This window comes from Lepisma saccharinum, chromosome 4, assembly GCF_977018435.1.
Source record: "Lepisma saccharinum chromosome 4, izLepSacc3.1, whole genome shotgun sequence".
NCBI classification, from domain to species: domain Eukaryota; kingdom Metazoa; phylum Arthropoda; class Insecta; order Zygentoma; family Lepismatidae; genus Lepisma; species Lepisma saccharinum.
In genome coordinates, this window is record NC_139232.1 from 58,235,110 (window position 1) to 58,806,207 (window position 571,098).

Below are 571,098 nucleotides of genomic sequence, written 5' to 3' on the forward strand. Positions count from 1 at the left end.
ATTATGGTTTAGGTGAAGAGAAATTGAAAGAAATGAAAAGATAGGGTACGTTGGAGATATTATTAGCAATATAATAATCCATATCAAATAGGAAACTAAAACCTATCAAGGTTTAGTTGAAGAGAAATTGAAACAAATGGAAAGATAGGGTACGTTGGAGATATTATTAGCAAAATGAAAAACTAAATATGCTGACCAAGGCAGTAATTTATTTTATTAAAAACATAAACTAAACGTAACGTTTCAACCTTCTAGCAAGGTCTTCTTCAGACTCTGTATCAAGTACAAAAGTAACAAGATACAAAAACAGGGCATTATATATACACAAACATTACTCCCTCCAGACTATTTAGAAAGTTGTTTGGAACTTTCTAGCAGTTGACTTTCACTTTCCAACTTTACTTTCACCTAAAAGGCTAAAGGCAATTACTTCCATATAGAATGTGAAACAGGAAAACAGAGAAGAGGAAGAGGAAGGGATTATCTACGAAGTGAAATGTAAAGAATGTCAGAGTGTGTACATAGGAGAAACGAAAAAGAGGCTGAAAGACAGGTTGAAACAACATAGGGATGATGTACGACTTAAGAGAGAAAGAAATGCAATATTTAAACACACGAGAGAAACAGGACATGACATAGAGTGGGATGAGGCTAAGCAGATAGGAAGGGAGAAGAGAATGCTAGTGAGAAAATGGAAGGAAGCCAAGGAAATAGAGAAGAGAGGTGAAGAAGACACAATGAACTGGAATGGGGGATTGAAGTTAAACAAAGAATGGAAGAAGATGTTAGAAAGAGTGGAAAGGACAAGAGAGAAAGAGGAGAGGAGAAGGAAGAAAAATGAAGGGAAAAGAGCGTGAGATTAAAAGTCCAACCACATTCTATATGGAAGTAATTGCCTTTAGCCTTTTAGGTGAAAGTAAAGTTGGAAAGTGAAAGTCAACTGCTAGAAAGTTCCAAACAACTTTCTAAATAGTCTGGAGGGAGTAATGTTTGTGTATATATAATGCCCTGTTTTTGTATCTTGTTACTTTTGTACTTGATACAGAGTCTGAAGAAGACCTTGCTAGAAGGTTGAAACGTTACGTTTAGTTTATGTTTTTAATAAAATAAATTACTGCCTTGGTCAGCATATTTAGTTTTTCATAATCATGGAAACAAGGCTTAATGGTGTTATATTATTAGCAATAGAATAATCCATATCAAATAGGAAACTAAACCGATTATGGTTTAGGTGAAGAGAAATTGAAAGAAATGAAAAGATAGGGTACGTTGGAGATATTATTAGCAATATAATAATCCATATCAAATAGGAAACTAAACCGATTATGGTTTAGGTGAAGAGAAATTGAAAGAAATGAAAAGATAGGGTACGTTGGAGATATTATTAGCAATATAATAATCCATATCAAATAGGAAACTAAAACCTATCAAGGTTTAGTTGGAGAGAAATTGAAACAAATGGAAAGATAGGGTACGTTGGAGATATTATTAGCAATAGAATAATCCATATCAAAGAGGAAACTAAACCGATTATGGTTTAGGTGAAGAGAAATTGAAAGAAATGAAAAGATAGGGTACGTTGGAGATATTATTAGCAATATAATAATCCATATCAAATAGGAAACTAAAACCTATCAAGGTTTAGTTGAAGAGAAATTGAAACAAATGGAAAGATAGGGTACGTTGGAGATATTATTAGCAATAGATTAAGCCATATCAAATAGGAAACTAAAACCTATTAAGGTTTAGGTGAAGAGAAATTGAAAGAAATGAAAAGATAGGGTACGTTGGAGATATTATTAGCAATATAATAATCCATATCAAATAGGAAACTAAAACCTATCAAGGTTTAGTTGGAGAGAAATTGAAAGAAATGAAAAGATAGGGTACGTTGGAGATATTATTAGCAATAGAATAATCCATATCAAATAGGAAACTAAACCGATTATGGTTTAGGTGAAGAGAAATTGAAAGAAATGAAAAGATAGGGTACGTTGGAGATATTATTAGCAATATAATAATCCATATCAAATAGGAAACTAAAACCTATCAAGGTTTAGTTGAAGAGAAATTGAAACAAATGGAAAGATAGGGTACGTTGGAGATATTATTAGCAATAGATTAAGCCATATCAAATAGGAAACTAAAACCTATTAAGGTTTAGGTGAAGAGAAATTTAAAGATAGGACACGTTGGAGATATTATTAGCAATAGAATAATCCATATCAAGTAGTAAACTAAACCTATTAAGGTTTAGGTGAAGAGAAATTGAAAGAAATTCAAAGATAGGGTACGTTGGAGATATTATTAGCAATAGAAAAATCCATATCAAATAGGAAACTAAAACCTTTTAAGGTTTAGGTGAAGAGAAATTGAAAGATAGGACACGTTAGAGATATTATTAGCAATATAATAATCCATATCAAGTAGTAAACTAAACCTATTAAGGTTTAGGTGAAGAGAAATTGAAAGAAATGGAAAGATAGGGTAGTTGGAGAGATTATCACCAATAGAATAAGTCATAAAAGTAGGAATCTAAAACCTATTAAGGTTGAGTTGAACATCAAATATCGGGAACTAGGTCTGAAGGTGACATAATAAAATGTCAGAGCTAGGGTAAAATGAAAACTTAGCAATCTGACTTAACATATAGTCATCAAAGATATTTATTAGTAATAACATACAAGAAGAGCTTTCTACCTAAAGTAGAAGTTTCTCTTAGGTGAAAGTTTCTGATAGGAATGAAGATAGTTTTATGTAATACAGGTAATTGAACAAGTTATATGTACAATTAAATCAATCAATGTGTATAATCAATACTCAGTAAAAGAAGTTCCTCTTAGGAGAAATAGAAACAACATTACTGACTTTATAAGCTAGAGCAAATAATAGGAAACTTCATTTTTATGAACTTGCCATTGCTCCAAATTCAGAAAATTCCATAGAGAGGGTATACATGAAAAGCAATTAGGAGTCTATATAATAATAATAGGAAAAACAGAATATTATTGACATTATCCAGTTATCTGGGAACTAGATCAGAGAGGAATGCTCAGTGCACAAAGACAAAACTTTGGAAGTAATCAGGTGTTTGAGGAAACCGAATAGAAAAATCGGTGCAAAATGATTCACAAGAATTGTCAAGAAAGTTAAGTTTAGAATTTACTTTTCTAAGTGTGGAAACAATGTTGCAAAGTTTTCGAAGATTCCAGACAGGAAATGATAGCAATAGAGATAAGGATTAAAGTCTAGGTAGGTTCAGTTTAGTTAAATATAAGTTACTTTAGGTGAAGTTTCAAGATAAGAACAATGATAGTTTAAAGTATGTGTGATATCACTCAAGTAGTTTCTGACATGAGATCCATTCTGTCGCCACCACAATCACTCATCTTTTTCATTACATGAGTTTCACCTGGCAACGAGAGACAAGGGAGAACGGTGACAAGGCTGGGCCTGCACATGCTGTTACAGAAAGACTATCTCCAACTCATAGGGTTTCCATGTTACCGCTATTGCTAAGGTAGTACGTGGGTTTTTATGCCTGTGTTATATTTAAGAGTGATCTCCGGCTGTCAGATCGGAAGGAGTTGGCTGCTGTATGGCGGCCGGAGACACCATTAGTGTATAAGGGTGATCTCTGGCTGCTGTATGGCGGCTGGAGACACCATTAGTATATAGGGGTGATCTCTGGCTGCTGTATGGCGGCCGGAGACACCATTAGTATATAAGGGTGATCTCTGGCTGCTGTATGGCGGCCGGAGACACCATTAGTATATACGGGTGATCTCTAGCTGCTGTATGGCGGCCGGAGTCACCTTAGTTCACCCTCCAATTGCCCCCTCAGTTCTTAGTTTAATAACTCGTAGTATTTTATTTTTTGTGTGCCTGTGTGTGCGTGCGTGCGTGCATGTGCGTGTGTGTGTGCCTCTCTCGTCCCTTTCGGCGCTCACTACGGCGGGTTGATCCCTAGATCCTCTTCTGCTGCACCATCACTACGGCGTCCGGGAACTCTGGGGGGTTCATTCCTACGTGGAGGGGGGATTTGGCGGGAAGGAGGGCGGAAAGCATGGAGGTACCCCACGCCCCCCTCCGACCTGGGCTCCTCCATTCTCCAGGATCTCTTCCGCGGTGCTGGCTTTCTCCCTAGGGGCATTTGGGGGCTCTAAGGGTACCGGGGGTCCTCAAAGGGACCCAGCGGGGCCCTGAAAGGAACAAAAAGGAACTTAAAGGGTCAAATTGGGCCCTAAAGAACCCATGAGGCCCTCGAGATCCGTAGGGGGCTCAAAAAGCCCAGGGTGGGAGGTATGGTCAGTCCACCTCTTAAGGAGTGCTACTCCAGTCCGTGATGGTATATCCAAAAAAGAAAAAATGAAAAAGAAAGAAAAAAGAACAAAAAAGAAAAATTTAGAGAGCGATCTGCGTCAAATCTGAAGCCAGCCAGGGTCAAGAAGCAGCATGTGCAAGTAAGTCTTGTTGTTTTATGTAGAATTTTAACAAACGACTAAAAATTCAATAGAAGTAAAATTGTACGAACTTAGAAATAGAAGCACTATTAATATTCCTTGAGTTTTGAAACATACGATTCATTTATATTGTGTAGTAACATTAACAATTCACTTTAACAAGCTATTTTGTGCAGCCACCAAAAAACATTATACTTAGTAGTTTTGCAGTTATTGATTGATTGATTGATTTAGTTTATTTTACTTCGCGTTTTGTGCCTCTTGGCTAATTTGCGAAGATGGGGATGAGTGATGAAATTGGTGAATGGACATTCACAAACAACCAAGCCCAGCGGGATTCGAACCCGGGACCCTTGGCATCGCACCGCGATGTGCTAACCAATTATTTTTTTTACATCTGATTATAACAAACTTTTCATGATTACTATACAGGTTATTACAAACTAGGATATATATATATATTATATATATATATATTATATTTAGAAAATTTGCATAGACATTGTTCTTTTTGTTTGCCTACATATTTTGTGTGTGCCTTAAGTAATGCACAAATTGTTCATGAAAGTCAAGTTGCTGATAAGTAGAGACAAACCAATCATAGTGCCCCAGTAATCTCTGTCGGCTTTGCACATTTTGGTACTAATACTATAATACCTGTCATGGAAGTCTTGCCCATTTTATGTTGCTGAAAGGCCGCGTTGACCCACTCAGTTAAAGTCGGCCCCACTAGCGTCCAAAATGTTTGAAAGAAGCATGTAGGAAGCCCATCCACACCAGGGGTAGAGAAAGGCTTTGCCGCTTTCACCGCTTTATATACTTCTTCAAATGTTAAATCCTCATCAAGCTTCGTTCTATCATCATCGGAAAGTACTTCCGTAACTGCATCCACAACAGAATCATAATTTGAATTGGCAGGTTGGTGCTGCGAAAACATCCTAACAAAATGCTCATATATTGTACGTTGTATGTCCTTAGGTGCTATGATTTTATTACCCGCTTCATCTGCGAGTTCAGTAATGAGTTTCCGTTGTGCATTTTGTCGTTCTTGTATCACGTGACTAATCGACACAGCTTCTTCAGGGTCAAACTGAGGGAGTCTACTTCGAATTTTTGCACTCATACGTTTGTGGGCGGTCATGTTTAAGAGTATTGCTTGTATACGTTTAATTTCCGTATGAACCGGTCGTCCTGCCGATGCTTCTTCTATTAATTCACGCAACACACGATAACAAAAGTGATATTTATGTATTATTCCAGTCACGAGACCTCTCTTTACAGAATGATATACAGAAAAGTTTAACTGCCGGTTTTAGAATTTCATCCCACCAACGAAGGATGTCAGTATGTCGAAGGCGATGCGCCTACCAAAGTCTCCATTGCTCATGAAATGCTCGTTTAAATTCATCATCAGACAGGATGGACGTATTCAGTTTCCAACACCCATATCCCCTAGGGACTAAGGGAAGATCAATGTTAATTGCCATTATCACTGCGAGGTGGTACGAAAGACATGTAGGGGTGAAAGAAATCGAAGTAACTCTCTGACGCAGTGCCGGAGTAACATAGAACCGGTCCAGGCGGAATGCACAATTGTCTCTAATATAAGTATACCCCTGCTTATCAAAATATTTCTCTGTCCAAACGTCCACCAGTTTAAAACCAGACACCAATTTTTGGAGGGAATTAGATGTTGCATAACCAGGACGTTGATCTTGTGGAAGCAAGACGGAATTGAAGTCGCTGCCACAAATGAAATGTTCCTTTACACCTTGCAGTTCAGCTGCCACATCTGTCGCAAAAAAATTGTTCCTCTGTGGTCTTTGATTTGTACCTGATGGGGCATATATATTGCATATCCAAACATTTGCCACTTTCGCACATATAATTCTCCCGTTAGGGTGACACACAACGTTAGTGATCGGCACAGTGTTTTTCACGAGAAGGGCAGTCCCCGTTGCCTGACAATTTGTATTATTATACACTACTATAGATGGGGACAACTCAAAATTTGTCACTTGAACTTCCTGGAGGAAGGCTATATCGAGAGACGACTGAATAAAAAAGTCACCCAGCGCCTCTTGTTTATTCCTGTTTTGGAGTTTGTTAATGTTATTCGTGCCTATTCGGAGTGTTGTAAACATATCTATTGTAATCGTCCTACATGTTGTCAGGGACGCTGTATCCCCCTTATTGCCAAAGCTCTCCTTGTAACCATTATACCCGACATTTACACCACAATACAATAAGACCAATAGATGAAAAAAGTACCACATCAAGGAAATGGAACAGAGTGGTACAAATCGTTGATCTTCTTTACAAAAAAAGAAACTTATATATAAAAAGACTCGATCACTCTATCATACCTATGAGGCCCCTATCAAAAGCCCTTCGTATAACCACAATCATTACACTCTTACAAAAATTACTTAACCTCCTCAACATTACTACTCTGTCCACGAAATCAGTTTGGAAAATTTAGTACTATTAGCACTGTTACCAATAGGTACATTGCCTAAATTTGTTTCTAACTAACCTGTTTATAATCTAGAATAGTATTGTCAGTATCTACTCCACTCTCTGGAGGAAATATTGTAGAATGTACACCTGCAGTATTTTTCTTCTTTTTTCTATGACGCACACGACAAATAACTTTGGATCCTACACTAGGGGTGGTCACTCCTTCCTTTCTTCTGTTAGTGCAGATACCCATGGATGTTGTGGCAGAGCTCCCCCGGGTTTTTTCTTCTTGCTTATTGGCGGGACGAATCGTGTGTCTTGAAGAGCGTCGTTGTCCTTTATCCGTGTTAATTGCCTCAAATTCATCCTCTGTTTTCGATTCATCCCCGGATCCATCTTCTGTGCCGGTTTCTACTTTCTGGAATTCTATCTTCTTGTCTGCTTCATTTCCGAGTTGTGAGGGAATTCCTGAGGCGTGTTCTACCTTGTCAATGTCTGGCTAGTGTTGTTAAGGGGTTGGAGTTGGAGCTGGAAAGTGGGCTACTCTCTTCATTTTCACCTTGTTGTTCGTTGTGTATTTTGTTTTTGTCGGTGCTCTTCTTTTGGCTAGGGTCGTTTGGTGTTAACTGTGTTTGAAGCTCTGGTTCCGTAGCGGGTGTCTCTGTTGTTTCATTCTTGAAATGGGGGTTGGTTGGATCTATGGCAATTTACCTCTTCGCTTGATGTTGTTGGGGTCTTGTCAGTACTTGAAGTACTGTAGGTTGGTATACCATAAGAATCGTTCCAGTGGTCACATTTACAGGGACTCTTCCAGTTCTATCAACGCGGGGTCGTCGCGAGGGGCATTCTGAGAAGTTGTGTCCTCCAAGTCACACCCGCTGCACGTATGTACTTGACCAGAATAAGTTACCCAGTACCTGTCTCCTTGTATGGTAATGTACGAAGGGATTGCTTTCTATAAATATGATCTTCTGAATACTTCTCTTCCTTTACGTTCAGCACTTCACCGTATTCACTAATTACGTTACTAATCGCATCGTGGCTTAATTCGTCTGGTACTACACGCACACTTAAAAAAACACTCTGCTGGTCTGCCCAATCCACATCTATTTTATGCCGTCCATCTGCATCATAATAGGGCACTTCAGCTCCATAATAACTTAATAATCGCTCACCCACAACTCTCGTTACAAATTTCACAAATCGATAGTAATCAATTTCAAAGCTTTGAACTTGGTTCGTACGTGTTATGAAACCACTTATGTAAATCCAGCGAAGTAGGTCTAGATTTTACACTACGAAAAATAAATTTCAGCGTATTTTGTCTCTGTACCGGCATGTTTGTGTTCCTTCTAGTCTTTCTCAATTAGCATGTACGTACTCCAAAACAGTGCTTGCTCAATTCAACTCAAGAGTATTTTGCCTTACCTGCCACACGGAAAACAGCGAACGCGAAAACAAGATCTGCACGCGGCCACGTGTGCAGCTAGACTACACTCCACTCGGCCACAGGGTCCGGCAGTATTGCAGTTATCAAGTTTCCTAACCTTTTGCCAGAATTAGACACGCATACTTAGTAGGCGAGCCAAGTAGTAAACCTATGGAAACTTAGCTTGTACCCAGCATCAAAGGGAATATAGTATATATATATTTTTTTTTACTATAGATATGTACGATTGTAGATATCTCTAGCCACTATGCCCTAGAATCCTATTTTGTGATTAGAAACTACGTCCTTACAGTTGATTGCTGATTTCAATACATGCTGGATGTAATTTAATACACTTCAATTGTTATTCTTTCAGAATTCTTTCTCACAACAGAAGTCGTCCTCGAAAGCGAAATCTGGACTTACAACTCATCAGGTGCTGAAGATGTTCTTATCAAGACAACAAGAAGTGTGATGTACTTGTCAAGACAACGAGATATCAAATAAATGCTTTTAAAATACCTAAGTGTTTATACTTTACTTTCCACATTTATCACCTTGAGCTCTTGAATACTGTAACATATGTGAAGCTCATCTCACCGTGAATTGGCTTGGAAAAGTGTGGCCACCTTCGCGATTAGTTGTCCAGGATTTGAAGACAAACAGCAAAGACCAATAAGAAGAGAAGCTTATTCGCTTTCTGTTTGTCGAAAAGCATAATTCATTTGGCCATTAAGTAAACTCAGATATCTGATGCTATATAGGTATAATCTAGTTGCACGTGTGTGCGTTTTCTTAATCTGCGAATTGATTATAAATCGCCCAAATATTCACTTTTATAGGTTATGTAAACCAGGCGTTTCACATCATCACAGACAATAAATCACACCACGGCAACTGTTTGATAGATCTCGTTTAGTCGATATATAAAATATCAATGTACACTTCTGTATGTGATATTTATTATTTCTTGACGACATTATGATTTAAAAAACACCCCAGTGGACGGATGTTTATAATGTTAAAAGAACAGTTTTCATGTTATTGACGATCAAGAAATATAAGCGCTGTGCGACATTCAAAACATTCTGTTCTGTGTAAGAATATATGAAGGAAACTTATCTCTCTGTGTCTTTTGGGAAGCGGAAGAATCTTATATATTTTCCTTGTTCATCTTTACTTCTCCCATTGTTCTTGCAATTTATTACAGAACAAGTCCACCCTCTTGTCGGCATTGTGCAGCTTCAAACAACACTTTTACCTTAGCCACTTTCAACAGTGAACGCGCTCGACATTGGGGAAACCTGCATCGCTAGGCGCTGTCACTCAAAAGTCCGGGCCACCAATCACGTTACTCGCCGCACGATGGACAAGACGATCAAAGAAACCGACGCTTAGGTATCAATCACTCTCTGATATACATATACGTACATAAAACTAAAAATAATCTTCCATTAAAGTAAAAATTTGTGGAAGTTAAGTTTGGAAGTGGACCTTAGCAAAATTATACTGATGAAAGTGCTTCAGGTTCAGATTCAGGACCAGGTGAACAAAATCAGCCTAATGAGATGAGCCACAATAAACATGAAAGGTAATTATTTTAAAACTCTTTATACTATCCTTCCTGTTCACATGATTTGATTGTAAAGTGTTTCTGAAGCTTTGCAATGGTAAATATTATTCATCTTCACGTCGCTTTTCTACCTTGTGGTTAATCGCGACGAGGAATATGGGATTGAGAAGTATGGAAGAAATGAATGGTATTCAATTTGACGTCATCTGCCCATTGCACTGTAGGTAGTTAGCACGCGAGTTCATCCAGTTCCGACAAACAAAAGATGAGCTGTACCGTACGAATACTGTGAGATGAATTACGAAATCTGTAGCTTTGATCGATGCTTCAAAGTTTAAACGCACAAGGAGTGTCATAAAAATCATTAAAAACAGACTACCTTCGAGTATAGTTAATGAGTGGCTAATGTCTACCTTAATTCCATCCTGTGAATCCAATATTTTAAAAGTTGTGCAAAATGGGAAAATTGTCAATAAGTTTTCTGCAACAATTTTGCAACGTCAGAAGTTATTATCATTTACGTAAAATGCTATTTCAATCAATGTCAAGGTAATATACAATATACATCTAAATATATATATATTGTAAACAATACCTAAACATTTCAAATGGCATTTTAAAATATTTATTATAACTACACAAAAAAAATCATAATGTGCTAGAGAAATCCCTAAAGTTTAATGGAAAACATGTGCGAAATGTCCACCTTGATGATTTATCACTTCTTTCACCTGGTTGCACATGTTGTCAAATACCTGACCAAGGGTTGCACGACTAACTTGTTCAGTACACTGTTTGACTTCGATGTTTGCTTTCAAATCATCTAGTGATAGCGGTCCTCGTTTCAAAACTTCCTGCTTTAGGAAACCCCACAAGAAATTTTCACATGGGCCACTCCATACCATTTTGAATGAAATGTGTATAGCGATTTGAAATCACACGATTGTTGAATTTTGAGTGGAGGAAGGTCAGGACAGGTTCAGTTGTATGCGGCCTAGCTCCGTCTTGCTGGAACGAATGGACAACGTTTCCGACGAAGACCAGGAATGAAGTATTCCTGCAGCATTTGTAAATAATTTTCTGATGTGACGTAGCCATCAAAAAGAAAGGTCCAATCAAGCCTCAGTTTCGATACAGCACACCTTACCAAAACCTTTTGTGCGTACAGAGGTGTCTCCATCGTTTCATGTGGATCTGACATTCAGTTTGTTCACTTGACCCGTAAGATAAAAGTAAGCTTCATCTATACACCACAATTTTTTAACCTGGTCTGGGTCGTCTGCAATTAAGGCACTAAACTGGTTTGCAAAATCTAGTCGGCGTCTTTTTCCGGCATCTGTTAAAGCTTGAAGAATTTGGATTTTGTAAGGAAACATGTTTAGGTCCTTTCGAAGAATACGCCAACAGGATGTTAAGGATAGCCCGGATTCTGAAGACAAAAGTTGCAATGATTTTTTTTGTCGGACTGTTCAAAACAGATCGTCGCACTGCATTAATACGTTCGCCTGTTCGCACTGTCGGTTTGGGTCATCTTTTTTGCTGTCCTGTAACATTCCCAGTCTTGTTGAATTGATCAACATATCGCCAAATAGACTTAGTTGATGGTGCCCATGCACATGTATTCTCCAGCCGGAACCATCGTTGGACAGAAACAAGAGAGCGTGACTCAACCAGGTCACCAACTGAATCTTCTGCTGCAGTGAAAGTCTCCTGTCCTCCATTACTGTACTACTGTACTACAAACACCTGAAAAACACAGGTAAAAATTAAATTAAATTAAATTTTAGACTTTTGTCAATCATAACATATATAAATTATTACTGTGAATATACTAAATATTTTTTTAGGGTAATTTGAAATCACGGTGTTTCTGTTGAAACACCCGGTAGTATATTGCTTAAATATGTCTGTATTATATTGTTCCGCAAATTTTGTCTGACCAAAATAATTTGAGTCAATAAGTCGGAATAAAGGGGAGGATGTTCTACTTTTTGGGGGGAGTGCGTCGTGAACCTTGGGTGGAGAGGGATGGGCATCCCTGGAAGGCGACAAAATTTGTAGCACGATATGATTAGACTAGATATACTCTGTCGTGTATAGTTGAAGTCCTGATTCGAACGCCACTTTACTTCAAAGAAAGTTCCAATAGATCAGTTTCCCTCTAACAACCATATGTCAAGCCCAGGTGGAGCCCAGTATATCTTCCCCTCTAACCTACCGGTCGGCTTCCTCTCGAGCTATGTCAAAGATACCGAACTGGTGTTCGAATCAGGACTTCACCTTTAAATGTCTCTTACAAAACTTGTGAATTCGTTGTTTAATGAAAACGCATCCAATACGATAAAGAACATGTGTGTGCATGTGCAGTGATAAATGCATTTTCTGAAATAAAAGGACTAAGTTCAGTGAGTTTGCCCTGATAGCATCTCTGTTGTCATTATATTGTCTTAATAGCGTACTATCGCTTCTAGAATATTACCTGACTGCAAAAAAATCCCAGTGGCAATCAGGAAGTTGTTACATGAGGTTGCATACATACATGACAGAAGCGTCAACGGCTCGAAATATCGAAACAAAGAATCAAAATCTCAACGAGCAAACTGCTACGAAAAGTTGCTAGCCTATTGTCCACCGAATTGTATGTTTTAATCTTTAGTAGTTTCCGAGAAACCGATAGGTATTGAATAGAACAATGTAATGAACTTACCAATCAGGAAGTTGGAGATTGCTTCATGTAGAGAATTCACAGTTTGTTTCCAAATTTCGTATTTATATTTCGAATGATTTTGGAGATATCGAAGCATTAAGAATGTGTAAATTACTGACTTTTAATTGTTTAATCACCACTGACAGACAGTCATAACGATCAAAATAATTTATGTCGCAGTATTTGTGGAAAATTATTAGACCTTCGCATTTGCTATTTTCCAAGATATCGACAAGTCACCAGTGATGTGCGTTTACGCGTAAACAACGATAGTCTACACTATGTTATAGTTATGTTATAGGCTACACGTAGATTACGCAATCTATGTATACAACATGGCGAAAGGTGATAACTTAGCAAAGAGCGCTGTGGAATTAAAAGAAAATTATACTGCGTATCAGTTGCTGATGTGTGTGGAGAACTTTTCATACTCTTTCTTCCAAATTCGAACAATTTCTCACCTAGGAAGAAACCTAATATAGGAAATATTTTAGTGCTTTATGGGTAAAAGACCACTCTTGCCTCACGACTGCCATCGGTTGTTTCTTGCAAACTATTTATCTTCTTCCATAGTTGATAATAGAAAAGAAGAGAAATTTTGTTGTAAATAGGATTCTTTTCATTTCGTTAGGAACCAATATAGTTGAAAATGTCACTTTCGTTTCATGAAACCTTGAAAATTAATTTTAATGCACTTTAGATTGTCTACGTAGTCTATGTAAACTACAACCCAATGTAATCTACGCGTAGATTACGTGTAGACAACGCATGTAGACGTAAACTTATAGTCTACGGCAGGCACGTTTCCAGAGGGGGGGCTTAGGGGGCTCGAGCCCCCCCCCCCCGAAAGTTTTAGGTTTACACTAGATAAAATGACGTTTTTGGTTTATTGTGGTGTGAAATAAAATAATGTGACAATAATTTAAGGAGAGAAATAATTATCGAGGCAAGACGGAGAATGTTCCGTAACCCTGTTATTGATAATAGTACGTATCCAAGATGGGGCACAGGGGACTCGACCCTCTCCCCAGGAAATTTTTCAGTTTACGTTAGATAAAATTAGGTTTTTGGCTTCTTGAATAATGTGAAAATAATTTAAGGAGAGAAATAATTATCGAGGCAAGACTGAGAATGTTTTATACCCCTGTTATTGTTAATAGCACGTATCCAAAGTGGGGATGAGGTGGCTCGAGCCACAGTCGATTAGTGATCAGTCAGCGTCCTCTGGTTGCTTTATAAGATATAGTGATTCGAAAATGAAGACATTGACGACAGTAGAACTTCCGGGGCCTCAATGTAGTGCTAGTTCGGGTCGAGGGCCGAAGAGATCAAGGCCTCTCTCTCGCTCTCTTTAACCCATTAGTGCCCAGAATATTTTTTTTCAGATATATCTTTTATACTTGAATATAAGCCTATTGAGGGTCAAATATTATGCTTAACTTCAGTTTCGATGTGATATCTTTACTTGTTAAAGAGTGGAGGGGGGCCCACAAATGTGGGCACTGGGTACTAATGGGTGGGGTGTTTACTTGCCCACAAATGTGGGCAGTGGGCACTAATGGATCTCCTGATATGTATTATGATAGAGCAATTATAATAAGTCACTCTTCTACAAGAGCTTTAAAGTAATTTATAATGCAAAGGTTCTAAATTTATGAAAGTACAGTTGGTCTGTTCAACATTTTATGCACTGAAGTATACTAGAAATTACAGAATATCTCCTTGTATATATAATGGTAGGTTTTTCCCTTAGTAAAGTACTCCCAAAATATTTCGTGTACATGAGCTTCAAATAAATTTATAATGCAAATTTGTGGATTTAGAAAAGTATCTCTTCGATTTTTCAAAAGTTTATTTGTGACTGTGAAACCGTTCAAAACATTTGATGTGACATCCCACGTTGCACTTTCTGCACTTTTTCCAAGTATTCTTCTTGCACTCTCCACATCGTATTTGTGTTTTGTTGGTTTCTAAGATGTGAAGAGCACCATCTAGTCGGAATATTATCGTCAACTCGTTTCTTCCCAGTTGTGGATACTCGTGACTGCCTTAGACGCTCTTGTGTGTACCTAGACAAATAATTCTGAACTACAAAGCGGATGAATGCGAGAAGATCTAGACCCTGCTGGTGTCCAATGGGTGTTAATCTGTACAGCTGCCAAGCATTATTCATTGTACCATTTAAAAAATAAACAATGAGTTGCCAGTACCATTTTCGGTTTCGAATTGTGATGCCGTAAGAAGATATGTTCTGATCCATTTGGTCTATTCCACTCATGTAAGTGTTGTACCTCGCAATGCAAGCTGGCTGATCTATAAAAATATGCTTATTTTCTGCTCGACACCATCTTTTAATTTTCCTCAATGGATGCACACCACAGTTCGTCGATGCTACAGTTACAACGTTGGTGTCATTGTATTGCACAAAAGTTATTGCAGATTTTGTGCCCGTGACCTGGTTATACGAACCACGGATTTCCTTCTTCAACACTTTGGAATTAATGAGAGGCGCCTTTTCAACTCGATTTACTCGGATTGTACCAACTGCATCATGCCCTTTTTGAAGTAAGGAGTCAATCTGAGGGACGCAAAGAAATTGTTCATGTACAAGCAATATGTAGTTTCAGGTGGCATTTTGTTGACCAGTTCCGTAACAACAGGACCACCTACTCCAAGTTCAGGAATAGTATTACTTGTTGAGGCCCCCTGGTATGGTTCCACCTCGAAGCTGATTACCAGATAAATGTGTGATATCAAAATCTTCTTCAGAAGCGCTATCCTCATCTCTGGCCAATGCATTTGCAGGTGGTTGAATATACACATCCGCATGAAGTACGTCATCCTCTTCAAGAAGAGCTGCGATTTCTTCAACATTTAGCCTGGAAAGAAAAATAAATGCTTGTATTTATCTGATACCATTAGATATAAACAAAATGTCATTCAACTTGAAAAGAACGAACGGCAAGGAGGCATTAAATAACAGTATTTCCAAGCCTACCTTTTATGCCATTCCATTTAGAAAAACTACGATGGCAATATAACAAAACATATACAAAGGAAATCCGTTTCCGCAATGAAGAAAACTCATAAACTTCAATCGTTTTGTTATATACTTTATAAATGCGATGTAGTAAAAAACCAATGTTTTTTGTGTGAACTGCAATTCATGTGAAATATAGGTCTACGGTTCAATGTTAAAAATAAGTAGCTACAAAAACTGCTGTAGAAGTTCACCCACCCTCTTGTGCCCAGTGCCAACAAAAGTGGGCAGTAAAAATTAAACTCTTACTGTTACTATGCTATGAAGTTCAAAGAACCTTTTACTTTATAATAATAAACATAGATCATAGGAGTTTAAAATGACCCTAACAAATAGTAGGTAGACCTGTTTATAAACAATGAGAAAATAACTTACCTTCTGGAACTCGCCATTCTCGTAGACTTATCAACTACAACGTACTTCAACAATAGCTCGCGCCAAAACGTATGCAACGTTCAATTTGATAACGCTACTGCAGATCACTGTTACCAACTCGTAACTAATAATACCAACAATTTCACGATCAATTTTTATTTACATAGTTTGTGGGCATGATTAATAACTGCCAACATGCGCAAACAAATGTGGGCACTGGGCACTAATGGGTTAAAGTGAATATTTCAGCAGTACCGGATATTGGAGTGGTTTATTAAAACAGAAATAAGCTGCATAGATCAACTGAAAATCAATGTTTTGAGTGATGATTTAGTTTTGCCAGAACTGAATTTCGTATATGCAGTCCGAGAATTTCATGGTATAAAAATATACTTTTGTTTAAGCCTACTGGGTTCAAAATACATTCAAACACTTAACTACCATAAAGAGACAGCCGAAAATTTTATGAATATCGAGAAGAGAAAGCAAGAAGATGTTGCATATGTATACATTTTAGGCAGAAATTGCAGGCCCTACCAGGACGCAAATCAGGGCTCTACCAACTGAGCCACCTAGCCATCATTGACTTCAACCGATTATTCGTTAAAATGTCTACATAGTACATGTCCTGTGTATATCAAATCGTAAGGTGTTGCCTGTATAGTGAACAAGCACAGAAAATATAGGAGAGAGAAGAAAACTGAGGAGCATTCCCACCGGTTGAGGAGATTTTTTTTTCTTCTGTGGTCAACAAGAGCTACTACTTCAAGGTGACAATGAGAGTGGCCTAATAATGGAGATTTCACACCGTGTCGCCTGAAGATTAGGTTTGTGCGGCCTTTTGTGTCGCTACGGTGTGAAACGTTGCTGTTGATTGGCCCATTCCAATCGACATGTATCGCGTGTCCCTTCGGTCTGAAACCTTCCTAAGTCTTGAAAATCCAGGTCACAAGGATGGAAAATTAGGGCCTTGTTAAGGTTAGGTGTGAAGGCAGGCAAACGACAGCACCCTAAAGGATCATATCCAAACCTGCAGGAAGAACGTATCTTACTTCAATCTCCAATACGGAATGATAAAAACTTCTGGCGAGTTGATTTTAAAAAATGTGTCCGAGATAAAGAGTAGTGTTGCTCACGGGACGAGACGGGACAGGCTTTTAAAAATTCGAGATTGATCATGTGTCCCGAGACAAACGAATATTTTCGAGACGAGACAGCATTTCACAGCATTTCCACGGGACGAGACAGGCCAAAGTTTCGTCTCGTGGGCAACACTAATAAAGAGTGGCGTGCCCAGGATTTTCGGAAGGGAGAGGGGTTACGCATACTATTTTTGGTGGTCAGTCCTGATTTTGCCATTTTTTTCCTGTATTTGACGTTCTTTTTTTAAAAAAAAAATACTGGGTCAAATGGGGTTATGACCTCACCAACCCTCCCTTGGGCACGTCACTGGAGATAAATGGATAAGCATTTGATCATACTGGGAGACGAAACATTAGATGTGTTGGGAACGGAAGGGTTTTTATTGTGCATTAATTGTTTCGTTATCCAGCTGTATTCGAGAAGACTTCCTTTGTTTCGTGCCGATATATGAAAATACAGCAGAAGCTGTGACAGGCATTTTTGAACACTTGTGAGCGCTAAGGCCTGAATCTGAACAATTTGGTGGGTTTCGGCTTTTATAAGAGCTGCAAACATGGGAGGACAAGACACGTTAGTGGTGTTCAGGCTCGAATCAGAGATACATATTCGAGAGCTGTCTGCGTCCAGTTCGCAGCCCACAATTTGAATCTTGCGTTGTCGAGTGGATTGTCCATCCCATGCATGTGTAACAGCTTCGTAAAAACACTCAAAGACACCATAGATGTTTTTATGCCTGCTGAGAAGAAATGGACAAACACACATACTGAGATGGTTCCGGCACACAATGTTAATGCATGGAAACAGAGGAGTGATTGGTAAAAAATGTTCCGATTTCACGTTCTGATTAAAATGACAGCCTTACAGTGGCGACGATTTAAGGGATAGTTGCTCCCCATTTTTTTGCCTCTACATTATGGCCTGTTAATGTTAAGCCTTGTCTACCAAGAGAAAGTAAACTTTCCTTGCACCGCCCTCCCCCCCCCCCCCCCCGTTTTGGAATCCAATTGCCACCTCTGGTCTTTAACATACAATTGTGAGGTTCTTACTATACCCCTTAAAAAAATGTGTTGAGCCCCCCCCCCCGAAAGGAATTCCTGGATACGTGCCTGGTCTACGGCACATCACTGCAAGTCACTTTTGATTGATTGTTGTCTCTCACGGCTAGACGACACGGCCAGACTGATCAAGTTAATTTTTATTACGTTGATTATTGAGTCATTATTTAATAGAACTATAAATTCACCAAAATCTGTCTTGATCACCCTTGGAGATATCAGTAGTTCACCACACGAGCGGACAGACAGACGGGCACGACCGGCCCATACCACTGTTTTTCAGCTTTTGCTGATTGGTACCTTAAAAACGAAAAATATAGTTACAAAGTACAAATGAATATAAAGCAGGAAATAAAAAAATGTTACAAGCTAACTGTTAACAGATACAAATTTCTGTTGTTGTTATTTGCTTTGATTTTTAAGTACATTTACAATTTATGTCAGGTTGTATAATGGAAAAAAATAATCATATTAAGAATATTATATATTAATTTATATTTGGACGAAGGAGCGAAGGTCATCGACTACCAAGTAGTAGTTTTGGTTGTTTTTAGAAAGTAGTTGTGACGTATGTGCTCGTAATTTTCTCATACTATGTAATGTCCACCATATTGTAGCAGAAGCAAACAAGTATGGCGGAATCCCTTGAAGTGTGCTATGTTTCTTGTGCGTGCAATCGCAGTCCACATTCTCTTGACTGGAGCGAAAATGGTTTGATATGTTATGGTGCATGCAATGCCGTTGCTATATATGATCCTAAGGTATTATTAATTTTTTTTTTTTGAAAGATTATCACATTCTATAAATTAGATGTTTGTAGTTTGTCAACCAATTCATGGAGACAACTGAAGAACGTAAACTGCATCGTCTGCAAGTTGAATAGGTTCTTTTCAAGTTATATGTTATTTGTATGTTCGCCTAAAGGCTGTTAGGTCCAAAATAAAATAAAGAATGAATGAATGTTCCCTTAGGTAACACTTTACTATACCTGAGACAGATTTCTTCAAATTTACAGGAGAAAGTACTTACGCAAATCATTTTCTGTAGCGTTGTTGATGTTCGGGAATGTAATTTTGATTCATTTTAATGCGAATGCATGTGGTTTTGTACGAAAATCTATTTCCGATGCGCTATTGCTACTGCCGCCATTTGCTTCCTGCATGAGAGCACAATACGCTCTCGTATTGTCCGTATATGCTAAATTGAACGAAAGGAGTGCTAATGGAACCAAACCTAACAGGCCTAACCTAACCTAGTAGGCATACCTCGTCCCCGTGATGGTTTGTGAGGCTATCGTGAATTTTTGGGCTAACGTCAATGGTTTTTCTGGCTCAAGGAATGATCAACGGTAAGCTATCGCCATGTTGTGTGTGGAAATAAACAAGAACAGTAAGTACTCGTAAATGTAAGAAATATACATTACTTTCCTAACAAATTCAATTATTTCACCTAAATAAGTGTTCCGGAATGCAGAATAGTACTTTAGCAATGTAAAAAAGTGCAAAAGAAATTATTCCCAGGTGTCTCAGGTATAGTAAAGTAGTACCGTTCCCTTAAAATTACAAGTATAATTTACGCAGTAACACCAATATCCGAAAAAAATAAAATTCGAGCTTGTTTGGAATTACTGGTGACTTGTGTTACACGACAGCACGTGGAAGTGCTTATTTTGATTTGTATGGAAAGGCTTGACTCTTATTTATTTATGATACAAAGATTTGTCAACTTGTCATTTAAATCAACTTGAGGGCACAACTTCCGATTAAATCCGAGGTTGTCATGGTGCACAGGCATTTTTTACATGGTTCTATTTCTAATGACGTCCAGTAACGCATACTTTAGACTAGAGCCTTGGTGATTACCGCACGTTTTCTGGATAACGATTTTTTTTCTTCCATATACTCCTGTGAGATTCCTTATTTGCGAACAGCCATTCGACTTTGATACGGACTCCTACTGCAAGTTACTTCGCATGCATGGGGTGCAAAGGAACATTTTGTTGTTAGGTTAGGCGGGTTAAGTATAGGGCTCTTAACATTAATAAAATATCCCTAAATCCTTTCGATGTTAGGTTGGCCAGGTTTATGGCTCGAAGCATTAAAATAACGCCCATAATTGCTTTAAACATATGATCGACAGTTCAAATATTCTTGAAATTTCTATTGTAAATTTGGAATGGCTTAAGATGACCAGACCCCTCTCCGATTTTCTTCATATTTGGCATACTCACTAATTGAGGCCTAATCACGAATCTGAAGTTAAAAGTTGTCGGAAACGGGCAACAGTTTCATAGATCAGAGACACATTAAAATCGGATATTTTGTGTTTCGCATGGTTCGTACTTACTAATTGTGTTGCAGACATAGTTCAATGTGCCATTATGCTTTTTACACGAAAAAAACACAATTTTTCACAGAGAGAGTAATTTCTTTGACTCCTTTTTTTGCTTCCATAACACAGAATATGGCGGGCAAATCTTGACTACCATAGTGGGCATGCAGTGTTTCCATTCACGGATAGCCCCACGAACCATTTCCGATAAGGTTAGGTTTGGTTACGTTAGGCAAGCATAGTAAAAAGAAGGGGGGGGGGTCGAAACACTGACAGGGGCTTACGTCATCAAACGTACGCAGCATCCGGTTGTCGTAGGGCAAGCAAATGAAAGCAATGGCAATTGTGCGTCGGTGAGATATTTCTTTTGAAAAATACATGATTTCCCGGTTAAATATATTCCACGATGAAAGAAAATACCTCGACGAACGTTGTAAACCTTGGAGAAACTCATTTCCGTAATTAGTTTCTTGTGTAAAATTGAAGAAATGTTTCTCTGATGTATGAAACTGTTTCAATTGCAAAATAAGCAAAAATAAGGCGTTAGTTTTTGGAATGGAAACCGTCGATTTTCATGAAATTTTTGGTTTCACAAGGAAATATATATATTCCTGATACTACCACGACACCAAATGTTAACTGTTTGCCTAACCTAACCACACATCAATGGTTCGTGGGGCTAGCGTCAGTGGTTCGCAATTATTTTGCAATTTCTAGATCCTGATACTATCACGACACCAAATTTTAACTATGTTTGCGTACCCTAACCACACATCAATGGTTTGTGGGGCTAGAGTCAATGGTTAGCAATTATTTTGCAATTTTTAGACGTTTCCGACAAATTTTAACTTCAGATTTGTCATTAGCAGGCCTCAATTAGTATGTCAAATATGAAGAAAATCGGAGAGGGGTCCGTTCATCTTAAGTCATACCGGAAATTAATTGGTCCAAGTTCCTTTTGTTTTATTGCAATTTTCAACATAAATAACTTTTTTCCGAATCCAAACAGCTCATTACTTTAAGGAAGGTTCAAATTTCGTGTGACAATTATTTCCGAAATTCTTTAGTCATTCTGCTAGGAGAATTTGAAAAAAATCATAAAACAATTGGAACAGTTACCAATTCATTATTTGTACACACACGGACGGACTTGTCAAAAGTATTATTCATTTTTCTATTGTTAAGTATGTCATTTTAGTAAATTCCTCCAAGGGGAATTTTATTATTAGAGAAATTTAGTCACTCAATATTAGTTATAGAGCCTCACCAGGTAAATATGATCGATATTCTTTTACACTTTGTGAAAAGGATATCAAATTACTTTTCTTACTTATTAGCATTACTTTTCAAGTTAGAGTAATTGTTGATTATGATATTTTATGTCACCTTTCTTGTGGCTAATCGCGACATGAAGATAAAAAGTGATGGGTTTTGAATATTAAAGACCATTCTATGCACAATAAGGCTAATCAAGACTGTGCGTACAGTTTAACCCTCCGGCGGACATGCTGGGGGACTTTGTCACCCCTAAACCACATTTTTTTACCCTGTCGAGACATGACTGGCATCACCATGCCATGCTCTCTCATATTCTTCCATTGGAGTTTGTGCTACGAACAGAGGAAGGTGCCATTCTTCTGTCTACCTTTGTTTACTTACCACAGGCACGTTTCGATTTGTTTGCATTCTTGGGGTGACTGAGTTTCCGAACTCACCTTCTCGAGTAACTAACATTTAAATTTTTATTGTTATTTTTTTGTTGCTGTTGTATCTATTATTAGTTTTATCACCGATTACTATTATAGCAATGAAGTTTGATTTTTATTTAATATTTCTATCGATTCATCATGCAATTTATCAGATAAACAACTTCTTATTGTACGTGTGAAAATGAAAATTAAAAATACACATTTATAAACATTTGTAAAGTCTAAGACACAAACATAGTACATAAGAACCTTATTATTGTACAAGAGAAATAAACAAGTATGATAAAAATGTTTAAACTAAAAGATAAAATTATATTATGTAAGAACAACAACTTTTCATTGTTATGAATTTAAATAAATAAGAAATAATCAAACATGTAGGTTTTCAATTATAAAAGTAAAACAAGCTAATTTTTAAAAGAAAAACAGCTGGGGTGACAAAGTCCCATGTGCTCCTCCTCATGTTATAAAAAATAGTGCACCCATAGTGATTAAACCACTATGTGCCTCCACCAGGTTTTCGAAGTTGGCGCACATTGATGAAAAGGCCCTTTGATAAGATGAAATTGACGAAAGGACAATAACAAAATGCATGGACAAGACGGCACAAACCCCAACAAAGGAATATACTGGCTGAGACTCCAGAGCCTCATTGTACTGCAACATGCAGTCCAGGGTATGCTATGTAGAAGAGAATGCCCTGGGATGCCTTCTCAAGACTCAACCTCCCCCCTTCGTTTTCCCTCCCCCCCTCTCTCTTTCTCTTCTTCCCTCTCCCGCATACACACCCCAGAGTATTAATCAGACTTTACGAATTACAAATAAGCATCATGAAGCTACAAAATAACTAAGATAAAATTTCTGATTGTTCTAGTTAGGCATCTTGCAAGGTGTATTATGAGGTGAATTTTAGATAGTGGAGCCTCCTGGGTGCCAAAAAAGGGTAGATAATGTAAATAAATATATATATAAGCTATATGTTTCTTTCTTTTGTGTTATAGTGATGCTATTTTTTTTAAAAAAACTAACAATTTATAGTAAACCACCTATAACACACAAAGCAGATATTTTCCGTGATTCAATAAAAAATGGAAGCATCCAATAATAGTAGGTTTTATCTATACAATTATAGATTATTCATTATATGTTTATTCATTATATGTTTACATTTCTACCAGACATTAAACTCACACTACTTATGAGTGATTATTTTACACTACCACTTCACTTGCTATTTAAAAATAGGGTTAATAAGTTGCCAAAAACTGCTTGGAAAGAAACTGGCCCCATATTTCAGGTGTCCTGCCAATAGTGTTTCTTAGAGTGGAGCTTATAATGTAAATACCAGGACATCTAAGGTGCAAAGTCACACTAGACCTACATCTGTTTATCATTAAATCAATATAAATATGTTGAAGTAAAATTAGGTTATTGTCAGGGCTCGAAAAATCCCAGTTGCCAGGTCGCCATGGCGACTAAAAATTTCAGCCTGGCGACTGTGATCTTTTTCTGTAATATGTACGAAATTTTGATGATTCTAAGTTCAAATTGCAGTATAGCGTAAGTTAGCATTTTTTTTTTTATCAACGTTGTGAACATTCCATAGAGTCAGTAACAATTTCTTACCCTTTGTCCCCCAACAACCCCATTTCCTGCTTTCTCATATCATTTAACAATGTTTTGAATACCGCGATGCTCAGCATCTTATACAGAGTGTTTCAAAAGTCGCACAACCCAAACTTTGGAAATGTATATCATGAAAACCATAAGATATATTTACACCAGGTTTTCTGCATTATAAAGCCTCATCCATTGAGATATTTTTCAAAGCTTAAAATTATCAGTTCACTCTGTACAGAAAATTATATAAATTAATAACTGACGGAAATAAACATTCAAATTTTACCAGAAATGAACTTCTGAGTAAGAAAAATATGTAAGAAATTATCGAAGAGTCATATTAGACATTTGATGACTGATGCCATGTCAGTCTGTCATTTGCGACCAATATTGGTCATGTGCAACATTTGATGAATTTTTGACTGGCGATTTTATGGGTAAGTGAAAAGTGCCATTTTTGGGACATATCTCCGTATATGGCAACACAAGCAGGTCGGCAACATGTGTCTAAGTATTGGCTATACATTTATGTGAAAAATCGTAAATCAAGATTTTGTCCCGAAATTGAACTCTCTGAGAGAATCCTAGACTGCCCCTGGTTACATTGAATTCTCTTCGCTCACTTTCGCCGCTACTGTGCCTGTTTTTTTTTAAATTGATTCAGCATGGCGTATTCATTGGAGCAGTGCGTGTGCATTGCTGAAGAGTATTTTACTACTCATTCTTACACTCATGTGCAACAGGTTTTCCAATAAAAATGCCCTGCTTCTACTGTACCTCACAAAAAGCAACTGTTTTAAAACCAGTCAAACACCAACATGTGGTCCTACAAATTGTTTGAGTTGGTATTTATTGTTGAAAATTAGTTCCCAGATGTTTTCAACAAATTAACAATGTTTTTTTAAAATAATGTAATTGCTTTTATTTAGATAAATGCTAACATAAATTTATGAACCCAGTGATAGCCTACAGGATTAGTTTAGTGCAGAAAACCAGGTGTAAATATCTCTTACGATTTTCATGATATACATTTTCAAAGTTTGGATTGCACGACTTTTGAAACATTCTGTAGTATGCACAATTGCTAATAGGTGGTTTCCTCGCGCCTGATTTTCAGAGCTGGCGCCTAGTTTTGAAGAACATTTTTCGAGCACTGGTTATTGTATTCATTGGATTTTCTTTTAACAGGGTATTAGGTCATAGTATGAAGCTTGAACCCAAAGGGCATAAAATTAATATTTCAAGCATTATGTTTTAGTAATTTATAATCACATGTTAACCTTTGCATATACATAGAGTGTGAAACAATTACAAAGAGTAATTGAAGATAATAATATGAAAAAAAGCTGTGCCTTGTAATTTAGGATAAATACATGGTAATTATAAATTATTCATCAGGTTTGAAAGGGCTGCATTAAAAAATATATAACACATACAATAAAGAATGATACATGAAAATAAACAGAAAATGTCCAAGTTTCAGACATACTTTCACAAATGTTCAATGTGACTTCCTTTCGTCACACGACACATATCTATGCGATAGTCTCGTTTGCCCCACACACTCTCTAGCATATCCCTACTAATGGTCGTAAATGGAGCTGTAATGCGATTCTGGAGCTCAATCAAAGTTGTTGGTACTGGTGGCACATGCACTGTCTTTCACATGCCCCCAAAGGAAAAAAATCACAAACCATTAGGTCTGGAGATCTAGGCCATGGGAAAAGCGCTAAGTCATCTTCAGCACATTGCCCAATCCAACGGCGTGAGAGTTCTTTGTTCAGGTAGCGATGCACCTCCGTGTGCCAATGGGGTGGTGCTCCATCAAGTTGGAATATGAAGTTATTTGAATCCTCTTTCACTTGTGGAAACAACCATAACTGCAGCATATCGAGGATTGACATACCCGTCACAGTGTTCTCTGCGAAGAAGAAGGGACCATACACCTTTGATTTAGACACTGCAGGAAACACATTCACTTTTGGGGAATCTCGTTCATGTTGCACTGTAGCATCTGGTTGTTCAGTACCCCAGATACGAACATTATGGCAATTAACCTTGCCACTCATATAAAATGTCGCCTCGTCACTAAACAGCAGAAGCTGAAGAAAACCATCGTCCTCCATAGCATCCTACATGGAATTACAAAATTCATATTGTTTGACGAGGTCGTCCGGTGACTTCTTCATATAATTTATACTTCAGGTTTGTGCATTTGCCGTCTACTTATCTTCACAGATACGATGCTCACATTTATACTATCCTTTGGCACTCGTATCACATATAATATTTTCGGTGACGGAGGATGCATCACATAGTTGAAGTGTCAACTTATTTACTTGAAAGTCTACTTTCGTCTAGTAACCACATCGAAAGGAAACTCCAAAAACATGTCAGCGGGGAGATTCTTCACAACGTGCCACCACTCGTAACTCCAGGGTATGGAGATCCGAATTGGCAACACACCAATCCTTGCTCCGGCTGGTCAGTTGGGAGCATCAGTTCTCACCCAGGGATCGGGATTAAGACGATCCACCCTTCCTCCAGGAAGGAAACCATCGAATTGCGACACGTGACAGTAAATTAAATTCCAAATACTTTATAATTAAAATGTCCAAAATCTTTAATCACGAATCACGCGCGTTCATACTGATTCGCACAAGTTAAAAGTTATAATTTGTTGGGTCATGCATGCTCGCAGGCAGTGACAAGCAATTTATTTAACATGAAAGTCCGCACACCGCCTTCACAGTAAATAGCAAGACCTCAACTGCCTACCTCAAGTGCGAGGCGCAGCATAACAGATTGTTCTAACTTACAATACAAACTCATAACATAAAATAACACAAGGAAAACTGATAATTTATATAACACATCAATGTTAATTAGCGGTAGTAAGCTAAAGTTAGGGTTGGCAACAATTAAAAATGCCAACGTGGAAGTTTTTACATCGCCAAGAACACGAAGCGTGGTTCCCCCACTCCTAACATAAACAGCCAATAGGAATACGATATTTTATTGAAAACGAGGGAGAAATACTTTGCTATAATATTACAATATTAAACTATATAGAAATAACTAAACTGATTTTATCAAATAAATCATATTTGCCCTTGCACATAAAAAAATGATTAAATAAAGATTTAGTTTATAACGATGACAAATTACTTCAATCTTGTACATTGTTGAACAAAAATCGATATTAAGAAGAAATGTATTTAACTTGTGCTTGAAAAACATTGAAAACGTTGCATATATTATTTGGGATAATTATCAGCCTATAAATTCTGAATAAATATTGCAAAAATTCGCGAATAATATAAGATAAAACGTAAATATATACATGAATTATAAAAACAATTAAGTATAAATAATTCAATCCAAGTTCTTAACTTGAAAGTATACGAATAAGATAAATGCCAATATACAACTGAAATCTGCCTAACATGGCGGTCGTTACAAGCTGAAGAAAACCATCGTCCTCCATAGCATCCTAGATGGAATTACAAAATTCATATTGTTTGACCAGGTCGTCCGGTGACTTCTGTGGGCTACGCACAAAACTCACCCTAACTCGCTCCACTGTTCCATCAGAAACGCTTGGATGTCCTGTGCTTTTACCTTTACACAGGCAACCAGTTTCCTTAAACTGTCGATGCCATCGCAGAATTCTTTGGTGACCTGGCGGTGCAGTTGCAAACTGTCTCCGGAATGCACGCTGTACAGTAACAACGGAAAAACATTTATCATATTCCAAAACACAGAATGCTTTCTGCTGCGTAGATGCCATTTTTGAAACTAGGTTTGTGCTACCATCTGTTGGCAGGTGCCAAGGTTACAAATGTGGGAAATTAAACTTTCAGATGTGTTCTTTCGTTTCATGATTAGCACACACACATTATATTAATAGTTTTGGAAATATTTAACTTTAAAACCCAATGAATCATTTATAATTACCCTGTATATTTACCAATATTTTTAAAATTACTGGAATTTGTGCACATTTGCACTTTATTGTGGTATTGTGTTTAAATTTTAATTGTAAGAGATAATTATTAAAATTACTTTTTCAGTGCAAAGGTGGAAAAGTTACAAATACACTAACTGGACACAAGGGAAGAGTTAACTCAGTCCGTTGGTTAAAATGCAACTCTCTCTGCCCAGAAAAAGAAGAACTTGTATCTACATCTTTAGACCAGACTGCCATTGTTTGGAGGAGAAAGGGGTATGATTTCATACCTACAGCGGTTCTAAAAGGTATAGTAGTTCTGTTATTTTGTTACTGTTGAGAATTACTTTTATTTTTATTGACAGGGCTTGGATGTTTTACATAGTGAATCACAAAAGTTTAAATCCTCCCACCCCATAGTAGTTGCATCAGCATTGTTCTTTCTCTCCTTTCTTATGTATTCGCATAACTACAGTAGTTAATTTAAAGAAACGTGAAACACACCTAAAAACATAAAACGAGTGTAGACTTCCAGATCTCATGAACATTTTTTTGCTTCCAGAAATATGTTATAGTGAAGTAATGAACATCTATTACGTTAGCCTGATGCAGCCCATCCTGCTGGCTCATTCCATGCCAATGCAAAGAGGTCATGTCACCCACCATCTCGGATTTTGATTAAATTTGGTGTACACCCTTCCCTTATGGTTGAAATAAACCCCCTAAAACAATTTCACTATCTCAAAGGCTTTCATTTTACAGTGCTTTGAAATGTCATTAAATCTGTGTTGTCTGACACACTTTAGACCCCGATACAAAGATACCCTTGCTTACATTTTATTATTTTTCTTCTCAACCAATGATCAGATATCTTTGAAATTTTACACAAAGCTCAATGAAATAAGGAGGATTTCAGAAAAAAATACACCAGCACTCAAAACTTTTATAAAGACCTCAAAAAAGACTAATAAATGACTTGTAGCATAATTTTTGTGGTGGAAAACTAGGTTACGAAAACCTGAATTTTCAGCATGTGGGCATGATGGAGCCAAAACTTTTTGATGTTGAAAATCATTGCATAGACATGCTCTTTCTCTACAAAGAATGAAATTTGTAACGAAAATAAGTTTTTTTTTGGATATTGTGGAAAATTTCAAGGTCATTCCGTACCAATGGTCCAGCACTGGTTGCATGACCATTTTAAAAATATATCTTTTTTTTTTGTTGTTGTTGGTGTAATCCCTATGCAAGGGTAGTTCAAAACAGGCATTGTTTTACTAAATCTTGGCTTAGTTTTCAAATGGCACCCATTTTTGTTTCATGTCTTGCTGCATTTTTGGCCTTTGCAGACAGTTGTGATAATTATGATAACAGCTATGAAAAATGATAGAAATCTGTGATAAAAAGCATAGTTTTCAGTACATTTCAAGCTTCATTTTATGTTCTGTATCTTTTATGGATGAAATTTGGAACCAAATCTGATTTCATTTTCAAGGGAAATCAATGTTTAGCATTTTTTTTTGTAAGGAAGTAACATATACAAAGTTTATACAAAGTATAAAACATCAGAAAAATATTTGACCTCTTGTTACTGGTTTTTCTTTGAAAATGCTCATTGTTTATTTTTGTCAAAATTTTGGCCCCAATATCTTTGGTGGGAGACCAAATAAAAATTTAATGTTTACATCAGAATGAGAGGTGCCTGTAAAAGAAATAAGATTAATATTCCATATACAACAAAGTTACAACTGGGGAAGTTGGAGAAAAACAGGCAAATTTATGTTGTTAGTTACAAATAAATATATACTTTCAATGAACTATCCTGCAATAAAAAATTTTGTATTTATTAATTACATCATACAAATAGCCTAGTAAGCCCATTAGTAACTATTATGAATGAAGAGGTGTGTAAGGCAGAGATTTGTCAGAACAGGTTAATTCTGGCAAAAAATGTCCATTCGTAAATTCACTGCACTTAAACTAATTTAGATCAATGAAAGTGCTACTGGAGTAGTTGCAGTTTTTCCCTGGTGGTACTTCAGTTTCACGTCTAAACTTGTTCAGACAAACATCTGCCTTACATACCTTTTCATTCATAAATATCTACTAACAGGCACACTATGCCATTTGTATGATGTAATTAACAAATACAATCATTTCAATTGTTTGATAGTTCATTAAAAGTAAATATTTATTTGTAACAACGTAAATTTGCCAATTTTCCTGTTTTTGCCCAGTTGTAACTTTGTTATCTATGGAATTTCAATCTTGATAACATATTTACATTAATCTTGATTTTTGTTACAGACACCTGCCATTGAGTACACTTTAAGCTGTAAATATTGGGCTAAAATTTCACTCAAAGTGGAAACCAGTAAGAAGAGCTTAAATAGTTTTCTGCTAAAACTTTGGATGTTTTATACTTTGTAAAAAACTTTGTATATGTTTCCTCTAAAAATATATAGCTCTGATATTACACTACTTCCTTACAAAAAAAATGATAAACATTGATTTACCTTGAAAATGGAATCAGTTTTGGTCCTAAATTTCATCCATTTGCATTAAAGATGGTGAAAAAGGTACAGAACATATAATGAAGCTGGAAATGTACTGAAAACAATGCTTTTTATCATAGATTTCTAACATTTTTCATAGCTGAGTTATCATAATTATCACAACTGTCTGCAAAGGCCAAAAATGCAGCAAGTCATGAAACAAAAAGGAGCGCCATTTTGAAACTAAGTCAAGTTTTAGAAAAAAAAATGCCTATTTTGAAGTACCCTTGCATAGGGGTTAGAACAAAAAAATGGTCGTGCGACCAGTGGTGGACCATTGGTATGGATTGACCTTGAAATTTTTCACATTATCCAAAATACTTAAATTTTTTGTTACAAGGAGTAAAAAAAAACAAATTTCATTCTTTGTAGAGAAAGAGTATATCTTTGCAATGATTTTCAACATCAAAAAGTTTTGGTTCCATCGTACCCACATGCTGAAAATTCAGGTTTTTGTAACCTAGTTTTCCACCACAAAAATTTTGCTACAAGTCAATTGAACGGCTCGGATGTAAAACATGGTAAGTGACATTTTGGTCATTTCTGAGTTCATTAAGAAAGAAGGTTGTTAGCAGCTATACTGTAGATAAATTGTTTTCGTGTTGTGTTTACCAATTTCACAAGGGTTCACTGAGCCCAATACAAATTGTATCATATGGCAATTTCACTTGAAAATTGAAGTGAAATTACATTTTACTTTGTAACTAAAAAATTACCAAGATGTCACTTACCATGGCTGCAGATATGCCTGGTTAGCAGGGGCCACTGATCGTTTTATACTAATAAACTGGCATGCACGGGAAATTTTATCGCTCGCAGTCCTATCCCTACATGTTAAATAATTATTATTTGTAAGTTTAGAAAATCATTTCTGCAGTGGCCAAATTTGATTCTGTGCAGGATCACATGTAAAACTATTGACCCACTTCTGAGCAGTATTCATGCATAAATTATTCTTAAATAAAATTATAATCTTCAGCAGTTATCTTCACTAAACAAAATGCAAAGTGCAATAGTTTATAACTATATTCATTGCTATTATGTCAATGTATTTGTCTCCTAGTGGAGCTCAATTTGTGGTGAAAATATGTATGTTCCTTGAGAGAGACACTTCCAAAGTGGACTGTATTTCTCTGCATCCTCCACATTTTTACATCTAAGTTCTGAATTCCATTCATTGAACAAGAAAACGTAAGATATTTCATCATGGAAGAGGGTGGTATTCTTTTCAAGGGTGGTATTGTTTTTGTTGATGCCTACTGTATTAAGTTAGTGCTTTTCTGAAGCACGAAAAGCTACAATCTTCTCCACTCCCATCTGTTGTAATTTGGACAGTTTAAGAGTTACGGTATAATATGAGGTAGAAAGGAACTCGAAATAAAGACCCTTCCAGCAGGTGCTTGAAATGGTTGAAACATTCAAAATTGCTTTCACGAACTTTTTTAAGATTTGTGTTATTGAAATGTGCATACTCCATCAATGCAAATCAAGTTTTACCTTCATAATCGAATTGTTAAGGAGAGATTGAGTGTTCTATGTATTCTATTGTTTGCTCTTTAGCTTGCAACATCTTTGGATTTAAACAAGGTTGTAGCTGCACATATAAACAGATGTATCTTATCGTAATTTTCTCATTTTAGCAAAAAAATGCTCTTTCTCTTTACATAGAAATAGTGTTACGTGTAGTATTTATACGTATATCCAGCGAATTGATAATGAATGAAGTTTTTATGGTGTATTTTGTACTGTTCATATGAGTAGTTAGTCTGTGATATTGTTCCACTCAATAATGGCTTAGGAAAAGAAAACAACATAATTATTGCATTTTATTTGACATAAAAGATTTGTGCTTAAAAGTACTTTTGTATATGATGGAACAGAATGCAATATCTCAGTGATTTGTCTTTGGATCTGACACTGACTGTAAAATATGTTACTGGTAGAATTAAATTATACCCTAGTAAAATATTAAGTAAATACCTTTAGCTGGTATTATTCGCCTCCCGAGAAATTGAAGCTGAAATCTCTAGGCCCCCATCCCCCCCCACGTCTTTCAGGCTGGCGCCTTCACTGTTTTTCAGAGAAAGTTTAATTGGAACATTCTTTATTTTATTTTTTTTTTGTTAAAAGGGTGCAAATTGTTTTTTCATCTCTTGTGAACAGTTGGCCATGAAACTGGGGCATTTGTTCAAATTGGCACATTTGTTAGCACAAGCTTTTATGTGAGAATTACGAGGGGGCTGATAAGTTCTCAGCCTGACCCAGAAGGACTTTAGGTACAGGAACGAAACTTTCAGGCTATTCAATGTATTCTCCCCGAAGGTCAACACACTTGGCGCTTCGTTACTCCAACTTCTCTAACCCCTCCTGGTCTGCAAAAAACTGTTCGGCAGCTGCTATAACCTCGTTATCACTTCTAAATTTCTGTCCTTTCAGAACTTTTTTCAGTCTAGGGAAGAGATAATAATCAGAGGGTGCAAGGTCACTCAATGCACTGAAACCCTAGGTCTTTCAGAAAATCCATTGTTCTTCCAGCCTTGTGAACGGGAGCATTGTTCTGCAGAAACAACACACCTCTTCTCAACTTTCCCCGGTGCTTTTCTTTAATAGCGTCCTTTAACTTAGCCAGAAGACTGCAGTAATACTCTGATGTTATGGTTTGTCCCTTTGGAATGTAGTCTGATAACAAAACACCATCCTTATCCCAGAATATTGAGGCAAGCACCTTGCCTGCAGACCTCTGTGCTTTGAATTTCTTTGGCCTGGGAGATCCTGAGTGGTGCCACTCGCATGACTGCTGTTTGGTCTCAGGATGAAAGTAGTGGAACCAACTTTCATCCTGGGTAACAATTCAAAAAATCGTCCTTAGAGTTCGCAAAATCACCTGAGAAGATGTCATATGTTTGCGTTTCTCATCGGCGTTCAAACGTTTGGGCACCCATTTTGCGGAAAGCTTGTGCATGTCCAACTGATCATGGATTATTGAGCAGACACGTTCTTTGGCTATCGCTTGAAGTGAAATTCGTCTGTTACTCAAAATCAGGTCATAAACCTGATACACTTTTTCCGGAGTTGACACTGACACTGGCCTCCCTCACCTTTCACATCTTCTGTGGAAAAATCACCATGCTTAAAGTTTGAGCACCATTTCTTCACAGTGGAGTATGAAGGGCAATGTACACCCAATGTGTCTAGCATGCAACCATAGATTTCCTTTGGCAACTTCTGTTGCAGGATGAAGAACTTCATGGCACCTCGCAACTCCTCCTTGGTAAATTCCCCCTTTGGCTGCGCCATGGTTTAGTCAATGGCCTGTAAAGAAAAAACTGTTAGTGATACGATCATCCCAGCTGGCACTTAAACTTCCAAAAGATCAATGTTTCAAATGCAAATGTATGATTCAGGATGACATGTGCAGAAGGGGGTCAGGCCGAGAACTAGTGGTGTGCCCACGATTTTCAAAAGGTGGGTTTACATGTACGTTTTTAGTAGTCAGCCCTCATTTTACCATCTTCCCTGTTCTTTTTTAGGGATGCTGGGCCCAGGGGGGGGGGGGTTATGACCCCCACCAACCCTCCCTTGGGCACGTCTTAAGTTCATATTCAATGCTTATTTTAATGTGTTTTTTTTTATTTTGGGGTGCCTTTTAAGTGCCTATTTTAGTGCCTTTTCTTATTTTATGGTTCCTTTTTGCTTGCGTATTTAAGAAATTTTAGTGCCTATAAATCCGCACTCTACTCATAATCATAATACATCACAGGGAAGTCAGTATTTCAGTATCTGTGTGTACTATTTTTATTACCAGTGTCTGTACGTAGTTAGGTTAGGAGTGTTAGTTTCGACATTGTTAGTAAATTTAAACTTTTTTGTTAGGAGCGCTAAGTTAGGTGGTGTTATCATTTGCACCTGTCTTTTCAATATTCAAGTGTGCATCATACCACCTGTTTTTATGAATAAAAATGGTGAAAGTACTCAGAGATAAATTTTCTTACTTAGGCTGGCTGTACTTTAGGATCAAATATCTGTTGTGTCTGGTTTCTGCACCCTGAAACCAATTGTATGTTACATAAAACATTGATATGTATGTATGCATTTAAGAAAAATGTAATTTTTCGAGGGGTTGTTGGCAATCAAGAAATTAGAAACATAAACATTTTAAAAATAGTTACAACAAGATATGAAAAGAAAGGTGTTTGAAATCTAAATAGATATGTGGTTCCAAAACATTGGAAAGCTTTACAATTCAGTTACTGCTAAGGGCTCTCTTTATTTTGTGCACATGTTTTTCATGGAAAACATAGAGCTTAATAAACATATGAAAAACTAATACCATGAAACCTGACTACAACAACAAATCAGTTCTTTAATAAACATGTCTGAGAAATATGTGTGCATACCAGTGTTCGAAATTAATGGAACCTATCAGGTTACTTTTTTCAACATGATCATTATAAACATGCTTACTGGGTTCAATCCCTGGTTGATATACATTGCACAGTGTTTCAGATTTCACTTTAAACAGGAGATCCAATTCAACTTAGTTTATTTCGGCATAAAGTAGACATAATGCAAGCATAATTATTAAATAAAGAAGAAATGTTTATGTACTTATCAGGTTTCCTATTTTCTTGTAATGTTTCAGCTCGTCCAACAGGAGCTTCAAGGACCTGATGAAAGACTTGTGTTGATTAGCTGAAACATTGTCACAACAAAATAGGAAACCACATTTCTTGTCATGTGCAATAAGATAAAATATAATAGTAAATAATAATAATAAATAAGCATAATAAGTAAATAATTAAGATATGTTAAACAAGTTACACATAGCACACATTGTCAAGATTTTTTTGCAAATCCTTCTGCTGTAACTCACAGGCAAGTACACGTAAAACATAAATATATACTAACAAAAAATTGAACACTATTTGTACAGCTAGTGTCATCATTGCCTTGTAATCAAGGGCTCCCGTGTTTGATATCCAGTGGAGATGCATAGTGGCTCGGATCTCACCTAAACTGTAGGTCCACTCCCCATTAGCCTTTTTGTGCATAAAAGGACGTAAAAACAAACTCAAACAAGCAAGCTATTTGTACAGCTGCAATAGATATTTTTATAGATTTTATGATTAACTTAAGTTATGAAATATCTATTTTACTGGCAAATTATATTAGAACAAGAATTTTATCAACTAAATACTATTTTAAGTATCAATGGAAACATTGTTTTTTTATCATTGCATTATTTTTTAAATCTTTATTTTATATATTTTCAGGACATCAAAGTGCAGTAACAGTTGCCGATGGATTGCATGTACAGATGCAAAACACTGTTGTGACTATTATAGTTACTACATCTGTGGATTCTAGTGTAAAAGTATGGGAGAGATTAAGTGACAATGGTAAGTCTATGTTATGTCTCTCTGTAGTTATTACATTTTCAGATGAGTATTTTGTTATATTAATACATGATTCAAGAGATTTATGCAAGCTAGCATTGCAAACTCAAAACCCATACTATGATGAAGTGTGATACCTGCCAGACACATGTACGTGACAAGCTTATTTCAACCACATTACACATTAGTGTCGCCATCTTGGACGGAATACTGTAGCCATATTCAGAAACTGCAGAATTTAAGCTTTACAACAATATAGGTATAACATGATAGGGTTCCGTAAATATGGAAAATCAATGCAAGTGTCACGAAGTCATGGAATGACCCCGTACGGTTTCATGTTGGCTGTCCGAATCATTCCATGCATAATACGCACCACAGTTTTTGGCAGATATTTTGGAAAAGAGTGTGTGTTATACATGAGTAAATACGGTATTTACATTATAACATACTTGGGATCTTTACACTACATTGCAGTACATTGTTTGCCCTGTGCGTCGTCATTCATTCACACACACACACACATCACTCAACACTCTAAGTGTGACTATTCCTTGACACTGTAACTATGTCCTCTCACATCTGTCATGGCACAACTGATATACAAATTTAAGTGAGCGTTCCATGTGAACTTCAGAGCAGGGATGCCAACCACAAAAACAAAATAATTCCCAAGAAACTAGTACCAATCAATTTTCAACATGGTCGCAACAAAATACAAGTTCTTCTCAGACACTGTATTAAACAATTGTTCATCATAGTAGTGATGGTAAATATTTTTTGTGAACCTTTTGCTCTTTGAGGCCTTGTTTTGATACTGAAGAAAAAAATATGTAAGCAACCATGCATCACAGATTCAATGTTGCCACTGCTACTCTATTATGAAAACCATAAAATTGTATTGTCTCTTAATTCTTTGGGTTATAACTGTATTTCCTATATGCATGTATATTAGATTTATTTCTGTTGCAGTTTACAATTCATACAAGCATATGAACATAATATTTGATGTAACGTTTCAGGAGAATATACCCTCCCTTCATCACACATTGATACTTTTAAATATTAATTTACTTTTAAAAGCATAAATGTCTGATACGCATGTCTTCCCAAAACGTTACATCAAATATGTTTATAAGCTTGTAAGAACTGTAAATTACAAAAGAAATAATTCTACTATGCAAACAATACATACATACAAGAAAAATATATGTATTAGATTGTATGTTACCGTAAATGTTAACCTTGTAAGGTACTAATGTTTTAATGCCAGAATTTCTAATTGATACTATAAAATTCAACAATGTGACCAATGCCGAAATAATCTAGGGGTGTTCGAAAGAATTCGAAACTCAATGCGGAATCGCTTACAGTATTGCATCCAGATGGAAAGATGACACTTTGAACACCTCCTTTAACAGGTACGAGTGCACAGTAATTGTAACGTAGAACACACGTACTAGTAAAGTAGTGCTGTATTCCTTGTTAAAGTAAGTAGAATGTTCAATAAAAGCAATGAGATCTCCTGATTTTTCATACTGTATTATTGATATTTTACCAACTAGGACGACGTTTACAAACACTGAAGTCAGTGACTGCTTGTACCCACACATTCACACACATTATTAGCATTTTACCAACTAGGACGATGTTTACAAACAATGAAGTCAATGGAGGCTTGTAATCACACATTCGCGATTATCTCGAAAACGGCTCGTTTGCAGACTCATGTTTACTGAGACTTTTTTTGCTTCTCTTATCGTGTACTTTCACCTGTGTCAGTTTGCACTATTACTTTTGAGACACCCTGTATATTGAAATCAAAAACTATGTGCAAAGTCAAGTAAAGCTTTCTCTTTTGGATGCTGACTGAGAGAGACCTTTATTGAGATATCCAAATTTTTTTTCATCAACCATGTTAAAGCAGAATCTTCACAGATCAAGTACAACAAACTAATGTTGCTTAGTGAGCATGTGTTGTTTTTAGTTTTGTGTTATGTGCTGTTCCTTGGTGTCAGCTGCTGTAGTAAGGCAAATCAATGTGTGGTGTGCCTGTCTACCATTGAGTTTTATTTCTTGTGGGAAGTGCATAATGGCATGTGTTTCCTTGATTTCGTAATTCTCAGAATTAACAAATTACTGCTCTGGTAGTATACGCATATGAATAGATGTACTGCTAAATTTTCTATTGTCTTTTTACCTTGTTAATTTATTTTTAATGCTGGCCTAATCTTATCTTTCCAGAGGAATTCTCTCTAGCTGAAACAATAGACTTTGGCTCTGGTTTATGTTTGGATGTTAGACTTTATGCTCTGCCATCAAGTAATATCCCAATTTTGGCCTGTGGTGCTGATGATACAAAGATTCACTTATTTGTAAAGGAAGTTACTGGTTACAGAAAAGTTCACAGCCTGACAGGACATGAAGATTGGGTACGAGGTTTAGATTTCACAACTAGTGGTGAGTTTCTTGTTTCTATGTTTTTTTATTTATTTGAAAAGCATCAAACATTTTCTTGATGTGTTTAATTTTTTTTTTCTATTTGCATCTTTTCAGTTTATTATTATTTTTCTATGAAAAAGTTATAGAGGTTTTTGGTTTATGTGTGTATGTGTGTTCAATTGCTTAACAGTTAGGGTAAGGAGTGCAATTATGCACTGAATGGATTAATTAATGTATAAATTCCATCCCTTCAAATTAATATCAGTGTCTGATTTGAAGGATAGTAACTAGAGCCCGGAAGTTAGGACATTTACTTTGGTTAAAATAGGCAGCAAAAAGGCATTTATAATGAGGAAAATAGGCACCAAAAGCACAAAAATAGGCACAATAAACTGATAAAAAGTGGCAAATTGCAAGTCACTTATATCTATAATTTCATTGAAAATGTTACATGGAAATAACATTTTCCTTTCCTTTGTTGTCTTGAGTGCACATAACTGGTGGTTTGTTTTTTGCCTTCAGTTTTCAACATTCATTGAAAGAATGCTTTTCATAACAGAAAATGATCTCTCTACTTCAACAGAAGTAATTGGAGCGTACATCAAACAAGCTATTGTAGCTGGATGCATATTGTCAAGAAAATAATTTCCACCTTTAAGAATATCACAAATTGTTTTAAATTTTTCCAAATACACATTTTCGCTTTTCTGCAACAGCTAACCCCTTTTCCCTGGCACTTCATCTGCTGCATCAAGACTGTTATGGATTCCATAGTTTCACTCCTTTTTTCCAGCTTTGTACTGACAACATATCATAATGTGCCAATATAAATAAAAGTTTATTCTTCAGTTCTTATCAAAGCAGCATTTATTTTCACTTCATTTTCTGACATTTGTTGTTATACAGCAGCTGATATCCAGGTTCCCCATCTGGCTGCGGAGGTAAACTAAGTACAGGCATCACGCAACGTCCTGAAAGATTCAGGTTCGAGAGGGAGATTTCAGAAAAATCTTCTTTGTGTTGGAAATCAACCTGTCCACTTCTGGGTGCAACACTCTTACTTCTTAGACAGTTCTGTGCATTGCATTGGCTCCACGTGATATGAAGCATGATCGGGAAGAGTACTTTCAATATTGTGGCAGCCTCCGTTGGTTCCATTGTTCCAATGATGATGTTGGCTAAGTAGCATTTCATATTCAGCACTTTCATCTATTGAAATCCAGATTTTTTTTTCACAGATATGTTTTGCTGTTGCCACATGCTGCATTTTTTTCATTGTTGATTGTTTTTCCACATGCCTTGCAGAGAAGAATAGCACTGTCTGTTGAAAATTTGTCTTTGCCAAATTCTCACACATAGCCATGTAAGTGAGTTACATTAAATGGCATGCTAAATTTCAGCATGACGACAACACACAATCCTTTCCCTTCAAAGTGCAGGGCCAAACCAAGGATGGATTCGTGAAAATTGAAACCAGACATTTATGCTCCATCATTGTTTTTGTCAACAAGGTGTTGGCAATGAAGCTGGACATTATGAGCAAGGACATATTTGGGGGGTTTGGACCCTCCCCTGGAGACTTACTAAGTAGTAAAATTAAATAATGGAAGTATACTTGCTGTTTAATCAAGGGTTATTTATTTTCCGCCGAATGTATTGGAAGGCAAGGATTAATTTGGTGTCATACATTTTTGAATGAGAGTACAATAGTACATTTATGCAAGATTTATTACTACTTCTAATAGTTTGCATAAAATATTACAATTGGATGTAACATTCTCTTTTGATATTCAATAAATATTCAAATCTTTGTCTATTTGACATTAATTTCCTTGTCAGTGTGTTTTTTTTTACAAATTTAGCGGGCCTTAACTATACATAAGCTAGATAATGAATGTGAGTTGTTATATCACTATCGTTTTACTGGTTTTTTACCTATTCTTGTAATAAAAGTTGATATTAATTAACTTAATACAATTATTTTAATGTAACATTATTATTATTATGAGACACTTGGTTCCAACCCCCCCCCCAATATATTTCTAGATAAGTGCCTGATTATGAGGTAATTCTGCAGGTTATTAGCTGTCAATCATGTACTTTCATAGAAATATTAACCCAAAAGCAATATCCTAACTGGGCATGAATCACTCTCCTTTCACACTTTTCTCCTTCAGAAGTATTGAAAGATGAACAAGTCTGATATTACTTGGATAAGACAAAAATTATTCACATAATAAATGGTAATAATTAACATTTTTGAACGAAAATTAAGTTGTGGAAATTTTTTAAAAACATTCTAAAATTCCATTGAAAATGGCAAAACAGGTAAAATGAAATGGCTTCTAAAACAGCAACAAACATGAAAGTGTACATCAGGCAATATTTTATAAAAGCATCAGGAAAACTAAAGCTTTTCACCAAAACTTCTGGACTCTTGGTCTGTACTTATAACATAACAGTGTTCGTGTTTATTTTGCTAACGGTCATATATGGATATGATGCATAAAAATGTTGAATTCTGTATATTGCTACATCATTATCCAGAGCAAATTACATTACATTAACATTCTCTGAATAAAAAGGAGAAAAATTTAGACAAAAGTAAACACACATAAAACTCATCACTACAGTATTTCATTTGTTATGTTTTCTTGATTCTTTCTAGAAATGGTCAGGCATATTAATGAATAAAATGATTGACATTTTTTCAATTAATTTTTAACACTAATTTTACACTTATACTCTGCTGATATTGGCTAAAATTTCCTGTCAGTATATCTGTAATGTTTATATCAGCCATCTAGAAAATCTGGAACTAAAATCACCACCTTCCTATAGTGGGACCATAGGCAAAAAATATCCTGTGCATCGTACTCCCAAGTTGAGGGGAGAAGTATAGTGGAGTCTTCCTTATGGTCGAGTTGAACAGATAGAGGGGAGGATGCACAAAGGCTTTTGGCTGAAGGTTTTTTTGTTTGTGGTCACTCTATATAATATTTGTACACCATAGTCAGCTGGGAGTATAGTTTGTTCTCAGATTACTTGAACTAGATAATTCTGAGATCGACTGTTGTACATACACCTGGTTCACGTACATGTAGACAGACAGCTTCTGTTACTGTCCAGCCATAGTATATGAAAGTAGCTTCAGAGTACAAATCTATACATAATAGAAGTAAGCTGCAATATACATGATACAGAGCTGCAGGTTTCATACAGTATTTCGTTAATATGCTTCCGTTTGTTGGGTATATTATTTGTGATGGCTGTTGCAACTTGTAATGTCTCCTCTTAAAGTGTTTTGCTGGCAACGTTACCAGGTGTTCTGTTTCAACAACAGACCTTGTTCCTATATCCATTCCACTTGCAACCATCACCATTATTTTGCCACTTGCATAAATAGTCTTTGCTAACACAGATGAACTTCATGGAGAAACTACATGTAAAATTAGCAATAGTGCCACTCATGTAAAAAATTCACCATTTTGTGTGTTTGTGTGTGTTCCTGTCCGGTAGGTTATTTTCCAGGTCACAATTTTCACAGATGTTTTGTTTCCCTACAGCTTTTACCATGTTGCATATGTTAACAATACAGTTGAAATAAATTTTACAGACTTGGAAGTTTCCTCTTTGATGTTGCTTCTTGTTAAACATGTGCTAGTGTTGCAAGGAAAACATATTCTACCAAAAGTGACATACTACCAACCACATTATGTGTTGTAAAGCATAGCGAGGAACACATCCAGTAACCCAATCGGAAGGAAACCAACAATACAAGAACCGCGAAAACACAAATATGTAACATCCCAATGGAAGTGATGGAAGCAGAGGAAGAAGGGAAAGAAATGAAACCTTTCTTCAAGCGTGTTTGAGGTCAGAACTAGAAAACAAACCAAAGGTACCACAATTATGTGAACTGGGTTCTCTAAGTTTCTGTTTTCCCTGTTCCACTGAGGTAAACCTTCAACTGAACATACCGGTATTCATTTCCACCCGCTTCCTTCAAGTCTGCATCATCTTCATTTTCCACAATATTGGGTCCTTCATTTCATCATGCCAAAGCACTGTTACAATCCCCCTCTCTCACAGAAAAATAAGTTTACATTGGGTAAAATGTGTGTATTTCAGAATAAAAGCAAAAATCGAAATAAATGTATACGTTAAATTTTCAGAGTTTCCTTCCCTCCCATGCAGACATTTTGCATCCTTGGTTTCCTTTCCATTAAGTTACTGGACATATCCCTTGCTACATTCTACAACATTCTATCTGGTTGATAGTATGTCACTTTCACACATGGACTGCCACACTTGCAACACTGCCATTTGCAATTTCACAATGGTTAGCAATGTCACAGATGTGATCAAATGAAAGCATGAAAATGGCAAAATGAACTAGTTTCATTATGTGTAGTGCTCATTGCTGAAACAATGTACCATCAACAAACATGGTCCAAGACTAGTTTGTTTATGTGGCCTGCAGGTGCCATTTTGATGATACCCTGAATATATTTTGGAAAATAAAGATGCATAAAAAAAATGTATGACATAAGTTCCACTTTATAATAGCTTATAGCTTTTCCTGGTAATGTTTTATTGTTTGTCTCACATTTTCTGTGACTAGTACTTACTTTTGTTGTTGTTATTGTTGTAGATTCTGGTGATGTGTTACTAGCAAGTTGCGCCCAAGACAGCCTGATTCGTTTGTGGTGCATTTCTCAAAATGCCGTTCAGCAAACTAACACTTCGGATTCAGATGAGATCAAACTGGAGGAGCAGATCATTTCTGTAAATTGCTGTAACAAGACTTACCGTTTTTCTGTGATTCTTGAGTCTGTGCTTGCTGGCCATGAAAACTGGGTGTATGGAGTGCATTGGCATCCACCTGTTAAAACTGGTACGTCCTAACTGCCATATCATTGTTTCAAGCTTTGTACAGTTATATCAATGAATAAGTCTTTACAAATTGTCTGTGTAGCCACAGTCATCTTACAAGTAATGATATAAATAAGAAATTTTCGTTTCTTTAGTGGCTAAAGTTATTTTAATGTACTCAGTGTTTCAGTGTATATATACATGTTTAAAAAGACCTAAGAATACAATGAAATCTAATGCCAGTTACAATAGTTAAGGACAACAGTTTTATAACAATTAGAATTCAAGATACTCATCATTATCCCTCGCTGATTACTCTCAGTTTAGAATTTTGCATTTATTTGAGTTTAGAGATGCACAAAAGTAGGCTTTTTTTCTTCAATAAAAAGCCGGTTTTTTGGGGAAAGAAACAAATTTTTCCTTTTTACCAATTGCGGTTAACCTGTTTCACTTGTAGTGTCAGTTAAGGGTTTAGAGGTTCGTAATGTCATATTTTGGAACTAGGCTACATAATTTTACATGATGTGGCAGCCAGAAGACACATATTAGCGATGCACGTCAATTTGTCCTCATTTTGACATTTGAGACAGGTTTTGCCCCCTAAAACAGTTTTTTAGCCGAAACAAAAAAAACACGTATTTCTTCCTTTGGGCCACTCTATATACCTGCCAAGTTTCATGAAAATCGGAGGGGGACACAGGGGTCAAATGCCCACTTCAATTTGTCCACATTTTGACATTTGAGGAGGGGTCGCCCCCTAAAACCGTTTTTTACCTGAAACAAAAAAAAACATGTATTTCTTCCTTTGGGCCCTTTTATACACCTGCCAAGTTTCATGGAAACGGGAGGGGGAGACAGGGGTCAGATCCTCACTTCAATTTGTCCTCATCTTGACATTTGAGGTGGGTTTTTCCCCTGAAACAATTTTTTAGCTGAAACAAAAAACACGTATTTCTTCCTTTGGGCTCCTCTATACACCTGCCAAGTTTCATGGAAATCGGAGGGAGACACAGGGGTCAGATCCTCACTTCAATTTGTCCTCATCTTGACATTTGAGGTGGGTTTTGCCCCCTAATACAGTTTTTTAGCTAAAAACAAAAAAACACATATTTCTTCCTTTGGGCACCTCTATACACCTGCCAAGTTTCATGGAAATCGGAGGGGGACACAGGGGTCAGATCCTACTTCAATTTGTCCTCATCTCGACATTTGAGGTGGGTTTTGCCCCCTAATACAGTTTTTTAGCTAAAAACAAAAAAAGCACATTTCTTCCTTTGGGCCCCTCTATACACCTGCCAATTTTCATGGAAATCGGAGGGGGACACTTAGATAACCTCCCTTGTAATTGGAGAAAGAGTTACTAAGATGTAAAAAAAAAATTGTACGAAGTAAAGAAAAACATGTATAAAAGAAAGACACGGAGTCGCTTGCAAAAATTGTTGATGTTTGTCAATGTTCTCTGTGAGTATTTATGGAATTGGCAAATGTACTGTAAATGTTTATGCATTCTATGCATTACAGACGATTTATGTGGTTATTTATGGCATATTCATGTAAAGTAGGTTTTGTTCGAAATTACGAAGTGTACAAACAAATATATAGGTAGGTTAGTTTTTGTACGGTGAAAAATTTCAAATTTTTTCTTTCATCAGGACATTGCATGACATAGCCAGATGTCAGTCACACCTGACACTGCCCTCTGACAAGACTAATGTGGCTACACTTGTAAGCCAGAATACAAATAATTTATGCTAAATACAAATGTAAAGGATTTTTATACTAGATTTTTGATTTTATATATAATTCAAGAAAAAAAAACTTGTTACTGAGGGCACATTTGATAAGTGTGTTAAAAGATTTCAATTTTTTTTCCTTGTTTTGTTTTTACTTTATATGCATGTTCCTATGCCAAATTCAAACATTGAACATTATGTTTGTAAACTATTAGATTCTAGATACAAAATATACACAAAACTACTTTGTTATGTGGGTGTGTACATACTATGTAGATGTATTGAATAAGCCTACTGATATGTGAAGATTACACAAGGATAAAAACCGTTATTTTTGCAACAACTGCTTATGTCTAGCTATGAATTCCATGCCGAAAGTTGTACAAGGTGGTATCAAAAAGTTTCGAGACTAGCTCTGTTTACAAGAAAGTACTTTATTTGTCTACGTTTACACACGATCACCTTCAAAATGGTCACCTTGTACAGCAATACAGTGCTCCCAGCGTTTCTGCCACTGCTGGAGTGTGTCCTGGAAGTCGTCTTTTCGAAGCGTGTGAAGCATCTTCTCCGATTCGCACTGGATCTCCGCAATGGTGTCAAAACAGCGACCTTTGAGCTGGATCTTCAGTTTCGGGAAGATGGCGAAGTCCGCAGGAGCCAAATCTGGCAAGTAGGGTTGGTGCGGAAGTGCGATCATCTTGTTTTTGGTGAGAAAAACACGTGTGAGGAGAGCACGGTGACAGGGTGCATTGTCGTCGTGGATCAGCCAGTTTTTCGCGTGCCACAGATCCGGTCGCTTTCGCCGAATGTCCTCCCTCAAACCTGTCAGTAGAACTCGCTATTGATGGTCTGGCCCCTGGGGACAAATTCGTGATGCACAATGCCGCGAATTTCAAAAAAGACGATGAGCATGCACTTGGTCGAACTGCGTACCTGCCTTGCCTTTTTCGGTCATGAAGATGATGGGCTCTTCCACTGTGAAGACTGTTGCTTTGTCTCAGGGTCGTACCCGTACACCCAAGTTTCGTCATTAGTAATGATCCTCGACATGAAGGATGGGTCATCCACGGCACGCTGACTGAGTTCTTGTCAGACTTGGACGCTGTGTTCCTTCTGCTCCTGAGTCGGCAGCCTAGGGATGAACTTGGCAGAAACACGGCGCATGTTCAAATCACACGTGAGGATTGCCTCCACTGTTCCGTATGACACACCGACAATGGCAGCAATGTTGTGGATTGTTCTCAGACGATCCTCATGCACAAGTTGCTGAATGCTTTCGACATTTTCGGGTGTTGTGCTCGTTGAAGGCCATCCTGATCTCTCGTCGTCTTCCAGTGATGTTCTTCCACTCTTGAAGCATGCATGCCACTCAAAACACCTCGCAACGACTCATTGCAGAATCGCCGTACAATTGCCGAATCATGTCAAGCATCTCTGTGGTGGATTTGCCCAGTTTCACACAGAATTTCACGTTCGCTCGTTGTTCTAACTTGCTGTTCATGATGAAATCGCAGACGTGGTAATGCACTTGGTCAGAAGAGCACCAGCTGCACAGCTCACAATGTACACAGGACGATGTCTCTTGACACGCTGACTTATGAAGCTTGGTGCTTCCTGTGCCTGTGCGTGCAGCCTTGCACTGCCATCTGTTGGCATGTTACAGAACTCGTCTCGAAACTTTTTGATACCACCTTGTATTTTGAATTTAGATACGGGTGTCTTTTTACAGTAGAGACATAAATGAAATTTGTGAAACGTAAAATGCAGCCAAGTAATGTATTTTCATCGATTTGAAACACTTTGGGGGAAAAGAGCCGAAAAAAAAAAAAAGCCCAACCAAAACAGGCTCCATATTTTTTTCTACCACTTCCAACTCTATTTGAGTTACCACTTGAATATGTGGGAGTTATTTGCTTAACTTTTCAATTGATGACTTTTCATAGCTGTGATCATTTTTTTAAAAACATTCTTGTGTAGGAGCCACAGTGGTTCAGTTGGTAGGTTGTCTTAACTATGGTGCCTTGTGATGGTGTAGTGGTAACATCATTCCACTTTAAAATGTATGTCTCATCTCGATTGGCCTATTTGTGCATAAAATAGACTTAAACTCAATCAATCAGTCTTGATTGCCACACAGTAGACCCAGTGTGTGACCTCTGGTGGGAATTTTTCTGAACATGTCTCAGGATAAAGAAGCTCTGGAGGCCACCCATCTTCTAGTTAGTGATTCTGTAGGAATAAAGGTGACTAAGGCATGGTGCTCACCACATGTTCACTATGGCCTAAATTGAGAATGCATGTGGATCTAATTTCATGTGACAGAGGAGACCTTTTATCTTTTAAGAATCTAATTTTTTTCTGTATTTCAGCACTGCATTAATTTCTTCCTTTTTTGTTATGTTATAGAAAATGGAAGGCATCAGCCAATGGAACTCCTATCTTCTTCAATGGACAAGATGATGTTAATCTGGAAACCAGACCCTGATTCAGGTGTATGGTTGGAGACCGTGAGAGTTGGTGAAGTAGGAGGAAATACTCTTGGATTTCATGGGGCCAAGTTCAGTCCTGATGGTAAAAGTATTCTTGGCCATGGTTTTCAAGGAGCTTTCCATCTTTGGCAGTATGATGAGGTAAGAATGTGTGATGAAATGGAGTAAGCATTGTGCATGAAAGCAGTATATTTTGACAGCTGAGAGACAAAAGCAACACAGTGGAACCTCGATTTTACATTTTTTCAGCATTTTAAGTTTTTCAACTTGGTCCCCGAAAAACATTAAATCGAGATTCCACTGTAAATTTTACATTGGTCACTAGGTTATTTTATTTATGTATTGTGCTAAGCTTAGTGGAAAATTGTTTGTAATTGTAAAGGAGAGTGCAAAGTACTTCTCACACTTCAACAATTCTATTCATAAATGCCCACCATTATGTTTATCCTTGTCACCATCTTGTTTCGTAGATTTCATTGTCTATGCATATTACAATGTCTATACATAGATGTAGGCTACCTTTGAAGCACACTGGCTGCAGGTTGTATAAAAGTAAGTAAAAGCATAGGCTTTAGCTTTAGTCCAAGAGGGAAAGTGGAAAAGTCAAAGCCAAAACCGGATCACGAGTAGCTGGGTATGGAGTTTATTGCCTCAGAGGCAAATGCATCTCAGAAGTATTATTAACAACAAATAATTATTTTCCATTGCTGTTGTGTGACGTGACAGGGGGAAGTAAGTAGTAATTTTGCAAGCGATTGTTTTGTAAACAATTGCCATGAACTCTGTAGAGACCAGGGACCTGTAACGTAATGCAATTCATTGGTATTTGTCACCGTTCCACGTTATTTCCGTACCGGGTACCGCGTACCAGCCCAAGTGCTGTGGACCGTTCCAAGGAAAATACCAGAACCTCTTGGTAAGGCGAACGGTAACGCTTCTGCTATACCGTTCCGTTCGTACCCGAGAGTGCTTCGGGGACGACAGCTTTGGGTACACAGAGTGGAACATTAAAATACCCGTACCAGAAAGCATGTAACTTGTTCCTTATCTGAATGCCGGTTCCGTTACGGTACGTACCTCTCCTTAGAATCATACCGGTACAAATTCATGATGGGTATACCTGAAACTTTATGATCGGGTACAATTGTAACAAAACCTATTTTCAACAAATCAAATGGGTATTGAATTGATCAGAAAATATGTCACTTAACTCTTCATTTTAAAACTTTCATTGTTGAATTCTTGAAAAATCGATAAGAACTAATATTAATGGAGGTTGTAGGCAATAAAATATAAATTGTATATATAAAAATAAATATGGAATCGTGAAATTTGTTATTAATAATGTTACTTTTATATAACCAATACACGTAATATTAGGGTGCAAGGTGAACATATTAAAAAAAATCTTTTCAAGCAAGATATTGAAAGTTCGACATGATGATAGTTTATGTAATTAGAATATTACCAACTAATACATGTAGAAAAAAGGGAAAGTTAATGTACGCCATACTGAGAAACGTTACCATCGAAGTTACAGATCTTAAATTCGGGTTGACCTGGCATTGCCAATCAATATGATTTTGGTAAAACTGGAAATTAGACGCCATATTGAAAAATGTCACTTCTTAAGATAGAGAAGTGAAATTCGGTTTGGTGGTAGATCTTGCTAATTAGTGCATGTTAAATCAACATGATTGTGGAAAACCGAAAGTTGATGGATGCCATATTGAAAAATGTTACTTCTTAAGATAGAGAAGTGAAATTCGGTTTGACGGTAGCTCATGCTAATTAGAATATGGCAAATTGACATGATTGTGGAAAACCGGAAGTTGATGGACGCCATATTGAAAAATGCTATTTCTTAAGATATACGAGTGAAATTCGGTTTAATGGTAACTTATGGTAATTAGGGCATGGCAAATAAACATGATTGTGGAAAACCGGAATTTGGTGGACACCATATTGAAAAATGTTATTTCTTAAGACATAGGAGTGAAATTCGGTTTGATGGTAGATTATGAAAATTACAGCATGGCAAATCAACATGATTGTGGAAAACCGGAAATTTATGGACGCCATATTGAAAAACGTTACCTCTTAAGACAGAGGAGTGAAATTCGGCTTTATGGTAGCTTATGGGAATTAGACCATAACAAATCAACATGGTTTCGGAAAACCAGAAGTTGATGGACGCCATATTGGAAAATATTATTTCTTAATATAAGGGAGTGAAATTCGGCATGCTGGTAGCTTATGAGAATTAGAGCATGGCAAATCAACATGATTTTTGAAAACCGAAGGTTGATGGTCGCCATATTGAAAAACGTTGATTCCTATTATATAGGAGTGAGATTCGGTTTGATGGTAGCTTATGGGAATTAGAACATGACAAATAAACATGATTTTGGAGAACGGAAAGTTGATGGATGCCATATTGAAAAATGTTATTTCTTAAGGTAGAGGAGTGAAATTCGGGTTGATGGTAGTTTATGTAAATTAGAGCATGGCAAATAATATGACTCCAGAAAACCGGAAGTTGATGATCGCCATATTGAAAGACGTTATTCTTAAGATAGAGCAGTGAAATTTGGTTTGATGGTAGCTTATGGGAATTAGAGCATGACAAATGAACATGATTCTGGAAAACCTGAGTTTGATGGAATTCATATTTAATTTTTAATAAATAAAAACTAAATCAACACTCAAAAGTATTTCTTTTTCAACATGGTGTCTATCAACTTCCAGTTTTACAGGCAGCATATGCATTGTCCATGTTCGAATTAGCAATCGCAATAATCTAACCAAATTTCACTTCTTCATCTTAATAAAATGCATTTTTCATTATGCCATCCATCGACTTTCGGTTTTATAATATCGTATAAATTGACCATGTTCTAATTAACATAAGCAACCACCAAAGGAAAGAGGAATATTAAAGTAATTTTTTTCCGTTAACGTCCGGTTTTCCCTAATCATATTGAGTTCCAATGCAGTAATATCCATATCATAAAACCGAATTTCAGTCCTCTATCTGAAGAAATAACATTTTTAAATATGACATCCATCAACCTCAGGTTTTCCAGAATCATGTTGATTTGCCATGCTCTAATTCCTATAAGCTACCATCAAACCGAATTTCACTGCTGTATCTTAAGAATTGACGTCTTTTCAATATGGCGACCATCAACTCCCGGTTTTCAAGAATCATATTATTTGTCATGCTCTAAATCCCATAAGCTACCATCAAACCGAATTTCACTCCCTTATATTAAGGAATTACATTTTTTAATATGACGTCCATTAATTTCAGATTTTCCATAACCATGTTGATTTGTAATGCTCTATCTAAAGAAGTAACATTTTTCTATATGGCATCCATCAATTTCCGGTTTTCCAAAACCATATTGATTTGTTATGGTCTAATTCCCATAAGCTACCATCAAACCGAATTTCACTCCTCTATCTTAAGAAATAACATTTTTCAAAATGGCGTCCATCAACTTTCGGTTTTCCAGAATCATGTTGATTTGCCATGCTCTAATTCCCATAAGCTACCATAAAACCGAATATCACTGATGTATCTTAAGAATTAACGTCTTTCAATATAACAACCATCAACTTCTGGTTTTCCAGAATCATGTTTATTTGCCAAGTTCTAATTCCCATAAGATACCATCAAACCGAATTTCACTCGTATATCTTGAGAAATAACATTTTTCAATATGGCGTCCATGAACTTCAGGTTTTCCAGAATCACGTTGATTTGCCATGGTCTAATTCCCATAAGCTACCATCAAGCCGAATTTCACTCCTCTGTCTTAGAAAATAACATTTTTCAATATGTCGCCCACCAACTTCCGGTTTTCCGGAATCACGTTGATTTGCCATGCTCTAATTCCCATAAGCTACCTTCAAGCCGAATTTCACTTCTCTGTCTTAGAAAATAACATTTTTCAATATGGCGTCCACCAACTTCCAGTTTTCCGGAATCACGTTGATTTGCCATGCTCTAATTCCCATAAGCTACCATCAAACAGAATTTCACTTCTATATCTTAAAAGGTAAAATTTTTCAATATGGCATCCATCTTCCGGTTTTCCACAATCATGTTTATTTGCCATGCTTTAATTAGCATAAGCTACCGTTGAACCGAGTTTCACTTCTCTATCTTAAGAAGTAACATTTTTCAATGTGGCATCCATCAACTTCCAGTTTTCCACAATCATGTTGATTTGCCATGCTCTAATTAGCATAATCTACCGTCAAACTCAATTTCACTTCTCTACCTATTTTAAAAGTAATGGGGCCTACTGCACATGCCTCCTAGTAACAGGTTGCCTGAATGACGAATATCGATCTTCTGCGCAGGTCGTTGTAATTAGTATATTATACATGAGCTTGTTAAAACTAATTGTTTCTATTGTTAATAGTTTGCCAGAGTGACGGTCTTCGAAATTTTTGCATAGCTGATACCATTATTAACAAATTAATGAAATATAAACTAGATAGTATTTATTCATATTTTTCGGATAAATAATATCCAGAAAGATCATGAATTACTTTTTTCTAAAGTTCTTATAATAATTTTTAAACGAAGAAGTGTATATTTATCGGTATTCCATTTGCTGCTGTGGAATTTTGATTGACAGTAAACTGTTATGATACGTACTGTAAGTTCCTGTTACAAATGTTACCCGCTTCATCCATTTCTATCCACATACCGGTATTTTAATAACAAGTTCTGGTCATAGTGCTTCAGTACCAGTTACCAACTTGTGGTTCCATTTCGTACCCTATAGCCACCGTTCAGGTACAGTATGTACGGGTACGATCGTACCCGTTCCATCCGAGACCCGTTCCACTCAGTACCTGAAGCGAATGGGTCGTTGAGTAATGGTACGCCTAATTTACCCAGGTTGTAGGTAGGTCCAATCTGTCCGGTACTGTGTGGAACGCCAATGCCATTGTAACGCATATCAATAGTTCCATTTGTAACTTGACAGCGTTACAAGTTGGGTTACGTTACAGGTCCCTGGTAAAGACGTTGTTTGCTACGTTTATTGCATTGGGGTTAAGTGCAGCCATGCCTCCCTGGTGGCATAGTGGTAATGTCCTCACTGTGTCCCAGGTTCAATCCCATCCGTTTTAAGCTTTTTAACCAAACTTACTTTTCCCATGTTTTAACTTTTCTATTCTTGTCTTAATTCCTAAAGAAACCCCATGATGAGGTGAAAGCTTGAGTGAAATGTAAGTACATGCCAAAACTGGAGTTCCATCTACATAGTGAAATGATGACATATGGTGGACTGGCTTTATCTATTTTTATTGTTTGTTTAAAGATACACTCCTTTGAGTCATTCCATGCCAAATCAACACAGATATGTGCAATTTTTAACATGACCATCTCCGATTTTCATGAAATTTGGGGAGTTGAAACTATGCATAGAACTTAGTAACTATGAACATTTTTAGTCTCGTGCGTCTTGTAATTGTTAAATTATTCAAGGTCAAAGTTTGCAGAAATTGCCTTTTTTGAGCCCGCTTAGTTATACTAAATGTGCTGTAACTCCGCCCCTATTTCGCCTAGGAAGCTCAAATAAAGCTTATTGTACAGGGAATTGAACAAGCTTTCCAGTGATATATAACAAGCCTACATTTGGATAAAAATATAATATTGTCACGTGACCTTCTCATTTGACCTTGAATATCTCAAAACATGTCATCACCAAAAATCGTGAAAAAAATATATTTGGTCCCTCATACCATACTCTAAAACATACCAAAAAATCATTCTGGGACTGCAATGGGATCAGAAGATACAAAATAATATGTATAACTATGTGACTGATAAAAGCCCGATTACATGAACTATGAAGAGTCAAATGTCCCTTAACACCCCCTACAAAATGTGAAGGAGTTATCCTGGGTATAATTGGTCATAAAAGAAATAGGTTAGGCACAGGGAGATCCCTAGCCGTGTGTGTCAAGCGCAGATCCGGCATATTGTTGACCGCCATATTGAATACAACGCAAAAATTTCAAAGGAAAGGGGGTTATGTGATATATCAAAAGGCTAGAATTTCACGAGAAATGAAGTGACGAAGGTTTATCCAACATATATTTAACCAGCAAAAATTTATTACTGCATGCTTGTAACCATTTTCTCCTTTTCGAGGTGTTAAAAACAAAGCATTGGAATGCTCCTAACGTGTTAGGAACTCATCGAGATCACGCTGACATCTTGGGAGAGAAAGAAGTATACGCACCATTGCATATGATTTTAATCAGCTACATTCACCAAATAGTTGAATATTGAAGAATATTGGGAAAAGTATCTCAAACAATTACGTGACACTTCCTTTGGAATGAAAAATTCTTCAGTGACGAGGCAAATTTTTATGTTCACGGTGAAGTTAATAAAAATAATATACAATACCTGTGATTTGCTCAGTCGAATGGTTGTTGCTGGTAAGCTAATTATGTGGTATAATGTATGGCGAACGGAAATGGTTGGTCCATATTCAACAACGGAACCTTAAATGGTGAGGGCTTCTTGGATTTGTTAAGTGAACAGGTTTTTTCACCCGTGCTTACGGGATATGGCACTTTTCAAGAGTTTTGAAACAGGACAGAGTGTGACCGACCACACTATGTAGACATTTTCACAATTTCTTCATGGTAATTTTCTAGGTAGATTGATGGGCACACGGGGATCTATTAAAAGGCCTGCACATTCCCCAGATCTGACATCTTAGGAGGACTTTTACCTTCAGAAACTTTTGAAGAGAATGGTGCATGCACTAAAAGTCCCTGATATTGACCATCTGAGAGAAGGCATAGTTGCTGCTTGCGATGTTGTTGCACATGCTACATTACAAAATGTTATATGCGAGTGTGAGAGACGTCAACGAGTGTGCTCACGGGAACATTGACAACATTATAATGTGCATATATCGTAAGTGAAAGATATGTGTATAACTTTTTGCTGGCGTAAGATACGTTGGAAAATCCTTCGTCACTTCATTTCTCGTGAAATTCTAGCCTCATTTGATATATCACATCACCCCCTTTCCTTTGAAATTTTTGCGTTGAATTCAATATGGCGGTCAACAATATGCCGGACATGCGCTTGACACACACGGCTAGGGATCTCCCTGTGCCTAACCTATTTCTTTTATGACCAATTATACCCAGGATAACTCCTTCACATTTTGTAGGGGGTGTTAAGGGACATTTGACTCTTCATAGTTCATGTAATCGGGCTTTTATCAGTCACATAGTTATACATATTATTTTGTATCTTCTGATCCCATTGCAGTCCCAGAATGATTTTTTGATATGTTTTAGAGTATGGTATGAGGGACCACATATATTTTTTTCACGATTTTTGGTGATGACATGTTTTGAGATATTCAAGGTCAAATGAGAAGGTCACGTGACAATATTATATTTTTATCCAAATGTAGGCTTGTTATATATCACTGGAAAGCTTGTTCAATTCCCTGTACAATAAGCTTTATTTGAGCTTCCTAGGCAAAATAGGGGCGGAGTTACAGCAGATTTAGTATAGCTAAGTGGGCTCAAAAAGGGCAATTTATGCTAACTCTGACCTTGAATAATTTAACAATTTCAAGACGCACGAAACTAAAATTTTTTATACTTACTAAGTTCCATGCATAGTTTCAATTCCCCAAATTTCATGAAAATCGGAGATGGTCAGGTCAAAGGCTGTGTTGATTTCGCATGGAATGACTCCTTTGTCTTTTGCACGCAGGATACCAAACAGTGGGAATCTGGAGTAACAATTGGTGGTCACTTTGAGGAAGTAACTGATCTCCAGTGGGAACCAGGTGGTGACTACGTTTTAAGTGTGAGTGCAGACCAGACCACCAGACTTCATGGGCTTTGGGTCAGGCCTGATTCAAAAGTTAGTAGCTGCCTTATTTTTTCAACTTCCTATTTCCATTTCTCGCTGAAAAGTAAACATAATGCAAGGTTCTTGCATATACGTATACAGTAACAGTAATGCATAAGATTAATAGGAAGAAATCATTTTTACATAATCTAAATAAATAACTCAATATAATGCCACTAAGAATAACTGAATCTCCATGCAGAAGGCGAGTGCCCAGTGGATATCCACAAAGCAACTGTTCCCGTGTATGGAAACAATGAGTCGCCAACATGTAACAAAGTGGTGCCGTAAATATGCTGCAGGCAGGACCAACAAGCGCAAGAGCGGTAGGCCGTCTGTGATATCCAATGAACTTCTGCATCACATTGAGGAAACAATTCATGCAAATCATGCATTCATGTTTTGTTTTTTGGATTTTCTGTTCCTTGACATATGTCTTTAACATGGACTATTTTACATTATTGTTCACATTTTTATATATTTTTCCTTATCGTTTGATACTCTGTGGGGGCACATAGTGGTTCGGATCCCACTTTAAACTGTAGGTCCAGTTCAAATTAGCCTTACTGTGCATAAAGTGGACTTAAAACACCAACTCAATCAGTATCTTTCTTGTCCTTGTCAAACATTTTGTATTTTATTCTCATGTTCATTTTCTTATTTTACTTTGTGACATTTGATTATGAGTGTATGTGTAAAAGTGTTGTAATTTGAAATTTTCTGTATACCACAGGCCTGTAGCCAGGCAGCCCCCCCTCCCTGCCACTGCCCCCCCTCTTGACATTATGTAGAACTATTTTATATAATTTGTTTGCAGTGAAGAGTGAAAATGTAGACAGCTCACAACTTTAAGGATATATCCACAGAACATGAACAGCATTCGCTCATCTTGTTTATGAGCTGAAATCTAAGTAGTTGCAAGTATTTAGATGATTATCTAGACTTTGTAAGTTATTTTATAGGGGCTTCTTTATCTGTACCTACACTGTCCCTGTTGCACCCTCCCGTTTAGACAGGTATCTGTGAGTTTGATGTCATCATGCTAATTTCTCTTCGCATCTGCATCAGAGGTCAAGGAATGTACTGCAGGCACTGTGATTGAATATTGTAGATTTGTTTGTGTGATATAAATATCTGTATCATCTAATGGAGTGAGTAAAAGTGTGTAAGGGATGATTTCAGTATCAGTCAATTAACACTTCAAGAGATGTTTTAAAAGAAGTAGAAAAATGTAGTGTTTGAATGATATTTATAAATTCTTTAAAACTTAATAACCCCCTCCCCCCCACACACACACACACATACACATAATTTTCCTTAATTTAATACTGTTAATTTTTTTAAAAATGGACTTTGTTTACAAAGACTCCCTGAAGATCAATTCTAGCTAGGGGCCTGGTATACCATACTATAAATACTGTTTGAAATAAATAATTAAATAATTTCTGTGACAGGTGTTACAATCCACATTGGAACTAGTAGTTATCCACTTGGCAGGCTTCCAGTCTTTGCTGGCACACCAATGCCTGCTGGCTGACCTGCTGTTTCTGGATTGTCTGTTGCATCATCTGCCACCACTTGGTTTTAGTTGCTCAAGTAGCGGAATCCAAGTAAAAACAGTTCACTCAGCAGCCATTGGCATACCAGCGCTTCCTGGAAGCCTACCAAGTAGATATGTAAGCATGTTTCATGTGTATATTAATATCTTACTGTGTCTAAAGTCCCATAACATGAATAATGCAAAGAGTTGCAAGATATTGCTGCGATATTTTGTGATCTGAATCTGATACTGTGCAATGCATGTAATCAATGTTGCAAGGACTGTTACTCAATGGAATTTTGTTTGAGCTCAATTTTTAATCTTAAACGTCTGTGAAATATGTTGAAATGAATACTTCAAGTTTCAGTGCAATATTGCTTGTAGCATAAATTGCAAGCATCTGAAAAATTACAATAGCAAGTTTATATGTTTTTGCATCTCTCTTCCAGCACACATGGCATGAACTGGCAAGGCCACAGATACATGGGTTTGATATGAACTGTATTGCTATCCTTTCACGGCTCCATTTTGCATCAGGTGGTGATGAAAAAGTGATTAGGGCTTTTGAAGCACCTCAAAATTTTATCGAAAACTTCAGCAGAATCTCAAAAGTACAAATGATTACAGGTATGTAAATATCACTATATACTAGGAATAGGACAGATTAATCAGTCAGTGTATAAGTGAAATTACTGATCTGATATATCTATAAATATCTTATTATTTAGTGCAAAATTCTACCATTTTGTCAAAATTTTTTTGAACAATTTCCATGCTATACTTTTTTAAAAACCAAACATCTAAATTTGCAACTTCTTTTGCACTGCAGTCGTATCGAAACACTTCTTTATTAAGGAGAACAATGAACAATTCAGGCTCTTCAAGCACCATTTGGAATTTTATATAAGATCAGTAGAATATTGGTTATTGCTATCGGTAAATTTTATGTCTGTACTTTATCAGTATCAGCCAAAATTTCGTATCGACCCATCCCTACTATATACATTTTAAAAATATTTCTTAGTACTTAATATGAAATTGTTTATGGTTTTTTTGCAGCATTGTCTTGTTTCTAAAGCAATCATTATTTAGAGGACAGACTTGAATTCAGCAAGGAGTTTTGGTGCAAAAATCATGATTTTTTTAAAAACTAGAAATTATTTAGTAGAAATTCTATATTTTCTGTTAATGTGATTTGAACAAGGGTTCTCAGGTTACAACCAATGTTTTGAGTGCAACTATTATTCTCATCTTCAGGGATTGTACTCCATGTGATCAAAAGTATCCGGACACACTGCAAAACATGTGTTTATCATAGAGGGTGACACAATACTGCCATCTATTGCATGGTCAGTAAGAGTTTATGATAGAGGGTGACATAATACTACCATCTATCGCATGGTCAGGGATCTCAGTAGTCTGCAGACAGCGCAAGGCAGCAGTATGGGACAGTCTGAGGATCTCATGGACTTTCAATGTAGTCAGGTGGTTGGGTGCCACTTGTGTAAGAAGTCTGTGTGCAAGATTTTTACCCTCCTAAACATCACTATACGGCGAACGCTTTTAGAAGGAACATGAGTTCGGCCAATACCCAGCCAGTGTACTGCGCTGTTGCCAAACTAAGTGCTAGCGCAAGGGAAGGACAGAAAATTCGCGATGTGTCCATTAATTTTGATAATGCATGCATGGTATATATGAGTACAGTGAAATAATATAGTGAATATTTCTACACAGGATTATAATATCATATCACTGTAGCATATATGAGAAACCCATACCTGAAAGAAGCTTGAAGGTATTTATTTATTCATCACCGCTCTCGTTGTCTTCCTCGGTCTCCGCATGGACTTTTTCCAGGGAGGGGCAAGGAAGGTGCTTTTTCCAGGGGGGCAAACAAGACACATTTTCCTCCATAATAGTGTTGTTCCCTCAAAAACATTGCTTAAATTTGAATATCATATTCATGCAATAATTAACACATATTATTGTGGCTGTAATGAAATTATATGTGAAAAATATATAATTTTTGGTTGACTTTCATTTTCCAGGGGGAGGGGGCATGGCCCCCCTTGCCCCCTCCCGGACGCCCATTGGTCTCCGTGTCACTGATTTCACTCATTTCCGAATCACTCTACTGGAGGTTAATGATTAGATTTTGCACCCTTGGTGCCTGCACTACTGGTGCTAAGTTTTGAGAGTGACATTATTTAAAATAAAATGAACACTCGGAACACACATTATCGCACGAACAGGCTGTATTTAATCTTTTCACAAACTGTTCTTTGTGGCGCTCGAGTGAACGATAAGCGAATAATTTTACACCGGCCTTGCTACGAAAATGCTGAACTCAAACTGACCCAGGCTTTCAATGTTCGAGAACGCCCAGAACAATGAAGGCTCATTGTTTATATCGAGGCGAATTTAATACCCGCAGTTTTGCCTAGACACAACAACTCAGCTGCGTCAATACGGTGGCAACGAAAAAAACAGGCTGAAGGAAATGAAAGGTGTTTCCCTTGTTTCTTCAAGGAACGATAACTCCGGCTGTAGGCGACAGAAATTCATGGGATTTGGACGGTCAGGTTCAAAATGTCTTTTCCCATCTTATGATGAACCTTAAAGTGGCGAGTTTTATGAAAACTTCTTGCGTGCAAGAACAATACAGAAGATGGCTTTTAACTTCCGTGCCGCAGTCTCCTAACTGTACAATGTTGCACTCCTGCCATTGGTTATCACCACGCACACCCTCTGCGTGGCCCCACCCGATATCGCTTCTAAAAACGTGCGTCGTATAGGTCCACGTGTACAACCCAAAAGCATGCAGGCCAACTTCCCATGTTGACCTCCAGAGACTGTCTAATGTTAAAAAGGGTTGTACAGCATGGTCATCAATCATCATCCATCGCCACCATCACACAAGAATGTCGAACTGCATGAGGATCTACTCCAAGCACCAATACTGTTCGGCGCGATGTGCGGCAACTTGGTTTTCATGACCGAGCAGCTGCCCATAAGCCAAACATCACACAGGCAAATGCTGCCATGCATGGTGCAAGGAGCGTCGAAACTGGACTATAGAATATTGTGTGGTGTGATGAATCATGGTACAAAATGTGGCGATCCGATGGTAGGGTGTGGTGAATGCCTGGTGAATGACATCTGTCAGCCTGTATAGTACTGACAGTGAATTTCAGGGGATGGTGGGGTTACAATGTGGTCATGTTTCTCCTGGAGGGGCTTGGCCCCTTGTTGCTTTATCACGGCACAAGCTTACGTTGACATTTTAACCTCTTTCATGCTGCCTACCATCGAAGACCAGTTCTGGGATGACCATTGTATCTTTCAACATGACCGAGCATCCGTCCATACTGCAGGGCTTGTGGGGGAGTGATTTGATGACAACAACGTCCCATTAATGGACTGGCCTGTGCAGTCCTGATTTTATTCCCATAGAACATCTCTGGGATGTTTTGGAATGCCGACTTCGTGCTAGACCACACCGACCCACATCGATATCTCTTCTCATTTTGACGCTCCACAAGAAATGGGCTGCCATTCCTCAAGAAAGCTTCCGCCACCTTATTGAAAGTATGCTTGCGAGAGTGAAGGTTGTCATCAAGGCTAAGGGTGGGCCAACACCATATTGACTGCCAGTGTTCCCGATGGAGGGTGGCCCAAACTTGTACTTCATTTTTAGATGGGTATCTGGATACTTCTGATGACATAAAGTATGGCTCGAAATACATCCATTGTGATTATGAAAAGCAGAACTGAAAGTGCCCTTCTTTGTTTTAGCTGTTACTGATGCTGTTCTTCCCACTAGTGTCGGGCCAAGTATTTTCCCTTCAGGTACAAAATAGTGAATAACTTGTTACATTCTTCCATTTTGAAAGTGGATAATCTCTTCTGTTGCCTACAATAGTATGGTAAAGACTCGCCTGATATTGTAGCAGAGAAGAACATTTGTAGAGTTTTAACTAGGTTTGAGACAATACCAATGCCAGTGTATGATATAGGGTAGATAGTATTCAGGGAATTCATTTACCGATTCCAGTTGATGCATTTCCGGCATTTTGGTCTTTCACAGGTTCTGCAGAAATGCCACACAATACTTTTGTGGATTGATTGATTGATTTGCTTTATTTTACTTTGCTTTTTGTGTCACTTTTGGCTAATTTGTGAAGATGGGAATGAATGATGATGTGATGAAATTAATGAATGGACACTTCAAAACATCCATGCCCAGGCCGGGATTTGAACCCGTGACCCATGGCATTGCACAATGTGCTAACCACTGTGCCATATGGGCCGGCAATACTTTTTTGGAGTATAATTACGCAAAATTCGAAGTTTCTTTTTATATTGCGCAAGTTTTGTGTGAAAAAAATAATTTTGTGATAACGTGTAATTAAATATGTATTTGGATGTAATTCTAATCTTGAAACAAAGTTCTGGTAAATTGATGCATGTAATTAGAGTGGTTCATTATACTAACCACATGTCACCCCTTAACTGGTTGGATGATCTTCCTCCTCTGGTGGGAGTGAGGCCGGCAGTTGGTAGGTAGGCACTTTCCCTCTTGTGCTGTTGCACCACGGGTTATTATTTATTATTTTTATTTATAATTAGAGTGGAATATTTACACAAATATTAATCAATATTTTTGAATACTTATAATTGCTACAGTTTTTAAGCATTGTTTTCAGTATCGGTGGGAATCTGTGAGAGTATCATTATCGGTTCAGTTCTAGTTTTAACCATGGCAAAAAATTGAAATAAAAATATAGTAGAATTCTTAAAGGAAAATAGTAAATCCATCTGTCTTGCAGCTCTGAATTTTCATGCTAATACAGAGGAGAGAAGTATCCTCACAGGGCATGAGAGGTTCCATTTCATAGGGATAGTTCTTACATGAGCACTTTTCTTTTTTACAGAACACAAGAGTAATGCCCAAGGAGCCTCCGTACCTTCATTGGGACTCTCCAATAAGGCTGTCTACAATGACGAAGAGATCTTGTCGGATGATAGGCATCCTAAGGATCAGTATCCTGAATCATACTTCGTAAATGTTCATCTTAGTGGTGTGTATTTCTCATAACAGTATTTAAATTTTATTCATGTGTGTAGAAAGTAATGCATGTGACTTTAGAAGTATATGTAATGAAAGTAGGGTTTGGTACTTACAAAATGTATATAGCATTCATTTGCTATAATGTGACATTGTTCCAAGATGCCAGAGTCAAACAAATGAAAAACAACATGCCTTGTTGGTTTTGCTATATGGTACTTCCCAAACCAAACAAGAATTTCGCCAAGAGGATGCCTTGTCATGCATGCTATTCAATGTTGCATTAGAAAAGGGTGTCAGGGAAGCAGGCATAGAAACTAGTGGAACCATAATTAACAAATCATTGCAAATTATGGCATAAGCAAATGATATAGTAATATTAGGCACAATAACAAGAGCATTGTAATGAAGGGTACCAGGTTTGATACCTGGAGGTTTGGATTTCTCTTTAAACTGTAGGTCTAGTCACAATTAGCCTATCTGCACATAAAGTGAACTTAAAGACAACAACTCAACATGAATGTCTGGAATGAACAATTGTATGGAACACTGAACTGCATTGCACTCAGTGTTGCTAATTGTATGCATTAGAAGACTAAGCAATTTAGAGCAGGTGAAAAGAATAAGTATTCGTCGTGATTGATCTTTGTACCACTCCTAGTCCAGCCTACATTTGATTTAAATTTCTGGGCCTCCAAGGTGGCATAGGGGTAACGTCGTTGCCTTACAAGGGGTCCCGGGTTTGATATCCAGTGCACTCACATAGTAGTTTGGTTCCCACTTTAAACTGTAGGTCCAGTCTCGATTTGCCTATATGTGCATAAAGGGGACTTAAATCAACAAATCAATCAATGAATGAGTTAAATTTCTTCAGGAGCATGGAAATGATTGGCCGAAAAAATAGTCATATTCCCTTGAAAAACATATAATTAAGGTTCCACTGTATTGACTGAATCCTTTCAATTATACTTTGAAAAAGATTTGTAGCCTTGGCATACTACAATTTTGTGGTTCTTGAAGCAATTGTGATACCATGTTATGTTTACTTGCAGAACCACCATCGGAAGAGAACCTGCTTCAGAATACCTTGTGGCCTGAGGTCCAAAAGCTCTATGGCCATGGATATGAAGTCTTTAGTCTTGCAGCTTCTCACAAAGGATTCCTTCTTGCCTCTGCTTGTAAAGCTACAACTGCCGAGCATGCTGCTATTATTTTATGGTAAGTATTTATTCCTCTGTTGTTTCACATGAGTTGCATACCAAATGCATAAATTTTATTGTGTTTAATTTGTTCTTATTGCATACAGGTAATAAAAACCCAGCTTTGTCTATAAATTGGTTCCATGTCTATATTTGATGTTATTCTCCCCATTTGCTTTGATATATCCAGAACATTCTGTCAGGTTTTTCCTTCTCTAATCCAACATTTATTTCTAATTACGTATTTTACGTACACCCAATGCAAAATGACTTCGGACCTCATGTGAAATCTGCCATCCGTCACTTTCTAGTGTTGTTTTGTTTTGAACACTGAATTGTTTCTGCATGAACATATCTGGGAACAGTCTGTTACTGCTTATAAGCGAGTTCATTTCATTTTGTATTGTTAGTTGACACAGGAAGGGTGACTTTCGGCTGTAGTGTGTGTGATAAATTGCTGTGTTTTTGTGTGGTGCACTTTGTGTTGGATATTTTCCTACTGTATTTGTGTTGGATATTGACTACTGCACAGGTGTATTTGTGATATGCCGGGAAATACTGTAGTAGTGTGGAAAAAGCCATTATTGTATGGTGAAGTGAAAACGTCCCGATAAAGACGATATGTAAACAAACAGGTTGTGCAGAACCAACCATAATGAAGGTACTTGCAGCCGCCAGAGGACTGCCCCAACTGTCATTCCAAAGCACAAATTCGGTGGTGGCAGGCAAAGAAAAACAACCAAATGTACAGACGCTCTCCTAATGAGAGAAATAAAGAAAAACCCTCGACTGACAGCGTCAGAACTTAAAGAAATGCACCCGAGTCTGTTGGAAAACAGTGTTCGCACGATCTTGCACCATTTACAGAGAGACTTGGATTTGCTGTGTCGTACTGCTGCTAAGAAGCCACTACTCATCACCCGCTAGAAGAAAGACCGTCTTGCTTTTGCAAAGAAATATGCACACTGGACACCAGCCTCCACCTCCAGCAGTGGTTCGGATCCCACTTGAAACTGTAGGTCCAGTCCCAATTAGCCTTACTGTGCATAAGGTGGACTTAAAACACCAAATCAATCAATCACCCGAGGTGGAAGATCATCCAACCAGTAACAGGGTGACATGTGGTCAGCATGCTGAACCCCCAGTCGTCATTGTATGTTTTCATGACCAGGTTACGCTATTCATTCATAGCTCCCCATTTTCCTCACGATAATGGGTGGCCATATACACAGGCTGAAATCTGAGGAGAAAAGTTGTTACCCTTCCCCCAGGAAACTCAAACTTGAGCACATCCTGTAGCCAGAGCCCAAAGCATGATGCCTTATTCCGCACGGCATCGGTGCGGGACACATTGCTAAAGTGAGCAGTAACAGAGTTACCAAACCACCCAGACCCTGGACTAATGACAAGGTTTCGTAATTCCGGAAGCTAAGAGACTAATATGTATTATTCAAAATTCTTGAAGATAGCACAGGCCTGCATGGGTTTGGATGACTCACAGATGACTGTTGTCCCTGAATAATTTCCGCATGCTGATTCCAAAAATGAAATCCATTTTTACCCATCACGTCTATTTTTTTACAGAAAATTGCAATATATCAAATGCCTTTATTTCACAATAAAATGTGTAGTTCCATGATTTCCTCAATAGACGGCTCTGTTTAAATCATGATAAAATATTGGTTTTCTAGAATGCAAATCCTCCAATTTTGAACTATAAATGCACAAAGTAGTAAGCATGTAATCCACCTTCTATTTTCACAAGACACATTGACATGAAAATTGTAAACTTTGATTTTCGAAATTCCTCATGAAAATATCCTTCCAAAACTCAATGTTATAATGTAGTGGGTTGATTGAATTTTATGACGTGAAGAAAAATGCTGACAAGAAATTTATGTCATATCGGTCATCAGCATTAAAAATACTTGCAGAATCACCTATTTTTGTTTGTAAACATCCGAAATTTCCTTTGATTAAATATATTTTATTGCTTTCCATAATAGGCATAATGGAATGGCAAATATGATGATTTTGATTGTGAAATTGTAAAAAATCCTGATGTGATGGGGAAAAATAGATATCATTTGCATGATTAGCATTCATAATACTTCCAGAATCACCTATTGGTTTGTAAACATCCGAAATTTCCTTTGTTTAATATTTTATTGCATTCTGTAATAGGCATAATGCAATGGCAAATGTGATAATTTTGATTGTGAAATTGTGAAAAATCCTGATTTGATGGGGGAAAGTGGATATCATGTGCATGATAAGCATTCAAAATACTTCCAGAATCACCTATTGGTTTGTGATATTTTGCTTGCTTAAATTTATTTTGATGTGTTCTGTAATAGGCGTAATGGAATGGCAAATATGATAATTTTGATTCTAAAATTGTGAAAAATTCTGAAGTGATAGGAAAAAATGGATGTTATTTCCGTGATTAAAACTGAAAGTACTTTCAGAATCATCGATTGATTTGGAAACAACCTAAATTTCTTTGCATAAATTATTTTGATGCGTTTGTTGTGTTAGGTAATGCATGTAATGTAATGGCGAATATGAGAATTTTGATTGTGAAATTGTGAAAAGCCTGACGTGATCGGAAAAAATGGATGTCATTTCCGTGATCAGCATTCAAAATACTTCCAGAATCACCTATTGTTTTGAAATCATCCGATATTTTTTTCTTTTTTTTTTCAAAAATACATTGACTATAGTCAATACAGATGCAAAATATAGTTACAAATATTTAAAAAATGGAGGGGTGTAAGAGGCGATCCTTCCACATAGTACACCAAATTGTCAACCTCACTTCCACTTAGTACTCCCTGGACTGCATTTCCTATTTTGCAGACGAACGAGGCTCGGGCGACTGGCCCTATGGCCAGTATAATCCTGTGTCTTGTCCTTATGTGTGCTGAGTGTCTCTTTACAGCCTCAGCTTTTAACCAAAGTCAGAATATTTTAATATTTTATTTTCAACACGACATTACAGTTACATTTATTTTAGTTCTGTTAACCTAAGTCAGAATATTTTAGTCTTCCAACATTACAGTTATGTTATTAGTTACATTTTAGTTCAGGTAAGAGGCTGGAGCCCGTATAAAGTGAAAAAAAGGTAAAAGGTAAAGTGCTCCCCAGTGCATAGCACCATGCCATGAAGGCGTATAGGGGGTGTGGGGGTAACGCCCCACACTTTCCTGATCCGGTCGTGAGTGGGGGTGATGTGATCAGCATCACGCCCCTGACCGCCTTTATCCCCCCAGAGTTTCCCCCAGGTACCCATGTTATTCGATGCTGGGTGGGCGCTGGGGCCGCTTCCATCGTTAGAAAAGTTACCGGTGACTTACTTGGTGACAGTTATTGATTACAGCTAGTGTTCTTTAAGCTTGCACTGTACCAGGAACTGTTAGTAATGCTGGTGCCAATGACCTAAGACGAGAAATTTCTTCCAGATTCCATAAAGTCTTTGATGGTGATTTGACCAAGCCAGTTGGGCCTTATTTGGCCAATATACCATTCAGATCCAACTCCTCACGAGCATTCCATAGACATTACGAAGTACCTTATGGTATTTGCGACTATGTTCAGAATTCTATTCAAAATCTAGTGAAAGTAGGTTTGTGGTAACTGGTCGAATATTCAGATTTGGACCTTACCACTTGTTGTCACTAAGAAAGATGGCCCACTTCGCCTCTGTACTGACGTCTTGGGAATGGTGAATAAGATGATAGAAAACGTCAAGTTCCCCATTGCTATAGTCGAAGATATTTTCTCTAAGTTGACCAGATGCAAATACTTTACAGTTATTGGCCTTCAAATGGTTTATGGACAGTTGGAGCTTTCTGAAGCTGCCAAATGCATCACTGTCATTAATACACCTTGTGGATTATTTAAAGCTCGCAGACTACCTTTTGACATCAACGTAAGTGGAGATTAATATAAATATATTGGGTTGGTGCGAATGAAATGTCCGCTTTGACGTCTGGTGGGAAACTCACCTCAACAACACACCATAGGGATTGACTGAGGTCACGGGTCTAACGTCATATACTCTGTATACATCCAGCAAACAGGCTGGAGCACCCAGACAGTCAGGAGGCAGTGTGTTGCTGAACAGGGTTGTCTGAAAGTGCACCATGGAGAACACATAATTGCGAGTGATTTGTCTTTACGAATTCAAACTGGGACATTCTGCTCAGCAAGCTGCCAAAAACTCTAACCGTGCATTTGGGCCAGGAATGGTAAATGAACAAACCATTCACCGCTGGTTTGTCAAATTTCATTCCGGTGACACAGCATTGCAAAATGAACCCCGTGGCCATCGACCAACATCATGTTCGGATGAGCTCCTCAGGAACGTCGTGTTAGCGGACCCTCGGAAAAGTGTTCGTGCCATTGCAGACGAGTTAGGCATACACCATACCACTGTCGTTCGGCGGCTCCATGCGATCGGTAAAGTGAAAAAGTTGGACTCGTGGGTACCACATGATTTGACACCGGTCAACAAGACTTGCCGTCTGGAGGTGTGCAGTTCTCTGAGTGTAAGGAATAACCGGGATGGTTTCCTGCATCGGATTGTCACTTCAGATGAAAAATGGATCTGCTATGACAATCGTAAATGATCAGGACAATAGTTGGATCGTGATCAACGTCCAGGGCAGTTTCCGAAACCACCTCTCCACTCACGGAAGGCGTTGTTGCTGGTATGGTGGTCTATGGTGGGTGTGATCCATCATGTCTTTCTCAGGCGAGGTGAAACCATCAATGCAGATCGTTACAGTGCTGAACTCCATGAAATGCACCGCAGACCTCTCCGCAAGCATCCAGCAATGGTCCACAGACATGGTGTCCTCGTGTTGCACGACAATGCTCGTCCACATGTCGCGCAAAGGACGGTGCAGGCTCTCCATGAGTTGCAATATGAAACCCTTTTTCATTCAGCATATTCTCCCGACCTCTCTTCCACTGACTACCATATCTTCCGGCATTTCGATCACTTGCTGACAGGGAAGACCTTCGCTGATGATCGGGTGGTGCATCATGCCGTTGAGGAGATCTTTGTGTCGCAGACTCCAGTCTTCTATCGCCATATAATCAAATTGTTGGCTGAGCGATGACAAAAGTGTGTGGCTGCAGATGGCGACTATTTTGATTAACCAGGTATTGTAGTTTTGATTTTTTTGGACTTTGGCAATGACGCACCTGGGCTGGACATTTCATTCGCACCAACCCAATATTAATAACTTACGTTTTGCGAGTATCTATGTTGCTACCTGCGACTTTTCGGGATGCAACTGCTCCCTTCCTCAGGCTGTTCACGTTTAGGTTATATATAATTCATAACCACGTCGACCTCTCCATAGGTACAGGATATAGGATTGGTAAAAAAAAAAAAGTGCGTGGTTAAAAAACAATAAAAATCTAAAACCCATTACAGGTGCACGTCATAGTACCATGCTGTTTCCCCGATTAGAAACTGCTCCTTGGAATGTTAAAACTTTAAGGCCGTACTAAAGGCAATTTTGTGGTAATTTTTCGATAACAGATGGCAGCACCGTTTGCCATGCCAACCGAGGGCCATGTTGCCAGATCTCCGCGTAATCAAGGTAGATACATACAGGTTGGTCGATTAGGGTACTCCTTGATGAGATATGACGTCACGTTGGTTAGCATATTTTATTGAAATATCTAAGTAGATGTGGAGCAACGTAATTGTTTATCATGAGATTTTAGTTGTATGTTCTTATTGAAAAAAAAATACAACAATTTATCAGCAATGCAAGATAGTAATAGTCGTAATAGTAATATAAAATCCCTTGTATTGTATTATGTATTTCTTTTAATATTTCGAAAGCAGAAGAGAACATATAAAGATAGCTGTAGTTAATTCAAACACGAAATGCATAAAGTAAGAAGAGTAATTGAAATAATTGAAAACATTTTGCAATTACACTTGAAGCGAATGCTGCATTGACTGTAGAATTCACTTTATATGACAGTACTTGAACATATTTATATCTTTTATCGGTGACGTTAGCAGAATTTCAGTGAACATCTTGTAAATATTTATAAATATTAGCGCTCTCTAACGATCCTCAATCTTTTATCCTTCAAGTGAATAAACATGTAATTCTGCACCCTTATTTTTACTGAGTTTTAATATCGCGATTTTGAAAGAAAAATGTCAGAAGAATCCTGGATACACAATAGAATACATATTTGTTATTTTTATAATAGTTCAATATTAAATACAGTTTTGTAGCGCATCTAATTTATTTGCATGTCATGTCACCACACAATGTCCTGTTTCATAGTTCTTTACGGATTTGGTCTATTCTGGTTTTCAGTTCTGCAGCTGATGTAGAATCTTTGGAAGTATCAGTAACATTTTCAAGTAACAGTAATTGTAACTCAGTTATTTTTCCACCTAACTAGTAAGTTGTACAATTACTTTACTGCATGGAAAGAAATATTAACTTGAACCAAATGTTCTCCTCAAAGAATGGGTAAATTGACGATTATTAAAGCCGTCCCCCGTGGCGGAGTGGTTTTGTCGACCTCCGTGGTGAAGTGATTAGCAGAGCACGCTACAACGCCAGGGGTTCTGGGTTCGAGTCCCGGGTAAGGCATGGGTATTTGTGTTCGTCCAGTTGATAAGAAACAAAGAAAAATGTAAGAATTGAAAAAGTGTAAAAGTGAGAGAATGAGTGAATGGTGGGGGATACCTCCGTGTAGGGGGTATTTCCTTTAAAAAAAAAAAGAGTGGTTAGCACATCGCGTTACGACGCCAGGGGTCCCGGGTTCGAATCCTGGCCTGGGCATGGATGTTCGTGAGTGTCCATTCATCAATTTCATCATATCCACTCATCTCCATCATCGTAAACTAGCCAAAAGTGACACACAAAAAGTGAAGTAAAATAAAGCAAATCAATCAATCGATGATTATTAAAATCTCGAGACCATAAGGACAATTTTGTATTTTTTTCGTCAAGAGCCAAGTTTATTATTTATTTGTATTATAACACTTACCATATAAGACTACATACATAATCTCCAACAATCCTCATGGACAGTAATTTTATAGTTCAACAAAAATTCTAAAAAATATTTGGTTTGCTCAACAAAATGAAATGAAATGTTAATCGTCATTGCTTTGTAACAGAAGTTTACTGTGAATTTTATTGCGTCAATGTTTGTACATGAAATGTAAGAAATAAGTTATAATTTCATGAAACTTAATGCTTAGCATTTAAGATGAAACAAATCTAGAGTAAAGTAACTGTAATAATAACTATGTCAAGTACTTTCTCAAGAACAGTAATAACAGTAATTATATGCGAATTACTTTCTCAAGTGATTAACTCGGAGTTACTTTTAAAGAGTAACTATTCAAACACTGCTGATATATCATCGTGTTCAGCAACATATTAGTATGAATTGCAAGGGAAGTTGAGCCTCCACCTTGGCAAAGTGGTAACGTAATCGCCTTGCAATACAGGAGTCCCAGGGTCGATAGACGGTGAGTGTACAGTGATCGTCAAATACAAATGGGACAACTAGATCCTGAAAGTCTCCCTTCTCTGCAGTGTGTCTTGCGTGTTGTCTAAATCTACGGCGATGAGTGAATTGTAATAGCAAATTTTCAATGACAAGTTCTGTCACTGCCGTTGAGTTAGGCAACACACACATAACACATTGCAGGGATGCAGATATTTCAGAATATAGGTGTCCATTTATATTGCCGGTGACTGGATATAGTGGTTTGGATCCCACTTTAAACTGTAGGTCCAGTCCCAATTAGCCTTTCTGTGTATAAAGAAGATTTAAAAAACGTATTTCGAGGGAAGATACAATACAGTAATAAATACCATTAGAATAGAAGTTCAATAGCTTACAAAATAATTGTTTACAGGGAATACTAAAACTAGATTTTCGGGATATATAAAATCATATTTACGTTGTTGTTTCAATGCATATTTATTATTTTTCTTTATCGTACCCTGTAAAACATTATTGCGTTCTCTGAGAGCAGTGTTGGCGATTGGGTTCCAAAACTGGGAGAGGGCAGGGACACTTTAATTTCCATTGGTAGATGAGGTTTTGTATAGTATCTGCCCCTCCCCCTAATTGCCGCCACTCTCTGAGAGATATGCTTTTTGCAAATCATCATCGTATTCAGGAAGAAATTTATTTCCTTAGGATTTTTGAAAATACCTCTAAAAATTTAAACTTGCAAAAATATCAATGAATGCGTACCAATGCTGGACAGACAAGACAAGTAAGTCACACCCCTGGCACTGGTTTTTTTTCTCCTGTTTCCCCTAATATACAATTTACAATTGATGATCACTTGCTATCAGATATTATTAAGGCTTGAAACATAATTTCTTGAGCATATTTTGGACTCTTGATTTCTAGTAAATCATCACCATTCAATCAAGTGTCTACGCTAGCAAGCAAAAATGTATGTACTCTTCCATGTAAAGTTCAAACAGTCCAGTTTGTTGATTTACAGTATATTCCGCAGAAGTTTATACACCAACTGCCATTGTCGGTCCAACCTATTGTCCTTTCGTACAAATTTCAATAGTGCTCTTTACTATTGGTAGAAGACACTTCGATTAGTTTCTCAAATGCTCATCTGCAAAAGGAACAAATAAAAATAGTTTTAACATCGTATATGAGACTATGAACTTACAAAACATGTTTAAAAAATATTGATATTACATTGTTACAACCTTAGACAAGTTGAGTTAATAATGGAACTTACAGATGTTGAGTAAATGGATTTGAAAATAATGGATCCAATTGGCACTATAATGCTTAACGATATCGTCCTGTTATTAAAGGGCAGTTTGGTTCACGATATGAGCTCACTTCAATGATCTAACTTTATAATGAATGTTAAATATGATGAGCCTAAAACAGAAATTGGCAAAATAATTGTTAGAAATATTTTCATAGTAGAGTGATGATTGCAACGCTATATGGAGTGAAGTTCCTCCAGGTTCGAATCCTGGTTTCATGTATGTATTTAATCATTATCTTTGTTCAAATCATCCATTTTATCAAATCATTATTCATCATCATTGTTCCAAGGAGCAGAAGTTGGAGGTAAAATAACAGAAATACATTATGAAATGGAAATTCAGTTCCTACTATATTTTTATTTGAATTATTATAGTAGACCAGCCAAGAAGCAAAAAAACTTTAAAAAACTTTTATCTGCATGGAATGTTAATAATAGGCATCCATGTAAAATCAATCAGTCATAGGTCTGAGAGAAAAACTAGTCAAGCTTCAAACTCACTGGTATTTGAAGTAAACTATTTAGTACAAACGGCTACTGAAATCCAATCTGATATTGAACCAAATATATGTAGCATAATCAGGACAAGTTATGATTTATATGAAGCTCTGTGTCATCCACAATTAAATTATTGCCCTTGTACTTGCAAGTATGGGAGCATTTATCTATACCGGTACTCATTTTGAAATTCTCAGTAAACATACAGACTTGTGTTCGATAGACGGTAAGATTTTAGTCTCATAACTGTTAGGCTGTACTTTTACACTTTAAATATATACAGCATCAAGTTATTGGACGAAATGCACTCTTATTATGAGCCGTCCTAATTTATAAAAGGACAAGAAAACAGAAGAGCTTCATACAGTTTACAAAACCGGTTTTCTGACGTGTTTCTGTAAAGGAAGATAACAGAACTGTGTCCGAAACTTGCAACATTCAGGGATCTCACGTTACATCTATTCGAATCAAACCTAACTTAGCCTGACCTACTTAATACATATGAATATTTGCGAGCTGCTTCAAAAATAAAAAGAGACAAACTCTTGTAGAAAATAGGTCAACAAGTACTCGTTTCAACCATGTACAACGGCAAAGTAAAAAACATTCAAACAAACTACTGATTTGTAATAAACATTCCGATGTTGTACATGTAAATAGCACGAGTTTCGTAGGTTTGGAAATTAACTTACAGGAATGAAAATAGAGCATTTTATGCAATATTGATTTAATGATATCAGATATAATCTATATTAAGCTACGTATATTTTATGCTATAGTTATGATCTCAAAACGGTAGTTATTAGGATTACGCCTAACGTAAAATATAACATTCTATTCTGATTTTACATTTACAAAGAATTATCAACTTCGTTTGGAAGTTAAAAAAGTCATGCAGTGTGAAGCGATATTCTCACCGATATTACATCAGAAGATATTTCTTCAACATGTAAATAAATTATACATTTTGCCTATATTTCAAACATTTTGCCTTTGATGGATAATATTAAGCAACAAGCAATTAAATATTAAGACTTACCTTCGAGCTTGTTCAGATTTTTAACATCCTCCGTGGAATATTTGTTCCCTTGTTCTCGTATCTGTACAGAATTCAATATCCTCTGGTAGCTTGGTTTGATTTTCACTCTTTTAAGAACTTGCATTGATCATATCGTTAGACAACACGGAATGAAATATTGGCAACAGTGTATGCTAAATCTGCACCACGGAGTATATTGCGACAAAAACGCCACTTCAAAAGTTTTAATGATAAGCACTACTCTCTGAAGGTACGAAATGTTTTCATTTTTTCACATAGTATTTAAGATGCTTGCGGGAAGAACATGTGATCTTTGTTTCACCACGAAATCTTCCATACTAGTCATAAAAGAAAGAAAATGCACCGGTATCAACAAAACTACCACTTCAGCGCCATCTGTACGCAGCAGTTTGAACATGACGGAGACCTTATATTTTCTGTTATTTACTTAAATCCCTTCAATCGTAACAAAATTATAAGGTTCACATGTTCTAGTGAATAAAACAATCTTTTATATCAGAAAATTTCTTCCTTACCGAATCTATATTAGTTGTACGGTTACCCTTAGAAATTTGGGTCTATGATTTAGCATGGCTTTAGAACCCCCTTAAAACTGTCAATAGCCAAGGCCCGCGTGTGCTGCAATTGCAATACTCCAAAGTTTCCTTGTAGAGCATGAGGTCGGGCACCTCCCCCTCTCTTTCTCCTCTATTCCCCCTCCATTCCCCCCCCCCACTCCTCCTTCATTTGAGTTCACGTCAAGTCTAGCGAGAATTCCTCTTCCATTTGAGCTTGGCGTGCTACTTGCGGGGTTACGTTAAATCCTATTTTTACGTATTCCTTCCCATCCCACTTCTTGAACATCTTCCCCCACATCTCAACGATATTACCATCGTCCCTGTTTAATTTATTCGCTCTTCCTGAAACGTCGCAGGTCGCAACATAGATACTCGCAAAACGTAAGTTATTAATATATTTATATTAAATTTGTGAGTAATTCGCTCAACTTTCATCATGAAGTAAGTGGAGATATTTTACAAACACTGACTTGTCTCCACACTCATTGAGATGCTAATGGAAGTCCAAACAAAACTGAGAATGACCACAAAACATTTGTGTCTTGGAGATCACAAACTAATTTTGTCTTTTGGAACATCATGTCCAAATGAAGTTAAAATACTATAAGGGCTATACACAACAATGCATGAGCCAACTGTGAGATTAATTTGTTAATGCACAAGTAATTCCTGCCGCAGTGTACGATAACAATCAACACAACTTAGTAGTTTTAAGACCTCAGCAGTACAGCAGTTTAGAATTATTTTTTTTTTACTTTGGGCTTACGTGGGAGTCAAGGGTTCTCTAAATAGGAAATTTTGTGTAAAAAATGTTTTTCTTCTTCTAAGAGTGTTTTTTGGAAGGGGATACAACCACCAAGGGAAACTCTGTGTGTGTGTGTGTGTCAGTGAGAGAGGAAAGACAATACATCACTGTGCTTTTGATGGAGTTGACGGAAGGCAAGACGAGAGCATACTCCTCCTTTGTGTAGTCACAGGATGAAAAACCTCCATTCATGGTGGTTTTGATGAGAAAAGCCTCTTTACTTCCCTGTTTGCCCATTTTTTAATCCAAATTTCTTCTTGGAGATGATTGTTATACTGTTCATTCCAGGTGGACACTCACTTTTGCAAGACACCTGTACACTGTCATCTTTCTAAAAACACTACCTAAGCAGAAGTGCTTTGATGATGTTAAAAGACACACGAACATGCTCTCACATGTTATATACATTTATACTTTTAATTTTATTTTACATTAGAGTATAGCCCTTGGCTGAACCTCGCCCGCTGAATAAAGAAAATTTATTATTATTATTATTATTATTATTATTATTATTATTGACCACCTATTTGAGCTAATTGCAACAATAGGATGAACAATGATTAGATTAAATTCAGAAAAGGGACACTCACAAACTTCTCCATACTTGAAAATTGGGTTCAAATCTCAGCTTGGCCATGGGTGTTCTTTGTGAGCGTCCCTTTGTCAATTTCATCACTCATCCTCATCTTCATGATTAACCAAAAGTAGCAGAAATGCTAAGTAAAATAAACCAAATCAATCAATCAAAAATTAGATGGTGAAATCATAAGTGGATTGCTCACTTTGCTCAACCATTGAGGCAGCACATATTTATGCTCATTGGCTAAGTTGAATCACTCCTTTAGGTGAGTAAAGCTAACACAGCATTACAGAAGATCATTAATTTGTTTTACAGGGATGCATCAACATGGCAGCAAATTCAGAAACTTCAATCCCACAACTTGACAGTGACCCAAATGGCATTCTCTCCTGATGACAGGTGCCTTCTTTCTGTTTCCCGTGATAGGAGGTGGAGCTTGTTTGAACGCATTGAAGATAATGAACAAAATCTAGGTAAGAAGCAGAAAATTATATTAGTGTCAGGTTATGGTCAACTTTCTTTGTTTAAGGAGATTTTTAACCTGTTGGATACATGTTGCAACCTTAAAAAGAAGCAATTAGAGCAATAATATTGGCCTGAAGAACTCCCATATTATCAAGCATAATCCAATGATGAGATATTTCACAAGAACTTCAATGAGGAATAATTCAATTTATTATTTGTGAAGTATTCTTCATTTCATAGTTCTGAATATTCCACAGTGTTGCACTAACCTTTAGCTGTATGGTTTGAAAAATTAACCAAAAATTGTGGTTTGTCCAAGGTTTGAAACTATAACTGTGACATTCCACACTAGGGTTCCACTGATCTAGAAAACATGGAATTCATTGGAAATGAACATTGAAAAGTCATTAAACAATCGAAAAATATAAGGTTGTTTTAATTTGTAGTAAATTATTTTTTTTACATACTTGTAACCACTACAACCTTGCTACAGGATGTTTTACTCGGTCTCGGAACCCTGATTTTGCTTATAAAAATCAAACTATTTATTGGTCATAATGTAATGAAACTTGCTATGGACATATATTGGTGTATGAGAAGCATGATGATATGTCAGTAAGTGTTGGAAGTGGTCCCCATTAGCAGCAATGCATGCCTGCACACTTTGTTTCCAGTTTCTTCACCAAATATGGAATGGAAGACTTTTCAGGCGGTTTCCAGCCTCTAAGCTGTGCAATAAATTGTCGCTGGCATATCTTTATGTACTCCGTTTTCCAGTACATGTGAATGATTAACAGCAGGGCCAAGAACTCAGACTGGGGTGTAAGGGGTGCTCCTTCCACGTAGTGCACCCAATCGTCAACCTCACTTCCACATAGTACACCCTGGACTGCAGACTAACGAGGCTCTGGCGACTGGCTCGATGGCCAGTATAAATTTGTTTGTGTTGTCCTGTGTTTTGTTCTTATTTGTGCTGAGTACTCCTTTACAGCCTCAGCTTTTAACGAAAGTCAGAAGATTTTAATATTTTATGATTTTAGTTATGCAATGTTAGAGTTGTTAGGTGTAACGATAAGGGGCTGGACCCCATATAATGTGACGGGTGCAAAATAGCCTTAGTGCTGACGCACCCAAAATTTTAAATTCAAATTCAAAATTCAAAAAGAACTCAGACTGAAAGCACACGTCTGTATGATTGGCATTTAACAGCGCAATTGTCCAGACACATGTGCATGCCCATGCAAGGGCTAGAGAGACTGACACCATCTTCAATGATGTCACCATGCTTCTCATGCATATGTTGGTGGTGAATAAAATCTGTAATTTAATTTGAAAACTATTTATTGCAATTTGCAGATGTGCCAAAACCACAAATGTGCAAAGTTTAACTTTTCGCCTAGAGCAGTATCTGACATGTTTTGTTCATAGTTCCCTATGCTAACTTATAAGACCTAAGTAACAGTACTAAGTACATACATGTCCATCTTTTACCAATGATAATATTTATCAAACTGTTTTTTCCCAGGATATTGAATACTAAAATACTTTTATCTCAAAGTAAGATTTAGCCCATTTGTGGTTTTTTGGCATTGTTGTCACAGTATATAATATCTCCCAGGAAAAAGCTAATTTGTGAAGAAAAAAAATCTCTCAAGTACAAAAACACTTGATTTTTGCAGGTCAGTAGGATATTGATTTCTGCCAACATGTGTATCTAGACATTTCTTTCAAATTTCAATTAAACTAAATAAGTTAGAACATTATCATGAAATTATTAAAGAATTTAGTTCTAAATCATTTTAGATTTATTTATGTGGTGATTATGATATTATAAAGTTTATTTCTTTCTAAACAATTCTGTTTTGCATGAGTCGTAGTATAATCCAGTGTTCTATAAAAGTAAACTCTTGCTTAAAAATTTATTTCATAGTTTGCATTCAATTTCACATTTTGTGACAAAAAAACAAGGAAATATCCAGAATTTTCGGGGCTGGTGTTGAAGGCCTTCAAGTTTTACTTTATCGCATAAATTACACACATATTAATTTATTACTTTCAGGCTTTACCTACCAGCTGGTGGCTACAACTGATAATAAATGTGGAATTCATTCAAGGATCATCTGGTCATGTGATTGGTCACCAGATTCCCGATATTTTGCAACAAGTTCCAGAGATGGGAAAGTGGTGGTTTGGGGCAAGAATGAAGAGAAGTGTGCTACATTTCCCATCCTTGGAGGATATAGTTCCTGTTCATCTCCTCTCAACATTGCTGAATCAGTGACAGCTGTTGCATTTGCTCCAGTAAGGACTAAGCTGAACGTGTATCTTTTGGCAGTTGGTGCGGAGAGTGGGAATATAACTCTCTACAAGTGGCATCATGAACTGGAGACTGAAAGCAAAGCTTGGGAGAGCTACATGCAGTTAAGTCAAAAGTATCCTTTCACTGGTGATATATTTTTTTAATATACATATATTACATTTATAATCATAATTATAACCCATGGTGCAACCACCCATGAGGACTAGGGCCTACCTACCAACTGCCGCCCTCACTCCCACCTGCCTCATCTGACCAGTTACAGGTCCCAGTTGTTGTTGTAGGTTTTCATGACCAGGTTACGCTACTCATTTCCTCACAATGGTGGGTGGCCACTGGTAACATACTTAGGCAGGAATATCAGGAGAAAAGTTGTTACGTTTCCCCTAGGAAATTCGGGAAATTCGAACATGCATGCATCCCGTAGCCAGAGTCCAAAGCAAAATGGCGTAGATGGCAGGGCTTCAATTACATTTAGCTACAATTAAAGATCAAACTAATCTTTGGAAACTCTTCATAGACTTCAATTTCTCTCATCACCAAAAATGGTTCCCTACTTATTCCGGTAGTTTCAGTTGTGCCCATGTTAAACTCACTTGAAATACACCTGTATGTTCATAAAATAACAATTTGATATCATATACCATACTCAATTATCCGTTGTTTTCCAGAACTCATAAAATAAGGTTCTTTTTATTAGATTAGACATATAGGTTGCTCCCTTTCCTCATTTACTGTGCTGCGTAGCTACTAGTAGTATGCAATACATACGTACACAAAAGCTCTGTCTCCTCTGCAAGGCCTGTGTTATGTTCTGCCCATTTGTGTTTGTGAGTGTCCTTTCATCAATTTCATCTTACAACCATTCATCCTTATCTTTGTGATTAGCCAAAAGTGGCAGAAAGAAGAAGTAAAGAAACCAAATCAATCAGTCAATAAAAAAAATTCCTCCCTCATACACTAACAGCCTTTTCAAAACCATAAAAATTACATGTTTAAAAATTATTAAGTATTGTACATAATTTTTCATGGTAATGACAGTGTATACACAATGCATATAGGGTTGCAAATATTTCATAACATGATAATTGTGGTGTTATTTTGTCCCCCTTTTACCTGCTGGAACATTTAATTCAATGCCACACAATGGTGTATTCTGTCATGAAATAAGAATTTGTATTTTGAAGAACGTACAAATGTGCTGTTGAAAGAAATACACCATCTGAATCAGTTCAGATCCTGCCTATTTTTAACGAGTATGTCTACCATTTATCCCTGAAACATTCACAGTCATTTGTGGCCTTTTATTTTCATGTTGTATTTGCATCCTGGATACATAAGATTGATTACCTGTAAGAGTAATTTACCCAAGTTCAATTCAGATCAAACTAGTTTATTAGATTGCAACACTTTAGCCAAGATTACGTCATGAGAACTCTGGTTCTGCCTGTGCAAACCTTGGAATTTTGACCTACAGAAGCAATAAAATGAAGGCTTTGTATCATAGACTTTACTATGAGATAGACATCCAAGAAAGGTTCAGCAACAGATTTCCTGAAATTCAGAAATTGGAATTTCTTTAATATAATGAACAGAACAACTCACTTTTCCAAGGAACATATTTTTATAATGTTCTATTAATTTTGGTGGCAATGGCTACTGATATTAATACATCATCATTTTTTTAGTAGTCAGCCTTCATTTTGCCACCTTTTCCTGCTTTGACCTTCTTTTTTTAGGAATGCTGGGCCTAATATGGGGTTATGACTCCCTTGGGCATGCCACTGTTATGAATCATTATTGAAATCCCATGGGAGATATTTATATTTTCTCTCTTTTTTTTAACTGAAGTGCCTTTTATTTACTCATTACAAGAGTACTTGAAACTTTCAGGCTCTGATTAATTTGAACAAATCCTGCAACCAGCAGGTTGGTTGAAAGGACATTCTCTGTTTTGAAGAAGGATCATTCCATGTCAAATCGACCAATTTCAGAAAAGTTCCCAGGTCATGGTTTTTTGATTTGGATTAAATTTGGCATGAAGGTTCAATCTTGTCTGGAAGGCTTGTATTCCAAATATTAGGTTCCTCCGAGGAATAGTTCTGGTGTTATAGTCTGTGGAAGAAGGTGATAAGCAACAGAAAATGTGATCCAAATATGAGCCTAAGAGCTAACTTCAGGACTCAATAACTTTGGAACTATTGATCACAGCCTAGTGATATTAACACACCAAACAAACCTTCCATCAAGGAACACGTGTATTGCATCAAAATACCCTCAGCTTGTTTATGTTAGCAAATAAAATACCTCAAAATATGCCTTAAAAAGCCTTACCTGTCAAAAAATGCATATTTTGTGTGCCTGCTGTTACAACTGTAATCCAACCAGGAAGGTGGCATTAATTTTTCTAGTAACCCTGATATGAGCTCAGTATGCACACATTATGTCGTCTCCATATATATATAACCCAATCCCTATTATATGTGGTTGAATATGCAACAAATTGAAAAATCACCGGAAAATGGTGGAGCACAAAAGGGACAAGAGATATCCAAGCCAAGTTGCATACACTACATAATTAGTTAGACCTTCCTCTAATGTGTGTCAAAATTTCAATTTGTTATTGCAAGGCCCTAGTGCACAGTAAAGGTAGACCCTTAAACGCCCAGCGTGTTTTCAGTGGGAAGTTTAAAATTGTGCAAGGTTTGAAATGAAGATTTATATCTCCATAATTACAAATGCTGTAGTTACAAATTATAGCTTGTTTCTTTCAGTACAGTCTCAGCTACACGCCCATTGTTGAAAAGATCCAATTTGTACTAAACCAAATAGAAGAAGAAGACGAAATTTAACATCTTATATTTTCTTCACAAAGTTTCAATTTCGTCGAGATGCCACATAGGCAATGCCATGACGTGAGGGTTCAAAACAGTTCCTGCGTATTGCCTAATATGTATTTCATTCTCGTAGCAAGAAGTGTGCATCCAAAGTTTTAGCATCCTACATCCAAAGTTTTAGCAGAAAATATTTGAGCTCTGTAACTGGTTTCCGCTTTGAGTTAAAGGTCTTTGAAAATGCTCATTTTTCTCAAAATTTGGGCCCGAAACTTACCTGATTAGAAGGGTCTACCTGATGGCATAGTGTTTACGTCGTAATTTTATAATCGAAGGGTCCTGGGTTCGATACCCATTGGAGGCACATAATGGTTCGGATCCCACTTTAATAAACTGTAAGTCCAGATTAGCCTTCCATACATAAAGTGGACTTAAATCTGAAATCAAACCAATATCTGGTTGGAAACCTAATAATTTGATATTTACAGCATAAAGAGGTACCTGTAAAAAAAATTGAGATTGTTGTTACATGGATAACAAAGTTACAATGGGGGGAAGTTTGGCAAAAACAGGTAAATGTAAATTATTAGTTACAATTATAAATATTTATTTTAATGAACTATCATGCGATTACAATTGTTGTACATATTATTTAATTGCAACATACAAATGGCATAGTAGCCCGTTATTAGCTATTATCAATGAAAAGGTGTGTAAGGCTGTGTGTCAAATATTTTCTGCTGAAAATTTGGTTGTATGTGTTTCCTCTAAAAAAAAATATAGCTCTGATATTTCATTGCTTACCTACTAAAGAAAATATATCCTACACCTCGATTTCCCTTCAAAATTGAATGTCAGTCAGTTTTGAAACTAAATTTCAGCCATTTGCATTAGATATGGTGAAAAAAAGGTACGGAACATAAAATATAGCCTGAAATGTACTGAAAACAATGTTTCTTACCCCAAATTTCTATAATTTTTCTTAGCTGAGTTATAATTATCGCAACTGTCTGCATTGGTCAAAAATGTTGCAAGTCATGAAACAAAAATGGCCGCCATTTTCAAACAAAGTCTAGTTTTAGAAAAATAAAGCCTGTTTTGAACTACCCTTGTACAGGGGTTACAATGACAAACAAATGAAAAATTTTAAAAATGTTCGAGTGACCAGTGCTGGACCATTTGGTACGAATTGACCCTGAAATTTTATGCAATGTCCAAAGAACTTAAAATTTTTATTAGGAGTAAAAAAACCAAAAAAAATATTTTGTGTAGAGAAAGAGCATGTCTTTGCAATGATTTTCAACATCAAAAGCTTTTGGTTCCATCATACCCACATGATGAAAATTCGGATTTTCGTAACATAGTTTTTTCACCACAAAAATTAGGCTACAAGTCCATTATTAGTCTTTTTATAGGCATTTGTAAAATTTTTGAGTGCTGATGTATTTTTTTCTGAAATCCTCATTATTTCATTGAACTTTGTGTAAAATTTCAAAGAGATCTGGTCATCGGTTAAGGATAAAAGAAATAAAATGTAAGCAAGGGTATCTTGTGTCGAGGGTCTCAAGAGTGACAGACAACACTGATTTAATGACATTTCAAAGTGCTGTAAAATGAAAACAGTTTGAGATAGAGTGAAAAAAAAATGTAGGGGGTTTCTTTGAACCCCTGTTGAACCAAATTGCATCGAAATCTGAGTTGGTGGGTGACATCAAGGCTATTTCAGTATCCCAGTCCATTTCTGCTAAATTTCTTTGGTTCAAAACTGGATCAATGAGAAAAGAACCATGCACCAAAGTCGGAGCACACATACCAATTATATCCATATCACATGATATCAACATTGAAAATAAATTTTAAAATATAGCCCAGGCATCATCATCAATCATACACAGTCAATCCATCCTTCTTATCTGTTGCTTAGTGATATTCTGGTTGATGTCCTCAGAAAATTCATCATAATTTGTTGCTAGGAAAGTTTCAAGATGTGTATATATTATTATTGTTATGTTACTAATCTGTATAATTCAGTTTGAGTGTGATTCCTGGTGAGGATATATTTCTGTGTTTATGGCTAGCTATGTTAACACACAGTAAATGGTAAAGAACAGGTAATTTATTGGGCTATTAAGAACTTTTTATGTTTCAAGAGTCACTAACCACCTTACTAGTTTTTATTTTGTAAGTATCATGATCTGTAGCTCTGTTGGTGTGTTCCTGTTTTGTTTATTATAACACATTGGTTTTAAATGAGGTAACTTTTAAGTTAAAATTCCTTGTAAGACAGACTTTTATGTTATAAATGTTCAATGTTGCATGCTGTAGAGCCTGAGATTAAAGCCTTAGCAAGGTAGGATGTGGAGCATCTAACTGTGCCACATGGAACACCTGGTTTCGATTCACGGGGTGGGTGACTTAAGGTCGGAGTTTTTCCAGCCATGTCCCTGCATAAAGTGTCTCTGAGGTTCACCCAGCTTCAAATAAATTGGTACCTGGGGCAACCCTGAAAGGGGGGGGGGGAGGGTGAAGACAGCTGAGCTTAAGAATGTGTGGGGCTATCTGCACATCCCTTAAATGTGCCTTCATGGCACGGTGCTATATGCTTGGGGAACTTTCCCTTACCTACCTAAGGTAGGATGTTGATTTTTTTGTTATTGGGAGCTGTGTGTTACGACATAATGACCACTCCGTGGTATGTGTTGGCAGTTATAGAAAGAATTTAATATATCTATAATTCATGAAGTAATTATTTTGAGGAGAAGCAGCTAGCACATTAGTGTATGTAGGTGAAATTAAAGTTAAGTTCCTTTTGTGCTTTTCATCATCTCGTTTATGATGCGAGATGTAGTATCTACTGACAGTCATTGTAGAATTAATTGTCAATTTGTAAGTTTATATCTTTAACATTTTTTCAGCATTGCACATCATCTTACAGTAAAAAGACTTAGGTTCCGTCCAGTTGCAGACAACAGGCAAACAAACAGGCTCCATTTGGCTAGTTGTGGGTCAGATAACATGGTTAAACTTTATTCAATACCATTCGCATGTGAGTAAACTGCAACAATTTCTTCAGCTGAATTAAAAATTGAGTGCCATCACTTGTATTCTCAAATTGATCTTTTGCTACGTACTTCACATTTTATATTATTGCTGCAAGTTCAGGAACTCCTTGTCCACTGTATGTCACTTCATGTACAGTCGTGGACACTTCTGGGTGGTAAGGATACAATTGACTGTCAATAGGATTATTGTGTGTCCAAAAGTGTCTGTGACTACTAACAGGAGGACAATGGGAGAAAGATTTCAGAAGTAGAAGGAATGGTACTCCCTTTTTAAATAAGCGAATACCATGATTATGAAATTTGTACATTTGTCAATACAATTATGTAATTTGTATATTTTTGTGACCTGATTTTTAGTAAATCATTTTTATAATATTAAGACTTTTTTTAACGATATTATGCATGTTTCCTTCTGTTAATACTAAGGCTGAACCAATTCCCACTGATACCCATACCGATTTTCAAAAATTGTAATAATTAAAAGTTGTGTAACATATTAATTAATGTTAAGCCCCATCTAGTTTTGCTCTTTTTGACTCTCTCTTCATTCGCTTATCTAATTGGTTACGCGGTGTAACACAGACTCGTCTACTTTGTTGATTTGGTGTCCCCACAATTTGCACTACTTCCTGGAGCGGTGTAATGTGTAGTGTATGACCACATGGTGCGTGCTAACTAATCAAATGAACGTTCCAAGCAGTAGACAGGTATTTGTTGAATCTTCTGAACTTGAACACCGCTAATCGTCTACTTGGTTGAACGTAATTTCCTTGCACCAGCCTGATATGAGGATACACCTATACGGTATACAGTTTTAGAAGCAATATCAGGTGGGGCCATGCAGAGCATGTCCTTGGTAACCAGCCAATGGCAGGAGTACAACGTTGTACAGTTAAGAAACTGCAGCATGCAACTTAAACGTAGTGTTTTGTATTTTTCTTGCATGCAAGAAGTTTTCATAAAACTTGACACAATAAGGTTCATCATAAGATGGGTCAAGACATTTTGAACCCGACTGTCAGTGTCCCATAAATTTCCACCGTCTATAGCCGAAGTTATTGTTTCTCGAAGAAGCACTGACAAACAACATGTCTTTACACACACACAATGATCCTTTCATTTTCCTTTAGTCTGCTTTTCTTCCTTGCCACCTTGTTGTCTCTTGGGAAAGCAATAGGTGTTAAATTCATCTCAATATACACAATGACCCTTCAATGTCGTGGGTGTTCTCCAACATTGCGAGTCTGAGTCGGTTTGAATTCTTGTGTGTTGCAGTGACATATTATAATCCTGTAGAAATATTTGCTGTACTCATATATACTGTGCATGTATTATATAAAAAAATAGTTTAGTATTGGACAACAAATTTGCTCTTTCCATTCGCTAGCAGTTAGTTTGGCAACAGTGCAATAGCACTGACTGACTGCATATTGGCTGAACTCATGTTCCTTCTAAAAGTGTACACTGTATAGTGTCAAAAATTGCAGGGAACTAGACTAATGTAGGCTAAGACCAAATCCGATATTACCACTTCCTTTTGAATACATTGTTTTTCTACCATTTGTGTTATCATTGGTTCACTTCCCATTGGGTTACTAAATGCGTTCCTCCCTTCGTTTTACAGCAACTGCTCCCATGTGTTGTTTTGCCTCAGGAAATAATGTCACATTCAATCAAATGTTGTGTTGCCAGCATACAGGTGGCAAAATGGCCTTTTTCGAATGACCGTAGCTCTGAAATGACGCACAGACGATAAAAATGTTAGAGAAAAGTAGTTTGTATTGATGTCCCCTGTACATTTCTGTGGTCAGTGGGTGCCATTAAAATGACACCATGTATATGCCATCCACAGTTAAGGATTTAGATTCATTTTTTGTGAAAATGGATTAAGTGAATGAATATTATTAATGTGCTAATGATTGTGTGTATGGAGGCCAGTTACAATTCGCTTTCAGAAGAATTTATTCACAATGACCATGTTGAATGTTTCCAAACAAATTTTCTTGAAGCACTCTTTTGAATAAATACACCAATAAATGTTTCTTGATATTTTATTTGTTTTATATAATACAGATACATTGCATAACATCTTGAGAACATGTATGATGACACCACATCTATAATAACGTTACACAAGCCTGTACAGTAACTTTTTTTGTTCCATTTTCTTTTTTGAACTGAATACAGAAAATACATATAAGGCACAAACTATGCTGCAGTCCATATACACTATGTCAATGCAAAAATTCCTCAAGTTATATATGTATGTATAAAGAACACTGAACAGTTATGCTATGGAAATATTTCTTTAAAAAATTACACATGTAGATTTTCCTAGTTTATTTTCCTTCTAATTTCTTCTATTTTTTTATATCTACATCATCTATCTACATTTTCTCAGAAGAATTTCTGTACACACCTATGAAGTCCATATAATTGCTAAATTTTTTGGACATAAATTGTGAACAATTTTAATATTTTAACACACATTTTTTTTTTTGTCTTTTTAAATTACTGACAAGCAACAATGAAAAAAGCCTGTCGATTACAAAAAACATGCTGCATGTATAAAAACAAGTATACAATCTCAAGACATTAGATCCAAAAAATTCTTATATATATAACAAATTGAAAAAAATGTGGAAGAACAATGGTCCTCAACATATATATATATTTGTATTATTAGTGGCTGGTTTGAAGTTCCAAAATATTCACATGTCTGTCCAAAGCCATGCGCACAGGGCATACTTTATCCTTTCCTTGACGTTCCAGTTCACCACCACTAACAACTCGTTCCTTCTATGGACAGTTCAGCAGCTCTGAATGTTTCACAAACGTACTTCCACATATTTTTTTTAAATATTCTTTTATAATAATAATAAAAAGAGTTCTTGAGCCATTCTTTTTTTTTTTTAAATATCCCTCCCCCCAATGACTGCCGTTGGGAACACAATAAAAGCTGCAAAAGCTTGGCTCAGCTAGCAGAAAGTCATATTTCTTTCCCTTCACCAACATTTCACTACAGGTCACATGCATACACATTTACGTTGACAAGTATTAGTCGCACTCGTTCGCGCATTCACACACATCAACACATGCACTCGCACGCACATGCTCACCTGCATGCATCTCGCATCATCCACTCAACATGTACACAGGACAGCAATTGCTTTTGATCTAAATAGCAAGCTATCTTTTTCTTAAGAAAAAAAATCTTTCCCAGCTCAATCACACATCCGCACACGCATAATAATGAACCAATTCCGGAGTTAATTTGTCACTCCAGGAATGATCGATGATGCTAAAGTAGCATTTTGGGAAGATAGGTTGAGTTATATGTAGCTTTGTTCTACCTCTTGAGTTATTTATTTCTTCGAAAGTTGTTAATCTAGTTTTAGCATTGGTTGTTAAGGTTATGAGAAGCACTACTAAAATTATAGCCTTTCTGTGATTATATTTTTGTACTGTGCTCTAAAAGATTCCCTTCGAACTGCGTAAGAAAGAAGTATTCCTAAAGCGACCAACACCATAGCCAATGCATTAATGATAATAGCTTCTTCAGGCATTTCAGAGTAGTTGCTGAAAATAAGAAAAAAAAGAACAATGCGATTAGTATTAAATTACTATCATGCATCTAGACTAAGAGTTAGTATCTATTTTTCTTTCCAACTAATACACTGTATTTTACTGGCTAGCATAAGACAACCCTATTTAGAACAAGCTGTGTGCGTTTTAGCCATCTTGAATCCATTTACTATTAATTTGTAATTATGCCTTTTTTACACACATTTAAATAAATAAAATGAATTGTCTTGTAAATATCCACAAAGAATATTAATATTTAACAATAAAATTATCCATTGAAGACATACAAGTAGTTTTCAACAAGCGAGTTTTGAGAATTACAATAATTATTCTGGTAATTTAAGTATTGTAATTTCTTAATTTATCATTTTAATTGACTTGTGGTACAAAAGTTATTTTTTCATAAATTTTATAACTTTTAGTAAAAATTAAAACTGAAAATTATTTAATATTAATGAGATGCCAGTTTGCTTGTGCGCTACTAATGCATTGTTTTATCCACTTAAATCATCAACATTTACATACTTCAAAGACTATAGGTAATTATTTGCAAAAAATATAAATTACAAATTCAAAATAGAGAGCTTAATCCCACACAAATGGGGGTGTAGTTAAGTACCGGAAAATATCTGGCTAAAAATAACTAAATACATGCACTGTGTACACAGAATTATAATATAAAGGTCACTTATGATTATAATTGCAGTAGATTTTGGTACTTCCCTGCTGATGAATTCAAAAAGATTTCACAAGGGAAAAAAAGAAACAGCTTTTGGAGTTCAGAAGTTAATGTGCAGATTTTCCTGCAACTTTTATTAATAAAACCCCTGAAATGTTATATATAGTAGAGTTGTTTGAAATAATTTTATTACATGAAATTTTATGTAAATGACAAAATATATATGTGTTTTTATCCCTGTAGGGGGGGAAAACCAGTATGTAGGATAGAGTTGGAAATGTACACAGTGGAACCTCGATGTTACAGTTTTCAGTGAACCAAGGTGAAAAATCTTTCAATCCAGAAAAAAATTAATTTGCTTCATTGAGACCATGAAGAATTAATATATAATGTAGGAAAATATAAAATCGGGGTTCCACTTTATTTCTAATCCCTTTTCCTAGTATAATCTCAGTTTGGTCGTTTTTTGTTTTTTTTTCAAGTTCACAACCTATGACAACATTAAATCTGTAATTCAACAACCAACTAAAATTATACAGTATAAATTGCAGTCAGACCAACATAAGGCAATTCTAATGCAGTTTCATGCACTTAATGATAGCAAATAAGAAACAAATAACATACCTGCTATTCAACATGCTGTTTCTTTGTCACATAAAACATATTTTGGAAATTTCACTACAGACCTCCATTGCATAGGTGTTTTGTGGTCCTTGGAAATAGGATAGGTGGAATACTTACAAGCTCAGTATAAGATTGTGAAAATTTGTATCAAAAGTGGTATATCTAAAGACTGAAGTATCGATATATTGATAATGTTGTTCAACAGGAACAAGCATTTTGATGTCAAGCACAGAAATACTGGAATTTGAAGGATAATTGTGAAAAACAAGTATTTACCCATCGCTTCAACATATTTGCTTAGGAGTGTTTTTTTCTTCTTTCAAGTGTCTGAGCAAAGTCCTGTTGGGCTGTTGCATGTTCCACGATTCAACGAACTCTTAAATGCACGTCCAAAGAAAAATACTTTAAAAGCAGCATATATTTTCATCACCTAAAGAATACACTCCTCTCGACTATAAATATGAGACCTCGTGCACTTAAGGTAACATTATAGACCCTCTACCAGTCTAAGTGTAAAGTGCGGTGAAATAGCAGAACTTCCAAAATATGTCATGTACAACGAACAGCACATTGAATAAACAAAATTCAACTAAATATTTTTTTTACAAATATATTTAATTGTATAAATTACAGAGCATCATACCACACAATATAAAAATCCATAGAAAAATATGGAAGATATTTACTGTTCATATTATTTTCTATTTTTGTTCATACAAAAAAATCAGTTGTGTGTGTGTGTGTGTGCGCGCATGTGCAATATTTCACTTAGGTTAAAAAATGTCGAATTTGAGAGATCAATACTAAATTTTTTTTGTTATATCAGTTTGTTAATAAATTATATAAAAAGCAATTCACAGGTTCTACACACAAATATGCCACCGCTAAAACATTTTTTAAAAAATATACTGTGGCTATAAAACAGAAATAGAGAAGGATCAAGGCTTATGGAAATTACTAGTGTGAAAGGCTAATGTAAAAAAGTTGAGAGAAGTTGTTCGTTAAGAGCACATATACATCACTGAAGATAATTAGTTCAAGCAAAAGATTTTCTTTGAATTATTATTTTATTAAATGTCGCCCTGGGCAGAGATCAAAATATGTCCACGATATTTGAAGTCTTCCCGCTGAGTAATATACGCAACCACAATAGCTCCAGCCATCAAAGTCATAGCCAATGCATTGATGATTATGCCTTCTTCCGGCAATTTATGATAGTCTCTGAAATTAAATGAGAGAATATGGAAACTTAATGTCTGCAGATCTGCTTCAAAAAAATATTATCAAGCCCCACTCAAGCTTGGAACTGTATTTTTTTTCTAAAACATTTACATTTATACATGGAGAGAAAAGCATGCAGTGAATCTATGATACAGTGTATGCTTTTAGCCATGCATTTTCAACATTCATGGCAAAGATGTCCATTCACACCGTATCTTAAGAAAAATTATTACTGACACAGTCACAGAATATGTTCCAGCTACAGAAAACTCACACTTGTGGTCAGTTTTATAATAAAACTTCTGACTGCAACTGAAACTTGAATTCTGTTACTGTATATTCAATCTCTAAGATCAAGAGTGATTTGAATAGAGGAAACATTAACATTGGCAACCAGTACCACTCATGCAATTTAAAAACATTATTAAGCATTACATGCAACATTACTGGAATATTGTGCGTATACTTTCATAAATTGCTTCTACTGTAACATATACAAGTGGATACTTTCATATTTCAGAAGGATTATTCTAGAATTGGTTTAGAATAGTTTAGTAAAGGATAAGAGAGAATAATACACAGAAAGAAATTAATTTATTTTGCTACTATATTGGTTGCAAATTATGTTTAGTAGAATCCAGGAACGAACAGGTAAGAAATTCATTATCGTACATTTGCACATCCTTATGGTCTGCTAAGCAATGGTTGTTTTTTCCATGTTAAACTCAGACGTGTATTTGAAATTTCAGCAGCAATTTCTGTTTGCAGCTTCATATACCACATACCGTGCGTCCATTTCGATCTGCAGCCGAGAGATCGGGAGAAGCGTGGCGGGCTGCGCTGGCGGAGATGCCGACATTTGCGGCCTGAAATGCCCGCTTATTTTTATGGACGTATGCAGACATTTATATAAATATTGCACAACAAGCACTAACCTGTGTTATAAGAGTATGGTTTTAATTTTAGTAGCTTAGTGGCTGTATGTGCTGATGATTTTGACACTCCCATCTCCTGTGAAACACGGCGTAGAGGTTTGTTTGGATAACTTTCTAACGCTGCCCCAATTTCATCGAGTTCATCGAGGAAGCTCACGAAAACCATTGACTTTTAATGGTTTCGTCGGCAGCGTAATCTTGATACAGTGTTGCACATTCGAAACCTCCAAACGATCCCCATCGACACAAAACTCTTTCAAGGATATAAACTTAAGCAGGACGTTGCTGGTCAAAACTATGATTAAAATGTTTTATTATCTGTGACTCTTATCGTCACTTCTAAAGCGTATTTTTTTGTGTATATAATTGCAGAACTTGGATGAATTACAGATGATGAATTATAACCCAGGTTAGTGCTCGTTTTGCAATATTTATATAAATGTCTGGATATGTCCGTAAAAATAAGCGAGCATTACAGGCCGCAAATGTCGGCATCTCCGCCAGCGCCGCCCGCCACGCTTCTCCCGATCTCTCGGCTGCAGATCGAAATGGACGCACGGTATATTAACTACTACAAGTTCTTTTTATTTTTATAGCCCGACCCTGTGGCCGAGTGGTTAGCACATCGTGCTGCGGTGCCAAGGGTCCCGGGTTCGAATCCCGGTCGGGCTTGGTTGTTTGTGAATGTCCATTCATCAATTTCATCACTCATCCCCATCTTCGCAAATTAGCCAAGAGGCACAAAACGCGAAGTAAAATAAACTAAATCAATCAATCAATCAAATTTTTTATTTTTATAATTTTTCTGGTGTCTAGGGGGGAAAACAGTAAAAAAATTGTGGTAATTGTCAATTTGCATGAATCAATCAGTAATTAAGAAATAAGAAGAATGCTGAGGGGACAGCTCTGTTTCAGGTATACTTTTGATGGTTTGTGTTGGTAATTTCTTTAAATAGACCATGACCTTATTGATCAAGTATGTGTTAATATGCTTAAAGCAGATGAAAATGGGGTAGGGTAAAAACTAAATTACCTAGCTAATTAGACGATGTGCGATAATTTCATACAATAAAAAAAATAATGTTGATAAGTTGTTGTTTTTTTTTTCTATTTATAAATACACTGTTTGCTGCAAGAAGTTAGTTTCATTACACAGCTCGTTACTTGAGTTTAATTTGAATAATTTTAGCATCTCTATACTGCTTCAAATTGGAAAATGTTCCTTGTACAGGTAAGTACATAGTATTATTACCTGCATTAAAAATCAAGAAACTGGAATAAAACAAGAAAGTATAAAAATAAGAAGCCGCAAATGGTTATCGATGTTTTGGGGATTTCATAACTCAGTTCCTGCCGAGATTTTACCTCTTATCCTGATAAACGGAAGAAATATCCTTGAAACATTGATGGCCCTTTGCCGCCTTCTATTTTTGTTCTTATTTGTGTCTTGTTCCTCTTTCCGGATTTTAATGCAGGTATAAGACTACATGTCTACATTATTTGTGCTATCTGAAGTCTTAACAAATGTTTCTAATGAACCGAACATTGTGTAGACTTGGCACAATCAAAAAGTTAAATAAGAGTATTACTACCAGTTGAAAAGAGAATTGGAAGCAACAAGAAAATGCTAGAAGAAAAAGAGTTTAGTGCATAATTCTATGTAACTACTTACACAAGACAAAAATATGTTACTGAAGCCTACATTACAGATTACCTTAGTATATTTTCAGCAGAAAAATCTAACATTCCATCAATTATTTAGTTACCGCAAAAGCATTTTTTAAATCATGCAAAGTAAAATTCTATATTCGATACTAGTTATTTTGATTTCAGAGTAATTTTTTCTCCAGAGTATTCAACCCAATAATACAGGATTGAATTCCACACTTATCAAATTTTCTATTTCTTGCATTTCAGTGTTCAGCAGTACTGTGCAGGCAAAACAGTGCCTTAGTTATTACATTTTTGAAAACTTTCATGTTACAACCGAAGAAAAATCTGTAGTGCTGAAACCTTTAAAAATACTGTTTCTTTGGTCCTAGTTTTGACTGATTTATATATATTTGTTTTCGCATAAAGTTAGTACTGAATGGGCAAAATTCAAAATTTAAATTTGTATTAGGGACAAATTTATTGCTACATTTTAAAGAAAGTAGGCATTATGGCATGGAGCATTCACAAATTGGAGTTAAATTTTCCTTTCCAAGATATTTATGCTTAATCGATATGGCATTTACACATTTCTTAGTGCAAAAATAAGTGACTAACCACCATTCCGTTGTGAATTTCTACATAAGTGTTTAAGTGTGCAGCTAGGCTAATCTGATCTGGACAAAACAACTGAAACATTCCACAACAAAAATTGAACCTGAAACCCTTTGATTATAAATGTTCCTATCTGATGTGCAAATTTACTTCACTGACTGGAAAAAAAAAAAAAAAAAAAAAAAAAAAAAAAAAAAAAAAAAAAAAAAAAATTTGCAGGTGCTAAGTTGTTGTATTCTGTTTTTGGGCTTAGTTTAAATGCATTTCGCATGGAAGTAATTCATTTTTAATGAGGTCAGGCAAAATAATTTCAAATCATGCTGATCCTACCTATTCATGCTGTACTTAACGTGCTTCTTATGCAACAAAGTACATACCTGAGGGTGTCTTGTTTTTTCCCTTTCTTTCGAAGCAAAGTAGGGAAAAATAACTTGAGAAACATCTAACGTTATGTTTATTCATTGACATCAATTAGAAAGATAACTGTCATAAAATAAATGTTCCATATCTAGACCAAACTGCAGTGTTGCCCAGTCAATGTTGTTTTCACCATTCATGATTTTAATTTGGGATGAAACCTTCCCCAACCCCTCTCAAAATTGCTATTGCTAATACGGATATATTCGTTTGGGATATGTTAAGCTGTAGAATAGATTAATTCACATTTTAAATATAGGATACTTCTAACAATGGTAATGGAATTTCACAATTATGTGTAGGTGACAACGACTGAAAATATTTCTAAATGCACAACGATTAGGAAATATCCATGACTATTTTTAGAAACATCCTGTATATAAAAAGAAACAACTATGCTAAAAACAATCATATTTTTACAAAAGAAAAAGGTAGTCACTGCAGCTGAACCTAACTATATTTTCAGCCAAACTCATAGTGTATTGACAAGCATAAGGTACACAGAGGTATGCTCAAGGTAGTAATGCAAATTGTACCTATCTCTGCAAAATACATCATTTTGAAGAACTTTGCTGATATTGCAGATTGTAAAAGATCAGGTTTGTTTATAGTTCTTCCTAGAGCAGCAGTTAACTTTCATCTACCATGGGTCCCCTTTAAATATATTTTCTTGTGGCCCTCAAGAGTTAACTCGGTACTCGAAAGTCTTGAAGCAGTGATTTGTCCACACTTCCACATGTAAATTTGGTCATTTTGGTACCATATACCCCAAAAGAAGGATCTTATGCCCTGCCCGATATGAAATATTCTCAATAATCCCCATCCTAAAGTACATCAAATATTAATTTAAAGTTGCTCATAAGGGGTCTTTTACTAAAATTATGCAATATCGTTTATTACCATATTCATATTTTATTGTAGAAAAAACAATGGCACTGAACGGTGAGTGATGAACTTATATATTGCTTTAATTTTTTTAAAAAATGGTTGCTGCATTTAGTTCTGACCAAATAGTTTCTATACAACTGAAACCTTCAGAACCATCTTCGATAGTTTCTTATAAGTGTGTTCAGAAATTTGGAGAGGACTCTTCCTGTCTGAGTTTTGCTGAAATGTGGATTTTATACTACGAAGTTTTGTACCAAAATCTCTTAACGTTAATAAAAATAATGAAAAAAAAATATATATATTGGCATGTTTTCACCTCTAGTAAGCCATGGAATACATTTAATTTTAAAATTTGTTTATTTATTGGCCTATTTTCGTCCAACCTTTGCAACAAATTGAAGGTCATTCTTCAAGTCTTTGTGGATGCCCTTGGAGTTAAGAATCGCTGTCCTACAGCATTCACAATAATCTGCATGGTTAACTTTTGCTTTCGTCTAGATATTTATAATTATGGTGTGGTGCTTCAAGTGTTCTTTCAGTTTCAAATCTAGGAAAGAGCAATGCACAGGAAGTCTCCTGAATGATGTAAGCATTAGTTATAAAACATGAATTTAGATTTTCAGAACATGGAATATCATTTTAGTACTCTGAAATGACATTTAAAGAAAGAAAAATAATTCCCAAAGTATAATCGTCAACACACGCTGGTCTCAAAATTTGAAATTATGAATAAAGTTGTTTCAAGATTTGTTAGCACGAGTGGCAAAATATTTTTCCCTTTGAAACTGATTGTAGTTCTCATAGTTGTTTCCCATAGAATTTGTGAAATTGGGTGTTTCCTACACATACGTAATTGTACTTACCTCTCAGCCATGAATACCTGTAATAAAATAAATAAACCTATGGGATTAACTAAATAGATAGTGTAACAATTGTGTGTACATACTTGAGAGAAAATAATGCTTTCTCTGTCAATCCTGTCAAGCATGTAGCCACTGCCATCATAAATGTCGTGATTCCGAAGGTCGAGTGAATTGGTACAAGAGATGCACGGAAAGCTGCAGTTGCACCTTCACAGCACAGCAGGACGAGAAAACTGAAGAAGCCCACGATAAACTAGAATCGAAAAAAGAATTCTGAATTTACTGAACATCAATATTACATAAAACTTACTTTCATAAATGCTGATTCATTCACCACTTACACACTGTAAATTTCAATTTTTTTACGAATCCTGTTTTGCAAGCATATTTCGTACCTGAACAATTTTGCATCAAATATAAATGCTTCTGGAAATGTACGCATGCCTTTGTTTTATTCCATATTTACAGGCATTCTCTACAATAGTGTGCATGGGACAACTTTTGCTCACTTGTACTTGTTCGAGCGTAGCATGCTCGAGCATTTACAATGGAATATCAATTTAATGAGACAATAATCGTAGAAACACACACATAAAATATCTGTCCTGGCAGTTTCAGCCCACAATCGTCTAGACTAAACTACATTTTAACATGGAGATGATGACTATGTTTACTTAATTTTCACTTCATCTTTCACCTAACGATTCATATCTGAGGGCTCATTACCACAAATTACGGTTATACGTGTACTACTGGCCTTTGAGCTTATACTGCTCATTTTGCCTGTTCGAGCATTATTTGCTTGAGCGAAGAAGCTCTTAATTCCTTATACTATCTAGTGTCATCCATGCAAACTATTTGGTGCTCGAGCAAAATTGTCTCCCTGCAGCACTCTACTCTACAAAAGTTACTTCCCTTAAAAATAATGGAATACATTTTGATTTCATTATGGAAATTTCTTTGTGTAGTGAGCTTTTAAATTGCATTAAAGTTCAAACTCAAATTCAAGGCACTTTTTTGCCAAGCCGATGATAGTTTGTTTCTGTTACTAAAAATAGTTGCTGAATGTATCATAAACTTGAACTGCTGTTCTTTTAATGCATAACTAGGGCCAGGAAGTTTCGTTTTAAAGATAACACCGAAAAGTTGAGGAAAGCAAAATAAAGTATTTAAAATGTATTTGGGTAGGTTAAAGAGGCAATTTTTCGGTGTTTCAGAATCGCGAATTATGCCACTTTTCAGAATAACACCGAATTTTGCACTTTAAAGCAAAAAACGCCACAAAATATACAATATAAACTGGGCATAACACTTCTTATGTTCAAAAAGAACTATCTGAAGCGCGAAGAGATCTGCCATTTCTAGTCTAACTGGTGAAAGTTCGAATCAAAAGAGATTGTCACGCTTCATTTATTGCAGTTTGACACAGACTACAGTGTTTAACCTCGTCCTGAAATAGAATTCGCTACAGGGATCTTCTCAGAAGGGAAGTTTCAGAGGAACAGGAAAATTTTCAGGGAGAAACGCCTGTTGTGTTGCGGGAGAGGTGGTTAGGGGTGTAGGTGATTGTTTGTGTGTACACAAAAGGGTACTTTGGGGTGTAAGAGGGATTTTTTGGCATTGTTAGGGAAATTTCAGTCAGTCTGAATCCCCGAGGCTGCATGGTTTGTACATAGTCTTGCATACTTTATTCTTCAGATAGAACTACATTATTTTGTAATCACTGAATTGCAAAATAACACTCAACACGGGAGCAGAAGGATTTCTTGATTAAGCGCAATGGAAGTGAGAGGCACACGGAGAAGAAAAGCTTGTTTGTTTGAATTGTTCTTTTACGTTCACTTTATGCACATAAAGGCTAATTGGGACTGGATCTACATTTTAAAGTGGTATTCGAATCACCAGATATAGAATCTGGGACCGCTTGATTTCAAGGTGGTGACGTTACCACTACGCCGTTGGGGAGGCCTGAGAAGAAAACTAAATCGAGTGAAACAAACCGGCAACTTTCTGTCATCCAAGGCTTCGAGACGCCTAAAAGCAGGAAAGAAGACAAGGAGTACATTGCTCTTCAAACTGTGGAAGCATTTGTTAAAGCAATCATTTCATTGGAGTGAAGGGAAAAAACTGCTATCTTTCTATTTATAAGTGTGTTTTGTACAGGAAGTGTTGTGAGTGATAATCACCAATGTTATTGTAAACTGAAAAGTGTATTTATGAAAATATTATTTAAAAATTTTATTCCGTGAGAGTGAAAAGTCAGAAATATGATTGTTCAATAAACATTTCATATTTTTTTGCCGACGAGATGAAATATTTTTTCCAAATGCATGAAATTTGGTCATTTCTCCCAAAGGTAAGCCTTAAATTTCTGCATCAATTTTCCAGAACTAAAGCAATATGCAAATATTTTGCATAGAAGAAACAGTAAAAATAACACCGATTTTCAATTAATAACATCCAATTTTGCTATAAACCGTGAAAAATAACACCAAATTACAGTGAAAAAATAACACCAAATTTCAGTAAAAAATAACACCGAAATTTAGGGAAAACTAAAACTTCACATTCCTATGCATAACATATGTTAACCTGGCTGGTAATCCGAGAACACTTGTTCGAATCACGTCGCCAGGAAAGCTACAATTCCTATATGTTAATATAAATAGCGCAAGGGCATTTCCAGAACTTGTTAAACTAGTGTTATGCATGCTGTGCATACACCTAAGGAAGAATTAACATTTTAGCATTTTGTACATTTAGCATTTTGTAGTACGGTATCAGTGGTTGTTTCAATTTATATTCTCTTCCCTTAGTTTGGAGTATAGAGTAATATTTTTCTCACATACACAACATAGTCAAACTTACCAACATTGTTTTACCTTCTATCTATATTCAACCTTTCATGCATCACACAAACACACTGACAACTCACAACTCCTACAAGTATGTACTATTTTCACATGCACTTTCACACACAGACAACTCATTTTGAATACCACATGAGCCATTTGTTCTTGCTACCTGAAGATTTATACAGGCATTTTGATCCAAATATAAAAACTTATTTCTTGCAGATTGGATTAGCTTTATAATTTCATGTCTAATGAATAAAAGTTGTTCATAATGATCTGTGAGGCAAAAGAATATTGTTTCATTTCTTCTATATGCACCCATACATTCCTATATAGGTGAATACTTTTTTTTTATATTAAATTATTGCCTTCAATAATTTTAAAAAAATGAGAAAATGCACTGTTTTGGACATAGAAATTGTGAAACAAACCTCTGTTTGTGTGTGTGTGTAACGTCTGTTTGTGTATGTCCTTGCGCATGGATATGTTATACCAGGGGTCGAAATGGACTCAAATATCCGGAACCTTCCTGTTCTGTCTCGTCACTGTCGTAATCGGAGACAAAAAACATACAACAGCATATAAATAAAAGTAAGCGTGAAAATTCCCATATCGAGCCCTGTATTATATGCAATATTACAGATGCATAAACTCTACTTTTAGACAAAGAAGAGTGCCCAGGTACTTTATTTCAGAACACTATCAAAGGGAATTTATTAAATAGTTAATGATAACAATATATGGCATGTACTTTGCTAAAATTTTACCACTGGAAGGAAGTAAACATGAAGATATGGAGACTCAAATCTAGTTAATATAAATTTCACATGGTTACTTTGTAGTAATCTGCACAGAACAGTCTATCAATTGTGACAAGAACAAATGGCCTCTTCTCAAAATTACCACACAAACATCCCAAGTCATGAAGCTAGTTTTGGACGAATTCACTGCACAATTTTACACATCTAATTTAAAAATTTCCTCCTACTTTTCAAATTTTGTTGGCTGTCATTTACAAATCAGAGGTGTAGGTGCTCCAATATTCAATACCAATTACAAAACAATAATAATGTCATTGGCAAGCTGAACCCATGCACTAAACACACAATTACTGTCTACAGAAATATTATATGTGCAAAATTAATGCAGAAAATTATAAAAATAAATGTAATAACTGTGTATTTTCTTTTTACAGTGATGTACTTAAAAACAAGTATGGAACTCAAATAAAAAGCTTATTTTCAAGGTGATACTTTTCCATTTTGGTTAACTGGCTTTGTACTCTGTTTTTCTTTTAGAAGCTATGCATTTGTTATATGAACATAAATTACAGCTAAGCAATTTTTTTAAAGGTTTTGCGTAAGCTCCCATATTATATATTAGAGCAGGCATATAGAAACCTTTAAAATACACATAACTAAAGTTAAAAGCTAATAAGCACTAACTATTTGGCACAGGATTCTAAATGCAGAGTGCAAAATTAAGGCAAAAATAACAAAGCAGTTGGCTTCTAGGCTAGATGTGGCAGATAGGTAAGGAAAGAAAGTTACTGTGATAGAGTTAATAAAGATGCTATGTGGATTACCTTGTGCACAGATTAGATAGACCCGCACCCAAAGAGAATCAAAGATGAGTCCATCCAATAAACACTAGGTGCAGTGCTCCAAGTGAGAGGCTAGCAGAATTTTTGCAAAGCACCCACCCCTCCCTCCCCCAGCTGTCTCATTGTCACCATATTGTTGAACTGCAGGAGCATACACCCAGCTAATATTTTCCACTTCAAACATTGACTAGGTGAATATGTAGTAGAATGCTTTACTGTTTCAACTGTATGCCTTCTTGCAAGGGCCAGGGCCTGAGTGATGCATATTGAGTGCATGAAGTCCCATCGCCAATAGCTTACTACACCTGTATTCTATAGCCACATTTGTAAATTGGGAGGGAGGGAAAGAGGAATGTAAACTTTAATGCAAGAAATCTGACATTGAAAATAATAATAATAAAAAAAATCAAATCATTTGTTGTCTTTGGATGCAACGAGGAAATCAAGATGGTAATCAAATATGTTTTGATGGATTCTCTCAGGTTATTGATCACACGAGTTCTATAAATATTTCACAACTCTCTGGCCCAACCCAATGATTTAAGCCAACCTCCATAGCAAGCAAGCACAGCACGTTAAGACACCAGAAGTCTTTGGTTCGAATCCCAGCATCGGCATGGGTGTTCCTTGCAAGTGTACCTTCATCATATCAACACTCATCATCTTTGCATTAACCAAAAGTGGCAGAAATGCAAAGACAAATAAACCAAATCAAAACCAAGAGATTTTATGAATCATGTCATGGTTATCCAAAAGTGGCAGAAAAGTGACACTAAATAACAAGTATAACAATAACACGAATAGCTTTAGAGGGATCAGCTTTAGGAAAAATAGGTACATACAGCTTTAAGCTTTACATATACCCGTACATTATTTATTTTGGTTGCACAATATTATTATTATTATTTTTGTAATTAGAAGCTTATCTGAAAGCAACACTTCACACTCACCCCTTTTAGTTCAACACTTGACAATACAACAAGCAAAAGTATTACCCCAGCTAAATTGATTTGTTGTGGTTATTGAAGGACTCTTGAAATTTCAGCCAGTTGATAAGCAGAAAGGAATGTTTCCTCTTTATTGTATATAGAAACTCATTCATGTGTCATTCAACCAACACCTTTGAATTTGAAAAATATATGCTCATCTTAGAAGCAGTCACTACCAGCAACATGAAATGGGATGTTGGAGGTTTGTATTTACCACACGGAGTACCTGCAGGGCGAACAGTCCCATGGTGACCAATCCCATCCAGGAGTGCAGACTGTAAAAGTTTGGAATGGGTGGCGTTGCAAGATTGTGGGAGTCCAACACAGACAAGAATCCCACAACAATGCATGGAATAGCAAGTGCATGGAATATTGTGTGGAACAGTTTCACGTAGATTCGACGACAGCAGCGGCATACTCTGTACAAGAGGAGTGCTGGAAGGAAAAAAAGAGAACAACATTATTTTAGCTGATAAATTCTGTAATACATAACATTTTATTTCTTTAAATGCACATTTTAAGATGTTGAGGCTTGTATGACAGGAATTATGTATCACAGGACTTGGATCTTTCATCAGCAATGATTTTTTTCATTGCTTCTTCATTTCTTGCAACTATGCTGTTTAAAATATACCAAGCAGTGGTGAGGCAACTCGAGGCAGTTAGATTAATATTTCAGACAAACAGATTAGTCCCAAAAATTGTTAATATTCCTTTTACCCCCTACCCAGACAATCTGTCCAGAAGTGATCTAGCACTAAAATCACTATAATAGGCCATGTGATTATCTACTAGGTTTTCCTTTTAAAAAATAAATCTAACACATCAAAACAGAGGCTGTAGGTCTCATTCTAGATTTTGGTACAAAATTGGAAAAAATTATAGATGCAGAATTTACTTTACTAAGAGACTTCTTCAGACATATCAACCAGATCTACCTGATTTTTTATGGATACATTTTGTATTTTATTTTTTCTTTTACATGTTGCAACCCTTGCCAAGTGGCATTTCATTGGTTTACACACGTTAGTCCCATTGTCACTGATAGGATAGTATTGATATGAGACTGGGACTTGGCAGTGTCTCAATCTCATCTCGAGTTGTAAATGCATGTCTCATTTTCTGTTTTGTTTCCAATTGTAAATGTCTGTCTCAGTACCTCCCCTGAGTCTTGACACATATAAACAGCATAGAACCAGTCACCAAACACATTTCACACCATATAGAGGTCATGAAGTCAAACAATTTTTCTTTCTTTGTTTTTTTTTTTTTATATAGTGAATTTGTACATGCCACCACACAGCACAGGTTCAGCATTGGCATTATGAAGTGGCTTTGCAATTGCTATAATAAATGTTTCATAAATCGAAAAACAATTTTTAAACCATGGGTAAGCGAGCTCAGAGTCTTAATACACCATGCAGCTGACAGAGGAGATTCGAGTAATGGAGCTCTAGCAACTGGGTCAGCTGCACTAAACACTATGCCTCACTGCCATATTCTTTCAGGTTCGCTTCTGCTCCTAGGACGATGTGCTGTATAGAGAACTCCCTAGTGTATTCCAGTTACTGAACAATTTATCTCCGTCCGATGCAGAAATGTATTTGGGGCAATGAGTAACTTTGCTAACCACAGTGCTGCTAATTATATTATATCAATGCTTGAAGTGTGGGAAAACTGGTATCCCCCCTCAGAAAACTTACTCAAAATATCCCCCCTGCCTCTCTCATTATCATCACATTAATCATCTCCCAAATATTCCCAAGGATCAGGCAAACACACCTCCTACCTCACAGTTTACACTGGAAGGACTAGATTATTTTTCTGCTATTTGTTGACAATGTAATACAGGGTGGCGCATATTGTATCTACTAATATAAGTTGGCAACCCTGTCAGAATGCAGGTCTTCATGCACAGAAGACTCACATGGTTAGGTAGCTGCAAGCCTGGCAATCAGTCTGACATGAAATATTCACCTGTTCAGATACGAATCGTGGCAGTAGACCTGTTCATCTGAATGGCTTCCATTCAGGAGATGCAGCAGGTAGTGGGAAGACGGTGGTCCAGTTGGAGTCTCCATCAACCCGTGCCAGTGTGTCACAATATGATACAATGGGTCAGACAATAGAAAGCCAATGGCAGCGTGAAGAAACAAAAGTCTCCAGGTTGGAGGAGGCGTATTCTCTGGCGTCCTGATGCTTCTCAGTGCAGCACCTTCTGTGTATCTTGAATGGAAGCCGTTCGAATGATTCGTGTCTGAACCGGCCAATGTTCCATGGCAGGCTAATTGCCAGATTTGCATCTGCCTACTTGTGGGAGACTTATGCACCTGTGCACCTGCACTCCGACAGGGTTGCCAACTCATATTGGTAGATACAATATGCACCACCCTGTATATAGGAAATAATTACAGGGTAATGACATTTTTCTTACCACTGCACGTAGACATGAATAAAATGTGCTTCTTGTGACGTCCCTCTTTTTGATACCATAAAAACAAAACAACCACACACAAAATAATTGAAAATATGGTAATGACTAGAAAACTTACATCCACCTAATCCTAGTGGAATTTCCATGCAAATCTGACAGCAACAGGGCAACACTCTTACATTTAAAACAGCGAGAGACAAACATAAAAGAACTTCTTGGTGAAATGACAAGGGGACAGGAGAGAGAGAGAGAGAGAGAGAGAGATGTTGGTGGTCTATCTTTAGTAAAGAAATGAACATCACATACATAAATGATAGAGATAACCAAGTACAGACTAGAAAAAGTCAGGATATCCCTACTTGTGTTCTTATAACATTAGGAGATGAACTCTTTTTACATTGCAGCCTCATAATCAAACAGAAGACACATCAGCATCTAATTCTGGTTAGGTTATCTACCTATGCATACAGTGCACTTAGACAAATTGTGGACGAGAGCTTATTGTGATAATTACTAGAACATGTTATTCCCTGGAATCACCATGTGAATAGGGTTGGATTACTTTCACAACTCCAATAAGATGCAAAAATAATATAACTGCTCCAACCAGACATAATCACATCAAACATAAAATCTTCTCGTGGCCAGTCCACACTTCCCTTGCTTATTTTCTTTTCATTTTAAGTAAATGCAGAAACCACATGATGCTTCCTGGGTATAACAGTGTTAGCATGCATGCAATGTTAATTGGACATTTTCCATTGTCCATTACTTTTAACTATGGTTATTGAATTTCGAAAGCACCTCTTCTCTCTGACTTCAGGTGAACAAATTTATTTTAGCTGGTGCTGAGGATTGAATCTACGACAGATCCGTGATTTTACTACAAATTTGGTGTGATAACCAATTACTCCATGGTGCTCCCCCTCCCCCGGAATTCTGTACTAATCTTTGCTACATTTTGTGTCTGTGAGGGGAATGCAGGAAGGGAGGGGTTATCCCCTATCTATCAACATTTTCGCATAGCGTACCCCAGCTGTCTCATTGTCGCCATGTTAAACCAAAGGAGCATCCCTTTAGCTAATCACAAGACTCAACAAAACATTCCAACTCAAATTTTTCACTTGAAGCGTTGGCTCCACTTATGCTACTATTTCTATTTTCTGAGAAGAGGGGGGCCATATTTGCTTAAATTCTACGCTGTAGGGGTGTGCGGGATCCCGAAAAGTCGGGACCGGGATCGGGAAAAAAAATTCCTGGCCCGATCCAGACTGCGGGGACTTTTCGGGATCCCGAGCAGAAGTACCGAATGGTCATTTTTAAAAAAGTTGTTTATTCTCGACGTTTTCTGCATTGCAAGTCTCTGGAACTTATCGGAAATTGTTTGTTTTTATTCCAGAAATGCAAAAACAATCACTTAAGTTGAAAATGACGTGTAGAATTCGAGATTTTCAGAGCTTCTGGAAATTTCGAACATTTCCCCGTCCCGACCAAAAACTTTCTGTCCCGCACACCCCTACTCCGCTGGGATGACTTACAGGGTTTTGGGCCATTGCTATGAAGGCTGTATAAAATAAGCATAGTTGAAAGCAGGAGACAATGGTTAATGCCCAATTAACATTGCATGCTAATGTAAAATCACTAACTTTCAGAGAATTAGAACAGCGTTAAGTACGTTAACTGGCACGGAAATTATTGAACATGACTTTCCTAAATTTAATCCAGTTCAAGTTACACCAGAAAAGTAAAATAAAAGAATAAAAAGAAGTGAACTGCACTTACAAAATCCACTGAAGGAGATGAATCCAGCTACCATGAGCACAGGATGCAAGTTAAACTGTTTCTTGGGATCTTCTGTCCAGGCGAAACCTTCCCTGTAATAGAGGACCCAGAAAAGCACCAAGGTAAGGGAACCCAGGAGGAGCAGACTAGCCAAAACCACCACAACCATGTACTCGAACCAGTTGGTGCAAGCCCATTCGTTGTCCTCTCCATAATGACGGTGCCTGAAAGATAAAATAAACAAAGATTCTGTTAGTTTTCATTTGCCTGACACGCAACCAAGAATTTTACAAACTTAAGAATCTAATTTCTACGACAGGTTTTTACAGATATTAACAGACTGTGTAATTCGAAGGGGCGGCACAGAGATGAGATTTTGCAGTCTCATTCTCATTTCGTCTCGAAATACATAGCCTAGTGTACGGAGCATACACAATGTGTCACCGAACAAACGTTCGCAGCATGAACAACCTTTCTTTGTAAAGTTTATCTAACATCTTGTTTCGACGCTACGAACCCTCGAAAACTGAATTGCATCCTGAATGTATGCAACCATGCCGCACAGCTACACAAATGCCACTAGTGGATTAACTTTGCAATTCCGATAAACAAATACATGGCTTACCTGTAAATTAATCAGGTAGAGAGATCAGTTTCTCATGTCTGAAAAAGTAGCATAGTACAGCAATTTAGTTTATTTAAACTTTTTATATATCACAACACAGTCTCGAATGCTGGCACAAAGTCTCGTCTCGCTATCATTCCTAATAATTCGTAGAAGTGGTATAATATTCCAGAGATTGTTTCAAGTTCTGAAGAGGGATATTTTTCACTTCATTTCTACGATACCGTGTGTATGTTATTACCAGTTTGTGGCTCCAAAGCCAACAAATATCACGTGGTCGGTCTGGTGACATCCATAGGCGTAGCTAGAACTTTATATTTGGGTGTGCATAAAGAAAAAAAAATGAGGTCTTGTACCTTTTTAATAGCATATTTTGCAACACAATCACTTGGCTCTTTAACTGCACTGATGTTTGTAAAGGAATATAAATTCACTAAATGACAGTGTTGAAAATTTCTTATGTAGTAGAAAAAAATCAAATTGTATAGAAATTACACACACACACAAAATGTTCATAAATGTTACAAACAAATACATCAACATACACGTCATCTATAACAAGAGACGTCTGTCAAAAGGTACAGTGTTCTTAAACTCATCAATAACTTCATTTACATCCATAGACTAAGCTTTTTCCTTTTCTACAAATAGCAAGAGCAGGGCTTCCAATCTATCCTGCTTCTGAGTTGCTCTTAATTTAGTTTTAACTTGGTAAGCTTGGAGAAAGCTCTCTCACACGTGCAGCTTGTGACAGGTATAGAAGAAAGGGGCTGCAGTACAGAGTGGAATACAGTAAATATCTTCTTTCTCCAATGACATCAAAATATCGAAAAACTATAGACACCCGTTTCATCAGCGATAATGCACACGTTTGTACTAAGTAATGACATTTTCAACTTCTTACAAACTGCCGCTCATTTTCTCTCTTATTGAAAGATCTGTCTTTAATTCTCTTTGATAAAGCAGCCCATTAGGGTGTGCCTGGGCACACCTGGCACACCCCGTAGGTCCGCCTATGGTGACATCTATGAAGTCTGTGCTGCTCTACTAATAAATTCTGCAAGATCGTCCTACTTCGGTACTTTTTCTTCATGTTTGCCTCTTATCATTAAGTCTCTAGAGTATAGAAAGTAGAACTGAAACGTTCGAAGCACATGAGGGGGGAAACGTTTTTAGTGTATCTTTTTCTACCTTGCAGAACGTTACAATCTCAGCGTGTTCTATTGCAGTTACATCACAAAAGGCAGCAATTGTGCATAAAATTAAGGCTAGTTTCGTACAGTGCCTTGTATCCAAACAAGCGGAACAATTGCCACTCTCTTTTGTGTGTCTGCCATTAGATGGATGTAAAAAAATGCAGGAAGAAAGAGGCAGCCGTTATTTTCCCCAAGAAGAGTGAAAAATAGCCGCGCCTGGATTCTTAGGTTTGTTACAAGGAAGAGGAATGGATGCTTTGTCATTACCGTCACGATTTGCACTATCATCCAAGCAGAATCTCTCCTGATTTGAGGATTTTGATTTAACTTTCACCGCTTGTGACTGCATAATGACTTTTTCAAGTGGCAGCAAAAAAAAAATCACTTGTGAAATTCTCCACGAAAAAAGATGATTTGATGTTATTTACTTTGTAAAAAACCGGGAACAGCGATTTCACTTATACTTTTAGTACTGGAAAAAAAAAAAAACAGCTGCCAATAATTTTGGTCACGAAGGGGGAAAGTTCGACGTTCGGGCTGTGTACAGGGAACATAGGGAATCAAACTACAATCATTTTACGTCTTGCAACTACATTAATGAACAGCAAATCTTCACTACGTTAGGTGATGTAATAGCATCAGGTCAGTTTACGAAGTTCTGATTAGATTCTTTGAATGCTATGGAAATGATCTTGTACGTACATACTATATATTTCTTAATTTCTCCTTATTGGGGATTCGAACATGATCCTTGGAGTTTTGGTCAAACTCTTTCTTCCTGCTATTTACTACATAGCGATCATGGGCTAACCAACGCAACGCATCCACTGGTGAGTTACATACGTACATTGTAGACGGTTGCAGACTTAGGGAGAATACGGCTTGGTAACTGCATTTCCCATCATTTCTGTGACACTTTTTACATAGTTTTAAATAAAATAAAAAGGACTGAATTAATATATAATATGAATTGAATTAAATGCTTCATTTACTCAGTTTCGTAGTAAGTAGTACTCCTACAAATCCTGTGGAATGATTGTAAGATTTTAAGTTGGTACAGGTCTGGGATTTTGATGAAAAGTTACATCATTCAGTGAGTGCGCCAGATCAAAATACTAAGCCATTTGTCAGACATCTGGGTTTCAAAAGTTAAAACATATAAAAAACGTAAGTTGAAATCTCTGCACTCAGTAATAAAAATCACAATGCTTACCCTTGGCGTCAATATACTTTTAAGAATAATATTTACACGTTTCTATATTTCAGTGTATACGTAACTGTAAATAGTGACGTGGCATTGCCTGCTCAGCAACTTCAACTACCGTAAATAGTCTACAGTTCCTCAGTGAAATTTCTCGCACTAAACGATTTTACAGTCACAAGTCTTCGATCACACAATTACAATCATTTTCAGTTGATAATGACGTTCTCGCGGATGAAGACTGCCAAAATATCAAACACAACACTGAAAGCTCAGAGCGTAATCATTCTACCCAGTTGCTTACACAAGTTACAGCTACATACTGCGGAGTGGTGCCGGCTATCAGAGAGCACTGTCCGCTATCGTAGCTGGCCGGAGAGGCAAGTGCGTTGCTTACAGACGAGAATGTCTTACCAGGGCATCTGTTGGCATTACTGCATTACAAGCCCACAACAAGCTAGCCACGTTTATTAAAATTTGAATACGTTCGCCCTGTAGATTACGTGCGGGATATTTTTCTTTGGAAGCATTGCGTGCCACGCCCCTGGATGTGAGACAATTAGTAAAGTTGCCCTTAAGGATAGTGGCTTGATAAGTGAAGCTGTACAAATGCAGGAGGCCCAAAAATCGAGTTGCTCCTCTTTCCCAAAGGCACAAAAGAGAACAACCTAGCAGGAATTCAGCCCAGCACTGGCGATAACATCCATAACCTCGTTCGCGCTTGATACGCACTGTAATATTCCCATGTGCGTGATGGTAGCCTTTTGTGTCATCTGTGCCCCATTCCACACCGACGAGAATGTGTACAGGGTGGGTGACCTTTGAAAATGCCACAATAAGCGGAGCTGTCAACGCGTCAGTAAGTACAGGTTTAGCGGCTATTGCAAGCAGAGGCGTTGTAGCGTTTATCCGTTCATTCTTCCCTCAATCTGATCCAAATTCAATAAGTTGAATGGAGTAGATGTAGTCTCTGCACACGCGTGTCAATGGACTGTTGGGTAATAATTGTGTAGTGATATAAATCTTAATGATGGTAAATATAAGTGTGCGTAATACAGGGGCATAATTCAAAATCATCATTACATGGACAGGATTTGCACGGCCTTCATGGTAAACATCATCCAGGAAGTCGATTGAGTGGTTTTAGGATTTGTAAGCACTAGATACCTTTAAAATAAGCTTGAGCATCATAAATGAGCAAAAACAAACACAAAGAAACCCACAAGAACAGCGAAGATGATTTGTTTCGACTTTCTTTGTCATGTGCACACTTTACAATTTGTATTAACATTAAAATTGATCAGTGGACATTTTTCTAAAGCCACTTTCCTTTTCTACACAACGAAATAAGTGAGTAAGTTATATTGTCCAAATATGAGTCAGCAAGTCAATTTTCCACCTTGCTTACCCTGATGATTGAGGGGTCCTAGGAATTCTCAAAATCTGACATCCCATGCGAATCCCGCAGCTGGTAAATATTAATTTCCGGTTCAACAGAAACATGACATTGCTCTCTGCAATGTGCAGAAAACCAAAGTGCGAAAAGGTGAGCAAGCAAAAATTATAAAAGGGGAAATTATTATGCAAAATGTGCACTTTCGATGGGCACTGTAAAGTACAATATAAGAAGTTCGTAACACCATGAAACGAATTTAAAACATTACAACCCATGTTTTACTACAAAGGAATGAAAAAAAGGCAAATGCAAAAATGCCCCTCCTAGTGATTCCAATATATCCTACCTGGGACGTCGTTAAGGGAGGGAGGGGGGGAGCAAGGCCCGAAGAATTTCCCCAAATTTTCCGTGGCTTAGAGAAATTTTACTTTGGAGTTTTAAATAAACTTCGGGATTATTATTGTTTTTTTTAAAAAAAAAAATGAATGTAGATAATCTTTTAGTGATGGTACTTGTTGGAATATAAACTAATATAACATATTAATTAAAAACTACCACTATATGTATTATGTGGCACAGAAACGGTAGGCGCGTGTGTGTGGTTAATATGCAGGGAACTATTTATAACCCACATTGATATATATATATATATATCTGTGTGTGTGTGAGAGAGAGAGAGAGCAGCGTAATTTCGGGCCAGCTTTGGGGGGGGTGGTTAAAAAGAAGGTTAATAAAAAAAAACTAACATGCAAATTTTAATAAACTTGGAAATTTGGGGGGGATAGCGAGTGACCCTCGCTAAGTTACGCCTCCCTGTATTCTATTATCACAATATTGGAACCACTTTCTTCCGATGTTTGGTGTTGTTCCCCAGTGGCGCAGGAACGACGGGAGGGGAGGTACAGTACCCCCTAAATCCCTGATCCAAGCTGTACCCCCCCCCCCCTCACGTAATCTGACAGGAGCAAGGTACTGCTGTTCAAATAAACGTTTTTTTCTACAGTTAAACAAACATTATTCCTTTCCAAATAAATTAAAACCACTGTAAACCTATTGTACGGTAGGATTCATGAGTATTACCATGCAAATTGTCCATCACCATGTTCGTGCACTTTTATTTGACCCAATAAGAGATTCAAGAATTAAAAGAGCACCAGCATACATAAAAACCCATCGCTTAAAATCCACAAAGGATGCAAGAGAAAAATTAATGAAAATAGTCATTGACAATTTGCCGAGAAATACTAGTGGATCTCACTGTACTCGTACCAGTTAGTTCACTTGATCTAAACTCTGGAAAATCTTTTCTAAAGGCCTTAAAATGAGTAATATGGTTGATTATGATAAAGTTTGGTTTTAGGAAATTAAAAAAAAACTTCAGCTTCTTTGTGTAGGGGGTACACAATTCTAAAGAGATGCTGGATTGGAAGATAAGATATAAATATGCTTCAGAATCGTAGCGCTGAGCTTCACTTTCGAATTTTTTCAAATGTAATTTTCAGAAAAACTATAAATTTCCATTTCCACTATAAAATATTAGTTACATTTTATCTAAGTTTGAGCATTATTTTTTTTTACAATAAGTTTCAGGAAATAAATTTTACATCGGAATAAGTAAATGAGAAAGCTTGTTCCGAGCTCATTTTTAACGGAAAAAGAGTAGGAAATCAGGGCAAAATTTGTTAACAAGTCGCCTAAGTATTCAACGTTCAAAACTGAACAACTAAATATACCTCTGCCTAATTCTGACAATTTAAGGATGTGGTCATTCGATGATATTCTACACAATTACAGTGAAATGTCGGAGAAATAAGTGACTGTTCTTGAATTTAAAAGCAATTTCTTGATACCAGAAAGTCGTTAGGCTTTGCCGATTTTCTGCACCTACCAATAATGGACAAAAACAAAATCAAATGGGACTGACGCATCACAGGCACACAGGACAGTACAGAGACCATGAAATTTTGTTTTGTAACTTCTATAAAACCACAAAAAATAACTAACTATTTAAAAGCAAAGTTCACTTTTCAAGTCAGCCTTAGTCAAAATTTTCTTCCTTTCTTTATCTCTTTGATGCGATTGTCACAGAAGATGTAATTGTGGATTTTTACTACTTCCAACACAAAAATAGAAGCTTTTCATATTCCGTCATTGTAAGCAAACATCATATTTTGCTCATTTTGCGCATAAATAAGGCACTGAAAATGCCATGTAATTTTAAGAAATAAATAATTTGCAGATATTTCTATGATCCTACACGGCCAACTTGCAATAATGAAAGGTAATAGAATGAAACGACAGACTGAAATACTCCCATCGAAGTATGTCATATTTAGTATTTACCAGCTAATTTCTTCAATTTTTGTGATAGACCTCACCGATATTTTTTTCTCAACTTTTCAGGGGATGTTCGGAAAAGTATAGTTAAACCTATCTGAAGAGATCATGTTCAAAATATGGTACCGATACAAGTTTCGGATTCTCGGTTTCGCATCGAATTTACATAACTTACATACATAATTTATGTAAAATAAGAACAGTTAAAGTAAAGTGCTTCCCTGTGCTTTGCTCCATGCCATGAAGGCGTATAGAGGTGTGAAGTGAGGGCCCCACACTTTCTTGATCACCGCCGAAGGTGAGAGTGATGTGATCAGCACAACTCCCCTTTCCGTCTTTACCCCCCAGAGTTTCCTCCAGGTACCCAGGCGCCGGAGCGGCTTGAACAGGTGGAAAAAATCCCAGGGATCGAACTCGGGTCTCTGGCATTGTAGTCAGACGCCCTAACGACTGTTATTCAGACATACATAAAGCGCCTATCTTCATGATTATTAACAGTATATCCATATTTTCTTTATCGTAATTCCAAAGTTAATCAGTCAGTTGCAGTTGTAAGCCTGTGCTGCCTGCTTTCACATATTCGGGATAAAATTCTGCACGCCAAGGGCTCACAGCATCGAGATGAGGCATCAAGCAGAAAAACGTTAAACAAAATTGTTTGCTTTAACGTAATGAGACTTTGTGCGGTTACATAATGTATTCATTGTTTATACCATATATTTCATGAATTAAGATGAGATAAAGGGCCTCCTCGCACCTCAAGCAGTCTCTTTAGATCGATCCGCCAAGAGGCACATGCATACTCGTTCGAATTGCAGTTTAAACTTACATCTTGTCCTGATTAGCTTACCTGAACATAAAGTGGATTCAAAAATTCTGTGACAAACTTTTGAGTTGAGACCGAGGTGAGAATGAGAACATTTACAACAAGTTTTAAAAACACATCTTTAAAATAACCATACAATTCTAAATAAATATGTAGTCTAACAAAAAAAAAAAACTCTTTGTACGAATTTTTGCATTATAAAACAGGAAACCCATGTTTGCTGTTCTAAAATGGTATTTCCGATGCTCCCCTATACATACATACACCCATACATATAATACATGCGCGCATGTGTGTGGAGCTCGAATTTTGTACCCCCCAAATGAAAAACGCTCCTGCGCCACTGTTCTTCCCTCTACTTCATGGAGATCATCGACACGGTGCATGGAAATTCACATACAAAGTCCATTTTAAACCAATGCGAACAAACAGTCTTCCGGAATTAAAGGGATGCCGATTAGACCACTACATGCAGGTCTTGAAATCCCACCGGCACATTCCATATCGTATTTCTCGCCCGCGTGCATCTCCTTCATTTCCTCCCCTTTGTCGCCGCTTGGTGCGACACACGTTTCATTCCGCAGAGCACCCGACGGACGAGCCCTGATTTCGCAGTTGGCTGTGTTCCAGGTGACATTATCAGTAGCAGAGAGCTGCATAACAAGGATGAGCTTTACTTTCCAACTGAGTAACAAGGAAGTGAGAGGATTGATAAAAGCAACCGTTGGAGGGCGCTCGCAACCTTTGCCGAAGCTTTCGGATAAAAATCTGCGAATGAAAAAGTCTGGATCCAAATTAGATAACTCCCAATATAGTTGTTGTGTAATCCATATTTTTGCATGTTTTATAGAACCTATGTGAATGAACTGCAATTTTCCCGTGTAACGTACACAGACAAGAGTTAGCGATAAATGTTTGGTACAGCAACGGCAAAAGACTGATAGAGAGCAAGTTATCTATCGCTATTTTTTAAAATTCTGAATCGTGTGTTTTAACGAATGTAATTCTGTTGATGCGAAACAGATGTTGATCACTGCTTATTTACGTTTTTATTTCACTTCATGATAACGCATTATGGAAAGCAGACCGAATGAGAATGTTGATGGACAATTCTCCCACTATTACTTTTGCCGTTGTGTGTACATGAAAGGCAATATAAAATAATAGCATATTGTAATTTAATTGCTCGTATCACGTTACATAAGTGAATTTGGAGCTATTGAAGGATGCTTGGCGTTATCAAAACACTATTATAGTGAACTGCAACAATATGTTCTTGCATTATATCGGCAAAAATACATTCAAATCTGAAAATTGAAACCATACCCCTCCCTCCACCCATGTTCGGCCTCATATACACACATACACGCATGCATGGGACCAGTGTGGTACGTAGTTGAAACGTTTTCAGTGGGGAATGTGTTTGGACCCTCCCTTCATCAGTTTCATCTTATCACCCTCTCCCCCCCCCCCATTCATCCTCATATTCGCTATTAGCCAAAAGTAGCACAAAAGGGAAGTAAAAATAAAGCAAATCAATCAGTGAGAAGATTCCAGTAATATTCTTAAAAAATAGGGGTGGTATATGAAATTATGTACATAGTTTCCATCCCAAAGCCAAAAAATTAGAAACCAGAGGGGGTTTCCATTACACCATCCTGTGACTAAGATTACATTTAGAACATAACCACATATACATATTTAAAAACAAAGAAAAGTAAAAAAAAAACAAAAAAAAAACGAAAATGCCAGAGATGATGGTCGTAGCCGAGAGTCCGTTCACCACTGCCTCGTTAGCCTGAAGTGGATATTGCAGTTTCCCTGCCAGCAGTCATTACTGTGAGAGAGGGGTGCGGCTTTTGTATGGTCTTGATACCTGCAATTTGTGTTGTGCACTTGGTGTCATGTATACAGGGGATATTTCTCAATGAAGCCCCTGATCCAGGAACCAGAGATGTGCAATATCGACTGAATATAGATATCGTGCCGATATATCGAGTATCGAAAGCAACATGTCAACATCGACATCAATAGCGATATATCAAGGTTGATATATTTATGATATCGACTCGATATAGTTGGAATATGGCAAAATATATAAACATGACACGCTATAATGTTCTCGCTATAAAATTCTAACTGTGCTTATAACAGCTTCGTGGTTAATGTATTCCTAAATCTAGCGTGATTGTCAATGTGATCTTGTTACACAAAAGGACGCTGGCCGTATATTTTGTGATTTTCTCCGCAGTGACACCACGTACAATCCAACGGATGTTAATAAAGATGCCTCATCATGAGGAGACATTTGACAGGAATCAGTGTGGCTGGATATTCAAATGATGCCACAGTTTAACTCCGGATCACGCGCATGCTTCTCTCTCTATAAACTGTTTCCTCTTTTTGACCTTCAACCAGGAAGGGTCAGAAATTGCGTAAGTTCGCATACTTTGAAACGAGAAGAGAAATTTTCCTTTCATCGCATTCCTGTTGCGTTCGCACTTGCATACCTACGCAATGGCAATACAGTCACGCGCTAGGCACCAATACGTTAACGGTATGCCGGAAATTCCTAGCATTATATGGTTCGGAATCTCGAGTCTTGATTTTTTCTTATGATCCTCGAGCGTTAACAGGAGATGCAGTTTATGAACTCGAACATGTTAAGTGTGTGGACTGCGGTGAATACAGGCAGACTTTGTACTGCCGTCAAAACAACAACAAAAAGATGGAGGCACATAGTTGTTCGGATCTCACTTTAAACTGTAGGTCCAGTCCCGATTAGTCTCACAGTGCATAAAGCGGACTTTTTAAAACAACAAATCAACAACAAAAACAAAGGAATGTTAGGAGCTTTTGCACACTTCATTAACTTATCGTCTTGTGAGAACAAATTTATCAAGTTTACAGGAGAGAGGAAATGATGAAGCGCGGCCGCAAGATTTTTTCTCAGGAAGGCAGCAGTGCTTATGGTGGGAGAAACGTGGAGCGATGCTTTCCCCCAGTTACGATAATTCTCATAAATCATCCTCAGCATTAAGATAATTTGCATAGGTCAGTGGTTCCCAAAGTGTGCACCGCAGCGCCATGGGGGGCCGCGAAATTTTCCAATATTTTCACTAATGATATGATTGTTCCAAATGTGTGCTTATTTAGTACTTTTTACATGTAAAAAGTACTAAATGTTTCTGAATTTGAAATTTGTGTTAAGCAAGCTAACCACACTAACTGAGCGTTGCAAGTGTTACATAGGCCTACAATTCAGACTTGGGCGCCGCGGAAAAAACTTGAAACACTAAGTGCCGTGAAACGAAAAGGTTTGGGGAACCCCTGCCATAGGTATACTTAATCTGCTGTCCTTCACGGCACCCCTCGTACATGTTTTCACGCTACTTTCACCATATGAATTATATGAAGTATTTCCAGATGTCTGGGGGTGGAATGGGGGGCAAGTGCCCCCTGGTCTCGCACATATTCTTACGAATATATGAAAAAAAATATCCCAGTAAATTTCAGATACGTGACACTACTTTGCCGCTAAAGATTAGAGATGGAGGTACGTCGATCCGACTCGAAATAACCGAAAACCGTATTTTTGGAGTTACGTTCCTCTGGTTGTAAGAAAAATTGGTCTGAAATAGATGCAAACTCGGCTTACTTTTGTTTAGACCTTGAACTAAATTTATGCGGAAATTGCAGACATTGTGTAATGCCTCTTAAACTTTGCGTGCAGTTCCACACCTCCTCCTGAAGGCAGCAGCTAGGAGCCGTGGTTCTCCTTCAGGGGATAACACGTCGTTAAGAAGAAAGTACAGGATTCTCACCTACACATGTCCTACTGACGATTACAGCACGCACGTTACACAATTCCACGCCATAAGAACAACACATCGTGGAGAAAACACGATAGGGCACAACACTGACGAAAAAGTTAGGTCTCTCTAAGTACTATAATCAGGTTCCTAAATTATAGCAGAATCAAGTCTGAAGGTCATTGCTATAGTGTAGTATAGAGAAACCTTCCAGTCCAGTCATATTTGACAATGACTCTTGGTCAGTTCCCCCCTTATTCTTGCACTTTCGCCGAACGTCCAAGCTGAAGACGTTTGACTCATTGCAGTATCATCGTTGAGGAGACATGACATACCAATAAATAATGTGGCAATATAAGAGGGGATAATGGGCGGAGATTAATTGCGAAAGAAATAGATGAAGCTAGGAAAGGAATCCTATTGGTTAAATTTCTTCTTAAAAAAATTATCTGGCGCCATTGAGGGAAACAACTGCGACCTTTTTTCTGTTTGACGTCTCGTTTCGACACTACGAACCCTAGAAAATCTTAATATTATCCTGAATATAAGCAACCCTTTGTACAAGTTCACAATTGCCACGAAGGGCAACTTTGCGATTACGATAAAACAAAATATGTGACATTTCTGCAAATCACATTGTAAAGAAATCTTGGTTTTGAAGTACCATGTAGCCAGGCACGTATCTAGAATTAAATTTCGGGGGGAGGGGGGGGGGGAGAAACCAAGTGTTTCTCAAGTAAAATTATTGATGATATTTGAATACGTAAATTAATAATTATTATTACTGTTATTATTGCACGAACATTTAAAAAAAGGCATGTATTCTTTATCTGGCTTATGTGTAATTAAGATCACTAACATTTGTATAAAAACAGTGTCCTAAAAAAGCAATTAAGTATTTTTTAAATTTAATTTTGGACTTGGTTAGTCTTTCGAGGTAGGAGGGTCCTGACCCCTGGACACCTCCCCTAAAAACAGCCTTGCATACATCTTACCAAGGCCTCGTCTCGGTACCATCCATATATTCACATGACACGCTGTAAAAACATGGATTGCAAACCCTGTGAATTATCCACTAAGCCCATATTCAAGAAGCAGGCTCAATCAATCGCATATGAAAAAGTTATCAGAAACACGTGGGGTAGAAGAAACTGCCTGAACAACTGAACTCACATCAGGATCTTCAAAATGACATGGATGATTTGTCAAAGGGTGCTTCATAACGACAAAGAATGGTTTGTGCTAAAAATGTAGGTCATCGTTGCATTTCACACGAGGATGAGAGTTCGCTATGCAAGAGAAAAACAGGGCAGTGTCACGGGAAGATTTCCTGCGTGTCCATCTATACGACTTAGAAAAGAAAACAACAGAAAAAGGAATGGAAGCGGGGAGATAATGTAATGTTCTATTCATACAAAGTTCTCATGAATTATTAAAAGCCCTTTGTTGCGTTTTGGAGGTTATTTTCACCTGTTTGGTGCCAAGGTCGTTTTCTGGGGCAACAACTTAAAGACGCCGCGACAAGGTAAGTTAGGAATTTCTCTTCTGTGCAGGAAAAGCCAAAGCTATGAAGGTACTTGACGGTTCACAGGGTAAGCGTTAAACTAACGCAGCCATTCTCTTCCACTGTTTAATGGCCATTTAGTTCATTCTTTCGTTTTGAACCACACCAGGGGAATTTGGCATTTATTAGTAAAAACTCATTATGCCTTTTATTTTGGGTTTTAAGATAAAACTTTGATATTTATTCGTCTCGAGTTAACCTTCTGCAGGCGTAACCTTAGCACCAACTTAAGTACACATGTCTGGACCTACATGCAGAACCCTAAACGTGTCAGTTGACACATTAACGTGCATAAACTGCAAATGATACATTTTTGGCGCGTCAAAATACAGACAGAAATGCAGCAATTATGAAGATCTGACACGATCTTCCCGAAGATAACAAAAGATAGGATAAAGATTAAAAAATGACACATTTAACTGTCAATTGATGTATAAAAATGCATCAACGTTGATTTGATTCATTTCGAGTTCTGTGTAGTCTTCGGGGATAGTATGAAGCGTCTGTGCTTTATATCAACCATGAATCCCTAATTAGGCTCCCATTCGGGGGTTCTCAAAATGCATATCCAGTCTCGATTAGCCTATCTCGGCATGAACTGCGCTTCAAAAGTTTTCGAATCACATCCGCGATTACGAGGTGATGATGTGCTAGAAGGCCTAGTGATTTTTATACCCTGACTGCTTGCGGTTTCTTGTTTTGATGCAGCTTCTAGCAACATATACTTTTACTCTGTTCCGGATATGGACTCCGGTTAATGTTGAAAACGAGACAGGCCACGCCCCGCCCGTTCCCCTCCACAGTATCTTCAACCAAGATTTAGTCCGCATATCCACCGACCGCGTAATTGTGGGCAATGGAATACGAACCTTTTGTTCCGCAAATTAGCGCCAACGATCCAGTGGTCACCATTAAATCCCTGCAACACCGCAAAAAAGGCAAGGTAGAAGTACAAGCCTGGCCTGCAGTTGGCCGCTAATTGCTTTGACCGTAATTCGCAATAGCCCAACGACCTCGAAGTGGTCAGTCAACAAACAACTGGGAACTGCCACTCTGCAAGCTTCTTTCCGAACTCGGTAAGATGGGAGGAGGCAAAGAAACTGGGGCATCAATAAACGCCGAAGCAGCAGCAACACAGCGACTCGAGTACGTTCAAAAATATCTCCCCAAAGCCTTCTATCAAGAGAATCACCAAGCCAACATCAGTTACTGCAGAAACACAGCGGTTTGCAGCTTCGAAAGCCGAAATTACAAAGGCGGGAAGATTCTTGCGTCTGGCAAGAGCAAAGTATGGTAACAACAGGTTAGCTAAGAAAGAAGACAGCAGGACATGTCTATGACGTGACCCAGAATGCCCTGGAACCCCACTTCTTTCTCCTGAGCGAGGGCAGAGCACCGGAATAGTGCATGTTGAAAAACCACAAAGTGGATCTACCTTGACAAGGTAGACCGGCATATAATGCACACTGTACATTTCGGAATGCCATATACAGAGAACGAACCCCGTGGTAATAAAATCTAAGCAGACTTGTTCCTGATATCCTGGTCGCTTGTGTTGCGAACCTAGTTGCCTGAAATGTTGAGCAAGTTCAAGGTCGTGGCCACGAGAGTGCGTGCTTACGTAAGAGGTTCGGCTGGTCACCAAGTTTCAATGCCATCGCTATTTTCCGTCCGCAATAGTACTTCCCATCGATATGACTGATGTCAAAGCACTCAATATGAATGTTCTTTACTCGAGTTGCCCTTGTTAGTGAATATTGTATGCACAAATAATACTGCACTTCCAAATAAGAAGTGGCCACTTTGCACACACGTACGGTCACATAAAAGGGGGTATTTTTAGAAGGGGGTTCCATTCACTTCTTGTATTTTAACTTCTTGCATACAATCTGTCCAATATATTGTGCCTCGATGGCGTAATGGTAATGCTGCCAACCTTTTCTGTAGATACCCAAATGTCATAATATTTTCCACGCAGTACACCCTGGACTGTATTTTGTAGACTAACGAGGCTCTGGCGTCTGCACTCTCAGCCACTGTAATCTTATGTGGGGCCTCTGTTGTGTCCTGCCTGTGTGTCTTTGTGATTGTTCCTCCATCCATCAACATTCATTCCATCGTCCCGATCTGTCAAAATTGGCAGAAACACGACGAAGAATAAATAAATCCAAAGTTCTCGAGTTCGATCACTGGAGGAGGCATATAGTGTTTGATATTCCGCTCTAATTGGAGGTCCAGTCCCGATTAACCTACCTGTGCAAAAGGTGGACTTAAGCTTTGACACACGTCATTTTTTTTTCTTCATAGTATTTCCTAGATTTGACTTAGTAAACAATCTCACAGCCTTCACAACAATATATGCGGTTTACCTTTCGCGTGCCGCTGGCCTCCGGGACGGAGTGGTAATCACAGCGCGCTACGGGGTCCCGGGTTCGAATTCCGGCATCACTTTCATCATATCATCACTCATCCTCATCTTCGCGATTAGCCAAAATGGCATAAATTCGAAGTCAAATAAACAAAATTAATCGCTCGAACCCTGGTCAGGCATGTGTTTGTTCCATCGCCCAGTTTTTTCAGTTAATCCTACCATCTCAGTGTCCCAATAGGTAGAAAGACAACGCAAACAGCTTTAAAAAAAATAGCTGTGAGTGTTCTTGCTTGCACTAAATTCCCATTATCACCAATTCAATTTTAAAACATCACTATCCAATCCACATTTCAAAGCTTGCAGGTTTCTGGTGTTTGAACGACACGTGAAATTCCCACGAGCTAACACGGGCGCGATGCAACGTTTCGCGTTCTATCTTGTGGACCGTCACGGCTAGCCAGGCGACATAAAAAATGAGTCGAAAATTGAGAAGCCAGGGCATGGATTCCTGATGGCGAGTTCGAGCAGAGCGACGCAATCTCTCCCTTCCCTCGCGAGGTCCGCTCGTATCCGCGCTCAGCCAACCGCATCAAATTATCAAAGGCTGGCTGGAGGCTCGCTGCCTCGTCACGCGGTGCAATGCTCTGGTTTCTCAGAGTCCTCCACCGCGGGGCAGCAGCGTCTCTCCAATTATTCCAAGAACAGCTCCTTCTACGCCCCGGTGCATTCCCCCTCGGAGATTTGTCAAGGAAAAGTGATTGCCCATAACTTTCTCCAGAGCGCTCGTCCTTATCGCATCTGCATTTCAGACTTTCTCCCCCCTACATCCCGCCAAAATCTTCTGGGGAAAATGGTACGCGAATACATAACATGATTTGCAGGAGTTTCTGCTAGCAAGTTCATTGTTGGAGCATTTCCGAGAACTGGATATCGTCTCTCTGTTCAGTTTTCTTACTACGTATATATATACGTGCATGCATACAATGTAGCAAATACCTAAATAACCCTTTCCTACTTTATTTAACCTTTAAACAGCCAATGGGGTCATATATGACCCATAGAAAGTATAGGCGAAAACAGCCAATGGGTCATATATGACCCATGGTGGCGATTACAACATTCACGTGCTTTTAGGACCTTCATACATCATACTTGTATGTGAGGTTGTAAACGCTGACAGATGTTGAGATAAGACTTTGAAATGTCAAATAGCAAATTAGCTATCTTTTTTGCCAAAATGCAGGATTGCCCTTCGTTGCAAAAGGTCTATTCTTTGAAAACAATGCAAAAGTTTGCGTCATTTTTCCAAAATAACGGGAGAAGAGGGAGCGAACGCCAAATTTTTTTCCACTGAAATTTGGGGACTTGACCCCTCCCAACCCCGTTTTTCTCACTTGGGCTTTCTGAATTGTACACGCGTCGCGTGCTCCGGTGTTTTTGCTTTCAAACAAAAGTTATCCGAAGTAGATTGCTCAAATAGTCTCGGAGATATAACGTTTTTCTGAAATAAGTGTAAAAATTTGAAAATCCAGAGCAAAGGCCGCAGCGAGAGAGGGGTTACTGTCGAAACCCTGTTTAAAGGTTTACTTCTAAAGTGTTTTTTTTTTCTCGCCATATCACACATTATTTAGCTGCTTCTCATCTACTATGTGTAAGAAATTCTAAAGGACAAGAAATAAGTGAGTAAATGCAAAGTGACTTGTACTTATTTATTTTATTTCGCCTAACTTTTCTGTCATATGAAGGGACAAGCCCTCGTACCGAGACTCGAAACCGGTTTCGAACCCGGGACCACTTGGCGTTGCAACAACGCCATTTGGGAGGCACCCATAAAGGGGGACAAATACCGTGCAGGAATTTCGCAAATACAGGCCACATAACCGATATAAAACAGTGGCGGCGAATAGGCGTTTGGGGGAAGGGAGTTCCCCCCACCCACTTGTTGCTATTTTATCCCCCGCACTATGGCCTCTTAATGCCAAGTCTTGTCTGCCATGAAAATAAACTGTTCTTTCCCGCCCACCTCCTCCAAGTTTTGGCATCCAATCGCCACTGTCACTAACCTAAAGAGCGTAAAAAACATATACTTTGGTAAATATTTAATCCACGCACTTAGGGAAAGAATGGACAGGTGGGAAGGTACTTTTTCCTCTCTACACGTGAATGAATGCTACGAATGCGTGAAACAAGTGCAGGAAACAGACTTCAATCTCCTCTGCCAGATTATTCCTCGATAATAATTGTTTAATTAAAGACCAGATCAAGGAACATCGCTTTCCCTCTGCCTGGCTAGTATCATCCTGCGGAAAAAACTTTAGCGTCTTGCGTGACTAATTGCTTCCCACTAATTCATGCATGGCGATGGTATCGCGTGCGGTTTCTATGGCCGTTTTCCCGGTTCTAAATGTTGCGGGCAAAAACAAAAGATTCGCTCTCTTTAATAGTGATAGCGAAAGAAAAACGATAAATATGTACAGTCACCTCATGTGCATCTCCTCGAGCAACACATTCTGTCACGAACATGGGAACGTTTGACAATTTAATTTTCCACAGTGTGTGTAGTAACATAATTTTTGGTGGATTTTATGATTTGGACATGGACCATTTTAATGGTAAAAAATAACCTGTCTATTGTTTTGGACGATTCAACTGAAAAACAAAGATACCCTTGTTTAATTTTTAGCCTATATTGAAAGCAGTTATATCAGCGCCGTTGTAGTTTCCGACGTGAACTCTCACCTTTCACCTCGGCTGCTGTCTCTGGAGAAATCAGGCGACGTGATTGGTCACTTGCGGGGTTGTCGCAGACGCTCGAAACAGCCAATTGGACGAGCAATCTACCTGCGCTCTTATGCTACTGGAGGCCGGGATTAACACCGACCGCACTTTTAGGTGGATACTAAAATTACAAGTTTCAAATATCTGCATAATAGACTGTTTCAGTATTGTGGAGTATTGAGTAGGTGCTCATTTTCACAGTATTTCGGGAGCAGGTAGCCTATAGTGTTTCTAGACAGTTTGTTGCGCAGTTAACATGCGCTGTAATCTCCTACGCCTGCGCAGAAGAGTATGTGGGACGCACATGAGGCCATATCCCTTCCGCCAGATTCTAAACACGTCTTCAATGTACCCCCAAAGGGATGTCCATTCGTTTCTATCACCATATCACAGAAGTGGTTCAGAAATAAACGACTGGTCTTTACGTGTGGATTTGTGCACTCATCTCAACGGCACATTCAATGCAAGCTCATACTTGTCCACGTCTAGGATGCTTTTCCTTCCAGGAATAATTGCTTAGCAAAGAAATGGATGACCCCTTTTCGTGAACTGCATCTTTGGAGGTATTTCCGTGCATGACTGCATGATCTGCATTTCCTGCTGACTGTCATTCTTTTTTATTGCCACGAGAAAGGTACACTCGTTCCATCCGGGAGTGAAACGAGACCTGTGGCTCCTTTTCTTGCAGAGCGAGTCTTTCCTCCCCCGAAACCCTTTTCAGAGGCTATTCAAAACCAGTTCCTTTCGCCTACAGAACACACGCAGAGTGAAGATTGTGAGCCATTCTTTTAAGAACTCTTCATCATCATGAAAGAGATAATGGCCCACTTTTCAGAAGAGCAGGGGTAATGTTCTTTTTTTTTTTCAGTCGTATCTCGGGGGAGCAGACGCTCAGGCAGGAAACTAGGTGATCACTAGAAAATACTTGTTCATTTGTGACGTCTGGTCGTCTAATAAGTGAGGATTAACAATGGATAATATTATGACAGAGCCCCGATAGACTGCCCTAAAAGCCAATATTGTTCTTGTGATCAGATTCGTAAGCTTTCAGCTCAGAAGCAGGTTTCAAGGCAATACAATCGTTACACGTAAGTCCTGCAGTTGCCTATTTTGACTATTAGTGCCTCTAAGTGCCAATGTTGTGCCTTTTTGTTTATGTTTCCCCGCACGCGGATTTAGGTGCTGCACTCCCTTTTGACGACTAGAAATTAAAAATTAATATTCAATACGCAAGTAAATACTGTAAAAAGCAATCACCCCCCCCCCCCCCTTGGAAAAAATCATCACTGCTTTTTGAGTCGAACGTTTTACCCAAATCTCGATACCGAAGATTTCAGATTCGAATCTCGACTTGGATACCAGTGCATGCCCAGTCTTCGTGGATGCAAGGCAATTACTAATATACACTATAAAACTTTTCTATTATTTGAGGTTAGAACATAAAAGAAGTCTGGTTTGAAAGTGAATATATAATGTAAAAATATATAGTAGAGTTTTCGTTAAATCAAAAAGGTATACAATTAATTACAGTCGTTAATATTATAGAATTATTGCATTTCTCATGAGAGAATTTAAGTTTGAATCCTCATGTGCCTACCATGTGTCTCTATTTTAGTACACAGTTTGGACAGTTTTTAGAGCCGAAAAATCCGGGATATACTACGACGAATAATTCTGAGACTCGCACTAAACTTTTCGTGAATAAGATTCACAACTGCAAGTCTGGACGAAAGAGATTCGACGGCCAACCTACATAGTAGCTGTTGGCACCAAATGTTTAGGTCATCGGTTAATCGAAACTGTCGATAGTATCATAATTCTGACCTATCGCGATGTAATGGGGGTCATATCAGCGACGGATTTCGCTCCTCGGCACACATCAACGACACATTCATTGAGGAAGGGCTACAAAATAATTTCGTGCCATTTAACCTCGTGGTTGCGACAGATAACTGCCGACCGCTGATTAGTTTGACCCTGGTTGGAAAAGATCGCTATCTCCCTTCTTCCCTTACCCTCCCCCCCCCCCCCCCCAACATAAAAAAATTCTGGCGTCATCCGCTAATACTATATCCTTGAACCTTCATGAACAAGCTAAATGCTGGAGGTCCATCATTGTTTGATTGGAGAATATTTACGGGGATGTATAGCAATGCTTTGTGAGTCAGAACAAAACAGATGGTTGGTCAAACAGACTGATAGTGGGCGGGTTCGGCCATAACTTTGAAGTGAAGTATAGACGCCACCTTAAAACCATTCCGTTGTGTCCGCTTGTTCACACCAACAAGCCGAAGCCTGTCAACTTGGGAATATTCGAAACTGAATGCAGAACAGTGGAATTAAAGTGTGATCGAGGAAGCTTTTTTAAAACTGCAAATTTACGTATAAAGCAGAACATAATACGTACATGGAAAGACTGGGCCTCATTCTGGCGGCTATGCCTCCTCATGTTTTACATGTAAATGCACACGCTGTTGCCTATATGTCGTGGTGTGAATTATATGAACTTACTATACTACTGGGGAATACGTGGATGTTGAAGTCCACTTTATGCAAAGAATGGTTAAATGGGATTGGACCTACAGTTTTAAAGTGGGATCCGAACCATTAGGTGCCTTCACCGGTATCGATTACAAGGCGACGACGTTACCACTGCGCCAGGCACTGGGGAACTTGCTACTTCTATGCTCTATCTTGTGAAACTAATATATTTCTGCTCATGAAGAAATCTGATCATTCTCTTTTTTCGTGTTTTGCTGATATTATATATATATATATATTTATTCAGCGTCGCTTTTCTTCCACTTTTGGCTAATAGAGGCGATGAGGATGAGTGATGCAGGACACTCACAAAAAACACACATGCCCAGGCCGGTATTCGAACTCGGGATCCCTGGCGTTGATGATGTACAATACCGTGAATTCTTATAGAATGTACTCCATAATCTAATGGTACGAGTAATGCGATTATATGCCTGCATTCGTGGGAGAACTAGTCACTGGTACTAGTAACTTTTCTTGGTGTTTCTACGTTCATTGGCAGGGTGTCTACTAAAATAACAAATCCAAAATCCTTAACTTTTTCTTGACCTTTTTTTTCTCAACCTTTATTTATACGACCCGTATTTAGGTACCTAACCTTGGAAAATAGCAATTAAGAAAATAAATATTTATTTAATGAAAAACCCGTACGAAAAAGCCGATTAAGATGAAAACTGAAGCTGTATTTAACAAGAGAATTAGACTTGCTTTTAATGCTGGACTGCATTTGGCAGAACAGCGAGACTCTGGCGTCTGGATTCGCATCCAGTATAATCTTATATGGGGCTCGTGTTGTCGTCCCTATGTGATTGTCCCTTCATCCATTTTATCTTACCACAATTAATCCTCATCTTCGCGATTAGCCAAAGGGGCAAAAGTGAAGTAAAATATAGTAAATCAATCAATCGGTCATTGAGATAGCAAAAATTCTTGATCACAAGTGTATTTTTTTTTTACTTTTTATTGAATTGTTTTTGATTTCTTGACTTTTTATTGATTGAAACGGCACAGAACTAATCTGATCATCAGATAACTGAATGCATTAGTTAGGCATTACAGGGTATCACATTTACAGAAATCTTCCTTCAGCAAGGACGTAACAATTCTGTATGATTAAAAAAAAAAAAACATTTATTTTCTCCCATCTACACTAACACAAGCACTACAGTCTCTACAGTTCGCTCCGTTGCGCTTCTGCCTTTCCTCCCATATTAAACTCTATCGTGCAATATCAAGTATACTCATGCCGTTATTAACTTCCTACATAAACAAAGAAAAAAAGCCATCAGTGTCGTTAAGACTCGATTCCTAACAAAGTGGTGCCACATCAAAAACAGTCTGGAACTAAAAATAAAACATTTGCACATGCCGTGCACGGCCAATGTATGTGAAAAATTAAGGCGAAAAAAATAGTAAAGTGCGGCATGTTAGTTTGCAACAAAAAGGCCAAGAAAAAAACGCAAAATAAAAAAAATGTTTCCCATCTTCTTGAAAGCCATACAAAAAAAAATTTACAAGATATCTCTTAGCCTTTCTTACTCGAGTTGTCTTATCAGATCAGCATCTGGAGAATCTCCAACCTTCAGAGTGGAGCTGGAGTGCAGAAGTCTTTGCTTCCAGTCAGAATCCCTGGAAATAGCAGCAAGTGATATGGTGACCACCTCATCAACAGACACACACACATATACACACCAGGCGAACTTACTACATTAAGAGCCTACAAGCATTTACTGGTCATAGTAACAAATAATGTGAAAGCATTTGTGGTGACAACACTTACTAGACTTCTACGATGAATATATAAAAATCGTGGAAACATATATTCCCGATACTAGAAGCCATAAAAATGTTTTGGATTCGTACTATATTGGGGGAAGCCTATTACAATATCTCCATCTCTCAGCACATTGTTCGTACCCTCCCAACACATTATCTATCAGGAATCGATTAACAGAAAACTAGGATAATATGCGACGTCAATAAGGTTTTTCGAGCTCACTTTAGTGAAATTTCTAACAGATGGAAATTATACTACGTACCGCCCTAACATCTGCTTTCCCGGCATTCTATGTTGCAATGCACCGACAGATCAGTGTAAAAAAGCTTAAAAGCTCAGTCTACGCGTACAAGCTCTTTATGAAATCCATCCTCTTGCGAGTAATTCCTGTTAGTAAAAAAAATCTTCGCGCACGAATAATTCTGGCAAAGTCACCTTTCCATTCATGAGCTTTGCTTAAATATGCTTTTAATACCCATTTTATTTTAGTCAAAAATACGGCTCCGCGTAAAATCTCGCCACGATGACGCTTGTTGCTACACAACATCCGTGCAATGAGAAAGTCAAAAAAAAAAAATTGATGATGACACCTGGGACACATTCTTACTATAGACTGAAGCTACATTGTTCCGCATTTTTTCTTCTTGTAATGAAACATTTCTAATCATATTTGTAAAAAAATGTCTGAAAAACAGTTATTCACGATTCACTTACATTTATACCAGACACTGAACACATTTCGAAATTATTTTGTAGGGACCCATCACTATTCAAGTTCACTTTGTATTTCCGTAAAATGAGGTTCACGAATTGAAACAAAATTGTCAATGAAGCAGGACACCCCGTCGAACCACACTATCAAAACATCAACAAATGGTGGACAACTGGCTGTACTCTACATTTGATATTGAAAAAAATCGTCGTATAGTTAGGTTTCTTCCGGAATCACATTTTCAGTGCCAAAAAACCGGGACATTCCCGAGCTGAAGCACCCTACAGAAAGAATTTCTGAACACTTTACACAGAAATTGCAAAAATCCACAACACCCACGTGAAAAGTGTTATTCCGAAGCGTGTGTTCAGAATACATCTATTCTTTCTGCCCACACGATCTCGGAAATATTTCCGTTGGTTTCCTTCAGACCACATTCGAGAAATTCTCGTTCCGACATGTTGCATGTGACCCCGGCGGAGTGGTCAGCACAACGCACTACGACGCTAGGGGTCCCGGGTTCGACTCCAGGTATGGACGTGGGTCTTCTTTTGTGAGTGTGAATCAATTTCATCGTATCATCAATAAGCCACAACGTGGGAGAAAAGCGACGCTAAATGAAAATTACATCAAATCAAAGCATGTTATATGACTCACTACCGTTCTTCGAATACTACAACTATCAAATACTACTTGTATATCTTAAGTTGTACTGAGCAGTCTAGCAACATCGAGAATATCTGGAGCCTTCCCTCTACACACAACACACGCACCTTGGTACACCTACGTGCTGATTCTAAGATATTCTGGGAAAACTTCTCAAGATTCTAAAAATCACTACACCAAATATGACACCTTCATTGTATACTACCATAACACTTCCGTAAAGATTTTATCTTCACACACACGAACAAGCAGTGCGAAGTGCATATAGAGAGTAATCTTTCTGCGTTCCTGAAGCAATAGGAGGCAGAAACTTTTAGCAGGCAGAAACTATTAGCAATTTCAGAGCCTTTAAGATCATGGACTGTGTCCAAGATCCTAACATTGCGACCACCACCAACCCAGACATTCTTTCACGAATTGCCGCAGGAAATCTCCGTGGAGCTGTAATAGAGCCAACAAATCAGGCGTTCGCTTGCTCCCTTCCACCATTCGCAGGGTATTGACCTGATTTATTGTCTACAAAAACAGACAGTCGTCTCCATGAAGGCAAAGGCTACAGGAACGAAAGTATAATACCACTTTTTTCCTCCCAGAAGATGCTCTCCCCCTCCTTCTGTTTGGAATTAAACAGTACAAGAGAACAGAATTTGCGACTCGTGAGACGTTTACAAGTTCTTCAGTGTATGAAACGCCATTGGTTTGAAGAGACGCCTGTTTTTGTTGTTTTCCCCCCTTATTTGCCCATTATAAACTGTACTATAGCCGTAATGACTTAAAATCATGAAAAAAACATTTGTAATCATTACTCCGCATTACCAGGGGTACGAAACTAACTGCATCATACAGTTGTATTACTCTGTATACCGATCTACCTTCTCCATCTATATGTTTTTTGCATGTTAACTGTAATAAAACCTTTGAAACGATGTCTTTGAACGAGAAGACACACGAAAAGGCCAACAAGAAAGCACAAAGTTGGTTACGAATATAAAAGAAAATTAGTGTATAAAATGGTAAACTATTAAAGGCATATTACAATTGGAATGTAAGACTATGATATACAACACACAATTTTACATGTACAATATGGAATATCGATAACAATTGGGAGGCTGCAGTGCTGCCAACTCTTCTTTTACGTCAGAGATTTATTTGGAAGAATAAAAATGTAAAGCCTTCTCCTGCACATTGCAGCATGCCATTATGGCACATAACAGGGAGGGGGAGAGAGAGGTAGCCCCCGATACTGAAGATCTCAACCGTTGTGAAGGGTGATATGATCAGCACCACAACATGGAAGAGTGCACTAGGGTGTTACTGCAGAAAGTTGTCGGTAAATTGAGAGTATTTGAAAATAAGATCCTTAGGAAAATGTTTGGACCTAAAAGGGATAAGGAGACAGGTGAGTGGAGAAAGTTACATAATTTCGAACTACATAATTTGTATTTATGTCCAGATATTATCAGAATGATTAAATCAAGAAGACTTAGGTGAGCAGGCCATGTGGCACGAATGGGAGAGGAAAGAGGAGCTTACAGGATTCTTGTGGGGAAACCTGATAGTACGAGACCTGTAGGAAGGCGAAGATGGAGGGATAACGTTGAGATGGACCTAAATGAAATCGGTAGGGATAGAAAAAAAAGTATATAGATTTTGCTCAGGATAGGGACAGATGGAAGGCCTGTGTTGCTGCAGCCATGAACCTTCGGGTTTAAGAAGGCTAAAGAGTTAGTTAGTTGTCGGTAAGGTTCAATGAAATTAGAAAACCAATGGTACTGTTTTTTTTTAATCCTGCCAAAGGGCATCGCGAAGGGAGGTGTGAAAATTTGACAGCTCTTCATTTGATTGTAGGAAATTGAAATTAATTCAATATTTACGAGAGTAGATAAAATAAATATATTTCAGTTAATTAAATTCCAGCGAAATAAGAAAGGGAAAATGATCAGGACTTATACCATTCAATTCAACAGTTTTTTTCTTCATTAACTTCGCAAATATATTTCCCCTAATCTTCGAACATTGATTGCCCTTGATCGAGGGGTGTAAAATTTGTAACACACTATGATAATGCATTAATGATCTGAAGCCTATAACAAATGAATTAAAAACAGTTGCCAGATACTCGTTCTCCAGTGTATTAAATACAAGTCTCTCCCAAAGGATAACAATAATAGTCATTAGAGATAATATTAATAATGTTTATGTTATATTTATATCAAAACGATCAATTGTGAACAAACTCTACCTCTTTCCTCTACAAGAGATTTCTGGCAACAACCATGATCCTGCCATTGACTGATAAAAGAATTGTGTAAAAAGCCGGCAATACCAAGAAAACTAGCGCGAACTGAATCCCCGAGACACCTTTTCTGTAGCCTTGCTGTCATCAGCATTTCCGCACAGGATAAAATAAGCCCGCTTCCAAATGTGTTACATTGACAGACAACAATATACAGCAACCCCCCTCCCTTTCCTAGCAACATGGCACCTTCAATCCTCAATAAAGACAGCCCCTGGTTCTGTTTGGTTACAACCAGTTTTTTCCCTTTTCTTCTTCATTTTTACCACGCACGCTGGAGGGAAGAAGTCTTGCTCACGTTATGAACGAAAATACATTGTTGCCACATAGTTGATGCACCTGGCTCGAGAACACTGTTGCCATATCGGAAATATTTACAGGTGCTCTCACCTTTCATTGAAAAATACCGAAACATAAAATATAGTGCATTTGCCACACCACAACCAGCTGTGTGGGGGTTATAAAATAGGCATTTCCTTCATCTCTATATGCATACATTGTTGAATTTCTAATGCAACTTTAATACAAGTAAAGATTGGCAATACTTTAACCACCATCAGATGCTAACAGGGCCTGATTCTACAGCCTAAAGTGGGAACCAATCCACTGGAATGAGCACAACAGAGAATTGAACCGGAATTATCTAATTACGAGATGATGTACGTAGTAACTAGCAGTGGCGTGCCCAAAGGGGGTTGCTGGGTGTCCTAACCCCTCTCCCCTTTGGCACAGTATCCCTAAAAAATAAAGAACGTCAAAGGCAGAAAAAGATGGCAAACTGGGGGCTGACAACTAGAAAGAGTATACCCTTTCGAAAATCCTGGGCACGCCACTGGCAACTAGACTACCCCGAGTTCTGAATGCCTTCTCAACAATAGTTTCTGAGGTAGAAAAATAAGTCTACAACACCGAGTCACGCTACTTACATACGCCTTCCAACATTCCCGTGGTTATTGTCAGCATCGTAACTTAGGGCCTAACTTCGGGGGGGGGGGGGGGCCAGAACATGAACCTTAGGTCCCAAAAGGTTAACAAAAATGTCCTAAAATTGCAAATGTTAATAAACATGAGAATTTTGAGTGGGAAAGTACCCACTTGGCCTTCCCAAGTTGCATCTGTGGGTATTGTGTAGTTCCTTCGTGCCGTACGAAGTTTGCGTTGCTGATCTGCAGAAACTGGGTCCTCGAACACACTTCTAAGCGCCTCTACAAACAAACATCTTATAGAACTGCAACGGGAATGGTAAATATTCGTGTCACTAGCAGCTTACAGTCTGAACCTTTGGACCCCACTTGTAGCTGTCAACATGAAGATGATTGTTTACAGCTGCATGAATCCAGAGCACATTGGCCAGGTCATGTCGCGCTATCCTTCAATAAACATGAAAAGCTGGCAATCCATAAGCAAACGAGTCTGGTACATAAATTTCCGCACTTCTTCATATCGACAGCTCGGTTCTACTTTTTTTGCTGTCGCTGATGGATGTTGAGCACTACACCACACTAGCCTAGCCGAAGCTTGATTTTGTTCAATTGATATTTGCCAGATGTATTTTTTCTGTCCTTCTCTGCCTTGCTCCACTAAAAGCAGAGTTAAATCGAATAAAACCCGCGGTTTAAGTTCGATTCCACTAAGAAAATTTATTCTTCCACCCATAAACTGCCTTTTATATTATCATAGTTCCACCACAAAATGTTATTGCTTTAGTGCAAAGGTAAAGAACTTTCTCGGTGTTCATGAGAAAGAGAGGAGAGAGAAAGACTGAGAAGGAAGAGAGACCTTTCTTTCTTTCTCCCTCTCCTTCCTTTCTATCTTGTTCTCTCTCTCTCTCTTCTTTTCTTTCTCTCCTCTCTCTCTCACACACACACTCAAACTACACACGAAAGTATGCAAAACTCAGAAAAGTCTAATAGGAAATGCAAGAATGCGGACAGGAAGACGCGAATTACCAATTCACGAGTACAGTTGAGTACATATCGAAGTTGCTATTGAACAGTCGAATCTAGTACAAAATATATTTTAGGCAGATGTTTATTTTTTTTAATGTCAGTGTTTCTTTTTTTTAAGTCAATGTTTGCAGTAAAAGTTTCGGAAAACAAATCAGATTCCTTTCTTTTATATGGCTTTATTCTGAAAAGAAAAGTTGATCCACGCTTTTAAAAAAGACCACCAGCATCTTATTTACTCAAGAGCAATGTACCAAGCGTGAGCAATAGAATAAAGCAGAATGAATGTTGTAAAACGTAAGATTCTACAAATCAGAATAACTTGTAATCTCTCATGAAGGGAAAAATCTAACAATTTCCACCAGAACATTTCTACTATAACTGTAGTGGAGAAGTCGGGCGTGGGAAGTTGGAGAGATGTAGGATACAGATGTACGTATGTATCCTCTGCACAAACAAGGGTAAAGAATGGGGTGGGACACACACACAGAAAATGTCAGAAAGCTTCAGCATGCCTGAAGAAAAGTTCTGAATACAATGGGTTTAAGGCAGCAACTTGAACAAAGAGAGAGGGAGAGAATCACATCATCCAACATGGTATTTGTTTGGAAATTAGGGTGACCCTGAAACTGAATCCAGAGATGCTCCGTTTAACTCACGAGAAGAACGGTGCACTCAAGAGCTGACTCTGAATATCTTCGCGATATCACTTGATACGGGCGCAAAGAGAAATGTGTATCCTACAATTGGTGAAACCGCAGATCTCTTCTAGTACCAACAGATCGGTAGAGATGAGTTCGTAGTGCCTGGTGAATTTGTCGACCGGTGATGAAAGGATAGGCTTTTCCGGCCTGGTCATAGATGCCTGTTCTTGTGAATACGCCGCTTACGTGAAAAGGAAGTGACTTTTATATATGGGAAGAGGTTTCCTTTCTTAACATGGTGCATGTGAAAAGTTGCCCACCATTTCTCACCTGTTTTGCAGCCACGCTACATTATGTTCCCTTGGAATATTAAAGACGGGATAACAATAAATTTTCAACAGACCATGAAAAACCTAAACTCAAGGAGGAAGAATTTTCGAATCAAAGGCAGAGAAAGACTTGTTCGCCGGAGAAAGCAACAAAGGACAAACCATCGGTCGGTGCTACTGTAGGGAACTTCAAAATAACAGGGAACAAAGCAGTTTAAGCGAGGCAAGGTGCTTTTTGATGTCTGCCACTGCCGACATCCCGAAGGTGAGTTTCACCGTCCTTATTTTTTTACCCTCCTCGGGGGGTGAGTCCGGTTTCAAATAGAATTCCCTTGCGGATACAATTTCAATGCCGAGACAGGCAAGGAATTTCTGGTTGCTCTCCTCCAGCCGGTTTCCAGGATTTTTCCAGGTCACCCGCATTCATCAGAAAACTCGTATGGGAAGAGTTATTTTCGTTCTGTGTTGCTTACTAATGGACTGAGAATAACTGCGGTAAAAAGGGGGAAAAGTTGTTGAAACGTACACATGCGTGGCTCTGGATGTTCTGTCTCTAAATTCAGCAGTTGAATCCCTAAATAACAGAATGTCCAATAGTACCAGATGATGATGATCGAGTTTTCCCACGACTATTAGCTACTGTGCAAAAATTCAAAAGGTGAACAAGTTTCTTAGCAGCTTACGACAATGGCAAAGTCATCAATTTAAATCTGCCTTCGAGATGCTCGATAAATGTATTAGTAAACTAGATTTCCACAACACTTGTGGGATATTATATGGATGCACCTTCAATGATTTAAGATCTGAGCTTCGTTGCATTGCACACAACAGAAAATTAATGTGTACTCATGTTTGAGGTTTAGAATCACATTCACAGACCTTCAAAAAATTTGTTCTTGGAAGATTCGTGTCACCATCCTTGTGATACGTATGTAAATAACATAACAGGAAATCACGATGTTTTTAATCACACTTACAAACCAAATCCTTTGCACATTCGCGAAATGTTTCAGGAAATTGGTTGTGGGTATACCTTATGACGAAACACATCAAAATCTGAAATTATGAAGACTTGCGATTTCTGTGTGTGTATTTGAAGTTTCCATGCCTTTTTTCAGCTTTCCGTCGACCAGAATCTGTCGATCGGTTTTTGTCAATCACATACAGTAGCCACGCTCAAAGGCACGCTATTAGAAGAAAAAAATTGCCAATTTCCTGTGACAGCTGTTTAAGAGGCTTGAGCAACGTTCCCTAAACAAATCTCAAAGGTTTGTGTGTGCTGCATACGAAACAGCAGGCCTGCTGCACGTGGCTGACAGAGAGGAGATACTACACACAAACGGTTTGGACAGCGCTTCTTGCCACCAACATGTATTCAAATTCTATCAGCAGTGGACGCATTCAACCTTGTGAATTAACTATAATGCTTCGGATATATTTTTCTCTTTAGGCATTCCTAACACACAACTGCTCGGTTAACATGAATTTCAACCAAGGGCGTGCCCGGGAAGAAACTTCAGAAGGGAATTTAGCAGGGTCAGACATTAGGCATTATACATTAAAATCATTATCCTTATATAAAACAATATTAACTTGTAGAAATTAATATATTTCAATTTTATTTAACTTTATACACAACAATTAACGAAATTAACTATCCTTCTACTTTTCTTTCTTTCTGGAGAGAAAAGCAAGAAATCTCTCTCTCTCTCTCTCTCTCTCTCTCTCTCTCTCTCTCTCTCTCTCTCTCTCCTTCCTTCCCCACTTTCCTTTCTTTCCTCTCTTCCTCGCTCTCTCTGAAATAGAAATGGAGAGAGAGAGACAGAGAAAAGTAAGAAACGCCCGACCCTGTGGCCGAGTGGTTAGCACATCGCGCTGCGACGCCAAGGGTCCCGGGTTCGAATCCCAGTCGGGCTTGGTTGTTTGTGAATGTCCATTCATCATTTCATCACTGATCCCCATCTTCGCAAATTAGCCAAGAGGCACAAAACGCGAAGTAAAATAAACTAAATCAATCAATCAATCAAAAGTAAGAAACGAGAGATCTTTCTTTCTCACTCCAAAGAGAACAAACAGAAGGTTTCGGTTCAATAATGAGTATGAAACATTTTTAAGAATCGTTATTCCACTCAAACCATGCACGTATATCAGTTTGTGAACAGAGGAATCTGCAACACATTTCCACAAAATTACACTTTCAAAGAATCCCTTCAGATTAACTTTTCATCTGTACATAGTGTGCCGCGAGTGTTTTTGAACAGCCTTTTCAGTGAGTAACACGTTGTCAGCACACAAGAGTCCCTTCGCCGTTGTTACACCGGAGTCCTTTGAGTCAAGAACAAAATTTTGGAGTTTCTACCTGAATTCGAACCCGGGCTGGTTCGCATCAAAAGCGAGAGCTCAGTGGAACATTTCCTTCCCATCATAATTTATAATTTCGGGTGAGATTAGAATTTCTAAACTTCAGGTCTCGGCACGCACTTCACCAAAAAACGCATTACCTGATCAAGTATGAAGACAATGTTGCCAAGCCACATAAAGGCATTATTATAATAGAATACCCCTGCTCTTTAAATCTACAACCATCGAACTCCTAGCGCACGTGCACAAGAGATTTTCTAATGTAGCGGCTACCAGGAAATTGTAATGCGACAAATAAATGCTTTAATTACCTTCGAATTTTCGCTCATTCGTGGGCATTTTCTAACTGTAATGTCTCCATGTAGACCAATGTTCCCAATCGTGCACGAAAGTACAGTTAAAAACACGCTCCAGAAGTACGAAAGTGCAAGAACCCTTGTGGAGCTCGCCTTCCGCGTGAAAATCGTCTTCCAAGAGGATATTGTGTTTCTCCCGCGAGGATCTTGTCGACCAGAACAGGAAGTTAGCCTGCGTTAATTACTGTGAACGGAACAATGTTCTCTCTCAGACAAGCGCGATTTCTCTGAACGTGGGTTGTAATGTGCTGGTGGTGTTCCTGCATTGTTCACGCAGCCTGTGCGTTATGCTGATGAACTGAAAGATGGAAGCCTCGAGTACGAAAGTAAAACAAACAAATCAGTCATCCTCATCGCCGCGATTAACAAAAAAGTGACACGAAAGCAGGCCCGTAGCGAGAGGTAGGCTAGGGGGGCTGAAGCCTAGGGCGCCATTTAAAAAAAAAGAATATGCGACGGGGAAATTTAAAATTGCCAGATGTAAGAAGAAAAACATAGGTGTTACTCGATCCTTGTACCCATCGAACATTTTCAAGTGATGAAGTGGCCCCTAGATATTTCATCATTCCAAAATGGTCAATTTTGACAGGATAATTGACGATCTTCCGTCATTGAAATTATTTTCTTTGAGATATAAATCGAGTTTTATAAATATTTTGTAAATTTTACTTAGAATAATGTGTAATACATAGTTTACACGATGCCACTTTTCAAGCAGAGGTGAATAATTTTATATTACACATTTTCTACTGAGAACATATTTCACATTATTATTTATTTTAATTAGCATTCTTAACATTTTCTTCTTTTAGTTATGGGCTTACATTCTGGTAACACACTGTTGGAAATTTCTGTAGTACGTTTTTAAAGTTGTTTTCTTCTTCAGACATAACTGAAATAATCTTAAATATGCAAAACTTCTTTCTTAAAATCAGAAATGCAAACTACGAATCTTTAAATATGACCTATGTTATTTTTAATGAATTTTCTTTGTTTCCTCATTTCGAAATTTGTAGGATGTAAATATTACAAACCATGGCATAAGAAGAAAATATCGAAGGAGGCACACAAAATGTCGGCGCTTGGTAGTGCGGGGCGCCAAACCACAATTTTGCCTAGGGCGGCCAAAATATCTAGCTACGGGGCTGCAGGAAAGCGTCGCTAAATAACAAAAAAATACAAAAAATAAACATGTATTACAATAAAGAAGGACTCTGAGAGAAGAGCACATTCAAATATCAATGCAACTTGAATATAAATGGCTGTTCAAAGTTGTCTGGTTGTAATTTAATACTTGTGTGAGCTATCTGAAAGCTTATTTCGAAACGAGCTAATGAGTAAAGCGCGCTGCCAAAATATTCTGCGCATGCTTATCATTGTACAGATGCTACATTCGTCATGAACTTTACCTAAGACTATAGTGTCAGAATTCACGGGTATGCCTTAATTATCACTTTACAACCAGCTTATTAACGCAATACACCTGCTTTATGGTTTGTTGAAGTTCGTTGTGAATATGATATTAACGCATACATATTTAACACAATCTCGACATTGTTTCAAACAGAACATTAAAAACTGAACTTCGAGGAGCACCAACCTTTTGAGGTAATGCTCTGCCAAGCAGCATTTATAATTTATTGACGCGTGGTCGGTTCATCGAATCATATCGAAATTTTGGTGGTAAGCGGGCATCTATCAATTTCCCATTGGAAAAAATACCTATTCACCAGGGGATATGGGTTATTTTTGAGACGTGGACGGAAATGTTTGCAAAATTCAGGATTTCATTCATTGCAACAATAAATAAATATTTGCAACTAAATAGTCAAAGTTTCGGCTGCTACCGCCGGCCGAAGTTCCCGGATTCGAGTCCCGACCTGGACATGGATGTTATTTGCAGTTGTCCCTTCAATTCCATCCAATCATCGATCACCCTCATCGTCGCAACTAGCCAAAAGAGGCAAAGAGCGTCGCTAAATAATAAAAACAAAGATGTTGATTGATTGATTTGCTTTATTTTACTTCGCTTTTGTGCTACTTTTGGCTAATTTGCGAAGATGGGGATGAGTGATGATATGATGAAATTGATGAATACACACTCACAAACATCCATGCCCAGGCCGGGATGCGAACGCGGGACCCCTGGTGTCGTAGCGCGATGTGCTAACCACTCCGCCACGGGGGCAGGCAAATATAAAGATGTATTACAATAAAGAAGGGCTTTGAGAGAAAAGCACAATCAAATATTGATGCAGTTTACATAGTATAGCTGGCTATTCAAAATGTTGCCTTGAAATTTAATGCTTGACCGACAGATAGCTCCTTACGAAACGAGCACTTGGAATTTCAACAAATGCCAACAATAACCAAAACTTGAAAATCGTTCACCAATACACTACTCTTGAGTTTCCTTTTACGTGAGATTTCAACCGAACCGCTCACCCACAGCAGGTACCTCTGGATTAGAACTCAGTGTTAACATCTAAGTAATCCTTAGCCAACGCATTTGAGCACATGCGAATTTTTTGCAAAAGATCTGACTGGATCAACTCAGTTTGAACCTGCTTGGTGAATCTGGTGCGGAAAAACTGGTTCTCCGAAGGGCGACATCTCACGCGATCAAGGTGGTACCCTAAAACAGAGGATTTGCTGAAATATCTGGAGCGTGACGTTCCACTGGAACGTGTAATCTCTAATGGTGACGACGAGAAATGTGTCTCGTTCCGCACCATCGAACGTCGACGTACAAGTCGTCGTCCAGATCTTCAGGACTTTCTTTTCTACGCCGGTCCGGTTTCATGCACGGCTCCTTGCACCGTTTGGTTTCTGAGAAAATACCAGAAGAGTTCCGAAAGAGAAGTCCCGCGGGTGTAGAAGTTTTAAGTCTAAAGAGGCCATTTCTCTACCTTCAGCAAATCACCTTTCCCAGTTGTTTAGCCTTAATGGCAAAACCCTTATTTAGCTCCTGGAATTATTCTACAATTCTTGATCAGCGTTATCGAAAGCTTATTGTATTGTAATGAAATTCAGATACTTGAAGCAACATTTGAGAAAAAGCTTTAGGTCTTAAATATATTAATACACAGATTAAACTGATTTGGTTAAGATTTTTGGTAGCTATGAACAACAAAAAAATAGTATCATTTACTAAATTTGGTAATTTTGACCAAATTCTTTGGTATCTCTAAACAATCGTACACGATTACTAAAAGAATTTACTTATTTATTTACGTAGAAATTTTCAGCGAAAAATGCAGGCTCGACCAGGACTCGAACCCGGGTCTCTGGCTCAAACCACTGAGCTACCGAGCCGGCCTGGCCTCGCCTGACTTTTCTCTGTCGTAGTTTTTCCTGCGTGGAATAGTCTCTCAGGCGAGGCCAGGCCGGCTCGGTAGCTCAGTGGTTAGAGCTATGACACGGTATGCAGAGACCCGGATTCGAGTCCTGGTCGAGCCTGCATTTTTCGCTGAAACTTTCTAGGTAGTACATCTCCTGTGTGTGCCTAATCTTCAATAACTATTTGTTATTAAAAAAAAATTAAAAAATGTTTGGTGGCCAGAAACTATTTTTTGGTTATTCCAAATAAACCTTTTTCTCTGTATTCTGCAGGGGCTAAGTGTCAATATCATGTTTTCAAGTACCGTGTTCTAACTTCGTAAGGCCATTTGAGGGTTAATATTAATCTGAACGTTACCTGAAAATTGTTACAGGTTTGAGTGGTAAGTTAGTTTTGTCTACTCTCACATGGGCGTTCGTTTGTCACAATAGTCGTGTTAATGACTATTTCCTATATCATTTCTGGGCCCTTCGTCTTCAAGAAGGGTTTGAGGCCTCACAGAGAGAGGGGAACTATAAATTTTAAGAAATCTAAAATTAGTATCCATTGCTGGAAGGGGAAGGGAGGATGTTTATTGTACATGCTTGATTTGTTGCCAGTACCAAATAAATATGAAGTGAACTTCAAACTTATTGCAGTACATCAGATCTGAAATTGCACTGGCAACGTGTGGAAAACAGTTACATGACGAATTATGCTATTTTACCTGCTGCATGATACATGGTACTTTGCAGATCGTTAGTCATGTTGAAAAGGTACCTGAAGAATACCTGTGATACCGTTAGAGAACCACAGGGTGGTTAAGGTAAAGGCTAATTTTGTCCCGAATAAATTAAAGAAAAGGTAGTTGGAAAGGACACAACGGGTTCTTGAAAGAAAACCTCTGTCAGAAAGGTCTTCCTGGGTTTCTCAAACAAAGCTAAGGGACACTTCGCACAGCTTCATTTCGTTTTATGTACGCCTATTAAACCAAAGTCTATTCCCCCGGTACACATTTTTATGAGACTCGGGATCGCAAAGGTCCCGGTCCTTCTTTCAGGTGTTCGGGAAGCAAAGAAAGGTACGAGAAGGCTCTTCAAAATATTTCAAGGGAACTTCTTTCGCTTTTCCAGTATCCAAAGAATTAAAATCCTTTCATGGAGAATGTTATTTTCATTTTGGAAGCTCTTTCGAGGGAACAATTTTTGTAATAGGGTTCTACAAAAGTCCTTCCCACATTTAAATTCACTATAAATGTGTAACGAACAGAGATATTTCAGTGGAAAAATGTTTGGACTTTTGGAAAACCCTGTACTTTACAGGATCGAGCGTCGTGCAGTTGAAATGTGAGTCTTCTCCTGGCCTGGATGTTCCAGAGTGAAATTTAATTTTGCTTGTTCACGAAAGTTAACTTCTAGGACGAAATACTATTCACTTCTGAAGACAGATCTTTTGACCTTATAATAAAAGTAGCACCTTCTCTAATATCTATAGGGAGGAGTTTATATGGTTACTCAAACACCAACTCCCCTTTCTAGAAATTCACCGTGATTGCCGGTTAACAAGGATCTGGCGACTGCAATGATGTTTTCTGTTCTGCCCCCATTCTATTTTTGCTGCAATGAGATATTTGCTCCGGTATGGCTAGTTTAGACTATAGAAATTATAGTAAATTTCTCGGGTGATTTTATAGAAATGACACTTGGATCTCTATACATCCAATGTTTACAGCCAGTGGCGTGGCCAGGTGGAAGTTGTTGCCCCTTCCTCCCTAGTTTAGCAAATTTTATTTTACGTTGTTTTTTTTTTTCTTATTAGTACATTTCAACGTGAAATAGCTATTGCTGTATTTGGAATCCTCAGTTAAATAAATAAATTATAACGTCTAATATAGAAGATGACAAAATATTGCACTGGCCAGCTACAAAAAAAAGGACACTGCATAACGTAAGCTGCCTAACCGATATTTTTTTTAATATATTATATTAATAATCAATCCTACATGGCAAAGAAAACATTTCAGTCTAGCTGAAAAACCAATAGTGAGCGCGAGCAACAAGTCAGGACGAAGAACTGACGTCACAATTACCTCTTTACTTCCCATTTCCGCCACGTTTGGCTAATCGCAAAGATGAAGCGTGAGTGATGATATGATGAAATTGATGAAGGGGCGCAAACAAAGAACATCCATGCTTAGGCCGGGATTCGAACCCGGGACTCCTGGAGTCCTAGCGCGCTGTGCTAACCACTCCGCCACAGAGGTCGGCAAAGGTAGAAGAACAACGTAAAATAAGAAAAACACATGCATTGTACAGAGAAAAAGTTGGAATAATAAAAAATAATGTTTCGCATAACCGAACATTTGTTTCGACAAGTAATTGTTTACCAGTACCGAAAGCTTTTTGGTAATCGTCCACATTCGCTTAGTTACCAAATTTAGTAAAAGCTTCTTTGTTTATGTTTTGTTAATTCAAACAAATAATTATTTTACTGTATAGCAATGGTGAAGCCAATGAACTGTGCAATTTCAATTTGTTCGACTCGAAGGGGGGAAAAATCATATTTCAAAATGCCAAAACGTTTTCCATTGGCCTAAATAAGCAGCAACATGTTCCAATCACATCTTGCAGCACGTTAATTTTCTACCTCGATTGCAACATTCGACTCCTGATCGGCAGATTCGTTCTCGCATTCGTGTAATTATGCCAACGTTACGGTTGCCTGCTCTCGGGTTCCTAAAAGTGAACGCAGAAGCAATAAGGTGTTAAATGAGATTTTCACCAGCTCACTCCCAAAAAAGTAAAAGAAAAGAGATCTTGTTTGTTTTATCGCCTGTTGGTAGAAATTAGCTCTTGGGCCCACAAGCGTTCGTTTCTGTGGGTGTTAGCGACCACGACACGACTCCTTTCGGCCAGAAAACCTCAATTAACATGCTTTCAACTCCTGCTTGTAGGTGGGAAGCTTTCGTGCAGATGCAATAAATATGAACACATGCACATCTTATCTGCCGGCACGTTTCGTTACACACAAGCAGCAACAATGTTCTGGACTGGGGAAGTTTGCCGACAAGTTTCTCCTCCACTTTCTTAAAAAACCAAGTTCCTTGAATGGATTGTGTGTGTGAAAATTTACGAACTTCCTGATTTTTGTTGTTGTTTTCTTACTTTTTCTTGTTAAAATCATTCCCACAATTTGCAGACATGAATATGCATCATTTCACATTGTGTGTATGGCAGCTGGAGTGGTACATATTTCGGTCGCGGAAAGACACACTTGCTGTCTTAAAATTAAAATGTTCTGGGTTCAAATGCCTTCAATAAATATGTAAATAAACAGCATTTTCACTCTGTACCAGTTTTTACTTTCGATAAACACACATGGGAAATCACCACATCATACGTGCTACTACTGTATTCTTACGGTTCCTACATACGTATATCCCAACATTTTATGTGCTTATCGATTGTTCACTTACTTTTTTTCATTTCGACATTACCACCTGTATGAGTGTCCGAGGGTACAAATGCAATGGAGTAGTGGTGGGAGTCATGGTGAAAAAACTTGAACGTAGGGGGGGGGGGGGATGAAACCGTGAATACGTCACTACCAACAGCTACTCTCTTTCCCATAATGGTCCGCCTTAGTTCACGGATGAGAGAAAAAGATAAGCAAAAGACGCCCACAAAGAGAGGAGGAAGGAAGGGGTGGAGAGAGGGGAACAGAGGAAAGAGAGAGAGAGAGAAGCAAAAAAAGATGCGAGGAAAATCAAAAGAGGGAATGAAATGAGAAAAAGAAAGCATGGAGATATAAGAGATATAGAGATGGAGAAAAATAGAGAGAATGAAGATGGTGGGAGATGAGAAGTGAGGAACAGATTAGGAGAGAGAGAGAAGATGGGTGGAGAAAGGGGAGAGAGAGATGGAGAAAAATACAGGGAGAGAGAATAAAGATGGTGGGAGAAGGAAGAGATCAGAAGAGTGGAAAGAGATTAGGAGGGAGGGAAAAAAATATATATTGAGAGAGAGAAGATGGACCGAGAAAGGAGAGGGAGAGAGAGCGAGAGATGGGAGAAAATTCAGGGAGAAAGAGAAGAGAGATGGTGGGAGAAGAAAGAGATGAGGATGGAGAAAAGATGTTGAGAGAGAGGGGAGAACGAGAGATGAAGAAAAAATAGAGAGAGAATGATGATATGAGAAGAGAAGGAGGAAAGAGATAGGAGAGAGAGGGAGAGAGAAGATGGACAGAGGAGAATGAGAGGGAAAACGTGAGGGAGAGACAGTGTAAGCAAAACCTCTTCCAAACTAGGTAAATGCAATTAGTCCACCAACAAGCTTGTGTGAAGCAGACGGCAAGCTGGCAGCCGTAATCCTTAATCAGTTAACCGAAGTTTCCTTCTCGGAATTTAAGCGCTCCATAAAACAAGCTGCAGCCTCCTGCTAGGCATAAAGCGGGCTCAATGTGAACCACGTCTGCGAGATGAACTGCCAGTAAATGAGGGCATTACAGCTCTACTCAGAGAACAATCGGAGACTTTGTGACACATTTTTAAGGTCTACGAGATCGTACTGCTGACATTTGATTTCCTTCCGGGAATATCATTCTTCAAATACAGAGTTAAACGTGCCCATAGCCAAGATTTAGAGTTCCTTTCCCTAGTCACGGACAAATGAGAAAATAATTTTCCAAAATTGTATTATTTTTAAGTTGTACATCATACAAAAATATATTATTTCTGAAAAACATGTAATCACGACTTTTTAAGTGCGTTTGTTCCAAGTAGCCTGTTTACCAAAATCAAAACTAAAAATATTTTTGCCACTCCAATACAAGTACTAACATGCCGTTTATGAGGGTAGACCCTATTAAGAATTTTCGACTGAAGCTGATATCTCAACTACAAGCTACGCAACTTATACCGACTGACTCTTCAGCCAACCAGAAAATCGGCTATAATTTATAGATTGCTGCATTTTGAAGTTTCGAAATTCTCCAGTGCTTCAGTTTTCGGACTAAAATGCATTTTGGATGCCAAAGAAAATGACAAATGAAGCCGAGATCGTTCTGGGGTGAGGGAATCACATTCTCCACAAAACCACGTGATTTGTGAGAAATAGTTCGTTTCCTTTGGCGTAGTGGTTACTTCGTTACCTTGTAATCAAGGGGTACCGGGTTCGATACCTGGTGGAAGCACATATAGTGGCTCGGTCAAGCCTCGATTGGCCTACATATTAGTTCTGGTGATAATTTGGCCATCAATGTATTGGTTGTAGCATATGTACAATATTCCTACACGCAACTTTCCTGCACAACAGCCATAGGCGTAACTTGGCTGGGGCAAGGGAGGAGCTTGCCCCACCAAAAGTTTCGCTTTTATTAAATTTTACTAGTTAAGAGTAATTTTATTAGTACCCTGGGACCTGAAGAACATAGTAATAAAGGGTTATATTTGTTATTTCACAAGGGTAATAGTTATTTGCTAATAATCCTGTATGCAATTTTATGGGATGGAAAATTTGTCTATTCTGCCCCCGAAAGTTAAGCCCATGACAACAGCCATTGGAGTAACCTCTCATAAGCCCCGTGTGTTTGCTTACAAATTTACTTCATTCTTACAGCAGACTGAAAATACATAAATTTCACATATGAAGCTTTTTTTTCTAATAAACGATGCCCGCCCCAGTAGTTGCTGCTTCAGTTCTAGAGGAGACACCCGCATCATTCCTGGTCATAATTAGACCTCGGAATTTAGTTTTTTAACCTATTTTTTCCTTTACAGGTATGTAAGAAATAATAAGTTATGTCAGAGTTTCGTTAAAAAATGTAACATCTGTTGAAGTTTGATAGTGCCTTAAAAAAACTATTTTGCTTGTTAGAACCTATTTTAGGTTTATGCGTCTAAATTAAGCCTTTTGTTTAGGTTTGTAAATATTTTTAAAGGGTTTACAGGATTTTGTATGTCAGACCATTCTCGTACTTTTCTTTGTTCCAAATGGAACAGCCCATGTCTTGACAAGTTGTGGGCACAGTCATATTTGCTTTGTTTGGTCACGAAATAATTCAGTGACGAATATGTTTGAAACGTACTCTCTGTCGATTCCCCTTCCTCCAAGTCCATGGTGATTTTTCAAAGCTCTAAACAAAGCAAAATGTCTGGTGCCACTGTTACCTGTACAATCCAAAGTGGTCTGAACTGTGTGGTCTTGCTCACTTTCGAGTCACTTTGGTGCTTTCTGGCATTCAAGTCTTGCAATCTAACATCTCAGCATTGAAGTCTGCACCACTGACTATATTTTTGTTGAAATATTATTTTCAACACATAAGATGAACTTCACAGACAAAATTGCGGAGTTCGACTGTGAATAACATGAAAAAAGCTTGTTGCCTAACTATACGGCGAAGAGTGGATTTTATTAGCAAATTTCCAACGGTAAGTTCTGTCATCGCCGTAGGGTTAGGCAACACACATAACGTTATGCAAGATAGCGTGTATTTCAGGATATACGTAGGTGTCCCATTTTCATTGCCGGTGACTATACCTAATCAACATTTTTCAGGAATTTTGAACTATTTTAAGTTTTTTCTGAACCTACTTCAGAAATTTTCGAGCCTAACTTAAAATGTTTAGGACCTATTTTAGGATCTTTAGAACCTATTTTAGGATTCTTCGAACCTATTTTAGAAACCTAAAATGACACTTTGTAGAACCTAAAAATCCGAGGTCTAGTCATAATAGCATCACAGATATTCACCAGAATGCAAGAGTTGGGTAGGTTTATATCGCATCCGACCAGGGTAGTGGAACCTATCATACAAAAAAGCAGCATTTCGCTAACCGGTAAAAGTTTGTTGGCCGTGAATGCCCGGGCATTTGCTTGGGGGTAAAAGGAAACCCAATCGTCGTGCAATGCTTTACTGCCTCACACTTGGCTGGCTGCACACAAGGCTGTCCACTCGGGACACGCACACATCTTCTCATGCATTCGTGATGGTGGCAGACATGCTTCGGAAAAGACGTTTGGGAAAAGGAGCTGTACAAGTTAGCACATACTCACGCACCGACTACCAATCCATGGAGCTCATACGTTGCTAGATGACCTCCATGTTCTAGTAAACAATTCGGCGAAAAATGTTTTCCCATCACAAAATTCCTAGACATTGATTTTGTCATGCGATGGCCACTGCAAATGTGACACTGACACGTTTAAATGTAAATATGTCCTTCATATAGGTAAGTTCAGGGTGAGTTGAATCGTCAGCCAAAAGTTCTGTTAACCCCAGATCTTGCTTGGTAGAAGAGCAAAGTGGTAACGAAAACATTACAATGGCGTTCAACAGCAACACTGTGGTCTTATTTCGCAACACCAATCATCACTTTGCTTAGTAAAAGATAGTTAAGAAAACCAGATACTTAGTTCAGACATTCAACACCATGGCTCAGTCGGTAACGCGTCTGACTACCATGCTAAAGGTCCCGGGTTCAAATCCGGGAACTTTTCTAACATTGGAAGCGGCCCCGGCGTCCACCCAGCGTCGAATGACATGGGTACCTGGGGGAAACCCTTGGGGGTAGTGGCGTATACTGGGTCCAATATCTGGGCTATCTCACTATGTTACGTGGTCCTAGGCTATGAATAGAAATAAGTTTTCCAACTCATAGGAAATCAGGTGGCCAACTCATAGGAAATCAGGTGGCCAACTTCAGAATCACCATCATCTCACTGATATGAATAATTTTATTTACAATTTCTGATAGATTATCCTCCTGTATTTTATTCTCTAGACTTCAGGCTTCGCAGATAGCTTAGCTAGTCTAGAATATAAGCTCCTGCCTGGGGGGTAAAGGCGGTCAGGGCGTGATGCTGATCACACCACCCTCACTCACGACCGGATCAAGAAAGTGTGGGGCTTTACCCCCCTATACGCCTTCATAGCGTGGTGCTAAGCACAGGGGAGCACTTTACTTACTTTTTTTTATTCAACATCATACTTGCAGTGCAGCCTTAGGTACGACTTATCCATCAAAACAGTGTCTTCACATTTCAATTTTCCTCCTTACTCAAATAGCTTACGTTTTATTTTTATCCTTCTCTTATTTTTACATCGCTTTTCTGACTCCATACTAATCGCAACAACGTGTAAGGGACTCGGAACAGGAACTTTTCGGTGGTGAAATCATAAATCAGTTACTCAACACGTCCGGCGTAGTCTGCCTCCATGGCTGACTGGTCATGCATGAATACATCACTGTGTTTGTCCAGTCACAATTTAGATATATCAGATCATCATTCATTCTCTTCGTCGCGATTTGCCCAAGATGTGGAAAAAGCGACGTAAAATAACCAAATTAGAAATATCGGCCGATTACCAACATAGTTCAAATATGTTACAAACTACATGTAAACTGCAACAGGAAAACTTGCAGAGCAATGATTTCAGACCATGAAGACAGTGTTGCCTAAGTAGGGTTGATGGAATTTGTAATGCCATTGGGCAGATTAAAGTATAAAGCCGTAAACTAATCTCACTGATTCTTAGGCGATTAAATTTTTTCGAAAGTCGGAACGAAAAACCAACAGCCTGAAGACTTTTTTAACCAGACTAACACTTTCCACAAATTTTTACCAGCACCTGGCAACGCTGGCATATCGATGATTATCTCTCACCCACAACACCCCAACCAAAGCCCATCTCATCACCAGTTCTTGCATAACCTATGTGCTCTCCCTTCCCCCCCGCCCCGTCTGCATATCCCTGGCTCCCTCTTCCTGCCACCCAGGCACACCATTACATCACCCATGCGACATCCAAACCCGAGGGAGGAAACCAGACTAGAATTTCAACAACAAAAAAAGCGGCACAAAATGCTGATGCAACGAGAAAGCGGCGGACTGTGTATCGAGAACGCTTTAGGTTGCTATGCATAAAGGAGCAGATAACGTCATTGCCACAACGCAGACCCAAATAGTACGCAGTTTACCGACCGTGTATGTAGATGTTCTCAGTTATGAAAACGACAATGGAGATGTGCAAACAAAGGACAAAAATAGGGACCTAACAGTTTATCTAATTACAATGATTCGAGGATGATAATCCATTGGAAGGCTAGAGAACCAACCAACTGGCATATTTACACTGTTTCTAAAAGACATGGAAATTTTTGCAGGGGACGAGAAGATCGTTGCTATAAAATTGAAGTAATGATAATAACAATAAACAAAATATGTAGCCTAATAAAAATTGCATTATAAACTAATGATTATTTCTATATTACTGGGAAGAGAATTATAATTGATCCACCAGATGAGCGAAATCTGACAACGTAAATTATGAATACGTATTAATTTTATTTATTAACACTTATTAATATTTTATAATAATTATTCCTGCAGTTTACACAATTTTTTCGAACTAACATATATTTGTTCCGTCGGAATACCATTACGTAAAATTTATTATTGTATCAACAATCACAACTGTAACCAACCTTCTTTGCATCTTCTCTACCATCAGATGATGTTCTGGAAGGGAGGAGGAGGTGAGTGACTGGTTCAACCCCCGCTCTCGCGACGCTCATGTGTATGTACTGTGTTATATAATAATATCCGTAGCCATTCCAAAGGCAATTGTTATAACCATAATGTTTTGTTAAGGGATTAGAAAATAGAATAAACAAGTCACGTATTTGCACCTATGTCTCGTGAAAATATGTGCTCTCTTTTAAACAGTTTTTCCATGAACGCTAACCATGGATGGCATTAGATGTTTTGCATAGGTCCCCAAATAGCCCATTACTACAATAAACAAAACATTTTTTTCATCAGTATCGGTAGGAATGATTTACTTTAGTATCATTCGCTCATCCTTTGTCGGATTGGTTACTTAACCTGTACAGACCACAAAAAATGTACCTGTACTCAGGCATCTGTTCCAATAGTCGACAAAGAAATAATTAATGTTTGCTAAACTGACTCATTTGTTTAGAATACCAAATTCATCAAAAGCCACATTTCATTTCTGTTTAAGATTAAAAAAAAAACTTTCTGGTTAGTTAAAGGAGTAGATATGTGTACTAGACAACACAATATTTAAATTTCATTCAAAAGTACATTATGACAAAACAACTTGCACAAAAAGTATCCTTGCAAAAAAATATAGCTTCTTTTTCGTTGATATCATGTCAGTCTATGTGAAAAGCACGATACCCGAGTGGCTGGCTACGCTGAGTAGTAGTAATATCATAATAATAGTAATAATAATAATTATGGCTAATAATGATCTCCTTGGACATGAACAACCATTTATATGCACAGATTTCAAAGATATGTTTTGATAGACCAAATGTACGTTCTATTAACTTATTTGTTTAAAATACAACACTGCAACTATTCACAGGGAGAAACCGCGAATATAGTTTTCAAATGTAGAATAGCAATAATAATAGTAATAGTTCGCCTAATGAATGTCCAGAAACATAATCCGAACCTGCGATTTGACAGAAATGAACATCCTTGTTTCTTGATGTGTTATACTACATTCGTCACTGTCAAACACAAACCAACCAAACGAGACAATCTAGCGTTGAAATCGAACCATGTAAATCGCAACACACACTGGCCTTCGCGTGCTACGCTCCAATCAAGGACAGATTGGATTATCTGCGAAACAGCTCGCAGCTGTTAATATGCACTGTCAAGATCGGACAGCAGTGCATTAGGCACGTGTTTCGATTGGGAAGACAAAGGAATAACGGTAAATAACATACAGTAAATGCCTATAAAGTGCGATGTACAACGGTTGACTCGTATGATAGCTGAATCACAATATGTGCATAGAAATTCTTAGCAAGATGGCGATCATTCTTGACCCTCAATAATTCCAGTACTATATCACAAAAACCTTACATTTTATGTTAATTGCAGCTGAGTTAATTCCTCGCATCGAGAAATGAAATGAAGCATCTTGTACAGTGTCTCTCAAAAGTTTTAGGACAACGACATTTTAAACTAGGCAACCCAATTTACACAAGGCGTTGGTGGGTTGTGTGTAGAGTTAGGCTCAATTTCAGGGTTGCCACATGCACAATAGATATTTGTGAAATACGTGAAAGAAATGAAAAGAAGTATTTTTGTATAAAATTATTAAAAATATCAATATTATATCGCAAATGACGAATTTCTTTCTGAAAGAAAAGAAACTAGGTTTTCTAGTATTTCATCGCTGATAGGCCTAATGAAAGGATAAGAGGTTAGAGGAAACGAAAGACGAGAAAGGAGAGAAGAAAGAGAAAGCGAAAGGAGAAGAGGAAAAGTAGAGAAGAGAAGAAAGAGAGGATAGACGAGAAGAGGAGAAGTAGTGAGAAGAAAGGAAAATCGAGGAGAGATGAGTAAAATGGAGCAAAGAAGAGAGGAGGAAAAGGAGAGGAGAGGAGGAGACGAGAAGAGGGGAGTGGAGAGTAGAGTAAAAGAGAGTGAAAGGGAAGAATGAAAAGAAGAGGAGAAGAGTGCAGTGGAGTCGGAAATCTAAGACAGGAAAAGAGATAAGAGGAGTGGAGAAGAGTGGGATGGAGACAAGATGCGAGAAAAATAGAGAAGGTGATATGAGATAAAAGCAGAGGAGAAGGAGGGGAGAGAAGAATAAGAAGGAGAAGAGAAAATAGACGAGAATGGAAACGAAAGGAGAGAAGAGGTAGTTGGAGAAAATATCGTCTCGGCGTCAAGAATTGATGCATTGATCAAATTATCGACATGAAACAAAACACTCAATAACGTTTTGAAACATATTGGAGAATGTATTAGATCGGTGCCATATCCCTTTTGGCTGAGTTCAGAGCAAGATGAAATCTTGCACGTAAGATCATTGATTTTACATGCGATTATACCACTAAAAACATGAATGTAATTTTAACATTTATAAGAATTATCCAATTTTTGTCGGTTCGTTGAAATGAAGATGTTGTAATTTAATATTTCCCCTCCCCCTTCGTTAATTACAAACTGAATCATTACGTTTCACGCAGCGTGGACAATGAATACAATGGGATATTTCTAAAACTTGCGAAAAGTTTCTGCCACCGGACGGGTTTGAACCTACGACCATCAGATTGACAATCCTTAACGGTAACCATTACCCTACAAGCTTTCGCTCCTGAAAGCAGGTAGAAGGAGCTGACCAACGTGAAATGTAGATGCAACTCTCCTCCTACATGTAATGTTCAAAGAAAACGAAGGTAGAACGAATCGGCGAAAACATTTAACGGAGAATTGCACATGTTGAAAACTTTTCATTCGATATTTGCGGAGGTATCCATACATGAAAATATCCCTTTGAACGTTTGTCAATTCATTTATTTGTTTTTTTATATATACACATTACAGATGCAGAACTATGTAGCCACTTTACACTGCTATTACAAATAATGTTACCATGCTCTTGTTTAATAGAAGGGGAAATATATTTTCTTGTATGGAGGATCGAACCTGGGACCGCAATCAACGCTTTCAAGAACTCTAACCAATACACTACGCCCTTCGTTTCCCTTGGAGCAACAATTCTTAATCATTCTCTCGTCTCAATATTGTAAACGTTATGCTGCAAAAGAAAAGTTCAATACTCTGATATAGCTCTGTACTTCTAGAAGTACTTAATACACATGCATTTAACTCTGAATTTCTTTCTGCGTATTAGTATATCTAAGCTTGTGAATAATTTATTTGTAATTTCATAACGGTTACATGAACATTTACGACAGGCACGTATCCAGGAATTCCTTTCGGGGGGGGCTCGACACCATTTTTAAGGGGTATAGTAAGAACCTCACAATTGTGTGTTTAAGCCCAGAGGTGGCAATTGGGTTGCAAAACAGGGGGGGGGGGGGTGCGGAGGGCGTTGCAAGGAAAGTTTATTTTCTCTTGGTAGCCAAGGCTTAACATTAAGAGGTCATAATGTTGAGGCAAAAAAATAAAAAATGGGGAACAACTATCCCTTAAATCGTTGCCACTGTAAGGCTATCATTTTAATCAAAACGTGAAATCGGAACATTTTTTACCACTCGACTCTGTTTCCATGCATTAATATTGTGTGCCGGAACCATCTCAGTATGTGTGTTTGTCCATTTCATCTCATCAGGCATAAAAACATCTATGGTGTCTTTGAGTGTTTTTACGAAGCTGTTACACATGCACGGGATGGACAATCCACTCGACAACGCGAGATTCAAAATTGTGGGCTGCGAACTGGACGCCGCAGGCAGTTCTCGAATATTTCTCTCTGATTCGAACCAGAACACCACCAACGTGTCTTGTCCTCCCATTTTTTCAGCTCTTATAAAAGCCGAAACCCACCAAATTGTTCAGATTCAGGCCTTAGCACTCACAAGTGTTCAAAAATGCCTTTCACAGCTTCCGCTGTCTTGTCATATATCAGCACGAAACAAAGGAAGTCTTCTCGAATACAGGTGGATCACGAAACAATTAATGCACAGTGAAAACCCTTCCGTTCCCAACACATCTAATGTTTCGTCTCCCAGTATGATAAAATGCTTACTCATTTATCTCCAGTGACGTGCCCAAGGGAGGTTTGGTGAGGTAATAACCCCATTTGACCCAGTATTCCTTTTTTTTAAACAAAAAAAGAAAAAGAAGAAAAGAGGAACGTCAAAGACAGGGAAGAAATGGCAAAATCAGGACTGACCACCAACAATAGTATGCCTAACCCCTCTCCCTTCCGAAAATCCTGGGCACGCCTCTCTTTATCTCGGACACATTTTTTAAAATCAACTCACCAGAAGTTTTTATCATTCCGTATTGGAGATTGAAGTAAGATGCGTTCTTCCTGCAGGTTTGGATATGATCCTTTAGGGTGCTGTCGTCGGCCTGCCTTCACACCTAACCTTAACAAGGCCCTAATTTTCCATCCTTGTGACTTGGATTTTCAAGACTTAGGAAGGTTTCAGACCGAAGGGACACGCGATACATGTCGATTGGAATAAACCAATCAACAGCAACGTTTCACACCGTAGCGACACAAAAGGCCGCACAAACCTAATCTTCAGGCGACACGGTGTGAAATCTCCCGTATTAGGCTACTGTTATTGTCACCTCGAAGTAGTAGCTCTTGTCGACCACAGAAAAAATTATCCTCAACCGGTGATAATGCTTTTCAGTTTTCTTCTCTCCTATATTTTCTGTGCTTGTTCACTATACAGGCAACACCTTACGATTTGATATACACAGGACATGTACTATGTAGACATTTTAACGAAAAATCGGTTGAAGTCAAGGATGGCTAGGTGGCTCAGTTGGTAGAGCCCTGATTTGGGTCCTGGAAGAGCCTGCAATTTCCGCCTAAAATGTCTACATATGCAACATCTTCTTGCTTTCTCTTCTCGACATTCATAAAATTTTCGGCTGTCTCTTTATGGTAGTTAAGTGTTTGAATGTGTTTCGAACCCAGTAGGCTTAAACAAAAGTATTTTTTTATACCATGAAATTCTCGGACTGCATATACGAAATTTAGTTCTGGCAAAACTAAATCATCACTCAAAACTTTGCTTTTCAGTTGATCTATGCAGTTTATTTCTGTTTTAATAAACCTCTCTAATATCCGGTACTGCTGAAATATTCACTTTAGAGAGAGACCTTTGATCTCTTTGATCTCTTCGGCCCTCGAACCGAACTAGCACTACACTGAGGCCCCGGAAGTTCTGCTGTCGTGAATGTCTTCATTTTCGAATCACTATATCTTATAAAGCAATCAGAGGACGCTGACTGATCTGATCACCAATCGACTGTATGAATTGTCACACTTACCTCTGAAATCTCATTAACCGATTCTTTGTACAGATCAACCGAAAAATTGAATCCGCGTATTTATATCCTCATTATATTCTAGAACGTTCCGCAGATAAAACGATTCGTTAATATTGTCAGTAGTTGACTCCTTCTCTCGTTCAAGAACGTACCCTCTCCCGCCTTCCAGAGCTTAGAAATTACAACTTATCGCGCTTCTTGTGGCGCTACCTTTGTTGTGCAGCTTCCAAATGCTGACAAGTTTCTACATAGTGCTCAAGTGCGCTGCGACAAGACCGAAAGCGCAAGAAAAGTGTACGTGCAATATTATCAACAACAGAGTTATAGAACATTCTCCGTCTTGCCTCGATAATTGTCTATCTCCTTAAATCATCGTCACACTATTCAAAAAGCCAAAAATCTGATTTCATCTAGTGTAAAATAAAAATAAAAAATCCTAAGGGGGGGGGGCCTCGAGCCACCTCAACCCCAGCTTGGGTACGTGCTATTAACAATAACAGGGTTATAGAACATTCTCCATCTTGTCTCGATAATTATTTCTCCCAAATTATCATCACATTATTCATGAAGCCAAAATCCTAATTTTATCTAGTGTAAACAGAAAAAAATTCCTGAAGGGGGGCTCGAGCCTCCTGATTCCCACCTTGGATATGTGCTATTGACAATGATAGGGTTATAGAACACTCTCCGTTTTGTCTCGATAATTATTTCTCTCAGATTTATAAATTTATTATCTTCACATTATTCAAGACGCCAAAAATCTAATTTTATCTAGTGTAAATTGAAAAATTTCCTGAGGGAGGGGAGGGGGCTCGAGCCATTAACTATAACGGGGGTATAAAACATGCTCCGTCTTGCCTCGATAATTATTTCTCTCCTTACATTATTTTCACATTATTTAAGAAGCCAAAAACCTAATTTTATCTAACGTTAACTGAAACATTTCCTGGGGAGAGGGTCGAGCCCCCTGTGCCCCATCTTGGATACGTGCTATTATCAATAACAGGGTTACGGAACATTCTCCGTCTTGCCTCGATAATTATTTCTCTCCTTAAATGATTGTCACATTATTTTATTTCACACCACAAGAAATCAAAAACCTCATTTTATTTAGTGTAAACCTAAAACTTTCGGGGGGGGGCTCGAGCCCCCTAAGCCCCCCCTCTGGATACGTGCCTGATTTACGATATAGTTTCTTACAACTTGGAATCTAGTAAATATATACTTTCAAGTCTTCAAATTAATTTTAGACTACTCTTCAAACCTCTTAGATTACGAGTAAAAGCCCTAAATATGAGGATTTTAACCTTTGACCTATTTATACTAAACTTCTCATTGAGGACAAAAGAGTTTGTAACTGTGAAACTAGCCCTGAATGCAAATTGACATTTTTTCATGTGAGTAAGAATGAAATGTGTGGCACACAGAGATACCTTTTGCGAAAACAATTAATTGTGTCCTGTCCCAGCATCTCTGGAGCAAAGCCGCGCATAGCAGAATAGAAGGGGGAAGGGGGAAAAGGGGGGTCGACTGGACAGAGTGAAACAGTGCACGCTGCTTGGAAGGAATATGGTAACGGCAGTGGCTTTCCTCCCTCCACGCAATCCCGTTCCTCTCACGTGTTCATCGCTGCTCAGATACTTGTTTTCGTTCACCTGCTCCAGAGATAAGTGGGACAGAGTGTAGTTTGCATACATGTAGCAAGTAAAGAAACATTTCTAAGAATGAAAATTCCACAGAATTTTAAAACGGTTTGCTTCAGCAATGAATGACTGGAAACTGATCACATATACAATTCCCTTGCAAAAATCTAGTAGTCTAAAATTAATTGGAAGACTTGAAAGAATCTATTTACTAGATTCCAAGTTGTAAGAAACTATATCGTAAATGTTCATGTAACCGTTATGAAATTACAAATAAATTATTCACAAGCTTAGATATATTAATACGCAGAAAGAAATTCAGAGTTAAATGCATGTGTATTAAGTACTTCTAGAAGTACAGAGCTATATCAGAGTATTGAACTTTTCTTTTGCAGCATAACGTTTACAATATTGAGGCGAGAGAATGATTAAGAATTGTTGCTCCAAGGGAAACGAAGGGCGTAGTTTATATAAAAAAACAAATAAATGAATTGACAAACGTTCAAAGGGATATTTTCATTTTCATGTATGGATACCACCGCAAATATCGAATGAAAAGTTTTCAACATGTGCAATTCTCCGTTAAATGTTTTCGCCGATTCGTTCTACCTTCGTTTTCTTTGAACATTACATGTAGGAGGAGAGTTGCATCTACATTTCACGTTGGTCAGCTCCTTCTACCTGCTTTCAGGAGCAAAAGCTTGTAGGGTAATGGTTACCGTTAAGGATTGTCAATCTGATGGTCGTAGGTTCAAACCCGTCCGGTGGCAGAAACTTTTCGCAAGTTTTAGAAATATCCCATTGTATTCATTGTCCACGCTGCGTGAAACGTAATGATTCAGTTTGTAATTAACGAAGGGGGAGGGGAAATATTAAATTACAACATCTTCATTTCAACGAACCGACAAAAATTGGATAATTCTTATAAATGTTAAAATTACATTCATGTTTTTAGTGGTATAATCGCATGTAAAATCAATGATCTTACGTGCAAGATTTCATCTTGCTCTGAACTCAGCCAAAAGGGATATGGCACCGATCTAATACATTCTCCAATATGTTTCAAAACGTTATTGAGTGTTTTGTTTCATGTCGATAATTTGATCAATGCATCAATTCTTGACGCCGAGACGATATTTTCTCCAACTACCTCTTCTCTCCTTTCGTTTCCATTCTCGTCTATTTTCTCTTCTCCTTCTTATTCTTCTCTCCCCTCCTTCTCCTCTGCTTTTATCTCATATCACCTTCTCTATTTTTCTCGCATCTTGTCTCCATCCCACTCTTCTCCACTCCTCTTATCTCTTTTCCTGTCTTAGATTTCCGACTCCACTGCACTCTTCTCCTCTTCTTTTCATTCTTCCCTTTCACTCTCTTTTACTCTACTCTCCACTCCCCTCTTCTCGTCTCCTCCTCTCCTCTCCGTTTCCTCCTCTCTTCTTTGCTCCATTTTACTCATCTCTCCTCGATTTTCCTTTCTTCTCACTACTTCTCCTCTTCTCGTCTATCCTCTCTTTCTTCTCTTCTCTACTTTTCCTCTTCTCCTTTCGCTTTCTCTTTCTTCTCTCCTTTCTCGTCTTTCGTTTTCTCTAACCTCTTATCCTTTCATTAGGCCTATCAGCGATGAAATACTAGAAAACCTAGTTTCTTTTCTTTCAGAAAGAAATTCGTCATTTGCGATATAATATTGATATTTTTAATAATTTTATACAAAAATACTTCTTTTCATTTCTTTCACGTATTTCACAAATATCTATTGTGCATGTGGCAACCCTGAAATTGAGCCTAACTCTACACACAACCCACCAACGCCTTGTGTAAATTGGGTTGCCTAGTTTAAAATGTCGTTGTCCTAAAACTTTTGAGAGACACTGTACAACTGTTCAACCAACAGGTGTGACTTGGCGGGGACAAGGGTACGCTCTCCTCTTGTTAACTTTCTGGAACCTGAGATTCATGTTCTTCCCACTCCCCCCCCCCCAAAAAAAAAACGGGCCTCAAGTTAAGCTGCTGATTCAATATACAACTGTTAACTGAATTACCCAACGAGTTCATTACAACTGGGGGTTTATTCAGAATTGTCCATGTGAGGAGTGTAAGTTCTTACTTAGACGGGTTCAAGTGTAAATTTAGAGCTAAAATTGGGCCTTTCTAAAAGCTTTTAGAGGGTGGGGGTGTTAGGGTTGTGTGGATAAATCACTGACCATGTTTATTTTCATTCAATTGAAAAGAGTGCTTGCGAAATATATATTTAAAATCGAAAGCAAATATCGTTATCCAGTTCGCCTTATTCAACATTCTATTTGCTCTTTTTTTTTAAGCGTCGAAATAAATACAGGGTTGTTAAAGGTCCAGAAACCTATAAATTCTATTGGGTTCCGCAACAGGACCGGGACCTTTTTTCTCGCACAATTAAAATTCGGTTCAAGCTGTTTCAGTTCAGACCCTATTTAAATTCATCCGGGAAAAAGGTTCCTGGACCATATTTAAGTTCAGCAGTAAAAAACGTTCCTGGACGGTATTGAAATTCAACCGGAAAAAAAGTTTCTGGACGGTATTGAAATTCAACCGGAAAAAGGTTTCCTGGACCGTATTGAAATTCATCCGGAAAAAAAGGTTCCTGGGCCGTATTGAAATACTTCAAAGATAAAAAGGTTCTTTACGGTCCAGACCCCATTTACGCTTGCTGATTTTCTCTCCTGGACCGGAATTGGACCTTTAACAACCCTGAATAAATATAGACTTGATATAGTATGCGGTACTGGAGGTGTAAAAATGGCAACATGAGCGTTAAAAAATATAATAATTTTGAAAAATAGTATTGCACTTCAAATCTGGATACTAAGAATTAACTGTAATTAACATAAAATTCAGTGTTTAGTATTTTACAGTACTATGCAATGTCCTCGGTTTTTAAAAATACGTATAACCTACTATTAATCACTGTCTTTCTTAAATGGTCATGACATGTCCCGCATGCTATTGAGATGACTAACAAGCATCAAGTCGCCGCCAGCATCGTCCAACTTCCGGTTTTGCAAACCTTTTAAAAGATAACGATGAACTCGAGCACTCCTACACAACAGACAAGTTCCTACATGTTCTTGAACCGTGTTCCTCGTATGCATCGAGTTATTTTACGTTGCATGTTTGCCCTCTTGGTTCACCTCAAACAACCTATGAAGTCACCAGCTGTGACTTGTTGCAATCAGTGGCGCCAACTTCTTTTTGAATGCCTAATCTGCGAAAATGATGATTACTGATGTTTATTGCATGATGTTTCATCATTCTCGCAGATTAGGCATTCAAAAATAAGTTATCTTCGAAATAGACAATTAGGACTAAAATAGGCAAAAACGGCCACATATGTACATATATCAGAAATGCCTGAAATGGTGTTTAAGTGTAAAAACCTACATTTTCTGGCCAAGGAACAAAAAATGCATTTTAGTCTAGTTATGATATGTTATTGCATAAAATTATGAAACAAATCTCAGAGTTCAGCCTACTCAATGTTTCTCAAAATTGGCGCTATTGATTGCAAACTTTCTTTTTTATTAAGTGACAACTTTCAAAAAGTATTTCTTCGCACCTTATATCCCAACGTTAGACTATACTTTGTATACGTCTTTTATAGATAACTATATAAAAGGCTCACAATAAAAAAAGTGATGAATCTTCTTTCGCCTTAATGCCCTTTCTAATACTGGTACTATTTGCAGACCAGAAAATTTCTAAATGCACCTTCACCTTTCTCCACTTTTGTTCCCGGCGCTGTTGTTACCTTTTCTCTAAAAACGAACTCTGAATATTTACTTTCTGAAGAATCCTCTTTACTTTCTGAAATTCCTCGCAAAAGGAAAAAGAGAAAAGTGATAGAGAGACTTTTTCTACATCTACTTCTTGAATGCCTTTTCTATGCTTTTATTTTCCTTTTTGGCAATTTCCTCTCTTCTGCCAAATTCGAAGACACATAGAGGGACTTCCTCTTCTTTTTTTCATCAGGATCGTTTCAGAATACAGTCACTTGGCCTCTCTTTGTAATATATCTCAGGAAAGCTTCGAATTTAAGAAGGGTTTGGAAATGCGATAACGTAGCGTCCGGATTTAATTAACATCAGTCGATTGTGAATTGAAATAAGTTGGAAATTGTTTCAAGAGAATGTGAACCAGCCAAGTCCTACAAAAATGTTACAATCTTTACAGCAACACGTTAACAAACATTGCAATTTAGTTCCTACAAACGCAAACGATGGAATTTCCTATCTATATCCCAAGTTGTGAAATTACCAACATGTACTGTAATACACACGAAAGAGAATTATTACTGTATCACAGAGTATTTGTTTATAATCATTTTATAATTGATGTTTGACTTCAAATGGATGACGATTTTGCTACGTGAAAGATATAGATTGTAATATGAAATTCATACCACGTAATACTCACATTACTTTTCAAGATTTGTAAATCTGATGATGTCGATCTTTACGAAGCAAACGTATTGCACGATAATAAATAAATAATTCAAGTTAAAATCAGCTTTATAGTATCAGTTGAATTCCATCCTGTGTAAGTATGCTACATAAGGAAACTAACATTTCTACTGCGACTAGAATATTCACTTCCACAACCGTGTACGTATTATTATTGAACGGATAGTTGGAAGCGAGACTTACTTGATTGAGCACGTATTTTTTGCCAAACCATAAGCCGCCAATATCAGCACATCTACACGAACGCATGGCCTTTTGCGAACTTTCTCAGCACGTAGAAAAATGTGTGCGAGAACAAAACCGCCGACCAACGTGAAAGGAAATGTAGCGCAGACTGTAACGGTAATTTCAATTTAGTCACAATTTTACCGTGGCCGCCTGTGCTAATAATCTTCCTAAAGACTTGTCTTACACGCTGATCAAAAAATATTACTCTGTACAGCTTGATGTGGAGTCGCTTCACAGCCTGCAAGAATATTCTAGTATTTCACGTTGAACATCCGGAATATCAGGTTAGTACTTGTTTTGGTCGTGAGTAAAAACCGAAAGAAACTGCTCTTGACTTCTGCAAGAAGTTATGAGAATATTTATCACGTTGGTACTATGTAATTTTAAACCAACGTTATATGCAGATGAACTGCTGTAAATGACGTTGTTAATCCTGTAATCCTGCATGTGACAAATCAACTGGCTTACGCAGGGTGGAGATGACGTTGCTACAGCCTCTTCCAAAATTTTGAGGAAAAATAAAATTTTCATACGATAGCAGCAAAGAACGCGGGAGAAACCAAAGTGGTAAACACAAACTCCCCTTAAAATTACCTCTGATTACCATTCTTGTCTTTGATACATTTCAAAAATATATCTTAAAATCGTAATTAGGTAATTACTAGAAAGCAGCTATGTAATACCAACTTTTACAGTTCCAGCCCTTACGAAAATAACAATCCTGCGAATGCTAGTGGACAAAACCTATATTGGTTTGAAAAGTTCTTCATAATACACAATGTAAATTAACCAGGCTACTTTCTTCTTACCACCCATCTATGAAAAGGTATCGCAAATAACCTTTTGCTCCTTTGGCCTTATACAGAGTTCACGAATTATGCAACTTTAGTCCCCTTCACTTAACTCGGACCGCAACTCAACTCACATCACCGTATTTTTTCAATTCAAGAAGAAAAAAGCCATCAAGCCAATTACTTTTTTTCACCGATTGATTATGAAATGTAATGCATGAAAAATATTGCATTATGCTAACTCCCCCCCCCCCTTCCCCACCACACTTTTCTTTCGTTCACAACACCACCACCATTACAACAAAAATATGATAGGTTTTCTCAATGACCTTTGAGGATCCAATTCGCCAGACCCGTTCTGCTTCTCAGCTTCGGAGGGAACCAGTGAACCATGAGAAAGAAACGGCAAGAAGAAATGAGCTCAAACGTGATACAAGAGGACTGGTAGGTATAACGGAAAGCCAATTATTACCTAGTCAATACGTCACGTTATACAGACGAAAGTCTGACTCGTGGCTATGAACATGTTGCAACTTGAGTTTGCCTTCAGTTTAGAGCAGATTAGCTAACGCTAATCGGCTGGTGCACTCGACAACTTGGAATCGGGACATAATTATCAACCTTGGCTAGTGCGAATTTGCAAACTGCATCAAGCTTTCAAGTCATCCATAATTCATCCGAGGCTCGTTGCGTACTGCTTTACGTAGTGTTGCCAGATAATGGCAATTACCATCATGGTGTCTAAACAAACATAATATTGGCTAATAGTTGGCCGCCACACGAAGATGCTAGTTTAAAAAGGTGCCTTCCACACCTAACATACTTTTTTGAGGTTGTTTTTCAAGGTCAAGGAATGTACAAACGCGAAAATCTCAATAAATTAGTTATATATACTCGTACTTACAATTTTGACAATGCCAGTATTGTTGTTTACACAATGATGTAACACTATACTATCATGAAGGGGTTAACTAACAATTTTAGCAAATTTATGAACATCTTGGTGCAAAACTTAATTAAATGAAAAATTAATTTTATGTTGACTGGTCGAATCTACACACAGAATGCGCACTTGTCCTTACAGTTTGAGAAAATAGTTATTGAAGTATTAATTTTTAATTTAAGAGCCTATTGGGGCCTCCTCGATGGCGTAGTGGTAACGTCGTCCCCTTGTAATCAAGGGATCCAGGGTTCGATACCTGGTGGAAGCACACGTACTGACAAATACGGTTACCTTCGTTATTATTATTTATTATTGTAACTCTGAGAGGAATGTAGTGCTGCCTCCTAGAGGAAGAAGAAGTGAACTACTGTTCCTATGTAATAGTCTGTGCAAACAAAATGGAATGTAGAATGTAGGTTCGTTAAAATGTAAAGTCTTACGTTGTTTGTGAGATTCCCAAATAAATCCCGTTTACATCGCACAACAGCGCATAGTGGTTCGGATCCCACATTAAACTGTAGGTCCAGTCCCGATTAGCCTATCTGTGGATAAAGTGGACTTATAAAAACCTCAAACTCTTAAGAGCCTCTTGAACACTATGTTCTCTACCTTTACATATCTATGTACGGTTAACCAACACTTGTTCTTTGGATGCGATACCAAATTCTATTACTTTTCGATCGACTCTGAAGTTGTAATGACAACGTCGAATGGAACAGTTCATCGAACAGTTCTCGATTTATGGTGTCAATGGCGGCCGAGGTCATGGTCCTAACTTGAATGTTTTCGCAGTTCGAGAGGTGGTCTTGCGAAATATTTCAGGAGGGAAAAACTGGCCACATTTTCCAGGAAAGGAGAGCCACACAAGGGCCGTGTTGAAAACGAAAGAGATCTTTTGCAATATTTACAACGGCCAAACTCGCAGATCTTTTCTTTCCCCCCAGAACGAAAAGAGGGTGTAAAAAGGCATGAATACGAACTTAGGGAGAGGACCAAACGTGCGCGGAAAATACATGGGCCTTCGAAGAGCGGTGTTTCCACATTGGCATGAAAACTGCATGCCAGGAAGCTGGTCGTTAAAAGGTAACGCTGTAGAGAATCTATTTTGCATGCATGCGCTGTGAGCTATTTACACAGAAGCTACATGCTATGCCATTAAACGTACAGAACGGTACATGAGAATAAGCAAACATACTTGAATATGACACGCCCTTTACAAATGGCTGTTCAAGCACACGTCACATGCGATTTAACTGAGTATCGTTCGTGCATTTCTGGGCGCTGGGGCTGATCGCATCTGGAAGTCCGGCCCCGCATGATTTAAACAGCTCTCTCGGTTTGTTATTCAGCTCTAGCCGTCATTATGTGAATATCAAATGGAGCCGACTCTTCTCCATGTTGCGGTACCTCCCATTCCATGCACTTGTAGTATATGAAAGTTATGCGATCTAGTTACGTGAGCAGCAGACGCACACGCCCCCTTATTTGATATTCAGGCAAGCTCTCTTCAGGAGAATTTTTGAGGAGACAATGAAGAGGAATAGAAGAAAAATGGTACTCTAATATAATAACATGTATTTTTTTTTTACAACTTGCATTCTGTACATTGCAATCTGATACACTGAACTGAGCAAAAGTTGTACTGAAGTCCACTTGACTGCACGAGGTTATATGAACTACGTATATTCCCATCGTTCCGAAGCTACAAACGTGCAACCTTTCCAAGAGAAACGTGGATTATAGATTTAAACAATATATAAAAATTTAAAAATTATCAGAGATAATTAACATTAACAAACAAAATTCGTTAAACAACAGTTAGATGTAACAATACGCTGCCCACTCCGCTACGGTGGCCCAACTTGCCCAAGCCATCTGCAACTATATGTTGATTACCATATGCGTTGCCAGGAGCGGAGGTCGAACCGGTCTGCCGACCCGTGAGAAACAGGCACTTTCAATTTTTTTTTAAAAAAAGCACTGAGCTCATTAATTTTGATGGTTTAGTATTTCAACAGAATACACAAATTAAAAAAAAAATACGTTAGATCGAAAATTTTACCGTAAAATGCAAGAACCAGTTATGAACGTCAGATTTTAATTCTACTAGTTGATCAAAATTCCTAGAAATGCATTCTTTTTGACGTAAAGTTTATTACTAAAATTTTACTAGCTTTGAAAGATTTCTCTTGCATGAGGTTGAACAAATGCATTTCAGTATAATGACTGTACGACAAATAAAAAATAAAGCCAGGAAAATTGTGTTGGATCGGGTGGATCATAGAAGAGTGTTCTCAATTCAATAATAATAAAGTGACTAAAAATAATAGTTTTTAATTTATTATAATTGATTTGTAATTATTATTTTATTATTAGTTGTACTATTTAATTGTTATGCTAGTGGCCTGACCACCTCTACAAACAAATTTCTGGCGACGCCCACAGTTGAGACTGACGGACTGGAAGCGAAACAAGACTGGACGGAAAACGGTGATTTTCAATACAAATCAAAAATTGCTGGTTCATACTGGGGAAGGAAGGGGGGGGGGGGGGTGATGCAAAAAACCTTGTATCCAGTTCCTTTAGACACTTCCGCCGACCGTGCCCACGAATCTGGCGGTACAGAAACAAACAAGCAGAAGGGGTAAATGGACTCTGGGCGGCTTAACTGAATGAGTACAAGAGCAAAATAAAGCTTCTGTTGTTTGCCTTTGGGTGATGCGTGGGAACTTCGAAGCAAACAGGAAGACCCTCAAGCACAAGTGGACAACAACTTCCCCACGGGAGAGAGAGAGAGAAAAAAACGCCTGCATATGTCTTTCCTTCAGTCATTGTTATTGGTGAAGTGAGCGTGTCACAAAAGCAGAACAGTTTGTTCGCAGTGTGTTGTTTTTGAGAGACCGCACTCATTAGCATACGCAAATGTTTGCGCGCATGGGAACCGTATTGTAAATGAAACTGAAACGCACCGCACGTAGCATTACCCCAGGTCTCTCTCCCACCTCTGTTTCCCAACGTATTATACGAGGAGAGTTGCTGACGTCCATGCGTCATATTCCTTCCTCACTTTATTCCACCACATTCTTCATTTCGTATTCAATTGAATTAGCTGCAACGACAGCCATGTTCTGAATGATTACTAAATAGTATCTTAATGCACATACTTTTTTAGTATAATTGGTAGAAAAAGCAGTGGTCCTTTACTTAACAATACGTAGAAACAACTTCTTGTACAACTTCTCGTAATATTGCAATGTTTAATGCAAATTAATTTATATTTTTTACAGAACCGTCGAAGAACAATGGTCAGGATTAAATGTAAGTACATTTAAGCTTTTACCTAGATTTTTTATGTCAATGTATGTGAGAGAAATTTAAACACCAGTCTATATATTTTTGAGTTACGAAGAACTCAATTACATTACTAAAACGTTATATCTACCCACATATGGCATATCATTATATCATGTATGTGCATTCGTGAAACAATGAGAAAGGTATCGGGCACAAGAAAATAATCTCGTGGAATTTAATCTCAATAAGACCAAAACCTAAATGGGACCATGATGTGCTTCAAGATCTGAGAACAATGAAGATTAAGAATTGGAAAGGATGTGCACAAGACGGAAGAGTGGCTGAAAATAGTTGAGCAGAACAAGACTCGTATAGAGTTGTAGAGCCGAAAACTGACGGGCTGGCTTGTGGAGCGTAGAAAATTCTATCACCGAAAGAATCTCCGTATCACAGAACTTTTGTTTCACTGTGCACTTCAGTGTTGTGGCGCTGTGAATCACAGCTTTCATCTCAAATCAACATAAGGGCATTAGGTTACTGAAACAGCCCATTTAGAAAAGACGCGCAGGGTGTGCATCGATTTGTGCTGATTCAATGCCTCTCGCCGAATATGCGAGAATATTTATCTCTCCCTTCGTCCCCAGTCGCTTTCGCGAGGGGAAAGGAAGAAATGGGATTGCAGTAGAAGAGATTTGCAATACGAAAAAAAGCAATCGACATTTCTCACAGGACCGAAATCCTCCCGCGATGACGTCATTCACAACTGGCACCTATGCAGGCCTACATCACAGTCTACAATATTCTCTGTGACCAATGTCTCGTGTGAATCATCACGCACAGTCATGTGGCTAGGACTTGCAGCAGTGGTTCTTAAATTCTACTCCAGTTCCCGCCCACATCCCTTTTCTTTCAACCCTCTGACATTCAGGATGAATTTCAAAGATTCCCCCTCATCCCTGAATGAAAGAACTGTGGACTTTTTCCCCTCATCCCCCGTCAAAGGAAGGAACAAAGCGGACAATAAAATTTCCCCTCCAGTTAAACTAATGGTCCAGCCGATTAAACGCCGGCCAGACGGCATTCCGAAGGTCTGTCTTTCCTTGGAAGACATCCATTTTAAAAACCCTCCCTTGGAGTGGTTTCTCAAGTGACAAAGTTCCAAATGCAACTATTTTCGAGAATAATAGCTCCAATTTTTCAGTAGCTCATTTCCAGACCATGCTGATTTTATCAGATGTGTGCTTCTCCAAGCAAACAATGACCCATGAGAGTGAGGGCGTGTGAATGCAACCCGTAATGAGGTTCAGCCAAATGACCACCTCTGGTGTGTAAACGAAGTCCAGATATAGAAGCAATTAAGATTAATTTTTAGACCATTCTTTTCTATTTGCAACGAGATGTACAGGATAACGGATATAACCACGAAGAATGAATGAATTAAAATTTCGGGATGCATTGGCAAATATGATCATTTTGCACTCTTCAAAGTATGCGGTTAAATCATCTTACATAAAACACTTACCTTAAAGTTAAATGGGTATAAAGAGCCCCTTCAGAAATGTTAAAAGTGCAAGGTTGTAAAAGGACCTCCACGAGACTTACGCAACACATTAAAAAAGTTAATTAAAAACTTCTACACCAACAGTTTTAAAGGCCCGCTCTTAGCAAAAAGCTAAAAACATTTGTTAAAACACTGTCATAAGCAAGAAAACCAGATACTAAATATCACAGTTAGGTAAATTTTTCAAAAAAATTAACAGTTATATTGGTTCCAAAAGTAACGCATTAACGTTACTCCTACGTCTTCCTACGTAACAATGACATTTAAATGTTTGCAGAATTATCACATTGATATCTGCAATGCACATTTTCTAAGTTACATGCACAAGTTTAAAGCAACACAACAAAGCATGCCTCGTCCTGGCAAATAAATTCTTCAGTTCTGAATTTGCCAAGATAACTCAAGTAACGAAGTATCGATACAATTATTCTTGAAATTTCTGGAACGCGTTTAACACAAGTATCGAGAAAGTAACGTACTACTTCCTAACTCTGCTAAATATCCGAGTGAATGTAGCCACGGTCAAATCAAGTATGTTGTTGAACTCTGGGCCAAGGGCAAGATAGGGCTAATTAACTGGACCGAGGCCAAATCCTTAATGAAGATGTTTACGTACAATCAACGACACGGTTGCATGTGGGCAATGAAAGGGCATGGCTCCAAGAAAAGGATACTGGTTAACATTATAGGTCCATATATAATTACAAGACCAACAACTTAAGCCACGGACATTTTTAACTGCCTACAAAATGAGTAAGCTCGCATTCTCTGAAGAAAGACTTCCAACCAGATCCAACTATGTCCGATACAAATACGACTGCTTAAAATTGAAATTCCACTGTGAATTTAATACAAGTACAATAAACCTTCATTCAGTTACGTTACACAATATTGAAAGTTGACAAAAGAAAAGCTGAGGCTACGTGCATGTTAACAGTTAAAGCTACTTACTTCACATATACAAAGTGATAAACCTATGCAGGTATGTCGTATCTGAGTGTGGTTAATTAAATCTTCTGACACCAACGTTGCCACGCCAACAGGACGTAGGGTGAATGCGCCACGAGCATTCGAGGAAGAGTTGGCAACACTGCGGACTATTAACATTACAACGCAGAGCACTTGTCTGTCTGGTTTTCTTTAACCCGCCCCAAACACGTCCTCGTTCCTCGCAAAGCATCGCCTCTTGCACTTTTCATCAGGTTTCCAATCCCAGGCTGGTCATAACTCGTAAACAGCTACATCAAAAAAATTGACAATAGGTAGCCCACACAACAACGCCATCTTCTGAAAAAAGCAGCAATGGGAGGAAAAAGAACGAACTGCGAACATTATTAATCTCGTTGGAGACGTGCTTGCTTTCTGTTCAAAATGCCCAACAGCTCTCTCTACCAGGAAATAAAAAGCCAAGGTTGCTGTTACGGCGTGAATTGAAATGGAATAGCAGCAGAAAATATACGATTTCTTCTTCTTCTTCTTTTTTCTGACCCTATCAACTGTTAGTCGATTTTAGTCATCTTTCTGAGTTTTTTGCAAAATATATTTAGTTCACTATGCACGTATTTTTCACAAGAATGAAAAAGAACATATATATATTGTTTGTTAGATCGTCAAATTACATCTTGCATATCCATAAAGAAGCCATATAGTGGGAGGAATGGGATCCGTGAGCAGGGCAATTAGAGATGTAGGGAATGGAACTCCATGGCGACGCAAACCATTATATAATTTATCTCGTTCTCTGTCGAAATTAGGATACAACGTCACGGGAACGAGGACTGTCATTATAGATTATGACGTGTTCCCGTGGAAATAAAATTACGATTGACTGACCATTACGATTGACTTACCTGAAATCGGGTAAATGTGTACGAATGCCAGTGAAGGAGATATGTAAATATTTTCTTGATCATATGAGGTTTAGAGATCTGAGATTTCGAGAATTGTCGTCACATTATCAAGTCCTCATATATTAGTGAAGTTAGCTATTACAAGGTCGAAATTTTGTCCGGTACAATCTTTACAAGCCTACTCACTAGCGGAAATTATAAAACGCTTTATTATCCACAACCTGTTCATGAGCCGACCAGTTTTGCTTATAATTGTCTTGACATATTTTTCTTAGTACCAATATTGCGACATCAACAACTCGAAACTACCAAATGCCAATGCATACATGGCACCAATGCATTTTCATGAGCCTGTACCACATTATGCAATTCCCTCTCGTATAACCTAAAATGCTATGCAAAAATAACTATATAATTTTCATATATTAATTGATGAATATTTCAAAATTATGTTTAAGTGCATTTACGTTTTCATTAAAACATAGAGAATGAACATTCGGCTACGTTAGGTTAGGTTAGGATGCAGTTCCATACAGGTGGTGATATAGTAATGGTACAATATGTTTTGGGTGGAAATAATAGTTCGAAACTAAGTAGGTTATTTTCAAATTAGTGGACATTTGGAACTTCGTCCCTTGACTTCAATTAATGTTAAGAGTTAATGAAAATCTGTACATTCCCCCCACCCCCTTTTGTTTCTGTTATTTTACGTCGTTTCTCTACCTCTTGGTTTCATCGCGACGACTGTAAATTCTTATTTGATGCGCTGCTGCAAAAACCCAATATCCAATACATGCATGAAGTTGAAAATCATACCCAAGTAGCTCGATCACGTATTGGGTCACAGCAAACACGAACTGGTGAGCTTCGTGGAACACTCCTGCTTGCTTAATGTTGGAGTAAAGTGCTTTGTGAGAAAATCATGGTAAAACAAAATATTACTACATGGAGCTTTCTTGCTTCGTTACCCGCATAAAAAATTCAATGAACCAAGGTCTTATCAGTACATTTCGCTTGCTTGAGCAGAGCTGAATACTACATCTCCATGGGAAAATTCGTGATACAAAACGAGTTGGATGAGGCGGTTACTTCCTTGAAAGAGATTGAAATCACGGAAACTTGGAGTGTTCTCACGACAGTCAACGCTACTCGGCAGAGAAGAAGCCTATTCATCTTTTTCTTTTGGCGCTAACTGCGCAGCAGAGTACTAAACCGGTCCATCTTGTTACAAATGACTTCTTGAGCATTAGAAGTATGTTTGAGTAACTGACTTGTGACGCCCACAGTCGTAGTTTGTCAAAAGACATGGCTCGATTGAATCAATTCATATTTATCCCAGCCTTCCATGTTTGTATTGGCTACACTGACCTAGTTATTAGCTTTGTAAACACTGCACTTGAGTCTGGGTATCAAGCAGTATGGCAAATTATTAACAGCTGTCATTTTCTAGCGAAGAGATTCTGTTTATTTTTGCATACCATTTCGTATAAAGCTTGCACTGTATCTGTGTTGTTTACAATCACTGTAAAAATAACACGAACAATAAAAAAAGGGCAATTTTACTTCTTTTCCTATGCATTCTGTTCATGTGCTGTTTTAGTCAGATCATAGTTTTAAACAAAGAACATGCAAATGCAACGTCCGTTGAGGCAGAGTTATATTACAGCTTATGGGGTAGATTGTGTAATAGGATCAGACCCACTTGGAGAACTTCCATGCCAACTCCCACAATGATATCCAGACGACAATGATGGGGAATTTGATACCTGCTGTGGTGTAGCATCCCCATGCTACATGTAGAGAAGTAAATGGGCAAGTCGTTACGAGTAATAACTCCATCATACAGTCAACTTTGCAACCAATGAAACTACCATGTTCTGCTATCAAGTGGTAGAAGTGAAGAAAAGTCTAGATTCACTCTACAACATCTACAGGCAAGTTACCAAACTCAACAAATCTGTTTTCATTATGAACCGATTCACTTTGCAAGGGAACGGTATGCACCTACCACAATTGCGATAACTTCCTTGACACAGAACACAACGTAGCTTCAAGGATAACGCTCTAGAAAGGTGCACCTTGATACAGAAAAGCATGGCAACCTTAATTGTTCCACATGACTTTGGCAAAAGGAAAAGTTATAGTCTTCTCTGCAATAATAAGCAGTTAACATTTTCCAACCATATTTCTGCTTCGGTGCACCTGAGAAAGTGTTATACACTCCATACTAAAAGCCTATAAAGTAGAGAGAAAATAAAATGAGGATTGCATCATAAAATTCAGTGGCAAGAAACTGCTGTCAATTTGATAATTGTCATCCTATCCTACACATTGACTTATATGTTGGAAAATCTTATTTCTAACACTGTCATCCCGGTAGTTTTCAGTTACTCAATTCTGCATAGTATGTGCCACAACTTGGCTAGATGCAAGACTTGGAACAAGCCCTATTTTCTTTTTATTTCTTTCAAGAAAGTAACCTTAGAACGAGACAAAGGACACCCCCCCATCACTACAACTTGATACAACCTATTCAATTCCTAGTCTCTGAACCAGACTGCAAACCAAACCAACACAGGATTTCATTTTATTTGACCATGCAAAAAGTCTTACTTCTCATAGCTTTTGTATTTGATATCGACTTCTTAATACACGACTCTTCGTTACTCTTTCCAAGGTTAGTTTGCAAATTTATTCCACTCGAGTTACTTACAAGCGAGTGTGAAAAACTAGTTTCCAGGACACAGCTTCGATTGCAATGACGCAAAAACCTGTCCAAAAATACTGCTGCGCTTATCTCTACATGAAATGACGTCAGCTACGAATATCTATCTGCATGCAGTGCAGAACGTGTGTTTCCAGTTCGTTTCCGATTGCGGAAGAAATCGAGATGTTGCAGTTAAACAACACTTGTTCCTCTCGAGGTCGCCCACATCCTGCGTTGCCAAACGTTCACTTGCTTCTATGTTGGACTTGCCTTTGCTTTCCAGATGGACTGCATCAGTACTCGTATTTCTAAGTTATCATAGTACCATCAGAATCAAATATACTTAAAGAGCCTTTGAAGCCACGGATAAAGTACACCATATGCTTTTATCCTAGTTAACAAGCTCACTTGTTCAGCAAACAATTTTTAAACTAATAACTGCACACACATCCAACCAAGTAAGTAATCGCTGCTTGAGCACAGACGCTTAGTAATAGACTGGGAAACGTCTACTCTACGCGAAGTAGCCTTAACATGAACGCTGAACGCTCTATTTAAGATTCCGCCCAGTATTTTGTTTCCGGTATGTACAGAGTAGCATAAATGATGTTCCCGATTTGAAACGCACAATACTACTCACGTTTACTGGAATCCAGGTGCACAGAACTGGTATGGATGGAAAGATAAACTCAATAAGTTTTTGTTTGTCTACCTTGCAACCACTTATCGCTGGTAGGGGTGACATTAGAGAAAATGGCTTTCATTGAAGACAGGAGCTTTTCTAACATTCAAAATGTTATACGTGTACCACATTTCCGTACCAAGTTTGGTGAATTTTGATCTACTGGGCATGAAATTCGTAAGTAGTAATCCGAATTTATGGGAAGAGGTGCATCCGTAAGAGAAAATCAACAGATCTCAATGGAAGCCATTTTCTCTAGTCACTAAACAATGCTGCAAGGTAGACTAACGGAGTTTATCTTTTCTTCAGCACCAATTGTGTGGACCTGGTTTCCGTTAGAATATGTTTCATATTGGGATAATCATTTATGGTCAGCTTGTTTATAAATAGTTTCCATCATTTATTTTCTGTTGATTAGTAATGTGCACCACTACTGTCTTTCGGCCACCCCACCCCATGTAACGCGGCGTTCAATTATGAACTGCTGTATGAAGTTGATACATGCTGTATGAACTGGCTAGCTGCCCCTCGTTAACATGTCAGTCAAGGTGATAATATCCATCATGTTTAGGCACGAACAGATGTCACGAAGAAATTAGCACATGCTAAAACGAATTTGCAAATTTGACGCCACGTGCCACTAAAAAAAAAATCTGTTCACAATCTGAGAAAGATAGCACAGTCAAAAAAGCGAAAACATCCCTGGCAACACTGAATGTTCGTGACGATGGTTACGGGTGAGAGGAGAAGGGAATCGAATAGTGTTGGCGTCAAGGAACTACCAATTACATCGAAATGGATGCGTACAAAAGGACAACAGCGTGTATCTCTCTGCACGACAAACTCAAGGATGGGATCAAATAAAACACACGCCACAGTCATCTGCCACTTACTTAATGGAGAGACCTTTGGAACTGGCCACACTTCAAACAATGCCTAGAAAGTTCGGGCTTCCGGTAATGGCTGTAATGCGAACGAAATAAGATATTGTGGTGAAGCCGATACCAAAGTTACGGCCACCCACGTATCATCAGTGTTTCGACATCTAATCTCGAAACTTTCCCTGTGCTCAATAAGATTACCTAACCTAAATCGGTTGTTTCTAAATTGGAGTTCACTTCTGCAATATCTGGAAGATCAACTGGCATTAAATGTTTTTGGTCGAATTCTGAGTTCGAGTCAACATCGGCCCAGAGTGAAGTATAATGTTGGTGAATGGTATTTGCCTATTAGCAACCTTAAAAAAGTTCAGATTCAACCAAACTTATTCGTAGTGATTTCTGGGTTTCGTGCACATGGTTGAGTATTTCTTACACGAAACTCTGGTTCATTTGCCTTTATATTTATTTTGAGTCGTTCGTCAATGGCAGTGGTATTCAAACTGTCAGGCGTCAAAGTTTTGCAGGGAAGGCGCGAGAACTTCTTTTCCCAGAAAATTTAAAATTTAATATATTTAAATATTTATCTCCAAAACAAACTATGCACTATTCACTTAGTAATAAGCATGTTTCTACGTAGAGTACAACCTTGAGCCGACATCAACTGTATTAATCACACATTATATTTTCATTACTTGTATATGAACATGCCAACGTAAATGAACGTGTTTGTCACATGTATTTATATACTATTATTGAGGGGAGGCGCGTGCAGATTTTGGCAGCTCAGGGGAGCCGCGACAGCGAACAGTTTGAAACCCCCTGGTCTACGGCATTACGTTAATCCGCATTATGATAAAGAAGGATTGGATAAAATTATGACGGAACAAGTACCAACCGAGGGCAGTTTGAGACTCTAGCCACGAGGTTCGATGGCGAGATCACGAGTAGAGCACCAACTGAACCATCGATGCTTTTTCAGTTTAGGGTGCAAAGGGTAACATGAATTTGTTTTGGCCCTGTCATGTGATTACAATCTCTCTCGGACAATTTTACGTACGTACAATCGCACATGATACAATCTAACTTCTTCAATACCATATAAAACTTAAAATTGAACTAAATATTTTAGTGCTTGAGAAGTAAATTTTATGACATACTTATCTAATTGATGATCTTTGGTGATCAACAAGGATAGTAAAAGTAACGTGAAACGCTCATAAGACATAAGTAAGATCCCACTCAAGGATTAAAAAACTTGCAACCAGTAGAAAGAGGATATAGTATCTACGGGATATTCTTCCACAAGCACAACCCATACCAATACCGTCCTAGATATGCTAGTCGATGATAGCATGGGTCTATGAATAAGAATGTGCGTATATGTCTGCGAGTGTGTGTCAGTCATTGTATTATTTATCTCAATTCTTATTGTTTTTCATTTATGTTTGTTCTACTCATTGATTGATTGGTTTTTCCTTACTTTTCTGCCACTTTTAGCTAATCGTGAATATGAGGGAGGATGAATGATGATGGGTTGGGTGAAGTGGAAATCACAAACATGCATGAAAGACAGCACGATCCCCATAGAGGGTTATACAGATTGTGGTTCCAGGTGCCACATCCTCGCTAGTCCTCCAAATGCAGTCCAGGGTGTACAACGTGGAAGGGAGGTTTACATTAGGGTGACTTAAGAAAGGGTCACCCCTTACACACCTTCTATTTGTTCACGTTAAATCATTTATTTCAGTGCCATAAGTATACGCCTTGTTTCTTTTAATTGTCCCGAGTTTGGTCACCTAGCAGCCTACAGCTGAACCTTCCCAGTCAACAGTCAATTTCAGTGTGTAAACCACTTAACTCTTACAGATAAATCTGAGACCCCTTTCATTACAAGACAATATCATGAACAAACCAGGTTATCGGACAAGTCCTCCTTACCCAAAAGAGGCCGGTAGCCTACAACGCTTTTTCACCATTTTCTTCAGTTTCCCACGAAAACGTGAGGAGTAGAAGGTACCTTGTAGCTTGCATGAAGAATGGCAAACAAGGTTATCGCCCTCGTGTTCGCCAAGAGCATGTGGCGAATGAACAACAGAGCTTTTTTAACCTCTTTTTCTCTCAAAAGAAGAAATTCGGTTTCATGCTGCCAAGATAGGCCGAGTGGAAGTCTGTGTTTATTGTCTCAGGAAGATGGCAAAAAGAGAGCGCCAATGCCAATCTTTCCGATTTCTCAGTTACTTAGCCGATTCCCCATTAGGGTCTTTTATTCTTGACCCAAATCAACAACAAAAGGAAATGGAGTCAATGACATAATAAACCTCTGCTATACTGTACCCTACATCGTTATTTCTGTCACTAAAGTTGCACGGAAAGGAAGAAATGCTGTTTGGAGAGAACTGGGCAGAATTCACAGGATATTCCAGGCCTGTAGCGACAATTTTGTTTCGGGAAAGGGGGGGAGTGCTCATCCCTTATCAGCAGCCGCCATCTAAAGGCGAAAAAGTAGGTTTACAAGCCCTGAAGATTATTACTAAGCATATTACAACTTATTATTCAAGTCGTTTAATCTTTCTTCATACGGAAATAAAATTAATTACCACTATACATTACTTAAATTAGAAATGTGTAGGATTTCTGGGGGGGTGGCTTCAGCCCCTTAGCCCTCCTCCTGAATAAGTGCCTGGAACATTTCGTCCAAATTCCACCCACGCAATTCACTTACGCTCAAATGTCTAGTTATCTGAAATTTACAATTCCAGCATGTTCAGAAGCGGCACATACTTCAACTGTCCAACTTTATCATATGTGTAGTCTTATGTGAACAGGAGTGTACAATGTAGGTTCTTACAGGATATCTGCCCATTTCAACACGTACATTAGTCTGTTCCCGGCTTTATAATGCAAGTGTCTCTGGTTCGATTCTCAGTGGGGGATGCTACTTTAATCTGACCGAACTTCACAAAAAAATGTGCCAAATTCTTCCACGCATGTTCCTCTTGCTCCGTGATTGCACTTTGCTAAGAATTCCCAAAGTGTAGACATAGACAAGTTGACTGACCTAGTAGGCATGTTTGCCTCCACAGACCCTGTGCACACAAATGGCCTCTTGTCACTACAAAGTAACTATTTTCAGTCTGGCCAACCGCTCAGAGTCTATGTTTTCTCGTCAACAAAGCGGGCTTCCTAGATAAACCGAATGCAAACCAAACTGCTAGCTAAACTTGCATTGTAGTCTTCTTTAGGAGAATGACGTCAGCGTCAAGCGATTTCGGTGAAACAGCGAGTTACGACGCCCGGGGACGAACCACGCAATTTCCGGTTAGCTCTGTACGAAAGGAAAGGGGGGAAGCGAACGCAACATGACGATGCACTGAAGGGCATTAAAAGGGCAAAGACACGAATTGTAGGCACAACATTTTTGGGCTTGTATTTTACTGCAACACCCAGAGAGACTCTTATAAAATGTATGATTAAAAGTGGGAATGTGGAGAATTAAAGAGGAAACGTGCAATAATGTTCTGGATAAGCTCTTAGGGAATATAACACCAAACGTAGTGCATAAGGGCTGCCACTACGAAAAAACACAGTATAAAGACTCCAGGATCTCATTTTTTGTGAGAATCCATTACGTTGCAGCACTGCGCATATAACTGGAAAGAGAAACGTCATGGTCTTGAATGATCTACGACAATGAAGTAATCGTCCCTATTCACGCTGACTTGTTTCGAAATGTATTTGTCTGAGATATGTGGAAAATCCTTTGGCTATCATCCAACTTCTATCAAATTCAATGAGATAAATGCTTGGATGGAATCATAGTTTAATATATTCTCAAACTATCGGGTGATCCGTTTGAGATGTCAGAAAAGTAAACCGTTGTGTGCAATAGGTTTATGTACGTATCTCTGAGCAGTTTGTCGTAATATATGCAGAAAGGATGTAAGTTTTGAGTGAGTGCAGGTTTACAGGCTTCAGCCGTGTGGCGTTAGCGTTCATGGTAGATAAAGATAGTGGTCACGCCACAACAGCACACAATGTATCGTATGGGATGTGAAATTTTCGAGTTTTATGTGTACACTAGTACAGCCACATGGCTGAAGTCTGTAGACCTAAACTCACTGAAAACTTACATCCTTTCTGCATATATTACAACAAACTGCTCAGAGACACGTACATTAACCTATTGTACACAACGGTTTACTTTTCTGACATCTCAAACGGATCACCCATACAAAATATGTCTCTTCCTTCAACTTTCACAAACTGGCTTATTTGCGGTTCTAATCTACATGGCAATATGAACCATCAAATAGGAAAATATACTACTCGGGTTATCGCAAAGGTTATTATAAAGAGTTTATTCTGACTACAACAGGTCATTCTGATTTGATAATCAATGTCAACTTTGGTATCTTGCCTCTTCCTTATACTGCATGTTTGTCAACAAATGCCACTTTCACTTTCTGCATCACGACTGATTGGTAGCTTACTAAACATTTAATGCCATCGCTCTGGGAAGGGAAAGTATGAAACTAACCTACCTCATACAATAAAGTGGTGGATATCTTTGAAACTATGGTTAAGAAAAGTTCGGTAGTTGGCATATGCTATTTCACGACGCTTTTATGCTAAATTATTCAGCTAACAAGATACTATGACACGGCAACTAAAGGATCTTATGTGTTACACGACATAATGAATACAGCTGATAACTGTGTTTAGGCGTATACAAAATCAAGACATTCATGGATTACAACTGGGGTAGCATCCTGTATAAGAAAACGAAGAAGTCATACTCTGGACCCATCCTACCTACGCAGTGAAGCAAGTATGCTAATGAAATCATGAAAAGATTCCATTCACACACAACCCGTTGTCCTCCATTCTACGGTGATAAGCTAGCTGTACCATCTATCAGGGTCTTTTGAATCTCAACAAGATTTGGTGAACTTTTTGTGGTCACGTAATCTTCTTACTACAGTTTCTATGAGGTTTTCACTCATGACCAGACTTCGAGAACTGAGAAGACTTTTGTAGTGTATTAGTGTTCATCAAATTACTTTCGTGGTGTCATTTCTCCAGAGGATACAGACAAATAAATGTCACGGTATAATTCAAAATGGGAAATATCAAGACGTATGCAACTAGTTGAAACAGACTGTGCACAGTGTACATAAAGATAATTGGATTAGTAAATTATGGACAAACAAATAGGTGTAACTTGGTGGGGTCAAGGAGGCAAACCCTCCAAAAAAAATGCAGCTTCATAAAAATTTTATAGTTAATGGTACTTTTGTTAACCTCCTCGGACCTGAGAGGCAAAGAGTAATTTCTATGACTTCGAAAATTTAACAGTTAATTAGCAAAATAGTCCCGGATGCTATTTTTACAGGATAGAAAACTTGTTGATTCTGCCCCCCCCCCCCCCCCCAACTCCTCAAAGTTAACTCCCAAGTTACAGCCAAGCATTTCTCATTTCACCGTCGCCGATATCAAGGGTTCCCGACGGGAATCGTTTTTATTTTGTACACAGAAAACACTATACGGTTACAAATACGAAAACCCGCAATACATGGGCGTAACCGGACTTTTTTCAGGAGGAGGGGGGGGGGCAAATAATTTCCCAGGGAGGGCAATACTTTATTTTGAATTATTTGAAAAGGGGATACAATTTATTTTACTTTCAACGTAAAAAAGGACAATGAACAGACTGAAATTTTCACCACCCATTTTCTAGGTGGGGGCGGGGGACAGTGCCCTGTACAACCACAAGCAAAAAAACCTGCGCAGACCCGCGATTCCTGCGCACCGTATTCTCGCGTGGAGGGAAGGGGCAGAGGATAGCATCCATGCTTCCTTATGGCCCCAGCTGAACGAAGGAAGGCAAAGGTGCGCGGAGACTTTTCGTTGAAGGTTCTTTTCCTTGCGGTCGCTCTATACCCGCAGGGTACGTCCTCATCTGGAAAACTGATGCAACTGGTAATCGTAATGCCAATACAATACAGTGTAATCTAATGGAATCCTATTTGTAAATTTGTACCCAATCAAACTACCAACATGTCCCTGCCATTATAAACAAAATACAAGAAAATAACTACCGTCACTATAATCAGAAGCTATGCTGCATTAATAAGAAGCCAAACCCAAGACCACAGTCTCGGAAAGGAAACATGGCACAGTTTGGTTCACCCACCGCTGCACAGACACTCCGGCGGAATGATGCAGGTGGTCAAACCAGTTTCCTTTGTTCTTGCAGCCAGTTAAATTAAAGGAAACCCAAATGCTTCAACTTGTCTTTCACAGAACTGGCTGCAGCTGTCACTTGTCGTTTAGCAAATTGAAGAAAATCATTTCTTGACTTCTTTCTATTTCGCTTTTCTATCTCTTTTTGTTAATCGCGACGGTAAGGATGAATAGTGAACAGATAATGAACAAATACGACAGATCCACACCTTACCCAAGATTCGAACCCTGGGCTTCTGGCTTCATAGTTCGTTTCGCTGACCACTCCGCATGGAAGGCGTTGCAACAGTTTGACACAGGAAACCCATTTTTCGGGCCCTTCTTTCCCCTGTGACAATTGAGGGGTCTTGCCAATGGGATTGGATGCCCGCCAGGAATCAAACCTATATACAGTATTTTTTCTTGCAATGTAGGCAGGAAAAAAATCCGACGAATTTAAGTGAGGTGTCCTTGATTTACTTACAATTATATAAATAGGGTCATGAACTATTTGCCACCATCACGAGGTACGCACATAGAAATACGAAAATATAATGAAGGGGTCTCAGGTTCGATAGCCGACAGACACACAAAGATGTTTGGATCCCATTTTTAACTGTATGTCCAGTCTCGATTAGGCTGAGAAGTTATTCTCACATCAATATGAAAATAAAGGACGAGCAACAAGTTTTAAAAAATACAACAAAGGAAATCATTACTGTTCATACATATTAGTGAACCTTTATGATGCACTACGAAGTGGAAGAAAAAGACACCGGAAGTGTAGACAATAATATAAATTTAATAACAATTAACAATAACTATTTCCATCCTAGTGTGGAATTTAACGAAATTACAACTGGGTAGCAAGAAGCATGCACGCAGGTGATTTATTGATTGTCGTTTTGTCACTGAATTGACCCATACACCCACTGGCGTACTCGGGGGAGCTGATGGGGCTACAGCCCCTCCTGGAAATTTGAGAAAATCAAAATTTTCAAATGAGAGCAGTAAAGAATTCGGGAAAACCAGAGTTCTTAAACCTTAAAATGATACCGAATTACCAATTTTGTCGTTGAACAAGTTTTCAAGCAGGTTTAAAATGGTAATTATTAGATATCTTATAGTGTATCTCGCCCATACTTTGAATGCAGCTATTTGATATGGACTTTTACAATTCCAGCCGCCTTCAAAAACTCCTGCATACGCTAGTGCTTAACCACCCCTCCCCCCAAGACAACCTTAAAACCCCCTTCCGATAGAAAATTATGGATCCACAGTGGATCGACTTTTCAATACCTCTACAGTTTGCAACTTCTCCTGCTGCAAAATTTTCGGTCCTTGTTTATATTCCGCTACATAGGTACACCACTGACTTTTATTACCATATCAAATGTCACTTGAATTGCGCATGCTAACAAAAGCTGATGACGACTAATTCAAATTTCTTTGTTTCGAATTTCAGTCAACTTTACCTGAATTCTTTCCAATAACATCACTTCGTGGGGAAAGAAGAATTTAAACAATACAACAACAACAAATATATGCAACGATCACTGAGACACATGCTAATAACAAAGTAAAGTTTGGCTTTAGAAACCACCTTAAAACAGTGCACACGCTGCGTAGTTCAAGAAAACGACGCACATGGAGACACCTGTTGCCGCGAATTCCAACCTGAGCTAAGGGAAACCAAACTGGAGCACGATATTGTTTATCCGCAATTCTAATAAAATATATAACATATTTTAAGTACTTACTTTGAATGCATTTTGGACTTGGCCATGTTGTGGTTTGGCTCGACTGTAAGTAGCCGTTCAATGGTGACTGGTATGTTTTAAACGCACGCAAAAACTTTTTTCAAGTTCTGTGTATTATTTTCCGTAAGCCGTGCGTCAGTTCCAAACACACGCGCATCCACAGTTCAGTTTCGTCACTCACGGGGAACTTCTTCCTGTAACCACCGCGTTATCACAGATGTTTAAAAGACAAAAGAGTATATCCTCTTTTTTTTCCGTCCACAAACACACACAACCAAAAGAATCCTTGCGATCTAACCGCGCTCCTCACTGCACCTCAGCGTAGGCTTGCCCTTCGTCATCTGCCCGAGGTCCTGGCGTAAAAGCGGGCACAGGATAGGCAGAGACCTCTGGTGTTAGCTTTGTTCGTTCATTCGAAAGCAGAAAAGTAGGCTGCAAAATTGACAATGTTGCCGCCTTGCCGGGTGTATTGGATTCTTCCTTCTCCCATGTATCGTTATTTATGTTGGCGTCCTTGTTTGTTTCATGTTTTCTCCCTCCTCTTTCCCTTTTTTGTTGCACAAAGACACTTTGGTCTTGTCTTTGTGAGCCAAAATAAACAGATTTCAAAGAAGCGAATCCACGAATAAAAAAAAAGTACAGGAGGTATGTCTGTGGTGCTAGTCGCTTGTTAATGTCGGTTCAATGATCACAAATATGGAGGTAGGGCAGAGAATGGTTGAAAAGGAAGCCGGTAGAAGACTATGTCAGTGCTAACCATCTCCATTACCCACTTCAAGTGCTGCCAATAAACAAAGCAATATTCACGCCAAAAGGGTTTCTATTTTTTAAAATTTGATGCTTATTTTGAAGATAGTTTTTAACATAATTTTAAATATATACAGTCCCTATACACACAAAGCTCTAAACCTCATTTCAAATAGCTTCCACTCCCTTAATTAGTTCAAGAGCACGAATCAATGCAGTAGCCACTATGTTTCTCCACCGGGAATCGAACCCGGGACCCTGCTAAGGGTAATATTGCTTGTTTTAACAACATAAGATAAGCAATTACTTTTGACTTCATACTTCACTAAGGGTAATATTGATTGATTGTTTGAATTGGTGTTTTAAGTCCACTTTATGCACTAAAAATCGTCCTTTTGAACCCTTCCTCTGTTTGAAAATTCTGAGTAAATCCCCATGGGCAGCTCACCTATTTCTAATCTGTGCACCAGAGGTCCCGGGTTAAAATATTGGATATGCCATGGCTGTTCGTGAAGAATAAAGTGCAAACTTTGGGAAAAGAGAAATTTCAATCGATATAGACAGTATTCTGATGTCATTTACAGTGAACCCGGAATTGATTTTTTATTGATTCATGCATCGTCCATTTAGATCACAACAGATGTGGCGTCCTCATCACGTTCAGGCTTCGAGTTACCCTTGTCGGGAATCAATTCCGGGTTCACTGTATATGACATCAGAATACTGTCTATATCGAAAACACACACACACACACACACAAATTGGTGTGGTTGTGAGCATGCGCGCCGACTACGTGGGTGCTCCGGGGCTCGAGCACCCACATAAATAATCTTCACAAGATTTTTAGTTTGATAAAAACAAAATAAAATAAATATTTCTCACTTGCCATTATCAAAAAATAATAAGCAATTAAAACATTGAGATGGGACAGACTTTGATAAAGACAAGCTAACATTGCACAGGGACATGTTTCTAGATGTGTGCAGAACGAACAAAGAAAAAGTGGCCAACTTGTCAGACATTACAAATATTTTAAGTAGAGAAAACAGTAGTCCCATGCGTGAAATGCTCACAGAATTTGTGAAGTTTGTACGGGTGATTTTAACTATACCTGTTACTTCTTGTACTTCTGAGCGGTCATTTTCAGCACTTAGACGATTGAAAACGTTTTTGCGGTCAACAATGACCCAAAAAAGATTGAATGATATGGCAATTTTGCATGTTCATAAAGAAATGACTAAAAATAGTGACATTACCAAAATTGCAAACAAATTCAGAACTGCAAATGACGTAAGAAGGAATGTGTTTTATATTGAAAGTTAACATGTCATGATTATTATTATTATTATTTGGTACAAAAAGTTAGTCATTTTGTAGTTTCTGTTCACAACAAAATCCTTGCATAGTTCTTTCTGCAATACAGTTAAAATTATTTGCATTTATGCAGATTTTTTCACTTTAATTTGTATGAATGTGGTATTTTCTTTTAGTAACGTGTTGATAATATCATTGCCTCTTGCAATCATTGTGCTCGTAAGTTGTTTAAAGTATACAATACTTGATAATTACAGATCTAACCTCCATTGATATGCACCCACAGAAATTTCGGAAAGTCGGCGCCCTTGGTTGTGAGCGTTGAATGCTTTCTCACTCACTTAAGATCTTCCTCCCTATCACCAGTCTTCAATGGTTTCGCACACAATTAAAACTTTGTGTAATATTTAAGGGGTGTCATGGATGTTAGGGAGATGTTAAGGAGGTATGGGGATATGTGTCAGTACATCTCTCTGTCTCTCTCGCATTATTCCGTCCTATACCTCTCGAGACATGTAAGGTTATGGGGCTCATTTTAATGGTTATAGTGGACTGCATAATCTATATTCATCCCCTGATATTGCTAGAATAATAAATCAGTAATCGGGAAAAATGTATTGTGTATATGGAACCTATCGGTGTAATAAACACGCCCCTCCCCCCCGTAGTACACCCTGGCCTGCACTTTGTAGGCAGACGAGGCACTGGCGTCTGAAGTCATAGTCAGCATAATCCTTTGTGGGAATTGGGTTATGTGCTGTCCATGTGTGTTTGTGACTGTCCTTTCATCAATTTCATCTTCATCCTCGCGATTAGCCAGTGGTAGAAAAGCGGAGTAAATACAACAAATCAACCAATCAAAAGAATAATGTCCCAACAACACAAAGATAACGAAGCTCATGATGCCAGTGATTGATTGATTGATTTGGTGTTTTAAGTCCACTTTATGCACAGTTAGGCTAATCTGGACTGGACCTACAGTTTAAAGTGGGATCCGAACCACTATGTGCCTCCACCGGGTATCGAACCCGGGACCCCTATGATGCCAGTGAGTTAGTGATTCCATTTTGAAATGTATATCCAGTTCCAATTAGCCAATAATCCCCCTTCCCCCACCCCCTCTCTCCCGAATGTCAGAATTGAGTCCTAAGTTTTATCTCGGGTTAAAGGGCTCCATATTGCAACTGCATCACGCAATAGTAGCGATACAGATCCCTTTAAATAAAGAAGCTAACAGAAAAATTGCTACGACTACAGGGCAATTCGGTTAGTCTGAAAGACTTGGTTAACAATTGTAGCGAAATCCGCAACATTTGGCAAGCAATAAATGCAGTAAAACTACATGATTGATATATCTTCATTAATTTCTCTCAACCATACAATTTGTTTGAACTCAAATTCAAGGAATTCCGATGAGGAAACTAACCTTTCGTGGAGTTTTGCTGGAAGCAGATTTCACTCCAGTTACGGATGAACAGCAGGGAATTCGAAAAACGGAGGGAAATCACATACTTTATAATGGCCCTGCATACCGACACTCCATTGTTCCGAATTTTTGTCCGTTTATGCTATTCGTGTGTGACGTAATCGGAATAAACGACACAGAACGGAACAAGGAAATGCGTCAGAGTAGCATACCCCCCATGACTGTACACACGTTGGCGGAGCATTACTAATTTGCTTCTAGGATGATTCTAGCAGTCTATATATATCACAAAGCATTTATTAACTTTTCTCGCACTTGCTCGGTCCCTATACTACACAAACATTCTGCTTGTTTTCTTTTATGAATTGAAGAATATAATACTACTTGCTGTTATTTTTCATGTCAGGAGTGTGTGTGTGTCGTCTCATTATTCGCACTCCCTTTTTTTACCTCACTTTCTAGTACATGTTCGTTACCTGTCTTTATTAGAATAGAACAGAATAGATTAATTTCATCCATGAATCACATGATTGCACTTACATGCTGTGATATCAGGCCTGTTAATTTTTGTTTATAATACCGTGAACGTTACAATACAATAATACAAAGAAATGCAATGAATGGATATAATATAATATAATATAATATAAATATAAATATAATATCATATAATGAAATAATGCAAATCTCTGTACGAGTCTCACTCTTCCTTTTTATTATTATCGCCTTGTAATCACGGGGTCCCAGATTCAATACCCGCTGGAGGCACATTGCACGGTGGTTCGGATCCCACTTTAAACTATGTATGTCCAATCCCGATTAGCCTATATGTGTATAAAGTGGACTTAAAAGTTCAAAACTAAATCTCTCCTTCTCTCTCTCTCTCTCTCTCGACCTCCCCGATAGCCTAGTGGTAACACTGTCGCCTTGTAATCAAGGAGTCCATGCTTCGATCCCCAGTAGAGGCTCATAGTGATTTGGATCTCCCTTTGAACTGCTCGATTTGCGACGCAGATGTCTCCGTGGCGATTTCGGTAAATTTAGTCTAACTTGGTGTCGTACCGGTAGCCTCAAGCACAAAGCTTACGAAGTTCCCAAGTTGGAATACCGGTTTGGGCACAGGCATTATTTGTGAGTGTCCCTTTAATCAGTTTTGCTAGAGGTTCCGGGTTCGAATCCCAGCCTGGGCATAGATGTTCTTCATGAATGCGCCTTGATTAATTCAGCATTCATCCTCATCGTCGCGATTAGCCAAAAGTTGCAGAAAATACACGTTAAATAACCCAAAAAAAACCTTATCTGTTCCATTTAATTATCTCCCATTCTCATCGCCGCGATCAGTTAAAAGTGACAGAAGAGCGTGCAAAAACGAATACTTGAAAGTTAGTATCTGTCTATCTTCAAGCGGATACAATTAGGCAAAATCGAATATCTTTCTTTTCAAGGAGGAACAGCACAGGAACTTGATTAGAATCTCACCACACTTGCCCCCAATAAGCGCATCCCTTTCTTCTGAAAATTCCCGACACCCTTTAATAAGCATATCGTATATTTTCACTGTATAACTTCTCACGTACTAATACGCCCCATTAAGTTTCAGCGGCGAAACTGGCGGCAAGAGAAGGCATTAAAACCTACTCTTTCGGAACATTAAGCAAGCAGAAAGTGACTCGGAATCCACCAACTCTCTTTCTCGCTGAAGTTCTTCTTGCTTTCTTTTCGCCTTCTCAAAATAGCCGTGCAGTGTGGAGGAAGGAAAGACAAGTATTGTCTGAACTAAAATGGCGCGGGAACACACGAATCTACATATTTACGAAGAGACTTGTGTCGTTGGCAATTGATAAGTTTATTGTGTCTTTTTATTTTTTGGTATTTTTACGTCACTCTTCTGTCACTGTTGATAATGGCGGAGTGGTTATTGAGTGAACTTGATGAAGGGAACTGACAAAGACAGGCCCGTACCCAGGATTTTTTGAGGGGACCAGATCCGAAAATGTGGAACAAAGAGAACATCCGAAATGCTGTTGAGTTTATTGAATTGGGTTATTTTACGTCGATTTTCGGTCACGTTTGTCTAATCGATGAGCATGATGAAATTGATGAAGGAACACACTCAAAGAACACCCATGCTCAGGAAAGAATGCGAACCAGGACCCCCGGCGTCGTAGCGCCACGGTGGTGGGCGAAATTCTGTTGGAGTATTAGATGTGAGCACCAATGCTATGGTAAGGTAGAGCTAAAAGTACAATATTGTAGAGTTGCAATATTATGATCCAAAGAACGGAAAAAAAAACTCAACTCACCGATACCCCCGACCCAACAATCACTAACACAGTCGCTTACAGACCAAAGCTGTAATACTGCGTACAGCTTAACGCTTGTTGTTTACATTCAATTGCCAGAAGCATTCGAATAGTACTGTGTTCTGAAAATTAACAATGTTTTCAAATTTCCTTTAATATTCTTATGAGAGCGCCATTGAACAGCCATGAAAATTCTATGTTGAGAAAATAATATATTTATAAATTAAATTATAGGTATTACCAATAATTATTATTATAAAAAAGAACATGTCTAAATGCGAGTTAACAAAAAAAAAAAATACATTTTCGCATCACGACTGCTTCGAAAATGTTGGGAGAGGAATTGAAAGGAATGGACTGTCCCGACTAAATCAGGACATCTGGTTGCCTTTCATCAATGATTATAAAACTAAAACCACCCAATATTGCAGACTGAAGATTTCTGAAGCCTTCCTCTCTCCACAACAAACCCATTCATTTATGGAGGTTATTTTTGTTTACATTTAAATATTTCATACACTACCTGGACAAAGATAGAGCTTATATTTTGAAAAGTGAAAATTTACACAATTTCCATTGTTTAAAGCGTACCAAGTGCTTTCACCGAATATCAAACCCGGAACTCCTTGCAACGAGGCGACGGTGTTACCACTACGCCAACGGCGAGGACCTTTCAACGATGAGGATGAGCCGAGGCGATTGGACAAACACAACGATACATCCATGTCTCTTCCAGGGTTTGAACTTCGACCTCCGGGATCCTACGCTACGGAGACTGGCGGACGGGAAGCTCATCGCCGATTAAATCTAAACATAGGGAGACAGGAACAAGAAAGGTATTTGTTTGTATCGATTGGCAGAACTTGTGTGTCTATATGAAGATTAGCTCTGTGCACACCCAATCGTAACACCCTCTATGCCTTGATCTACAGATTTGATACATGGTTGGGTTGTGCAAATTTACTCTGTACTCTCCTGCATCGATAGTATTGTTTGACATATTCATGTAACACTTGAGAGCTGTGTTTGCTGTGGTCGATGGGCACTGATGGTAAATAGGTTGTTTCCTAATTGGTCGAAATCATTCTGGTTCCTACCATAAATCGCGTAGATCAGTTTCTATTACACAAACATTTCCACCCTACTTTTATTTTCTTTAAGTATTGTATTTTCTCTTGTTTCGGTTATTTGATATCGCCTTCTACCTCCTAGGATAATCGCGATGATAATGAACCGATTAAATGGATGATGGGATAAATAGTAAACACAGGATCAATGCACAGGATTCGAACCCAGGACCTCTGGTTTCGCAGCGCGTTACGGAGATCGCTCTGTTATGGAGGTGCTTTCCTTCCGCAAGTAGGTTTTGTGACTATTTTCAATTGCCCTTCCGAGTAGTTCCATTTGCAGGACCCACAGTTATGCAACTAATGATGCGTCACAAATAGTAATATCCGAGCATTCGAGCGAAAAACTCTAAACGACCATATAGATTAGCATAAATGGTGACGGTAGTATCTACTAGACGTAGTAGTATTTGCTGTAATTTTGTTACCTCACGTCGCTTTTCTGTCAGTTTTGTTTTGTATGAGTGATGATTAGATGCATTTGATGAAGGGAGAATCAGAAAGAACAACCATGCTCAGGTCGGAAGTCAAATCCTGGAATCTTGGTGGCGGAGATCGCAATTCGACCTCTTAACCCGTTCGGCAAACAGAGCCGGTTGTTGTTGTTTCTTTTATTTCAATTTAAGTCCACTTTATTCTCACATGGGATAACCGGAAATGGGTCTACAGTTTGAAGTCCGAACCACCGTGCATTGTGCGTTTACCGGGACCTAATAGTGGTAATACAGGGTGTCCCATAACAGAAAAACATTCAATTCACATAAGCAGTTTAAAGTGTCCGTCGTTGTGTTGCATACTCGAAGAGATGACAAAACATCACTTCTGCAGCACTTCATGGATCACACTTTATTGACACCCCTGCGAAATGCGTTCTTTAAGATGGAGAATGCTCTGAATTTTCACCTCATCCAGCATGGCTTTCAGGTGACTTCACAAATAAAGATCGAGCGGAGTGAGATCTGGATCCCTTGCAGGCCAGTCTGCTTATCCTCGGCGCCCAGTGCTCTCTAAATGTGTTAAGGTAAGACACCATAATATGAGAAACTCCTATGGGTCTAGATTTACGGGACAACCTGTATGATTGCTTCTTCAGGAACATTACCGGGTATAGGGATTTGTAGTCTTGCTGGAGAGCTAAGAAACCCACTATCCAAAGTTGAAATTCCTGACTAGGCACGAATTTTTGAATTTGCTTTCACTCTCGTAATAGTCACCACCACAATCGTGATTATACAGAGCATTCCCTGACATTCGCTACGAGACTCGGCGGCAAGCGGCCCGGTATCAGTGCTTGTCCTTCCCGGTGAACGGGTCCGCGACAGTCCCACGCTACAGTCTGTTTTTTTTTCGCTCTCCCTGCCTTCGCTCTCTTTCCCCTTCTGTTGACGTTGCAGACTGACGCCAGTATAATCCCCCCTCGGAAGTTGTGTTGTGTCGTGTCAGTGTGTTGAAGATTGTGGCTTAATATGACACCACAAAAGTTTACATTACAACAAAGGATTTATCTTGTCGAGTGTTACTTCGGAAAGAGGTATTGTGGAGAAGTGCGACAACGTTTCGCAACGAAATTTCATGGTGTTCCCGTTCCACATAGGACCACTATATTAAACCTCGTAAAAAAAAAAAAAAGTTTAGAGAAACAGGGTCAGTTCTGAATAAAAGTGGAAATAAAAATGGGGAAATAAAGTATACAAAGACAATCCGCACACCATCCGTGAGTTAAAAGAGAGTATTGTACGAGAAATTGGGAGAATTACAGCAGACGAACTTGCACGTGTAAATGCCAATTTCCTTCGGAGATGCCAGGAATGTGTTGCAGCAGAGGGACATCATTTTCAACAACTTCTGTAGTCAAGGTTAGTATCTACACAATATGAAAACTGCAATTTTAATAGCCGACTCTAGCGACTGTCGCTGACCCGTTCACCGGGAAAGACAAGGGCTGATGCCGGGCAGCTTGCCGCCGAGTCTCGTAGCGAATGTCAGGGAATGCTCTGTAGAATTGCCCGCTCCACCTCAATGTTCATGTGGGCAAGGGAAGGAGGGAGGGGAGGAGAAATTTTGAACGCCAAGTCCCAGCGGAAACAGTCACAAGGAGCCCTATCATCAAATGACCTTTTCCTGCAGCAGACAATCCGTCTCCAGACCCCACCGGTTTCTTGTTCCCGCTACACACCACGAAGAGGACGAAAAAAACCTTAGGGTAAAAAAAAAAAAGAAGAAAAACTGGCACAAAACTTGCTTCTGGCGATTTCCCAGGAGAAATATTACACGAGGTGAGGATCCAAGTTTAAATTATGATCGAATTACAATGACTTCTCCGCAGACCCTCCCCTTCTCCCTCTCTCTCCTCTGTGAACTCTGCAGTTAGTTACTCTAGGTTCTGGTGAAGTGTTGCCAACCAATAGCTTTGCACTCTTCCTCTGGTGTTTTTATCATTTTTCGTCCTGAAAGAAATATTACGGATAATCTTTACAGGTACGAAAAATAGAAAAATAACAGAAATGAAAAGAATAAATGATGGAATAAACGATGACACAACAAAGTAAGATCTGCAGGAAACTTCTGTGTGAGTGTGTCAAGAAGGATCACCACTGCGATTTTTTTAAAAAATATTTCATGCTGTATTAACTGTATTATTAGCACTATTATTTCGAAGGTATTTCAGGAACAAAAAGCAGATAAACTGGTCGGGACTGGACCTACAGTTTAAAATGTGCTTCCACAGGAGGTAAACACGAACGCATTTTCGGTGCATCAATGTACACAGTTAAACATGTAATATTGGTTTCTTTGAAATGATGATGTGATTGATGCATTTTTAGTGCATCACACTAGCCAGTAGCTGATAACAGTACCCTTTGATGCATTTCTCTGAGTTTTGATGCCCCAAAAGTTCATTAGTAGCAGTTTATACCATTTAATGTGTCACTTGTATCAACTGACACACATTGTGTTCTGTGCACCGGGATTTCATAAGGTTTGAAGTTTTGAATGCCCCATCCTCTGCTTTACCACACGCCATTCATCCGGAAAGATAATGACAGAACATTATATATGTCTTGTGTGCAATTTCGCTTCAGTGACAACACATACAATTAATTATTATATTAACCAATATTTACAAGTAAGAGTAGTTCATTGAACGCTCACGTCGCAACTGATATTGCCACCCACTCTATTACACACTCCCTCGGAAGACAATTGGGATTGGCAGATAGAAATATCTCTGAAGGTCAGTAAATTTGACATTAAGTATGCTTGAAATTGGTTGGAAGATATAAAGAAACCCCAACGACCAGACTAGGGCTCGAACCTGGAATCCTCGGTGAAGGAATCGTGAATTGACCATCCAACCCGCTCGGTGACCGATGCGGCGAAACAATGCCATTGGCTTTCAAATGCCATTGGTGCAGTCTTTAAATAACTTTTCCTTCGAGCAGGCCTCACTTCCAGAAAACTGTCAACTCGGAGCAAGCCCTGGCACTTACCGACCTGTTGGGTGAGATGAGTCAAGGCAAGAGCTTAATAAACCTTTTCCTGCTCCCCCGAAAAATAGACTAGAAAGTTCAATGAACTCACCGATCTCTACTTACGCACTGTGAGTCCAGTTTTTTGCCATTGACGCAGTCGTTGATAACACATCTATTTATTTTGAAATTGACTGTATCTCCAGGAAACCAATGTATTACTTGCACGATAGTTTAGCTGGTGAAGAGTCAAACTCTAAAACGTGCGGTCCGAGGTCGATATCTGAATTCAAGCGGTTACGAGATCTTCCCGACCAGACAGAACATAAACAGGCTGAAGTGCTATGCGAATAAACATTGCCGACAGCTAAAATTTTTTTGGATCCCACCCCCCTTCCTCCGTCGACGTATCTCAACGAGCCCTTCCGTTCGATATTGGTCAATGCGGGCAAAAAAGTATTAAAAGAAAAAATCGATAACCAACATCGAATGCCAGTGAATGATGGGAAAGATCCGATGCGTGGCCATCCAGGCCATTTTCCAGAATGCAACGCACGCACAGGCGGAAACCTTTGGGAACGACGTCGCCGAGCAACTGAAAAATGTGCGCAGGTTCGTAGATGGTCTTCAATAAATTGTAGAATTCAACGCGCTTTTGCATTTCTCTTTGTGAAGGGGCAGTTTCATTCCTTCGTGACACTCAATTTCGGTGTAAATATTCTTCTCCAATTATATGCATCAATTTACCAAGAAATTTCCTTTAGAATATTCAAGAATTGAAGACTAAAATTGGTAAACGCTGTAAGTGCTACAATAATTCAAACACCGTTTTCCACGTTCAACTGTGAAATGTGCCATGCTTGATAATGTGTTAAACGTGAAAAGTGTCTGGTAGCCCTCTAAGTAGTTCAAAGGGCGTGAAAAAAACCACTAGTGTGAACGTTCTTACGGCCTGATGTGCTGAACGATGCGATTTCCCAACACTTTCGCTTTTGGCACTTGCAACGTTTACCACTTTTAGTCCTCAATCATTACATCTGAATATTAAAATAGATGTTACGTAATCAAAAAATACAGATAAAAAGAAGCTTGATTTTTTCATAATTTCCGCATAATTAGACTCCGCGAAAATGTCGCACGGCATTTTTGCTGACCCCGTTAAAGACCAATAGCTATGCCGGAAAAGTAAAGGCTGGTATCGGTAGATGAATTCCAACCGATACCGATACATCGGTATCGACTCAGTCCTAATAACAATACAACTAAAGTGAGCAGTATTGCTTCTAACGAGGCATATAAATTCAGAAATAGTCAACGTTTCGATAAAGAAGAAACTTCACATTATTCGAGAAAATAGAAAAAGAAAACCAAGATTGTGTTAATTTTTGCAAATAGGTTAACAAAACGTTCTTCAGTATGCTAGGCATTCTAATTGTTTGAAAAGCGTGCATTTTTTCATAATTGAAATGTGTGGCTTCCTGGATTACTATGATTTATTCTGCATGTACAGTCACCGGCAATACAAATGGAACACGTAGATCCTGAAATACTCGTTTTCCTGCAAGGCGTTATGTGTGTTGCCTAACTCTATGGCGATGAGTGGATTTTAAATGCAAATTTTCATTGACAACTTCTACCACCGCCGCAGAGTCATCCAACACACGTAACACCTTGCAGAAAATCGAGCATTTCAGGATCTACGTGTCCCATTTTTATTGCTGGTGACTGTACCTTGTAATTCATTAAAATGTAGGCTACATAGTAAAATAAGTCAAATTAGATTATTTTTTTTCAGGCTATGTGGAAGCGAGTAATTACAATCTCTCAATTGACCAAGAAGTGTCTTCATTGTGTCCTAAAGTGTTCCCGAAGTGTTACTGCAAGTGTTAAAAAGGTGATAGAAGGTGTAGAAAAAATGATAGAAAGTAGTCGTTCCTTGTAGAAACTTCTTACGCACTTCTGGAACACATTCAAATTGAGAACACTTTTTTCACACTCTTAATAGTCCTTTATTACTCTTATGGTACACTTGTTGACTATTTACAGTACTAGTACACTTTTTATATGTAATAGAAGTGACTAAATTGATTGACTGATTGATTGATTTGATATTTTCCACTTTATGCACAGTTAGGCTAATCGGGACTGGACTTACAGTTTAAAGTGGGATCAGAACCACTATGTGCCTCTACCGGGTATCGAACGCGGGACCCCTTGGTTATAAGGCAACGACGCTCCCACTGCGCCATCGGGGAGGCCCCGGACTGACTAAATTAGCTTCTGGAAAGTGTGCAAAAAGTGTATTTTTTTACAGGGTACATTTACTAAGATAAGTATGATAATTATCAATGCGGTCATTTGGGGGTTGGGGGTTTGCAGGAAGCATATCAGGTAAACCTTTCCTGTTCGGGATGCAGACACAATGAGAGCTGGTGCTGCTGTAGCAAGTAATTTGAGCTGATATTCTAAATAAGGAGTACGAATCCGAAGATTATCCAGTGCACTCACGACCACAAAATATTTAGTATCGTCAGTTGGAAATACTCATTTCGGCGGGAGTTTAACAAGTTCTCCGTGACTCGTTCAACTCGCATGTGAACGGAAGGAGCTAATTGCCCTTAATGTACGCTGCACTACAACTGACAAATTAGGAAAAATCCAATACGGACGCTTAGGTGGGTCGGCAATTGTTAACTGTGGTTTCATTCGGCTGTTTTTCTTCCCCCTTTCTTGCAACCTGTTGGTATAAACTGCCATTGAACTTGTTTCGAAGATCCCTTCTCCCCTTAGATTATAAATAACGCAGGAAGTAGGGGAATATATTGCCAATGGGAGGCAGGCTCGGTTATAAATAAGAAAGGTCAGTGATTATAGTTGTGATAGATCCGAGAAAGAAGTTGAAGCCAGAAGGAGGGTCAATAGAACATGCAAGAAAAAGTCGATTATGGTCAGTGGGAAGACACAGTGTTTAAGGCTGTATAATCTATTGTATGAGAACATATGGAAATCTGTTTATCACAAAGGAGTTCAATTTCAGATTCAGTGCCATCTTGATTAGTCTGTGCACATAAAGTGAACGGAATTAGGAGGTAGTTATGCCTTCACACCCTTGACAACTTTAAGGTAGCCATAAAAAGAACTTTAATACATTCCTCCTCCATGAGTCGAACTCGATAATTCCCGTTTTCTATATGGTAGTGATTGCTGCTACAACTGTTTCAAGCACTGCCATTGGCTGGTAGCTTTTTGGGGTAGTAAATATTCTGTGGTGGTTAGGCAAGGCAAGTTGGGTTTGGTTCTCTTAGAAGAAGAAGAAAAAGACGAAAATGGTTGTAGCAGCAATACCGACCTTTCTATATGGCAGTCAGATGTCAGTAAGAAGCAGTAGTCCACTTACTAGTAAATTCAGGTGCATCTACAAAAGCGAACAAATTCAAATACCCTAAAGAAGGAAGCCATCAAATTTTGTTCTCAAAAATGCTCAATTCTTTATCTATTTAGCAGAAACATATTGGATTTTTTTTTAAAAAAAAAGACTGATGTTTGTCTATTACCCGGTCAGTACTTGTTCTTGAAAACGCATATACATTCGTGCATTTATCACGGTGACTCAAGAATAAGTCGCCGTACATAAATCACAAAATCCTTCCTTATCCAAATAAGGTAGACGCTTGTAAGCTGGTATTGCCTACTTCCCTCCTCGAATGTCTCTCTTTGTGCCCTAAATTACCCGCCTACTCTTTTAGATTTCTTTAGATAAACAGCCAGACAAGTTTGCAGTGTGCATGCACGACACATTACCGTCCGCCTTCCACATTACAACACATGTGAGGACATCTACTGACTTATCCAAATGGCGTGATTGCTCTGAATTTGGTGACTTTTCTTTAGCTGCTGAATGGATATAGTGACTACTTCTTTCTCCCTTTCAACAGAAGTTCTGAGTCAAGAAGAAATTAAGATGTTATGAAATGGTCCTGTCTTGGTCTGCATTTCCTATACTTTTAGCAAAGTGTTCAGTTCTACTTAATTCATTACCTGATTACTATCTCGGCAGAAACTTTAAATACAAATGGAAGAGGGAGCTGTTTTAAAATAACCAGTTAATCTTCAGTACTCACCACCATTACAGCTTAAGTTTAATTACTTTTTATCTAAAGTTAGTAACCAAGATGAACCGTAAAAGTACATATTTGTACTTCATTTCTAGAGACAGAAGGTAGTGCACATATCCATTTTCATTACTGCCTCGGCCTTGAATGTCGACGCATATGCATATATGAGGTACACAACTTGCATTCCTGGGCATCGAGGTCTTTGCCGATGAGTTCATTTTATGGCACTTTGGTGCCAATTCTTGACTTCCGACGAGGTCCGCTGTCCCGAGCAAAGGTGCAAAAGTGGCGCCAAACGACCACGACTCCTCCAGCATCCTAAGAATGCCGTTCCAGAGTCGTGACGCCGAGGCAAGGATGACATCGTGCACGTGAGAGATTCCTCTACCAGTCGTTCTCCTTGAAGGGAACCCACACATGGTTTATTCCCTCCATCTGCGCCACCAAGCAATTATGGATGATCGGAGGCCGCCGCGTGGACTTGGTTGCAGAGAAAGTGGGTGGAAGGAAAACTGGGAGCGTTGGGGTTGCATCTACGTTGCATTTCATCAAAGTGAGATTCCGAACATTATTGGTGACCTCACATGAGCTTCAGCTTGATCATGTAGCCAGTCAAGCACTAAACCTGCTGAGGTACTGACGTCAGCACCGAAAAAAGGGAAGGGATCAATAATTACACTATTACTAATTGCCAGAACAGAAGAAAATGGCTAAATTGTTTAAGAAGCAATGCCAGATATGAAGAAATAGGTTGATATTCTGTGATTTGGTTGTTAATATAAAATAGAGCTTAAATGTTGTACTGTCGTGTAATGTGTAAAATGATTGATTCGAAGCAGAACCAATCAAGAGCAACTTTTTACATCGTAGCGACATGACAGGCGGCACAAGCCTGTATTCGATTGGTGAAATCTTCATGTCTTGTGGCTTTGGTGTGAAATCTACCTAAGTTGTTGAGATTTGACACAGAAATATGTTGTCAGCTTCCTTGAATAATTTCCGCCTGCCTGCATGGTCTAGTAGTTCTCGTGCAGAGCGGACCCCAGGTTCTGGTTCGGATCCCAGACACCTGCAAATTCCTGGTCATCATTGCTTTTTCTTATTGACACAGTTAAGCCAATGTATCGGTAGGAATACGTCATAATATGTATGTTCAGATACAATATGTAACACTAAAAATCCAAGTGTTGGAACGAATTCAAAATGAAATTTTCAATTATTTCATCTTCCGATTTTATGGTAAAAGGCTTAACTCCTGTGCTGTCCACAGCTTCAGACAGGACAGAGAGCGGTGGTGGAACAGGTACGCTGACCCTGTAACCTTGGCCTCGGGCTTCCTGTCGGCCAGCCGAAAAACACCTGCTGGTGATCGGCCTAAACCGTTATGGATCTGTCCCTCGCTGCAATTTACATGTCGCCTCTTGCTTGCGTGTGCGTTTGCCTCAGAGGCCGCGTGTCTTGCTGCATTGAGTTTGTCCAGGAAACTGGGAAAAGCAAACGAAGTACAACTGTAAGCTGTCATCGAAAACCTAGTCGTCATCGTCTTGTTTAACAACCTGTTCCAGAAGACTTACCGGTAAATTTCCATGGATCTATCACATGTTTCCATCTCCAGTTGGCGGGTAGCAAAGCATCAAAAGCCCTGCGGTAACGTTGTCACCTTCTAATCAAGGGGTATCGATTTCAATTCCCAGTGGAGGCACATAGCGGTTCGGATTCCACTTTGAACTTCATAAATTTGGGCCTTTGTGAAAATTTTTATGGGGTGTTGACGATATTTTCGGGTGGTGTTTAGGTTTCTGTGGTTAAATCACCGTCCAGATCCAGCCTCGGTTAGACTATCTGAGCCTAAAGTAAGCTTAAAATCAACTTACAACTTCTTGCTTTGCCCAAGCTTTGTAGATGTGAATGGTAGCAGCGACGATAATGTGCGTGGAGTTGTGATTTATGTGGGTATAAAGATCAAGCTGCACACATAAACGCACACACACACACACATTATTTGAGTTTTATGTGTGTGTTCGAGTATGAGTGTGAGTGCTTGCGTGTGTGTATTGCATTTTAGCACAGGCTACACAGATTTTAATTTCTAACTAAATTTTGCATAACCTTGTATTGCTAATAAGAATACAATATTCACAAAATGATCTTGAATATTTTATTTAAAACAAACTATGACTATTTTCAACATAGTTTTTAATCTAATGAATTTTCAAATACAGTATGCGCCAAAATATACAGTACTGAAATTAAAAGACGAACATTACATTGCTGTCATCTGTGAGTTTATTTATCCTGAAAGAAACACTACATACACATTATTAGCGAGTTATAACTTCCTTTTCACTACTGAGAACACGAGCTGCTGGAGCTATGCCCCATCGACAAACGCGAGGTGCGCGAGTTTCAGTACTGTATTTTGACGCATACCGTATAAGCCCTTGGCCTCATTCCATCGTTTTGCACTCATTTTAAACAGCTTTAACTTCCTTATAAAGATTACGAGATCTCAGATCAAATGCCAAACTGTCTGGTGCGAGTTGGGCACTGAGTGCTGTGAAAGATTTAGGTGGGCAACATTTTCAAATAAAAAATGTATATTCATTAGAGCGCTGTAGGGAGAGGATTTTGGTCGAACGTAAAATAGTTCGCACGAATAACGCTAGATAGCGTACGGAATCGAGAGCTTCTTTGCTCCAGCGAATAACGCTCGAACAGGAAAACAAGCGTGGCACGCTCGAGGGTGGGAAGCTCGAACGAGTACGAGAAAGCGAAGACGGCTCCATTCAGGACTCTGACATTCATCCTTTCATTTCATTTTCACACCCTAAATTTGCCTGAAAAATATTATAATTTGACGGAGTGGGTTAGCCTGATTTTGGATGGGTCGTGGCCCGCTGTGCCCCCCCATTGGCGCCACCCCCGCTCTATCAGGGAAGAGAACTGAGGCCGCCGAACGGAACGCCCAGTGCGATGGAAACGTTTCACATGTATCACGTGATGTAAATTGTCACTAATTTGTTCTGTCGTCCTGTGAGCAATTACATGGTCTACAGCTAACTTTCGCGAGTCCCATCTCCTGAATAGCAAAAGAGCGCCCCGCACTCTCGCAGCATCCCAATGGACCAGGCCGAACTTAATCCAATGTGAGCGCTAATCTCCTCCAGTTACCGAGTACAATCTTGGAACAGGAAACGTCACTGACATCTGAGCGCTCCCACACCGAGGAAAGGTGTTCGATTGCATTTGTCTTGACAGCTCGAGGCCAGCCGGTTGTTTTGAGGCGTTGCACCTGGGTTCGAACCCTGAGTGTTCAAAGAGGTTATACTCTCAAGGTCACCTACCGCGGGATGCAACATGGTGGCGTATGATAGAAAGACTCAGTGGCGGATTTACCAGATACAGATACATTTTCTAAATACCACATGGGAAATAGTGGAGTAAAAGTTAGTTTAAAAAACAATTCTTATCTGTGGGACACTCGCACTGACCGATGGTTTTATGAGTCAGCCCCACCCTTATAGGTCCCGTTACTTTGCTTCCAGAAGAAACGCATTACCCTTGCTTTGCTTTCTGTCGTTACTTTCCTCCCAAAAGTAACCAGTTACCGTTATTTCGCTTCCAAAAGTAACCAGTTACCGTTATTTCGCTTCCAAAAGTAACCAGTTACCGTTATTTCGCATCCAAAAGTAACCAGTTACCGTTATTTCGCTTCCAAAAGTAATCAGTTACCCTTATTTTGCTTCCAAAAGTAGCCAGTTACCGTTATTTCGCTTCCAAAAGTAACCAGTTACCGTTATTTCGCTTCCAAAAGTAACCACTTACCGTTATTTCGCTTCCAAAGGTAATCAGTTACCCTTATTTTGCTTCCAAAAGTAGCCAGTTACCGTTATTTCGCTTCCAAAAGTAACCAGTTACCGTTATTTCGCTTCCAAAAGTAGCCAGTTACCGTTATTTCGCTTCCAAAAGTAACCAGTTACCGTTATCTCGCTTCTAAAAGTAAGGTATTAACGTTACTGTGCTTCAAAAAGTAACCCGTTATCGTCGCTATGCTTGCAAAATTAACGAGTTACCGTTATTTTGCTTCCAAAAGCAATGTGTTAACGTTACTTTACTTCGAAAAGGAACACGCTACCGTTATTTTAATTCCAAACGTAAAGCGTTATTTCATCACCCTTGCCTTGCTTCCAAAAGACGTTGTCTTTACTTTGCTCCGAAAAAAAGTCTAACCCGTTACCGTTTTTTTTGCTTCCATAAGTAACCGATCGCCGTTATATTGCTTCCAAAAGTAATCCCTTACCGTTATTTGCTTTCACAAATAACCCGTTACCGTTACTTTGCTTGCGAAAGTAGCTCGTTAACGTTACTTTACTTCCAAAAGTAAAGAGTAACTGTTAGTGTGTTATGCAATAAGAATATTGAACTGGTTGCACAGGTATCACATCCTTTTTTTTCTGTGTATGTTTCCCAGTGCACAAGTTTAACAAAGCATGTTTCGTGTGGCAAATAAATCCTCCGGTTCTGATAATACCAAGTAACGCAAAGTAACGAAGTACCTCATGTATTTTTTCGTACTTTGAACTTAATTTTACTGTAGAAAACATGGTAATATCTCGCTCAATTTCCTGTTGATTTCACTCAATATTTCTTCGGTATATGAATCCTTACCCAGTTAAAAGTGCTCATGTTTGTGGGGGTGGTTAGGGAAGGCAGAAGACTTGTTGACTGCCACTCTGTGGCTTCATCACTGTGTGAGAATAAATTAACTTTCAGGTTTGCGAGTAAAAAAAGAAATGTATACGCGTGGAACATCAGTTACGGCAGGGAGACGATGCAGGGAGACGGGCAAAGGAAACATATCCTGACAAAGACGCCGGTTATCATCGCTCCGAAAATGTCTGCACAACGTTCTTAACGCTCCAAGAAACGTGTGAAGGTCGTTTTGTGAACGGGCGTCTGTCTGCCCTAATTTTTTCCCCGCCAGAGTTAAGAGGGGGGCAGAGCGCAGTCACTGGAACTTATATTACTTATTAGCACTTAATTGCACGCGACACATTTTGCATTAAGTCTCATTTTCCGTGTCGCGTTAAGCTTGACGCGCACTGACACGCCGGAAGCGCGGCAACAGAACGGAACAGTTTCGCTACCGGAGTCTCAGGAGCCTCAAGATAACTGCAGACTTCTAGCCGGAAATTCCGTCTTCGGTTCCTCACGTTCCCCTGTAGTAAGTATTACACCATTTGATTTCAATAGAAGCAGACGACAGAAGTTCTGTTGCCGGATTTTTTCGTGTTACCCCAGGTCCAACCTTCCCTGCTTAATACCATGGAAGTAGAACGAACAGGTTTTGGCTGCACAACATATGCAAATCTGCAGCAGCGTTGTTGTTATTATGTGTATTTACAAATCACAGCTCTCATACTTTATTACTCGTATTTACAGTATATGTTCAGTTCAGTGGTCGGTTATGGGGACCCGGCTTGACTAAACCGGGAACCGAATCATCGACTCCTTGGATACGCATACCAGAGGCGTCGTCTCGTGAACGCATGCGGTGCATGCTGCGCATGCGTCAATTGTGGGAAAAAGGACAGCTTGCTCTGCGACGACATTCATGAACATTTCTACATTCTAATTTCTTCATATAGGAGAAGTATTTATTTTAAACGAGAACGCTAAACTAAGCTTATATTACATTTCTTGGATCTGATGTGACGCATACATCAATTGTGGGAAAAGAATTATTACTTTCTTTCACTTCAGATCCAAGAAATGTAATATAAGCTTAGTTCAGCGTTCTCGTGTAAAATAAATACTTCTATTATATGAAGAAATTAGTACCGTAGAAATGCTCATGAATGTGGTCGCAGAGCAAGCTGTCCTTTTCCCCACAATTGACGCATGCGCAGCATGCACCGCATGCGTTCACGAGACGCCTCTGCGCACTACATTATCGGGAAAGGCCTGCTTAATTTGTGTGAAATATTAATAAACTGAATTCGTCACAAGGGACCGTATCTTAAATCCCCGTTAACGTTGCTTTGCGACAAACGCTACCGCCTTGTAAGCAGGGGGTCGAGGGATCGAATCTCTGTGGATACATGTTGAACAGTGGTTTGGATACTCTTTAACCTGCAGGTTCAGCTCCAATTACCCTTTTTGAGCACAAAATGTACTTGAAAACCAGTGGCGTGCGCAGAATTTTCGATGGTGGGACCACAGGCAAAAGAACCTGCGCAGACCCTCGACTCCTGCGCATGTACTCGTGAGTGGAGGGGAGAGGCAGGGTGGATCACGCTTCCTTACGGCCCGAGTTAAACGGATGGTGGGGAAGATGCGCGATGGCTTTTGGCCGAAGATTCTTTTGTTTGTGTTCGCTCTAGTTTGCCTCTTTTGGCTAATCGCAACGATGATGATGAATGGAGATAAGCTGAACTGGATAAGATGGAACATATATGGACAACAAAACACAAGTCCCACAGAGTATTACTGGCTGCAAGTCCAGCCGCCAGAGCCTCATTAGCCTGCTATATGTGGCCCAAAGTGTATTTCGTGGAAAAGAGGCCGATAGACAATTCAGTGGTTTGAGCAATTGCCCCTCAATCATGGACAGATTTTTTCCACTGAGGGACAAGCAGGGTATTGTTCCATGGGGAATATTACCCCGATAAAAACACCACTTGAATTAGAAATTATGGCATTAATGTATATTACTATGACTGAAATCAAATTATACGTGTGAAATAGGTTGCCATTCGATTTCTAAGGGGACAGTGTGGCCATCCTTGCCCCCGTTTCCCTTCCAGACGTCCATGTCTTTCCTACATTATTGTACTTTCATGTACTTTTCCTTCAAACGTGGCCAATTTCCAACGAACTGGAAGCACTCCATAATAACCCCAATTCACAAATCTGGATCTCCTACCCTAGCGTGTAACTACAGGCCGATTTCCTTAACCTCAACATTAAGCCGAGTTATGGAAAAAGTAATAGAGAAGCAACTGACAACTTTCCTGGAAGCCAACAATCTGATGTCTGATCGACAGTACGGATTCAGGAAGGATGTATCCTCGGAATTATTATTACTTAGTTTAATTAATGAATGGCGCGAGACACTGGACAAAAAAAGCAATTCCCTAGTTGGATTAATTTCCCTGGACGTATGCAAAGCCTTCGATACCGTTGATCACAATTTGCTAATAGAAAAATTAAAGAACAGATTTGGTTTCAATAGCAAAACAATTCTCTGGATGGAAAGTTTTCTCGCAAATAGAAAAATATCAACGAAAGTAGGATGTTCACTTTCCACCGAGCAGTCAGTGTCTGCAGGCATTCCACAAGGCTCTATACTTGGCCCAAAATTATTCAACCTATTTATTGACGATATCACACTAATAAATTCAGATTTATCGATTACTCTGTACGCAGACTGCCTTCTCGTCCATGTTGGAGATACGTACCAGGATGTAAAGGAGAAAATGGAAAACTCATTCCCCAAAGTATTAACGTGGTACAACATGAACAACCTGAAACTTAACGTTGCAAAGACGAAGGCCATGGTGCTTCACACCGGTAAGGGAATCCCGGCTAACACGATAGATATTACCCTTAATGACGCCAGAGTACCTTTGAGCAATCATTTAAAATATCTCGGAATCATTATCGACCCTCAGCTAAATTTTAATTATCAAATAAATAACTATATTCGTAGAATCTATCACCATATTTGCATATTTCGAAAAATTCGTAAATATCTTAATAGAAATCTGAGTAGACATTTCTACCTTTCATTTATTCGTCCCGTATTCGAGTATGGTGCTAGTCTTATTTTTGGCGGTAACATAACTCATCTGAAGAAGCTTGAAACTATCCAAAGCAATTGCTTAAGAATCATACACATGCACCCCCAAGAATATAATTCCCAACAATTGCGCAAGATTTACAATATACCTACAGTCACTTCGAGAATACATTACATCTACTTGAATAAGGTATTCCATAGCATACATAACAAATCATCTCCATTGCATAATAGGATTAAGCTCCGCTCAGAGTTCAGCACCCGAAACACCAGATCGTCCTTACATAGAGACCTAGTAATCCCCAAACCCAACAAAAGCAGATTTGGTCAGAAGTCTTTCTCGTACTTAGCAGCGGTAACCTGGAATTCACTCCCGACAAAGATCAAACTCAGTACCAGCAAAGCGCAGTTCTGTCGTCTTCTACGTTCACATGTCTATAAATTCTAACTCCAGTAATATTATTTTCAGTGCTTACCCCCCCCCCCTCCTCACCAACCCCATCCACACACATATATTTTAAAATTTTCATCCCTGTACTTCGAACAGCAATTCCATACACACTCATATCCAAACCCACACACCTTTACACTTTCATTTCTTCTAAATGTGTATAACTCTCAAACTTTCTTTATTTCATTGCTACTATAGAACACTATATATACTAATGTAAATTCATCACATTTTCCTTAGATGTAGCTTTTGCATATTTTTTTTTTTACTATATAGGGCATCAAGTCATTATTTGTATTAATTTTGTTCAAAATGAAATGTTGTATGGCTTAATTGTAACCCTATGGAAATAATAAATAATAATAATAATAATAATAATAATAATAATAATAATAATAGAAATTTAGTGGAGAGGAATATTATCGCCGCTATTAAACTATATTTTGCTCTTAAAGGAAATAAAGTATTTTCAAGCCGATTAAAGTCCAAAGCAACTACGAGGGAAGGGGTGCAGTGGCGCGCAACCACAGGAGGGCAATGGGCATTGCCCCTCTCCAACCCTCTCAAGTTCAGAGCCGTAGCTAGGGGGCGCCAAACTATGTAAATTTAAATAAAAATGTAAAACAAAATGCCATGGTGCCCCATGAGATTTTTGTGCCATATTAAATCAATATTTTCAGTTTGCAAAAATTTGTATCTAAAAAGAATTTTTGTTCGCTTCGCTCGCAATTCTTTGTAAATTACCAGAGAGAAAAGTTATAACTACTGAGTACTTCAGACTCTTGTTGCTAAATAGTTTTGTCTTAAATAGCCTACTTGAACAGAATTGTTTGGAGGAAAAGGAGCACGGTACATTTCAGAGACGATTTATTTATTTATTTGTTATGTGCCTCCATGTTACTGCATTCACACACATATGTATATGTGTATGTACATACATATACCAATCAATGCAGCATTGAAACTAAAACAGTGAGATAAAATGAGGTATTTCTATCCCGACTGAACTTTCATCAAGGCTTTTGCCCCCCCCCCCCCCAAATCAGAGGGTCTGCGCACACCTATGGACGCAAGGAAGGCTGTCGACCTTCTTAGTTGTCTTGTCAGTCCTATATTTTATAATTTTTTCCAGCATTTGACGTTCTTTTTTTTTTAAGTAATGGCCGTCGAAAGGGATGAGTTCCCATCAACCCTTCCTCGGACACGCCACTCTTAAAAACAAACTACCAAAAACTTTTCATCAGAGTTGTTCTAATTCTAAGCAGAAGCAAATGTCTAGACTTACAAATTATCCTTTCTTTCTCTTGCCATGTGTACCCTACCCTCATGTAATTGCAGTTGACGTCTAAAACACAACAGAATGCCATGTGGTAACATAACAAAAGGCAGGAACTTCGTAATATTTTAGCTCGTAAAGTACACAGTGTCACTTCTCTTTGCAGGAGCTTAAAATAGATACGAAAAGGAATCCTTTATTATTAAAACAAACCGGCTGTCAAGTGGGGAAATCTGCTTTCATTTTCACGAACTGGGGATTAAAACACACAGACGTCTGTTCCCACCTTGTTGCTCGACCTAAAACCTCCATTGAAAATAAATAAGTGATGATGCTGGACTTTTTTCTCCTTGCCTGCGGTTCTCTTTGCCTTGTTACTTCATGCAAGGTGTAATTTAGCTTTTCGCCGCTACGTGGCACCAGCATCCACGGATTTTATGAGCGCACGAGTTGACGAGAAAATGTACGACAGAGGGAACTACCGTTCCTGTTACATTTGTTAGTGGATTTTCTCGTAAATTTACGATGTACTCGTTTCAAATTAAATACGAAAAATGTTGATACATTGTAAGTACTGTAAATATGATTCAATCAATATTCAGCGTTCTAATTTTAAAAATAAGACATTGCTATATGCCCACGATCTCTAATAAAGAGCTACGTCACGCAACTAAATTTGAAAAGTACAGTTTTGTGTGGCGCATGACACGATTTATCCTTACCCCATAACACCTCCCTAAGATTTTTCACAAAGACTTGATATGTGGTAATTTTCTTTCTAAATGTAGCCTCCCTCCAACTCTAATAGGAAAATTCCAGATAAACCCTTGCCCACGATTATTAGAAACACAAAAGAAGATAAGTCTAATTCTAGGGTGTGGATTTCTCATGTTGCAGTCAGTGGCGACAATTGGGGGGGGGGGGTAGTTGCTCTCACTTTTTGCCACTTTTGTCCCCGTACTATCGCCTTTTAATGCTAAGCCTTGTCTACCAAGGGAAAGTAAATTGCCCTTCCCCCCCCCCCCCCAGAGTTTTGGCACCCGATCTCCGCTACTGGTTGCAGCTGTAGTTGGTTATTAATTAAGTTACAGCTTTTTTTAAAAATTTTAATAAGTGTTCCTGGCCTCCCATAAATTCCTCATGACTAATGAAAACTCTCGCTCTCAAACACAACATTGTTTTGGCATTTTTTGAGCCAGACACATTATAAATTCATTTTGTGTTCGTGGGAAGAATGACAATACTTATTTCTTGCTTTCTCATTCAGTATATTCTGTGTAAGTGCTAATCCAGAGCAGACATGTCTATCATCGTAGTTCTCGCCCCCACCCCACCAAAAAGAAGAAAAGAAAAAGAAATATCGAACGCAGACCTACAATTATATTATGAACATAAATTTCCTTTAATCTTTTATCATTATTATTATATTATTTAGAAAGAGTTTCTGTACAGATTTTTTCATCTATGTATAAAATGCAAAAAGAATTGCTATGAATAAAACTGTCTCGAGTGGTTAAAGAAGTTAAATCAAAGAAGAAAGCCTAAGATAAAAGAATTTGTCAATAGGCAGTGCCGGCGATTGGATTCCAAAACGGGGTGGGGGGGCAAAGACAGTATATTTCCCTTTGTAGATAAGGTTTAGCATAGTGCGGGAGCAAAAGTGGCGAAAAGTGTGTGTGGGGGGGGGGAAACTGCATCCCTCGCCCCCCCCTAATCGCCGCCACTGTCACTAGGTATTTTTTTGGTAAATAGAGAATGAATACTTTTTAAAGTATAAACTACGTAAATATGTCATAGGAAAAAAAATAGTTCTAACATCTTTGAACAGTGTTAGCAGATCTTGAAGTCAATGAGTACAATTTGTAATGTACTGAAATATAAATATGTTGCTGTTGTGTTAATATCCTACTGTATAACTTACATAATTTTGTACTTTTTTATTTGTCCTTAGATCCGAATCACTATGAGCCTCCACCGGCTACCGAACTCGGGCCGTGTTGATTACAAGGCGACGACGTTACCACTACGCCATCCGGGAGGCCCCGTACTTAAAATAAAATAAAGTTTTATTATAAGGTAGGGGACGCAGAAAGAGGGTGTGGAGACTCACAAGCACCCCCTCCCACCACCCGATACAGTAGCACAATTCTATCAGCTCGCATTTTGCCCGGACTGTTTCTCGATAAACAATGGTTGTTTGTTTTCAAAGAAAGCAAAGAGATTATTCCACTCTCTTGTCAGAAATGTAGAATCGATTTTTAGTTTACTGAAGACTTCTCATTAGGATGAATGCATTTCCAGTGTTAATCAACATTTTCTCTCGAAGACGAGAGGAGTGGGGGTAGTTTAATTAAAGCTACCCTCCTTGCTTTTCGAAACTGGATGGCATTTAGACTATTGTGCCAAGAAAGCATGCATCCTACCGGAAGTTGTAATGGCGTTAATTGGCCCATGTACCTCATTAAAAAGATATTGGCGTCCTGCGATCTGCCTTTGATGTCGCTGGAGGCGTGACAAAAAGAGCCGTGTCTTTTAATTGCGACCGTAAAATTCCAAGAGCTGTCGGTCATGTCTAGTTTGCTTCGAGTTTATCTTGTGCCTCTCTCTTAATCCCTTTGTTGCAAAGATAAATTGAAATGGAATGACTGCCATTGTTACTTTTAGACTTTACTGAATGAGGAGTTAATTAGAGAAGTCACGGTCTATTCGATTATACCGTAAAAATGACCGTAACAGTTTTTAAAGCATTAAAATCATTACATAGTTAATATGTAATTTTAATGATTCAGTTTATAAAAGTATATTTATTGTCAATTCAAGTATAATTTATGCATAATAAAATGTTCAAATTTAAATAAAAAACTGTTTCGTTCTGTATTTTTTTAATGGAGGGTAGACTGTTTAATTTTATTGTAAATTTTACAACAACTTCTAACAGTTATTTGATCTTGTGCAATGATATAGTTTATTATGAAAACCTGTCATGACGATTCCTCACCAGATAACGATTTGTTTGCGATAACACAGGGCATAGACTTTCAACGTCGCCGCCATTTTAAAAACAAAAATACCACTATTAGAAGTTACCGTAAAAAGTACAATATTTTACCGTTAAAAATTTAACAGCTTTCCTGTTAATTTATAAAAACGTCACACAACCGTTCTTTATTCCAATTTGAATATTTTATCATCCATAAAGAAAAAAAAATGATTGTAAATTACAGTTACTTATGCCATAAATATATCGGCCGTTAATACTTTAAAAACGGTCACAATCATTTTTAATGATAGTTGGATGGCAGTGAAAATATACTACGGTTTTAAACCGTTATTTCTCCAGTGGACTTATTACAGGTATACGTGCACGCAGGAATGTTTTGACGAGGAAGTTCAGTTGCTAAAATAACAATAAGAAGATGAAACTTGAAATTATTATATTTCCCAATTTACTTCAGACAAATGAAGTCTAAAGAGGATGGAAAATAAATGCAGAGACTTGCGTGAAATATAAAACACCGTCATAAAATCTTATGCACTGTTAAAAGTTACCGTAAAAATTTACAACATTCTACCTTTAGATGCCACCGTTTTTTATTTTGAATCCACGACTTTTGCAACACCGTCGTATGCGACACTAGCATTTCTGCCGTCATATGCGACACTGTATGGAACATATATTCCATGACAGTTGCGACACCGTCATCTGCGACACAAAGTGTAAATAGCTTCCCTTCACACTTTATCCAGGTTTAGGACTTCAGCATCATGGAAGCTGGTGTGTTTTTGAAAACCTTTATTAGTTTTCCTTCACACTAGCATCATGGAAGCTGGGTGTTTAAAAGCTGGATGTATTTATCCTTTGTCAATGACGGATTGTTTAGATCCCTTGTCAGTTTAGGAGCAGACTGCAATCCCTTGTCAATGTAGAAATGTAGAATGTGTCGTTTCTCTTGTAGTTGAACCAACATCTTACTATTTTCATTCTAATTTCTGAACGTACGCCTTCATAGTCGGCAAACGCTCTTTGTATTCTCTCATCTAATGTAATGTACTGACGTCGTCTACGTTTCCCTTTAATATTAAAGGCCCTCCTCTCACATAAGTAGTCGTTGCACACAGCTTCTAAACTTAAAGTCTTCACTAATTGTTACACGTTAGGACTTGACTTTTCCGTCAATACATTAACTGTATGGTTCCATTCCTCGACTTCATTGTTAGTCCTGTGCCGCTGTTGGTAGCAGTTGCACATGGAAATGTCGAAAACAGAGTTGTTCATCCACTGTTCAAGCTATTGCTGCTGCACGTACGCAAATGTCGCTAATTCTGGTAAACAAATTAGAAATCGTAGGGGAAAATCCAAGCAGTGTCGCTTATGACGGGAAAAAACAGTTTTTGTCTTAGTGTCGCAAATGACGGTGTCGGAAATGTCGGAACTCCTTTTATTTTAAATTTGAATTTTGTGTCATGCAAAAAAAAAAAAAAAAAAAAAAAAAATAGATAATGATTGTAAATTAAAGTTACGTGCACCATAAATATACTTTTAGAAACTGAATCAATACAATTATCTACATAAATTAGGGTAAATGTGTAATGGCAGTTAATATTTTATAAACAGCCATGGTCTTTCTTTAAGATAGTTGGAAGCAGCGGAAATTGACAATCTTAGAAGATATGTTTTTTTTTTTAACAACAATTTCAAAGTATATCATCCTACTTGTTTATATCTGGTCACTGTCTTCTTAAAGCGTTCTGCCGGGGGGAGGGGGTTGTTTTGACCTCCCACAACCCTTCGAAATAGACAGACAAGAAATAATAGCAGACTGCCAAACAAAGACCTCAATCAGGGAACAGCTAAGAGTAAGAGAATGGGGGAAAGCGAAATATATCCAGGTGGTGGGAAAAAATGAAAGAGGCGCGCTGGCATGGTTCAGATTAGGGGGATGGAAACAACTAAGAAGGAGAAACGAAGCAGGGGAAACGATATGTCCTTTGTGCGATGGGGAGGAGACGGACAAGCATATCCTACTGAATTGCCCTTCTACACGTGACCTAAAGGACAAATGGATGGCAAACTTAACAGGCAGGGAGATGATAGAAGTGGTAGACGACAGAATAAAGATAAAGGAAGCGGGGCAGCAAGTGGGGAAATACCTGGGGGAAGTAAGAGAACGGCGGGGGAAAGCTATTAGTGAAGGCAACGAAATGAGTGATCATGCTCCAGACGCGCCATCTTTATAGTGTAAGTGTGTGTAAAGCAAAATGTATGCGTGTTTTGGTGAGAGTACAAGAAAGGAGAAGTGAGGAGAAAGACTGGAAGAAGACCTTCCGAGGGAGGGGAAGAATGTGTATATAGGGAACAAAGTAAGAGACAGCTTAAACGAAAACTAAATGTAACAAAATAGTGTAGAAAAATCAAAAATATGTAGTGCGTACAGCCTAGGGCTCGCACAAAAAGAAATAAAAACTATTTCTAGTTAAAAAAAAAAAATCTATTCGATGTACATATGAAAATAAGTAGCACGTAGGTATGTACTTTCTGCTTAAATTTAATGCAAGATGGAAAAGCCGGACCCTGTGGCCGAGTGGTTAGCTCATTGCGCTGCAACGCTAGGGGTCCCGGGTTCGAATCTCGCTCGGACTTGGATGTTAGTGTTCGACCGAATAATGAGAAACAAGTGAATAAAGTGGAAATTGACATGTGTGAAAGTATACGAATGTGTGAATGACGGGGGTTACTGCCGAATAGGGATATTCCTTTTAAAAAAAAAAAAAGTGGTTAGCACATCGCGCTGCGACGCCAAGGGTCCCGGGTTCGAATCCCTCTCGGGCTTGGTTGTTTGTGAATGTTTATTCATCAATTCATCATTTCATCACTCATCTCCATCTTCGCAAATTAGCCAAACGGCACAAAACGCGAAGTAAAATAAACTAAATCAAATCAAATCAAAAGCATGGAAAGACTGCAAAACAAAATGGATGAAAATCTGTTTCTAGTCTCATCACAACCAATCAGCATGTAATGTACCATTTACAGAACAGCATGTAATGTACCTTTTCTCTTTTGTGCATTCTTATTGTACCATAACAAACAGTTTTCGATGTTTGAATTTAGTTGTGCACATTAGCCCCGTTCATTGTTTCAAACGAGATAGCAGTGTTAATCAATTAAAATGAAACAACCAGATTAAAGTGAATATCGGCTGAAACACAACGGAGGATATACATTAGTGATGGAGCGATGTTCGGGTAAAAGATCAATATCAAAACCACTCAGATCTAATTGAAATTATTGCGCTCTGCACAGTTACAACTTACAGTAAAATTTACAATACCGATATTCGACCGTTACATTTAACAGTGTGTGTCAGTTTAATGGATGCAACCGTTTTTATTTAAATTTGAATGCGTGCATAAAGATAGATAATGATTATAAATTGCAGTTCAGTGCACCATTATATTTATAAAAAGTGAATGATTTAAATTATATTAACTGCATTAACTATGTAATGCGAATTAATACGTTACTACGACGCCGAGGACATCACTCATCCTCTTCGTCGCGATTAACTAAAATCTGAAGAAAAGCGACGTTAAATAACAAGAATTAAATCAAATCGAAACGAGACTGTCATGGCAGTTTGATGGCAATGGAAAATTTTCCCATCACCTTTTTAGTGTAGTTAATGTTACACTAATTGACGTAAATCAGGGAGCAATAATACAATAACAACAGATCAAGAGGAAAGGAGTGAATGAATATAATACGAATTTCAATTGTTTATTCCAAAGATGACAAAACCATAATCTGCCCGATACAATTTCTACCATTTGTAATTTGTGGTGAGGGGTAATCCAACATGTTGCACTATTTCCTTACTCAATCGTACATTTATACTACTCTCTTTTCCCCTTGCAATAGACGCAAAATACTCCCTTTTCCGTTCAAAAGAAACCTAAATCGAAAGACTTTCACGGAACAAGACGTCGCCATGGAGACGAAAGATGCTGGGCGATTCTATCTCGGGAGAACTTCTTCAGAAAATACACCCCTTCATTTGTCAGGGCGTAAGGCGTTTGGAAACCAGATTTTCCCAGACTTTAGACGGCAGTTTTTTTTTATCGGATTATCGAGCTCCTTACGAGGAAGAAAGTGGGATCCTCCCCCCACTTCACGCAGGTCACACCAGCTCTCCCGCATAATCCCTGCCAGAAAGGCCATTTATAATGCTGGCAAAATTTTTATCCTCTCGTCTCCTAGATTTGCTCTAGAAATTAGCAAGTCTGATACGCTTAATGAATAGAAAATTTTGCTGATTTTCCAGATTTCTTTTGAGCATCGATCACACCATAGTTCACATTATGAAAAGGGGAAATCCCCGTTTTTCAATAACTACTGTAGCGATAAGGTCGACATTTGGGTAGTGGAACCTCATCAACAGAGACAGGTCTTTATAGATATTAATTTCACTTCTTGTGTTTTTTAATATTGTTGCCACAATGGGGATTGTTCAATGGAAAATGTTTTATACTCCTGGTGTCGATTGATGGAAATTGCTGAAAATAGAATGCTATTACAATTTATAAATTTACCAGGATCGTTAAAGGTCCAGCAATTTTAAATAAATTCAATTCCGGTCCAGGAGAGAAAATAAGCAAGCGTAAATGGGTTCTGGGCAGTAAAGAACCTTTTTATCTGTAAAGTATTTCAATTCGGTCCAGGAAACTTTTCTCCGGATCAATTTAAATACGGTCCAATGTTATTTTTTTTTCTTCTTTCAGTTGCATTATAGGCTCTACATTACCTACATCCCCATTTGCCAGTTGATTTTTTCAGATATCTATGAATTTTACGCATAAAAATGTTCATAATTTTAAAAGAAAAAGAACATGGGCCAACATATCACCGCAGAAGGGGCGTTGTGAATTTCAGAATCCTAGAGGACATGGCAAGTCCAGTTGAACAGCAGAGTTGCATAGGTGGCAAATAAAAATAAATTAAGCACACGAAATTCACTATATAACGAAATATTCATGGTAATTCGCGACTGTGTTCATATTTCAAATTTAGGATCCTATTTCATCGACAGATTACACTTTTCAACAAGATATTTTTCACAAGAAAACTAAATTGCAGGTTTGATGTATTTTTTTTTACCCTGAATTCAAATATATAATTAGAATTTTTCCATCAGGCACAGTTTTTCTGTGACAGTTATTTTTTGAAATTGAATTGTAGCGTTCTTTATGGCTGCCATCTGTTGCTTGAACCCATCATTATGTAGTGTTTCTTTTCAAGATGTATAGGTGTTGTGTTATGCTGGAATCAGAAAGTCAAGTCTGAGTAGGTTCATCCATGTTCTGACGTGTTCAGTAGTTGAGATGGAAGGGGAAGTGGAGAGTGGAGAATACGCCGCCAACCAAGCAGATAACACATCGCCTAGCAGTGGCGCTGAGAGTTAAAAATATGTCAAATACCCCTTTAGTGAATCCTAAAAAAATGTATTTACCTCCATTGCAAATCAAACCGGGAATCGTGAAAAATTTTCTGAAAGTAATGGATAAAAACTACTAGATATTTATGTACTTGAAATCTAAATTTTCCAATGTCAGTGATGCGAAACTGAACGAAGGAATTTTTATTGGGCCACAAATAAAATCACTAATGGCTAACGAACAATTTTTAGAAACTGTTAAATCCACTGGGAAAAGCAGTCTCGTAGTCGTTCAAATATGTTACATTTTTTGAGGGGAAATTATAAAGCAGAAAACTTTTGTGATATAGCGAATGTACTTGTGAATTCATACAAAGCTATTGGATGCAACATGTTTTTAAACTTTCACTTCTTAGACTCCCTCCCAGAAAATTTTGGGGCTGTCAGCGATGAGCATGGTGAGCGTTTCCACCAGCAGATTTCTGTAATGGAAAAAATATACCAAGGCAAATGGAGTCCCTGTATGCTGGCTCACTACTGCAAGACCATGAAGAGAGATATCACAAATGTAAAATGTGCCCGCAAATCATTAACTTGAACGTTTTTAGGTAAGCCTCAATAACATACGTTAAGTGCCGATTTCATAAACCTTTATACGTCTGTCACGCAAAAACACTGCCTGTTGGAAAAAAATCTAAAAGTATATTGGCATTCAGCATGAAAAATACTTCTAGATTCAGTTAATTTTGTTCTTGTGAAAGAAAAAAAGTTCATTTTTGTAGACCAGTGCTGTTAGTGAAAAATTCCTAGTTCGTGGATAATAAGTGAAATCAAGTGTGAATATCGCGATCTACGCGAATACCTGCTTATCAGGTATCTTCTGCTCCACGTGCTCATATGTCGTAAAGTGATCAAAGTTTCAGATTGATGGTTCATCTGATTGTATATCTGTGTTTGATAGCGTTAGGGAGTAACGTAACGCAATTAACATGTTAGTTTTCCTGTACTTGTGTTAGTAACGCCTTTCCGTAAAAATAAAAAGTAATTTTAACTGTAAGCTGAATGCAAGGGGACCCACAGGATTCTTTTGCAGGGGGCAGAGTAAGATTTGAAATCCTGCCCTTGTCATAGAAACATATTTTACATATTATTATAATTATTATTAAAGTCATAAAATTGAAATTGAACTGAATGTACCGTGGTTGAATTGATTTTTTATTTTAAGTCCACTTTATGCACAGAAAGGCTAATCGGGACTGGACCTACAGTTTAAAGTGGGATCCGTACCACTGTGACATGTACTCGAACTCGGGACCACTTGATTGAAAACACCTTGGTGTTAGTGAGTAAGGAAATGAAAAACACATTACAGGCTCAGGACCTAAGTTTCTTTTTATGAAATCCGAGATTTCTAGTCTCTACCAGCGAGAATCGAACCGGCCACTCCTTGATTACCCCACTGGCTTTATCGAGGCGACACAGGAAGGGATTTTCATGGTACGCTCTACTTGCTCGGGCAGTAAATCACAAATATTTCGTGCATCGCTTCCTCCAAAGATCAGCGCATACGATAAAGAAAAAAGTTTGCCGCATATATATTTTGCATCGGCCATTTAACTTTACGACGTAATCAGCACGAACCACGGATCATCGAATCTGGTTTTCCGGAACGACAAATTATCTGGTCTCCTCGTCCTCCGATACGAAGTTCCTGCGAAATGTGCCTGTTTGGGTGCACCGCCGTCTGATACGAGCTTCATACTTCTCCCCCAGAGGGCGTCCGTGGTGCCTCGGAGCGGATGCGACCATTACTAGCTCCGAACAGGAAGACTGAATAAATGGCACAATGAATAATTTTAATAGCCAGCCTAATAGGGGAGTTGTAACAACTTTAAAATCCTGCGTCACTCCGTCGCTATTCTGCGCTCCGTCGGGATTCGGTGGCTGGCTAACCTCCTCTCGGCTGTCTCTTGTTTTTCTCCCTGCGTTTCCTTGTTTCCACAACAAGCGAATTCCCTCCGCAGATGTTTTTGCGTTTAGGAGCCTGAGAGGGGAAGTAGAGGGAACTGTAAAGTTGTAATTGGCTGAAACTTGATACTTCAGTGGAACGACCTACAGTTTTAAAGCGGAATCCGCGCCACTGTACATAGAATCGAACCAGGGACCATTTGACCACAATGCGACAGTTTTAGTCAATACGCTATGGATCATGATTAGGGAACGGAACTTTATGTGCTAAAAAACTCAGAAATATTTATTTTTTATGTGTCATAAATGTTGAAATATGTGATAAAAACAGGAAAATATGTGACAAAAATAAAAAACATTTGGTTACAAAAACAAAGTATTACATGCATTTTAAACACCTGAAATCAGTTTCTAAATGCTTACCTCTTAGTGAGCTATTTCTTGGAAGAGTTGCAGTGGATCACCATAGTTTTTCGAAATTCTCCATTGCAAATCTGTGACGATTATCTCTAAAAAGCATCTTATATTACGAGAGAGGTCGTTCTAGATCACAAGAAACAATTCTTGCATATTTGAAGCACGAAATGCCACTAACGCTGAAGTTTTCCAAAGCTCCCTCTTCCTCTACTTCAGCTTCCAAAACACGTGCAATTTGGCACAACGTTTGAAAACCTTGGTTTTCCTCAAAAATTTCTGTACATTTAGACATTAGCACTTGAGGGTTAGATCCAGTGGGGGTAATATTTTCCCCCAATAGGATCGTAGGCGGAGACGCCAGAAGTCTGCCAGCGAGAGTGTTCAAAGAAAGAACAAACCAAACACTCTCGATATGAAAGAGGTGCGGAGAATAAACATTTCTCCTTCGAGGATTTGGAGGTAGCTGAAGTAAATGAGCGATTTTATGTATTTAAAATGAAAATTCGAAAAATATGTATTTACATACGGAAAACTGGAAAATATGTGTTTTTATGTAAAATAAAATTTGCTATGTTGACATATAAGGCTATGATGAGAATTTTGGAAAAAACGAGGGTCTCTATCTTATCGCAGAAAAAACATTTATTTACCTAAAGTTCCGTTCCCTAATCATGAGAGTGCATTTAAGCAATATCGAGCTCGAACAGCCGTCTCGGTGGCCTTTCGCGCCCTGTGTGTGCTCGTTTCGTCATTGAAGGTTTCGGGTTCGAGTCCTTGCCTCGGCATGTATGTGTCTTTGTGAGTGTCCCTTCATCCGTTTCATCTATATAATCATCATTCATCTTCACCGTCGTGGAAAATAAGAAAATTACGATACAAATATCTGGATCGAGGGTCGTGATGAGGAATTACAACCTGGTATAAGAACGATAACAAAATCTCGAAACAAAAGTTAGCATGTTCCACACTTAAACATTTGAAACACGTACCTAATGAAATCTCATTTTGCTGTATCATTAAATAATTGTATAATATGCAATAACGCTAGCCAAATGTTAAGTGCTAACCCTTTGATGCGAGCGGTGCCAGCTTCGATTCGGTAGAAGTCCCCAAAATTACGGTGTTGGCCCAGCACCTTGAGGACAATTGTGAATCTACTTCAAATCAAGAAGTGGTGGGTCTACAAAAAGCAATGGACACCTCAACTGAGTATGCCGTAAAATTCGAACGAAAGGTTTCTGCAACATAATGATGAAACTGACAATTATGCGGTAATCCTACCAGAGTGAAGCCAAAGATGTGCAACACCGATAAAGGAATGCATTGAAATGATGTTATCAGAGAGACATCCCTACAAAGTTACATCCATTTTCCCCTACGTGCGAGCGGAAACTGAAATCTCTGTTTGGTCTGTCGGTTTACAAGCAGGCAGAGGGTGGAGAGTCGTATCACAAGCGGAAATAAATCCAAGGGTGAGACTGAGCGATAAAAGGGCCTTATACGAGCGCCACAGAGGTTTATTAGCCTCTGATCCTGAGAGGAATGGGAGTTTCCGTTATGTACTCTGTTCTCACGTCGAGTGATTTTGAAGTCCGAGGCCAGGCAGTTGGGTCTCCAGAGAATATTGTTTGGATGAGAAATATTTTCAATTGCGATCTGCTTCGGTGGTCAAGCTCGGTTCTTTCCATTGGTTTCTCTCTTCTTCCTCCGTATCTTTCATTCTCCTTATTTACTTTACCTCTCTTTCTGTGTCTCTTTTAACACCTTCTCTCCATTTCTCACATTCTTATGCTTCTCTTTCTGTATATGAATGGTAAATCTTCTTTCTCTTTCTTTTCCCATGTTCTTTGTCCTTTCTTTCTTTTTCTTCTTTGTCTTCTCTCTTCTTCCTGTTGCTCTCTTTCTCTTTATTGCTTTTACCTCTCTTTCTTCTTTCTTTCTTCTCTTTCTGTATCTCTTTTTAGTCACCTTCTCTCTATTTCTCACATTATTTTCTGCTTCCCTTTCTTACTTTACCTGTTACTCTATCTCCTTTATCATATTTTCTCTCCATTTCTCTTCCTCAGACACTCTCTATCCCTCTAAGTGTATGCCATTATAAATGTATAATAAGCGGCTCCTAAAATTTCTCTTGTAGGCAATTTAGATGGGCAAGAAGGGGTCTAAGATTATTTTAGCTCACCTTTGTCCTGTCGATGACGTATTCTACGACAAAGAAATTATTTCGCTTGTCGTCCCATGTTCGTCTTGATCTTTCTACAGGTCTCTTACCACCAGATTTCCCAAAAAGGATTAACTAAAAAGCCTTATGTCGGTGTATGTATTTCTTTCGTTGAAACAAACGGATATCAGTTGCGAACCGAAAGAAAAAAGCATAATTGTATGTCCCCCAAACCTATATCGCTCATAATCACAGGGTTCTGGGTTCGAGTACTGGCAGAGGCCCATTGGATCCTAGTAGGTTCAATTCTGATTAGCCTAACTGAGTACGGTATTTATTGGACCTAATGCGACACAAAACAAAGCTTTGACGGTAGATTCTTAAGTTTAGCAATCATAACTGTTGAAATTAGCTCAAAACAAACAACAAAAACTACTTATCAAGTGCACAAGTACTTTAACTCCCAGTGACGCCCCCAATGAGGGTTGGTGGGCGTCAGTATTCCTAAAAAAAAGAACGTCAAATATGGTAAAATGAGGGCTGACTACTACAAGAGGTACGCCACTGTTCACTCCGTCCATATTTATAGACGGAACCTTTCGAGGAGTCGTGGGCGATGAGAGCAGCAGAGATTGACAACACAAGAACAGAATATGCTCTGGCAAATCTTTTTAGCTGACTTGCTCTTGCGTTGCTTTTTTCTTGCAGTTTTCTCGTTTTTTTTTTTTTACTTTGAACTTCCTTTCAACCGGCAGCTGTTCCTTACGTTGTTGCTATGCAATTTTTCCCCTCCTCCACTGCTCTCATAGCCACATTCAACCAGATATTAATTGCTCTTTTACCCACCACGATGAGTACGCACAGTTCCTCATTACGGAAGTCTTTATGATCTGGAAAAAAAGACACGTTAAGGCTGCAGAAGGTGACAAAACAATGCCTTATTAATTATGGCATTTTTGTGAGAAAATGCCAAAGGTTTGACATTTATACTGGACTGCATTATCAGTGTTTTGCAAACAAAAAAGGCTTAGGCTAATTAACGTGGACACTGCCGGCTTGTAATGACTACATTGACTTTCAATGGAATTGTTACAAGCCGGCAGTGTCCGTGACTGTACCAAGACCATATTTGACTACAGCTCGAACAAACGTACCAATTTGTGGTCCCTGTACTGTTAATTAGACTTGTAGAACTAATCCTCTTTGAATCACTCCAAGGTAAAGAGAAAATGCTCAATTTCAAGTGTAAGGATTTCTCATGGTATTCATCCGTAAAGTCTCCCAGAGGAAGAGAAAAACTGGCTCTTGCACTGAAGCCCAAGACTGGTAATATGGATGTAAAGAGGGTACAATAGGGGTAAATCAAATATCTGTTAGGGAGGCGGTTCCAAGAGCAATCACAATCAGAAATGTATTTCGATATACATATATTTCGAAGAGGGCTCCGAACCAATTGTTTCAGAAATAATAATAATAATAATAATATAATCATCATATTTCTCTCTCTCTCTCTCTGTCTCTCTCTCTCTTTTCCATCTTTCTTTCTTCCTCTGTTTCTGTGTCTCTCTTTTCCTCGGTTTCTCTTGGTATTCAAGTAATTATGTTAAATTAAATTAAAATAAGCAAATTAATTAATATTGTATTGTTATTATTACAAGAATAGTGAATATGTAAAAAAACGGTATAAGAATAGAATGATTGAGTTGGTGTTTTTAAGTCCACTTTGTGCACTGTAAGGCTAATTAGGACTGGACGTACAGTCTATAGTGGTATCCGAACCACTATGTGCCTCCACCGGATATCGAACCCAGGACCCCTTGATTGCAAGGCGACGACGCTACCATTGCGGGGAGGTATAAGAATAGAGATATAAGAGCAGATATTCATTATCCAGCTTAGGTGTATTTAAGATCGCCAACATTTTTATAAAAACAACTGTTCTGGCAAGGAAATTAATGTCAAAATGATAAACAATTGAATATTTATTGAAGGATAGTATTAATTGATCTATAGCTGACGACAAGTAATATTTTATGCATATTATCAAATTGACCCCTTCCCTTAAATACACCCTTCCTTGACCACAAAGGACCCTAGCAGAATATCAGACAACTTTTATCAATTCAGCGTGTAGGTTTTCTTTCCTTGTGCTTCACAATTGCCATTTTGTGATCTAAGCACAATGTACAGGAATTCGCGGATGTAGGCTAGTACGCCATAGTGACGATCAGGTTGCAATCCGACAACGTTAGCCACTGCTCTATCAGTCTCTTTTTAACGAAAGTTGAGTCCATTCCGACTTTTCTTTTGGCTTTTTGTTTGAAGTCCATTTTATGCACAGATAGGCTAATCGGGAATGGATCTGCAGTTTAAAGTGCCTCCACCTGGTATCGATCCCGGGACCCTTTGATTACAAGGCAACGTGGAGTTCCATTCGAAAAATAATTATAAGGATAAGCATGTCCATCTGGTGCGCATTGTACGTCGCCGTTTCCCTGATCCAGTTAAAGAGTAATTAGCATTTTGGATTATGTGGAGTCGGAAGGTCTTGCGTGATAATTACAACGGAACGCTTTAACTCAGAATAATGTCGTTGTAGGACGAAGAGTGTTCCGGGCGTTCTTCGTCAACAAAGTTCGTGTTTTTGCAGGTCATTACAAATTTAAATTTTGAAACGAGATGGGAGCGATGTGTCTAAACCAAAAGGAACATTTATACATTTTTAAATACCCCTTAGTGAAGAGCGTTGAGTAGTCGATTTGACGTTCCTGTTGTTTTTTTGGCGGGGGGGGGGGGGAGTTGTACCAGGTTGCGTTGCTTGATATAATGATTCACACATAGGAATAATAATAACAAGTGGAAACAATAACTGGAAGAAAACGTTAAAATAATATAAAAACTACACACTTCTTTCCTCACCCAAATGGATGCATTTAGATTATTTTACGTCGCTTTTCTTCCACTTTTGACAAATCGCGACGATGGAGATGTATGGTAAGATGAGATGTATGAAAGGACAATCACAAACCTTTATGGACGACTCACAAAGCAGTAGACTGGCTGTGAGTCCAGATGCCAGCGTGGAGAGAGGTCGACATTTGGATGTCTTCAAAAGAGGATCACCCCTTACACTCCTCACCCAAATATCTGTGACGAAACTGCGTTGTCGACAATTATTTCAACCTTCCTCTTCATGACGTAGATTGGAGTCATACAGCAGGTAATGGAAAGCGTATAAAAGGGGTAAGTGTGCTAACGGTTTTTCTTACATGGTTTATTTACAAACTTGAATAATGAAACTTGATGTAACCTTTTCCTATCCCAGTAAACTATGAGATCTATGTTTCTACGACTGATACAGCTAGGTAACACTTGCCACGCAACTATAATAACTGATGCGTGTAGAGTATTGTGCAGGCAGTCTATGGCTCTGCGCAACCGGTGAAGCGTAGCATATGTTTCCTCAGGATTCACTGTTCCATTACTGACTGGAGTCAACTTTCATTTTTCGCGAATTAAGTTTTTTTATTACCTCTTTATGCACGGATGGCTAATGGGTACTGGACCTACAGTTCAAAGTGAGAAGGAGAAAGATTTGATTTAATTTATTTTATGTTGCAAGGACGTATTTTATCACCAACAATATTTCTGATGGTAATTGATAAAGTAATAAAGCAGGTAACTGAAGGAAAAAGAAGCGGAATAAATTGGAGTCTCACCAAATAGCTAGAAGACTTGGACTTTGCACATGACATTTGTTTGCTATCTCACACATACTATATTATGGAAAAAAAACTCGGAGATTTGGATAAGGAAGGGAAAAGAGTTGGTAAATAGTACAAAGACGAAATCATTAAGAAAAAATATAAAAAAGATGGAAAACTTCCACTTGAAATGAGGAAAATATTGAAGAAGTTAAGGAGTTTACATATCTGGGGAGTTTGGTTACAAATACAGTGGGAATAGAAGAAGATGTAAGATCGAGAAATAGGAAAGAAAATGTGGCATTTATTCAGCTATATAAAGTTTGGAAAGCCAGAGAAATTTCAATAAGAACTAAGCTGAAAATTTTTAGATCTAATGTGAAGTCAGTTCTCCTTCATTGATGTGAAACTTGGAAAGTAACAAAGAAAATTACTAAAGACCTACAGACATTCATAATAAATAGATGCCTGAGGAAACTTCTACGAATATATTGGCCAGATATTATCTCAAATGAAGACCTATGGAAACGTACACAAGAGGAACCAGTGGCAATACAGATCAAAAGAAGAAAGTGGAAGTGGATTGGCCACACACTGAGGAAAGATCCATCGGCAATAGAAAGACAAGCATTGGGTTGGAACCCACAAGGACAACGTAGGAGAGGAAGGCCAAGAATGAGTTGGAGAAGGACAATAGAGCAAGAAATATGGGAAGCAGGAAAGACCTAGAACGAGATAAGGAATATGGCTGGAAACAGAGTCCGTTGGCGATGCTTCGTTGAGGCCCTATGCTCCTTAGCGAAGTAACAGGAAATAAGTCAAGTTTCTACCAATTTTGGATAATTGGATTAAATGGATGAAGGGCCAATCATAAATATTTATATAGACGGCACAACACAAAACCCCACAGATATTTATTGATAGTGATTATAGGCTCAGGTGTCAGAGCTTTGGTGGCCTGCAACATTGCATTCACCGGGATGCAAAAGGGAGAGAGAGAGAGAGAGAGAGAGAGAGAGAGAGAGAGAGAGAGAGAGAGAGAGAGAGAGAGAGAGAGAGAGAGAGAGAGAGAATCATTGTACCGATTTGAAATAACTACTTTATTAGGTTGTGCATTCCAATGTACTATTATTCACTAGAAAAACAAAACATAAGAATTCATACGATGACATGTTCTACAATTCCATTAATACGGTACAACAAACATTAATAAAGCCCGACTACATTTGTTCATGTGTACAGGGAATACAATATCGCAACTCAACTGTAGTTGAATGGCGGCACTGCTTGAACAGAATTTTCGTCCCCGTGTTTACGGTTTCCTCGCTTATATTCACATTTCACGCACCCCCCCTCCCCCCCATTTGAATCCCAGCCGGCAGGCTGGTTAGGTTGCAAGGCTCGCTGATTGAATTCAGGCTCAGCCGGAGAGGAAAATTAGACTCGCTCTCGTAACCGTATTCATACCGTTAAATCAATTTGGAAACTTTCGTCGAGATTATGCGGGGAACGTAACTTTCAGACAAAAGCAGAAATTTTTTTCTCTTCGAGTGCAACAATGGAAGCACCTTTTCAGACTGTAATGAAATCAACATTGAAGTCTTTTCACAATTACTTTTGCTTCGAGGGTTGGAGGGAAAGACACAAACGTCACAGGCAGCCTGCTCGATGCGGACGAACAGAGGATGACTTGGATCAACGTGAGCGATTTAACTCCGTACCAGCTAACTGTAGACCAGGCGAACGAGAACAAGTCTCTGCGCAAGTAGTGACGCGAGATGGCTCCACCAATGAGCAGTGAGAGAAACCGGATTGTGTAATGGGAGTTACCCGTTCTCTCTGTAAGCGTTGCAAACTTTTGAAAGGGATAATACTGAACGCACATGGCAAACGGACCGTACTTTTCTCCCCAAGTCCGTAGAAATTTAAGAATTTCTTAGGGAAATATTAGGGATAAAACTGCAAGAGCAAATTTTGACAAGCCGTGCATTTAGCGTACGGACTAAAATCTGGACCGTACGTCCGTACATGTACGGTCAGGACCGTACGGTTGCCAACGCTGCGGTTTCACCACCCGATTTTCCTCCTCCTCCTCTGCCGATATGCGCGGCTCTGCTCTACAGTTAGCTGGGACATGGTATAGCAGGCATATGTACTGATGACTAGAAGTAAAGGTCCTATGAAATTCGAGCCCATGCTGACTTTCCTTTCGAAACACGCGGGATGCAATGGGTGACCCGAAAAGCACCCAAATGCCAACCTCGCTTCCACAGAGTACTTCCTGGACTTAATTTTACAGACTAACGAGGCTCTGGCGTCTGGACTCACAGCCAGTATAATCATCTGTGCGATATGTGTTGTGTGCTGTCCATCAATTTCAACTTATCACCATTCCTCTTCGCGATTAGTCAAAAGTGGTGGAATAGAGAAGTCAAATATCCCAATTCGATCAATCAATCAAAGATTCCTCCCATTAATCTGTACAATGATTCTCACTTTCTCCCTCCTCTCTCCCCCCTCTCCAGCGTGCGAAATCATTCAAGACTGGTGGGGGGAGAAATATCTACAACCGCACCCCTCCCCACAAACATACATATAAATTATACGATATACATATTTATAATGTTATTAAAAGTAAAAATAAATTACTAAATTAAAAATATATTATTACTAATTACACAAAAATAAATAAATTTGTTACTTTTAAATATGTATATAATATATTATAAAGTCCTTTACTAACTGGTTGAAGATGCTAATAAATTATGAAATAGTTGAAGTGGTTTTATTATGTGTAAGTTGTTATTTTTGCTTTATGTTATTATAAATCAATTACATTCCATAGTTATTATTGTCTTGCATTCTTGTTTTACTTTTATTGTTCGTATTGACGTAATTTGTTAATGATCTCTTGAGAGAGAAAAAGCATTGAACACATACAACTACACAAATTTGTGTATGTTTTCCATATTACTCTCAGTACGGTATATATGAAATTAAAAGTAATTGTTTATCTTTTGTTTGTTGTAACAAAAACTCTGCCCCCCCGAAAATTTTTGGTGTGGGGATTTTTGAGGCCAAGGTTGTTGGTGGGGGGGAAATACCCCCCGTCCCCACAGGATTTCGCACCCTGCCCCTCTCCGGCATAGTTCCTACAGGCAACTGCAATGTTGCACTCCAGCGACGCTCTGTCACTATAAATCTCTGTGGGGTTTTGTGTTGTGTCGTGCATATGCGTTTGTGATCGTTCTTTCATCGTCTCATCTTATCACAATTCATCACTATCTTCTTGATTGCCCAAAAGGAGCAGAGGAGCAAAGTAAAATAAAATAAATGAGACAATATTCCATTGGGTAGAAACCGTAACGCTGTAAAAAGGGGTCGCACCATATCTTGGGTAGAGACAAACGAGAAACCTCCCGCTTCTTTGCTTCTCCTTGCCAACCCCAGCGGAAGCTCAAGTAACGGAGGCTGCTACCATCTGGTTCTCCTAAATGGGATTGAGCAACTGGCCAAGCACCGAACGCATTCTCGGAAAATTGAACCGCTACGAATTCTCAAGAAGAACTTCGGTTGGATTGAGCAACTGGGAAAGCGAACTCCAGTTCAGCCGAACATTCTTTCTGTATCCAAGCAAATATAAATGTAAGTAGAATGCAAGAAACTGAAGAGATATGATAAATGAATGATAATAATGAGACGAATGTATTGATTAGAGCAAGATCTAAAACGAACTGTAAAATCAGAAGATGAAGGTGGTTGAAAAGTGCGTTTTTCAGAAGAACTGAACTTGAAGGATTAATTCCCTGCGACCTTCTAGGTCTCCGAACATAAATTCAATTTATTTTTGAGGGAGCGGGCTACATCACGCTTTGAGAACGAATTACGACATCATTGTTTCAGTAAGTCCCAAAATATTAGGAGAATTACCCGTGGGAATGCAAATCCCACATGACTACAAAACTTGTTTATGTCAAAAGATAAAATAAACTTTAGGTACGTACATGGAAACACACAATCAATTACGATTATCAGCCTTATCTCCGTCAGCAGCTCTTTAGAATTATGAAACCCTGGCACAACGAGCAAGACAACAACGCAAAGAGTAAATCACACACAGTTACATGGAAGGGTGCAGAGGGGACAGAGCAGACAAGGGAAGAGCACGAGAGGTGAGACTGAAAAGGGGGAGGGAATACACACTAAGGGCAGAATACAAGGAATATCGATGTTCATAGAATGTTCTGGGAACATTGTACAGTACTGTGTAGGCAACGTGCCCCAAAGAGAAAAGAAATAGTAGAAGAGAGAACATACATAAGACCATAAACAGAGATCGTGCCAGATGCAAGTTCAAACAAATATGTGCAGTTGCTGTTTCTCGAGATATAAGCCAAAATCGTCGTAATCTATCGTGAAAGAAGGATGACAACGAGTCATTAGAAAATGGAGTGAATATAGTTAGGAAGAGCTCAAATAGTATAGTGGACATACTGGTAAATCAGTTACCTGAAAAGTTATAGACTTTGATTCATTTCCATTAGTAATAATAAAACATGCTAATGCATAACTTTTGATAATAACTGCTTTGAACGTGATCGCTAGCTTTTGAAGTTGTCGCTTTCTATTCAACTTTTGGCTAATTGAGATTGTGATAATGATGAAGGGGCAATCACAAAGAAACCTACCTGCCCTGCCCAGGACTCGAACCCGAATCCTTCGGTGCTAACTGCTAAGTCGAGCACTTAATGCTTTCAGCGTATGGATCCTAGCGAACGAATCTGTATAGCGTTACCAAATTATGTAAATGAAAAACCTTGACATCTATCTCAGACAAAGAAGGATATTATTCTGATACCGTCGCTATCAGGAATATCCGATAATTCCCGTGTGTTACATTTTGAAATAACATATTGAAGGAATGAGTATTATACCACACATTACTAATGAAAATCATTAAAATCAGAACAAGTTTTTTTGAAGTTTGAAGTCCACTTCGTTCCCATGTAGGCTAATCGGGACTGGACCTACAGTTTAAAGTGGTATCCGGTAAAGCGGATATCAAATCCAGGAACCCTTGATTACAGGGCGACGGCGTTACTACTATTATTGCCATCGGAGAGGGAAATTAAGCTGAGAAGAGCATATATTTTTAGCGCTTGATGAACAGCAATTTTTTGTGAGTTTTATACATGCTCGAGCTTCAAACTCGAAATTTAAAATACCTGAAATCTAATTATTGTGACATCACCTATTCCAGCTTCTGGCTCATGATGTGTATCTGTCTGCAAAGCCCTGGAGAGTAAATCTTGCTGCTGCCTGACTTAATCATAGAATTCTAAACAGCGTACAATTACATCGCAAAATAATTGAAAATTTAGTTATTACAGTCTCCAGATCTACAGTCAAGTTCTGTCAACTTCGAATCGTATAAAGAAAAATGAATATATATAGTATTGAACGGAAAATATATCTCAATTTAAATGGGGACAACCAAGACTACTAGGAGTTCCGAAAGAATTTTCGGAATTTACTTATTAAAAATTAAGGCTGTTCCGATTTGCCACTACGTCTGGCAACCCTGCTCCTTCATCACCGCCGATGCCTCAATATAAACGTGTGAGAGACAACATTTCAGATTAAAGGATTTCTTTCAGGTCATCCTTCACTTGTTTGCAATCACTTGGGTTTGACAAAAGGCGATAAAAAAAATCGGACGGAAAGACTTGCAAACAGGTATAATGTAACACGCCATGCACAGGTTGGAGCTAGCTGCGTTTCATTGCGGGGTCGGAACCCGAGCAAAGTAAATATTTAATCGCAGCGTTTTCATTCTGAGCTCGCCTGCCTTTGTGCGTAAAAGCAACATCCACCGTGGACATTAAGTGGTTCCTGGTACGTGTGTACCTCGGTCGCAAAAACCGCAGGAGCGTTGTACCTCGGCTGTCCAACAAGTCAGCTCAGCGGTTCGGTACGCAGTTTCTTCATCCGTGTGTACGTGGCTGTGTAAAACTCTAGGGAAACTCTTGTGTCGTTCATTTATATTGTACATTCAAATTTATATTAGAAGCGTATATTTGGAGAAGAACCGTCGTTGTATAAAACAATCTGTGGGTGCATTTACTACTATATAACTCTAACATGCTCCAGTATTCGATTTCATCACCTAAAAATTTTACCTTTGTAGCATTCTTGGCTAACGAAATAGCCAAATCCAGATGACATTTTACCAACAATGTCTACTTTTACTTGTTACGAATACGTCGCTATAATTTGATTTGATATTTAGCATCGCTTTTATTCCACTTTTGGCTAATGGCGGAGATGAGGAGTGATGATATGATGAAATTGATGAAGGGACACTCACAAAGAACACCCATGCCCAAGCCGAGATTCGAACCCGAGACCACTGGAGTCCTAGCGCGTCATGCTAACCACGCCGCCACGGAGGCCGGCTAATAGATAGCTAAATGAGAAACAAGTCAAAGCCCACAAGAGAAGTTCTTAATCCGCCACTGTGCACCCCCCGTCCTCTAGCACCACACTGCGTCAGTTTTGCAAAGCAATCATCACATACACGAAAATATGGTAAAGTGTTATTAACGTAGTCTACAAAGTAATCTGAAAGGTGCAGATTGTAAAGAAATGGTAATCAAATTTATAGTCTGTGTTGGTTACCAGGACGACGCGATTTTGTTATACAGAGACCAACATGGACTAAAACGATACATGAATATGTTATTATTATTGTGATCAGTTATGTGTAGGTTTACACTATTAAACCGATGTTGTTATGTTCAGTGATGTGCCTAATGACTTTTATTTATCATACATTAAGTCTATACATCGGGGAACGAGACGACATCAGTAAGCAATAAGCAGAAAACTTAGATTTGATGGAAACAAGTTTCGCATATATTTAAGTCATTGCACAGTAACTGTTTGCAAACACAATATAACTCGCAGTTTCTTTAGTAGCTAAAAAGCCTATAAAACTCACATTCATTTTTGTAGTTGTCTCGTTCTTTCATTTTAACAATCCAACAAGGCTTTTTCTCCAAAGGTTAATACATTAAAAATATTTACAGTATACGCACGATGACGTCATTAGGTAACAAGAACCAAAACTTAAGGAAGGTTCATGTACCTTACATACTGTTAACTTACCAAAACTGAAATGAAATGTTAAAGTTTATTACGAGTTTTAAAGTAAATGGTGCTAGAAAGAGAGAGGCATGTCATTTAAATGAAAGTGTTGTAGTGTGCAATTAAAAAAAAAGCACCCTCACGGGAAAAACTAATGTTGGTTAGTAAACCGGTTGTTGACGGTTTTAAGTGTACGTTTTCTCCTCGGAAGCAAACGATTATCGATTGCTTACTATCGACCCCACAAAAATCCAATTTGAACGAACGATTTGCTCGAGCTGGAAATGAACATGGTTCGTAACAAGTGACGCCAACCACCAAGGAAAGGGAGAACCGGGAGCGAAGCTGAAAGGGGGAGGAAAGGAGTCAATAAACGAAACACAAAGCAATAGCAAAGATAATTAATGTAAGGAGAGGGGGGAGAACGGCACCTGGCAACCAGCTGCGTATGAGTCAACGCCAGCGTCTATTCATGTATTTACCAACAACATAAAAAGTTCCTGTATAAGCAAAAGAAAGCAGAGGATACCAATTTTGGCACAGTGTCCTTGCTCTCCCCTTGTTTAGGGGTAACGGATGATTTCACTTGTTTTACCTAGTTCTTCTGCTTCTGGACTAGCTTCGACGATGTGGTAAATTAAACGCGTGCCTTAAACAATTATTGTGCTTGTTATTTGTCCACAAGGGTATTACTCCTTTATATTTCTGGAAAGACATTATATAATTCAAATTTTGTAATTGTAGCATGAAAACATAGACGAAAGAGAGGTGCCGTGAAAGACAGCAGATTAAGTGCCTATGCAAATTATCAAAGTGTTGGGGATGCTTTATGATAATTCTCTTAATTCACTTCACCTTTCCCCCACTTTAAGCACTGCTGCCTCCCCCCCCTGAGAAAAAAACCCTGTAGGCGGCCTTGGATACCCAAAGGTACTATTAAAGTTAATACCTCAAGTTAGGGCCGCGGTGGCTCAGTCGGTAACGCGTTTGGCTACCATGCTCAAGGTCCCGGGTTCGATCCCCGGCCGGTTCAAATCCTGGAACTTTTCTAACGATGGAAGCGGCCCCGGCGCCCACCCAGCGTCGAATTGAGCACTTATGAACACTTATGTAAAAATTTATGTATAGCTGTGTATTTTAACCTTTTGGAGCCCAAGACCATTTTCACAGGTAAACCCCCTTGGTGTCCGAGCCGATTTTGAGCAAAATGCAGAGTTTCAATTAAATGAGTGTAGATCGGAGGCTAATTGCCCTAGAGAGATATACCGTTGCACGGGGAATGAACCAGAGATTCAGACTATATAAAATTTATGCAAATTTGGCGTATATGTGGCGGGGGAAGGGAGAACCCCCAAAATTCCAAAATTTCGGGAAAAAATTGGGATTCCCCCTCCCCCCAAGGAAAAAGGACATGACAGTGTCGACATGCACATGGAAATTATCGCTGGCATGTAAGGAACACAAAAATATTTGCATAATTATCATATGACCAATTTAACGCGAGTTGTACCCCCAAAAGGAATGGTCAGCACGCCACTGATTCAAGCTTCAAAAGCAGCGTTACCTTGAAATGACTGTAGATCTGAGGCTAATTGCCCTAGAGAGATGAATGATATACCGTTGTACGCGGAATGAATCACAGATTCAGACGATATAAAATTTATGCACATGCGGCGTATATATGGAGGGGGATCGGGAATCCTCCTCAAATATATATTTTTTAAAACATTAAGGTTTTCCCCCCGCCCCCCGAAAAAAAGGACATGAAAAGGTCACCATGCACACAGAAATTATCGCTGGCATGTAAGAAACAGAAGTCACAACCTTTCTATTCTTCGTTTTTTTGTTTATATGTATTTCTAACATTTTAGTGAGAAATGTAACGTGTGTACGCGAGTGTGTATGTGTAATTAGACTATAGTATTGCTTTTTATGTTATTTTTAAATATATACAAGATGCCATTTTAATGGTGTCCACGGATCACAGAAACGTATTGAGGACGTCAAAACAAACAATTTTCCTCAGTAACATGTGCGTCGTTTAGGCGCGACAAACGTTAAAAAAAATTCCGTTTTGCCGCCTGTATGTTGGCAACCCAACACAACATTTGATGGCGTCTGTGACATATCTTCCTGTTGTGAAACGCCGCAGATGTCATCAAATATTTACAAATTGTGCAGCAGGATGAGCGCTGCGTCTGCGGGTACCGATAAACAAACTTCCTTCGAATGCAGTTTCCAGGGGTGAGGGAAACGCATTGCTTTAGAACAACAAAGCCGGCCTTCCTTTGTTGGCAAAATTTTTTCCTTGAAAAAAAGACGCAAAAAAGAAGTAGCCTTTTTTCCGCCATTTTCATGAAAAAAAAACCGTGCAACAGTCCTTTCTGTTAAATACATGTGTTAAAGAAAGAAAATCGGAATTCTATAAGTCAAAAATAGCGAAGTTATAACGTAAAAACTACGACCTTTACAAAGCGTCTCCATCGAGACGATCGGGCACCTAAAGGTTAAAAGCAATTTCAAGTTCCTGGTTTGATACATAAAGAATATATAGCCTTTTGAAATCGGGTGATTCTTTTTTAAACACCCTGTACTTTATTTGCAGTGCTCTGTAAAACTGTAGTGCACAGATACGAAACCCTTAACATTTGATGAGCATTACCATGGTTACGATTTAAAGAAAAGAGAGAGATTGGAAAGGAAATAAGAAATATATAATCTGTATATAATTGGAAACACCACATTTTACTGACCTGACCGTGGTTCATTCCCAAAGCTTTGAAAATGGATATTGCGGTTTGCAGGAGTGCATTATATCGGGGACATAATGTGGTACGAGCGTTTCAGTGCTCTTTTGAAATGAATATTCCCTCATTTCTCGGAACTAACTTCGGACGGAGAATTTTACAAGGTTGTCTTTTTTATTTATATTATATTACGTCGATTTTCTGACCGCGGCAACGAGCATGTTTAAATTTGATGAAAGGGGGACTCAGACAGGTATACCCATGCTTAGGCTGGAAGTCGAACTCGGAATCATCGTAGGACGAGCATCAATGCGATAGGCCATAGAGTGACTTGTGTGCGATTTTCTAAGTGTTTGGAAGGTAAAAGAGGCCGGAACGTGATAGTATCATTTTTATAATTTTTACTCGCGATTTGCCGCTCTTAGTTTCTAACTAATTCATGCTTGTCATTCGATCATATCTTGCACGCAATTCATTTATGGCTTGATACCAGGTAGTGGCGCACGAAATAATACCCCATTTACTTTTTGAATGAAATTAATATTTATGTATTAATTTTAAAATATTTTTTTCCTAGGAAACCTTAATCCATGGAGATTTACTGCCAGAGGCTGTAGTTCACTGAATCTTCACCGTGGCGCTAGCAGTCCAGTGTAGCGGCATGGCTGACAAAGGAAGGCTCACGCCAGAACATCGTGCAGCAATAGTGTTGTTGTTCGCGGAAACCAAAAGCATTCTTGGTGCACAGAGACGTTTCCGCGCCCAATTCAACACACGTTGGGCTCCAAGCAAGAGAACAATTCACAAACTATATGAACAATTGCGGGTTCAAGGGACATTACTGGAACCGAAACGGCCGCGAGTGAATAGTGTCCGTACGCCGGAAAACATCGAAAGTGTACGGGTCGCTATGCAAAGAAGCCCCAGTAAGTCCTGTAGAAAAGCAGCTACCCAACTGGGTATATCGAGACGCTCTCTGTAAAGAATTCTCAAAAGTGATATTCACCTGTACCCCTATAAAATAACAGTTGTGCAGAAACTGACACCAGAAAAGATTCAGTGGAGACTGGTATTCGCTGAATGGGCTGAGGGACATATGGATGTTATCAACAATACGTGGTTTTCGGATGAGGCTCACTTTCACTTGGACGGAGTGGTGAATAGACAAAATATGCGATTTTGGGCTACCGACAATCCGCAAGTGCTCCATCAAAAGGAAAGCCATTCTCCCAGGATTACAGTGTGGGCCGCTATTTCAACGCATCGACTCATTGGATCATTCTTTTTCGATGAAAATGTTAACAGTGAGCGTTACCTGGACATGCTTCGTAATCAATTTATTCCTCAGCTTCTTGTGAAGGATTTGCCATTTAACACACAATGGTTTATGCAGGATAGTGCAAGACCACATACTGCCAATGTGGTCTTGGATTTCTTGCACGAGATCTTCAACTTCCGCTCATTTCAAACAGGTTTCCAGAACGCTTTAATGGTGGTCAGTATTGGCCTCCCGATAGTCCAGACCTTAATCCCTGTGACTATTTCCTGTGCGGATTCCTGAAGGAAAGGATTTTTCCAAAACATCCAGAAAATCCCATGGATTTGAGAACATTAATTACGCAAGCTTTCACTGAAATTACAGAAGACATGTGTCGGAGGGTGATCAATAATCTAACTGTTCGTTTGACTACAGTTGTGCAGTGCAATGGTGGTCATATTGAGCATGTTTTGCATTGAAACATTTTTCCACATTGCTATGTTCACTGCAATGTATGTTTTTTTGAAAAATGTTGCTTACTAAAGTTTTTACACTAAAAACAAATGGGGTATCATTTCGTGCGCCACCCTGTAACTTTTGAAGAACACCAGGCATTTGCTTCCCTGGTTCTCAGTTATCATTATTCTTGTTCCATTGCGTGCAAGTTTGAATGACTTTAATAAACTGGCAAATCAAGGTCAAGACACATGCTATGGAGTACCCTTAGTTTCTGATTCCTAGTTCACGTGAACAATGTCTATTGGATTATCAGAAAATATTTATGCTTTGCCTTGAATCCAATCCAATATATGTCAGATCGATTCTACCATAGCAGATCGCCCCAGAACATTCTCGTCGACCGGTTAATTCCAGTTGCAATGTGAATGTTGACGCTACCTTTTCCACTTGACGTAGCGATATTTAATCCCCAGGAGCTGGCAACTATGCGAATTAAAGCATTTGTATGCATGCATCCATGCAGGATTGTTGTTAGGTAGATAACAGGTCCTAGTGTTTCATGAACAATAGGATGACCTTGAAACCTGTTACATCAAGAAATTAGAAGAAAAGAAACAGTCGCCACAGGCTAATTACAAGAGCCGTAATGAAGAAATAGGTCTTAATTCGCCCGCAAGGTTCAGCTGACTCAAGACAACTCGGTCAATAACTCGCGGGTGCGTTATCAACAGGAAACGACGAGCAGAGAACACGAGAATCGGTCTCGGATTTCTCTTGTTAATTCCGTACGCATTCCCACCGTTCCAGAAACATCTGTGATGGATGGGAATGCGTCTCTTTTTAATTGTCAACAAAACTTACAGCGACGAGACGGAGCACGTCGGTCTTTTTCCTTCTAAAAGGAACGAAATGTAGTCAATGTCTAAATCCAGAGCATGTTTTAAATTGCTTCAAGGGCTTGGCATTGCCGAAAGAATCTTGAGCAGCTTGGACAAGTTCGAAATGAGGTAGCCATGCTTCTGCTCAGTAACGGTGCGGTCCTCAATTGATGGTATTCAAGGACTGACAAAAGAAGGTTTCGGTTTTACCACAACACTAAATGGTCGTGAATGAGACAGGGCTCATAAAGCAAATAAGTAGTGGAACCTGGCTCTGGGTCAAAATGGAATCTTTGGCTGACCTCCGTGGCTACGAAGCCAGAAGTTCTAAGATCGAATCCTGTCCCATCATCTACTTCACCAGATCTTCATTATCGCGTTTAACACATGGAATAGAAGAGTGGCGTAAAATAACCGAAATAGACTGGTTCATTGATTGACTGATTTGGTTTATTATACTTTGCTTTTCTACCACTGTTAGCTAAACGCGAAGATGAGTATGAGTAATGATAGGGAAAATCTATGAAGGGCAACTTACAAAGAACACCCATGACAAAGTCGGGATTAGAACTCGGGACCTCTGGTGTCGTGTCGCGCTGTGTTAACAACTCCGCCACGCAGATTGGCTGAAAAAGACTGATGGATTTTTCCAAAAACACCTTAGGGGTGTAAATGGTGACCCTTCCTGAATGTCAACCTTTCTTCCACGTACTCCACTCTGAACTGCATTTTACAAACTAACGAGGCTCTGGCGTGTGGATTCACAGCCAATGTAATTCTCTGTAGAGCTTATGTTGTGTCATGTTCTCATGTGTTCATGTGTTTGTCGTCTCATCTAATTCATCTTATTACCGTTCATTCAAAAGTGGAAGATTAACCAAGTAAAATAAATCAAATCAATCAATGCAAAAACTAACTTATGATTCAAGTACATATAATAATAATAATAATAATAATAATAATAATAATAATAATAATAATAAAACATAACCACAAACTAATCTCAAACGGCGACTCTGATTGCTAATGTATTCTCGTGGCATACCTAATTTTCCGGGGGGATTATTGGTGTTTGCTTATAAGCCCAATTTATTCACTGAAAGGCTAATTGGGACTTGATCTATAGTTTAAAGTAGGGATGTGCCGAAGCCGATTACAGATGTATGAAAATCGGCCGAAACTGACATATCGGTATCGGAATCGGCAAAAATCCGATATTTAAACCAGTACAGATTATACTAGAGTTTTTACCTTCTAATAAGTTTTATATTCTAGTTTTTGTAAGATTTATTGAAAATTTGGTTATGATTCGTCATTATTGTAGAGTTTTTGTAATAAAATTATTGCAAACTCATTCAGAGGATCAACCTAACTATAAATCGGAAATAAAACAGTACATTGCTGAACCAGGATCTTCAAACCTGAAGCAAATCCAGAGAAAATACTTGGGCATAGCTGCTGCATCAGTATTCAGTGATTGAGTGTTCAGTGTTGCTGATCAGATTTGAGATAAGAGAAGAAGTAGGTTACTTCCTGAAGTGCTTCCAAAACTCGTGTTTCTGAAGTTGAATCTGCCAGAATAGGAATTCATTTTGCATTTCAAAGAACTGCTTGTGTACTAATGTTTAATAATCTCTTGAGAATCCATGTTCTTCTTAAAGGTTCACATAACATTTTGTAGATGCTAATGTACATTCGCACTCTTGAGAATATACATATATGTATATACATATGACATGCAATAGAAATGTACATAGCAAAATTTTTTTTTGTCATGCTGAAAATAACATTCCATTTCTGTTTAATAATCTTATGTATCGGAATCGGTTAAATATCGACATCGGTATCGGTTCCCAAAATTATCGGTGAGTACATCGGCATCGGTAAATTTTCAGTTTCGTCACATCCCTAGTTTAAAGTGGGATCCGAACCACTATGTGCTCCAACGGATACAGAACCCGAGAGCCCTTGATCATACGGCAACGATGATACCACTACGCCAGCAGGGAGTATGGATTCGGTGAATATTGTCATTACTGAGTTTAGATAAAGGGGAGACCAAACTTACGAAGTTGAGATGGAAAGATGAACCAAAATTTGATCCCAAAGAAATTGAAGAAAGGAAACAAAAAACATCTGAAAGAAGAGTTTAGACAAACATGATTCGTGTAAGTAGCTTGTAGCCATCTAAGGAAACGAAATGCTGAAAAATATGACCAAATTTCACGACTAAAGAACAAAGTCAATGGAGAGTGCGAAGTGCCCTCAACTTCCTCCATCCTCCTACGTGCAGATTTCAAAACCATCTGGACACAGGCGCGATGCTTCGGAGTCTCCCACACGATAGCGTTGAGATGTGCATGGCTGGTGCGTAGCAGACAGGACCCCAGCATTATACGCGTAGCCATGTATTAAAGCAAAGCATTATGTGATTCACGCAATGAAGCTAAACCATGGAGCTGCATTGCTAACGTCGTAGCAGTTCTTGTATCTTCGCGGTCTGAATAACAAGAGACAACTTTGGCAGAACATGCTTCCTTGAAACAAACTATATGTTGGCATCAATTCATTGAGTACAAAACACCGTAAACAAATCTAATCAGTGAACCAGTAATACTTGGGAATTATTGATTCTTTTAAAGCATGTTTCTATGTACTTCTTCTTTGTAGAAGTTCAAACAGAGATCCCACCACGCAAAAAACTTGACTTCGATCTCAGGCTGAATGTAATTTTCCAGTACAATTTTGAAAAAGTAAATTACTGTGGAGAAATCTGTATTCCAGGGTGTGAGAAAAACGTTTGTATAATCATTGCAAAATTAAATGTGCGTGTCGACATCTTACGAGAAAGGTAAAAAAAATATATAAAGTATTGCACCTTACCGCAAAGGTACATAGAAGCTGTAGATGTAGGGCTCCACACATTTTCGACATCGGCCATATTGGAGGTGATGTGATCAGTAGCACGCTCCGGCCGTCTTTACCTCCATAGATGGCCTTAGGTAACCACTGACCAGAAGCTGGGTGTGCTCCAAAGCCACTGTATGCTGAGTCCCACTTGAGATCAAATCAAAGTTGGGGCTCGAAAGTGACAGTCGGACCACCGGACGCCCTACCTGCTGGACCACAGCGCCTACCTCCAACAAAGGGAAACGTAGGGATTGGATCAAATAAGAACATCAATCATATAATCGAGCAAGTGTTCTCGAGTTATCAACCAGATTAATTCTACGTTATCGTCCAACGTTTCGAGCACATACATTGGTCTCATCATCATTCCACCTGGTTAATAACCCGAGAACACTTGTTCGAATCACATCGCCATGAAAGTTAGAATTCCTATTTTCAAACATAGAATGTTCAGATGCATGAAGTACGTTTTCTTTTTAGCAAAAAATAACAGCAAACAGCTCATAGAAGAGCTCAAGACAAAGCCAAATCCGATGCCTCTCTCTTTAAGCTATAATTCCCAGTAAAGCTTCAAGTAATTCTCCCACAAGTGACATTTTTGGCAGGTACCTCACTTTCTCTTTCTTACAGAAAGAAAGAGAGAAGGGAGAGATCAGAGCAGACGAAGCGGAATAGGTTTCACGTTTACTGAAGATGGACGATTCTTTTCACTCGTCACTGAACAGTAAGTAAACCACATCTAAATGTTCTCGCTTCACTTTCCGACTCGTGTCTGTGGTTTAACTTCTATGCGGCATCGAATTCGAGCCAGGGATTCGAATTTCTAGATCTATTATCGTCTACTATGTGTTACCTAATTCGCTTCTTAAGACTTCTCCTTCTTTTCAAACCTATAGTCTGCTCAATGCATATTTTGATTTCCCCTTCTTTCTCCTTTGTTACTTGCTTATACATCCTGCATTTATCCATTTGTCCCCGTCTTCGCTGTCATTTCTCTGTACTTTTCTCAAATCATATATTTTATTTATTTATTTGCTATGCTCCATGCTGGGCCTGCAAATGTAGTACATCCTTCTACTCTGTCTTCAATAACAGTTTTCGGCCGACCTCCGTTGCGGAGTGGTTAGCACAGCGCGCCAGGGGTCTCGGGTTCCAATCCCGGTGTTCTTTGTGAGTATCCCTTCACGAATTTCACCATTCTCATCGTCGCGATTAGCCTAAATGGTAGAAAAGCGACGCAAAATAACCTAATGGAATCAATCAATCAATTAATTGCAGTTTTCAGTTTTCATTACTTCTTCGTGCATCTTCTCTGATCGATCAATTTCCATGTCGTTGTTACTCTCATTACTACCCTACATTTGACCTTTGACATTCTACTGTAGCCCCACAATTCGAACGCTTCCAGTCTTTTTCCATCAGCTTCAGCTATTGTCCGTGTGTTTGCATCCAACAACAGAATAGCAGATGGCTCTTCACTGAAAAGCAGTTCACCGAAAGGGGCCTTCTTCCTTTGTTCAACTAGCTACAACTTCCCACGAGCTTGCATTGATGGTAACACCAGTGCCAGCTAGACTGCAACATGATCCATTACAAAAAAAATAGATAGTTGTGCAGGAAAAAAATCTAAAATGTCTGTGTTTTGGGTGCAATGAAACTATATATATATATATATATATATATATATATATATATATATATATATATATATATATATATATATATATATATATACAGATATATATATATATATATATATATATATATTTCTTGATTACCACCATCCTCCATGATACGGTGTTGAAAGAGCTGAAGGTGCATGCATATATTGGAAATATTTTTGTTGCAACTTTTCATTTCAAGTTCAATTCATGCGCTTTTTTGTTCTTTGTCATACGTGTTCTGTATCCTGCGCTTCGAGACTGACGTATTTAGAAGGTTGAGGGTTGTTCGAACCTCCAAAAAGAGTTGCCAAAACTAAAATAACAGAACGTCATGTTTATTGCGTAATATGACGTTATTTACCTATTTCCGTCATATATACATAAAGTTAGGAATTCGATTGGGATAAATCGACTTTGTATTGGCAGTGCCTGCAAAAATTAATGCATAATAATAATAATATGATGCATAAAAATAATAATCAGGAACTGTATTTATCATCAGCTAAAGTAACAACCTATTTATTGTTCTGTACATATTCCACTGTTTCTGCTTTATTTGACATTTATTTCCTTGGTAAAACAGCTGAGTTAATACAAATTTTAGCAGTCTTAAGTAGAAATAAGCTAGGTAATGAAATATGTGTCGTTATACCTCTCTTCTCATACATCTTTTACCCAATCATGTAATTACTATTATTATTATTATTATTATTATTATTACTACTACTACTACTATTATTGAAAGAAGAGAGACTTGATTAGTGCATGAGGACCCTTCCCGAAATGTATTTCTAGATAGTTAAGTCCGCGCTGCAACTGAAATTTCCTCTACTATTGAAAAACCGCTGTCATGTTCCAAAAGTGTGAAAAATTTAGGTCAACTTTGAATTTCTTCTAGAGCATTGGCGTGAATTTTCATGTGGTATTTTTTTCGCTGTTGTGTTGATATTTGCAATAGTTTCGTGGTTACGTAAGCCTATTTTCTACCACAGATCTATACAATATCGGAAGCAAGCCATACCTGCATGCTCAAGAAGGAATTCTAACCAGATGTAATTCTTCAGACCTTGAAATATCGTAGCGGTTTCTCGAAAGGTGAGGAATCTTCGAAAACGTCTTCGCTGGCGTTGGATAAAAGTTCTCTGCTACGCCTATGAAGATGTGAATGGTGTGTGTATATATAGCCAAAAGAAAAAACAACATAGATAACTCAGTTTTGAAAATAATTGAGGAATATCTGGAGCGAGAAAGTCGCCTTTCACCGAACGGTAAAAATTCACAGGAAGTGCCCAGTTACTGGAACGAATATTTTCGCCTTGAACTAGAAAGTATGAGATTTCGTGTGAAAAACCTTGCCTCCGCCACCAGTAGGTTCCCTGCGAGAAATTATTACAGACGCTGGCTGTCAATGCAACAATTAAGATGTCTCACAAGTGCATCATGAGTGCACAGAATACACGGCTGTCATTAGGTTGATGAGTGAAAGTGCTGGAAGGTACTACTTTTCTGTGAGACTTCCAGGCGATTATTTTATTCTGAAAATAATAATAATAATAAATAAACTCAGAACTGTAGCAGACAATGGATGTCAGCGTTCGTTTTGTCAGTGGCTATTCCCGGAGAGAAGGCAGAGAAGAATACTTATTGGTTGTTGCCGACAAGTGCAAATAGCTATTTTCGCCAGCATTGTATCCAAACCTATCCAAATTGTAGAATCTGTATGCTTGTATTAAGTAACATTTTTATTATCCCTTTCTTTAAAAAAAAAATGGCTTGTTTTCAATAGTATTGTTTTTGTGTAGAAGGATCCAAGAAATCACGGAAGGTAATTAAATCGAAATGGGAAAGCGAAATAATTTTAAAAAACTGTAATTTTCAATGATAATGTATTTCAATATTTAAAATCCGAGAAGGAAAGATATTGTGAAATCGCGTATGGAGAGAGAGAGAGAAAGAGAAGAAGAAGAAGAAGAAAAAAACACGCGATTGAGTCTCAATTCCGACATCCACTTTATCGGATTTTAAATATGTGTGTGTGTGTGTGTGTGGGTGTGTGTGTGTGTGTGTGTGTGTGTGTGTGTAGAGAGAAGTGTTCTTGAAATGAACCTTGTAATACTCTGAAATCAGATATGTTCACGCGCCACTATGGAACTGTAGGTTAATTGATTAAGTTATTTTACGTAACTTTTGGATAATCGCGACGATAAGGATGAGTGATGAAATTGATGAGGGACACTCATAAAGAACACTTATGCCCAGGCCGGGATTCGAAGCCGGGACCCCTGCCGTGCTGTGCTAACCACTCCGACAATAGAATCGTGGGAATCGTAGTTGTGTTCAAAGGTAAGTCTAATTCGAAATACAATAATTGTATTTCGTCTAAATGTAATATTAAAAGATACATTTTACTTCTGCAAGGGAACACATTTGTGATTTTAAGAAGTCAAGTTCCAATGAATGTCCTATGTAATTGGATGTTGCTTTACGCAAGACCCAAGGACGTAATTAGGGGGGTGGGTCCAGGGGGTCCGGACCCCCCCGAAAGATTTATCAAGTAATAAATTTAAATAATGAAAAATATATTCGTTTAACCGTTGTTGTATAATTTCCTCTGAACTTATTGGAAGACAATGATTATATTGGGTGCCTGCCCGATGGCGCAGTGGTAGCGTCGTCGCCTTGTAATCAAGGGTTCCCGGGTTCGATACCCGGTGGAGGCACATAGTGGTTCGGATCCTACTTTAAACTGTAGGTCCAGTCCCGATTAGCCTGACTGTGCATAAAGTGGACTTAAAACACTAAATCAACCAAAATGATTATATTGGGATCATAGGGCTTTGAGGGGCACGAATGACGTTTTTTAGGGGGACCGGACCCCACCCTTCCACACACACACCCGAAAGACTTATTAAGTACGAAAATTAAATAATGAAAATATACTCGTTTAGCATTTGTTGTATAATTTCCTCCTTAACTTATTAGAAGACAAGGATTATATTGGAATAATAAGGCTTTGAGTGACAGGAAGGACGTATTTAGGAAGAGTCCAGGGGTCAGGATCCCCCGAGAGACTTACCAAGTACTAAAATTAAGTAATGAAAATATTAGCATTTGTTGCATAATCGATGGTTATTAATTTCCTCTGACCTTTTTTTTAATCAGAAACGTACTTTTCTCCAACTACATGTGACATCATTTTTGTTGTTCGATAAATATTCAATTATTCATCTATTTGACTTAATTTCATTGCCAGAGCACTTGCTTTTATGTAAATTATTCCGATCTTAACTAAAGGTAAGCTACGTGCGCTGTTATATCTCTATTTTTATAGCTACAGTCTTTTTACCTAATCGTGTAATAATAATATAATATTAATTTATGTATTGTAATTTGTATTAATTTGATTTAATATAATTATTTTAATTTAAACATTATTATTATTAGCATAATAATAATAATTATTATTATTTCTGAGACACTTGGTTCGTCCCCCCCCGAAACATATTTCTAGATACGTGCCTGGTAAGACCGTATATTGTCAAGTTAACCTTATGAAATAATTTCCTTCATAGTTGCCGCCTTGTTCATCTCTGCAACTAGGCCAAGCATGATAAAAAATCAGCAGTGGTTCTTAAGATGTAAGAAGAAATATGCCATGCTGGAATTCAAACCTGGGAGTGTATAGTTAGTTACCTTATAACATCACCACAGGCTAACATGAAAATTAACAATCATGAGTATTATTATATTAAGCAACGGAATACACGAAGTAAAGAAACTTTCGTTACCCTCCATTAAACATAAATAATGGCAATTGCTTTACATCCGTTCTACACACGAGAAAGTGTTTGAAAAAAATGTTGAAGAGGATGCTCGAGACAGGAAGAAATTAGGTTACAAATATAACAGTGACCGGAATATGAAGAATTTCGCTAACCCCCATTCTCCAGAGGATGCTGGGAGGGCAGCCGAAGCGAACTAGCTGTGCAGCCACGCGAATTGATAATTGATCGTCTTGCCCAGAGCAGATAAAAGCTAGATGTCTTTTCAATTCTTTTATCTTTCATCTCCAAACGCAAGCCAGGAAATGTTATTTGTACGAATGGCAAGAGTTCGCATCCAGTGTTTCTTATTCAAACCTCGTTCCGTTCACTCAGCCAGCTTTTTCGTTACTATTTGTGGATGCTTCTTCCTTTCTTTTAGGTTAACATCTTTTGCGTCGACTGTCAATATACTGCAAAAGAGGCGGTGCAAAGTAACAGAACAATCCCTTTGGTGTCAATGCTGAAATGGCGTTGTTGGACACATCTCTGATTGCTTGTACATCATTGGCTGCCAAATAACACCAAGTATAGAGAGACCTTTAACACCCGATTAGATTTTATGTTTGGTGTTATTTTTAGAGTGTAGAAACAACAGAATATAACTATAGAAGTAATGAATATCGGAATGACAATCTTCATAAAATACGACCACTGTATTTCCGAAATGGATGGTAAACTCCCTTAAACGAACTTAAACAAAAAGTAATAACACTATTTTAGTGTAAATTATGTTCCATAATTTAAGAAATGATTAGTTAAAGGTCTTATATACAAGATACTTATCTCAAGTAGATTTAGTACATATGATATTACTGAACAATGCCTTGTACTTTTGTACTAAAGGGCCTTCTCGATGGCGCAGTGGTAGCGTCGTCGCCTTGTAATCAAGGGGTCCCGGGTTCGATACCCGGTGGAGGTACATAGTTGTTCGGATCCCACTTTAACCTGTAGGTCCAGCCCCAATTAGCCTTACTGTGCATAAAGTGGACTTAAAACACCAAATCAACAACAACAACTTTTGTAAAGATGAGAGAGAGAGAGAGAGAGAGAATGTTCATTGTTGGTTGATTGATTGATTTGGTTAAGTTCATTGCGTTTTGACTAACCGCGTAGATGAAGAAGAGTGATGACATGATGAAATTGATGAAGGGTCACACAAGAAACACCCATGCCTAGGCAGGGATTACAACCCGCGACCTCTGGCGTTGTAGCGTGGTGTGCTAACCACTCCGCCACGAAGGCCGGCAGAATGTTCATTTTGTACATGTATGTGTGAAATACGGTATTTTACTAAGCGAGTCTGCCAATCTCTCATCAGAAAAAAACTATTCTGTAAACTTTTGGGGGAAACTCCGGCTTTGTTATAATAAGAACAATACACTGGGGCATGTTGCAACTCATCACAAGCATATGGCATTATACGTACTACAAGAATTTTCAAGTCTCTCCCGGTGAACTGGGAAATCTTCTGGAGAGAAATCTCTCTCCCTTGTTTCACCGCACCGCCTTAAGCCCTCTTCAATTAGGTGCATTTTTCTTCTTACGTGGAAGGAAAAGAATCTCAGGCTTTAAGAAAGAGAAAGAAATGTGTAGCTGAATCAGAGAGCCGAGTCGTGAGATTGTTGTCCGATTGTGTTGTATCTCGTGACTCAAAAGGATTGTTTGAGGTTTGCACTCACAGTCAAGTACCGATGAAAGGTGACAGGGGCGCTTGTGCTCGATCAACAGAAATCATTCGAATGCCTATTTGAAGTCTTTCTCGTTTATTGAATACTTTCGTTCAGCGACGGAGAACTTCTCGCAACACTGGAAACATACACATTTCTATCCAAATTCTCAATTTTGACTATTTTTGTGTACTGGAATAAAAAACGTGTCAGGATTTAGACGAAAAAATGTCGATTCAGTACTTTCGTATGAAATGCCCCCCCAAAGGCAATGGCACCTCCCCAGATCATATCATAATCCTCATCAAGTTAATTACGATAGCGTGTCTGCTGCTATTCTATTGCTGAAAGTCAGTTTTTTTACTGAACACTTTACTTGATCTGCCCCCCAGCTAAATTCTTCCTTTTCTTCATCTAATAGATTAAATATGGTACACCTAGTTGCAAAACTGACTTGAAATCAGTTAAAGTAAATGGATTACTAGGGAAATATATATTTTGATTCCCCCCTCCCCCGCCTCATCGTACATATTGCAGCAAGGTGACAAAAAGTGTAAACTTTTTCTTTTTACATATATTTGAGAAAAACATATACAAGCTGAATTTTAGATTATTTTGAGGAATTTTTGATGGCGCTGTCTTCCTCCCTTTGTGGGCACCTCTGATGAAATGACTTACCTTAATTATTTCCTGAATTTTTAACACGACATTATTTTCATCTTTAATATTACTAACTTCATGTACAAGGTCAGATTACAGCTTTTTCTTGTTATTATAATTTATAGCTAGCTACCTTTAGTCATTCAGAACCGATAGTGAGTTGTTGGCTTTAATGATTAAGTTGTTGTGTTGAGAGATCAGTGAATGTCCTTAGAGATCAAGCTTGTCAAATGCACCAGAGAGTAGATAAACTTTATTTTATGGGAATAAACAATCATCGAAAAGGTTGAATCACCTACTGAAAATTAATTTCGCCATCACTTATAAAGGAAAATGCACATGCATAAAAAGTCAATTCTTATCAATGCAAAGTGAGAATTTTATGCACACTTCGTGAGTGGTGAGACTGACAAGCGTGCATGAAAACAAATAAGTAACCAGCAATCTAAACAAACAGACTTCCTACACATTCTTATATAATGCAACTTTACTTTCCGTCCGTTCGTGCGGTAGTTATAAACTTATTCACTTTCGCTACCTTGATTAGGAATCCTTTAGAAGTTTATTTATTCAGCAGTAAACAATTGATGTCACAGTATTTTCTTATTCCGAAGCGCCGATCCAGCGCGTTATTGTCTTGTAGGGCACCGCACGTACCAACAAATTTGTTTCATGAATTGAGGATATCCATCACGCATTCGGTCGTTGATTATTGGGATCACTTCATGAATAGATGCTAATTGAGGTGCCGCACCAGACATTGATTGCATATAGACAACACCATGTTTACCACAACTTCATTGGAATTGCCAAACCAAATGAGATCGGAAGAATGAAACTAATCCAATTCAGCCTCAAGTATCACAAACCGAGAAACTTGTTATCTCTATCTGTATTGCATTATCTTCAACAATACAATACAGATAACAAATCAAAATCGATTTTAAAGCTGGTGAAAATTACGGAAGTTTGAGCAGGATAATAAGTAAGTTTCAGTTCATTGAAATCCAATTGTGGTATCCTAAACAACAGACCAGAAAGGTATCAATGAAAATACTTGTGAATAGCATCAGGGATATCAAGGGGTTCCAGGTTCGATCCCTGGTGGAAACACATTTTAGATTACGAGCATAGAGTGAACTTAAAGAAAATTTTGGCATCATGGATGTGACGTGTATTAATTAAACAACTGTTTGAAAAAATGCGTTTCATAAAAGGTTCTTAAAAGGTCAAATTTTGTTTTGTTTGAGTTTGGTTTTAAGCCCACTTTATGCACAGATAAGCTGTTAGGGACTGTTCTACAGTTTAAAGTGGGATCCGAACAACTGTGCATTGTGTCTCCACCATATATGGAGCCAGAGACCCCTTGATTTCAGGGCGACGACGTTACCACAACCCAAATGTTGGTGTATTATTTTTTGTACTACATATTTTTTGATAGTTAAAGGTTTCCTTGAGTGTTGAGTGAAAATTATTCGAGTATGAAACGCCCCACACCTCACCAACAATAAAATGGAAACTGGTATTGAAACTATAAAAAACCCATGGCTCAACATCCTCTACGAACCAGAGCCTGCCAATCGGCTTTTCCATTGAGTCACGCATGGTCAACGCATCGTGTTCCTTCGCCGCTGTTTCCTGGCTTTCTGGGCCGCAAGCTGCTACTTCTTCTTTTCAACTGCCTGGGGCTATAATCAGAAATCGAACCAAGGACCGTTCGCATCAAAGGCAAGAGCGCTAACCAGTTGGCGACACGGGAGCCAGAAAAGTGGTACACATTTTACATATATCACAACATTGCCGTCTGAGTTCATATAGTTCGCTCAGGAAACGAGTGTGTTTCAGACTCGCCTCATTGACCTGGTGTCCCACAACAATTTCTTGCATATATAACATGAGAATCTTCCTTTCAGACTGCCACAAAGGGAGGCACTCTAACGGTGCGACACTACAGAACTCCATTGTTGGATATTGCAGTGGTAAAGCAGTAAAAGGGCCGTGGAAGCAGTTCTTATTTCAGGAAGTAAGAGCAGGATGAACAGCGATTTCGTATTTACAAATGCACTTTGCTGATCAAATTACAGCAATTGGTAGCCAACCAAAGCAAGCAGACAATACACCTTTCCTGCAATCTATAGTGTTTCTCACACAAAAAGGAGGTAATCTTGCTTTCGTGCAGTAAATGTAGTACTGGAAGCAATAGCGAACAGTGAGTTTCAGAGAGGAGTATGCTATTATTGGCAGAAATGGACACCTTGGTGACGAGTGCGTTGGGAGCTTGACTCACCAGCTGACCATCCAGACCAGCGTTTCTCAACCGCCGGCCTGCTGTCCTGGTTTGCCACTTGCAGCCCGAACTGGCAAGCACATGTAAATATCACCTTTTGTTTGGGGTTCACCAGCAATGAGGAAATTCCTTCTCGTCAGTGCTGGTGAGAAATCAATGCCGCTGAGGAAACTGTCACCCGTGCAGACGCCAAATTCGAATTACACTCGTGGGGCCGTACTCGATTGATTGAGTTGGTGTTTTAAGTCCACTTTATGCACAGTAAGGCTATTAGGACTGGACCTACAGTTTAAAGTTGGATGCGAACCACTATGTGCCGCCACCGGGTATCGAACCCGGGAACCCTTGATTACAAGGCGAAGAAGCTATCGGGGAGGCCGGGGCCGTTCTCGAGTTAGGACCGGAAGGGTAAAGCAACTTGCAGCCAGAGCTGGCAACCACATAAAGAGATGGCCTTTTGTTTGGGTTTGAACTGCGATAACAGGAAATGCTTTCGTGACGGTGGTGGTGAACGGTTGAACGATCTAAGCGGGGTGCGCCCTTCCTGCTTCCAAATTTGGAGTTTGACGGACCGGCGCCACAGTCAATTTAATTCATTGACAAATATATTGAAGTGAAAATATTCTGATTAATTGGAATTTTTGGTGTCCGAAATTGAACATGACCATGAAAATCAGCACTTGCCAAATTAATTTAATGATATTGGGGATTGGAAACCAAATTTGTCAACAAGCCTACACATAATCGAACTAATACTCTATGATTTTATGATTATGCTATAATTTATTTATTAACATTAAATTTCAAAGGTACGTACATATTAATTAAAGTATAAAGTTAAAAAAAAACTATTACTATTTACGAGTAAAATTGTTGGTATCGGGGCATCAACTTTTAGATCTTGATTATGGAATGAATGAACGGACTGTGACGTACTGTTATGGAATGAAGCGCGTTTCTTTTCATTCCTAATATGGGTCTGAGGTGAGGAACTTTCTTGGTTATTTCTTTGTGAAAGAAACTACGCCCTTATCTTTCTTATCAGAATGCCTTATGCTAATGACATTTTGTATTCAGGTTTAATGATACATAACAGCTCAGAAATATTTATGATCGAGATGTAAACAAGAATCAGAATCAATGCAATGTTATTTCGTGCTTGAATATTTTGTCCAAGGTCACACATTCCTTTCCTTTTAGAAATGAACTTGCAATTCTTTTCATGCAACAACTTCGTGATCATCCACTTGATACTAGCCTCTAACATTACGATCTGTATTACGAATTGGGGAAGTTTAATAGCCTGTATAACCAAAAAAAGGTTTTCATATTTTCATGCCCAATGCTCTGGTATTGAAGTGCTGCGTAGGCCTAATTCTAATTCATGACATTAGGCTACAGAGAGTAGAATCAACAGTGTTTCATTATGTTAAACGAGGAATATACTGTGTTTATTCCATGTGTATATATTATGAAGGAGTGGTTCTCTAAACATTCAATTAATAATACATTCTAATTATTTTAATATTTATTTTATATTCTCATTTTTAATAGTAATTTTATTAATAATTTATGTGTGTTTATATAGCTTATAAATAAAGCATGACACTGAAGTTGTTAGGAAAAGTAATTAAAGCTTTGTAAGCATTTCTTCAGTTTATTACAATTCTTTGGTATCGAATTTTGATTTCAAGGTAACAAGAAAGCTATTTTATTTACCAATTAGAGGCCTTAATTTAAAAGAATCTTCCACATACTTTACTACGAAGAAGGGCGCTTCAAACCCCTCCGAAATACCTTTATTTTTTTTTTGCAAGTAGTAAACCTTCAAACACTAAATATGCAGCCTTAGCTTACTTACTCACTTCCTTTATATAGCAATATTTAAATTGCAATGCGTCTTCTTCACACAATTCTTGATTTTTCAAATGGCTCCGATAGTGAAAATGGATTACCAATTGGGAAATATACAATGCAGATATTTTCCCAACTTCTAGGGATATCGCAATGATATATGCTTACAGGCCGAAACCAAGTGTTAGGTAATAATCAAAATTTAATTATTGATAACAACTAGTTTGAATCAGTCTTCAAATTCAAGTAGGATACTTAGAACCTAAAACTAACAAATAAAAGTGATATTAAAGAGGAAATTAAAAGCAGACTTAATTTAGGAAATGCGTGTTATTTTTCTTCTCGTATAATATCTAAGAAACTAAAAGTTAAAATATACATATATGTGTATGTGTGTGTGTATGAGAGAGAGAGAGAGACTGATATTAAGATATATATAGAGTTTACAACATTACTTTGGAACAAGAACTCAATGAAACATACCTAATTATTTCATGCGACAGAATCCAATATCTTTAGCTCATGCAAGTTGACTTAATCAGATCTCAGATCTTGATTTGACTGCTGTTATTATTAATGGGCGAGACGAACGCTTCCGTCCCTCCCTTAATTTGAGCACTGCCCCTCACGAAACGCCAGTTCTACATAAATATTTCCAGTTTCCTTCCGTAATTATTAGAGCCCGCCACTCCTCGCCAGTTAGAAGACGGAACAGGCAGGTATAGCTGTGGACGACGGGAGGAATACACACGCGACGTTATAAATGCACGCCACGTGAAATAAAACATGCATAAATTATTTTACAAGCTTAGATTGTTCGGAATATCTTTACTAAGAATAAATATTTACAAGAGCAATTAAAAGAAAGTATAAATGATAATTTGTGACAAAATTACACCTTCCTATGCGATAGTAACCTCAAAGATGGTACCAGTAGTTTATTTTAAAGTTTGGAAAGAGTAACACAAAATGGATTTATTTTGAGCTTATAATAGGTATAAGCAGCGACGAAGCCAAAAAAAGGCAAGGGGTGAACGCCCCTTATAAACAAGAGACCAAATATGTATTTATTAACATTTTTGGGTATGTAAAATGTGACTACCACCGGAAAGAAATACCAGCTCTCCTTTTCCGCTATATTTTTCCTGTACCGTCAATGACTACTTGTACTGAAAACAGAATAGGAGTCGTTTAAAATTACTAATTTTCATGATTTTCACAAATTAATTATAAGTGGTTAAAGCTATTGTCTTATAATCTGCAATTCCTGTGAAGGCGCATTGTGGTTCGTATCCTTCTTAGAATTGTTGATCCAGTACCGATTAGTCTGTGTATAAAGTAGACTGAAAACCATAGGCGTCCGGTGGGGGTAGGTAGAACCTTTCCTTCAACCCCTTGGAAATAGGTATTGTTCATTTCAAATTAAAAAAAGGCAGATAGCTTGTTATTTTAATTGTTAAAACAGAAATACAGTTCGTTTAGTTGTATTCGAACAGAATTCCCAAAGTAAAAAGAAAAATGTGATAGAACTAAAAATTGACTGTAAAATACAGGAAAATAAATAAAATATTTTCATATCTTACCATTTAACTTACAGAATAAACTAGTTTATTATTTTTGTTTTAAGCCTACTTTATGCACAGGAAAGCTAATCGTGGTTGGACCTACAGATTAAAGTGGGTTCCGAAGCACTATGTGCCTCCACCGGGTATCGAACCCAGGACACCTTTATTACAAAGCGACGACGTTACCACTACGCCATCGGGGAGGCCCCACAGAATAAATGGTTTCACGGTTTTCAAAACTTCAAAATTAGGTTTTTGTGAGAGGTAACAATCATAACGATAATAATAATTGTTGTTGCTATTTCTACTGTTCAAGTCTTATTTGACCTCTATCCCCTAAATAAAAGAATTAAACCAATTTTCTTCAAAATCTAAGTATGTTAACAGGTTACTCTGAATTATTTTAAAAATATTATTTTTGGAAAAGAACAAGAAATCAGAGTTCACGGTGATGAAATGTGCGTGACGGGAAAATTGTTATGATTCGCTGTTATGTCTAAAAGAAATAAGTCACCGGCACGATCTACTGCAGTAGAGAAGTGGAGCTTACCATTCAAAGATATTGAACTATTTTCCAGCTCCCTCTCGCTCCCTCTACAAAAATCAAGTTTTAATAAACTTCCGTGAGAAACTTTTAACTTACTTCAGCTATTGTTTACTTTGTTGGAGAAGGTGCAGATGGAATGCGGGCAACCATTCGTGACGCTAACAAGACCAATGCAGCCTGTTCTGTTCTCGTGGAAAGGAATCGGGCACAAAAACCTTCTCTAAAAGTCAGCGTGACAGAAACATCATAAAAAGAAAAGAAGTTTTGGTTAGTCCTGAGAGGAATCTAATGCAATCGATAGCAAGGGTGGATTGTAGTAGGGCAGTGGCCCCAATGCCAACAGGGTCAGAAAAGGATTAAGATGGTTTTGTGTTCTGGCGGCAGCGGCAGACGTTTTAGCGTGGGAGGGCCACTGGGAAGTCTAAGTCTAAGATTTGCATGGGCCACAGCTTCAAATAAATATATATATATTTTGATATTCAGAATAATCCAAACAAAGGTGAATTTTCCAATAATAGGAGGTATAAGTATTGGAATAAAATTATGCACATTCAAATGTTGCATTGAGAAAGTGTTATCCATGATCCAGGGGATAGGACACCATGCTTCGAAATTCGAGATTCCGGATTCAAATCTTGTAATCTATAGATTTAATTTTATTTTAATGAGTGGTATTTTCAGAAGTGTCAACCTCACTTCCACGTTTTACACCCTGGACTAACGAGGCTCTGGCGATTGGACTCACGTCAGAGCCATCCTCTGTGGGGCCTACGTTGTGTCAAGTCCATGTGCGTTTGTGATTGTCTTCTCATCAATTCCATTATCACCAATGTTACTCGTCGTGGCGATTAGCCGAAAGTGAAAGAAAAGCAACGAAAAGTAACCAAATCAACCAGTCAGTTTATTTTAACACTAAATTTGCCTATTATGTTTTGGAAAGGCCAACCAGCCTCATTTTGAGTGGGCGATGACCCATTCAGCCCCCTCCCTGGCGCCACTCTCTACGTGCTGTGTACAGAAATGAAAATAATGAATTCGTTAATTTTGGAACAGTCACAAGATACTCCTTTTATCAGACTGTACTCCATTTCATTAAAGTATGTATGTAAATGAACCATGACCTCACTTCCTAATAGGTCAACGGTATAAGAAATACAATCAGATGATTGACGAAATCTATCTTTCTTTCGCATTTCATGCTACATGTAATGAATGTTTCATTTCAGTGACAACTAATATACAATTTCTGAACTGAAGGAAGATGAGAAAACTTAACGTTGAATGTAGCCACAATTATAAATTAGAATAGCACGTAATTGTTTCCTCTTCAATTTCAATAGCCGTGTCGAATTATTCGAACAAATTACCCTCTTGTCACGTATGAAATAAATAATCTAATCTTGATAGGTCATTTTTGAGAATGTTTAGGTCATAAACTTCTGAGACCCAGTAATAATAGATCCGTTGAGATGTCACACCTGACGATTTTTTCTTATTGTAATGAAGTTATGTAAATGTTATTTCTCTTTAGTATTATTATATTCATAATCAATTGGATCTTAAAGTACTATCTTAATTTTATTTGAAAGTAGTTTCTTACTATAACGAATTTCACGATAGACCTTATTTCCTCATTTATGATGTTGTTTCTTCATGTTATTAACATGATTAACCAGGAAACTTCAACAGTCAACATGCGTGCAATCGTTTCTGATCTACAAGCATTGGAACCTTAGTTTACGCCGCCCATTTCTACTAAGTTAACCGCGATGTGTGGACAATGATAAGCGGATAAAATAACAAACATCCATTTAATCTTTTGCAATTTTGCAGAAAATCAGCGTGTTACGAGAATGCTGTAAAAAACAGGTAACGTGCAAGAAATTTTGATTACACGACGTATCATAACCACATAATCGAAACCAAATGCAATATGTATGTATTCGTGACTTTCATAATCTTCTTGTTGAACACTGAATGAATAAATCGATGCAATAGTAAGCCTATGAATGACATGGAGGTCGTTACTAGAATTCTAAATTGGCGAGAGCTTGTCTGCGGGGGAGTCCACTGGGGGGAAAACCGCCCTTTAAAAAGGGCCACCATAACATTGAGAATATGGTTTAATTGAAAGTGTGGCCTCACGAGTTAGCCGCGGGCCTCGAAAAAGCATGTTGAAATGTTCTTCAGAGCACACACAGTACTGCATTTTCTAACAAGCTTGCTCTTATCATAACACACCATATATACACACTGGCACAAAATATAGCACATGCAGACAACATAAAAACAAACTTTTACTTACTTTTTGCCACTACCAGATCCACCCCCTCCACCACTCGATAGCCCGTCGCTCGGGGTGACCGTGACTGTTGTCGGCGGCGGGGGGAGGTCGTCCGAGGGGTTGTCGCCGTTAGGGCTAGGCGGGGATTTGTCAAACTCCGCCATGGGGGCAGACTCCGTCAGGGAATTCTCCATATCTGTGGTGTTTGTCGATGAGCTCTTCAGCTTGGCGGTTTTTTATGGCACACCCTGTCTCCGAAACGAAACGGAATGCGTTCGGTTTTTTTTCTTTGTTTTCTTGGCGTTTGTTTTTGTTTGTTTCACACCCTCTGCGATCTGCACAGAGTTATATCACTGGTCACTTCACAGTAAACACAATCACGCACGAAAAAAGCGTGGTTTCCAGTATGTGTCGAGCTGCACACACGCGCGCACTGTCGTGGAAAATAATATCCTTCGATTTGTTCTCTGTGTCGCGCTTCTCAACACTTCCTTTACGTTATCCGTAGTTCTGCAGACCCAATTCTTGAATCACAGGTCCCGCATCACCAACTGGGCATTGGGAAACGACACTGCACACTGCATCAGATTCCGCTCGCGTTAATCTGTTACGGAGAAACGAAAGCAGAAAAAAAAGGTACTGAAAAATGAGCGAATTCACCGTCAACTTTCTTCTCCGATCACCCAAGCAAGCATTGTTTCCCCCATAAGGGCAAAACAAACCAAAAACTTCAGATAAAGGCGCTAACCGAGTCCGCGTGGGGAAAAAAAATCGACGAAACGAAAACAAAACAAAAGAATATCGCAGCAAGTTGAATGTCGCACGACGCACTAGAATGGCGGTTTAATCGTAACTGCTTGTCCCCCACAGCCGCGCCGCAGCCAGCTGGTCGATGTGCAATGAGCCAGGCCTATTACGCTCGAACACATGCACACACGCTCCCAGACTACTTCGTTCGAGCAGCGAGCGCTGACAGAAGGTGGCGCTGTGGAGCTTCCGGTGCTACGAGAATGTAAACAAGCGTGGGACACAAGACTTTCTCTCGTCAGGAAATTCTGTCGAGACGGTACTGGAACTTCGATGCAAGTTCACTTTACCTTGCATTTTTCCAATTCTTTCAATTTATCGAATTGGTGTTATGTTTACGAGCCATTAGAATGTAGACACTTTAAGACACACACAGAAACAGACAGAGCGGTAGAGAAGAGACATACAGAAGGGATAGAGAGTAGGTGAAAAGAAAATATGCAAAACAGGATGAGGGAGAGAGACAGAGAAATATAGAAACGGAAAAGAGGAAGAGAAAACGAGAAGGATAGGGAGAGAGAGAGATAGAAAGAAATATAAATATAAAAGACAGATGGAGATACAGAAGGATGAGAAAGAAACGAAACAGAGAGAGACACACACACACAGAAATGAAGAAATATAAAGAAAGCGAGACAGGTTGAGAGAGGCACACATGTAAAGAAAGAAGACAGACAGAGAGAGGGAAGAGCTGAAAGAGAGAATGAGAGTGAAATAAAAGAAACGAGAAGGATGAGAGAATGGCAGAGAAAGAAACGAGACAGAGAGAGTGAGAGATAAAATGAGACAGAAAATGGCAGAGAAAGCATAGAAAAAGTAATGATCAAGAAGAAAGGGAGGATGCACAAAGAAAGAGATACCAAGCCCGAAAAAAGAAGATAAAAAGAGAAACAGAAAAGAGTCACAAAGAAAATAAAGAAGAGAATAAGTAGCCTTTTCTTATTCCAGGGAGGTTCAGAGACCCTTCCTGGCCCATATCAGTTTGTATTTGGATACATAACAACGCGAATGAATTCATTATAAAGTGCTCGAGTGACAAATGAGCTAATAATAAATCAATCTAATATTATTCAGCTACAATATTCAAGAATACAATTATCATTAGACATATGTTGCAAAAGCCATACCCTTTCTATTCGATCCCTTTAGTCACTATGGTCAATTCATTCATTATTTGTTACTCGCAATCACTGATCGTATTTTTCGATCATAATAATCACATGCATGCGTGGAATTGTGTGTATGAGTAAAAGTAACGATATTAAAAAAATGCAAAAGAAAAACATTTCGGCATAATAATAATAAAAAACAACATTATGAACATGTTGGACATTTTTCATTGCAATGACCAAGATGTAATGATTCGTGTCTGACCTAATTATTTTCTTGTGTTTGTTTCTTATTTTACGTCGCATTTCTACCTCTTTGGGCTAATCACGGCAATGAGGTACATTGATAGGATGCAACTGATGAAAGGACAACATAAATGAATGCTCAGACCCCAGACCGGACTCGAACATGCAACTCTCTACGTCCAGATTAAAGTATTGATTTAAAATATATTTGTGTGGATTGCAGTTTAAAGGTAGGGTGTTCTTAGCAGGGAACAGAGTTCATTTTGGTTCAAAATTTCACAGTTTGACTTCGCCCTCACCCTCATACAATCTTAGTTTACAAGTCTTTAGGAGGTTGAGAGTGAGCTATCCTCCGGAGGGTGTCCACCTATGACAGCGAATTGTGTTCGAAAGTGGAGTTGATAGTTGAGGGCACTTTTAACAACCTGGATTATCTTGGTTTTCCGTGAACCAAGAGACTGTAATGAATTATTGCAAGGGATTCACTCAACTGCTGGTGCCGAATATCTGTCATATATATATCACTAGTTCGCTTCTCTTTTTTAAAAGAATAAACTTGGAGATAAGCAACATTGCTACCGAAACATGGCCACATCTGAACAGGGTTTGCAACCATGATAACACATCCGCCAACACTCCTGCAAGGAGAGTCACACTCCGCTGCCCTTTCCACACGCTGGTCTCCCCTCCCAACAGCCTTTTTAAAGATTCATGCAAGAACGGGGCAAAAAAAGAGGAAAGGGAATCTCTTAGGACCAAACCAAGCTTCCTCGCTCGCACTGGAGACAGTTTTTCAGCGTTCCTTCCTTCCTCTAGGTTAAAATACGACATGGCACTGCACTTTGTACTCTGGACTCTTGAATACTGAACACCCGGCGAATGCAACGCTAAGCACGCGCGTGCATACACACAAAGTGTCTCGGAAAGAGAATAAAAAGAGACCAGTTTGTAACACGTTCCAGCCGCAATTTGACACAGTCTTGAAACTGGAACATACGACGAGGTAGTCTCTTTCTTAGAACGTGCTCCAATGTAGCGTTTCTGCACTTGGAGGATCATGTGGCGTGTTGGGGAGGTTTAACGGCGTCCCCTAGCTGTACGCCTCTGTTGGCTCGAGGAAGTTAACATGTGGTTACGGCACCAGTGTTCATTTCCTCCATCTCACGTAAAGCAAGATTGAAAGGTCTATCACTGCTTGCTTATATTCTTTCAGCAAGAGGAACTTACAATGCGACAAGCAGGCAACAAGCTTTATTACATTCCAAACTTTAAAATGGAGACGGAGGAGTTCTTTCAGTCAGTGGCCTGCCAAGGATTTTCGAAGGGGTGGAGGGTTACGTATTCCTTTTTAGTAGTCAGCCCTCATAGTTCCATCTTTTCCTGTCTCTGACTTTCATCTTTTAGGATAACTGGGCCAAATGGGGGGTTATGACCCCACCCCACCCCCATTGGCACGCCACTGCTCTCAATTTAAGTATGACTCTCAATGTCAGTTTTAGGCCGATGACGTACGAATTTGGGGTGGCAAAATTTCGTTTCATACTAGTTTCAGGAAAAGGTTTGGTGGCGGTGGGTGTTACGTATAAATATTGTTAGTCTAAATGCCAGACCTGAAACAAACATCTATAATTGTTTCCCCAGCTATCTTCTATGGACATGAGTTGTATATTTTTGTACTCGCCAAGCCTGTTAGTGTTTTCTGTTCAAAAGCTATGGAGCTAAATATGCATGTAATTTCAAACTTATTCTACGTTATATTTTTCCTTCATGTGTAACAAGATGAGACAATGTATCCCATCCCAGGATAATCATTTGTAGTATTAACTGTTGACTGGAGTTGTGATGATTTTCGGTGATTTGAGTTTGTGAACCTCTTCTCCGTTTAAACTAATTAAAAATGCTGCTTCTTGTCACCCTTACTGGTGCAGAAATATCCTTTTACCGTCGGCTGCAGATATTTTCCTGGTAAATCGTTTCTAATCCTAAGATTTCAGAGTAATATTCCTTCGCCATAGCTGTCACCAGAAAGTTGTAATCGATACACATGCTGACCTATTTCTGTTAAAATCTAGAATCAGTTAACCTTAAGGCGAAGAGTGACAGTTTCGCACCAGCAATATCGTCGGAACGGGCACTACTACTGAAAGAAACAAATCATAGCATGGAGAAGTATGTTGCAAATGGGAGCGGTTTCTTAAGTTGATTTTTAAGCTAGTTTCGAGTTTTCCTAACACAACCAAATCTTCAACCTGTCCTTTTTCCGTTCATGTGTTTTTGTACACCATCGGAAGGTGTGATATTCCCAAGCAGAACAGTAAAATAATACCCCCATAACCTTAATGCTCAGTTTTTCTCCTCCTCCGACCATCCTGCTCACAGACTACTGCATTTCATCTACTGGATCTGTCACTGTATACGTCGCAGAAGCCATACAGACACTCACTTTCAGTTGTTTAGTGCCCCTTGGATTAAAACAATTGTTTCATTCTGAGAGGGTCTTCGTCCATTGCCTTCACTGGTTATACTCGAAGCAAATTTATGTCCATCTAACATGGAACTTTCTCCATCAGAAGTCGCTTTTCGGATTGTGTCAGAGATGTTGACAAGCCTTCTGCTTCACGGCTTGTAACCTAACCGTCACGCTTGGGACCGTCTTGTGCGGAAGACGGTCCCACGCACCCAACCGTCACGCCGGGGTGCTGCGAGAAACAATGGGATTCTAGAAAAGTGGAATTGCTTGCAGGCCCAAGCTTGTTCACCACAACACTCATTAAGGGTAATAGGCTGTTAATTCCAGAGTTGTAAGTCTCTACTATTTTGGAACTGTTAGCAGACCTTGTAATTGAGATCAATTTGATCGAAGAGGGTTAAGCGGAACTGTTACCGACGTCGAGTTCTTAAGAAATTGTTAATAAAATTCGCTCGAGAAGAAACTTGAGGAAAATGCAGACTCGATCAGGACTCGACCCCCCCCCTTTTTTGGGTCTCCCCAATGACAGTGGTAGCGTCGTGAATATCCGGTGGAGGCACATAGTGGTTCGAATCCCACTTTAAAAAATGTAGGTCCAGTCCCGATTAGCCTTACTGTGCATAAAGTGGACTTAAAAACACCAACTCAATAAATCGGGACTCGAACCCGGGTCCTTGCATACGTACTGCCAAAAGATCCAATCAACTCCGGGTTGGGACAGTCGCAATCGACGTCACCAGCAGAAGCAGCGCCACGGGCCCATTCAAGATCATGCGCACACTCTCAAAATGCAATTGGCAAATTTTGCGACATCATCCTCGAGCATAAGATGAACTAACTTGAGGCGAAGAAGCAAAACAGTAATATTTTTGTCCGGTAGGCTGACACATGCCACACAAAGTCCAGCGTTCATACAACGCATAATATTTCGATTGACGGCATTTACAAAAAAAAACAGTGGAAATCACTACATGTTGTCTCTTTATGTTATTGATCTTTATTTTTCTTTTCCATCTATATTTTCATAAATATCCCTATAAAAGGCATTTTACCCCTGCTATTTATGCTCGAAATCGGTTGTATGCCTTCCGAGATCATCTGTTAAGAAAAGAAGCTCCAGTTCATTAAATGTGAATGTGATTGAGGTTCCGTGGGAAGCCAACTAGGTGGCAGCAGGATCTCCATGTGTCCGGAAAGGTGAAAAACAATCAAAATTTTTAGTGTACATTTTCCAGTGAATTGAAATATCAAACAATGGTTTTCTTTATACATCCTTTCTCAGTGCTCAGGTAAAATTTGAAGCTTTTCTGTCAAAAGGTTCTCCAGATAATCGTGACCACAATTAACACGTAAGCTTACACAGACTTGTGAAATACAAATGTTAAAGACGCAGACTTAAGAACGGAAAGAAAGCGCAGAAACGTGCAAATAATGCGAAAGCAAATTCAGTTAACTTTTCTAACGAGAAGGGCAGTCGAGAACTCTTTCAAACTTACCTCTTCTCTCTCTCTCTCTTTAATAACTTCCCCTCTCCTTGGTAACCTCCGACCGAGCACATTCGCCGTTTTCACCTCTTTGATGCCATTGGCGCCTGCTCTGTTCAGGGACCTAATTAAAATACATTTTTCGAATGAAGTGGGTCATGAACAGAGGATAAAGGGTCCCGCGTGTAAGCTTTTTTGCACACGGATGATGGGACGCTGGGGATTATTATCTCTACCAGATGTCTGTGTCAGCAGGTGAATAAAAAAGGGAGAGAGATAGAGAGAAAGAGAGTGGTTGAAGATTAATTAGACCATCTTTTCATTAATATATTTTGACAGAACGAGTTGAATTACCATGCAAAAGTACGTGTAATGCGTGCAGTGGACGTGGAGGTAGAACTACACATTCTCAACCTCGGCTACAGCGAAAGCTTATCATGTCATTCAGAAAGTCGCTTATGCAGAGATATAGTCAGAAAATATCCCAAGATGTGATAATTTTCATGATAGCTTTTAACTCCCCACCTTCAGGTGGTTTCCGTGGCTGAGCGCGTTGAATGCTGGACTCGCGATTTTGCCACTGATGGTCCCAGGTTTGTGTCTTAGCATGGATATGGGTGTGAGTAGCACAGATCATCATCATTGATCCTCAATGTCGCGACTATCCTAAAGAGCCAGAAAAGAAACGTACAATGAGAACATTAATTTAAAAAATTTACCTCATTGATCCGACTGCCAAAGAGAGAGAGAGAGAGAGAGAGAGAGAGAGAGAGAGAGAGAGAGAGAGAGAGAGAGAGACAATCATTTTCCTGAATGCTTCATGCAGTGCACGAATCAACCTTCTTTCTTCGGGAGGGGAGGGAGGTGGATGCCATCTAGTACCGAATTCAAGCATAAACTGAAACTGTATAGGTTATGTTATATTTTACAACTGTATCCACTATCTTTTCGGGAGGGACACAAGGACACGAAAAGTAACATTATAGAAATATATGAATATATCTCCCCAGTATTTACTTTCCATTGTTGGTTCTAAAGCATTTTCATTATTTATCCATTTATTACAGAATTTTCCAAATACTTGCATAGATGTCTCGCTCTAGAACAAAGCTGATTTCATGGAACTATTTTAATTGAACATATGAACTTCCGAAAGCAGTTAATGCTCCATAACAGAAGCCCTGAAACACTGTAGATAACCTTATCCTGTACTCTATTTATTATTTTTATAAAGAAAATCAACAGGAACATGTACTTAAAATATTGCTAAGAATGAATATCTTGATACTAAGATGGAGGTTTCCTCATAGTCAGGGTAAGTTGTCATTTACTGTACTCATGATGTTTAAAAGCACGAGACGATATGATAAAGTTCGCATTCGGAAATTGAATGAAAATACTGTATCTATTAGAAATATGCATGTAGTAGGCTACTTGCACAAAGGTGGTGCCAGTGTTATCAGATAAATAGATAGATAGAAAAAGAGAGAGAGAGAGAGAGAGGAGAGGAGAGGAGGTACACACACACACACACACACACAAATATATATATATATATATATATATATATATATATATATATATGTGTATATGTATGTGTGTGTCAGATTGAGTGGTATTTGAATTCTACCTGTCGAATATTTTATTTTTTATTATGTTTATAACAGGAAATATTATATTTTATGTTATTATAAATATTATTTTCGTTCTTTATTTTTGCACTCGCTGTGACCAAGCAGTTTGTGAGAACTTTAAGTTTTTCTGAACATCGGTCTCTTTTGTTTCGTTTGAGTTTGTGTTTTAAGTCCACTTTATGCACAGTAAACATTGGTTTCTGAAGCTATATTATATCACTAGAGAGGAGTTGAGCATCCATCCATACATATCGTATATTCTCGAAACTTTCTGTAGTTAAATGAAAACTTTCTAAGGTTATGACCCAATAGAAAATTAGACTCACTTATTGAAAAAGAACTGGCATTAGATGTAGAGTACAACGACAAAACACCTTTTGAACAAGAATTGACGTTGATTATCGGGAGAGTATGAACTAGATTACAGAGGAAACAATAAAGAATATAATTAGATAGCACAACCAAATGTTTTGTGCTAGGAACATACTGTATTTATGCCCATTATAATGTTACGGGAGAGATTAAAGAATTCCTAGAAGGAAGATAGCTTTGATGTTGTTGTTGTTGTTGTTGTTGTTGCCAAGGATGCGGAGGATTCCTGGCATGACCCTCCTCAGTTAATTCGCAATCTAGTAGCTTTTATATCTGACCTGTACCAGGCAGATTCTACAAAGTGCTTCTCGACCTTTCATAAACCGAAGAAAAAGGAATCTCCCTAGCTACCAGCGTGCTCCCTTGGCAGAGAAGGCAGACGGAGTCCATGAATCATTCTTTCTTCCACAAAGATGGAAAAGAGGAAGCTACCAAATGCAATAAGCCTCGGAGCGCAACCTAGTTTTCTCGGCTTATTTTTTCTTCTTTTTTATATAATAACGAATCTGTAATCCCGCGCCGTCAATTTACAAGAGTGCACTGTTTGCCGTCGACAGAATTCGGCTCTGACGTCAGCAGTGCTCCCACGAGGAAGAGAGGAAAGCTTTGTCGAGAAATAAAAGGGAGAAAAAGCTGAGTTGCGCCTTGCTGCATTACCGAGCAAAGAAGTTAAAAGCTCTAGGATCATTCACTTGGTATATAAGAGCTATCTCTAAGTCCTTTAGCGCTTTACAAGACGCTCCACTCTGCACCAACGGGTAAAGGGGTAATATTTGAATGCATTCGTGAGATGAATAGGCTACAGTTTTTCTATCCTTCGCAAACTATCCGACACTAGTATGTAGGATGTTGGTATCGAGAAGGATGTGAAAAAACGGATAGATGAGGTAACAAATGACGCAGTGAACGGAAGGATTGGTGAAAGAAAAACTTTAATGTAGAAATCAAAGAGGTTGAGCGGATCCTGGTGCTGCTAAATTTTCGCGCTTTAGACGCAAGAGATTCCCGGTTCGATTCTAGAATTTCGTATTGATCCAACCACGTGAGAACATTGGGGTACTACTTGAGGACGAAGTCGGCTATCAGTGGAGATGTAACTTTATGGGTGACGCAACAATGAACACTGCTTGACACGGTTTCGTCCTAAAAAGGCTATTGAGCCAAAGAGTTAATAACATGTAGGTCAGAATCACCCGGTACCTTTTCCTCTGGCCTCCCCCGTCTCCTCCTATCTCATTAGTTGCGAACAAGGTTTCATGGAGAGCCGACTCAGTTCTCTGCAGGTTTACTCTGTCAAGAATAGTGAAACGATAGGATATTTCAAGAGTAAAATTGATTAACGGATTTTCGGGACGTAGAAGCAGCAATACCGGTAAATAAAAATATCAAAGAGTGGTTCTCTTGATACGTCCGTTCTCAGTGGCCAGGTAAAATTTGAAATTTTTCTGTCAATTGGTTCTGGAGATAATCGTGACCAAAGTTAGTCCATAAGCTTACACAGTAGGGTGGAGTGAAAATGGGCTAAAAATTTTTTTTTTTGAATTTCAATTAGCTAGATATGTCAAAAAGTGCCAATAGATCAATAGAACACTGTGTAAAAATTTCAAGACTTTTGAACAATATTTTGATCGCCCTTCGCAACCTTTTATTTTGCAATACTAAGCGACATTACAACGATATAACGATATAGTCAGTCAATAGTGACTATTAGTCAGTTTAGTCACCTTAAAACTCAGTTAATGCAATCAAATGCCACAAACAGTTACAAGGTGAAGTGAGAGAAGTCACGTTTCGACTCGAACGTCGGCATTAGCTGTCGAGAAGCGATGCGTGCACGGATGAAGCCATCTCGCGATTTCTGTCCACAAACAGCTTTCGCCGCCTCGGTCACCAGCTTCACCCGTCTTTCCACAGCCTGTGTGTGGGTGGGGAATTTTGAGAAGGTGAGAGTTGGAGTCTCCTCCGTCGTGATGAGATCCCTGAGCTCAGTGTCCGTCATTGCCTTGATTACGGGAGGGTCCGAGATAGGGCAGATAGCCCAGTCGATCACGTCGAAGTATTCCACAGCGTCGAAATTGAGTTTTGCGGGAACCTTAAACCTCCGTATTTGTCCACTGGGGTCTGCTGTAGCTCTGGCCTTTATCACTCGTAGCAGGACCAGCTCACGTATGTGTGGTCGATGGTCCGTCATCATGGCCAGGAGCAGATTCTCCTGGTGAGCGAAGTATGCATTGCCATGAATGACGGGTTCAACGATCTTCTTGTGCTTAGGGCTGAGGTATCGTCACTTGACGAGCATCTGGTGAAGGTGCCTAGCTCCATCTTTGCGTGACCAGTGGGCTTTTACGGCGAACCACGTTGGAGCATATACGCGAATGATGAACGTCACCAGCTTTTTCAGATTCTCTGACGGTTCCATGTCGCTTACATACAATCGGAGGATTCAATTGGCTGTCGTTATCCATCGTGAGTGATTCAGGCAACCTGGGTTTCGCATTGCCAGATTGACGCTACATTCACCTTTGCCGATGCTATTGCACATTTCCAGTAGATAGCGCTGATCTGTGCTCAACTCCTTCGGGTCAACGTTGGACAGTTGCTCGGTCAGCTGCACTGGTGCAAATGAGGAGGCAGGCTGTTCGCTACACGTCACTAGCCGCTTTCCGATATCTCCACAGAAACCGTGCGGGCCTGTAGTCGTGCCATCGAGTGCCTGGAATAGATGGTGCAGGGGCAGCTCATTGGCATGGAGCAGACATACCAGCCACTGCAGAGGATGCTCCAAGGATTCTTCCAGCCGGAGGATAACGCCCGCTGTGTGTCTCGTGTTCACATTTGTGCCGTGACACCCTACAACTTTAATGTTCTCTGTCTGCGCATTCCTCTCTTTGAAACTAGCGACTATTGACTCAGCTATGTCTTTGCTGGAGCCTGATGGCGGAGTCGTGTGGCTGAAGTACAAAGAACCAGGCTCTGTGATGATGCTTATGTGTTCTTCCGTGAGGGTTTTTCTGTGTTACTTGTTGTCGTCGCCGAGAACTTGTGTCAAACTTTGATCCTTGTGGCCATCAAAGAATACTGCCTTATGCCAGTGCGAATGTGGTCAAACTGGTCATCATTGTGCTGGAGTTCCTTACGAGTTTTGCTGCGTTCTCGGCAGATCTTGCTTCGATCGATTACTTTAGATCGGTCGATTGGCGACACGAGACCAAGATCATGCAGAACTGATGTTGCTAATACAGCAGCCGATCTATCCGAGACTCAGATCCGATCGCAAGCTTTAGCGAGTGAAGGTAGAGAGATTGTCATTTTCTTACATTGGCGATTCTGCTTTGGCTGTCTTGACTGATTCTGTATCTGGAATGTACTCATCGCCAGTGGCACTGACCGACGGGCACGTGTCATCTTCAGCACTGTCGGCAGAATCGACTTGACCTTTACTCTCAACGGTCGTCTGCTTCTTCATTCGTTCGAGATTGACTTCCTCTCTTTCAGCTTTTTCTTCAATTTTGATGTCTCCTCTTGATCTATACCACCGATTATCGTCTTTCTTGGTCCTCTCCGGTCTTGAAGGAAATGGCGTTCCTTTGCCGGAACTTTGAATTCTTTCGCGCATTTGCAGTTGGAAACCATGTCGAAGCACTTGTATTTGCTGAGATCAAACAGACTGTTACCTCTGTCGCGAAAGTCCAAGAGTCTCCGTTGGTAGTTGGGTTGATCCTTTTTTTCCCTTTGTAGACTTTTAGGATTGTGTTGTATTGTCGTGGAACCATCTGAGTTTTTCAATCGCTTGTGCGTGAGTTACTGTTGGAAGTGAGGCCCTTTCCCAGATCTCCTCCACTTCATAGCACAGTTTGTGAGATATGTACAAAAATGATGGGTGTTTTCCATTGTCCGTCCTCAGGTCTGGTCGCAGTTGAATATATTTCTTCATGAGACCGGTGTAGGTCGGCAGAGTATTGGTCTGTAGGTTTCGTGGAGCGCCAAATATCTCTTGTAACTGCCAACTCTCTGAAAATGGAAGTTCTGGGGATGGGGATATCCTGAGGATAACATGATGTCCCCAGGATATCCCAAGGACATCCTGGGGATAACGTGTGTTGTATAGGTAAGCAATAGGGCAAATGGCACATTTTCCATAGTCTAGCTTCTAAAAATAAAAAAAAAATAAAAATTTTCACTCCACCCTACTATACAACACACGCTATCCCAGGATGACCTTGGGATATCCTGGGGACATCATGTTATCCTCAGGATATCCCCATACAATGTATAGGTAAGCTTAAGATGGCCAAAACCTTTTCAATAAGTAGCTCGCTTAGATTCGCTACTTAATAAGCCATGCTGAAATCAAACTGAATCAAGCTACAAAGTCATAAAAAGGGTTAAAATGCCAATTATTTCAATAAGGTGAAGGGCGATCAAAGAGTTGACAGAAAATAATATGATTTTGCAGGATTCTTACTATGGACAAATGGCACATTTTCCATAGTCTAGCTTATAAAAATAAAAATAAAAGTTTTTTCACTCCACCTTATTACACAGGCTTACTAGGAAATTGCTCAAAACCTCATCGGGGTAGGAGATCACCTTAATTAACACATGTTGATATCGTGATATTAGGTTCACTTGTTTCTTCTCTGTATGAAGGAGAAAAAGCAACTATTTACATACTTGTGCACTACACTTTAACTAACCTTATTTATATAATCATAACCCTAACAATCGCGAACGGCACAACGCGAAAAGCGGGGCGGGGATGAAAATCAAGTCAAGCTACTCATTTTCCGATAAAGCAGTGCAGACATTACAATTCCAAACCACAGAGTTGCTTGTCTGAACGCTGCGTTGCGTTCGTACAATTCCGGTCGCTCGGAGCGCTGAGATTTAAGAAAAACCTTTAAGATCCTAATGTCATAATATATTTATAAAAAGAAACATTCGTTCTTCTTCATTTCAATTTCCTTTGGACGTTGACACACGACTTACACAGAGAAATCGCCACACAGAACATTTGTAAGGTAGATAAACAAATTTCTGGACTCTTTTCTTTATTGCATGAGCATGCTATCGCTGTATCTTCATAATCACAGAAAATACAATCATGTGTAATCGGACGAAAAATGCTAAACCTAAAATCGATTATGTGACGTAACAGGGTCAGAACCCTCGTACCCAATAGGACGCTTGTTTTCCTAGTTTCCTAAATATATTTTCACACTCGTTCTTAGTGTTCATTGACTAACCCAGAAGTTTCAAGAGAAATACTCTTATTAACAAATTTAATTCAGCGTTTGTTGCTGTAAGTCTAATGTTAATAGACGCCGATTGACACACATTTCACTCAGTGTGAACTTCAATGAATTCCCTTTGTTTTCAGGTTACCTCCCTTCCACAGTCTATTAAACAGATCGAAGTGTGTTATTTGTTGCAACATAAAATTAAATTAACGACGGTGCTTGTGTTACGAGAGCCGTTAACGCACCAAACGGCAGAACTCCTGAACGCAGAACGAACGACCCTTTCCCCCCATTCTTACCTTCCCTCTATCTGCTTCCTACCCACGCTCTTGAAAAATGTCTATTTTCGAAGATTTTTTCTCCTTCCTCGATTTGCTTCGAGGTATTTTCCATCACGATTCCCAGCTGATACTTCTCAAGCCCTTGCTAACTTAGTTTTCTTCGTTTCCCCCCTTTTCTTTCCATTCTGGGGAGAGCAGAACTGCGCCAGAGTTTAGGAAAGTGGTTGGAGATAAGACTAAATCTCATTTCCTTATCTCTGTAACGACAAAACGCTGCATGTGCAGAAATCGAACGAGCCTCGCGAACAATGGGTGTTCTCCGCCAGATAATTCCACCAAACAATGAGGAGAATGCCTGGAGTTACTTTAGATCCGGTGGCACAAGTGTAACAAGAAATTTCTCCCATTGGAAAGATACGATAAGTTATACACTAAAGCAGAAAATCGGTTTAACTAAGCCGCGCGTCAGGCTAAGTTTGCAGCAGGTTTTATGTATCAATCCGCGCGAGAACTGAGCTCAGAATCTTCCGTGCCAGTCTTGCCTCAACCGCCGAGCTGCTTACATCGCAGACACTGAGCAAATCCACAGTATTGCCAACCGCAGAACACATCAAAACCCGCATGCATGTCAAGCGAAATGTATTTTTGTTTCTTTTTGTCTCCTGAAACATAACATTTTAGAAGTACTTTCGGCGCATAAATTATTTAAAAAATGTGCCATTACTTAATATAAATGCGAAATATCTTCGAAACATGAGAGCATGTGCATGGATTTTTTCAGGGAGGGGCAAGGAAGGTATTTTTTTTCCAGGGGGGCAAACAAGTCATATTTTCCCCAAAAAGAGTGTAGTTCCCTAGAAAAACATTGCTTAAATTTGAATTTATTGTGTTAATGCAATAATTAACACACATTATTGTGGCTAAAATGAAATTATGTGTGTGAAATACATAATTTTTGGTTGACTTTCATTTTCCAGGGGGCCACGGCTCCCTTGCCCCCTTCCGGACGCCCATGAGCATGTGTGTATATTTTGAGCACGCAAAAATAAAAATAAACAAAGATATATATATATATATATATATATATATATATATATATATATATAAGTAAACAACGATAGGCCCTCTTGAATTTAATGACAAATTATTGTTTTTGGTTTATAAAAAAATACATTTATGAAAAACTTGGTTACTGTAAGACACACGCACGTCAAGTTATACCACCAAAAAAAAGCATGATTTGTTATTGGTGATATATACATACAATCAGGTGCATTGTCTGTTGCTATTATTCTGGTTTCAATTTATGAATCATTTCACTAAACCAGGATTCAAATATTGGTCTGTCCATTTCTTGCTGATAATCACCCGTCCCTTTCTTTGCACGGAACAGTAAATATGCGCCTTCAACAATGACTTCATTGCTGCCAGTGGGTGAAACAATAAGCCTCCCCCTTCCCCTCTCCCTTTCTCGTCGGTTTCTTCAGCCCTGGCGGTGGTTTTGCACGGTGGTATATATAAAAAAAAATCCATGTACACTCCCGCCCCTCCCCTCACCGAGTTAAAGCATCTGGTCCAAATAATAAACATGTTTTTTTTCACGGGGTTATCTTGTAATACCGCGGACATTCTTTTGTCGTCAAACAGCAAACAATAGTTTCCCCTTCCTAAACTCAAACCGCAAATCATTCAACACCAGGGATACAGTTCGTGCGCACATTGACGGCAAATCACCTCACGCCCTGTTTTACTTTGATCTTGTTTCTGTAAGGAGGATTATGCATTTTAAACAACTTGCTTGATTTGAAGAGCTTTTCCCTTCGATTGAAGCCCACAATAACACTCGCTGAACAGGAGACCTCGATTCAGCCATTCTCGCCGCTGTATAGCACGATTATTAATCACAATAAACATAGGGTTAAAATAGTGGGATGTGCAACACTGGTATCACGGATTCCACGCGCTCTGCAACGTATTCAGTCTTGCTCGACTCGCACTTGGGCTTCAGCGATTCCTCAGCGCAATACAAACTCCATCTGGCGAATCTGTGGATCCAAGTTCGTCTGCACAGTGATTGCAATCGATCAAGTCCACACCTGCTAATAGATGTATTATTTTGTCCGTATTTTACAAATTAAATAACTGTTTTCTTGCAAGTATGAAGTTGTGTCGGAATAGAACCCGTCTGAGTGGAACTATATTCTGCGCGCACGTTTGGATCTACATATGCGAAAACCTGCTGCAAGGTTAACCTGACGCTTGGCTTAAGCATAAAATCTTCAGACTCTTAGGAAGTTCGTAACTTCACGTTGGTTGTCATTGTCCCCATTAGTCATGTGCATTAATTAACACTGTTTCGCCCATTTAAGGAACATTGCAATAGTGTTTGGAGTACGCCCCTGTGTCTGTTTCCGAGATGTTCGTCTTATTCTGCATGTCTAATAGACAGAGTTCTTTGGATTTATTGGAAACAGTGTAATCGTTTTAATTGGTTTGATTTATTGATTATTTTGCGTCGCTTTTCTGTCACTTTAGGCTGAACGCGACGATGAAGATGAGTGGTGATATGATGAAATCGATGAAGGAACACTCACAAAGTTCACCCATGCCCAGGCCCGGATTTGAACTCGAGACCCATGGCGTCGTAGCATGTTGTGCTAACCACTCCGCCACGAAGCGTTTCTGGTTTTGTGTTTTAGTTTCTGTTTTAAGTTCACTTTATAGCTATCCGGGACTGGGGCTACAGTTTATAGTGCTACCCGAAAAAACAATGAGCCTCCGGTACCAGTTGATTACAAGGCCACGACATTGCCACTACGCCATCGGGAAGGCCGTTTTAAATTTGTATCGGCGTTAATACATAATGGTTAACATAGATTTTCACTCTTGGTTTTTCTTGGTTCGCAAAGTTACATTTTGAAAATGGCGAAGCCAATAGCTCGAATGCCTCTTAAAATTCGCCACCCAAGGAGAAGGAAATGCGAGAGAAAGAATGCTTCCTCGCTTTCTTGTGTCCAATGGTCCATGCTCCATAAAATCCGAAAGATGGCGTTTCCTCGACACCTATTGCTACAACTTCACATCGCTCCCTTCCGGGAACTTTTTATTTCTTCTTACAGCTCCACTCTGCAGGGAGGTGAGTTACGGCAGGCAATTGGCATTGTCCTGCTAGGTCAGTTCCCCATAATCTGTCACCTTCTCACGACGTTATGTGTTCCGCTTTGTGCATGACATTGTTCTCACTTGCTGCAAGTGTGTATTTCGCTTACAGTGCCTTCAGTACCATCAGATGTTATCGCTGGTTCTTCAATAACACATGACTCAGCTGTTAATATGAATGCAAGATAATGCCCCAGTTTCCTGCGTAACATTCTCCAATGTGCCGTAACTGAATGTCCCGGTTTTACTACCGAAAACATGATTGCTGGCTCTTATCAGAAGACTGCACTCACCAGCCCTTCCAGTTTGGTATAACAAAGTATAAAGGTATCTCTAAATTACGTTTGCAGATCATCTTTGCAAGTAGATGTTTGCATTCAAAGTTTAAGCACAGTTTGCTTCAAACTGTTGACTGATGTCCCGAAAGATGCTACAAATGCTACATGCTTACCAGTGCTCGACGTGGAAATTCTTAAGTGTGGGGATGTTTGCTTGAACCTTAAGGCTAGCTACAAGGATGCGCCTATGTTTTAACGCGTGGACAAAGGGAGAGTTGGGAGGGGGAATGCTTTGTGTACATTTTCCTAGCTGGGGGAATACCATCCGCACTCCCCACATTTCGAGTATTTCTGTCTACAAATAAAAACTTCAATAAAACACGTTTGATTAAGCTTTTCGGCAAAGACGAACAAAATTATTCGTAGCCTTTGCTAAATGCAATCTTGGCCAAATTTCTTCCGTAACTAAAATGTGCTCGATTACTAAAAGAATTTGGTATTGGTGAAGAAAATAATTTGTTTGCGCCTAATTAAACAAATGTTTGGTTACCAAAAACTAGATTTTTCTTTTCTTTTTATTACAAACAAACTTTTTTTCAGCTAGCCCCCGTGGCGGAGTGGTTAGCACATTTCGCTACGACGCCAGGCATCCCGGGTTCGAATCCTGACCTGGGCATGGATGTTTGTGAGTATCCATTCATCAATTTCATCATATCATCACTCATCCCCATCTTCGCATTTTTAGCCAAAAGTGGCACACATTAGCTTCGTTGTACAAAGAACAGACCTACGTTTGTCGAATGTTTGGAGCTCATTTGAATATTTTGAAATTGTGAGCGCTGTTAAATCTGTAATAAGATTTATAAAACGAGCTTGTTACAGTCACAGGTTAAATTACAAGGGGTTCATGTGCCTCGCCGATGACGCAGTGGTAACACTCTGATCTTGTAATCTAGAGTTACCGGGTTCGTACTCGCTGGAGGCACTCCATTTTAAACCGTAGGTCCAACTCCGAAGATCTTATCTGAGCTTAAACTGGACTCAAAACAACGCTTGATATGAAGGAGAAAACCCAGCGGATTTTCCCTGTGAATTTGTTTTGTCAGGCTCCAAAATTCGTTCACAACTGAAGAATTCCCCGTTGATAATGTATTGATGAAGGAATTGGGAACAGTGCATGTATGTACTACTGGTATGACAAATCTTTGTAAACCGAATAGAGATTCAGGAACTGCAAGCTATTCTTGGATAGATTTGCAATTTTTGAATAAGAAATTGCCGGCTTTGTGACCGAGGGCGTTAAGTGGCCAATTCGCCACCGAAGTTCTGTTTCGAGTTCGGGTTCGATGAGTGTTTTTTGCGAGTAATTTCATCAAGTTCATCTAAACATCACTTGTCGTCGCGATTAGCCCAAAGTTGAATAAAAGCGACGTAAAATAACAAAAATACAAACACAAATAAAAATGTCTGCACCATTTAGTAAATATACCTTAAGTAACACTTTTTTGTTATAATTTAATGTCTGCAGACAATTTGTCATGCATGAGTTAGTTAGATTTCAATTATGTAGGTTACAACACTAAAAAGATCCAAATGTGAAGAAGAAGGACATTTCTGAATGTCAAGATTTTGTTCAAATTGAACATCATCAAAAAGGCTGAGAATTACAGCTCTACTATATTCTTTTTATTAGAAAAATAGGCAAGTTAACAGGTACCTGCACTTTCGCTAATCATTTGTGGCAAAAACCCTGTTGCGGAACGCATTCTTCTTGTAAATTATAGCGCTCTTGACTCGAGAGGTACTTTAATCTCTCAGCCACTTTGGAGCTGCTACAGAGGGAGATCCACAAATGGAAACAGGCCTCATTTGAAGAAGAGGCTTGTCTTCGAACAAAGCATAAATAAAGCCGCGAAGAACTTAGTATTCCGTCCAATCCGTTTGCCGAACGAACAAGCCAGGTCGGATGAGTGCTTTAAGGGAACTACTTTCCGCGGACCAATACCTCAAAATGACATCCCCAGGGGCAAAACCTTCTGGACTCTCTGGAACGTCGTTTCTGGATCCAGGAGCAAAAATACCCGATGACTGAGAAGGCAAACACGATGGAGGGAATCATCTAATTAGACAACCATTAGTTCTTGTTTCCTTCCACGTCCTCGCGAGTTCACTTACCTTCTCTTGCTCGGTTCCTGATCCTCACCCTTTATTTATTTTCGCTCCTTTCTCTTCCCCCTTTCTGGCAGTGTCTTTCTCTCTCGTCTGTCAGAAACGGGCGGAAGATATAAATTTAGATCCTTCCGAGGGGGTGCTTTTTGGGCCAGACTTTCCGCGGAACAACTTCAATCTTGGATCGAACAAGATCCTCCTACTTTTCTTTGCAATAGAAGCTTTCTATCAAGATTCGTCCTTCGGTAATTACAATTATATAGGCCTATATTTAAATATATACATAATGTACTGTATTTCTCTACAAGTATAACAGCTAAAAAAGATGAATGTGGATGTGACTCTTCATGCAAAAGCGGTTTGGTGAGCAGAGCGCGCTACAACGCCAGGGTTCCTGGATTCGAATCCCGACCTGGGCATAGGTGTTCTTTGTGAGTGTCTGTTCATCAATTTCATCATATCATTACTCATCCTCAAAGCGCGATTAGCTAAAAGTGGAAGAAAAGCGACGCTAAATAAAAAAAATCAAATCTAAAAGTCAAGTTTTCTAAGTAAATAATTTGGAACGTTTGTATAACATTCCTCTAAAGTCTAAGCCACAAGAAATTAGGGGCAGTGGACATAGAGAAGTTTTCAGGAGGCCAGTGTCCATCTATACTTATTAATTATATTGGATGGGGAATTATAATAAGGGTCATTCTATTGTTTTGGTTCTTTTGTTTGTTGGATATATATATAGTGTTTTTAATTAGTTCTCCTAATATTATAAGAATTTTTTGGGTTGAGATGGATTACGTTTAGTTAGATTATTGTCCAGTAATTTATTATCAAAAATGTGCGTTCATATGCAGCAGGATACCCGGTGGAGGCACGTAGTGGTTCGGATCCCACTTTAAACTGCAGGTCCAGTCCCGATTAGCCTTACTAGTTGGTTGCAGTAAGGTTGATGAAATCCGACAACTCCTGCAAAGAGTATGACGTTCGTACAAAGGCAGATATCGCACAGGCACAACTGCATGAAACATATACCTACAAATTGAGTCTATTTTACGGGCTTTAAAAGTTCGTTCTCTTCAAACTTCATTTTTGCAGTAATAGCATACTAAAAACGGCGGAATTGAGAATAACTGCTGAGGAGGTAAGTTAAGGGTCCATCTTTAAGTGTGGCTACCCGTACCAGGAAAATACTTACTCGTGTTTATACGCAAGGCTTCGACTGTAAAAATTTTGGGAGGAAGATACGCAGAAGAATCTCTCTATTTCCTGCACAAAGGTTTTTCCAGCGAAGGGGTAAAACTAGTATTGAGGAAATAAAATGCCTATCACGTACAGCAGAGGGAATGAGGGGGATGTAATGAAATTTCTGCATTGAAAGCAGAATGAGGCACTCTTGAAGACAAATACCTTTCGCTTGAACACTATTCAGATTCCAGCGCCGAAGGAACAACATAGAGAGAAGTGCACAGTAAGAAAAGAATGAAGATGCCTTGGTCTGAAAGGCGCGCGTAGAACTTGAATAGAAACAATACCCAAAGGATAGAATGGGACTCTTTCAGCAGACAAATAGTGATTGATTCATCGTCTGCTTCAGGTTTTCCTTCTTCGTTGCGAAGATGATGTCTCGCTGGAGCAAACAAGCGAAGAACCGAAAACTAATTGTACAGAAAATAGGAGATCGTACCTTTCTCAAGATAAGAAATACAGGTGCCAATGGCATTGATAAATCTGCATTGTTAAAGCTCATCTGTGCACCTCAATTCTCTTTACATTTTAGCTGAGAAACGTCTTGGAAATGAGATGTTATTCTCAATATAACAAAACCTTTCCCCAATATAAAACAACGTTATGTATAGTGATTCTCACCAATCATACCGTAAAACGGAATGCTCTATTGCCACTGTTTGCTTAAATGTAGTCACTTTTCAACCATCGTGTTAATCTCGACGAGTACGTGAAAGTGTCCATGGCTCCCATTGAAGGTGCTATTTCAGCAGTCGCCTGGAGTGAAATTTTCCATCCGCGAAATTTGTAAGTATCTCAGATATACCAAGTATGTATAGATAATTCGTAAAGCTTGCTTTATATCTCCTCTATGTTCAGACAGGTTAATCTAGACAAGCACCACAGTTGAAAGTGCAATACAAACTACTGTTCAATATCCATCACCAGGAATCGTAAACTTGTATCAGATCAGATATTCTTTTTTTTTGTATTTTTTTTGTATTTATGGAGTGCTTTGTTTACCAGTCATTAGGTGAACATTTAAAACGATGATGCACTGAATGATAAACAGACGTAACGAAAGTTATACACAATATTTGAATGCACATTAGACGAAAGAAAATATTGTAATCCATCAAAACAAAAAAATTAACCCTCAAATTGCACCTTCCGGATAAGCAACCCATATTACGTTAAAATTAGGTTGGGTTGCATTTTCTAATAGAAATGTCTGTCCAAAATTTTAATTGCAACCAATCAATCGACTGATTTGTGAGTGGAAAACGAAATGAATCTTCTGCTCCCTACTACAGAATGTTGTTAATTCGTCTCCCCCTCGTCCAATATAGCTACTCCAAAAAAGAAACCGGCGTGCGACTCGTACACACACACATGTAGTAAACGTTTGCTATCTATCTCTCTCTCATTATAAAGTTGGACGTGTAACTGCTGTTGAACTGCTAAAACTTTTAATGAGCGTACAACTATAAGCGAGATAGTACCTGCTCCACATATGGCAAAACTTTACGTTGTGATACGGTAGGTGGACAAAGGGTTGTAGGGTTCCACGCATTCTCGATCTTTTCTACCATATAATGATTATATGATTAGCACCAAGCACCATCCGAGTGCACTCCCAAAGGTGCTCTCAGGCACCTGTTGATAAAGGACTGGGACAACGTTGAAAAAATTCCACCTACAATCACCCATGTAGAGCCACACTCCCTACAGATTACAGCAACGGCAGTTATTCAAGCAGATAACCGCAGCACATCGGTCCGTAGTTCGTTTCCAAGCAAGTACTCGTACTTCCAAGCTAGAAAATACGATAAGAAACAGCCTACGGGCTTACCATCAAACGGAAGGCCGTTCGGCAGACCCGAGTGCTTGGAGCTCCAAGTAAAGCAACGACGCCAAAGAACCAGTGGGTGCAAACGGAGAGAACACTGCAAGGCCAGAGGGAGGGAGGATCCCGGCCTCTATTGTCCTCCCAACGCACGTGAGACTACTCGTCATCGTCTCCCCATCATCACATTATCGTATTTTCTCAATCTGGCAAGTCACTTCCGCTTGCGACGCGAAGACAATGACAGCACGCGTTGTCGTCTCTGTCAGTCGGTTTGGTTTCTTATGTCCTTCGCGTGGCGAGAAAAAAACAAGGGATGGAAAGAAAACAACGACTGAATGCGGTAAATACTCTCAGCGGATTCAAATTTCTCTTTCTCTGTCGCTCATTCACTCCCCTCTTTCATCTCCCTCCCATTTTGTAAAATCCTAAAGCTCCACGCTCGAATAGCAATGCGCTGCCACTGCTCTGTGTGTATTGTGTATTGCCAAAAGACCTTATCCAATAAACAAAAACAAAAACAAAAAACGTTAGTTGCTTCAAGTTAAATGGAAGAATGATGCTCAATTATAGGATTTTGACAAATTGAACCAAAAAATTAGGGTCACCCATGGATGTCCGCAGGATTTTTCCAGAGACGGACAAGCAAGGTATTTTTTCCAGGAGGGGGCAAATTAGGAACGTTTTACCCATAATAGCGTTGTTTCCTCATAAAACACTGCTTCAGTTTGAAATTACCATGTACCTACAACGCTCTTGCAATAATTAATATAACATATGTTACTGTGACTATGTGTGAAATTTTAATTTTAAGTTAACTTTCATTTTACAAGTGGGGTGTACCCCTCCCCTTGTCCCCCATTCCGGACGTCCATGGGCCACGCGTTCATAGAAGTTTGAAAAACAAGTACAGAATCGTGACCATCCCCCCACTGACATCTAAAATTAGTAATCACCCCGAACATGTTTAAAAGTCATTTATCGACTGATTTAAGAGGTGTAAGGGATGACCTTGGTTGAAGGAACCCAAATTTCAGCCTCTCTTACACCTAGTACACCCCGAAAACTGCAATGTTGCAGGGCCAACGAGGCTCTGGCGTCTGGGCCTACAGCCAGTATAATCCTCTGTAGGGCTGTCTTGTCAGTTTTTGTGCTGCTCTTTTAAAGCCTCAGGTTTTAAACTGGGTACAGAGATATTTGTCCTCAGTAGACATATCGATTTAAGTCATGGTGAGGGCTGGGCTTCGTATAATTTAACGGGAGCGACTAACCGAAGTGCTGCCGTAACCAAAATTTTAATTCCAACCTATCAATCAACTGATTCAGAAATTGTTGAGAGCGCAAGAGTAATTAATTATTATTTATAAATGATCCGCTTCCTACGGCAAAAATGTTATTAATCCGCCTGTGCGCTTACAATATAACCACTATAAAGAGCAGCCGACAAACTCGCTGCAAGCATGATACTGATTCCTCTCTCATTGTGCACATAAAATGAACACATGAACATAAAATAAATATACTTTTTTTATTAATTGATTGTAAGAAGTAACTTCAGTACTCAAAAATATTTGCATGATTTCGTGTTATATGAATAAACGTGGACTTTAATAATAATTATATGTGAGAGAGCGAGGATAGCATCATTATTAAATTTAAAATAGGCAAATAAAAAAATGTTTTAACATTTTTCAAAATGTTTCTCCTCCTCTGCTACTTGTCAACGCAAAAATTAAAAGAATATTTGAATCAAAGCTGCATAGGCAGGAATTCCACTATTCGCTGAGAATCCAACGAACTTTTGTTTCCCGGGAAATAGTGAGACAATTTTTTGCCTCTACGGAGAAGATTTTTCTTCAAGTCTTAACCATCAGCTGGTTTCACAGTGGGCGTAGCAACAAAGCCAGGATGCGATGTTTGTCGTGCTGGTCACAGCAGTGCTAATCGGTGAATGGAATCTTCCGCATTCTTCATCTCGCTTTGTGTATTTAGTCAATTCTCTACACATCATGTTTTGCCGTGGAGTAGGTCACATAAAGATGCGCCTACATATAAGGGAAATCTTTACAGGTACATCTACACAGATACTGTGCTCATATAAAGAGAGTAAATATAGTTCCTCCTTTAAGCGCGCATTGCCAATTACTAACCATGACTGAGGAATGAATACTGTCATTCACTATCGCTGGCAACAAAGGAAGAATAAACCTACTTCTAGCAACTTGTAGTCAGCGACGTGCTAACATAGCCTAGGTTTCATAACCAGAAGCATCAAAACATAACGTCCCATAATTGAAAGGATTGTAAAACTAGGACTGACTTCAAAAAAGAAAAAGTTCTATTCATTTTCTTATGAAATTCACAAAAACGATACTGCTCCGATATCACTGGCTCTCTATTGGCAGATCCGACCTCCAATTGTACAGTCACGGACATTCCTGGATCAAATGGGTCATTAGAATATAGAAATGTGCATGACTGTATTTCTAGTCTGGATTAGCTTACAAGTTGACCTAATCATGTTTTGTAAAAACAATGATTTCTTTTTTTAAAAAAATGTTATCATATCCAGAATCAGTTCCTAATGCAATGGCCAACGTTAGCTAGCAGAACCGTACCTACACTAAACTAGTACAAATCAACGTAGATTCATTTTTTCGCGCATCAATAGACACAGTTAAACGTGTAATCTCGGTTCCTTTGAAATTATGGTGTCCGATCTTGATGCATTTTAGTGCATCACACGGGACAGAGCTTGACAAAGTACTCCTTGATGCATTTCTATGTACTTTGATGAACCCGTAATGCACCATTAGAACTTCATGCACTTAAATGTTTTACTGGAGTAAACATATTTGTGTTGACCACTGGCATACGCAAAGCGAGGCTGATGGGACTACAGTCTCCTTCGATATTTTTAGAAAAATAAACATTTTCAAAGAAAAGCAGTGAAGAACTCAGGGCAAAACCAAAGTGATAAATGCAAACCACCTTATGAGCCCCCAATTGCCATTTTTGAGATTGGAAAATTCTAAAAATACGAAATATCTTATCGTGTATTCCGTCCCCTTAGAAAGCATCTCCTTCTGAAAAAAAAAATCCTCTTTAAGGCAGTCGTGTTGACACATTATATACACGAGCTAAATATATAAACTGGGTTAGGTGGGAGAACAGCCACAGGCTGAACCTCGCCCTATAATAAAGAAAATTTGAATTTGAATTCTGAGTTCTTTATGTAGGAGACAGATGACATAAACATGTAACTCTTGACAATTATCACTAATTACAGTAAATTTTATGCCAATTGATTTATACCCTTCAAGCGCGTGCAGGGAATGTAAAGATTTTCCAAGTTTGATCGTTCGGAAGAGCTTGTGTAGCTGGGTTTTCCCCAATATATATGACATTAACATCCAACTTGTTACAACGAATCCACTCGCTTTCTTCAAGAGTGTAACCTCAAGTTACCTCATTTCCGTTCTTCAGTAACTGTACCGGAGAAAAACCTCGAGTCCCTCTGCCGGAACGAATCGCAAAGGAGGAGGATATTACATCACATTATGTGTGTGTCTGTGTCTTTTGTCACTGTCCCTTGCTCATCAGGAAGCCATTATGACACGATTTCTTTTCCTTGATAAAACACTGCTGAGGTGCCACGCGCCTCCCTACATCGTTCTTCCCTATTCTTTTTCCCTGCCTTAATTGCAATTGCTGTCTACGTGTTAATAGACGTTTGTGATTTATTAGCGAACCTCAAGGGCTTAGAACCCTCATTGAGTGTACCTTTGATTCCCGGATAAGTCATGATTCATCAGTTATTACGAACTAATCATTTTTACCATTTCTTAATATGATTAATAGAGTTATCATTTTTGTGACGTTGCATTTCTTGTTAACTGCTACATGTCCATTTAATATATAGAAAATCATGTTATGAAGAAGTAATTAATGCATATTTGACCATTTCACACGTCAAACAGGCATATTTCAATCATTTTTGGTCATCTGTGACATATTTTAGATTTTCCAACAAATAAAGAACTTCATTTTACACTTAGCTAAATCCAAAGTGCAGTAAATTTGTTTTTATTGCATGTCAGTCAAATTAAAAATAAGCTTTTCTAGATAATAGGTTTTATTTGAAATTTTTTACAAAGTAGCCATTCTCCACTGGAACTTGGGCTCACAAAGTGAACTAGAAAAAATACTACATGAAAATATCCCAGCACGTGGTACTGACATTTGTAATAATTAAATAATAAACATTTTTACACATTTCTCGTGTTTTTTTTAAATGTAAATAGTTCACTACAATAAAGTAAGCAAAACACAATTTATTAAGTAGAAATTTATATTTTTTTGCATAAATACTTATTTTTGTTTCAATGGACTTCACCTATGGCGTAGTGAAAATATCGTTGCCTCGGGCTCGATACCCGGTGGAGGCAAATAATAGTTCCGATCCAAATGTAAGCTAAATGTGTAGTCCTGATTAGCCTATCTGAGCATAAAATGAACCTAAACAAACGAAGGGCCTGTAAAATCGGTGCACTGAAACCGCAGAGAGACCTAAATGTCCTGTAACCAATCCAGCGAATATAAATGGAGACGAAGATAGCTTTGGAGTGGCAATTTACAGTCATCCTAATTGGTGTAGATGCCTTTGTGTCTCGTCTGGATCGGTAGCAATTTGAAGGGCCGCCGCCCCCCTTGTAAATGACACATAAAGCATCGAGATTTATGGGAATCGTTGAACATGACGCAATATTACGACGCAGTGGTCCATCGATCACGTGCTAGATACCAATTGAATTAATGAAGCCACGGTTTGCGAGATAATTAATCACAATGTTACCATCGTTACGTGGAGTCTCTTTCGGTTTGCTTCCCTGTCAGGACTCCAATGTGGAAAAAAAAATCAATGTTTGCTGCCTGGCAAAGTACGGGGTTGTTCAGAAATGATGGAGAAAAAAGAAAAAGCTGATTTATTCATATCTAAACTGACGTATCACAACGACCATGCCAAGATATACATGCACATTACAAGCACTCTGCGTGGGCACAGTTTTGTCAAACGAGGATTCGATTTTTGTTATTTAGCGTCGTCTTTCTGACACCTTTGGCTAATCGCAACGGTGAGGATGGGTGATGATTATATGAAACTGATGAAGAGATACTCACAAAGACACCAGGCCCACGTCGGGATTCAAACCCGGGACGAAGTATGTCAAGACAGCAATAGAGTACTGCACAGATGCATAACCACCATATCTTTGGAGATTAATTCCCGGGAATGCGTAGCTGCTTACTAGGGAATGACATACACAAAAAGATATTTTGTACATCACAAACTTTCCATTCTCAAAAATGACAATCAGGGGTCATTTTATGGTGAGTTTGCATCTACTACACTGGTTTTTCCCGAGCTTTTTACTGCTTCTGTTTGAAAATGTTCATTACAGAGGGGGTTGTAGCCCAATCAGCCCCCCTGCGAACGCCAATGCACAAAATACCCCCTAAACCTTAAATGTCAGAAAAAAGTGATGTGAAATAACCAAAATGCAAATCACAAAGCAGGCTGACAATTGAAAGAGAACTTTTAGAATAATTTTCATGGCGTGCACGTACCCTAATAATTTTCACTCTCGTCTTTGACGTGAAAAGTCTCGATTTAAACCCTTACTATCAGCAATAACCCATCATCTCGAGATGAGAGAAGTCTGAACAAGAAGTTGCAAGAAGAAGTTTTCATCTTCCGATGCAAAGTAGGCCGGCGAGCCTTGAAAATGTAAATGCCTTTTAGATGGCGATGCGATCAATTTTTTAAGCTTGTCGCTCCTCCTGCCACCTGACGGGAAAACTCCTATTTCCGAAAAGAGGTTTGGCGAAGTGTTCAATGAAAGCTCTGGAAATGGAGGTAATAAGCACTTTAGTAGATGCGACCGAGAGAGAGATGTATTAGACACTTTGCCCCCTGATGGAAGCCCTCTGCATCATCCCATCTCGAAAATGAAAATAGAATTACCTTCTCTCGTCCGGAGAAATAATCACGTTGAAATGCTCATAAATGCAACACTTTTGCGCCAATTTCCAGGCCGTAAATGCTGAAACAGTGTGTTACTCACGTTACAAAAGGATATTAAGCTAGCAGTGATAACTGTTTCTATACAGGTGCACATGCAGAAACTAGGAGTTTCATTAGGATAATACCAGATATAAAACAGAAAATTTTTGAACTTCCTTGTTTCGTAAAACGACTTTTCTTTTTCTAAAATTTTCCTTTCCTAGCCTATATTTTTTTTGCAATTAGTTTGTGCGATAGTTAAGTGCTATGTGGAAACGAAAGCAAGGATTTAGTACAGTAGAACCATTGTTTATTAATTTTTGTAACCATGAACATTATTATAGGAATTGATACGATGTGGTTTGCATTGACTCCAACACATAAAAATTCCTTCTCTAATTTTTTTTTTTCAAGATACACACATTCTTAACCAGCGAACCAGAGACCCTTCGCGTCGTATCGCGCTGTGCTAACCACTTTGCCACGGAGGTCGACGCTCGGCCACCGAGACGATCGGGAATCATGTTTATTATATCACTCACCGAATACTCCAAACCTCAAAGCCTCTACTACAGATGGATAGATGGACATAACAATGAAAAAGTATGTTCAGTTGCATCGCCACCGTCTAGAAAACAACTCCAAGGAAGCCAAAATTGTAACATTTATATATACGTGTATGTAAATACTTTTTTCTCAATTATGATGGTGAATGGTATAAAATAAATTCAAACGTGGAAATAAACTGTATTACAAATACTCAGTGAATGATTTCTTTAGTAATTTGCATTTAATTCTACGATCGAATATCCTAAATCCATTATGCAATCATTTACTGCTGAAATGCACGAATACTGATGCTGCTGTAGAGTGTAGATGTAGACTCGCGTAGTGTATGACTGCACTTTTCTCACTGATCAAGTTATATGAACTCCAGCTGTTCTTTCTAAGACATCTTCTATTCTGGGAAGGAGGCTTCTTGTGAACATGCGTGTGCGTGTGTCCCGCACGCGTCTCCCCCGACCGCAATCAATTAGATTTTTCAAGTGGCCTTCCGACCTACTTTCGATTCTGTTTATTCTGCGCAGAAAACATGAAAGAAAAAAATAACGTGAAAATGCTAAGCACATCTTCGACGCACACGATGCTAAGTGTTGCCACACTTGGTGTTACTTCCGCCTCGTAATCAAAGAGCCTTTTCTCTGGTGTAGCTTGTGTGTAGTTTCCAGACACTCTCAGGGAGGAATCTAAACCAAGACCGAGTGTTTGTTTAAGTCCACTTTATGCACAGAAAGGCTAATCGGGACTCGAACTTCAGTTTAATGTGGGATCCCAACCACTGTCATTTGCCTGCACTGGATATCAAACCCGTCGGCAGCGTTACCATTGTGACGGCGGGTAGGGTCGATCTTGATATGTAGAACATCTCCTATATACGTAGCGCCACGTGCCCATGCATGTTTCAAAGTCGACTCACAATCTCGCTGCTTAGTGTTACAGGTTAGAATCCTGGCCTAAGCATGATTATTTCTTTGTGAGATTCACTTCCGCAATTATATATATATGCATATGTATGTGTATATACATGGTATTTACACATGTGTGTGTGTGGGGGGGTATATATATATATATATATAGAGAGAGAGAGAGAGAGATAGAAAGAGAGAGAGAGACAGAGACAGAGAGACAGAGGGAGAGGGAGAGTTTAAGTCCACTCTATGCAGATTAAGGCTAATCGGGACTGGACCTATAGTTGAAAGTGGGATCCGAATCACTATGTGCTTCCACCGGGAATCGAACCCGAGACCCCTTGATTACAAAGCGACGATGCTACCACTGCACCATAGGGAAGGCAATATATATATATATATATATATATATATATATATATATATAAAAAAAGTAGATGGAGAGAAAATGATAACATATATTGGTCGTAAAAGACCAGAACTTGAAATACCACCCCAAACAGTGACACCAGGCTGGATTAGTTGTTGCTCTAATGTTAAATGCACGTTCTTACTATACCAGTAAACACAATTATATCTATTAATATGACCGGATAATTTGAAAGAAGCTTCATCACCTACTGTCCACCTACTTTGGTTCACTCTGTATATTAGAGTGGCTCTTATTTTACAACTTTTGAATTCCTTTGCAGCTCCTTCAACTGATGCCAGTCATCAAACAAATAAACCTTGTAAAATTTGAATCCAACAATGTTAAAGCTGTTAAGGCGCAAGGCACTTCAAATTTTAAAATGTTAGTCCTTCTTTCAAAGATGTACTAGGTCAGTCAATGAAGAGGAAAAATAGTCTAATGTGGGAAATAATTCCCAAAAAGCTAATTTTGATCAGTTGTCAGACCAGTGCAAATTTCCAGTGGAGGGCCTCGAGATCCGTACTTGATGTAAATATAGAAGCACTTGAAAGGAATTAAATTATTATCAGTTCAATTTTTATAAATTTATTTCAGAATTCGAACAGCAGCGTTGGTTTGTTTTAATGATGCCAAGAGCATTTCGTGATAAATCAGCACACTGAAACAGCTATGGAAACAAAATTGCCCATCAGCAACAGCTTTCATTGTTGCCTTGGATTCTGTATGGAGAAGATAACAGATAAATTGATGGAAATCTAGGTCTCGCCAATTTTACCCTCGGCGTTATCGGGTAAAACGGTAAAACGTGTGTAAAAGAGAAGAGGCATGCTCGGAACGGGCTTTCATCTCAAAGGGCTAATTTTTCCCCACCTCTGTACGTTTTCAGTGGAAATCACACGCTCGAGGTGCTTCAACAGATTTCCATCTCTGTCCTCCAAGCGATGCGAATTTGTCACTAACGAAGCGTCAGTCTCTCTCCTCTCTTTTATGATAAAGTTCAGCCAGTGGTGCCAGGCCAAACTGTTCTTTCATGCTCCCGTTCTCTCCTTTTGTGTTACTTCGTTCGTAATCTCTTAGCGTCATCTCAGGTGGGAAATATAGTGCGCCAGAAGTTGTTCATTCATCGCTCTACAAGAGGAAGAGATAAAGAGGTGAAGATCTTGCCTTTGTCCTGGTACCTTGTCATTAAGTTAGATATGAGTGTGGAAATGAAGATTCGTCCGGATCAACAAATATTTCAAACTATTCGAGTTTGCAATTGCAATTTTTAATTAATTTTCTGCTCTTGTATTCCTCATTAGACTCTCGTGCCCTGAAGGGAATTGTTGAATCGCCTCCCTACATTCACTGAACAACGTTTGATACGTTTTAAAGAAAATACACATAAAAATCGGAGTCATACTCAACCACGTTACAAAATTCCTAGACACGCCACGTTGCAGTATCAATATTCAACCAATCGCACTTATCTGATGGAAGACTGAGTGGGCCATAGAGCTACTGGTGCTGGAAAATCTTCGAAAACTCTTCCAAGATCTGGTTTTTTGAAGTCACCCTTGCTATCGCTTGCTCCCAACTCCAGTCCATACAGTAGAAAACGAAGACAAAACATGGCTGCTTAGGGATTCCCATCCAGAAGATTTTCCAAACAATTGACTATCTGGATCTATTGTCGAGAACTGCTTTATGTTGCCCATAATTTTCCTTTGTCACTTTTGACTAATCTTAACAATGAGGATGAATGCTGATTGATAAAATGGATGAAGAGACCTTACATGCACGGGCCACGACTCGAGCTCTGAACCTTAGGTGGCGAGAAGATGGCCGACTGCTTCACAAGATGGCTTCGAGAACTGGGAACCTGTCCCAGAAACAATTCTCTCAAATGCGCGTAATTTTTACCAAGCCATCATTCTGCTGGAACAAATATGCAAAACACAAGTTTTGATTCTTTACATCAAAAGTAAAACGTTTCAAAAATTCCGAAAACAACAAGAAAGCACCGTGTCACTGAATAACTATCATCTAAGGAAGTATTATATGACATTAGTTTTGATCTAAAAATTGTATCAGGTTTTTCGACCATTTTAATTAAATCCCCTTTCTTTTTTCTAAATACAACGATATTTTCAACATCAATGCCACACTTTAATTTATCCAAATTATTTTAATTTCACTTAGTTGCTTTTGGGTGGTGTGATTCTTTCCACATTTTTTTTACTATGTCCCTTACTAGGCATGCAAACAATAGCTATCTTTTTCAAATTTAAATTCCACCAGATCTTGCACCACTACGGCAAGGTGAGAATAAAGAACCAGAACTCAAAATTCACCATATGCAGTTTGATGCACTTTTTCGTGCATCAACTGACACAGTTAATTGTGTAGTTTTGGTTTCTTTGAAATGATAGTTTCTGATTTTCTCAATTTATGCATTTTAATGCATCGCCCGGAAGAGCATTTATGTGTGTGTTTTCAAACTAAAAGTGAATCATTATGAGATTATGCACTTTAATGTGGAGCCTACATTTTTGCCAATTTATACATTTTTGTTTCTATGTGTATGAGGAACCCATTTTTATATTCCGGAAAATATATATTAGGTAGAATTTCTGGGTAGGGAAGAGGATTACATCGACATCAGGCACAAAGTAATAATCCCCTCAGCAGCAGCATAAATGTTTCTCAAAGGATTTCGAACGTCCTTGGATTTTCCACCAAAGGGATCGTCGAAAGAATCTCGGATGAGCAAATCCAATGATGTATGCACAATAAGAGACAGATATGAGAAATAAGGTCTGCGCGTATTTTCGAAAGGCTATCTCCACTGATCGAAATGACTAGGATTCGAGGACAGCATCAAGAAGAAGACAGAATTAAACGCGACCCCGAGGGCAACAGAACGCTGGAAATGGAACACAAAAGACATCTACAGAGAACCTTTTTTACATCCTTTTTTGTGAGTTTGTTAAAGATGATACGAACTCCTCTCTTCAAAGATGGTATAAACAGATGAAGGAGTCACAAAGGAAGACTCCATTCGACAGTTCTGAGTCTGAGTGTCCCATAGGCCTAATCTTAGCAATATCTGCTCGCAAGGGCGTATGTATGCAACATGCGTTTTGAATAAAACGTGCATATTTACTGGGTATTGGTAGAAATAAACATATACAGTTTAATCAACATAAGAATGCCTCAGGCAAAATCTCGAACTAAATTGTGCAGTCATTTGTTTTCTAGTCTCGCTTCTCGTGACTGTGAGCCTGGCGACTACAGCGCCACGGGGGTATTCTTATCGTGGTCAAGCTGTAAATCGTTTTGATTCATTAATCGTCTTCATCTTTTTCCAAAACAACAGATTGGTGACACCAGTTACAGTGGTTCTCCTCAGCTCTTACATTCACAACGAGAACGTTGCTAGTGAGGATACACTCTGTACTTGTACACTTGTACGTACACTTAACGACTGTCACATCTAGAGATGATATCGAGACGAATTTACAAATCTCTAATGGGAGATAAATTTCTGAAATTAAAAGAAATAACCCCTATAACTAATTAACAACGTGTACTAAGTTGATATTTTGTAACACTGCTTGTAACTTTTTTTAAAAAAATAAGTGAATTACAAAACCGTTACATCTGTTTCCAAGGTGGCCCACGGCTTATAGTTGGCTTAGAAAATGATGCTTGTGCTCAAGAAAACATATTTAATCATGCATATTCACGTTTCTGCATCTCATTAGAGAAAATTGTTGGTGCCAAACTTTTGAATGTTGACATGCATTATATATAATAACGACGAATAGCCGACCTCCGTAGAGGACTGGTCTGCACAGTCCCTACGACGCCAGGAGGTCCACAATAACTTAAATAAAATGGCTGCTGGCAGCCCGAGGTAGTTCGTTTTCTGCATGGCGCATCTGAGGGGAGACTGTATATATTAATGTATAGTGACATTTGTTAGCTGTGTTAAATACTAATATGATTTTCGTAATGTGGGCTACCTTTGCTTCACCTACCTTACCAAATATTTAGAGCCGACCCCGGAATGGCTATCACAGCGCGCTACGACGACAGAGAGCCCAGGTTAGAATCCGGGCTTTGGTATGGTTGTTCTTTGTGAGTGTCCCTTCATCAATTTGATCCTATCATCACTCATCCTCATCTTCGCGATCGACCAACAGTGGCAGAAAAGCCAAATAAAATAAACCAAGTCAATCAATCAACAATATATTTTGTTTATCAGTCTAGGACAGTAAAGCTTCGGAACTCGTCTCGATTTTGCATAGGTTTGTCATGTTCTAAATTTCGTCTCGATAAATCGCGAAGGATCTGACCTCGTTATCGTCTCAATATTTGTTCTTTTTCTTTCGACGAATTTCAAACGTGAAGACGTAACGTGGAGAGCACGAGAGTCTTCGAATCCTTGGTTGTTCCAGAAGGTCGCGAGTGGAAAGATGCGAGGCTTTCTATCATATCGAGCTCTCCAGCCGCAAATATCGCTTAGGAAAAAGGAAGCTCAACTTTAGGTTGAATAAGGCAAAAAGGATACGAAACGGCCGACCTCTCAGGCCTTCGATACTCGAGACGTCTCGGGCGATGTTCCCGAGGAAAAAGCTTGGATTAGGCTTGATTCCCACAGAAGGTATGGGATTACCAGCCGAGGAAATTCAACGCAGGACAACTCTCTGGGTACAAGGAGTGGGAGGGGAGAGCGGGGGAGAGGAAGATCCTTAGGGGAGACGAGAGAGAGAGAGAGAGGGTTACATCCGGGATGATGCTCAGATCGATTCAACAGACGAAGTTGGTCCTGTGTCGGTGACCGTGCTTGATTGGCTAAATACGACTCTCTCTCGTTGGCCCTCGTCTAGCGTCTCCTTTTCGGCACTTCAGTTGCAGCAGTATGTATCCCATTATGCATTAGCGCAATCGTAATAATGCATGCGTCGCCAGGGAATTCGTTATGCACAAGGGCGAGCGAGATGTTGCCAGTTGGTCTTTGCTTCGGTGACCATAGCTGTTAAGACGAGAGATTACATAACTTCAGGGTTATCAAATCCGGAGAAAACAGTTAAGTATGTGTTAGGAACATCCCTGGACTTCTAGTTGTGCTCAACCGCCATGTTAGTACTTCTTGACACTCAAAACGGTTAAGTAGGCTAATCGGGAGGGTGTGTTGTGCTGTGGATTGTTTGGTTGTAGTAGACCCTATCCTCACCAACAACTTTATTGATTTTCACAATTACCTGGCTTGTCTACCAGAAAGGAATATAAATTACAACTTCAGATCCCATAACAACTGCAGTTTTCTTCCGTTTGCAGTTGTGCACCTTAAGGCGAGGCAGGGAGGCGGACGCCCTCATGGCCAATCAGTCAGCTCCCGTTACCGCCCCCGCAAACAAGGGAAAATCCATAAATAAATGCTCTTTTAGCCCAAATACATTTTTGTAAAATACATAAGGATATGCCCCAGACAACATTCTCGCCCCTCTTATTTTTCTGGCCCCATCGTTGCCTGTACAAAAACATAAAATCAAACCCAAATCTAAATCCCCCCTTTTGGTGCTTTATTATACCATGGACAAAAAAAGGCATGCGCCATTTAAAAACTGCGATAGCAATTTTCATTCTGGTTGAAATTTCAATTCGACCAAGCTTACAAGTCGACAATTTGCAGGAATATTATAGAACTCCATAAACTTTAAGCGGTAGTTTTCACAGGACTGATGTACACACCAAAAAATATCTCGTCCATGAGGTGACTGAAAGAAATTATTTGCAGCAGAAATGCATTTTCAAAAACTAATGTTCCAGTGCTCAGTGTACCGTGATATAAGAGGGCGTGGAGGTAGGCGCTCACCCATTCAAGATCTCGGTCATTTTTGGAGGTGATGTGATCAGCACCACACTCCCCCCCAGGGTTGCTCATTAGAGGCTGGGTATCTGGCAGAGCCGCTTTGTGCAGAGAGAAGGTCAAGCTTTAATCATCCACCCAGAGAATCGTACCCTGGTCTCCCACATGGCAATCAGACGCCCTATTGACTGACAGGACCACCGTGGCTCATCATGAGCGTATAGAACAGTAAATACTGAATCTTCAGCATATTTTGGTACCCCCCCCCCCAATGTCCACTAAATATGAGAGATATGCCCGAGCCCATCGCTCTCTCTTCACACTGCAAATATTTTTCTCGAGGTTAACCGTGATGATAATGAAACAATGAACCACTACACTGTTTACTTTCTGGTTCCATTGCCTCCAAAGCAACACTGTACGACAAACAAATCAAGGCAACGAAATCTTCTCTTTAATGTTGGTTCCATCAACAATCATCACAGACACAATAACAATAAACTTTTGATTTGATTTGACTTGTTTTTTTAAAGTTTTTAAAGGCTAATCGAGACCGGACCTATAGTTTAAAATGGGGTCCGAACCACTGTGCCATGTGCCTACACCAAGTATCAAAACCGGGACCCCTTGATTACAAGGCAATCACTTTACCAATACGCCCAGAGGGTCCCAAAATGCCAAGAAACTACTAAATGTAGATACTTTGAGGATATAATGACGAATCTTGGTTTGCAACAGTTCAGCAAGGTGACGTGAACCCTGCTGAGTTGATAGGTTTTATTTTACCTAGGTAAATTAACTTATAATGGCACTTTTGGTTAGATATCGCCAACGAAAATGAATGATGGAAAGATTGATGTTCACCATGGCTCACATTGAATGCCTGAACACGGAATTAAGAGTTTCGGGGCAGTAAAAATTTGGATGTAGATGTGTCTCAGAAATATTTTCGTTTTTGAAACCACCCTCTGGGGCAATTCGCACATTACGGAGAAATGAGATAGATCGCAAACGCTTGGCAACATTGTTAGTATTTAGTCGCCATGGAGCGCTTTACGGGGCAGCAACATGCTTTTTGCGTTCGTGCGTTTTATAAAAATAATGATTCTTATGTTGTTGTGCGTCGTTTGTACCGACATCATTATAACCTGGCAGGAATGAGAGAGGTCCCAAGCTCAAATGTTATTAAATATTGGGCGAGAAAGTTTGAAAACACTGGAAGCACTTTGACGAGTAAACCCCCCGGGACGTCCAAGGTCATGAAGATCGAACAGAAACGTTGAGCAGATGAAATCAATGCTATTCCTCGTGCAATGCTTCGGCGAGTGATCGAAAACTTTAGTTCAAGAATAATTGAATGTGAAAACATGAACGGTCACCATTTGTCCAATACTCTTTACCACAAATGAAAATGTAATATTTAAGCTTTCTTCTATTGTAAATTTATCTTTATACAAAAAAATTAAGTATTTATTTTAATAGTTTTAAAAACGAAAATATATATCAGAGACACTCTTTACAGGGCTCTTGTATGTACTACACACAAGTACGCATTTGAAATAAATCTTAAGTGTGGCTGAGAAAAATGACTACAAACATATTCTTGGAACAAAATGAAACAAAACTCTGATATACGGACAGAGTAAAATTACAGCTTTGTTTATGGCTTATTTTTCGACAAAATGTGTGGAAATAAATTCCACATTTGTCATTGACAAGCTGTATCAGCGAATTAATGGGTTCGTCGATACGCAGAAAAAACTCGTTTGCTTGAACCAACAAAACACGTTTGGTTTGCATTTTGGTAGCGTGAGATTACTTTCGTAACATCTCTGGCTGTTTTGCATTGGCAGCTTTGGAGCGAGTCATAAGTCCCGGAGCAGCCAATCAAAAAATGAGCCGCTGGAGTCATCTCCACCCAGCACCTATCGCTATCCCTGTTGCTCGCGCCCTGGACTGTTGGTAGGCTCACTAACTGGACTCGCGCGGTCAGCTGGAGATGTTATCAAATTAATCTGACTCTAACTACGAACAATATTACATACATACATACATAATGGGCACGGTTACTAAAACAAGTTGTTTCTGTTTTACAATAATTTGCTTTTTGCCATTTAAACAAATGTTTGGCTGCCAGAAACTATTTTTAAAATTCGAAACACTTTCTTGTGTGGTTCTTTTAATAAGTAAGAAATAGTCTGTGTGCTCGCTATATAGCCACATTGCTATTCACCTATTTTGGGTGCAGCAGCGATCGACTCGAAAGCAAAGGGTTATGGGTTTAATTCCATTAAACCTACAACAAATTTTACAAATATTATTCTCTTAAACAACCCGGTATTATTTCAAGCAACTTCTTTGAAGTACCGAACTACAGATAATATTTGCTTTCTGTCCTTTTTTTAGGCTTGAAAGGCGACGGCTGTGTTCAGCGATGACCAGCAAAATATTCCTATACAAAGAATAAACACAAGCGTCCAGATGCAATGAGAATGCGGTTAGCGCACGCTTATGATTCCAGTTGCATGAAGCAGTTCCGTAAACACTGGTAATATTTATGATCACTTTTCCACGGTTTGTAGGGACCTGATCATACTGACGAACGAACTTTGTGGAATCTAGGACAATCTCTAAAACCGTGCCCGAAGGAGGAACTAATTTATTTAATTAAGGATGCAAATATTTCGTAAAAGTACCAAAATTCATTCACCTGTAGGCTGAAATGTACAGAGCATGCTTGTCCCAAAACTAATGAGGACAAATCATGGCTAACATCGTCACTTGCGGGTTTCTGACCATTTATTACTCCCTAGAACACCTCAGACAAGTTAAAATCTATGAAAATAAATGCAGAATCTTCACTATCTTAACACAAGATAATTTTCAGATTTATATATGCAGTGCATATTTGCTGTTCCTGTTCCATTAAGGGGGACATTCCTACATCATTCAGTTAACGTTACATTTGATCTTGAGTTTTATTATTTTTATTTTGCTTCGCCTCTTGTGCCACTTTTGGCTAATTTGCGAAGATGAGGATGAGTGACGATATGATGAAATTGATGAATGGATACTCCCAAACATCCATGCCCAGGCCGGGATTCGAACCCGGGACCCCTGGCGTTGTAGCACGATGTAGTTAACATTAGATGAACTAAATGAGAAGATCAACATATATACACAGGATGGAAATTGTAAGGGTGTGTGACACTGCATCCCTATCTCTGCTGGAAATGTGGAGGTAGAGCTCCACACATTCACGATCTTGACCATTTGTGTAGGTCAGTGGTTCTCAAACTGTGGTACGCGTACCCCCAGGGGTACATGAACTACTTGAAGGGGGTACGCGATCAACTCTGAAGAGAAATGTAGAGAATACCCACATGGCTACATTTTTGCTGCAAGTGTGTAGAGCAGACTTCATTGTTTCAGACTTCATAGCTTTAACACTCAACACGAAAATAAGGCTGATTTTTGTCACTGACACTCTTATCTTTATTCATATGTTTTGAAATAAAATACTCGTTCGAAATCTATAATAGACTAAATTTGGAGCCGAATCTCCGCTTGAAAGTTTCAGGTGCACAACCAGACATCAAAAAACTGTGTCACGGTATGCAGATACATCCTTCTCACTAGAAACTCTGAAGATTTACAATAAAAACTTCAAACTGGTGCTTGACAGTTTGTTTACAAACTTACTTTTGTTATTTAATTTTTTTCAAGAACCCTGGAAAAAAATATATGAAAATTAAACTTTCTTATGTACTTCTTAGCATGCATGTCATTCACATTTTTATTCTTGTAACGAATCATAAAGATTGTAAACGTAGGAAAACCCAAGAAAATAATACACGTAGGATTCTGATGTTTATTTGTTTAGCATCTTTCCACATGAAGCTCGAGTGTCATTTTGCTCTATTGAGAATTCACGCCTCCAACATATCAAAACGCCTCACCAATCAGGGAGCCAGAAAAAAAATCCCCAAAAATCCATTATTCGGAGAAAACCTATGATGGGGCACATTAGACTTTACTTACGTCTAAAGGCTACAATGAGAGAAAACTTTGAGAACCACTTTCTTCCTTTACCCACGAGGTATTCATTTGCCAGACGCTGGGTGAACCCCAGAGCCGCTCTCTGCAGGGATATGGCTGGAAAAATTCCAACCTGAAATTTCCCACCCCGGAAATCGAACCCGGGTCTCCCGCTTGACAGTCAGACGCATATCGACTGGATCTCCGTCATTCTTTATACATATAATAGTTTCCAAATTATTTGAACTCACCGATTTTTTTAAAAATACCTCAGAACAAACACATAGGCACATCCGTGATAATATCGGAACCCAATATAATTGGATTCACAGCACTCTTTGGCAACCGCTTGCTCATGGAGGCTGGCCGTAAACAATGATATTAAGTTTCAGGACAATACCGCACCAAACAGATAAGGACAAAAGCAAATGCATTGCAACACAAAAATAATGTTTCCGTGGCAGTTGTATTACGACGAGATTAATGCCATCTTGCTCGGAAGTAAAAGAGCATTTAGATTTGATGAATATCCTTTTGCAAATCACCATCTGCGAATTTATTGCAACAGAAATGTAATTGCAAATTTTTGCTCGTGTCCTCCATAACAAATCGGAAAAGCTATATCAAATTATCGAAACGGTATACTCGCGCGCAAAATTCCACTTTGACGGCGAAATTAGCTATCGACGCGAAAGCATCTGTCGCCGAAACGAATGCAAAAATGAGAAGCGATTGGAGAACCTCATTATTTCCGCTTCGATCGTCAGGCACAGAGAAACCAAAGGGGGTTGGAAAAATAGAAATGGGGTTCTGGAGAGGGGCGGAAACAAAATCCAATTTACTGTCAACGTCGACTAAGGTCGTTACACGTAAAAAGAGAAAAAATGATGTAGGGGTCGTCTCTTATGACACAATATGTCACAGGGTTAGCGTCGATGCTCCCTCCCTGCGCCAGCCGTCATGGATGCTGGGACCTGTACCACCGCCCCGCTCGGTCCTGCACCCCACCCCTCCACACGGCCCGCCCGCCACACCCAGCTCTCTCGGAACATTTCGCTACGCAAATACGGACCACATATACTCACGCACAGCACACTCGGGAAGGTTCGTTTCTCTCTTTTTGCACATCCGCGGCTGGGAAAACTCCCCCGGGAACACTTACGGGAACACTCTGCAGGGAACACGCACTATCCGAATGTTTCTCTCCCTTCCACTTCCTCTCGTCTTCTGCTCGCACTTAATTCCTCTCCTCCGCGTCTTCCCTTGTTCTCCACGTTTTTGCGCGTCTCTGGGCTGGATGGAGAGACGCGGGAACGCTTCTCGCACCCGCACACGTTGCTATGGCAACCGATCATCTCTCGTCTCCAGGCACGGGCAGTGTTGCAAGCCTCGGGTGTGGAAATGAGGCAACGGGTTCATGATCGCGTGCAGTGCGACGTTATCATATTTTCTTCTCAACTGGTGGTTCTTTGGGGGTGCGTAGGCATTTTCACCAGACATATATTTCTAATGTCTCCAATATTGGATTGGATGAAAGTGATCAAGGGACACAGAAGAAGATCGTATATTCATGGGTGTTAATTTGTCTGTGTCCCTTGATCACTTTCAGCCAATCATCATTCATCTTCATCCTTAGAATTAGCCTAAAGAGGCGGACGGAGACTAAAGTCGATGGCGCAACGGCCCTATAGGAACCAGGGTCTGCCAGAGCCGTTTCATTTTTGGCTGACGCCATCGAGTCTCATTGCCGCTATTTTCTGGCTTTCGAGACCGAAGCTCGCTACTTCTTCTTTTCAAGTGCCTCCTCAATTGTCCTCCTGGCGCTTGGTCAACGTTTAAAGTTTGGAGGTTCCCACCAGGAATCGAACCTGGGATCGCTCGCACCCTAAAGGAGACTCTAAAAAGGCAGAAAGGGACGTGTAGCAATAATGTAGTTGCCGTGGAGCGCTTTACGGGGCAGCAACGTGCTTTTTGTGTTCGTGCGTTTTATATAAATAATGATTTTTATGTTGTGCGTCGTTTGTACCGGCATCATTATAACCTGGCAGGAATGAGAGACGTCCCAAGCGCAAATGTAACTAAATATTGGGTGAGAAAGTTTGAAAACACGGGAAGCACTATGACGAGTAAACCGCCGGGACGTCCAAGGTCATGAAGATCGAACAGAAACGTTGACCAGATGAAATCAATGCTATTCCTCGTGCAATGCTTCAGCGAGTTCAAGAATAATTGAATGTGAAAACATGAACTGTCACCATTTGTCCAATATTCTTTTCCACAAATAAAAATTTAATGTTTAAGCTTTCTTTTGGTAATACATTTATCTTTATACAAAAAAGTAAGTATTTATTTTAATAATATTAAAAACGAAAATATTTCTGAGACACCCTTTATTTATCTATATGCAATGTTCGTGCTTATGTTGAAGTATGACTCTGACAAATGCCATGAAGATATTCTATATATTTTCTTCTGTGTTGATGATAAAAGGGAACCATGCACGGTTGGATCCTTTTTTAAAATTTTCAACTGTATTTAATACTTTTTTATTATTATTGGACTTGTGTTACATTTTAAACAATTTGTTGAAGGTTTTTGTGAATTACGAAGAGCTTTGGGTACACTGGTAGATAACTTTGCTCAAAAGCGTTAACAAACTAATTAGTGTTAGTGCAATGTCTGTACAGTAACCTGACTAGTGGTTGAGATGTGGAAAACAGTGTTATAGTCTTCAATTTTATAAACTTCATGATTATAATACAGAATCGGTGATAGTAAATATTATTAAAGATGTTCCACTAACCAATTAAAATTAATCCTTGCACTACGTACGTTCATTAATATATTTTTAAACATATAATACAGATCACACTTAAGGGAATTTGGATGTGAGTTTTGAACATGGAACCTTTAGGTAGGCTTGCAAGAAAGTAAAGAACAAATAGGAAGTTTCAATAAGTCGTGCTTTTAAAAATATGGGCTGATATTGCAATTTCGGCCTACCAGATTTATTTGTCGTATATACACATTAATATTTTTTTGAGATTTTAACATATATAAAAGGAATATGTCATGAAGAGCAGAAAAACATAACTGCTAGAATATAATATTATACTCTATTATAAAATTATTGTATTATAATAAACATTTGTGCTGTTCTAACTCCCCTGATATATTTTTCTTCACTGTACGTTTTGTAAGTACACCCTGGTGGCATAAAAGAAATGCAGCAACGGTCAGAACTAGCTCGGTACACCAGCAACAATTTCATGGGTGTGGCAACACTGTTAGCTGGATGAGCCAAACAGTCCTCGTGCTCGACGTTCACATGTTTCTGGGCGTGGCTGTGAATTACGTGGGAAGCCTTCCCAGCCATCAGCATGCCGAGGAAGGGCCCAAGGAACATTATCTTCCAAAATGCCCTCAATATTCAAAAGATACGGTGCCCAACGACATCCTCAAAATGCTAAATACCGATATTTCTTTCCCTAAAATTCACCCCCATCATGGGACGGCGCACGAACTGGAATTGGTTAACATTTTCCGTCTCCGGGGTTCAATGGCCCGCACCGAGCAAAGCCTCTAGAGCAACCCTTCTTAATTCTTCCACCACCGGTACACCCTGTGATGCAACGGGGGAAGATCGAACGAGCTCACATACTAAGCTGCGAGTGCGTGTAGGTAAGAAGTCGTTGCACAAATCATGCGTGCTCAGTGCGTGAGTTCATTGATTCAATGAAAGACACCAGGGTGCAATCAATACTTCAACCCATAAAGTTCGCTTCTACGCCTGGCTCAAAACTTTCCCCCATTATTATGAAGCCAGAACGCCTTTGTGTTATGTAACATGTAGTGGAGACTGATTGGTCTCTCTGCAGCATTCTGATGGTACTTAGACGCCATTTCGCGACTAATGCATAACATTTAGGCGCTAAAAGTGACAGCTATTGCGATTCAACAGCAAGATGTCAAGAGAAACCAACATTTCTGTGAATTTAGATTTCTATTCCTTTATTTTCACATTGAAACTTATCTTGTAAGTTTAAACCTTAATGCTACGAAAATTTACCGATTCCACACTCAAAAGTTTGACAGTGTAAGCAACGCAGCTGCGAATGTAAAGCTCCTGGATTCGAACCCGGGCTAAGACATTACTTGTTGTCTTAACTATGTTTCTCAGCTGCACGGTTATTCATAAAGGATGGTGGAAAAGCAGATTTATTCATACCTGACCTGACATGCTGCAACCATCGTGGCGTGAATTGACAGAAAGCCTCCGCAAGTTTTACACATGTGTCAAGAGGGTAGTTCATTACTGCCCAGACACATCTTGTATATTGATTCTCGGGGTACAAACAGGCAGTTGAATTGGACAGCTTCGCCCTATGCGGCGCATTTGCTGAACATAGTTGGCACTAAACTGTCAATTACGACAGCACATTGTTCGAATTATGCTTTAAAACTTTATGGTCCAACAGAGCTTTGAGGCCCAAAGCCTGTCAAACAGCTTCTTCATTGGGTGACGTGTGGTCCTCGCATCGTGTCCCATCGCCGCTGTCTTTTGACTTTCGAGACTGCAGTCCTCTACTTCTTCTTTCCAAGTAGCTTTCAAATTGTAGTCACACCGAAGGCCAAAATTTAAGAAAACACTCCATCAAATTCTACCTGTCTGATGACACGTCTTTTCTCGTTGGACAAATAAGTATGTATTGTCAATAACTTGTAATATCTGTAACTTGGCACGTGATTGCTGTTTTTCTTCAATACTTTAACCTATTTCTGATGATGTCAAAGAATAGTGACTTGCCTGTATATGTACATCTTGAGAACTACGCTGCTATAGAGATTACGTTGTTGTTTTGTTTTTGTTTGGTTTTGGTGGAGTTGAGAAAAAGTGAAAAAGTATGAATTATGATTTATTGTTGTGTAAAGTTGTTATGAGATTTTACAACAATAGAAGTTATAATTAGCGTAAACAGTCGGTATTATACATGCTTGGCAAACTTGGATTTTATTTTATTTAACAATGAACGTAGAAGGATTTCCGATGCCCTAAGTGGCATCTGTGGATTCTCATGTGAATATATTCTTGTGCTTCTACAAAAATAAGGCTATTTTTTTTTTTTTAAAAAAAAAAAGGAACGTGTCACATTATTTTACGTAGTATCTCAGCCATATTTGGCTCACCGCAAAGATTGTCGAATTCGGGAACTTTGAACTTTGGATGGCTAGATCGACCAGTCGACCACTTAACGCGCTTAGCGAAAAGTCTCCCTGTAGAAGTTGTACTTGATTTTCTCCTTACATTACTTCAACTTCCAAAGAACCCTCCATTAAAGAAATGACGGGAGCTTATGGTGTCCCTTAGGAATTAAGCGAGTTTCCCCATTGATTTCGACTCAGATGCTAATCACGAACCACTAAAAGAGATGACTGCAATCTCTCTGCCATCGTCAGAAACGAACCTGGGTAATTTAGATAAAGTGATTCGATTGCTCTCTTGTCACGGAGGCGACCGGTCGCATTAATGGTCCGAATCCATCTGATGGCCTCTTTTGACACGGCCCTTGACGACGCGCCCTCAAAGGACAACGAGCGACATGTGCGTGAGTTGCTGAAAACTTTTTTTCCCCTTTGGTAATTAGAACTTCTTCGTTCTAACAGTAAACAGCAAGCAGCATATTAACAAATATAGATAAAATGATATCCACGAAACATTACCAAGCTGAACAGAATCCTTTGATCCCTTTGAGGATCAAAACCTGCCAAGCTGCTTTTTTGTTGACGCATGGAATCCCATCGCCACTGTTTCTGGCTTTTCAGACCGAACTCCTCAACCGTCCTCACGATTTTGGAGCTCTCACCGCCCTTGGACCAACGCAGGGCGCCAACCACTAGGCTACACTAAAAACTAAATGCATCGAATCTCTTTGATGCAAGAGATATGCGTAAATTGCCAAGAATCAGGTGTACAGTTTCATGTATTTTTGTATATTGTTTGTAAAAGTAATGCCAAAAGTGCTTTATATGACAAGTGAGTATTTCTATGTCAAGCTGTGCTTTAGTGCATCAAATAACACGTTTATTTAATGCACTTTCCTGCATTTTTCTCGAGGATTCGCTAAAACATTTGGTCTGAGCTACAGACTATGCATTATTCTTTTTCGGCTGATGCACTTACTTTTCTGAGTGTATGCAAGAGTTCATCCCATTAATAACTACAGTATTAAACACTGTAAGGAAGTAGTCGTCTAGAAATACAATTTTAGTTATTAATTTACTATTTAATACGAAGAGATTAAAAAGTTAATATGTTAAATCTATTGTAAAACTTTTAATTGCTTGTTAAGTAAATTTTAAATTTTACGAACGTTTTACAATAAGATGTTTAGTAGACTATTTGAAAAGATAAAGAAATAGATGAAGCCGATCAATACCCATAAGAGTAGTGTAAACGATATGTGTTAGGCCACCCCCCAAATCTAACAATTTTATAGTGATCTCTTCAAGTGTAATTTAATCAAAAATAAAAAAAAAATTAGCTGTTTTGCTAAGTGTATAAAGTGAAAATTTGATTTATGCAAAAGTTCAACATTCAATTTTTTTTAGAGTAAAATCGCAATATTTAGATAATATCCTCTTATTTTTTTAAATTTTACTTTTTAAAAAATTCTAAGTGTAAATAAATAACATCTTTTTAAAAAAATGTTATTTATTTCTTTTGAATAAGGTTGAATTTCAAAATCCCCTTTCTATTGCAGATTTATCTAAGGAAATTGAATATTAACAGAAATGTTGGTATGAATTTTCATGTAACCTAGTGTTTTTACTCAGACAAATCAATAGTCTTGTCACGAGAATTCTGCATTCCAAACATTCCCAAGTGTGTGCGTGTGTGGACATTGATGCACTTATGGGAGCGTGTGAATATTGAGACATTGACCTGTTAAGAATGTCACCCCCACAAGGTCATGTGACCTCTGCTGACTAGTTGCCTAAGAGTATAAATAGAAGGTTGTTGTCTATTATTCTCACCTTTGCTGGATTGGCAAGGGAACGCACTTGTGGGCGATAGAACCTGAACAGACTTCACCAGAGCATCGGAGACTTAAAGCAGATGATTTGGTGAATAAATCTAAGTAAGGTTATAGGTTCTCGTAGTGTTTTTTATTTTAACGCACACATTATATGCAATATGTTAAGAGATTTTCTAAATTTTTACGTTAACAGATTTTTATGTTAACAGTGAATACGTTATGCAGAGTTTTCTTCATAAAACAAGAGTTTCCCGTGATAGAACAAGCAGATAAACGGATCAACTTTTGCAATATTTTATTCTTTGCTAACATGTTACCTTTTTTTTCAATTATCCGTTGGAGTACAAATAATGTGGAGTTCAAAAATTTAAGATTAATGAGAGTTTTGTATTGTATAACCTAAAAAAAAATACATTAGAATCTTCGATACCAGGTGCACGTCACTATAAAAACTGCATGTTCCTAATAAATCTATAAATTCATCAAGTTCAAGGATGCAAAACTTGTAGTTTTCACTCTCAGTCTCCTGTTTTTCAGCCCTCCATGCTAACAATCTACTTCTGTGCCGCATTATGCGAAGAGTATAATTCGCTAACCGTCACAAATATTAAGAAAAAATCACTGGAAACTACGGGGTGTGAAAATATATTTTTTATCTTTTTCCCATAAAACTTCAACATACAATCATCGAAAAAAATGATCTGTGAAATTGATACATGAAAAATTATGAAAAATCTTCAAGAAGAAAAAATAATTACTAACGAAACTATAATTTTTTAAAATAACGATTATTGACATTTCTAACAGGGAGCACAAAATTTGATGGAATATTTTTTACACCAACAACGGAAAAGAAAAACTATTCACCACCCTTCCACCTTGCACACATACAATATTTTTTGTTGCTTCGTATGAATTGTGCGCTTTTTGCAAATCAGTGGACGGATCTCGAACATGGACACCCTACTCCCTCATTAAAATTAATTGGCGACCAAATCTCATGAAACATTGATAAATTTGAATTTGAATTTGAATTTAAAATTTTGGGTGCGTCAGCACTTAGGCTATCTTGCACCCTTCACACTATACGGGGGCCAGCCCCTTATCATTACAAATAACAACTCTAACGTTGCATAACTAAAAATCTTAAAATCTTCTGACTTCTGTTAAAAGCTGAGGCTGTAAACGGGCACTCAGCACACACATGGACAAAAAACAGGACAAGACAAAAAATTATACTGGCCATAGTGCCAGTTGCCAGAGCCTCGTTAGTCTTCAGTCCAGGGTGTACAAACGTGCAAGTGAGGTTGACTTTTGGGCGCCTATGTGGAAGTTACCCCTTAAACCCCGAAACATCGATAAAGGATCCGCTTTCTATTGAAAATATAATTACTTATAAACATGGAATGCGTGATATTCTCGAAAAACTCAACCCCCACCCACCCCCGTCCCTTCAAGAATTCGAATCCTGTTAAAACAAACAAAAAAAAAAACATTAACACGGACAACAAACATGCATCACAAGAAATAATATCATATGAGTTAATGATTATTTTCTTTAGTAAATTTATTTCGTTTAATTAAAAAATTCTAAATTTAATATCTAATGAAAGCACATGATAACAACTCATTTGAACCAGTTTCCAAATTCAAATACTTAGGAGTAATATTAACAAATGAAAATACCTTCTCCACTCATCTGTCTTCTCACCCCTTTTAGGTCCAAATATTTTCCGAACAATCTTATTTTCAAATACTCTCAATTTATGTTCCTCTTTCAATGTAAGGGACCAAGTTTCACATCCATATAATACTACAGGCAAAATTACTGTTTTGTATATTTTAACTTTTAGTTTATTAGATATTAAACAAGAAAACAAAAGTCTATGAAGAGAGAAGTAACATGCATTTCCTGAATTAAGCCTACTTTTTATTTTATTTCCTCTTTAATATAATTTTCAACAAAAAATATTGTATGTGTGCAAGGTGGAAGGGTGGTGAATAGTTTTTTTTTCCGTTGTTGTTGTAAAAAATATTCCATCAAATTTTGTGCTCCCTGTTAGAAATGTCAATAATCGTTATTTTAAAAAATTATAGTTTCGTTAGTAATTATTTTTTCTTCTTGAAGATTTTTTACAATTTTTCATGTATCAATTTCACAGATCATTTTTTTCGATGATTGTATGTTGAAGTTTTATGGGAAAAAGATAAAAAAAATATTTTCACACCCCGTAGTTTCCAGTGATTTTTCTTAATATTTGTGACGGTTAGCGAATTATACTCTTGGCGTAATGCGGCACAGAAGTAGATTGTTAGCATGGAGGGCTGAAAAACAGGAGACTGAGAGTGAAAACTACAAGTTTTGCATCCTTGAACTTGATGAATTTATAGATTTATTAGGAACATGCAGTTTTTATAGTGACGTTCACCTGGTATCGAAGATTCTAATGTAATTTTTTATTTGTTTTAGGTTATACAATACAAAACTCTCATCAATCCAAGATGTTTGAACTCCACATTATTTGTACTCCAACCAATAATTGAAAAAAAGGTAACATGTTAGCAAAGAATAAAATATTGCAAAAGTTGATCCGTTTATCTCCTTGTTCTATCACAGGGAGGTGGCCTAGAACATATCGTTTACAACTACTCATAAGCCTTCTAGTTTTATGAGAACAAGTTCGCCAAAGAGAAGTAAATGGTCAGGCATGAAGCACACCTGCAGAAAACTTTAAAACTTACAAGGAAAACCTGATGGTAAGGGACTCTTGTTGTGACCTAAGCTTATTTTCACGTTAAATAGAAGTTATATACCTAATCGACTTCCTTCCCATAGCTTCTAAGCAACAAGGGAATGTGGTTCCCTGATTAATTTCACTATCATAAACAATTTATCGCCATACTTATGAAAGGACTTACTTTATTGCAGATGAAGTAAGTGAATAACAGCATAGTCATGTAGCTATTAATTCCCTGAATTTTCTCGTCGTAGCCTTGTAATCAAGGGGTCCCGGGTTCGATACCAGGTGGAGGCAGATAGTGGTTCGGATCCCACTTTATCTGTAGGTCCAGCCCTGATTAGCCTTTCTGTGCATAAAGTTGGCTTTAAAAAAATCAAATCAAATCAATGTAAATTTTCGCCGGAAGAACGGTTGCAATAAAAAAATTAGGGAGGCGAGAAAAACAAATCCATCTCACCAGCTAAGTGATGAGTGATGACTCAAAAGAAGACGTGGGCAATGGGTGTCCCCGGACCTTGGAAGCTGGCCAGAGCCTCTAACGAGCAATTGGAACTTGCACAGAGGAAAAAAAGTTTGTTTGAAATATAAAAAAATAGTTTCTTGTAACCAGACATTTGCTTAGATAGAAGAGAAACAAATGATTTTCCACCAGAATCAAAGTCTTCTAGTTAAGAGTTGCCTAGAAATTCTGTTAAAATTACCACATTTCGTAAAGGCAATCAAATTTGTTGTGTAAGGTCACCAAAAAGCTTAAACAAACATTTTTTCTTAATTCAAACAAATAAGTTTCTCCGTGTCATGACTAAATATTGAATAGCATCAAAATATGCATTTATACATGTGCCATAATCAGGGACGCCGACTTGTCAAAATTATTGGGGGGGGGGGGCTCTGATCACTGAAATCAATTAATAAATGACTCAGTTTTGGCCTCAGTGTTCGGAATCTCACAAAAGTCCATGAATTCCTCAAAATTATCAAAATTTTTATTCACAGTTCGAATGCAGAATATTAATTGTCAACGGATGGATATGTCACAAGTTTCGTCAACCATAATAGCAAAATATTCCCGACTTTTAATATCTGCTACCACGGAGCGCAAAACAGATCTTCCTAATATATCAATGGTCTCGTTTTGAATGTCATGTGAGAGCCATTTGTAGCCCAAACGTCCCATCCACCACCCTAGTTCATGCACATCGTCTTTTGAAACTTTTTTTAGTAAAAATTTTAACAATACTCATAATTACATACTTAGTATATAGTAATAAGTCATATGTTTTGCTGTCTCTGGTCATAGCCCCCCCCAAAGTTGATGGTCTAGAACATTTCAAATGTGTATTTAAAGTTAAGTTCATGTGTAAACTTTACAAGAGAAGCAAAATAATACATTAGATACTCTTAAGCAAAATTATTTGGGGGGGCTCTGCCCTCACAGCGTTAACATTGGGGGGGGCTCGAGCCCGCCAAGCCCCATGGAGTCGGCGCCTATGGCCATATTTAAAAAAGTTAAAAAAAGAAATAAACTTTGCGTATGCATCAATCGGAATCATAAGTTTTTCCAGGTTAAAAAGGTGTGACGCCATTCCCGTTTTAAAATATTGAGTTGGAGTCAAGATGCCGGTCGTTCGATTGACCCACACAATGATTCTATCACGTACAAGTTTTACCTGCACAACTCACAACGATTTGATTCACAATGCGTCTTAAAATATCCTTGCCCTCGCTCGGTCAGCTCATCTTCCATTCTGCTGGCTACACCTTTATACCAGAGCAGAGCTCAAGTGGTTTACCACTGTAATGTTATAATTTCTTTGTCAAATAAAGCTAAAAGCAGGGGAAAGCAAGCGATTCAGGTTATTACCACATGCTCAATCAAGGTTTCCTATATATATCAGGGGAATGATATTTTGTTTACTATGAACACCAAGTATGCTCAAGAGATATATTACTTTGCATCATCAGAAATATTCTACCCTTGGGGATTTTCGAGAACGTCAACCTACACAAACACTCATACACAAGCATCCAGCACTTCCGGCAAAGCCAGTTAACTTCTGCAGGCCACAAAAGCAAAATCCATCTCTTCCGAGCTAAATCCACAGTCGATGAGCACGTGGAGTTGATCAAAGGCAGATTTAGAACGCTCTTCCCTAGAAGCAAGGGAAACGACATGCCTTAACTCTCTCAACACGTATCCTGAAGAGTTCGACCGCCGGTGGAGATTATCCTTCGTTCGGGTTGTCTACACCGCAGGATAATAAGGTTGACTCTCGGAGGAAGCCAGTGGGATCCAACCCTCTGGCATTACAGGCTCATTTGGGACGGTGGAGAGTAAACACGTAAACACGTAGGCTGTCTAGTATTAGAGCATTAGAAGTCAACAACAAGAACGACGTACATAGAATATTAACATACAGATGCACGTATTTATCTCTTGCACTTGAACCAAAGCTGCACAAAGCATTGTAAGTGCTTCTTAGCTTTACATTGTCAGGATCTAAACGTACTTCATAGCTCAAAAGGTTTGTAAAGTTAGTTTTTGAGTCCTTCCTATGCACACATAAACTAATCTGGTTATAATCTACTATTGATTGATTGATTTGCTTTATTTTACTTCGCTTTTTCTGCCACTTTTGGCTAATTTGCGAAGATGGGAATGAGTGACGACATGATGAAATTGATGAATGGACACTCACAAACATCTATGCCCAGGCCGGGATTCGAACCCGGGGCCCCTGGCGTCGTAGCGCGATGTGCTAACCACTCCGCCACAGGGGCCGGCTTAACCTACAATTGAAAGTGAGATTATAACGAATGAAATGTCCCCTACTGGGAATCGACAGAATCTAGCTGAGGAGGTTTCAAGCTCAATATGTCAATCCTAGTAAGGTTATTGCTCACCGAAAATACTGACCAAATACTGACACGCTTCGTTTGTATATAGAGCATATATGCACACACTGCAAATCAATAGATACCATTCAGTCGCAATTGGGTCATATCTTATATTTCCTTTGTGTAATAAAACACTGATTCTTTTTGGTGAAGTTAAATATAGTATGATGCATTAGAATTACTAATTAGATGCATTAGAATTAGCTAATTCGTTGCGAGCCTGCATTTTTCGCTGAAATTTCTACGAAATATAATGGTATATATTGCATTCATGTAGTATTACGAAGGTCACTATTTATATTTTGAGCCTAACAATGAAAAAACAGGAATTTGGCATTGAAAACTGCTTTATTGTTTTTCGAAGTATTCTCCTTTATGGTCAATACACTTTTGCATTCGTTCGAACCATTTGTCAAAACAGTTTTTCCAATCTTCTTGAGACACCTCCATAATATGGTTTTTGAACGCATCAACGGCGTCTTCCGCCGACGAATATCGTTGTCCACGCAATTTATTCTTGACATTCGGGAACAAGAAGAAGTCATTGGGTGCCAAATCAGGACTGTACGGCGGATGACCCATCAATTCGATTTTTTGACTGTTCATAAAGTCGGTTGTTAGACGAGATGTGTGACAGCTGGCATTGTCTTGATGAAGAATGATCCGACGGCGTTTGTTTGTTTTCCGTATTTGACCGAAGACCTCTGGCAAACAAATTGTTGTGTACCATTCAGAGTTGACCGTTCTACGTTCCTCTAAAGGCACAGTTGCCACATGACCAGTTTTCCCGAATAAACAGGCGACCATTTGTTCCGATGTGCTTCGAGCGCGAACAACTTTTGTTGGATTGGGTTCATCTTGAAACACCCATACAGTCGACTGCTGTTTACGTTCCGGCTCATATGCATATATCCATGATTCGTCACCTGTTACAATCTTATATACGTCTTTTGAAGCACCACGATTGTATTTATTGAGCATTTGTTTGCACCAATTGACGCGAGCGTCTTTTTGAGGTTTTGTCAAATTGTGTGGGATCCAACGAGAACATACCTTTCTCACAGCTAAATGATCATGTAATATTTTATATATGCTGGTGGAACTAATGCCTATGGTTGCCTCAATCTCACAGCATGTCACATGAAGATCTTGCTGTATTAGGTTATGCACAGCATCAATGTTTTCTTGAACAACAACTGATTTTGGACGACCTTCACGAATCTCGTCGGTGAGCGAATGGCGGCCACGATTAAATTCGTTATACCAGCGTTTCACAGTGGCAAAGGATGGGGCTTCATCGCCAAATGTGGAAGTAAGTTGATCGATGCACTCTTGTCTTGATAATCCACGTCGAAAATCGTAAAAAAATCATCGCACGAAAATGTTCACGAGTTAATTCCATTTTATTGTTGTCGCGCAATCTCCAAGGCAACATAAACAACACAAATGAAGCTATTGACAAAACATTTGAAGTACGTTATGGTCAATAATGCCAGACGATTTCGTGCAAACGTCAAATCGCGCCTAACTTCAATCAGTGTTGCCAAGGCTCAAAATATAAATAGTGACCCTCGTACATGGCTAGGAATTGAAATATTACTTTAAAAATCGTCTTCTGATGGGAGCAGAAAATATCCTTTCCACAAGGAGTATTTATTTTTTTTGGTTTTAAGTCCACTTTATGCACAGAAAGTCTAATCGGAACTGGACCTACACTTTTAAGTGCAATCCGAACCACTATGTACGTACCTTCACCGGCGATGGAACCCGTGACCCCTTAATTACAATTCGACGACGTTACCACTATGCCATCTGGGAGGCCCACAAGGAATATTTAAATGTGAGGTTCAAATTATAGGAAAGCAAATAGTTGTAAAATATGAAACACAACTTCAGCTTTCATTTAAATTTAAATGTAGAACACATTTCTTATTAATTTTAATTATCTGTGTCAGATGTAACAAAGTCACTTTTGCATAACTCAAAAGACAAACACAAAGGGACTGGCTGGGTCTCCTAGACCGGAACCAAGTTTCAACAAGTGTAGCAAAATTGATTATGCAATAAATGTCTCGACCATACAACTAGAGACTTCCACAGGATGTAGTCGTAAGGTAGACTGAGAGCGACAATACAATATGTTGAGAACTGAACTGGAGATTTACAGAACCGTTACTGCCTGGTCCCATAGATCCAGTCCGCCCGTTCTAGTGTTCAGTGTGCCGAGAGGAGATGCCACGATGAAGACCTAGGAAAAAGTTGATTTCACGCAGAAAGTAAACTACTCGGCGGCCGATCGCTTTAAGCGATCTACTTTCGATCTCTCGCCACCAAAGCACCCTCGATAGAGTCCCGGTCTGTTCAATTTAATCTAATCATGCTCATCGTTACGATTATAAAAAATATGCAGAAAGGGGACGAAAGAAAAAGAAAAAATAATGAAGTAGGATAAACGAGAAAGAGGAAGAGAAAGAAAGAAATAGGAAGAAATAGTGAACGAGATGAACAAACTAGAAAGAAATAATGAAGAAAGAGAGAGAGAGAGAAGCAAAGAAATAAAGAAAAAGAGAAACATCAAAACAGAAAATGAATGATAAAAATAAAGAGATAGTGAACTCAAGAATCTTAGTAGCTCTAATAATTTCCAGCACCAATGATTCCATCCGAACGAAATTCTCTGGATCACCACTCAGTGAAAGACGAAAGAGTGCAAATACTTGCATAAATATAATGAGTTGAGAAATGACGGCCTCAGGAACTTCTTCAAAAAAATAATATCACACGTGTCGAAGAATTTTATAGATTCCGGAAATTTGGATTACTTTGAAATTTGAAAACAGAAGTTTTTCATGCCATCACTTTCGATGTTGTTCAGACATTGGGATCTTCTCCTGGCGAATTCCAAATATTGTTGTAGTGAAAACGATTCTGACAAAAGAACGCAGAAGTTTATTGAAGTATACCGTGGTGCACACACTCTCATATATACTTCAGGATGTTTTGATTACGTTCGTATACATAAATGACCGAAAATGTATTCTCATTTATATGTATATGTAATACTTCGTATATGGTAGAAAGAAACAAATAATATTGGAGAATAAGGGATGTGAGCCATGTCGGACAATAACAACGCACATAAACTCTTCAGGAGACATACTAATTGAGATAAGTAGACTAATGGATTTGAAGAACAGTGATTTGAAATATGTACAAAAAATAAATAAACTTAATTCATAGAGAGCTTGTACATTACCACAAATCGGACATCTTTCAAGCGTGGTACTCACCTGAAATGAGAAAAAGAAAAACCCAAATTATTCGGACAAATCAAAGGTATCAAGGATAAATATGTCACTCTTGACTAAACTATATTAGAACGACAGAGTTACTTCTCAATTGCTAGGGTGTGAGATTCTTAGCGTGCTTGAAACATAGGACGAAAATTGCAAAGAAAACTTTGCAAGGAGTAACCAATAAAGGTAACGAAACTTTGATAAATGTTTCATTACGGGATAATTCCAGCCAAGAGAAACAGTTCAAATAATTTGATATTAATATGTGTTTTGCAAAGTTCTGGAATATTGTGATTACCACGAACTTTGTGATAACGATACAGAACATGACAACCTTCATTTCCAAACTATTTCTTGTTGATAGCATTTTACTCATTTCGTTTTTGGAACGAGTTTTCAGGAAATATCTTGCAGAAATCGTTTCAAATAACTACATAAGAATTTTGTTTTGTGCTGCTTGAGGAATTGATGAATGTAAGTAACCCTGGAGATTCGCATTAAACTAACATAACACGAATTCTGCCCAATATGTGGGGATTCTCCATCTTCCTGACAGTATACCATGGAAATACTAAATTGCCGACCAACGAGATATGTGTCCAGGAATAACATCTTTGTTGGGTGTTACATCTTTCCAACCTCTCTTTTCCTCTTCAATTTCATGTTTCAAGATGAGGCAAAATGTTATTTCTCGGGAATTAGGTTTGCTTTTGGATCTTGGTAAACACATGATTAGTTTCAATGAACACAAAATGTATTTTAATCATCAAAATTTGTCCAAACTTGGCCACTGTTTACTATTGTCATTATTATTATATGCTAACTACTAATTCACATTGTATTTTCCACTTTACCATAAAATAATGTCACTATTAGTATTATATGTAACTTTCGTTGTTTATATTATTGTCACTCTTGTTAACATTCTTCATGTATTACTTTTTTCTTCTGTCAGAAGACCAAGAGGACGAAACACTCCTGCTTTAATAAAGGCGATTATTATTATTATTATTATTATTATTGATTGATTGATTGAATTGCTTTATTTTACTTCGTTTCTTGTGCCACTTTTGGCTAATTTGCGAAGATGAGGATGAGTGATGATGTGATGAAATTGATAAATAAACATTCACAACATCCATGCCCAGGCCGGGATTCCAACCCGGGACCCCTGGCGTCGTAGCGCGATGTGATAACCTCTCCGCCGCGGGGGCCTGTTAATATTATCATCATCAGCGTTATTATTATTATTATTATTAGTAGTAGTAGTAGTAGTTGTAGTATATTTTATTGTTAGTAAAGTAACTTATTGAGTGGGCTCCTGCGTTGTTGAATGGTTATTATTGAAAGCCCCAAAGCCTCGGTGTTTAGCCATCCATCATTGTGAACCTCATTGTGGAGCTACTTTACAGGATAGGTAATATTTTCACTCAAGTATGCCTGACCACGTGTCACCCAATGAAACAAACATCATGCGTTCTCCCTTAAGAAACCGTAATGCCACGGAACTTATTTTAGTGCAATAGCTTAAGTGGTGACGTTTCCACCATAATTCGGTTAAAATAATGTTAAAGCTACCCCCATGTTCACTGTTCCTTGCGTAAAGGCATGGAGAGGACCACACGTTCTCGATTCGGCTTGAGTGGAGGTGATGGGATCAGCACCACTCTCCCCCCAGAGTTGCTCGCAAGTACCCATTGATTAGAGGTTGAGTGGGTCCCAGAGCGTTCAAGAGTTACCACCAGAGATCCACTCACTCTGGGGATCAAACCCACGTCTAGACCCGCCCTGCAGTCCGACTCGTTGGCGGAGTGGTTAGAGTAATGGGAAAGAAACCCAGAGGTCCCCGGGTGTTTCATTGCGTCTATCCCATCATCTGTCACCAGATGATCATTCATCCTCATTGCCACTATATATGGGGTGCAAGGATTGATCCTTCGTGGAGACCCAAATGTCACCTCTCTTCCACATAGCTGACTGCATTTTGCAGACTACCGAGTCTCTGGTGTATGTACTCAAATCCAGCAGGACTTGTGGGACATGTTGTGTTCTGTCAATGTGAGTATTTCTTCATTTTATCATCATTCATCATTATGTTCGCGATTAGCCAAAAGTGGCACAAAAGCGAAACAAAATCAAATAAACAAATCAATCAATCGTCACGATTAAACAAATAGGTAGAAAGCGACGTAACATAAATATGGAAAGAAATAAAAACTAGATTCTCGATTAGAAAAACACATAATGGAGACCCGTGGAGTAGTTGTTAGATCATTGGGTTTTTAGTAAATCACTAAATCACAGGACTATCGTAGATTCAATCCCCATCCCCGACAAAGAAAAAGTTCATCTATAAACTTCAAGAAGAGAACTCTTGTGATACGTAGAATTGAAATTGGCATAACTAAAAGGTTATTGTCACTAATATCCATCGCAAAACGCTAACATCAGTGAATCATCATGACAGTTTGCAACTATGCTACCGGGAGATACTTTCCGTTGTGAGGGTTGCCGTAAACTAGGAACAGGACCGCGTCGGGTCGGAACACCCAGAAAATCAATAAAATTCTCTCCCCCTTCCTCTTTCCACTGTGTTCTGTGTGGATTCTCCGCTCCTAATTTCTTCCCCCCCATCACATTCTCTCCCCGAGCCCCTGTGTACACACATTCCTCGGTCACCACCAAAGGTAACACCGAGGGTTGTTTTCTTGTCCTCTGCCACCGACTACAAAAACCGCCATAGCCGCTTCGATCATCATGCTGGCAACATCTACATCGAGTGTGGCGGGTTGCCTGAAGACTGGGAGGTCAGAGAGAGCCGACAAGAGCGTCAGATCTTCTGGAGAGGAGACAAGAGCAGCGATGCTACGAAATAATTATGGAAGTTTCACCACAATGAAAGAATGCCACGTCTCTGTATTAGTACACTAGCCTCGATGATTATTCTGTTTTTTACAACATATATTGTACAGTCACCTGCAATACAAATGAGATACATATATCCTGAAATACTCCCTTCTCTGTAAGGCGTTATGCGTGTTACCTAACTCTACGGTTTTAAATGGATATTAATAGGAAATTCTCAATGTTAACTTCTACAACAGTCGTAGAGTTATGCAACACATATAACGCCTTGCATAGAAGCTAGTATTACAAGATCTGCGTGTCTCACAGCTATTGCGCGCCTATATCTTGGATTTTCAAATTACTGTAGTATTGTTTTTTTATTTGCATGCATTATTCATCTTCAGTAATCCTTGGAGTTACACGCAAATGAAACAGTAACAATTTAATATTCACTAATACACTTAAACACCTTCATTTCATTACATAGCAAATAAATTAACAAACTTTTATTTCTTTGTAACAAAGATCTACGGAATGCCGACTTGACAGATGAGCGCGTAAAATAGTCACCTCGGAATGGTTGCGCATGCGCCTTAAAGGAAGTTCGCAGGCCTGGGAGGAAAGCGGCTACACACGTGTGTACAGTTTGTGGTGAAGTGTCACTTGTTGGTTGGTGAGGCACAGCGAACTAATTATGGGAGGCAGCACGATAGGTGCGTCCTTGCGCTTCAGACAGGCAATTGTCCTCCCATTAAAATACATATGGAATTCGATGCTAGATGTGCTGTTGTCGGAACACGATAAGATGAATAATCAGTGCTGTAAAAGTATCACTTGAAAAAATATGGATATCGACATCAGAAAAGATATCGGAACTAAAAAGAAAGTTAGAAATTCCATAGTATTGGTTTACGTCACTTGCAATTTTCACTATTTGAATGATTTATTGTTGTTAGTTGGTGCGTTAAAAAATAATACATAAGAATTCCGTACGACTTTACTTTATTTTCATAGTTATCATTAATAACTGACTTTTTCATACGATATCACACTTTTCAACATGGTTTGTAAAAACGATCCTCTGCTTCATGCAGCATTTACTATATTATATACATTTATCGAGAAGAATATTTGATTTGATTTGATTTGATTTAGTTTATTTTACTTCGCGTTTTGTGCCTCTTGGCTAATTTGCGAAGATGGGGATGAGTGATGAAACGATGAAATTGATGAATGGACATTCACAAACAACCAAGCCCGACCGGGATTCGAACCCGGGACCCTTGGCGTCGCAGCGCGATGTGCTAACCACTCGGCCACAGGGTCGGGCTATCGAGAAGAATAGTTGTTAAAAATACCTTATCTTCTGTTTCACGACTCGCAACCTCAAGTGTGTTCTTACTTACAGGGATTATAATTTTGAAAATGTTGTAACAAAAAAAGGAAGTCGGAAGTAGAAAGGAAGAATGTATGTTTAATACACAGAAAGCATACGCTAACGTTATTGGATAGTGCATAACATATAATACTAAATATCATGCGCATACAACACTCGAAACATTTTTTTATCGATTGCTTGGGGATTTTCTCTATTTCGACACAAGGGCCTCCTCCATGGCGCAGTGGTAGCGTCATTGCCTTGTAATCAAGGGGTCCCGGGTTCGATACCCGGTGGAGGCACAAGTGGTTCGGATCCCACTTTAAACTGTAGGTCCAGTCCCGAATAGCCTTACTGTGCATAAAGTGGACTTAAAACACCAACTCAAACCAAACTCTATTTCGCCATTGAATTACACATGCTCGTAATCAGAAAAACAGAAAACGTATTGTAGAATCTAGATGTTTGCATTGTCAACCCACGGTAGCTGTGATCGAACAAAACACCAAGTTTAGCGCACTTTGTGCACAAACATATACTATTTAGTTTCTTTCAAGCTACCCTGCCGTTCCTCCATAATACGTATATTACAGAGTAATTCTTAGTTTCACAAGAATGTCATTTTTGGAAACTTATGACTTGGTACATAATCTAGAAGATCTACGAAACATTTTTCTTTTTATCGATTTATAGAGAAACTCTTCACTTCTGTGAAAATAACGGTCAGCCACTCAATCGCGCTCCACTCTAAAGCAAGAAGTCCCTGGTTCTATACCCGATGGAGGCACATAGTGGTTTGGACGCCACTTTAAATTCTACGTCACTTGTACCCATCTCTTGTCATTTCGGTGCCAAATCTGCTTAAGATTTGGAAGCCAGAAGCAGATGTGGATATTTTAATTGTAATACATATGTTCCCTTAATCCGCCATATTTACTAAAGTGTACCGTATTTGCCGACGTATAAGACACACTCCCTTTTTGGTACACATTTTTGAGAAAAAATCTTGATCACTGAATTTACATATAGTTAATTTACAATATTTCAAGTATAAAATGATATGTAGGTCTACTTTCATCAAATAACTTACCTAATATAATATTTTAATCTTCTTCGTCACATACCGCAAGGAAATCGTCTAACTCAGAACAGAGAAAATTTACAGAAATGAATGTAATATGAATGAGACGCACCCTGTCTTTCAGACATATTTTTTAAAAGAAAAAATGCGTCTTATACGCCGGCAACTATGGTATTTCCATTTAATTCCAAATTTATGTCATAGTTTTATTTATTTTGAAAATATTCATGTTATACGTCAATGTTTATGTTTTCCTTTTATGGAAAAATCATATGATTAATAAATACGACAGTTATTTCGGTGGTTACACTGGTTTTGAGCTCTTGTTTACTTGATTATGTCATGTTTACTAAATGGCAAGGGGGAATTTGGACCCTAAACCCTCCCAGGTTGTGCTCAGGCTAATTACAGTTCATCTCCGTATTCTCGTTGAAAAATGAAACCTATTTCCGCAAACATCAGATCATCGTGATGTTTCCCAGGGAGAGAAATTTATCCTCGAGGCTGAGAGGCAACTGATGAATACATTAAGATACACATTGAAACCTTAGCACGTTCGTGTTACGGAGATCCGTAGCCTCCTGGAACGGACATTTGCCTCAGAATTCTGATCATGGTGGCTTTATGCTAATAATTTAATACGGGAGAAGGCAGGGGGAGACGGTATTAGCATTGGAATCGGAGATTTTCGAAAAAGTGAACCCCGTTCTTTGAATATCCAAAGAGAACGTTACTGGAGTGGATGTCAGTGGTTGGAGGCCTCTGCCAAGAAAAATGAAGGGTGTTATGACTGTCAGCGTCGCGGTGGCCGATTTCCAAGGCGGCAAACAAGACACTCTCCCACATGATTTTCTTTCGTGTGTGCGTTTGTGTGGATATATGAGAGACGCAGTGGATCAGTCACTAGGGCGTCTGACTGCCAAGGAATAGACCCGGGTTTGATTCCCTGGGAGGGTGACCTCAGGTGCGATTTTTACTACAATTGAGGCGTTGCGGATATTAGGAGCGAGCTCAACAGAGGTCTATTTTTCTTTTATTATTGTATCATATGCATTGAAGACTGTAGAAACTCATGCAAAATCTGGCAGGAGTCTACCTCGCCTATAACACTGGAATTTGCTTTAGAATAGGACAGACGTTTGGAAAACTGCTGATCCCCACAATTTGCATTTTGCGAGTTCGCCCTTAATATCCGCAACGCCTCGGTTCCCATGCATAAAACAGCTCCTTGGTTCTCTAATAAATGATTGCGTAGTGCGGAACTCTAGGAGTTAAAGGCGGCTGGAGCGTAATCCTGATCACATCATCTTCACAAAAGACCGAGATTCTGGATGTGTGGGACACTATCTCCAGACTACCTTCTATGCCTTCTTCGCATGCTGTTTTAAATTACACACCACATACACATATACTCTCTCTCTCTCACACACACACTCACACTCACACGCACACATGTATATAAATCGCTTTTTTTCCATGTTTGGCTAATCCTGACGATGAGGATAAGTAATGATACGATGAAATAGAAGAGAGCATGTTCACATTTCCGTGGCGAGATCGAAAGTCGACCACTCAACGGGTTCGGTCAACACACACACACGCGCACACGCACCCCCCCCACACATTATTTATATATATGTATATATATATATATATATATAATATATATATTTATTTATTTGAATCACTATTTTCTCTGACTATTGTGTGCGTGTGTGTGTGTGTACATATACATACATACATACATGCACACACACACACACACACACACAATAGTCAGAGAAAAGAGTGATTCAAATGAATGTGTGTGTGTGTGTGTGTAATGTGTGTAATAATGAAAAGCCACTGAGAGTTGATAAATGGGACTCCGCTACATCATCTGTTCGAGTCGAAATGTAGCATACAAATGCACAATTTCCAACGTCGCCGTGAAAATGAGTATGCTGAATGAGTCACACGAATCCCCTATTCTGTTCAATCTTTTAGTAAGTTTCCCATATTCCGCTCTTGCGTCCGACTTCTTGACCATTCCCACCTGACCATTCACGATGACCTCACTAATGGTGGCCTCCTCTAGGATCAACCTCGTTCGGAAGTTTCTCCCTCCTTGGGTATTCCTGCGGCAGACCGGAGGAAACTTCGCCTCCGCCCACCGATCAAGGGGCCTCCGGAAGTTTTCTGGCGAAGTGGACCAAACTTGCAGATCAGCCACCCGAAAGACATTCAAAAGGTCCCATCATCGTTCCGAGGCGGACGGGAGAAAGGAAAGGAAAGAAATGAACTCGGGAAGGACAAACTTTCATCTTTGATGCCGAGGCCAAGTGAAGCTTATTAATACCACGACGTCTGAAAGGGAAGGAAATATAAGAGGAAGAGGAGAGGGGAGGAGGATAGAAGGGAGAAAAGTAGCGTTGATATTTGAAGAAATAGAAGACTGAAAATACATAAAGGAAAAGGGCAAAATGGAATGAATAACATGAAAGAAAAAAAGAAGAAAGCTCTTGAAAGACATCAGTGAGACATGTAAATTTAACGTCTTTCAAATACTTTATTCACTGCATTCGTTAAAGAATTTCAAGCAATCATATACACATTGCACATTTATGTTGTACAGATTTAAATTTGTATTCCACAGATTAATAACCTGTGTGTTGAAATATGTATGCATGTCTATTTATATTATGGTTTTAATGCTAACAAGGCATGAGATTTGCATATTGTCCCATTGCTGCGCTAGCTTCAGGTCTTCAATAAAGAACTTCAACTTATATTACAATTTCAGTGTAAACTTAATACTTCATTAAATGCTGACATTTTAACATTTTATTGGCTGATATGCCAGCCGATACCTAACGGCAATTAGAGAGAAAATTTATTTTAAAATATCACTTTAAAGACTTATTAAATCAATTTTAACTCCATGAAAGAAGATATATATATATAGACGTAGAATACATAATGCATAACCACGCCACGACCGAGACATGTGTAACTGTATAGTATGCACACCATTATATCTTGTACTTAGTACTTGTTAGTACCAATCCAATTGACGCGTATTGGATCAAGATCAAATGTTATGTAAGGAAATATATCGAATCTTAGTTGGGGCTGTATCGAAACTAGATCCAGGGGATTTCCGGACAAAGAAAAAGACATCACAACGATCCTAACTGACTCAAACCCTATCCTAAGGAACTACCTAAACTTGAGCCACTGCTAAAACTAGAATTAGAAACTTTTAGTTTTTCCTTTTTCTTCTTAGAGTTATAAGTTGGTGGTGCTTGTTGCCCCCTAAAGACTATGCCAGTTTGCGACTGTGTTCATACTTAATAGTTTAATCTTGACCAGAAGGTTTCCTCCATTTTACTAGAAACATCAAGAAGGAATATCAACTAAATATAATAATGATATTAAAATTAATTTTCTAACTCCGTGGAATAACAACAAACCGGAAGTGTATAATAAACATTTTAGACATTTCTTTCATTCTACATCATTCGAAATCTGAATTCCGACAAATATATATAATTGCTCGATTCTTGCAATATGCGTGCTTGTCTCCTAGTACTGTTTTAACCTTGTATAGAGTATAAAACAGTTGATTGATTGGTTTGGTTTATTTTACTTTGCTTTTCTGCCACTTTTGGCTAATCGCGATGGTGCGGATGAGTGATAATATGATGAAAGGACATTCACAAAGAACACCCATGCTCAGGCCGGGATTCTAACTGGGACTTCTGACATCGTAACGCGCTGCGCTAACCACTCCGCTCCGGAGGTCGCCTACAAAACAGTTGGATCAGTTGTCCTAGATTCGAGCGCGTTGAGTAATTTACTTATGAACTCGCTACCTAAGGTCTCGGGTTCGAGTCCCTGTTCTTTTGTGAGTGTCCCACTTCAATTTCACCTCATCAACATTCATCCTCGCTGATGCAATTAGCCAAAAGTGGCAGAAGAGGAACGCAAAATAAGAATAGTGGACATTTTCTACCGAGAATCGTACCATGAATTTTCTCCACCATATCCATCCGGTGTCTCTGCCTCGTGGCTACTGATCAAAAGCTTATTTCCGCAACTGCATAGCTTCCTTTGCCTACGCCCTGATTAAGGGATCGCCGTTTAGCGTCGCTTTGCGCAGGAGCGAGGCGAAAGTCCTCGGGGGTAATTGCCTAACTTCGGAAGAAGCTCTATCCAATGTTTCACGCCAGACTTCGACAACGGTGACCGATGGTGGAACTAACGTGATTACGGTGATCTAAAGAGAGAGCAAAGGAACCAATAACGCTTGCAGCCCTTTTGAGCATCTACGTCTCAATGCACTTCCTCTTCCATCCCCAACTTCCTCAGGAGATATCATGTCAATGGAAAAGTCAGAAAAGGAGAGAGGGAGAGAGAACATTTTCCTCTTAAAACGAAGGAAATCTGTGAAAAGAAAATAATTTAATTTCCTTAGTCAAATAAATAAAAGACCTATGTGTAATATACAAAGGGTATCTAACAAAAGACGGGGCATTTTGAAACGGAGATATAGAGAAGTAGTTGCAAAAGATTTAATCATGGAAATAAATAGTGCAGAAGATGTCATTACATGATTACATACCGCTGAAGAGATTGGTAGGCTTATGACTTGAGTATGACGTTCAGTAGATGGCGACCTTTTCTAAGCAAGGATTCCTGCAGTCGTCGAGGACATTGTTTTGGTAACAAAAAGAAAGAACATTTTGCATTTGAATTTTGCATTACAATTGATGTCATGTAAGGCTAATGCATCTAATTTAGCTGAATGAGCCAGATGCTCAATGAAAATATTCATAATCACAATTGAATTTTGATTAAAGTAACTAAATATAAATTTACATAGATATCCACCACTTTTAAAGTACATATAAATCCGTTCCCTGGCGATAAAAAAAATAACGTCTCTTGAAATAACTAACTTAATCCATAGAGAAAAAGATTTTTTTAAAAAAAAATTACTGGTTGGTAATCGGGGAAAACACATATCAATAACCTGACCTTCTGTGTCATCTTTGTTACTTTTCTGGTCCCATGCGTGCCTAGCCGAGGCCCACTTCTTGCGTAGGCATTTGTCAGTTCGTCCCGATCGATGAGGTTGTGTGTCAAACGAACCATGAATTATTTGCTTTCGAGGTCGAAGCCTTTAGAGGAAAACGCTCATCAAATTGATGTACCTGCTGTCACGATCGGTGTGCCCTAAATAATGGATGCCTCGGTGACATTGAAAATCCTCAAAAGCCGAGGGTCTTTGGCGAGTTGCTGCTTTACACATTTCGAAGCCAAAAGGTCACATTTTTCTTGCGACAATAGGTTATTTGCGTAGCACGTGCGGGCATTCTGAAACATCCCCTTTGTTGTGCTAATGGAATATAATTTGTCCACTAACTTACTTATCATGAGCGTTACTATCATGACCACCAAGGGAAAGCCTTTTTCGCGAACAAATAACCAATTTTCCAGTTCTACTTTTCTAGATTTGAACAATAAGTTTTGGATACGTTCTCCATAACCTCCATAACATACGTACTTGTATTTTCAATTTCAATTTTCAATTCTAGGATTTTAGTTCAACTATCATGAGGTTGCCACGACTACTTTCATTACTTTTTCTCATGCATCATCATGACATGATTTTTATTGCGCACTGTGCATACAATGTATTTCTGTTTGTCTTGTGTAGTATCGGTGATGTGTATGTATGTGTCTTGTGTTGTAGTTGTGCTGTCTAGTATGTTTGTGTAGTAGTTGTGCTGTCTAGTATGTTTGTTTTGTCTTTCGTAGTAGTTGTGCTGTCTAATTTCTTTGTGTTTGTCTTGTGTAGTAGTTGTGGTGTGTAGTTTGTTTATATTGTGTTATAGTTGTGATGTGTTTGTGTTCGTCTTGTGTAGTAGTTGTGCTGTCTAATGTATTTGTGTTTGTCTTATGTAGTAGTTCCTCCATTCATATTGGGGGTTAGGCCTAGAGCTGACAACTCTGCACTGTAAAAAAAAAAATTGTCAAGAAACAGCAATATATGGCCATGGATGTTCCCAAGGTAAAATATTCCGGAGGTAAAATAGTCCCCCGTTCGGATCTCCGGGTGGGGACTACTTTGGGAGGTCCCTGGACTAAGGATAAGATCTACATTAGGAATAAGGATATTAAATTAGGCACCTGGAATGTTCTGAGCCTTTACCGGCCTGGGGCATTTCAGTGTACAGTTAATGAGATAGTTAAGTATAAATTAGATGTAGTAGCTGTCCAGGAAGTTAGGTGGCCAGGAGAAGGGAATTGTAAAATTAAAAATTATACTTTTTTCTATGGTGGTACTGAAAACCATAATTTTGGAACAGGCTTTTTCATAAATAATAGATTTATCTCGGCTCTTAAAACGGTAGAATTTATTAATGATAGGATATCATATGCAGTTTTACAGGGTAGGTGGTGTAAAATTATTTTAATAAACATACATGCACCAACGGAAGATAAAGATGAAAATACTAAAGATGATTTTTATACAGAGTTAGAACAGGTCTTTGATAAATTTTCTCAGTATGATATGAAAATTTTGTTAGGTGACTGTAATGCACAGATTGGCAAAGAAGAGACATTTAAACCCACGATTGGTAAAGAAAGTCTTCATGAATTAAGTAATGATAATGGTATAAGATTGATTACTTTTGCAACCTCAAAGAATTTAATTGTGAAAAGCACAACTTTTAAACATAAAGATATCCATAAATAGACCTGGTCTTCTCCAGATGGTAAAACTCATAATCAGATAGATCATGTTCTCATTGATAAGAGAAGGCATACTTGTATAATTGACGTTCGTACACATAGAGGTGCTGACTGTGCCAGTGACCATTATTTAGTAATTGGTAAATTAAGATAAAGACTCTCAATGATAAATCATAAGCAACAAAATCTAAAAGTTCTAAAATTTGATAAACGAAAGTTTACTGCTGAAAGAATTAAGAAAGATTACCAAATTAAACTGTCAAATAGATTTGATGTTTTGCAGGTTTTAAATGATGATGAAAATATAAATGAAGCAGACGTAAATAAGAATTGGGAGCACATACGTAATGCAATAGAATCAGCAGCTAAAGAAAGTATAGGATACCATAAACCGAGAAAAAGTAAGCCATGGTTTGATAATGAATGTCATAATCTAATAGAATTAAGAAATCAGGCTAGACTTAGGTGGTTAAATAACTCTGATGATACAAATCTAAACAATTATAATAGAATAAAGCGAGAAGTTAACTGCACGTTTAGAAGTAATAAAAGAGATTACTTGAAAAGCAAAATTAACGAAATTGAAACAAACAGCAAAAATAAAAATATCAGAGATTTATACAAAGGTGTAAATGAGTTTAGAAAGGGGTGGCAACCTAAAGTAAACTTGATAAAAGATAAAGACGGTGATTTTCTAGCTGACCCAAGCGATATTCTAAATAGATGGAAGAACTACTTTAATGACCTTTTAAATGTCCATGTAGGAGATAAATCAGAAGTAAATGAAGTACACACAGCAGAACCTTTAGTTCCAGAACCTAACTTGACTGAAGTTAAAGATGCTATTAAAAGGCTAAAGAATAACAAAGCACCTGGCATTGATTTAATACCAGCTCAGTTAATTAAATATGGTGGAAATTCATTAATATGTCAAATTCATAAATTAATTTGTTTAATATGGAATAAAGAAGAAATCCCTCAACAGTGGAAAGAATCCATAATTGTTCCTGTGTTTAAAAAAGGTGATAAAATGAACTGCAATAATTACCGTGGAATTTCTCTACTCTCAACAACATATAAAATATTATCTAACATTCTTTTAACAAGACTAACCCCATATGCTAATGAAATTATAGGTGATTATCAATGTGGATTTAAACGTAACAGATCAACTACAGATCAAATTTTTCACATCAGACAGACACTTGAAAAAAAGTGGGAATATAATCAAAATGTCCATCAGCTATTCATTGATTTCAAAAAAGCATATGATTCGGTCAGAAGAGATAAATTATATAATATATTAGTAGAGTTTGGAATACCTAAGAAGCTTGTTAGTATGATAAAAATATGCACCAGTGAAACAGAGAGTAAAATTCGTGTCGGTATTAATATGTCTGACAAATTTACAATTCATGATGGGTTAAAACAAGGAGATGCATTATCTCCATTGCTCTTTAATTTTGCCTTAGAATATGCTGTTAGGAAGGTAAACGAAACTAAAGAAGGACTAAAATTAAATGGTGTGACTCAGTTGTTAGCATATGCAGATGATGTAGACTTACTGGGGGATGATGTGAATACAATTAAGAATAATGCTAAAATATTTTTCAAAACTGCTAAAGAGATAGGTTTGGAAGTTAACAAAGAGAAAACTAAATATATGCTTACAGGCCGAAACCAAGTGTTAGGTAATAATCAAAATCTAATTATTGATAACAACTGGTTTGAACCAGTTCCCAAATTCAAATACTTAGGAGTAATATTAACAAATGAAAATTATATTAAAGAGGAAATAAAAAGTAGGCTTAATTCAGGAAATGCATGTTACTTCTCTCTTCATAAACTTTTGTCTTCTCGTTTAATATCTAAGAAACTAAAAGTTAAAATATACAAAACAGTAATTTTGCCTGTAGTATTATATGGATGTGAAACTTGGTCCCTTACATTGAAAGAGGAACATAAATTGAGAGTATTTGAAAATAAGATCCTTAGGAAAATCTTTGGACCTAAAAGGGATGAGGAGACAGGTGAATGGAGAAGGTTACATAATTTAGAACTACATAATTTGTATTCATGTCCAGATATTAGTATAATAATTAAATCAAGAAGACTTAGGTGGGCAGGCCATGTGGCACGAATGGGAGAGGAAAGAGGAGTTTACAGGATTCTTGTTGGGAAACCTGATGGTAAGAGACCTGTAGGAAGGCCAAGACGAAGATGGAGGGACAACGTTGAGATGGACCTAAAGGAAATTGGTAGGGATGGAAAAGAGTATATAGAACTTGCTGAAGATAGGGAAAGATGGAAGGCCTGTGTTGCTGCAGCCATGAACCTTCGGGTTTAAGAAGGCTAGGGAGTTAGTTAGTTAGTTAGGATTTTGGCGTGAACGACGTTTTGTGGTCTAAAGGTTATTTCCTTGTATTGTATTGTAGAAGAGTGTACTTACTTTCAAATTTTGACGGGTGACATCAAGTCCTCATTGAGCATCATTTTTGGCATTGACACATACATGAACTGCTATTTCATCTTGACAAATCAAGAAATTGCCAGCTGCAAGATCATTTTAGCTTCCTGTTTCTTTGCGAGGAGATCTTACAGCTGTATCGGTACATAAAGAAACTAGTTAATAGTCATTCACAGTGTGACAAACGCGAATCAGGGGACCATAATTTTAATATGCTTGAATGAGAAATATACAGTGGAAAGAGAAGCAGCTGGAACAGGTAAACAGATACACATACCTTGGAACAGCCATAACGTCAGATGAGAGAATGGATGAAGGAGTAGATAATAAAGTACAAAAGGCAAACCAAGTGTACTATCAACTCAACAACACATTAATTGGTAAAAAGGAAATAAGTGAACAAACGAAAATTATGTTACAAGACAATCTACATTCCCACATTGCTGTATGGAACAGAGCTTGACATTGAATAGCAGATTTCAAGCAGCGGAGATGAGATACGTACGAAAAGCAGTAGGAAAGACTAGAAGAGATAGGATTAGAAATACCACCATTAGAGATCAGTTAAAGCAAAAGCCACTATTGGAAACAATAGAGAGACAGGCACTGCACTGGTTTGGACACGTGACAAGAATGGAGGAGGATCGCAAGCCTAAACAGGTGATGAGGGTCAGACCAGAAGGCAAGAGGGGAAGAGGACGACCAAGAGTTCAATGGAAAGAGTATGTGGAAAAGATAGGAAAGAAGAAAGGGAAAACAATGCCGAAATCCGAAAACTAGTCTTGAACCGAAATGTGTACATGAAGTACATGGAACCCGACGCTTAATGGCAGAAGGGGATGGAACAGAAGAAGAATGAGAAAGATGTGGGTGGGAGGGACAGAGAGGGAGAGATGTGGTAATTGTGATAGAGTATGCGGTACGTTTAAATAAGAAAGAGGGATAGCAGGAGAAAGAGAGAGAGAGAGAGAGAGAGAGTGATGGTATTAGTGTAAGAGAGAGTGTGTGCGTTTGTGCGTATAAATATCGTTAATTTTAGAACTATAGAAACTAACAACTTCCAGGAGGTGTGAACGTCAATTTTGCCCCCAAGTAGTCCAACGATTCTTTGAGGAGTTTTTGGGAGGGTTTGATGAAAATCACTTCTGTGTGAAATTAAAGAGTGAGAAAAAATTGACATACAAATAAGTTTCCAAATCGAAAGATCTGAATACGACATCAGAACGATGTGGAACATCTCTGCATGAAACCAATTTATCAGTATTACTCATTTGGAAATGTTTCAGCCCTTCCTGCCGTCTATTATGTCTGGTTCTCTCCCACTCCATCATGGACGCCTCCCTTCGCTCACGAGAGCAGATAGCCTGAAAGAATTGCATTGGATGGCAAGCAAGAGTTTGGCGCCTCCGTAATTTCCGCATCTCTGCTTTCTGCGATTCTCCTGTTGACACAACGGAGGCAGCTACCGGGGTTTCAGATATACGGAAGACTAGATATTGCTAGGCGAAGCAGAAACAACAAAACCACGATGACGGACAAATGGTTGCGGGTGTTTAGACATGTCTTCGAGAAAAATCTAATTATATTCTCAGAGATATTATGTCCCCCTTCTTATCTTTCTTTTCGTGGGCATTTGATTTGAAAACACACTTTCATATAAGTTTAAAGTTACTAATCAAAGCAAAGGCGTGCCGGAAAGGATGGGGATTCAAATCCTCGCAGAAATATCTTTGAAACAATAGTGCATGAGAAATTATCTTTCTGTTTTTAAACAGCAAAAGTTCTCCATGTGGTTGGGCAATCGTAAACTCAGACGGTTAAGGGTAATTGCGACTGTGGTGCCAACTTAGATCCAACAGGTGGCTTATACGTACTAAAAATTCAAGTAGGCCCGCCTACACACACAGACAGACAGATATATATATATATATATATATATATATATATATATATATATATATATATACGTATATAGGCTATGCATAGTCCATTTTTATGTAGAATGAGTAATTCTTGTTCTCAGGTTACGTTATAACTACTAAAGAAAGAATTTTGTCTGCTTTTGGTAGCAGTAGAGCAAGGAAATAAATTATACAGTACAAAATATGTATATTCAAAAACATTTAGGCTGATGAGAAACTTGAATTACAGTGTAATTTCTATGGTATTTCGATGCTAGATATTTATTTTCCTTAGCATCTCAGATTGCAATTAATTTCAGTAAGAAGTAGTACTGGATTAGATTTATTAGGATTCCACTTCCTTCGACCATGTTATGGTGGGTTTCATGTTACAAATGGTATGGAACATGTCATTTTGATTACAAAAAATATATAGTGTGTCCACGTATACGGATTTTGAACCGGAAGAGTCGAATACCTTCAAAGTTAAGTGGAAGAATATTTACGTAAGTAAATCATATCGTACCTATAATTGTTTATTTCAACAGCTAGTGCCTATTTAGGTTAATAACACCTATAAGTGCCTAAAATGTTTCCAAAGAGGAGCAAAATTACAGTGCCTATTTTCCACAGTGTAGTGGTTTCTTACATGCCCATTTGGAATGTTTTTAGTGCCTGCAAATACGGATTTTACTCATTTCTTTAAAACACTCAACTCCATGGTGCAACAGCCCAATGATGGCCAGGGCCTTTCAAGCGACTTTTTGGTGACGCGTGGTCAGCACGTCGATTTCCATCGCTGCTGTTTTCTGGCTTTCGAGACCGGAGCCCACTTCTTTTCCATAGTTACACGATTATCCTAAAGATGCTGATCAAAACCGAAATAATTGGAATCGAACACGGGACCATCCGTACCAAGGACGAGAGCATTCACCACGTAGTGGCTACGCAGGAGCCCCTCTTGATTTCTCCTATAACCGAGAAGTGTTTCCAAATCCACAACCGTGACATTAGTTTCGAAGAAGTTCGCACGCATGCGATCGTACCAGCTAATACACAAATCATGATAGTTTAAAAGTTGAAATATTTCCTGATTTTTTCTCATTCGTATTCACTTTCATTCCGCTCGCAATTCAGCTCTCACTTGTTCACTTTGGATGCGGAGATAGACACCGCTTCTTACTTTTTCCTCTGCCGCTGTCTCTCCATATAATGTCTTCCTTTTCCAAAGATATTAAGCTGTGTTGCTCTTGAGCGAGGCTTTACCTTCCGATTCCTCTGTGGTCGGACTGTTGAGTAAATTGCATCAATTCAAAGAAACAGAATCAAGTACGATATCTGGTAAAGGACCGATGATAGAAAAGGAATACACCAATCTAGGCAAAACAAATGTAGAAGTTCATTTAGTTGAATCGAAGTTCACACAAATAATCTCTTACATTCTCACAGTGGCGTGCATGCAAGGTAAGCTACAGAAGCATTGCTTCGGAATACAATATGCAATAACGTAACAATATATTATGTCTTTATAATCACACGGTTATTCAATAATATCTAGATGAAACCGTCCCATTTCTTCGCTACAAATAGAATAAATACCAGTCCCTGCAGGGCTGCACTGAGGTTGAGCCGAAGCAATCTTCCTCTCGCATCGGTTAAGCAGTGGCAGACAGTTGCGCGCGCACCTCAAGGTCACGGGCCGTGTGCGTGCATTTCTTCTGCAACCGAAGCTAGCATCAGATAGGGAGTTCGAGAGTGTATGAAAGTGTTTCATCTCGTATTGTTTTCGGTTTTCCTCAGTTTACGGGTTTGGTTTGCCGAATGTATATGAAAATATGTGAAGGTACCAGTTAGTATCTAGTAATATAGAACAATGTGTAACATTACTATAAAATAGCTTTTGTCCAAGCCGTTTTCTGCCCGTCCTTTCTCAGAAAGAAATTAGATAATTAAAAATGGACGGCCAACACCAGAACTAGCGGACTTGGTTCAAAAGACCAGTAAATTCACTAGACATTTTAGTGTAATATGTATACCAAATGTAACTGGTTAGCCGATAGGGCTGAGCTAAATGCGTTGTTTTGCTGGTATTGTCTGTTGTTTGGAAAGGATAGAAATACTACTTGGACCAAAACTGGGTACATGCAGTTGGGAAATTTAGTGAAGTCAATAGCCGAGCACGGACTGTCTGTTAACAGTAGTGGGATTTATGATATTATAAACCCGAGAAAGTATGAACCCTCCTCAAGCAGATTTGGCTATACTTAAAACTAGCTCAACATGCCCATATGAGCTTTTTGCTCAAGTGTGGAACCCCGCCTAATCCAAGATTTTTGTAAAAAAGCCCTCATGGATTCCATGAGAAAGTATGACCCCCCTCAGATTGATTTGTCTACACTTACAGAAGGCACTTCTGTAAGATTGTTGTCCATAAACCTGTCAAAAATATGCCCCTCCTCATATTTTTTTTGACCACACCTGAAACTATGCCAAACGTATTAACACCCACCTACACCCACCCACGCACACCCACACATATTTACTTCCGGTTTACTTCCGGTCCACTTCCGGTCCACTTCCGGTTTACTTCCGGTCCACTTCCGGTCCACTTCCGGTCCACTTCCGGTTTACTTCCGGTCTACTTCCGGTCCACTTCCGGTCTACTTCCGGTCCACTTCCGGTTTGCCTACTTCCGGTCCACTTGTGGCCAAGTTGTGGCCTATTTCTGCTTTTTTTATCCAGCATAAAGTTTTGATCTGAATCCCAAGAAATTGTATATAAATACCAAAGCCAAAAATATTAAGTGTATATACACATACACATGTACACACACACACACACAGGACAGTGTTGAACCCAACTGATATTTTTATCCAGCATAAAGTTTTGATCTGAATCCCAAGAAATTGTATATAAATACCAAAGCCAAAAATATTAAGTGTATATACACATACACACACACACACACACAGGACAGTGTTGAACCCAACTGATATTTTTATCCAGCATAAAGTTTTGATCTGAATCCCAAGAAATTGTATATAAATACCAAAGCCAAAAATATTAAGTGTATATACACATACACATGTACACACACACACACAGGACAGTGTTGAACCCAACTGATATTTTTATCCAGCATAAAGTTTTGATCTGAATCCCAAGAAATTGTATATAAATACCAAAGCCAAAAATATTAAGTGTATATACACATACACATGTACACACACACACACACAGGACAGTGTTGAACCCAACTGATATTTTTATCCAGCATAAAGTTTTGATCTGAATCCCAAGAAATTGTATATAAATACCAATGCCAAAAATATTAAGTGTATATACACATACACATGTACACACATACATACAGGACAGTGTTGAACCCAACTGATATTTTTATCCAGCATAAAGTTTTGATCTGAATCCCAAGAAATTGTATATAAATACCAAAGCCAAAAATATTAAGTGTATATACACATACACATGTACACACACACACACACAGGACAGTGTTGAACCCAACTGATATTTTTATCCAGCATAAAGTTTTGATCTGAATCCCAAGAAATTGTATATAAATACCAAAGCCAAAAATATTAAGTGTATATACACATACACATGTACACACACACACACACAGGACAGTGTTGAACCCAACTGATATTTTTATCCAGCATAAAGTTTTGATCTGAATCCCAAGAAATTGTATATAAATACCAAAGCCAAAAATATTAAGTGTATATACACATACACATGTACACACACACACACACAGGACAGTGTTGAACCCAACTGATATTTTTATCCAGCATAAAGTTTTGATCTGAATCCCAAGAAATTGTATATAAATACCAAAGCCAAAAATATTAAGTGTATATACACATACACATGTACACACACACACACAGGACAGTGTTGAACCCAACTGATATTTTTATCCAGCATAAAGTTTTGATCTGAATCCCAAGAAATTGTATATAATAAACAACAACAAAAATGCCGAATCAAAAATATTGTAATCAATGCAATAAGAATATATCCAGCCCCAATTGGGCCAAGCACCAAAAGATTTGTAACCCAGACAAATACAGAACTCCCACAAAAATTTGCCCCAAATGCAATAGAAAATATAACATGGAATATTTCACGTATAAACATAAAGATACTTGCTCTGCACAATCATCAATACAACCATCTACATCTGGTCTGAAAAGAAAGCACGAAGCACCTGTTAATGCTGGACCAGCAAAGCAGCCACGCCATGCACCCATCCATAGCAGTTTTAATGCCCAACTTAGGGATTACCGGTTTGTATCAGAGCCAAGATGTGGCATTGAGAATTTCTTGAAGAGTATAAATTCTAATCTCCAGGCAATTCTAAATGCACATCTTGGCTCTTATAAGCTCTCCCTCAAATTGTATACACAATATAAGAAACCAAATGGCACAAAATTTATACACCCCCACGTAACAGAAACTGTACCGGTATATTCAAATTCAAATTCGGACAAAATAATAAGCAGATTGATGGATCAACTGAATATCAAACACTCTGAATTTGCGGCAAAAGAGTCCGGATGGAGCCTATGCGGATCCCCACACAAGTTATATGTTAATATTTCTGAATTCAGCCCATTAAAAGGTTCTACATATCTGCTATTACCTGCTAATATTAAAAACAGAAGAGCCGTGGTTAATATAGAAAATACCGACCAGAAATGTTTTCTGTGGTGTATATTAGCTGCTTTGTTTCCAGTTTCAAGGCATCCTGAGAGAATAAGTTATTACAAACAGCATGAACATCTTTTTGACGATGCAATGGAGGGTTTGGAATATCCAATGTCTGTTCAGAATATTGATAAATTTGAAAAAAGGGCCAGGCACATCAATGGCAAACAATTATCTATTAATGTATTTACTTGTTCCACTGGCAATTGCTTGATAGCACCTCTCAGAATCAGTACACTTGATGATGAATCTGCTATTCCGATTGATCTGCTCTTAATTGAAGGGGATGGCACATATCATTACACTCTGATACATAATCTTGAAGCTTTAGTGAGAATACAACTAGACAAATCTAATAGAATATTCAAGTTGTGCAGAAGATGCTTAACTGTATTTGATGGTCAAAAAATGGTGAAGGGGGTTCCTGAATGTAACACAGAAATTGCTAAAAACAAGTTAATTGAGCATCTGAAATACTGTGGGAATCATAAACCTGTTCATATGGTGATGCCCAATCCAAGTGAAAATTGCAAATTCAAAAAGAATGAAGCCTTGTTGGAACACCCAGTATATATTGTCTGGGATTCTGAATCGAATCTCAAATCTCTTGCATTCTGCAATCCAGATCCTGAAGAATCTTCAGCTACACCATACCAGCAACATGAACCTTCCAGCTTTTGTTATGTGGTTGTACGGGATGGTGTTGTTATTAAAGAATATTCATACAAGGGACCAAATGCCATCAAAATATTTGCACATAGAATAGAAAATGTGTGCCGTGACATAGCATCTAACATCTTATTAAAATCAAAGCCCATGTTGCCTTTAACAGAGGAACAGATTGAGGATTTCAACAATGCAGAAAAATGCCCGGTATGTGATTCTGAATTTTCAGATACAAATATCAAGGTTCATCACCATTCTCATACAGATGGTAAATTCTTAATGGCCCTGTGTAATAGCTGTAATATTAAGATCAAGAGACCAAGATTTGTCCCCATATTTTGCCATGGAGCATCCAATTATGATTTCCATCATCTGATCAGGTACGAGGGGTTTGACAAGCAGAATTTAAACATTTTAGCTGAAAATGATGAAAAATATATATCTATTAGCAAGATAATTAAAGTTGATGGTGTTCCTATTCACATAAGATTTCTTGATTCTTACAGATTTTTATCTGCTAGCCTGGATACACTGGCCACTCAATTATCTGATGAACAATTCAAAATCACACGTGCATTGTTTCCAAATCAGGACCTGAAATTAATTAGGCGGAAGGGTGTATATCCATATGACTATGTCACAGATTTTTCTAAATTTGATGAGTGTTCCCTGCCACCACAAGAAGAGTTTTACAGCAAAATCAGAGGATCTGGAATCACTGATGAAGATTATCACCATGCTCAGTTGATGTGGAACAATTTAAAATGCAAGACATTTGGTGATTATCACATGGCATATTTGAAACTTGATGTCACCCTCTTAGCTGATATATTGCAAGCATTCAGAAAATCTTCCATGCAAAATTATAAACTGGACCCAGTGTATTTTTTCAGTGCTCCGGGCCTAGCATGGTCCGCAACGTTTTTGAACACCAAAATGCAATTGGATCTGATCCACGATCAAGATATGTATCTGTTTATGGAGAAATGTATAAGAGGAGGGATGGTGCAATGTTCCCAGAGATATGCCAGAGCAAATAACAAGCATATGCCTGATTATGATCCAGCACGGCCATCAAATTATATACTGTATGTAGATGCAAACAGCCTCTATGGTCATGCCATGACGGATAAATTGCCATATGCAGGGCTTGAATGGGTTGAAGATTTCAATATTGAAGATCTTCAGGACTTTGATGACAGTAATTATGGCCTATTCTTAGAGGTTGATCTGACAATTCCTGATGATTTGCACAATAAATTTTCTGATCTGCCCCCAATTCCCGAGGTTCAGTGCTCACCTGGCTCTAAACAGAAGAAGCTCATGATGACTCTGGAGCCGAAACAAGGCTATGTCATATATTACAAAAACCTCCAGTTCCTGATGCATCATGGTGTTCAAGTGACCAAAGTTGGAAAAGTTTTGAGGTTCAGGCACTCAGAATGGTTGAAACCATACATTGATACAAACACAGAGCTTCGAACATCTGCAAAGAGCCAATTTGATAAGGGCTTGTTTAAATTGATGGTGAATTCAGTGTATGGCAAAACTATTGAAAATGTCAGAAAACATACCGATGTTAAAATAATTACTGACCCCATCCTGAGCAAAAAATTGGTTGCAAAGCCCAACTTCAATTACAGAAGAATTTATGATGAGCACATGGCACTTTTCAACATGATGAAAACAAAGATCAAATTTGATAAACCTATTTATGTAGGGGCTGTTATATTGGAATTGTCCAAATTACATATGTTAACATTGTATTATGATGTGCTGAAACCTTTTTATGGTGATCGTGTAAAATTATTGTACATGGACACGGATAGTTTTATTCTTGATATTCAAACAGAAGATGTTTATCAAGATATGTCACAGCCTGAATTGTTTCAATACTTTGATACCAGTGAACATACAAGAATTCAACCCCACAACAAAAAGGTGCCTGGCAAGTTAAAAGATGAGACATGTGGTGATGTTATTGTGGAATTTGCTGGGTTAAGTGCCAAGGTGTACAGTTTTAAAACATGTAGTGCTGTTGTCAAAAAAGCCAAGGGTATTGGCAAAGTAACTGTGGAAAAAGAGCTTGTATTTGAAGATTATAAAAATTGCATCAAATCACAGAGTTCAATTAGAACATCAGAAAATAGAATTCAGAGTGAGGATCACTTGTTGACTAGCAATATTGTAAGAAAAGTGGCCCTGGACCCACATGATGATAAGAGATGCATTTTATCATGTGACATACATACTTTACCTTGGGGGCATTGTGATTTGAAAAATGGGAAACAATGCCCAATTACAGAGCATGATTTGAAATAAATAAACATGCCTATGAACTTATTTGGGTTCAAAAAACAGGCTATTATGGAGCTACCAACACCACAACCCTCTTCTGATATGCTGTCTAAACTGAGTGGCTTGTTAATTATTCATCTGAACAGCATACTTACAGATGTTGATGATGAAACAGGTAAAATATTGTACATATTTAACAATAATTTAAATCATTACCAATTACCTGTAGGTGGTCAATTGCAATTTATTACAACCCCTGAGGGTGATGTCAAGATTTCAGTGGGAGAAATATTTATAGAATTAAGCACTCAAACATGATTTCTGGCACTGTATATACTGTTTCTGCTGGTGACTGCTTATATATTGAGGTCCCTGGATCCTATGACAAGCTTATACCCTTTTTTATAGAATTAAGAATCAGATACTCTATAATAAATAACCACTAAAACAAAAATGCCTAATGATATATTTGGCCATACAAGACATGAAGATCACAGTGATGAGATTCTGATGCTTGATGTCAGAGTCAAGAAATTAAGAAGTGATTTACAAGCTTTACAGACCACACTCAATGCCAGTCTTCAATTAGAAATTACAAATTTACAATCACAATGCATGGACCCTCTTCTTAAAATTGATTCTGAACTCAAAGTGCTGCTTCAGAAATATACTGATTTGGCCACATTAGATAATTTTCAAAGTTTAGAAGAAGCTGTAGCAGCTCTTCAAGCCAAATTTAAGACCCAGGCTAACAACTCTGAGCAATTGAAACAACAATTGGAGGAACAGATAAATAATGTCCAGACACAGCTCCAAACAATTGTCAAAAGCATAAAATCACAGGAAGATTTTGATCTAGTGATTTCCACTCTAAAAGAACAGATTCAATCACTCCAGATACCTAACCTGGATCCTCTGAACAATGCCATAGCCGAGGTTAAAGATAAAATTGAGACACTTGAAAATTTTATGAACAATTTGCCATCTTCTGATGCTTTGAATGCAATAACTCGGAGTGTTGCAAACATCAAGCTGCAACTTGAAACATATGAAGATTTTGGAAAAATTCAAAGTTCCATAACCCATCTTGAGGGTACAATAGCAGCAGTGCAAAATGATTTGGCAAATGTACTAGAATCCAGATTGCCTGGGATTGTAGATACCCTTGTCAGTGTCCAGCACCAAATCACAAAGCTTGAAAACCTCAACACTGAATCTGAACTATCTCATTTTCATCACTTGATCGATGATATCCAAACAAAACTTGAAATTTTACAACAATCCACACCCTCTCAGGCAGATATAGCCCTGCTCCAAAATGCTATGCAAAATGTGGCTGATGCTTCTGAATTAAACAATGTGAAACTGGCACTTGAATCTTTGCAAAATACAGTATCAAATCTTCCCACATCACAGGAACTTAAAAATATTAAGAGGGCAGTGAATAGGATATTGAAATCAGAAGATATCAAGAATATCCAGACAGAGATCAAACAACTTACTCAGACAGTGGCCACTCTTCCAACCAATCAACATATTAATGAACTGCATGCCCTGTTTGAGGATATCAGAAGACAGGTCCATGATCTTACTGCTCAAAATTCAAAATTGGCAGTTGTTGAAAATTTGCAACAAATTGTAGCTAATATCAAGCAACAGCTAGGGACCATGGAATCCAATCAAGCAAATGCTCTGTCTGTTTTTGCCACCCAGCTACAAGAAATTGTGCAACAATACAAGAGACTTGCTGTGGACATAAAAATCAAGCCAGGCCATGATGATGTTGTTAGGACCATCAATGAGCACCTTGAATCTGTAACAAGCAGATTGCTCACAGCAGAAAAAGAAATAACAGGCATAATCGAGAATCCAAAACATACAGTAATTCTTGAATTGTACAGCATCCCCAACAAAGAATATGATTCACCGTTTACACCAGGTGGCAAAATATATATGCTGTCCCCTGCACAATTTTATTACCAATTTTTTGTTGGGGGCACATTGAGACCAATCAAAATCAAATATTGGCTTCAACCACAGGCACACCACTACCCTACCTTATCAATAACAAATGCTGAGAACAAAGTAAAAATCAGCAGTGTAGAATTGGAGGATTTTACAGATCCCAATACATTAGAAACAGCCTATGCTGAAGATGATGGCTCTCTGGAATTTAAAATACAAATAGGGGACAAATTATATTTAGAAAATCCTGCAGTATCAGCTGCTGAACACCCCATAGTTGCAATATTCTTGTTTACATATTATGTCTAGACAAATTATTGTTGATGAATTACACAGACAGGCCAGACATAATTATAAGAGACTCCCAGTAGTCACAAAGGGCATAGATGATTTATGGCAGAGCGACTTCATTGAGATGGCAAGTGGACAGTTGAAAAACTTAGACAAAATCAACAAGGGCTACAAGTATCTACTCACTGTCATAGACACATTTTCAAAATTTGCCTGGGCTGTGCCACTCAAATCCAAGACTGGAACATGTGTTACAGAAGCCCTCAGGACAATCATCAATCATTCAGGAAGATCACCGCGCTATTTGCAAACAGATAATGGCAAAGAATTTTATAATTCAGTGTTTCAACAATTTATTAAAAGCCAGGCAATAAAACATTACTCGAGTTACAGTGACCTCAAAGCCTCAATTGTAGAGAGATTCAACAGAACCTTAAAAAATCTTATGTATAAACAATTTACACTTCAAGGTAATTATAAATGGATTAATATTCTTCCAGAACTTCTACATAAATATAACAACTCGGTCCATTCCACAATCAACATGAAACCTTCTGAAGTAACTTCATCTGATGAGCAAAAATTGATCAGGACTGTTTATTATCCTAGATACCAGCCAACAACAAGAAGGGCCAAATACAAGGTGGGTGAGCAAGTAAGAATCAGCAAATATAAGCACTTATTCAAAAGAGGCTTTACGAGAAACTGGAGCACTGAATTATTTACAGTGGTTCAAGTTAAACCCGGGACCCTTAACACATATATAATAAAAGATCACCGAGGAGAAATTGTCAAAGGCAGGTTCTATGAACAAGAACTCAGCAAAACTAAACAGCCTGACACATATCTCATAGAAAAAATCATCCGCAGAAAAGGCAACAAGTTATTTGTCAAATGGCTAGGTCATCCGGAAAACAGCTGGATCGATGCAGACAAAATAATAATATGAGCACCTGGGATGTTATAAAAAGGCTGCCAGAACCTGAACAGCAGAATAAGAGAAATGGAAAATTGCTGCCTGATAATATTAGGTGTCTTATTGTTGGGCCATCTGCTTGTGGTAAAACTACACTAATGGTTGATAATTTTTTATTGGCACCCAACTGGTTAGACTGGAAAAACAGGCACTTGTATGTTTTCTCTAAGAGCTTGGAACAATTAAAATATCAACAGCTGATGAAGCTATATGATGGATTGGATATAGCCACTTTTGAACCAGATGTTAAGCCATTAGATGAATGTCTCGATAATTCTGTTGTTGTGTTTGATGACGTTATACTGGATAATCAAAACAAGGTTAGAAATTTCTTTACACAGGGCCGGCACAAAAACATTGATTGCTTCTACCTGGCACAGACTTTTTCAAAAATACCCAAGCAGCTGATCCGAGACAACAGCAATTTTATATGTGTGTTTCATCAAGATCATACCAACCTCAAACACATACATGATGAATATGTAGGTGGGGACTTGAGCTACAATGACTTTTCTAAATTTTGCAGTAGGTGCTGGAACCAGGACAGTTATGGCTTTGTCACAATTGATATGACAAGAAAACCCAATAGTGGCAAATACAGAAACAAAATCAACGATTTTCTAGACGTTGAGACGTATATAAACAACCATGAAACGACCAATCATTGATGATCTTAAGTTAAGAGATTATCTTGTAAAAAGATTTAAGGGATGGAAATCAGAGAACCGTGGAATTTATGAAAAACACAAACAAACAGAACAGCCTGTAATTGATGCTATTAATAATTTAGGTAAGAATATCAAAACTGTTACAGAGCAGAATCAAGATTTGATCACAGAGCTTGTACCTGTAGCTGCTAGGAACATATTAGATTATCCATTCACCCCACTTTCCAGTATTCATACACCTAGTCCTGTTGCTCCTCGAAGAATTGAAGCTAGTCAGGATCCTATTGAATTGGGTCTTCTTGCTCAAAAATATTTAACCACACCTAAAGACAATAAAGATGAGGTGTTTGGCTTATATGCTGACACAGAGCTTGATGGCAGCATCATACATAGAATTGGCAATTTCAGAGTAACTTTTATGGGAGATGATATAATTGTTTATTCAGAATCTCGTCTCGGAGAAAAAGGTGCTTTTGTTAAGTACACCGGCACACCTGGATTGTGGGAACTGATAACTAGGAAAAGGCCTGGCAGCTATACAGATCAAGATTATGAGGATTACAAAGAAATATTAATAAAATCAGATGCTCTATACCAGAACAATGATCCCACACAAAAAAGAGTCAAGTCTAGCAGTGGAGCAAAATACAACAACTTAATCAAGCCCATATGGTCACAGATCAAGACTGGCAGTGGAATCAAACAATACAACACCCTGCCTAAAGAATTTGTCTGGGTTGATGATGTCAGGAAACTTGTAGATAGGTTGCTGGTGATAGCTGGGGAGGAAAATGCAGGGAACCACAATTTTTACAATGAAAAGGTTGGAATTATGGACATGATAAGCACCAAATTGTCTAATTTTATAGTGAATGACCCTAAAGGGATTGGATATCTTATAAAAATTATTAATACTCTACCACCTAAATTTTGGAATATTTCTGAGGGTCGGGGCCTTGTTAATGACATTATAAACAAGCTGCCATTTGAACTACACATTCCAGGCTATCAGTATTGTGGTCCCGGCACAAAATTGGACCATAGATTAAACAGAGGTGATCCTGGTATAAATCCCCTAGATGCTGCTTGTAGAGACCATGACATTGCATACAACACACATTCTGATCTTGACAAGAGACATGTTGCAGACAAGAAATTAGAAGAGGCTGCATTTGGTAGATTTGTAAGCAAAGATGCTTCTTTAAGTGAAAAAATAGCAGCATTGGGAACCACCATAGCTATGAGCACCAAACAAAAACTGGGGTGGGGGTTGTGAATATGTATATAATAAACCTACAATGAAGGCCAAGGGTGTTATGTATCAAATACCTTATGCAGGTCTCAAATCTCTTGGGCCTCTTGACAGTCTTTTAACCAAAAAGCAGCGCAAGAAAAAAAGCTCTTGTATTGCCAAGGGACATGGTATGAAATTGTTGCTTAGTACCCCCCAATTAAAAAAATTACAGCAATCAAGAAAAAAATCACATGTGGGGGGGTTCATATTTACTATCCCGGCCATCTTAGCAGCACTCGGGGCTGTTGGGAGCTTGGCTGGGGGATCAGCTGCCATAGCAAAAACAGTAATAGATGCCAAGAAGAATAGGGCAGAATTAGATGAGCAGAGGCGCCATAACCTGGCCATGGAGAAAAAAGGCAAAGGTATTAAGAGAGCCATGAATAAGTTTAAAAAAAACAAGAGCCGCTTACAAACCAAGATATTGAAGCTTTAATTAAGCCACTGGGCATCAAAAATTTTAGAGGAGTGTACATGTCTGATTCTTTACCGGAACAACCACTCAACAAAGAGTGTGGCATTGTTAATTTGGATGAGTACAAAAATCAGGGCACTCACTGGATTTGTTATCTTAAATATTTAAACGATGATGCATTTGTGTTTGATTCATTTGGAGGTGTTCCACCTGAAAATTTAATAAAATATCTAAAATCAGCTAATCTTTATTACAATAATGCCCGTGTTCAAAACTTCAAAGATGTTAATTGCGGACATTTGTGTTTATCTGTTCTCAGATATATGTCTCAAATAAATAAACCAACAATTGAAGATTTTCAAAAAGCCTTGTGGTATCTGAAACATCATGGGGGTATTCCATCTCACCAGCCAAAATTCAATATTGAAACTCAAATTGCATGATGACATAGTGTATCCCAAAACAATAGCTCTCAGAGCATTTTACGGCATGTACTTGATACCTAATATTACACACCACAACAACACAATTGCAATAGGGGATCAAAAAATTGTCATCACTCCAGGGCAATATAATCTGTCCACTCTAAATGCTCAATTACCCAGAGGTATAGTGTTAAGTCAAAATTCTGTCACTCACAGAGTAGAGATTGTATCTGCTACAGAAACAGTGCATCTGGGTACTATAGGAGAGCTGTTAGGCTTTGAGAACAACACAAAACTTGAACCGGCCATCAAACACACTGCTATGAATATACCCAAATTCTTAGCCATAGAGACTCTGAATATTCACTGTAATGTGGCCGAGGGTATGATCACCAAATCAAATGGCATAGGCACTCACAAACAAACTGGCATCATTGCAACATTCAAACCTAATTCCGAATTCATGGAGCCAATCATCTACAATCCATCCCCAACATTATATTTTCCTGTGTGCCATAATAGAATAGATTACATTGAATTGATGGTCACTAATGAAAAAGAAGAATTAGTTGATTTTGCTGGGGCCACAACAACTGCAATCATAGAGATTAACATTTAAATAAAAATACATACAATGGAAAATATTGAGAGTTATGAGCTACAATCATTCCCCCCAAACAGGAGGACATTTGCAAATTTAAATCAACCCAACACAGAGATCGAGGTTGATCTTGATGTAGGGGATGGCTTTATACACCCTCACAGAGCAGATCTATACATCAAATTTGATGTTGTAAAGCTCGATGGAACAGATTATCCGGCAAATTCAAACATAAGATTGGTGGACAATTTTGTGCCGCATCTGTTCTCTGAAATTGAGATCAGAAAGCATGGCGTTGTTATAAACAGAGTGGATTATCCCGGCATTACCTCCACAGCTTTGGCCACACTAAAATTATCCAAAACCGAAGCTTCTTACTACAAAATAGGGGGATTTGAGGCTGGTGATAAGATATTATCTAAAAACCACACAGTGCTGTTCCCTATGCGCCTGTTGCCAGGATTCTTCTCGGATTACAAAGAAATTATGTGGAAGGGTGGTTTAAGAATTACATTTAGAAGAGCTGCCAATGATAACAATGCTTTGATGAGGTACAGCACATTAAACCCTACAGGAGAAGCTCTGCCTAATACCTTACCTGATGAAGGCAAATGCATTATTCAGACTATGGAGCTAAGAATCCCGGTTGTTGAATATGAGGCCAGTTATGCTCTTAAATACAAAGCAGATATAATAAAAAATCCACAGATTCCTTTACAATTTTATACATATCAATGTGTACAGAAGGTTGCCACTGGTACTTATTATGAATTTGATGCCACAAATTCATTTTCCAGCATACAATATGACATGCCTGATTTTGTGGTGGTACTGTTTCAGACTGGAAGACACAACAATCAGGAAAAAAATTCAAGTAAATTTGATAACTGCAACATCAAAAACATATATCTTAAAAATGGCAGAAATGAGGTATTCCCTAGAGAAAATTATAATTTAGACATGTCCAAGAATGATTTCCTCAAATTATATGAGGCTTTTTCGGCTTTCAAAAGGGTCACTACAGGCAATACTGACATGTATTACACACCAGATGAATTCAAAGCACGGAGACCCATGTTTGTCATCAACACTTCAAAAAGAAAGCAAGTTGTGGTGAATGACAGGACAAACATTAAAATTATCTGTGAATTTCACGAGGCTTTACCCGATGACACCATATGTAGTGTAATTCTCATAGGTGAAAAATCATATGTTTATGATGTAAGAAATGAGAGAGTCACGGAGCAATTCTAGAGGGTCTCTGCATATTGCATTGTCTTAGTACTAGATATGCAAGATGAGCCTGGTGTCCAATTGAACTCAAACCGGAAGTAGACCGGAAGTGGACCGGAAGTGGACCGGAAGTAGACCGGAAGTGGACCGGAAGTGGACCGGAAGTAGACCGGAAGTAGACCGGAAGTGGACCGGAAGTAAACCGGAAGTAAATATGTGTGGGTGTGCGTGGGTGGGTGTAGGTGGGTGTTAATACGTTTGGCATAGTTTCAGGTGTGGTCAAAAAAAATATGAGGAGGGGCATATTTTTGACAGGTTTATGGACAACAATCTTACAGAAGTGCCTTCTGTAAGTGTAGACAAATCAATCTGAGGGGGGTCATACTTTCTCATGGAATCCATGAGGGCTTTTTTACAAAAATCTTGGATTAGGCGAGGTTCCACACTTGAGCAAAAAGCTCATATGGGCATGTTGAGCTAGTTTTAAGTATAGCCAAATCTGCTTGAGGAGGGTTCATACTTTCTCGGGTTTATAATATCATAAATCCCACTACTGTTAACAATCTACGATCGTCTGTAGCTATAGCTGCTTTGGGGGAAAACAGAATAGAAACTGCGCTTGATGACCAGCTTAGAAATGAAATGAACTATTACCAGCTGTGATTTTTATCAAGGCAAGCTTTCCCCTTGATTTGCTATTGTTTACTTAAAAATTATATATTCAGTGCTTCGGCTATCTAAATGGTCACCGCACGCCACTGCATTCTCAAGAGAAGAGAAACATGGAAGAATGTGTTCTCTGTCTTTCTATTACAGCTTTTCCACGTAATTTTCTACTTTATTAGGTTAAAAAAGACCCCAGAGTAATATCAATGGCTTTCAGAGCGATCAGCTGACTACATCAGCCGTCCGGATACAAGAAGACAGTATACATTCATACATATGGGGACACTTCTGGGGGATTTAAAACGGACATTATTACTACAGTGGCTGCGACAGAGCTTCTTGCGACGCTGGGGTCCACCATTTTGAACACTACTGTAAAAGTTTCGTCGTAGAGTGCTACTTTACACTATAGCAATGTCCGTATGAAATCCCACTGTCATAGGCAGCCCCAACTAGTTTTGGCTTGTAACTTCTTAATGACGCGTTTCAGAACCGGGGTTCTTTAACTCATATTGGTACTTGGGTCAGTTCCCAACCGCCCTGCCAGTTTGATTCAAGGTCACGGAAACACTCTGTATGTGTATGTATTCCTCTTTTTTTTCAGGTTATTTCACGTCGTCACTGTTTTACATCTTGGGTTACTCGAGACAATGAGGATAAGAGAAATTATTCCCATTCCAGAGACTGCTGGGTAAAAAAATAAAAAAAAATAGGACAACGACTTACCAAAGACTCGAACATAGAACCCTTAAAGTATTACAGAGCAAGCACGAAAGGAATATTGGCAATAAGAATTATCCCGAACGGACCAAGCGAAAACGAATAAACGCGTAATTAAATAACTACAATAAGGAATAATTATGAACATTGCACTTTCGCTCATAACGCCTCTGGTTGAAGTTCCGCGTTCCAAACCTTAATATTCACGGTATCTACAGAGCTCGGTGTGAATGAAGCAATTAATTCACGATCAGTGTTCCAGACCACCAGCGTGTATTAAAATGTAGGCGATTTGTAAAAAAAAATATTACTAAAACAGGAAATCGATCAATTAACAAAGATAGCGCCACACTAGATTAAACCCTGAAGTGGAAATAATTCTCGACTTTTTTCCTTGGAGGAAAGTGGAGCATGATGTACTTCTCTTCGCTGCTTCCCTGGCATTTACGCTCGGAGTACGCCACTTAATATCAATCTGATTTATGCATACAATGGTATCTGTGCATGCAATCGCATCAGTGCCATCTCGTCACGCATCCGCCATACGGAATCAATTGCTGTGGAAGTGAAAGTGTCGAAATTCATGGGAGTAATAATTTCATGGGGCTGCGTCTTCCTGAAATAATAGCAACAGAAATTCCGTTGCTTCAGCTACTTCGTTTCCCGCAAAAGAAGAAGTGAAGAAATTAAACCAGTAGAAAACGGAATGAAGAAAGTAACGTGGAACTTTGCTTTCTTTTGTGCAATAGAAATGTTAAACTACAATTACACTAAATCTAAATAATATCTGGCATTCCGAAACTCAAAGGTTTATTGCCGTAGCAACACAAAGCTTTTCAATATCAATCCAAACTCGGCCGTCTTTGCCAGTTTCCTTCAGATCAATCTCAACATTGTCTTTCTACCTTCAGTTGGTCTTCCTTTACGTCTCTTACCATCAGGTTTCCCAACAATGATCTTGCTAACTTTTGTATCTCTCGAGTTAATCGTTATATAAATAAAGAAATGAATGTTGAGTATGCAAACATATCTTATAAATAAAAAATGAATGTAGAGTAAGCAAACGTAATCATTTCCACCCACTTGTTTGTTCGTATCTTTCAAACTCACATATTTTTCTAACGATATTCTTCTGAACCCAACCTGCTCTTTTATTGAAAGGGACTACATCCATTTTGTGCTCTATGGAAAGTGACAGTCTTGTACACTTCAACCTCTAGAAACTTATATAAACTTTACTTTCTATTGCTGCCATCTATTTTCCACCATGTAAGTTTGCTCTTGTGGCTTGTAGCAACGCATTGAAATTAGATGACAGGATAGCAGGTCATGAATAAATAATATGCATTACCTCAGTTACTTCTGTTTAATTGTCCACTTTAACATACATTTCATTTCTTAATTTTACTTATACATTCTTGAATTTGGAATCTAATTCAAATAGTTTAGATTATTATCTAACACTTGGTTTCGTCCTGAAAAAGCTTGAATTTAGTTTTCTCTTTGCTAACTTCAAAACTTATCTTCTGTGCTGCTTTAAAACATATTTTAGTATAATTCTTTACTGTATTTACATCTCCTTCTAGTAACTCAATACATTTTTTTTGTTTTGAGGACATTGCAAAGAAAATTACTTCTATTAATGTAATTGTATGTAAATTGTACCTAAATTTTTACATCGATTTTGTACCTCACGCTAACAACTACACCACGGGAGACTTCCAAGGTACAATCTTAGGAATATGAATTCTAATATTATTTAATATTTTCATGGAATTTCTGTCCAGGCGCAGTTTCATTTCGGTATAATAGGTACCGGAGTTCCTTAACATATTGGTACTTGTGTCAGTTCCAAACCACCCTGCCAGTTTAATTCAAGGTCACAGAAACACTCTGTACGTGTATGTTTTCCTCTTTCTTTTCAGGTTATTTTACGTCACTGTTTTACATCTTGGGTTACTCGCAACAATGAGGATCTGCGGCTGGTTGAGAAATCTGTTTGCGTGGCAGATGTTCGAGATCGAGAGAGAGAGAGTGTGACAATTACTTTTGTCACCAGTCTTTTTTGTAGTTTATGTAAGTGTATTTTAGAATTTCGTAAATACTCTTAACAACTTTCTGTAGCCAGTTGTGCTTTTTGGCTTTTCTTGGATTTTCGGTTCTAGACGGCGAGGGTAGGAAAACAATAGCGACTTGTGGAATTTTTGACACTAAGGGTGACTTTTACTTGTTCAACGAATGGAACAACGTCCGAGTTGCCGACCGAGGGGGAGTTCTTTCGCAACACGTGTGAGGACTGCTCTGTTTTTTTTTCTTCACCCCCAAACCTCCCAAGTGGACAACGAGCCTGGAAGAAATACCACCGTCCAGCATTTTTTCTAAGCTAACGAACTGCGAGGCGGTTGATTTTTGAAGTTTCAAGATTTCCTTAAATACCCCTGGACTCCAGAGGACCGACACAGTTTAGCGCCATATTCAGACCGAACACCATCTCCGCGTCACTTTGCGTGAGTTACAGAACTTTGCTTTGTTTTAACTTTTCGACCGCGTCGTGTTAATTGTCGTGAGTGTGTGATCGCAGTGACAGTGCCAGGAATTGAGGCCGTGTTAATTACGTGTTTCACGTGCTCCAGTTGTGTTTTCCCCTTTTTTTGCATGGAGGGACAGTGAATCAATATGGGCGGTTGAAAATTACGAGAGGGACGGGACCTTCGGGTTTCCGATTACTGCTGCCATGAAGCCAAGAGAAGAAGCCACGACGTTGCTTAAGTATACGACGCCTTAAGTCAAGAGAACAGCACCACGACGCTTGCATAACGATGTCTGAGATGAAAGCCACGCCGCAGCGACAACTCGCATTGCCAACCCAGGTGGGAGACGACAGTACAACCGTGAGACGGATGTTACGCTGAGAAAAGGAGAAGAGATAGAGAAAAGAGAGAGATGAAACGACGTCCGCCCTTAGACGACCCGACGCCCTGCGTATCCCCGAACAGCCATTGAAGCCATGATCGGATGCAACGCCCCGAGCAGACAGATGGAAGCAAGGTGCTTTTCCGCCCATCTTCGTCGCCGCGATGGAAAAGGGAAGAAAAATTAATGTTACGTCTAAGTCGAAGAGACAGTTTTCGCCCGCCAGGAGGACATACTGGCGTAGCCACGAGTGTCATCGGGACGCCGCAACGAGGACGTTGACATCAGCGAGGATCACGCCGCCATTGAGTCGGTATAATATCCTCCAGTTTTCTCTTTATGTGTGAGAGTGAACATTTGTCTACCTACGTCGCCACTGGTTCGTCGTAAGACGAAGCGAGATGAAATCGAACAATGTTGCCTGCAATTACTAATTATTTTGGCCAATCAAAATCAAAAGTACTATAAATCTCCAAAAATTAAGAACCTATTTCGCTCACCCTTCGAAATTCTATAAATGTAAAAGACCTACTATTTGTTATTGTTTTCCTATTCTCGCGCCGAGTATTTATATAATTAATTATTTGACTTTTACCGTGCTCTTTGATATATATAGGTATTGGAAAAACTAGGTACTAAATAGCATAGCTGAGTTAATCATTTTGAATATATCCTAGTTTATATTACTGTCGTTTGTATTATCAGCACTCGTGTACTTGTAATCAAGTTAATTTCCTCTTGTCACTCATTTAGTGTATGCGTATTTGCATTGTAGTGCCTCAACAATGTGTAATGTCAATTATTATTTACTTTTGGAAACTATGACGCCTAGCTAATCGCGTCTCGTATGTGACAGAGTGCTGGCCGCGCTTATTTACATTGAAAGCCAGCCTAAGGGGCTAATAGAAATCTCAAATTCGAGGGTACACGGGAAATAAACCAAAGAGGCGGTTAGATATTTTATCATGTAATGGTATATTGTGTTCACCCCTGCAGCGTGTGTGTGTGTGTGAGTGCATGATGGAATGAGAGCGAGGGGATATGTACAAGTAATGTGTTATATTATCATTGTTGTGTTTATATTTGCCGAATACACGTATATATTCGTTATCCTACAGGTGTTCTTGATTCATTTATATATATGTATAGATGTATATCCTCGTATGGTCGATATTTTTTGTTTTAGTCCTGAGTTTGAAGCTGTATAGCTTGTCTCCATTGACCAGAAGGGTTATAGTTTTCTATTATTACAACAATTATTATTATTATTATTATTATTGCTATAAATGAATAACAGCACCACTTTATGCACGACGTGGCTTACCGCCGGAGGTGTAAATAACCGACCCGGTGACATGAACCTGGAATTAAACCGTTAGCTAGTGGTAGGATTCGTGTTTCCTTAACCGGAGACGCGAACCAAGGACCGGCGACCGTCCAATCGGGCGGCCGCGGAACCCTGAACCTACGGACCAGCGGTAGAGTAGTTTGGCACCTCGAACTGGGGACTTCGGTCTCCCGGACGAGTGGTCAAACCCTTTACAAGAGAGAGATAGGGAGAGATGGAGGGAGAGAACTAAGAAATCGTAACGGCACAATTAAGAAAATGTTTGTTTTATAAAAATCAAGAAATAGAATAATATGTTGAAAATATAAAGGTAAAGGAAACCCGGGTTCGATACCCAGTGGAGGTACAAGTGGTTCGGATCCCATTTTAAACTGTAGGTCCAGTCCCGATTAGCTTTACATTGCATAAAGTGGACTTAAAACACCAAATCAACCAACCAACCAGGTAAGGGAAACGATCTGGAATGGCTAAAGAAATATAAAAATAGAGCTAGGGGTGAAAATACGAATAAAGTACATGCAGCAATATTTATAGGGATGTAATTAAAAGTTAAAATTATTGACAAAATAAATTTAAAACTTGTGAATCAGAAACGAAAATAAAATGAAAGATGATAATCCGATATGGAACAGAAAAATGAAACAATAGGAAATTGAAAAACTCCCTGACATAGTAATAATTTTTAAATTTTCCGTTACATACATGGAAGGCTAACCAATGTGATCCGGCAGGCACTTATAGTCGAATCGACCTCATTCGCATGACGCGCTTGTATGACGTCACATCCTTCCCTGGAGGTCACGGTACGCGGGAGGGAAACTTTCGTTCACAAAATCCAAGGGAGGATTCCCATGACCTGTCACGTGTAGCAAGGAGCGATGCATCATCATGGACTGTTTGTCTCAACGGCTGATTGTGCGCGGAGGAGATTCGTGTGTTTACAAGTTTATTTACCTGCGACTTTTCACCGAGCCGCCTTGTCAGTGTGTCAGGATCGGGAATGGTTAGAAAGATTAAGCGCAACTGTTGAGAGATTTGGAAGGATCTTAATGGGATTTCCCTTGAGAGTGAACCACATTGCTTTCAGGGGCAAAGAAGTGGTTATGTTCTTAGGGGCACATTCTTCCTCCAATAACAGTATAATGTCTGTCTCACACTGAGCTAGAATTCCCACTAGAAAGGTTGGGCTGTAGGTACCACAGTTTAACCTTCTACTAGTTTCGATTTTGCACGATACTTGTCATGGCGCTGGTTTGTGCGCATGTAACGCGTTTATTTATACAACACGATTGTTCAAGATTATTAATTGTCCCATACTTCCGATTACGATTCATATAACGATTGCGACGTCCGTTGCGAAGTCGTTAGCAAAAAGAGGCAGAAAAGCGAAGTAAAATAAACAAAATCAATCAATCTTTTAAATGAAGAATTATACAGTGCGTCGACTAAAGTTTTAGGACTAGTGTAATAAAAAGTATTTGTGTGAAAAAAAGGACACCTTTATTGTTTAGCCTTCGACATTGATTTTCACGGTCAAACAACTTCTGGCCTCTGTAGACCTCATTGCCTGCAATAGTGTTAAATGTACCCGTCACGGCATAGGCGTGCGCAGACCCTCTGGTTAGCGGGGGGGGGGGGGGGGGCGAAAGCCTTGATGAAAGTTCAGTCGGGAAAGAAAAACCTAATTTTATCTCACTGTTTAAATGTTATTGAATCAATGGGTGTGTGTATATATACCTCCCACACACATATATATGTATATATATATATATACACACACACACATACATGCATACATAATCAATTCATCCAACCAACATAACAAACCAACAGCAAAAATCATATAAATTGTCTCTCAAGTGTGTGCGCTCCATTTTCTCCAAACAATTGTTCATGCATTTAAGAGAAAACCGTTTAGCAGCGGTACTTCTCTCCTTGGTAATTGACAATGTATTGCAGAGAACAAATTGCGAGTTCAGCGAGCAAGAAAATTTCCATATCCAATTTTTTGCAAACTGAAAACAATATTGATTTAATATGGCGCAAAAATTTTCATGGAGCGCCATGGCATTCTCCTTTACAATTTTTTTTTTAATTTAGATCTTGAGCGTCCAGAGCCAACTCCCGCCGATCTTTAGCTACAGCTCTGAACTTGATAAGACTGCAACAAAAGCAGATATGGCGAGCGAAGCGATCAAGAAAATTTTACGAAATGTATTTTTATTTGTATAAAATTTGAAATCGAGGGGGAAATTCCAGCTCTGTGTCCCCCTGCAGATGCTCTTGGCCGTCTGGAAGAAATAATGCAAGAGAGCGTGAAAAGTAATACTATCTTGAGTATCCTTTATGACCTGCTACTCTTATATTCTGATAGTATTGCTTTCTTTAATGTTTGCCCCCTTAAAATTGATTTCCGTCCAAGGTTGGGGGACAATGCCCCCTGCCCCCCCGTGGTTGCGCCACTGTACCCCCATCGGCTTGAAAATACTACATTTTCTTTAAGAGTATAATGTCGTTTAATAACGGCGATAAGATTCCTCTATCCTAAATTTCTAGGTAAAAATATAATAATATAGGGGCATGGACGTCTCGAAGAGGGACAGGATAAGGATGGCCACATCTCGCCCTTAGAAAACGAATGAATATCAACCTAAAAGTACATTTTCACACGTATAATTTGATTTCAGTCATAATAATTTACATCAAATATTATAATGGGATGCAGGAATGCGATCATTTCAAATTCAAGAGGTGTTTTTTGAGGGGGCAACACTATTATGTGGGTTATAAGGCCCATGGTTACATACCTTGTTTCTCCATCCGTGGGAAAGAATCTGTGGACGTCCATGATTAAGGGGGGCATTAGCCCCATTGCCCCCCTTTGCGCACGTTTATGCGTAACGGCTTTCTTGGATGTCTGAAATCGAGTCAGACAAAAAGTAACAAAAAGGAGGCGTTCACGGAAATGAAATAAGTGTGAGGGGGCAAACAAGAATAGAGAGAGCTGAGAAAATAGGAAGAGACGGACAGAGAGAAGTAGAAAGAAAGAGAGGAATCGAGAGAAATGGGAACAAGGGGAGAGAGAGAGAGAACAAACAAAGATAATATAAAGAGAGGAAGAGAGAAGTGGAGAAAGATAAGAGGATCTTCCTGTAGCCTAACAAATGTGGAATTGAAAGAGATTACATTTGCGTAAATTTGAATGAACGGAGATATTGGGGACTGGTAACTTTACATGCTGTGAGAGTGAAAGAGGCTAATTTACGAGGCATTCGTAAAGCTTAATCGGAAATCCACGTTAATCCTTTTCGTTGCTACACCCTTCTCGAAACATTTTCGCTGTACTTCTCAATCTCGCATGGCCATAATTTATTGTCTTATATTCGGAGCTCCTGAAGTGCATGTGCACCAGAACATTTTTATTGTCATCACGCCTGTTATCCGCCCAATTTGATATAATTTCCGCAAGGCTACCAGTAATATGGAAATAAGATGATCCTACACGTGATTGTTTGTTTGTTTTCGATGTGTATTTCTACCCTCATTTCAATCATGGCGACGAAAGCTTCTGTTTTAAATAATCCAGGGATTTTTTTAGATAGATTCCTGATGGAGGGTGATTTCAGTGGATCAGATTCCACTTTAAACTGCAGGATTGCTCATTCAGTCATGAAGTAGGCTAAAAATAGGATTAATTTACACACACACACACACACACACACACACACACACACACACACTCTCTCTTCCTCTCTCACACACATACAAACACACACACACAGACACAGTTTTTCGTGTGATCTGAATTACTTAGTTCTAGTGAAATAAACAGTTACGCAATTGCGGATAACTATCTCATTAGTTATTAACAATAGCTTTCACTGCAAGAGAAATTATCGAATACCGTTACTATTAAGGAAATTCTACATTGCATTTAATAGGTGCAGTTTATTAACCTCTGTAACTTCAGTTTACGTTTGAACTTTCACTCACATTTGTAGAAAAACAATGGGAAAATTTGAATATCACACAAACGGACTTCTTTTTTGGTTGGCAACTTTGAGATAAGTTTTTTATATATAATCTGCTGTGAAATACAAGTTTAATCTGTGAACTTCGCTTTAAGTCGACTTTGTGCACAGATGGGCTAATTCGGACTAGACCTACAGTTTAAATTGGGATCCAAACCACTGTATGCTCCACCGAGTATCAACTCCGGGATTCCGTGATGACTGATGACATTACCACTACGCCATCGGTGAAGCCCTTCAATCTAACATTGATAGAATGATTATATGGTAAAGTGGGCGTTTGCATGAAATGATCTTAAATCATTTTTATGCTGACTCGAAACATTTATTTTGTGTTGAAGCCGAACTAATTGTATTCTTCAGATATGCATATAAAGGTGAACTCCCGCGTGGCCAAATATTGAGTCCGTTTAGTGCAAGTGCGTGTCGCCCCAGTCGAATCTGGTTATACTTCCATTTGAAAATAGGGAGTTCAACATCTGTGCGTGCATAAATTATCTATTACTTGCACAAGATTCGAAAGTTCGGGAATTAATCTGCATTTCTTAAAGATAACAAAATTAATAATTATGTAAACGTTTTTGACACTGGAAAAATATATTAGAAAGGTACGTTATTTACAACTTTGATTATTTTACGTAAATATTGTAAAAATCTAATTATGTAAATCCATAGATACATGTAAATATCGACCAAGTTTCCTTGGTATTTTGTAGACAACCATTTAGGAACCAGCTTTCTGTATATTTCCAGGGGGTGCTCGTTGCTATGTGAAGTACGTAGGTATGCATTACGTCATCTGGGAGGATCGGGTTTGACGGTGCTCGTTGCTATGTGTAGTAAGTTTGGTGCGGGGTACATTTAGCTACTAACACGTTGCAAAAATCGGAACAAGCAGGTTGTTGATTTTGTAGCGTTCGATTTATTTTTATTGTATTTTTGTATTTGTAGACTGCAATCATGTCTAATTGTGCTGTAGCAAGCTATGAAAACTATAACCAGAAAACTAAAGGAAATGACATAAAATATCATAGATTTCCAGTCGATAATTGCGTAAGTAAACAATGGATTCATGCTTGTAGACGAAATGTAAAAAATGCAAGTGTGCAGTGCCAATTATTGTGAAGAAGACTATGTGCGAGATCTAAAAGCAGAATTTCTGTATTTTCCACCAAAGAACGTGCCGAAGCCAACTGCAGTGCCATCGCTAAAATTACATCCAATTACTTTAGTACCAAATAATTGAGGAAATGGTGTAGTTCTCCTAAACACTTATCTTCACAATATGCTTCGCTTGTAGGACGTGCTGATAAGGTTTGCAGATCTGTACGCTACGAAAGACACTCAATAAGGAACCGTGCCCTAAACAGGCTAAAGACTATGCTGCCAAAAAAGTGAAAAATACATAGACGTTGGTATATACACAAACTGCAAGCAATGTTTCGTTGTTGGAAAACATATTCGATCTATTACAAAGGAGAAATACACATCTGCATAATGAAGCAAATAAATTAAAGATTACAAACAACCTCTTTCAACCGCTTTAACCAAATAAAAAAGTTCAAAATCTAGAACGTAACCTAACCGACAGTACTACAAGAGTTGTCATCAATATTTTGAAACTGTGTTCAACTAGTGCGAAGTACGTAGTGAGCCTAACTGATTTGTTAAGTACATTTTATGTAAGTCGGATTTATAATTATTAACAATTTCATTTAACACAGACCGATGTTGATTGTGATTTGTATGTTCATATTATTGTGAAAAACGTTGTCGGAAATGGGCATTTCGAAGATCGTTTACTAACTTTCACGCTATTCGAAATGAACTTCACTTAGTACATCTTCAATTCGAGTTACATAGTGTTGTATGCACGATGGTAAATATTGCATAAGTGAATATTACACCCATCATTAAAATGTTTGCAACTTTGTTCAATTTTGGTATTTCACAAATATATTGTGAATAATTTTGTACCCTTGTACTCAATATAAACCAATGGATGTTACATTATTTCTTTGTAGTACATTTCTGTCAAAAAGAGCAAGATCTAAGATTAGTGTAATGCAAGTTACTTCGTTAATGTATAAATGTGTGTCGCATATCAGCCTTGGAGTATATTTTCCGGTTATACAACTCAGACACACATGGAAATGGAAATAGAAAATCTGCGGACAAAGTCCTTTAACGAATAATGATTCGTACAGTTGCACGGTCAATCATTGTGAAGTTCATGTAATTTTTCTCCTTTATTGTTTAATTAAACTAAGATATTTTCATCGATATTCTCAAAGCGTTTCATTTACCGTGTGATCAAAAATCTATTTGTATAGGCTTGAATTAGTAGGTTAAGACATTCAAGTTTGATGTTCCTAGTACTCATCAAGTATTTCGAGTAGGTTAACTTAGTTAAATTAGTACTTGTACACTTTGGCTCGTCTTCTGCACGCGTTTGTATGTAAAGTTCTTAATACGAAAAAATACTTTTTAGAACTATGACAACGATAACTTGCAGCCAAATTTGAACCAGAGAAATTAAAAATATCTGCAAATTACAAACTGGAATTGCGTTTTCAAAGTCTGAAACTACTATCTTACACACTATTTCATCATTCTTCCTCCACATAAAACTTTTCAAAAAATTTTTGCTTGTGGAACTTTGATCCGTACGAAAATTATTGTACAGTAAATAAATATATGAAGAAGGTTGGAAATTCTTTCGAATTTAGAGTATCAAATGCAGAGTAAAATTTTATCTATATTGTATATTGCTTCTTTCATTTGATAACTTCAAAAATAAAGTTACATTATGGTGAATGGTAAAGATTGGATTTTAAGTATATCAGTATAATTTTAATACTTTCTGATGTTATGTAAAATTTGAAATGTTCATGGAAATGATTGCAACGTTCTGAATGAATAAGAAGGAAATATTTAGTCAGAAAACTAAATATTAGGCATTTGTACTGCGTTGTGTTAAATGTTGTAAATAGATTATACCGGACTACTATCGGATTAGAAATTACGGATATTTCAAGTTTGGACTCCAATTAAAAGTTAATCAGTAGAACCACATAAAAACGAGTTACATCAAAATTCAGCTTATTCAATTCTGTGTCAATCTATAGTTACCAATTTATTTTTTTATTATGCCTTCTATTTTTATTATCGTGAGAACAAGATAGGATTATTTTTTAGTTTGGCAAACTATCGCTCTCTTTGAGATTCTATAAATAAAGAACGGGTGTTTTTTATTTATAGATTATATATTATATAATTTATTTATTTATTATCCAAACTCTAATATCCATAATTTATAATCCGATAGTACTCCTGTGACGTTCTATGAGCCCGTAGTACCTCGGAGGACTCTGTCGATCTCCTTGGCGTAGTGCTTAGCACATCGCGCTTCGACGCCAGGGGTCCCGGATTCGAATCCAATCGGGCAAGATATTGATTTGTCCTTAATGGGAAAATTGAGAATTTAGTAAATGTGATAGTATATGTGAAAACAAATATTGATTGATTGATTTGCTTCATTTTACTTAGCTTCTTGTGCCACTTTTGGCTAATTTGCGAAGATAGGGATGAGTGATGAAATGATGAATGAACACTCACAAACATCCATGCCCAAGCCAGGATTCGAACCCAAATCTCTGGCGTTGAAGTGCGATGTGTTAACCACTACGCCAAGGAAGCCGGCTTGTGGAAACAAAGAAAGAGATCGAAGGTGGGGGGGGGGGGGGATACCTCTTATGGGTTTTCCTTTCATAGTAGAGGAAGTGCCCGGGTTCACCAACATCTTGTGGTGAGCTGAAGTGGTGAGCAGTGTTGCCAACTCCTCACTCGAAAAAATCACCAAGGGTTTTGTTTTTGGGTATAACCTAACCTAAAGCAAGGAGCTGGCAACCTTGCTTGAGGTATTTTCTCGCAGTGTTGCCAACTCCTCACTCGAAAAAATCACCAAGGTTTTTTTTTCTTGGTCTAACCTAACCTAAAGCAAGGAGCTGGCAACCTTGCTTGAGGCTTACCTTACAGTGCATAAAGCAAGGTTGCCAACCCACTGGTACTTTTGCCATAGCTTTTTACAAGAAAAAAAAAGAGAGAGGGAAGAGTTAAACAACCGACAGCTTACCCACAGCCTTTTTTGCTCTAACCTAACCTAAAGCAAGGAGCTGGCAACTTTGCTTGTGCAATCAACCCGGTTGACCGGCCTCAAGTGGAGATCAGTGTTGCCAACTCCTCACTCGAAAAAAAAATCACCAAGGTTTTTTTGGTCTAACCTAGCCTAAAGCAAGGAGCTGACAACTTTGCTTGTGCAATCAACCCGGTTGACCGCCCTCAAGTGGAGATCAGCGTTGCCAACTCCTCACTCGAAAAAAAAATCACCAAGGTTTTTTTGGTCTAACCTAGCCTAAAGCAAGGAGCTGACAACTTTGCTTGAGGCTTGCCTTACAGCGCATAAAGCAATTTTTGCCAACCTACACACACTAAACAAGGAGAGCCGACAACAAATATGTACTGCCGTAAAAGAGAGAGAGATGGGTGGATGGTAATATAGTATGTGTGTGCGTGTGCGCGTATAATATGTAGCATTATTAACTAGAGTGTGTTGGCAATTTACTTACAACTAAAAAAAATAGAGATGCCAACTTTGCTGTAAGATGAAGAGAGAGAGAGAGAGAGAGATTTATGGCTGGCAAGAGTAATGAGCGAATGCGCCATATCGTAATTTTCCAACTCCGTATATCGTGACCTTTGTAAACCTCTCTCGGGGGAACATTGTAACACAAACAAACAAACAAAATAATAATTGTTGTTTTTTAGGATGCCTGGCCCCTATAACCTCGCCAGGGTGCGTGGTGCCCAACCAAAAATGTAAAAGTTTTCTAATGGCTGCGGCTCTAGATTACCGCACCTCTGTAGAGTTTCACGTGTTTTTTTTTTCCCCCAAACTTCCATGAAACCCTACAGAGGACCTCCGTAATGCATGCAACGTATACTAACGACTCTAGTGTTATTTGATGTTGTGATATTTTTGGATATAGAGTTTTATTGTGAGATAGATAAAAATAATTATGTTTATTATAATATTTTCTTGATGAAGATGGAGAATGTATGTGTGTGTTACAAATAAAGTTGCATGCTTTTTTTTTCTAGTGTGTGTGTATGTGTTTTTGATGTTCGACAGCATCTGAAACGATAAAAAAAATTTCATTGTTAATTTTCACGTGTAAAAAACAACAACAAATTTTTTTGTGCAAATTTTCTGATTGTCTCGTGCTATAGTGCAAAAAAGATATTGTAACTGATAACTAACGAAATTGACATTTGTAACTGATCTGAACTAGTGAAATTCGTATTGTGCTATTGTAACTGATTGTGCTAGTGCAGAAAATTTCTTATTGTGCAAGAAAAGATGTTAAAAACTTGTTAAAACTGCTCTGTGACCCTCTCGTTCTTCACGTCGTAGGCGAAGGACTTCTCTGCAATCAGGATGACGCTGCATAGGGTATCCTCGGGCAAGGCATCGTGGAACTCGCAGACGACCTTGATGTTGGTTCGATCGTTGACCACAACCTTCTTTCTCTTAGATGTGTTGATGACGGTCATGGGTCTCCGTGCTTTGAACTCGCTGGGCGTGTAGTACATGTCCACGCTTCCCTCGGTCACGCGTTTGTAAGCCGAGAACGCTTCGTAAAGTTTGAGGTAATCGTTTTTGGTCACGTCGAGGTTGTAATTCTCGCGCGGGAACACTTCGTTGCGTCCATTCTTCAGATAAACGTTCTTGATCTTGCAGTCGTCGAACTTGCTGGAATCTTTTTCCTGATCGTTATCGCGTCCGGTCTGAAAAAGCACTACGACGAAATCTGGCATGTCGAACTGTATGTTGTTGAACTGCGTCGTCACGTCGAATTCCATGTGACTTCCCGACGCCATCTTCTGCACGCACTGGTAACCGTGAAAGTGAATCGGCACCTGCGGACTTTTCAAGATCTCCGCTTTGTACTTGAGGGCGTAGTTCGTTTCGTATTCCACCACCGGCATTCTCAATTCCATGCTCCGGATGACGCACTTGGCTGCTTCGGGTAAAGTGTTGGCTATCGGCGTGGTGCCGTCCGGACCCAAAGTAGCGTATCGCATCAGTGCGTCGTTGTCGTTGGCCGCTCTTCGAAACGTGACGCGCAGTCCTCCCTTCCACATGATCTCCTTGTAGTCCGAGAAGAAACCAGGCAGCAGACGCATGGGAAAGAGCACCGTGTGACTTTTCGTCGATATTTTGGTCCCGGCTTCGAATCCTCCCGCTTGATAGTACGCTGCGTCCGTTTTGGATAATTTCAACGTTCCCACCGCCGTCGACGTGATGCCTGGATAATCTATTCTGTCGATGACGGTGTTGTGTTTCCTCACCTCCACCTGCGAGAACAGGTGAGGCACGAAGTTGTCTACGAGTATCAAGTTTGCTGCTGCGGGAAACGCGTCTCCGCTTTCTTTCTTCACCACGTCGAATTGAAGGTAGAGGTCCGCTCTGTGAGGATGAACGAACCCGTCGCCTACGTCCACGTCGTATTCGATCTCCCTGTTCGCCTCGTTGAGATTGGCGAACGTGCGACGGTTGGGAGGGAAAGATTGCAATTCGTAACTTTCGATTTGCTCCATTTTACATATGTATGGTTATTTATTATACGTTGATCTCCACGATGGCCGTCGTAGTGGCACCTGCGAAATCCACCACGTCTCCTTTCTCGTTCGTCACCACCAACTCTATGTCGTCTATGCGGTTGCGACATACCGGAAAATAGATCGGCGAAGAGGGCGTGTAGATGATCGGTTCCATGAACTCGGAACTTGGTTTGAAAGTGGCTATGATTCCCGTCTGCTTATGACTTCCTAACAATCCGTCCGAAGATTTCGTGATCATACCTTCTGCCACGTTGCAGTGTACGTTCAGAGTCTCTATGGCCAAGAATTTAGGAATGTTGGTTGCCGTGTGCTTGATGCCAGCTTCGAGTTTGGTGTTGTTCTCGAAACCTAAAAGTTCTCCCATGGTGCCCAGGTCCACGGTCTCCGTCGCGGATAGGATTTCCACTCTGTGCGTGACCGAATTTTGAGAAAGGTATGTGCCTTTGGGTAATTGAGCTTGCAAAGTGGAAAGATTGTATTGTCCTGGCGTGACGACGATGTGTTCGCTTCCGACGCTAATTTTGTTGTTGTGCTGCGTAACATTGGGTATGAGGTACATGCTGTAGAATGCACGCAGAGCCACGGATTTAGGATAGACGATGTCGTCGTGCAGCGTGAGTTTCAAGATTGAAGATTCGCTCGTGAGATGGAACACACCCATCCTAGTGATGCTGTTTGAGGTTCCACAATGCTTTCTGGAAATCCTCGATCGTAGGGTTATTTATTTTAGAGAGAAACGCGAGCACGGAAAGGCAGAGATGACCGCAGTTCACGTCTCCGAAATTTTGAATGCGTTCGTCGTTGTAGTATATGGAGGTTTTGTTCGTTTTCAGATAATGAACTAAATTTGTAGGTGGAACACCTCCGAAAGAATCGAAAACGAATGCTTTATCATTGTCGTTTTTGTGGTAACATATCCAATGCGTGCCTGGATTTTCTTGACCGTCCAAGTTGACTACTCCGCATTCTCTTCTTTTGACAGTTGAAGGTAACGAGTCGGACATGAAAACTCCTCTGAAGTGTTTGATTTGTAACGGTTCGATCAGAGATTCAATGTCTCGGTTGGTGAGTGCTTCTGTTTCTTTTTTTTAAACTTTTTCATCACGCCCTTCCCCTTCTTCTCCATGGCCAGGTTGTGACGTTTCTGTTCTTCCAACTCGGCCTTGTTCTTCTTCGAGTCGATGACGGTTTTCGCGATGGCGGCACTTCCGCCGGCCAAACTTCCAACGGCCCCCAATGCTGCCAGGATGGCCGGGATGCTGAATATGAAACCTCCGATCTTTTGCTGTTTCCGCGAACGTTGCAATCTTTTCAATTGAGGTGTGCTGAGCAGCAATTTCATTCCGTGTCCTTTTGACAAGCAAGAACGTTTCTTCTCGCGTTGTTTCTTGGTGAGTAACCCATCGAGAGCACCTAGATTTTTTAGATTGGAGTATGGTATCTGGTACACGACACCCTTGGGCTTCATGTTGATGCTCTATGTGTTATTTTCACGGTATGTTATTTATATATATATTCTGAGATTTTTTTTTGTGTAGTTTTTTACGGTATGTTATTTATATATTTTCAAGGCCTCGCAGTCGTTACACAAATTCTATTACGTGCTTTGTTTTCTTGCCAAGAAGTTCCTTTGTCCCCTTGTACACGATTCGAGTTTTGTTCTCGATTAAAATAGATAGCTTCTCGTCGGATAACATGTTAGCGTATCGATCTGGTAAAAATAGACTGTATTGTGCGTTGAGCAACAGACGTACCTTGGGGCCATACTGGGTAGAAACGATTGAACCGGAAGTTATCGTGTAAGGTTTGTCGACTTCCAATTCCTGAATTTTTACATACTCGACTGACAAATTTAGCATTTGTTTTAATGCTTGGAGATCACTTATTTTTTCGGTCGTCATATCAAAAAAAATTTCAGAGTGTTAGAGAGAAATTTAATTGTTTTTCACGATGTGTGTTATTTATATATACCGAAGATTATTTTTTTTTCACGATGTGTGTTATTTATATATCAAGTTTTTTTTTGACACGTATATATATTATTATTTTTTTAACAGAGGAAGAAAGTTCGTGCTTCGGAAAACGCGAGGATGTGCGTAGTGATATCTTCCTTCTCCTGCATAGACTTGTACCAATCATCAGTATACTGTCTTCTTCCCTGCATCGCCTCGTACAGTTCGTCCGACCTATCGTCCAATTTTTCCCCTGCAGCCGAAAGCAGAATGTTGAGATCATCGCACCTCAGGCCGCTGATCTCCCGAAGAAGGTCCTTGAGAACCATTTCACAAGGGATGCGAAATTCCGGCATTGTTTTTGCCATGCTTACAAGTTTATTAACATCTCCGTTAACTACTTTCTTGAATATTTTAGATAGTAGCTCGTGCGGCAAATCAGTTATGCAAGCCATGTTGTTTTTTTTACTGTATGTTATTTATATACCCCACCCCAATTTTTGTTTCGTGTTCATGGCGATGGTGGTGCCTAGTGCGGCGACCCGTTCACCCAGCGATGCGTCTCTGCTCACGAACCTTTCGAAAGCTGCGTGCTCTAACTTTCTGTCTGCTTCGTGACGTGCGTCCAGATCCGTCTGCGTGGTGTTGTAGGCGATGTCGTGATCTTTGCATGCCGCGTCCAACGGATTCACACCCTTGTCTCCTCTCTCCAATCTTTTCTCGAGTTTGGTACCCGGTCCGCAGTACTGGTAGCCCGGTAGATGCATCTCGAAAGGTAACTTGTTGATGATGTCGTTCACGAGTCCCTTTCCTTCGGCCACGTTCCAAAATTTCGGAGGCAGCGTGTTGATGATTTTGATCAGGTAACCTATACCCTTGTCGTCGTTCACGATGAAGTTGGAAAGTTTCGTGCTGATCATGTCCACGATGCCAACCTTCTCGTTGTAGAAATTACGGTTGCCTGCATTCTCTTCGCCGGCTATCACCAACAATCGGTCCACGAGTTTCCTAACGTCGTCCACCCAAACGAATTCTTTGGGTAACGTGTTGTAGCGTTTGACGCCGCTGCCCGTTTTGACCTGGTTCCAAATCGGTTTGATGAGATTCCTGTACTTCTCGCCGCTGCTCGATTTCACCCTATTCTGCGAGGCGTCGTTGTTCTGGTACAAGGCATCCGTCATGATCAGAATTTCCTTGTAACTTTGGTAATCTTCGTCGGTGTAATCTTTCGGCTGCTTTTTGGCGACGAGTTCCCACAGTCCCACCGTACCCGGATACCTGTTCCAACTATCCTTGTCGCCTAAATTGACTTTAATGTCGTTGCCTTCGAAGGTCACCTTCGATTTCCCAATCTTCCACACCACACCGCCGCCTTCGCTGGTTTCCATGCTGGGATACAATCCGAACACTTCATCCTTGTCGAATTTCCCCGTGCTCAGGTAGTCTCGTGCCAAAGGTCCCAACTCGATTTTATCCGAAGACGACGACGTGCTGCCTATGGCTCGACGTCGTGCCGGTGCATCCTTCAGTTCGAACGGTGTCGAAGGAATGCTCGAAATGGGTGTGGGTACAGCGTAACTTTTAGCTGCGAGCGGTACGAGTTCGTTGATCAAATTTTTATTTTGTTCCGTGATACTTTTAATTTCTTTACCTAGACCGCTGATGGCATCGATCACGGGTTGATCCTGACGTTTCTTCTCTTCGTAGAATCCGCGATTCTCGGATTTCCAACCTTTGAAGCGTTTCGCGAGGTAATCGCGAAGCTTGAGATTTTCGTCCTCGATTTTTCGTTTCGTCATGACGTTATTTATATACGTCGTTTCTCACAACGTTGCAACGTTTAGAAAGTCGTTGATTTTGTTTCTGTATTTTCCGTCGTTGGGTTTCCTCGTCATGTCGATCGTCGCGAATCCGAAATCGTCACCGTTCCAGCAAGTAGAGCAGCAGCGTTCCGAAAATTGATTGTAGTTCATGTCTCCGCCTACGTAGTCATCGTACGCGTGCTTGAGGTTGGTGTGATCTTGACGAAACAAACATATGAAATTAGCGTTGTCGCGCACTAACTGTTTTGGAATTTTGGAAAACGTTTGAGCTAGGTAGAAGCAATCCATTCCTTTGTGACGACCTTGCGTGAAAAAGTTGCGAATTTCATTTTGATTTTCCAGGATGGCGTCGTCGAACACGACGACTGAATTTTCACGACAATCGTAGAGTGGTTTTATTTTCGAAGCGAACGTTGCAATGTCCAGACCATCGTACACTTTCATCAGTTGCTGGTATTTGGATTGCTCTAAACTTTTCGAGAACACGTACAGGTGCCTGTTCTTCCAATCTAACCAATTCGGTGCGAGGAGAAAATTGTCCACGAGCAGTGTCGTTTTCCCACACCCCGAAGGACCTACGATCAGACAGCGGATGCTGTCGGGAAGCAACTTGCCGTTCTTTTTCTTCGTTTGACTTTCCGGATCCGGTAGACGCTTCACCACGTTCCACGTACTCACAAGATCACTTCGTCCGCGTCGATCCAACTTTTTTCCGGAAGTCCCAGCCATTTGACCAAAAGTTTGTCACCTTTCCTACGCAATACTTTCTCGATGAGGTACGTGTCGGGGTGTTTCGTTTTAGAGAGTTCCTCTTCGTAAAATCTTCCTTTCAAAATCTCACCGCTACTATCTTTTATTATATACGTGTGTCGGTTTCCGGGTAGAACTCGAACCACCGTAAAGAGTTCCGTGCTCCAATTTTTTGTGAATCCCTTCTCGAAGGTGCGTTTGAATTTGCTGATCCTCACTCGGTCTCCAATTTTGTATTTAGCTTTTTTTGTCGTGGGTGTGTACTTTGGACAGTAAACTGTAGAAATTAAACGCTGCTCGTCGGACTTGGTAACGTCGGCTGGCTTCATGCCTATCGTTCTGTGTACCGTATCATTATAGGTGCCGACGAGTTCCGGCAGGATGTCGACCCATTTGTAATTTCCCCGAAGCGTGAATCGTTTCCACATGTGTGTTTTCAAGGTTCGATTGAATCTTTCCACGATGCTGGCTTTGATGTGACTGAAGCTCGAATAATGTCGAATCTTGTGTTTTTGAATAAACTTTTGGAATACGGCGTTGTAAAATTCCTTCCCCTTGTCCGTTTGCAGAAACCGTGGTCGTCTGCCGCCGCTTTCGCAAAAAATTGTCTTGAATGCTTCCGTGACGCACGTTCCTGTTTTCGCCTTCAAAGGTAGAGCCCATGCGAATTTCGAAAACGTGTCTATGACGGTGAGGAGGTACTTGTTGCCCTTGTTCAATTTATGCACGTTTTTCAAATTGCCGCTACTCATCTCCACGAGGTCACTTTGCCAGAGGTCGTCGATGCCCTTGGTTACCACAGCCAAACGTTCGTAGTTGCGGCGTGCAGGTTTATGCAATTCTTCGACGATGGCCTGCCTAGACATTTTTTTGTTTAGAGATTACGTTTTAAGAGAAGCACCAGCGTGATGGGATTCAAAGAGGGCGGTACTTCACTCGTGTTTTGAATGATCAGCTTATCGCCGGCACTCACGTCGAAAACGGTGAGATCTTCGTCTTCGTGTATTTCATATATGTTGCGCGTTTCGTTCCAACGTGCCAGAGGAATGTTTCCTGCTTTCTGGACACCACGATTCGATATCAAGGTCATGGTGGGAACGCTAGCTTTTCTACCGTGAGACCAGTACGAAAATTCGTTTATCTGAATCGTGCCATCGAGGAGAAACTTGTAGTACGGATGATAAGGATGCAACATGTACAGTTTGTTACCTTCGACGAACGTGGAGATTCTCTGTTGATTGGGTATGCTGTTGATTTCGATGGCTTGCAGAAAATGCAGTTTAGCGAATTTAGTGTCGACGCCGAGCAGATTACTGTGAACTTGTCCGAGTTTATTTTCGATGGGCAGCAAATGCTCGACTATGGTATCCGTTACGGTAGAAAACGACGGTTTGATTTTCACTTCCACGTTCAACTGCTTGTAGTTTTCGTTGAGTTCTTGCAACTTGGCACCGAAAGAGGTCAGCGTCGATTCCTGCGTGGATTCCAGCACTCCAACTTGATCTCTGATGTTGACGACGATGTTCTGAAGGTTCTCGACTTGATTCAATTTCGAGCTCTTCTCGGTAAGATCGTTCACGATGCTTCGCATCTCTGTAAACTGCGTGTAAAGGTCGGCGACGCTCTGCGAAGTGGGCAGCGTCGACACCAGCGAACTGATTTCGTCTCGAATCTGTTCCACGTTCGCCGTTTCCGTTTCTAGTCGTTTCAGCATTCGAGATATGTTTCTTTTCAAAGCGTGCAATTCTTTGGAGGTGGGGAGATTGGCCACTTTACTCTCGAGATCGCTCAACGAACTTTTGACGTCGCTCGAATCGGATAGTGCCGTCACCGCCGTTTTCAATTTTTCCAAATCTTCGCTCGAAGGCACGCTCGTCCGTAACGATTCCAAGTCACCCTGTATGTTGTCGAGTACGTGATGAAAATGAGCGAGATTCGTTTCGACGTTCAAATTTTCTAAATATTCGATCTTCTGCTGAACCGTGCTCAACGTGTCTTGAATGCTCGTCAACGCTCTCGCTTCAGCGTGAATATTTTTAATTTCTTCGTTGATCAATTCCAGAGACGCCTGAAGCGTAGCGATGGTGGTTTGAATGTGTTCGAAATCTTGATAGGCCTCCAATTGAATTTTTATGTTCGCGACGCTTTTACCGATGACCTGCAGTTCGTCCGACGATGGTAGGTTCGTCATGGTATCTTCCAAAGTCTGCAACTTGGATTTAATTTCTTCCAACGTGCTGGTGAATTCTTCTTGTAATTTGGAAACGACGACATGCAAGCGTTCTGCGTCTATATCGTTCACGACGGTTTGAAGTTCAGAGAAATTCTTTTCGATTGCGGAAGTTCGTTTTTCGATTTCGAGTTTCAATTTTTCCAAATCTTCATTTTTCGATTGAAATTGCTGTAATTTGGCCAAATCATTTTGAAGCGAATCCACGCTCAACTGTATATTTTGAACGTTGTCGTAAGAAGGTACGTCGACATAATTTTTTATGAGCGTTTTCAGTTCGGAATCGATTTTCAGAATGGGGTCGAGACATTGCGTTTGGAGCGTGGCGATTTCCGACTCTAAACTTTTGTTTAAGGTTTCCTGCAAAGCAATCAAATCGGTCCTCAACTTCTTAACTCGAATGTCCAACATGAGAATCTCTTCTGCATGGTCCACGCGCTTGGTGTTGCCGAAAATGTCGTTAGGCATTTTTGGTTAACGGTTATTTATAATAGGATAGACGATTCGTAATTCTACGAAGAGAGGAATGAGTTTGTCGTAATCTCCGAGGAGTTCCATGTAAAGATAATCTCCTGCAGAAACATCGTACGTAATGTTAGAAAGCATCTTGTCGTGCTTGATTCGAAAAATGTTCTTGCCGGTAGAAATTTTGATTTCGCCTGCATTTTCCGGATTCACGGTGATTTGAAGTTTCCCGTCGATCGGAATTTCGTAGAAATGTAAATTGTTATTAAAAACATAAAACATCTTGCCCACATCGTCATTCAGTTTCGTCCAAATGCTGTTGAGGTGAATGATCAACAGACCGTTGAGTTTAGGTAACACGGAAGGTAAGACTTCATGATCTGGTATGGTTTCCATAATGATCTGTTTTTTGAAACCGAACAAATTCATAGGCATGCTGGTTATTTAAGAATACGGTCATAGTTTTTTGTAATGACAGTCAATGTTTTTTTTTTTGTCTTTTTTTTGTTTTGTTTTGTTTTTATGAATCTTCTGTTGAAGATGGACATATGTTGCAGGTTTTGCTTTCTGCTAAGCGATAGTGCCCCCACGGCAATGTGTGAATACCACACTCGAGGACGCACCTCTTATCGTCGTTGGGATCCAGGGCAATTTTTCTAACTTTGTTTGTGGTGATGATATGGTCGACGCTCTGGATGCGCTGTTCTTCTCTTAGAACCGACGACCTGGTCTTGAGGCAATCGACAAAGTCCTCGAATGCGAGATGCTCCCGAACCACCTGTCTGCCGACACCCTTGGCCTTCTTGGTAACGCTGCCCTCGGCTTTGATGGCATAGGCCTTGGCGCGAAGACCTGCAAACTCGAGAATTACATCACCGTCCTTCTCGTCTTTGAGTTTGCCAGGCACTTTTTTGTTTCGGGGCAGGATGCCGTACTGGTTCGGCTGGGGATAGCCCGAGGTGTCGAAGAGGTTAACCAAAGCTGGTACCGTGACTATATCCCTGTATGCATCGGCTGAGTGGACGTGGTACACCAAGCTGTCCGTGTCCGTGTAGAGAAGCGAGATGTTGTGGCTATAATGTGGACGTAATATGTCGTAGTACGTCTCGAACATGTGCAGCTTGCTTAGGTCTAATACTGAGGCACCAACATAAATTGGCTTGTCGAGCCTCACCTCACCCTTCCTCATATGCACCAGAGCAAGCTGCTCATTATAAATAGTTCTCGATTTAAATAATGGGTTCGCTACGAGCCTGCGACATTGTGCTTTCCTCGTTACCAATTTTATGTCCATGCGATTCCGTACATTCTCCATAGTTTTGCCAAACACCGCATTGTTCATAAGCTTGAAGAAATCCTTATCAAGCTCGGACGTGGCTGCGGTGCGGTGTTTGGTGTTGACTTCAATATATGGCTTCAACCATGGAGAATGCTCGAACTTGAGGATGCGGTGAACTGCGCGGACCGCGACCCCTCGCTGCATCAACCACCGGAGATTCTGGTAGTGCAGGACGTAACGCTCTTTGGGCTCGAAATCCATGACGAGCTTCTTCTGGTTGGAATCGGGTGGACACTTGAACTCGGGTGCAGGGGGAAGATCGCAGAACAAATCCTGCAGCTTCTCGGAGAACTCAAGGTCCACCTCGGCAAAGAACCCATGTTCCGAATCGTCGAAGCTTTCGACGTCGAAGTTGGAAGGGTCAGCCCACTCGAAGCCTCTAAAGGGGAGTGGCTGCATCATGGAGTGTCCGTAGAGGTTATTGACGTCCGTGTACATAATATAGCTGGACGGTTGTGAGGGATCGTAGCCGGTGGCCATGTGGTGATTGTTGGCGCGCGAGTGTCGCTGCGACACCTGGACCATTCCACCCCGCACGGCGCGTTCCACAAACAGCATCATGTCCACGTCCGAAAGAAGCTCCAGCTCGATCTTCGTCACCAGAAACATGGCTGACCACGCCAGCCCGGGGAGACTGTAGAAGTAGGCGGGGTCCAGCTGGTAGATGGTCTTCGCAGTCGCACGGAACGTCTGGAACACGTCGGCAAGGAGCGTCACGTCAAGTCTGAGGTAGGCATCGTGGTAGTCCCCGAGAGTTCGACAGTCCAGCTCGCGCCACATGGACTGGGCGTGGTGATATTCCTCGTCGGTGATGTTCGAGCCTCGCAGCTTGCTATAGAAGTTTGCTCGAGGAGGTAGCGACATCTCTGCGAACTTGGAAGGGTCTGTGACATATTCGTAGGGATAGACTCCCTTACGCCTGAAGAGACCGGCGTCCAAGTGCGGAAAGTTCGCGGAGGTAATGAGCATTTGCTCGTCGCTAAGCTTCCCTGCGAGAGCATCGAGGCTGGCCGGGAGGAACCTCAGGGAGTCGAGGAAGCGAAGTTCGACGGTAGAGTGTGATCCTGGGATCGACACTCGTTTGCTCACACTGATGTAACGCTCCTCGTTCTGGGCAAGAACGTTGATTCCCTTGTTGTCGTATCCAAGATGCCTGATCAGGTGGTGGAAGTCGTACCCCGAGCCATTGTGGAAGAAGATCGGGATAAATCGAGGGTCCCGGGCCATGAGGTTGCATTCGTTGCACCATGGACCAACATATCTACCGGTAAAGTGATCGTGGTGTTGGACTTTACGGTTGTTGGCGGTGTACTCCTTGACGCAGACAGGGCAAGCGATGGCCTCGTCGTGTCTACGCTGATCGTCGGGGGACAGTGGGAGCATAGACTTGGGGGCCAACAGTACCTTACCTATCTCGATGGCCTCGACAACCATCCTCTCGAGGAAGTGTTTGGCTGCGTCGGGACCACGGTACACGTAGGGCTCGGGGGCGATGTGCTGGTCTCGTCGCACCACAACGTAGGCATAACTCGAGGCCTCGTGGAGTTGGTAAGGGGTGGTGGAAGAAACTTCGGGGTCAGGATCGCAAGTGGACAGGGGTTTGAGGAAGGCTTCGAAATCCGCGATGATAATAGCGGGATGCTCTACCATGGCACCGTGCATGTGGAAACACTCCACAGTGCCAGGTTTGGGCAAGACTGCCACACCCGGCTCGTTGGCATTGCAGTAGATCTTGTGGCTGGCAAGCTTCTCGACAGCGATGTTGGGGCCTCTGATGCGCTGATAATCCTGCTGTTCTCGATTATGAAATATTGACAAGCACCTGCGACACACCTCGACGTGGGTTTTGTCTTTGCTCTGTTGGCTCGACACCAACCGGGAGAGGGAACGGATAAGGGTGTAGTGGTGATGGGTCTCGTCCTTGATGAGCAGAAGGTGAATTTCCTGCGTACCATCAACGTTTACGTCGCTCACCCTGATGGGGTACACCGCATTTTCGTCAGTGAGACCGTAAACGTTGATGGCCAACCGAGGGTTGTGTGTACGAGCCTCGAACTTTCGAATGTCCGTGACCTCTACCGGGTAGTCGATCCCAGCCATCGCAACTTCCAGCTCTGCCTCATAGGGTAGGTAGTGGTTAACTCGGTGTGGTTGGTTTTTCCAGTGGACAGGGTGTAATGCTGCAAGCACCGACCAGAGAAAGCACTTGGCGTCACTGTTCTGAATGTTCAGGACGGCCTTTTTTGCCACAATGGTAGGTGGTAAGGGGACGTAGCTGGAGGCGGAGAGAGGCACAAACTTACAAAGTTTGACGCACAGTTCGTGAGGCTCGCCACACAGCGAACCCCCCGAGCCTTTAGCTTGATGTTCTTCTTGTTTTGCCACCAGCTCATCGGTAAACTGGTTGTAGATGACCTCGAGGTTGTCGACATCCGCCAGATGCAGCGTCTTCGCCTTGGTGTTGTGGCAGAAGCTGTAAATTTCGTCGGACGGTTTCTTGTACTGGCAACGTAGCGATGCGTAGAATTTGGTGGAGTGCATTGCAAGCGCATCGCCGAGGATGGAAATGATTTCGGCTCGCACGTTCTCCAAAAAGCTACGCACGTCGCATGAGCCCTCCGAAGTGATGACAAAATCCTCTAACAACTGCTGGAAAGCAGACTGGTTTGTTTTTGTCACAGGCTTGACGCGTTTGGCGGGTGGTGGCGAGTCGGCTTCCGCTTTCCTCTTGGTCGAGCTGGTCGACGGTTGGGGAACAGGTGCTTCGACGACAACTTTGCATGATGTTATATGCCTCTTCAAATTATTAATGGTAATAGGTATACCGCACCTGGGACATGGTTTTTTAGCGGTTACACGCTTACCAGGTGTGCAGGTACGACAATGTCTTGCAAAATGTGCGCTTGATATGGTTATCTTGCACACAGGGCAACTTTTCTCAGATTGCATTTTTTTGGGGGGTATGTTTATTTATATGTGATCTGTTGGTGGTAGAGTGTTTACAAAAAAATACCTTGCGAGAAAAATTTTGTAGGCTAATTCTAATTAGTGTTAGTTTGAGGGGTTTATTTATATATGGGTGGCGTTGTTTTCCTCAAATATGTACTTTAATAAACCCTGTAAAAAAATTTTAAAAAATATATAAGAAGTTTGAGAAAAAAAAAACACGTGAAACTCTACAGAGGTGCGGTAATCTAGAGCCGCAGCCATTAGAAAACTTTTACATTTTTGGTTGGGCACCACGCACCCTGGCGAGGTTATAGGGGCCAGGCATCCTAAAAAACAACAATTATTATTTTGTTTGTTTGTTTGTGTTACAATGTTCCCCCGAGAGAGGTTTACAAAGGTCACGATATACGGAGTTGGAAAATTACGATATGGCGCATTCGCTCATTACTCTTGCCAGCCATAAATCTCTCTCTCTCTCTCTCTCTTCATCTTACAGCAAAGTTGGCATCTCTATTTTTTTTAGTTGTAAGTAAATTGCCAACACACTCTAGTTAATAATGCTACATATTATACGCGCACACGCACACACATACTATATTACCATCCACCCATCTCTCTCTCTTTTACGGCAGTACATATTTGTTGTCGGCTCTCCTTGTTTAGTGTGTGTAGGTTGGCAAAAATTGCTTTATGCGCTGTAAGGCAAGCCTCAAGCAAAGTTGTCAGCTCCTTGCTTTAGGCTAGGTTAGACCAAAAAAACCTTGGTGATTTTTTTTTTCGAGTGAGGAGTTGGCAACGCTGATCTCCACTTGAGAGCGGTCAACCGGGTTGATTGCACAAGCAAAGTTGTCAGCTCCTTGCTTTAGGCTAGGTTAGACCAAAAAAACCTTGGTGATTTTTTTTTCGAGTGAGGAGTTGGCAACACTGATCTCCACTTGAGGCCGGTCAACCGGGTTGATTGCACAAGCAAAGTTGCCAGCTCCTTGCTTTAGGTTAGGTTAGAGCAAAAAAGGCTGTGGGTAAGCTGTCGGTTGTTTAACTCTTCCCTCTCTCTTTTTTTTTCTTGTAAAAAGCTATGGCAAAAGTACCAGTGGGTTGGCAACCTTGCTTTATGCACTGTAAGGTAAGCCTCAAGCAAGGTTGCCAGCTCCTTGCTTTAGGTTACGTTAGACCAAGAAAAAAACCTTGGTGATTTTTTTGAGTGAGAAGTTGGCAATGCTGATCTCCACTTGAGGGCGGTCAACCGGGCTGATTGCACAAGCAAGGTTGCCAGCTCCTTGCTTTAGGTTAGGTTAGAGCAAAAAAAGCTGTGGGTAAGCTGTCGGTTGTTTAACTCTTCCCTTTCTCTCTTTTTTTTTGTAAAAGGCTATGGCAAAAGTACCAGTGGGTTGGCAACCTTGCTTTATGCACTGTAAGGTAAGCCTCAAGCAAGGTTGCCAGCTCCTTGCTTTAGGTTAGGTTAGACCAAGAAAAAAAAACCTTGGTGATTTTTTCGAGTGAGGAGTTGGCAACACTGCGAGAAAATACCTCAAGCAAGGTTGCCAGCTCCTTGCTTTAGGTTAGGTTATACCCAAAAACAAAACCCTTGGTGATTTTTTCGAGTGAGGAGTTGGCAACACTGCTCACCACTTCAGCTCACCACAAGATGTTGGTGAACCCGGGCACTTCCTCTACTTTTCATATTTAAAAAAAAGACATAAAAGCAAAAATAAACCAAATCTGTCTATCAATTCTTTCTTTGTAACTCTTTCACTATGCAATTCTTCTTTAGCATGCAACGTTTCTTATTAAAATCATAATACGATTTATGAAATGATGAATTCTGAAATTCTAATTAGAACACGGACAACCTTCCTTGTAATATATCGATCATGTTTCAGAAAAATGAATTTTTACAATACTTTTGCATGTGGAATTTCCCCCTCTTTTAAAAGTAGCATGTTTCAATTATGTTACTAATCATTAAAGAAATACCTCAATACCATCCCGAGGTATGATAATTAATATTTACCCCTGAAAGTAATGAAACACTTTCCCTCTCTGAAACTCGCATAGAAATGATAGCGGCCGTTTGCTTCTGCCCAGCCCCGAACGAACATAACCGAAGGGGCACCGAGCATAACCGATCCTCCCACATGACGTCACGCGTTCGTGCATGATCGGCAATTTTCGGATGGCGCTACCTTATAGTATATTAAGTTACCTTGGTATATTTCGGCTTTCTTACCCGATTGCTGGTATCACAAGTCTACCTCGTAGAGAGAACTGCCCGGTCCTTTGTGGACGCTGCAATTTGCTTGGGTTTGTTTCTCATAAACCTGCTGCCTCGGCTCTGGATTCTTGCGATACCAAAAAGCAACCGTGAATAAACCCGTTATAGATTTGTACTCAGATCTGCATGAGTTAACCTGAATCCAAGATTGCCAGTGGATAAGTGATATTGTATACTGTGCATAAACGATAATAAACCAGACTTTATTGGAAGAGAGTTCCATACCCTTTCATTTCTAACTTCAGAAAGGTATAAAATCCGACACCAGTGATCAAGTCAGGGCCTGCAATTTAGTTACCCTAATAGGTAACTGAGAAGTCCGATCAAGGGTAACTTAGCAACCCATCCTAGGCCCTAGAGGACCAGTGTAGGTGCGTGTCAAGTGGAAGTGTTTGTGGAAATTCCAAAATTTCGGTGTTCATCCAGTAGCGAACTCCGCCAGAGATGAGCGACAAATGGATTCGAAGCACCGAAGACACGTCGCTCAATAAAAGCGGCTCGGCAGGCCGTGGGTCTCAAAGAACTGTTGTTGTATCACGCATTTTGGTTATGTATAGGGCGTCCCAAAAATGTATACACACGTTACAAGACATTTCAAAATCAAGTGTCAATTGCATTTCGAAGCATGGAAGCGTACATTTCAAAGAGAGTCAATGTAGATGATCCCGACCGGAGAGTGCAGTTTTGTAAGCGGTACTTGGTCGAACAGATGGATTGGATGAAGAGGTTCTGAAGAATACCCTCCGCGTTCACCAGACTTCACGCCACTAGACATTTTGTACAGGGGAGCATAAAATATAAAGTTTACGGCACAAAACCGGTAAGAGTAGACGAATTGAAGACAGCCATTGAACAAGAATGCGCACAAGTACTGAACGAAATAATGACTCTTTATATGTGCAATTCCATAGCTTCGCGTATCCAGCAGTGAATGAACCAGAACGATCATTAGTTTGAAAACATGCGTTGACAAAGAAAATTTTTCATGCCTGTAGATTCTCTTAAATTTTGAAAATGAACTGTAGCGTAATAAATACAGACTTTATAATCATTCAAAATTGTTATACATTTTTGAGGGCATCCTGTACACACACACACATTATAAGGGCCAACCTATGTGGTGGAGAGGTTACCACAGTGCGCTACTAAGCCAGGCGTCCCGGGTTGGAATCCCGGCCTGGGCATGGATGTTCTTCATCAATTTCATCCTCATCTTCGCGATTAGCCAAAAGTGGCCGAAAAGCGAAGTAAAATAAACGAAAGCAATCAAATCAATCAATGAAAGGGATACGTGATGATGGACACATCTTTAAGACGAAGCGTTCCAGAAACAGCCGCCGATCGGAGCGCTTTCCCCACCCGTCGCAAAGCGCGGAAGCCCTCCATGGGAGCGAGCTCCATTTCCTCACGGCTCCCACCCGAAGCAGGATGCGCTGACGGCTGCCCTCGGAATGTTAATGCCAGCTCCGGGAAACTGGGGAGGCGCCCTACGAGTACTTAAGTGAGATGTGGTACGGTTTTCGTGTTAGGATGGGTTACTAACTACAACTGTTGAGTTCGTTACCTATTCCAGTGTTTGCATGTCCTAACGCGTTCAGTTCTGGACCTTTTCTTTGTTTTTTTTTTAACCAAACGAGCATGAGATGATATGTTACTGTTTCAGTAAGTATTTGTTATTCTAAAATCGTTTACTCCCGTTTCGCCTAGTTGCTTATCATCACCTGGCCGCCATTTTAGGCGAAACGGGATATACTCTTTCGCCTAAACTGGTTGAAAGGGAAATATTTCAAATGAGGGAAATTTAACGGTTTCTCCACAAGAAGATACGTGCTCTATTTTGTTATGTTAATTCGTCCTTGGCTCTCTTTGATGTGACACACCTGATCCAACGATTGGTCAAGCCAGTAGAAAAAGAACAGGTTATGTTAGGTTAGGTGTATACTTTGTGTATATTTTCTTTGATCTCAATAGAAAAATACAACTGCTGGATTGTGTGACAATGCTCTTTAGAAGCAACACATGCCAATATGGTATTTACGTTGATCACCTTCAAACTTTCCCTCACTTGCAACATTTCCCTTCCAACAGGCTTAGGCGAATTGGGATTATGCGAAACGGGATGTCCCATTTCGCCTTAAATGGTGGACAGCTGTCAGATCTGATTGACAGATGCTGATAAGCCATTAGGGGAAACGGGATTAGGCGAAATGGGATGCCATCTCGAAAAGTATTAAGAGTGAAAATTACATTTTTAAACAAAACCCTAGTTCTTTCATTTACTGCAGAGAATGTCTGCGTAGCAGTGAGGACAGCGACATGCCAAAGCATGTCTAGAGAGGAAATGTGACCCCGCCACTTGTTCCGCCAATCAGCACCATATTTTACATTTTTTCATTTCCGACATTTTTTATCAGTGGCGTTGAAGCCATTGTGGAAATGCCCCGGGCAAAACTAGCCGATAAATAGGATAAATATTGCATCCAGTAGATAATTTGCAATCGCAGCGGTATATCGGTTGTTGATCTTCAGTTGTTGGATCCTCATGGACAGACGGACGGTCATAATTGAAGACTAAAATTGGTAAATGCTGTAAGTGCCACAAGAATTCAAACACCGTTTTCCACGTTCAACTGTGAAATATGCCATGCTTGATAATGTGGTAAACGTGAAAAGTGGCTGGTAGCCCTCTAAGTAGTTCAAAGGGCGTGAAAAAAGACACTAGTGTGAACGTTCTTACGGGCTGATGTGCTGAACGATGCGATTTCCCAACACTTTCGCTTTTCACACTTACAACGTTTACCACTTTTAGTCCTCAATTTATGTAGCGTTAAACTAACGTTAACTGTGACTTCATCTGTAGATAATTTCAGATATTCGCCTTTGCTACTTTCGGAAATATCGAAAGATTATTTCTGATCGATTGCTGTCTCTCACGGTTTGGTCCAGACGGTTTTTGTTAGATGTATTGAATGAATAGAGAGGTAAGAAGAATGAACGGTAAGAATAGAGCACAGAGATTTACCAATTTTCTAAGATAAATAAAGAGGGAGATCAGGAGCATGGAGGAAGAAAGGAGGATGTGAGGCCCCAAAGGAGAATAAATGCAGTAAAACACTTAGGAAAGGGGACAGAAGGAAGCCAGGTCTCCAAGAAGAATGGAGAGTGAAATAGGAGTTTGCAAGGCTTCCAAAGAGAATGGAAGAAGAGGAAACACCGAAGCCAAAGCTCACAGTGAATGAGGAGTGAGAGATGAGTATGTGAGCCTATAAAGAGAATGGATAGAAAATTAGAGATTAGGGAAATTTTTCTAGCTCTTGTGGTTGGCACAGACGACGGACGGTCAAATACCGTTACTGATTAGTACCAAGCGCGACAGCAGGATTTTTTCTCGGGGGAAGTGTCATGAAAACTTAAATATTATATTTCATAATTGTTATTATTATTATTTACAAATCATAAAATGCAAATTGAATTGAAAAAACTTTGGCTTAGTTGACAAGTTCAGATTTGGGTCCACTATATAAATAGAAAGAGCATTCGCCCTGCTTCTTTTCCATAAACATCTATCATTTTGTTGATGGACACGTCTTTGTACTTTTTCACGATGACCAGATATCAGAGACCATTAACCTGCTCTATTTCATGGTACCTCTGTTCCGTGTTCTGTACTGAACAAAAAAGTAATTTTAAAATGATGGCACGTGAATTGTCAAGGTCAGATTCCTACTTCCGGAAATTATTTCCCGACTTTTCAGTATTCCGAACAGTCTAGAAATTCCAGAGTATTTATTTGAAATGGGTTTATTCTTCGTATTTTCTACACTGAAAGTATCTGAAATTTCTTGATTAACAGTTTTTATTCCAGAAGTGCAAAAGGAATTACCTGACAGTGGGGGAATAGTGTGTCGGGAAATTTCGAAAATGTTCTTTCTTAGTCGGGAAATGGCGAATTGTTTTAGTCCCGAATGTCCGGATTATAAACATTTTAGTTCTGAATCCCATCGCGACCAAAAACTTTCCGTGCAGTACGTCCATAGTTACAGCAGTCAATATAATTATAATTAGGGTTGTTAATGGTCCAGGAATTTTAAATAAATTCAATTCCGGTCCAGGAGAGAAACGCAGCAAGCGTAAACGGGTTTTGGACCATAAAGAACCTTTTTATCTGTAAAGTATTTCAATTCGGTCCAGGAACATTTTTTTTCCGGATGTATTTAAATACGGTCCAATTTTTACGGATCAATTTAAATACGATCCAAGAACCCTTTCTTCAGGCTGAATTTAAATGCGCTCCAAGAATCTTTTCTCAGGCTGAATTTAAATGCCGTCCAGGAACTTTTTTTTTCCGGATCAGTTTAAATAGGGTCCAAGTTCGGTATTGAAATGAAACAATACGCATCTTGGACCGAAATTAAATTGTGCGAGACATAAGGTTCCGGTCCTGCAACGGAACCCAATAGAAATCATTGGAATTTACATGTTCCTGAATCTTTAACAACCCTGATTCTAATATCTTTGGTGAAAAGATTCTCTCGTTAATTTGTTGACCATGGCAGTTAATTCCTGTAACTTACAGTCTGCAAATCACACAAAATAAGATTATTTGTAATAAAATATACTCGTAGCTACAATTTCGCCATTCGAACTTTTACAGATATCTCAGGGAGAAAATGGTCTCTCCTGGAGCGCCCCCGATTAGTACACTAAAACGAAATGAAGCTTAGGGTTTTGTACGGACAGAAGTACGTGCATTTTTATTGCAACCAGCACGTTGCTTCACGGCGCTCGCACAGTACTGTTCGCAGCATGGGAATTAATATATAGAGTAATTCCGACAACCACCACTTAATTTCCGTCCGCTGTCCGTTCCCACGGTTCTTTACGGCTTACGTCAGCGATCCCATGTTCCGAGCCGGGGAAGCAAGTTTCAACTTTGACACGTAACACGGTTTCTCTATTCGAGGAAACTGGCTCTCTGCGATGACAGTCTGCCGTGTCGGAGTCGCGAAGTCATGTTTTCGCACACGCAGCTACTGCAGTATCTGGGAATTTCAACTGAGAGACAGTTAAGCTACGTGTTGAAGATTTGGGAGCATCCTGAACTCAATATGGTGCTGGAACTATACACAGAAAAGAAAATGTATCAAATTTAATTTACGTACTGCAAATATGTCAATCGATACAACAATTATTTGTTTCTTGGTTTGTAGTTAATCGAACTTCTGATATATGATGCATTTTTATCACCACGTTGAAGAGGCTCGAGAAGTCCACTGCATGCTCATGATAGGCTAATCGGAACTGGACCTACAGTTTACATTTGGATCAGAACGAGTCTACAAAGTGCCTTGAAAGGGAATCGGACCTGAGAACACTGCAGAAAATGCGTTTTTATCTCTTTGCTTATTCTTTTTACTCCTCATATCTGATCTTCAGTTTACCGTGACAATGAGAGGAATTATGATAACAACAGAGGCGTAGCAAAGGGTGGGCGAAGGGGCTTCGCGTCCCAAAGGGCTTATTATTTTTTTTAAAAAAATGTAATAAATAGAGGTGAGAAAAATAGATGGAAAGGACTAATTTTTGTGAGCGATAAAACTACAATATTATGTTATTAACCGGCTATAAATTCTAGTGAAACATTACAATTTGAATGAATACGTCAACAATTTAGTATTTTAAATAAACCTTGTGGTAGCCGTATGATTTTAGAATATTCAGGAAGCCAAACAACAACAATGAAACGTTCTCTTACAAAAGGTGATAATCATAAACACAATTTTTGACTTCTGATAATTTAGCGGTTCGAGAACATCGAGAAACGTTATGCACAGCAGAAACCACAGAAAATTAAGGAAACCACAGATTTGGTGAAATTTCTTTCGAAATACGACTAATTACTACAAGAACATTTCAGACGTACACAATAAAGTAAGATTCACAATAATTATCCACGTTCTGAAATTCAAAATGAACTGACACCATACAGGTAAAGCGCAACGATGTCAAAATGACTATATTAAAAGAAAGTAAAATTAACCAAGTCCAGATATTTACTAACTTCACGTTCAGTTTCAATATTTACTTTCTTTAAGTTCGAAACTTCATATTTTACATTCTAGATTATTTTGAAAGTGAACGTGGCCTAACACAAAACAGCACAACAATCTTTAACATGCAACAGTTATTGTTCATTGTTGAAGCTCGTTACAGTAGCTATGAAACGACATACAAGAACTGACGACCAGTCATGCATAATATCACTCGTATATTGTATTAATGCTTCAATATCGGATTTCCATTCAAAAGTGGAGAGATGCAGGGAGCTACAGGATAGTACGTAAGTTTTTGAATTTTATAATTTTCAGTCGCTTTTCTGTAATTTCTGGCTAATAGCGACGATGTGAATTTAGTGATGATGTGATTAAATTAAAGAAAGGACACTTACCAGGAAACCCATGCCCAGATTAAGATTAGAACCCGGGAATTTCGGTGGCTAGATCGAAAGTCGACCACTTAACACAGTCGGTCACCGAACCGGCGTGTTTATGTTATTAATGCTACAATGATTTGGCTTATTTTACTTCTCTTTTCTGCCACTTTTGACTACTCGCAAAGATGAAGATGATGTGACAGTCACAAAGAACACCCATTTCCAGGCCGGCATTCGAACCAGGGACCCTTATTAATGCTATATATGTTCAAAGGTGTTTGTCTGTATAGTAGATAAACCCTGTGGCCAACAGGTTTCTAGAGTGCCAAAGCCAGCCAACCAGATTTCAGTGAACTCATATAGAGTCCCATACAGCTTGATAGATTAGATTGCAGAATGAATGCTAGTTATTCTCTTTATCTGCTATTTTATCTTCTAGTTATATCCTGTGTGTTATATTTTCTTAGCTAACAAAATATAACACACAGAATTTTCCTGAAGTAACTTGGATTCTTGCTGTAACACGATTATCCCTTGTCTCCATATACACACTATAGTTGCTAATCAAGGCAGTTTAAAAAAAATTAAAAGCATTTACACGTTACGTTTGCACCCTATATCTTATGGATTCTTGTTATTCGGATGGCAAGAAAAACTGTAGGATCTCTCCCGATAAGGTTTTTCCCTACCGTTTGGTAGGAGACCTCGTGGAAGTTCCACCTAGGACAATGGGCCTGCCTCTGCGTTGGTGTCTCTATACTAGGTGTGATAGTACATGAGGTTTTCCGAGCTAGTACGAATTCGGCTGCTCTGGAATATTGCTAGGTCGGGAAGGTCCTATGTTTGTTCAGCATCCACTGTTTTTATACTGGGATGAACTTGGCCAGCTTGCCACAGAATTACAGTAATAACAGTAATCCCTGAGATGTTTTCATGTCACTTCAGGGAATTGTAGGTGTGTAATGAAGTAAGTCTTGATAGCCAGTATGTATGTAGGTATGCAGATAGTAGGTATATAAGGTAAGACCCCTAACGGTTCTTCCTTTTGGGTCTGCAAAGTAATTCCTTAAGCTTGTAGGTTAGGTTGAGTTATAGATAATTCAAGTACTTTGTGCAATGTTTATTACCTTAGATTTAAACATGTCAGTATTTGCAGACTCCAAAGGAAGAATGGTGTATTACAAGAGATCGCTGGGTACATGAAAGCGAGATCTTGTTATACACAGATGCAATCGACATTTATATCAAGTGTAATTCAAGCGATATATCAAGTCGATTGCAGTTGGTTCTCCGGCGCAAGGCTGTAGGGTACAAATGGCCTTGCGTCCCTCTTCCAACTAAAAAAAAGAGGCCCTCACAGATGGTAGAGACGTTGACGGCGTTGTGAGGCTTTGAACTGACATCTACCTGTACCAACGCTAGTTGGCCCCATGTTTTTCAAGATCTTGAGAGACACAGATTGCCCACGAACCATATCAGAAGGAAAGCACATCAGATGTCTAACTTCACGGCCTCAAAATCAACAACGCAAGGATCCATTCTAGGTCCCGAATTGTGGAATCTAAACTTGGAGCCGATCAAAAGCACAATATACTTTGTAGATCACGTGATAATTGTTGTGGAAGGTAATTGATTAACAGAGTTGGAAAGATAGACCACTATTGCGACAAACTTTCTCAAGGACTTGTGTGATACGGCGAAATTGACGATTGCGACCCATAAGACCCACTTTATTATCCTAAACGGTAAGCTGAATGCTAATAAACACCCAAAAATAAAACTCATAGAAAAATCTTAGAAGAGTAAAGGAAACGAAATCTCTAGGTGTGAAATTACGAGAAATGCAACGATGACATGAATTGAGGACTAAAAGTGGTAAACGTTGTAAGTGCCAAAAGCGAAAGTGTTGGGAAATGGCATCGTTCAGCACATCAGCCCGTACGAACGTTCACACTAGTGCCTTTTTACACGCCCTTTGAACTATTTAGAGGGCTTCCAGTCACTTTTCACGTTTACCACATTATCAAGCTTGGCACATTTCACAGTTTAACGTGGAAAAAGTTGTTTGAATTCTTGTGGCACTTACAGCGTTTACCAACTTTAGTCTTCAATTACGTAACTTCGAAAGTTGAGCACATAATAAATAAATTGGTAGCAATAGGTTCGAACACATTCAGACTCCTTATGTCGCTTATAAACCCATACATATTCATAATCTACAACGCGATAGTTTCTTTCGACGGACCAATCTGAGAAGACTACCTAAAATATACAACATATGTAACAAAATAAACTCATCACAAATGAAGACCAAATAATCAAACAGATAGTGGTGCAAGGAAGGCCAAGAAAATATAATTTACAAAGTAATTGGCAGATATGCCCCTATCATTTCTGAATTAACTCCCAGACCATTCAAGAGTGGAAGGAAGAATGGACTAACAGCCTCTACGGCAGGAGACTGTACCACATCATCCCAAGTATAAGAGAGAAGCTGATGACGACAGGTTGCTGTCGTTGACGTCTCCAACGACGAACGGACACTTCCCTTACGTAAATGGTCGACCGGATAAAGTTTAAAAATTCTTCAGCGAACAAAATAACTTTATGTTTAAGTACTGCATCATATGAGTGATGCTTCTGTCTCTCCATTTTTAATGTCCGTTTGATGTGCACTTTGCAAAAGCTGGCTCACCAGCATACAGGAACACCAGCATAAGAACAAATCACAGAGTTCACTACTAAAATAGTTGACTCTTTGCTGTGAAATGTTGATTGTTCTAATGCAACAAATTTAAAGGAAACAAAATTTCGTCAAGAGTGATTTTCTTTACCAATACTTGTACTTCGGTAAAACATCGAGGACAAAACTTGATTACTGAAATTTGCAAATACTTCATTCTATATTACACTAACATCATGCTATGTTTACCCACAGAGTTAGAATTCAGGCACCCGCCCCTTTTCCTCAGGAGCACTGGCGTATGCAGGATTTTTTCGGGATGGGCTAGAATTGTAACGATGGGGGTGCTTTCGGGGGGGGGGGGGTTGCATACATAATACGATCTTTCATATTTTTAGAATTTTCCTCTCTCAAAATAGCAACGGGGGTATTTTTAGGAGGCTTTGCATTTGCCACTCTGGTTTTTCCGCCGAGTTCTTCAATGCGTTTATTTAAAAATGTTGATTTTCTCAAAATTTCGGAAGGGAGTTGTAGCCCGTTCAGTCCCCACCCCCTCTGTGTACGCCAGTGCTCAGAAGCCAGCTCTTTTTTATTTGCAAATATGGTCTAAGAAAGCCATGAATCCAACTAAGATAAAGCTTCACATTTTGAAATATGATCTTAAAACATTTAATTTATTAATTGGATTGGATTAAAAGTAATTAATTCTTGCGAGAGAGTGGCCTTCCTCAAGAAGGCTCAACTGGCAACAACATGAAAAACTATGCAATAATTCTAATATATGTTAAACTGTAGGTCCAGTCCCGATTAGCCTTACTCGGCATAAAGTGGAGTTAACTCATTCAATCAATTCTAATATGTAACCGACTCTATCATATCGCCATATTCGGCTAGCAACAGTGAAAAAAAATATAATATCGTGTTTATTATGATGATGTAATGTTACACGTGATACAGAAAACATACAAACATTAAAAACACATACTGTGCCCGTCATTTTTTTTTTTAAAAAAGAAGGTAATGGAAATTTCCATAAGGCGAACTATGAAATAATAAAAGAACATTTTATAGCACTGAATTTCAAAATTCAGGCAGCACGTGAAAATTTTCAGGCGTCCTGTACTTTTCTACCCCAGTTCATGCATACGTACTCTGATAAATAAGTCATCAAATCTAGGGTTCACCTAAACTTTTAAGATCCAAGACCCGAGAAAAGGTGCGTCTGGAATTCGAAGAATACGGTATTTAAATTTCATAATACCTTTGCTGACGTATGCTTGAAGATTTTGTATCTATGAACTTTGAGATGTAAATTAAAGGACTGATCGGGTCCCCGCAATATGTTGCTACGCCAATGGATAACAATGTAGTACAATAATAACCATCTATTCCGCCCTGGACCCATTAACAGAGCTAATCCGTAGAGCATAGGTGTCTCCTGCTAGAAGAACCATATAGCTATTGTTCATATAAAATGGTGCAATTGTAGGTTCAGTGAGGTGAGGTGCCCTTCCAGCAGTAATTTCTGAATCCTCCACTGTTTGAGATGTATCAACAACACACGAATCTAGAGCGGCAAAACTGCTATACACACAACAAATACGATATGTTGATTCCAGTAACACTTTGAAATGCATTAACTGGTGCTATTTATGCACTTCTTGTGCATCAAATATACAAAAATGCATCATACTTATCAGAAGCTGTTCACCATTTCAGTAGATCAGATACGATCATTTCAAAGAATCTAAAATTACACGTTGAAATATGTGAAATGATGCACCAAAGGTGCTTCAACCTTGATTTGACACATTTCGAGGGCCTCCCTGATGGCGCAGTGGTAGCGTCGTCGTCTTGTAATCAAGGGGTCCCGGGTTCGATACCCGATGGAAGCGCTAGTGGTTCGGATTCCACTTTAAACTGTAGGCCCAGTCCCGATTAGCCTTACTGTGCATAAAGTGGACTTAAAACACCAAATCAACCAACCAACCAACGCATTTCGAGTTCTGTGTGAGCGTATAATGCGATCAAGAAGCTTCCTCTATTATTTTATTTTCCCTTCAATTTATAATTAGTATTATTATATTCACTTACCATTCGATTTCGAGTTAGCGTATAAGTGTTAGGCACATTAAGTCGGTTACGATTGAACCATAGGGTTGCGTACCGAACTGAAATCTCCATCGACTTTCCAAAGAAAATACCTACCCAAAATATTTAAGAATTATCAATACCAAAAAAGGGTGCTCTTCTGTAAGCATTGCCGCTTCGAGGAATTTTCAATGGTAAAAAAAAAAATCTTGCGTGTGTTTGTTTCCCACCGAACAAGGGGAACCACATCTATAGAAACATAAATAATATTTTTGTGGTAGCGTCGTCGCCTTGCAATCAAGGGGTCCCGGGTTCAATAACCGGTGGAGGCACATAGTGGTTCGGATTCCACTTTAAACTATAGGTCCAGTCCCGATTAGCCTTACTGTACATAAAGTGGACTTTACACACCAAACCAAGTCAAACCAAATCTCTTTAGCACACGCAACGATCACTTGTTAAGCATTTTTGCACAATTGAATTAGTTCATAAATAACTTGAAAGACGAATGTGCAATTTAGAGAAAGATAAAACAAATGAGCTCTATGGTAGACAAATAGTTATTGTTCTAGCCTTTGATGCAAGCGGTCCCGCAGCCCCCAAATTCCTGACGGCAATCGGAGAGTTCAAAAGAAGTAGAGGCTCCGGTCTCGAAAGCCAGAAAAGCAGCGGCGATGGGACTCGCATCGAGTCACCCAATGCGAAAGCTACTTGCTAGGCTCTGCCCCTCAGAGTGCTGTTGAGTCACACAGAAAATATTACCCCCCCCCCCCCTCTCCTTATGCCTCATTTATTCCTGGTGGTGGCTCTGTTTTTACCAAGAAAAAACAAGGGTCACGTCAGAATCAAACCCAGGTTCCTTACAGAACAAATAATCCGTGCGAGGGTCTCACTCTCACACCCATTGCCTGCCAACAGTCCATTCCGTATTCCACGCAACACGAATGGAACACATGGCCTTCTCTATCAAACCCACCCCCTCCTCCCAGATCGTAATTTCCAACAGTCAGCATGTTCAACATGGCATGACAGGACGCCCAGTGGCCGAAGAAGCGACAGAACAGAGTAGCTAGCGTTGCGTGTGAACCGTTTTTTCTTATTCTACGCGTTGCGTTCGTGATACCCTGCGTGGGGAGGGTTTGGTGTTTGGTCCGCTGACTCGTCGCGGACCCATTGTCGTCGTGGAACGAAACGGCTTCCGAAAATCGGGAGCACAGGTGGAGAACTTTTTCCCCGGAGTCGCTTGCATGCGATTAGTGATGATTTGTTTTGCTTTCTGAATGCGTAATTAGCGGCAGGTGGTCAGGGACTGTATTAACGACTGAAATGGAGCGGCAGGGCGACAAGAAATGGACTCTTCGTGCATGTTCAACTCCGCACTTGTTTACAGAAGTTCTCGTTAACAAAACTGTCATTCTTTCTCACGAGGAGCATACTATGTATTGCTTTCTTCCTCTTTCTCTATATCCTTTTCTTTCTTCTCTATCTCTCTCTGTTTTCTATCTTTTCACTTTTTCTCTGTTTTTATCTTTCCTCCTTTCACTTTTCCTCTGCTTTTATATATCTCGTTTCTTTCACTCTTTCTCTGTTCATATATTTTCCCTTTCTTTCTATCCTGTTTTTATCTCTTCTCTTCTTTCAATCTTCCTTTGTTTATACGTATTGTTCCCCTTCTCTCTCCCTTCCTCTGTTTTTATCTCTTCTCTTCTGTCACTCTTCCTTTGTTTATATATCTTCCCTTCTTTCTCCCTTCCCCTGTTTACCTCTCCTCTTCATTCACTCTTTCTTTGCTTATACATTTTCCTCTTCTTTCTCCCTTCCTCTATTTCTATCTCTTTCTCTATTTCTATCTCTTCTCCCCTGTTTATCTAACTCTTTCTATACTTTCTTCTTTCTTTCATCTGTTTCCCTTTCTTTCAATCTCTCTCTCTCTCTTTTCCTTTCACTTTCTATTTAATTCTTCCTTTCTATCACTTTTTTATTGTCCTCTTTGCTTGCGTGATTTTTGTCTGGTATAAATGAATCTGAATATTTATTTTATTTATCTTTTTTATCTTTTGGAATTAACAATGTTATTAATTTGTGAATGCTAACATTCAAGCTTTCTTGAATGCTATGTCGTCGCCATTTAATCAAGGGGTACCGGATTCGATCCCCGGTGGAGGCACATGGTGATTCGGATCTGTCCTAAACTGTAGGTCTCGTTCCGACTCAAATCTCCCAAGTTTTCTAATGAGTACAAAAGGCTAAGAATTATTATGAGCTGGTATTTCTTTGGAATTTTAATGTTGAGTGCCTTTAAAAAAAAATATTCAAATTTTGGGGAGAATTACACGTTAAAGTGAGAATGTAACACAATTGTATGAAAAAATAGAAAAATTCAGGTTCCTAACTATAAAGAAACTTTCGTTCTACTGCAATTCGAGGATGCCAGGCCCCTTTAATATTTCGTAGACGACCTTCGAGTTAATGTTTGGTGTTCTGACACAGCATATGAATGAAATAACCAACTTCATTTGGGTTTTGCATTATAAACGGAAGCATGATGAGTTAATCAAGTATTCATGCGACCTTCATGAAGTTTGCAAGCAAACGTTATCTTTTCCCTGTTCGTTTTTTTTTTCTTTTTTAACGCCAGCTTAATCATACAGGAACATCCCGTGATTCATCAGTTAGAAAACAAAACACCAGCAGGAAGACGTCAATTGAGTTAAGGGATAGAGAGGTAACCAACCGAGGAACAAAACTGCCGGCTGCGTCTACAATGCGTCAGATAACTCTTTTCTTTTTCTTTTTCTGGAAATGAAGTCCGTTCTCACACAATGGAAGAAGATGTGGCAGCTATATCTGACTCTTAACCTTCCGTTGTTCGGAGCATCAAAAATTCATTCCCCTCTTTTTATTGCTCCCCGGAGAACGTCACGGAGGATCTTCACGTCCTTGGCTCAGTGTTTTGGTCAAGGTCGTGTCCAATCGAGAGAGAGAGAGAGAGAGAGAGAGAGAGAGAGAGAGAGAGAGAGAGAGAGAGAGAGGAGGGCTTCTGGAAAACAGGAAGTGGAGTCGATGGGCAGTCAGCCAAGGCTAGAGACTGCCAAGTGCCTTATAAAGAAGCACAGTATATTCACAAACGCAGATTAAGCCAGGGGTTCATCCAAAATTTTCCTTTGAGGGAAGGGGGCTGTAAAAGTAAATTTAGAGCAAAATTAACATAAATTGGGTCTTTATGAAATGGTGTTAGCAAGCATGTATTTATGGGGGTTCAGGGGGTCCGGACCCCCGCCCAAAGACTTACCAAGTACTAAAATGAAACAATAAATATATACTTGCTTCGCATTTGTTGTTTAGTCGACGGTTATTTACGTATTTCCGAAGAACTTATTGGAAGGCAAGGTTTATATTGGGATCATAGGACTTTGAATGACAGTACCAAAGAAGATGTGTGCAACACACACACTACTTATAATAATATGCATAAAATATTAATCAGGAACTTTACTTTTCGTCAACTTGAGCTAACATTATTTTTTATTATTCAATAAAATTCAATTCTTTGTCTATTTTACATTAATTTCCATAATTTTGGCGATCTAAACTATACGTAAACTAGACAATAAATACCTGCTGTTATGTATCTCTATTCTTATTCCGTATTTTTACCTATTCATGTAATAAAAATAATAGTATCAATTAATTTACACATTTAATTAATTTAATATAATTATATAATTATTTTAATTGAAACAATTATTTATTATTATTATTATTATTATTATTATTATTATTATTATTATTATTATTATTATTAGACACTTGGTTCGGAGGATCTCGAAATATATTTCTTGATTCCTGCCTGGGTGTTAGGGGCGTTTTGGGGATGGATGCCTACACTGGGTAAAACATATTTGCAGTGTGGAATTTAACCAAGTTCCAGTAGGAGAATATTCCTATAACTTCTTTCGAAGCATCGGGGAATTTATACCGTGTATGTAACATGTCCCAAAGGTTAACAGAGAGGGAGCATTCCCACTCACCCCTCCTTATATCACCAGTCGTATTACTGTGTACAGCCGGCTCGGTGATCGAGCGCGTTAAATGGTCGCTGTCGATCTCTCTACCGAAGTTTCTAGGTTCGAATTTTTATCGGGGTGTTCTTTGCGAGTGTACCTTCATCAATTTTATCCAATCATCGCTGATGCGACGCCAAATTACACACACACAAACACTGTATACATGTCACAAATAAGCTGGGTATATAATCTAGCAGCAAGTCGAACTGACGTTCATTGCTGTTGAAAGACTAAGAAAATTGATAGCACAGAAACATTTCCAACACCGAAAACTGAAATTAGTTTTATGACTGCTTCATAAAGAACACTTATTGGTTTAGAGAAACTAATGATGTGCCAAGGAACGAGCACGGTAAGTACTAGTGGTCACAGTCCTAAACATTTAGTGACTTCTAATTTATTCAATATGTGTATAATAAAATACTGATTCTACAAATACTTTATACTTTCTGTTTGATCAGTACAGTCTTGAAGCTTTCCTGGTGACGATGATGAATAAATTGTATATATTGTATCTATATTTCGTCCATGTTTGTATTTCAAGTCGCTTTTCTTCTGTTTCAGGCCAATTACGACCATCTAGGCAAAATTGATGAAGGGAAACTCACAAAGTGAGCCCAGGCTAGGATTTCAACCTGGAACCTTCAGTGGGGAAGTCGAGATCCGTGTTTACGGTTTGCAAGACATCTACAAATCCAAGCTCGATCATAATTCCACACATAAAAATACTAATGAAGTAAAACAAAAAGTTTATACTCCCTCCATCCTCGATCTCAGCACACGGTTTTGGCAAGATTGCCCAAAGAAGACCATTTCAAATAAAACTACCTGTTTTCTATTCTTTAGATTGGCTATTCCATTTCTTGATTCGGAATCTTTCGCTAATAAAATATGAAATAACTAATACTTGACGATGTCTTATATAAATTCTCCACAACATTTTTTTTATTGAATCATACTGTACGTCTCTCTCTCTCTCTCTCTCTCTTCACTACGAAGTCCCCTGCTGCCATGAATGCAGTTCCCAATACGCCAACACACAATGACCTCCCCGAAGGCATAGATGTAACATCGCCTTGTAATCAAGGGGTTCCGGTTTCCATACCCGGTGGAGTTACATAGTGGTTCGGATTCCACTGTACTGCAGGTCCAGTCCCGATTAGCCTATATCTGTGAATAAAGTGGACTTAAAACAACAACTCGAAGAACGAGCACCCAAATATTAGGTACAATCAGCGGCAATAAAAATGAAACGCCTAGATCTTAAAATACTCGCTTCTCTGCAAGTTTGTGTGTTGCCTAACTACGTAGATTAGTGGATTTTAATAGCAAATTTTTAATGGTAATTACCGCCATGCGGGAAGGCAAGTATTCCAGGATCTAGGTGTCTTATTTGTATTGCCGGTGACTGTACCTTCCACGGCTTTGTTCGGCAAGTTTGTAAACACCCTGTGCAGTGCTCACTAGGAAAAAAAAATCTGCACCATGCAACCTGATTGCACAAAGTGGGTGAAGTAGTTCTTTCATGTCGTGATAAGATCTTGTCTTATTATATTTTTTGTCCAATGCTCGTCCACCAAGACATTATCCTTATTAAATGGTCGCTTGCTCTCTGAGGAGCCCTGTCGCCTCTCAGGCAGAGAGATCTGCAAAGCAAGGAAGAAAAGTGTCACGGAACTCTTAGAAGGATCTTCCACTCCCCCTCCCCCCTTACCACCCCCCTTACCTCCCCAAGATAACTTCTATTATCTCACGATTATCTGGAGGGATTGTGGAGATTTATACTCACTACAAGTTATCTTCTCTCGTAACTCCTTTGAGCCTAATGTCTAAAATGAAAAATGTTTATGTTCTTAATTTCTTAAAACATGCAGTTAGATTGCATGTTACTATTTCCTACCGTATAATTTAACAGTCAGTCAGTTAATTTATAAAAACGGGACGCAACCTTTCATTTTATACAAATCTGAATATTTTATTATGTATCATAATTTTTTTTAAAAAAACTGGATCATTAAAATTACATTAAATAGGATAACTATGTAATGACCGTTATTACTTTTAAAATGGTCGTTGTAATTTTTTGGTGATTGTTGGATGGCATCAAAAATTGACAGTGTTTTGGTCCATTTCTTCAGTCAACTTTCTAGTGTAGTGTACAGTCATGGGCACTTCTGGGTTGTAACACTCACATTAACTTTCAATGGAATCATTACAACCCAGAAGTTTCCCTGGCTGTTCATAAATTAAGAATTTTTAAAATGTATACCAGCACATTTTAATTTATCCTAATAGCAGAGTTTCGCGAATTCTGTTTTTTAAATTTTTTAAATGTTTCGATATGACAATGGAGTAAAAACACGTAATAAGTAACGTTCTCTGAAAGCAATTACAATACACAACGAATTACTACGTTAGTTGTGGATCTAATTTGCGTAAGATTAATTTGCATCTGCATTTGACATTATTATTATACTTTTATTTCCATTTAGAAGAAACCGTTACATTCAAATATGAAGGAAACTTTAAATTTTCAATTAGTTGTAGTGCTTTTATCATTTAATGGGAAGGAATGTCCAGTAGAATTATGACTGATTGCAATTGACTTCCACGATTAGATGTTAAAGCTTGGAGAAATCGGAACTAAATATTACAGATAAAAATACGAATTTGTTCCTCTGATAGTACAGAATTCTGTAGTGAGAAGTATTAGACAGTGCAGTTGCAAAGCCTTTTTAACTTTTATTCTTTACTTTGTCATCATTTTTTTCAGGATATTTCGTGCTTTTAGTAACTACTACTACAGGTTTTGGTGTTTATGATACAGTGTACATGGGCGTATTTAAGGGGGGGGGCTCAACGGGTCCAACCCCCCCTTAGGTCCAGTAAAATTACTAGATTACCTGTTCTATCAACTTGTTCATAAAAAAATTCTTCGCAATTATTTTATTCTCCTAAATTAGAGACGTATAGGACGGGATACGGATGGGAAGGGAATTATGTAATTCCACATACCATATGGGACTACAGACCAAATGTCTGCAATTTCATGATAGTTTCGGAATTTCTGCGATAAGAAACTGCATTGGAACTGTCAAATCAGTTATATTTTTTCCCCTCGAGTCTTCTTAAAGGAATTTGGTTTTTAAATAGGTAGTGCAAGAAAATCAGGGAAACACCGTAACATTCTAAAGTTATTTGACACTAGATGGACAGAAAAATATCAACACTAAGTAGCATGACTTGTGGAATTGTATTTACTAATTGTAGTATGTTTGCAGACTTTACAATTTACTAGCAGAAGAGAACTATTTCAGCAAGTTCTTCAGTTTCTACACTGTGTAACCTGTGGAACTTTGAAATATCCCCACTTGTTCTAACCAAATTGTTTTCATGCAGTGCAAGATTATGTTGGGCACCTGTTCAGTACTGTGAACATGTCAGTATTCTAATAGATATATTTAAAAAAAAATACTAAGGGAGAGTTCTGAGAACTTTAATGAAATTTATGCCAAAGCAGACAAACTACTTTTTTTTCCCTGTGGAACATAGGGCATCAACAAAGCATCTCCACCTGGTTCTATTGACGGCAATTCTCTTCACTGTATTCCAGCTATTTCCTTCCTCCAATGCCTCAGCGTAAACAGATCTTCTCCTCTTTTCCTTCTTCCCTGCAGGATCCAGTCTAGTGCCTCTCTCTCGACAGCCTCATTTTCCTTTCTCAATGTATGCCCTATCCAATTCCATTTTCGCCGCTTTATTGGTATGAACACCTCTGTTTCTCCAGATTTTCTCCAAAGTTCTTGGTTTTGAATCAGTTCTGGCCGAAATATATTCAATGTTTTGCTCAGGCAGCGATTGATGAAGGTTTGTACAACAGTTATTAAGTAACTAAGTAAGATAAACTACTTAGAGATTATGATGAAGAAATAAAGAGACTTAGAACAATCAGCTGTCAAATCTGAAGGAATATTGCACCAGCTGAGAGCACAATTGATTATTACAAGGTAAACTTTCGTCTTCCGTTTTTGGGCCATTTTGTAGTAGAATTGAACTCACGCTTCTCTGAACACATTCAACACATTGCAAAATTGCAACAATTTATTCCAAAAAATGTGTGAAATGGCTATCCCTCATTCATAGGAACAGTGTGTTAAAATGTTGGTTGACCTGATTGATAGATTGGATTTTGATAGCCTGTTCATTACATTACAATCCCAGTATGATATAATTTGTCCGGTGTCCCGAATAGTTTCATCGGGATGCACAAATGTCCTGGAATCGGGTGGGAAAGAAGAAATGATTACGACTATACATTCCTCAAATATGTTTATATTTAAATGTGTAATATTATATACTCATTCCGAAAGAATATGATAACGGATATGTACAGTTGGATCCATGAGTATTACCATTTAAATTGTCCATGACTATTTTCATATTTTCTTTTCTTCCATCCTATGTGTTTTTTAGCAATGGATGTTTATGCATGCTGGTGAGGAAGTTGTCAACAGATTATTTTGAGTTTTCTTTTAATTCCTGAAGCTCATATTGGGTCAAATAAAGTGGACGAACAGAGTGATGGACAATTTGCACGGCAATACCCATGGATCCCACTGTACATACACACAACTTTGTCGGGTCCAGCACTCCCCCCCTCCACACACACTCACACACACACACACATTACCTAACAAGCTTCTGGTCAGCAGTGTCCCAGATTTTCCCTTATGAAATATAGCAACCGTAATCATACCAAAAGTTGAACATCCCCTTACGTGAACTATATATACGCCCATGAGTGTACGCACACTGTTCATACACCAGGGGCGGATACAGGAGTAGCGATTCGGCGAAGATTAAGGTCGGATGGATATTTAATTTTTTGAATCAATTTGATTACCACAGTTAATAACAAAATTGAAATATTTTTTTAAATTAACTTTAAGCAAGAATTGACATACTACATACATTACGTCTGACAAAAAAGGAACAAAAATGAAAACTTTGACGAAATCACAGCCTTACACCTAGACAAGGAAGCCTAATCTCCTCTTGTTATTCCAAAACCTTAGGCACCATCTTCTACTTGTGGCCTGCTGAGCTAGCTTTTTCCGGAGGTTCCCCAACATTTCTTCACCTTTATTGTACTTCGAGAACACACTGCTCTCTTACACAGAGACCCCGCATTCTGAGCAGCGGTTTGTCTCTCTACCGTTCTATCGGACTGACGCTTGCAACAATCGACACTAGCCTCTGCAAGGGTATTTTTACTAGCTTGTTAACAGTATAATTATTTTACCCGAGTGGTGTACTGCAATGTCAGCGAGGAGAGAGGGTGTAACGTAAAAACATATATTGTTGGGAGGAAACAGAAACGAAGAACATGACAAAATGGATGAAAACTATAGATTTTGCTCGATATTGCGAAGTTATTACTTAAGCCCCTATCACACGGAACTGGATTTCTAGTTAGAATGCCCTAGTTGGCGATGAACTGACTTTCTGGGTAGTAATCATGGCCGCTGGCTGACTGCTTGACTGGTTTTGAGGAATAGGACATGTTCTAATTGCTACTAACTTCTTCGACTAGATTCTGTGGAACAGCCAATCAGAGCAAAGTTTGGCCATGTGAAGATATTCTGTGAGTTTGTAAAGTAGCCTTTTTTTGTCTGTGGCTTCCGAGTGCATACAACACGAAAGGCATATTTACAATTGAAAAAGCTAAAATATTCTTCCATACGTGTATAGTAAACGTTGTAAAGTATGTATTTTATCAGCGCCGTTCTTCTCTACCTAAAACCATTTAATGCGATGCGATATTCCTCTCGGTTGGATAGTTATCGTATTTTAAAAGTGTGAAGTGATACGTTGTTTACATCCCGCGCGGCCGCCATTATGGGAACGAAAGACTATCGACAAGTACGGTATAAGAAGTACCGTGTGAGGCGAAAACTAGCAAATGGGTAGCCAGTCCAGCGTCAACTAGAGCATTCCAAATAGAAATCCAGTTCCGTGTGATAGGGGCTGTAGATCAATCAGGATCACTGGGGGAGGGGAGACCCACTGGGTCCGCTTCTGGCGCCATCTACCTTTAAAGCACACGAAGACTGAAGTGAGCCACTAGAGTACCCGAAACACTTGGCGTTCAATTAGATTAAGCACTTTGTTCCCCCACTCACACATTTATGTCAAGATCATTTAATAAAAGAAAAACACACGGGGGCGAGTGGTCACGCGAGAAGACATTAAAGAAAGACTAAACAAACTTTCACGTGCGCAACAACCTGAACAAGTGTTCCGTTCGATTACAGCGCCTCCTTGTGTCAGTTACACACTAGGAGAAGATGAACATCCGGAAACACTTAACCGTCTTAGAACCTTCTTTCACTGCAAAGAGAAATGCATTTAGTTTATCTCCGATATCGTTGAATAGGATTGAAAGAAAGAAGTCGTTCCATTTTATGTTGAATGCAAATGAGTTTTATCCACTGACAATTTTTCCTCGAAAATTCAAAAATCGAAAACTGAATCTTGAATTTGATGGTTACGTTGAAAGGAACCTTAGGTAATCGTACGTAATGCACAAATGCTGTGATCGAAACGTTACAATTTTAAAAAGTATTACATCGATTCTAGCTGTATTACCTATATTCAAGAAAATTAAGAGCAGGAAAGTTTTACTCCAAAGCTTTAGTTTTTCACAATTGGATTTTTTTTTGTAAATTGGCCATACGTTGCGAAAAGCTTGTTTTAAAACCACTGGTAGCTTAGATAGTGTAATTGGGACTAGATGTACCGTTCATAGTAGCATACGGACCACTGTACTGTATTCCCCACCAAAAAAATTAAATCCGGGACCCCTTGATTACACGGCTGTGTTAGCTATTGCTCTATCCATAGTCAATACAATTCTAATTTGATAACAATAGTTACAATCATATACTATTTCAGACATGTTTGTATAATTTTTAAAACAAATAACTAAGAAATTATTCTCCATTGCGAAAGATTGTTTAACAAGGGATTTCCCTTTCTTTTAACGAAATTAGTATATATTGTCGACATATCGAGTAATTATTGTTCGTTCTTTTCTCGCTTCCTGAACACGCAAAATGGCGGGTAAATCTTGACTAGCGTTGTGTTTCAAACGGCAAAGCAGTGTTTCAACCTTCTTAACACAAAAATTCCCGCATAACCCTAAAAACCTTTCCCGCATAGCCCCAAAAACCATTCACGCATAGCCCCAAAAACCATTCGGTATAATATGACCATCCACGAATAACCCCAAAAACCATTTCCGCAAAAACCATTCCCGCATAGCCCCAAAAACCATTCACGATAGCCCCACGCACCATCACGGTAAGGTTAGGTTAGGTTGATTTAGGTTGGGCAATATAGTGAAAAAACTGTGTGTTTGGAAACACTTACCGGAGATTACGTCATCAGATGCTCGCAACATCCGGTTCAAGTACATGGATGGAAATGCAAGCAACAGCTTTCGTGCATCGGACGGACATTATTATATAAAAATACGTGAATTAGCGGCCAAATACATTGAAAAATGCGGGAAAACACTTCTACGACCTTCCGAAATTACACATAAACTCAATTCCGTAAGTACTTTCTCCTGTAAATTTGAAGAAATCCGATTCCCGGCTTTGACAGTTTTACCGAAAGAGAAATTAGCTGGGACACTGGCTCAAGAAACTGTGTGCTAAAGGCAAGGTTGTAGCACAGATGAAAAACCTTGATTGAATGAATGGATACGTATACCCAATTGAATTTATTGTTAGGTTTTCAACAAGATGATCCCAGTGCAGTTATATGAATTCTAATTCTTAAAATTAAGATCACGTTTTCTGTATTTGCGTTTGATTTTACGCCGCTTGTCTGCCAGATTTGTCTAATCGCAACATGAAGATGAATGCTGATTAGACGAAAGCAATGAAGGAACCAATACATGAAAGGGACACTGTAGAAAAGAACTGCCTTCAAGAACGCAGTTTCCAAGGTACTACATGAAAGAACTGTCGACTTCTAAGTGTCTTCACGAAAAGGTCACGCCTTACAATGACAGAACATATATTTAGAAAGGCTCTCTGGTTAGGGACAAAGTTCGAAATGTAGAACTTGTAAGGAACGGAGAAAGAGGAAACTATCTGGATTCACCTCCTTCAATGCCAACACTGATTTCCCGTGAGGAATTTCTTACCGGATGTAAACTTTGTATTCCCGGTAACTGGTCTCTCTCTGCGTGGAGTTGAATGTTCCATAAAAGTTTGGGTCAAAGGAATTCTGCTCGTCGACTAACATTTCCCTCTTGATTTATACCGATTGCACCAATTCTAATGTAATAAGATTAGAATTTTCATGACCTTCCACAGTTCGCGAAACATATAGAAATTCATGATTTGATTGATTCTTGTTATTTAGCGTCGCTTTTCTTCCAATTTTGACTAATCGCGACGATGAGGATGAGTGATGATATGATGAAATTGATGAAGGAACACTCACAAAGAACACCCATGCCCAACCTGTATTAGAACCCTGAACCCTTGGGGTCGTAGCACGCTGTTCTAACCACTCCGCCACGGAGGTCGGCTGTGTAGAAAATCGAATTATGAAACTAATTAAATCAAGTTGCTTCTTTAGGGCATAAGTGTGCATAATTGGTCATTTCTGCAAGACAGAGCATATTTGTAACATTTTGTAAAAGGTTTAAAAAATTTGCTATTGCAATTTCCAAAATGGACAAAATTTACTAATCTTGAAGCAGAAAGTAGCTTTTCTAGGTATACAAGGCTTTGTTGGCTGATAACAGGCTGAAATTTATATTTGGAAATTTACACAAGTATTCATTGTACACTGCAAATCAGGGCTCATAAACTGAACTAGCAAGAAGTATTAAATTATCCCAACTTACAATACTGATATTTGGAAGACAATAATTAGTCCTAGAAATTCAATATTTCATATTTGAATCTTTTCTGTTTTTAAGTCTTACATAAATCTGTGAAGAAAACACAATTTATTAATTAAAATTTCCATTACTGTTAGGCTATATTTACGGAAATATTACCATAAATGAATATCTTAATTTGCTTATTTTGCTTTAACAAGTCCTAACCCCAGTAATAAACAATAAAACACGCCATAGTCATTTTTAACTGTGCCACTTTTTACACCTAAATGTCACTCAGTGTCGATTTTTCAATTAAAATTCAATTTTCCTCACGATTGGAGACGGGTAAAGGACCTTGGAGCCAACGCAAGCTGCTGCTTCAACTTCAGCTTCACTCGCGGTCATTTTGCAAGCTTCTGCTTTGCGAAAGGCAACGTCCGCACTGATATCGATTGAAAATTATTTTTTTACGGCTGCCCCTGCCATGCTGTTTGATGTCCGCGTGCGCGTTCCATTGATTAGACGACAGTTCCAACATAAGTTGTTTATTTCAGCAATCACGGCGCGATGAGCATTCGCTATTGCAAAGTTTCCATAAACACGGATTGGTAGCTGGAGAGCCTGTCCACGCAAACCGCAGTAAAACAATGCAACGTGCATGGCTTAGGAAGTGATTCGTTAAGTACAGAATGTACGAAAATTATTGACACATTTACAACAGTTGTACGATGATTTCAACTTGAATTCTCGTTATTTAGGTCGCTTTTCTTCCACGTATGGCTAATCGCCACAATGAGGATGAATGATGATTGGATGAAATTAATGAAGGACTTGAATCCGTAAAACCTTTGGCCACCGAGGCGGTTGATAGTCCAAATATCATCTACATCAACATTAGAGGAAAAGGTCTAAATATGAGACCCCCTTTTTATGTTATCATTTTCGGAGGAAAAAAATTAATATATCAAGCACCTGCCTTTAAAATGTCTATCTATGACATATATACTTAAATGTAATAGCATGCTAAAGTATAAAAGGTCTCAATTTTTTTTAAAAAAAGAAGCAATTTCCAAAAAAAAATGGTAAAACGATGTATTTCAAAATTGTGGTTTAAATATGAGCTACTAGTGGCAATATCACAAAAAGCAATTAAAATTTAAAAAAACAGTCATTTATCGCTAAACATTATAAAATTAATATTTATGAATAATCTGTTGTTTTGAAAATCACGCGGAATGGAAAAATCGAAATTAAGAAAAACATCCAAATATTTGTTGAAAATGTGATCTCAACATTAGACCTCATGTCATAGCCCATATTTAGACCATCACGCTATTTTTCTTCTTCAATTTATTTTCGCTCTCTTTTGTACATATTCACAAACAAATCATGGCATTATAAAAACCCACATTTGTTTTATGTACCGCTAATTACATAACCTATACAAAGCAGATGAGAATTCAGAAAACGCCGAGTTAAAACATACCTGCAAAAGGTTTTCGGAGGTGGCAATTATAACAGCGTCCAAGGCCGAAACTAACCACCACTTTCTCTTGCGAATTGTCACCGCAACCTTTGTCCTTGACAGATAACCAGTTCCAATAGTCTCTTACCAGGCTGCAGCACCCAGCAGCACCCAGCAGCACTGATAACTCCAAAACCCATATTTAAACCTTCCCCCATATTTAGACCTTCTCCTCTAACATTGCAGTTCTCATCTTATTTTTTAATATTTTATGCACAGATCACCCAAACGACACTGACTTTAGAGCTTAAAGAAAGAAACATTTTGTTCTAAAGTTACTGTCCAGTTCTAAAAATTGGAACACGAAACTAAAACCGGGTCAATGAAGAAAATATGAATATTGAAAAAATGAACAGAAGAGGCGAGAAAATCTGTGGACTGTGAAAAGGAATCAGATAGCTGAATAGCATTACGCTGGTAGAATAGTAGAAAGGATTTTTTTTAAAAAGGAAACTTGGAAGAAAGAACTGGAGGGAGATAGTCAAAAGGATCTTTCATTGTCAATTCTGAAAATCAAACAGAAATAACTATCATTCCATAATGCGTGCATGTAAACACACGCCTTCACACATGCTTTATTCAGATTGCATGAGCCGTAAGTAATTCTTGGAACTGCAATAAATGGTCGATATATCCCCAAGGTCGTTTCCAGGATTTTTTTTTCAGGGAAAGAAAAAAGGTTTTTTTATTTCTTTCTTCCTTTTTTTAACCTGACATCCTAAGATAAACCAGTACCAGCTGTACTACAACAAATAATGATATACATGCTATGTTATAAAGAAGAGATGTTGCCTGAAGAAACAACTATCAAGCTCCAGAAAAATAGATGTGGCTATGTGGAAAAGCTTCCTAAATACATACATCTTGAGCACAGCTCTATTAGATGCAAAACATGAACAGTGGCTAAATCTGAAAGGAAAAACTGAAAGCCTGCGAAATGTTGTGCTACAGGATAATGTTGAAAATCAAATGGTGTAACAGACGAAGATATTTTGAAACATGCATTTAGCAGAGAAGGCTGTGGACACAATCGTTCACAGAAGATACAGGATGGTAGGCCATAACGTGAGACATGAAGGGATAAGGAAAACTGTAATTTAAGAAAAAAATTACATTGACTGGTCGAGGATGTGGTACGTGACCGAAACTTCCATATAAGTGAAGGTTTCAGTCACCCCAGCATGGGGACAAAAAAACCTATCCCGAAAGGAGTATGATTGGGGGTTCTCTGTCTAACAAAGCCACGAGAAAGTATATCAAACAAATCGCTCAGCAAGTGAATTGCGCAAGCTACAGAGATATGAAGACAAGGTCAGAAACCGTACCAAATGCAGTGTGCAGCAATGCAACAAAGAAAGAGCATAATAGAAGCCACTTTTACAAATATGTATGTATGTATACAAAGGCACGGCAAGCAAAAGAACACAGAAGGAAAGATGGAAAATATAACGTTAACAGGGACATAACGGGAGTAGGGGTAATTTTCGAATGAAAAAAAAAGACTTGAGGTAACCATCCTCGAGATGCTACAAAGAAGAATGTTGTTGAAATAAAGTTTTGCCTGACTCACTTTCCCCCACCCCCTTACTTCCGGACGCCTACGAACATCCCGTAATCTAAGCTCGATAAGTTGAAATATGACCCACCATGAAAAAAAGCATTGCAAGAAAAAAGTGTCAACCTTCAGGGGATAATCGATTGCACTGCTTTTACCTCGACTGATTGATAAGATTGATAACGGGTACGTCGGTCCAGGGGCTATTGTGTGCACGTCAAAACATGCAAATCCGCATCGGGGCAAGCGATTCACAACACAACAACGTGATGTTAAAAATCCATATCGGCTGTAAAATTCTGACAAGCCGCAATAAAGCATCATTCTTCCATTGAAATTGTCGGAACGGCTCTTTGGATATCGTCTAGGAGCTTCTATTGGCCGAGAATCCAGGAAGAGGGGACTTGGGATAAAAAGCTGAGCATGTATTTTCGTTATTATTTCCTGTTATCAAGCAGCAAAGTTTGATGTATTCTGATAAATTTATATTGCACTGACTGAGTATATATTAAATATACAAGCAGGGGATAAAATACCGCCTTACATACATGTGCCGGATGGGTGGGGTTTCGTGGGTCTATAGCCCCAGGCTTTCATTTGCAAAAGGGCCTCGAGCTGCGGAAAATTAATTTGAAAAGAGAAAAAAGGGGGGAGTAATGAAATATTTGAGGTACAAATGTAATCGACTATCTGACATAGTTTGTCCTAAAAGCTACAAGTGAATTTGTATATTTGAAAGGATGTTGATTGTTAGTACCGTCCTACATGTCACTAAAGCAGACACGCCAAAATGTTTTCATACACGAAACCAATGAGGTCAATTAAACAATTGGGTGGGGGTAATATTATATTTTACTAATATTGCCGATTCTGCAGGTTTTATAATTAATAAAGCTGGCCACGTAAAACACTTTGGCGACCCTTAAACTAACCGAGTTATAGACATGACGGAGTACTCTTGATAGGGAGAAAGAAATCTCTCCAAGTATATAATAATGATAATAGTATATTATTATCTGTTTATGACTATTGTCATTCTTCATTATACTACAATTATTCGCCTTCCCCACCCAAAGGAATAATTCCTAGCGACGCTCTTTTCAGCCATATTGATAAGGTAATGAGAAAGATTCATGTCCCCTTTATACTGTCTCTCTGGGAACACTACTGCTTGCCTTAAGGGCATATCTATGATTTTATTTCCACTAACCAGACCTTCGATAAAATAAAAACACTTGAAATATTTTTAATGGAAATTAGTGCCGAAATAGAACTTACAGTACACCTGTCATCATATAGGCTATATTGTGTATTCATAATGAAACACTAATTTCCTAAATTACTAAATGCACATTACTTCGCGACTTACGATGTTTTCCGTGATTGATATCGCCACTTTTATAAATAAGATCCTCACACGCGGGAAATTATTTGCTTTATATTTCCTTGTATAATGCGAGGCACCTCAATATAGTTGTATATAAAGAACGGCAACTCTTGTTTCTGTAAAAATGTCATTGTAATTTGGCAGTTCGGGAAAGCCAATTAGCATGCTTGTTGCTAATATATTGGCGCTTGAAGTTTTCAAACAGGCATTCTAAATCGAGTGTGGTGTAAAGTCCATTTCAAGGTGTCTAGTTTAGATTTTGTTCCAAAATGACCATAAATTTAACTTTTGTGAAAGAGAGAGAAATGAATCTCTCCAAATACATAATAAAATAAATAATAGTCCCGTCGAGCGCAACACCGCCAGGGGTCTCTGGTTCGAATCTCGGCCTGGGCATGGATATTCTTTGAGTGTACCTTCATCAATTTTATCATTCATCCTTATCTTCGCGATTAGACAATAGTGGCATAAAAGCGAAGTAAAATAAACCAAATCAATCAATAATCCCCACCTGAGATCAACCACCTCAGTTTCCCACGTGATAGTCAGGCTTTATACCGACTGAACTACGGCGGCTCTGTATGTCTCTGCCTCTAAGAGAGACAAAGAGTCTAAGATAACAAATATTGATTGTTTTAGCGAATTCTTGAGCACAAATTTCCTAAACTAACAATCAACATACATGATATATGTGTCTACAAACATACTTCTCCGAGAAGGAAACTTTTCTCAAAACTTCAGTTTGATAATTGGGAATTTCAATCGAGGGGCGTTAGAAGGATATGTGGATAAATCACTGCTTCCGGTACTCACCCTTCGCACTCGTATGTGACCAAGTTCTTCTCCTTGTCGGCAACGGCATTGCCGTTCTTCTTGCTACTCCTGGAGCTTTTCTTGCACGATTTCTTGTTTTCCATGACGACCGAAACCTAAGCTCCACCAGAAACTCTCAATGAAGAGGTAACAACCCGCGAGAGTCAACGGAACCGAAACGCGCTTCCTGGAGTACACCGGAGTCAACACTGAACACTCTTGCTGAAAACGGGGACGGTCGTTCCAGAAGACGGCTCGGCTTGGTAAACAAAACTTCCCCGGCTGGCGCACACGGACTGAAGAGCCTCGAGGAGCCTTTGCGAGGATGGTTAAGGCTGAGTGACCACCGTGAGACGTGTCTGGCACTGGAGGCTCCTACTCAGCCTTCCTCGAGCCAGAAAGTGAAACAGGCGGGGAAATATTAAGTTTCAATGGAATGCTTGCAGGAAACTGTTCTCCTCTTGCATGCATGCCTTGTTAAGTGTCTTGCTTCCTGCTTCAAAAGGGTTTTGTTCTCAGGATAGTTCCTGAGTAGGATTACCAGATCGTTGCGAGCAAATACTGAAATCCTAAATGTAGGACCTTAAGGCCAAGAGTGACAGTTTCGCAGCAGGTATGCATTTATTTCAATATCGTCGGAATGGACACTGCTACTGAAAGAAACATAACGTAGCACAAGAGAGTATTATTAAGCTAGATACAATCTGTAAAAAATATGATGAATGCTTATATATAGACTCGATGGACAAACAATTTCAACATCAAGTTACGGCTAATGAAATAGAAGTTTCGACTTTTGGTTTATTTTCCATTTTAAAATTGTTATTACTTAATAATTTATTATGATTATAGTAGTTAACAATATTTACTTAGTATATTTAAAGTACACTTAACTTCCAATTAAAAAGATTATAATAAAATAAAGTAAATAATTATTCCTGACACAAACCAAATCTTCAACCTGTCCTGTACCGGTTCAAGTGTTTTTCTACAACATCGGAAGTTTGAAATTCCCAAGAGAACAAGTAAAGTAATACTCCCTTAAGCGTAATACTAAGTTTTCTCCCCCTTCTACAACCAGCCAGAACACAGACCTCTCTTTCCCCAGCAGCGGGTCCTCGTATTTGGCTGGACATGGAAACTGATCCTCGTGCCCTTAAGTCAAAATATAGAACACGTTAATTTACAGTAAATTATATATGCCGGTTAGTGTTGCCCACGAGACGAGGCTTTGGCCTGTCTCGTCTCGTGGAGTCTCGTGAAAATGCTGTCTCGTCTCGAAAATATTCGTTTGTCTTATGACACATGGTTAATCTCGTCTCGTCTCGAATTTATAAAAGCCTGTCCCGTCTCGTCCCGTGGGCAACACTAATGCCGGTATAGCCCGCATAGCCAAATGGTTAGCCCTCTCGCCTTAGGTGTGAACCTGTCCCCATGGAGTTATTTATATACGTATATATATACACACACCCACACACCCACACACCCACACACCCACACACCCACGCACACATACATAGAAACAATTCATGAACATTTCCCAACATTTTGAGTAGTTATTATGATGAACACAATACCAAACCAACTTGAAGAGTACCAGCGGAACCTTTCTTTCCAGTAAAAGACCACTGGGTAAAGTTATCCCCTGTACAATGCAACCTGCCGTGAAATAATTAAAGCATACGGAGAGGAATGTGGGTTAAGTTCCCACACTTTCTCGATATCGGCTACTTTGGAGGTGATGTGATCAGTATCACGTTCCGGCCGCCTTTAGCCCCCAGGTACCCATTCATTTGAGGCTGGGTGAGCCGGGGGCAAAATTCATAACTTAGATCCCCGTGAATCGAACCCGGGTCAGAAATCAGATGCCCCACCGACGAGACTACAGCGGGCCATAATAAAAAGCTCCAAACAGTCAAAATCATTGAAATTACATTGGATCAATTCCAATCCACTTTACAGGATCTACGAGAAACTTACACTAGAATATTACGTAACAAGGACGTTTGCAGCATTTTGTTCAGGGGGGAGGCAAGCATTTCCCCCCTAAATATCCTGCTTGAGGTTAGAAGTTATCGTATTTCTGGGCACATGTACCAGTTTTGCTTGTAATTACCAGTTCTGTATAGCCTAATTATATATGCAAATTACTGTGCTTGACGTTAACTTGCATGTGTGTAATATATAATTATGGACTTATATTGAAGGTACAAAGTGCAGACTTGAAGTATGGTCTTGACGGAAGTTACGTCACCTAGTGTAGATCGAAAGCGCGAAGTACACGAGGAATCAGACCACAGAGCAGAGCACGCCAAGTTGCAGGCTCGGTCACGTGTCAAGTAGACTTGTTGTGCATTTGTTTTCAATCGCGGAGGTAGAAAGCCAGCAAGTTGTTGGTTGAAGTTCTTCTAATGTGTGGAAATGTATGTATAAGAACATTTGCAAATGCTATGTGATTTCTGTGGTGAAAAACAAGTGTTTGAAACGTGGAAAACCAATATGTCCTCGGTTATATCTACTGGCCGTTATTGGCGCTGCAGTCGAAGTGCAGTTCGAAAGATTTTCACTTCCAGTTCACGACTTGAAGACCGCACTGCGAGACCATACTCGGAGGATGCTCGCTTCAAGTGCGGTCTTGCACCTTTCGGACACGGCCTCATCTTCCAGAGGGAGAGGTTCCTCCGAAAGCCCTTGCTATAGAATACTATAGATACTACACTCCGTTAAGTAGAGCTATAAGAGAGTAGAAAGTCCCTCTGTAATTAAATAAATGTTCCTGTGATTTTCTGCTTCTCAAATTGAAAGACTTATTTTCTTAATTTGAGCTCTAAAATTTAGGACACTTAACGAAGTTTCCTGATTCGTGCCGGAAGCTGGACGTAAGACTAAATTGTAGGACATGTCCAAGAAAAAGAGAATGTCTGGTAACCATACCACTGATTTTTCTCCTATCGATAATGCAGTTAAGTGTACATTATCATATCGCAGCTCTCAAAAAAGGGACAGCCTAAAATAATGTGTGCTATAGTCACATGACGTCATATTTATTCAGGCTAAACACACGAGCTCCGCCAATACATGCTTAAAATCCTGATTTCCATATAGATTACCTTTTATGTGTAATTCTCAAGAGATGCAGGGGAAAGGCCTTAGGGTCACATCCACCCTTGTGTCATACGAGAACGGCACTTTTGTTGAAAGGGTAAAATATTCCTATCCCAGTTGTGCTTCGAGCAATGGCGTATTAACGACATTCTCTCGGAGGCAGTGGATGGCTTTGTTAGTTTTACACATCGTCTCTGAAAGTATTCACTTAAAGTTAGCAGTACGGTCGGCATTTTTACGTTAACTCAAATAACCCTGCATTAATTTTTGATGCCTCATTTTAGAAGAATATCCTGAACAGACCTTAACAATCAATGGCATGGAAATTGCATAAATATGAAACCGGAAAACTTGTTAACCTCTGAGAGTCAGTCGCCATGTAAGGAACATCCAAACCAAATGTATGTCGACCTCCGTGGCACAATGGTTAGACAGTGCGCTGTGGCGCATAAAATAATACCCAGGGAATGGGTGTTATTTGTGAGTGTCCCTTCTACATTTTCATCATATCGTCACTCATCCTCATCGTTGCCAAAAGTGGAAGAAAAGCGACGATAAATAACCAAAATGAAATCAAACCAAAGCAAATGTACATAATGCATGAGAGATTCACCAATGTCCTTTTTTTTTAGTATTAGACAAGTTCGTTTTCTCCCTTAATCCATCCATGACGTTGATTGATTGGAAAGTATAGATGGTTTGAACATAGTGCTTTACTCATCTATCTACGTCTGGAGGTCCAGAATATTCACATCCCATGTACAGACTCGGAGCTAACATCGTCTTAAGGCCTTTCGGTTACAACTTTTAAGTCAAATTATGTCAGATGGTTAGTTACAATTTTTGTATATATTATCACATTTCAAATATATATTTTTTTCAATTCTGCGTCCCTTTTGAGAGACATTTTCCAGAGATGGATGTCCAGGGATGTAGCCCCCTTCTCCTCCAAAATCCGGGTCTGCTCGTTTATGGGATGGAGTTACATACATCACACATAATTCTTATCACACATTCTACAGTTTTTTTAAAATAAAATGTACAATATAATGGAAATTAACAACAATAAAACCAACAATACTAAATACGACAGACCACTCAATATCAACCTAATTAAAAGCAAAATTTTATCTGCCACTTCTAACTAGAATATTTCCAGATGTTGATTTTTATGAAACGTTAGGACCTAATTTAAGTACTACGAGCATTTACGGTCCGAAACAGAAAGTAATTAGTGAACAATGACTATTGTCTTAAGCACCAGCAATCTATTTGGTAAGAAGCAATGAAGATGTCTTTGGCACTTTCCTCCTTGCAGAATTGCGATTTTATTCCCGACATTGATTGACTGGGTTTCAAATTTAATTGTATCCTGTTGATATTGTTGGGAAAAGATGGATCCTTAAATTTTTGCACTTATTTCTCAAGGGTCATAGCATCAATATTTAAGGCTTGAAAGTTTCAGCAAAAACACACATTCAGGCATAAGTTTGCGGTTGAGAAAATGTTATGCAGATCCTTGCTAGGAAGACCGAATGCAATCGCTCCTTTCACTAACATCATCGTGAATCCGGAAGGAGATTCATATATAATATCTTTAAACTAGAAGTGTGGTGTGCAATCTTGATCTAATATCTTTAAACTAGAAGTGTGGTGTGCAATCTTGATCAAAGCTTTAAAATGTTGCGCAACGATGTAGTACTCGGCTTGCTTGTGGCGTGAGAATGAAGATCGCAACTTTGATTAAAGTCTGACTTGTTTTGTAATGTCTGGGAAGCAGTAGCGTAGCCAGAGTATTTCTTTGAGCTGAAGGTCGGACGAAGTATTTACTGGCGAGATTTACTTCCACGATGATATTTACCTTTCTTTCTTTTTCTGTTTCTTTTCTGCATTCATACTCTCTCTCTCACTCTCTCTACCTTATTTTTCTTCTTTCCCTGTCCCTTTCCTTTCATCTTTATTTCTCTCTCTCTCTATTTCTATCTTTCTTTGTTATTATATTTCTATATTTCCATTTCTATACTCTTTCTCTGTCCCATTCTGTACGTGTCTTTCACTTTATCTTTCTTGGTCCGTTATTTTTATCTTTAACTTTCCATCTTTCGTTTTCTCCACCTTTTCTTTCCTTCTCTCTCTCTCCCTCTCTGTATATTCTCTTCCTTCTTTCTCTGCTTCTTCCTTTTTATATTTTCCTCTTCCTTTCTTTCTCTTTCACACTGTCTCATTATCATTCGTCTTTTATTTTATACGTATCATTCCATCATTCTTTCTTTCGTTCTTAGTCTTTCTCCTTTTAGCTTTCTTTCCTATGGTTCTCCTCCCCTGCGTTTGTGCATGATATTTTCTTTACTATAAATGATTGTGAAAATTTTTCATGCAGCCTATTTGAGTGGGTACATGTTGGCGACGTCCCTGGTGAGAAGACTGTGCGTAGATTCCCTTAGAATTTTTCAGAAAATGTCCCACCTTTAACACTTGCTTCCCTGAGATTCTGGAAAGAGTTAAATGGTGAAATTATAGAGATACTTTATAACAAAAATTATTGTTTTCTGTGACTTACAGGCCGTAAGTTACAGCAACTGTTATTATTATTATTATTATTATTATTATTTGAAGTAGCGTTACATTTAAGCTTACAGTCTATTTTACACTGATTATAGAACTATAAAAAACAGCTTTTTGTCCTATATGAATTAATGTTAAGTATACAGTTATACAAATTGTATATAGATAACAGAATATGGAAATTACAACGTATGTAATTTAAAAAAAACAACATAAGTAGTAGTAGTAATAGTAATGTAATAATAATAACAAAAATAAAAATATAATAGCAGTAATTAATAATAATAATAATAATAATAATAATAAAGTTTCTGAGACTGCCCCCTTCTGAGAAAAAAATCCTGCGGGCGACCTTGGCCTTTAATAATCCAATCTAACTTGGGTGTCTCGCATTGCAATATCTCTTCCTCTGTCTCACTCTTTGTGATTTCTCTCTTCTTCCGTTATTTTATCTTCAATCTGTATTTCTGTCCCTTGCTTTTCTTCTTTCTATTCTCATGCTTTTAATTTTGTTCTCTTCCTTTCGCCTTCTGTTTCTTTCTTCATCTGTTATTTTATATCAACTTTTTTCTATCTCTCTTACTCTCCCCCTGTCTTATAGGTGTGTTTCACCTACGTCACAAACTGTTGCATTGTGGGATGGAGCAGCCATGATTGTGGCGGGTTCTTGTAAACATTCGGAATTCAAGCGGGCGGGATGGAGATTTGAACCTTGTTTACGATGGTATGATTTGTGCAATATTAGGTTGTTTATGTCTAACAGGCACTCATGTTTATCCTAGAATTTTCCGAGAAAGAACAGATGGTGCAATTCACGGCACAGAATTTTCCGATTGTTGATTAGAATAAGCCGTCATGGCGAGAATAAATCGTGACGACATTAATGAACCAAACAAACAGTACAGAGCGGTGGAGTGAACATTTCTTTTCAGGTAAGTTCATATATCGCATTTCTCTGTGGCTCTTACTACAAATGGATTGAACTGGTGTTTTTTATCATACTTGCAAGTAGCGTTTCCTTGTTATTGTTTTATCTGGTAGAAAGGTGTTGATAAGTTTGACCATAAAAATGATAACATTCAAAGTTAAATTTATCTTGATAATTGCACGCTTGTACTTGATTATTTATATTTCATTCATTAACAGAAACTGTTATTAATTGCTATCTTATTCATGAGAAAAGGTGCCGACAGTAGCGGCGATTGAGTTCCAAAACTGAGGGGGCAAGGTGCCAAAAGTAGGGAGCAAAGACAGTCTATTTCCCTTTGTAGATAAGATTTCGCATAGTGCGGGAGCAAAAGTGGCGAAAATTGGGGCAACTGCACCCCCTCGCCCCCCTCTAATCGCCGCCAGGTAGGAGGTTTTGCGGTCAGAAAAAAGCACTGCTTGGTTAAAACATGTTAATGATATATCAAAGTATATCAAATTGATTGATTTATTTGGTTTATTTTACTTCGTTTTCCTGCTATATTTGGCTAGTCGTTAAGATCAGTCATGCCAAGGCCGAAATTCGAATCCGGGACCCCTAGCGTCGTAGTGCGTTGTGCTAACCACTCCGTCACCGAAGCCTGCATATCCCAAATTGTTAAAACAAGGAGTGAAATTACTGTTTTTGAACTCAACATTTCAAATTACAGCGCTTGAACAAACATTAAAAGGAGACATAGAAGAAATGGCTTGGAATTTTCAGTTAATCTGTACTCAAGGTCGTCGAAGACCACTTTCTCCCACCCCGAGCGGGAAACATGTTACTTACTGGATGTAAATAATTCAAGCAGAATCCGAACCACTAATAAATACGAAAACAAACTGATTCCATGTAGCTGGTTCAAGTAAATAAACACAGGTGAACTAGAGTTGGACTTTTCGTTGCATTTTTATGCAGAGTTACCGACATTTTTCAAAGTACTAACAAAAAACGTGCACTTGGCGCAGGTGTAACGAACGCTGCGTGGTGGGTATTTCCTTGCAGACGACAAACAGCTTCGCCGCAAACATGGCGGCGATGCGAATCCTGACGTCACATGAAAACCACCTATACACATATGTGCATATCTATATGGTTTTCATACGTCTTTCTCTCGTGACAACTGGTGTTTTTGTTGTTGTTGTTGCTGCTCTGATTTCCAAAACAGTTCTTACAACATTAGGGGGAGGGGGATAAATTTGTCTGCACTATGGAGCCTCGAGCTTACAAAAACGTGGCTGTGAAAAATGGAAGGAAAAGAGGATGAAATGCAAAAATTAAAGAAAAATAATTTATTATTATTTATCTATTATTAAATTTGTTATTTTGACCGTTCCTTGGATTTTTTTTACGTTGTCGTCTCAAACATTACCACCGTTAAGAAATACAAGAAATATATATGTTTAGTTTAGCCCGCTTCGTGAATGTTTGCATTAAATATATTAATATTTTTATTCTTTTCAGTTAAAATAACATTATAACTTCTTCAAAACAAGCCTACATGTTGTCAGTTTCATAATAGTCAGATTCCTACTACGAAATTTGAAAAAAGCGAAGTTACTTTAATCTTGAACAGGTTCATCACATTTGAATTTGAAAGTCCAATAGAATGATTTGCAATATATTGCGGGTAAATGTGAAACTATGTTGTTCATAAAATGCCTTTCTTTTACAGGGATACTGTCTAGTGAATAGGGATGGTATCCGTTTCGTTAATTTTCTTCCTGGTAATTGCAGTGAATTCATTAATGAAAAAGCTTCACAATTTCACATCTTCTGTTTGACCCTTTTTTACTCCTTTTGGTTCCTAAGTGCGTTTCAGGTGTGTCCTCTTCTTGTTGTTGACAGGGGAGGGGACTTGACCACTAGGCTATCTATCCTAGGTCGCACAAAAATGAGACGCTGAAACGACAGAAGTGACAAAAATTCATTAATATAGTGATAATAGCAAAATAACACCTGTCAAGTCATTTTACTTTCTTATTTCATGTTTTTTTTAAAAACTTCTTACATCATAACCCTATTTTCAGAGGACACGTAACAGTGTTCTAAAATAAGCACTGGAGTACGCAGAGGGGGACCTGAAGGGGCTACAGCCCCAACCGAAATTTTGAGAAAAATAAAAAAATTGAAATTAAAATACGTTAATAACTAAAAAAAATGAAAATGTGTAGATGCAAACTCCATTTGAAGTTACCTCTGATTACCATTCTTGTCCATGAGTACAATTTGTATAGACTGAAAACCTCCAAATATACGAAATATTTTATTATATATCCTAACCCCACCAAAATGAAGTTATATAGGGGAAGCGGGGACTAGTTGGAACAGGGGTAGGTTGCAACACTCTTAATATCGCCTCAACGTGAAGAGTTACGAGAACGAACTTGCCCTTCGCGCATGCATTTTGTGGAGGAAGAAACGTTCTAGATTGTTCGTGCACGCGAGCTGATAACAGTTACAGGAAATAAGAATTGTTGTTTTCAGACTAGGCGAGTAAAATTTGAATAATGTATTTTGAAGTGACTGGCGACTAGGACAAGTAACTGTCGTTGACTATGTTGCTATTAACGATACACATGTACTTTCACCTGTAAAAGAATAACAGCCATGTTTACAATGAGATTCATGTTGAAGACATTTTCGTCCTTTTGTTAAGTAAAGTGGGTGAGGGGTAAGTTGCAACAGGTGGAAGGGAGTGGGTACAGTGTACAGAGTGTAACGGGTGGGCACATTTCAAGAAATGTGCGAAAGAAGATGCGTTTTATGTCTATCATCATTGTTTCTCAGATTAAAGGAAGTGTTTCTTTTGGTTGTTTACTCCTTTATCTAGCGTACATTTGTAAACCACAAATATGCTAAATTTAAGTCTAGGCCTACTTGAAGTTTAAAATATTGTTACAATGTCAGCATATGTTGAACAGTTTCTAACATAATATTCAGATCGTTTTTTGTACCATTTGATAAATAAATTAAGATTTTTGTTCTTACTTTCATTTATGTTTCCAAGTGTTGCAATATTCCCCATCCACTGTTGCAACTTGCCCCGCATACGGGCCAAGTTGCAACAAAAGTTACGTGTTTGGAAATTCAAAATTTCTAATAAAAGCACATGAGTGTCGAGGTTCTCAAATTTTCTGTGCAAGTGGAATGTATCCTGCCTTTCAACTACAAAGTTTCGTGGACGTATGTTGAAAAGCAAAAATTATACAATTTTTTGAAATTGAAAATTTTAAAAGTGTTCCAACTAGCTCCCGCTTCCCCTACTATCCACCTTTACAATTCCACCCCCTCCCGAAAAAAAATCCTGTGTACGCCAGTGAATATAAACAATTGAAAGTCAAGTGAAGGGATATTGACGATTTAAATCAACATTTTTGTTTATCAGTTCGCGGCCAGTGTGGCTACAGTAATGTAGTGTCGGTTTCTTTTCCTTTGGTAGCCTACGTGTGTGGTGTTAGTGTTGTATGGCGAAATGCATAGTGCAAGTGGAGCTTATAAACAAAAATGAAGTTTAATGAATAATTTTTAATCAGATGTGCCTATATTTTAAAATTTAAAAGTGTTATTAATACAGAGCATGCAATTAGCGAAAGTGAAGTACCATGATAACAAAACTGTTAATAATAATAGTAATGTCGGCAGGGCTCAAAACAAAGAATAGCCTATGGGTCTAAATTTTATTACCCCCTCCACCCCGCCTGGTTGTTGTTATAATCCTTCAACTTTTTTTCTTCTTCTTCTTTTTCTTTTCAATCTCACCACTTTCACGCCTTCAATTACTTGTTAAACTAGTGTTTTTTTGTAGGTAATAAACATCTCCTAAGCCACGGAGTCTTCTTTTTTGGTTTTTAGTGAAGTTCGAACAGAGAAACAATTGCGTTTACCAGTGTGTAGGATCAATAAATGCCTTCTGCATTTACTGCTCCATCTCCCCATCGGATGCATGCTTTCCACATTCCGTAAACACCTCGTGCCGCCGACAGCTTTATTTTGGCAGCCAGCTACAAGATTCCTTTATTCGTTCCTAAATTCTTGCAAATGAAGAGGAGAGGAAGTTTATACGTTCTTGAACGCCCTTACCGAAAAACACGTCCGTAAACAATTAATGGGTAATTTCAACCAAAACGAAAAACAGAATACCAGAGCTTCCTTTCCACGATTACGAAGCTTAACTAATTGAGACTTTCTTTTATCTTTTACTGTTGCTAATTGCCTGTGACGCCCTCAAAGGGTAGAAACGAGAACTTAAAGGTTTATACTTGTTTCAAGTTAAGATTCGAATTGTTATTAATTAGGCGATTAGACAGAATATTTTTGTATGTTTGTTTATTAAAATTTATGTCGGCGCGTCAGCACAATCCCTTCCTGTCATTTTGTTTGCTGAAAGAGAGGGAGGGACAGGTCGGACAGGTCAGGCACGTATCCAGAGGGGGGGCTTAGGGGGCTCGAGCCCCCCCCGAAAGTTTTAGGTTTACACTAGATAAAATGAGGATTTTGGTTTCTTGTGGTGTGAAATAAAATAATGTGACAATAATTTAAGGAAATAAATAATTATCGAGGCAAGACGGAGAATGTTCCGTAACCCTGTTATTGATAATAGCACGTATCCAAGATGGGGCACAGGGGGCTCGACCCTCTCCCCAGGAAAGTTTTCAGTTTACATTAGATAAAATTAGGTTTTTGGCATCTTGAATAATGTGAAAATAATGTAGCCTAAGGAGAGAAATAATTATCGAGGCAAGACGGAGCATGTTTATACCCCTGTTATTGTTAATAGCATGTGTCCAAGGTGGGGATGAGGTGGCTCGAGCCCCCTCTCAGGAAATTTTTCAATTTACACTAGATAAGATTAGATTTTTGGCGTCTTCAAAAATGTAAAGATAATAAATTTATAAATCTGAGAGAAATTATTATCGAGACAAGACGGAGAGCGTTCTATAACCTTATTATTGTCAATAGCACGTATCCAAGGCGGGAATCGGGAGGCTCGAGCCCCCTTCAGGAATTTTTTCTGTTTACACTAGATAAAATTAGGATTTTGGCTTCTTGAATAATGTGATGATAATTTGGGAGAAATAATTATCGAGACAAGACGAAGAATGTTCTGTAACCCTGTTATTGTTAATAGCACGTATCCAAGGTAGGGTTGAGGTTGCTCGAGCCCCCCCTCCAGGAAATTTTCTATTTTACACTAGATAAAATTAGGTTTTTGGCTTTTTGAATAATGTGACGATGATTTAAGGAGATAGAAAATTATCGAGGCAAGACGGAGAATGTTCTATAATCCTGTTGTTGATAATATTGCACGTAAACTTTTCTTACGCTTTCGGTGTTGTCGCAGCGCACTTGAGCACTATGTAGAGACTTGTCAGCATTTGGAAGCTGCACAACAAAGGTAGCAGCACACGTAGGGCGATTCGTTGTAATTTCTAATCTCTGGAAAGCGGGAGAGGGAACGTTCTTGAATGAGAGAAGGAGTCGAAGTACTGGCAATATTAACGAATCGGGGCCTCAGAGTAGTGCTAGCTGGGTCCGAGGGCCGAAGAGATCAAGGCCTCTCTCTCTCTAAAGTGAATATTTCAGCAGTACCGGATACTGGAGTGGTTTATTAAAACAGAAATAAGCTGCATAGATCAACTGAAAATCAAAGTTTTGAGTGATGATTTAGTTTTGCCAGAACTAAATTTCGTATATGCAGTCCGAGAATTTCATGGTAAAAAAAAAAAAAAAAAAAACTTTTGTTTAAGCCTACTGGGTTCGAAACACATTCAAACACTTAACTACCATAAAGAGAGCCGAAAATTTTATGAATGTCAAGAAGAGAAAGGAATGTATGTAGACATTTTAGGTGGAAATTGCAGGCTCTGCCAGAACCCGAATCGGGGCTCTACCAACTGAGCCACCTAGACTTCAACCGATTTTTCGTTAAAATGTCTACATAGTACATATCCTGTGTATATCAAATCGTAAGGTGTTGCCTGTAGTGAACAAGCACAGAAAATATAGGAGAGAGAAGAAGAAAACTGAGGAGCATTCCCATCGGTTGAGGTGAATTTTTTTCTGTGGTCAACAAGAGCTACTACTTCGAGGTGACAATGACAGTAGCCTAATAAGGGAGATTTCACATCGTGTCGCCTGAGGATTTCACAAGTCGAAATTAGGTTTGTGCGGCCTTTTGTGTCGCTACAGTGTGAAATACTCGAGAATTGTCTGCGTCCAGTTCGCAGCCCACAATTTGAATCTCGCGTTGTTGAGTGGATTGTCCATCCCTTGCATGTGTAACAGCTTCGTAAAAACACTCAAAGACACCATAGATGTTTTTATGCCAGATGAGAAGAAATGGACAAACACACATACCGAGATGGTTCCGGCACACAATGTTAATGCATGTAAAGAGAGGAGTCGAGTGGTAAAAAATGTTCCGATTTCACGTTCTGATTAAAATGACAACCTTACAGTGGCGACGATTTAAGGGATAGTTGCTCCCCATTTTTTATTTTCTTGCCTCAACATTATGGCCTCTTAATGTTAAGCCTTATCTGCTAAGAGAAAGTAAACTTTCCTTGCACCGCACTCCGCTACCCCCCCCCCCCACCTTTTTGGAACCCAATTGCCACCACTGGTCTTGAACATACAATTGTGAGGTTCTTACTATACCCCTTAAAAAAATAGTGTTGAGCCCCCCCCGAAAGGAATTCCTGGATACGTGCCTGGGACAGGTGTTGGTAATTCTTCTTCAGTCCTGGATGGGCAGTCTCAAAGTTATAGTAATGTGAATGCAGGTTGGATATCGTTTACATACAGAGTAGAACACACAGGTTAGTGTTGCCCACGAGACGAGACGAGACGAGACTTTGGTCTGTCTGGTCTCGTCTCGTGGAAATGCTGTCTCGTCTCGAAAATATTAGTTTGTCCCTTCTCGTGTCTCGTCTCGAAGGGTTCTGTCTTGTCTCGTCTCGTCTCGTCTCGTCTCGTTTTGTCCCGTCTCGTCTCGAAAAGTAATGCAGGATATTATGCCAACAAAAGTTAAAACTGGTTGACATGACAAAATATTATTCTCGAAAATGGGTTAAACCTTAAATCACTTTGCTCACCGTATAATGAAAATAAATATGATTCGTTAATCATAAGAACATGAGTATTTCAAATAAAGTTTGTTGATTACACTGGGGAACAAAAAAAGATTTTATTTTGTGGCATAAAGTTTAATAACAGTTTCAGCACACAAAACAGCTGTGATTGCCAATTGTATGATTGGTTCAGTTGAATTGACTCCAGTTATAAAAATAAACACACCATGGAAAATGTAGGAGGTAAAATTACTCCACGCTTTTCTCGGTAATATCAAAATTTGATAAGGGGCTGAAATTGTTCAAAAGTCTCAATTTTACGTAATGTATACAGTACTTAGTGAAAATGTAACATAAAATAAAGAATTTTGCGTTACTATGGGGACTAAAATCAACAGCCATGTAATAGTTGCATATGTGGTGGAAACCGAATAGTCAAGATTGCAATAGTGAATTGCATCTTCCATTGTCCTATTACAAATACAATCAACCTTGTACAGGCCTAGCAACAATTTACAAATAAATAAATAAGTCTCTTAATGGTACAAAAGATTGTAATCACAAAAAAGAAATATTAAATTGTTCTTGGAAGTTCATTTATATGTATGTCTTATGTTTCTGCCATTTTGGTTTAGTTCCATTTATTTCATAAATTAGAGCCCATTCAGGAAATATATTATTATGTCATTATTCAGCAGCATGAAATTGCCCTAAATTAGCTCTCAAACACTGTGCCGCAATTTCACTGTTCCCCAGTGTTATCAATAGCTAGATAGTGTATAGAATCTGCCTTGCTTTTCTGGCTCCCAGTCACTCTTTATCCATCGTACACATAAGGAGCTTTCAGACAGAAGGAACACGCGAGAGGCGACAAGCGACAAGCCACACGGGGGTTTTCACTGAAGTGACAAGCGACAGGACCCCCTTTCGTTCCGTCTATGATAAAAGTATTCACCGCACGGGCAGTACCAATAGATCGTGGCTATTCTGCACTCGATATTAAGAAAACGACCCAGTTTGAACGACACGCAAGCGACCAGAGACACGTGGTGCTTCGGTTCGGAAGGTTACGTTTACGAGGGTCACTATTTATATTTTGAGTCTAACAATGAAAAAAAAAAGTTTGGCATTGAAAACTGCTTTATTGTTTTTCGAAGTATTCTCCTTTATGGTCAATACACTTTTGCATTCGCTCGAACCATTTGTCAAAGCAGTTTTTCCAATCTTCTTGAGACATTTCCATAATATGGTTTTTGAACGCATCAACGGCGTCTTCCGCCGACGAAAATCGTTGTCCACGCAATTTATTCTTGACATTCGGGAACAAGAAGAAGTCATTGGGTGCCAAATTAGGACTGTACGGCGGATGACCCATCAATTCGATTTTTTGACTGTTCATAAAGTCGGTTGTTAGACGAGATGTGTGACAGCTGGCATTGTCTTGATGAAGAATGATCCGACGGCGTTTGTTTGTTTTCCGTATTTGACCGAAGATCTCTGGCAAACAAATTGTTGTGTACCATTCAGAGTTGACCGTTCTACGTTCCTCTAAAGGCACAGTTGCCACATGACCAGTTTTCCCGAAAAAACAGGCGACCATTTGTTTCGATGTGCTTCGAGCGCGAACAACTTTTGTTGGATTGGGTTCATCTTGAAACACCCATACAGTCGACTGCTGTTTACGTTCCGGCTCATATGCATATATCCATGATTCGTCACCTGTTACAATCTTATATACGTCTTTTGAAGCACCACGATTGTATTTATTGAGCATTTGTTTGCACCAATTGACGCGAGCGTCTTTTTTAGTTTTTGTCAAATTGTGTGGGGTCCAACGAGAACATACCTTTCTCACAGCTAAATGATCATGTAATATTTTATATATATGCTGGTGGAAATAATGCCTATGGTTGCCTCAATATCACAGTATGTCACATGACGATCTTGCAGTATTAGGTTTTGCACAGCATCAATGTTTTCTTGAACAACAACTGATTTTGGACGACCTTCGCGAATCTCGTCGGCGAGCGAATGGCGGCCACGATTAAATTCGTTATACCAGCGTTTCACAGTGGCAAAGGATGGGGCTTCATCGCCACATGTGGAAGTAAGTTGATCGATGCACTCTTGTCTTGATAATCCACGTCGAAAATCGTAAAAAATCATCGCACGAAAATTTTTACGAGTTAATTCCATTTTATTGTTGTCGCGCAATCTCCAAGGCAACATAAACAACACAAATGAAGCTATTGACAAAACATTTGAAGTACGTTATGGTCAATAATGCCAGACGATTCCGTGCAAACGTCAAATCGCGCCTAACTTCAATCAGTGTTGCCAAGGCTCAAAATATAAATAGTGGCCCTCGTACTGAGGGTTCGTTTCCAAGCGGAACATGTTGCTTGTCGCTTCTCTCCTGTGGCTTGTTGAATGTGACAAGCGACACGGAAGTATCGCACTGAAGCAACGAACGACAGGGACACTTCAGTTTATAAGCAAGTATTCACCGCGCATGCGCGGATAACAACCCTCGCGACGATACACGGTATCCAGAAAACGGCCTAAGCAGAACAACATGCAAGCGACAAGCGATAGAGCTGCAACTTGTTGTGTCGCTTCGGTTCGAAAAGTTTCCTGTGAGGAAGATTTCACACCAAAATTACAGGCGACAAGCAACACGAGTCGGTTGGAAACGAACTTTCAGTAGTCAATGCAACCTTTCGAACAGAAGAAACAGGAGAAGCTGCACGTGTCTCTTGTCGCCTCGGTCCGTTGTTCACGGATGCGGGGTGAATGTTTTCCTTCAGACTGAAGGGAATTGTGTCGCTTGTTTGTGAATTATACCTGTCGCTTGTCGCTTCGGTGTGAAATTTTCCCAAGATAGCTTTCAGGTTGATGCGACAGGCAACAAGCGACACAGAGTTTTCGCACCAAAGCGACACGCGACACATGTCGCTTTGGAACGAGCCAATCAACAGCAACGTTTCACAGCATAGGGGCATGGCAGACCTCACAAACTTGCGTTCGATTGGTGAAATCCTGAAGCGACACGTGTTACGGGTCGCGGGCCATTTGGATGTGAAATCCCCCTTAGTCTATAAGCAAGCTTTCAATGTGAATTCACTATCAACAGACAGACACAACACTATGCACGCTATTAGAAAACGGCCCAGTACGAACGACACGAAAGCGACAAAGCAACCCGTGCCGCTTGTCGGTCGAGTAGCTTCCGTTCGGAAGGTTGCATTTATTACTGGGGGTTCATTTGCAAGCTACACTTGTTGCTGTCGCATGTCGCTCGTTACTCCCATGACTTCAGGCAATTTTGTGTTCGTTACGTCAAAGTAGAGTATCTACTAGGTTTTTAGAGCTACAGTGGTGTAGTTGTTAGGGCGTCTGACTGCCAGGCGGGAGACCCGGGTTCGATTCCCAGAGTGGGTGAATAAAGGTCGGATGGTCCCAGCATAAAGCAGCTCCGGGGCTCCCAGCCTCATATCAATGGGTGATGGGGGCAATCCTGGAGGGCAAAACGGCCAAAGTGTGGTGCTCACTGACGTGCGGTGACGTTGACACTTCAAGTAGCAATCAGTGGCGTGCTCAAGTGGGAGGGGGGTTGGTGTTGGCCATACCCCCCCCTTTAGGGCCCATTATTCCTTAAAAAAAGAATGTCAATAACAGGAAAAGATTGCAAAATGATGAATGAGTACTAAAAAAAGTACACGTAACCCCCACCCCCATTAGAAAATAAAAAACTATTACATTTGACTACTAAGCCAGAGATCCTGGGTTCAAATCTCGGCTTGGCCATGGGGATTATTTGTGTGTGTCCCTTCATCAATTTTATCGTATCATCTTCGCGATTAGCCAAAATTGGCGGAAAAGCGAAGTAAAATGAACCAAATCAAGCAATCAATCATTGATTTGGTTTCATTTTTTTTTACTTAGCGTCGCATTTTTGTCACATTTGGTTCATCGCGAAGATGATACGATAAAATTAATGAAGGGACAAACACAAAGAGCACCCATGCCCAGGTCGGGGTTCGAATCCAGAACTCCTGGTGTCGTAGCACGCTGTGATAACCACTCCCCCACGTTTGGTTGATTTGGTGTTCTAAGTCCACTTTATGCACAGAACAAAACAGGTAACAAAACACACTTTTCTGTAGTTTCTTCAATAATATTCATTTGGATTTTTGAGTTCTGAGATACATTTTTCATTCCAATTTTTTTTATTATTCACTGCAGAGTACAACACATAGGAACACACGGGTTCGAATCCTGCTCTGGATTGTTCATATGAGGTCCCTTCATCAATTTCATCATATCATCACTCATCCTCATTTTCGGGATAACCAAATGTAGCAGAAAAGCGTAGTAAAATAAACCAAACCAACAACAGTACGAAGTACAGAGTCTGAAGAAGACCTTGCTAGAAGGTTGAAACGTTACGTTTAGTTTATGTTTTATAATAAAATAAATTTCTGCCTTGGTCAGCATATTGAGTTTTTAAGATCATGGAAACAAGGCTTAATGGTGTTATAACTGCTTTTAAGGTATCAGCAGGTCGTGCTCGGGAAATTATATAATGCGAGTTGTAACATGAACGGTAGTTTTCTTCGTAATACATTATATGCATTTGTTCCACGTAACATGTCTAGTAAACGTACCATTTCAAGCTTTTTCAAAAACTGTTAGGAAGAGGCCCAATGTTCGCGAATAAATTTTACAGTTCGTTGTTGGTTGTAGTACTATGTATTTTGTACCTCCATTGGTTACATTGAAAAGGCCCAGAAATTGTGTTTTTAAGAGCAGGATGATTTTATTTTGTAATTCACTACATAGTTCAATAAGATTGCAACGTGTAACTGAATGTTTACACTGTATGGCCACTTTCTTGGAGTAGAAGACTTCATACATATCATCAAGGATGTCCAGGGGGAGGGCAAGGGGGCAGCATCCCTGCAAAATGAATGTCAATCTAAAGTTATATATTTCACAATTTCACACATATACAGGGTGCTCGGAAATTCCCCTTACAAACTCATAGCGCAAGTAGAGGGGACTGAGTAGACAATATTTGGAATAGGAACCCATGTCCGGAAACGTACCGTTTCTGTGCTACAACCATGAAAATGTGTCGGATGTGCCCGTGTTGGTATGCAACCGGGTAGGCAGTACATGACGTCAGAAGATCACCTGATGGCACGTGATGTCTACAAATTGTTGCGTTCCACTGTCGACACAGGTGTTGATCAATGAATAGTAAGTTTCTTTTTTGTTCCCTTGGCATTGTTACCAAATAAATTTGTTTGTATTATAGACTGAGTCACACGTCATTCACTTCTGTACCTTACGTAACACCTCATTTGACATGGTTGTAATAAATGATGTCACTTTAGGTCATCAGCTGATCTTCTGACGTCATATACTGCCTACCCGGTTGCATCCCAACACAGGCACATGACATGGGTTCCTATTCCAAATATTATCTACTCAGTCCTCTCTACTATCCCTAGGAGTTTGTAAGGGGAATTTCCGAGCACCCTGTATATTTTAATTTCAGTCAGTAATTTATGTTAATCAGTGGCGGCGATTAGGAATGCAGTTGCCCCCCGCTTTTGGCTATTTTTGCTCCCTCACTATGCTAAACCTTATGTACCGAGGGAAAGTAAACTGGCCTTGCTCCCCCCTAGTTTTGGCACCTTGCTACCCCAGTTTTGAAAGGTTGCCTGCGTGTTTCATGTTTTCCTTATTTTCACAATCGCACCCCCTAAATTTCTTTCCTCACCCCCTCAGCACCCCTAGATGAATAATCCTGGCGCCGCCGCTGTGTGGTTTATTTTAACCCCCTCACCGCGATCACCCCTACAGGTAGGTAAAAAAACTGTACATAATAACCATAAATAAAAATCAATAACAAGTGAATCAAACGAATTTTTGTGTGAAGATATATATAATTAGTAGTTAAAATTCCCCCTCCGTGGTCACCCCTGACGCAGCGCAATATAAATCAATTTGATTGGCCTGTTTGTATGACTGTCAGAGACAATAATAATCAATCTAAGGAAATAAACGTGACATTTATTTTTTTAAAGTTAAAGATCTTGCAAGTTTCAAGCTATATCAATTATTTCCATTTCCCCGTTCGTCTGTCTATTGGTTTCATACGAGGGTCACTATTTATATTTTGAGCCTAACAATGAAAAAACAGGAATTTGGCATTGAAAACTGCTTTATTGTTTTTCGAAGTATTCTCATTTATGGTCAATACACTTTTGCATTCGTTCGAACCATTTATCAAAGCAGTTTTTCCAATCTTCTTGAGACACCTCCATAATATGGTTTTTGAACGCATCAACGGCGTCTTCCGCCGACGAAAATCGTTGTCCACGCAATTTATTCTTGACATTCGGGAACAAGAAGAAGTCATTGGGTGCCAAATCAGGACTGTACGGCGGATGACCCATCAATTCGATTTTTTGACTGTTCATAAAGTCGGTTGTTAGACGAGATGTGTGACAGCTGGCATTGTCTTGATGAAGAATGATCCGACGGCGTTTGTTTGTTTTCCGTATTTGACCGAAGATCTCTGGCAAACAAATTGTTGTGTACCATTCAGAGTTGACCGTTCTACGTTCCTCTAAAGGCACAGTTGCCACATGACCAGTTTTCCCGAAAAAACAGGCGACCATTTGTTTCAATGTGCTTCGAGCGCGAACAACTTTTGTTGGATTGGGTTCATCTTGCAACACCCATACAGTCGACTGCTGTTTACGTTCCGGCTCATATGCATATATCCATGATTCGTCACCTGTTACAATCTTATATACGTCTTTTGAAGCACCACGATTGTATTGTTGAGCATTTGTTTGCACCAATTGACGCGAGCGTCTTTTTTAGTTTTTGTCAAATTGTGTGGGATCCAACGAGAACATACCTTTCTCACAGCTAAATGATCATGTAATATTTTATATATGCTGGTGGAACTAATGCCTATGGTTGCCTCAATATCACAGTATGTCACATGACGATCTTGCAGTATTAGGTTTTTCACAGCATCAATGTTTTCTTGAACAACAACTGATTTTGGACGATCTTCGAGAATCTCGTCGGTGAGCGAATGGCGACCACGATTAAATTCGTTATACCAGCGTTTCACAGTGGCAAAGGATGGGGCTTCATCGCCAAATGTAGAAGTAAGTTGATCGATGCACTCTTGTCTTGATAATCCACGTCGAAAATCCTAAAAAATCATCGCACGAAAATTTTTACGAGTTAATTCCATTTTATTGTTGTCGCGCAATCTCCAAGGCAACATAAATAACACAAATGAAGCTATTGACAAAACATTTGAAGTACGTTATGGTCAATAATGCCAGACGATTCCGTGCAAACGTCAAATCGCGCCTAACTTCAATCAGTGTTGCCAAGGCTCAAAATATAAATAGTGACCCTCGTACAATCGTGGTAAAGTTATTTTTATGAATCAAGAAAATTTAATAAAAAATCAATCCCTCACTGGTAGCTCTCCGTGTTTTCAGTTCTGAAAAGTAGTTCCACGAGTCAGGGATTTCGGCGATCTGTGGCTTAATTAATTATAATTAATACTAATACTACTAAAATATGGCGTATGCACAGAAAAACTGTTCTTCACTGGTCGAATACTATGAACTTTTAACTATAAGGATTTGAGCAAGTAATTAATTTTATTCATCAAGAAATTGTAGGCTACAAAATTTCCGTTGTGCTTTCAATATTTTCTGTATTACATTCTGTGAAGTGGTGAATCACATTATATGAAGCCTTCAGATTGAAAATTCTAAATAAATGGAAATGGTGGTTATGGTACAATCATGCGCCCACCATGTTTACCTGCCCTGTGCAAGAAGGGTACTGAAAACGAAAGTAGTTTGACGATGTAGCCTGAGTCGTTTTAATGCGATTTTTATAGCTAACTCACGCCTCGCGAGAGGCATAAAACGAAGCGGTGTGGAACACTAACGATGTTATTTACACTAAGAGAAGTTTTAAAATTGGCTCCATTAAGGTCTCCGTAATAAGAGGAAACCTTGTTCTTGTGTTCTAAAAAAATCATCCAAAGTGTTGAGGTGCAACGGTAATGAGCAAACACAAGCAATAAGGGCATTGCCTAGAATTTATTGCTCCGCTGTTGGTTCTACCTTTCTTAAAATTATTCATCCATTATTGTTAATTTTCAAAAGCTTATTAGTCGAGAATTCTCGTTATGCAAAATTTTTTTTTTATTTGGTTTGTCTATACTTCGCTTTTCTGCCACCTTTGGCTAATCGCGAAGATGAGGATGAGTGATGTTATGATGAAATTGATGAAGGAATGCTCGCAAAGAAGACGCATGCCCAGCCCTGACTTGAACCCGGGACCCTTAGAGTCGTAGCAAGCTGTGATTACCACTCTGCAACGGAGTTCGGTTCGTTATGCAAGAAATGTAGTTGTTTGTATGCAACTAATATGTAAATTTGTGGAATATTGACTGGAGATGAATTTCCGAAGAAAGAAGTTCATCGATTCCTTCTTGATTGATTGATTGAATTTGATTGTGTTACATCGCTCTCTGCCACTTTTGATTAATCGCGAAGATGAGGATGGCTAGGGAAAAAATGGATGACGGGACAATCACAAACATATTGGAATGACGACACGAGCTCCACAGAGGAATATAATAGCAGTGAGTCCAGACGCCAGAGCCTCCCTAGTCTGCAAAATGCACTCCAGGGCGAACTACATGGAAGGGAGGTTTAAGGAAAGGGTCATCCCTTACAACCCAATTCCTTCTTGTGCAAGCTCGTTTAATAATGTGTAGATAACGAAACTAGCAACCCTTCAAAAAAAAATTCTAAATTTTTCTCCTTTCTGGCCAATAATATTGAACATGTAAAAATATAATTAAGTTAAAAGATAAAGAATAAAGCCCCCTGCATATTGCAACATACCGTGAAGGCATATTGGGGAAGGGATGTGGAGGAACTGGAAGTTGGGCTCCACACATTCACAATCTCGGCCAAGGTGATGTTATCTCTTCGAACCTTGTACCACTTAAAGAATGTTGTAGGCAGTCATGTTAAGAAAAGATTGTGCGAAAGCCTAGTATTATCGCGGTTAGTCTATGGTGCCATAGTTGCTTTCAATGCAAGCAGCTCCATATCTAGTAAACTACAAAAGCTACAGAATGCATGCATGAGATTCATTTACAAACTCAAAAAAAAGAGGACCACATTTCAAAATACTTACACCGTTTGAATTGGCTTAACACAAAGAATATCGCTAAATATCAGTTACTAACTTTAACACATAAAGTACTAAGCAGCAAACAACCTGAATATCTATTTGAGAAACTGAATATAAATTCGAGCAGGCATCAACATGTAACGCGACAGAAAAATCTTATTGTCAGTTCCAGTTCATAATGCAAGAACCTAGGAAAGATCGTACACCGTATCTGCCACCAAAGAATGGAATCCCCTTCCAACCTCTCTAACATCCATCCAGTGTCATAAGCAGTTTAAAAAGAAACCTAAAAATCATCTATTAGCAAAGCAGCTAAGCACATAATCACGAGCAACTTTTCTGTTATAAATATATAAGGTACAGGTAAAGTGCTCCCCTGTGCTTAGCACCACGCCATGAAGGTGTATAGGGGGTGTGGGGGTAACGCCCCACACTTTCTTGATCCGGTCGTGAGTGGGGGTGATGTGATCAGCATCACGCCCCTGACCGCCTCTACCCCTCAGGGTTTTCCCCAGGTACCCATGTTATTCGACACTGGGTGGGCGCCGGGGCCGCTTCTAACGTTAGAAAAGTTCCCGGATTTGAACCGGCCGGGGATCGAACCCGGGACCTTTGGCATGGTAGTCAGACTATATCCATTGTAATAATTGGCAACTCTGTTCATGTAACTTGTTATAAATATGTATTAGCATTCTAAATTTCAAAATTTTCTTTTGTATTTTTAATTTATTATTATTATTATCATTATTGATATTGCTGTTTTATTCATTTTTCCATCTGACTTCGTGGTATTTAAGAAATTTCCAGTGAGGGGGAAATCCTACTGACTGTCTAGGGACAGCATGAGATAATGATTTTACGCCATATAACATTTCCCCCCATGGATAAAATTTATCAAGCAGAGGGGGGACACAAGTACTCAGAGGGGGAAATCCCTGCCACCCCCCCTACAAATACCACCCTGCATGTATATGTACTGAAGATGAAAGCGACGAACAGTAGACATTAGTTTATACATATAATCCTTTTTTCTTTCTTATTTTTATTCAATTTGTATTTTTGAAATCAATGTTCATCGATCATACATGTAATCAGGATATGTTCATATATTCCCTTTGTAATTTACTTTTACTTTACTTTGTAGTAATCACCCAGACAATGGTTTGTTGTAAGAGCGGCCCTCGAGGCCGAAACACGCCCGCTCTAATAAAGACGATTTTATTATTATTATTATTATTATTATCAGGACCACGCTCCAGCCACCTTTAATCGCCAGGATTGCGCACTTGCACCCATTTCTTAGAGGCTGAGTGAACCCTAGTGCATCACAATGCAGGGATATGAAATCACCCACTCCGAAAATCGAACTTGCATCTCCCGCGTAGCAGTAAGACCACTACTGATTGGACCACCAGGCTAAATCAGTTATTGATAGGGACGTGAAGTTTTCGTTTTATTTTCCCCTGAATTTCGATGTTATTTTTTACTGCAATTCGGTGTTATTTTTCGCGGTTTAGGGCAAAATTCGGTGTTATTAATTTTAAATCGGTGCTATTTTTCATGAATTTTTACTGTTCTTTCTATGCTTAAGATTTTAACATTTTTTTAGTTCTGGAAAATTCAGACAAATTTTCGTTTTAATAACAAAAAATATTTTAAAGCTTACCTTTGTGAGAAATGACCAAATTTCTTCTATTTGGAAAACTATTTCATCTCATCAGACACTAAATATGAAATGTTTATTGAATGATATCACCCAAATTTTGAAAATAGTCATACATATCACTATCCCCAGCAATGCCAAGAAATCCCTCTGCGACCTCAAAATATCGTTTTGTGTACACACACACACACACACACACACACACACACACACACACACACACACACACACACACACACACACATATATATAATTGTTTTACAAAACTAATTGGTACTCACTTTGTAATTCGCCCACAGTTCCATGCATTTTAGATGGTATGACGTTCCTTTGTGTTCCTTGATTTTTTCACATGCTTTCTTCCAGTTGCGCACCCCTATTTTCCTGAAATTTGGTTCTGCATATCCTGAATCTGTGCCAAATTTACGGCATGGAAAACAAAAGCATGCGTCAAGTTCCACACTATATTCTAGCCACGGCGCAGATGCAAACCAGTGTTTTTGAAATGACCGCTTTCGCTTTCCGAACGTAGTATTTGGATAGTTTTGCAAAAGTGGTTGCCTAGGATTATCTACCCCAAGATCAGTAATTGTTTTCACATTAGTACATTCACTTGTTTTGTCTAACTTTGGAACGTCAGAACTTGGACCAACACCCTCTTCATTGCCGTCATCTTCCACATGTTTTGAGATAGTTTTAAAATATCCGGTTTTGATAAATTTATCCATTCAAGATGGAAATGCACAACAACGCTAGAACTCTTCCCACACACGAACAAATACACAGTGACCGTAGGAACCCGATAGCAGACCTTCCTCGCAAGCAAGAACACAAAGCTAATCTGTGGCTCTGAAGCTGAAGCATAGAGCAATTTTAAATCTCAGAACAATGCCAGTACTGGAGAACTCTCTCCATAGCCTATGTCGCTCGACCACCTACTGTTGACCGCTCGGCCACGGCGGAGTCTTTGATTCCATCTGTATTGGAAGGGTCATTTGCAACAAAGGGGTCGGATCTCTGGTTTCCAGGAACTTAGGGCAAGGGTAATAACCTCTAAGCAGGCAGATTTTATGACCTTGGTTATAATCTGGTAAGCAAGGAAAGGGTGGAATTTTGCTGTCCTACATTTGCTTCCGAAGATTTTCTTCGGAACAGTGTTTCCAACACTGCTACAAATTTACCAGAAAATAATATGTAGTATTAATTTAGGATAATTTTTAATCGATCAAAATTTTGTTTGCGGGGGCCAGAGTTACAACTGCCGGGGCCAAAGCCCCCCCCAGGCCCCCCCTAACGACGTCCCTGCCTTCTTCCATTATTTAAATCTGTACAGATTTGTAAAACTGCTGCACATGTTCGCTTACCGTGGACTACCCACAGTAAACTGGACGCTCGAAGCAGACGACAAAAGAGCTCTCTCTAAGTCGTAACGTATTAACATGGCGGGGCGTGTTTTCAGCGCAACGCTAGCCTCGCATCTTTGGAAGTCTCGTTTCTGCCTTAAACTGGACGCAGAGAAACGCGAGAACTTGCAGGGGTCAATTTTCCAGGGTGTAGTTTTTAAAATTGTTGTAAAAAAATTGAGTGGAAATGTCCATTCGGACAGGGCCTCGCGCTTCCCAACGGCGGCCGTTTTTATGTGCGTTAAAGGTTTAAGTTTGATAAATTTCGCTTCCCTCCTGTAGACGGTATGTGACTTAATCCAAGTGAATGACATGATAACAACTGTCACTACAACGGGTACATTTTTCTGGTTTGATAAGGTAAGATAACAGTCTTCAACATAACGTCTATCTACAGTGTTGCAATATCTCTTATTTCGAGGCTCGGTAATGTAGAAAGATATGACAAGAAAATGTTTCATAATTGAGTTCGTGTTTTAAGTCCACTTTATGCACAGTAAGGCTAATGGGGACTGGACCTACAGTTTAAAGTGGGATCCGAACCGGTATGTGCCTTCACCGGGTATCGAACCCGGGACCCCTTGATTGCAATGCTACGACGCGGGGAGGCCCCAAGAAATAAAATGTTTGAATTGATACATTTGACATCACAGCAACCACACCTACCACACCTTTGCATCGGTATCACTCTAACGAATGTGTTGTTAGTTCTACAAGGACACCACTCAATTGGAATTTGAACCAGGTAATTGTGAACAATGGGATTAATTTATTGTTTACGTATAAGTACACAAGTGAAGCCATGTGAAGGATATGTATAACGTTAACGTGAGAACTATCCGATAATCATATAAACAATATTCACTATAGAAATGAGATATCATATCTAATTATATCTATTATGGTTTTTGAGTGTTTAATTGTTAGTGGTAAGGAGTTGATATCTCTGTGATTAATATACCAAAAAGAGAATAACAACAATATATGAAATCCAGAAAATACAATGGAACAATGCAATGATCTAGCTCACTCTAAACAGAAATACTCGAGATATGACCTGGAGACATTTTTCATCAACCACCCCACAAGTGATGCGGTTGGGGAGTGCATGTTACAAGCCATTTAAGATAGGCTTATTGATTTTCCGATGTCTTAATTTTAGTTTATGAGCCAAAATCTAATATCTAATATTCCCCCAAGTTCTCAGGGGAGAGTGGTCGGTCCTGTGCCCATTTAATCCGCTCTTGCAACAAGCTAGTGAGATTTGAACTTAACCGACATTATTTTCATCGATCACAGCATTCAGCGCCTGGGCACATGCCCCCCCCCCCCGCTCTCTCCTACTTATGGCCGCTCCATCTGACAGCGTCAGGGAAAAATGAGCAAGAAGGCAGAAATGACAGGGATATTTTGTAAATTTGTAAGCGTGTCTGGGATTTGAGGGTAAATCACCGAGTGCAACAAATAAAAAGCTGTGTGCAGATAGACTAACCGGGACTGGATGCACAGTTTAAAGTGTATCCGAATGTACCTTAGCTGGGGATTGAACAGGAAACACGTCAATTACAAAGGGGCAGTGTTACCACTACACAACAGGCGAGTTATTGAGTGCTGCAAATTGTGCAATCAAGTACAAATGCATTTGTTCTCAAAATTAGGTGTAACATTAAAATAATGCATTTCACTCTGGTAATAACAACACTTTAAATCCAGGCCTATTTGCAGAATCTTGGATGCATCTTAGTGTACATGTATGTACAGTTTAATGCAGCATTCATCTATAAGCCTGCATATGTATTATATAAGACGATCAGTGGCGGCGATTAGCGGGAGCATGGGGGCGGGCATTTTCCCCCTTCCACTTTTGCCCCCGCACTATGCTAAACCTTATCTACTAAGGAAAAGTAAACTGTTTTCAGAAGTGCATTGATATGGATTCATATTGTTGTAGATATTAACTGTAATACATTTCCTTAATGTTGTAAAATTATACTATTATAATTTATCTTTTCCCTAGGATTAAGATGCAGCTTGTATGTTTTTGTGCACATTTGTGGGCACTTTTTCATATGGTAACTTCTCAGGCAGCAGAAAAGCTTAGCCAGGATCCTTGTGTCAGAAAGCAGGCATGTCATGAATGCATTCAGACACCTACATGTGCTTGGTGTCTCCAGCCAGTAAGTGTTTTCACAATGCTTATTTTCATCCTAGTTCACTTATTGAAAGTGAATCAACATTGGCTTTACCCTGAAGATGATTTACTTGTTTTGTTGTATTTGATATAATTCCTCTACCTTTGTATGCCAATTGTGACAATGATGATGAATGCTAGTGAGATAGATGAATTAGCACATAGATTTATCTATCCTAGGGTTGCTAATATTTATAAGTGAAAATTCTGGATGCGGCTGAACGGAAGCCTATTTAGGGAGAGAAGGAGGAAGGGATTTGGACCCAACAAACTAGTATGTACGTACAGTATAATTATTATGTACTATGCACTGAAACTGCACTGATTCCAAAGATGGTAAGGTATTTCAGATATGATTTTCAAGGATGCAAAGTAAAATGAACCTGGTAGGTTAATCTTGATATGCACCTTCTGCCTTTAGGGCTTTATGTTAGTCAGGTTACAACCCTTTTATCGGACTTCTCAAAGGTTTCTTAGGGTTAGTTGGACCAAGCCCTTGCGTGGTCTGTGGTGCAGGATTTATTTTGAAATTTTACCTATGTAGGTTTGAAATGAAATATCATTAAGATCTCTTACTTGGAGATTTATTTGAACTTCTGATGATATACAAACACTTTTAAACAGACAATTCACCCGAAACAACTCGTAGGCCTAAACCTATTAGTTGTACTGCAGTTTATAACCCTGGTCTTTTGATGATGCAGGAGAACACCTTATTCAGAGTTGGGTAGTGAAATATCCGCCAATGGAGTGCAAGTACTCCAGCTGAACCAAAGAACGAGGCAAGATATTTCCCCAAAGTCCCCTGAATCATCAGCCTTTCAGCAACCAGGAGAATATCCCATGGTCTTACAAAGCTATCGTCCTTATATACAGAATTTTAGTTTACATTTTACCAAGGAAACACCATAGTTGTTTATACATTCATAGTTTCAGCATCTCTGCAAGAATTAAGTTAAACAATCTTTACCTATTGAGATATTAACAATGACTTAGCTTTAAAGAAAGAAATCTAACATTTTTAAAGAAAAGATTTCAAAACTAATTCATACAACACAGATTATTACAACACAGATTGAACAGTTTGTACTTGAAAAAGCATGTGTTGACTGGGGCGACACAATCTTAAATTTTGCAACAAAAGCCACAAAGTTCAAGACTTAAAATTATTTTGTACCTTACATAATAGATTCATGCATAGGAATGTAAATAATAAATAACAAAAACTTATGTTAAGTAGCTATAGATGGACTTTTTCAGCTTTGTCATCTTGTTTTCCTGCATAGCAGTGGATTATTTCAAGAAAATTTCTGTTCTTGGAAACAAATTTATGAAACTGGACACATGATAATTTAGAAATCATCTAACTATTCCCATGGTTAGTATTATTGCTTTAATTGTTCCTGAGTCTTGAGAATCACATAAGCTAAGCTTCAACAATATCAGTTCCCAGTTTATTTCACTCATCTGTCCATAGTGAGTTTGTGAGTGAAAACATGCACTCCACTAATGCATTGGCATTGTAAAGAGTGAAAGAGTGAGATGGAATTCTATGACAGAAGAATCTGCCAAAACCACTATTTCTTCTGCACTAAATTTCCTAAATATGTGGAACCACTTCCCTTCCAATAAGGCACCCCTTTAACATTTGTAAAGAAGCTGGTAAGCTGCCTTATTTATTATTATTATTATTATTATTATTTTATCTAATACAATTTGTGACGTCAGTTCTATCACCATGACCTACTGAAAATACTGTACTTCACTACTTGGAATGCACCACGGTCTCATTGTCATTTTCTTTACACTTCTTAATAATGGAAATCACTTCAAAGGCTATCATTAAACTTACACATTCTTTTCAGTGCCATAATAAACTAACCTGCTTTCTCACAATGTTGAAACTTTATTTGAACAGCAGACTGAACAGAACGCACCTGAGTACTGATTGTACAATGGAAGAGAACGTTAACTGAAGTTCAGCACCACAAACGGAAGGAAATAAAAGTGTCATTATTACTAATTATTGCTGGCAAGTGCAACACCATCGTGGAGTCAGGGATCTCTTCAGCACATTCTTGTAACTCAATAACTCTTGATTACTGAGAAGGACTGGTTCAATGTACAGTTAGATTGTTTTGTAAAATGAGCATTTAAAATTACAACCATACATTTAAATAGAAATATTATTTATGATAGCCATAGTCTTAATCATTTCTGCTTTCCCACCTGATTCCGGAATATTAGTGCATCCAGAGGAAACTTTTTTGGACAGTGGGACAAATAACACCATTCCAGGATTGTTCCGGAAAATCTGGGATACATAGCAACCCTAATCTATCCTCAATAAGAGAGTGGGTTTTCCTTAAGAATGTTTGCATTTCCAGACTGTACTCGAATTCTACAATATAGACTCACTATGGAGTTCTCTTTTCACAAGTTAGGTAAGCCACCACATTTCAAATTTAATCCAACCAAAAAAAAATCAAGAAACAAAGTACAAGCTTGTTGAAGTCAAGCCAGGACTTTCAATTCTTCAGAATAATGGAAATCACCAAGACAACATATTTTACTTACAAGAGAAGTGTCTACTATTACCGCATCAAGTGCTGATGTCAAGGGCAAAGTGAATCAATTGTTAAACAAGATGGCAGACAAGTCTGTGAGTGCAAATGTGGAGCAGCATTTTGTGGTCAATTTTCTTGTGAAATTCACAGAAGACTTAAAGAATACTACAGTAATTGGACTTTTAGCAACAGTTAAACATTCAAATAGGGCAAACAATTTAAAGATGGCCATATACGAATATATATATATATATATATATATATATCAGTGCAAGGCCATTCCAACTGAGCTGGCTCAGAACTCATTTCAATCATTCGCATGAACATTCAGTGAGTAGAATGCCTGATTCTTGAAAATTGATGGATAAATTGTCGCCAACTTGTGGAACAGACACATCTCTCTTTGTAAACTTTGAACACAATCGTTCATTGACACCTACAGTCCTGGAAAATGAGTGCATGTTGGGTAAGAAAGACAGTTCTTTGCCTTCGATGGGCACAGAAGTGCAAATCTGCAACAATTTAATGGAACATTTTGACATTGATCAGGCCATCACCTGCAATGAAATGTGGGTGCATCATTTCACCTTGGAATTTACCTGAAACATGCATTATAACAGTGGACTCTCCACCTTCCAAAAAAGTTTTGCTCAAATGAATCAGCAGGAAAAGTCATGGTGAATATTTTTTGAGACAAAAGTGGCATCATTCATGTGGATCATCTGCCCAGTGGTGTAACCATCAACAGTGTTTACTAGTGCCAGGTTCTGAAAGATATGTATAATGCCCTCAACAAAAGAAAAAGGGAGCCTGGTTTGATCACTAAAGGCATTCTGTTTCTGCAAGACAATGCACACCCACACATTGCACACACTACAAGGTGGCCCGTAAGTCCCTGCCCATTCATATATCTTATGTATCTAGTGTATAGAGTTTTCTGTGTGCTGTTGCGCATAATATTATGCGATGCCATGTTCTGCGACACATTTTTCTCATATCTCAATATATTACAACAATGGTTTATACCGAAACTTGATGAACTTGGTATCAGAGATGAAGTTTCGTTTCAACAAGATGAGTTGAGGGAAGCTGTTACAGTGGCATTTGGAACAATAACCCCTACTATATTGCAAAAAAATGTCTCACAGAACATGTCATCGTATAATATTATGCCACGAGAATGAAGGACAGCACACAGATACACTGGACACATAAAATATGTAAATGGGTAGGGACTTACGGGCCACCCTGTACAAGAACTCAGCTGAGAGTTCCTCCCCCACCCCCCTCCTTTACAATCTGGACCTTGCTCATCTCTTTGACGCCTTAAAAAAGTTCATCGGAGGCCAACATTTCAGCAGACACGAAGAGGCAAAGCAAGCAAGTCTGATCTGAGAAATCTTTCTATTGTGCTGGTATCCAGGTAATAGTGAAACCCCAGGATAAGTGTATTAGTGTACAGGGAGATTACATCGAGAACTAAAGTATTTTCTAAATGTCCAAACATGTTCCATTATTCTGAAAAACCAAAAGTGCTTTTTGAATTGAATGCTCCTCATATCAAGAAAGGTAGGAAAATGAAAATGTTTGTTTAGTGCACAGTAGAGTACTGCAATGGTAGTTTTTCAAATAGTTTGCACGGGCAGCGCTAGATGGCATACAGAATTGATAGATCTTCTGCTTGAGCAAAAAACGCTCAAATGAGTGAAATACACATGAACTCTCGAACCCTATTAGTACGCATATTTCCGTCATTTGTCTATGGCAGTGGGTGGGCCCTCAGATATGGATACTGAAGTAAAAGACCAAGTGAAATTTAAAAATAAGTGAACATAGTCATCATCTCTATGTTAAAATGCAGTTTTGTATATCTTACAGAGTTATGTGAAAATGAAATAGATGATTATGAACTGAAACCAAGGATTATATATATGAGGATAACCCAGCCCCATAAGCCATAGTGAACACAGAAATCCCTAAGAGGATACGGAAGTTGCTATATATATATATATAAAATATTTATTAGTTGTGGACAAAATCCATGCACCAGTTAACAATTTATCAATTGGTATTATATACATGTATGCACATAATATTTAATCACAATTATTCCTTTCATAATAAATAGTTTCCAAATTTCATTACACTTTTACAGAATTATATTAGACTTATTAAGATATTTTGTAAGAATATAGATTACTGAGGATGAAGGTGAAGTCAGTAAACAAGGCAGTGTCAGTGGCACTTGATGTCCACTCCTGTACAATTCCTGTAAAAATGGTTCTCTGTAAGTTTCATAAAGTTTGCATTGAAATATAATGTGGTTCGGAGTTGCAGTATATTCATTGCACAAACAAACTGGTGAAGTCACTAAATTCTTCTTGTAAAGGTGAGCTGCGGCAATCGTGTGATTTAACCTGCAGCGCATTATAGTTGAGAGGGAACTCCGGGAGAGTTGAATCTGTTTAAACCAACATTCCTTTGGAATTCTTTCTTGTATAGCATAGTAGGCCTTACCGCACTGAGTGCCAGTATTTGTCCACAAGCTTTGCCAGTCAGTAAATAGTATTTTTCTAGTGTGTGATTCCAAAACTACGGACGGAATCTTTATTGAAAGCAGCCGTTGGATTGTTTGATTCGCTGCATATTTTGCCAAAGTATCTGCTATATTGTTCCCTTCTATTAAAGAATGTCCAGTTGTCCAAATAAAGTTGATATCATATCCCAATCTCGTTAATTTCAGTGTGAGTATTCTTATGTTAACAATGTACCATTCCGTATGACATGACCATGATGCAAATTGTAAAGAATTTAGCACAGAGGCTGAATCGGTTGCAATTAGAACTGAATTGAACTTCTTCTTTTGTACATAAAGCAATGCCTGTCGTATTGCAAAAGCTTCTGCAGTGTAAATGGATAGATACGATGGCAAAGGAAAAATTTTGAATTCTGCAGAATTATCACAGTAAAATGCTGCTCCTGTTTTTCCAGACGTTGATTTTGAAGCATCTGTATATATGTGATATTCACATTGTAATTTTGAATGTATGTAGTCTTGATATATATTATTTGAAATTGTAGGGATTGTCTTCCTGAAAACTCTACTTGGATAGGCAGGAAAATGAATCCTCATGGGAGATATCATATTAAAGTAGTCTGTCATGAAGCATGGTGCATTAGGTAAACGAATAATATTAGCTTGAAATTTATTAATGTCCTTATAAGCATAATATAGTATAGGTAATCTGGATTTATATTTTGCTGTATGTCTGTCGAGCATCAAAGAGTCTAACAATTGAAGTTTTGGTATGATCGGAGATGTCGTGTTGGCAATTTTCTTAAGTAAAAATTTGCTCGCAAGATATTTAACTCTAAGTTTGAATAGTGGATCTCCCACTTCTACGAAAGTTGCTTGTTTTGGAGTTCCTTTCCAAAGGCCATAAATCCTGGATTAAACTGCTATATTGGATAGAAGATAGCGTGTTAAAAGCCCAACTTAAATTATCATTGTACATAAAGGAACCATACTCTAGTCTTGAGTTTAGCATCTGTTTATGGATCTGATGTAATAATTTAGGATCAGCACCCCACTTTTTCTTAACTGTCAACATTTTTATTATGTTAAACACTTGAGATCCCTTACATTGTGCCAGTTCTACTTGTGACTTCCATTTAAGTTTTTCATCTAATATAAGTCCCAAAAATTTATGACTTCTTTTTTGACTAATAGTTTTTCCATTTATATTTATTGATATGCATGAATGAGATCTCTTCTTATTAAAAACTACCACCGAAGACGTATCTGGATTTACTTCAATTTTTGAATTTTTGAATTTTTTGAGCCCCTTCTTGAATATTTTTACTACTAGTGTATATAACAATATCATCTGCATATTGTAATAGACGAGTGTGTTGAAGAATTTTTGAGCCTAAATCTGCCGTGTACATATTAAATAGCATGTGACTCAGCACTGCGCCTTGTGGTAGACCTTTATGTGTATAACGTGCGGTGGATAACTGTCCTCCATATCGAATGTACAACTTACGTGCCAATAATAATCCAAGGATACTTTTTATAAAATTGCGTGGAACGTTCATTTTCTCCAATTTTTGTAACAGTATATTTGGAAGGACAGAATCATAGGCGCTACTTAGATCGAGAACAACTACGATACAAAATTCCCGCCGTATGAAAGATAGCCATATATCTAAAATTAGTGTCGCTAATACATCTACTGTTCCAGTTCCTTTCCTAAATCCCATCTGATGTTTCGGTAATTTCTGATTATATTCGACCCACCATGTGAGTCTGTTCAGTATTAAATGTTCATATAATTTAGCAAGGCATGATGACATTGCAATAGGTCTATAGTTCGTATGTATTCCTGATTGTTTACCTGGTTTTAATATGGGTATTATCACCACTTCTTTCCACTGTGATGGAATTTCTCCACTATTCCATATTGAATTGTATGTATTTAGTAAAATTTCATATCCATTCAAAGGCCAGTGTTGAATACATTCGTATGTAATACCATCTAAACCCGGAGACGTTTTCTTTCGTTTATGAACAACATATTCTAATTCATCCATAGTGAATAGCGATTCTAACATGGATGTTTCTGGATATTTCATAGAGTTTAACAATTGACAAAGATTAGTTTCAACCGTATCTGGTGTCAACTTCCGGTGAAATTCTTTTATCCAGGCTGAATTGATATCTCCTCCAAAATAATGACAAGTATTATTATTGGACATACTTCTTATTATTTTCCAAGTCACTGAAATAGAAGAATCTTTAGTTAATGTAGAGCAAAATGACTTCCAAAAATATGATTTTGATTTCTTTAGGAACCTCTGAGTTTTTGCTGCAATTTCTGTATATCTAATAAAATGATTGATGGTAGGATTCTCCTTATAATTTATGTATGCTTTTTGTCGTTCGTTTACCCATTTCTGGCAATCCGTTGTCCACCACGGAGTCACTTTTCTTCTAGATCCAAAATTAGATACTGTTGCATTTATTTATTCTTGTCGAATGAGAGACACCAATGTGTCATACGATACTTCTTTTTCCAACAATTCATTCTTTATTGCATTGTTTACATTTCCGGAGAATTTCTGCCATTCAACCCTTCTTGATATATAAGGCTATTGTTTTGTTCAGAGCGCATAGTAAACCACGTTATATTTTTATTATGTTGAAAGGTTATCATAATTGGCATGTGATTACTGTTGTAACACTTCTCTAATACACTCCAATGGATTTTTGAAGCTATATCATTTGAGGTAATAGTTATGTCTGGAGCACTCGGCTGTTCATTAGGTCTTGAGATTATTGTAGGTGTTCCGTCGTTGAGTAATACAGCTGAGGAATCTTGCAAGTAATTATACAAATCTTTACCTGATCGATCAGTTAGAGAACAGCCCCACATAGGGTGGTGTGCATTAATGTCCCCTGCCAGCACAAATGAAGTGTTTGGTGGAAGCTGCCCAACGATATTCTGCCACACTGTAACAGGGAGGTGCACTGTGGGAGGGCAGTAAATTGATACATAAGATGTATCAGCAATCCGAACACCTGTAATCTGAATTTGACTGTTTATATTTTGAAACAAAATAATGTCATACTGTATATTTCTTTTAATACCTATAGCTGAACCACCGTATCCATCTAAACGATCATCTCTTATCCAATTGTAACCTTTAAACTTCAATGTTGAGTCAGTTTTCAACCACGTTTCTTGTATAAGAAGGACATCTGCAGAAAAATAAGATAAAATATGTTGTAAATTATGTCTATTAGGAATTAAACTTCGTATATTCCATTGTAATATTTTCAAGACTTTGTCTGGCATGCTGGTTGTTGAAATAAGTATTGCAAAATACTTGTAGCAATGTAAGTCCAGTCCTGGTTAACGTTCAATGTCGAAGTCCCTGCTAGGCTACATAATTGTTCTATAAATAATGAAAAATTATTTAGGAATTTTGTTCTTGTGCCCGATTTGGCTGGATAGCTTGAGCCGCCTCTGCAAGAACATATAATTTATTTTGTTGACATGTTGTCGACAAATCCGGAGCATTGTCTTTTCTAGATCCTGACAAAGAATAATCAGGGTTTGTCATTCTCTTTTTATATTCATTTTGTCCAAATGGTTTCAATGTTTGAGAAGATTTCTGGCGTTTTCCTTGAGAAGACTCAGTCTCTTCCAAATATTTTCCAGCTTTCTTTGAACTGTACAATGGCCTTTTATTAGATACACTGTATTGATCTTGTATTATATTATTATGATATGAGGTGCTACTCGAATTGTTAGATATTGAAGCATATGTAAATGGCATTAGTGTCTTTTCTATTTCCTGAACATGGCCAGTAGATATCTGTTCATATCCATACATATAGTTAATTTTGGGGACTTTCTTCATAGCTTCGTTAAACGTAACATTCTGAACTGTCATAATTTTGATTATTTCCTTTTGGCGTTGTTTTTCAGGACAGTTTTTGTCAATTGCAGTGTGCTCCTGATTACAATGGAAACACTTGATCTTATTTGTGCAAGAGGACGATTCGTGATTCTCACCACAGCGTTTGCATTTTAATTTGCTTTTGCAATTAGCCCTGAAGTGCCCATAATAAAAACAATTAGTGCACTGTTTAATCAAGGGAATGTACCTATCAATATCAAACTTTTTGTAAAACAGTGTGACATATTGTGGTAAGGATTGCGAGTCGAATGTTACAATTACCGTTCTAGTTGGAACAGCAACGCGAGTACCCTCCTCGTACTTATACTTCACAATGCGTTTTACCTTTATTACTTTGGCTGTTGATGAATTTATATTTTGCAAAATTTCATTTTCACTTATTGACTGATGTACATCTTTCATAATTCCCATTCTTCGTACTCGGTGTGATGGAACAAAACCTTCCCAATTATTCTGTAACAGTAATGGATTCGAAAGGAAATCATTTGCATAATTAGATGTCGTAAATGTAAGTCTAGCTAGATTTTTCCCAAGGCTATCTATCTCTTTCAAACCTCTAATATTTTCTTTGCTGACTATTTGGCATAATTTTAAAATGTGAAGTTGACCAATGTTTCCTTTGCCATTTCCACCTGAGGCATCCTGATGTTTAGATTTCACAAATATTTCATACGGACCTAAATGATTACTTCTGTACTTCAATACCTGTTGCTCATAAACTTTTTTGGAACTTGATTTACTAATTTGTTGGGTGTAATCTATATTATAACACTGAGAATTCAACTTACTAACTTCTTCTACAGAAGTTATGATTTCCACGTTGCTGGAAAGTTCCATGGCACTAATGTCCGTGTCCATGTTGGATTCAGCTGGTTTTGTACCAGCAAATTTGGCTTTACGGCCTTTAGATTTTTTCATGAATTAATGTTCACATTGTCACACATATATTTAGAACGACACTTATATTCAAATAGTAAACTATAAAGTCTCAAATTCTAACTTAGAACACAAAATTATCTTTGCAACAAATCACTTACACAATCACATCTGTAACCACAGACTCAATCATCCTAGTAGACAAGGTTATTAGAAGTAGATACGTATCAAGTTGCTATATGACATTTCCCTTGAAGACGGAAGTTGCTAGCGCCATCTAACAGCTTGAACAAAAACTAACAGCCCTAAACTGATGGACAATTAATGGGATCTGGCCTGACAAGATTTGCTGTACGTTCATGACCAGAGGCTAACTCATAAAACGATTGTATAAATTCAAAAGATTTACACTATAAAGTATACATTCTTATTTCATTTTGTGTAGTGCTGCATTACATCATGTATATTCAAGCACTTGGAACTTTTTAATAAAGCTCTTGAAAAGATTTTAGACTTTCATGGAAGATTGTGAAGCATTTCCTACTCTCAAAGTTGGTTATTGACTAACCTGTGGTAATGCACCGGAGAGCAAGGACAGATTTTTTGTTACAAGTACAGTGGGATCCATGAGTATTACCGTGCAAATTGTCCATGGCTATTTTCATTTATTTTTCTCTTTCATCCTTTGTGTTTTTAAGCGATGGATTTTTATGTATGCTGGTGCAGAAGTTGTCAACAGCTTGTTTTGAGTTTTCTTTTAATTCTTGAAGCTCTTATTGGGTCAAATAAAGTGCACGAACATGGTGATGGACAATTTGCACGGTAATACTCATGGATCCCACTGTACATTTCGATTTAGTGTGGCTGTACTTTACTTTCTGAACCAAAATTTGGGTTCATTGTGGAGAATTTTAAAGCATCTGCAATTCCCCTTATGCTATTCTTGGTATGTTTAGGAAATCAGTGGTTATTGGTTTCGTGATTAAGCCCTGTGCTGTGAAAGATATGTTATGTCTTATGTCAAGCATAGTATAGAAGAGACTAGGAATTGGGTATTCGTGTTTAACGTAGACATCCATGGTGGACTAAAAATCATGTAAGATTACGCTACCTTATCTTTCTACCTTTTATATTGATTAAATATCATCCTCTAAGAAGTCTCAAAGCAGACAGGTCGAGTTTGAACACTCTAAGCAAAGGTAGAAACCTCTACATTTGTGTGTGTGTGTAATTTAAATTAATGTAGAATGAAATTTAAGTTTAGTTGAAGAATAAATCTCCCTCATATCCTACAAATTAGTTTTGCCTGCATTTGTGAATAGTTATTATTTTTTAAGGGAAACCTACACATATTTATGACATTTTGGAATAGTAAATGCTTTTTAATTAATGTCAGATGGGCAGAAGACAAATGTGCAAGGTAAACTTCGATGAATCAAATTAAAATAAAAAGAAACATGTGTGTTACAAATTCTTACAGTTTAATATTATGTAGCTACGTTCTTGCTCTGTATTTGCATATGATGAATTTTCATTGTAACTCCACAGTACAATATTTCTTCTGTGGTAAATGTGCTGCATTATGGGTAATTTGTTATTTTAGTGCAAGGGGGAGATATTTCTGTTCTATTATTGTTCATTTCATTACATATCACGTGGATTGCAATCATGAAACTCCAACGTAAATAATAGAAAAATCCTGAAATCAATTACAATAATGAACCATCAAGTAAGATTTTTAGTGTAAGAATTAAAATGTTGTTTCTTGTCTTGAATTTTACAAAAACTAGAAAATAATCCAATATCATATATGTTTAGTAAATGTATAAGAAATTAGAATATTTTCTAGATATTTCCTTTGGACAATCCAAGACGAGAATCCACAATTTTAATTATTCCTTTCTAAAATTTATTACATTCCAATGAAAAAAGTCGATTTGCTTTCCAAGTATCAAGCTCAAACATCGATATGCATATTATTCATTCATTCATTCCTTTATTTGGAACCTAACAGCTTTTATGCCGCTTTTTGTCCATAACAATACACACACAATTGTTTTACAATAAAATTATCAGTCCATCCCCAATATTTTACAGATATTAGATTATTATTTTCTTAAGAACATTTTGCCTTTTATAATTGTATGTTACACTTCCTTAAAAATGATAACAAACTATAACCAATTCTCACATCTGGATTAACAACTAAACTTAACAAATTTGTTGGAAACTGAACCTTTAGATTATTTAAAGTTTTATACAAGATATTCCTCTCTCTATTATATTTTGAGCATTCCAGTATTATATGTTGTGCATCTGCACTTTCCCAGCCACATTCACATTTCTTATTGTTCGTTATTCCAATTTTGAATAAATGTTGCCTAGTACACAAATGGCCCGTTCTCAGTCTATTAATTAATACAATTACATTTCTTGTAGCACTTACATGATGAAACCATGGTTTTTGTGTTTTGAATTCAGCAAATGGTCTGTATGATTCTCCAACTGTTGTAAGTTCATTTCGACACCAATCAAACCATTCATTCAGAATTTTCTTCTTTACTCTAGGGAGAAGATCCGTATAGTATAATGATAAGTTCGTAATATTTGGAAGGCGCACTGCTTTCTTTGCACATTCATCTACATGAGAATTACCTGTAATATTGCTATGAGCTTTAACCCAAGAAAACTCAATGGTTTTTCCAGATTTTTGTATTGTTTGAACTAATTGTATGCAATTTATAATATAAGGGGATAATTTGTAAAGACTCTTGCAAGACGATTTAAGAGCCTGTAATACACTTTGCGAGTCAGTAAGTATTAAGAACTTTCGTAAATTTAATTTTTGGACATATATTAAAGCTTGGTAAATTTCGTAAGATTCTGCTGTAAATATTGAACAGTCTTGTGGAAGCCGAATTAATAGGTCTGTTTTATGTTGTGGGTCGTACACTGCACATCCAACTCCTGACTCACTTTTAGATCCATCTGTGTATATGAAATAAAAACTTGGCCATTGAGTAAAATATTCCGATAGGTGTGAATAACGAGGGAAATGAATATTATCCAGAGACTGTTGAGGATAATCTAATGAAAAAACAGGCCGTGAACGCATCTGTAGAACATCCTGATATTCTTGACAAAACGAATTATACAATTCTATCCACATAGCAGATTTTCTGTTTGTTATTTTCCTGTTTCATGTAAGTGTATCATATTTGTTAGTACATTGTTGAAAGGATGCTCACGATATGATTTCACTTTAAAGAGCATATTTGCTGTTAACATCTTCTGTCTACATGAAATGGAACATTCACCGGCTTCCATGTATACTACTACGTTTGGAGTGCTGTTCATTATGCCTAAACATCATCTCAAGAATTTCCTCTGTATGACATCAATGGAATTCAATTTTCCTTCTGTCAAGTTACACATTGCCAATAGAGAATAATCTATCATAGGCCGAAAATAATTCTTGTAAAATGAAAGCGTAACTCGAGGATGACATCCCCACTGAGTATTTGCTATTGCTTTGAACAAATTAAACACTTTTTCTGATTTGACTTGTATTGCTTTAATTTGGTCCTTCCAAGTTAGTTTTTCATCCAAGATGACACCTATATATTTTACTCTGGATGTAATGGGAATTCTTGTTTTTCGGGACATTGAGTGAACTATTGGAGGTGTTCCCTTTTTACTAAAAATTGTAATATTAGATTTTTCCATTGAAATGGAGAGTTTTTTACTTTCGAACCACTTTTCCACTTCCAATATTTGTTCCTCTAAAACAGGGAAATCAGTATGAATTTGTGTCGTGGACATATAGATACAGATATCATCTGCATATTGAAGATAATTGACTGTTGGAATTAATTTCCTTTTCATCCCGATCATATATATGTTGAATAACAAAGGACTTAAAGGACTTCCTTGAGGTAACCCTTTGCAGGCTGAATACGGTCCTCTACTTTCACTGAAAAAGTGGAAATATACAGATCTTTTGCTGAGTAACTTCCATAATATCAAAACATAGTTGTGAGGTATTTTTAGCTGTTGTATTGTTTGGATTAGGATATTAATATCTACATTATCATAAGCTGCGCTTACATCTAAGAATGCAGCTAATACAATTCTGTTTCTTTTCAGTGAGTCGAAAATATACGAGGAAAGAGTGATTAATCCGTCTTGGCATCCTAATCCCTTTCGAAATCCTATTTGTTCGAACTGAAATATATTTTGGCTTTCTAAAAACCATTCTATTCTTTTTTGTATCAGTTTCTCAAATATCTTTCCTATAACTGACGTCAAAGCTATAGGTCTATATGATTTACCTACTTGAGGGTCCTTGCCTGTTTTTAAAATTGGAATAATCAACTGTTTGGACCAATCTTCTGGTACTTTTCCATTATTTAAGAATTTATTAAAAATTGTGCACATCACCGTTAACGCTACATCTGGAAGGTGATTAATCATAGAATAAGTAATTCCATTCATCCCTGGAGCAGATTCTTTACTGTTGCCGATGATTTCATAGATTTCCTCTTTTGAAATTGGAGTTGCAAAACCTTTCGCCGAACGTAGTTTTGATGTGTAACTACATAATTCATTTGGTGTTTCAATTACTCCGTCTGACACTGTAGGTATGAGTTTCTGAATAAATTCAGTCTTCCAATTTGATTTCAAAGGGACCACATTTGCTGTACGAGGATTTTTGAGCGACCTAAACTTATTCCACACATATCCTAATTTCATGCTTGGGTGTAAAATTTCACAAAATAATTTCCATGATTTTCTTTTTGCTTTTATGCATAATCTCTTTGATTTGGCCACAGAGCGTCTGAATGCTATCCAGTTCTCCGGATTTGGTTGACGTGAGTATATTCTTGCTAATTCGTCTTACATAATAATATATGGAATTATGATTTAGAATAGTAATTGCATAGAGTAGTTTCCTTCCATGTATGGGTTTTAGGTTGACAGTGCTGCTTATTAGGATTTGAAATACGACGTTGTCAATCATTCCACTACAAGTGTGGGAGATTCGAAGGAGTTTGAGTGAGTGAAAGTGTTCACACATAGTACTATACTGCACAGTTATTTCGGTTGTTATGCTCCAACAATGTGATATTATTGACAATATTCTGTCAATCAAAATTGTTTCTTTTTCTGTTTTTGTTAAATTTTGCATATTGTTATAATAATTAAAATATTGATCAAACTACAAATAAATGTCTGCTGAAGAAAGCATGTGTTGAAGGAAAAATGTAGTAACTGTAAATAAGAAGACAGATATCATTAGATTGTGATAGGTGCTTTTATTTCAAATAAGATATGAAATATGATTTGATTTAATTCTATGGTTTGGCTCTAAAAGGATCAATATCACATTTTAGTGAAAATGAAATTTCAGTGGAATTCAACTCCCACAACAAATTAATTGAGAGGTTTACATTGGAACGATATAGTGTGATTCAATTTTTTCTTTTGGTTTGATTGATTTAATGTTTTAAGTCCACTTTATGCACAGTAAGGCTAATCGGGACTGGACCTACAGTTTAAAGTGGGATTCAAACCACTATGTGCCTCCACCGGGTATCGATGCCTTGGATGCCTTGATTAGAAGGCAACTCTCTCTTTTTTTCATCTTTTTTTTTTTTTTTTTTTAAGAAAACAAGAAAATTGATTTCATGTCATGATGCTCAAATCATGTCAAATGAACATGCACATTTTAATTATCATACTGTATACATCTTTATTGGATTTGCTTGTGATTTCTGATAAAATGTATGTCAGAATGGGTTTGAAATTATATTTATTTCATTAAATGATGGTTCTAGTAAGTACGTGGTGATTCATTCATAAAGAACTGGTGAAGAACAACAATTTACAATATAACAATGTCAGGCAGTCTTGGAGTTTGGCAGAGTTAATTTCAATCATGTTTTGAAGATCACATCATGCAGGTGGAAATGTTCTGCTATTGAAATCCAGGCAGTCTTTATGAATCACCCAGTATTTGTAGTACTTCATTCTTGAAATAATCACAATATTATCATAACATGCACTTCTTAATTGTAAATTATATTTTTCAGGATTTTGGTGATGGCTCCAACATAAACAGGTGCATTCAACAAACCTTTGCAGTTGGTGAAGCCTACCAGTGTAGTCCAGATTTTGTCTTCAATCCAGATAATGTATTAGAAATAATAGAAGGACAGAAGCTAAATAAAGCTGAAGGTGGAAAAGAAGCTGTGCAAATTTGGCCACAGAGAGTCCATTTGGCATTGAGAATGAGTGAGTATGATGTGTGACATGAAGTGAGTATATGTAGTAAATCATAATACATGAACCAAGTAAAAGAGGAGGGAATTGTCTTTAAGATTCAGATTGACTGTGAGACCTGCCTGAAGAGTGCAGTAAACTTAGTATGTCTTTGAAATGTACAAAATATAAAATGCATTTTCTTTATCATGTTTTCTATGCCTGGATACAATAGCGGTGATTGGGTGCCAAAACTAGGGAGCAAGGACAGTTCACTGTCTTGGTAGACAAGTTTTGTATTAAGAGGCTATGGTGCGAGGGCAGGCAAAAAGTGAGGGGGTAACTACTCCCACCACGTCCCCCTCCTAATCACCTCGGCTGCATGGAAAATTAATAATATATGATAGAAATATGTCTAGCGAACAATTCAGTTGTTGTGAGAATATTGCACTTTAGGGATAACAGTAAGAATGAATAATTGCTACTGAAGCAGTTATTATAAGGTTTATGCAGTGGAAATACAAAAAAAAGTGTTTATGAGGTTATGAAAATGCACTTCACATATCATACTGTATTTTGTTATAAGATTTAATTCATTCTTAACTCTAGGAGGACGGTGATTTTCTAGCTACCAATTAGGACTAACCCGTCAATTTGACAGGTACAGTAACTTCTTGCAATATTTTCCTCCGCTGTTATTCTGAGTGTAAAAGAACTACCGTGTTCCTTTATTTGTTTTATTTTCACATCATTATAACAATTTCTTACAAATTCTACCTCCTACAGTGGATAACAGAGGGCTACATAAGGAACAAATATTCAGGGCAAAAGTACTGTGTTATTCATATTTAGTTATTGGTACTGTGATTGTAGAGCAATTTTGCCTAACCATTTAGTTTATATATTCATTTTTATTAGTGGGAACATTTGAAAAATGTAATTTCCTTATTCTATCAAGAAATAGACGAAACCTTGCCTGGAACGGAGGAAACCTCAATCTACCAAATTGTCATCATCTAAAGAAGAATTTGTGGTAGGGTGACCAGACGTCCTGTTTTGATCAGGATAGTCCCATTTCAGAGATGTGTCCCAGTCATGCCATTGATGTTATTTAATAAAAAAACACTGTATGCCCCGTTTTATAAAAGTCTAGGAGTTAGCTTGAAAATCAAGTCTTAATTTGAGACATTTCATTCTAAAAAAAAATGTTGATGCAATTTTTAAACTAGTGTCATGGTAAAACAGCTGAACTGCATTTCAAACACTTCATAATTATCAAAATGTTTCATTGTCGTCGAGAACATTCTAGCAGACAGTACTTTACTGTTAGCTCGCGTCAGGGGTTGACTTGTTTTGTGTGTGTTCCATAATTTTAAGAGCAGTGAAGCATGGTGAAGAAGCATACATGTAGTTTCAATACAGACATGTAAAAGGAATTCAAAGTCCTGCATCTTGACGCAAACTCTCGCATTGTATGTCAGATATGTGAGGTAAGTTTTTCGGGGAGTTTTATGAATGGTTGGTGAAGTTTGAGTTTGTTTGAGTTGGTGTTTTAAGTCTACTTTGTGCACAGTATCGGGACTGGACCTACAGTTTTAAAGTGGGATCCGAACCACTATGTGCCTCCTCCGGGTATCAAACCCGGGTCCCCTTCATTACAAGGCAACGACGCTACCAGAATGATTGGTGAAGAATAATGCTGTTCTCAAGAAGAATGGTTGTTCTGATAAATACTTGAGTGTAGGACTAACATCAAAGGTTAATCGGAAGAGAACAGAAGCACTATGTAAGCGATACTGAGATTACAATAGTTATTAATTACCTTTTTATTTCATTTATGTTTATGATGTATCATTCATATGATCCATACTTAAATGAATAGTAATACTAATAATACTAATACTAATACTGCTGCTGCTGCTACTACTACTACTACTACTACTACTACTAATAATAATAATAATAATAATAATAATAATAATGACATTAATGTTATAATTAGGCCTAACCAATTTTTAGGAAGGGGGTAAAACTGACCTACTTGGGATGTCCCATTTTCGGGCCAAAATATTATGATCACCCTAATTCGACATCTTGCAATTCAAGGAGATAATAAGCTATATTACATTCCGATAATGACATTCCTGTGGTATTTCCAACATAGAACTGAGCTAAACAGTAAACAAATAGAGGTTACCAATGTTTTACTCTAGATAACTCACTGACTGATATGAATTACATAATATTAGACTAAACTTGAAAAAACATTAGAGAAGCAACAATGAGCAATAGTGAACATAGGTCCACTTTCACTTTGAATCCACTATTGTTTACAGATGTATCTACCTAAAAAAAACTATACCCATGACATGACATGAAATGACAGGTTATTGTCCTTAGAGTAGTAATCCATTGTAGCACCCCTTTGAGGTGGGATTAAAGTTTGATTTTTTTTTGTATGGTTGTAGAGCACTAATATTTATTAAAAGTCACAGAACATGGAAGCCATGTCGAAATTATAATATAAGTCACCCGTCAAAATGACGGGTCCGTCCTCCTAGTGTTAAACCACATTTACATCTGCAATATCAGATATGTCATAATGCTGCTATAATATAAGGACACAATTATTATAATACCATGGATTTTCTAATGGGTTACATAGACTTATATTGTATCTTAGTACTTCAATGTTGGTTGGTATTTGTATAATTTGTGTGTTAATTGAGTCTCATTGTACAGTGCTTTCATTATAAAACCGGCCGAGGTACATTTTTAATTGTTTGCTTCTTTCGTTGCTGTGTCAGTCTTGTATGCATGTATACTTGTAGCGGGGAGTGAAGGAGTGAAGAAGGAAGGGGCGAGAGGGGAGGGAGGAGAGGTGAAGTGGAGGAAGGGTTGAGGGAGCTTAGCAGTGGTAGGCTGTATTGTTCAGTGTTCAGCGAGTTACCGTCAGTTTCCTCCACGCTCACCAAGTGTTGTTGTTGTCAGTTAGATATTGTGACCACCATGCAGTTTAGTGGTAAAGAACATGCTTTCATTGTGGAACATTACTTTAGAACAAATTTACATGCAGATACTTGTGGTAAATTTGCAGCGACATTTGGGAAGGATGCAACTGCGAAAAGCACAATTCAGGATATGGTACAGAAGTTCCATGAAACAGGGTCCTTGTTAAACATATAAACGGATGAGGTCTGTACCAACAGTAGAAGTGTGGAGGGTATTCGAGATGCCATAACAAGATCTCGTCACAAATCTTTGCAGCGCTTAAGCCAAGAGATGAACTTATCCATAGGGACCGCTCACACAGCTGTGAGAGGAATGTTAAAATTCTATCCGTACTGCCTACAAATTTTCCTCCTACTGAAAGAGGTAGACTACGTTAATCATGTCCGGTACTGTCACTGGTTGAAGACCTTCATTGGTAATGACATCACAGTGTTAGACAATGTGTTTTCTTCTGTTGAAGTGTGGTTCCACCTCAGCGGCTATGTCTGTGGGCAGAGTTACAGAACATGAGGCTCCGAAAATTCACATGTCTTTGTGGAGTCTCCCCTTCAACCTCAGAAAATCGGTGTTTGGTGTGCTATGTCAAGGCGACGAATAATAGGACCCATCTTATTTGAAACAACATTGGATAGTGAGATTTACCAACAAAATATCATTCAATTTGTTGCCTTGTTGGAACCTGATAACGTCGATGCTGGTTTCAACAAGACAATGCAACTTGTCATACATCAAATTCAACCATGACGATGTTGAGGGATTTCTCTGATGACAGGATTATTTCTAAAGGACTATGGCAAATTATCATATTTAAATAATAATAAATTACTGAAGAAAATTATATTTAATAATTTCACTCACCCTAAAAATGTCTTTCTTTGTTTTCCGGGAGCTGAAATATGAAGCTGTAGGAAGGAAGTAAGAACTGCTTATATTATCCATTGCCCTCTTGAGTTGCAAACAATCCAAGCATTTAAATGCCTCGCACTTGCTTCGTGGCAGTTGGAGGTGCTTTATTGTTAACATATTAAAATCGAGAGTGCAAGGTCAGGGAAAAAAAGAAAGGACAAGACAAATTGCTTTTTACTCGAGAAAAGAATAAATGGGTATAAATTCATACAAGTTATGGTGATTTTTTGCGTAATTGTTTCACATGAGAAATATGACAATAATGTTTACTTTTTCAGGGCCCCCTTAGGCTTAGAGCCTGTATGTTACACCCCTGATTTGAAGTATTATAATGTTTAACTAGAATTTAAAGCCACATAAAAACAGAATGTTTTAATTTTATTGGCTACAAAAATTAGCCTTTTCCATCTTCTTTTCCTTCACTTCTATTTAGTACATTTTTTGTATCAACCCCATGAGATGCGAGGCCCATTCAGGCAAGAGGCCCCAGGCAGTCGCCCAATTTGCCCACCCCTTGCTACGCCACTGCAAAGTAGCCAAAATCATTCACATCACAAAAAGAGCAGAGAAGAAAATGAAAAAAGAGGAAAACAGCAAGGAAAAAGTAGAAAAGGATAAGGATGCAGAAAAAGAGGAAAATAAATATATGAGTATGTCATACAGAAGGAAGATGGAGAAACAGATAAGAAACATCTATGAAAAGTATGAACTAACAGCAACTTTCAAGAACCCAAAGTTCACACAGGAATGGTTTAATGATTCAAAGGAAAGTGGTGAATGGGCAATGGCAGGGGTATATGAAGTAAAATGTGACAGATGTGGAAGCAAATAAATAGGAGCATAGGGGAGACATTAAAGAGAAAGATCCAAGAGCAGCAATGAATGAACACAGTGAGATATTGGCGAAGGATTAAGAGAAGAGGGAAAATGAAATAGAGAGAAAAGTGGCAGAAACGAAGCACATCTGCATAAACAGGGGGGAGAAAATGAACAAAAATGAAGGGAAAATTGGAACAAAATGGGTGGATCTAATAAAAAAGCACATAGACAGTAAATTGGTGAAGATTCTAGGGCCACCTTCAATTTTCGGCACAAAAGTAACCAGTTAAAGGAAAAAAGTGAAGGCCAGTGCCATCAGGAGGAAGAGGAGGGGGAAGATAAGAAGAGTAGGTCACAGGATAAAGGGGAGGCGAAGAAACAACCTGGGGGAGATACAGGAAGGTGAAATGCATAAATTTATAAAACTGGATGTGTCTTCTTTCATGACTTTTTGTATGAATGTTTTGCGAATTCATAAACATATGTTATATGCATACACATTTTTACACTTTCACCCACACATTTGATTCTCACACATGTACCACATGCTTACTACATGTATAAAATGACAGATACTCTTGTATGATAATTTTAAGTAGGTAAAGGATTTTAAACAATTCAAGGAAAGAGTCTTTACAATGGCTTAGGAACAAGATTTGACAGTATCTTTGATTTTCATTTTATGAACAAAATTAGCACTGTATAGCATTTGAAACACACTGTACAATACATAATTTGCAAGTGTTTTGTGTTTTAAGCACACCAAGCTGAATCTGCTTTATTATTATGCTTTTCAGATGAGCCACTTGATCTGGAGTTAAAATATGCACAAGCGGAAGATTACCCTGTTGATCTCTACTACTTGATGGACCTGTCAAAATCCATGGAGGATGATAAAGACAAGCTGTCAGACCTTGGGGATTTGCTGGCTGAGAGTATGCAAAATATAACTTCTAATTTCCGCTTGGGATTCGGCAGCTTTGTTGATAAAGTTGTTATGCCTTATGTCAGTACTGTGCCAAAAAAGTAGGTATAATCAGATAACAAGATTGTGTGGCTTATCAACTTGATAAATCCCAGATAAAAATGAAAAACAACTAATTTTTGAAAGTGAAATACGAGGGCCACTATTTATATTTTGAGCCTTGGCAACACTAATTGAAGTTAGGCGCGATTTGAAGTTTGCACGGAATCGTCTGGCATTATTGACCATAACCAGGCACGTATCCAGGAATTCCTTTCGGGGGGGGGGGGGGGGGCTCAACACCATTTTCTTAAGGGGTATAGTAAGAACCTCACAATTGTATCTTCAAGACCAGTGGTGGCAATTGGGTTCCAAAAAGGGAGGGGGGGGGGGTGCGGAGGGCGGTGCAAGGAAAGTTTACTTTCTCTTGGCAGACAAGGCTTAACATTAAGAGGCCATAATGTTGAGGCAAGAAAATAAAAAATGGGGAGCAACTATCACTGTAAGGCTGTCATTTTAATCAGAACGTGAAATCTGAACATTTTTTACCACTCGACTCCTCTGTTTCCATGCATTAACATTGTGTGCCGGAACCATCTCGGTATGTGTGTTTGTCCATTTCTTCTCATCTGGCATAAAAACATCTATGGTGTCTTTGTGTGTTTTTACGAAGCTGTTACACATGCACGGGATGGACAATCCACTTGACAACACGAGATTCAAACTGTGGGTTGCGAACTGGACGCAGACAGTTCTCGAGTATTTCTCTCTGATTCGAGCCTGAACACCACTAACTTGTCTTGTCCTCCCATGCTTGCAGCTCGTATAAAAGCCAAAACCCACCAAATTGTTCAGATTCAGGCCTTAGCACTCACAAGTGTTCAAAAATGCCTGTTACAGCTTCCGCTGTCTTGTCATATATCGGCACAAAACAAAGGAAGTCTACTCGAATATAGGTGGATCACGAAACAATTAATGCACAGTGAAAACCCTTCTGTTCCCAACACATCTAATGTTTCGTTTCCCAGTATGATCAAATGCTTACTCATTTATCTCCAGTGACGTGCCCAAGGGAGGGTTGGTGAGGTCATAACCCCATTTGACCCAGTATTCCTTTTTAAAAAAAAAAAGGAACGTCAAAGACAGGAAAAAAAGGCAAAATCAGGACTGACCACCAAAAATAGTATGCGTAACCCCTCTCCCTTCCGAAAATCCTGGGCACGCCTCTCTCTATCTCGGACACATTTTTTTTAAAATCAACTCGCCAGAAGTTTTTATCATTCCGTATTGGAGATTGAAGTAAGATGTGTTCTTCCTGGAGGTTTGGATATGATCCTTTAGGGTGCTGCCGTCTGCCTGCCTTCACGCCTAACCTTAACAAGGCCCTAATTTTCCATCCTTGTGACTTGGATTTTCAAGACTTATAGGAAGGTTTCAGACCGAAGGGACACGCGATACATGTCAGTAGTGGTGTTTGTGGTGGGGACAGCGCGAGAAAGTACGAACCCCCCTCCAGCAGATTTGCTATACTTAAAACAAGCTCAACATGCCTACATGAGTTTTTTGCTCAAGTGTGGAGCTCTGCATAATTCAAGATTTTTGTAAAAATGCCCTCGGGAATTTTTCGGAAAGGAAGAGCTTTTTCGGAAAGGAAGAGCCTTCTTGTCTATACTTACAAAAGGCACTTCTGTGAGATTGTTGTCCATAAACTTGTCAAAAAAATGCCCCTCTTGACCACACTTAAAACTAGGCCACCCACACCCATACACACACCCATACACACCCACACCCACCCACACATATCCACTTCCGGTTCACTTCCGGTTCACTTCCGGTCCACTTCCGGTCCACTTCCGGTCTACTTCCGGTCCACTTCCGGTCCACTTCCGGTTTGCCTACTTCCGGTCCACTTGTGGCCAAGTTGTGGCCTATTTCTGATATTTTTATCCAGCATAGAGTTTTGATTTGAATCCCAAGAAATTGTATATAAATACCAAAGCCAAAAATATTAAGTGTATATACACATACACACACACTCACACACACAAAGGACAGTGTTGAACCCAACTGATATTTTTATCCAGCATAGAGTTTTGATTTGAATCCCAAGAAATTGTATATAATAAACAACAACAAAAATGCCGAATCAAAAATATTGTAATCAGTGCAATAAAAATATATTTAGCTCTAATTGGGCCAGACACCAAAAAATTTGTAACCCGGACAAATACAGAACTCCCACAAAAATTTGCCCCAAATGCCATAGAGAATATAGCATGAAATACTTCACATATACACATAAAGATACTTGCTCTGCACAACCATCTACATCTGGTCTGAAAAGAAAGCACGAAGCACCTGTTAATGCTGGACCAGCAAAGCAGCCACGCCATGCACCCATCCATAGCAGTTTTAATGCCCAACTTAGGGATTACCGGTTTGTATCAGAGCCAAGATGTGGCATTGAGAATTTCTTGAACAGTATAAATTCTAATCTCCAGGCAATTCTAAATGCACATCTTGGCTCTTATAAGCTCTCCCTCAAATTGTATACACAATATAAGAAACCAAATGGCACAAAATTTATACATCCCCACTTAACAGAAACTGTACCTGTATATTCAAATACAAATTCGGACAGAATAATAAGCAGATTGATAGATCAACTGAACATGAAACACTCTGACTTTGCGGCAAAAGAGTCTGGATGGACCCTATGTGGCTCTCCGCACAAGTTATATGTTAATATTTCTGAATTCAGCCCATTACAAGGTTCCACTTATGTGCCATTACCTGCCAATATCAAAAACAAAAGAGCCGTGGTCAATATAAAAAATGCCGACCAGAAATGTTTTCTGTGGTGTATTTTAGCTGCTCTGTATCCAGTTTCAAGGGATCCTCAGAGAATAACTTATTACAAGCAACATGAACATCTTTTTGACGATGCAATGGAGGGTTTGGAATATCCAATGTCTGTTCAGAATATTGATAAATTTGAAAAAAGGGCCAGGCACATCAATGGCAAACAATTATCTATTAATGTATTTATTTGTTCCACTGGCAATTGCCCGATAGCACCTCTCAGAATCAGTACACTTGATGATGAATCTGCTATTCCGATTGATCTGCTCTTAATTGAAGGGGATGGCACATATCATTACACTCTGATACATAATCTTCAAGCTTTAGTGAGAACACAACTAGACAAATATAAAAAAATATTCAAGTTGTGCAGAAGATGTTTAACTGAATTTGATGGTAGAAAAATGGTGAAGGGGGTTCGGGAAGAGAGTGCAGAAATTGCCAAAAACAAGTTAATTGAGCATCTGAAATACTGTGGGAACCATAAACCTGTTCATATGGTAATGCCTAATCCAAGTGAAAATTGCAAATTCAAAAAGTATGAAGCCTTCTTGGAACACCCAGTATATATTGCCTGTGATTTTGAATCAAATCTCAATCCTCTTGCATTCTGCAATCCAGATCCCGAAGAATCTTCAAGTACACCATACCAGCTACATGAACCTTCCAGCTTTTGTTATGTGGTTGTACAGGATGGTATTGTTACTAAAAAAGATTTATACATGGGACCAAATGCCATCAAAATATTTGCACATAGAATAGAAAATGAGTGCCGTGACATAGCATATAACATTTTATTAAAATCAAAACCCATGTTGCCTTTAACAGAGGAACAGATTGAAGATTTCAACAATGCAGAAAAATGCCCGGTATGTGATTCTGAATTTTCAGATACAATTATCAAGGTTCATCACCATTCTCATACAGATGGTAAATTCTTAATGGCCCTGTGTAATAGCTGTAATATTCAGATCAAGAGACCAAGATTTATCCCCATATTTTGCCACGGAGCATCCAATTATGATTTCCATCATCTGATCAGGTACGAGGGGTTTGAGAAGCAGAATTTAAATATTTTAGCTGAAAATGATGAGAAATATATATCTATTAGCAAGATAATTAAAGTTGATGGTGTTCCTATTCACATAAGATTTCTTGATTCTTACAGATTTTTATCTGCTGGCCTGCCCACACTGGCAAATCAATTATCTGATGATCAATTCAAAATCACACGTGCATTGTTTCCAAATCAGGACCTGAAATTAATTAGGCGGAAGGGTGTATATCCATATGACTATGTTACAGATTTTTCTAAATTTGATGAGTGTTCCCTGCCACCACAAGAAGAGTTTTACAGCAGAATCAGAGGATCTGGAATCACTGATGAAGATTATCACCATGCCCAGTTGATGTGGAACAATTTAAAATGCCAGACATTTGGTGATTATCACATGGCATATTTGAAACTTGATGTCACCCTCTTAGCTGATATACTTCAGGCATTCAGAAAATCTTCCATGCAAAATTATGGACTGGACCCATTATATTTTTACAGTGCCCCGGGCCTAGCATGGGCCGCAACATTTTTGAACACCAAAAAGCAATTGGATCTGATCCACGATCAAGATATGTATCTGTTTATGGAGAAATGTATAAGAGGAGGGATGGTGCAATGTTCCCAGAGATATGCCAGAGCAAATAACAAGCATATTATGCTGCCTGATTATGATCCAGCACGGCCATCAAATTATATACTGTATGTAGATGCAAACAGCCTCTATGGTCACGCTATGATGGATAAATTGCCATATGCAGGGCTTGAATGGGTCGAAGATTTCAATATTGAAGATCTTCAGGACTTTGATGACAGTGACTATGGCCTCTTCTTAGAGGCTGATCTGATAATTCCTGATGATTTGCACAATAAATTTTCTGATCTGCCCCCAATTCCTGAGGTTCAGTGCTCACCTGGCTCTAAACAGAAGAAGCTCATGATGACTCTGGAGCCAAAACAAGGATATGTCATATATTACAAAAACCTCCAGTTCCTGATGAAACATGGTGTCCAAGTGACCAAAATTGGAAAAGTTTTGAGGTTCAGGCACTCAGAATGGTTGAAACCATACATTGATACAAACACGGAGCTTCGAACATCTGCAAAGAGCCAATCTGATAAGGGCTTCTTTAAATTGATGGTGAATTCAGTGTATGGCAAAACCATTGAAAATGTCAGAAAACATACCAATGTTAAAATAATTACTGACCCCAGCCTGAGCAAAAAATTGGTTGCAAAGCCCAACTTCAATTACAGAAGAATTTATGATGAGCACATGGCTCTTTTCAACATGATGAAAACAAAGATTAAGTTTGATAAACCTATTTATGTAGGGGCTGTGATATTGGAATTGTCCAAATTACATATGTTAACATTGTATTATGATGAGCTGAAACCTTTTTATGGTGATCGTGTAAAATTATTGTACATGGATACGGATAGTTTTATTCTTGATATTCAAACAGAAGATGTTTATCAAGATATGTCACAGCCTGAATTGTTTCAATACTTTGATACCAGTGAACATACAATAATTCAACCCCACAACAAAAAGGTGCCTGGCAAGTTAAAAGATGAGACACTTGGTGATGTTATTGTGGAATTTGCTGGGTTAAGTGCCAAGGTGTACAGTTTTAAAACATGTAGTGCTGTTGTCAAAAAGGCCAAGGGCATTGGCAAAGTAACTGTGGAAAAAGAGCTTGTATTTGAAGATTATAAAAATTGCATCAAATCACAGAGTTCAATTAGAACATCAGAAAATAGAATTCAGAGTGAGGATCACTTGTTGACTAGCAATATTGTAAGAAAAGTGGCCCTGGACCCACATGATGATAAGAGATGCATTTTATCATGTGGCATACATACTTTACCTTGGGGGCATTGGGATTTGAAAAATGGCAAACAATGCCCAATTACAGAGCATGATTTGAAATAAATAAACATGCCTATGAACTTATTTGGGTTCAAAAAACAGGCTATTATGGATCTGCCAACACCACAACCCTCTTCTGATATGCTGTCTAAACTGAGTGGCTTGTTAATTATTCATCTGAACAGCATACTTACAGATAATGATGATGAAACAGGCAAAACATTGTACATATTTAACAATAATTTAAATCATTACCAATTACCTGTAGGTGGTCAATTGCAATTTATTACAACCCCTGAGGGTGATGTCAAGATTTCAGTAGGGAGAAATATTTATAGAATCAAGCACTCAAACATGGTTTCTGGCACTGTATATACTGTTTCTGCTGGTGACTGCTTATATATTGAGGTCCCTGGATCCTATGACAAGCTTATACCCTTTTTTATAGAATTAAGAATCAGATACTCTATAATAAATAACCAATAAAGCAAAAATGCCTAATGATATATTTGGCCATACAAGACATGAAGATCACAGTGATGAGATTCTGATGCTTGATGTCAGAGTCAAGAAATTAAGAAGTGATTTACAAGCTTTACAGACCACACTCAATGCCAGTCTTCAATTAGAAATTACAAATTTGCAATCACAATGCATGGACCCTCTTCTTAAAATTGATTCTGAACTCAAATTGCTGCTTCAGAAATATACTGACCTTGCAACATTGGATAATTTTCAAAGTTTAGAAGAAGTTGTAGCAGCTCTTCAAGCCAAATTTAAGACCCAGGCCACCAACTCTGAGCAATTGAAACAACAATTGGAAGAGCAGATAAATAATGTCCAGGCACAGCTCCAAACAATTGTCAAAAGCATAAAATCACAAGAAGATTTTGATCTAGTGATTTCCACTCTAAAGGAACAGATTCAGTCACTCCAAATACCTAATCTGGACCCCCTGAACAATGCCATAGCCGAGGTTAAAGAAAAAATTGAGACACTTGAAAATTTTATGAACAACTTGCCATCTTCTGATGCTTTGAATGCAATAACTCGGAGTGTTGCCAATATTAAGCTGCAACTTGAAACATATGAAGATTTTGGAAAAATTCAAAGTACCATAACCCATCTTGAAGGTACAATAGCAGCAGTGCAAAGTGATTTGGCAAATGTACTAGAATCCCGATTGCCTGGAATTGTAGACACACTTGTCAGTGTCCAGGAACAGATCACAAAGCTTGAAAACCTCAACACCGAATCTGAACTATCTCATTTTCATCACTTGATAGATGATATCCAAACAAAACTTGAAATTTTACAACAATCAACACCCTCTCAGGCAGATATAGCCCTGCTCCAAAATGCTATGCAAAATGTGGCTGATGCTTCTGAATTAAACAATGTAAAATTGGCACTTGAATCTTTGCAGAATACTGTTTCAAATCTTCCCACATCACAGGAACTTAAAAATATTAAGAGGGCAGTGAATCGCATATTGAAATCAGAAGATATCAAGAATATCCAGACAGAGATCAAACAACTTACTCAGACAGTGGCCACTCTTCCAACAAATCAACATATTAATGAACTGCATGCCCTGTTTGAGGATATCAGAAGACAGGTCCATGATCTTACTGCTCAAAATTCAAAATTGGCAGTTGTTGAAAATTTGCAACAAATTGTAGCTAATATCAAGCAACAGCTAGGAACCATGGAATCCAATCAAGCAAATGCTCTGTCTGTTTTTGCCACCCAGCTTCAAGAGATTGTGCAACAATACAAGAAACTTGTTGTGGACATAAAAATAAAGCCAGGCCATGATGATGTTGTTAGGACCATCAATGAGCACCTTGAATCTGTAACAAGCAGATTGCTTACAGCAGAAAAAGAAATAACAGGCATAATCGAGAATCCAAAACATACAGTAATTCTTGAATTGTACAGCATCCCCAACAAAGAATATGATTCACCATTTACACCAGGTGGCAAAATATATATGCTGTCCCCTGCACAATTTTATTACCAGTTTTTTGTTGGGGGCACATTGAGACCAATCAAGATCAAATATTGGCATCAGCCACAGGCACACCACTACCCTATCTTATCAATAACAAATGCTGACAACAAACCAAAAATCACCAGTGTAGAGTTAGAGGATTTTACAGACCCCAATACATTAGAAACAGCCTATGCTGAAGATGATGGCACTTTGGAATTTAAAATACAAATAGGGGACAAATTATATTTAGAAAATCCTGTAGTATCAGCTGCTGAACACCCTATAGTTGCAATATTCTTGTTTTCATATTATGTCTAGTTGTTGATGAATTACACAGACAAGCCAGACATAATTTTAAGAGACTGCCAGTAGTCACAAAGGGCATAGATGATTTATGGCAGAGCGACTTGATTGAGTTGTCAAGTGGACAGTTGAAAAACTTAGACAAAATCAACAAGGGCTACAAGTATCTACTCACTGTGATAGACACATTTTCAAAATTTGCCTGGGCTGTGCCACTCAAATCCAAGACTGGAAAATGTGTTACAGAAGCCATCAGGACAATCATCAATCAGAGTGGAAGATCACCGCGCTATTTGCAAACAGATAATGGCAAAGAATTTTATAATTCAGTGTTAGAACAATTTATTAAAAGCCAGGCAATAAAACATTACTCGAGTTACAGTGATCTCAAAGCCTCAATTGTAGAGAGATTCAACAGAACCTTAAAAAATCTTATGTATAAACAATTTACACTGCAAGGTAATTATAAATGGATTAATATTCTTCCAGAACTTCTACATAAATATAACAACTCTGTCCATTCCACAATCAACATGAAACCCTCTGAAGTAACTTCATCTGATGAGCAAAAATTGATCAGGACTGTTTATTATCCTAGATACCAGCCAACAATAAGAAGGGCCAAATACAGGGTGGGCGATCAAGTAAGAATCAGCAAATATAAGCACTTATTCAAAAGAGGCTTTACGAGAAACTGGAGCACCGAATTATTTACAGTGGTTCAAGTTAAACCCGGGACCCTTAACACATATATAATAAAAGATCACCGAGGAGAAATTCTCAAAGGCAGATTCTATGAACAAGAGCTCAGCAAAACTAAACAGCCCGACACATATCTCATAGAAAAAATAATCCGCAGAAAAGGCAACAAGTTACTTGTCAAATGGCTGGGTCATCCGGAAAACAGCTGGATCGATGCAAACAAAGTGATAATATGAGCACCTGGGATGTTATAAAAAGGCTGCCAGAACCTGAACAGCAGATTAAGAGAAATGGCAAGTTGCTGCCTGATAATATTAGATGTCTTATTGTTGGGCCATCGGCTTGTGGTAAAACTACACTAATAGTTGATAATTTTTTATTGGCACCCAACTGGTTAGACTGGAAAAACAGGCACTTGTATGTCTTCTCTAAGAGCTTGGAACAATTAAAATATCAGCAGCTGATGAAGCTATATGATGGATTGGATATAGCCATTTTTGAACCAGATGTTAAGCCACTTCATGAATGTCTCGATAATTCTGTTGTTGTGTTTGATGACATTATACTGGATAATCAAAACAAGGTTAGAAATTTCTTTACACAGGGCCGGCACAAAAACATTGATTGCTTCTACCTGGCACAGACTTTTTCAAAAATACCGAAGCAACTGATCCGAGACAACAGCAATTTTATATGTGTGTTTCATCAAGATCATACCAACCTCAAACACATACATGATGAATATGTAGGTGGGGACTTGAGCTACAATGATTTTTCCAAGTTTTGCAGTATGTGCTGGAACCAGGACAGTTATGGGTTTGTCACAATTGATATGACAAGAACACCCAATAGTGGCAAATACAGAAATAAAATCAACGATTTTCTAGACGTTGAGACATAAATAAATAACCATGAAACGACCAATCATTGATGATCTTAAGTTAAGAGATTATCTTGTAAAAAGATTTAAGGGATGGAAATCAGAGAACCGTGGAATTTATGAAAAACACAAACAAACAGAACAGCCTGTAATTGATGCTATTAATAATTTAGGTAAGAATATCAAAACTGTTACAGAGCAGAATCAAGATTTGATCACAGAGCTTGTACCTGTAGCTGCTAGGAACATATTAGATTATCCATTCACCCCACTTTCCAGTATTCATACACCTAGTCCTATTGCTCCTAGAAGAATTGAAGCTACTCAGGATCCTATTGAATTGGGTCTTCTTGCTCAAAAATATTTAACCACACCTAAAGACAACAAAGATGAGGTGTTTGGCTTATATGCTGACACAGAGCTTGATGGCAGTATCATACACAGAATTGGTAATTTCAGAGTAACTTTTATGGGGGATGATATAATTGTATATTCAGAATCTCGTCTCGGAGAAAAAGGTGCTTTTGTTAAGTACCCCGGCACACCTGGGTTGTGGGAACTGATGACTAGGAAAAGGCCTGGCAGCTATACAGATCAAGATTATGAGCACTACAAAGAAATATTAATAAAATCAGATGCTCTATACCAGAACAATGATCCCACACAAAAAAGAGTCAAGTCTAGCAGTGGAGCAAAATACAATAATTTAATCAAGCCCATATGGTCACAGATCAAGACAGGTAGTGGGATCAAACAATACAACACCCTGCCTAAAGAATTTGTGTGGGTTGATGATGTCAGGAAACTTGTAGATAGGTTATTGGTGATAGCTGGGGAGGAAAATGCTGGCAACCACAATTTTTACAATGAAAAGGTTGGAATTATGGACATGATAAGCACCAAATTGTCTAATTTTATAGTGAATGACACTAAGGGGATTGGATATCTCATAAAAATTATTAATACTCTACCACCTAAATTTTGGAATATTTCTGAGGGTCGGGGCCTTGTTAATGACATTATAAACAAGCTGCCATTTGAACTACACATTCCAGGCTATCAGTATTGTGGTCCAGGCACAAAACTGGAACATAGATTAAACAGAGGTGATCCTGGTGTTAATCCCCTAGATGCTGCTTGTAGAGACCATGACATAGCATACAACACAGATTCTGATCTTGACAAGAGACATGTTGCAGACAAGAAATTAGAAGAGGCTGCATTTGGCAGATTTGTAAGCAAAGATGCTTCTTTAAGTGAAAAAATAGCAGCATTGGGGACCACCATAGCTATGAGCACCAAACAAAAACTGGGGTGGGGGCTGTGAATATGTATATAATAAACCTACAATGAAGGCCAAGGGTGTTATGTATCAAATACCTTATGCAGGTCTCAAATCTCTTAAAACTATTGATAGTCTCTTGACCAAAAAGCAGCGCAAGAAAAAAAGCTCTTGTCTTGCAAAGGGCCATGGTATGAAATTGTTGCTTAGTACCCCCCAATTAAAAAAATTACAGCAATCAAGAAAAAAATCACATGTAGGTGGCTTCATATTTACTATCCCGGCCATCTTAGCTGCTCTCGGGGCTGTTGGGAGCTTGGCTGGGGGATCAGCTGCCATAGCAAAAACAGTAATAGATGCCAAGAAAAATAGGGCAGAATTAGATGAGCAGAGGCGCCATAACCTGGCCATGGAGAAAAAAGGCAAAGGTGTTAAGAGAGCCATGAATAAGTTTAAAAAAAACAAGAGCCGCTTACAAACCAAGATATTGAAGCTTTAATCAAGCCACTGGGCATCAAACATTTTAGAGGTGTGTACATGTCTGATTCTTTACCAGAACAACCACTCAACAAAGAGTGTGGCATTGTTAATTTGGATAAGTACAAAAATCAGGGCACTCACTGGATTTGTTATCTTAAATATTTAAACAATGAGGCATTTGTGTTTGATTCATTTGGAGGTGTTCCTCCTGAAAATTTAATAAAATATCTAAATTCAGCTAATCTTTATTACAATAATGCCCGTGTTCAGAACTTCAAAGATGTTAATTGTGGACATCTGTGTTTATCTGTTCTCAGATATATGTCTCAAATAAATAAACCATCAATTGAAAATTTTCAAAAGGCCTTGTGGTATCTGAAACATCATGGGGGTATTCCATCTCACCAGCCAAAATTCAATATTGAAACTCAAATTACATGATGACATAGTGTATCCCAAAACAATAGCTCTCAGAGCATTTTATGGCATGTACCTGATCCCTAATATTACGCACCACAACAACAAAATTGCAGTAGGGGATCAAAAAATTGTCATCACTCCAGGGCAATATAATCTATCCACTTTAAATGCTCAATTACCCAGAGGTATAGTGTTAAGTCAAAATTCTGTCACTCACAGAGTAGAGATTGTATCTGCTACAGAAACAGTGCATCTGGGTACTATAGGAGAACTGTTGGGCTTTGAGAACAACACAAAACTTGAACCAGCGATCAAACACACTGCTATGAATATACCTAAATTCTTAGCCATAGAGACTCTGAATATTCACTGTAATGTGGCTGAGGGTATGATCACCAAATCAAATGGCATAGGCACTCACAAACAAACAGGCATCATTGCAACATTCAAACCTAATTCTGAATTTATGGAGCCAATCATCTACACTCCATCCCCAACATTATATTTTCCTGTGTGCCATAATAGAATAGATAACATTGAATTGATGGTCACTAATGAAAAAGAAGAATTAGTTGATTTTGCTGGAGCCACAACAACTGCTATCATAGAGATTAACATTTAAATAAAAATACATACAATGGAAAATATTGAGAGTTATGAGCTACAATCATTCCCTCCAAACAGGAGGACATTTGCAAATTTAAATCAACCCAACACAGAGATCGAGGTTGATCTTGATGTAGGGGATGGATTTATACACCCCCACAGAGCAGATCTATACATCAAATTTGATGTTGTAAAGCTCGATGGAACAGATTATCCGGCAAATTCAAATATAAGATTGGTAGATAATTTTGTGCCGCATCTGTTCTCTGAAATTGAGATCAGAAAGCATGGTGTTGTTATAAACAGAGTAGATTATCCCGGCATTACCTCCACAGCTTTGGCTACATTAAAATTATCCAAAACCGAAGCTTCTTACTACAAAATAGGTGGATTTGAGGCTGGTGATAAAATATTATCTAAAAACCACACAGTGCTGTTCCCTATGCGCCTGTTGCCAGGATTCTTCTCGGATTACAAAGATATTATGTGGAAGGGTGGTTTAAGAATCACATTTAGAAGAGCTGCAAATGATAACAATGCTTTGATGAGGTACAGCACATTAAACCCTACAGGAGAAGCTCTGCCTAATACCTTACCTGATGAAGGCAAATGCATTATTCAGACTATGGAGCTAAGAATCCCGGTTGTTGAATATGAGGCCAGTTATGCTCTTAAATACAAAGCTGATATAATAAAAAATCCACAGATTCCTCTACAATTTTACACATATCAATGCGTACAGAAGGTTGCCACTGGTACTTATTATGAATTTGATGCTACAAATTCATTCTCCAGCATACAATACGACATGCCTGATTTTGTGGTGGTACTGTTTCAGACTGGGAGACACAACAATCAGGAAAAAAATTCAAGTAAATTTGATAGCTGCAACATCAAGAACATATATCTTAAAAATGGCAGAAATGAGGTATTTCCTAGAGAAAATTACAATTTAGACATGTCCAAGGATGATTTTCTTAAATTATATGAGGCATTTTCGGCTTTCAAACGTGTCACTACTGGCAGTACTGATATGTATTACTCACCAGATGAATTCAAAGCACGGAGACCCATGTTTGTAATCAACACTTCAAAAAGGAAACAAGTTGTAGTTAATGACAGGACAAACATTAAAATTATCTGTGAATTCCATGAGGCATTACCCGATGACACCATATGCAGTGTTATTCTCATAGGTGAAAAATCATATGTTTATGACGTAAGAAATGAGAGAGTCACGGAGCAATTCTAGAAGAATTACATTTTTTTAATATTAGATATATAAGTTGAACCTGGTATCCAGTTGAACTTAAACCGGAAGTAAACCGGAAGTAGACCGGAAGTAGGCAAACCGGAAGTGGACCGGAAGTGGACCGGAAGTGAACCGGAAGTAGACCGGAAGTGGACCGGAAGTGGACCGGAAGTAGACCGGAAGTGGACCGGAAGTAAATATGTGTGGGTGGGTGTGGGTGGGTGTAAGTGTGTATGGGTGTGGGTGGCCTAGTTTTAGGTATGGGCACAAGAGGGCCATATTTTTGACAAGTTTATGGACAACAATCTCACAGAAGTGCCTTTTGTAAGTATAGACAAGAAGGCTCTTCCTTTCCGAAAAAGCTCTTCCTTTCCGAAAAATTCCCGAGGGCATTTTTACAAAAATCTTGAATTATGCAGAGCTCCACACTTGAGCAAAAAACTCATGTAGGCATGTTGAGCTTGTTTTAAGTATAGCAAATCTGCTGGAGGGGGGTTCATACTTTCTCGCGCTGTCCCCACCACAAACACCACTACTCATGTCGATTGGAATGGGCCAATCAACAGCAACGTTTCACACCGTAGCGACACAAAAGGCCGCACAAATCTAATTTCGACTTGTGAAATCCTCAGGCGACACGATGTGAAATCTCCCTTATTAGGCCACTGTCATTGTCACCTTGAAGTAGTAGCTCTTGTTGACCACAGAAAAAAATTCTCCTCAACGGGTGGGAATGCTCCTCAGTTTTCTTCTCTCTCCTATATTTTCTGTGCTTGTTCACTATACAGGCAACACCTTACGATTTGATATACACAGGACATGTACAATGTAATAACAAAAAATCGGTTGAAGTCAAGGATGGCTAGGTGGCTCAGTTGGTAGAGCCCTGATTTGGGTCCTGGTAGAGCCTGCAATTTCCGCCTAAAATGTCTACATATGCAACATCTTGCTTTCTCTTTTCGACATTCATAAAATTTTCGGCTGTCTCTTTATGGTAGTTAAGTGTTTGAATGTATTTTGAACCCAGTAGGCTTAAACAAAAGTATTTTTTTATACCATGAAATTCTCGGACCGCATATACGAAATTTAGTTCTGGCAAAACTAAATCATCACTCAAAACTTTGATTTTCAGTTGATCTATGCAGTTTACTTCTGTTTTAATAAACCACTCCAATCTCCGGTACTGCTGAAATATTCACTTTAGAGAGAGAGAGGCCTTGATCTCTTCGGCCCTCGAACTGAGCTAGCACTACTCTGAGGACCCAGAAGTTCTGCTGTCGTCAATGTCTTCATTTTCGAATCACTATATCTTATAAAGCAACCAGAGGACGCTGACTGATCTGATCACCAATCGACTGTATGAATTGTCTTACCTCTGAAATCTCATTAACCGATTCTTTGTACAGATCAACCGAAAAATTGAATCCACGTATTTATATCCTCATTATATTGTAGAACGTTCCGCAGATAAAACGATTCGTTAATATTGCCAGTAGTTGACTCCTTCTCTCATTCAAGAACGTACCCTCTCCTGCCGTCCAGAGATTAGAAATTACAACCAATCGCCCTACGTGTGGCGCTACCTTTGTTGTGCAGCTTCCAATTGCTGACAAGTCTCTACATAGTGCTCAAGTGCCCTGCGACAACACCGAAAGCGTAAGAAAAGTTTACGTGCAATATTATCAACAACAGGGTTATAGAACATTCTCTGTCTTGCCTCGATAATTTTCTATCTCCTTAAATCATAGTCACATTATTCAAAAAGCCAAAAACCTAATTTTATCTAGTGTAAAATAGAAAATTTCCTGGGGAGGGGGCTGGAGCAACCTCAACCCCACCTTGGATACGTGCTATTAACAATAACAGGGTTATAGAACATTCTCCGTCTTGTCTCGATAATTATTTCTCCCAAATTATCATCACATTATTCAAGAAGCCAAAATCCTAATTTTATCTAGTGTAAACAGAAAAAAATCCTGAAGGGGGGCTCGAGCCTCCTGATTCCCACCTTGGATACGTGCTATTGACAATAATAAGGTTATAGAACGCTCTCCATCTTGTCTCGATAATTATTTCTCTCAGATTTATAAATTTATTATCTTTACATTATTCAAGACGCCAAAAATCTAATTTTATCTAGTGTATATTGAAAAATTTCCTGAGAGGGGGCTCGAGCCACCTCATCCCCACCTTGGATACGTGCTATTAACAATAACAGGGGTATAAATATGATCCATCTTGCCTCGACAATTATTTCTCTCCTTACATTATTTTCACATTATTCAAGAAGCCAAAAACCTAATTTTATCTAACGTAAACTGTAGAATTTCCTGGGGAAAGGGTCGAGCCCCCTGTGCCCCATCTTGGATACGTGCTATTATCAATAACAGGGTTACGGAACATTCTCCGTCTTTCCACGATAATTATTTATTTCCTTAAATTATTGTCACATTATTTTATTTCACACCACAAGAAACCAAAAACCTCATTTTATCTAATGTAAACCTAAAACTTTCGGGGGGGGGGCTCGAGCCCCCTAAGCCCCCCTCTGGATATGTGCCTGACCATAACGTACTTCAAATGTCTTGTCAATAGCTTCATTTGTGTTGTTTATGTTGCCTTGGAGATTGCACGACAACAATAAAATGGAATTAATTCGTGAACATTTTCGTGCGATGATTTTTTACGATTTTCGACGTGGATTATCAAGACAAGAGTGCATCGATCAACTTACTTCCACATTTGTCGATGAAGCCCCATCCTTTGCCACTGTGAAACGCTGGTATAACGAATTTAATCATGGCCGCCATTCGCTCACCGACGAGATTCGCGAAGGTCGTCCAAAATCAGTTGTTGTTCAAGAAAACATTGATGCTGTGCAAAACCTAATACTGCAAGATCGTCATGTGAGATATTGTGAGATTGAGGCAACCATAGGCATTAGTTCCACCAGCATATATAAAATATTACATGATCATTTAGCTGTGACAAAGGTATGTTCTCGTTGGATCCCAAACAATTTGACAAAAACTCAAAAAGACGCTCGTGTCAATTGGTGCAAACAAATTCTCAATAAATACAATCGTGGTGCTTCAAAAGACGTATATAAGATTGTAACAGGTGACGAATCATGGATATATGCATATGAGCTGGAACGTAAACAGCAGTCGACTGTATGGGTGTTTCAAGATGAACCCAATCCAACAAAAGTTGTTCGGGAAAACTGGTGATGTGGCAACTGTGCCTTTAGAGGAACGTAGAACGGTCAACTCTGAATGGTACACAACAATTTGTTTGCCAGAGGTCTTCGGTCAAATACGGAAAACAAACAAATGCCGTCGGATCATTCTTCATCAAGACAATGCCAGCTGTCACACATCTCGTCTAACAACCGACTTTATGAACAGTCAAAAAATCGCATTGATGGGTCATCCGCCGTACAGTCCTGATTTGGCACCCAATGACTTCTTCTTGTTCCCGAATGTCAAGAATAAATTGCGTGGACAACGATTTTCGTCAGCGGAAGACGCCATTGATGCGTTCAAAAACCATATTATGGAGGTGTCTCAAGAAGATTGGAAAAACTGCTTTGACAAATGGTTCGAACGAATGCAAAAGTGTATTGACCATAAAGGAGAATACTTCGAAAAACAATAAAGCAGTTTTCAATGCCAAATTCCTGTTTTTTCATTGTTAGGCTCAAAATATAAATAGTGACCCTCGTAAATATATTATGCAGTTAAAAAAAATTTGCAGTGCAATATTTGTTTGTGACATGTTTATTGCTATGTACACGTGTATTGATTGTGATTGAAGTTGTAATTTATTCTTGTTCTATAGACTACAGTGCTGATATTCCTATCTATAGTAGTATAGAACACGTCATCTTGTTACATAAGTATATTTCAACATAAATAAACTTACACTATATATATATATATATATATATATATTACATCAACTCAGTGGTGTCCATTACACCAATGGTGCATCCCTCCCACATCACATCCAAATCGCCATTAAGTATTTGATTACAGCACTGAAAGTCACTTTTTTAAAGCTTTACTGAACATTATACTTTATCTGCCCCTAAATATGGTTGCCCATCCCTCCCAAGACCATGGACACACAACCCCCTCCCCCACCCTCTTGTTCATGTGACCAATTCAAATATTGTTTCATGAGACACATACAGAACCATAGCTACAAATTCCTAAGGCTGGGGCAAGAATACAATAAGGTGTCTCCTTCAAAAAAAACTCGCACCCTCTTCCATGGCCAGGTTACGCTACTCACTTGTAGCTCCCCAATTTCCTCATCAGTGTGGGTGCCCATTGGTCCCATAAACAGGCTGAAATCTCAGGAGAAAAGATGTTGAGCTTCCTCCAGGAGACTTGAAGGTGTGCACCCTTCCCCCCCCCCCAACCCTAGCCAGAGCCCAACTTAGACCTGATGGCCACAGTGCAGGACAAGAATACAATAATATTGTCAATAAAACTACAGTATCAAAACGTTGCACTTTCTTTAAATTAAGCAGTATTCCAATACTAACATTATATTTTAAGAAGTGACATTATTAATAAGTATCGAGCATATGGTTGTGTCTCATATTTTTCAGAAACAGCTCATCAAAACACAAAACATGCATATTTGTGAGCAAAGGGAGCACAAAACATTTTACGTTCATTTCTTTCCAGGTTTGCAAGAATATTAATTTCATAGGATTTAGCTTCTCTTTTCATACACTCTGCCGAAAATGTGTGCATCACCCCGAAATGGAATGAAAAGTTGATAAAATATCAGGTGAATTGTAAAGTTGCTGTAAAAAAAACCTCTAGTTTTACAGATTAACCTCGTGTACTATCCAAAGGGGGGCCTTTGGATACTATACGACTTCCCAATGGAATATAGGAATTTCGTACCATATCACTAAATATAGTTCCCAAAATCCCTCGATAATCTAAGGTATGAAGAGCTTCTCACTCAAAGTCTATGCTCAATCCCCACCAAAATTTTCATGGCAATTTTAGATATACTGCTAATATTGCAGAGTAAATATTGTGCCCTCCAGAAAAAAATACTCCCTCTGTCCCATAATTATAGTCCGGTATGCCAAAATGGTGACTTTTTATTTATGTTCTTTTGGATACTTGATCGGCAAATTTGTACTGATCCTTGAGTAACAACGTTGTATGACTCATTCCCATGTTTAAGTTTCTTCTTCTGTATACACCAATGTCACAGTTTGCCTATCGGACAAATATTATGGGACTACAAACAAAAGTGTACCGGACAATAATTATGGGACAGAGGGAGTAATTCTCATTCCCAACACCAGAATTTGCATATAATCCTAAGATGTAAAAGTAATATGCAAGAGTTGGATATCCAGGTCCGTAACCAGAATTGATCTCCAGGGGGGCTCATGGGTTATCAGGGGGGGCTTTGTACATCAAGTCCATTTTTCAAAAGTTTAACAGTATTAAATGAAGGTAAATCATGTGTGGGGGAGGTGGTCATTAAGTTACATAAAGTTTAGAAATATCACACAACTACTACATTGTAACTATATCTTTTAAAATATCGTTTGAAGTGTTAATTGGCTGATATTAAAATCATCCTTTACTATACACTCCATAGTATGTTTGATGATGCAGATATTTATATCACCCAAGAAAAGATGGACAATATTCAATCATAGTGCCTAGCATACATTCCACTCCCCGGCCGAAACAATAAAACTCCCCTTTGTTCCCAAAACTTGCGAGCTGTTAACCTTCGAAGCAGATGTGGATGGAATTTGCATAATGACATCAAAGTCACAGATTTCTGTATAAATGGGAGGTCGCAACAGGAGCAACGAAGGTACAGATAAAGAAGCTCCCCTGCGAAGGAAGGATGAAGGAATGTAATAGCTGCTGTTCATGCTCCCTGAACTTAGAAAACTTCGTGAATAATTTTTAGACCCTTGGCAACACCTCGGGCTCCTGGTGAATGAATAACTATATTTCACCTTCTTCTCTATTGATGATCTGATGAAGAATAAGCATTTCACAATGTAGTTTTGTCTTTTTCAAAATACTGAACCCATTGACATCCTAAATCTTTATAATTCTCCTCCTCATCATGATTGGTTGATTCCTTACTGATCACTGTTTTGAGCTTCAATGAGTCTTCAAACCCAGAAGGTAACTGTAGATCAACTTTGTCGTCTCTGTGTTCTAGCCACTCACTGATTCTTACATCTATATTATACATTTTTTGTCACAGTATTAACAAGCTGATATAAAATCACTTATAAACATTTTGTATTGTCTATTAACAGGACAAAAAAACATTACAGATATGAAAACTCACTAGAAACAATACAGACGTATGGACTAAATAATGCAAAAATCATAATATAATTGTAACGTGATCTGTTGCAGGTGAGCTCTGAATTCACTCTGACAGCACTTCTTCCATAACAATGGTCTCTCTCATACTGTCTTTTGTGCTATGTCATAAGAATGTGATCACATCACTCCTGATACTATAGAAGTCAACTAGAGAGCACCACAGGCCAATACTTTAAATACTGTTAAAATGACACTTAGTTAATTTTGAATGTGAGGACAGCAGTCACCTGCAACCAATTGCAGGTTAATACGGATATATTTTGCCATCTTTTTGCATCATTTATACCTGTTCACTGCTTTGATGCAACACATATTACTAATATTGTCTCCATGATGGTAATTTTTCGTCTCCTCCAATATTGATTACATTATTGAGAATATGATCTGTTTCAATGAATTCACATACGTTGTACAAAAATGTGATAAGCTTTTAACTTTGTGATTCTTTTTCTTTTTGTGACCAAGTTTAATAGAGCCTTGTGAAAGATGTGTAGCACCATATGGATATCGCAACCACATGTCACTTAGTGAAGATACTGGGAGTTTTTCTGTAAGTGTTTACTCTGTTCTTTATTGATTGACTGACTGTTCGTTGCAGTTACTCCTTAATTACTGGTTTACAAGGGTTTTATTACTGGGTTTTGGTTTACTTTTCTCTCTAGCACAGTGTTCAAAGTTGTGTGCATGCAGGGGAGGGGTTCCAGGGGGTATGCAACTTTCATAAATCATCTCTCCTACCTACTGCATTGTCTCCATGTTGATCCATACAAACATTCCAAAACCCATCATCAAATTCAATCAAGCATCCCCCGAGCTAGGAATTCCCATTTCGAGCACTGCTGTAGCATTAATACTGTGCAGCTAGGGTGATAGTCGAAGAGGTTTCAAGCTGCTGTAATATGTGTGTTTTAACTTTTTGTAGAGAGCACTTCCTTTGCCAATGGATTTAATTGGCATAGGATGGTTGCTGTATGGCTATTAAATGGAATACAAGTTTCCTTTTAAAGTGTTACGAATTTATGGAGTAGGATAAGATTAAATTTAGCTGCAGTGCCATGGTATAGGGTGGGTCATTTATACTTTTGCATATATTTTTTCTCAGTGTATCCAAGAAAATTAGTATAGAGGTAACATTATGCAAATAGAAAAACCTTAATGAAATAGAGAATAGAGAGAGGAGAAAAGGAGAGTGTGTGTGTATGGCTGCACAAATGCATGTGTGTGTGTGTGTGTGTGCATTATTATTTATTAGATATACGAGGGTCGTTCAAGGAAAAAGTTTCCCTTTTTTTTGGAGAAAGTACGAGCCCGATAAATGAATGAAACTAGCAATGTGTTCTTTTGTCTTTCCTCTACATTTACACACAATGCAATGTTTGTGCAGGCTACCGTGTATGATTAGCATGAGTCATGCAGTGAGAAACGTGCCCTGGCCATAAGGAGTAGCGAGTCATGGCAGAACAACTGTTTTGACGGTATGGAGTATTGCTCACAGAGTTTTTGAAGAAAGGGGAAACAGTCAATGCTGCTCGTTATTGCCAAACACTGGAGAAAGTGAAAAAAGCAATTCGCCGCAAACGTCCTGGACTCCTTTCTGCTGGTGTCATTCTTTTGGATGACAATGCTAGTCCCTATTCGGCAGCACTAACACAGGATAAACTTCGAGAAATTAAATGGGAAAGGTTACCACCCCCCTACAGCCTTGTTTCCTGCACTAAAGTCCCAGCTGCAGGGTCAACATTTTCACACTGATTTGTAGGTTCAGACAGCCGTGAAAAGTGTTCTTCGTTCCCTGGACCCCGATTTTTTTTGCAGATGGCTTTCAAAAACTTGTGCAACGATGGGACAAATGCTTGTGCCGCCTTGGAAATTATGTTGAAAAGTGAGAAAGAACCATGGTACATGGTGCAACTTGGTTGTTGTCTGTAACTTAAGATATAAATTTTTTACAACATAGGGAATTTTTTTTCCTTGAACGACCCTCGTACAATAACTACATGAAACCATTAAAACACTGTAATATAATACTGGATAATGAACATTTTTCCTCTCCAGCTCTTGAAATAGAAATGTTAAGTGAGAGAATGTATGTTGGATAATTGTGAAAATTTGGGAGTTTAACATGGTGACAATGAGGCAATTTGGGGGGTGGGGGATGCTTTGTATAAATTTTCCTATTATCTGATGAAAAATTATGGATACTCGAGTTTGGACTCCAATTAACAATTAACCAGAAGTCCTACATAAAAACGAGTTACATCAAAATTTGGCTTATTTAATTCTGAGTTAAGATATGGTATCAAATTTTTTTTCTTGTATGGCTTCCGTTTTTTATCATTGTGAGAACAAAAAAAAGTGCCTTTTTTGTCTTTTCCAAATGACTGCTCTCTTTGATATTCTACAAATAAACTTGTGGTCCGATCATGATGACATTTAAATACAGTGCAGGTAGAAAGGTTTTAAATACAACCCTTAATTTTCAGATTTTTAAAATCAGCCAAAAAAAAAACATGAATTTTGTGAAAAACCTTTTTCTTAAGAAATCAGTGGCATGCGCAAGGGTGGGGGGTTACCGGGTTTAAACCCCCCTTGAGCTTTTGAAATATTATGGAAAAGGCTGTAGAAAAAATTAAAAATGGCTAATTTATTATAGTCAAAGATCTGCGACAGTAATAATAATAATAACAATAGTCTACTACTACTACTAATAATTTGAATTATTATTCCAATGCAGCATAGAGAAAAACATAACATTCCAAACACAATATAAGTGGCCGTAAAGTTCAATTTTGCAATTTTTTTTGCAAAAAGTCATGCAGCGACTCTCGCGAGAATTGTGAAAATTCCTTGCTTCATTGCAGTGTGCCGACCTTATTGCAAACGTTCTTCCCGGTACTGATTTCACATCCCCTTGTGAACTCTCAAGTGATGCTGAGTCTACATCCACATCATTAAATAATGTTGAAGAAGTGCTTTGCGAATCACCTAGAAGTGATAAACGTCTTGGAATATCTATAAACTTACTTTTGAACGAAAACATAGACTCACTGAAATTTAGCAACATGTATTCTCACGCTTCATCATCATCCTGGGTGAGTTCCATAAATGTAATTTCCCTGTGCATATAGCACACGTAGTGGTGTGGCCACTTTGCAGGTGATGTGATCAGCATCATGCTCCTGCAGCCTTTATCCCCCAAGTTTGCTCTCAGGTACCCGTTGATATTAGGCTGGGTGCGGAGACAAGGCTAGATAAATTCCAACCAATTACCAGGAATTGAACCTGGATCTCCCACTAGGTTGTCATACTAGACCACCGCGGCTCCTTGAATGAGTTTCATATTTTGATTATTTCAATAAATTTAATATATTTGCTTGTTTTTATGGATTTTCTTCACACTTGAAATGTCTCACCTATCATATACAAATAACTGTTGACTAGACAATTATTTTGTAACAAAGAAACAAAAAAAATGTAATTTTGTTTTATTGCTTTCATAAATATATTTATGTAGATCTCTACTACTTAATAATAGTAGTGATATAAGTAGTAACAGCAGCTGCATTAGTAGTATTATTAGTAGTAATTAAACTAATTAATTAATTATAAGTATTATTAATTAATTAATTAGAGTATAATAAAACAATGGTAATGTGAATTTGTAGAAAGTTTTCGAAATAACCCCCCCCCCCCCTTGATGAAATCCTGCGTACGCTACTGTAAGAAATACTACACATGCTATCACAACGATGTCTGTTGAACCATGGAAACTGCTGGCTGTTACTGCATGTGGTTTTGTCATGTTCACTTCACACTTACTACATTGAATAAATATATGAAAAGAGCTCCAAAACAAATCCAAGATCTTATTTGTAGGACTATCCAATACTAAGAAATTGAATAAGCTAAATTTTGATGTAACTCGTATTTATGTATACACTCTACTGGTTAATTGTTAATTGGTGTCCAAACTCGATAATTTATAATCTGATAGTAACTGCTCATATTTCCCCACTTTGAGCACTGAGCAGTGACTTTCTCATAAAAATACCACTCAATTTAAAAACTAACCTTAGCTCTGTACTACACACACACAAACACACACACACACACACATCCATGCACACACTAAGTATTGTTGGCATCAAGGTCACCAAATGTGATATAATCTACAACTTACAATACATTTCACTGAATAACATCCATTAATTTGAAAGGTATAAAGATTTACCTGATATTAGGATAACAACATTACTGGGTTCGCATAGGTGTTTGTAGATTTGTGAGCAATAACTAATAGAATAAGAAATCACAGAATCATAATTCACGTATACAAGGGCAAATCGAAAAGTCTTTTCCCATTTTTTTTTTTGCTGAAATAATAAACATGCAGGGAAATCAAAATATAGGAATTGTTCTATGTACCTTACACTATTTTTCCACATAGTCCATATTTGTCCCATTGCACCACTAGCATGGAGATGCCGCTGTGATAGAATTTAGCCGGTCGATTGTGGAACCACCGCCAAACGGCATCTTCACTTCGTCGTTGCAAATGAACCTCTGTCCTTCCAGGAACTTCTTCAGTGGACCGAACATGTGGAAATCACTGGGGGCAAGGTCTGGACTATACAGTTGATTTTCCATATGGATCTCGATGGGCGTTCATACCTTGCTCCATAGATAATGAATAACACTTTGCTGCTCATACGACGTGGATGTGTTGAGTACTACAGCCATCTTTGCAAACTGACAGCAGCACCGTGCCATGGAGCAGCCAAGAGTTAACGCTGGACCGTTCCAAGTAAAACCTATTGCATTGAATGCATATCTCTGTTTCTCAATCACACTAATATCGGCTGAAAAAAAATAGGGACAAAGACTTTTCGATTTGCCCTCGTACAATTAATAAGCTACTAAACACGGAAGTTCTCTTCCTGAATCCAATTAACAAACACTTCTTATTCTTAAATTAACATATTTAAAGGATGAAGTAAGAAGCGCAAATGTATCAGGAAATCTGGATAATCCAGAAGGTGGATTCGATGCTATTATGCAAGCAATTGTGTGCAAGAAAGAGATAGGATGGCGTGACCGTGCTCGGAAACTTCTGTTGTTTTCTACAGATGCTGAGTTCCATTATGCTGGAGATGGAAAGGTTTGTCACAAAATATGTTACAATAATAAAAAAAATTAGAGAAATAACTAAATGCCATCAATGTATACAAGAAGTCTCATAGCAATTGGAGCAGAAGTTTGTTACTTCAACATTGCAATCCAGAACTCGATAATATTGTAAAAAAGAGATACAATAACATATGGCAATTCTTGGAATATGCAAACACAATACATATTTTGTTTACTGAAATAGCAAAACATTTTTGAAGCAGACAGAGTAGTCCAATGAGGAATTTAATTTATTATTTTTTTTAAAACAAGACTAGAATTCATAACTTATATAGACATTTCAGATAATTTCCTTTAACCTCTACGTCTTTGCTGGAGTTTTCCAAATTAGCCTGTACAGAGTGCCATAAGATATTTAATATACTCATTTCACTAGTTTGTTTCCTCAATTGCTGAAGATAACACTAGTGTTGACATGTGCATGTGTATGAACTACATTTTTCACATAACTTTCCAGTTATGTGTGTGCTCTGAGCAATTTCAAAACCAGTTCACTTGATGTATTAATTTCACTATTTTCAGCTTGGAGGAATTGTGAAACCAAATGATGGCATGTGTCACATGGAAAATAATATCTATGATCACTCAGCTTTGCTAGATTATCCATCAGTATCACAAATAAATCTGAAAGTGAAAGAACACTCTATCAATGTAATATTTGCTGTTACATCTGAAATGTTAGCTATTTACGATCGCCTCGAAGATTATGTAGAAGGAGCAACAGCTGCAAGATTATTAAATGATTCTTCAAATATTGTAGAATTGGTACGTGACCATTATAATGTAAGTATTTAACATTTTTTGCCTTTTGTCTGATTTAATAAGACATCATGTTTGTGCTGTATCAGGATTTCTTCTACTGAACAAGTTTCTATGTTATTAAGGGCAACATACAAATAGAAGTATAGCAACATAAATTCATTATTATGATATATGGCTGAACTCTGTTTAATAATGTACAAGGCATGTCCAGAAAGTTCTGATTAGTCACAAAATAAAACAAGAACATAAATAGTAATTCAAATATATTGCATTAGTTACAGTGATTCATAAACCTACTTTTCGACATATTCACCACTGTTGTGTAGGTTTGTCATGGCATGGCACTAAATTTTATATGCACATGTCATGTGTCCTGCCAAAGACTGGATCTGTCCAGCGTTGCTGTTAAAACGTTGTCTTGCCAGATACTGCTTCAGTTGAAGGAAGAGATGAAAGTCACTAGGCCTGAAGTTGGGCCTGTACAGGGGGTAGTCAAATATCTCTCACTTGAAATGGTACAAAAATGTCCATGTGCTCTTATAGCTATATGGGGTCATGCACATTGGATCAGCCTTCTGTGATTTGCCCGCACCATCATCTGGCAATACTGTCACTCATGTCTAGTCCATACACCTCACATGATTGCCAGTGCATCCCTGCTGGCATTCACTTCTGAGCATGCAAAAATCTGATGATGGTTCGAATATCTCAGTTGACATGAGACTATATTAGAGATGCCACCTTTCTCCTAGCACTGACCTAAAATGGCTGTTTTCACAGCACTACGAGTGCACCAGATTACAGTCATATAGCATCTCCTCAGGCCTGTAGCCAGGAATTCTTTGTAACAGGGTCAAAGTCAATCCTAGAGGGGCAAATTTTTAATATATTGTGTCACATTGGCAGATATAGCAGGGTACACAAAGGTACTTGCCCCTTCCCCCAAAAGAGATAAGTAACAAAAAAGGGATGATATCATGAAACTGCAACGAACAAAAAAACAAACTTTGAGCAACATCAAATAGCAATATTTCGATAATGACCGTTCCAGATTGCCAAGGAGTTTAACATAAATAGGCTAATAGGGACTGCATCTACTTGATATTTACAGGTCGATAATGTTAATAGATGATTAATATGTACCAACAACTTTGGGCCTCTCTGCAGAGCTGATTAAGGGAGCCCTTTATAAATCGTGCTTCATAACGTTTCCCCTCTAGTTTCCAGTATGCAAGATTTTCATGCACAAAGGAATCTAACAATAATCCAACAACACCATTGTGTTGTGTTATGCAAGAAAAATCGAATTAATTAAATGATAATGGTAACATATTATCTACACTTCGATGAATTGTGTAAAAATTGTAATACAATTTTTTGTTCTTGCTAAAACATTAAAACACCACGGACTCTATTTCCTTCAAAGGGGAGACTCTTGCATCACTACAGACAATGTTTGCCTACTGGTTACGTTAAAACGAAATCCATACCCATAAAAAAATGGAATAAAGATTATGATTATGAATATTATTATAACCATTTTGCAAAATATTGTGTGAAATGTATTGTATTATATGGTAGTTGAAATACATGTTTTGACACCTGGCAAACAAATAGGAATCCCTTGTTTGATCAATGACTTCTTGGATTACAAAGTCATCATTAATATTTCATATTAAGTTTCATAGAAAGAAATTGTTTTAATAGGGTACAAATAATTTTACGGGGCGCCATGGTATTCTCTTTAACATTTTTTTTTCATATAGATCGTCTGGCTCACAGGGTCGACTCCTGCCACCCCATAGCTATGGCTCTGAGTTTGGACTAGAAGAATAGCAGACATTGCAAGAAAATTTTACGAAATGTATTTTTATTTGTATAAAATTTGAAATCGAGGGGAGGGGGGCAATTGCCGCTTGCAAGTGCCTTTGGCCATCTGGAAGAAAAATGCAAGGAACACGTAAAAACTAATTCCATCATGAGTATCCAATTGTCCTGCTATTCTTAGATTCTCCTAGTCTTGTTGTTTTACTTCAATGTTTGCTTCCCCTAGAATGGACTTCTGTCCAAGGTCGGAGGGAGGGACAATGCCCCTTGCCTCCTGTAGTTGTGGCACTGTTTATGAGTGTCTCTTCATCAATTTCACATCATCACTCATTGTTGCGATTAGGTAGAAGTGGCAGAAAAGAACACTAAGTAACAAAAATCAAATATTCACTCCCTCTCTGTACCACATGAATCACTATTACAAAAAGGTAGACTTGGGAAACAAAAGTTTAAGCACCTCCAAGTTCATAGCAACACATCCAAGAAAAACATCCGAATACATTAGGCACCTTTAATACAAGACTACTCAAAATGTCACAACTGTTCTAGATACTAAAAATTGTGAAATCATTCCTTGAAGTCTGACTCTGGAAGGGAATTTTTCCCCCCAATCCTGATAGGACATTATAGGGAATCCCATACACCCTAATAAATCACAAAATCAATAAGTGTCTTTGTTATGTTGCTAGAGTAACACATGATACAATTGTAAAGATTAGTGAGAATTCCAGGTAGGAATTTGTTCTGTATTTTTCATGGGGGGGGGGGGGCAAAGTAGGCTCTCAAGGGGAGGCAAGTATGGGCCTGCATCTCCTCCTGCCTGCATATGCACGTTCTGCTCCATATGGATGCCATCATCGGAACTTACTTTCCGTGCTTCGTAAAAAGTATATAAGCTTACAAGTAGACAAAGTCTGACATTTATTTACAGACCATTTTCTGGTGGAAATACTGAAACCTAAGGACCAAAAAGAACACAATTTGACAACTATTTGGGAGCATAGCCATATTTAAAGGGGGGTGGAGTTCAACTCTTCACCCCCGAAAACATCTGACATGTTGGATTAATACAAGTTCAAAAACCAAACTCGGCAACTCATTTCCGAATACTTATTCAAAACTTTACATAAATACAACAGAGACAGATAACAGAACACTTGCTTGAGACAACTAAACCAGAATTTTCAAATGTTTGGAATTCCTGAAACTTGTGCGAAACAGTTCTTATTCTTGAATCACAACCAACCCTTGACCCCTCCACCTTGATTTCCCGTCATCTCCTCTTTCCAGTGTTGTTCCTGTTTCAAATGGGGCTGGTCAGGCAGAGGTAATTTTAAGTGGCAGCACTTCAGACAGGCAACAGTTCTCCTGTTTAAATACAGGGTGTGCCATATTGAAGAGATGCATTTCAAATGCACATTTGGTAGCAGTCGCATTGAAAATTCCCTTATGATTGCTCCAAGATTTCCTCTTTGACATTGAAATCTTCTGTTGTTGGATAAGGTGTTTGAGCCTCTCTTCGACAAGAACCTACGACCTCTGGCTTCACAGCAGGATATGATCATCTACACCCATCATCGAGTAGGTATATTCGGTCCCATAAAACACATACTTATATAGTACATAATGACTGTGTGTATATATAATGTATGGCAGTGACATGCACTGAGGAGTAGCTAGTCTAGCAGAGATAGATCAATCAATCTCACATTTCGAATTATATTCAAATCACAATATTTATTGTCTTGTTCAAGCCACAATTCATATGCAACACTTTCTTTTCCACGCGCTTCTCGTCCATCGGTCCGATCCGCAGACAAAGCTGGCTGGATACCCTAGCTCGCTCTTCTTCCGCCTGACCAGTTTCCAGGTAGAAAAGGCCACCCGAAGAAAATGGAAGATTTTTACCTCTACCTCCCTTGCCCTCTCGTCCCCCGCTGCAATGGTTGAAAGCCCAGGCTTTCAGGCCCGCCAGTCTATCTCCTATAGGACAGATAGGGGATTGATTTCTCATAGATTTTTTGTAAATCCTCTAAAGAACTCAGGGTAAAATTTTCTGCAGTACTTATGTTCTCTATGGGAACGTGTTATGTGCAGACAATAATGTTATGCTTTCTTTCTTTTCTTTTTTCAAGTGTGGAATATATAATGATTAAATTACAAATATGTGCTCAGGCTCTCACTCTCGTTTTAGTAGTGTTTTATTTAAATATACTACTCTTGGCCTCTAACAGTCATAAATACGGAGGTATTTATTTGGGCAAGAGAATGGGCGTTCATATTGTTGTTGGTTTGGTTTATTTTACCATATTTTACTTCTCTTTTCTGCCACATTTGGTTATCGCAAAAATGAGGATGATATGATGAAATTGATGAAGGGACCTCATATGAACAATCCAGGCCAGGATTCGAACCTGTGATGAGCGAGCATTCTTATCCTATGTGTTGTACTCTGCAGTGAATAATGAAATAATTTGGAATGAAAAATGTATCTCAGAACTCAAAAAGCCAAATGAATATTATTGAAGAAACTACAAAAAAGGGTGCTTTGTTGCCTGTTTTGTTTCTGTGCATAAAGTGTACTTCAAATCAACCAACCGTGGGGGAGTGGTTATCACAGCGCGCTACGATACCAGGAGTTTCAGATTCGAACCGTGACCTGAGCATGGGTGTTCTTTGTGTTTGTCCCTTCATTAATTTTATGATATCATCTTCGCAATTAACCAAATGTGACAAAAAAGCGACGTTAAGTAACAAAAATGAAATCAAATCATTGATTGATTGCTTGATTTGGTTTATTTTACTTCGCTTTTCCACCACTTTTGGCTAATCGCGAAGATGGTACGATAAAATTGATGAAGTGACACACACAAAGAATACCCATGGCCAAGCCGAGATTTGCTTAGTAGTCAAATCAAATCATTTTTTATTTTCGAATGTGGGTGGGTTTTACGTGTACTTTTTTTTTAGTACTCATACATCATTTTGCAATCTTTTCCCGTTATGGACATTCTTTTTTTTAGCAATGCTGAGTCCTAAAGGGGGGAGGTGTGTGACCCCCACCAACCCCACCCCTCCTTGAGCATGCCACTGACTGCTACCCCAAGTGTCGACGTCACCGCACGTCACTGATGTATGGGTGAATTAAGTATGGGTGAACATCCCTCTCCCCTGCCTGTTTGGGATGTGGGTTGACCCTCCATTTTGTTCATACAGGATGTACAAAATTCCAGACTAGTTAACCCAGATGTCACTTGCTATTTTTTTTTTAAACACTTCTAATTAATTTTCAAGTATCATATATTGGATGCTGAAGTGATGTGCTACTTGGGAGTTGGATTATTATTGATGAATTCGTGATTCCTTAACATTTTGGAGCTGACTTGAATTGGCATAATGTAATAACATAATCAATAGTATTTCCTTATGTTTGATGTCTGGGAGACATAATTGTAGATCTATGTGTTTAGATCATTTTAAATGTTCATTCATTTTGTTTAAAATGGCTATCATAATTCTACCTGTGTATGCAGTATCATCTGTGGCCTCTGCATCTTCTGGTTATCATCAAGGTTGGTATCATGGTTAACAAGATACCCAGGGCCTCCCCAATGGCATAGTGATAACGTCATCGCCTTGTAATTAACAGTTCCTGGGTTCGATACCAGGTGGAGGCACATGGCACAGTGGTTCGAGGGATCCCACTTTAAAACTGTAGGTCCACTCCAGATTAGCCTTTCTGTGCATAAAGTGGACTTAACAATTCAAAACAAGATACCCAAAGGTTGCAAATGGAATAAATAGTTCATACTATCTAATCCACACTTTTATGAAGCAGTGCAATCTTTTGACGCCAGCAAATTGGTTAAATGAAGTCAATTTTTTAGCAGATATTACAGGAAAAGCTCAACTTAATTTTGAAAACTAACAAACTGTGATATATGAATGTATGAGAAGGTGTACAATTTGAAAATAACTTTTTTGTTCTTTACTTTGTTGTATTATAGCATTGCTATTTAGTACAAGTACAAATTAGGTCTGTTTTTAACCTAAACTTAGTGCTAGGATTATTGCTTACTACCTAATAAGTTATTATTCTAAATTTATAATTTCAGGCAATTTCGTCAACAGTGGAAATCAAGGACAATGCTACACGCTCTGTAAAAGTTTCTTATTTCTCAAATTGTACAGATGGTCCAATGAGGGAGACGAATAAGTGTGATGGATTAAAAATTGGTACTGTTGTGAGCTTTACAGCTAAAATTGAGGTATGAGGGCCAGTCAATAAACAATGTAAATAAATTTATGACTCACCAAAGGTATCAGGCAAGGTCCAAGTGAGCATGGACCTTTTCAAAGCAATCTCAACCGAATTCAATGCACTTGGTCCAATGGGTATGCCAATCGTGAAATTCTTGGTGGAACCCATTCTTTGACATTCTTCAGAACCGGCTCTGTCTTCCTCATAGCAGCTTGTTTCGAGTCAAAACGTATATCTTAGTTTGAATTTCAGGCGAGGGAGCAAGAAAACAAAGCAAAGTCAGGCCTATATGGAGGATAGGGCACACATTCTGTATTTTTCTTGGCCAAATATTTGGGAACAACATTGGAAATGTGTGGTATCACATTGTCATGATGGAAATGCCAACCATGTGGGTACAGCTCTGAGCATATGCAAGTGGTTGATTAGGCTCCCCAAAACAGTCACATAATACTGTCAGTAACTGTGGTATTTGGTGGCACTTCATGCTAGTAAACAATTATTTTGCAGTTAAAGAACAAAATATCCATTACTTTCCTGCTGCAGGAGGGACCTTGACCTTATTTAGAATCAGAGAAGAGGGCAATTGTAGTGATATGGCCAATTTTCATCAAGTGATGATAGACTTTACGCATACAGCACCATGCTCCTCAACCAGATACCGGAGATCTTTACATGTCTCATTCCTGCTTCTGCTCAGCAACCTAAAATGCACAGACTAGACAAGTGTAATGTGCAAGTGCTCATGAACAATGACGAAGCACTGCCATGAGAGAGCTGTAACATGTCTGCCAGCTTGTTAACAGTTACCTAGTGAGCTTTATGAAAAATGACACCAGATGTGTTGATCGTTACCATGTTCATGGTTGTGGCTGGAGCACAGCAACCACCTTTGCAATTGATACATGCAGTGGCAGACAGTCCATATACCCATGGATAGGACATGCTACCCATCTCTAGGGAGGAGGGGGGGGGGGAGGTCAGCTGGTATTGAATATTTTTACAATTAAGCCTTGAAGCTTTCCTGGTGACGAATGATGAAAAGATTCTCTTGTGCTACTGACGAAGTGAGGAAAGGACATGTCTTTTGAGAATGTTACTCTCATCTTCAGGGTAGAAGTAGATTGAATATTTTTGTCAATAGTGTGAGACAGAAGATAAAGTGGCATACATTCTGGAACAATACAGAAAATACATATATCCTTGATATGAGGAATGAGTATGTTTTTGTAGCTCTGCTACCCCTCTTTCAAAGGAAGTGTTCACCACTGGATACATGGCCCTCTTAAAATTCTTTGAACCAGTGAAATGAACTTGACTGTGGCAGAGCATCTTACCCATAAAATTGCTGCAACAGTTGGTAAGCTTCCGAATTCTTTAAAGAAGCATAAAATTTCAAGGCTGTATACCATTCCTCCCATACTGATTCTGTCTTGAGTTAAGCCGGCTTTAGACGAAAGCATTTCCTTTACCATTTTTGCTAGCATAAATGCTATGTAAATGCTTCCAAAAATCTGAAAACAGAAAGCACTTTACACGAAAGCATTTTATGGAACATTTTCGTTACCTGTTTCAATTACAATGTACAATACATACAGCATGAAAGGCACGCCGAGTTACACCGTCAATGCTGGGTGTAAAGTGTTTACAATTGAAAAAGCTAAAATATTCTTCCATACGTGTACAGTAAACATTGTCAAGTATGCATTTAATCAACGCCAATCTTCTCTACCTAAAACCATTTAATACGAAGCGATATTTCTCTCTGTTGAATATTTATCGTCGTTTAAAAGTGTGAATTGATACATGGTGATACGTTGTTTACATCTCACATGACCGCCATTACATTTGCACTCGTGACCATGAGGTCACTTCCAATTGGTTATGCTACGAAAAATGTTATGGAAATAGAGCCAGTTCTATTCTTGAGAAATGCCATGAAATATGCCATGGCATATGAAATGCCATAACATTTCTCACTTTACACAGTAGTTTTTTGGTCACGGCATAAATGTTAAGAAAAATGATAAGGAAAATGCTTTTGTCTAAAGTGGGCCTAAGACTGCTGCCGGAAAGTGAAAATAATCTGCTACATCTGCAGCTTAGTCAATTGTCCACGGTTGCCAGATGCATGCAGCAACCTGTTTCAAATTTTCCATTTTAGTTGTTCACATTCATACTAATTGCAAATAATATCCACACCTCCTCACATTATTTAACAGATACATAGATTTCATCCATGAATCACTTGTTTGCATTTACATGCTGTGATATTGGTGTGAGTAGTGAATTCATTTTCATTATATATTGGCTGGCTCTTGTATATTGTGATGTGCTTGGAAATAGAGATTGCAGAAGATGGAAATTAAAGTGCCAGTATGAGTCAAAATACAGAGTGGTGCGAGGGTAAGATGTGGTAAGGGTGTTGACAAACAGAGATTAATGAATGTGGATTTAGAAGAAAGGTAAGGGAAAGTTGGACTACAGACAGAGACAGGACTTCGCTAGATCTGAAATTTGATTCGACTATATTGCAGGTAAATATTCTCCTAATCCAGCACAAAAATCTGCATTTGTAATTTTAGTCGAAGTGTGTAATAAAATTGTCTTTAGTGCCTAGCTCCAATTCCTGCATAAGATGGACTGGTGCTTGTTCATCCTCGAGCGGCATCCTTGTTAGAGGCAAATTATATTACAATACAATTGCTTAGCAGAAATTAAGACTATACAGAGGAACTGAATAATGTATCTTCAGCAATCTTCTTGTGTATAATGTGCCTCCCCGATGGGGCAGTAGTGGCACGTCACCTTGTAATCAAGTGGTCCCAGGTTCGATACCTGGTGGAGGCACATAGTGGATCGGATACCACTTTAAACTGTAGGTCCAGTTCCGATTAGCCTTACTGTGCATAAAGTGGACTTAAAATACCAAATCAATCAATCAATCTTGTGTAGAATATCTATAATAATGATTGAAAAATAAAAAAGCAGGCTCAACCAGGACTCAAACCTAGATCTCTGCCATATATTATGCTCTACTCAACCTGTCTGCACCTGATTTTACAGTGTTTTCTCAATTTTCATGCAGTTAAAACAGAAAAATAAGTTCAACTACAGCTGGCTCAATAGCTCAGATGGTAGAACAATGGCATGGTATAGAGTCACTCGGGGGAATATGCCCAACTTTTTTTTTGGCAGTTTATAGCTTCACTAAATGAAGGAGTGTTGCAATGAAAAGGATGTCAAATGAAAGCTACATGTTTTTGTTATTGTTACCTATACGTTTTATTACTGTAGTTTTATAGCAAAATAACTATAGAAAAATAAACAGACAAATGCCAATTTGGGCAAATCACCCCGTGTTCAGGGTAAAATGCCACACAAGCATAGCATTGCTAACAACATTTATTTTGAATTTACCATAACCTCTTTTACTGTTTACATTTGTGAGAAATTGCATTGCACTTTGGACACATGGACATGAATTTGGTACATATTTCATGCATCCACATACTACAACGAATACACTGGATCCAGTCACATTGTGGTCCTTTCTTCACATAATAATGCCCATGGGCATATTGTACTTAATTTCTGTGGGCATATCACCCCACAGCTACAAGCAGAAAATTGAATAACTGGGTTGGCAACTCTGAGCACCATGCGGCTGTTTCACTTTGCAGATGTGTTTCCCTGACTCTTGATCTTTACACCAAATATAATTCAGTTTCTTTCTCTCTTGGGAATATTATTACACACTGTTAATACAGCAACTTCCAAAAAATTATTACCTCAAAAATTGTCTTCTTACCTCATGAAATTAACCCTGAATGGCTTCAGATTCTTCTTACAAGCTCCAAACCTGCTACCTCGTCTCACCACAGAGGACGCTTTTAAACAAGAGTCACAGAATTGTCATAACATTAACGTTGCACGAGATACAAGGGGGTGGGAATTTAACCCCGATGGGCATATTCCCCCGAGTGACTCTACCATGATCTACACACAAATGAAGTAATATTTTTTTATATTATAATACCTATTGTTACAGACCCTTCAATTCCAAATGTGTGGATATAGGATCGTTTCTCCAACATGTATTTTAAATGTGGTATGGAATGATGAATCTGAGAAGACTATATTATCCAAACAGACATGATTAGACTTATAGATTAACACATGCAGTGTTTCACCAAATCCCAGTGCAAACTAGAAGCTGGTGTAATGAATTAGCTTTTTTTATTATTTATATAGGTATTATTGTATATATTCATACCCTTAACTGATTTGTTTGCATAATAATGAATTTGTCTAATTTGAAAATAATGAATTTTAGGTCAAAAGCTGTCCTCGTAGTAAGAGAGACCGGAAGCAAACCTTCAGAATTTATCCCGTTGGTATCAATGAATCTCTCCTAGTTGATTTGGAGATGTTGTGTGACTGCGATTGTGAACGGCAGGGAGACAAGGTACTAATTTAAAGTGCCGATAGTTTCATTGCATTCTTTTAATTAATATGTAAGGATATAACATATTTCATATGCATTAATTTTCCAAATGCATTTAAAATCTATATTGATCACATTCTTTTCTCCATTAGAATTTGTTGTATACTTTTAAGGATTTATTAGTAACTGCACGGAAGGAGATTCATTCTGAGGGCAGAAAGCATGACTCATTTTCTATAAGAGTAAGCAAGTTTCAAAGTAGCACTTAGACATAATCTAATTCAAGAATGTTTTGCTGTTATTTGAAATCAGTGGTTGATCCACCCACCCCTAATAACCTCACATTTTCCTTAACATTCCCTAAAATTCTTCCCAAAAGGCCCAATTTATTATTTTTTGGCACTATATTTACTTTTCCACCACCAAATAAAAACAGACTTAGTCACTCTCTTCTCCCCAGCTGAAAAATTCTGGAAAATTGCCTATTGGAAATCATACCACCATTAATTCTCTTTTATTTCCAGTATTATGAAGAGAATTCAGAAAGGTGCAATAGAAAGGGAACATACAAGTGTGGTATATGTGAGTGCAACAAGCTGAACTTTGGACGAAAGTGTGAGTGTGACAGTGAGACACAAAACGAGAAAGATCTCACAGCTGTATGTCGACAAGTCAATGATACAGTTGACTGCTCTGGCAGGGGAACCTGCAACTGCGGAGTCTGCGAATGTGATATTCGTGACAGCCCTGAAGAGGTAGGTGGCATTTTCAAGCATTTAAGAAAATGTTCAACTATTGTAGATTCAGATGTGAGCTAATAGTGTTACCATATGGATGTAGTAAATATGCATCAACGTTAATCTTCTCAGACAAAATATTTTCTATTTTCTAAAATTTAAATTTATATAAACATTCACTGTGTACTACCGTATTTATGCATGTATAATGCGCACCCTGGTTTTCGATGGGTAAAAGTTACAAATAATTATATCGCGTATATAATGCACAGTAAAATCCAGTTTCAAAAAATGGCTTCCTTAGTTGTGGGTCGTAAAGCTGTTGCTATGTGGACCAAGAGGAGAATATCCTCTTGTGTAAACAATAAACCTCCCAACCCATGCCACCTCCCCCTTCTCCCACCACTGTGTTTAGCATCCCAAAGCTTTCACTCTTTAAACACCTTACTTATTCTGTAATAGTAGAAAGTGAGATCAAAATTACATTATGGATTTGCAGTGCTCAGGAGGTTATTTTCTATTATTTCTTGTCCTACAAATACTGCTGATATGCATCCCATGTGAAGGAAGGTGCATGCTTGAATTCCGCCAGCGTTGCACAGCTTTTCTTGGTGTTGCAGAACATTACATTACAAACATGGACGTCTGCAGGATTTTTTTTCAGGGAGGGGCAAGGATGGTTTTTTTCCAGGCGGGGCTAACATGGCATATTTTCCCCAATAATAGTGTTCATCCCTCAAAAAACATTGCTAAAATTTGAATTTATCATGTTCGTGCAATAAGTAACACACATTATTGTGGCTGAAATATGTGTGAAATATGTAATTTTTGGTTGACTCGTTTTCCAGGGGGGCCACGGCCCCCCTTGCCCCCCTTCCGGACGCCCATGATTACAAAGTAAAAAATCGTTTGAAATGGCCTTCAAACTTTTATACATGGATTTGCTCATTCCTTCTTTACTTCTACAAGAACTTCAAAATATATACTTTTTCCGTGACTAATGTAACATTTATATGAGGACCATTCAGGACCTTCAGTTAACAGCAAAAAATTTCTTCCATTAAGGAATTTACACACTCCATATGTATATTATTATTTGGCCAGTAATACATTTTAAGTATTGTTTTCTTTTTCCTTATGTTTTCTTTCATCCAAAGCACCACAGAAATCAGAACATTCCTTCATTTTGTGATGAACTTATTTCAACAGCATTTCACATTAGTGTCGTTATCTTGAATGGAATACTGTTGCCATATTCAGAAACTGCATGATTTAAGCTTTACAACGATATATAATATGATAGGGTTCCATAAACATATAAAATCAATGCAAGTGTCCCAAAATCATGGAATGACCCTGTACGGTGTCATGTTGCCTGTCTGAATTATTCCGTGCATAATACGCACCACAGTTTTTGGGAATAAAAATTTTGGAAAAAAGTGTGCATTATACATGAGTAAATACGTGTATTTGAATTTCTGGAAATTATCATTCTTCATACAATATTTGGATTATATTAAACCATCCTTATCAGATACGTCATTACCTGTAGTTAAAGTATGGTGCAATTCAATGATGATTAATACAACTTCTGTACGAGCTGAAGTGTAAACAATAGTTATCTTCAATTTTTTTTTCAGAAAATTGAAGGACCTTATTGCGAATGTGACAATTTTTCATGTGACCGTTTCAACGGTCAATTGTGCTCAGGGCCAGACCATGGCACATGCATTTGTGGCAACTGCAAGTGCAATGAAGGGTGGGAAAAAAATGCATGTCAATGCAGAAATGCCACTGACACATGTGTTGCTCCAGGAGATGATGACATACTGTGTTCAGGAAATGGAGAGTGTGAATGTGGAGTATGCAAATGTTCTGAGAAACACGGGAGCCAATATTCAGGAAGATATTGCGAGAAATGTCCAGTAAGTGTAGTTATTTGACTTCCTGCTTAGGAATAATTTTATGTGGAAGCAACTTAGGTTTGACTACCTGCTAAAGTAATGCAGAAATGCATATTGTTATTGTTTTTAATATTGTGAGTTTGTACTGCAATAAGTTACTCTACGTGGGAAAATATGTTTAAAATATAATGAATACCTATATAAAAAGATCCTTTTTATTTTTAAAAAAAAGGTAAAATATGCACTTGGTTTTCATAATTTTCCCAAAAATTACCAAGACCTGTGCTTTTTAATTACTTACTAATTTAGTCATTTGAATGATTATTTACTTTATTTCTTGGAAGAGAAAAATATTTCAAACACACAAAAATATTATCATGCAGCACCAAGAAACTTTTGTAATATGAAGAGGACATCAAAATGAAAAAGTTTCATTAAGACCTCATTTTGATGCTTAAAGAATATAGGCCGCTCCTATAAGTTTGAGGGGATATTGCAAAGTTTTAATTATCATCATGAACACAATAAGATAGAACGTTAAATGTGGTGTGTTGAACTTAAGCCTTTTCCAAGTAGTTGCCCTGTCGAGCCACATATTTCTGCCAGTGTTTCTTGACCTTCAGCAACCCATCATCATAAAAGTTCCATGATTGCCTCGAGAACCACTGTTTCACTTCCATAATGACATCATCTATGTTGTCAAATCACCGACCCCGAATTGGCTTCTTCATCTCAGGGAAGAGAAAGGAGTCACTTGGTGCAAGATCAGGCAAATAGGGGGATGGGGTAATATTTTGTAAACACACATGTCAGCTTCCACAGCAGATGCCAGGGTGGAATGTGTGGGTGCATTGTTGACTAGGAGATGAATGACTTTGCTGATCATACTATGGGTTTTTTTCTTTCACTGTATCTCGCAATTTCCCATTAGAAGGAAATCAGTTAAGATTATGGCACAACAGTCCCAAAAAGTGGACAACATGACAACAGATTTCTACACTTTAGCATATTTGGGAGTTGGAGTGAGAAAAATGTTTCCACTCCTTGATCATTTCATTGGTCTGCGATTCATACAGGTAGACTCAGAATTCATCTATAGTTATGAGGCTTGCAAAGACTTCTTCTACTCCAACATAATCAGTATCTGTTCTGACACTTTAAACATGTACAGTTGCTTATGCATAATTTTCCACACACTCCCATAACTAAGACCAACTTCATTCAAGTTCACTTCAATGGTTATTTGATTGTCTCCTGGATTGAGTCTCACCTGTGAGGAACATGTATTTTGTTCCCTTTCCACCTCACAACAGTGTCATATGATGGATTTTCATCACTATAAATAGCCAATTTCGTCATTAATTTGGCAGGTGCTGTACTCTTCAAATGGAGGGACTTGATAACACTGCAGGCTTCAAATTTGTTCATCATGCTGGTTACTGACATCTGAGTTTGAGTTGTTCTTTTAAATCCACTTTATGCACAGATAGGCTAATCAGGACTGGACTTACAGTTTAAAGTGGTATTCGAACCACTGTGCAAGATGCCTCCACCAGGTATCAAACCCAGGAACCCTTCATTAGGTTAATGACATCTACCAGCTCCAATAACAAAACCAGTTGACATAAGTAGCTGTCATTTACAGCATCATGCACAAAAGGATCAATGATATGCCAATCAAATTACATCTCAATAGCTAGCTCACTAATTAAAACATTAGGACCCCTCCTCTTACATCAAGGTCCATTCCTTACTGTTGTTGTTTTAATTATATAATCTGAGCTCAGGGTTTGAATTCAGCATACTCCACTTGTGGCGAGTGTGTATGTAGGGCTTGTAGTGTTGTAGTGTGACTATTTTGAAGGCTTGTAGTGTTGAAATAAGGTATAAGAGTAAAAAAGCGAAAATATATTGTCATTCTGTGGCAACACCCTCTTTATATACGTATGGTGCAAATATATATTTTTTTCTCAGACATGCCCTGGCAGATGTGATGAACTTAGAGGATGCGTTCAATGTCAAGTCTTCAAAACAGGCAATTTAACAGACGAAGAATGCAACACCTGCGAGTTTTTACCAATTGAAGTCCAAACGTTACAAGGTAATTTGATTTTCAATAATAAACAACTGCATGCTTCTAATAAATGCTTATTTCGGGTATGTATGTTGATGTCAATTCGTTTCTATATTATGAGCATTTTGGGACATTACCTGTATGCTTCTACCATCATACTTCCTACAAAGAAGAAAGTATTTGTTACATTCAGTTTATTTAACCTTAAAACAGCATTAGCATAACTTGAATGAGGCTGCACTATGTTGACATATATAAAGTTTCTTGTGCCCTCACGTAGAAAATGAATGATTTGATTACAGAATTTTAAATTGCTGAATAGATACGTTGGTGTACTTTAAAAATCTTGTGTGAGAAAGTGTGGAACAACATAAAACATAAAAGATTGATTGATTGATTTAGTTTATTGTACTTTGCGTTTTGTGCCTCTTGGCTAATTTGCGAAGATGGGTACGAGTGATAAAATGATGAAATTGATGAATGGACATTCACAAACAACCAAGCCTGAGCGGGATTCGAACCCGGGACCCTTGGCATCACAGCACGATGTGTTAATCACTTTCTTTTCTTTTTTTTTTAAAGGAAATACCCCCTACATGGAGGTATCCCCCACCATTCACACTTTTTCTCACTTTTACACTTTTCAATTGTTACAGTTTCTCAGTTTCTTATCATCTGGACAAACACAAATACCCATGCCTTACCCAGGATTCAAACCCAGGACCCTTGGTATCACAGCACGATGTGCTAACCACTCGGCCACAGGGTCTGGCATAAACATAAAAGAAAGAACCAAATTGAAAACTGAGGAAATTCAAAGAAGCAGCCTTCATAGCAATGTCCAAAAATTCTATAAGTCATTCCAATGTAAAATTCAAGCAAATATGGCCCCTGTCCTGAGAAAATAGAAATAGTATGTAGCATAAGTGGAGCAAAAATTAACACAGAATTTCGGGGGATGTCGTGAAAGTGCACCAGATTTATTAAAATCACAGGTCTACCATAGGTTTGATCCAAACCACCAGCAAAAATAAAGCTGTTCACCTGAAGATGGGAGAAGATAAGCTCTCTAGAAATGTAGTGTTAAAATAAGTACAGTAAAAAGCACTAGACAATGGATAATGTTCAATTAACATTGCATGTTAATCACTAGATTTGTCTGAAAATACACTGCTGGTTAGGACCACTATGGATGATGGAGAGGAAGGAATGGAGGGTGTATTCGATTTTCTTGAGGTCAAGGTTGTAAAGTGACCAATAAATACGAGTTGGTATCAGGTTCTTTAGTACAGATGAAAAAGGTAGTTCTGTTGATTTATTTTTTTAAACAGGTTTGAAAGATAACCATGTTTTACTAAGACTTTTTTCAGTCATAGGTTGCAGTGTTCCTAAGATGTGAAGGATGATTTAAGGCATAGTTCTACTATATGGGTGGGCAATGGAAAATATTAGGCTATTGTCTTTGTATGGTAGGGGTGGAAAGTGGAGAAGTGGAGCTATTGAAGATGGTTAGGGGCTTTGTATATATGTAATGGAAAATAACAGTTGAATGTGTACTATGTTTGTACAATGTTGAATATATATTTTTTTTAGGTAGATGAAGATGTTGCTTTTTCTCAGGCCTGTACTCAGGATTTATTTACCAACGTGGTGGGGGATCCAAAAATATTGATTGATTTGGTTTATTTTACTTCACTTTTCTGCCATTTTTGGCTAATCACAAAGATGACGATGTTGTGACGATATGATGAAATTGCTGAAGGAACACTCACAAAGAACACCCATGCCCAGACCAGGATTCGAACCTGGGACCATTTGATTTGTTGAATTAGGTTATTTTACATTGCTTTTCTACCACTCCTGGCTAATTGCAATGATGTTGGAGAATTCGATGTAACCACCAATGCTAAAGGCATACAGCTTGGTGCTTATTGTTTACATTCAATTCTCAGAAGTATTTGAATAGAGCTGTATTTTGCAATGTGGCCGCGGTGGCTCAGTCGGTAATGTGCCTGACTACCATGCTAAAGGTCCCAGGTTCGATTCCCGGCCGGTTCAAATCCGGGAACTTTTCTAATGATGGAAGCGGCCCCGGCGCCCACCCAGCATTGAATAACATGGGTACCTGGGGGAAACCCTGGGGGGGTAAAGGCGGTCAGGGGCGTGATGCTGATCACATCACCCCCACTCACGACCGGATCAAGAAAGTGTGGGGCGTTACCCCCACACCCCCTATACGCCTTCATGGCATGGTGCTATGCACAGGGGAACACTTTACCTTTTTTTTACCTGTATTTTGCAAGTTACCAATGTTTTCAAATTGTAATTGCTCTGCATATGGTTGGGAAGTCACTCACGGAGATTTTCCAGACCCTAAAAATCCCGAAGATGAGCAAAAGATTTGTGTATCAGACAATCCAGAGATTCACTGATACTGGTAGCATGAAAGATCGCCCAAGAGTTGGTCGACTTCACACCGTATGAACAGTGGCGGCTGTTAAAGCAGTGATGGCTCGCATCTGCCGAAATCTCATCCGGAAGCAAGTGATAATGGCACAGGAGCTGAACATTTCACAACAATAATTGTTCAGGGTACTTAATGAAGACCTGGGAATTAGAGCTGACCGGTGGAGTACTGGAAATTTCCTGATGACACAAGTGAAGAAGCAGAGGGAACTGAAATCGAGATGGCTCCTGCAGCGGTACGTTGCCAATGGGCATTGCAGGATTCTCTTCACTGACAAGAAATTGTTCACCACTGAATAAAGTTTTAACCGCCAAAATGAAAGGGTGTATGCTTCAAACTCTAGAGAAGTTTGTGAGAGAGTTCCCAAAAATCAGAGATGCCACCAGCCCTCCTCAGTCATGGTTTGGTGGGGGGTGAGCTATGAGAGTTCTACCAGGCCTCATTTTTTAGAAAAGGGCTTAAAAGCCATGCGAAAGTGTATGTGGAAAGTGTCCTGGACCCTCTCGTGACACTGTTGAACCAAACAATGTTTCACAATGAATCCTGGATGTTCAAGAAATATTCTGCCCCAGCTCATAAGGCAAGGATGACACGACGGTGACTGGAGACCAGTGTACTCGATTTCATCTCCACTTTTGATTGGCCATCTCATAGCCATGATCTCAGTACCTTGGGCTACAAACTCTGCCCAGAGCTAGAGGGGACTGTCTGCAAGACAAGGCACCCTATAATTGAAAGTTAAAAGCGCTCCTTGATAGCAGCAGGGGCAGACTTTACCATCAAGACCATGCATGCTGTAATAGATGCCTGGCCAGGGAGACTTCGAGCCTGTGTGAGGGCGAAAATTGTACATTTTGAAAACAATTTTGTGTGTAATATATGTAAGTGTAACATACTAACAGAACATTTAAAAATATGAAACCATATTCAATTTATTCACAAAATAGTGTGTAACAGTATTTATGGTCAGACTAGGTATTTATAAATTAAATGATATGTAATAATAATGAGTCTTATAATGAACATTTCTGAATGAGAGTTACTGAAAAATTGCGACATTTTTGCATCACGACTGCAGTTTTAAAAAGTCAGGACAGGAATTAAAAAAGAATTGACTTACCAACTAAATCGGGACATATAGTAGTATCACTTGAATATTGCAGACTGCAGATTTCCTCCTCACAAAAAACCCATTTATTTGTGCAAATTGTGAAAAATCCTCAACTTTATTTTCATAGCTTTCTATAGTTTTGCATTATTTCATAGTTGGAGAGGGTGGCCATAACCCCCTTGAGTATGTGCCTGCTTCTGTTTTAAGATTTTCTTGTAAATATTGCTTGGTAAATTAGTTTCAGATTAGCAATGGTACACATACATTTGTTCTAATTCTCATTTAATTGCACAATTACAGCTGATGAAGGCAAGGATGAAAGCTTGTGTGCATTCCATGATGAAGAAAATTGTAGGTTTGCTTACATTTATGCATACAGTGAAACTGGGGAGCTGATTGTACGAGCACAAAAGGGGAGAGAATGTCCATCTGAAGTTCCTTTCATGGGTAAGTTGATTGTACTGGATAATATAAGTTATGTTGCTACCAAAAATTACCTAAAACTATAAACTTACTTGATGCAGTGTACCATTTACAGTTGCAAGAAAAGGTTCTACAGTCATGTTCCAGGTATTAAGATCAGAATTTCCAGGGAGATTTGAAACAAATTTCATACAGGTAGAAGGTTGTTAATATTTTAAATTTATATTGTTTTCTGTGCTTTATGTATTATACGAACGACGTTCCGAAAGTAAGTCTCATCATTTGTTTCACAGGAAAGCTTTATTACAAACAGAAGAATACAATGTCATAACAAAATACAATATTTTTTCACATAGTCGCCACCGATGTTGATACATTTGTTGTTACATGAAATCAATTTCAAGAAACTCTCCTGGTAAAAATCGGTGCCCAGCGAATTTAAGGAAGTTCTTCATAGCCTGTTGCACCTCTTCGTTGCTTACGAAGTGACGCAGGAAAAAAGTAGACGCCTGATGGGGCAAAATCGGGGCTGTAGGCTGGGTGATTCAATCTCTCCCATCCCAGACACGAATGTGTTCTGCAGTGACCCATGCTGTGTGGGGTCATACATTATCGTCCCAGAACAAAACCTGAACAGGAAGTCATTGCCCTCAGGCTAGTACCATGTCAAGTGTTCACCCCTGAGCACAAGACTGCAAGAATGACAAAAGCCCACGACAGCACGCACTTCCATTTGTGACCACGTTTCTGCCATACTGGTTTCCACTCGAATGAGCTTGGGCACATCGGTCTGCTGCTTATCTCTATTCTTTGGCACTCTGTGCAAGCGCCATCGCTCCTCTGCTCCCATCGTGAATTCAGGAAAGATTGTCTTTTGTTATGGCAATGTGTTTCTGCACTTTGTAATACAGCTTCCCTGTGAAAAAAAATGACGAAACTTACTTTCGGAATGTCCCTCGTATAATGAAAGTGTTTAGGTGGTTTATGATACATCTTGATTACAAATAAACAATATAAACATCAACACCTGAACATTCCAGAATATGCAACATTGCACCACGAGAAACCGCTACTTGATACGACATGTTCGGAAGCATCCTTCCCGGTCCAAGAACACTACCTACATAAGGACAAGTAAAGTATGACAAGTGGGAACATGCTAAAGACAGATTGACACAGGAACAGCAACCTAACGCTGATATTGCAGCATGCATAAATGAAACTTTACAGGGGTCAAATTAACCCCTTTCGCTGTTCTAGGGGTATAAGAGTAAATTTCACAGAAAGAAATTATATTTTGTAGATTTCAATATACCATCTTAAAAACGACAAAGAATTATGAAAAGTCACAAAATATCGAGGAAAAGATAAGAAAAAGGTAGAGCACAGAGTTAGGTGGTAGAGCAACCTGAGGCTGAACTTCGCTCTTTAACAAATAAAAAGACTTTTTCTATTCTATATTTAAAACACAATTTAGAATCAATCCTCAATCCCATATCGGCTTGTATTACTTCTTCCGCAATAACCACGAGGATGAGGTTATAATATTTAAGCCCCTAGGTCATCCTTTACTTTGGGTCCTGCAGACATTATTATTAGTATTGAAACGATCTGTAGTATCTTTTTAATTATTATGGACAACGAACTTAAACTTCCAGTCATTCAACCATCACATTTCAATCAGGAAATATTCAGAAACATCACAGGAATGCAGTGTCAGACAGCACTGAAGCTCTTCCTGGTCATCAGCGGTATAAACAGGCAGGCGTGATAATGTTTGCATGAGCACGTGAACACTCATGTAAATGTTTTAAATTACGTACATATTAAATGCGCACACATACACACACACACACACACACACACACACACACATATATTTTTTCGAAAAAAAAACTTCTTTGATGTTCGAATATATACACATAATTTACTCGGAGTCGACGTCTTTCACATCTGATAACTTTTTTAGAGAGTTGGTAACACTGACTCCCACTGTGTTCCACAGATTGCGTTGAACACAATTGCTGTGCGTGTCGCATCAGATGGACAGCTAAGGGACTGTTGGCCATTATACCACGAAAATGTTCACTGGGCTGTGCGAACATATGGTGCTGGGATCTCTGATTCAAGCGGCAATACTTCTTGCATTCAGCACCAGAGTGCAGCATATACAAGGCATGTCTAGGGGGACTCGAGACAGTCTGAGCTACATAGTTGCAAACTTTAGTGAGAAATCGCTAAACCTGGTGGATTTTAAATTCCAGTGGGTGCTAAAGTTCACGGAATAGTGACGAGCGACTTTTCTTTAGAAACTAGTCTGCAGGAGTTACATATCTTTCAAGGTTTATATGATTTGCGCATGTGCATCTAAGGGCCATTCAGACTATGCAACTTTTTTTAGTAATCGACGTTTTTAATGCAAACAACAAAAAAAGAACTCTCACCAACTTAAATTGCAAAGGAAAGTGCGGACTATATTTACATCAATTGAATGTACTCAGAATAGTATGGAGTCCTAGGCCTAAATAGCTGTTACCGAAAACAGTTATCAATTGTTGTTAGTAAATTATTTTTACTATTCTCTACGTTATTAGAATATGCTTATTGTAAAAGAACAAAATATAACTTTCAGAATACTAGAGATGCATTTTTGCTACACATAATATTTTCTTCTTTGAAGTTAGAAAATTAAAACGAAGTGTGCATAAAATTATCTAATTTGAAAGTAAGTAATTTTTCAATCTACATATAAAAACACAAACATTGAAATTTAATTTATTGGTTGGAATAAACCTGACGTAAGTTGTTCTTTACAGTTGTTCTTTACAGCACTTTTTAAAAATATATTTTGAATTTTTCACCTGTAAATTTGATTAAGCAACTTTTAGTGCATGTTGAAGATTTAGCAACTTCTGCGTTTCAATTGTTGGCAACACTGTTGCTTCTGAGAACTTCAAGGGGACATGTTATTTTTGGAAAGGTCAAGTTCCGTTCATTTTGCGGGGCAATAAAAAAGCCTATGCTCTTTGGCGGGAACCAGCAAAACGCTGTTAGAGTGGTGTCGACTTTTGAGAGCGCGATATCTATTGGCAAGCGGTTGGGTGAATTTATGTACATTGGCATTTAGTCGTGCGCACGCACGTGCGTGTGTGTAGTGTAGTGTTGTGTTTTGTATACTATTGAAAGAAACTTCATTTTCGCGAATGAGCGAAGCAGAACGATCGGAAGTAAAAAGGATGGGCCTCACCAGACAAACATCTGCATTGTACAGCCGAGTTATTGTGGGCGGGGCGAGGGCATTCTGTATAATACCCAAATATCTTACATACACAAAATATTTTTTTCTGGACTGGATGCGTCCTCCCCACTGTCCCGCTAACGATGCACATGCTTCCAACACTGAATGAATGTCGGTGGTTAACATATGGTCGGTGTAACAGAAAGTAGATTGCGAAGTATGGTAGTCTTGCATTGTACATACCTGAGATTGCATGTTATACTAATTAGTTTGCACTAGCCAATTAGTAAAATTGTAAATTGCATAATCAAAAGAGTGTTAATTGAATGAAAAATCTTGTATTACTTCAAATATTGTGTGATTTTTGTGGGAAATAGTTGAAAATAAGTTGAACTGTTATTCTTACTTTTTCAATTGAATATGAAGTTACAAGGGGAGAGGAGTAAATCTCCAATCAGTATAAAAATTTTATTTTGAACACCCGTATGTGAACCGCACGTGACGCCACTGTAAACAGGTAAGCGGACGAAATCCAGGAAGAGGCTACAGTCCTGACTGTGCATTTGTTTAGTAAATTGAATTGGAATAAATGTCTGGGAGGCAGAGAGTTCGGGGTTAGTTCTAATTGAGTTATTGAGGAGCAAGTTACGATTGAATAGAGAGAGAGGAGGAGGTTCTAAGGAGTGTGTGTTAACGCTAGTCGCAAGTCAGATTCTACGTCACAAGGATAATCTCTCCCAGCAGATCTTCAGTTGTAGTACAGAGACAGGTATATCCTTACATTACCCATGCTGATCCAGTCTTTAGGTGTGTGAAACTCAAGTGTCATGTGTTGCCATTCAAGTGTGTAAATTTAGTACCTCTAGTGCCTTACCACCAAGCTCACCACGAGCAGAGAGTGCTTTACCATCAAGGATGAATGATGATTAGTGAGCTACATTCCCAAAAGATCCCCCCATACCTGAGGGTATGAGACGTGGTGGAGGTGCGGGGCAACGATTAACAGTATTAACAGTTTTGTTGTTATGGTACTTTACTTTCACTAATTGCATGCCCTGTATTACTAACTCTTGTATACTTTAAAATTTAGGAACATCTGATTAAAAATTATTCACTAAACTTTGGTAACACTTATCTAAAACGGTTCCCTTCTGGCTTTCATGGCAGCAAATTGATAATTGAGAGACTCCAAGTTAATTTTTGCAAGACACCAGCATTTGCTGCAAAAGATGTCATCTTCTATCTGACACTGAATTTCTCAGGACACTTTGAATTCTTTTTAAAACAATGAACAACCGCTCTTCACTGACATTTGATGGTAATATACAAAAATTCTCAGATCAATGTCAAGATTTAGGAATAGCACTGTTAACCCTTCAAGCCGAGAGTTAAATACAAATAAGCCGCTGCGAGAGGCGGTAATTTTAAATCAGCGAAACAGCAATTTTCGCATTATGTCACAAAATTGAACATATCTTAAAAACCATTTGCTCAATTACAATGAAATTTTCAAGACTTGTAAACGAAACTTCACACTACTTAAAAATGTATAAATAATGACATTTATACTATAGTAACAAAAATAATAATAAAAATAAAAATTTACATGTTGCGCTTACAAAGTACTACTTCTGTCTTGTGTTCTTGTTAGTTTAGAAGTCCAACATTGTGTGGTACAGTTTAAAACATGCTTTGAAACACAGTCCTACTTCACAATCTGAACACCAATAATAATAAATAACCTTCACCGTCACTTTCCTCTAAAAACGCAAAAAATTTCGTCCGTTTCGATGCCCTTTACCGGCTCGTGCGACGCCATTTCTCAGCTGTTTTTTTAATAAAGTGATGCAATCGCACATAATTTCATGTAATTGGAAGGAAAACCAACAGATGGCAGCACTTTGCAGTCTACTCTTGAGTTACATGCGTTTTCATTCATGTGGGAAAACAAGAGATGACAGAATATGCCTCATTACGTCACTACTACAGGGGACGTATACGTGTACGTCGAACCGCCTCTAGAAGCACTATGAGGGTCCGTACACGTGTACATCGAACCGGCTTGAGGGGTTAAATAGTTGATGTAAGAAGCTATTTAACACTAGAACGGCAGGACAGGTTAAAATGACTCCCACTGTCACTGTTTCTTTAATAACTATCCCATTTTTCTTATTCTTTCATCAAAATTATGTGACTTTTCATAATTCTTAGTCCTTTTTAAGATGGTTTTGTTTTGAGTTGGTGTTTTAAGTCCACTTTATGCACAGAAAGGCTAATTGGAACTGGACCTACAGTTTAATGTGGGATCCGAACCACTATGTGCCTCTACTGGGTATCAAACCTGTTTTAAGATGGTATATTAAAATCTACAAAATACAGGCTGATTCAGAATTCCTATTACACACTTCTAGGGGTTGTAGAGGGAACTTAGTAGATCAAGTTTTGATAATAAACCCATGTCCGGAAACGTACAATTTTGATACTACACAGATGACAAGATCACATAATTTCACATCTCCTGCTCTACCTGAGTCACTCCAAGAGCTGCTCGATGTGGCGACCCTGAAGTTCATTGCAAACAGTGTACCTCTGAAGGATGTTTGCATACACACACTAAAAAATACCTGGTGTGTGCTGAATCATGTTTGCTGCAGCCAGAACTCGTGCAACCAGGTCTTCCTCCGACACTACAGGAGTCTCAAAAACAAGACTCTCCACGTAGCCCCATACGAAAAAGTCAAGAGGAGTTAGATCCGGTGATCTTGGTGGCCAAGCAGTTGGTCCACCATGGCCTATCCACCTGTCCCTGTTTGTTGAGATGTTGTCGGACGACATGGGAAAAGTGTGCTGGTGTGCCATCATGTTGGATCCACATGTGCTGTGTAAACAGACTGTAAACAGAGGACGTTGGAAGCAACACACATGAAATCAGGTGACTGAAAACGTTGCCCTCCGTCAATGTGGGTTGCCTACCGTGAAGTGGGAGATGTGAAATTATGTGATCTTGTCATCTGTGTAGTACCAAAACGGTACATTTCCGGACATGGGTTCCTTATCAAAATTGCTAAGTCTCCTCTACAACCCCTAGAAATGTGTAATAGGAATTCTGAATCACCATGTATAATTTATTTCTGTGAAATTTACTGTTATACCCTTAGAACAGCGGGAGGGGTCAGTTTGACCTCTATAAAGTTTCATTTATGCATACTGCAATATCAGCGTTAGGTTGCTGTGCCTGTGTCAACCTATCTTTAACATGTTCCCACTTGTCACACTTTACATGTCATCATGTAGGTAGTGTTCTTGGACCGGGAAGGATACCTCTGAACATGTCATATCAAGTAGCAGTTTCTCGTGGTGAAATGTTGCGTATTCTGGAGTGTCCAGGTGTTGATGTTTATAATTTTTATTTGTAATCAAAATGTATCATAAACCACCTAAACACTTTCATTATAATACATAAAGCACAGAAAATGATATGAATTAAAAATATGTTCTCATTCTAAAATAATTAGAATTCGAAATGCATTTCTTATGAGGGGTCAAAATGACTCCTTTCCACTGTTCTAGGGGGTATCAGATATTTTTCCATTCTAGTGTTAAACACTAGAAACTCCTTCCTTCTTTCATGAAATAAGCATGTAAATGGATTTTACATGTTTGTTTTTGCTATTATCACATTAAGGAATTTTAATGGTCTTTGCCCCTTCTGCACCTTCAGTGTCTCATTTTTGTGCAGTCCCCCTGGACTTGTTGCCCCTAGGCTATAGTTTAGGAGAAGCCTAGTGGACCCTTCGACAATAACTTATCACTAACACAAGAAAAATAAAATAATAAAAAGCTTTTCAAAATCAAGGAAAGAAAATATTCCTCTCATATTTATAAAAAAAACACAGAAACAGCAAGTTGCACATGCCAGGAAACTTCTCCACAGTGTTTGTTCTGTTTCCTCTTCTATCATTAACAGGATTTGTGAGCTGACCTCCAGGATCACACTGGACATGAGACAGAGGCAGGTCATCGGGAATTGCGGCGATGACCAAGCAAAATAATGAAAATTTTGCATTTTATATATTTTAGAGAAGCAGTAAAAATAATAAGTCAGAATACTTGCATATTTGTGCAAAATGAGCCAAGCAACAGCATGAAACAGCTTGAAATACGCAAGAGATTCGCTAATCTTAGCGCATCAAAATGAGGCCCCAGTACTACCCTCCCGCCAAGTTTCCTATTGAAGGCAATGGTGTTCGTCGGCCCAGCTCATCACAGAATGGTGCGAATCTCTCTGGTCTCTGCCGGTGCCGAGAACAGCCAAATGCTTCCGAACAGACAGACAGGTCTAACGACCTGTACTTTCCCCTACTTTTGAAGGTCTGGGTCATAACAGGCCCTTTTTTCAACCCCATCCTCATGTTTACAGCCATGGGAGGGTTTGTCTGGACTCATCAAGATTCTTCCGAGTGTCCAGTGGCATGCTCAAGGAGGGGTGGTGAGGATTATAATTCTCCTTAAGCTCATTATTCTTTGAAATAAAAGAAGAAAGAAAAGGCAGGAAAAGATGGCAAAATGAGGACTTCAGGAATGACTACTAAAAAGTACACATAACCCCATCCCCCTTCCTCTTCAAAAATCCTGAGCACACCACTCGAATGTCTGCTACTTCGACTTGTAAAGAGTAAAGGAACATAGAACGATATGAATATGCTTTTCATTATCTAAACAACAATTGACGGTGAACCATAAAGGTTCTTCTTACCTTTAAATGCGACAATTAAGGTTTTTTCACTTCAGTTTCCATCATATTTAATAATTCTCATTGTATCAGATAGAATTATGTGTCTTTTGTAGTCGTAAGGTCTGTGGTATGATCTTTTACATTGAATTGGCAGTGACCTTGGCGTTTATCGCAGAGAAATATTGTGCCCCCCCCCCCCTCTCCACTGAAAGATCAACCCTGACGTTTGGCAAATCTTGCGATGACTACGTAAAAATGTCACGCTTTGCCACTGACGTGAGTGTTCTTTGTGAGTACCCCTTCATCAATTCATTATACCATTACTCATCCTCACCGTCACCATTAGCCACAAGTGGAAGAAAAGTGATGCTAAATAACAAATATCAAATCAAGGAACTCTGGTGATGCAATGTTGTCAATCAGACCCATACCCAGGATTTTTTTAGGGAGGTGCCAGATCGGAATATGTATACATGTATATATTGTTAAGCTTTAGATTTTATTTAATTCTTGCTTGCTATTAATAGTGATAATGAACAAAATATTTCATTTCATATTTTTGTTGATCTTGCATTATCTTTATTTTTATATATTGATATAAGGACCATTTCCAGGATTTTTAGGGGAGAATGGTACGAAGAGAAGATCATAAATGCTTTGAGGTTGATTGAGTTAGGGATATTTTGCATTGCTTTTCTGCCTAGTTTGTTCAATCACGACAATGAGGATGAGAATGATATGAAATTGATGAAGGAACACACTCACAAAGAACACATTTGCCCAAGCTGGGATACAAAACGGAACCACTGGCATCATAGTGTGCTGTGCTAACCACTCTGCCACTGTGGTCGACGAAATGTTTTTGGAGTATTAGATGTGACCACCAATTCTATGGTCTGGAGCTAAACATACAATTGTACAACTGAGTTCCAACATTATGGTCCAAAGTAATGGAGAAAAAAATTCATCTCACCATACAACACCCCCCCCCTCCCTTCCCTTCCCACAATCAGCCACACAGTCACTTACAGATACAAAGACTGTCACATGGCGTACAGTTCGATGCTTTTTGTTTACATCAAATTTCCATAAGTACTTGAATAGTACAGTGTTTTCAAATTTACTTTATTTTTCTTGTACCAGCGCAGCACTACTGAAGAGCCATGATAGCTTTATGTTTAGAAAATAATATATTTATAAATTGTTATCTATTAGCAATGATTTTTAAAATAAAGAACCTGTCTAAATGTGAGTAAATAAAAAAAAGAGACATTTTCACAACACAAAAAAGTCGGGACAGGAAATAAAGAGAATGGACTTACCTGAGTAAATCTGGTAGCCTTGCATCAATGGTAATCATCAAAGTAAATGTACTCAATATTGTGGACTGCAGACTTCTGAAGTGGACCTCTCTCCACAATACACCCATTCATTTATGTGAGGACGAAATTGAAATTCTTTCAAAAATCTGAAAAATTGTCAAATGTATTTTCATAGGATTTTATAGGTTAACATTATAATATTTCATAGTTCGAAGGAGGAGGGGGTGGTCATGGGGACCTGTTGTTACATGATTTCAGAAATGATGCAATCTTGCTCACTATTTCAATAAACCTTAGCTAAAAATGAATTAAAAAGAGAAATGTTCCCAGTATTATCGCATGAGAATCTGAGGAATGGAACTCCAAAAATGTGGTTTTCAGTTTAGTTTAAATAAACGCCTCGGAAGAGCTCTATTTCCAAATACATCGACATATCTCCACTTCTAGTCCTTAGCAGTAAGGTGGAGCCACGAATCTCCAATTCAGTGACTCTTTTTAATAGTCACACATATTCCTAAGAATATTATTTCCCCCCATCAAGTAAATTTGTTAAAATGGGAGTTACGACCCTCTGCTTCTCAACATGTTATGTTTAGTAAGTTCCACCTGTCAGATCAATACCAAAAGGTTAAATCAAAATTAGGTAGAAACTTTACTTACCAGATAGACTTCTTATCTGTTATAGAAATGAGCCACTGAATGTATTCTGTAAGAATAAAAAATAAAATGAATGAGTTACGTTGTAGCTATGCCAAGCATAAAAGAGCTGAGACTTACACTTAGGTTCCCTTTTTATATATTCTTATCATACATACTTTCACAATGTTAATTGGGGTATATGTTGCAGGAATAAAATACCATAACAAACTTCCCACACACATCAAACAAATTACTGAAACTCACAAGAAACTGAAAGCAATTAAACAGTATTTAACAGATATACCTCTATATAATCTCAATGAATTTCAGTAGTTAAACTGGATTAGTAAATTGAAGCATTTAAATTCTTTTGATATTGTATGTCTCCTATATTTGGATTTTCTCTTTTACAAGTTTAGTATGTGACACTTATAACTGTTTATGTTTAACCCATATGATTTATTTGTATTTTTGTGTTTGCATTTTGTTCTTTTCATTGTAATCCTACTCCATTTGTAATATTTAGTATTGTATGACGTTTTCCACACCCATGGATATGGGTCTACGGAAATAAAGAATTTATTATTATTATAAATTATTGTCTGCTAAACAATTCGCCCATATTTGTTATGTTAAATGGTTCAAGAAACATATCGTAATGAGTATCTGTAGCCCACGTTTAAAACACCTGGCTATTTCTTTTTTTACAAGTGTTTAAAACATTTTTAAAATTAAATAGTATATGGATGAAACAGTTTTGTTCTGCACTTAACATACTGTACATAGTTGTTAATGAAATACTTGGTTCATTAACCTTTAACTATAATTATAATTAAGATGGAAGTGTTTTAAAGGTTTGGAGAAGGAAAATCTGCAAAAAACTGAATTATAAGATAATTAATGTATCTATCTTCAGAAATCATATTTGGAGTCAGTGGTGCCATTGTTGCAATTGGAGCCTTAATTTTGTTGGCGTGGAAGATTCTAACCATCATCCATGATCGACGGGAGTTTGTCAAGTTTGAGAAGGAGGCAGAGAAGGTCAAGTGGGATGCTGTAAGTGATTACTTCATTCTTGTCAATGCCTCTTTATTACGTTCTTAGTACGCTACATAATATTTTAATTCAAATTACAATTACAAATAATAATTTACATGATTGAAGGGTGTTTTTGCTATCTGGCATACCTAATAATCAATTTTGAGGCACAAGGTATACTCTTTTTGAAGAACACTGAAATGTTCAGTCTCCTTCTTCTTACTTTGTAGGTATGTTTGTAGCCTTGTATTTAACTGAAGTGAGTGACATGATGATGACATAATAGATGAACAAACAAAATTAAAACCAAAATAAATTGCCTCGATTTTCGAACACCTCCACTAACAACCAAATTATGCAAGCAAGACTATAGCTGGCCAGCAGTACAATGTGTATTACCTGTATTCGACCAGTTAATCCAGGGTATTATTTGTAGTTAACCTGGTGAAAATATCTAGTATGTTTCTTGTTCTTTCTTTATGCTCAAGTTTAAGTTGTGGAAGGGCTGAATGCATAGATGCCGATTTCTTCCTATATTTGGAGGGACCCAAAGCTAAGCAAAGCATAAATATAAATTTCTTTCCCTTTGCAGCAGTGGGGGAGGGGTCAGTAGCAGGGACATAAGAATAAACACACTTGAGGAAAACCTTTGAAAAATTATAATTACAGTTAACTAGCTCTGAAAACACAAACATACATCATGATACATCAAACTTTAATATCTTAAAAAAAACTATATTTTGATTATATAATTATAGAACAACTCATATGTAACTTTAATTGAGAATTTTATTACCAAATTATTTTATAATACTTATTCTCACTATCCTTTATTGTATCATACATGCATGGATATTTAACCAAACATTGGTTACGCATTGTAAAATACATATATAACATTGCAATTTTCAGCCACAGCCATGGGCGTCCGCAGGATTTTTTCCAGGGAGGGGCAAGCAAGGCAATTTTTTTCCAGGGGGCAAAGGAGGCATATTTTCCCCATAATAATGATCTCCCCTCAAAAAACACTGCTTCAGTCTGAAATTATCATGTTCAACACCCTTATAGTAATTAACATAAATTCTGTGACTGAAATGAAATCATGTGTGAAATATATACTTTTTACATGAACATTCATTTTCCAAGGGGTTCCGTGGTCCCCCTTCCAGACGTCTATGGCCACAGCAATGCAATATCAAGTAGCACACACATGTTTACAGGTATAAATAAAAACATTACTAATTCTGATTAAATAAAACATTTATGACACAATGTTACATAAATTCAAAAATCCAAAAACGTGAAGGAGTAGGAGCTCTCCACCCACTCCTTTCGAAAATTTGAACACTAAGCCGAGGTCTTAACTCAGCAAATGCCGTAGTATACATGTGTGTGTGTATTCATTCTGATTTTTCTCCATTGCAGGGAGAAAATCCTATTTATAAGCAAGCTACCTCAATCTTCAAGAACCCAACATATGATGGAAAATAACAGACTGGTCATTGTATCTTCAGAATTGCTTATTTCATAGTTGTAGTGTGAGAGTCGTTCTCAATTATTCGAATTGTATGTGGGAGAGGTGGATAATTACATTAGGTATGCATTGGATGTGCTTCAAATAGTTAATGATGTTATGCAGTGGCGCAGGAACAGGGGGGGGGGGGGGGTAAATTTTTGAAGGAGGTTACTGTACCGCCCCAAATCCGTAAATCTAATTTTACCCCCTGTACCCCCTTAGATAATTTGACAGACGCAAGATGCTACTGTTAAAATAACCTATTTTCAATTAGGTCAATAAAAAGAGTTTAAATAGTTTATAACTTATAAGCATTATCTTCCTTACCACAGAAATTCAAACCATTGTAAACTTATTCTACTATATTGTGCTTGTTAAGATTTACTTCATTGACCTGTGTCCTTGGAAACTTCTTTAAGGAAATGAAAATTGTTCAAAATCTGTGTGGAACAGTGGAATCAGGTAAAGTTTAGCCTACTCTCAGAAAATCAGTCTCCAGGCGAATGTTCTTTTGCGTAAGGGGGTACACATTTCTTAAGAAACGGTCGCGTCGATTCGAAGATAAGATACACATCTTCGTCAGAAGAGTTTATTACAGACCTTTTCTTTTCAATTTTTCAAATGGAATTTTCCGAAACGAAATACTTACACAAACGAGACTAGACACGACAGACCAACTTGGGGGAGTACAATGTACACCTCGGAAAACTATACTTAAACCTATATATAAGAGATTTGTTGAAAATAGAGATGTTACTAAGACAAGAAGAGTCTCTCCTCCCAAATTTCAAGAGGAGAATGAAATAAATCTCTGCAAAATCAAAGCGAGACGATACTTGATGTCCGAGACGATCTCGTTGGAAACTCTAGTTATCATATTTGAAGAAATTGCTTAAAATAAATTTAAAATACTATGTCTTATTCAGACATGTCAAGTGTATATCTTATTCATTTTTCAAATTAGACGCATATTTTATTTATTGTAATTACAAAGTAAATCCAGTACTGACAATTACGAGCCTGTGCTGCCCAATTTCATGTATTCAGGAAAAAATTCCGTATTTCGACGGTTTGCAATGTTGAAACAAGATGTAAAGCAGACAAACATTATTAAGAAAAGTTTTTGCTTTAATTACATATTGTACGTTGTGAGAGTGGTGACATAATGTACATGTTGCTTATACTAAATATTTCATTGGTCAGGACGAGATGTGCCGCCCCGTGGCAGAGTGGTTACCACATCGCGCTACAACGCCAGGTTCCCGGGTTCGAATCTCGGCCTGGGTATGGATGTTTGTGAGTGTCCATTTATCAATTTCATCATATGATCACTGATCCCCATCTTTGCAAAATTAGCCAAAAGTGGCACAAAATGTGAAGTAAAATAAAGCAAATCAATCAATCAATCAGGACGAGATATCTCTCCTTGTAATTGAGGGGTCCCACATGCACAGTGCTTTGGATTCCACATTAAAGTGTAGATCCAGTCCCGATAAGCCTATCTGAGCATGAAATGAATCTAGAAAAAGTTTTAATAACTTCTGATCCGAAACAAAGACAAGAATAAGCACAAACAAGAACGAGAAGGATCTCACCACACAGGAAACGAGATGAGGCTGTGACAATTCTCGACTCGTCTCATCGCAATATCATTCCAAGGTGAAATGAAATGTTTTCTAGTCATTAACAGAGTACGATTAGTGATTTTATCAGAGAGAGGAGAACTTATTTTTACCTATGTATTAGGTATACTTAGAATTAAAACACTAATTGCTTAAAATCTAATTTGATATCGAATGAAACAAAAAAACACAACGCCATTTTAAGTTAAACCCTAAAGTCAAACTGTAAGAAAATCAGATGAATGCACGAGAAGAATGAGATTCACTGCAGGTTCTATGGTTTGCCAGTTGGCTTGTCAAGGGCAATGTGATGCTTAGACTTAATCAAATTTCTTGCACATTTTTCTGCGTGGAAACAATGCACGGAAAGTCTATTTATTGAAAGGAAAAGTAGGTGTAAAACTTCTAAATTATTTCTCTAATCAGTTAAGGTTAGGTTTATTGCATTGAACCCGCTTTCACATTCAATTGTACAAGTAGATATTGGTAGATTTTGGATTGGTTTCACAAGGTCTTTGGAGTGAGATGGGAATGTTTGATTGATTGGTTTGGTTCATTTTACTTCGCATTTCTGCCACTTTTGGCTAATCACAAAGATAAGGATGAGTGATGATATGATGAAATTGACACAAATTGCACCCATGTCCAGGCCTGGATTCAAACCCGGGACCTCTTTCATTGTAGCACGATATGCTAACCACTCCTCACGGAGGATGAGGAATTGACTTGTCACCCTAAAACACACGCATGTATCTACATTTAATGCTACTACATACGAAAAGAAACATTGGCTGGCACCTTCATATTGTCCACCAAAGATTGAAAAGAAAGAAACTTTCGGGCGTATGGTTTTCGTTGCTTGCTCTGAGATATGAAGGATTTCGGTTTTGGTATGTGTAATAATAGTACTTTCAGTGCTTGAAGAGTGTCATTAGGTACAGATAATTAATTATATTACAAATAAGTGCTTTGTCATGAATTTTTTAAAGATATTTTTTATATGTAGGCATGGGACTTTAAAATTAAAATGAACTAAACTGAAGTGGAACTCTATAAGTATGATATATTCAATAATATGGTTTCTATATCCAGTAGGTGGGAGATGATTATTCCTGGTTGGGATGGCTCAAGATAAAGGAGGTGGGAATCCTTCTCACACCCTTTAAATCGCAACCTGCATTAAAATGAATAGATGTATCTTTGTTTGCAATTTTCACATTTTGAACTCCTGATTTTCCGTTCTATTAAATTCAAAATGAGCCCAGAACAAGGTTCACAGCTTTTTAAATGTTTCGAATTTATTATCTGGTCTTAAAATCTGTTTTTAAAATAATCATAAATTCTAAAGAAAAACAAAGAAATAAAAATTATTTGTGCAAATTTTGCATTAAATAATATATATATGAATGGCTTATTGCAGAAAGGGACCTGAGTCACTTTTGCACAATTCCGAGAAAAACAAGAAAAATCGTATAATATTGATAGTGTAAGAAAGAAATGTACCGTTGTTGGCTCAAATATTCAGCATAATGAATAGTTAATTTTGCAACTCTCAATGCACCCGCCTGCAGTATGCTGCTAGAGACAGTGGAGATGAAAAAGTTGTGACTCCGGTACCTTTCTGCAATAAAAGTGGAAACTGTGAGAAATAAGACGAGAAATATCCTCTTCATTTTGTTAGTCTGTTCTTCACAGACACCACACGTGTTTACCTGTGGTCTCACAAAACGAAACGCAAAATTTTCCTTAAAATACTTGTAATAGAAACTGTATTTTATTCTGGACGTAGGGTATTTTTGTTTATGTTCATACGTCTTTTGAATTGACAGGTTTTCATGTAGGTATTTGATGTCTGCACAATCTCCACGTTTAGTTGGAAAAGACGCGATATGTCCATGCACTGCATGTATATCCTCAGCCTTAATCATATTCCCACTTTTGCTCTGTCCGCGCATATGAGGTATTTTGCCCTCTAACAGTAACTTCCGCAAACGCCTTATTCCTTTCTCTTGACACATCATAAAGTCTGCAAAACGCCTCACAACAAACTTGTATTTTGCTACTTGCCAGTAGTACGTGGTACTTTAACGACTTTTCGTGTAACGCAGCATCTTCTTTGCGTGGACGATGTGTCTTAACATTTTCAACATGGATCATTCTCTGCAAATGTATATCCTGTTCATCTTTACTTTGCATTCTATACAATATATCAAAAATTGCACGTTGTTCGTCTTCGTTGAATTGCTCATAACATTTTTTTTGGGCACTTTTTTTTTCCAGATGTCGAATTCCTTTCCTACGTTTTCTTGGACTGTCAACGCTCACGTCGCTAACACTACTCTCGTCCTGCATATCTGTAATACAAGCAACATAACATCTCACAACAGTTGCCACCGCTCTGCACTAACACATATCACCCTCTACAGACCACGGCTACAGACGCACCATTCTTACGGAAATCGCTCGTAACTTGTTTCAGAGTTGCCAATTTTATTTTCCACACAGTTATTTCTCTTTCTCTGTGGAAAGGGACCAGTGTCCGTCGCTACAGAGTAGCTAAGTTTATTGCAGAAAAGGACCCGAGTCAGTGACTCAGGTACCTTTCTGCATTAAAGTACACTTTTCACTGTGCATTTTCTTGGCTATAGCCTCGTGTGACTGACGTCCTTTCTGCACTAAAAGATGCGCCTGTAACTAGGAAAATAAAAAATACCATTAACTCAGATTCCTCAAAAATGTGACTCAGGTCCCTTTCTGCAATAAGCCATTCATATATATATAATATTGGAGGCTAAATTTTGTACCCCCCCCCCAAATGAAAAACGTTCCTGCTCCACTGATGTTATGTTTATATCACATTTGTGTTGAATTGATCAGAGTTATTAGCTTATGATGTTTATTAAAGTAGGAATAATGGACAGAAATCAAGACGTGTTTGTATTAACATATTCTCATTGTGACTTGTCCTTTATGTAGAAAGCAGAACAGATAAACTTTTTTACTAATATTTCTATAATGAAGTTGTTACCTAATAGGAAATAAAGAATACATTCTGTGCTCACACCATATGGAACTTAAAGTACAATTTCACACAATTTGAACTTCTTTTTCAATTCATCGTCATTATAATTACAAAGTAAGTATTTTCTTCCTTATAGTTTAAAGAAATTTATTTGAAAATATTAGTATCTGTCTTTTAAGTTTCATGAGGTCATAGAATGCAGCAGCTGAGACATTTATACGAGAATAATAATTGATTTTAATATTCTATGTAATTTTAAATAAAAGCCTGAGTTTATATTCATGCATTACGATACTCCAATTTATTTACCAAATCAATTGATTTAATTGATTGTGCAGTACAAATGCCATATAATGTAGTTCCATGCTTCCACTATTGGCCAATTGGTATAACTTCCATGAGACATAATACGCAATGTACATAAATATGTGCCTTATTTTATAAAAGTTCAGAAAAGGCTGCTATATTATTACAATAGTGGCGACGGAGTCCAAAATTATGAATGAATCATGAGTTAACATAGGAGTAAATGGTTATCGCATCTCTCGACGTCTAAAGTTAAGCAATAATCCAGAGATAATTAAGAGAGAAAAAATGACGACTTCTCTCCTCGACTTAAATATTAAGCGAACACCTTCGTAGACAACTTTTAAAATTTCAACGAACATACTAGTTGATACACAAAAACAAGTCATCAGTAACAGAACATTTTATTGGAGGAAAAAAAAAAGTAATGGGGTGGTTTTCCTGCCACTTTTGGCTAATCACGACAACATCATACTGGCTGTGGGACAGTAGTGTACGCAGGATTTTATCAATGGGGGGGCTTATTTCTAAACTTTCTCCAAATTCACACTACCATTGTTTCATTATAAAAAAAGGTAAAGCGCTCCCCTGTGCATAGCACCACGCCATGAAGGCGTATAGGGGGTATGGGGGTAATGCCCCACACTTTCTTGATCCGGTCGTGAGTGGGGGTGATGTGATCAGCATCACGCCCCTGACCGCCTTTACCCCCCAGGGTTTTCCCCAGGTACCCATGTTGTTTCATTATACTTTAATTAAATAATAATACTCATAATTAATTAATAATGCTTATAATTAATTAATTAGTTGAATTACTACTAATAATACTACTAATACCACTACTAGTATTAAGTAGTAGAGATCTACATAAATATAGTATTTATTAACGCAATCCCTGCTGGAAATTTCTACTGTTTTCAGTAGACAAATTCTAATGTTTTCAAATGTCTTCTACTGTGCACTGTGAAATGTACTGAAATTCTATTGTAGATCTACTGTACAGCTACTGTACTGTGCAGTAAAGCTACTGCACTAAAAAAACAATGTAAATAATAATGCATAATACTTGCTACAATCTTCTAAATATATAAAAATGGATGTGTGTGTGTGTGTGGGTGTGTATATTTGTTTGTTCCGGCATAACTCTCGAATGCCTGGAACAATGTCAACCAAACTTGGTACACGTAGCACTTGCAATCTGGAAATAATATTTTGGGGTCAGACACCCCCTGGCACCCCTAGGGGTGATGTGGGAAGGGGTGATATCTAAAAATAATCGAGAACCACCGATATTAAATTCCGCACAAACAGACATCCGTGACTCTATGCAATCTGCACAACGATAGTGTTTCTTGGGTTGTCTAACATTCAGGCTGTGTTGCGAATGGAATCCAGGTTCACCTATCGGTATGGGGGTGAGAGGGGGTGAAAAATAAAATGACCTAGATTAGTGTCGAATCAATAGTTTTTGGAGTCGCTAAGCTAATTGGTGACAGCGGCGGCGCCAGGATTAATCATCTAGGGGTGCTGAGGGGGTGTGGATAGAAATTTAGGGGTGCGATGCTGAAAATAAGGAAAACATGAAACAGGCATGCAACCTTTCAAAACTGGGGGAGCAAGGTTCCAAAACTGGGGGGGGGGGGCAAAATAGCAAATTAATTTGTCTATTCTTGGGGTCAAAAAATGATTTTATAATATAGCTGATTACCCGGCATATCTCAGGTGTTTATTTATCCCAATCTTGTATTAGACAGGAAAATAATGAATTCTAACTATAGTGTCAAATGTAACTAATTTTAAATGTGGTCGTGAATGTCACCCAGGACCGGCGGCAGGGGGTTGTGAGGGGGTGCTTGTGCACCCCTTAATTTTCTTCCACACCCCCTTCAGCACCCCTATGCTAAATTATAAAAACACTAACTCACACAGTGTCATATTAATTGCACCCCCCCAGTTTTGGAATTTCACAACTATTAGTGGCATTTCCCCAGAAGATTATACCTTATACTAATGCTAATAAAGATTGAAACATGGTGAAATATAATATTTTCAATGTTTCTAAGTTTGTTATTGATTTCAGTGTACTAAGGGCAAATATAATTTTACTTGTTTTGCGGAAAGGTGATCTATGTGCGGATCCCATTTTCAGCTTTCGTGAATCCATACTTGCAGGAATTTGACTGTTCTAACGTGACTTAATGTCATATTACCTAATGTAATATTTGGTTCATTTATTATTTTATTCCTTGTGTGATGGATATTAACAGCAACAGTTTTGCTGCTGTTTATAAATTATTGTCAGAAAACCATTCGCTGAGTTTGATTGTTACATGTTTAATATTAGAGTTAAGGGATTGTTCTTTACCACTGGTGATGACTACACTTGTATCATCTGTATAAAAAGTGGTTTTTGCTGAATTTAAATTTATTGGCAAATCATTAATATATATTAAGAATAGTAATGGTCCAATAATAGATCCTTGTGAACTCCACTTGATATTGTGCAGGATTTTGAGACAAAGCTAGATTGTACACCGTCATCCTTTCTGTGGATAATCTCAACTATTTACACACGATTGCTAAGATAGCAGTGATGTGCGGTGACGTCGACACTTGGGGTAGCAATCAGTGGCGTGCTCAAGGGGGGTTGATGTGGGTTATACCCCCTCCCTTTAGGGCTCAGTATTTTTAAAATAAGAATATCAACAACAGGAAAAGACTGTAAAATGATGAATGAGTACTGAAAAAAGTACACGTAACCCCCACCCCAATTCGAAAATGAAAAAACGATTTGATTTGACTAAGCCAGAGATCCTGGGTTCGAATTTCGGCTTGGCCATGGGTATTCTTTGTGTGTGTGCCTTCATCAATTTTATCGTATCATCTTCGCGATTAACCAAAAGTGGAGGAAAAACGAAGTAAAATGAACTAAATCAAGCAATCAATCAATGATTTGATTTCATTTTTGTTACAACCATACCCAGGTCGGGGTTCGAACCCGGAATTCCTGGTGTCGTAGTGCTGTGATAACCACTCCCCCACGGTTGGTTGATTTGGTGTTTTAAGTAGGGGTGTGTGGGACAGAATTTTTTGGGTCGGGACGGGAAATTTTTTAAATCCCGACATTCGGGACGGGAAAAATTCACAATTTCCCGAAGCTCTGGAAATATCGAATTCTACATGTCATTTTCACTTTAAGTGATTGGTTTTGCATTTCTGGTACAAAAACTAACAATTTTCAATGAGTTCCCGACATTTACAATACAGAAAACGTCGAGAATTAACGACTTTTTAAAATGACCATTCGGTATTTCTCGACTGCTCTGGATCCGAAGTCGGGATCGGGACGGGAAATTTTTTTCCCGATCCCGGTCCCGACTTTTCGGGATCCCGCACACCCATATTTTTAAGTCCACTTTATGCACAGAAACAAAACAGGTAACAAAACACACTTTTTTGCGGTTTCTTCAATAATATTCATTTGGCTTTTTGAGTTCTGAGATTTAATTATTCACTGCAGAGTACAACACATAAGAACAAGAATGCGCGCTCATCCTGGCCTGGATTGTTCATATGAGGTCCCTTCATCAATTTCATCATATCATCACTCATCCTCATTTTCGCGATAACCAAACGTGGCAGAAAAGCGAAGTAAAATAAACCAAACCGACAATAATATGAACGCGCGTTCTCTTGCCCAAATAAATACATCCGTGTTTCTATTTATGACTGAGAGGCCAAGAGATTAGTATATTTAAATAAACACTACTTAAACGCGAGTGAGAGTGAGACTGAGAACATGTTTGTAATTTAATCATTATATATTCCATATTTGAAAAAAGAAAAAGAAAGAAAGCAAAACATTATTGTTCAGAATTTCAGAAACAAATAAAACTACATCCCATATTATACATATTACATACATATTATACAACGTGTAAAAGGTTGTGTAAATTACAGAGAACATAAGTACTGCAGAAAATTTTCCCCTGAGTTCTTTAGAGGATTTACAAAGGAATCGAAGGGAAACCAATCCCCTATCCTATACACTGGTAAAGTCGTCTGCTGGGCCCGCGCATGGGTGCAGCCATGTTGGCCTTAAACAACCGGTTGCTACGGTGGTTGCTAAGGTCGGTAACATGGCGTTCGCTAGAGCGTTGCTGATGTTTTGGAAAGATGAGCCGAAAACAATGAAGGAGGGTTAGCATGTAAGGAGAACCACTTTCGTAGTTTCAAATGCATAAGATAAGAAGGCGTCGTCAAAGTAAGGGTGCAAGCAAGCATGAAGGAAAGAATATGATGTTATGGATAGCGATACTTAGACGTCGCACGTGTTGTGACTAGCACTTTTTCGAAAATTTTGCAGTAATTTTCTTAATAATAGCTTTGTGTATGTGCGAAGAGATATTTATTACGTTTCTTTATATTTACGTGAACCAGATTAAATATTTTACTTAACCAATGTAGCCTTTATTCCTTTGTTGCGAGCCTATCACGAGGAAAAAAGGGTTGAACGCAACATGTGCCGTTTCCTCTGTCCGTCATTATCTTGTCGTTAATATTCCAACTTATCACGTTCTTTTATGCAAAAATATTGGAATGAAAACAATTTGTTGTAATTAATAATGGGCTGCCAGCCAAGCTGAAAATACCTTCAGGTCGGTCAGTAGGGTCCAGACTGCTCCAGGGGGCAGGCATTTATCCAGTAGTGTAACTAACATGCTCTGCGCCCCCCCTCCCCCCAAAACTTCCAGTTGTGCGCCCCTACTCGTTTAAAAATATACAAATATATTTCTTTTCTAAAATACTAATTCACGCCTACATTTATATTATTATACAAATATGAAAATTGACATGTAATTTGAATCAATGTAAAAACTGATACGAAAGGTTAAGACAACAGAGAAACTGGAAAAAATTATGTATTATAATTATATATGAAAATAGACTATTACTACAAAAATTACGATATTGTCAAATGATCATTACCAGTACCATTTTTTCATGGAAGTTTGGTCAAGTCTAGTTTTCGACCCCGATCGCTCTCACTCCTGACATTGTGCTTCTCAAGTAATTTTTGATGAATTTTAGTAACACTGTTAAGCCTTGTTTCCATGTTAATAAAACATTAAAATGCTGACCAAGGCAAACTTTTATAGTATAAAAATATACATTATATAAATTTTTATACTATAGCCTATACGTTTTTATGTATATTTTTATATTATAAAAGTTTTCTTTGGTCAGTATTTTAATGTTTTATGAAGTTTAGCTTTGAAAATCATTCCGTCGAGAAAGAAAAATTTTTTTAAACTTCTCTTTTCTGTTTGGTAAATATTGTAAGTAGGGTGAAACTCAGCGTTGCCAGCGCATTTCTTGCCTGTCGTCTACCCTTCGGCTACGTACACCATTCAGCTAATGAGTTGTTTTTTTTCTAATCTGGTAATCCACTTTCTACTTGTGATTTACATTTTCTGTTTGCAGTTGTAGGGGCATAAAATATAATATGTTCGGTTGAAAATATATTTTAACGCCGAAAGTAAACTATCCATCTTTATTAGTTTATCATTCTTACTGCGCACCGCGGAAATTGCAGGGGTATTATTTACGCCAATGCATTTATCACATGTTCAATCTTTCGTTCAATAGTCCTTAAAGCACACATAACTCGGAAAAGATGTGAATTTCCAAGAAGCGGGAAGATAAGCTTCTCGGGGAGAGATTTCTATCGTATCGCTGTCAGTTTGCCATTGTCAGTTTTCTTGTGTTCCTGTGATAAAATAACGTCATTTTTTCAACGTGATTTTATTTATCTCAATTCCTCATAATCTATAAATAGGAGTAAAACATTTTCGGTTAGAAATCGCTTATTTACGAGTTACAATTGTTCAGAATTTCTGGAAATTCAAGAACATAATATATTTTGGGAAGTGCCATTCGTTTAAGATGTAAATGCGAACCTAATTTCCTGAAATAACAGACGTGATACACCTTGAGTTTACACATTTACTTAGGATGCAATAATAATTATTATTATACGGTGGAGGCACATAGAGGTTCGGACTCCCGGTCCAGTCCCGATTAGCCTTACTGTGCATAAAGTGAACTTAAAACACCAAATCAACCAATCAATAATAATAATAATATACCATTGTTATCTTCATAAGCATTGTTGTTATTATTAGTAGTAGTAGTACTCGTCCCTATTCATTTGTGGTTGCTGTTTCGGCTATTGACTGAAATCACTTTACACACTCCCAATATTACTACTACTACTATTAAAATATATCAATGGCCTGACTACCCCTACAAGAATTTCTTTTGACGTCTATGACTATGGACTACACATATATATTCTTCCGATCGAGAAAATGCATTGTAGTCTTTGAATATCCATTAGTGCAATGGCACGAAATATGCCTAATGTGCACTATGATTGTAATCATACGCATAGCAATAAGACATATCTGACCACAGACAAAGATCCATACGACTTACATTCATTTACCCGTCAGCAAGCCTATGTAGCAGAAACCGAAGAAATCGTAAGTTGCCGGTCACTTTCATAGAAAATGCTTTTGTTCTTCCATTTCTTCTTTAACTTGTCGCCTGTAAGCAACCTGTATTTTATGTACGTACTCTTCTGAATCTATTCTTTACAGTAGTGGAAGATACATATTACCATTTTCATTGAAAAACCCTGTCACTGAGAACAAAAGGTATCCCTCGCGGTCCGTTTGCAATACTAACTGGATGGGGAAACTACGGACAGCGCGTTGTATATTGCCAGGTATACCGTTGCTATGGCGACAGCGCTGGAAGTGACGTTCACTAGACCAGCGTATAGGAGATAGACTGGGGGACATGAAAGCACAGGCTTTCAACCATTGCAGCGGTGGCCGAGGGGGCAAGAGAGGTAGAGGCAGAAACCTTCCTTTTTCCTTCGGGCGGCCGTTTATCTGGAACTGGTGAGGCGGAGGAAGAGCGAGCTAGGCCAGCTTTACCCGCGGATCTCACCGAGGGAGAAGTGTGTGAAAAAAAGTGTTGCATATGAACTGTGCCTTTAACAAGACAATAAATATTGTGATTTGAAAATAATTAGAAATGTTTGATTGATTGATCTATATCTCTGCTATAATAAGACTAGCTACTCCTCACTACTCCTCAGTGCACGTCACTGTAAGATAGGATGTGAACCAATCATGTGCGACACCTCTTATGCCATAATGTTTTATTTTTTGTAATAGTTTCCATGGGGTACTAGGTCGAAGGCTTTGTTAAATCTAGAAAGAGTCCTGTGCATTGTCCCTTTTCGTCTAATGTTTCTCTTATATATGCCGAATAATGAAAGATAGCAGATTCAGTTGATTTCCTTTTGCGCAAGCCATGCTGAGTGTTTGAAATAAGTTGTTGCTTTTCTAAAAATGATACAATTCGATTGTTCATGGTAGCTTCCAATATTTTCGAGAATGGGGAGAGGAGATATATTGGTCTGTAGTTGGTTAAGCTATTTCTATTTCCTTTTTTTGTATATTGGTATTACTTTTGCTTCCTTAAGCTTTTGAGGGAAAACTCCTGCAGTGAAGGACAAATGGATTATATGGCCCAGTGGGATTGTAATATATTCATTGCATTGTTTGACAACATAAGTGGGGATTTCATCTACATATTTCATGTATGTACAGTCAACGGCAAAGATAATGGTAGGCAAATTGTCCACCACTATTTTAATTACTTTTTTATTCTACATTCGGTGTTGTTTTAAGGAATGAAACTACAGGGTGGCTCAAAAAGTCACTTAACACCCACGGTACAAGGCCACTGCAGCACGCAACATGGAAATGGTGATGACCAATCGTTATCAGGCCAAGGGGGAACCACATTGCCGCCACCCGCGCGGTCGGCGGCCATCTTGATGTCCGCCATCTTGAATTCAACTTCAGAATTTTAAATGGGAAGGGGGTGATGTGATATATCATAACAGGCTAGAATTTCACGAGAAATGCAATGGTGAAGGTTCGAAGTATCTTTAACCAGTAAAACGTTATGACTGAATTCTTGTACTAATTTGCTCCTTTTCGAGGTGTTAGAAAAATGCCTTAAATTTTTTTAGCGCATCAGTAATGCATCGAAATCAAAGTGGTGTCTAGGGGGAGACGTTCGCATACTATTGCACACGATTTTAATCGGATACATCAACGTAGAGCTGCGAATAATGAATGGTTGTTGCGAACAATTGACAGTGTGACGCTTCCATTGAATTAAAAGTCCTTCACAGTGACAAGGCTAATGTTTATGTTTATAAGGAAGTTCATAAACAGAATATTCGATGCTTTTTATCTGATAACCCATTTTCGACAGATCAAAGCTGAATGGTTAGTGCTGGTAAGTTAATGGTGTGGCTTGCTGTGTGGAACACAATTGGTTGATCAATTTTCCATCAACGGAACCTTAAATGCTTAGGGCTACTTAGATTTGTTAAATAAACAGGTTTCTTTATCCTTCCTTATGGAAGAAGGCACTTTTACAGAGATTTTTTTTTTCAATAGGGAGGAACACCAGAACACTATGGGAACGTTGTGAAGCAGTTTCTGTCCAAAGTTAGTTATGAGATGACAAGGGTCGCATATTCTGCTTATGAACTTCCTTATGAACATAAACATTAGCCTTGTCACTGTGAAGGACTTTTAATTCAATGGAAGCGTCACACTGTAAATTGTTCGCGACAACCATTCATAATGCGCAGCTCTTCGTTGATGTATCCGATTAAAATCTTGTGCAATGGAATGCGAACGTCTCTCCCTAGACATCACTTTGATCTCGATTCATTACCGATGCGCTAAACAAATTTTATGGCATTTTTCTAACACCTCGAAAAGGAGCAAATTGGTACAAGAATTCAGTCATAACTTTTTACTGGTTAAAGATACGTCGAAAAAACCTTCACCATTGCATTTCTCGTGAAATTCTAGCCTGATATGATATATCACATCACCCCCTTCCCATTTACAATTCTGAAGTTGAATTCAAGATGGCGGACGTCAAGTTGGCCGCCGACCGCGCGGGTGACGTCAATGTGGTTCTCCCTTGGCCTGATAACGATTGGTCATCACCATTTCTAGGTTGCGCGCTGCAGTGGCCTTGTACCTTGGGTGTTAAGTGACTTTTGAGCCACCCTGTATGTTGGTTCGAAGCAGGCATTATTCTCTGCTTATAAACATCATTATTTCAATTCATTGTCATCACGATGTGTAATACAGACCGAATTAAAATGGTGGTGGACAATTCTCCTACTGTTTCTTTCGCCGTTGGGTGTACAGTCAGAGTAAGTAGTTTGTGGGCCACGTGAACTACGATATCGTAACATCTTAAAGCCTGTTGTCTATGCAACCCAAATATCAAAGTTATCGCTTAGGTTTGCCTGGTGAACCTGGCTTCTCGGGAACGATTTAGTATTGACAGCAGCGTGAGTCATGCCCCCACGCCCAACCATAACAAACAACAGCTGGGTGCCGTGAGACCTCCAGGAAAAGTTTCAGGAATTGGTTTCTTAATAGCAACTACTCGTAAGGAAATGTTCTCTTTACTGATATTAGAGTCATTGTCAAGAACGTTCACTGAAGTTGTGGTTTTCATCAAATCATCATCGCGCAACACACATGCTGTCAACCCAGAACTCCTTGAAAAAGATTGGAGTTAAAAACAAGAATTTTGTGTAAGGCATGGATAATCATGTTCTATCATCCATTTCATAACGTCATTAATCATCCTCATCGCCTTTTTTGACGCAAGTGCTAGAAAAGCAATATAAAATAAGCAAAATTAAGAAATTAAGAAATGACATTTTCAGCGATTTCATGCAGCGACTCAGTTGCATGTAGACAAAGTTTCATTAATCGGAAACCAAACCCCCCCCCCCCCCGGTTCAGCTTTATTGTAATTTTCCCTCCACTTTGCCTGCCGCGATTGACCTGATGTTGATTAATGCAACATTAATTAAATCAACCAAACGAAACAATCCACAAAGTGCACCAAAGAAGTGCATATTATGAATAGGTAAACTTTGTGATATTATGCTAATTTAGAATTTAGTAATAAAATGGGAATTTTGGGGAGTTCAGTTAAGTGGCTGCACAGCCTTTATGTAATCGCGATATCATCAAATTGTACGAAGCGTGTCTACACCTACGTAAAGTGCCAGTCCCCTTGATGGAATATGTAGCGCAAAGACCGGGCTTAAGATCAAATTTGTTTAGTTATTGTTTTTATTAGTAATTACCTCAGTTTTCTTCCTCTGAAGTTCAATTATTCATGACGACGATTTATGATTACATTAAACACTAGAATGAACATACACAATGAACCCATTTTGGTCGGAATTCGAATTCGGAACCTTGTTTGGCAAGAAATACAAATATCCATAAGGCAAGAGTGTTTCGTTGGAGATGTTCCTCTACTTCCGTCATTTTATCACTAATATATTTCTTTAATATACAATAATAAATCAAAACTACCTAAAAATAAATATTATATTGCATTTTCACATGCATATGTTTTTTTACGGTTAGACTGTGAACTGGCACCTGTTTATTTAGATTGTTCTTTATATTTCGTGTGTAGTTGAAGATAGTAAAAATGCTTGTGGAACGATTAGGGCTATAAGAATTCCGTCCGTGACGGAGTGCTTAGCACAGTGCGCTATGATGTCTGATGTCCTGGGTTCGAATCCCGTCGTGGGTATGGGTGTTCTTTGTGAGTGCCCCTTTATCAATTTCATATCACTCAGCCTCGTCGTCGCGATTAGCAAAAGATGACAGAAAAACGACGCTAAATAAGAAAACAAAAAGGGCTATAAGAAGCATTCTTATTTCCGGACGTGTGCTACATTTTAGAGCTGTGTCTGGCCTCCGAAAGGAATTTGAAAGAAATCACAAATGTCTTATACGTATTTTGAGCATCACGTAACTTCAAATTAGATGGAGAAACAGAAAATCTGAGAGAAGTCTGAGATAACGTGGTTCCTTGGAGAAGTATATTTAAATCAAACAGTGTGCATGGTTGCTACTGGATGTTCGGAAAAACAATTACAATCCCAGCTCAGAAATTACTTCCCGATTTTCTAGATCCGGAAAAGTCCGAATATATGTATAAAAATGCTTACTTTGTGAAGGTTTATCGATACTATAAGTGTCGGTAATTTATACGAAGTAACAAGTTTCATTCCAGAAATTACATAAACAGTCCTTATTGGAGAAATAAGGCACACAATTCTATTTTTTTCCCAGTGTATAGTAGTATTTTACATTTCAAGAAACAAGAACTTCCAGACTTTGTTTACGAAATTGTGAACTTTTTCCTTCCAGAATTCATGGATTGTTTTCTCTTCCTGGCCCCGTCTCGACGAAAAACGTTATGTCTTGCATACACAAGTTGAAATCACATACGGCCGTGCTATTAATTAGCAGTTGAGGAATTTTGAACTCAACAGTTCACTTGAGCATTAATTTTTGAGCTGAAGATTTGTCATATTTTCGTTATTTGCTAAGATGTTCTAGTGACCTATTACATTTACTGCAAATGCATTCGTGTCCAAGATTTTCAGACAATTTGTCCTACTTTCCGCTGAAGAGTTATCTGATAGCCCTATGTGTGATGAAAACTGTTTTTATTCAATTTCTAATATAATTTATTCCAGCATTTCCTTCAACTTCTATTACCTTGTTATTACCTCCAATGATTACACAACTTTTCCTTCGTGCTCGACCTTTGGGTTCAGAAATGTTTACAACAACCCCATCTCCCGCGTGTAAATAAGCAGGCAACAACACTCTGGAAGACCATAATGTATACAACTTGTTTAATACATATATTATAAATATAAAATATATCTAATATAAAAATATTAGAATGTTAGCATGATATAACTGTGGATTGGAACGAACGAAATAAAATACCTGTTTTATACGCACACTGGAACGAGCGCAGCCCTGCTGTAATCACTCTGGCAGTGAAGGTCACTGATCGAAGCAGTTGGTGCTTGCTTGCTACAAGCAGGTGGCGCACAATCTCTGCTCAAGGAAACACGGGAATCTTCGTTACTTTTTTTTCGCCAGACTAATGGTGAGCATTTACAGGAACGTAAGGAGTAGTATCGTATTCTATTGGAATTAGATTTCGTGACGTTTAAAAGATATCATAACAATATGTAAATCTCTTTTGTGACCTAAACTAAACTTATGTCAAAGTTTCATTGACATGTGAAAGCGGAAATTTAGAGATCCTTCTTCCTTACGATTTCTAAACAACCGAAGAGTGTGGTGAACGTGAAATTATTTATTGTTCGCAACAACGATATGTATCATACAAATGGTCTCTAACCAAAAACCCTATTACATCAGAGGAAGTTATTTTTAAGACAATTCTACCACGTATCAAACGTAACCAATAATTAGATTGATTCCAAGCTTCTGTTTTGGTTATTTTGTGTCACAGTTTTACCTCTTGCGATAATCGTGACGATGAAGATGATGGGTAATGATACGAATGCAATGCTACATCTAAGCCTCAACAGGTATCGAACCTGGATCCTCTGGCTTTGTAAAGAGTTACGGTGATTTTTATTTTCATTTGATATTTTAAGTCCACTTTATGCACAGTAAGGCAAATCGGTACTTCATCTACAGTTTAAAGTGGGATCCGAACCACTATGTCTCTCCACCAGGTATCGAACCCGGGGCTCCTTGATTACAAAGCGACTTCTTCGCCATCGGGAAGGCTAAGAGAAAGAGAGAGAGAGAGAGAGAGAGTTACGGTGACTACGCTAACGAAGAATTGAAAGTAGCAGAACTACTAAGCTATTCTTTAGTCAATATTGGGATTGTTAATAAATATTATGAATGTCAGTTCAAATTGGAAAAAATAACTACGAAATTTCCAGAGTGCCGTTACAAATCGTTAATTTTTCTCTTTCCACACATTATTTTGCTACTAGATATATGCATGCTAAGATGTAGAAAGTGCTACATTTTCAGTCTGTTGAAATGAGATTTATTTCTAAGAATGGAGTAGTGGGAAAAGGATCAAACCACATGTTTGGATTATACACCCCCATTCACACACACGCACACATACTATATCGGCTGTTGTCTTATAACGAAATATAACCTGTATGAATTGTGTCAAGAAAAATTGGAGCCTATTCACATTCCTACGGAACTCAGAAGAAAGCCCACGTAGAGATTGGGAAGTCCTGTTCCGACAAAATCGGGATGTCTATAGTAAATTAAAAAGCAAAGTGCTACCTTGTGCTTTGCAGCAAGCCATGAAGGCGTGTAGGGGGTGTGGAGATAAGACCCAAGCTATCTTGATCAGACAGAAAGTGGGGATGATGTGACCAGCACCACGGCCTTGGTCGCCTTACCCCCCCCCCCCCCCCCCGAGTTTCATCCAGGTACCCTCTTTATACGACTCTGAGTGAACACCGGAACTGCTTGAACAGGTGGACAAAATCCCGATTCTCCCCCGTCGGTGATCGAACCCAGATCTCTCGCATGATAATAAAACGCCCTAACGACTGAGCTATTGCGGCACAAGAATTATTTTAGCGTTTCGTTCAACGTTTTTAGGCGAATCATTTTCGGAGATATAACGTGTAGCTCTTGTCGGTTCTGCGACCTGGCTTGAGAAAAGGCGATTTTCTGACGAACAACATTCCACCTGACAAGTCACGTGACTTTCCTACATTTCCTGTGTCAGTTGGCTATTGCATGAAAGACGAGTTGCTCTTGAGACAGACAGAATCACCCGATCACCTAAACGTGCAATGTGTGTTGCCTACCCTTCCGGTATTATTTACTGCCATTAAAGTCTTATGGGGAAGAACTTTTTCACCACTGTGCATATACAGGGTGTTTCGTAAGTTCGTTTACAACGCTTGGGAGGTGATTGTACGAGTGAAAATAAGGTGGATAGTTCATGTAACGAAATTCCGGAAACGGCTTTGTTGCCGAGTTATTGACGTTTGAAAACGTGGGAAAATGATTTTCCGAAGTGAATAATGGCAAAACGGGTGGAGAGAAGTCGTCGGTGTTGGGCGGTCCACTAAGAAATTGGGTAAGCTCTTGTCAAAAAGTCACGCGGCAATGTTGTGCAATGTCGGCGCAAGGGATTCCCCAAAGGACGCGAACGAAGATGTTGACGGGAGTGGGGTGGGTGTGCGTTCTGCGTGAGCTGGTATCAACGAAAATTGGCAAGTGTTGAATGGCACCAAACATCAAAGAAAATTTCCTGAGCGAAGGGCACCATGACGTAAAAACGAAAAAAAAAAACTGTCATAGGTTGCATACCCTGAAGGGCAGATGGGTGTCCGTGTGATCTAACGTTAAGTACCACATTTCCCGCTAGGGGCGCCAACAGTGTAGGTTTCCTCATGAAGGAGCACACGTGTCTGTGCCATTCGTGCTTCAGGTGCTGTGCCAGCAGCAGGTTGTTAAACATTCACGGTTGAATGGAAAGACGTGAGGTTCTTGGACAGTAGTGTTGGGCAAACATTTGACCTAGCAGTGTTACGTGTTAATTCTTAGCCACAGCCCATCGTGTTCTGTGAAGTGTACTAGTGTTAACGGCCATATGCACTTGTAGCCCGGTGTAAGGGATGGCTGCATACACGTCCCAAGAGCTGGCGGACATGCATCTGATTTATGGGGAGGCTGGAGGTAATAGCCGTGCTGCAAGGCGTCTGTACGGGGCACGTTTTCCAAATAGGGTGTTACCATCGCACACCTTATTTCAAACTGTAGACACTCGACTTCGGGAAAAAGGATCAGTGTTGCCACCTCGTCGAGAAGTTGGACGACCGCGAAGTGTGCGAACACGACGGTTTGTGGAAGATGTGCTAACTGCAGTGATGGATCATCCAGGCACCAGTACGCGCGCACTAGCCCACGTGAATGTGTGGCGAGTCCTGACAGAAGAGGGGATTCACCCGTACATATTGAAGAAAGTGCAAGAACTTTTACCTCGGGACTTTGGCCCACGTGAGGACTTTTGCCCATGGTTTGTTCATCAAATTGAAATTATCCCCAATTTTCAGAAAACGGTACTATGGACTGATGAGGCTGTCTTCACGAAAACTGGTGTGTTCAATAGTAAAAACAGTCATGTGTGGGAATATGAAAATCCACATGCACTGCTAGTGGCACATCAACAGCTCAGATTTGCAGTGAATGTGTGGTGCTGGATACTGCATAACCATTTGATTGGACCGTACATTCTCCCTGTTCGCCTATGTGGACCCACTTATCAAGCATTTCTCAGTGAGGTTTTGCCTGAACTACTAGAGGACGTGCCCTTGGCACTGAGACAAAGACTGTGGTTTCAACATGACGGTGCACCCCCACATTTCGATCGGAATGTGCGCCATTTCCTCAATACCGTATTCCACAACCAGTGCATTGGCATGGGAGGGCCTGTGCCATGGCCACCTCGATCGCCTGATATTACGCCCCTGGATTTCTTTTTCTGGGGAGAGATGAAACGCCTCGTTTACGAAACACCTGTCGTGTCAGCCGAGGACCTCGTTACCCGTATCAACGTAGCTGCAGCATCGATAGCAGAAACGCCGGGGTTGTTGGGTCGCACTAGACAATCCTTGATTCGCCGTTGTCGCCTCTGCTTGGAAGTACATGGTGGACACTTTGAAAACCGTCTGTGATGAGGTTCCCTTCACCTCTCCATTAAGAATACTGTGTGCCCTTCAGGGTATGCAACCTATGACAGTTTTTTTTTTCGTTTTTACGTCATGGTGCCCTTCGGTCAGGAACTTTTCTTTGTTTTTGGTGCCATTCAACACTTGCCAATTTTCGTTGATACCAGCTCACGCAGAACGCACACCCACCCCACTCCCGTCAACATCTTCGTTCGCGTCCTTTGGGGAATCCCTTGCGCCGACATTGCACAACATTGCCGCGTGATTTTTTGACAAGAGCGTACCCAATTTCTTAGTGGACCGCCCAACACCGACGACTTCTCTCCACCCGTTTTGCCATTATTCACTTCGGAAAATCATTTTCCAACGTTTTCAAACGTCAATAACTCGGCAACAAAGCCGTTTCCGGAATTTCGTTACATGAACTTTCCACCTTATTTTCACTCGTACAATCACCTCCCAAGCGTTGTAAACGAACTTACGAAACACCCTGTATACATACATACATACATATAAAACTATCTCAAATAAGGTGTCGATGAAAGGTCTGTCTAAATTCCCTTCCATAACTCAGTTCACTCCTCTCATTTCTGCCTTCCAATATAATCATCATTATTTGCAAAAAATCAAGCTATAAATTTCAAGCAAGAGCGCGAAGCAGATGACAGATTACACGTCATAACTAGAGTATCCAATCAGAGACAGTTTCTGCTTTCGCGGGGTGTAGACAGGGTTGGCATGTTTAAAACAAAAGTGTTTAAAACATGTTTTTTTAGAAGTGTTTAAAACACATTTTGGTACTAGATATTTTATAGTCTGTGATAATTTTTTTATTTGACAACCCTGTCTTTTCATTGAAACTGTGTCAATTAATCCGTGCTTTACGGGTCTCACTTATCGCACAACACTTGAGCAACCTTATGTTCTGACGTCACGGGAGAAAGTTTTTTTTAATTTTCGGCTAAATGCTTACATTGTTATGTTAGGCAGGTTAGCTATGTATGCACACACAAGGTAGCAAAACTGTTGTGCGACAAGAAAGACCCTTGCTTTACTGTAGAAATATAAACTTCTCAGTTCTTTGTTTCGTGCCGTCCTGTAAGCTGGTAAGTAATATCTGAATACACAATCAGTGGCGGATTACCAAATAGGCCCACTAGGCACGTGCATAGGGGCGGCAACTCTTGGGGGCGGCAAATCTTTTTTCCAGAACATCAAGAATAATAAAAAGTGTCTTACGTACACAGTGACAATTTAAACCTATGAAACCAATGTTTCAAATCAACGGTTTGCAACACTTTCGCTTCATACGAAAGAAACCTTGATGTATCGGATTTATGTGTTATCAATAAATGTTTCGACTGCTCTGCCTCCTTCAGGTGCCAATCAATTTGTTTTTAACCCGACCTGTGGCTTTTATCGCTTACAATGACAATGCAAGCCGCCCAGCTTTTGTTGGTTTGTTCTTGTAAATACATACCCCTCGACCTTCCACTAAGCGTTTGTTAATGGCCAGGCAGGAAAGAAGATTGATTGTTAGTAGATATAGTTGATATGTTCAAAATAATACTTGGTACGAGGCCTATTATTTTTATTAATTTAAGCACAATGGAAAACCTATTTTGATGATGTTTTTGTCGATTTTATACTATTGCAAATCTGTGATTTTTACCTCATACTTGGTACGAGGCCTATTGTTTTTATTAATTTAACCACAATGGAAAACCTATTTTGATGATGTTTTTGTCGATTTTATACTATTGCAACTCTGTGATTTTTCATCTCGTACTTTCTACGAATGTCATAATTTCTTACGAGTTAAAGTACACCTACACCCACCTACACCCACCTACACTCACCCACACCCACCTACACTGACCCACACCCACCCACACCTATTTACTTCCGGTCCACTTCCGGTCTACTTCCGGTCCACTTGACAGACATTTGTGAGTTTTTCCAGTTTTTTTTAAGTATACACCCACGCACACCCATGCAAATTTACTTTTGGTCTACTTCCGGTCTACTTGGCTGGATTATGACGTAATGCGATGACGTGGTGTTTTCTGATTGGTTGGATTATGACGTGATGCGATGCCGTGGTGTCTTCTGATTGGCTCACTGTTTCTGATGTTTTCAACGCGGTCCGCGCTTAGGTTATTTAAATGCGAAAGCATTACAGGTCAGTCAGTATCGTGAGAGTGTTTGAAGAGTGCGGACGTGTTGTTGCAGTGCTGCTCATAATTTTTTTGTTAAAAAGTTTAATATTCAATTTATTTTAAAGCTACATAGCTCATAGTAATTTCGATCAGCTTGAGTTTTGATGTGATCAGATGTTACTTGTTGTCTCCGGAAATTCTGTATAAATAACATAGTTGAAAATTTTATCGTAATAGCTACAATTATTTTATTTTGAAAGTGGTTCAAGTTGTTTTTCACACAGATTGAATTTTGACTTAATTGTGCGTTTTGTATTTTTCCCATGAGAAAATTAGTAGTCAGAGAGGGGGTATGATCAAAACCCCCCCAAAAATCTAAGAATTTCATAGTGAGCTCTCTTAGTGTAATTTAACTGAAAATCATGATTTTAGCTGATTTTTCAAGTGTAAAAAACTGAAAATTTGTTTTACGCAAGAGCTTAAATTCCAATTTTATTGTATAAACATTCTTTTATAGTTGCAGAAGTTCAAAAAACACAGTTCTACTGCACTTGCCTGGCGTTGGGATGCACCTGCACTCCACTATATGTCTAAAAATGTAGCGAACTAGACGGGGCTAATATTAACTTAATTGCAATTATATTTCCAAAGAAACTTCTGCAACACAGAAATGTTGGCAAGAATTATCATGTAACCTAGTTGTTTTTACTCAGACAAAATCAATAGTCTTGCATTCCAAACTTTCCTCGAGTGTGCGTGCGTGTGTGTAGGTGTGACGTCGACGTGTTAAGAATGTCACGTCAATAATACTAGCTTGGGAATGTCATGACCTTCTCTTTTCTCTATAAAAGAAGAGAGAGAGGGGCATGTAACTTACTTGGCTAAGATGAATTTCCTGAGAATTCTTTCCATTCTAAATATTCCTGTGTGAGTGTATGTGTGTAGAGATTGATGCGCTTATGTATGTGTGTAAATATTAAGGCCTTGACCTGTTAAGAATATTACATCGATAATACTGTCTTGGGAATGTTATGCCCTTCTCTTTACAGCTATGTGTGGGCATTAACCTGTTGAGAATGTCACATCAATAATACTAGCTCAGGAATGTCATGACTCTCACCCCCTTTCTCCATAGGAGGTTATGTGAATGTGCTGATTGGTTGACTAAGGGGAATTTCCCGATTAGTAAATTGAGGTTATAAATATAAAGGTTTTGCTAATATGGAATGCAAACGCTCAGTACTTGGCTCCCTCAGAGATTCGAATCCTGTTAGGTTAAACATCATAAAAATTTCACAGCAAGAATTCTCATATTTACTGACGATTTTTTTTAACAGACTTAATAATGAGTTATAAACTGTGTTGTGCTGCCACTATAAACTGTATATTAAATATGCAGTCCCTAGAATGAGATGGACGAGGCTTATGAACCTCGACCTATACAGGTGTACAATCTGGCAATGAATGGATGTTTTTTTATTAAGCATAGCAATGTGTTTTCTCTTATTTTAATATCAGACAACAATGTTAGAAAGTGTGTGCATGGCTCCAAGAATACAATTTAAAATCACTAATGTGATATGAACCCCCTTCACTTGTGTGTATTTGAATATGAAAGTGAGTTACTTTGAATAATTGAGGAGAACAATCACAAATAAGCTTGCAACGGTATTGGGAGGGGTCACGAGCATAAGCGTAGCTAGAACTTCATATTTGGGTGTGCACAAAACGAAAAATGAGGTCTTGTACCTTTTCAATAGCATATTTTGCAACACAATCACTTGGCTCTTTAACTGCACTGATGTTTGTAAAGGAATATAAATTCACTAAATGACAGTGTTGAAAATTTTTGAATATATGTAGTAGAAAAAAATCAAATTGCATAGAACTTACACACACACAAAATGTTCAAAAATGTTACAAACAAATACATCAAAATACACGTCATCTATAACAAGAGACGTCTGTCAATAGGTGCAATGTTCATAAACTCATCAATAACTTCATTTACATCAATAGACTAAGCTTTTTCCTGTTCCACATATAGCAAGAGCAGGGCTTCCAATCTATCCTGCTTCTGAGTTGCTCTTAATTTAGTTTTAACTTGGGTAAGCTTTGAGAAAGCTCTCTCTCACACATGCAGCTTGTGACAGGTATAGAAGAAAGACGCTGCAGTACAGAGTAGAATGCAGTAAATATCTTCTTTCTCCAATGACATCAAAAAAACGAAAATCTATAGACACAGTTTCATCAGCGATAATGCACACGTTTGTACCAAGTAATGACATTTTCAACTTCATACAAACTGCCGCTTATTTTCTCTCTTATTGAAATATCTGTCTTTAATTCTCTTTGATATAGCAGCCCATTAGGGTGTGCCTAGGCACACCCGGCACATCCCATAGCTACGCCTATGGTCACGAGTTCAAACTTCAGACGATTTCTGTTAATCTGCTAAGGCCCAGGGTGTACGGATATCAGTACGAAAATTTGTAAAAAAGAAGAGGCAATTTTGACTAATGGCAACGATGAGGATGAATAATGATAATTATGATGAAATTGATGTGTGGCACTTAGAAAACAAAACTTCAAAGTGTATTGCACAAACAGCTACAATTGTCCCCCCTACCCAGACACAAGGCAGTTAACAGAGGTGTACTTTTGTTGGTTTACGACTCTGAGAGCTTAAGTTACTATGTTCACCTATAGCTGTACATATTATAAAAAGAAATGACCTGAACAATAAAATATAACAATACCGATTCTGGCTTTTTGTCGGATGACGTAGTGGTAACGTTGTTGCAATCACACCTCTGATGGTGTACAAACTTAAATGTTTTGCATAACATGAAATACTGTTAATGGAAATGTGTTGTTTCTAATATTCTATATAGAAAGCAGATAACAAGAAAAAGAAGAAAATAAATGTTGCAGTCAGATACGAAGCTTCAACCGAAACACATATATGATCAGATAGGATGTCAACGATGCGTTTATAACTAACATGTGATTATTCAAAATTCAAATAGTGCAGTGGAAAACAACTAACTAACTAACTCTCTAGACTTCTTAAACCCGAAGAGAGCAAATACAAGCACAAGTGTAAATAATTAAATAAGTTACAAGGGGCTGAAACATGGTTCGAATCTTTTGATCTAGGTATTGATGCAGACAGGCACTAAGTTTTGTGTGTGGACACAATTGGTAATGGAAAAATCCTCTTCAACATAATAACATAGTGGTAATGTTGGTCTTGCCTTGTTCCCATCGATAACATAGTGGTTACACGAAAGAAAGAAATAAAAAATAAAAACACTGTCTCCTATTAAGAAATACTTCTCGAAATTATTCAACTACTTTTTTCTCTTCCTATCTTCGTAACTAAAAAAATGTTTTGTCAAACGTTTGGATGACTATCAAAATATTGAAACATATGATGTAATAATAAAATGTGTTGCATTGTAATCAAATGAATTCGTTGAATATGTAGAATATGGTAGGATATATCTTAAAATTTTAGAAGCTATTTGTTATGGTATTCACTCTCTCTCTCTACCTTTTCTTAAATTCTCATTCTTATAGTTAAAATTAATCCAAGAGAAAATATATATTTTGTGTTGACATGGGAAACATGCAATAAAAATGCATGATTAATAGTTAAGGTCAAAAGCTGAATAAACAGTGAGGGTGATATATGCAAGCTTCCAGACATGTGATTTGCACAGAATTAAATACAAAATTGAGAGATGGAAGGCTTTTGTTGCTAAACCTTCGGGTTTAAGAAGGCAAGAGAATTAGTTGGTTAATACGGAGCTAATTAGAAACTGCTATCCTCGAGGCTTCATGATGCAAGCCTCGCCTTCTACAAGTTTATTTTCGACATGATCCTTGCTCTTGTTATGGTTTTTACAGATATCATCAAAAGCTGTGACATGCGATTTTTTGGCTCTTCTACTTACAATACAGACACTTATGTTTTTTTTACATCGCAACGATGAGGATAGTTAGTATTACATTGGTTTTGGTGAGTCTCAGACCTCTAGGAAAAATAAACTTTTGTAGGATTTTTTGTGTAGTAGTGAGACATGCTATCACCGTAAATTGAACAGCACATAACACATAACGTACGTTGAAAAGTTTATATAAGAACGATGGAACGTTTTGTCATCCTCATCTTCACGATTAGTCAAAACGTAGCATTCATTCGTTGTTCATATTTTCCGTTCTTAAATTCTAATAATTATGTATTTTATCTAACAATAGATTAAATCAAATACCAAACATTATCGAGAAGCAATTCTCAAGACATTATGCTAAAATATTAACATTATAATAAGTATCCTTGCATAGCCATTTCAATCTTCAAACTGCTTCCAACGGCTTCTGCTTGCGGTGATAGCATGTCTCACTACTACACAAAAAATCCTACAAAAGTTTATTTTTCCTAGAGGTCTGAGACTCACCAAAACCAATGTAATACTAACTATCCTCATCGTTGCGATGTAAAAAAAACATAAGTGTCTGTATTGTAAGTAGAAGAGCCAAAAAATCGCATGTCACAGCTTTTGATGTTATCTGTAAAAAGCATAACAAGAGCAAGGATCATGTCGAATATAAACTTGTAGAAGGCGAGGATTGCATCATGAAGCCTCGAGGATAGCAGTTTCTAATTAGCTCCGTATTAACCAACTAATTCTCTTGCCTTCTTAAACCCGAAGGTTTAGCAACAAAAGCCTTCCATCTTTCAATTTTGTATTTAATTCTGTGCAAATCACATGTCTGGAAGCTTGCATATATCACCCTCACTGTTTATTCAGCTTTTGACCTTAACTATTAATCATGCATTTTTATTGCATGTTTCCCATGTCAACACAAAATATATATTTTCTCTTGGATTAATTTTAACTATGAGGATGAGAATTTAAGAAAGAGTAGAGAGAGAGAGAGAGAGAGAGAGAGAGAGAGAGAGAGAGAGAGAGAGAATACCATAACAAATAGCTTCTAAAATTTTAAGATATATCCTACCATATTCTACATATTCAACGAATTCATTTGATTACAATGCAACAACATTTTATTATTACATCATATGTTTCAATATTTTGATAGTCATCCAAACGTTTGACAAAACATTTTTTTAGTTACGAAGATAGGAAGAGAAAAAAGTAGTTGAATAATTTCGAGAAGTATTTCTTAATAGGAGACAGTGTTTTTATTTTTTTTATTTCTTTCTTTCGTGTAACCACTATGTTATTGATGGGAACAAAGCAAGACCAACATTACCACCATGTTATTGTGTTGAAGGGTATTTTTCCATTATCAATTGTGTCCACACACAAAAACTTAGTGCCTGTGTGCATCAATACCTAGATCAAAAGATTCGAACCATGTTTCAGCCCCTTGTAACTTATTTAATTATTTACACTTGTGCTTGTATTTGCTCTCTTCGGGTTTAAGAAATCTAGAGAGTTAGTTAGTTAGTTGTTTTCCACTGCACTATTTGAATTTTGAATAATCACATGTTAGTTATAAACGCATCGTTAACATCCTGTCTGATCATATATGCGTTTCGGTTGAAGCTTCGTATCTGACTGCAACATTTATTTTCTTCTTTTTCTTGTTATCTGCTTTCTATATAGAATATTAGAAACAACACATTTCCATTAACAGTATTTCATGTTATGCAAAACATTTAAGTTTATACACCATCAGAGGTGTGATTGCAAGAACGTTACCACTACGTCATCCGACAAAAAGCCAGAATCGGTATTGTTATATTTTATTGCTCAGGTCATTTCTTTTTATAATATGTACAGCTATAGGTGAACATAGTAACTTAAGCCCTCAGAGTCGTAAACCAACAAAAGTACACCTCTATTAATTGCCTTGTGTGGGGGTAGGGGGGACAATTGTAGCTGTTTGTGCAATACACTTTGAAGTTTTGTTTTCTAAGTGCCACACATCAATTTCATCATAATTATCATTATTCATCCTCATCGTTGCCATTAGTCAAAATTGCCTCTTCTTTTTTACAAATTTTCGTACTGATATCCGTACACCCTGGGCCTTAGCAGATTAACAGAAATCGTCTGAAGTTTGAACTCGTGACCCCTCCCAATACCGTTGCAAGCTTATTTGTGATTGTTCTCCTTAATTATTCAATTATAACACCATTAAGCCTTGTTTCCATTATTATGAAAAACTAAATATGCTGACCAAGGCAGTAATTTATTTTATTAAAAAAAGTTTATGTTTTTAATAAAATAAATTACTGCCTTGGTCAGCATATTAAGTTTTTCAATTATTCAAAGTAACTCACTTTCATATTCAAATACACACAAGTGAAGGGGGTTCATATCAGATTAGTGACTTTAAATTGTATTCTTTGGGGCCATGCACATACTTTCTAACATTGTTGCCTGATATTAAAATAAGCGAAAACACACTGCTATGCTTAATAAAAAAAACATCCATTCATTGCCAGATTGTACACCTGTATAGGTCGAGGTTCATAAGCCTCGTCCATCTCATTCTAGGGACTGCATATTTTGTATACAGTTTATAGTGGCATCACAACACAGGTTATAACTCATTATTAAGTCTGTTAAAAAAAATCGTCAGTAAATATGAGAATTCTTGCTGTGAAATTTTTATGATGTTTAACCTAACAGGATTCGAATCCCTGAGGGAGCCAAGTACTGAGCGTTTGCATTCCATATTAGCAAAACCTTTATATTTATAACCTCAATTTACTAATCGGGAAATTTCCCTTAGTCAACCAATCAGCACATTCACATAACCTCCTATACAGAAAGGGGGTGAGGGTCATGACATTCCTGAGCTAGTATTATTGATGTGACATTCTCAACAGGTTAATGCCACACATAGCTGTAAAGAGAAGGGCATAACATTCCCAAGACAGTATTATCGATGTAACATTCTTAACAGGTCAAGGCCTTAATGTTTACACACATACATAAGCGCATCAATCTCTACACACATACACTCACACACACACACATACACACAGGAATATTTAGAATGGAAAGAATTCTCAGGAAATTCATCTTAGCCAAGTAAGTTACATGCCCCTCTCTCTCTTCTTTTATAGAGAAAAGAGAAGGTCATGGCATTCCCAAGCTAGTATTATTGACGTGACATTCTTAACAGGTCGACGTCACATCTACACAGACGCACGCACACTCGAGTAATGTTTGGAATGCAAGACTATTTATTTGTCTGAGTGAAACAACTAGGTTACATGATAATTCTTGCCAACATTTCTGTGTTGCAGAAGTTTCTTTGGAAATATAATTGCAATTAAGTTAATATTAGCCCCGTCTAGTTCGCTACATTTTTAGACATATAGTGGAGTGCAGGTGCATCCCAGCGCCAGGCAAGTGCAGTAGAACTGTGTTTTTTGAACTTCTGCAACTATAAAAGAATTTTTATACAATAAAATTGGAATTTAAGCTCTTGCGTAAAACAAATTTTCAGTTTTTTACACTTGGAAAATCAGCTAAAATCATGATTTTCAGTTAAATTACACTAAGAGAGCTCACTATGAAATTCTTAGATTTTTGGGGGGGGTTTGCTCGTACCCCCCCTCTGACTACTAATTTTCTCATGGGAAAAATACAAAACGCACAATCAAGTCAAAATTCAATCTGTGTGAAAAACAACTTGAACCACATTCAAAATAAAATAATTGTAGCTATTACGATAAAATTTTCAGCTATGTTATTTATACAGAATTTCCGGAGACAACAAGTAACATCTGATCACATCAAAACTCAAGCTGATCGAAATTACTATGAGCTATGTAGCTTTAAAATAAATTGAATATTAAACTTTTTAACAAAAAAATTATGAGCAGCACTGCAACAACACGTCCGCACTCTTCAAACACTCTCACGATACTGACTGATCTGTAATGCTTTCGCATTTAAATAACCTAAGCGCGGACCGCGTTGAAAACATCAGAAACAGTGAGCCAATCAGGAGACACATGGGTGGGTGTGGGTAGGCGTGGGTATATACTTAAAAAAAAACTGGAAAAACTCACAGGTATCTGTCAAATAGACCGGAAGTAGACCGTAAGTGGACCGGAAGTAGACCGAAAGTAAGTAGGTGTAGGTGAGTGTAGGTGGGTGTAGGTGGGTGTAGGTGTACTTTAACTCGTAAGAAATTATGACATCCGTACGAAGTACAAGATGAAAAATCACAGAATTGCAATAGTATAAAATCGACATAACATCATCAAAATAGGTTTTCCATTGTAGTTAAATTAATAAAAACAATAGACCTCGTACCAAGTATGATGTAAAAATCACAGATTTGCAATAGTATAAAATCGACAAAAACATCATCAAAATAGGTTTTCCATTGTGCTTAAATTAATAAAAATAATAGGCCTCGTACTAAGTATTATTTTGAACCGGTCAACTACTCTACTATTGTTTGAAACTCGCATCTGTAACAATGCCAGTCTTAAAAATAATAAACACTGCTGATAAGTGAGTGAGTGAGTGCAGCTTTCGCGTGGACCGCAACTAGTTTTTGTCTTACTGTATTCTCTGGTTGGTGCATTCAGTTTGTTGCTAGTGCGTTTGCGATTTGGTGTTTTTTTTTTATGCAGCAGGCAGCATAAAGCGAACAAAGTTAAGTGGGGCGGCTTATCGTAAACTTGCAAACGAAAAGCGTGAAAGAGAAGCAACCCTACAGATAAAGCTTGGTACAGTGGACACGTTTTTTAGGCGAAAGGAACAAGTGATTTCCGAAAGCAGTTCAAAAATTGAAGTGGATGCGGCTACATCGAGTGATCTCTGTGGAACGCAAAATGTCGAAAATATTTTGGGTTTAGTGGAGGAAGAAAGTGCACCTGAGGTAGTGTCCTCTCAGTTCGTAGGAGTTCCTGATTGTGACAGTGAGAGTGCAAATTTCGTTAGTGACGATCCTGCCGAATGGTGTCTGAATGAGTCTACAATTGACATTCTTCTAAGACGTGGAATTAATCAGAATGCTGAAAACGATTTTTCTAAATCGGAAGGACTCATAGCAGGTAAGACAAGATTTTTAAATAATAGTGTTTTTTTCGTAAACTTGTAAATGGCGAATCAATTTTGCTGAATTATTTGATGTATTCGTGTAGCACTGGTGCCGTTTATTGTGCATCATGCAGGTTGTTCAAGGGCAAGACAAACATCGCAACTCACGGCATTTCAGACTGGAAAAACATTTAAAATATTCTAGCATCACACGAAAATTCTGAAGAACACAAAAACTGTGAGTTGTCACTCTTAACAAGGCAGAAATCTGTTGGGACCTTGGAGAACCATTTTCAATCACATATTCAGACGGAACTTACGTACTGGGTCAGTGCAAATAAGTTACTACTTTTGTTTTGAGAAGGGCGCACATTACGTTTATGCCTAGGGGCGGCGAGGAAGCTTAATCCGCCACTGTACACAATGCGTGATTTTGATCATGACGTGATTTTTTTTTCTCTTGTGATACGATTCACTGCTGAATGAAGCGCAGACGCTTACTGTTCAGGCAGCAGGAAATAATTCACCCTGAATTTTCTAGGACGAGGATAGTAATTCTATAATATTTAGTTTCTTGAAATTTAGATGAATATGAATCCTAACCTACTTCAGCAGTGGCGGAAAAAGTGGGGCTATTACCCCCAACTTTTGTCCCTGCAGTAGAGGTGTGCGGGATCCCGAAAAGTCGGGACCGGGATTGGGAAAAAAATCCCGTCCGGATCCCGACTTCGGGAAATAACTTCCAGACTTTTCGGGATCCCACGCAGTAGGGAAATACCGAATGGTCCTTTTAAAAGGTCGTAAATTCTCGACATTTTCTTCGAACGTATAGGAAATTGTTAGTTTTTGTACCAGAAGTGCAAAAACAAGCACTTAAGATGAAAATTACGTGTAGAATTCGAGGTTTCAAGAGCTTCGGGACATTTCGAACATATCCCGTCCCGAAAATTTCCCGACTTCGTCGGGAAATTGAGAATTTTCCCTATCCCGAATGTCGGGATTTAAAGAATTTCCCGTCCCGACCCAAAAACATTCTGTCCTGCACACCCCTTCCCTGCAGTATGGTAAACCTTATCTCCAAAGGGAAACAAACTGTCTTTGCCGCCACTGTAATTCAGTAATATAGTTTCATAAAAATGAATATTTTTTCCTTAAACACTATAACTATAATTTACTGGGAAAGGGTTGACTTTGTTTTGTTTAAAACATGTTTTTTTAAATCTCATGTTTAAAACTATTTTTAAAACAAAAAAAGCATGTTTTAAACAAAAAAAGTTTGTTTTGTTCTTTTTTTTTAAAAAAAAAACACAAATCTTGCCAACCCTGGGTATAGACCATCTATTTTACACAATGGCCAATTTTTCGCAAATTTTGTCGATTTAACACAAATTATTTTGCACAAAGTTAACCCGGCAGGACGCGCTCTCTTGACATTAGGGAACTGATATGCTGATATCATAGAATACTATTCTATTCTGATATAAAGGGGAAAATTAGGCGAAACCTTGCAAAGGGAAATTATGCTCTCACATTGTGGCAACACTACGGCTGCGTAGACGTTGAACGAAGGTTCTCCTTTATCGCACAAAGCGAGGACAACCGTACGTTCTGACGTCAGATGAATAATTGGTTGTTAGATTAGGTCTGTTAGCTTTGGTCCTCTTAGCATAGATACACTGTAAATGTATTATTTATGCTTAGAGAAGTAAACCTACATTTAGCTTAACAATGAAAATATCCCCGATGACGTCAGAACGCAAGGTTGCCATCGCGTTGTGCGATAAGGGAGACCCGTGAACGAAAGTGAAGCCAAGGATTACAGGATGGGACACTGAGCATATTCTCTACTGACTTGCGCGAAAACTTTTCTAAGGCCTTATGAACCACAGACTATACATACCCAGTACAAGCAGAACCATCTGGCGGGGGATGACAACGAATTATAACAGTGAGGGAAATTTTCGGGACGGGAAATGTTGGAAATTTCCCGAAGCTCTGAAAATCTCGAATTCCACACGTCATTTTCAACTTAAGTGATTGTTTTTGCATTTCTGGAATAAAAACAAACAATTTCCGATAAGTTCCAGACACTTGCAATGCAGAAAACGTCGAGAGTTAGCAACTTTTTAAAATGACCATTCGGTATTTCCCGACTTCTCGTGATCCCGAAAGGTCGGGAAGTCATTTCCCGAAGTCGGGATCCCGCACACCCCTACTTGGAAAGCAAATGGACTTTTTTCATTGGAATGTAATAATAATAATTTAATAAATAAAAAATGAATAATTAAAATTGTTCCGTCTTGTCTTGGATTGTGAAAAGGAAATACTTGGAAAATATTATAATTTATTATATATATATTTATGATACTGGATCAATTTTTTGTTTTCCTAAAATTCAAGACAAGAACCATTTCAAAATATTACTTAATACTTCGTTATTGTGAATTTCTTACTTACATTGGGGTTTATTAATCGCAATCCATGTGACATGCAATAAAATTAACAATAATAGGACCGAAATATCTTCCCCTTGCTCTGAAATAACAAACTACCCGTAGCACAGTACATTTGTCACAGAAGAAATATTGTACTGTGAAGTTACAATTAAAATTCATCGTGTGCAAATACAGAGGAAGAACATACCCATAAAATATTAAACTAAGAATATTTAATGTTGACCATACACGTGCTTTTTTATTTGATTCATCGTAAGTTTACCTTGTCTATCTGACATTAAAAATCATTTACTGTTCCAAAATGTTGTAAATATGTCTAGATTTTCCTTAAAAATAATAATATTCACGTATGCAGCCAGAACTCATTTGTAGGATACAAAAAAGATTTATTTTCCAACTAAACTTAAATTTCATTCTACACAAATTTAAAGTACACACACATAAAAATGTAGAGTTTCTACCTTTGCTTAGAGCGATCAAACTCAACCTGTGTGCCTTGAGACTTCTTAGAGGATGGTATTTAATCAATATAGAAGATAAAAGAGTATCTTACACGCAGTGACGTGCACTGAGGAGTAGCTAGTCTAGCAGAGATAGAATTATTTTCAAATCACAATATTTATTATCTTGAAGCTTCCGTTCATATGCAACACTTCTATCCACACGCTTCTCGTCCCTCGATGTGATCAGCTGGCAAGGCTGGATACCCTAGCTGGCTCTTCTTCCGCCTTACCAGATCCAGGTATAGACAACCGCCCGAAGGGAAAGGAAAGATTTCTGCCTGTAAGTCCCTTGCCCCCCCCCCCCATGGTTGAAAGCCCATGGTTTTAGGTCCTCTATCTCCTATAGGACAGATAGGGAATTGGTTTCCCTTCGATTCCTTTGTAAATCCTCTTAACAACTCAGGGGAAAATTTTCTGCAGTACTTATGTTCTCTGTATTTACACAACCTGTTAACGTTGTGCAGTCACGGACACTTCTGGGTTGTAACAAATTCATTGGCTTTCAATGGGACTATTACAACCCAGAAGTGTCCGCGACTGTACAATATGCATGCATAATATGGAATGTAGTTTTATTTGTATATGAATGGGAACGTACTTGTATTATGTGCAGACAAAAATGTTATGGTTTCTTTTTTTTTCAAATATGGAATATATAATGATTAAATAACAAATATTTCCTCACGCTCTGTCTCTTTCTCTTTTTAGTTGTGTTTTATTTAAATATCTACTAATAATTTGGCCTCCAATAAAAAAAAATTGGTAAGCTAAACAGTCATAAATATGGATGTATTAATTTGGGCAAGAAAACGCGCGTTCTAATTGTTGTTGTTGGTTTGGTTTATTTTACTTCCCTTTCTGCCACATTTGGTTATCGCGAAAATGAGGATGAGTGATGATATAATGAAATTGATGAAGAGACCTCACAAAGAACAATTCAGGCCGGGATTCGAACCCGTGACGAGCGCGCATTCTTGTTCCTATGTGTTGTACTCTGCAGTGAATAATGAAATAATTTGGAATTAAAAATGTATCCCAGAACTAAAAAGCCAAATGAATATTGTTGAAGAAACTACAAAAAATGTGTTTTGTTACCTGTTCTTCCCCTCTAATATATTTAACTTTTGCCACCTTCCATCACTTTTTCTAGCTGTATAGATTTAATCGCGATAAGTAGTTAATGAGCTTATGGAAGTCACGAGGGCTATCATAAACAGAGAACTCTGGACTCCTGATATCACAGTGCCCTGCAGATGCACTGGAAAGGAAATTATTTGTATTTTCTTTTTCCTTTCTTTAGCGTTGCTTTTCCATCACTTATCCTAACTTCTGTCATGACGGTTATCGTTGAATAAATTAAACGGATGAAAAGGGGTTACAAAGGAACACTCAAGCACAGGCCAGGGCTCGAGCCCGGATCCTTCATTACCTGATCGTGAGATGGAGAAATTAGGGAAATCAAGCAATGCAATTTTTTTTTGGAAAACATTAATCATATACAAATATGGTGTTTCAAAAATTCAATTGAAATTTACGTACCACTGAATAAATACGCAGTTTGCTTTACCGATACCCACGTATCCGAATAGTTAGAGCTTTCCACTCATCTTTGTTGTCGGCCGACATCCGTGTGGTAGTGCAAGAGGCCCCGGATCGGTACCAGGTGGAGGCACATAGTGGTTCGGACCCCGCTTTAAACTTTGGGTCCGGTCCCGATTAGCTTTTATGTACATAAAGTGGACTTAAACAACAAATCAACCAACCGCGGGGGAGTGGTTATCACTGCACGCTATGACACCAGGAGTTCCGGGTTCGAACCCCGACCTCTGCATGGGTGTTTTTTGTGTTTGTCTCTTCATTAATTGTATTGTACCATCTTCGCGATTATCCAAATGTAACAGCGACGCTAAGTAACATAAATCAAATCATTGATTGATTGTTTCATTTGGTTTGTTTAACTTCGCTTTTCCTACACTTTTGGCTAATCGTCAAGATGGTACGATAAAATTCATGAAGGGACAAACACAAATAACACCCATCAGTGGCGCAGGAACGGGGGGGTACAGGGGTACATTGTAACCCCTCAAATTTTTGAAGGGGGGTACTGTACCCCCCTAAATCCGTAAATCGAGTTGTACCCCCTGCACCCCCTTTTGGTAATTTGACAGCAGACGCAAGGTGCTACTGTTAAAGGAACCTATTTTACATTCGCCCAATAAAAAAGTGAATATTTTTTATAACTTAATCTTCCTTACTACAGAAATTCAAACCATTGTAAATTGATTCTACTACATTGTGCTTGCTACTAGTTAGTTCATTGACCTATGTTCTTGAAAACATCTTTAAGGAGATGAAAATTGTTTAAAATGTGTGTGGAACGATGGAATCAGATTTGCTTTCAGAAAATCACACTACAGACGAATGCTCTTTTGCATAAGGCGGTACACTTTTCTAAAGAGATGGTCGCGTCGATTCGAAGATAAGATACAAATCTTCATCTGAAGAGTGTATGACTGATCCCATTTTCTTTTGAATATTTAGAATCGAATTTTCCGAAACGAAATACTTACCCGAACGAGATGAGACACGACAGACCAACTTAGGGGGGGGGGTACAATGTACTACTACTGTACCTCACCCATATTTTTCATAACTTTGCAAGAGGGTGTTCGGAAAACTATACTTAAACCTATATACTGTATTAAGAGTTTTTTTTTATAAAATAGAGTCCCTAGGCTATCTGAGCATGAAATGGATCAAGAATGTGTTTTTAATAACTTCAGAGTGGAAACCGAAAGAAAAATAAACACAAACAAGAACGAGAAGGACCTCAACACACATGACTCATCGCATCGGGATATCATTCCTAGGTGAAATGAATTTTCCCTACATATTTAAACAGGATACAATCTGCGATTATATCAGACGGGGGGGGGGGGGTATTTTTACCTATGTATTAGGTATACTAATAATATAATTGGACATTAATTGCTTAAAATCTGATTTTGGTATCGAATGCAACACAAACACAACGCCATTTTAAGTTAAACCCTAAAGTCAAACTGTAAGAAAATTTCATTAGTCAGATGAATGCACGAGATAAATGAGACACTGCAGGTTCTATTGGTAGATTTTGGATTGGATTCACCAAGTCATTGAGTGAGACGGGAATGTTTGATTGATATATTTGGTTTATTTTACTTCGAATTTCTGCCACTTTTAGCTAATCGCGAAGATGAGGATGAGTGATGATATGATGGAATTTGGTGGACACTCACAAATAACATCCATGCCCAGGCTGGGATTCGAACCCGGGACTCCTGGCGTCATAGCGCGCTATGCTAACCCTTCCACCACGGAGTCCGGCGAGGCGGGAATGTGTTTTGGATTTTCTTTGTAGATTCAAAAATCTTCAACTGTGACGTGCATGCTTTTGTTTACATTAAAGTTTACCTTTTCACATATACTAGAAATTGAGATGTCACCCTAAAACACGCATGTATATGCATTTAATACCACTCCATACGAAAAGAAGCCTTGGCCGGCTCTTCATATTGTTCACCAAAGATTGATTGATTGATTGAAAAAAAAACTTTTGAGCGTCTGGCTTTCTTTGCTTTCTCAGAGATCTGAAGGATTTAGGTTTTGTGTATGTAATGATAGTACTTTCAGTGCTTGAAGAGTGTCATTAGGTACAGCTAAATATATAACAAATAAATGCTTTGGCAAATTTTTTACAAATATTTGAAAGTTAGACTTCTTACGAGTTGATCGGGAACCATCTCAACTCAGTTTTTTTTTCTTTTTTAATACAACGCCCTATAGATGTCTGAGAAAATACGAAATACATGGCTTCTAAAGGGCATTGGATATGGTACACATCTGCCATAAATTGTTTTTAAAGATATTTTTATGCGTAGCTATGGGACTTTAATATTAGAATGAACTGAACTGAAGTGGAACTCTATATTCAATAATGTGGTTTCTATATCCAGTACGTGGGAGATCATTATTCCTGGTTGGGGTGGCTCAAAATCCTCCTCATCCCCATTAATCTCAACCTGCATTAAAATGAATAGATGTATCTTTGTTCGCAATTTTCACATTTCAAACTTCTGATTTTCCGTCCCGTTAAATCCAAATAAGCCCAGAACGAGGTCCAGAGGTTTATATGTGTCAGAATTGTTATCAGGTTTTAAAATCTATTTGGGGTGGGGGTCCAAGGGGTCTTACCAGAAAGACTTACCAAGTAGTAAACGTAAATAATCAAAATATAATTGTTTAGCATTAGATATATAATCGATGATTATTTCCGCTGAACTTATTGGAAGGCAAGGAAATTGGCTCATACGGCTTTGAAGGGTTCCAAATATTTATGCACAGTACTAATGATAATATCCATAAAATATTGATCAGCAACTTTACTTTTCGTTGATTGGATCTAACTCCATTTTGGTTATTCAATAAATATTCAATTATTTTTCTATTTGACATTAAATCCTTGCCAGGGCAGTTGTTTTTATGCAAATCTTGGCGATCTTAACTACACGAAAGCTAGATAATGAGTACGAGCTGTTCTGTATATCTATTCTTTTACTATCTTTTACCTATTCATGTAGGGCCTCCCCCATGGTGCAGTGGCACCGTCATTGCCTTCTAATCAAGGGGTCCCGGGTTCGATACCCGGTGGAGGCACAAGTGGTTCGGATCACACTTTAAACTGTAGGTCCAGTCCCGATTAGCCTTACTGTGCATAAAGTGGACTTAAAACACCAACTCAAACCAACTCAAAACCTATTCATGTAATAAAAAAATGCAACATTAATTAATTTACATATTTAATTAATATTTTAATTTAATTAAATATAATTATTCTAATTATTATTATGTATTATTATTATTATTGCGACACTTTGTTGGAACCCCTCCCCAAATGTATTTCTACATACGTGCCTGCTAGGTATAGTAGTAGTAGGTGTGTGTGTGCGGGAAGCTGAATTTTGTACCCCCCCAAATGAAAAACGTTCCTGCGCCACTGACACCCATGGCCAGGTCGGGGTTCGAACCCGGGATTTCTGGCTTAATAGTCAAATCAACTTGTTTTGGATTTTTGAAAGTGGGTGGGGTTAACACGTGCTTCTTTTCAGTAGTCCTTCTTCATTTTGTAATTCTTTCCTTTGTTTCACGTTCTATTTTTAGGCATACTGGGGCCTAAAGAGTGGAGGGAGATTATGACCCACACCAACCTTCCTTTGGCACGCCACTGATTGCTACCCCAAGTGTCGACATCACTGCACGTCACTGCTTACACGATACTCAGTCAACGACGCATGTAAAAGTTTTGTAACGTTAAACACGAATACCCAATTCCTAGCCTATTCTATACTATTCTATAAGACATAAAACAAATCTTTCACAGCACAAGGCTTAATCACAAAACCAATCACCACAGAATTCCTAAACATTCCAGGAATAACATAAGGCAAGTCACAGAAGCCCCACACTTTCTTGAACCGGCCGTGAGTGGGGTGATGTGATCAGCATCACGCCCCTGACCGCCTTTACCCCCCAGGGTTTCCCCCAGGTACCCATGTTATTCGATGCTGGGTGGGCGCCGGGGCCGCTTCCATCGTTAGAAAAGTTCCCGGATTTGAACCGGCCGGGGATCGAACCCGGGACCTTTAGCATGGTAGTCAGACGCGTTACCGACTTTTTTTTTTATTATTTCACAAACAATTTCAGTGTTACATCTATTAGTTGTTTACAATCCACAATCTTACATAAATACCTCTATTTTCTTAACATTTTTACCTAACTTTCCATGTTTTACATTCCTATAAATAATACATTCCTTAAATAGTTTGCATATAAATATGTACGGGCATCAGCCTCAATTTATAAGTAAACGGATTGGAAGTATTCGCACAATGTTTGTTTACACATGATGCGTTTTGGTGTACAGGCATAATAGATGTAGTGTGCTAATAGCCACTGTGTTGCTTGCAATTTTCTTAACGGGAAAAGCATAAAATCTGGGAAGAGGAGATGTTCCACTGTAAAATATGCAAGAGATTTCCTACATATACTGCCGAGACAGCGGCAGAGGAATTTCCAATTGTCTGTCATTTTAGTACAACTTGTTAATCTATGTCTGAGGGTAGCTTCTTGATCACAACTTATGCAATTAGGTTCTGCCTCTAGATTAATCCGATATGCTCTTTCTTTAGTTAATATTGTATCATGAATCACCAAGTACCATATCGAGCGCACGGGGGCTGGAATATGTTTTGCTGTTAAGTTGCGCCATACATTCGACCAGTTAATATTACGTTGCTGGTTCACTATTCTGGGTTTGACCTTGAGCCTGTCGCACTGTTGACGATACAATAATTGCACTGAAATTGCTTCAGTCTGTATTTGTGGACTAGTTATCAAAAGATACACAAATTCTAATGCCGTTGATCGGAAGTAACTTGTATCACTGTCAAATTTTGGCAGTAATACAGGTGCTGTAAGTTCGATGTCTCTTAAGTAGGCATGGAGTATATATCCGGTCAATTTCGGCGTATCTTTTAGCGCTAGTTGAATATTTCTATGATTGAAGAGAGCCTGTGCTTGTATTTCAATATTCATTAGATTTAGTCCACCTGTTCTTAATGGTAAACACAAAGTGGTATATGCCACTCTAAGTACATGGGACTGCCATATAAACTGTGTGACCAGCCGCCGTATTTCTGCTGCACTTGCTGGTGGTAGTGGTAATACTTGAGCAACATACCATACTTTTGAAAGAAGAAACACATTGCTATAAGTCACTCTAGAGATTATGGATACATTCCTTCGCTTATCGCTAAACACTGCATGTCTTAGTCTTGATATCACTACACTATATGTTCTATTTTTCATTTCTTGTATGGTTGAACAAAACATTACCCCCAAGATTGTCACTTCATTCGCAATATCATAAGGTGAATCTTGATAGCAGTTTATTGGGTTTTTCCTAGCTGCAAAATTTTGGATTTTTTATCGTTTACTTTTAACCCTGTTAATTCTTGCGTTGTTTTTAAGATAGCCTGCAACTTCTGCAAGTCGTTGTCATCATTTATCAGAACAGTTACGTCATCCGCATACGCGAATGTTCTAAACGATTTTCTGTAGACTTCCACTCCCCGCACCTGTTCTTGCATCCACCCTACAATGGGTGTAATTGCTAAGCCAAATGCAAAGAGTGATAATGGACACCCTTGTCTTAATGATCGCTTCAGTGGGAAAGACGTTGACAGTGTCCCGTTAACATTAAGGCGTACTCTTGCATTTGTGTAAAGCAACTGAATAGCTGATACAATTTTTTCTGCTAATCCTACTTTTCTTAACAACGTAAAGAAATAATCGTGCTTGATTGTGTCGAACGCGTTTGCAAAGTCCAAGGCCAAGATTGCTGCTTTTGATCCAACTTTTTTGTTGTTCAAGTGCCACTACGTCTCTTAATGTATTTAACAGTTCAAAAATTGCACCATGCGCTCGAAAGATGAATTGTTGTGGTCCTATTAATTTCTCCGCCAATTGTTGTAGTCGTTTTGTGATTAGTCGTGTGTATATTTTATAGTCCACACACAAGAGTGTTATCGGACGAAAATTCTTTGCCGAGATGAGTCGTCCTGGTTTCGGCACGAGTACCATCATTCCTAACAGGCTCGTTTGTCCCATGCGCTGTTGTCGGAAAACTTCATTTACCCATCACGTCAGCATGGTCTGTACCACTGGCCAAAATGTTTGGAATAATTCAATAGGTAAGCCATCGATGCCTCCAGCGCGATTGCGTTTGCCGGCCATTACAGCTAGTTCCACTTCCTCTCTTGTAAAAGGCTGTTGGAGAAACTCCCTTTCTTCCTCTGTTACTCTTGGTATATAGTTTTCGATAACGGAAAAATCTTGTTCCTTATCAGCACTTGTGTCACTGAATTTATTGGAAAAGTAATTTACTAAATGTCTTTGAATTAGTGTTGCCCACGGGACGAGACGGGACAGGCTTTTAAAAATTCGAGACGAGACGAGATTGATCATGTGTCCCTTTGACAAACGAATATTTTCGAGACGAGACAGCATTTCCACGAGACGAGACAGGCCAAAGTCTCGTCTCGTGGGCAACACTACTTTGAATGTCTTTCGTATTTGTAAGTTTTACTCCTTCGTCATCGTCGATCTCTGTTATCAACTTCCGTTGCTCTCTGCGTCTTTCTCCTAGGACTTGCGCCAGCGAAGGTTGTTCTTTGGGATCGAACATTACTAATTTGCTTCGATAATTATATCCCTGCATTTTTTGGTTGTACATTCTCAGAACAACCGCTTGTATTTTCTTATATTCACTGAGAACCGTTTGATCTGTTTTGAATTTGTTTGCTAATTCTCTCAGAACTGCATGGTAAAAGTTGTACTTCTTATAAAAATCCGCCATTTTTTCTTTACTGTATTGCATGCAAAAGTATTTAGTTGAGGGTTTTAGATAGGAGTCCCACCATTGTATGAAGTCTGTCTGTCTATGACTCATGGCTTCCCATTTTCCCCATTGTTCCTCAAATTCCTTACGAAAGGCTTCATCTTGAAGTAGTTGAAGGTTTAATCGCCAATAACCTCTTCCTTTCCGAACGTATGGGATATTTAAAGCTATATCTAAATGGACACCTAAATGATCACTGAAACAGTTTGGAAGTACCTCTATTTTTGTGGAATGTGAGAAGAGTTCTTTTGTTACATAAAACGTATCTAGTCTACTAGCCGTATTTCTTCTAATGTATGTACAGTCATGGAAAAAAGTTCTTCCCCATAAGGCTTTAATAGGAGCAAGTAATGCAGGAGGGTAGGCAACACATATTGCACCCTTCGATGATCGGGTGATTTTGCCTGTTTTAACACCGAGAAATGTGTTCCACGCGAAGGTCAACATGACAGGAAAGCAAAGAGGGTCACGTGACTATTGGTTACGTGGAGTGTTGTGCTTCTCCACGTCCCCAGTTCTTGATCCACATTGCAGAAAAAGTAGAGCTGCATGCAATATATGAAAATAGGTTGTTTTCAACTACACGCTTAATTATGATTTTCCCAATTGTAAATCTATCAGACGTGTCTCCCGATTTAGTCGGGACAGTCTTTTACTTTGAATTCCTGTTTTTTCATAGGCGTAACTTGACGGGAGCAGAAAGGGCATTTGTAACCCCCCCCCCAAAAATCAGGTTTCTTAAAGCTGCTAAAACAGGAATTAAATACTATGATTTGACGCGTCCAAAAAAAGTATTATATTGAAAGATTGTTCCCAAATACGTAGATAGCAATTTAATACTTTGAAAGTGTCTCAGATTTGTTTATTATGTCACATCTTAGTGTGGCACAGGTCTACTACAAAAGTGGAATTTCGTAACAGAAATATGAACCCACTCCTTTTATTTCGTAGCCGATTTCATCTTGAAACTGAAATTAAGAATATTAGTTAACAAGGTAAAAAGGTAAAGTGTTCCCCTGTGCATAGCACCACGCCATGAAGGCGTATAGGGGGTGTGGGGGTAACGCCCCACACTTTCTTGATCCGGTCGTGAGTGGGGGTGATGTGATCAGCATCACGCCCCTGCCGCCTTTACCCCCCAGGGTTTCCCCCAGGTACCCATGTTATTCGACGCTGGGTAGACGCCGGGACCGCTTCCACCGTTAACAAGGTCATTGGTAAACAATAAAAAAATGTGTTAGACCCAATTCTTTAATACCTTATCATAATCTTTATCGCAATTTTAAATTTTGTTGTAAGTCCACTTTATGCAAAAAAAAAAAAGGTAAAGTTCTCACCTGTGCTTAGCGCTACGCCATGAAGGCGTATAGGGGGTGTGGGGGTAACGCCCCACACTTTCTTGATTCGTTCGTGAGTGGGGGTGATGTGATCAGCATCACGCCGCCCCATACTTTCTTGATTCGTTCGTGAGTGGGGGGTGATGTGATCAGCATCACGCCCCTGACCGCCTTTACCCCCAGGGTTTCCCCCAGGTATCCATGTCATTCGACGCTGGGTGGGCGCCGGGGCCGCTTCCAACGTTAGAAAAGTTCCCGGGCTTGAACCGGCCGGGGATCGAACCCGGGGCCTATAGCATGGTAGTCAGACGCGTTACCGACTGAGTCACCGGCACAGATAGACTAATCTGAAATGCATACAGTTTAAAGTGGGATCCGAACCACTATGTGCGATCACCTGGTATCGTACCCGAGACCCCTTGATTACAAGGCCTTACCACTACGCGATCAGTGAGGCGCACACAATCTTTGTATTTCGACCTTTTTAAACCTATATGTATCATATAAGAGGTTGTTTAACGTTGCTATGCCTCTATGGATTATATATAGCCAGTATTCGAGCACATAGCGTCAGGTTTCATAGAATATAAGCTTCTCTTGCATGTTTATGGTTTCCTGTGTGCAGTAGAAAAACTGGCAGGTTCCCGTAGCTTTTCTTTCAATAGTCTTCCAATGGTTGCATATCATATCACTCAAATTTGATTCATTCGTTGCGAACACAATCCCCGATGGCGGAGTGGGATCGTGGGCGCCTTGTAATTAAGGGATCCCGGGTTCGATACTCGGTGGAGGAACATAGTGGTTCGGATCCCCCTTTAAACTGTAGGTCCATTCACGATTAGCCTAACAGGACATAAAGTGAACTTAAGACACCAAATCAAGCAACCAACACAATCCCGTTATTGTCCAGATTATCGAATCCAGAGCCTTCGTCGCGAATAACATAAGCAGGAAGACAACATGAAATAACCGAACAGAAACAGAACCTAAAACCTACATCGGATAGATTGGATTAAGTCGACGATACAGCACGGGTTCTGAAATGAAACAGAATACGAAAGTTGAGGGACCTCTATACGCACCCACTTTTCCTCCACTCAATGGGGAAGATATCCTTCTAGCTCAGAAGCCTTTACGTAGGAGTGCCCTGAGGGAACTTCAAGGCCACTACGATAAAGTGTTCTACGTGCAGCGGCGTATACTCTGGGTCATCTAGGTAATCGCAGATGACCCGGCTGTATTTCTTTTTTTTAATATATATATATATATATATATATATATATATATATATATATATATATATATATATATACATTTCCTCGCAATATTCTTCCAAACCAATTTCGATGCATACATTTCCTTGCTTCCAGCGCGCGAATACTTCCAATCGTTTGCCACCGAATGTCCGGGAACCTTTCTCCAGCCGGTGGAATGACTTCAGGGAATCTCACCCTGACGTCATTCCTCCCGCTTTCCTTACAACCCTTGGCGAGGAGGGAGGAGAAAGGAAAGAGGGGGAGGAAACACTGCTTTTCAGGCGCGGTGATTCCGTGCCCAGGGTAAGCTCCTTCTTGTGAGAGTCCACCGGTCGCACTCTCAACCTTGAGAGCCTTTCCGTTCCCTCCGCTCAACTAGGGAAAACATACCCGGTAGAGTGCGAAGAACAGGAAAACTGAATAACATGGGCAAACCAATTCTACGCTAATTTTCACTTTACATTTGCTTCTGTCTTGCTGATTTCTGTTACTTGAACATAAATTTATCAAAAGGGAAAAGCTTAAATATTGAAGATGAAGCAAACTGAATTAAAATTCAAGGCTTAAGCAATTAAAGCACCTATTTGCTGACTCCCCCCATCCTTGTATTTACAAAAATAGTGATTGTTTCTCCTCTCTAATCTTCAAAAGCAGCGAGAATACTTATCTCACGGAACTGAATATTTTTTTAAAGGGAAACCCCCCTCCCCGAAATCCTACAAATATCTAATTTAAAAAGTGTATAGTGGTAATTCATTTTACTTCATTAGCAGGATTAAACACTTTGCTTAATACGTTCTAATAATCTGAGATTCATCTTCAGGACTTCTAACCCCACTGTTTCAAATTTATGTGGCGGCTGATAATAAGGGATGATCCTCATCCCGAATTAAAATTCTGACTCTGACCTGCAATGATTCGAACTTTTAAAAACCTGTCAATTCGAGCTCGGAAAGGGATTTTTTTTATTATTCATAGGGAATTTCATTCTGAGCCAGGAACACAACAACAGAAGTTTGGCGCGTGAAACTGAATGCGTGTAGTCGTTGGCTTCGTGCTGTGCTTCGTGTTTATTATTTATTTAGGTGTTAGTGTTTGTCGTGATAGTGCTGTGTTAAAGGGTAATGGATGTGATACAAGATTTGCTGGTGAAACCTTTTGGAACAAGATCTTTTCAGGAGAAGTTGCAAATTGTTAATACAGGTAGGCCAGTGTCATCGCTTGAACTTATTTCTACACACAAAGACAAAATCGGGAATATGTGAGGCATTTTCGCAAGCAAATTATGACAAAACACCATGGTTGACAGGAAGTATAAGTGTTAATAAGCTTTGCATTTTTGTTCGCCGTGCTTACTTTTCGGGGCTGAAAAGAATGTATGGACGCGTGACTGTAATCTTTGCAACACTTGTGCCAAACATGAAAAATCCAAAAGTCACATAACTTCCTTTGTTAAGCTGCAATCTTTCGCCCAGACACGTATTGACGTGCAACTGGACAAACAGCGTGCTTTGGATGTAGTACAGCACAAGTAATCGGGTCCTGGAGTAAGTTGAATTTTGCACTTAAATTAATATTGCGGGTTTTTATTTCACTAGTGCACGTCTTTCATTTTTATATTTCACAGGCTGTTTTTTTATAGCTTTATAATACTGTCTTGTTTTATTATTTGAAATTCTACGCGTATAGTAAACTGCAATAACGAGAATTAATTGATTGTGATCGTAGCAATAAGACAAACATTCCGACACAATATTCCTAAATCCAATATGGAGCGTGACATAAATTGCACGGAAACTTTTGGAGTTTGAGGATCAAAAGGTCGGAGATTACCCACTCGTTAGAACCAGCATACGCCACTGTCTACGTGCAATGACGGGACCAAAACATACGTCAGATAGCTGTGTTCCTCCTTATTTCGTACGCCATTGATAACTGGAACACGTGACCTCGTCTTTGGTAGAGCACAAGCCTGCTTGCTTGCCACCACCCTTTAGTTCCGTGACCTTCGCCCGTAGTCAGCAAGAGTGAATGACTCACCAGATACTTGTTGTCTGTGAGGCTACACAAGAATAGATATTTCGTTAGTGGCTGTAAGTATTGTTTCATCTGCAGTTATATCAGTTAACATTTCAATAGTTTCCTAATGGTTACGTTAGTGATAAACATGTAAATTAGTTCTCGAGAGTGAACGTTTTATCTATTTGAACGGGGGATTTTTATAGAGCCTGCATGTATTATTTTTTCCTGAAACAAGAAGAAATTCGAAGACGCAAAAAGAGTTGTATAAGAGTAGTTAACAAAAGGAAAAAAGAAGAAGAAAACGAAAATGTAAATGCTGAAATAAATTATGGTAGAGATCGAGTGAATAACATTTTGTCATGGGGCCTCCTCGATGGAGTAGTGATAACGTCGTCGCCTTGTAATCAGTGGATCCCGGGTTTGATACACGATGGATGCACATAGTGGTTAGTATCCCACTTTAAACTGAAGGTCGAGTCCAGATTAGCATATCTGTGCACCAAACCAAAACTAAGAAAGAAATTGTCACAGTGTAAGAAAATTTCATGTTCAACCAGATACGAAACAAAAGGGAATAATATATTGCAGGTTGGAGTTCACATCTGTAGCATCTAACCAGCACAATTATGAATCGCAACATATCGTATGAGATCCATTTTTATTATACATGTATGATAATATAAGAGAAGTAGAGGAAAGAGAAAACCAAGCGAAACACGGACGCCTTCTCCAGAATTTCAAATCTCGTTACATAAGGTTCTGGGTTGGAGTCCCGAACAGGCATGACTTTCTTGTTCTTGCCCTTTTATCTGCTTCATTTCATCATAATTCATCGTTATGGTTTACCTGCAGGGGAAGAATAATGACAATAATTGCCAATACAAAGCCAATGACAAACAGAACAACTCGATTACGGAGGTGCCAAGAAGAAACGAGACTTGACAGTTTCTCCGCCTCTCGGTTTGTCGAATTGAAAATTGGGGTCGGGTACCCTATTCTACACCCTCGAATTTTGAATTTTTTTTTCTTTCATTATGAAGGTTATGTGATCCTATTTCTGAATAAAAAAACATTGGAGCGCGGAAAGAAGTATTTACGACTCTACAGCCGTTTGAAGTGGCGATTTTGTCGTTTGCAATAGTTCGGACGTATTTTTAACTATGTTCGCCGCGCTTTCTTTTTTCGATGAATTTAGGGGTGAATTGAGTGCTAATGGAACCTAACCTAACAGGCCTAACCTAACCTTGTGTGAATGGTTTGTGGGGCTATCCGTGGATGGTTTTTGGGGCTACGAGTGAAAGGTTTCCGGGCGTTATCGCACATTTACCAAGGCATTAAAAATTAGCCGGTGTCACCTGCCCCGAACACTATTTCTCACTTTTGTCCCATTGACTCATGAAGAAACAAAAATTAGCCAAATTTAATGCTGAAAGTAAAGCTGAGAAGTTAACTTACCTCTTTTCCCCAAGGCCAGGCATTGCAGGTGGAAGTTGAAACTAAAAGTCGTTAAGTGCAGTCAGTCGTATGCAATAAGTCGTCTTTTTTGTCCTTTTCCACAGAATATTGCCCTACCCCGTCGTTCCATGATAAAAATAAGAAGTCGCAAATTATCCCAGCCCACAAGTCATTCAGAAAACGGCCTACAGTTGCCGAAAAGAAATGTGCACGATGTTCCACAAGATAACGTATAACGTTAGCCATTGGTTCGTGGGGCTAGCTCCAATGGTTTGTGGGGCTAGCACCAATGGTTCGTGGGGCTAGCGCCAATGGTTCGTGGGGCTATCTTTTTAACTATTGAAACTTTTGCGTGGCCCTACTAACCTATCCACGTGCCAATGGTTCGTGGGGGCTAGCGCCAATGGTTCGTGGGGCTAGCGCCAGTGGTTCGTGGGGCTATCTTTTTCACTATTGAAACCTTTGCGTGGCCCTACTAACCTATCCACGCGCCAATGGTTCGTGGGGCTATCTTTTTCACTATTGAAACCTTTGCGTGGCCCTACTAACCTATCCACGCGCCAATGGTTCGTGGGGCTATCTTTTTCACTATTGAAACCTTTGCGTGGCCCTACTAACCTATCCACGCGCCAATGGTTCGTGGGGCTAGCGCCAATGGTTCGTGGGGCAGCAGACCATCTCCCTGTAAGTCAAGTACAATGTCCCGTATGTCTCGTCGAACAAAGTCCTCTATGTCCTTCATCCGTTGAACGTGTGTCAATCTCATATTTAGTCCTTTTGTATTAATTCAATGTCACACAAATCAATTCCAATGTCTAAAGTCGCACAAAACAATGTCAATGTCTCAAATATCCAATCCGCCAATAAATTACATAAATAATATATTGAAATCGCAAATTATCCCATTGCACAAGTCATTCATAACAAGAAAAAATTGCAAATTATCCCATTGCACAAGTCAAAGATAAGAAGAAAAAGAAAATGTTCAGACGTGCGCCTGTGACATGAATCTAAGAGACGCCATGATTATATCCCTGCAAAACCGTTTCGACGTTACATAAGGAATTTAAATATTGAAAAACGTAAGTTTCCTAGCACGTAGATCTAAAAAAATTACTTTCCGCGCTGTTTAGAAACATCGTTTCTTACGAAGAACTAATTTTCGTAACGAGAATATTTGAAATGTGCGAAAAATCGAGGGTGTAGAAAAGGGTACCCGAGCCGAAAATTGCTGTCCCGTTCTCGGTCTCGACTAGTTAAATATAGAAATCGAAAATGTATGTGAATGAATATACATGTATTTTATATATTCCGGTTTTGTAGGAGATTTCGTGAGAGATGAAATAAGTACTCTTCCATCGTATTTATTTTTATAATTTTTATTCCCTGTTCGATGATCGCGACGATAAGGACGAGTGACCATTACACGAAATTGATGACGAAATAGTCAAACACCCCCGACAAGGACGGTACTCAAAACCGGGAACTTTGGCGACGATATCGAATGTCAATCACTTAATGAGCTTGACCACCGAGCCTGCTTAATGTTGTTTCTCTCAGGAAATTCGTAATAACTGTCAATATCCCACATTCACTATCATTTTCTTCATAATTTATCTTATTGTTGTGATTAACCTGAATTCAAAGAATTAGTTGAAAGGCAAAAATGCAAGATTGAATGTCTCTGATGTTACTTCGTGCCGAATAATATGACGTGGTATTATGATATGAATTTATTAATCATATAATATGCCTATTCATTCCATTGATTGATCCCAATTGAGCACACAAAATATGCTATAATGTCCACTCCATGGAGGAGTGGTTAGCACAGCGCGCTACGATGCCATGGGTCCCTGGTTAGAATCTCGACTTGGGCGTGGGTGTCCTTGGTAAGTGTCCCTTCATCAATTTCATCATAGCATCACTCATCTTCATCGTCGCTATTTGCCAAAAGTGAAAGAATAGCAAATCTAAATAACAAACATCCAATCAAATCGAACATCTCTACCGATTTAATTCTATACGGTACCGAATTCCCACTTTATTACTGCATCTTAAGTCATTTTACAGCATCTCAATTGTTTTCCGATTCGAAAACATTTGGAATGTTGTTTTGTGCAGTTGATTGTGCATTGTTTCGTTGTTTGGATTGTTTAATTAACGTCGCATTAATTAGTTTTAGACCAATCGTGACGGGGGAAGCAAGAGCACAAAGAAAGCGAAAGAGACAAGGAAGAGACCACGGCTTTCTTTAAAGATAGCATCCCGTGAATACAACTCAAGTGACTGCAGAATATTATGAATAAAATTTATTTCGCTTTTTCCTTTTATTTCTGTTTCAGTTATTTTACTTCGCTTTTCTTCTACCACTCGCGTTACTCGTGTCGGTGAGGAAGAATTATAAACTCGTGAAATGGACGATGGTACAAAAAAATATATGCCTCTCCCACGGTTCGAAACTGTCAGTACAAAATATTGTCTTATATTTAAAATTTACGGGTAAATATGGTTTGTCAGGTAGCAATTTTCGCTTATCTCTTTCTCAAGGGGTTCCATTGCCTCTCTGATGTCGTAGTAGTAACGTCTTCGCCATGTAATGAAAGGCTTCCGAATTCAATACCAAGTAGAGAGGCTTTGGTTCGAATCCCATTTTAATCTGTAGGTCCAGTGCATGAACTAGACTTAAACAATTAACGTGTGGCATGTGGTCTGTGATGAGAACCATCATTTCAGCGAACCTTCTTGACAATGACTCTAATATCACTTGAAAGAATAGTATTTCCTTACGAGTAGCTCTTGTCAAGAAACCAGTTCCTGAAATTTTCTTCTGGAGGCATCGTAGCACCCAGCTGTTTGTTGTGGCTGGGGCACGAGTCATGTGACTCATGCTATCAAAGCTCAATCCTTCCCGAGAAGTCAGAATCACCAGGCAAACTTAAGCGAATATTTTGTTATTTGGGTTGCATAAACAACAGGCTTTAAGACGTTACGAAATTCTACGTCCCGTGGCCCAGGTATTTTTTTCTCAGACTGTACAGGGTGGTTCAATAAGTCACTTAACACCCCCGGTACAAGGCCACTGCAGCGCGCAACATGGAAATGGTGATGACCAATCGTTATCAGGCCAAGGGGGAACCACATTGACGACAGCCGCAGGGTCGGCGGCCATCTTGATGTACGCCATCTTGAATTAAACTTCAGAATTTTAAATGGGAAGGGGGTCGTATGACATATCAAAATGGGCTAGAATTTCACGAGAAATACAATGGTGAAGGTCTTTTCGAAGTATCTTTAACCAGTAAAAAGTTATGACTGAATTCTTGTACCAAGTTGCTCCTTTTCGAGGTGTTAGAAAAATGCCTTAAAATTTGTTTAGCGCATCGGTAATGCATCGAGATCAAAGTGACGTCTAGGGAGAGACGTTCGCATGCCATAGCACATTATTTTAATCGGATATATCCATGAAGAGCTGCTCATTATGAATGGTTGTCGCGAACAATTACCAGTGTGACGCTTCCATTGAATTAAAAGTCCTTCACAGTGACAAGGCTAATGTTTATGTTCATAAGGAAGTTTATAAACAGAATATTCGATGCTTTTTATCTGATAACCCATTTTTGACAGATCAAAGCTGAATGGTTGGTGTTGGTAAGTTAATGGTGAGACGTGCTGTGTGGAACACGATTGGTTAGTCAATTTTCCATCAACGGAACCTTAAATGTTTAGGGCTACTTAGATTTGTTAAATAAACAGTTTTTTCATCCTTGCTTATGGAAGAAGGTACTTTTTACAGAGTTTTTTCAATAGGAAAGAACATCAGAACACTTATGGGAACGTTATGAACCAGTTTTTGTCCAAAGTTAGTTATCAGATGACAAGGGTCACATATTCTGTTTATGAACTTCCTTCTGAACATAAACATTAGCCTTGTCACTGTGAAGGACTTTTAATTCAATGGAAGCGTCACACTGTAAATTGTTCGCGACAACCATTCATAATGAGCAGCTCTTCATGGATGTATCCGATTAAAATAATGTGCAATGGCATGCGAACGTCTCTCCCTAGACGTCACTTTGATCTCGATGCATTACCGATGCGCTAAACAAATTTTAAGGCATTTTTCTAACACCTCGAAAAGGAGCTAATTGGTACAAGAATTCAGTCATAACCTTTTACTGGTTAAAGATACGTCGAAAAAACCTTCACCATTGCATTTCTCGTGAAATTCTAGCCCATTTTGATATGTCGCACGACCCCCTTCCCATTTAAAATTCTGAAGTTGAATTCAAGATGGCGGACATCAAGATGGCCGCCGACCGTGTGGGTGGCGTCGATGTGGTTCCCCCTTGGCCAGGCAATGATTGGTCATCGCCAATTTCAAATTCCATGCCGCAGTGGCCTTGTACTGAGGGTGTTAAGTGACTTATTGATCCACCCTGTATATCATTTTTTGCAAGGGTGTTTTCTCTGCCACACATCTATTAGGTCAAACCCAGACACTAAAGTTTTTAAACTTGGTGAAGTATTAAACCCAGGGGTTTGACCCTCTCGCCTTAACGTACAGTTAAAGTCTCTCGTGCACAATATATGTTGTCTATTTCCGCCTAGGGCTGTAGCTACTTGAGTATTGAAAAATTCCTCTCTCTCTTTTCGTGCGTCACTGCCAGACGGAGCACAAATATTGCATATCCACACGTCACACACATTTACACAAATTAGTCTACCTGATGGATGGTATAGTACATTTGATACTGTAATACTATTTCTAACTATAATTGCCGTTCCCGTTGAGTTATGATTACTATTATTATATACTACATAATCAAACCCAATATCAAGAATTTCTATACCTAGTTCTTGAATACAAACGATATCTAAATTATAAGAACGTATATAGTCTATGAGAGCTTTTCGTTTAAGTTCAGATGAAAGTTTGTTGATATTTATTGTCGCCACATGGTAAATTATTTCTTGTTCCATATGCTTGCTTTGAATGAATGTTTTATAACACTCGCTTGAGTTGTCAGAACTTAAGTTATTGGTTACAGATATTAAAAATAAACACCATAGAACAGACACTACTACCATTACTACTATCTATATACTTTGTCAAAATTAGTTATTATTCTCCGTACTATCACCGGTACCTGTATCCACTGTCGTATTTACTGTCGGTTTCCTTGCCTTATTTCGTTTGGGGTGAGGTCGCTTCGACGCAGTCGGCGATCTCGACGTACTGCGTTTCTTCTGGCGATGCTCAAAGGTGTCTTGGCGACAGCGCTGAAGTTGCCATTCCGCTTCCTTAGCCTGTGAGGACTTCAAAGTCCCGGCATCTATGGACGTAAGCATCTCATTGTTCGCACCTTCCATCTTCAATGTAGGATCCATCATCTCAGGGGTGGATATCCCTTGATCTGGCTTCGGCGTGCCGTCGGACGAATCGACCGACGTGTCGCTATGCTGCTCGAGATCCATGTTCACTGGTTCCTGTATTGGGGTGTCTTCTGCATTCTGGTTCTGGTCTGTCGACTCCTCCCTTATCACCTCCATTTCACTTTCGTCGACGGACTCACTCAGGGGCTCAACTGGTAGCTGTTATGTCTGTTTTGGGGGGTAGTTCGAGGTCGAAGCGCGATCCAAGCTATTGGCGTCTTTCTCGGTGTGCTGCGGAGATAGGTTCTTAAAGGTTGCCGACATCACTGGTTCGGTGGCATCGATCTGATTGGGCCCAAATCTGGCGACATTAGCATACAGGGTGGGATTCTTCACAGGCCCAACAGGACGTCGTTGGGGGCACTTCCCAGCCACGTGTCCCCCCAAATCGCAGATAGCACAGGTGCGTTCCTGACCAAGATACGTCACCCAGAACCGTTGTCCACATATTGTAACATACGAGGGAATCGGGTGACGTAATGACATTTTCAAGATTTTTCGTCCCGTTCGAACTTTATAAATATGTTCTCCCGTGTACACTTCGTCCAGAATTTTGTCAATAATTTTGCCATATTGGTTCAAAACTGAACGTATGTCGTCATCTTTGAGTTCCTCGGGTACTACGTGTATCCGGACAGTCACATAGTCCATATCTGCCCACGTCATGTCAACACTATATTCATCGGTATCATCGTGATATTTAACACAGCCATTTGAGTTCTGTATCAAACGTTCACCAAGCACGCGCGAAGTTAATTTCAGGAACACACACTTATGATACAAATCAATTTCTATACTCACTACTTGTTCTGGCGTTAGCTGCAACGTGTCGTTAATCCAACGATGTAAGTCTAAGGTCGAAGGTCTAGTTGCAACATTTCGAAAGTTTAATTTCAGAGTATTAATTCGTCGAAGCACCATTCTACTAACTGGTTCTATTCAACAGGACACAAAAGTTGCCACGCGAATGGAAAGTAACCGCTTATGCAGGAGCAGCGCGCACGACGTCTGCTCACTCACGCGTTCCATGCGAGACTGACCGACTGAGCCACTGTGGGGCAGTGTTGCCAATCTCCGAATGCAGGATTTCCCTTTTACCAGTGTAAAATTTCCCTTTTTCGACCTAAATTTCCCTCGATTTTCAAAACTCATCTGAAGCTGATCTTTGTATTACTATAACTGTTAATCAGGACCGTATATAAGGGGGTTTAGTGGGTTCAAACCCCCCACTGAGTAAAACACTAGAAACTGATCATAGTTTCATAATATAATTATCCTAAAATAAACATTTGAATTTTAAAATAAAACACTAATGTATTGAAAAAATCCCCAAACCAAAAAAAAAAAATTCGTCTGCGGCGCAATGATTGTCGGACTTTGAAACCCACCCATTGTCAAAGCTTAGCTAGGGGCCTGCTGTTAATATTTTTCTTTTGACGCCTGTTTTGCCTGAGGAACAAACTTTATTATAATGATTATTAAATATTTATGAAAATCATAAAAGTGTGAAGTAATGGGCAGATATTCTCGAACAGGAGAAGATAGAAGGGGCGCACCAAAGTGAGGTCGGGTACTCTACGTTTTCCAAATTTTCCTGGGGAAAAAGAAAGAGAGGATTTGTCCACTTGCCTCACTTGGGATACAAATATTTCTATGATATTCAAGGATTTAGGAAACAATTATTATTACCCAACATGTTGCTAGTTTTCAAAGGAAAAAAATATTACTCGCTTCGCTCACAATGCAAATATTTCTGAGACATGTTTCCCAGATATTTTTTCATCCGCAGATAAATCCCCACGACGTTTTCTAACCTTTTTGGGAGTTGCGTTGCAGGTAGCTTCCTATCAGTCACCTCTTCAATTCTCCTTGCAACGACACAGGACACAAAAAGTCATACACACAGCCACTAAGGCACGTTCTGAAATGATGGATGGAACATGGAAAGAAGTTGAAAATCGCGTCCCAAATTCTTTCCAGGTGCAGCACGGCTCGTGCCTTGGGGCCTTTCTAGGAAACGCGACAAATATAAGACTGACCGGTCAAGGTCATCTATCACAGGGAGAAAGAAAGCTTACTGAAAAGTGTCACTGTTGCTAACTATTAATTTGGAAAAAGTACACGCCGAAAATAAAATATATTTTCGACCTTTTTAAAAGAATGAAACGAAAATGTGAGTTTAAATTTCCCTGTTTTTTTAGCTATTTTTCATTAAATTTCCCTTTTCCCTTTTCACCCTCAAATTTCCCTGTGCCGAGGGAAATTTCCCTGCGTTTGGCATCACTGCTGTGGGGCGTTACCCCCACACCCCCTATACGACTTCATGGCGTGGTGCTATGCACAGGGGAACACTTTTTTTTACTTTTTTAAGTCACAGAAGCTTTAAAATTCTCCACAATGAACGTACATTTTGGTTCAGAAAGTAAAATATAGCCACACTAAATCGATATGTACTTATAACAAAAACTCAGTCCTTGATCCACAGGTTAGTCAATAACGAACTTTGAGAATAATGAAATGCGTCACAATCTTCCATGAAAGTCTAAATCTTTACAACAGCTTTATTAAAAGTTTCATGTGATTGAATATGTACGACGTGACGCAGTACTACATAAAGTGTAATACAAATATACTTTATAATGTACATAGCTTGAATTTATACGATCGTTTTATGAGTTTGCTTCTGATCATGGACTAATGGCAACCGCGACCATGCCGCGACATGGCAGATCATCCCAATAATTGTCAATCCTTTTAGGGCTGTTATACGACGCACGTTTCTAGAAGCGATATCGGGCGGAGCTACTGAGAGCGTGTCCTTGGCGACCAGCCAATGGCAGGAGTGCAACGTTGTACGGTTAGGAGACTGCGGCGCGCAAGTTAAACGCCGTGATCTGTATTTTTTCTTGCGCGCAAGAACTTTGCATAAAACTCGCCACTTTAAGGTTAATCATAAGATGGGGCACGACATTTTGAACATGACCGTCGAAGTCCCATGAATTTCCGTCGCCTAGAGCCGGAGTTATCGCTTCTCGACGAAACACGGGAAACAACACGTCTCTACACACACACAATGACCCTTTCGTTTTCCAGTCGTGTTCCGTCTGTTTTTTTCCTTGCCACCGTGTTGACCCCGCTGAGTTGTGTCTTGGTAAAGCTACGGGTGTCAAATTCGGCTGAATATACACAATGACCCTACATTCTTGTGGGCTTTCACGAACGTTGCGAGTCACTTAAGTCAGTTTGAGTTCAACGTTTTCCTAACAAGGGCGGTGTAAGATAATTATACTCGTACGCCACAAAGAACAGTTGTGAGAAGATTCAATACAGCCCTTATTGATTGATTGGTTCGATTTATTTTACTTCGTTTTTCTGCCACTTTTGGCTAATCGCGAAGATGAGAATGGGTGGTGATATGATGAAATTGATTAAGGGAAACTTACAAACACCTATGCCCGGGCCGGGATTCGAACCCGAGAACGCTGGCGTCGTAGCGCGCTGTGTAATACAGCCATTATGTTCGATAGTTGTGCAATAGTTTGTGATCAGTGAGTGTTATTAAATAATGTCGCGCCCGACCCTATGGTGCAGTGGTTAGCATATCGCGATACGACGCCAGGGGTCTCGGGTTCGAATCCCAGTCTGGACATGGATGTTTATGAATGTCCATTCATCAATTTCATTATATCATCACTCATTCCCATCTTCGCAATTAGCCAAAAGTGACAGAAATGCAAAGTAAAACAAATCAAATCAAATTAATAACGTTGCTCTCGAAACGTAGTACCAGTAGTACAGGCACCGAGGGTAAAATATTACTTTTAAAGTATATTCTTCCTTCAATGAATTGGCGTCGTAAGAAGTGCGTGCTGAAACAGCGTTTTCTCAAACTTACGGCTAATGCGTGTGGTGTATTTGTTTTTACTTTGTTGCGTAATATAAAACAGGGTAAAGTATCTACCACAGAAATCGGTGACCCCCCTATTCAAATCTCCTGGGAAACATGCTAGAAAACAGAAACGAGCAATGATAATGATGACCTTGCAGTTCCTCTATAATAAATTCCTTCAAACTTCTTTCAGGTACGAGTTTCTCTTATATGCTGCAGTGATATGATATAATCCTGTGTAGAATTCTTCACTATATTTCATTGTACTCAAATATCACGTGTATGCATTATATATAAAAAGTTGAATATTAGACACAACGAATTCTCTGTGTTCCCTTTCCGCTAGCAGTTGGTTTGACAACAGCGCAAGAGCGCTGGCAGCGTATTGGCTGAACTCATGTTCCTTTTAAAAGCGTACGCCGTATAGTTTTCGTCCATGCGGTTAGATGGCACTAGGGCCGCGTCCGAATCGGCAGCAGATATCACCTAGAGCACCGTTCAATCCGGGGACTCAGCCAACCTCCGTTGTCCGAATTGGCGGCAGACGTGGAGTCGGAGGGGAGAGCTGAGGCCGTGTCCGGATTGGCAAGTGCTCCGTCCCGTTCCCTCCCGTTGCTCTCGAGTGCAGTCGAAGTCACATCCAAGTCGTCCGAATCTACATGTACCCTTGTAGTACGGTTGTCACTTTTCCCGCCAGGTGTCAGCCCGACTTCACCCACCGCGCTCTGGGGCGCAGGCGCATTGAACGGAAGCAGAAGGCAGACGCCAAACAAACATGACAATGATTTTAACCTATTTACTACTCATATTAAAAATGTAACACGCTATTTCATCATTTACAATTTTTCTACATTCAGTATTATCGATAAAATGTTCAAGTATAACTGAGTTTTACATCCTCTAATCAGTAAATGTTGTCTGTACAAAGTGAAAGTTAAAATATGGCTGCCAAGCGCAGCGTCACAGCGAGTTCAAGCGTGCATCTGTCGCGCCTCTCTGCTCTTCCCTCCGACTCCACGTCTGCCGCGAATTCGGACAACGGAGGTAGGCTGATTCCCCGGATGGAACGGTACTCTAGGTGACATCTGCTGCCGATTCGGACGCGGCCAGCGAGACGCGACAAATGCACGCTTGAACTCGCTGTGGTCGTGCGCTTGGCAGCCATATTCCAACTTTCACTTTGTACAGACAACATTTACTGAATAGTCGATGTAAAACTCAGTGATACTTTAACATTTTATCGATAACACTGAATGTAGAAAAATTGTAAATGATGAAATAGCATGTTACATTTCTAATATGAGTAGTAAATAGGTGGAAATCATTGTGATGTTTGTTTGGCGTCTGCCTTCTCCTTCCATACGGTGCGCCTACGCCCCAGAACGCGGTGGGTGACGTTCGGGCTGAACGGGACGGAGCGCTTGCCAATCCGGACACGGCCTAGGCACTTCCGTCTCCAACGGAAATGTCATATAGCAAGATCCACATCCGCCTAGTGATTTCCGTTGTCCGCCTGGCTGATGTGGATGGGTTATCCTAATCCTTGGTGAAGCAGCAGCCAGTGTTGCCACATGAAGGGAAATTTGGAGCTAACTTGAAGAGAAAAGGGAAATTCGATGAAAAATAGCGAATTTTCAGGGAAATTTTAAGAAAAACTCAATATTAATTATATTAAACATTATAAGATATTCCAGTTTTGAAAATGAGACCTTTATTTTTTTAAATTTTGTCGTATAGTTTGTTCTGAGAGGAAGGGTAGAATTGGGGGGGGTTCATTCATAATTGTTCCCATGGGCGTCGCCAGAAATTTCAATAATAGAAATAATAATAATAATTGTACAATAATAATTAAAATTTCATAATAATAAAACAATTTTATTCCATAATAATAATACTAATAATTATATTATTGTTATATCCTTGAGGGGGCTTACTCAATCCAGCAGATGAGTGAATATCCAGCATAAGTTTCTTTTTGTTTTTTTACGTTTCATACAGTGTGTACTGAAATGCACAATTATTGTACTTCGTCATTAAACTTTAGATACCTTCAAGAAAAAACTTTAAAAAGTTAGATGGAAATTTTAGTCATAAAGTTTTTGTTGTTTGACTTTAAAATTATTTTTTTGGAATTTTGAAAAGTGTGGAACCAGTTATTCTCTTTAAAAGCTTAGC

At 38.6% G+C, this 571,098-nt stretch overlaps 3 protein-coding genes across 11 annotated transcripts; 2 read left to right on the forward strand and 1 right to left on the reverse strand.

The window, feature by feature from the left end:
- Positions 1-12,723: 12,723 nt before the first annotated feature.
- Positions 12,724-84,408, forward strand: Elp2 (elongator complex protein 2). The gene is made up of 14 exons (XM_083120536.1): positions 12,724-12,738; positions 18,863-19,006; positions 27,979-28,162; positions 35,683-35,808; positions 38,050-38,265; positions 42,902-43,144; positions 47,262-47,485; positions 55,122-55,274; positions 57,252-57,429; positions 61,737-61,883; positions 62,923-63,088; positions 75,703-75,860; positions 77,912-78,284; positions 83,919-84,408. The coding sequence occupies exons 2-14, from the start codon at positions 18,878-18,880 to the stop codon at positions 84,055-84,057; spliced, it is 2,436 nt and encodes an 811-aa protein (XP_082976662.1). The 5' UTR covers positions 12,724-12,738; positions 18,863-18,877; the 3' UTR covers positions 84,058-84,408.
- A 1,698-nt stretch (positions 84,409-86,106) lies between these two features.
- nemy (cytochrome b561 family member no extended memory) lies at positions 86,107-402,573 on the reverse strand. 7 transcript variants are annotated; one of them, XM_083120538.1, is made up of 7 exons: positions 295,904-296,012; positions 254,607-255,189; positions 127,392-127,481; positions 105,206-105,429; positions 101,204-101,424; positions 95,626-95,795; positions 87,627-90,174 (listed from the first exon to the last, which is right to left on the reverse strand). In XM_083120538.1, the coding sequence occupies exons 2-7, from the start codon at positions 254,777-254,779 to the stop codon at positions 90,024-90,026; spliced, it is 1,029 nt and encodes a 342-aa protein (XP_082976664.1). In that variant the 5' UTR covers positions 254,780-255,189; positions 295,904-296,012; the 3' UTR covers positions 87,627-90,023. The 7 variants fall into 7 exon arrangements, with proteins under 7 accessions (XP_082976665.1, XP_082976667.1, XP_082976664.1 ...); XM_083120539.1 differs by lacking the exon at positions 295,904-296,012 and having other exon boundaries at positions 86,107-87,644; positions 254,607-255,493; XM_083120541.1 differs by lacking the exon at positions 295,904-296,012 and having other exon boundaries at positions 86,107-87,644; positions 101,216-101,424; positions 254,607-255,483.
- Positions 402,574-430,355: 27,782 nt separating this feature from the next.
- Positions 430,356-510,315, forward strand: LOC145986484 (integrin beta-PS-like). 3 transcript variants are annotated; one of them, XM_083120546.1, is made up of 14 exons: positions 430,356-430,509; positions 446,545-446,746; positions 452,248-452,476; positions 472,988-473,072; positions 477,510-477,680; positions 478,232-478,492; positions 484,414-484,566; positions 488,896-489,027; positions 489,531-489,761; positions 491,384-491,668; positions 493,622-493,748; positions 497,600-497,746; positions 508,573-508,712; positions 510,120-510,315. In XM_083120546.1, the coding sequence occupies exons 1-14, from the start codon at positions 430,357-430,359 to the stop codon at positions 510,183-510,185; spliced, it is 2,382 nt and encodes a 793-aa protein (XP_082976672.1). In that variant the 5' UTR covers position 430,356; the 3' UTR covers positions 510,186-510,315. The 3 variants fall into 3 exon arrangements, with proteins under 3 accessions (XP_082976672.1, XP_082976673.1, XP_082976674.1); XM_083120547.1 differs by lacking the exon at positions 477,510-477,680; XM_083120548.1 differs by lacking the exons at positions 477,510-477,680; positions 478,232-478,492.
- The last annotated feature ends 60,783 nt before the right edge of the window (positions 510,316-571,098 follow it).

Excerpts from the sequence above, each read along its gene's own strand:
- nemy (XM_083120538.1), bottom strand. The coding sequence starts at position 254,779 with ATGGAGAATTCCCTGACGGAGTCTGCCCCCATGGCGGAGTTTGACAAA. Across the intron at positions 101,425-105,205 it reads CATCTCCTTCAGTGGATTTT|CACTCCTCTTGTACAGAGTA; the intron begins GTAAGTGCAGTT and ends TTTTCCTTCCAG. Across the intron at positions 90,175-95,625 it reads AAAGCATTATTTTCTCTCAA|AGACTATCATAAATTGCCGG; the intron begins GTATGTACACAC and ends ATTTAATTTCAG.
- LOC145986484 (XM_083120546.1), top strand. The coding sequence starts at position 430,357 with ATGCAGCTTGTATGTTTTTGTGCACATTTGTGGGCACTTTTTCATATG. Across the intron at positions 452,477-472,987 it reads GTCAGTACTGTGCCAAAAAA|TTTAATAGAGCCTTGTGAAA; the intron begins GTAGGTATAATC and ends TTTGTGACCAAG. Across the intron at positions 497,747-508,572 it reads ATCTGAAGTTCCTTTCATGG|AAATCATATTTGGAGTCAGT; the intron begins GTAAGTTGATTG and ends ATCTATCTTCAG.
- Elp2 (XM_083120536.1), top strand. The coding sequence starts at position 18,878 with ATGGCGGAATCCCTTGAAGTGTGCTATGTTTCTTGTGCGTGCAATCGC. Across the intron at positions 38,266-42,901 it reads TTTAGATTTCACAACTAGTG|ATTCTGGTGATGTGTTACTA; the intron begins GTGAGTTTCTTG and ends TTATTGTTGTAG. Across the intron at positions 63,089-75,702 it reads CATGCTGCTATTATTTTATG|GGATGCATCAACATGGCAGC; the intron begins GTAAGTATTTAT and ends TTTGTTTTACAG.